The sequence below is a fragment of the Periplaneta americana genome, chromosome 9 (assembly GCF_040183065.1).
Source record: "Periplaneta americana isolate PAMFEO1 chromosome 9, P.americana_PAMFEO1_priV1, whole genome shotgun sequence".
In the NCBI taxonomy this organism is placed as follows: domain Eukaryota; kingdom Metazoa; phylum Arthropoda; class Insecta; order Blattodea; family Blattidae; genus Periplaneta; species Periplaneta americana.
This window is the reverse complement of record NC_091125.1, coordinates 12359340-12936055: the sequence shown is the minus strand read 5'-3', so window position 1 is coordinate 12936055 and position 576716 is coordinate 12359340. Positions and strand designations below refer to the sequence as shown.

The 576716-nt window shown below is 36.0% G+C and overlaps 3 protein-coding genes and 1 non-coding gene across 5 annotated transcripts in view; 2 read left to right on the top strand and 2 right to left on the bottom strand.

The window, feature by feature from the left end:
- LOC138705786 (piggyBac transposable element-derived protein 4-like) overlaps window positions 1-1834 on the top strand; it is a 7552-nt gene extending 5718 nt beyond the window's left edge. The window contains exons 1-2 of the mRNA XM_069834425.1: window positions 1-906; window positions 1033-1834. The exon at window positions 1-906 is cut by the window's left edge and continues 5718 nt beyond it. Coding sequence (XP_069690526.1) covers window positions 1-906; window positions 1033-1039 — 913 coding nt within the window. The 3' untranslated portion in view covers window positions 1040-1834. The remainder of the gene's footprint in view (window positions 907-1032) is intronic.
- Window positions 1835-35678: 33844 nt separating this feature from the next.
- On the bottom strand, window positions 35679-52672 carry LOC138705784 (cysteine-rich PDZ-binding protein). The gene is made up of 2 exons (XM_069834422.1): window positions 52413-52672; window positions 35679-36216 (listed from the first exon to the last, which is right to left on the bottom strand). Exons 1-2 carry the CDS (start codon window positions 52655-52657, stop codon window positions 35886-35888), a joined length of 576 nt encoding a protein of 191 aa, XP_069690523.1. The 5' UTR covers window positions 52658-52672; the 3' UTR covers window positions 35679-35885.
- A 55125-nt stretch (window positions 52673-107797) lies between these two features.
- Pu (GTP cyclohydrolase punch) lies at window positions 107798-407237 on the bottom strand. 2 transcript variants are annotated; one of them, XM_069834421.1, is made up of 6 exons: window positions 407126-407237; window positions 243648-243857; window positions 143224-143389; window positions 126798-126829; window positions 122439-122523; window positions 107798-114975 (listed from the first exon to the last, which is right to left on the bottom strand). In XM_069834421.1, exons 1-6 carry the CDS (start codon window positions 407181-407183, stop codon window positions 114846-114848), a joined length of 681 nt encoding a protein of 226 aa, XP_069690522.1. In that variant the 5' UTR covers window positions 407184-407237; the 3' UTR covers window positions 107798-114845. The 2 variants fall into 2 exon arrangements, with proteins under 2 accessions (XP_069690522.1, XP_069690521.1); XM_069834420.1 differs by lacking the exon at window positions 407126-407237 and adding an exon at window positions 296935-297163.
- Window positions 407238-412863: 5626 nt separating this feature from the next.
- TRNAC-ACA (transfer RNA cysteine (anticodon ACA)) lies at window positions 412864-412935 on the top strand. The gene has a single exon. It is a non-coding gene; the product is annotated as a tRNA-Cys (tRNA).
- Window positions 412936-576716: the final 163781 nt, after the last annotated feature.

Sequence of the window (576716 nt, the reverse complement as noted above, 5' to 3'; positions counted from 1 at the left end):
CCTAAAAATTATGTGTTTGTGTGATGCCAAGACCCATTATCTGATCAATGCATTTGTATATGCGGGGAAAATTTGTGGTCCTAACCCACAGCAGTTATCCGTTCCAACAAGATCTGTCTTGTCTTTGGTATTGCCAATTTCAGAAACTAACAGAAATGTTAAAGGGGATAACTGGTTCACATCAGTGGAACTAATGGATGAACTAAGAAAAATCGGCTTGACTTATGTTGGAACAGTGCGGAAAAACAAAAAAGAAATTCCGCCACAATTTTTGCCCGACAAAAAACGAGAAGTTGGATCAACGAAATTCGGATTCACAAGAGACAAAACAATAGTGTCTTTTGTGCCAAAGAAATCCAAAGCTGTTATTTTGATGTCTTCCATGCACCACGACAGTGCTATCCATTCCTCTGGAAAACCTGACATGATAATGCTATATAATGCAAGAAAGGCTGGTGTCGATGCTCTAGACCAGAAATGTGCACTTTATAGGACTGGACGAAGATGCAGAAGATGGCCTTTAGCTATCTGGTATGCTATGTTGGATATTTTAACCGTGAATGGTCACATTATCCTAAGAGCTAGTGATAAAGACTATAAAAAAAGTCGTCACAATTTTATTATGGACCTCGGGATGGAGCTTATATTGGGTCACCTTAAGGTGCGTGCCACTATTTCCACACTTCCAAGAGAACTTCGACAGATGATAGTCAGATTTGCAGGTATCAGAGCAGAAGTACTATCTGATGCTGATACACAACTTGAAGGTCCACCAAAGCGAAGACGATGTTGCATTTGCCCACGTAACAGCGACAAGAAACACCCGACTGTATGCAGTGTATGTCACCGAACTGTGTTCAAGAGTCATTCTGAACAGCGAGTCATCTGCCATGATTGCAAAGACCGGTAAGTTTTATGTTTTCCATGAACAAATACAGTTATTATATTTTTTTAGAAAAAAAAAACATACCATTTGTACACCCCTGTTAAATTTTACATACAAGAATTAGCAAAGTATTTTTTTCTTTACAGTGATTGAACCATGCTTCTTTGAAGTAAATGTGGACATATCACTTCTTCATCATCATTAGGAAGAGGACAATTTTAAAAACAATGTCACAGTGTGTTATTTTAGATAGAATTTGCATGTTTTTATTTGCATATACTTTTTTCGTACGATTAAAAGACTGATGTCACAAATTTGGTGTCATTGTGTCTGCATATGTGTGACATTTTCATGTTTTCAATTGGAAAAATAAATGTTAAATATAAAGTGTTATTTTATTACATTTTGCAATGGGGTCACTTATGACCCCACGATAGTTGTTATGTAAAAATAAATATGGATAGTAGTTGAGGGCTAGAACAGTACGAAATATATAAGCATACAATAGCATACCCACAATATATACTTAACACACAATTACAGTTCGACACGCACACATTATTCGACGTCATAATACATCATAACATACAAACAGCCAACCCCCACCATAGGAGCAACACACTCCCACTCCTACCATCGACAAATGCACATCACAGGTTCAAGATCACCAGTGGTTCAAGAGACACTGAGGATGACGTGACATAGCATCGAAACGGGCCGTTTGTCGAAGGTATATACTTTTTTAACAATTTTAACACTTTTTAACGTATGAACAAGTAAATTAAGTATTTAAAGTAGCTGAAAAATGAAATAAAGCCCGGTGAGTTCATTATCATTGGTGATTTTTCAGAGAATTACAGTTTCATTATTCAGGATGCTCCACAAGCAACAATACACCCATTCACAGTATATTACACAAATTCAGTTGGTCGTAATTTAGAGAACCTTTGTTTTTCAGTAATTTCGGAATGCTTAGTTCACGATAGTGCAACAGTTCATGTTTTTAAAGGAAAATGATAAAACATCTGAAACAAACACACATCGAAATATCTAAAATATATGATTTCAGTGATGGAGCAGCTAGCAAATACAAGAACGAAAAAACTCCGTTAATCTACTCAATCATGAACACGATTTTCAAATACTTGCGGAGTGGCATTTCTTTGGAACTAGTCACGGTAAAGGGCTCAGTGACAGTGTAAGAGGTACAATCAAGCGACTCGCTGCAAAAGCCAGGAACTCTAATTTCAACTCTAAAGGACTCTATGATCGGTCAAAATGCAATATACAGGGAATTATTGTGTCATTCACATCCATTGAAAAACATGAAGAAGTAGTTACAAAATCTAAATCCTCAAAGATTTGCCAGCCTCAAGACTGTTTCGGAACAAGTGTTCACTGTGTGGTTCCAGTTAATGGAAAGTTAGTAATAAAACCCTATTCTGCTTCATCAGAAGTACCGAAGCTACTGTAGTTGAAATCAGATGTGTGATGCGCACCGGTCGTCAACGCAGAAACGCTTCTCGCAGTGATGGTGCATGACACAGCGACATAGATTACCCTTTACACGGCGAATTGTTTTAATTTATAACTTCCTTATTTGTGAAGTTCCCATTATGAAAATTTGACAGGCTATTGAAAATGCCCAGTAAATTGTCATTTATTTTTTCTATGTGAATTGAAGTATTCGATTTTATGTAATGGCGTTTTTCAAAGTATATTTTTGAAATTCTTTAAACACAATTTTCAGAGCTGCGCTGAATTATAGTATCTTAATAACCTATTTTGTAAGCTATCTAAAGATATCTTTAAAAAAAATTTTTGTAATTATTCTTATGGTCAAAAAACAAATTTAAAATAGAGCTATGTGCTCAAATAAAAATATTTTAACTGCCCATTACATTTAAACGGTAACTGTCGCAAACATAATTTTGTACATGATTAATATATACGACATAAAGAGTTGAATGTACAATTTTTAACAAATTTGGAGATATGAATGTTTTTCGTCATTCTGTTTTGCATGGAATTACCCTACTGACATGAGCCTGTCGCATTTTATGCATACTTAAATGCCATCACCCTGGCTGGGATCGAAACTGCAACCTCTGGCACAGAAGGCCAGCATTCTACCCGACTGTGCCACTCAGGCTGACTCATCAGTATATGCTGGAGCAGTTTAGAGGGGAGTACGAGAAGTGGTTTCTAGTTTACAGAAGGGTAGCCCTTCCTCCTTGGGTTTTTGATGGAAAAAATGCTAGCTTTAGATGATGAAGACTGCGGCATCCATACTCATTGCCCAGGCTTTTAAAATCTTCGGCACTCCTGCCCTATTGTGCCTCATTCACACACATGTAATAGCTATTAGGTTACGTCCTTTTTCGGCTTTCCCTATCAAAATTACCCTATGGTCCTTTAAATGGAATGGTGAAAATCGGAGATAAGTGGTCAAGAGGCTTGGAGCTCACATAGGCACTTCCTCTTAGCTCTTGGCTCTTTTAAATATTTCTCCTCCCATTTCCCCCATTCATTCATTGCTTCGATGTATTGCGCATAAATGATAAGACAACTTGTTCGGGATTTCAGAACATCTTCCTCGACATAAATTACATAATAACTGTAAACTTAGTTTTTTTTTTTTAATAAAATACTCGTAAGACCACCATAAAGTGCCAATTGATGATTTTCCTCGAAGCTAATTAGCTTAGGCATTAGTACAACTCCTACAACCCTTCATTACCATGGTTTCTCTCGGGCACTAAGAAAAATTAATCCTGAACTTCAGAAGCTTCACTAGTCGCAATTTTCTCAAATTCAGTTTTTCATATGGTTGAAATATTCATACATAGGCGTTTCAAGTAGTGCAGAAACCCCACATGTCCTTTGTTCGTGTACATTTTAGTACCTCAGTAGAAAAACGGCAGATCCCAACTCAAAGCAATTGTGAGATAATTGCAGTTAAGTCTTAAAGTTTATTGTAAATTACTACTGATGTATAGGACATACATATATATCAAACCTGGTTTAGAGGAAAGAAGACAGATGTACAAATACGACTGAAAATCAGTAGTGCCATAGATATAAACATAGTGTATCAGTATTTATTCAAAATTGAAGATAGCATTGCAGACATATATATGACTACTCAAACTCTGCCTCATCATCAATAAATTCGATGTTTTCACCCGGACTTGTGTCATTTAAAATTTCTGTAAAAGTCATGATAAACAGGAGAAATCAGTGGTAAAAGTTTCATTAGGTCATTATACTTGGACAGCTTGATGCAGTCAGTGGTCACTTGGGTACCTGAGGTTGAAAGTGATCACCAGGGAACGGATTTATATGGACTAAAAATATATGAAATATGTAAATATATATGTAGTTATTTTTACCAAAATATGGAATTAAATATGGATTTTTACCAAAATATGGAATTAAATATGGACTTAAAATTATAAAAAAATGACTATGTACGTTAAATATTGGTACATTTTAATCAAACTAAACAAAAAATATAATGGACGTACCTTATCTTCCAATGTAGTTTCAACAAAACACAATTTTTATTGTCTGTTACCATAACAATAGGTTACAAACATTTCTTTCAAGTGCTGAAAAGTGAATCTTCTTCTATTGTCTCTGAGGATAGATTTATACTGACTAAAAGAGCGTTCGACGTCACAAGAAGTAACTGGTACATAATTCAATTTCACAATGTCTGCTGGGGATAAGTCCAAGTTAATCTTCACTGTTGATTCACCACTCATCACAGCAACAACCTTTTGTAGTTCTTCATATCCAGGGTTTTTTGAAAGTACAGTGTCCACCTTAGCTCTTACTGCATCTGCAACTTTACCTCTACCACGATTCAGTTGTTCCACAGTACTATTTATAATTTCAAAACTTTCAGATAGTGAAAGGTGCCTATTTTGGAGACTTTTGAGCGTTTTTATGATGCATGAAAATGTATGCTGAATGTGAGCTAAGTCATTCTTCACACTTATGTCACAGGTAACTGTTTTCGCAGTATCAATTGAGACTGCATCTTCAGAGTCCAATGCAAGGAGAACATTGTTAATAGAGTCTATATGTTCGGCATAATATTCAACTGCTTCTAGCCATGTACCCCATCTAGTTAAAATTGGCTTTGGTGGCAATGGAATTTCAGGGTACATTTCTTTCAACACGTTAACTCTACTGGGAGCTTTGAGAAATACTTTTTTCACTGATGAAATCAACAAATCTACTTTAGAGAAATTGTCTCTGACCACTTCTGCCACACGATGAAATGCATGCGCCACACAAGTAAAATGAGTCAATTTAGGATATACAACAGATAATGCTTGTCCAGCTTTGACCATATAAGGGGCAGCATCGCTAATAAAGAATAACACATTATCGTACATAATACCCTTTGGCCACAGGATACCCATAGCTTCGTTGAACAGTTTAACTATAGTTTTGTTATTGCACTTTTCTAGAACATCACAATGTAAAAGAATTCGTTCAGAATATTGTTCACTTAACAAACCGATAACTACATTACCAACAAGTCTACCTTCTTTGTCGGGAGTCTCATCAATGGAAACCCAAATTGAACTATCTTTAATTTCATCTCTTATCTTCTGTATTGTCTCATCGTAGATGGATGGAGCATACGTCTTCCTAAGTGTTGACTCATCCGGGATTGTATGTTGAGTATATTTTTCAAGGAATTCCCTGAAGACCTTATTCTTTAGTTTGTAGAGAGGAATATCAGCAGAGATGAGAGAACGGCACAGGTCGATGTTAAACTCAGATCTTACATTCGATGTTGTTGGTTGTGTTAAAAACAATTGTCTCTGCTTGGAATTTAGTTGTTTGTTGGCCTGATGTTTACTAGTTGTAATGTGTTGTTGCACCAGGAACTTTTGTGTAGATGATACTGCACACTGACACAAATTACAAAATAATATTTTATTGTCAGTTGATAAACCATCTTCTTTAAATTCTGAAATGTAACTTGTTAGTTTTGATTTTAAATTGACTGAATGACGTACTTTTGGCATATTTACCGTCTTTATAGTATGATTTACAAAACTGAACCTATGTGTACTCTGACTGGCATTTAACTGTTGAGCTGCACAACTGAAGTCTGTTAAAAATTTTAAATTAAATTAATACAGTTTTGTAACTTACTTTCCCATTGTTGATAGGACTGCTAATTTTCAAATAACTCTGATGTTAAAGGGATTACTGAACATGTGTTTAAATCTCTATTGTTGAAATGTATTTTTAAAAGTTAATGGAATTTTGTTTTGTTTTATTGTTAAACCTAATATAATATGGACTGTTTTATATGAAATATGGAAAATATATGGAAATTAACGAAAATATGTACTAAACTCTAAAATATGGAAAAATATGGAAAATAAAAGTAGGATTTTTCAACCCTACACATTGTGAAACATAAAGATAATGCAAAATATAAATTATATTAGCTTTATAAGTAAATATGTATTTACATATAAATCCTTTCCCTGGTGATCACTGTGCTTTCTTGTCGACCCCTTCTTTTTCTGTTTACTTTTATCCACTCATCTTGATGAGCATAGGTATAACTGAGTCCAATAATCTCAGGTTCATCTTTACACAGTGATGTTCGTACAAATTAAACATTTCCTGAATAGAGTGGACACTTGAGAAGTACGTCTTATTTGGGGTTCTTGATCTGCTGTAATGTGATTGATACTTTGGAAATGACCGTATGTATTTCCTGATCTCTTCTTTGTCCTCATCTTTAAAATTGTGTGGCCGACTTGTATGCTTAACTCACTGATCTTGCAAAGGTGTGAGGTGTCTTTGAAGATGTTGGCGTCGTATTAATGTTTTCACCTAGAATGGGGAAACCCCGCGTAAAACTCACACAGGAAACATGTATAATAATAATAATAATAATAATAATAATAATAATAATAATAATAATAATAATAATAACAATGATGATGATGATAATAATAATATTTGATAATAATAATAATAATAATAATAATAACAATAATAATAATAATAGGCGTACCGGTACCTCGTACTGTTTGCAGTCTCCGTACTGTCAAACAAAATATAGACAACAGGGTTTTCTGGCACCAGGAACTCGCAGATTGTTAATAGGAACACAGTACCAGTACTTCTAAGTCCAGTTTCTTTGCGAATAGTCTGGATTCACTCTGTATTTTTTATAAGCCTTTCTATTTATACATTTTTCAATAAGGCCAAAAAAGTAGGTGTTCTGTCTGTTGTCCTACCCCATATCATAGAACTCCATAAAGAGCTAATGTATCGGATTACCGACTCGGGCATCCGACAACACAAAATCAAATTCACCCTACACTTTTTAACACGTCCTTGAGCGAGTCATCTATTTCTACATATCTTTCATTTATTCTTCACCCAATCCTGGGTAGTTCGTGATCGTTTTCTAGTTTTCACAGCAGCAACTTAGCCACTCCACTCGTTACGGATGCCATTCTGAGACTGGTTGGGATATGCCGATTGTCCACTAGGCTAAAGCACGGCAAGAAGTTTTGCAGAAACAAAGAATACAGATTACAGCCAAACGACATATTCCAACACAACAACTCGTTTCTCAACATGTTACTAGATCGTAGCAGTGTACAATCCTAGTGAAACATGCATTTTGACGGCGGGTTGGAGGTACTCATTTTACTGTGGCAATAAGTTACAGTGAATTTCCAGGATCACAAGTCCAGGACATGTGGAAATTTTTTGAAACCAAAAAATGACTCAGTTTACTTTCCTTTAATGACTATAAGTAGCCATACTGTAAATATTAATTTGAGAAAAATTCGTTCTGGCACTGGGAATTGAACCCGAGATCTCTCAGCTGTGTGTACTGATATTTACAGTGTGGCTACTTATAATTATTGATTATTCAATGAGGATGGCGAGACCTTATATAAGAATATATATGTATATATCAATGTTAACAGTAACTCATAAACTGTTGTTAAAAATGGCCATAAAATCATTCAAATATGCACTCTTGCATACATGGCTTGAATGTCTTAAATGCAGGTAGTAGGCTTTGATAACACAATACAATGAGAGGAGTTCGGCCAGCAGCATGGATCGTGTTCCAGTATGGCTCAGATGGAAAGAGTACTCAGTATGCATAGCTGAGAGGTCCCAGGTTCGATTCCCGGTGCCAGAACGAATTTTTCTTACTTTTCTTTGTTTATTTTTTTGGTTTAATGGAATTTGAGGAATTAAATGGCCAATCGCATAATTTTCCATTTTTGTATGTTTGTGTACTTTTTTTTTTTCCATTTCTTGGCTTAAATATACATTTATAATAGATAAAACAGGTTATCAAAGTGCCTGCCTTGCATGCTCTCAAGTACCCGCACAACATTTCCTTAAGAGCGATGATTGTACTTCATCTTGCTGAACCTTATTGGATTTGTATTGCTTACAGTATGAGCAAGCAGTGCAGGAGCTTTGACACCTCTGGTTTAGAAGATGAAAAAGATTGTCTTTCTCCATCTTCACCACCTGGAAGTTGTTTTGAAAGAATAAAATAATAGTTACCAGTCATGAACTTCGGAAACCCCATATATCCAGGCAATCCAGATTTTTTTTCCAACAAATATTCGTACTAAAGAAAAACACTGAAGTTCATGTGTGTCAAACACTACATCTCATTATTATGCTTTAATGAAAAAATAGTAGGATAGGTATGTGGCTGTAGCCAGCTGGTTACTACGTGACTAGTGTGCTTACCAGAAACCAGCACAGCAGCAAAAGCGGCCCAGCTTTCCCGTGCAAACACGCATGGTAAAGCTCACAGAAAGGAAAGAGATCTCTCACATGGAGTATCACTCCAGAGAGTATAAAAGTGAGACTCGAAAACTGATAGGCAGCAGTGGCGTAGCGTCAATGTAAGCTAAAATGCTTAGCTTCCCCAGTTAATAATAATTTCATAATAAACCTGCAGTTTATGGAGAAAATTATTTATTAATTTTAATAGAATTTATATTTACGCGTTAAATATTGTGATGCGGCAGCTCAGGTTGATTTATGATGCAGCAGTAAACAAGAAGCCTGCACACACCAGCTTCCAGGCAGACTGGTTTCTTCTGTGTAATCCACCCCGCAGATTTTCCATCCCTTTCTAACTAAACTACCCTAGTCGCAAGGCTCGCAAGAAGCTAGCTTTAAAATTTAAAATAAGTAGTTTCCGAGTTATTCCTTTTCGTCAGTTGTGTTCAGTTGAAGTGTTAGTGTGCATTGTGGCTGATATAATAAATAATGAGCGAAATAACAGTTCCTGACACTAATTTACTTGAATTTTTTTTAGGACAATTGTATTATCAAGACTGACTTACGAACAAAAGCGTGACTTAAAAAACAAATGACCGACTCCCTTGCTGTCAATGAAGGACACAACCAAAAGACAGACACATACTTACGTAACGATACTAATAATTTCTCTAAGTATGACAGGGAGTGAGCTAAGGTTATACGTATACGTGTCTATTTGTTAAGAGATATGTGTAAACCGTGAAATCATATTTTACTACGTATCATTTCAGGTCACGCCTTATTGGTGTTACGATGTTCCAACCAATCTCGACTGCTGACTTGAAATTGACTACTATTGATTTTAAGACTGTATTTTTGTAATACGTTTTCTCATATTGCATGAAAGACAACTTGAGTTACCTTTCCCTGGTCAAAATTTCATGCTACGCCACTGATAGGTAGCCAGGTCGTCTGCACTCTGGGCTCATTCACATCACCTCACGATATTAGTTGCAACTCTCTACCATTCACCCCTGTAACACTAACTTACCATTCACTCCTGTAACATTGCTAACTTCGATACAAATTCATCTCAGCTTATTCAATCCCAATTCTTTTCTGCAAATTCCTCTGCGGTCGGAAAGTTGCGATGCTACACGTTCAATCCCTTAATAAGAGTACTGTTTACCTGCTCCTGGTGTAGAAAAGTCGCGCGCTAAGGCTTGTTGATCCCTGACGCCAATGAGATTGTTACCACTGTCGAAAAGTCGCGAGCTTGTTTGACCCCTTGATTGCGAGAAACTAAGTACATCTTCAAGTTGAATATACGATGATGCAATGAATATCTCAGCTCGCGAGCTTGTTTGACTCCTTGATTGCGAGAAACTTTAAGTACATCTTCAAGTTGAATATACGATGATGCAATGAATATCTCAGCATTGCACTAAGTCCCTATTTACACAGTCGTTTCCTGCTTTCAGGTGGCTCACTCACTGAGCATGCCCATTTATTTTTCTTCTCAGGCGTCAGTTTTGCTCTCAATTCTGTTCCTGTCCATTCCATCAGGAACGTATTGATCGATTGTTTCTCAAACAAGCTGCGCATGCATCTGCCTCTGTCGTCGTCAGCATGTTTCTTCGCAGAGCCCTACCGTCTGCTTGCGTCTCACCACACTCACCATGGCTGAAGATCAAGCAGCTTTTCTTGCTGCTTCAGCAGCAGCGGCAGCTAGTTGCAGCAGCTGGCTCAAAAAGGAAGTGAACTTGTTGGATAAAATCATGCAGAAAACGGTAAAGAAGCAATCAATTTTCAATTCTTAAATAACGAATTGCGTGTAGGGGATGTCTTAACATATGGGAACTATTTGAGAATGAGTGAAAGTAATTTTAATAAATGTTCCAGTTATGTGAAAAACTTACAAAGACACACATATGAGGAACAGTAATGGAAAGTTTTATGCTACATACGATTTCTAGCAACTTGTGAATCCATACCAGAGTCTGGGATATAAAACACGTCTGTCCAAGGCCTTCCTGAGTAAAGAAATACCACGTATACGTGAAGTTACATACAGCTCTTTGAAAGTAGAACACTTGAAGGTAGCCTATGGAGCTTTCTTTTAATGTTTGAAGGAATCATAAAGAGATTAATATATGAAACTGTTGAATGGTTAATGATAATACAATTATTATTATTATTATTATTATTATTATTATTATTATTATTATTATTATTATTATCAAGCTTTTGTCATCTAGTCTGCTGTCAAAAAATCTGAAAGTTAGAATTTATAAAACAGTTATATTACCGATTGTTCTTTATGGTTTTGAAACTTGGACTCTCACTTTGAGAGAGGAACATATGTTAAGGGTGTTTGAGAATAAGGTGCTTAGGAAAATATTTGGGACTAAGAGGGATGAAGTTACAGGAGAATGGAGAAAGTTACACAACACAGAACTGCACGCATTGTATTCTTGACCTGACATAATTAGGAACATTAAATCCAGACGTTTGAGATGGGCAGGGCATGTAGCACATATGGGCGAATTCAGAAATGCATATAGAGTGTTAGTTGGGAGGCTGGGGGGGAAAAAGACCTTTGGGGAGGCCGAGACGTAGATGGGAAGATAATATTAAAATGGATTTGAGGGAGGTGGGATATGATGGTAGAGACTGGATTAATCTTGCTCAGGATAGGGACCAATGACGGACTTATGTGAGGGCGGCAATGAACCTCCGGGTTCCTTAAAAGCCAGTAAGTAAGTAAGTAAGTATTATTATTATCACCATGACAATATTATTAAGTTACAATATAACACTGCACAAAAAAGTTTTGCATCACTACAATTTTTTATAACTGCTATAGATAAGCGATCCTTTCATAATTAACATAAATGCAAGATGTTATCTCAAAACAAATGAGGATCTTATTACTATGATGTACCGAAGTACATATGGAGTTTCAGTGCAGTAATTCTGCGTTTCCATATGGTTAAGAATCGGTAGAAGAGAGAAAAATTCTTTCCAGCACCAGGATTCGAACCTGGGTTTCCAGCTTTACGTGCTGGCGCTTTATCCACTAAGCCACACCGGATTCAAGCTCCGATGCTGGATTGAAGCCCTCTCATTTTAAGTTCTACCTACTGTGTTCCCCTATGTTGTCCTACCCTCGTGTACCATGTCACAATATGTGCGACAGTAGATACAATGTCCAACCCCAAGTAAGAGGTGCACTCATTACGAGTGACTAAGTGGCTGGGGTCCGACGGAACATGGTACCGTTTTGAATCACAACGTGATTACTTACGCTTTATCATATTACTATGATTACCGAAGTACATATGGAGTTTCAGTGCAATAATTCTGCATTTTCATATGGTTAAGAATCGGTAGAACAGAGAAAAATGGCTTAGTGGATAAAGCACCAGCACATACAGTTGGAAACCCAGGTTCGAGTCCCAGTGCCATAGAGAATTTTTCTCTCTGATTGTTAACCAAATGAGGATCTGTTCTTCAATTGTTTCAATATTACACACCATTACTGCGCACTTTATTGATCGACAACAAAGTCAATCAATGGACAAAAGTCACTTTCTCATTGAAAATGTGATTTTAAGCAGATTTTGAGTTAAGTTAGTAATATATATAGACTAGCATGAGAGCCTATTCTGCCCTTTGACAGACAGAAGATAGTCTTCTTTCGTCAGCAAGGCTTCAGCATGAGGGAAATTGGTCGCGAGATCAGAAGAAGTTACAGTGATGTTCTTAGGATATGGAACCGCTATCATGCAACACAAAATGTTGACTTGCCTCAGATTGGTCGCCTGCGAGCTGGGTAGGGTCATGCGTCTCAGGTACTCAGTTCCATGGTTCCAGTAGGAACGCGAATCAGTAATGTTTTGAGCTGGTATAATGTATGGATGCCGGATGCAGCTTATTGCCACCCAAGGCAATTTGACATCTGTGCAGTATCAAGATAGGATCTTCCAGCCCACTGTTGAGCCATACAGGCAAGAATTAATCAGATGGAATGGCCTCCGATGTCTTCAGTTATGAATCCTATTGAACATATCTGGGACCAACTGAAGAGGGCAGTGCGACGATGCAGCAATCTGCCCCAAAACCCTGGATGACCTTCGGAGAGCCGCTGTCAAAGAATGGGTAGACTGGACCAGCACTGCCTCAATCACCTTCTGGACAGCATGCTGTAATGCATGATGTGAGTAACAGGCTACTGAAGCTAGCCAGGAGTACATGCTTTAATTTCAGAGTTTTACAGGCAGATACACTTTTCCGAATAATGCCTTTGTTTTCGTCAGTGTTTTGTTTTACCTTTACAATAAATCTTTATTTCAGTTTCAGAAGGTTTCTGTTTTTCATCTCTTACCCCCTCAAGTCATTAGCTTCAATGTGATTTAAAAAATAAATCAAAGTGGTGCACAACTTTTTTGAACAGTGTAGTTAGGTCTACCTCTTCTGGGTGGCTGGTGCTCACGACATTTGTTTCCTTATTATGGACATTAAGGCCATTTGAATTTCCCATTTTGTACCATTAACTTCCTCAATGCCAGCACCACTTTTCTTTGACTTCTCTATTAAGTGCTTCTCATTGGATTAATACGACTGCAGAGTATTTTAGATTTTATTTCAGTCACAGCAGTTCCGAGTCTCACTTTTCCGAGTTCATCGGACATTTGTTACACACTTGTTTTGCATTTCAGGCGATTGTGATAAATCTGTTTTTTTTTATGTCATAAAGGCATAATTATGTTCTGTTCATACAATTCTGTTTCTACTAATATAATTGACATTTCCCTGCTCCACTTGGCCATATTATACTATGCTATACTATGATTTATAAATGAGGCAAAAAAAGAAAATGTATGTATTTATTCACATTGCAAATGGGTATATACCCGGTGGCAGTGGTAACTAATTACACTCAATAATGACAATTAATAATAATAATAATAATAATAATAATAATGAGAATCCTAAATTAAATGAAGCACAATCACTTAAAATAACATTTAAAGTAAATCTAATTTGTATCTTAATCCTAAGTTCGAACTAAAACCCACGAATGTGATAGGTTCATTACTGCAAAAGTACCTTTCAGCACTACACTTATTTCGCTGTTAACTCACTCACTGCAATGATTCTATCCTGATTTCACTATCACTTCAAAACCATTTCACTGTTCAAATACTTTGCACCAGCCACTATGAACTATAGAACTTCACTGACACAAACACACTTCACTTACACAATAGACTTCACTGACACAACAAACTTCCTCACTGATACAACACTTCAAATAACAAAATATCAATTACACTCTTTAAATAGTGTGTATAATATACTACCATATATTAGCAAAGTCCTTAAGCCTATTTTAAAATACATTTTTGGTTATTGGTAAAGCCTTTAGTAAGTCTGCAGGTAAAGCATTCCAGTCCCTGAAAGTACGATTGAGAAAAGAAAACTTTCCATTGTCCGTCCTCTGTCTTCTTTCCCTCAATTTATATGAGTGGTCGTTCCTTGAAGAGTAATTTGGCAGCTGCAACCTATTTTTATTTCTCTCCAGGCAGGCTCACCTCTGTATGTTTTGAACATTGCGCATAATCGAATTCACATTCTCTGGTCCGTATGTCCCATTTTAATGATGAATTATTACGACACCACTTGAGAGCCGTTTTTAATCTTTTCCAGTGTCTTAATATGTTTTAATCTGTAAGGTTCCCAACATGCAGCACCATATTCCATTACTGGACGAACTAGTGATTTATATGCAATCTCTTTGGATTTATCAGAGCCTTTTCTTAGTACCCTCGTCACAAAGTGTAACATCCTCCATGCCTTTCCTGCTGTGTCAGTAACGTGTTCCCCCCAGCCGAGATCGCTGCTAAATGTTATTCCTAGGTATTTACATTTGTTAACTTCCAGAATGGTTTCACCCCCTAACGTATACGATGCAATTATTTTATTTCTTTTTCTTGTAAAGCTAATGGCTTTGCTCTTTAGAGAATTTATTTTCATTTTGTTGGCCTTTGCCGAATCATTTATTCTGTTGAGGTCATTCTGAAGAAGAGTAGTATCTTCATGACTTTTTATTTCCCTATATATGATAGTCATCCATGAATAAGTGAACCCTGGACAAGATGTTAACTGGCAGATCATTTACAAAAGCAAGGAATAGAAGGGACCCCGGAAGTAATTTCTATTGGGCTCGATAATTCCTCCCCCACCTGTACTCTCTGAGTGCGACAAGTTAAAAATTCCTTGCTCCACTGAAGTACTGGTACTCTGAAGTCAACCCTCGTTGATTGTAGTTTAACCAACAGTATGTCATGTGGGACTACATCGAATGCGCGTGAAAAGTCAATAATCACTGCATCTATTTGGCTATTTGAATCTATTCCATCTGCTAAATCCTGACATACAGTTACTAATTGACTCTCATATGAGTAGCCCCCCCCCCCCGAAACCCATGCTGACAATCAAGTGTTCCATCTGTTTACAAACCACAGAGGTGAAGCTGACTGGTCTGTAATTTTTTGTATCTGAGCGAGACCCTGACTTATAAATTGGCACCACTATTGCATCTTTCCAATCTCGCGGGACAGTACCATTATTTATTGATATTTCAAATATACCAACCAATTTTAATGTCTCCGGCGATACCATCAGGTCCTATTGATTTATGAGTTTTCAAATTAGAGATCCTTCTCCTTATGTTCCTAGGCTTGATAGAAAACTGACCCGTATTTTCCACAGAAGCTAAGTTTGGTATTATTGCCCTCATCCCAAAAACAGTGGCATAATAGGAATTTAGTTTTTCTGCTTTTTCGCCATCCTGTACAATAAATTCATTGAGGTCATTCTTTAGAGGGAAGCTCGAATAGTTTTCCTTGCGTTGTTTCTTCACATATTTATACAGGGTGGGGCAGAGCAACTTGCTTATTTCAATTTGGCTCCCTGAAGCGACGGTTGCTCCGAGGAGGGTAGGGGTAAGCACAATCGAGGGGGCGGAGCGTAAAGTTGTAGCTCCGCTTAGTTTAGTTAGCATCATGGAGTGGACGAAGGTGGAGTGCACGTTTGCTGTCGAGGCATACTTTTCTAACGGTCACTCAATCATCGCCACGCAATGTGCATTCCATACCCATTTCAATATTGCGCACAGTGGTCGTCTTCCTGGCCGGCAGTCGATTGTTTCATGGGTAAACAATTTCAGGGAAACTGGTGATGTGAAGAAAAGAAAACCTGGGCTTCCATGAACAGCAAGGTCACCACAAAATGACATGGTAAGACTTTCTGTTGTGCGATCCCCTCAGTGCTCTGCTCGCAAACACGCAGCTGCTCTTGGGTTGTCTGCTCGTTCTGTGAGGCGAATCCTTCATGAAGAACTGAAATTTCATCCCTACAAATTGGCGGCAACACTTCCCAGGACGCCTGTGTAACTGTCTAAATATAAAATTTACATGTTGTACTCGATGTTGTTCAAAGAATTAAATAATATCTGCATTATTTTTGTTTTAATTGAATTAGTAAATAAGCAAGTTGCTCTGCCCCACCCTGTAAAATTCCCCCCACCTGTTTTGTTCACCTATGAAAAGTTTATTTAAGTAATTTTCCTGCACTATCTTTTTCGCATTATGCAGTTCTTTCGATAGTTGTGTGAATTTTGTGTTTTACGCTTTCCTTGCACTGGCTGCAGGATTCCCTTAGTTTTCTTTTCAGTTTCCGTATTTATTTATTATAATATTCCGGATCGGGATTGTTTGATAAACATTTAGCCAGGATAAATTTCTGTATTCCTGTTAATATAATCTGCTTGAACACCGCCAAACATTCTTCTACACTACCCATGATGATTACTTTTCTCTAAGATAATTTTGGAAGCCTTCTCTGTCCGCTTTGTTATATTGCAAGATATTTTTGTTCTTTGTTCCGCTTTGCTTGTACTTCGCATTCCATAATATTTCTAGAATTACCGCGTCGTGGTCACTAATACCTGGAATCACTTCAATATCTGAGACTATTTCTGAGGGTCCTAAAAGAAAAATGTCTAGTAAGGAATCTCCCCGTGTCGCCCTATCTGTTACTTGTATTAAGTTGTGTTTCCAGATGAGTGCGTTTACTAATGACTGGGCTTGACCCATCTCTCCCTCTATTGTACCCTGCCAGTTTACCTGGGGCAAGTTTAGGTCTCCTGCGACGATAAGATATTGACCGTGAATGTGTCTATTTTCCAACATATCTCTTATTTTACACAGTACGTTCAAGCCTTCTTTCGGAGCCCTGTATAAACCGATGATGTGTAATATGTTTCGTGAATAATCATCCGCTATGACTACACCCACCATTTCGAACTCCGAGCCTTTAAAATTTTCAGCGCTCTGCAGGCACTCTTTTACACATATAAAAACCCTTCTCCCTGTTCCTAAACGGTCGCGTCTATATGTTACATAATCGTTTCTAAACACTTCTGAGTCTGTTACTTCGCTGGAAAGCCATGATTCTGTTCCTATTACGATGTCAGGATTATGCGAATTTACTAGGTTCCAGAATTCAACTGATTTATTATAAATACTTATACAATTGACCTGCAGCACTACTAAAGACTTACCATTACATGACATAACATTTCTGATCCCTGTTGTTTCCGCTGTGGCCGCCATTACCACCTCTGACTCTCCCGTTGTCACCGTCGCCGTCGCTTCCTTCACTGTTGTAATAGTACATACTATTTGCCGCCGTCATTCCCAGTCGTTGCTCCTCTCCATTGCCGCCACCCTCGAGAACAGCGATTCTAGTCCCGTCGCTCCTCTTCAATTTAGATGGACTCCATCACGTCCCAGGTCCCCGTCACCGATACACGAATGTTGCTCCCATTCTATCTGCCACCCAATCGAATACCTCATTGAGTCGCTCAATTCGAGTCCAGTGAAAATCTCTTCGCCACACTATACTGCTGATAATTATCTTTGCCTGGGGATACAGCTCCTTTGTCCCTATTGCCAAGTCGTACATATCTCCCATAACGTACTCAAATCGTCGCCTCAGGCTACTGGTCCCCATATGTAATATTAGAGTTTTCTTGTCCCTTTTCTCCTGTTGCTCCAATTTGTGTTTCACTTCTTCGACTCGTATCCCCGGTTGCACAGCACTTCGAGGTCCTTATTTTCTTGTCCCACATGTCGCACCATGGAATCTCCTATCACCAATATCTGCTTCTCCTCACTCACCTCCCCATGTTGTTCCTTGCGTAGTCGCCTGTTCTCAGCTTCCATCTCTCTCAGCTGTTCTTCAGTCTGCTGCAACTTCCCTTTTAATTCAACCACCTCTTTCTTCAGCGATTCAATTTCTGGATCTGTGGTCACAACTATGCCCTTCATATATTCCTTACATCTCCAGTTCTTCTCAATAAGCTGGTCCCTCTTGTGATTTTGGCAGCTGAAATGAAACCACGTCGAACAAGTGCTGCACAGAAGACCAGTCCTCAAATTGTTTCTGCATACTCCGCACTTCACAGGTTCCACCAGTCCTGGGTTCAGTTCCACTCCTCCAATCACCAACAGCATGGCTAGTATCAGGATCACAAAACTGCTTAGTGTTGGTTCCGCACTCCCTTGGTCCAAAGCTGCCAGGATCCACTTCACTGACTGCGCTCCCAGGTACCGATTCTCGCCTGGTACACTGCTAGATCACATCCCATTCTACCTGCTCTCTAAGACAACCTGTTCTCGAATCCGGTATTTCAATATTCTAAAAAAGAAAATAAAGTAGATTAAATAATATATAATTAATGCTAAGTGACACAAAAATGCCTTCTCTGAAGAAAACAGGAATTTTACTTCATGACAAATTTCACTTGAATGTGTAGCAGGAGACAGTAGGTGTGGACAGTTGACAGGTGCATGGTTTCAAGAAAAGAAACAGGACTGTGTAGCTGCGCATTCGATTTTCCTTTCTTAGCAGATCAGTCAGGTGCCTGAAAGCAGGTGAGGAAACAAGACTGTGTAAACAGGGACTAATGATATCTCACACCTGACTGCAGGCAGGAAGAGCACTGCACTTTCATGGAGGGGAATGCCAGCAATTGCATGAAGCTCAGGTTTCCAACCGGCCGAGCAATGTGCAGGCTTTCAAAATGCTCGATCTGTATTTCCGAGAGATTTTTTTAATGCATTCATAGAAATTACATCACAATAATATTCCTACCTATATAGGTCAGCATTGGAGCAAAAACAATCAGCTTCAACCACAGCTGACCCAACTGGTATATTAGAACTGGGACAGTAACTTACCAATATCAAGGAAGAGTTGCCTTTCTTTTCCTCTGAAAAGCTAGTAGGTATTTTAACCACCCATTTCTGAAATTCAGGGAATTCTAAAGGTACTTGTAATCTTGTCACGAAGACTTGATTATATTGATGGGTAATTTCTTTATGTTCCAGAAAAGTACAAATAATGAAAGCCAAAATTTCCATCTTCCTTAATGTGAATGAATTTTTTTATTATAAAACTGCTAGTAGTAAGGATGCAATATTTTATTCCCAACTGTAAGTGATACTATAAAGAAGTAGGATAGACTAAGATCACTGCAAATTGTGTCACATGGTGGACTTATGCATCAAGAGCCTTTCTGCATTTTTCACCCCTCTCCATTTCTCAAATTGGAAGAGAAAAAAGAAATTATTTTTAGAAATACTTTTATAACATACCATCATAAATTACAACATAACGTACAAAATATTCCACTTACACACCTACAGAATGAAAAGAGTTATACAAGAGCTTCCATATTGTCGCAGATCTGATTTATTTTCGTTCCAAAAAACTTTATAATATTCAACAATGTGCATCAACTTCTAATGCACAAGAACGATACAGGTTCATCACTTTGGAGTAGTGGTCAGCGTGTCTGCAGGTCCATGTTGTCATTCATCACTGTGTACTAATCAACTTAGATTTAATGTGATGTACTTGTTGCTCTGGATGCATTATTAAATTGTAAATAAAATATGTGGCCTGTACACTCGCTATGTGGAAGTGTAAGACAACAGCTTTCTTAGGTAAATCTTGATTGCAGGTGTAGAACAAAGATTCCTCGCTTTTTCATTTTTGTATTGAAAAATTATTATTAACATATTTATTGAAAAGAAAAAAAAACTCTATCATGACTTGAGAAGCACTTTATGATTTCAGCCAGCTTAGGCCTGTGGGCTTGAGCCATTTCCATGCAGGTTTCTACTTCCTAAACTATAATACACTCATAATAAAGATAATATGTGTTTACAAAAATTCTTCTGGCAATACACTGAAAATCATGAAATGGTTTTATTATTAAAGGAAAATACTATTTATACAATTCTAATAGTAAGCACTATCAACTCATATTTTACACTAGCCGTACCCGTGCGCTCCGCTGCACCCATTAGAAATAAATATAAAGTAATTACATAATTAAAATAGGACATTTGATCCAGGGAACATTCGTACTTGAAAGAAGGATAAATCGTTTAATATGTTACTTAATTTAAATTCTATTTAAATAATTAAATTGCGATCATTTTGGTCCAGAGGCCACTCATTAGGTGCAATGACAATTCCTTTAACATGTTTCTTAATTGTTATTACATGCAACCATAGTTTAATGAAGATTGACATCATTTAGATTTAATGTGTACATAAACATTATTTTAAGAAATACAGGAAACGAATATTCAGAATAGCCTATAAAGTTTTCTGTGCATAAGAAGCTATTTTAATCTTACCTGTCCTCAATTCACTCAGAAGTTACTGTAATAACATTATAGCATTATGTCCATCTAGAGAAACTACCTTTCCAATGGTGAAATAATAATTAATTATATAAATCGGTTAATTTAGCTTCCGATATTACTTCATACAAACACAGAAACATTCTCTGTAGGCTATGTTTAATAGCTTTCGATTGTTGTTGTCCAAAGCCTCTTATAGACGAAGTCATTTGTTAGATGGCAGTTATTTTAATTTTAAAACTCATTTATCTCATTAAATATCAGTCCTATCAAAATTGTTTAAAGAATAAAACTTATCGGAAATCATTTTTAAAGAAACTTTTGTTATGTAACATTTTTCACAAAAGTCAATAATAAGCTAGATATTTCTCTTTATTTAATTCAGGCCCCCTTATAACACCCCTTTTAAATAAGGTATTTTGAATGATATATAGCCTATAATCTAAGTTACAATGAACTTAATTTATATTCCAATTTTCATGGAAATCTGTTCAGCTATTATGACGTGAAAAGGTAACAAACATCCAGACAGACAGACATACAAACAAAAATTTCAAAAAAGCGATTTTCGGTCTCAGGATGATTAATTATACATGTTAACACCAATTATTTTTGGAAAAGCGAAAATTACCCATGTATCATACATTCAGCTTATAATACACAATGGAGAGAAAACTTGTTATACCTTCACAACTTTACAGATTGCAGTATGATTGTGCCTTAGTCTTGACAAATGTCATTTAGAATAAAATTTATTTCATTTTTAACATTTTCATTTTAGAAATCGCACAGTGTAACATAACAAACTGTATATAAAAATTATGTTGCATATGCATTATTCTTCTATAAAAAGACGACCATCATATGAAATTCTATTAAATCTGTAAAGAAGGAAAAAGATAATTAAAAACTGTCACGTAATACTTCATAAATAATTATTTTAATGCATGTATAACCTTTTCTCCTAATGCTCCTGAACCTTACATAATACAGAGATACACTAGGGTACCATATCAGAAGAATAAGAATATGTAATGCTAAAGAAAGTAATCTGATATCTCGTTTATGTTGTGGAATCGGAATAACTGAAAATAAATCTCTTGAAATAAGAAAAAAAAATTCCTACATAATAATCACAACAATGTTTGTCAGTTTTTCTGTATGAAACACTGAAATATCTTAAACATAATGCAACTGAGAGTCATCTTAACGTCATTCTTTCTAACTTCATCTCTTAACTCCAAAACTGCCTTTCAAGTAATAACATAAAATTCAAAATCACAATCCAAAACAATTGTATAAATCATAAACATGAAAAAACTAAATAAAATATTTAAACAATGCAAACTGTTCATACTGTGGCGGCAGGCCGGAACATTCTGGCAGCGTTGGGGAGTTTCGTACACGTCTGGGGAGAAGGAAGGCACGGGGAAGCGGAACTCGAACTTCGGTAGGTGCTGGGCGTGGCACAGAGAGAGGGGAAAGAACTGCAGTCCCAGCACGGAGTTGGCGACGGAAGTAAGGAAACATCTGGAGACCGAATGTTGTGGGTTCCAGAGGCTTCGCGACTCAGAACATTCGTAATTAAATAACACCACGAGTGCCGACGGAGGCCAGTAAGTTAGTCAGTGAGTCAGTAGCGAGAGAGAGAGCCAGCCTTGGGCAGCAAGCGAGGTGGACCTGAGTTCGAGTTCGGAAGTCAGTCTACACGTGAGTCTTCAAGCGAGCAAGGAAGCCAGCCTTCGACACTGGGGTTCGACATGAGGAGGACCGCAACTGTGGCAGTGACCAGGCGAGCAGTATCCAGGCAAGTGTGACGTATCCGAGGCTTGGGTTCGACGTACAGTGAACTTGAATGAGTGAGCTAGAAGAACTAGCCAAAGCGAACGAACTATGAACTGAGAATGGACAGTTTTGTTCTGTACATAGTGCTTTGCGAACATTAGTTTAAATTAGGAATACATTGTTTTTCTTCTCAATAATACACGTGAATTTTCATTGTCGCTATGTGAAGTGCAATAACGACTACTGTGTTGCTGTGTTGAGTGGAATATCCATTGTTGAGGGTGTGTGGTTAAAGTTAGAAATAAAAGTCACATTATTGTCGTATAAAAGTTACAATACTTTCTCATTATTCATATTTTTCAGACTATATAAATCAATATTGATAATGAAGAAAACTGTGTAAAAAATTCTGAACATTGATATCATTATGTTTTATAGCACATGGAAAGAAATCCGAGTTTTGATATCCGAAACCAATCTCAGATGCAATGAAATAGTTGTTGACACTAAGCCAGTGGCGGTTACTCTATTAGAGTACTTGAGCATGTGAACCCCCTGTAGAAATGTGAGTTAGTAGAATAGTATTCAATAAATAATGATATATATTAGCCAGTGACTCAGCCAATTTCTTTTTCTCTTTCTGATCAGTTTCAGTATTATTTTTTCTTCTCCCACCGTTTCCAGTACAGCTTCATTTCTTATTTTATTTGTCCATTTCACATGCTCCATATCCACATTTCCACAGTCGTTTCTCTTCACTTTGTTATAATGTTCATGTTTCTGCCACATACAATGTCACTCTCCACACAAAGCACTTCACTGGGCTCTTCCTTAGTCCTTTTTCCAAAGGTCCGCAGAACATATTCTTTTTTCTATTAAAAGCTTTCTTTGATATTGCTATCATCCTTTTGACTTCCTGCAGCAGCTCATGTTACTGCTTTTAGTACATCCCAAGTAGTTGAAGCTGTTCACTCTACTGTTTCGTTTAGGCCTATATCATGCTTTAAATTACGTCAATATCTATTTTATTACAAAATATTTACAGTATAGATTTAGGCTTGTATCATATTAAGTGAAAGAAAAATAAGAACTAGTTTGTTATGAAAAAACTTGATAATAATGATTTTACAGTTAGCTATATATTGAAAGTCATGGGAAATATAATAAAATTATTAAAGAGAACAGGAAATATCTATTTAGATTTACTTTATTCTCTCCTGAAGTTCAATATTTTAGGGAAAGTGAACATTCACCCACAGTTTAATAGTGCTTATGGCCTGAACATAAACATAATGAACAAATCTCGGAAAATCGTTATGTGCTTTCTAAAATTGTCGACTGCATTAAATTTTGCGGTGCATTCGAACTAGCACTTTGGGGCCATGATGAAAGTGCAGATTTGAGCAATCCGGGTGTTTTTAAACTCCTCTTCAACTTCTCAGCAAAGTTAGATGCTTTTTAAGGGACTATATATTTTTTTTGTTGGTTATTTAACGATGCTGTATCAACTATTGTGTTATTTAGTGTCAATGGAATTGATGATAGAGAGATGGTATTTGACGAGATTAGGCCGAGGATCCACTATAGATTACCTGACATTCGCCTTACGTTTCGGGAAAATCTCGGAAAAAATCCCAATCTGTTAATGAGCTCAAGCGGGAATCGAACTCACGTCCGAGCGCAGCTCCGGATCAGAAGACAGGTGCATTTGCCGATTGGGTTACACCATTGGCTGGGGATCACCTTACCAATGCTACTATCATATTATAGGAATATGAGTGACACAATCGGTCTTTTCCAGTTACTAATAGAAAATAACTTACAAAATACATTTTCAGAGATTTACAAGCTTTTGCTCATTCTTACTATGATAATTTGATTTTTCCCTGTAGTAGTCTTCATATTTATTATTTAAATTTAGTGTCAGACTTTTTCAAAATGAGTTTCATTTCCAGTATTTTGAAAATATATGTCTTAAATTATGTGAGAAAAGGACAACATTTAAACAGTAGTCTTTTTTTATTATTCATATACCATTGTGAACCCCAAATTTAAGAACTCACGAGCCATCACTGCATTAAGCTGTATTCAATTTGTGCTTAATTTGTTAGCATCGGACCTTGCTGAAGAGCCTTTATTCATGCTATCTGTCGAGAAACGACAGTGGTCATACCATCATAATCTAGGGTTTGCAACAGCTCACATTCAATGTATAGAGGAATCAAGACTTGTAAACGTTAAACAATATGATCACTACAGCAATTCAGGGAAACAAAGTGGGGCCCCATTGAGGAAGATCTTGTATAGAAACTAGTGGAAATAGACTGTAACATTAAAGGTTGTTCAGACAGAGATCGTTGCAGGGCAACTTCAAGATGCAATGATCTTGGCATATAATGATAATAATTTATTGTCCTCTTAGAGCAATGAGGGTTGACAGGAATGTGTCCTGGTGGAACCAATACCTTGCTGCTAGGGGGAGAAAAGTTAGAAGATTACTTAATATAGCGAAAATATTAAGGCGACAATATAATACAGCTTTGAGGTGTGCAAAGAAGCACTCAAGCAGAAGGCACTATGAGGAGACTTAACAGGCTCCAGAATGTTCCCAACTCCAGAAGGTTCTTAGCAGAAACTCCAGTAATGTTATTATAAATCTCCTATTGAATACTGGAGATTATACAAAAACAGAAAAGGAGACAATGGAAGAGTTATTCCGAGTTCACTTCCTGACTGTATTGAGAGCTTCGACAGTAGTGAAGGATACCATCAGTTATTATAAATGGAAATGAGCAATCTCTTCATTTCATCATCATGAGCCTTCATGTATTAGACCCCAGTGGATCTGTTACAGTCTCGTGCCAGCATTTTTTAGGTCGTCCTAAATTTCTTCGTCCTCTTGGAACATAAGATTTGTTAAGACCATCTAGTAGGATCCATCTCCTTGATATGCTCTATATTGGTGTACATAATTAATGACAGGATCAATTTTAAGTTCACTGAGGATGTCTTCATTCTAACAGTGGTCAAATAATGAACATCCTGCAATTCTTGGCATAAGTCGCATTTCAGCTATTGTTAACAGTCTCTCATCACGTTTCCTTATTGTCAAAACTAGAACTGGTCGTCGAAGGGTTTTTTTATATTTTCAGCCTTATACGTCTTTGTACTTGGAATGGTTTAAAAACATTAGGTTTGTTTCTGCAGCGAGTTTGTGATGATTTGAAAACTGTTCCAACCTTGACTACTGCACATGACCAGCGATAATCGGTTTGAAATTAATTTCAAACACCTCTGCACGAGCGCTCATGTACTGTAAAATAACTTACTAATATCATATATTGATAATGTTATTAAATTTCACAGTATATCTGAATAACCAAATGTAGATAAGCATGAAAACATAAAATATTAATGCAAAAAATACGTGTGTGCCAAACCAGTGGATAAAAGTTCAGAACAGCTCTCTTAATATGCATGTGTCACTGTGTTTTAAGATTGGTTTGCACTTGATCCAGAAATTTTTCTGACCATCAGAAAATAGTTTGGTGATAGTTTGATTTGCTGCACAAATGCCTGACTTTAATCAGCAAGTATCAGAGTTTGAAGTTATCACTGCACGAACAGTAAAGTCGATGCGTACATGCTCATGACAGTTGGAAACTGTTGCAGAAACAAAGCTATTGTTCATAGTTTCGGTAATTTTTAGAAATTTTGTTAGTCATGTCATCATCATTTATGTATGAGAAATTATAACCTAAATAATTAATTGATTAAATGGCGATCTTACTCCAGTAGCGGCTCGTCGTAAAAAAAAATAGGTGAAATGCTGTTAACATACACAAATCCATGAACAATTTTTCCAATACAATGAGTAGGCCTACTATTCGTAAACTACGTGCAATTTTAATAGTTCTAGAGCACATGCAAACAGGAAAATTAATTTATTTCAGGACTCACCCAATTTCTTTCTTACCAAGTCAATCCTCCTATCTTTTAAAGCAGCAAACATGTCGATGATTCTTTATAAAATGTCTGAGTTTAACTGAGAATGGACAGTATATCTCTATGCAAAGCTATGGGGCTAATTATGAAAGTCTCCCCTGTGATGTAACATTCCGAGCGAAATTTTCAATATCATAAAACAGAAAAGCTTCTTTCATCGAAAGAATTTTTTAAAGTTATTTTGTACAACTTCTCTATTTTCTTAACACTTTATAAAACAAAGAACAAAAACACTGTGTCGTCCAGAATTTAAAACATTTTTTTATTCTCATATTTAAGTCTACAAAACGGTATTTCTAATAAATTACAAACTGTATCATTTTCGGGATACATATTTCACACTTATTTTTCAACATTTTCTATGTACTGATACCTAAGTATTTGTATAATAGCACTATAGTGATTAAACATATAATATACACTATGATGTAGGATTAATACACTATATACACTTATCACTAATATACTCTAAATAATTAAATAATAAGTTAATATATATGTACACACTATTAAACTACATGTGTACATTTACTTGAGCGTTAAACTTTCAAAATAAGAGCTGGAACAAAATTGGCAATGTCATGAGCTCATTATAAGAAATAATACACGCCACGGAAAACAACTTTTAAACTTTATGAATGTATGTGGGGTGTACTCCTGATAAAATAATATAGGGCCAGCTAATTTACCACTGCAGGGGTGGCTACTTGGACACACAGAATGAGGATACTATTCTCGAGTCAGGTAGTAGATACTGTAAAATTTCACAGTCCTTAAACAATAGCCGATGGCCTTGGAGACCAGATTCAACCCTTCTCCATTATTAGTACCATCAGATCTGCAAACTGGGTACTCCACCTACAAGTCTGACAGCTGACCGCCGTAACTTAAAGACTTAAAAACGCACTTCACTCATACAATGTTTCTTTAGTGTGTGACGTCATGTTACCATGGAAACCAAGTGCTGTATGAGAATGGGAGCCCAAATAATTTCACCTCTACAGTATTGTTCCAATAGACACCGCTCAGCGCTTGCAACAGTGTTGGCATTATTCTATTCAGCAGATGGTTACTGGTGCTATTTACATACCTAAACACTATTCATAACGACTGAAAAAAAATATTTTTTTTTTTTTAATTTTATAAATATGGTTCCGGTAATAACTAGAATTAATTATTAATAAGAGACAAAATTGTGTTTTACACGTAAATAGATGAAGTGACACTTCACCTACTTCACCTGAATAACTGCCCCCGTCTTACTCATGTTAATTGTGTAAGCATGTGCAGCTTACAGCTGTTTCGGTGCTTCTTCACACCATCCTCAGAGCCTACTAGATCTCGGCGTCATCTCGAACTTTGCTGCCTGTTGTGTGGGTACATTCCATTGTTGAAAAGTGTTGAAATGTGGTGTCAAATAGTGTGTGTGTGTTCTGAAATTGATCTGTGTGTTGAGACTTTGATCAGGGTGTGTTTTAGTGTGTTGAGTTTTTGTTTTTGGGTTGTATGTGTAGGATTTCCATGTCTGTATTTATGTTATTATTATTATGTTATGTTATTATGTTATTGTATTTATAACATAAATACAGACATGGAAATCCTACACATACAACACAAAAACCAAACTCAACACACTAGAACAATATGAAATATACAGACACACTAAAACACACCCTGATCAAATTCTCAACACACAGATCAATTTCAGAACACACACACTATTTGACACATTTCAACACTTTTCAACAATGGAATGCACCCACACAACAAGCAGCGAAGTTCAAGATGATGCCGAGATCTAGTAGGCTCTGAGGATGGTGTGAAGAAGCACCAAAACAGCTGTAAGCCGCACATGCTTACAGAATTAACACGAATAAGATCGCCATTTAATCAATTATTTATATTCAAGTGTTAAAAGTAGTGTACGAAAGATTCAACATGGACTAAATAATTAAATTAATTCACATTTCAATCTTACAAATTCTCAGGCATACTAGGCTAAACTATTTCCAACTAAAGATTGAAGTAGACGTAAACAAAACCGAAATGTATTACTCCGCAATCGCAAGCTAGCTACCAAAGCACCACCAGGGCGCATTATTTTCAGCAAGTGAGCACGCAGGGCAGCCACCGTCTGATATATTGCAGACATTTCAACACATTCATTGAACTAACCCGTAAAATGCTGACAGAGGGTTAATATTTATTATTTCTCTACTGGGAATAGTGGATTTTCTTTTTCTGTAGATTCGTGATTGAATGTTATTCTTTGAAGAGTGGAGAATTTCTTTAATTCTACAGAAATTTATTTGAGGTTGGCGAAACTGAATCTCGCACTGTGTCATACCAGCTGTGCTGATATGCTCTGTGAAGCTGCAAGTCACCTTGGGAGGGATTTAATGCCTATTACGCATGCGTGTTGCCATAATACACATTACAATGATTTAACACGCAATGTCTGAAACTACTAATATAAACATGTTATTTAAATCATAAGAAAGTGTTCTTATAAGCCTGTTTAATTCACTCGTATTCCATGTATATTATACATTTTATTATTTTAGAAGGAACTATTTTAATGTGAGGAAGAAGGAGTTTGGAGACATTGTGCGTCCAATAGCCAATCGGGAACCATTATGCCACGTGTATTTATTTACATTTACTTCAATCTTTAGCTGGAAAGAGAGTAGTGGTTTTACCAAAGCAGGGAAACCAATGACCTTGGCTAAGTCCCTAAGGCCTATGTTATTTATTCTAAAAACTCTTGAGAAATTGATAGATACACATGTAGGGGTTTTAGCAATGATGAAAATTCACTGCATCAGAACTGGCACGTCTAACAGGAAGGCAGATCCATACAGACTGCTCTCTTCCAGGTTGTCCAAAAACTGGAAAAGGATGCTGACACGAAGAAGGTGGCACTGGGTGTCACACTTCCTTCAGAGCAATAACCACTGCTGCTAGAAGGCATGGAGTTGCAGGCCGATTGAATCTATGTTTAAAAGCAGAGTGGTGTACACAACTCTCACAGACAGCTTGTTAGCTGCCAAGGTTGTAGGTGATGTCCACATGGAGGTGTATTTTCACTTATATTGTGGAATTTTCACTAACCTAGGTTTTGATATTATGTGCTGTGCTGATGATATCGTCATATTAGTCCATGGAAAATATACAGATAAAAACTGGAAACTCATGCAGAAGGTCCTGAACAATGTAGCAAAATGGGCTGAGAATGAGGGCTTAAAAATTAGCTCTCACAGGACATGCTTAGTACCAGTACCCTTCACCAAAAGAAGAAAATTAAAAGGACTAGGACCTCTAGGCCAGCTATATTTCCAAAATATCTGAAATAGTCAAGTGCTTGGGAATCCAAAAACTACATCTGAAGTTGTTAGGTGCATGTACTAGAAAAAATGAAGATTAAGATCTGGTATAATACGTTGCATGGAGTGAACAACAAGTAGTAAATGCTGTTAGGTACTGCTAGATTTTAGTAAATACTTCGTTCTTGTGACAAAACATTTCGGTATGTACTACTATTTAGTATTAAGTACTGCAACTTTAAGGAATTACTTAATGAATTTAATCAGTACTTAATTAAAAATATGCGAATAAAAGTATGCCAGTAAACACTATAAAATTTTCAAGTACAGTACAGATCATACTCATGTTTTAAAGTAATTGTAATACCTAATAATAATGACAGCTTTTATGAGAGTAAGAAGGCTTAAAGTGTACAGAGAACTAATCAAGACTAAAGAAGAAGATTACTACAGTTTGTTTAATAATGGAGGAAAATGTGGAGTGACTTGCATTTTACTTCTTGAGAGAAAGTAATTAAACACGAGGAGGTGGTTTAACCAACAAATTGAATCTTTTATTAGATTTTTAGTGATCCTGGCTTTCAAATATTGTTGCTAAAGTTATTGGTACTCACCGCACAGTAGTATGGAAATCGAAGTTGAGTATTACTGGTATTCACATTACTTACAATATTTTCTGAGTCACATCTCAAACTGAACAGCTAAAACTCATAAAATTATCATTCAAAATATCTAAATCATTGTTAAAGTTTCTTAAATGAAAATTGAGATTATATAAATCTCATTGATATGGCGTTGTTAGCAGAAGAGGAGATGATACTAAGGGATATGCTACTGGAGCTAAATAACAGGTATGAGCAGTATAGGATGAAGATAAATGCAAACAAGACGAAGACCATGATCATAGGAAGAAAAATAAAGAATGAAGCACAAATTCCACAATTTTGGACATCTGGCCGAAATCTACGGCTGACCACTAGGATCCAGAATACAAAGCAGAGGTTAAATTAGAAATACAATATGAATGCGGAGAGAATATGGAACAATGATAAATTTAATGGACAGCTTCAAATATTTGCGGTATATTACAAGAAGTAACATGAGCTGCGTCAAGAAGTCAAAAGGAGAGTAGCAATGGCAAAGGAAGCTGTTAATAGAAAAAGCGGCATCTTCTGCGGATCTCTGGAAAAAAAAAACTAAGGAAGAGATTAGTGAAGTGTTACGTGTGGAGTGTAGCATTGTATGGAGTAAAAACATGGACATTATGACGAAGTGAAGAGAAGCAACTACAAGCATTTGAAATTTGGATATGAAAAAGAATGGAGCATATGAAATGGACAGACAGAATAAGAAGTGAAACTGTGTTGGAAAGAGTGGGTGAAGAAAGAATGATGCTGAAAGTGATCAAGAAAAGAAAAAGGAATTGATTGGGTCACTGTCTGAGAAGAAACTGCCTACTGAAGGATGGATGCACTGGAAGGAATGGTGAACGGGAGAAGAGTTTGGGGTAGAAGAAAATATAACATGATAGACAACATTAAGATATATGGATCATATGCAGAGACAAAAAGGAAGGCAGAAAATAGGAAAGATTGGACAATGCTGGGTTTCCAGTGAGAAACCTGCCCTGGGGCAGAACATGTATGTATGTATGCATGTATGTATGTATGTATGTATGTATGTATGTATGTATGTATGTATGTATGTATGTATGTATTGTATGCATAAATCTCAGACGCTGTTATTTCTTTAAAAAAATCATGGTCACAATATGTAGTTTACATAGTTAAATAGGAAGCAGTTACTGGAGTTTATCCAGTATTGACTTCTAAGCACTAGTAAAAGATTTTTTTCTCCTTTTAAAAATGTATTTATTTAGTTTTCAGACTAAATTAAGAAAATACTAATACTGTACTTGTAACTATGAACTAGCAGCATTTATTAGTACAAGTACTGGTACTTATACTATTAGTATCTACGTACTTAATTTTTATTCACTCCAAGCAATGGATCTAGATCAGGATAATCAGACCATTTACCATGGCCCAGATTCCTCCAAAACAACCGCATAATTCAGCTAGATAATATTTTGCAATTCATTTTGAATAATTTTTCAGAAAAGTCTATGATATACAATACAAAGATTTATTTTCAGTCAATGACTTTACTTTATTATATATGTGTAAGTTACAAGTCCTTGAACCTTTAATATCTCTTCATTTAAAGTTAAGCCATCAACCTAACAATATATATGCTTAAATTGATCTAATAATATATCCATCCAATTTCAAATTTTTCTTAATATGATTTCAGTCACAATATTATGATCTATCATCTTTAACGAACATGTATTTCGACAATAAATTTCCACTATACTTACTGCTGCAATTGAATTTTTCAATTGAGTGAATAACTTCACTCATTACCTTGGACGGAGTCAAACTGTGTTGAATGATTCATATTGTAATACTGTTTGACACTGTTTTTTTGGCCTATGCTATGCTTTTCGCATACAAGATGTGCCTCCCCTCCATGCTCATGGCAAAGAAATTGTATTGACCATTTGGCATCAAATTTGCAGTAGGCTTTTCATTTACTGACCCAAGAGCTAGAGATTGTACGAATATAGTGTTACAGCACTCAATCTGTACAAAACTTTCTACTCCTGACTAGCCGTGTGTTTACTTCTCCATTGACTAGCAGCTACTGCTTAAGTTTCATGTATTGCAGCACACACAAGTGCACAGAACTGTGCACGTTGTATATATTTCTCATATTGTGCATGATTTTCCACAGCTGCACTACTCTTTGTCCGTATGACGGACAATGTATGATCACTCAGTACGAGGAAACAAATGTGTTTGATAAAAACACAACACGAGTACACCTACATATATATTTCTGTTCTAGTTCGACTATGGTTGACTGCAGTTTATTTCCCTAATTTGTTGTGTGGTAATGGACAATAAATATTTATTGAGGGAGTGTATATACATGCAGGCCTACATAAAGAATAAAAATTCATAAACAAAGCATGGTAAAAGCTTGGACATAAATTTTCTGACAGACTAATTCCGTGTAGATAATGTTAAATTTATTTGACAGTTTTAATAAAACCCGTTGTTTGAATGAGACTGAAAAACAGACAAAAAGTGCCACATGCTCACAAAAAACTTGATGAAATAGGAGCTGCCTTTGAACGTAATCTTCAAATTTCCTGACATGTATAGCACAGGGGACAGGAATTTCTGAAGTATGTGCAAGATGAAGCACAAAATTGTTGAAATTAAAACATTAGAGAAATCCAGAAGTTCAGCAATTAGAGCCCCAAGATTACTAGAGTGGACTTAATTTTTGTAATTGGATATTAGAAAAAGCAAATAAAGAAAACTGATCCCAGATCGATTTTCTTTTGTGGTATGTAATTTCAAAATGTCACACGCACGCAACACGCAAGCACGCATGCACAACTTTTTACAAAAGGAACATTTTGGAATCTACAGTGAGAATATTTCACGACTTTTTTTTTTAATTGGTTATTTTACTATGCTTTATCAACTGCTAAGGTTATCTAGCACCGAAAGTTACCCAGCATTTGCTCTTAATGGGTTGAGGAAAAACTTCGGAAAAATCTCAACCAGGTAACTTGTCCCAACCAGAATTTGAATCTAGGCCCAATCATTTCACGATCAGGCACACTAACCATTACTCCACAGCGGTGGAGATGGCATATTTTCAGCAGTATAAAGTCACAGCTCAAATTTATAACATATCCATGACTGAATTGCATAAGATATTTCAATATTTCAGCAGGAATTTGTGGCTTCCACATTCCCTAAACCTCTATCCTTTCGTGATATTTATCTTTGGGAATGTTAAAAAATAAAATATATGCAACGAACCATCACATGCTAGAGGAACTTAAACAAAATACACAAAAAGGAATTAGGTCTATTAGTACAGAGGAATTAGGTCCATTAGTGCAGAGGAACTAGGTCAATTAGTGCAGAGGAATTAGGTCCATAAGTGCAGAGGAACTAGGTCAATTAGTGCAGAGGAATTAGGTCCATTAGTACAGAGGAATTAGGTCCATTAGTGCAGAGGAACTAGGTCAATTAGTGCAGAGGAATTAGGTCCATTAATGCAGAGGAACTAGGTCAATTAGTGCAGAGGAATTAGGTCCATTAGTGCAGAGGAACTAGATCAATTAGTGCAGAGGAATTAGGTCCATTAGTGCAGAGGAACTAGGTCAATTAGTGCAGAGGAATTAGGTCCATTAGTGCAGAGGAACTAGGTCAATTAGTGCAGAGGAATTCGGTCCATTAGTGCAGAGGAACTAGGTCAATTAGTGCAGAGGAATTAGGTCCATTAGTGCAGAGGAACTGTTGCATATGAATGACAATATCTTGAGAAGATGTGAAATATGTACGAGGGGGATCCAGGAAATAATGACCGTTCGCACATACCCGCCACGCAGCTGACTCCCCTTCCTTGTTTGAAGGTCAACTGGCTTCCTTAACATGTGTTCTCATAATGTTGTGAGTACTGGTTGCAACAAGTCGCCATTGTGCATTTTGTGTTACTTCAAAATGAACGACGTGATTGATAATCCCGCTGACTGTGAGGTGAGGAGTGTGATTCGATTTTTGAATGCCCGACATTTGAAACCTGCAGAAATTTACCGGCAATTGAAAGAAGTGTATGGTGATACTGTAATGAATGAAAGAAATGTGAGAAAATGGTGCGAAATGTTCAACAATGGGCGAACAAATGTCCATGATGAAACTCGACCCGGATGCCCATCACTCATCACAGAAGACCTGAAGACTAAAGTGAACGACAGAATCTTGCAAGACAGGCGCACATCACTCGACGAATTGCATATTGCCTTTCCTGACATTTCTCGTTCTTTGCTTGGTGAAATTGTGTCGCAACATCTTGGCTACCACAAAATCTGTGCACGATGGGTTCCACGGCAACTGAGTGACCAACACAAAACTCAGAGAATGGCCTCAGCATTGACATTCTTGATGCGATATCACACAGATGGAGACGCCTTTCTTGATCAAATTGTGACTGGTGATGAGACCTGGGTGTCTCACAACACCCCAGAGACCAAGCGCCAGAGACCAAGACCCCAGAGACCGAGAAAATTCAAACAGACTCTCTCAACACAAAAAGTCATGGCTACTGTCTTTTGGGATCGCAAAGGTGTTCTTTTGCTGGATTTCATGCCAAAAGGCACTACGATCAATGCAAATCGTTATTGTGAGACTTTACGAAAACTACGGCGAGCCATCCAAAACAAGAGGCGAGGAATGCTTTCGAGAGGAGTTGTGCTTCTTCACGACAATGCCCGCAAGCACACTGTTGCTTCAATTCGGTCGGGAAATCTTTGATCATCCGCCCTATAGTCCAGACCTTGCTCCTAGCGATTTTCACCTTTTCACTAAGCTGAAAGACTTTCTGGGTGGTCCGCGTTTTGGAAGTGATGAAGAGTTGATGAAGACAGTGAACACCTGGCGGCAGAGGAGTATAACATGGGAATTCTAAAGCTAGTGAACAGATACGACAAATTTTTAAATGTAGGTGGTGATTATGTAGAGAAGTAAAGGAAGCTTCAGTTATGTAACAGACTTTGTTTTTTCAAATAAATATATATTTTTTAATTATTACAACAAAACGGTCGTTATTTCCTGGATCCCCCTCGTACTAGAAAAATGGACATCATTTTCAGCAGCTATTCTAAGAAGGCTGAATATACCAAGTGTTGTTGTGTTACATATATATATATATATATATATATATTTAAGTTTTAATCAGATGAAATGTCGAGACTGCAACAACACGCAACAGTGAGAATTGAGGCAACAACCAGGTAAGGAGCCGACATGCAACCTGTTGTGGACTGACAAAACACATTGTATTATGTTGCCATGCTCGTTCCATTCTGTAACAATATATAAAATATGGTATTCGTTTTTAGTGGCAATAAAAGAATCTTCTTGCATTGCAAGAGAAAGGTAGGTTTGCCCCCTCTTCTTTCACTCGTTTCAATGACATTGACTTCAAAGTGCAATCACAAGAGCCTACTTTCATTTTAAAAAGTTTATTTAAAAAACTAATACATTGTTCTACACGATATTATATATAATATAATCCCAGTACATTACAAAACAAAATGAAGAAATAGTCTATATCTTAAAATTAACTCTCAAGCGACTGCCAGTAAACACTCCAGACTTACTGTAATTAAACAAACCATGCTCATTTTGTTCATACATGACTTACGTACTGAACTCAGGCCGATGACTGCTTGTAATTCTTTGTCTCAAGCAACTTCTTGCCACACATAGCACATATTGCTTTCTTGTAAGCACATGCCTGGCAATAATGGGATCCCACTTGATGCACTTTTTGTCGACAAATACGACAAGTCTCAAACTTAGCTGTGTAAGGACTGAATCGAAATTTGTTACCAGTAATAGCTTTATTTTCACCAATCTTACGACCACCACTCTCAACAGTGTTACGAGCTCCTGACTTCCAGGGGTCTGGAGTAATTACTCGTCCCAGTTTCTTCTCACACTTGTCACAAACCATTTTGCAGTCTTCAAATATTTTCTGAAAACTAATGGAAAATGGTGGTTATTAAAAGCTCAGTATAAATTGAAACATGCCTGCTTCTAGCAATATGGTAAAGGGTGCAGCAAAACATCCTCCCTAATTTAAAGTTTAAATAAAAAACAGATGGATAAAAATAAGGAAACTTTATTAATATGAATGGTATCTAAACAGTGGGTTTTTTTTCATTTTCTGATCATAAAAGTGTACCGCTGAGAATTTACTGTCACAGTAGCACCATCGTCTTCGAAAAAGGACCAAGTATCCTGCCCGACTCTTGCATACAGTAACACGGTCATTATGTAGAGGTTTTTCATGAAGTTCACGAGGGTTCTGTCCACTCCAATATTGGAAATTTTGATGATTCACGCATCCCGATAAGTGAAAATGTGCTTCATCACCACAGCATCTTCAGGCACATTTTGAAGGCTGTTTGCACATGACCTCACACGATTTTCATAATCATGTTCAAACAGTTCTTGAACAATGACCATCTTGTGGGGATGAAATCGCAAATCAAGGTGCAAAATTCGACGCACACTCTGATCAGATAACTGAAGAGCTCTAGCGTGTTTTCGAGCAGATCTCTTTGGAGACTGCTGAAATGAACGCCTTACTGCGTTAATGTTTTCTAGAGTTTGAACACTGCATGGCCTTCCTCCTTCCTTTTTAATCATGTCATCACTTGCTCTAAAGTTTGATACCCACAAGTTAATGCTTTTCCGATCTGGAACTGCCTCGTGAGGGAGAATCTAAAAGCGTCTCCAAAAAGCACGCTGGGCTGCGACAATGGAATGGCAACGCATGTAAACCTAAATTTCCCACTATTCAGATACCATCCGTATTAATACAGGTTCCTTATTTTGATACATATGTTTTTTATTTAAACTTTAAAATAGGGAGAATGTTCTGCTGCACCCTTTATTATCCAAATATTGAAATAATATCTTATTCAAGCAATAATTGCTAACAAGAGAATAATAAACTTATATCAGTGATAAGAATTGTGAAAATGGAGAAGTATTATAAAAATATTTGAAATCGTGACAGAAGTTTCAGGTTTGACAAACAACGAAGTCGTCCTTGGTGTTCTAATAATACCATGCTAGGATGTTGGATATGACATTTGCGGCTTCATATCTACTGAGGGTAGTAAAATCTTCGCAATACTTCCTCCTGGATGGAAGTGAAGCTGGGAGAGCTGTATCATAGGTTTAGGATATCTACATAAAAGAATAAGCGTACAATAGTATTTATAGGAAGGGCGTTTATGTACCCAGGAAATTAATTAGATTAATACAAAGGACACTTACAGACAGCAAAGGGAAAGTTGTTATTCAGAACAGGACAGCAGAAGAATTCGCCTTCAGTAATATAGTTAAACAAGGAGATGCTCTCTGCATATTATTTAATACCATGTTGGAGAGAATAATCAGTAAAGTTGATATCAATCCTGGAGATACAATTTATAACAGAAAGATTCTGATCCTGGCTTATGCAGACTATGTTGACATTGTCGAGATTTGCAGAAGGGATAAAAGATGAGTTGAGAGTGAATGAGGAGAAAACGAAATCTATGATAGCTACGAGAAATGGAGTCAAATGGCCACATACGAGAGTGCTGCACTGGAGTTAAATCGCTCGCTTGAACTCAGTCGAGTGTCGCACCCTCGAGTGAGATACGATCGGTTGTGATATGCTCGTAATAAATAGAAGCACAGTACAAGGTCATCTCACCGACATGTCTTATCTTGTATGGAAGGCAACAGATAAGATACACATATGTTTTGCTCACACGGTAAAAATAAGGCTTTATTTTCTGCGTTTATGACAAACGTTTAATGGAACAGTCAATGCAACGTACCAAAACAGGAATATGAAGTTATAAATAAAATAGTATGAAAAATTTCCATGCATAGTTATTATTGCTAATTAATAATTAGGTCCATACATAGTGTTCCGCCTATATACTGCGACAATGTAGAAACGTTTTACAAAATATTATTGATATAGCAGTAGATTAATTACAATATTAGTACAGACATAACGTCACAGAAAATATAATAAAATGAATAATCATGTTGCACAACTGTTACAGACACAAAGATTGACACATTAATTATTAGAGATTATTATTATTATTATTATTATTACCGTATTATTATTATTATTATTATTATTATTATTATTATTATTATTAGAAAACTTGATACAGTTCTTGCATTATCGTGATTGTGTTCTCCGTTTATAATAATTACATTTACATCCAATAACATCTATCAGATGTGGCAAAAACAAAATCACTCCTGTGTGGAAAAAAAAAAAAAAAACATTTACCTACAACATTTATATTACATTTTAAAGCAAGTTTTGTAGTTGTACTATGGAGAGGTTAGCTAGACACTGCAAAGTTTTGAAATCATAAACATCTATGATGTTACTACACAGTTCATCACTGTAACAAGAACAAATGTCCAACACTCGGCTTATACCGTTCGAGGATTTATCGCTCGTGATAATTTTACCCGTCATGCATGTGAACTACCTAACGGATTATGCTATGAACTACTTGGCGCTCGAGCGAAAACGTCCGATGCAGACCTCTGCCACATACAGATGATATCCATATGGGAGTGTATAAGTTTGAAAGAGTAAGAAGTTCAAATATTTAGGGTCACTCATTACAGAAAACAATTCAATAGCAGATGAAATAAATGAAAGACTAAATAAGGAAATAGATTCCATTAGCCATTACAAAATCTAATGATATCTAAGTACTTCTCCAACAATGGTAAAAAGAAAATTTACAGAACAGTAATTAGACTAGTGGTAACATATGCATCTGAAACATGGAGTTTGTTTAAAGAGGACGAAAGAAAGCATGGGAAAAGGAAATTCTGCTAAAAATATAAGCTATGCACCAAAATTTGATAATTAAGAATGGAAAGCTTGAACAACAAGGTGCTATATGAACTAGATATAAACCCACAGATTATTTATTGAAGAAATAAAAAGCTCAAGGCTTAGATAGATTGGACACATAGTAAGAAGTAATGAGAGATCACTAATCAAAAAGATATTCAGTGATAAATAACGTGATAAAATATGTATCAGCAGACCTAGGAAGAAATGGCTGGAAGATGTGGAGGATGATAACATAGAATTGGGAATAAAGTGTTGGAGAAGACGAACTCAGGACAGGGAATACTGGATAGTTAGGCAGGCATTGACTCTAGAGGGGCCATAATGCCAAAGAGAGAGTATACATAAAAGAACAAGGACAGAGAACTCCACACAAAATTTGTCAGCCATTTCTAGTCTACCTTAAAATTTGATAATGGATAAACTATATAGGCTACTGGTAGTTGAAAGTGTCAGTGTTAAATGAAATACCACTAGCCTAAATTACAAACATTATATATATAGGCTATATATATATATTGTATGATGAGAGTTTGCCACATTGGGAAAAGTACAACAATTACTGAACCATAGAGCCAGCTTTTAATTAGGTTCAAAAAATTTTACTTAAATACTGTCGAAGTTGTAATTCCAGATTTTCAAAGCCACATTTATACTAATAAAAATAAAGCCATGTTCAAACTTCCTCTTCTGTAGTTTTCAGAAACAGGGAAGAAAATATATCTGCTACTTCTGTGGTAATTTCTTTACAATCATGTTACCAAGTTAAAGTACAAATTATGTATTTACATAGTACTTGGTTTCTAGTAGAGTCTTATGTATGTACCATAAACAAAAGAAAAATTCGAGTGCCAACACCAATTTTGCACCGAAAGAAGGATGGAAAAGTTGCTGTGAAAGTGAGGGCTGATTGAGAGGTGTGGGCAGATGGGAATGATCCATCAACATGGTAGGCGGCTGGGTGGAGCAGCATGTGCATCTCATTTCCATGTATTTCCTTAGACTGTGTTTATTTTGGAGCAACAATAAAAGATACCAGCAATGGTACTAGTCTCGAGACAAAAATCTCTCCCTTTACACAAATGAGTGCATTTATGTTGGTGAAGTGCAGCGCATGAAATTTCGCTGTTAACAAGCATACTGTACCAGCAACAGAAACTCAGCACTAGGTTTTCTTCGCTTGACTCTTGGTTCAAGTTGGAAAAGAAAACATAGATGTCGATAAATTAATTTCCTCAGTTTTCATTTGTGCACATTATGGGACCAGAAACATAAAAATCACCATAATATGTTTATATTGGACAAATTGTGGGATGAAGTGGCAATGGAATTGAATTCTACACATGAGTATATGGTTATGTTACGAATTGGAGATATGTTAATGTTCAAGAACGTTGATATTTATTTTATAATACTGATTTACATTGTTTTAATAACTAGTTACTACTTATTAATAAATAATTTAATTTACTTTTATATATAACACATTAACAAATTGTAATATCAATAATCAAAATCTTTATTGTTAAGTTCTGTGAAGAATAATGGTAACATTTAACTTATTTAATAACAAAATTATTATTTTGTTACTACATTGAACTTCATGTTACACAAGAAGATGCTCAGTGAGATTATTCTTAAATACATCTGGATGAATCTCTCAATGTTGCTAATTTAAAGTCCAACACCACTGCTGCGAAAACTAACTTAAAAGAATTAATACCTCCTTAAATGTCAACTTCCTGGAATGTCTGTGTCACTTTTTATAAGAAAATCAGACTCCTGATACCTAAATAATATTTTTTCTTAATTACCTGGTCCACTATTTCGAAATGTATACTTAAAAGCTTAATACAGGTTGTCTATAAAATATTTTACATCATTTACAAGTTCCTCATGTATTTGTAAAGTGTGTCCAAAGTTTTAAATGTCAATGGAAAATAAATATAGGGATATTTTTACTGCCTATATACTGATGCGCCAAAACTTCTGATAATGCGGAAAATATGCGAACCACTACTGTAGATCGACTAATGTCATCTGGCCGACCTTTCACCCAGCAGCTAAGTCCCAACTCATCTCCGGTGTCTCCAGTGCTATCATCTACTCTCGATTATTAGTGGTCGACATAACATAGTTTTCACCATCCTTAATAATTCTGATTTCATCAGACATGGCAACACAGTAACTGACACAATCATGAGAATCGTACTCCAGTTCCAAGTACAATAGCTTGGCACTAGCATTCGATTTTCTACGTCAAAGTCAGAGAAGTTTTGGTAGTACAGAAGGTACTGTTTTCTTGTTAGATCCTTAATACTAAAGCAGATGTGCAATTAGAAATGAACATCAAACACGAAAGCGGCATTCATCTTCTAACATTATTTTTGGAGCTTACAAATAGAAAAAAAAGTAATGTCTCACTTATATTTGTTAATATACATTGGCCACCATCATTTCTAACATATAAGTTAATATATAACATTCTGAAATATACACTGAAATTATCTTATAGGCCTAGTAGACCGATATTTCTAAACCACTGCTTTTTTTATGCTAGGAGAGTGATATCTTTACCAGGAGGTTGACAATCATCTTACAGTATAATTAGGCATTTTATTTACTGAAGTACGATTTAGTAATTTGTCAGTAGGCCTATGTAATACTAATGACTAGGGAACGAATTTCTAGTTCTGAACCTATTTTGTTTGCTACGTCCTAGACATCTTTATGTTTCAAGTATACAGGATCCCCCTAAATGAACCATAAAGTCCTATATATGACTAAAAACTATCTTTGTGTCTAAAAACGCCTTTTAGTATTTTGCATATATTTAAAATAAAAACACCTGTATTAAAATGCAAAAATGCCCAAAAAAATTACAAAAATTCTATTTAAAATGTAAAAAAATTATCTTATAGAGAACCACTGGTTTGACAAGTTGGTTTCATAGTGATGTTAGAAGAAGAGCAAAAAAGATTTTACCTAATTTCCTGGAACCGAAGTTCGTTTGGAAAAGTCCATTCTAACATAAAAGAGGTGGTATGTTATTCAGGTTCGCGAGAGCTTACAAATTAGTTTTCGCATCATTGCACACCCTCTTATGCGAAATGGAACTAACCGATCAGCAATCAGCTTCTTTCACTGATAGAATATGAGTCTTCATACCACTCATTGTCAGTACCAATTCTCTCTACATACATTTCTCCTAAAATGGAATATTTACTTATTAAATTTAAAATGATTGTTAATTTTATATAAACTCCTAAAAGTTCTAAATTGGATAACATTATAAAGTTCTAAATCTCTTCCTTTCAGCACCTAAAAATCTGTTCCCTATTAATGTCGGGTCCGTTTTGGATTTTTCGCATTTTATATTTTTTCTAGAAAATGGCTCAAAGAAGAAAGCAACAGAATATCAAAGATTGGAGAGGCTGAAGAAGGAAACAGAAGCCGAAAAACTCACGACAGAAAAAAAAAAAAAAAGGACAGACTTTAGTAAACATATTTTCCTCCATAAGTGTGCACAGAAAGTCCAGTCATTACACTTTGATGGGTCAAAGGGACAGATAACTATTCACATAGGAGTGACATACAATAATCCCAAGGGAAAAGATAAGGAATTGTACTCATTTTTTCATTTTGTACTCTGATTTACCATTGGTAAGTACAAATATATGAAGAGTCCACTGCAAGAATGATGGATGTCATTTGGAATACATTTTGCAGGAGAAGCAATTGAAAGTTTGAAATGCTTAGTGCTCAGAGCTTAACTGTGATTTTCCGATCATTACTGGACAATGATTATCAGTGTTAATGCCATATAACTCTCTATGTACACTCTATACGTCTTAAACTATGCATTGACAGTCTTGGTTCATGTTCGACAAGAAAGTGACATCCATCATTCTTGCGGTGGACTCTTCATATATTTTCATCCTCTTTGATACAGAAGATACCACTACTGTATGAGTATTTTGTCAAACATCAAGCCTCTGGGACCTTAAAACTTTAGGGCCCAAAATCTGGCATTTAAACTCGATAAAGTATATGACCATATTTTCAAAAGGAAAGAAGATCTTGAAGTAAGTCCATTAGCATTTTTTTTTTCAAATTTTTTAGAGAATATTTTACTTTTACAATTTTTGAAGTTGGAAGTATGTTACATTTCAGAGATTCATCCATCCCTTAAATGAGCTGCAGCTGAAAAAGGTCTGCCACTCAAGTTTCTTTAATTGGCCCTGTCTGGGAATGCTGTAACATCTCTCAAATTATGATGCATTTCTTCTTTATCAATAATTGCGTTGTGCAACACGCAAATCGTTTTTATTTTGTCATCGGGAGATTGCACGTTAGTGTTTATGGCTTTGAATAATATTCTCCATTTGCTGTAAATTAATTCTAAAAGCACACTCTTCTGGTATATCTTGCATATACACATAATATTGTCTAATAATGTCACTACCTCGCCCAAATCCTCCTCTCCCACACTACCCTGTACTGTCTTCAGTTCGGTGTGGAAGTCCTTGCTAGTCTCCCTTCCTTTGGTACCGGTAACACTATTGTGAAGATTTACGAGGTGTCAAATGTGCAATACTAGTGAGTAACTGGAGAGGAACTGGTAACAGCAACAGATATTGAGTTTTAGTACAGCAGTGTTCCTTTTTTCTTTATTTACGTCAACTAGGTAGAAAGTTATCGAAAATTTGACTAAACTAGTGCTGAAGTATAATTCAATAATAGTTTATATTTTCAGTCAAAACACTTATCAATATGTGAAGTCAGAAAATAATTCTGTTACATCATATTATAATTTAAAGGTCACTGAACCCATTAGCAAAATATTTTCGACTTATACAAAAAGTCATCTTCAGGTGAATCCTTAAGCAAACAATTTTGAAATTAGGTGAGGGACTAATCAGGTACATTTTGATCAGGCATATTTGTAAAATGTACAGTTGATGGAGTCCAGACAGTGAAGGCCTGTTTCACTCGGCGTTACATTGCAGTGCCTTTCACCGCGGTGAAACAGACTGCGAACTCCCTTCACCCTACAACACATTAATTAATACTGCAGAACTCATCATTTTTTATATCATTTCTATTTTAATTTTAACCTCTTGACATACAGTGTAAGTTCATTACTTGACTGCACAAGTTTTTAACATCAGGCCATAGATGCCAATAGTTTCATATACACGCAAAAGTGAGAGATTTCAGTTATCTATGTAAATAAGTGTTTTATTTTGTATGTGAACCATTTAACCTCAGAGTCATGACAACTATATAGGCTATTTGTAAAATGCCTGCATGTGCATTCAACTACTAGATCAAAATGTACCTGATTAGTCCCTCACCTATTTTCAAAATTGTTTGCTTAAGGATTCACCTGAAGATGACTTTTTGTATAAGTCGAAAATATTTGCTAATGGGTTCAGTGACCTTTAAATTATAATATGATGTAACAGAATTATTTTCTGACTTCACATATTGATAAGTGTTTTGACTGAAAATATAAACTATTATTGAATTATACTTCATAACACTTTTCTGAAACAATATGACCTTTAAATTTAGTGCTGAAGTAGTTCCCTTCGTACTCCGCTTACACCTTCCATTTACGAATTGCCACATTCAGAACAAAGAGCTTTCGCCTGCCCTTCTTGGTTTATGACAGGACTATAGACAGAAATTTAAAATTTTGTGAATGACATCTAGGCTTCTGCATTTCACGATCAACTGTAATGTGGAGTCTGAGATTAAGGTTACGTAACATGATCATTTTAATACTAAAAGTAAATGATCAGCATTTTAAACTGCAAAATAAAAGAGAGATTTGCAAAGAACAACAATACGCTAAAATACTAAACAGCAAAACTTAACATAATATATACTACACATTTTAAAGAGGTTATTAGTATAGGCCTAGTATTTAGTTAATAAATACTAACTTGTTGAGACAATATTGGCACTTACTTCTTTACATATAATTATTTTCAATGACAATTTATACATAGATATGTATATATCTCACGACAAAGATGCTGCTGTAATCAAATTTATTCAATTATAAAGCTAAAATTGAACACTAACATACGTAATTTCAATTGGTAAACATCCATGTTCACCTTTCGTCAGTCTGCCCAACTTCAGAAACACGAAATCCGCTACGGTGTTGCCAAAATTGTGCTATATTCCGCTACGCTGGTCAGTATTGAATATTTATTTATTTTATTGGGTTATTTTACGACGCTGTATCAACATCTCAGGTTATTTAGCGTCTGAGTGAAATGAAGGTGATAATGTCGGTGAAATGGATCCGGGATCCAGCACCGAAAGTTACCCAGCATTTGCTCGTATTGGGTTAAGGGAAACCCCCGGAAAAAACCTAAACCAGGTAACTTGCCCCGACCGGGATTCAAACCTGGGCCACCTGGTTTTGCGGCCAGACGCGCTGATCGTTACTCCACAGGTGTGGACAGGTATTGAATAAATATGTTAATGGATCGTATAAAAAGATTTTATTGTGTTGCCTAACATATTTGATATTATTTCAAAACTAAATGTAAATTATTATATACTTTATTTCATATTTATAAAGACGTACCGGAAACAGGTATACAGTATAAGTAGGGTCTAATGATATGATATTATTTTATTAAAACGTATTCATTTTACGAAAACAATTGTGAAGGAAAGTTGTTTTATTTATTCATCTCTCCGTAATAACTAGGGCCCGGATATATATGCACTGAAAGTACCTAAAGTATGCATGCAAATATGCACTAAAATGTTGAAAATATGCACTAAAAACAAAACAATATGCACTAACCAAAGGAATTATTTTATTTTAATTCAATGATATACATGTTTCATTTCTTTGACTAAGACAATATTTCTGAAGAAATGATGGTAGATTTGGATTATTTAATTTATGCTGCATACAAAAGCTTTACAAAGGTCAGCGGGAAATGCACTAACTTCAGACCGTGATCATGGATAAATTATATATTTATCCATGCCGTGATTTTGCCTGAGTTAGAAGTACCTGTTCTTACCCTTTTGTTTTGACCTGAGACGTGCAGTTGTTTTTGAATGCTGTTCTAGTTGAAACTTTTTCTCGCATTTCACAGTCTTCTCTTGACAATACACTACATCGCCGTTACTTGAATAGTCACTATTGACTGAAATCAATTGTTTAATTAAAAAGGATTTAGTGGACTTATCTTCAGGCATTTTTAGTTTAATCTGACAGAACGTCGCATAAACTATTAGTAGATGAAAAACAAGTCAACAGATGAACACCTGCCGTCCTGTCGACACAAACTTTGAGAGGCTACTGCATTGAAAAAGGAATGTAAGAAATTCCTTTTGTGAAAAAGGTCTGCAACGTCCATCTACCTGCATGTGAAATACTGTATGGTCCCGTTACCATTTCACTTGAAATAGGAAGGCTATTGTTGTGCCAAGAGATGTCCAATATACAAATTCATTACTAGATTTACAGTTGGTCCAGAAATGTCAGATAATTGATCATAATGACCGAGAATCCTCCAATGCCATCTTTCTGAGTAGGAATAAGAAATATTAATAAAGGACCTTCTTTCTTTTTTATTTAACTTTTTTTCAATTATTTATATGTACTGGGATAGTAATTCATGTTATGAGGGATTTTCTGGATATTCGTTTTATAGGTAATAAAATTTAGTCTTTTCAAATATATTTAACTTCTTGTTTCAGATGCACTTATTTTATTCTGCGTAGACTCTAGTTTCTCATTCACACTTCCTTCTTTTTTTCTGTGTTCTCTCCCCAGAGCTATAAGTTCTTTGCAACCACAAACACAACATCTAAGGCTCTCTAAATACTAGGGATCATCGTCCGCCATTTTGATTATTTTCTTTTAATATCTTAATTAAACTTATTTTAATATTTTAGTTACATTTATTTTAATATTGTAATTATTTTTATTTTAATATTTAATTGTATTTTTTAAATATTTTAATTACATTTATTTTAATATTTTAATTGCGCTTATTTTAATATTTATGATTACATTTCAAAACACAGAATTAACTAAACAAATTTAAGTGATGGAAATATTTTGTAAGCGGATTTGAAATCAGAGCGAAGATTTCTGTATTAATAGACAAAAGGTTGTCTTGAGTTCTTGTCGAACATACATACATAACTGTGCTGCCCAAGGGCAGGTCTTTTACTGCACACCAAGTATTCTCCAATCTTTCCTATTTTAGCCTCCTTCTTTGTCTCTGCATATGAACCATATATCTTAATGTCGTCTATCATCTGATATCTTCTTCTGCTCCGAAATCTTCCCCCGTTCACCATTCCTTCAAGTGTATCCTTCAGTAGGAAGTTTCTTCTCGGACAGTGACTCAACCAATTCCTTTTTCTTTCCCCGATCACTTTCAGCATCGTTCTTTCTTCACCCACTCTTTCCAACACAGCTTCATTTCTTATTTTTTCTGTCCAATTCATATGTTCCATTCTTTTCCATATCCACATTTCAAATGCTTCTAGTTGCTTCTCTTCACTTCGTCGTAATGTCCATGTTTTTACTCCATACAATGCTACACGCCACATAAAGTACTTCACTAGTCTCTTCCTTAGTTCTTTTTCCAGAGATCCGCAGAAGATGCTCCTTTTTCTATTAAAAACTTCCTTGGTCATTGCTATATTTCTTTTGACTTCCTGGCAGCAGCTTATGTTACTGCGCATAGTACACCCTAAGTATCTGAAGCTGTTCACTTGCTCTACTGCCTCATTTAGAATTCGAAAGTTTACCTTCTTTACTTTTCTTCGTATGACCATGGTCTTGCATTTACCTTCATCCCATACTGCTCACAGCTGTTGTTTAGCACCAATAGCATATTCCTTAATATCAATTCCTCTTCTGCTAATATCGTCATATCATCAGCAAATCTTATGCATTTTATTCTCCTTCCTCCTATTATCACTCCTCTCATGTTCTGAAAACAGTTCTTCACTAAATCCTCCAAATAGATGTTGAACAGGGTAAGTGATAAAGGGAATCCTTGACGTACTCCTGTCCTTATTTCACTTCATTCTGACATTTCTTCTTCCATCCTGTCTTTGACTCGTTTTTTCATATAAAGATTACTGAACAGCCATCTTCCTTTTCAATTTACAGCAATTTTATTTAGAATTCTCGTCAATTTATTCCAATCCACTCTGTCAAAAGCCTTTTCTAGGTCCACAAATATTACATACACTTCTTTATTCTTCTCTAACTAGCTATCTTTCGCCGTTTGTTCGTAGCAGCGAATAATATAAATATATTTAGTTTAATATGTATGATAGAAATTTAAATTGTATACATATACATTTGCTTGATGCTTAAAACATTAAATTCTTTGTATATAAGATGAGTTAAATGATCCAACTTTCTCATTAAACATATTTTAATAATTCATTTTTATAAATGGGCAATTGGTAGCCTACTCTGCGATAATCCATTCCATCCTATAATTCCACACTGCTTTATAGGCGGAACTAAACAATTAAGATTTAGAATTAAGGAGAATCAGAACTACTTCCAAAAATTTCAAACAAATTTCTTCTAATTGCGTACGAAAGTTAGTTTCTAGTCTAACGAAGATTATTTTTTTACAATAAAATCATATTTGAAATTCCGATAAGTTTTGTAGAAAGATTAATAACAATATACATTTAATATCCAGTCTAAAACTTATTTGCTCGTTGCACTAAAATCAATATAATGAAAACATGTTGCTGTAAAAATTTAATTAACGTTTTCACATTTTGTGACATCATCAGATTAGCATATAAAGTATAAAAATATGAAAATCAATATCTGTTGCATAATGATGAAATTGTATAATATGTGACACACAGGGTGATTAATATTACAGCATACGATATTATCAAGTCAGTAAATCGAAATTAAAATGTGAAATCATGAGTTTCATTCATGTTATTTAAGTTGAAATCCTGTGCAATTGCAAATATGAGGGTAATTTGAAAAGTTCTCGGAATTAATTAAAAAACTAGTGGCTTGTGCAGCAAATGCTGCTAAGTTCATTGGAAGTCAAATTAAAATGTATCAAATTTATTTCCAATGAAGAATACAGACATTTTGGAAGTTATTTGCTTCCATAATAATGAAACATACCCCTCTGAATGGTTTTCTTCATGCTAAATACTTTTTATTTAACCTACACATCTTCAGTTCTTGAGTTTCGATGCGAAAACGCAAGTAACAATGTCAGGACGATCAGTCGGTTTTACATGTGGGAGTGAAGCAATAGCTATTTCAGGTCATTGCGGATTGTAGGTTAGAGTTATGAAAATATCAGATTTGTCGTGCTTTCAAACAATAGACATAGCGTCTTGGTATACAGTAGCTGCTGCATGTTTCGTGAACTACTTTGGAATGTAGAGGGTAGAATCATTTTATCCTGCTAAGATATCTTGGTGAAGTGATCGGGACACTACAACATTTTGTAGGCCTCTTATTTTATCAGTAAGTAATACTTTTTGGTCTTCCCTTAGGCATTATAATTTTTGCGCTTCCTCCAGACAATACTGACAAGAATCACACATATATATATATCACTTACTTACAAATGGCTTTTAAGGAACCCGGAGGTTCACTGCCGCCCTCATATAAGCCTACTATCGGTCCCTATCCTGAGGAAGATTAATCCAGTCTCTACCATCATATCCATTTTAATATTATATTGCCATTAACGTCTGCCTCCCTCAAGGTCTTTTCCCTTCAGGTCTTAAAACTAACACTCTAGTATGTGCATTTCCAGATTAACCCATAGCCTACGTGCTGCATGAGCTGCCATTTCAAACATCTGGATTTAATGTTAGGTGAAGAATACAATGCGTGTAGTTCTGCGTTGTGTAACTTTCTCCGTTCTCCTATGACTTCATTCCTCTTAACCCCAAATATTTTCCTAAGCATCTTATTTTCTAACACCCTTAATCTCTTTTCCTCTCTCAAAGTGAGGGTCCACGTTTTACAGCCATAAAGAACAACCAGTAGCATAACTGTTTTATAAATTCTAACTTTCACCTTTAAATATCTACATCACATATTAAATAATATAATATCGAAAAGACCCATACCGCTTGATTAATAACAATAACAAATATATATAGCCGTCACTCAGTAAATATTATAGAAATGAAGATCTAACTTCAAATATTCTCTACACCTACTTGTATAACCCCAAAAGGTTTCACTTTCATATTAACAATAAAGCATTAATCTGTATAATTAGTGACAAATACATCATGGCATTCATTATAATAATAGGCCTATTTCGTTTTTAATGGTAATAATGTCATCAAACGTTCTTAAGTTTTGTAGTTTTTAATATCCAATACACAGACAGCTGTACTCAGAAAATTATACACCAGAGAATCTGACCTGTAAATTCTTTTTAATAAGTCATGAAGTTTTTAATAACCAATATTACAGAAACGTTCTGAAAAAGTTACACAAATAAAGATAGACATATTGGAATTATGATGTCAGAGAATCTGAGCCATATGAACCCTAAGGCCCGGTTTCTTCAACCTTTGTTAAAATGCACCTAACATACCGTTAATTAACTGAATGTTAAAAGTATAACATGCTGTTAAAAATATTGCGTTTCTTCGACTTTGTACTTCACATTTTAACATATTGTTTATTAACTCTCTGTTAGAACCAAAGATTCTAGAGTTTAACCATAACCAATAGGCTCAATTCTGTTTTCTGAACTCTGACAATTGCGATTCTCGCTTGTTTCCGTTGTTAGATTCAGAGAGGATAGAATCTTTCTATTCTCTCAGGTTTGAATTCTGCCTCTTTTCGTCGTTTGTATCACAGTAGCGTGGAGTGGAGTGTTGTGAAATGGGAAATACTGGAACAAAAAGAAATCGTGGGACCAATTTCTCTTCGTTTGAGAGAAACCTTTTGCTGGAAATAATGTTTCAGTATAAACCAATTATTGAAAATAAACAAACAAATGGATCCATGTTGAAAGCAAAAAGTGAGACTTGGCAGAAAATATGCGACCAGATGAACATGCATGCTGAAGTTACCCAGCGAAGTGTTAAACAAATTAAACAGTTATATGAGAATATGAAAAGGACTGCAAAGAAAGATAATGCGAATGATAAACTGGAAAGATATCGGACAGGAGGGGGAAAATACACACCACAAATTACAGAAGAGTCGACGAAGATACTGGCAATGCTTAACGACCACATTCAGCCAGACGAAAATCCGTTTGATTGTGATGGAGAGTATATTGGTAAGTATTATTTTATTTATTACTACAAAATCTTCAATGTAACATTAGTAATAAATCACTTCTGGTCAAGAGAAAAACTGAATAAACACAAATAAGAGTGTGAAAGCACAGATAGAAAATAATACGCATTCGGCAAGAAAGTTACAAAAGTAATGGTTTAAAATTTAAGAAGCTGATTTTTGTCTGTGCTCTATTTATATATTGTTATTAGCTACATAATTTCATATACTTTTATTAATATGTTTATTTTAAATTTTACCAGTTTCATTTAAAATGAGAAAAATGATTTTATTGCATTCTTATAGGAGAAACTGAAATACTGAATGACAACAATGAAATCATAGCACAGGAAATTGTATTACCAATAATAAATGAGGTTCCAAACTATGAGGATTCCCTACCTGAAATTGTGGAGCTTCAAAATGAGGTAAACTAACAATTAAGTACTATTTCTATACAGTAAATACAGAATAATTATTACAAGTAATTACAAAAGAGAATACAACTTAGGTTCAGATAAGCATCACAAAATCACATGTTAAAGATGCCACTGTAGAATTATAGAATCCATTTTTAAATTGTTTTAGGCAGAAGCAACACATGCCCAGTCAACAATAACTCCTACTCCTACATCAAAACGAAAAAAAACTTCCACTGTTGCTGCAGAATGCCGTGGGAACATCTCAAATCTAGCAGCAAGTCGAATTACTCTCTGTGAACGAGAAATAGAAATGTTGAATAGAAAATATGAAAAAGTATATGAAGTTCTTGAACTCAAAAAACAAAACGAGCTACTGAAACAAGAAATACTGAAATATGAATTAGTACTCATTAAAGAAAAAGTAGAGGCCGTTAGTTCCAAGTAATTATAATTGTATTGCAGTGTGTGTCCATTATCATTAATAAATGAATAAAATTTTGTAAATATCCAATAGGTTATTCAATTCGTGTTGTATTTAAAACTTACCAAGCAAAATGGTTGGCTATGATGGCATTTCTATATGCAACAGCAGTTGGAGGATCATCTGGAACGTTGGGAAGCACAATTTTATCATTGATCCTGGGGTTATGTTCTCTTTTTTCAGCCAAGTACTCGTGGAGTGTACGGTCTTCTGGAGGTAAGTCATCATTCGTTTGTACAGCAATATTATGCAGTACAGCTGTTGCTATAATGATTGTAAGTGCATTCCTAACCTTGACTCTTAATCCCATACTAAGTACCGGAAAACGCCTCTTCCATATGCCATACATCCTTTCTACACAATTTCTTGTTCTGATGTGGGCTCTGTTATATCTTGCTTCTGCTCTTGTTTGTGGATTTAATATTGGAGTTAAGAGATATTTTCTTAAAGGATAACCATTATCAGCTAAGAGAATTCCTTCAGTTATTTCTCTAGTTTCGAACTGTGCCCTAAGATGGCAATTATTGAAAATAGTGCTGTCATGTACAGCAATAATATTTCTAATCAACATTTCAGAGTCACAGAGTTTGAACATTGATGAAAAAATAGGGTTTTCGACCACGATATAGTTCTGCTCTGTTACCTCCTGGGGATTGTATCTTTATATGTGTGCAATCAATAGCACCCAGACAACCAGGAAAATTAGCTATATAAGAAAATCCCTGTATAACTTTTGCACGTTCTTCTGCTTGTGGAAATACTATATACGTTGGTTTCAATGACGCAATGGCAGAAGAAACTTTATGCACTACTCTACATACAGTTGCCTTGCAAGCAACTGCAACATCACCAATAATAATCTGGAATGTACCTGTAGCATAAAATTGTAGAGCAATAAGCAACTGCTGCATTGGAGACAAAGGTAAGTTCCTCTGTGTGGGGTAAATTAACCTGTTTTCAATTTCTTCCGGAATTTTTGCTACAACTCTTTTTGATAACCTATATCTTTGTATGAACTTCTGTTCTGTCAAATCACTGAAATCATCCGTTCTGTTTATGTATTCATGGATAACATTTTCTAAATAACCAAGATACAAAAGTTCTGCATCTAACGCACCAGCCATATTGAATACTTCTATGCTAACAATGAGTTAAATGATTTAACTGCACGAATTTGGGCAGTTAAATTAACATGGGTTTTAACAGCCTGTTAGTACTAACAGTAGCTGAAGAAATGCTTCAACTGTTAAGTTTACAGCTAAAATGGAATAACAGACTGTTATAATTTAACAAAGGTTGAAGAAACCGGGCCTAAATATGTCAGCAATCCAGCAGGTCGTAGCCTTCGTGTGATATTGTTTATTGTAGTGCGTTCGTGTTTTGTTTTATTCTGAAAACCCAATATGTATTTCTCAAAACTGACGACAGATGGATTTTGGAAAATAAGAAAATGACGTAGAAAAATTGACATTTCACTGAAAACTACTATTTTTCTGAAAAACTTTGGGTTTCAAGCTTCAAAATGAGAAGTTATTTATTAAAATCCGTTCGGCCGTTTTCCCGTAATTTCCATTACCAGTTCAAATTATATATATATATATATATATATATATATATATATATATATATATAGATAACAACGTACTTCATTTTTTTATTTTTATTTTTCAATGCAGTCTCCCTGTACACTAATGCACTTGGTTCATCGATGTTTCAATACCTTTATTCCATCTCGAAAATTAGATTTCTCCAGGCCTACAAAATACTCGTCAACTCCGGCTATCAGTTCTTCGTTTGAAGAGAATCTCCGTCCACCAAGGAAAATTTTGACCTTACAGAAGAGATAGAAATCTGATTGAGCCATATCAGGCGAATAAGGCGGGTGTGGCAACAATATATTCGTGCCTCAGTTCATATTTTTTTCATGGCAACGAAACATGTATGCGAGCGCGCATTGCCTTGATGGAACAGGACTTTTTTCCTTGCTAAACCTGGCCTTTTATTGGGTATCTTTTGCTTTGGTTGATCCAGGAGGTTAGCGTAGTATTGTCCCGTAATTGTTTCACCAGTTGGAAGATAATCTATCAACAGAATCCCTTTCGCATCCTAAAAAATTGATGCCTTTGCTTTCTTTGGTGGTGGAGAATCAACATGTTTCCACTGCTTTGACTGTTGTTTTGTCTCTGGGTTATAGTAGTGGACCCATGTCTCATCTGTGGTCACAAACCGGCGCAAAAGATCTTTTTGGTTTTCTGAAAACGGGCCAAACATTGTTCAGACATTTGCACTCTGATGCGTTTTTGATCCTGTGTTAACAGTCGCGGCACCCATCTAGCAGATAATTTTTTCATACCCAATTCCTCAGTTAAAATGTGGTACGCCCGTTCAGATGACATCCCTACAGCTTCAGCAAGTTCTCGCACTTACAGTCAGCGATCCTCCTTCCGTACATTTTTGCAATAATTTCTGGGCAGTGACACATCTCGATCGAGCACTACACAGATCATGTTCTAAGCTCTCCCGACCAAATTTAAACTCTTGGCAACAGTTGAATTTGAAGGAGCGGACTCCCCCAGTATGTTATGAAAATCGGCATGCATTTCATTTGCTTTCATATCTTTCTTTACGGAGTACTTTATCACTGCTCGAATCTCGGATTTTTCCATCTTCACAAATCGGTACACGGGAACAACAATAGAGAGGCGTCCGCACCACAATTCTCTACCCAGAGCAGTGATGCGCCACGTGTTTACTCATGAAGGATGACTAATCATTATGCGAGAACTAGGTTGCGCTAGCGTTGAACTCTGTTGGTGATTCCGAGAACTTTTCAAAAAACCTCTTATACTAAAAATAATTATAAGTTCATGATCTTAATAATTAACTTAAATATTTACAGCAACATGTTTGCGTTATATTGATTTTAGTGCAATGAACAGATACGTTTCAGACTGGAAATTAAATTTATATGTTTTATTTATTTAATGCCATGAGCATCGAGATATACAGCTATAAACTAAATATTAACCACTTCCCTGATTAACCCGAGTTAACTCGGGTTGCTAACTTGTGTCAAAATTTATTAACCCGCGTTAACTCGTCTGAGTCCCATTTTCGCTTCTAAGGATTATATCCCGAATATATGTTTCCATTCTTTCATTAACCTTTTCCTCACTAGATGGCTACAGAAGTTAGTGATATTGCTATATCTGGTGGTGTTTTTTTTTTTTTTTTACTTCTTCCTTGCAAGTGGAATTCTATGCTCATATAGCATTGACACACAGTAGTGAGTAGATGGTAGTTAGTTCTGGCGGTTTCTGTTTATGTTTAGTGTTTTTTCTGCTGTTTTGTGTAAAGATGGATCAAGTTAATGATTCCGAAACTTTTGATCACGTATATATTCCTGTAGATTGTAGAAGATTAGGAAATGAAACATCGGCATCAGAAGACGAAGTTATAGACCAACAAACAAATTCAGATCAGTTGATGTCGCGTCTTTACGACAGTGGTTTGAATAGAAGACATCTGCACCATTTCTTCTGCACCTCCGAGGTCCCCATTCCCTGAAATTTTAACATTGTTTCTGATAACGATAATTCTCAATTTTTAAAATTATTCTTGAATAATGACCTCATCACCATGTATTGTGGGGCCCTATCACCACGGCATTGCGCGTTCTCAGGTTGCGGATAGAGGAGACGGCCTCCAGATATGGAGGGTCGCTGCGAATATATTGAATAAGCAGTCGTGGACAGCCGATAAGGCGTGGTCCGCCAGTTTGGGGATTGGGCGAAGGGCTAATAACCCATCACCGTAAAAAACAGCTTGTTACGAAACCTAACAGTAAGCCTCGGAATAGGACTGATTCTCCCGCACGACCACAGCAAAGAAAAAAGGTTATAAGATTTGGTACATGGAACGTAACTAGTCTTTATAGAACAGGAGGGGTAACATTAGTAGCAAAAGAACTAGCTAGATATAGAATAGACTTCGTGGGATTGCAAGAGGTTAGGTTAGATGGGAATGGCATATCACAAATTGGCGATTACTTATTGTATTATGGGGAAGGAAATGATAATCACCAATTAGGAACAGGATTCTTTGTACATAAAAGAATAAAATCAGCAGCAGTAGCGGCTGGTGGTCAAAATAATGAGTGTGCTACAATCTCTATATCGGCTTACTGTATACACTTATATGCATTTACCTTAATTTGAGACTCGCCTAGTGACGAAATATGGAGTTCCTTCCTACTGCAGAACTTGTCAATTACCCTGGTGTTAAACGTTAAATCCCTCCATCCTGGACATTATACTCTTTTCTATTGACAGTATTGGAAAAGCAGTGAGGCGATCCTGGGACATAGTGTTACTTAAAAATGTTTTTATGCGTTTCAAGCAAGAAAAACATCTTTCTGGCTCAGCAGTGGTCATTGGTGTTGTAACCAAAATATTTAACAACTTCGTTACTTCACAGAATGGATCCCGTGAATTGTTGGAGACTGTGTTTTGTAACAATTGAACAGCCATCTATATTTCGGAAGTCGGATCTTCCGTATAGAACTCCAACATGGATAATTATATATTTATCCATGACTTCAAGTTGTGTCTTTAACATTCTTTTCTTCAGTACAGTATAGCTGTTGACAGCAACTTCAAGTTCGCGTTCAGGAAAATTATGCGAAAAATTGTAAAAAAAATTCGCTGTTTAACAATTTTATTGCGCCTAGGTAGCTTAAAGATTGGAAACGATGAGTAGTTTCCTGAATTATACGGTTACATACCTCCTTGGCATCAATTTTCTGGGATTCAATTTTCCGTCGCTTGCTGATTGATTCAGGAGGAACCTCAAAAAACTGGTAGATGGCAGCAGCAGTCGAACATTTGAATTACCAAATACATTGTACATAGTTCCGAGTTCCTCCACAAACAAGCATTCTTTCCTTACGCTTTACTTTTGCAATCTCCAAGCTGTGTTGTGCTGAAGCTGACTACAGCACTTCCTCGCGTAAAAATAGTCAATCAGAGCAGTTATTTCAGCTTCGCACATGCTCATTAACTGTCTATATTTTCATGTAAGTTTTGAATAGCACAACGAACCCCCTGAGGCACCAAAGAGCGAAGAGCGAAGACTAAACACTCTATAACGCGTCATGAACATAACAACGGGAAATTGTCAAATGGCAGATCAAATACTATGGTATTGCAAACACTTTATTTGAGCAGAAATTATCATTGTGCTGTAGCACTGTAGCACATAAGGACGGGCTGCCCCTGATCAGCAGTAAAAAAGGTCGAATTTATCAGTGACTGGTTATCATACTTAAGGGTAGATGGTGCGATATCGTAGTTATAAATGCTCACGCACCTACAGAAGAGAAAGACGACCATATAAAGGATAGCTTCTATGAGGAATTGGAACACACTTTTGATCAGTTACCTAGATATCCCATGAAAGTTTTATTGGAGGATTTCAATGCTAAAGTAGGACGGGAGGATATGTTTAAACCAACAATTGGAAAAGAGAGCCTACACGTAACTAGTAATGACAATGGAGTTAGGTTAGTCAACTTTGTCACATCAAAAAATTTAATTATCAAGAGTACAACATTCCCCCATAAGGATATACATAAATATACTTGGACTTCTCCAGACGGAATGACACACAACCAGATAGATCACATCTTGATAGATAAACGAAGGCATACTAGTATAGTAGACATTCGAACTTTCAGAGGGGCTGACTGTAATTCTGACCATTATTTGGTAATTGGAGAATTAAGAGAAAGACCATCAGTAGCCTAGCGAGTAGAGCAACAAGCTAATATTAGTAGATTCAATATTCTGAAATTAAAGGACGAGGAAACTAAGCAACGTTATCAGGTTGAAATTTCAAATAGGTTTGCTGCTTTAGCAACTGCTGACGAAGCTGGGAAAGAGTTAGATGTTAATAGCGTGTGAGACAATATCCGAGATAATATCAAAATTGCAGCTGAGCAGAGCATAGGTTATCATGAAACTAAGAAAAAGAAACCATGGTTTGATTAAGATTGTTCCATTGTAGTAGATAGAAGGAAACAGGCTAAATTGAAATTCTTACAGGATCCAATTGAGGAGAAGAGAGATAATTATTTCAATGAAAGACGGGAAGCAAGTCGTACACTTAGGAATAAAAAGAGAGATTACTTGAAGGAAAAACTGAATAAGATAGAAACACATAGTAAGAATAAAAACATTCGAGATTTATATAAGGTTATAAAGGAATTTAAAAACGGATATCAGGCAAGGGTAAACGTGATCAAGGATGAGAATGGTGACTTGCTTGCAGACTCTCATTCAATCCTGAACAGATGGAAAAACTATTTTGGGCAACTACTAAATATACATAGGCCAAATAGAAATGATCGGGACGAAATTCAAATACAAACTGCTGAGCTATTTATACCGGAACCCACACTTTCTGAAGTCGAAATTGCGATAGAAAATCTGAAAAAGTACAAGTCTCCAGGTATTGATCAAATTCCAGCAGAATTAATACAAGAGGGTGGAAGGGCATTATCTAGCGAAATTTATAAACTTGTACTTGCAATATGGGAAAAGGAAGTTGTACCAGAACAATGGAAGGAGTCCATAATCGTACCTATTTTTAAGAAGGGGGACAAGACTAACTGTAGTAACTTTCGAGGAATATCACTTTTGTTGATGTCTTACAAAATTTTGTCCAATATCCTTTTGAGAAGATTAACTCCATATGCAGAAGAAATTACTGGGGATCATCAGTGTGGTTTTAGGCGTAATAGATCGACTATTGATCAGATTTTTTGTATTCGACAGATATTGGAGAAAAAAAATGGGATTATAAGGGTACAGTACACCAATTATCCATAGATTTCAAAAAGGCGTATGACTCGGTTAAGAGAGAAGTTTTATATAATATTCTTATTGAATTTGGTATTCCCAAGAAACTAGTTCGATTAATTAAAATGTGTCTTAGTGAAACTTACAGTAGAGTCCGTATAGGCCATTTTCTATCTGATGCTATTCCAATTCACTGCGGCCTAAAGCAGGGAGATGCACTATCACTTTTACTTTTTAACTTCGCTGTAGAATATGCATTAGGAAAGTTCAGGATAACACAGAGGAAGTAAAGCGATTGGGTTGGAAGTAAATCCCGAAAAGACCTAGTATATGATTATGTCTCGTGACCAGAATATAGTACGAAATGGAACTATAAAAATTGGAGATTTATTTATCCTTCGCAGAGGTGGACAAAATTCAAATATCTTGGAGCAACAGTAACAAACATAAATGACACTCGAGAGGAAATTAAACGCAGAATAAATATCGGAAATGCCTGTTATTATTCGGTTGAGAAGCTTTTGTCATCTAGTCTTCTGTCAAAAAACCTGAAAGTTACAATTTATAAAACATTTATATTACCGGTTGTTCTGTATGGTTGTGAAACTTGAACTCTCACTTTGACAGAGGAACAGAGATTAAGGGTGTTTGAGAATAAGGTTCTTAAGAAAATATTTGGGGCTAAGAGGAATGAAGTTACAGGAGAATGGAGAAAGTTACACAACACAGAGCTGCACGCATTGTATACTTCACCTGACATAATTAGGACCATAAAATCCAGATGTTTGAGATGGGCAGGACATGTAGCACGTATGGGCGCATCCAGAAATGCATATAGAGAGTTAGTTGGGAGGCCGGAGGGCAAAAAACCTTTGGGGAGGCCGAGACGTAGATGGGAAGGTAATATTAAAATGGATTTGAGGTTGGTAGGATATGATGGTAGAGACTGGATTAATCTTGCTCAGGAAAGGGACCAATGGCGGGCTTATGTGAGGGCGGCAATGAACCTCCGGGTTCTTTAAAAGCCAGTAAATAGGTATGTAAGTAAGTAAGTAAGTAAGTAAGTAAGTAAGTAAGTAAGTAAGTAAGTAAATAATGACCTCATCAACATTATATTCGAGGAGACGATTCGGCATGCTAATAAGTGTTCACAGATTGCTGAAAATAATTCGTGGCGGCCTACTACAGACTCTGAAATACGTTTACTTTGGGCATAGTCATACTGCAGAACATTATTCACAAACCTGAAGAATAGATGTACTGGTAGAAATATTCAATGACTGCTACACCATTCTTCCCAAGACGCTCTCATATAGGAGAGCAGATACTACTGTCCGGAATGCAATGTGCCACTGTGCGTAATACCCTGCTTTCTAGTCTATCACAGGACAAGCAACATTTAACGCCTTGATAATAGCACTGGTATTGTACCTCATAAATTAATCAATAAAAAGAACATAAGTTGGTAAATAGTTCAGGAGAAAATCAAAATGGGACAACTACCAGAGCTGGAATTAAGGTGCACGAGATAACTCGGGATAATAATTCAGGTATGAATGTATGTCTATTTCATAGTGATTTGTTTTGGGGTATGTAAGAAAATTAGTTATGTAGAGTGATTCTGCAATATTAAATGACCCCTATACGAAAATAAGAAATATGACACTTTTTTCACAAAACTGATAAATATATAGTAAGGGAAGAGGTTAAGGGATTATAAAATGCAAAGATAGAACAAATACAATTTAAAATATAATAGAAACCAAAATAAAATTAACAATATACACTATTGAAAAACATATAGATCTACAGAAGAGTTAGCTCTGTGGTACCGCGTCTGCCTTCAGACTAGCCAGCCTCGGTTCGTTTCCCGGCGGGGTCAGAAATTTTCATGTAAAATTTCTACCTCGGGACTAGAAGAGATGGCTGTGCACAACTTCTAATCACTAAATTGTGCACCAATATGCGTGGGTTAAGTCTCAAATCTCTCCTCAGTGCATATGAAGGGAAGGCATATGTCACTTTTGATAGTGATTCGTCCGTTGGATGGGGACGTTAAGCCTGTCGGTCCCCTTGGTGCTATTCGACAGAAGTAGCCTACGTGCCGGCACCAGGTTTCCCCTTCTCCTTTCCTCACCTTCACCATCATCCTCACCAGTTCCCTACAGTACACTTACACGAACACTTACACATACACTCACCTAGTACACGACATATCTCTTCACAGATACATAACATGCATAACGTGGCCCGCCGAAGTGATGTGCAATTTGAAAATGGGTCACAATCCTGCCATCTATCCATAGTAAGTGGAACCTGAATCACGTTAAGTGAAGTGGTATAGGCCTTAGACACACACACACACACACACACACACACACACACACACACACACACACACACACAGAAGAGCCGAGAAATTCATTTATTATAAAAGTAGTTTTCTGTTATTATTTCTATGTTGCAGAATGGTTTCAAACCTGTTGAAATGTACAGTTGATCAAAATGACATTTGGTTTAGAAAGATAACTATATCTCGTGACGTAACTGTGAAGTTCAGATCTATTAATATAATTATTGAGGTTTTTCTGAACACCTAATAAATAGTGAAGTATGTGTAATGATTCTGTGTCCGGAAAAATATGGTTTAATCGTTAATTAAGTGAAATATGCATCCATGTTATGCTCCTGCACAAGTAAAGTCTTTTGGCATAAGTGTTGGTTGGGTTGCCTGTCGTTGAGGCGTTTGTGACTAGAAGGCTGGCATTCATATAGAAACTAGTAGGGGAGTTAGTTTCTCTTTACTTCTCTTACTTCTTCCTGTGTACGTAAAGTTGCCAGTTCGTTTTGGGACTAAGCAATCTACATTATATTACATGGAAAGTCGATAAATTATTCAACCAGTTATTGGTATTAAAAACAACTTTAGTCTAAATTAAGAGTATTTTGAGATAATTTCCCCTCGCGTAATAATTCCAAACAAATTGTAAAACTTCCCTACATGAGTAGTTGAAATTGACATTGATTTGCAGTTCTGATTTCATTAGATGTTGTCGTACTCCTGTTTCGAATATCTGTTCACTTACTGTTCATAAGAGAAAACACTCTCTGCATGAGCTTTGCTGCCTGTATGTTTACAACACAACTCACTAGCTTTTTTTCTAAATTTGTAACTCTTAACATTATTTGATTTTAAACTAATGAGTCCTGAAACTATTTCTTGAAAGTATTACCTTCTACTGAGATGACACATTTCTTTGCATCTCTGAAACAACTGATTCCGTCATACAAATCGCCTTCAATCACGAAAAAATTAAATGCTTCAAATAGATTTTTACATTATGTAAAAGTAAGAGACAGAAATGTTCGAAGAGAAGAAAAATGTGGGAGTCGGAAGGCTATTAAAAATTATGGCTAAATGCGGGAAATCCCGAGAAATACAGGAAGGTTGGCAGCTCTATGTGTACGTCATATGAATGTCAGCATGCGAATTAAAAACGTATTAATTGCTTCATTAACGGTTAAAGCGTAGTTTTCGGACACAGGTTTATTATGAAAAATTGTGCCTTATGACCCCTTTTACCATCATTAGATGTTTGTAACATAGTCACGCGAGCGCCATGATTGTTTCAAATCAGACTGTGGTCTGGGTGCCATTCGTGAACTTAAATACTGTAAAACAGGCATGCAAAGCGTGAACATTTCAAGCCTTTAAACGAGGTATACCAGTGACGTAGAATCTCTTTTAAGCGTATATTTGCATGCGATTCTGTAAGTAGAAGTCTCTAGAATCCTTTTCAAAGGTTCAATATGTCCGCGCTTGACATCTCGGCTGTAGATGACAGATGAATGAGAGAAAGTGGCGAATATTGTAGTACCCCGTGAAAACCATATGTGACGTTCTTCGATCACAAATTCCATTACGATCAAGAGGGATCAAGCTCGTATTACCTGCGTGGAATACCAACAGTATAGTTCTCTAGCGGCGAATTTTGTTTCTACTGGCATTGTGAAAATCTCGCGGCCATAGAATATAATACCTAAATTGGAAAGTGCCATCAAATAGTTGCCGTCTGTATGAAAGTCACGGTACTACAACGTGCTGCATTCTATATTTATCTGCATACCTCATTCCTGTACGTATCGTGATTCACTGTTTGATGTCAGCTATCAATATAGCTACACATCATTCAGATCTGATGGAGTGTGCTACGAAAGCCCCTTCGTCCTCCTGGGAATCCTGCAGCTTCCTCAGATTGATGCCTTCTGTATGAAAATCAGGGTACTACATCTTGCAGCTTCCTCGGTCGACCTGAAAATATTCAAGTAATTTGATAGATGAAGTTAAAATAAGTAAAGGCGAAATGAGTTTGAGGTCCATCACCGAAAGTTACACAGTAATTCTGTTTCAATCGGTTGAAGGGGAATACCTCGGAAAATCCCTAACCAAATAATTTGTACAAACCAGAATTTGTACCCGGACCCGCTTGTTCCACGGTCGGATATGGTGGTGAACGTATCTTCATCTACGTTTCAATAGAAATCAGTTACCCTAATATTCTCCAACCTTTCAAGATCTGCTTTACGGGCGTTTATAAAGAAAACTTTCTCGGGTTGGAGTCCCGGCTGGTAGCATGGAGGTTTTTCTGTTATCAATGTTACATACAGTGTTGTCAAAGTTGAAAACTCAGCGTCTTGCCGACTCGGAAGCAAGAGAGTTCCGCTATGACATTGTAGTAAGATAAACACTAGTTGTAATTTACTCTTTCACTGCGGCTCTTTTAAGATCAACGTAGGTTATATAATATTAGTCTATGTTGGGATTCAATGCCTCCGAGGTTTCGGAACTATGTGCCTACAGTTTTCATTGTCAGGGTCAAAACTTGAATATTTGAATGGTTATCTACCAGAATGTTTGGGCTAATTATGGCCAAAGGACATATCACAACAAGCGACAATGCAGGTCTTGGCTAAGATGACCTCAGTCATGGAACCAGTAAGCTGTTCCGAAACGTTGGAGATTTTAGAATTCAATTAATGGCTGGAAAATAAAAAAAAATTCTGGATGTTAAATTTGATTCAAAGGACAGATGTATCTAAACCTGATAAAAAGAGAATGTAGGTTTTCTCCAATTAAGGTGTTGAACTTCTCTTATGGCACAAATTACAGGATTTCCTGTAACAAATCAGGAGGTCCTCTGCTGTAGAGAAATGCTAAGCATTGGGGAAGTCGGGGGAATATGGGCACATTAGCACTATTTCGGATGCAATGTCTCTCGGTTTTTTCTAATAATTAATTTTACAGATGGGATATGTTTCTTAACAATTTATCTATATTATATAAGAATCCTGACTGCTTACTCTTAAACGTATGTAAGTAAAACTGGAAAATGCTAGTTAATGTGTTTTGCCCATATTCCCCCGAGTGTAGGGGTAAAATGGGCATTAATGATGTGAATCACAGTCAACTGAAAGAAGTGAAAAATACTTGAAAACATAACTGTATTAACTATATTATATATTGTATATGCAATTTGTGATGGTTATTGCGTAACGCATTTGGCAGATGATGTGACTCTTAGGCGATGAATGACGTTCGGAGATTCTAAGACATTTGAATCAGTGGAAGGAATTGTATGAAATGTAGGTTAGTTACCTGATGCTGCAGTGCCAATGTAAGCATAATCAGGAATGACATTCATGTGCAGTGGAAAAGAGCTTGAAGCTCGGAAGGCATTTACAGCCAGACATACATTGACACATCTGTTCCATGCTTCTTTGACACTGGAAGTAAACTTGACTTTCGTAAAAGGACTCCTATGTTGCCTGAAGAAATCTGTAGCACCACTGTTGTAAGCTTCCTTCAGAGGACCAAACAGACCCTTATCTGCTGATTGAAGCCAGGCTGTGGTGTGTTGAGAAAGACAAAATATGCTTACTGATATTTAAATAAACAACGAAGTTCTTGATTATTGAGAAAAATATACGAAGTGTGATCATTAAATTCCGAGATTGTGTCTGCTGTGGGAGAAGTGATCACGTGAGTGACACGCGTGCGCAACATTGACACTAGACGACCTTGAAGAGACACGAAACAATGTTTCGAAGCGCTATCTTCATTGAGACCTGTGTTACACAAGGTTTTGTCAGCACGTGCATCCGCGCATTTGTGAAATCACGATGTATTCTAAACTGGAGCGGAGAGCCAACGTCAAATTTTTTGGGAAATTGGCAACCGTAATCTATGGAATGTTGAGGCAAGCCTACGGGAATGAAGCAGTGAGTCAGGCGAGGTATTTTGAGTGGCATTCGCATTTCAGAAATGACAGAATATCGCTGAAGGACAACGAGAGGCCAGGTCGACCACACACGTGCAACACTGTCGAAAATGTCGAAAAAATCGACAAATTGTGCATAATGATCCTCACGTCCATTTTGAATATGAACGACCACAACTCTGGACAAAGAACAAATGGATGCTCTGTGACGACATTGCGCCAGCTCACAGAGCTCTCGCAACACTCCAGTTGTGCACCCGTAATAAGATGGTCGTCGTTCCTCACCCACGTATTCACCAGATTTGGCCACCTGAGATTTTTTTGTTTCCGAAGATGAAATTCAAGCTAGAGGGTCACCGTTTTGTCACTGTGGAGGAGATGCAACGGCAATCGCAGAAGGTGCTTGGCAGGCTTCAAGAACGCGACTTCCAGGAGGCATTCCAAAAATGGCAGACACGTTGGGATCAGTGTATAGCTGCCCAAGTGGACTACCTTGAAGGGGATGGCAGCCAAATTTAAATGAAGAAATTTTATTTCCTCTTATGGGACAGGTCTCGGAATTTAATGATCACACTTCGTATCTCCGTTAATGTAGGGAGACTGCTTATTGAAAGCAGGCAGCTGTTCTTTCAGTCATTATTGTCCTCACTCCTTTTACAATGATACTTGGAGTAAAGTAGTTCCCTGCTGCATTGAAGCAGGCCACAAGGGTAATGGTTTTTCCCTTTTCTTTAGGGTAGATGCAATGCACCACTTTGTGTTCTTTGGGTTTAGTGACATCTTTCGCTCTTGTAATCATTTGTAGGCCATTTTCATCAAGATTGAAGAGTCATTTTTATGAAGTGTAATGCGCCCGAACATTAGCGCCCATCTTACCCCGACATGTAGGGTTTCCTTTCAACAGTTGGCACTACCATAAACTATTCACAAAACAACGTCTGACGCAATAGAACGGCAGTTCAAGATGTGTATTCTGTATCTATTCTATTAGAGTTAAACTATTTTCTAAAGTTTATGTGTAATCTATTGCATATAACATATCTAAAATAAGTATTGTGAAATTTTATTACACAGGGATATCATTTAATTTTACTTCAATTTTTATTGTACCGGTTTTTTAAATGTACTTCACTCCCACCCCTTCTACTAATGAAGTTCAACCGTCCTCCATACAGATCCAAAACTGCATATACAGTCATAGTAACCTTACGGTCATAGTAAACAGTACGTTCCAAAAATATGTTCACGTTTTCCAGTGACGAAAGAGCTTTCAATATTGAACCATTTTCGCACAGGTAGGCCTACTGTCGTCCATTTGCCTACGTCGCACCCCGGTTTCCCCCACCTGCTTCTATTCGCCTTACTGTAAAGTCTAGTTAGTGGCTGGGCTGTTTTATCTCTTTTCTGAGAACATTAATTTCTGTTAGGAATTGGACGTCTACGTAATATTATACTCATACAACTGTTTACAATAACTTAAATAAAAGGGCATAGTTAAGTAATTAACTGTCACGTGATTTTCCCCCTTTCTATAGCCTGCGACATAACCACTTGAACGGACAGTAGACAACATGTCTGAGTAATTTTATCTTTTCGGATAGGGCAGAAGTGAAGATTAAATTTACAGTACGTAAGGTACTCTTTTATAGAGTAGGTACATAAAAATTTCAACATGAGTTACTGGTTCGAAGGACGAAACTGGTAACTGGAATTACACACATTAGAACTGAAGCCTGTATCAAAATGAACGGTCACCATTTTGAAAAATGTGTTCAGATATCCATATTATGATTATTTTTAAATTTAACTTCATTGTCTATAGTGTACGGTTATGTGCTGTAGACAGTATAATATACACTGCATAATGAATATGTCCGTTGGACAGCTCAGTTCGTGAGTGTTGTGTATATCAATTCTCGATGCCCGTGCGTCCTACTTTAAAAGGTTCAAACCTACCCGCGCAAATGAGAGTCGCTGCTTCCTCTCTCTCAGAAAGCAGGTTGGCTCGCTTTTTTCCCTCTTGTGAGGGAGAAAGCAAAGATTGCGCGGCGACGAATCACGTTGGCAGTATAGATACCCCCAGGCACTGTGACGTCAACGGCGTCCTCAACCACCATTGTTCCGAGGGGTATAAATATGGCTTGGACACAAGGCCAGGCCACCCTAGTTCAGATAATATTAATAGTCTATTAAACATACGAGGTCACTCAATAAGTCGCAAATTGAAAGGACAGGGACCTCTCAAATTGCAGCTTAGATTTCACGGCGCTTCTTCCGACGGCCTTCACCTGCTTTGTCATCGAACAACAGATGACGGCGTCTTGCCATCCTAACGGCAAACACCAGTCAACTCCTCCTCGCCCCGTTCCGTGATCAATTGATCAATCTCCAATTTCGGCTTCCCCTTCAAAATTTTCTAGAGCTCCTTCAGGGGAGCAGCGTAACCCGGAGTGAGACTAGTGGCCAACAGGCTTGGAGCTCACATATTTAGTTTTGTACAGCCCCCAACCCCTTGCAAGCACGCGTTTTGCGTACCTTAAATTTTCCTCCCAATTCTCCTTCGATTTTTCGAGGCCAGGCCACTCGTTCGTCAGATGGCAAAGAGGTAGCTCTAGCGCGACCTCTGTCACTGGCAGCAGTCTCCCAACCAGGCTTACGCTATGGTTGTCTTTTGTTCGGACGTGTCTGCACACGACCACCACTCCGGGAACAGGGAGCCAAGCTGCGCCCCTGTCTCCTGTATTCTTTCCTACACTAGCCTCACTTCTTACGTATTCTAAACTTATTTTATTCTAGCCTCGCTTCAATCGCATCACCACCTCCAACCCCCCCCCACTTCTCTCCCCTGATCACCCTTATCTCACACCTTCCTGACTTCGACTCCCCACTTATCCCGGCTTGTTCGATAAAACACAACCATCTCCTCAACTCCCCCTCTAGAGTCGGTAAGTCGCGAGTTCGCTCTGTTGATCCGTCGATGATAGAGGTCACCATTTTCCCTGCTCCTGAAGTCGGTAAGTCGCATAGTCCGCTGTGTTGATCCTCCGATGCCAGGAGCTTGTTCTCGACGTCGGTAAGTCGCACAGTACGCTGTGTTGATCCTTCGAACTAGAGAACTAACCTTCTACCTCATTCCATCTCTCTCGTTATCCTACCCCCCACAACACACCTGAGAGCAAGCCGATTTTCCCCAGGCACTCCCGTTACCCCTACCTCCCTCTCATTCAAGTCGTACTTTACTATCACCCCTCATAACTCCTCGCATCGAAGCCTCAGGTCGAATTTCTAAACTATCAATTTCTATCACGACTCTCCCGTTACCCCTACCATAGAACTAGGAGGGAACCACAGTTATACTTTCTTTGTTAGCCTATTTCTGTAATAAACAAATGTTATTTAAAAAAAACAGCCTTTCCTTTAAACTTCACCACAGTTTCTTAATTATCACCCCACCCACCAGCTGCAGCCATCTTGTCACGTCACTCCCGTTTCCCCTCCCCACCTCGACAACACGTCGGAGAGCGAAACGACCAGGAGTCCGGCGTACGACATGAGTATAAACACTTATTGTTAATACTGTACTGTATTTTGATTAAACAAAAACTAATGAAAATTATCAAACTTAAAAGCGTGATATTTCCTAGTTTACGTAAATGAACTACTTTTCTTCCCTCCTATACCTAGTAAAGTGATTTGTTTGTATGTTACGCCAGTATCATCGAACTCCATTCGTGGAAGGGGATAGCAAACGGTGTTTTCGGTTCTTAACCGTTGATCAAAGGTATAGCCAGGCTAATATTAGAAATGTTAGTAAAATATAATGATGTCCCTGTACTTGGAAGTCAATACTCACGTTTTAGGTGACTGTTTTAACAACAATACGAGACAACACTGCACAGCGCGCTTCCCACAGCAACCATTACGATACTCTCACTTTATACTAACCGTTATTAGTGAAGAAACATAATTCGTTGCAAGAGTTTAGACATGAAATTTTCCCCCCTAATTCCCCTATCTGACCGTGAAACGAGAGGAACCTAGGTTCAAATAGTTTCTGTTCCACGGTCAGATATGGTGGACAAGTTACCTGGTTGAGATTTTTCCTAAGTTTTTCCCCTCAGTCAATTGAAGCAGAATTGGTTTCAGCATTGAGCCTCGAATTCATTTCGATTCATTAAATTAAGTTCATCTATCACCTTTCAATAGTACCAGGTCGACCAAATTTGCAGCAGGATGTAGTACCATGGCTTTCATGCCGATAGCATCTACCTTAGGAGGTCGACGAACTCTCAAGGATCGTAGCGCGTTCATGGTGGACTTCGGTGTTGTGTAGCTGGACCGATAGATTACACCAAATAGTGAATCACGATATCTGCAGTAAAGCATTCTTCAGATCAATAAGGGATGCAGCGGGGTGCAGTAAAGTGATTTTCATAGAGGCATCGATCTCAGGAGACTACAGAACTTTCAGGTGGGTGGAGGGACGTTCTTCGCAGATTCTTCGGACTGGGTGTTGTGTGACTGAATCGATAGATGGCACCAAACAGTGAATCACGATACTTACAGAGATGCAGTTTTGCGGACTTCAATCAATCATTCCTATCTAAGGAGGTCAGCATAATAAGCCGCAGAAACAGAACAGAAAAAATACAACACATCCGGAGAAACTGAGTCCTATTTCGTGTAGAAAACTTCTAGACTACTGAGTGTGTGTTCCTTATTCTGTCTCCTCTTACATAGAAAGCTTGAATCATATTGACACCATAAATAGTACCTAAGTTCCTTATTCTTATATATATTGACTTACTCTAGTTAAGAATCTGAGTAATTTAATAATAATGACTAATGAGCCTTATTCGTCTGTAGAAGTTTAATAATAATAATAATAATAATAATAATACTTACTTACAAATGGCTTTTAAGGAACCCGGAGGTTCATTGCCGCCCTCACATAAGCCCGCCATCGGTCCCTATCCTGTGCATCATAAATCACCTCCCTCAAATCCATTTTAATGTTATCCTCCCATCTACGTCTCGGCATCCCCAAAGGTCTTTTTCCTCCGGCCTACCAATTAACACTCTATATGCATTTCTGGATTCGTCCATACGTGCTACATGCCATGCACATCTCAAGCGTCTAGATTTAATGTTCCTAATTATGTCAGGTAAAGAATACAATGCGTGCAGCTCTCCGTTGTGTAACTTTCTCCATTCTCCTATAACTTAATCCCTCTTAGCCCCAAATATTTTCCTGAGAACCTTATTCTCAAACATCCTTAATTTCTGTACCTCTCTCAAAGTGAGAGTCCAAGTTTCACAACAATACAGAACAACCGGCAATATAACTGTTTTATAAATTCTAACTTTCATATTAATAATAATAATAATAATAATAATAATAACAACAATAATAATATTAATAATAATAATAATAATAATAATAATAATAATAATAATAATAATAATAAAGTTTTATAGTTTTAACGGTAACTAAAGTATTAGGCCTATCTCAAGAATCACGGAGAGCAGAATTAATTTCCTTAGTCTCCATTTTTACTGAATTATTTTAAAACTCAAGTTAATTAGTAAAATAAAGAATATAAATCTAAAGATCCTTATGTCATTTCGAAAAAAATATCACTATATACAGAGTGGCTAGCACATGACTCTTTCAAGCTTCCATAGCCTATTCCAGCGAGATGAAGTAGGCTACATAGAATTTTCGATAAATAAATAAAATTATGCTTTTCCCCTACATGCTGCAGAAATTAAACTTCTTAAACAGTAAACATGTAATAATATTTTTAATGTCCGTGCAATGAGAGGCGATAAAATAAAGTTAAATTTAAAACTTTTGTACTGAATAATATCCAGAATTTAAAAATGAAGCAATTGGTTTATTGTAGATAAACTAACAAGGAGAGGACACGCTCTGTATATCATCGAATTAAATCAGATTTTGTGACATGAAAGTACAAGGGGTACTGTTTAAAGTCATACCTGGTATGGGTGGCCAATGACCCCTCGATTTGAAAATATTGGCTATTGTTTGTGACATACTCCCGTTAGGTGCTCAATAGGGAAGCATTAGACTGTGTAACAGCATAGCCCATATGGATGGATGCTGAGTTGTTATCCCGGCAACCTGAGTTCGAATCTTAACTGGTCCTATATTTTTTTCTTTTAATAATGATTAATATTGTGATCACAGTTACCTATATACATGCCTATATCACATTTCTGAATGTATTGAATGCTTCATCATGTTTTAAACAAATTACTAATTAACTAACATTGTATTGTAAAGGATAAACAATGAAATACTGCTCACGTAGGAAGGTAAGATGTGTCACTGGTGTCTGTTCTATGTATTTCTGTAGCAGCTATTCCATTTCATTTTGTACCCGATTCATTATGATGTCATAAAAACACACAAACATACATATTTCCTGCACTATGCACAGCAAATGAAAGAAGGTTGTCCACAGTCGCACACATTTTTGCGCACTTCTGCTGCGAAACAGACATCCTTCACATTCACAAATTCTTCTCGTTCGTTTATTAATTTTGATGCATACCACGCATATTTCAACATGGCTTTCAATATAGGAACTGACAACTGAAAGTGAATTAAAATAATAATAATAATAATAATAATAATAATAATAATAATAATAATAATAATAATAATAATAAAATAATGATAATAATAATAATAATAATAATAATAATAATAATAATAATAATAATAATAATAATAATAACTCGGGTTGCCTGGATGACAACTCAGCATCCAACCACATGAGCTACGCCGTTACACAATCTAACGCTTTCCTATTAAGCACCTAACGGAAGTATGTCACAAACAATAGCCAATATTTCCAAAACGAGGGGTCTATGGCCACCCATACCAGGCATGACTTTAAACAGTACGTCTTGTACTGTCATATCACAAAATCTGATTTAATTCGGTGATATACAGAGCTTGTCCTCTCCTTGTAAGCTATGAAAACTCTGCGATTTTTTAAGCCACTTTTTTATTATATCGTGAGGGGGATATGGTTGCTAGGAACCTGCGCCGAGGTCTTTCAAGTATAACTTGAAAATAAGAGACATAAAGTATTCGCACGGGTACGAAAGAAATGACATACGCACAACAGTATATTTAAATGGCAATCAGTGTTGAGCCATTAAAATTGCTTAAAAATATTTAAAACTGAAGACTTGAGGCTTGCTCATTTGTAGATGGAATTCTGTAAGAAGTAGATGTAAGGTTATATTCTCAGTCTCTCGCCGCAATGAGTTGACATTAATATCTGAAAAAATTAATAAAAAAAAGGGATGTTTTAATAATTTAGATGGAATTAAGTGTTAAAGCATGAAAATGCTTTAAATTAATACTCACGAGCATTTTCATGCTTTAACACTTAATTCCATCTAAATTATTAAAACATCCCTTTTTTTGATTAAGTTTTTCAAATATATTTCCTAGTTTACGTGAAAGGATGAATTTCTTTTCTTCCCTCGTGTATCTAGCAAAATGATTTGTTTGTATTTTACGCCAGTATCTTCAAACTCCGGCCGTGAAAGAGGATAGCAAACGGTTTTTCCGGTTCTCAACCGTTAATCCAAAGGTATAGCCAGGTTAATATTAGAAATGTTAATAAAAATAAAATGATGTCCTGGTATTGCAAACAACGGAGTTTAGAATGACAATTCGTGCATCTTGCGGTCACGCACCTACCTTTGCTTGGCTTGGTTTGGATTTTTAAGTGCTGGTCCTAGAACGGGTCCTTACAATTGAGGGGGTCAGAAGCAAAGGGGTACGAGTAAAATTTTTAGAATAAAAATGAGTTAAGTGCATCCACGGTAAGCTAAAGCAAAACAAAATTTAGTGTAAAAGGGATATATTGTCTTTTAACGACATCACACTTTAAAATTTAAATTTAAAACTTCACGGAATTCACGAAAACTTAAACATTTTAAATAGATTTTCTCAAAAGTAACGAAGGTGCTCTTATACCCCTTTGCCTCTGAGCCCTTCAATTGCAATTGGTCTACACGGTTACCATAAGTAGATTGCAATCTACTACTTTACATCGAGCAGACTCATATACACTTGTTCCAAAGAAGACATCAATATTTTCATTGGAGCTTATATCTGTATAGTGGACTCACACAAACTCTCTTCCAAATACATCATAAATATTGTGACAGCCGCGTTGAGAGTCGATCACGCGTCCCGCAGAAGGGAGGGCGCGCGTGGAAGGAACGAGGCGGGAGAGACAAGGCGCGCGGGGAGAGAAGAAACTACGAGTGAAAGGGGGGGTGCGGTGTGGCGCGAAGCAAGGGGGACGCAAAGCTGCTGGTGCTTCGCTGTGCGAGGTGAAGGGGGGAACGAAACCTCCCGAACAGAATCGTCCAGAAACAGAAGCCGCGATAAATAGGTGGAAAACACTCGCTGCAGTACATTCTAGAATTATGGTTTGGTAACAAATAGAAGACGCGAAGAAGGCCAAAGCCAGTTTAGTTTGGACAGCAAGCCAGTGAGTTCGTGAAGCAGCAGTGAGCGTCCAGGCGGAAGCAACGCGACCGGAAGTCTTTGGTTCGGTGTGCAGTGAACTTTATCTGAAAGTCTTGAGTTCGAAGTTTAGTGGACTGTCTCTGGAAGTCTTGGGTCCGATATACTGTGAACTTGAGTGAATGAGCTAGAAGAACTAGCCAAGGCAAACGAACTGTGAATCGAGACCTGACAGTTTTGTTTTGTAAATAATGCTTTGTGAACATTAGTTGAGATTAGGAGTACATTGTTTTTCTCAATAATCCAAGTGAATTGTCATTGTCGTCTGTGGGGTGAAATACCCATTGTTGACGGGAGTGTTTAAATTCAGAAATATACAACGTCATTATTGTTGTAAATAAAAGTAATAACATTGTTGTGAATTAATAAAAGTCACAATATTTTAATTAGAAAAAGAATGTTCCAACTCTCGAAGAGTCTTGCAGAGCACGATTCACACCACAACGATTTAACAACTAATGCAAAAAGCACGAAAGTAATCTGAAAATAAAATCAAATTAATGTCTAAGAGTCATTATGTAACAAACATGATACAGCAGACAATCCCGATTATGACAATTTATCGCAAATATTCCGATAGCTCAGGGATTTTGTTGATTTTTGCATTAGTTGTGAAATACCTTCCTGTAATTCTATTCGAATAATACTGCGTTGAAAACCATTATTAAATTGTTGTGGTGTGAATCGTGCTCTGTAAGGATTTTCAAGTTCAGGGCTCGGATACTGTTGAGGAAAGAGTTTTATTAATTAATTTTGCAGGTTAATTTAGTTTACGATCATTATATTTCACTATACGATTTATAAACATTAATCTATTATTAGGAATAGATCAATTTTCATTGCATCTTTTCAAATGCCTTCCGGGTTATAACAAACTATAATAATAATAATAATAATAATAATAATAATAATAATAATAATAATAATAATAATAATAATAATAATAACAATAATAATAACAGTTTATAGTTTATATAATATTCTAAGTCATCTCGTGTGTAGCAATGCTTTTAAGCACCGAGCATGCATATTGCGTTGAATCTGGAACTTAGAAAATTAATGCGGGCCGTATTGTTTTCTGGAAATGTACAGCTGTCAAAAGAAAAAGTGGCCGCTCTCCTGAAACCAAGTTCCCTTCGGGTATCTTCGCTACAATTCGGAGACAGGCGATGTTACATGTTGTTGCACCACGTTGCCTGATATCTATAGTTATAATTGAAATATACTGTGTGTTATTCGATAGCATAATGGTAGCGTTCAGGCCTCTTATTCATGAGGTCCTGCGTTCGACTACAATCTCGTGCTTTTTATGTCCTTTTTTGTTCTGTTTTTGAGAGAGACAAACTAGACATAATGGCTTCTTTCTCTTTTATGATTATTTTAGTAATTAACATCAGGTTCATTAATATATTATGCCATGACTTTATCATTATCATTATGATATTGTGGCTGCAAATGGAAAGAAAAAAGATTTTATTCTCAGTAAAATATCTTTCGTGGCATAAACATAACAAATTTACTGGCGTCGGCCTTAAAACATTCAAATAATTAAGCGTTCAAAAAACAAAACAAAAAGCCACAATTCAATATTTAGTCTATCTTCCTCTTACCTCGATCATCTTGCAGTCGAGTGGGCATGGAATTGACTAGTCTTTGCAAATAGCGACTGTTCTTAGACACGATATTCCAGGCATTCTGAACATACATACATAAATGTTCTGTCCATGGGCAGGTCTTTCATTGCATACCCAGTAATCTCCAATCTTTCCTATTTTCTGCCTTCCTCTTAGTCTCCGCATATGATCCACATATCCTAATGTCGTCTATTATACTTTTCAACCAGAGACCCAACCAATTCCTTTTTCTCTTTCTAATCAGTTTCAGCATCATTCTTTCTTTACTCACTTTTTCAAACACAATTTTATTTCTTATTCTGTCTGTCCACTTCACACGCACCGTTCTTCTCCACATCCACATTTCAAATGCTTAAATTCGTTTCTCTTCATTTCGTCGTAATGTCCATGTTCTTTCCCCATACAATGCCACACTCCAAACAAAGCACTTCACTAGTCTCTTCCTTAGTTCTTTTTCCAGAGGTCCGCAGAAGATCCTTCTTCTATTAAAAGCTTCCTTTGTTCATGTTTGAAGTTTTTCTTGGGAAGGATAGGCCTAAATGCGGTAACATCCCGTTGTTTTCCGCACACCACTATCTCTTTAGCATCTTATTAAATTCCAGGGGGCCCAAGCGTGGAGATGAGGAGAGTGGATTTGACTAATTGGGCCCTCCGGACTTCACCGAAAGTCACGGCAAGGGTTAAATATTAATTCTATCAGGATGTTTGACCCGGTCAGAGACCGGGAAATCTCAATTAGCCTTTGCCCCCCGCATCCTGGACTAGCTTCTACGAATCATCAGGAAATCTTAGAGTGTGATTGGGCCAATTTTTCCGAAAATGTTTCCACACTTTTGCTCTCGTAGCTCAGCGGACGAAAGTCGGAATTTAGATGTCAACGTCTCAGGTTCAATTCCTCGTTACTTCTTTCCATTTTATTGTGGTTCAAGATAGTATAATGTAATAATACAAAAAGAAAAACTAATAGCAGTATTATGCAACTGGATTTTTCCAAACCTAATATTAAATTTATGTTATTTATATCGCTAAAGAACGATTACAATATAAATAACTTGAATATTATTTATACAGTATCACTAAAGAACGATAACAGAATATAAATGATAAATATCGGTTTGTTTAATTAATATATTGCGAAAGAACAATAACAATATAAATAACTTTAATATTGTTTTATAATGCTAATGAAGGAAAACAGAATATAAATGATAACTTGAATATTATTTAAATCGCTAAAGAACGATAACAATATAAAAAAACGTGAATATTATTCATATCGGAATTTCACAGATTTATTACAGATGTATTTAAGAAATTGTAGAAGAATAGTAATTAGTAACAGTGTCCTATTTATTCTTCTTGGAGCCAGATTTGTAACTTTTAAAAGTGTGGTTACTATGTTGAAGTGTATGTGTTGTAACGGATGCTTGATTTTTTATGTATGTGAGTCAGTTATGGGATACTTGATGTCGTCGCAATGTCGTAATTATAGTTTGATTGTGTTTGTGTGACTATTGTGTATTAATTTATGATGTATGGTACGGAAAGCTGCATATTTGTGTTATAGAAGTGTTACGTATGTGTGTTGTTAATGTTTCTGTATGTTTCAAATTGATACCTGATATTTGTTTTGCAATCGCAATGCCTAATTTACGGATTGTTTATGTTTTGTTTACATCGCGTAAGCTAATTTAATTTTCTTTTCCATTTCTCTTTATGCTTATCTTTTTTGTGTATAAAACTATAGCCCTAACATACATATGTAAAATAGGGCTAACCCCCATTGGAGATACAATAATAATTATTATTCATATCGTTATAATACGATAACAGAATACAAATGATGACCTGAATTTTATTCATACCTCTAAAGAACGATAACAAAATATAAATAACGTGATATCCATAAAGAACGATAACTGGATATAAATGATAATTTGAATATCATTTACATCGCTAAAGAACGATTAAAAAATAAAATGAAAACTTGAAGAAGGCCCGAACCCACGACCTTTGAATTATTAAAGAAGCACTCTACCGCTGGTCTACGAGGCGTAGATATGGAACACTTTCATAGTTCCGGAACTCCTTGTACAAGCACATGCATCGTGTAACATCGCCGCGACCCGAAGTGGACTTTGAAAATATTCGCTGTTCACGAGTGCGGCCACTTTTTTTTTGACAGCTGTACATACGTGAAGCAGACTTACTCACAATTCCTTTCGAAGAAATTATAAATATTTTAATTGAAACATATCTTGAATGGAATGGGCTCGACACACTTGCTTCCGAAGAATCTATATTATTAGAATCTGTATTTTAATTAGAACAATATATTTGTACAGTGGACTCATAAACACTCGCTTCCGAAGACATCATAAATGTTATAATTGGAATGTATATCTGTGGAATGGGTTTATACACATTAACTTCTAAAGAAACCATAAATATTTAAATTGGAACATATTTCTGTAGAGTGGACTCATTCACACTAGCTTCCAAAGACACCATACATATTTTATTTGCAGCTTATACCTGTAAAATTGATTCATATAACCTACACTCGCTTTCGAAGAAATCATGAATATTTCTATTGTAATCTATATCTGTAAAATGGACTTATATACATTAACTTCTAAAGAAGCCTTAAATATTTTAATTCGAGCTTGTATCTGTGGAATGGATTCATATATACTAGCTCCCGAAGAAATCCTAAACATTTCAACTGCAACATCAAATCTGTCGAGTCGGCTCATACAAACTCTCTTCCAAAGAAGTAGTCGTGAACATTTCAATTAGCACTCATATACTTACTTATGACTTTTAAGGCTCCCGGAGGTTCATTGCCGCCCTCACATAAGCCCGCCATCGGTCCCAAACCCCGGCAAGATTAATCCAGTCCCTACCATCATATCCCATCCCAACAAATACATTTTAATATTGTCCTCCCATCTACGTCTCGACCTCCCCAAAGGTCTTATTCCCTCTGGCCTCCCAACTAACACTGTATATGCATTTCTGGATTCGACCATACGTGCTACATGCCCTGCCCATCTCAAACGTCTGGATTTAATGTTCCTAATTATGTCAGGTGAAGAATAAAATGCGTGCAGTTCTGCGTTGTGCAACTTTCTTCATTCTCCTGTAACTTTATTCCTCTAAGCTCGAAATGTTTTCCCAAGCACCTTATTCTCAAACAGCCTTAACCTCTGTTCCTCTCTCAAAGTGAGAGTCCGAGTTTCACAACCATACAGAATAATTGTTTTATAAATTCTAACTTTCAGATTTTTTGAGAGCAGACTGAATGATAAAGCTTCTCAACTGTATAATAACACGCCTTTCCCATATTTATTCTGCGTTTAATTTCCTCTCGAGCATAATTTACAATTTATTGTTACTGTTTCTCCAGCATACATATTTGAATTTTACCATCTCTTCAAAGGCTGTACTTCCAATATATTTCCATTTCGTACAATATTCTCGTCACAAGACATAATCATATACTTTGTCTTTTCGGGATTTACTTCCAAATCTATTTCTTTACTTGCTTCAACTAAAATTCCCGTGTTTCCCCTAATTGTTTGTGAATTTTCTCCTAACATAGTCACGTCATCCGCATAAACCGTAACCCGTTCAATTCTAAACCCTCTCTGTTATACTGGACATTCCTAATGACATATTCTATTGCATCTCCTTGCTTTAGTTCGCAGTGAATTGGAAAATAATCGAACTTGTTTCTTGGGAATACGAAATTCAATAAGAATATTATATACATCTTCTCTCTTAATCGAGTCATATGCCTTTTTGAAATCTATGGATAATTGATGTAGGCCCCTTTTTTCTCTAATATCAGTCGAACACAAAAAATCTGATCAATAGTCAATCTATTTTTTATTTTATTTGGTTATTAAACGACGCTGTATTAACTACTAGGTTATTTAGCGTCGATGAGATTGGTGATAGCGATATGGTATTTGGCGAGATGAACCCGAGGTTTCGCCATAGATTACCTTGCATTCACATTACGGTTGGGGAAAACCTCGGAAAAACCCAACCAGGTAATCAGCCCAAGCGGGGATCGAACCCGCGCCCGAACGCAACTCCAGACCGGCAGGCAAGCGCCTTAACCGACTGAGCCACGCCGGTGGCCAATAGTCAATCTATAACGCCTAAAACCACATTGATGATCCCCAATAATTTCATTTACATATGGAGTTGATCTTCTCAAAAGAATACTGGACAAAACTTTGTACGATGACATCAACAAAAGTGATATTCCTTGAAAATTACTACAGTTAGTCTTATCCCCCTTTTAAAGATAGGTACAATTAGGCCTAATTATAGATTCCATCCATTGTTATGGTACAATTTCTTTTTTCCAAATAGTAAGCATAAGCTTATAAATTTCGCTAGATAATGTACTTCCACCCTCTTGTATTAATTCTGCTGGAATTTGATCGTTACCTGGAGACTTGTAAATTTTTAGCTTTTCTATCGCAAATTCGACTTCATATACATTGACTTAAAAGAAGCCATATTTGAATTGACACTTCACACCCGTCTTGGTTTCACTAACGTACTGTACCAAGCAGGCGTCGATATGCGATCTATGTGAAGAAAAAAAATTATATTATACATATATGCCCTGTATGTAATGAAATGAAGCCAAGCGAAAGAAAAGAAGAGGAAGCATTTTAGAATAATTTCCGCAGGGACATGTGAGTCCCAGAACCCACCTCCGAGAGTCTTCATTGTACTGTACACTCTGGCGTAAGAAAAACAATCGAGAGGCTTCGTCAAGTAAACTATTTCTCATATTTTCTGTAACTTTTACTAGAAACCGTCAAATTAAGATTCATTTTGGAGCAAATATGGCTATACTTTTATACAGAGTGGAAGTGATATAGCTTGCAGATTAAAGGGGGAAATAAAATACATTAAAATAAATAAAAATCCTATTATGCGTTTTGTAATTAAGGGCATGGTTAATTAAAATAATAGGCTGAAAATCTGCGTAGTTTAGAAATAGCGCTTCACCGGTTCACGTACGAAAACACATGCACTCGATCTGAACAGTAGAATTCCACTTCACTTCATTAGGCTTGCCAGACCTTTTAATGGCAGGAAATAACGATACGTGTTAATACGGTGTATTTTATTTAATTTGTGAGAAAACAGTCCATTTTATTAAAAACTGCAAAGAGATAAATAATTTCTTATCAGTTTTCTGATAATAAGAGTAAAAACTAGAATCGTACGGATAGAACTATCGAGTAAAACAGTGTTAATATTTAGGGGATATATATATATATATATATATATATATATATATATATATATATATATTATGGGGTGGGTGTGGATGTTAAATAGTCAAAACTTGCTAATAAATAAAGAGGCCAAGGAATCCATAGTGGGTAATTAGTGACTGCCTGAAATTCTAACTTCCCTTACATATTTAATAACATTATTCAAATACAATATAACACACAATCTGAAGCCAAGTTATAAGTGTTCCACATTAAAAAGCTATGCGCTAGTGCGCTAAATAACAAGTTACTATAAAGGTTAACATTGAAATTAGTACTTCATATAACAATACAACCTTTAGGCAAGTACCCTAACAAAATCCTTTTAGATCCATACCTACATAACATGTAATCTGACCAAATTAACACAATTACCCTAAACACAATTCTGACTAAATAAGACAAGCTAACCATGAAGGATGAATTACACAATGCAAAGCTAATAATTTAACCATAAAAGAGTCAACCCAATATTAACTAAAACAGCGCAGGAGTCCCAAAATTGAGAAAACCCGACTGAAAATTCACCAATACGCCATAAAAAATATAACCAGGCATAAGCCGTAATAAAGATGTTAGTCGCCAGTTATAGTAGATCAATAGTAATGTTGGAATTAGCAGGCCGGCTCCAATCACCGGCACGAAGGACTAACTCCTTGGCATGCAGAACTCACGGCGAATATACCGACGATACCATATTGAAGGCTGCATATCCTTGCGAAGTTTCGTGTTGGGCAACACAAACACACCGCGTACGTCAATCTCCCGATGTAATCAGCCATCAACAGCCGAGACGAGTGCTATCACCCTCCATAGGTAACAAGGCGCCCCATACGCGTAGAACTGCCGTCACTGCGCAGCCAAGGTCCGCTCACCGCAGAAGTATCCTCGAGACTAACTCCTCCGTCCTAGCTCCGGTCTCTACCCCGGGACGAACAACCCGGAAGTCAGGAGCCGTTATTTTACAAAACAGCCAATCAAACGGCAGCTCTCAGAGTAAAAGAAACAACACATATGATAGGTGGAATAAAGGTAAACTAACTCCCCCTATTAAAAAAGAAATAAAAATGAAAAAAGGAACGAAACATCATTTAACAGAACTAGCAGCAAATGATGTAAGAATATATATGAAGTACAAAACTGTTGAAAAGATGTCGCGAGGAGGCAAAAGAATAAATGTGGTATACCACACCACAATATATATATATATATATATATATATATATATATATATATATATATATATATATATATATATTTCGTCCTTAATAAAGTGTTCATTTGGGGCTAATATGGTATTAGAATTTTTTGTTACACTCTATTCAAGGAATAAGATCTGTTAAAATCTGCACAGTTATATTACTTCCACTCTATATAAACACTTTCCGGTAAAATTACTTATAAATTAAGTACAGAACATCAGATCTTTCCCGTAAGTTTATGAAAATATCATAACCCGACAAACAAAATCAGTTCGGTGATGCGGAAAATAAGCCACACATAATAACAAGAATAACTTTTTTTTTTCATATTGGGGATGTGAGTCATGTGGTGTGAAATTATTATTATTTTTTATATTGCCATGTTTTTCGCTACGTATTCTTGTTAGTGACGATTTTTGGCTAGATTGCAGATGTGCACAATCATCAGTTATTTGAAAGCACAGTGATGTAAGTTCCTTTCGTTACTACTTAGTGTTTGACAACTCCGCAAAGTAATATATATATATATATATATATATATATATATATATATATATATATATATAAATTTAGCTTCCCTTATGAAAAGGTTGCCAGATTTGACAAAGCGTATTGCATATAATTAGGAAACACACCCTAAAAGGTAAAATGATATAGGGTAAACATTGGTAATTTCGTGATAATTTCATGAAAACTAATTTAAAATGCAAATGTGCAAATATACCCTCATTCCGAATTTTTAATCTAAAAGACGATAACTTGCTGTACAAATCTGGAGACATAAAAGATTGGATACGTTCTTGAATATGTGCCAGAAACCACTTTTACAACTTAAGCTGAAAGGTTGGATATTTCGTGATAACCTTGGTAATTTCGTGATATTGCATTGATAATTTCGTGAGAGGTAGACGAATTGTGGAAAAATTCATTAAAGTCAAATGAAATTCTCATTTACTGTTACAAGACTTCAAACATAGTAATTCCGTCTAATATTCATAGCAAGAAAACATGGAAATACATATCAATGCATAATAATAATGAAATCAAAGTAAAAATTGAAATTGAAAAGGGATCTTCTTTGCCCTGAAAGGGTGAACACTTTTATTACGGACTTTACTATAGCCTATATTACTAGGGTAACTCCAAAAGTAATGCGTAACGTTTGTTTAAAAATTATATTTTTAACCTACAGCTTTGCTATTTTCACAGAATGTAGATGCATCCTTAAGGAACCAAATGTCACTTTTCCACATTATCCCCGTCCCTTTCAACTGCCTTACGTAACCTAGGAACGAGGCCCTGTAGACTAGCACTTTATAAGTCTGGACCAACACGTCTGAGCCACTCTTCAGCAGCGTGCACAAGGGAGTCATCTTCTAACCTCGTTCCGCGAAGGGATCCTTCAGTTTATCAAAGAGATGGTAATCGCATGGTGCCAGTTTAGGACTGTAAGGCGGGTGATTCAGTGTTGTCTATCCGAATTTTCTGATCTGGTCTGTGGTCTTGTGACTGACATATGGCTGTGCGTTGTCGTGCAATAGCAGAACATCCTGCTTCTCCCGATGTCGTCGAACACGACTCAGTCGAACTTGAAGTTTCTTGAGAGTTGCAACATACGCGTCAGAATTAATGGTGGTTCCGTGTGGCATGATGTCCACAAGCAAGAGTCCTTCTGAATCGAAAAACACAGTAGCCATAACGTTTCCTGCCAAAGGAGTACTTTTGAATTTCTATTTCTTTGGTGAATTTGCATGATGCCACTCCATTGTCTGCCTCTGTCTCCGGTCCAAAATGGTGGAGCCATGTTTCATCTTCTGTCATAATTCTTGCAAGTCATCTAGCACTTATCATTGACACTTAGCATGATAACAATTCAAACAGAAGCTACACTGAACCCATTGCGTCTCCGTTTTCTTTTTTGTTATCACATCTTGTCTTCAGATTTCTAAAATTCCTATTGTAATACATTTTATACTATTTTAAAAATTGTAACACTTAATGCTCAACAAAATTTCGCCTCAAACAGCTAAGATTTCTATCAGTAAAGCTAAGCCTATATGGCGACTACAGATGTATCTAAAATTCCAAAAACATTTCCTAAAATTTCATGAAGATACAATAAATCTTTGTACCAAATATCTTATGCTTACCTTTAGTAATAAGCCTGTAATGTAATTACAAACATCCACAAAATTTGTACGCCTGAGAAGTCGACGCAAACTTGCTCTCTCCAAACATAAAAGCTCACTGAAGCAACTATAATAGTCACACAAAGCTTAGCTGTATGTTTCTGGAAACTGGACAACATATGCAATCCCTTGGCGGAAATTTGGATCTCGTAACACCATTGGTTAGTTCACAAAAGAGCAAAGAAAAAGTATCACGAAATAACCACTGCCACGAAATTACCAGTATTTACCCTACATTTGAAAAGGTTAGGGAATCGAATATACAAAATGTCAGAAAAATTTACACCTAATTAGCTTTTGTGCTCATTAACAGTTAAGAAATGGGGAAAAAATATCATCAGATATATTAGAATCATTTGAATGCCATATACCGCGAGAAAAATAATAGTACGCATTTATTGGCATTGACTTCTAAACCAATCAACAGCCACCGGTTAAGATAACTTGAAATTTCCATTATCACCCCCATACAAATGATTTCTCAATATCTGAACCGATCCTTTGAGGGCATTAATGGCTATTTCTTCACAATGTTGTGTGCTAGCCTCAGGTTTTTACATTTGTTGGCAAAGAAGGAGGGTATGGTACTTCGTGCTCCCATCATTAGACCTATTACATCAATGTAGGATAGGCTATATTTATCTTTATAGAACGGGATTGTTGGTCCATAGATCCGTTTCTTTTCAATGTCCACCTCATGCGGTTGATCTGCATGTGTCTCAAATCTGATGGTGGGATCGAGAATGTATTCCGAGTTGTTCTTAATGACAATGAGATCAATTCGCCGAACACTTCCTTGTGTGGCTAGTCCCTGCACCTCTTGATGGACTGTAAACCCTACTTCCTTCAGTGCCTCGGCCAGCATAGAACGGACAGCATGGTGACGGATGTTGCCAAAAAATATTTTTACGATTTAAGAAAAATTATTTATATATTTTTCTTCAAAATGAAAAAAGGTGGTAGTTCACTGTGCAGTAATGAAGCGTTTTCCTCATAACTCATAAACTTCTTAAATTTTTCATGTTCTCTCTCTTTTATTTTATTGCTGAAAATCATGTTTACAATATCATGCTCTTTCAACTACATTCCTTAATAAATATAATTTTTTTTTAAATTTTGTGTTAAGAGACAATACTGATATCTGATCATTTTTTAAAATCAATTCATTTTTTAATCAATCTATCAAAGGTAGAGAAGTGATTTTGCATCATATTGTAGATATGACATGCGTAAATAAGCACAAAAAATTTCATCACAGTATGTTGGATAATTTTTTATTTATGAGGGAAACTCTTCATCACTGCATAATGAACTGCCACGATTTTGAATTCTGAAAAAAAAAAAAAAAAAAAAAGAGTTTTTTAATCGTAAAAATATTTTTTTGTATATATAGCAGATGGACAGTGTTTTACACATACTAATTTTCATTATTGCACAAGATACAGTACTGAAGGAAAAAAATGTTGAATGTTTCCAAAATTTTACTGCTGTAAGCTGTACCTAACCCCTTAAATCAGTGCACCAAGAGTGGACCCGCCCTCTAATTTGCATGACACTGTTGTGCGGATTGTGGGTAATTCTGCGCCCATTCGGTCCCCATACAATGTAACCATTAAACTCCTTACTTTCCACGAATATCTACACTCGCGCAATGGGGCAGATAGCCTAGGCGAGCGACGTTAGACATTCAACAGAGAATTTGTTTGTCAATTTCGTTGCAACCCGACACAGACTGTATTTCCAAGCGCCTTGCTGAACCGCTTACGTACTATAATAGTGGTTACATTGGAGTGACTTGGTATGGTTAGTCGTTACTGTTTCATTGAATACTTACTAATTAATGTTTATGTATTTCAATGGAAGGAGTCCATAATCGTACCTATCTTTAAAGAAGGGTGACAAGACTAACTGTAGTAACTTTCGAGGAATATCACTTTTGTCGACGTCATACAAAATTTTGTCCAATATTCTTTGGAGAAGATTAACTCCATATGTAGATGAAATTATTGGGGATCATCAGTGTGGTTTTAGGCGTAATAGATCGACTATTGATCAGCTATTTTGTATAGAAGCTATGATGTCTACTCAGATCACTTCTTATTGATATCTACCATAAATTTACCGCATAGATGGAAGAGACCAAAACGCCTAGCTAAAGCCCAAGAAGAAACATTTAAAATAAATCTACTTGAAGATAAGAGTATACGAAGTTTATACCATGAGAGACTTAAGAATCTCACCTCATATATGCCAGTGAATAATAAATAAATCTTGAATGGCAAGAAGTAAAATCAATTCTATACCAGGCTGCATCAGAAGCCCTAGGAAAAAGGAAAAATGAAGAAATAATCACTACTTACACTTTTGGAATGAAGAATTAAAGGAATTAATTGAAATTAAAAATAAGTTATATTTAAATTACTTACATACACGTTCAATAGAAGATCATGTAAAATATAAACGACAATCAGCACTCGTAAAAAAAGAAATAAGGAATTTAAAAAGGCAAAGTTGGGAAAAATTGATTAGTGATGTAGAATACGATATACATGGCAAACAAACGAAAGCATACAAAATATTAAGGAAACTGAACAAACTGAGAAAGATGATTTAGAATTGAACCCAATTAGTGAAAATACATAGCTGAATTATTATGAAAAATTATGGACAACTGAGCATAATTACAACTTTGAGCATTTATATATAAATAACGAAGACGTTGATCCGATTACGATAGAGGAGTTAAAAGATGTTATAAAGAACAGCCGGAACAGAAAAGGGCCCCGGCCCGGATGACATTAATATGGAATTAATAAAGTTTGCTTCTGAAAACTTTATGTACAGATTACTAAATCTTTTAAATGTTTACTGGAAATATGGATATTCACCAAAAGAATGGGAAGAAGCTATAATTATCTCTATATTTAAGAAAGGAGACAGGAGAGATTGTGGAAATTATCATGGGCTCAGTCTTCTAAATACCGGATATAAAATATAGTCTAAAATAATAACAAACCGATTAGCTGTTATAACAGAAAATATACTACTGGAAGAACAACATGGTTTTAGGAAGAATAGATCCTGTATCGATTGTGTATTCTCCATAAACCAGATGATTGAGAAAAATAGGGAATACAATATCCCAACTTATATTGCCTTTATTGATTATAATAAAGCTTTTGACACTGTTAATCGTCAAAAATTATAGGAAGTATTGAGATCTAAAGGAATACCAGATCATCTAATAAGGGTAATACAAGGCTTATATAGTAACATTAAAATTAGAATTAAACTAAAGAATGGAAGAAAGCAAAGAAATAACACGTGTTCGACAAGGATGTTCTTTATCACCTGTTTTATTTACTTTACACATTGACGAAGTCACCAGAAGGTGGCTATTACGTATGGAAATAATTTTTAACCGAACCAATACACCTCTAAATACAATATTGTTTGCCGATGATCAGGCTATATTTACAACCACAGAAGATGACCTCCAATGAGCTTTGTTTAAACTGAACTGCATCGCAAAAGAATATGATCTTCAAATATCTACTAAAAAGACTAAAGTGATGGGTTTTAAGGGAACAACGCCATTAAGAACAAAAATAATTATTAATAATGAAATCATAGAGCAAGTGAACTGTTTTAATTATCTAGGGTGCATGATATCTAGGGAGCGGATTTTTATGTGCTAAAAAATTTAAATATATTTATTTTTTATGTGCTAAGAAGTACGAAAATATTTGCTAAAAATAAAAAAATATATATATTTTTTTAAATATGAAAAAAATACCTTACTTAGTTTGAAAAAAAAAAATGTTACTAGGTACTCACCAACCACACTTGAGTGCTAGTAGTTGGCCGAGAATTGTAATGAACAACAAAGGTCATCTCCAAATTCTCCATCACAAATGCATGCCGATTATCTATGAACAACGACTTATACTGTGAAAACGATCTCTCCACATCACAGGACGTCAGACGTGCATATTTAAAGAGAGGAATGTCACAAACACAAACACCGTCAATTTCACCTACAGCCACACCCTCCAATACTTGAGCAACTTTACGCATTTTTTATATCCACTGTTTTTCCCAAACACATTCTGGAATTTGTCCCTTGGTACTTGTACTTCTGAACCTGGTAGCGAGTCTAGTTTAATTTTCACGGCACGCACCTCTCTGTTTCAGACAACAGATTTTTGGATGTTTCGAGTTTTTTATGGAGTCACACAAAAAGCTTATATTTGCTAATAGGAAAGCCAAATCGTTTTTTAAACAACCATCTTTCAGTATATCTTGAAGGATATCGATTGACGAAGCCCGATAACATGGAATCACAACAAGCCGTATTGCCTTACTTGATGGACATGAGCGAGAGGCGAGAGATTTGTTTAAATTAAATAATGTTGATACCCGAGCTCTTATCTGTTGTGTTTCACACACAAAGCGTGGAATGAAATCATCTTCTGCAACAATAAGCATTCCTAATTATGTGTTGCAAGATCTCTCCTCCTTGTCCATGTTAATTTATTCTCTAATAATAACACTGATATGCTGCCTAGCAGTTCTCAGAACCAGTGTTGCCAATTCAGCGGTTTTCCCACTAGATCTAGTGTTTTTCGGCGTTAGTTTAGCGGGTAAAATTTATGAAATTTGTATTGCTGATATAGGGATTTAGCGGATATTTTTAACATTCACAGCGGCAAAAATAATATGAATTTACATTGACAATATAGCAATTTAGCGGTTTCTACACGGCTTCACAGCGGATTTTTAAGAATCGAGTTGGCAACACTGCTCAGAACTTGAGGCGATGCTATTACAAAAGTGGATCACGGATACACCACACAGCGCTTAGAAACACGAAGCAACCAAGAATTCTTAAAAAGATAACGTACTTCAATGTGACATAATTGAGTTAGTTTTAAAATATTTAAAAGTTCGTGTAAAAATTATTTAAGTAAAAAAAACTTCAAGATTTATGTGTTTATAATAGGTTTCCTGAAAATGTGTATTTACATAATTTTTATTTATTTTTTGTTTATTTTTTATTTTTTTATCTTCATAGTAGGCTGTCTCACGGCCTGTTCCGACTCAGAGAATCTCTCCATCTGGTTACCGGACGTCCTACGTCACGATAACCTTTTGGATTATAATTTAAAACCTATTTTGTTATAGAATTATGGTCCATTCTTTGTATATGATTATACCAATTAATTTTATTTGTATTTGTTTTCTCTTTTAAATCATATATTCCTAATGTTTGTCTTATTTCATTGCTGCTCATTTGGTCACGTAAAGTGAAATAAAATTCGGGTTTTAAACTTGAAACTTCATATTCGGAATTTTTAACTTCATTAATTGTGTTCTATCACACGCAAAAATAATATTTAATTACATAGGAATCCTCTCCTTAATGATATCATATGAACAAATTAACGACATAGATAGAAAGCTCTCTAAATTCCAGCAGTTAATTGGCACGATAAAAAGAACACTAAAGAAGAAAGTTAGGACCGACACAATTTTAAAATTCTACAAAACAATGGCAATTCCAACATTAACCTATGGATCGGAAACATGTTGTATGACAACTCAACAAATGAAGAGAGTAGAAGCAGCTGAAATGAGACTGCTAAGGCCAATAGCAGGATATAGCTTATTGGACCACAAGGGAAATGAAGACATAGGACAGGAACTAAATATGCCGAATATTATAGAAACGATCACAGAATGTAGGAATAAATGGCATGAACATATATCTAGGATGGAACCAACCCGCATTCCATACCGACTACACCATTATAAACCCCAAGGAAGAAGACGAATCGGACGCCCTAGAAAACGCTGGAAAGACCAATTTTAATATTGCTATGGAGACGAAACAGGCCAATGGGCCTAAATCATATTATTGATGATGATGATTTAAACACGTGGCGGTCTATTATTATTAAACGATGATGATTTTAAAGCCAAATAAGTTATATGTAGGTTTAGCAAAGACTGCATGAGAATTGTTAATATTGTGCGGTAAAATATCGTGCAGGTTTTTACAGCACTACTTATGGTACCTAAGCACGAAATAAGGTTAAGTATAACATCGGGATTACATTTTTCATAGTATATTTATAAGCCCATATTAATATAATTACAGAGAACCTGAAATTTTACGACGTGATAGCCTACTAATTTTCTTACGTTGTTTATTAGGCACATGATGATGCTGCTGATATCAGGGAATTAGTCAACAGTCTATAACGAATATTAAATTTGTCGTCGTGTAGACAATGAGTTGGCTAGAAGGGCGAGATACATTATTTATCAAAATGCCATCAACAAATCTAAAGCATGAAGAAGTAATGGCATAGTTTAGGCAGATCTGTGGCTTGATAAACGCGATTGGTGCGATTGACTGTACTCATATTAGAGTTAAGAAAATTCCGGGAAAAGTATCATAGTTTTATACAAACAGGGAAGGGTATTACTCTCTCAAATGTGCAGTACAATGCAAAACATGTACAACTTACCTGCATTATGACCGATCGCAGCGCTCGTGTTTAGTGGAGCGATCCTACAAGGGAGGAAATCGAATCGGCAGTGAATGGCGGTGATTTAGGCCTGCGTATAATTTTGTACAAGTAATGCACGGTAAAAGAGGTAATAAGAAAATGTTACGCTGATCTTACTTACTTATCAAAGCATAATAAATGTTGAAAATGTTGTCCACCTTCTAGATGCGAGAATCACATCGGTGTAGAAAATTCTGAAACGCCTTCGTCAAGACTCCATCTATAATTTCATCAGCACTCACCTGATTTCGTTTTTAGCTCTTCCAGAGCTAACACTCTTTCTGTTTTAGTTTCTCTCACATATAACAATCTCACAATATAAACATTGAAACTTTTGCTGAACTTCTTTTTTTTCACTCGAAATATTTGGTGTATGCAAAGAGTACAGAACATAAGAATCGCACATCCGTGCTACATTACATTAGACATCACTTTATGCGACATAAATATTTTTTTTTTCATATATGGTAACGAAATTCAGGTTAGACCGTGTTGTATTTTTCGTTCAGGAAAAATACTCGTCTTTTACGGAAATACTATCGTGACTCACTGAAGTATAAGTCTAGCACCTTAAATATTAAACCTAAAAAAAAAAAACTTATAAATTCGACGATTTTCACTTCCAAAATTACCTGAAGTTCCCGTGCGCTAGTTTAGCCCGAGGAACAGAGGAACAATCAAAATTGGCTTCTCAAAGAAAACAAACAAAAGTACAGCTTCATTAATCCACGATTTGCACCAAGACATTTTGTAAACTATGTACCATTTTTATTATTAAGCTGCTGGTTCTTGATTTGATCTACTTTTGTATTACTTTTATTAAGGAGTTGAGTGATTGCTGAAGATCAAACTATAGAACATAATAAAAATTAAAAAAAAATCTATTAACCGTAATATTAACACTTTTATTTATACATCACACTAGAGCCTCAATTTTAGGCAGGGAAAATGTCCTGTTTATCCTTTCCTTAGAAGGCAGTAGGAGGTGGGGAGTGAGTGAACGAAGGTGAGATATTCGTGTACAGTTATCTCTTGGTAGTAGTTGGGTGTTTCGTTTTGAGCGCAACCACGCTTAAAAGAAACATCAAATTCATACTCGATGAAAGCTAACATCGCTGTGATAGAGGGACTAAAGAAAGATGAAAATGTGGCAAGTTTAACTATAGAACTGTCCATACCAGAGAGTACATTAGCGAAGTGAAAGAGGAGTGTTACTGGCAACAGTGATTTTGATTCTAACTGTCCGTTCGTAGCTCGGCCAGACCGTTTCGCGGCCGCCTTGAACTGGGTGGAGATTGGCGCGCCAGTCAGTCGAGTTGGATCTGTCGTGAGGGAAAGACGTCTGTGCTCGTGTTGTGAGTAAATTGTGTTGTCTCGTGGTGATAAAGTGTCTATTAAGAATGGTTGAGTACACTTTAGAACAACGTATTTTTCTCTATGATGCGTATGTGAAATAGGTACTCTTCTGCAAGAAGATGTCGAAGAGAATTTGAACATCGGTTTGCAGCTGTTCGAATTCCTAGCAGATCAACTATTCATGACCTTGCCAATAAAGTCAGATGTACAGGATCTTTTTTGAACAAGAAACGTGTTCAACAACGCCATGTACTGACAGAAGAGAAGCTGAAGTAGGGGCCCGGTTAGAGCACTCACCCCGCAAATCACTGCGACGTTTAGCACAAGAGGTTAACGTTTCCAAGACGTCAGCTTTTGTGGCAACGAAACTTCTGAAACTTAAGCCGTACAGGGTAACTGTAGTTCATGCTTTACAATCTCAAGATCCTGTAAGTAGGGTTAATTATTGCAATTGGTTTGTGCAGCTCGTTTATAATGGAGACGTGGACCCACTTTTAACGTTGTTCACTGATGAAGCGTGGTTTCATCTTCACGGTCACGTTTCTACTCAGAACAATAGATACTGGGCTACCGAAAATCCCCATATTATTCATGAAGTTCCTCATCACCCTGCAAAGATTGGGGTTTTGGTGTGCAGTGAGTGCGAGTAGAATTATCGGTCCCATATTTTTCGACACAACAGTAATTAATATTCCAGTCTTTATCACTGCGAAGTTTACCTCTTTTGGGTATTCCATCTAATGATTATAAGGGGCGGATGTTGAGGATTTAAAAGTAGCTGAAACTTGCCAATAAATGTTATAATTGTTTCATTTTCCTATATACTTCATTATTTTCTTCATATATCGGTTCATGTGAACTCTCAAATTGATCTTCATCTTCTCACTCTCCTTTTTTCACCTATGACGAAGATAAAACCATTCTCCGAAACATTGTGAATTCATTTACATTTAAGCAATGTAAAAATAATCCAATCTACACCTCTCCTATACAACTCACCATTGTTTCTTCGCTCTAGATGCAAAGCTATTTGCTGAAGCCTCGCAGTGCGCGTCTCGCACAAATTCGGCCGGACGAATCTTTCCGAGGCGACGCAGCGAGGCCACTCTGAAATGCTGCGCAGACTGAGCATCTCGCAGCTGTAGAAACCGCTCACTATCTCTAGTGTAGTCCGGATTTGTGCGAGGCGGGCCTCGCACCTCGCAAGCCGCATGGGTCGGTTCAGAAAAACCAAGGCCGGTGCTGCGTATCATCTTCGCAATGATGCTGCAAAGCTTGTGGTTTCTCACGCTGCGAGTTCGCGTGGATCAGTTGCTGAGCGCTTGTTATATCTAATGGATCTCACCGCCTTGCTACTTTTGAAATAAGAGGCCAAAATTATCCTGCATTTTTAGTGGAGAAGACAGTGATATCTTCATTAGACTATTACATTTGTCAACTCTATATGTATCTAATTCTAATATTTTTCTTGTGACGAAATTGGATATAGATAAACTGAAGAACGAAGAGGGAGAAGCAAATTTGAAGCAAGTTTTCAAGAGAAAGCCGCTAAATTAGAATCCACACTTGAAAAATGGTAATGAGTACTGGACTCATTTAAAAAGCTGTAAACCAGCTGCACTTCGTGCTCTCAAGAACCTGCAAAACATTTACTTAAGAGCGATGATTGCACAGATAACAGATTGGTTGGGTCACTGGCTGAAAAGAAACTACCTACTGCAAGATGCACTGGAAGGAATTGTGAACGGGAGAAGTTCGGAGCAGATGTAATTATCAGATGATACATAACATTAAGATATTTGGAACGTATGTGGAGATTAAGGGGAAGACAGAAAATATGGAAGATTGGATAATGCTGGATTTGAAGTGAAAGATCTGCCCTTGGGAAGAACACCGTTAATGAATGAATACGGTTTTACTGCTAGATGTACAGATATTTGCGATCAGTAGACTGTCTTTTTCTACTCTACGTAGGCTATCTAATTTCAATTATTTTCTAGATACGTTAGTATTTTCTTCATATATCCGATCTTGAGAGCCCTCATGTTCGTTTTTCATCTCTTACGTATTTCATATTCCCTCTTTGCAATCTATCGTAGGTTAGTCAAGTTGAATAGGTGTTTGTAAGGATTGCGATGAGTAAGTTACCCTTCTTACCTCCTTCTTTTCTCACCTTTAGAGGAAGATAGAACCAATCTTCGAAAAGTTGTGAATTCCTTTAAATTTAAGGTGTGAAAAATGTGGATTTACAACTTTTCTTTATCACCCACCATTTTTTTCTTTCCTCTAGATCCAAAGCCATTTGCTGAAGCCTCGCAGTGCGCACCTCGCACAAATCCGGCCGCGCAATTCGGTCCGAGGCGACGCTGCGAGGCCTCTCTGCGAACCTCCGCAGATCACGTACCTCGCAGCCATAGAAACCACTCACTATCTCTCGTATAGTCCGGATTTGTGTGAGGCGGGCCTCGTACCTCACACGTCGCATGCGTCGGTTCAGAAAAACTAAGGCTTTACACGATGAGGCTTGTTTACTGGACCTGTAGAAAGTAATGAAACCTTCTCCACCCTTGTGGAGGCCGTAATCATCTGTTTCAAAATGATCTAGTCCATCACAATTTCGAAAATTGAGCGAAATTCCTTGGTATGAATATATTTGAAATGTGAGCCAATCATTAAGAATGAATGTCATTTCCGGTTTAACAGCATAAAATTAGTAGACTAAAAAGTAGCTGGTTTCATCTCCGATAGGTTTTGGCTGTTGAACAGTGTCATTGTATTATGCAAGTGATACGTTGTACGGATCTGGAAATATATAACATAAATTTATTTAAACATACAGATGACAATTTTACAGTAAGACTTTCTGTCCACGAAGCTTCATAGCAGCGTAGAGAAACTGACGCAACATGCGGTAGTGTGCAGCGGATAGTACAGTGTGTCCGCAGATACAGTCAGGGGATATAAACTGCTATAATTCTGTTACTATGTGTTTTACGAAATTCATACCGGTGTCATTAGGAAGAACATCTCAAAGAATTTCAGGAAATGCGTAATTGATAATTGTTGACCGAAAAAAAAACAGATGGCAGCACAAGAAGAAAGAAAAAACGCCGTTTGCGCTATTTCGCTTGTCATTAAGGCATTGTTGGATATAAGCAAATTGTGTTATATGATCTGAATGTTAAATTGCCAAATCTGTGTGAATTCTGCAGCATTTAGAGGGTTATTTAGGTTAGGTTTTTAGTGAAGAGGCAACGTTCCACGTCAATGGGAAAGCAAAATGTTAGGACTTTGGGGAGCGAGAATCCATATTTCATTTTGGAGGTTGAACGTGACTCTCCTAAGCTAAATGTGTTTTGTGCCGTTTCGAAACGGAAAGTGTATGGCCCATTTTTCTTTCAAGAGAACACTGTCACCGGTATAAGTTATCTTGATATGTTTACTGAGTGGCTGTTTCCACAATTGGAAGAAGATGGCAACGAATTTTTTTTTTCCAATAAGATGGAAAACCTCCTCACTAGCGTCTTAATGTACGTTATTTTCTAAATCAACAACTTGCAGGAAGATGGATTGGGCGCGCTGGGAACCAAGATGTCTTCTGCAGCTGGCCTCCGAGGTCCCCTGACTTGACCGTCTGTTACTTCCTTTTATGCGGTCACATAAAGAATCTTGTCTATATACCTCCAATACCTCAATATCTGCAAGAGCTCCAAATTCGTATCACTGCCGCCATCGAGTCCATCCCTATACATATGTTGGAACGTGTGTGGCATGAGTGGGAATATCGACTTGATATCTGCAGCGCGACACGTGGAGCACACATCGAGTGTCTTTCAGGTAGGTACAAACATTTTTTAAGTTTATCTTTCTAATGATACCAGTTTGGTATAAATTAGGCAACTGACAGCGACGCTATAGCCTTCGTCACATCATAATTTCATCATGTAGCCAGGAGATCATTAGTGTCGTTAGGGAGACGTATTCTTTGCTGTAGTGATACGGATATGACTGATTACATCGGCCCTCTGAAGAAAGCTTCTTTATGATTTGTCGCACAATTTGCAGTATTTGGTAATACTGTAAAACTATTTAAATCTGGCATCATCTTGAGATAACTCTGCATAGTTGTATTTTATTTTTTTTATTTTAGTAGGTTATTTTACGACGCTTTATCAACATCTAAGGTTATTTAGCGTCTGGCATAGTTGTATAACAGTAAAGTTCGTCTTCATCACTCGACATATATGTAATGAATGGAATGGAATATAAGTGAGGGGGGACACGGATGGCCCAGCACTGCGACCTGTTGAGATCTATTGCGCTAACCCTCGATATGGAATGAATTGCGTCCCATAGATCCCCTACGCGCACCAACCCAACCACATGACTCCCTAACGACCGGTCCCTACAGCCAACAGAAATCCATATTCCATTTCTGCTTCGGCAACTTCCCCCAAGGCCCCCTGTCGGTTCGAGGCGAAACTCTTTCCCGAGTAGGTCCGCCTCGGGTGCTCATTGCAGAAGCCAACATCCACGGAGGCCGGTCGAGAGAGCCAGTAGTTCCGGGACGCCGCCTGTAGAGTCATCTGAAAAACCAGAAACTGAATGATGAGGAAAGGATGATGGGAGAGGAAAGGAAGTCGCGAAGATGAATGGGGTTCCAGTCGCCTGATAAAGTTACCTGACATTCATCCATAGGAGTGAGGGAAAAATCTCACTCAGGCACTCGTCTTCACTGGGAATCGAACTCGGGACCGCTAGGTTCGGAGTTAGACTCGCTAACCCCTCAGCTACAACGGTGGACTCTATGTAATGAAAGTACAAGATCAGTTCCTGTACGGCTTACGTATAGAAAACGGAGGATCTAAATGTTCCTCACATCCTGAACCTACTTATTACAAATGTTCAAGCGTTTACTCCATCTCTGCACTAACTTTTAAAAACCGATTGCATTGGATTCTGGATATAAAAAACGCTACATAGCTTCTTTGACTACATTTAATTTCTTCGGAAACTGCGACTTCTAAGTCGTTCTTCAATTTGGAAGCGGCATAGCATAGCTCCCAAATTAGGGAAAGCAACCACGATTAAGTCAGTCATAATTATTATAATAAAAATTCATTAAAGATAATATAATTTTACATCAATAATTAAGGATCACAGATATTTGAATAGTAATAGTAATAAGCTCCTATGTTAACAGTCTTACCTTATAGTTTATAATGCAGTGTATTATTTTTAAATATTTTATTTGAAGTTAAATACTGTAGCCTACTCTAATTTTAAATTACAGAAAGTTCCTATGCAAACCGGTGTACTTAACTAAATTTGTTTCCGGACGGCAAGCGGTCATACGCCGGGGCGGTGGTAAATTGCACTGGAATTCAAACTTCCTATATGTCAAGTGCACCGATTTTACATATGGTAAATTGCACTGGATGTTGTAAATTGCACTTTTTCTCATTTTATTAAGTTGTACCCAACATTTTTCCCGGTCCGTACGCTTTAGACAATCGATACATCGCCTTGCTTGAATTTGATAGGGTTTGTTTTAACGAACTACTTCATTACGTAGGTTTTTGCTGCGTATTGGAACTGATATTTGTTTTTGAACAGCCTCCAGTCACTTTAGTTATGTGTACTCTATCGGTCGGAATGCCTGTTGCTACTCTAGCTACTAGTGAGCGAGGAAGATAGTTATTCATTATTAGCGATTTTAAATTTACAAAGATAGTGAACTTAAATCTGGTGAAGTGACTTGGTGATGTACAGTTACCCTTAAAAGGAATGAGACGACTCTTGGTCGTCGGAAGTTAAAGTTCTACAGCGCGGTTCACTCGATATCGACGTAACAATAAGTACCATGAGAAACATAACAAGAATTGTTACAAGGACCACAACAAGGACAAGGACCAGAATAAGGATCACGAAGAAGATAGCCATTTAAGGCCACGATTTCACAACATAGCTCGAGTCACAAAATATCATTGCTTCTCTGTACCGAATGGCAAATGCCTGCTATGGGATCTACATTCTGGACTGCTGCTTTCACTGTCTGGTCTCGGTAGCTCATATAGTAGCGTGTCGGTTCCACTATATAACCGAAACGTCTCGTGTTCGATCCCAGGTAAAACTTTTTTTTATTGACGTGTAATTAATTTCTTCAGAGTTCCTCGACTGTCTAATTTGTCGAAAAATATGCAATAATTTATGCCCAATTTCTGGGTCTTACAAGTGGGCTGAACCTCGTCAAAAATATCTTACTTGGAAGTTAAAAGTATTCTTCCTCAAACTATAATCATAAGAAACAAAAAGAGACCTGTTAACTTAAAATCTTGTCCACATGCCATCAGCTTCTATTACAGCTCTAAGTCAATCCGGCATGGATGTCACGAGATTGTGGAATAGGTTCTGATCCCCGGCGAGATATTCCCAGGTGTCAACAACTTGATTCCACAATTCGTCTCGATTTAGAGGGCATCGGTGGGCATAGGTGGCTATTCTGTAGTGACATAAACATAGATTATCTCTCGGAACTTTTCCGTAAACATAAATTAAATCCACTCCTTGAAACTGACAACCTTAGTCGTCGCGTAATTTTTCCCACCAGCATATATACTGAAGTAGCACAGCCATTGATAAAAGTTTTGTACACAGAATTAGACTGAAACTCTGTTCGACAGAATCTATAATCAATGGCTTGTCTGAAAATGGTAAACAAATCCTAAGTGTTTCCAATGTCACTGAACAATTTCAAAATATTAATTTAAAAACTAAAAAAGGGTCGTAAATGCTGTATCTAGTGATTATTTACATTTATGTCTACAAAATGAATTTTGGAAAAACGTATATGATACTGGTACTACTGATATTAAGAGTAAATTTATTGTATTTTTCACTTAATTTCAGAATCACTTCAGTGGTTGTTCTCCACTCAATGTTGTGAAAAAAATTCAAAAGTAAAAACATGTATATAAGGCAGGGACTTAAAAATCTCATGTATTAAAAAGAAAGATCTATATGTGATGAGTTGCAATGTAATAATCCTCATGTTCTTAAATACTACAAGAAGTACAGTGTAATTCATAAAAAAATATGAAAGAGGCAAATAGAACACATTTGAATAGAAAAGTACAAAAATTCAGATAATGCAATTAAAGCTATTCGGAATATTATTAAAGTTAAACTTGTAGTTATGCTAAGAAAGAAAATATTTTTTCATTAAAACCAGTGACTATAAAGTAGAGGGCCCCAAATCTATTGCAAATTCTTTTAACGTCTTATAGTATATAGTACACAAATATTATTGACAACTTAAACATTAAAGATTTTACAAAGATACTGCAATTGGTTACTAAAGAGATGCATTTAATAATTACTATTAATATATGTAATTAGTCAATAAGTGCAACAGTGCTTTTTCATTCAATCATAACATGAATAAAATTGAATGTACATTAAATTAAACACTTGGAAACACGTAGATAAAATAGTTAAAATCAAATGAAGGGGTGAGAATGAAATAATCCAAAGCCACACTTTTAACAAAAATTGTTTTGTGCGAGTGCATTTCTTACACACATGGGAAAGCTACTAATAAAATATTGTAATAATTACTCAGCAAATGACATAGCCTAAGGACTCTAAACCTTTGTAAAAGTTTGTCTGTGTGGCTTAGGAATATTTTTTAATTTCATTTTAATTGTTAGTTAGTGTGTGTGTGTGTGTGTGTGTGTGTGTGTGTGTGTATGTGTATAAATGCATTCATTAGATTAACGTTTATAATATTATAACTTGTAATTTTGTATTGTCTGTGATCATTAACACTTAATCTGAGGACTTTGTAAAACTCTATTTCAACGTTACGTAGCTATTTAAATGTTATTTGGACAAAAAAAATCGTTGATGTAGACTAAGAATCGAACTCGCTCTCTTCTACACAACATGCAGAAGTCTTAGCGTCTGAGCTATTGAAACGACACGAAAGCTTTCCTTTCTGTGCGGAATGTCGATCTAGTCATGAAGGTCCATTGTCGATTTGACTACTCGATTTACGTATATATTTATCTTTTATTTACGTAATATTATCACATTCTTTGCAGTTTTTGAAGTGAATTTCGGAACGATGCTAGTAACAAACCAAACAGCCTGCATTTAAGTAACTCAATATTCGTTATCTTGTGTAACAGTGCTCTGATCTTCGATCATGCGCAGCGTCTTACATCTGAGGCTTAGGAATATTCAATCGTCTCATTCTTTTTCCAGGGAAACTGTACACTCCAAAAGTGTAATGCGGAAATATATACGGTTCTGATTACCAGGAAGGAAAAATTGATCGATTCAGATTCATAAAAAGTACATGTTATGGCTTTGTCAAAGTACGGTACAGTATTATAGTCTTGAACAAGTGTTTGATAATCGACACGCACAATAAACTGAAGTGTTAGTACAGTCTATGCAACAAATATCAGCTCATAGCTTCAGTGCAGTTTGTATCTTCTACTCCACGGTCATCCAGTGCAGTTTACATGGTACGTGATTAACCGTCCGGTTTCTTTGCAGTGCAGTTTACTATTTTCTAGTGCAATTTACAATCGCCGTACGCCGCGGCGTACGGATAGGTTCGTAGACTCTTCCCTACGCAGACCGGTCCCACTCCACCCTTACCGCTTAGCTTCCTCGGGACAGATGCTCCTCACTACAGTCATTAAGCCAACGAAACATTACTATCTCAGAACGGTCTGCATAGGAACTCTCTGTATAATGGCATAAATATTCATTACAGCATCCAATGAAAAGCATAAATTAATTTCATTATAATTAAACATTTATGTATAATTGAAGACGTCCCTCGAATAAGGTTGAAACCAACAAATTTATAATACACGTTTCAGGAGAAAAAATAACCCCAGAGGTATATTTCATTAGGTCTATATATACTAGCAGATCCATTTGACTAATAAAGTATACAAGTTTAATCAGTCATTGACTGTATACATTTTCCACCGGTCACGTATTTAATTAATTCGATGTTACACCCTTTTTTTGAGGGAGGTCTTCAATTACAGTTTCTTACTAGCTTACCTAAATGCAATTTAATATCATTACATTTTTAATATTATCATTATTTTTATTATATGCATATTTAATATATATATATATATATATATATATATATATATATATATTATATATATATTAATACTTTACTCGTAATTAAATTTTGAGATAGCCTATAATTTTAGTTTTCTGTATTAACGTGGAACGTTTAAGTGGGCATCTATTTGAGATGAATGTTCGTTACCATTTCTGTAATACTTTATCCGCATCTTGTTCCTTAGCTGAAACCAATAAATGCAACTGGCCACGTACTCGTATAATTATTGGAAAAATAGTTTATATTATTAAATTTAGGTAGATCTAGATAATTTTAGCGTTCTTATTTTTTATCTAACACTGTTGACCCCTCTTATATGCAATGAGGGACATAATTACGTTGAGCGGGCGAAATTGTTTCAAGGTCTGTTGCGCGGTTCATAAAAGGCTATTCCTTCTCAGCGTATACAGGGTGTTTAAAAATACGGGGCATAATTTCAGGTATGTATTTCCCACATGTAGACAATCAAAATAGTTCATTACAATATGTGTCCGGAAATGCTTCATTTCCGAGTTGTGGCCTTCACAACATTGAAATTCACCGGAACGTTTTTCTTTCCGCAAGTCGTTGTCATCACAGAAGATGTTCAAAATGTCCACCTCCTGCTTGAATACAGACCTCACATCGATGTCTCATTGACCTGCGAACACGATCCCAAACTCCAGGAGTATTGCGTATGTCCTCAGAACATGCCACAATTCGATTCCGAAGGGATTCCAAATCAGGCACCGGAGACGAATAAACCAATGATTTTAAATGGCCCCACAAGTAGAGATTGAGAGGGTTCAGATCAGGTGAGCGTCGAGGCCAAGCAATTGGGCCACCTCTACCTATCCATCGATCAGGAAACCTTCGATCCAAGTACCGGCGAGCCGTACGACTGAAGTGTGCAGGAGCGCCATCATGCAAGAAGTGAATGTGTTGACGATTGATCAGTGGAGTGTCTTCTACAACATGAGGTATGTATTTTCCAGGAAGTTTGTGTACGCCTGCCCCGTAAGTCTGTTTACAAGTACATGGGGTCCAACTAATCGATCACCAATGATACCGGCCCACATGTTGAGGGAGAACCGCACCTGGTGATGAGATGGAACAGTTGCACGTGGGTTTTCATACGCCCATACATGCTGATTGTGGAAATTTGTTATGCCATCTCGTGTGAACTGTGCTTCATCTGTAAATAATACTAAGGCAGGAAAGTTCGGATTTACACCACACTGCTGCAAGAACCACTGACAGAACCTAACTCGTGCAGGGTAATCTGCTGGTGACAGGGCCTGTACACGTTGCAAATGATAAGGATACAATTGATACTCTTTCAACAATCTGCAGACAGTCGTATGAGGAACATTGACTTGCAACGCTACCCTTCGTGTGCTGATAGAAGGAGTCATGTTCACAGCCTCCAGAATCTCCTCCTGTACTTCTGGAGTTGTAGATCTTGGTCGTCCCCTTCCCAAACCAGGAGAGTTAAATTTTCCATACTCGCACAGACGGTAATGGAGACGTACAAATGTCTTCCGATCTGGACATTGTCGCTCTGGGTACCTCTCCTGGTACAAACGACGAGCCAGCGCAGCATTGCCGTCCGCCTTACCGTACATGAAGTGTATCTCTACCAGCTCTTGATTTGAATACATGTCGCACAGTCTAACGCCTACACAAAACTGAATGTAACCTTCGCCTTGGAATGAACTGTCAGAGTGCCCTCTTAATATCTCCCTTGACGGCAACGACCTGCGGAAAGAAAAACGTTCCGGTGAATTTCAATGTTGTGAAGGCCATAACTCGGAAATAAAGCATTTCCGGACACATGTTGTAATGAACTATTTTGATTGTCTATATGTGGGAAATACATACCTGAAATTATGCCCCGTATTTTTTAAACACCCTGTATACATAATATGTAATATTTAAACAAGAAAGAGAAGCGAATATCTCGTCAACATTATGATCGAAAACTTTAGGCTCGAGGCATGCGCAGCGTGACGTTTTTGAGTTAGAAAAAACTCGAATTGCTCTACTATTATGTCCCTCATTGTACATATCAGTCAGAGTCTCAATGAGGGGTGAGGTAAAGGTATATAATATAATGAAATCAAATTTGCATAATTATATTTAACCTAAGTACATAAGTTTAATTTTCCACATCTTAATTACAAAATTGCAGCCCCCTTCTGATACGCATATAAATGGCTAAAGGAGTATTTTAGAGACAATTTCAATATTTTGAGACCTATTTCAGATGCCTGAATGTGCTTTCTTTCTTCTTTTTTAAAACATCCTAGGTCTACTCATAAAAATATGAATAAAGTTAGTTCGAGTTAGTTTTGGCGCTATGGGCGTGGACAGATGGGCGGAAAGTCACGAAAGCCATTTATTCGTATTTAGTGATTATGTATTATTACCATTATTTTATTTATTTATCATTAATAATATTTATTATTATTACCATCATCATTTTTATCTACTAGCAATGTTATATTTTGTAGTTGTAATATTAACATAATTTGTGACTACTAATAATATCACAGTACAGTTATTTAATTTTTGAATCTCTAACACATGCTGATGATTGTCGTCAATACAGTAGAGAAACAGACAGGAAGCCACTCGCCGTTTACATACTATAAGAGAAAAGAAGCATAAACTTCTCTATGTCAACCCATTGTGACAAGCGGTCATATTTTTTTAAGTTAACAACTTACATTGTCTACGCTTCCAAATTCATCTAGAGTTAAAAGTTGTATAAACACGAAATAATGAAATACAGGGTAAAAGTAGTCATAATTAATTTTATTTAAATAATTAATTAAATAGCGATCTTACTCGTGTTAATTATGTAAGCATGTGAGGCTTACAGCTGTTTCGGTGCTACTTGACACCATCCTCAGAGCCTACTAGATCTCGGCGCTATCTCAACTTCGCTGCCTGTTGTGTAGGTGCGTTCGTGTGATGAAGAGTTGTGTCAAATAGTGTGTGTGTTTTGAAATTGATCTGTGTGTTGAGAATTTGATTAGGGTGTGTTTTAGTGTGTCTGTATATTTCATATTGTTCTAGTGTGTTGTTTTTGGGTTTTGGGTTGTATGTGTACGATTTCCATGTCTGTATTTATGTTATTGTATGTGTGGTTAGCATTAGTTATGTGTTCGGCATATGTATATGTATTCTGTCCTCTGGTTATTGCTTTAATGTGTTCTTTGTATCGAGTTTGGAATGATCTGCCTGTCTGTCCAATGTAGAAACTGTCGCATGTGAGTTTGTATACGCCTGTGTGGTTGTATTTATTTGTTTGTGTTGTTTGTGTGTTGAGATGTCTTTGTAGTTGTTAGTTTTCTGTTCTGTATGCTATGTTGTATTTCTGTTTTCTGAATGAGGATGCGATCTTGTGTGTTTTTGTTTTCGTATGTTAGTGTGATGTATTTCTTGTGTTTGTGTTGCGTTCTGTGTGTTTTTGTGTTTGTTGAGTTTTTGTTTTGTCTTCCTTATGATGTTGTCTATTATGTTTGGGTTGTAACCATTTTCTTGTGCTATGTATTTGATTATGTTCACTTCTTCATTGTAGTGTTGCTGGTTCATGGGTATGTTGAGTAACCTGTGTACAATTGTCCTGAGTGCAGCATGTTTGTGTTGTGTGGGGTGATTAGATGTGTTGTGTATGTGTGTGTGTGGTGGTGGTGGTTGGTTTTCTGTATATTTTGAAGGTGTGTTTGTTGTCAACTTTTGTTAGGGTGATGTCTAGGAAATTTATGGAGTTATTGTTTTCAAGTTCAGATTCAACATGGATAATTTTATTTATCTGTATATAAATAAAAAATACTCCCTTTAAAAATAAAAGAATAAGCAATGCCTCCACCACATCCATGGATTTGGGAAAGAGATGGAAGCCTCTACGAGCCAAATTGCAGTCGTTTTGTGAATGTTCAAGGTATTCCCGTTCAAAATCTGCAATTTTGGCACAAGTTACAAACTTTTATCATGACATTTGAAAAAAACTCCACGAATTTACTGCGCCCTTTACCAGCCGGTAAAACACGTCTGCTTGTAGTGGGCAACTGTCCTCACATTTTCATTAAATCACGCCTCTAATAAACTAATATAAGGAAGCTCGCCATGTTGTTAAATTGAGTAAGTATGTGGGTTCACTTAACATTTACGCCTTTTGTTTTTGGTGCTCTTGCGTATAAGTAAGAGTTCGAGCAGACATCTGTGGAGGAAGGCAAGGGATAGCTTTTAATAAGAAATTATTAGCAATTATTAGTACCTAAATGTGTCTGAATTTATCAGCTCCGGAAAATTTACTTAGTGTCGCTCCTTGTTAATTGATTAGAATCATTATTCCGTCTTTTCACAGAGTATGGAGCGCGTTTATGGAATACCCTGCTCAACAGTATTGCCAGCAATTGTCACCTCAAAGTCACCAAATATGGTGCTAAAAAGTCGCTAAATTAAATTTTACAAGTAAAAAGGCATATCTAAACAATTGGGCAAGATTAACAATAGCAAAAATATATCGTAACTTTACTGTAGCTGCTGACGTGGAAGACAAGGATTCCTATAGGTCGGAAGTGCAACATAAATACACATCAGTTTTTCCAGTCTACCGCAGAACACTTTCACGAAATTTGGTACGTGTAATACGGTTTTCCCTAAATCCTCAAGGTGTTACTGGCATAAGGTAGGCTATAGCACTAGCTGTTTTGATATGAATTCTGCTGCGTAATTTTGGTTTCACTACATTAAACTGGCTGAATAGGCTTTCTACCGAAGGATTCGAATAGGTTCGAGGACGTACGGCCATAGCAAACATAGAAAGCTGTTAGCCCAGGCAGAATCTTTGTTCTGGTTCACCTCCACCCAAAAATTTAGTGTTTATGAAATATTGCTCCATTGAACAATGCGATAATTTCGACAGGGGATTTCCCAAGATGTTGTCATGATCCATCGTGCAGGGGTATTCTTATAAAGTTTTGAAATTATACGTTGGAAAATATTTTCTCTATAGCTAATATAAAAAATGTCAAAAGACCAAATTAATGTTTCCAAAACATCTCATTAAAACAGTTAAAATGGCTAAACGTAGACATCGCTAACTTTGTCGCCAAATAATTAATAAAAACTCCAGATAAGTCGTTGGTCACTGTATCCCAAATTTTGTCGCTAGACAACCTCTCAAAACCGCTAGACCTAGAGACTTGTCGCTAAAATTGGCAACACTGCAGTGCCCAGTATCATCAGGTATTGTCGGAATTTAACAACTTTGAAACAGATTTGAACTTAGCATTTTCTTACTGAGTAGAACAGAGTGCGAATTAACGGGAGGGATGGGGGGGGATTTCCCCTGTTGCAAAGTTATCCCCCTCTCACAAATATATATATTAACATCCCTGCGAGGGATACGTTCTATCTCCCTCACAAAATGTAATTGTTTTAATACGAGTATACGTACTTTATGAAGTATAAAGTAAGCAAAGAAAATGATATTGATGTATCATCATCACTGGCAAGCTGACAACAGTCAATAACTTAGGAATTACATATCTTACCTTAAGCCTGCTCATAGAGTTAATTATTATTATTATTATTTTGATCAAGATGCAAGACAAGCAACTCAGTGCGACCAAGCGTTGAGCCGTATCGAATGAGGATAATAATTTTATGTATGGGAGTCTCTATCTAGGATTCTATCCCCCCTCATCAGAAATCTTAATTCCCACCCTGGAAAGCACCCTGCACAAAGCAGCAAACTGAAAATTTTAAATTTTATTGTAAATATTTCGAAATTTTTTCTATTTTGTCTTTCTTCAAATTCGTACAATATGTAACTTCTTTGTAGACGTTTAGTTATTTACTTTTATCACTAAATATAATAGGCAATTAATATACTAGTACTTTTTGTACCTTTTGTGATTTTATCTCTATACTCGCATTTCTTTCCTATCTCTTCTTGCATTTCTATTTTTTTGTATTTGTATTTTTGGTGATGTGGTAGACAGGCCTTGCCTTAACTCCACCAGATTAAATAAATTAATTGATAAATAGGTAAATACATAAGTAAATATTTCGTTCATAATATCTAGTAAAGCAAGGGTCGTCAGCACAGAGCACGCTGGGGCTAGCGTCTCTTACCCGCGGAAAACGCAGTGCACCATGGTGCTTTCCGTAGCTGCTAGCGGGTATGCTCTCTATCTCTCCCTGCTGCACGACGGTGCACACGGGACGGCACCGCATACCCTTTGCACATTTCAGCAAGTGCTGTTGACCACTGTGGTAAAGGATTATATGAACAGGATACTAAAAACAGTTTTCATATTTCACATAAAAGATATATTTATTTTATTTATATATCATAACAAAATAATGTGGTGTTGTGAACATATCAGTGTTCCATAAGAACCATATAGCCTTTTAATACATATTGTAAATGTTATTGGTCCTCTTCTTTGCAACTAATTAATCACACAAACCAGAAAGTGGGAATACTATTCAAACTGTCATGATCGTATTCACACTAATAAATAACTACACACTAACGACCATGATAATTTCTCATTTATAGTTTAAGATACATTATTTATTAATAACTGAAAGGTTTATTCTCCTGCCCTTCAGATCTTGATATTTTGGACTTAATATTCATTCTTCTTCTCAATCTTATAAGGATAGAAGAGAACTTTTTATATTTTACAACCAATGACGCATATTTTCTTGTTTTTTTTTATTTTAGCCGGTCATTTAAAGCAGCTGTATCAAATCTAGGTTATCATCATCGAGAGAGATGATATTTTTCGAGATGAGGCCGAGGATTCGCCATGGGATTACCTAAAATTTACCTTACAGTTGGGAAAAATCTCGAGAACAACCCCAACCAGGTGTTCAGCCCAAGCGTAAATTAAACCCATGCCCGCATAATTTCTTTTTACAACATAAAATGGAGGCCTATTACGTATATTTTAAATGTTTCTAAAGATCACATAACCTATAAAATAACGTGTATAAAAGCTAAATAATAATTTCCATGTATATTATAATAATTGTAAATTTAATTCTAAATATATTTGATTCCTCTAGAAATTTACATTGCGTTATTGTCTATATCTGGATTTCAATAATATATGAATACAATTTTATATGGCATTTAACAGCTCAAGTCTGTACCATTATGCCCAATTCTTTTCAATACTGATTGAAGAAGAATGAATGTCAAGTACATAACAGTGGCATATTTGACTATGTTTTTGTTTTTAAGGCCATTGTTAGAGAATGCGAATGTTTGGTAAATGGACTTCTCTCAATTATGAGAAGATATTTACCGCACATTTGCCATGCCTTGGTAGAAATACAATATTAATAATATGCATACTAAAATCCCTTTTATAAAAATAACACCATTCTTCTCTTATAAAATAAATTTAATTAAATTAAAACAAGCTAAATAAGTATACTCATTTTGCTAACTAATGATGTTTCGGTATAAAAAGTATCACTTCTAAATAATATTTTTGTTACCTAACTGTAGCCTGTGAGACTTTTATCTTTATCTCACAGAAACAGGAACGTCGTTGTAAATTATTCTTCGTACACAATAAACAAATCGATCTGGAATGGCGGAAGGAAGCGTTAACTTTTATCAAATCGCCTCAATTGCCTCGAGCTGCTCTGAGAATATTTCATGACTTTTATTTAAAAACATAAACTCACAATGAAGGTAGATGAATAAGGCCCATAGTAAATAATGTTCTGGTGTATTTTTTCCATTAAAGTAATCTGAACCAAGTGAGGAGTAAAATTTGTGTAATATTATTTTGATTAAAAATGTTCATATTTTTAGACAAAGAACACACTCATCTAATCTCTCTGGAGAACGTTATTTAAATTTCTTCAAATCCAAATGTACATTTAGTAGAAAAATTGGTGCTGGAGCAAGTAATTTTGGGTTACTTGCGCCCTCCTTGTCATAATTTCACCAATTCTCCAGCATAGCGTCTTTACTATAATCCTCTCCTCTTAAGAAAGTGGCAATCAGCACTGCACATAGTAGGAACTTGTTATCTGACCAGCTATCTGGGCTAGAAACAGATTAACGAACAAACATATAGTTTTATAACGTTATTATTAGAAAACTTACCGTTACTGTAAAAATATTGTCTCAAGAGTAGGCCTAAGTGAAATGAGCGTGTTATTATTTTTGCACGATTGTTGTTGTTGTTGTCTAGTGCCTTGCATTTGGCAATGAAGCCATTAACAGTCGTGCTTTCAAATACTTTTGAACTGTAGTTTCTTCTGATCTTAATGCTTCACAGGTCTTCAAGTGGTCTTCATTCATTTCTGCTGGATCGTTACACAGGACACAAATGGGTGAAGCTGAGATACCTATTCTGTAGAGATGACTTGCTAGACAGTCATGATTTGTCAATAGTCTGAAGGCTGCAACTGCTGTTTTCCTTGGTCTCTGGGGGATTATATCTGGGTTGGAAAGTAGTGTAATCCATTTTTTGTCTTTAGCATTTGATTTTATTTCTTGTAGATATGAATGAGAAAATTTTGTAGTGATCAAGCGTTTTATTGAGGAATATGAGAAATTAAATTTAGATTTTTGTTTTATTGTTGTGCCTTTCTTGGCAAGTGTGTCTGCGGTTTCATTCCCCATGACTCCACAGTGTGCTGGAATCCATTGGAGACGGACAAACTTATTAACTTTTTGGAGTTGTGTTAACATTTTGTAGCATTCTCTTATTTTTGTTGACTTCTTTGTAGCATTTGAACATATTCCCTGAATTGCAGCTTTAGAATCTGAAAGAATTACTGTCTTGTTATATTTATTTAAGGGAATATTTAATAATTGTCGGAGAACAATGTGTATAGCCTCTATTTCACCATCATAATTTGTTGTGTCTCTGCCAACAGAATGATAAAAGGAAAAATGTGTACATGTAACTCCAGCTCCAGTAAGTGTAGCCATTCTTCTGTAGGGTATCTAGTATTGATCGTTTCCAGTGCTAGAAGTTTTTTATTTTTTACACGATTGTACTTTTCCTTGTATTTACTGTACATCTATTGTTGTTAGGCCTTGAAAGTTATAATTGTCACACAAACTTTGCTAGGGAAACCATTATTATTAACTAGAGACGAGAATTCCATGCAAATGCATGTTTTTATACGAACACAGGACATAGCTCAAACTTAGTACTTACTCATTTCATTACTTTCCGGTACCACATACGTGTACTTTTTCCGTGCATATTTGCATGTTTTGGCTATTTTGGGGATAAAAACATGGATAATGAATATTTAACAATTTTTAGCTTAATAATGCATATAATATACATTATATTCAGTTTAAATCCATGTTTTAATGGTTTTGAGTGGACACCTCAGTTTCTCAATTTTCATGTTCCTTATTTTAGCTTCAGGAATTAGGATTAAAGAACGAAAAGAAAAAAAAACTAAATAACAAAAATGAAATAAAATGTTAAGATTTTCACAATAAAATGTTAGAGGACCTTTCCCTGGACGGAAGTTCACTTTACCGACGACCCTCTATAGACTGAATGTCATAAATGGATTTATTACGTAGGATATTTTGAGAATAGTAGTGAAGAAATATAGAAGGTTCAAGGAAACTGCCGACAAATAATTTAGGTCAAAAGCACCCTCTTTCTGGAAGGTTGTAAATTCTCTCCCTTTTCCAGTATACCTTATTTTATTTCAAGGTGTGCAGTTCGGTGGCTCCTTTGACCACCCACTTACAGATTTGTGACTTCCTACACAAACAACTCTGACAATTCCATCCTGTCCCCTCGTCCCAACATTGCACAGTTGCCACAATCCTGGTGACCCTCGAAATGAGACTGACGGGATTCTTGGAATTCGGCAAAGATGCGACAACTCTGCCTCCACGTGGATTTGACTGAAGCCTGTCAATTCTTCTGAACGAAGGTTGTGATTGGTTACTAACAGGAGAAGACAAGATTTCCGTCACAGTAAGGAAGACATTTATTTATGACATCCAGTTAGTAGGGGGCAGTAGAAGGTCTGTCGGCAAAGTCCTTTCTATGAAACTGCACTCCATGAAATAAAATAAGGTATACTAGTAGCAATTTAGATTCTTCTAAAATTAGAATCATTCGCTAAACAGTCTTTGCAGTGTGTGAACCTCGTAAATGGTTAATATGTGTCTTTTTTCTGTTTGCGTGTGTTAATGTGGTTCTAATATGCTACTAATTATAGGTCCCAAAAGTGTACTCTTTGCACAGTGGATCAAAGGAAAGAATTTCATTAGGTCAGATGAGGATGTCGTATTCTGCGATCGTTGCAATAAAGAGGTAAGCACTGGTATTCTGTTTGCGAATATTTTCTATGGTAGTTGTTCTCTTTAAAAATTACAAAAATTCTTTAAAATAATTAAATTACGATGTCCGTTTTTAAATCTTATCTAGGTAATCTGTAAGGTCTATTATAATTTCAGATAAAATGTATTAAACAATTTCAAATCGACCAGCTCGTTGCATCTGCTTCACATTTTGCAAGAATGCAAGAAAGGAAAGAATCTGCATAGAATTCCATAGATCCCTCAGTTATGCCGTGGGAAAGTGGGTGTAGCGGGGAAAAACAAACTGGACAGGGTCATAAATGCGAACCCAGACTACGGGTTATTTTCTTCAGTGAAGAAGATTATTTGTGGTGAAAACATGAATGAAGAATTTGACGGGACACTGTCACAATAAGTTCATTCAAGTTTGCACCCATAACTTCTTGCGAGTAGAGAGGTCATTCTCTGCCTACAAACATACTGACTGACAAGTGCAGGAACCTCACAGAAACCAATTTAGAAATGTTGTTAGGTTGTTTGCAAAAATAAGTGAAGTCAAGTAATAAATTTGAAACAAAAGGAAAAGTGCATATTTTAATATATTTTTCGCTTGATCGTGCATTCTTCCTAGTTTGATAATGCATGCATGTATGCAAGCATATTTTGTAATTTTATAGTGGATGAAATTCTCGTCTCTATTCATAACATAGAACTATACTGAAACAGGCCCATTATAGTGCACTTATTGTTACTTAGTTACCATTACAGTGCAGTTTTGCGAAGACTTTGGAATAATATTGCTCTAAATTTTCAAAGCAAAATATATTGTATTTGCAATTTTAAAAATACAATCGTGCAAAAAATGTTGTACAATACACGTTTTTGAAGTGCATTACAAAATACGGAAACTGAAAAACTCTCTCTGCTCGTTTTTGAAACTTTTCCTCTATGTTGTAAAAAGCATTGTATCATAATATGTACTATTTTATATCTACTGTTTTAATTTTACAATTGCAATTTTAAACGCAGTTTCTAAAACGAGATAATCAATAGATATGTAAATATTAAATTATTTTATAATTATGCAAGACTGGCTTCCAATTACCATTAATTATATTTAATACTGTTAAAAAGCAGCAGTTATAGATATATAATATTTAGAGATTTTTTTAAACAAGGCAACATAAAGAACTGAGATGCGTCCGTATGAAATGTTTAAACATAATTTATATTAGAAAGAATTTCGTAAATATTTGTAGCAAATTCACATTATTATTATTATCATAAGTATTATTATCATTATAATTATGATGATGATTATTATTATTATTATTATTATTATTATTATTATTATTATTATTACTGTCGTTGTTGCAGATTACAATTGCGTACGAATTTCATATAGGATAAAAATGTAAAAGAACTATCCAAAAATATTATATAATTGTTATATTAGTGTACAAATTTAATGTAACTGTATAAATTGTATATAAAAAAGTTATTTTTGTTGCAGAACAAATTAGTATGCATTTATTTGGAATATGTCATTAAAATATTGTATTAAATATCAGTACCCGTTCGTAAAATAATATTATTTAATAATAGGATGAAATATACTCAGAGCACGATCTCGAATAGACACTGCAGTGGTGGCTCTGCAAATTAACGGGAACCTCACTGATCACAGCTTACAATGACGTTAAAACCACAAACATACGAAACAGGTACACAACATTCCAGTCGCGAATTCTGTTGTTCCACAACAGTCGTCTTTTAAGTATCAAAACGCGTTTTTGGAACGAAGCCTAAGCATGTTTTAAGAGATCCATGTGTGGGGTTGAATTGTCTCGCCTCCTCCCTCTTACCATTACAAATTAAATTCCAGTTAGATTTACTTGACGATTAGCCTAAGCATCAATAATTATACAATTACTGTACAGAGTTCACTGAAGTGTATCACATTCTAAGATTTAATTAAAATTATAAATATATTACAGGAATATGAACAGATTTTGCTTAAACATTCAAAATATGACCAAGAAATCGAAAATAGCTGATGAAGTTCTGTTATTAAAAATATGGATTAGAATTTAAAATGAATATCTATTGTCATCAGTTTTATTTATCATGATATGTAAAGTCATTTCTCACCATTGCAGCAAAAATGTCTTAAATGATTTGATGAACTGGAAACAGTAAGTATCAGGTATATCAGCTTTGCTATTTAAATTGGCAATGCCAAAATCTATCTCTCTTCATCACGTTATTAGTTTTGAACTGACATGATTGTCTCTCTGCTTAAAACTTTAGCATTGGCTGTAGAAGTCTTTCTTAATCTTCAATATTTCAAAAGTTAATCTGCATATCTAAAATACGATCTCTCTAAACATAAACTCTTCAAACTTCAAAACAAATAATATATTATAGTTATTTCGTTAAATTTAACGTGTTGTTTTATACTTTAGAAATTGTTTGTTAAGTTGGCTGGTTTTTTAAAAGTCAAGAGAGAGATAGAGAGAGAGGGGGAGACATACTGGGGCAGTTGTTCTCTGAGGCAATACTGTTTTGTTTTTGAACACACAGCTAGTAACATTAGTATCACCCTGACCAACACCAGCTATCATATCAAGGGAAAGCCGGGTAACATGAACATTTCAATATTATACATTTTTTTAGATTAGCTAAGCTAAATGGACGGGGCACAAATTTAACACCAATTTCGAACCATGTCACTTTATATAAGGTTATAGTAGTGATTAAATTCAATATATACAGAAGAAACTTCTTAAATTTGAACACAAACTCAGCTGAGGAAGCTTCATATCAGCTACAAATACGTAACTATATTTACTTAAAAGTTAATAAATAAATATTTGATAAAATAACATCATCGAGCATTGAATTAACACAGTGACTAATGTAATATCATGTAATAATGGTCTGTTTATGTTCATTTCCTGGCTTCCCTCTGATTATTACATTTCCCCGACTCCCCAAATTTTGGGGCCCAATCGGTATTGGTGGTGGCTGAAGGGTGTATGACAGAGACTACTTTGAGTGCACAAGGTTCAGGAACTCTTCACGCGTCTTGGGGTCATCTCTAAACACTCCCAGCATGGTGGAAGTAACCGTCTTACTGTTAATCTTCTGGACACCTCTCATCACCATACACATGTGCCTGTAAGTACAATTAATATTCATTACATTTCTGCAGTTTTAACATATATAGGGTAAATTAGGGTCTGTTGGACATTCGGGCATGTTGGACACTTTGTACTTTAACGCGTTACCTCGCCACTTGTGGGCACCACATTCTGCTAGAAGTCAATGACGGAAGTAGACCCACTCGTGGCTACTTCCGTCATTGACTTCTAGCAGAATGTGGTGCCCACAAGTGGCGAGGTAACGCGTTAAAGTACAAAGTGTCCAACATGCCCGACTGTCCAACAGACCCTAATTTACCCTATCGACGCTTTGGTAAGAAATTTGAAGTTAACGCATCATCAGGGATTTAGAGAAGAAATATTTTAATGTAGGTACCTAAATGAATAATCAAGTTAGAATAAAAATAATGTCATAATTCCCTAAATAGTAAGTACTACATTTCAAGTATTTAGATTGTGACGTAATTCATGAAAACAAGAACACTGATATTATTTTCGTCATAGTAATACTATTGTCCGTCCGAGTAGTTATGTCGCATCTCGATTTCCCCCATCCGTTTCTGTTGTCTCCTCTATAAAGGCTAGTGGCTGGGCTGTTAGACTCTTTCCTTAAAATAGTTGCTGTATGGAATTGGAAGTTTACGTAATATTATACAATTGTTTAAAAAATGATTGAAAGAAAAGGACCCAGTTACGTAATAATTACGTGATTTCCCCCGTTTAGACGACCCTACGACATAACCACTCGAATGAACAGTAGTATCTCTATATTGCAGTAAAACATGAGTGTGCAGGAAGAAAGGAATACGACCCAGTCAGACTAAAAGAGATTTATAAGATAATTCAAGTAGTAAAATGTAGAATGAATATATTAGAAGAGGTACGCCTAAATATAATCGAGCACTGAAAGACAACATTTGAAACTAAAATGAAATCAGTCTGCCTCATACAGAGAGAAATGATATAACAGATACATCAATGTAATGACCTACACTATGAACATACACGAAGGAGAGGCCACAGTAGATCAAGCACTAAGTGCTGCAATCTTGAAAACATGGAACAGGCTACTAGCCTAATTTTTTGGAGGAGAATGAAGAAAAGTCTTCTTAAACCTTGCGCAAGACGACTAGAAATATGGAATAGAGTACTAGCCTAATTGTTTGGAGGAGAATAAGAAAAGTCTTCTTAAACCTTGCACAAGATGACTGGAAATATGGAATAGAATACTAGCCTAATTTATAGAAGAAACAGAAAAAGAAACGGAAGGAGATGAAAAAAAACTGTACGAGTTCAAATTTATGAAAAAAAAAAAAAAAAAAAAAGTGGAATTAGAAATTTATGACATACTTTACAAAATTTGCAATTAAACGGAGGATATTTTTGTAGAAGTTGTGTGTTTATATTCTGAACTGAGATTTTCTTATCATTATCCTCATTAATTAAATGAACATATTATACCTCAGTGGCTTCTCTAAAGGGAGCAGCGTTTCTTTCCCGACAGTTGCTACTGCATTTTATGAGATATGAATTGAAAAAATGAGCGGCGTGTAAAACTCTCTTCTGATCGTTTCATAATTTATTTATAGTTTATAATAATTACTTCTACAGGTATAGAAAGCATTCGAACAGTACTGCTTCGGAGAAAAATGTTATGCGGTTTGTATGGCAAACAATGTAGGGGTCAAGCATTTACAAAAAATAGGCTACATACATTTTTTTAGTCATTACTCATTTAATTAGGTATGCCATTAACCATAATAATGGTTATTATAATGACAATGATGAACTGTTAGCGGAATGGCCCGAATGGAATTTTCACGCCAAAGATCAAGTTTTAATCTTGGCGAGATCAAGTGGAACTGGTTGGAGTATTTCCGTTCTTTTGCAGTCATTCCAGCATTTCTCCATAAGCAACAATAATAATTTCAGTCAACGATGCAGAAGATAACAGCAAATTACATTATCCCATCATATCGTGAAACATGAAGCATAGAATCAGTGTTTGTCAACTATAGCGCTTTCATCATACCATCATATCGTGAAACATGAAGCAGAGAATGAGTGTTTGTCAACTATAGCGCTTTCAGAATAAGAAGGCATATGACTTGAGCCAATGGACTTTTGGCAGTAGTGCGCGGCTCGTGCGACTTGTTCTGTCATTTCGTGTTATGTTTAAATACTCTTACTAAATAAATTTTATCCCGATTCTTTTATTATTTTTTCGCTTAAAAATCAGTACATTTTGAAGACACTAATATGCGAAATAAAGTGACTGATAACTTACTGTATGTATAAATTTACTTCACTAACAATATACAAACAATGTCTTAATTTAAAAAAATGGGTGTGACTGAGTCGGGGGTACAGCTGTGGGTATTACATGAATACATATCGACAGATCTAGACGAGATCCTTCGTTTGACGCTAACACATCGAGATCGCGAGATATATACCTACTGCCCAGAAATTTTCGCGAACGTTCAAAATGGCTGCAAGTCATCGTGGGCCCCCATGAAGTTCATCTCGCATCGTAGTAATATATCCGATCGAATGAGACCACATTTATTTCAATCGTAGTCGCCAAGTTATGGTCGGAATGAATCACCCTGCAAACGTTACATCGTTACATCGCCGTTTTCTCCTGGTACTTCATATATTGGTCTGATTTTTTAAAGACGCATTCAGATAAAAAGTTGACTATTGTTTGCACTATCTGATATGAGGCACTTCTCGCCTGAAAAACTGTAAGCGATAAAGTTTACTCAAATGTCCAGACTTCCTTCTGTAACAATCCTGAATTTTTAGGCCTACTTCTCCATAGGAAAGAGGAGATAACAGTAGATTTAAGTTTGCAGGTGCAGGCTACGAACCTGGCGAAATATAACGTAGGGGAAACCCGGGCAAAGCGGATAAGCTAAGAATAAACAATGCCACAGGCTATATTTTGGTGCTCCCGAACTAAAAACTTCATGACAATGGTTGTGACACATGTTGTCCACATATCTAAAAAACAGCAATTCGTTTCCCGTACCTACGGACAGTGATATGATTTGAGAAAGAAAAATTAGCCCGGGCAAAGTGAATATCCCTATACCATTTTCACATATCTATTTAATTTTTGTTCACTGATAATAAAATTAAATCAACACATAAGCAAGATGTTAATGAGTCATATAAGACGATAAGAAATGTTATTACAGCCCTTTACAGCACGTTAGATTAGTAAAAAATACAAATTTGAACAAGTCGACGTTTCACTGGCACTGAAGACTTGGATTTATTCTGTTTTTGCCCCTGCCCATAAGTTACATCTCTTTCAACGTTTTTAATCGGTATAGATGTAAGAATTTCAGAGCACTGACATTTTCTTCGTTTAGCTCGTATCTTTCGAGCATCCACTTTTGGCACTGGTCTAAATCAAAAGAAGTGACTTGGGTTCTCCTGCTGACGATGTTTAGGGTTTTGGTGTAACGGAAACTGAAAATCTGAGTGTAATTGATGTATTGAATATTTCGTTAATCTTTGAAGATGCCGACATCACAGAGGTGGTTGATTCTGAGTGAGCATTAACTGTTTCTTCAGTGGCTGAAGAATCTGGCACCGCAGAATTTGTTAAATCTAAGCCAACTGTCGTTTTGCCGATTTCTGTCTCAAGTGGGCGATCTGTAAGTTGATCTGGAGCAAAATATTCATCAACCAACACATTATGGTTGTATGGCCAGATAGCAGAACCACTGATTGGAACATTTTATTTCTTCAAGTGCTTTCTTCATGGCTTTTTCACACCATTTGACTTGTTCCGTCTTCCGTTTGAAAAATTAAACCATCTAAAAACACATTACGACCTTTTCAAGTAAAAATTAAGATCAGTGTTGCTGATTAAAAATTTAATTAGTGTGACTTAATGCCTCCGCTATGTAAAATGATCGAACACGCTTTATTGCAATATGAAAATACATATAAAAATACAGCTAACACTTATGTAGTCAAATAAAGGTGGCAGGGCAAAACGGATAAGTTATTCACTTTGCCCTATTCACTTTGCCCGCAGACGCCATTTCGCTTTTCATTTAAGGTTGTACAAACATAAACGTCAATAATCCTCTTCGTAAGTACAGCACTTTAGAAGTAATCGTATCGCCTATATATTAATATCACATAGCAAAAAGTTTCTGCAGCATTGTATATTGTACTTACGTTTATCTTACCTTGAAATATTTTAAGAAAACACTCAATTTTCTTCAAACGCACGCTGACTCCTTCTCTCACTAGCTAGAATGACGAAAAGTTATTTCCAGCAGCAAAATCTGGTTGGGATTCTTCCCCAACATAGCAGAATGCGCTACCTGTTGGCGTTTGGAAGAAATAGAGATTATTCTCTTTACCCGGGTTATTCGTTTTGCCCGGGTCTCCGCTAAGCATATCAGTATATAGGCCTATGCGATTTCATACTCATAAGTTATTGAAAATGAAAATTATTTTCTTCTTCTCTTTTAAAATCAAGTCTCTCTAATTTAATTGAATCCTCTACCTTATACCTACGCAAAAGACCAGGGTTCTTTATTCTATCATTGTGAGCTGTGGCATTGTAAGTCTACGTAAAAAATTGTAAATTATGTTTTATTTAACGACGCTCGAAACTGCCGAGATTATATCAGCGTCGCCGGTGTGTTGGAATTTTGTCCCGCAGAAGTTGTTTTACATGCCAGTAAATCTACTGAAATGAGCCTGTCGCATTTGAGCACAATTAAATGTCGTCGACCTGAGCCGGGATCGTGAATATAGTTATGCAGAAGTGTAGAGTGAAATAGATATAACTCAAGGTTTTTAGAAATAGAATTTGAATTTTTTAATTATAAAATCTCCTATTTCTTAATATGCCTATGTTTATTTTGAAAGTGAAATGCAAATAGGGGAACATAGGGCAGGACGGGGTAGTTAATGTTTGAATGCTTTTATTTGGTTTCAAATAATGTAAATGTATGGGTTTTATGACATATATGCTTTTATTACACTGTAAACAAGTAAAAAAATATGCACTTCGAGTGAAATCCGGTCATTATAACCTTAAAATAAATCAGTTTTTTTTTAAATGTGTGTTATGCTCCGTTAATAAATCCGTTTGTTGAAATACTTTCGATTACGATAGGTATAAATCTGTGATTTGCTCCACAAATTTCGAAACATTGACCATACAATACACCAGGTCGATTAATTAAAAATCTAACTTGGTTTAATCGACCTGGTGTTGCATCAGCTTTTACACCAAGGCTTGGAATTGTTCATAAGTGTAATACATCTGCCCCACGTATGGGGCAAAATGGGGTGTCTATTTTTTGTAATAATTTAATGGCAAAAGTGACAATAATTATATACTGAAAGTGTGAATACTACAACATTTTACAAGTTTATTTGAGAAAAAGTCATTCGCAAAATAAGCAAATGTGCGTGGCATCCTCGTCTTCACTGTCTACTCCTGCGCAATAATTGTGAGCCCATTTCAGACGTGATATGCATCTAATCCAACCTTCTTCTGACAAACAGAACGAACAACCCATTACAGGAGGTGAAATTTAATTAAACATGACGGCAGGACGGGGTACTGCCCTGTTATGCCCCACCCCGTTTTGCCCCACAGTCACAATTTCTAAGTTATGAGGTATTGGCAGGAAAAATAACGCACGAAATTTAAGAAAGTTTCGGAATTAAAAGCCAAGTAAGCACTATATAATATTATATAAAATAGATTATCTAAATAAATCTCATTTCTACTTATGTGTGGCAAGAGAATATTTTAAAGTTGCAAATGAATGATACGATATGATGCAGCAACCGAATAACATACAACAGATGCAAGGAATGGCAGTAAGTGTTGTGTGATGATATATTTACATGAGTTGACGAAGTTCTAAAAAAAATTCGGTAGATTGCACTACTTGTTGGGAAGCTAGAGGCTATACCCCGTCCTGCCCCCCTTCCCCGTCCTGCCCCATATTCCCCTAAATTGCTTTATATCATGAAGCTTTGTAATGTTATTAAGGAGGCATGTTGTTGGTACTCTTCGTTGTAATTTATCGAAATAGGGACAAAGATGTTGAAGTTTACAGTATCAATTAAATATATCACATCTTTTTTGGGATATTTCTTCTTACATTCTGTATAAAATTACAATGAAAAGTGAAACTCGTACCATACTCCCTACCTGTGATTGTAGAACTCTCTATTGTATATATTAGAAGAAGAATCGTGTTACTTGAGTCTCTTTATGAGACACTGTTACGGAAAATTATTACTGTTCAATACACCGCACAGAAAAGAGAACAGTCCACGCTGAATTTGAAAATAAATAATCTATCCCCGTTTATAGAGTTCAGAGCAAAAGATGTGTGTTGGAGGCTTGATAGTATTTCAGTTTAGTCTTAAAGCGTTCACCTGCGAGTCAGTTGATATATGAATTGTGCTTTTGTACTCCAGTGTTTTAGATCTATCGAATGACACAGCTTAAAATTCATCCCCGGCTATGAAAATTGTGAGCGCAAAAAAGAGAATAAAAAGCGACGCATCTGCGAGACTGCACGACTGTTTCAGAAGTCGACATAGTCCGGCTTGAACTATACTGCGTTCCATAATGTGTGTATCTAATGCCTACCCACTTCACTTTCGCGATTCGGGTTCCGCATACTGCGGGCAGATGCCAGAACTGTGACCCATTTTGAAGTTGCACACCAATTCGCGGGCCACGTTATACATGATGTGTAGCTGTGAAGAGTTATGTCGTTTACTAGAATGAATGTATGTGTAAGTGTAGTGTAGGGAATGGATGAGGATGATGAAGAGAGAAGAGGAAACCCGGTACCGGCATATAGTCTACTCCTGTCGAATAGCCAGGCTTAACGTTCCCTGATAGGCAAATTAAACATTGCCAGCAGAGAAAGGAAAAGAAATATTTGCTATTCAACCAATGCAGAGGTCACATTCCACTCTTATCTTCAAGTTGGAAGGTCTGAAGAATTCTACCTCAGCCAAACTTCAAAATAAGTGTGAAATGTGACCTCTGCCATTGACTGGGTAGCAATTATCTTTCTCCCGCAATGTTCACTTTGCCTGTCAGACGTTACGGAACGCAGTATAGTTCCGCTTCATATTCCTTCTTATTCTGAAAGCGCTCTAGGCTACGTCAATCGGCTTCCAAGGCCAGGTCGAGTCGATCAGTCACGGTCAGAATCAGCTCGTATTCAAGTTCAATGTAAGTCAGCTAGTAGGTAGGCACACCAGCTACATCGTTATCATTATCATTATCTAGGTACAATAAATTAATTTTTTCAATGAGAAATAATTTTGTTATTCTGCTGGAAATGTATTACTTCCTCAAATATAATATACTGTACACAAATCATTTTATATATAAATGTAAAGGAGTTCAGGCTCCTGTTGTGTCAATGTAATATGCAATTATTCATGGCTCGGTACTCACACTCCTTCAACGACCACAGCGACTCCTGCGGGCTGGACTGCCTTGGTCACCGCAACGGCGATCTGCTTGGTGAGACGTTCTTGCACTGTGAGAGACAAGAAGTTACCATCATTTCGTGCTCACTGCGTACGATAATGTCCTTACAATTAGAATTTCTGCTATAGATAGACTATTATTTTAAATAGTTTATATCTATAAAGGATAATCAATCAGCCATGTTTTCAGATTTACTGTACTGTCTAACATTTCGTCGGAACTGCTTGCAGGTTCAATAATCAGAAACACGTTACTCAAGACCCAAGATGTCGTTTATTCTTGTAGCATGCTACAATTACTTGGAATACTCAGATCAGCAGAGTAGGTGATTTTTCAGATCTTGGATAGTTCCGAAATATCGGAGACAGAAAATCTCAACGCAAGTTGATAATACCAAAATAATCTTCACAATCTAACCCAAATATTCAATTTCATAAAAATAACGGATTCTTACAGGATTAATTTCATAATCTATTTCCATCTTGGAAGTCTAAAATCTCAGACTTTATATCTCTTCACATAAGTTACGAACAATGAGATAAGATGTTGCATTACGCAAACATTCAGCAAACATCATCAAATTATACTTGAGCAGATTATCTGTGAAACATGAGCATGACATGGAGTTCAGGAGTCTCGAAGCGTATGCTGCCGGCCTGCTGGAAACAAGATTTCGCGTTTAAACTCGCGGCTTTAGAGTGACTGTCTAACAAAATACTACTTACTTATAATTTTAAAAATTATATATTCACCCATGCGATGCAAGGAGATGGTGGAATTACCTAAACGCGCGTTTTCGTTACTGATTGTATTCGGCCTACTAAGAAAGATGACATGGAAATTGACGACCTAATTATTTTACTCCTCAACGGTGTTCATTTATGTTAAATAGTTATATTCGTACTGAATCCGCTAGTGCTGTCAGGAAATTATTTCAAGAGAAATTCCCAAGCGTCAATTCCAGGTTTTACTACGATTCATAACTTGGTTAATAAATTTCTTGAAACGGGAAGTCTTCAAAGATAAGAAACAAGAAACACGGCATACGGTGCTCACAGAAAAGAAGCTCTGAATGACATTGGATACCGGCTGAAAAATTCACCTAAAAATCCCTTCGTTGTCTTTCTCAGCAAACGAAAATTTTCTATACTTCCTACGGTACGGAGTTAGTTAGGTTAAACCGTATAAAATTCCTATGCTGCAATAACTTAAACCGGGTGATCTAGTACTGAGGATCAGATTTTGTGAATGGATTTTAAGTGAAGTGTATTATGACTGAGAAATTGAACCTAATCTCATTTTATTTTTTAACGAAGCTTGGTTCCAATTAAATTACTACGTTAATACGCAAAACAACCATACTGGATTTCTTCCAGAAAAACCTAATCTGCTCCATGAGGAACAACTTCATGACGAAAAAAATAGGAGTATGGTGCGCATTTAGCTGTGACAGAATAATATAGGTACCCATTTTTTAAGAAACAAATACTAGTGATAAATATGTGGAAAATATTTTTCAACCCTTTTTTGCTGAATTAACTGCGAGGAAACTTAGTTTCGCATCTTTCCAGGAGAAATCTGCGACAGCGAATTCAGCCGACGTTTCCTTGCAGGCAATTAATTAATTATTCTACGATAGAGTCTTCACATCCCCAATAACATATGATCCCCCCATGCTATCCCCGACTTAATCCCTGCGATTATTATCTCTGGAGAACATTAAAAGATAAAGTGTACACAACAATATACGAGTTTATAGGCTTTCACGGTGGAATACCCAAAAGGCTAATTCTGAAGTACAGAACAAATCCACATACATTAGAGGAACTAAGAGTAGCATCTGTCAAGAGAAGAATTCAATTTCTAAAAGAGAATTTAAAAATGTGATGAAACATTTTCTAAGTAGATGCCAGAAATTTGTGTAAGGAATGTAGACAGTTCCAGCATCTCCTTACATGACATGGATGAGTACATAACTTAAAATAAAAATAAATTGTATTTTTTTTTTATTAAGTCCCTTTAGTGTAGTGAAATTTTGTTGGTAGCTGGCCGGAAGCATACGCTCTGTTACCCGTGAACTCCATGCTGCGCTCATGTTTCATAGATAACTCGCTCACTCAGTATTAGGAAACACTCTTCTTCATTTTGACATATCCTATTATAATGAAATGCACTTCATGTACACAGACTAATTTACTTGTCACTCTTGTCACTGATATGCGTAATTAAACGTATGCAGCTGAGTAACATTTTTTAGATATTGAATTGAATTAGGGGATGTAAGCAGTACGACCCAACGATGCGACTTAGATGATCTATTACGCGTACCATGGAGCTAGACGTATTCCCACCGACTAACTGCACTAAGGATCGCTGCGTTTCCAGGTTTCGAGCAGGTAATTCCACTAGTCTCTAGACCAGCCCTCCCTGTGTGTCGCCAGGAATGCTATGGAATGATAATAGAATGGAGATCGGACGTAATGATGTTTCCTAATATTGGAAAACGGCATAACCCCGAGAAAAAGCCCACTGCGATTTTATCCACAAGTGTCACACTACCGTGTTTTCAAATAAAAAATCCCAGCCTGATCGGGACTCGCACTCTAACTGCCTGCGTAACGCACAAAGTCTGACCACTCAGTCATCGCAGGGGATTTTTTTTATTAAGACTCAGCAGATGAAAAGAGTAAAATAATTCTAAAGAATGTATTTTGATGAACTCCATAATAAAGGAAGAGGTGGACATCGAAATATACGCAAGTTCGTAGGAGCAACAGGAGGTTAACAGTTATGTATGTTGGGTATGTATCGTGGTCGACAGAATGTATGTTTCATAAACAGCTGCCCACAGCAGCATATTTGTTTAAAGTACATATTGTGATGTGGTGTTGTGCTAGTTTTAATGTAGTTACATAATACAGATAGAGACTTCACTACAGTTTTTCGTTAATGTTAATAATACGAGAAACACAGTGAGTAACCTGTAACCTGTTACGAAAGAAAGAAAAGACAGATTTGCTACTGAACGCCTGGCGCTATAGACAGTATGCGAAGCTCTTCCGTCTCGCGGAGTAGTCCAATGTTCGGTTTAACGAATGTCCGAGTCTCACTTGGTTGGACGGCTCTGAATCATGAAAGATAATATTGAGGCATCCAGGAGTTCCAAGAATCGTTGCGAGGAAGCGATTATCATCGTGTACCTTTCAAATGATATTTCATCCTTTCTCCTCATTGACTGAAGCACGCATCATGAAACTACAATAATTAGATTTGAGAGTGCTTTTATTTTTGTTAATAATTGTTATCTCCCTAAAAACGATTTACTAGAGAAATAATAATACATCCACTTAGAATAATGAAAAGGCATAGGCTATATTAACAACTACTCTTTCAGAGCTAGCCTATGTATTTTGAGTTTAAAGTATGAACGTTACAATGGTAAGTGTGTAGGCCTACTTATTTGCTCTACTCTTTTGTAAGTAATTGTAATTTATTTTATTCTTGTACTTGTTTACACATCAGATTTCATCCATGCATTACGTTTATTTCCTTTGTTGTTACCGGTGTCCATTAGTTGATTTATATATTAATTATGAAAATAAATGTACCAAAGTGTCCAATCAATTATAACCCTATTTGAAGCTAACTTACTTACTTATGGCTTCTAACGAACCCGCGGGTTCATTGCTGCTCTCACATAAGCCCGCCATCGGTCCCTATCCTGTGCAAGAGTAATTCAGTCTCTATCATATCCCACTCCCTCAAAATCATTTTAATATTATCTTCCCATATACACCTCGGCCTACTTAAAGGTCTCTTTCCCTCCGGCCTCCCAACTCACACTCTATATGCATTTATGGATTCGCCAATACGTGCTACATGGCCTGCTCATATCAAATGCCTGGATTTAATGTTCCTAACTTCAACTACTCCATTTGTGTAATTACAAAATGTCATCATAGTTCCTGTATGGTGAAATGCGCTTGGTATTCTGTCCTCTATATCTGTGGTTCTGTCTAGCCAGGTGCAACCGCTTCAAGGCCGGATATTCGAAGAAATGTCCAATCTCGCCGGTTGATCTGCAACCGGTCGAATATAAACCGGTTGTAAGCGCTGTTCTGCAGGACTCTGACAGTGAGTTCATGTGTTTGTCATAGTGTGTAGTGAAACTTCCCTCCTTTCTGCATTAATACATTTAAGGGTGTCCTTCGTGGAAAGTCAATATAATTCATCACTCGGCTAATAAGAACTTAATCTGCTAAATATCATTGAAACAAAATGAAGATTGACTGAGGAAAAAAAACTTTATGCCATTTTGCTTACCTTGCAGCCTCCTGCTGAATATCTCCACGATCCTGGAAAACAAAAATAAAGTATTTGATGAGCTGAGTTTAAAAATTGACTTTTCATGCCAATAATTACCCTTGCTAGTCTTGATTGCTTGATCTAATTCCATATGTTCAGAACTTCGCTTTGTTTTTCATTAGGAGTGCATGTATTCTGTTGAAATGAAGTACAATTTAACAGGAGAAAAACGAGATGAATTCGACTAGAGGAAATAGCTTTCTTTACAGGTAAAAATACTTAAGGAAGAGAAAAAAAATATAATAAAACAACGTTCATTTTATTGTTTTAAAATTCAAATAATGACATTTTAATTTAACGTATTTAATGAGGTTTTCCTAACGTTTTTTATTGAAATATTCTATCTGCTAAGGGTTTCTATACTCGGGGCGAATTAATAGACCTATGACAACCGTGACAAGAAAAAATAATTCAGTACGGTACCTATTTAAAGAGAGACACCATGATAAAAAAGAAATATTATTGCACTGCATTCACATACTGTAAAGATGCTTCAGTATGAATCTAATTTTCTTTAATCATGTGTGCACATACCAGACATAACATTTTGTAATATTACATTGATTATGAACATTTGTCAAATATAAAGAAATTAAATCCACCTAAATAATTTTACGAACAATAACATAAAATATATTAATCTTTACGCATGGTGACATTATTAGACGAAAAATGTGTGACATCGAAGATGCCCAAAGTGTATTGAAGATTTTCGGGTATTATTTGTGCTTATTGGATACCTGTACCTACTAGAAATCGTTTTCCCAAGCACATGGACAGACAATAATATAAATTCTCAACCCAATGACGCGTGTTAACACATATAACAGTTCAACTCTGAATGATACCTAAGATACATCTTAATCAATATACTCCACTATACTACGAAACAATACAAAATAAATAAATGGATGAAACTATAATTACTGTAAAAATCAGAATCCAACTGCACTCATGAAGAGGTCTTTTAGTCTTTTATAAGATTTACTTCCTATAAAATTATAATAGAAGATATATTGTGATGTACTGTTAGTCCAAATACTGTATGATACAATACAAAAATTTACGATGCGATATAAGTTACTATCCTACGATGCGATACGATACGATACGACACGACGCGATGTGATGTGATATACTGTTCTCCAACCAGGAGATAAACTGTGAAAGGAATGTGCTTACTATTGCGTCATCTATTGGAGCGAAGTAGATAGATAATATTACCGTTATAACGCCAGTTTAAAAATCATGCGCTCTCCTGCATATGTTATTTCCTTTATGGAGGGATTAAAAGACCAGGAAATTAACCGTGATCTAATTTTGTAACTAGGTGGTATAAAAATGTGTATATAAGTGCTATAGTTTGTGCTTTGAGAGATAGCCAATAGAGATACGAGTACCCACGTGTGCGACCTTATGACATCTTATGAAATCAACATTCATTCACAGCATCACCCCGCTGCCTCTCATTCCCTGGAGACTTTCTCGTGGTTGGAGTACAGTAAACGATACAATACAAGTGAGGATGAGATGGAATACGATGCGACATACGGTATCTAGTGGTGCTATGGGATACGATACAAATGATCCGAAATGATACAAATGACGATGCGATGCGATAGGACACATGATGTTGCAGTACGATACCATACACGACGATGCGATGCGATCACGATATGACACAATACATGTGACGATGCGATACGATACACGTAAACTGGCGATACGATAGTACATGACACGACATATGGCGATGCGATAAGACACAAGTGGCGATGCGATACGACATGACAAGTGCCGATGCGATACGATATGACAAGTGACGATGCGATGAATGCGATGCGATACGACACGATTGGACAAGTGATGCGATGAGATACGATAAATGATGGCGTCATACGAGGCAAGTGACGATACGATGAATGCGATACGATTCGACAAGATGAGATACATAAATGACGTCATACGATGCAAGTAACAATGGGATGCGATTAGAGTCGGGCAGACTGCCTCATATTATCGCCCGTTCTCGGTTGCGTAATCACCGCAGTCTCGCCCAGTGCGCGAGTACCTAACGTAGCCAAATGACTCATTGATAGAGAACACGAGATTCTCTTGCTCCCGAGATTACCGATACTAGATCACTCCCGACAGTCTCGGATGTCTATGCGGGACTGTTGTACTGATAAGCAAGCAATATCGCTCGGGCCGTGCTCCTATAGGAAGCATTGGCTTATGCATTTCCCGGTTCTTTAAATATATATCATGTCGTAGCGCCTATAATACTTAATCAATCGCGCTGTAATTTTTTGGATTGATAGCTCAATGTCTAAGGAAAACGTAGGAAAAAAATCGAACTGAAAATATTTTTTGGAAAGTGAGAAAAAAAATATTAACTTCGATGGAGATTGATGTGTTCAGAATAGACATTTGCAACTTCACATTTCACCTTTGAAAACTTTTTTGTTTTTCACGTTAGATGGGGGGTCAAAGCGAGAGAAATGTTGAGAAAGGATGGAAATTACTTTTAAAAGTGATGGCCACTCAAAATTTTTACTGGTTCTCGAATAACTGCGAGTTAACCTGTTAGCGCAGGACTCATGACTCAAACGTTTGTTCCGTAAAATTTGTACTGAACCTTTCAACGCATGAAAACTCGTTATTGGACGGATAGTATTAATTGATATTTTAATAAAGATAGTTGAAAATGAGGCTATATAGTCCAAGATGGTTTACACTTTATAGTAATTAGGCTATCTTTTATAGCAACTAAATAAAAAAATTGTTTGTAACATAATGATATGAAACATGAAAATATTAAAAGCTGGTTCACAATAAACCGAGAACGGAAACGGCAACGAGAACTAGAACGGAAATATTTTTAAAATAAATGTATTTAAAGGTAAGCATTCACAATTAACTATTCTGAATGCTCACATTTAATACTGTACATTTATTTTAACATTATTTCCGTTCTCGTTTCCGTTCCCGGTTTATTCTGAAGCAGCCTATACTATAGAAAACTACACTTTCTATTGGTGTGCACGTTATAAATTATTGTTACAGAACAATCATTATCGTATTCTAGCCATGTTACAGTATAAAATTATATAGGCCTATATGATTTACAATAATTATCCTATGTTATAGGAACGAGAATAACAAATTAAGAATTAATCAGATTTCTAATACTTGTACCTAATGATAACTTACAAGACAGTAATAAATAATAACCATCATAATAATCCTGATAATCATAATCTTAATCATCCTAATGATTACGATAATGATGATAACAGTAATACTACTAATAATAATGATATAATGATAATAATAATAATAATAATAATAATAATAATAATCGCTGTAGAGTAAACGGTTAGCACACTTGACTGTGAAACGATCGGCTTCCGGTTCGAATCTTGGTTGGGACAAATTAAGACTGGTTCACAATAAACCGAGAACGGAAACGACAACGATAACGGAAATATTGTTAAAATAAATACATTTGAATGTGAGCATTCACAATTAACTTTCACGTTCCCGTTAATCTTCTCGTTAATTGTGAATGTTCACATTTAAATACATTTATTTTAACACTAGCTGTACCCGTGCGCTCCGCTGCACTTATTAGAAATAAATATAAAGTAATTACATAATTAAAATAGAACATTGGGTCCAGGGAACATTCGTGTTTGATAGAAGAATAAATCGTTTAATATGTTACTTAATTTAAATTGTATTTAAATAATTAAAATGCTATCATTTTGATCCAGAGACCACTCATTTGGTGCAAATATAACTCGTTTAACATTTTTCTAAATTAGTCTTGAATGCATCCTTTAATAAATCACTCCAAATTAATAGAGTTGATTGTGTAAAAATGTAAAAATTCACGATCTTCTATGCACTACTGCCATAGAACGAATAAATTTGTTTTTCTTCCTACTAAAAAATTTAATAGTTTGCACATAGCAGTTACGGAACAACGACGCTACAATCTGAGGCGGCGGTGGAAATGTATTGTTATTTTAAAACTCTTTTATATCCTTAAATATCAGAGCTATCAAAATTTTGCCTGGAATAAAACTTATCGAAAATCATTTTTGAAGCACCTTCTGTTATATAACATTTTTCACAAAAATCAATAATAAGCGAGATATTTTGGTTTATTTAATTCAGGCCCCCTTACAACCGCCCTTTTAAATAAAGTATTTTGAATGCTACATAGCCTAAAATCTAAGTTACAACGAACTTAATTTATATTCAAATTTTCACTGAAATCCGTTCAGCCATTATCGCCTGAAAAGGTAACTAACATCCAGACAGACAGACAGACAGACAGACAGACTTAAATATCAGTCCTATCAAAATTTTGCCTGGAATAAAACTTATCGGAAATCATTTTTAAAGAAAGTTTTGTTATGTAACATTTTTCACAAAAATCAATAATAAGCGAGATATTTCGGTTTATTTACTTCAGGCCCCCTTATAACTCCCCCCCCTTTTAAATAAAGTATTTTGAATGCCATATAGCCTAAAATCTAAGTTACAACGAACTTAATTTATGTTCCAATTTTCATCGAAATCCGTTCAGCCATTATCGCGTGAAAAGGTAACAAACATCCAGACAGACAGACAGACAGACAGACAGACAGACAGACAGACAGACAGACAGACAGACAGATATACAAACAAAAATTTCAAAAAAAAATTTTCGGTTTCAGGATAATTAATTAATTATATATGTTAGGACCAATTATTTTTGGAAAAGCGAAAATTACCAGAAAAATTTCGCTTACAGATTTATTATTAGTATAGATTATTTCTCGTTGTCGTTTCCGTTCCCGGTTTATTGTAAACCAGCCTTTACCTGGCTGAGGTTTCTCGCCTCAACCCATTGAGAGCAAATGCTGGGTAACTTTCGGCGCTGGACCCTGGACTCATTTCGCTGGCATTGTCATCTCATTCAGACGCTAGATAGCTATAGCAGTTGATAAAGCGTCGTAAAGTAACTAATTTAATAATAATAATAATAATAATAATAATAATAATAACCCTCTTTTATTCTCTGTTGTTATGATAAAGCAAATATAAATGACACTCAGGAGGAAACGCAGAATAAATATGGGGGGAAATGCCTGTTATTATTCGGTTGAGAAGCTTTTGTCACCCAGCCTGCTATCAAAAAACTTGAAAGTTAGAATTTATAAAACAGTTACATTACCGGTTGTTCTGTATGGTGGTGAAATTTGGACTCTCACTTTGAGGAACAGAGGTTAAGGGTGTTCGAGAATAAGATTCTTAGGAAGATATTTGGGGCTAAGAGGGATGGAGAATGGAGGAAGTTGCACAACGTAGAACTGCACGCATTGTACTACACCTGACATAATTAGGAATATTAAATTCAGAGGTTTGAAATGGGCAGAACATCTAGCATGTAAGGGAACTGTGCCTATTATCGCACATGCGCCTAATATCGCACCCCATGGTTTATGAGTTCAGAACAGGCATAAGACCCTGAATGGAATAGCAGCTTATTCAATTCAATTAAAAGGAGTATTAGCGCCCGCAGATGGATTGCTGCGAGCTTCAATACATACTACACGCCTTGAGAGAGGAATAGGCAATGGGAAAATATTTGTAGTGTGTGATATTAGTGGTGTTTATACAACCAACGGTAAGGAGCAAAACTTTTATACACCGTTAGTTTGATTTGGTTAGTCGTGTAATATTTTTATTCAGTTAAAGAAATATTATAAACGTTTTATTTTTACTGAAACAAATTATTTTGTTTCGTGTATGTTATTTGCCCAATATCGTACACTTGTTGTTTTCCTATTATCGCACAGTGCGATATTAGGACGATGTTACTGCAAACTAATACAATCGTACAATTAATCTGATAATTCCAAAATTATTAAAAAATTGTCATTGCAAATGAGTCCAAAACGTTGTAAGCTGTGGAAAGAGAAGGTTATGAAGGCTGCAATCATATCAGTTAGGAACAAAGCCATGGGATTGCAACGTGCTTCCAATTCTTTATTGTTCCCAAGTATACTTTAAAAGATAAAGTCAATAACAAAGAGGAGGGTGTAGATAAACTAATGAGCACGAAACTTGGTATAAAACATGTACTTCCATTTGAACTGGAAGATTCTTTGGTTTCATATTGCTTAGAAATGGAGTAGCGATTTTATGGTTTATCTGCAAAGGACTTAAAACTATGGCTTTTCAGTTAGCATTTATGAAAGGTCTGAACCACCCATTTTCGAAGAACGATGAAGCCGCAGGACGGAAATGGCTGCACAGTTTCTTGAGAAGACACCAGGAATTGAGTCTCCGGAAACCACAAAGCACGACTATGGCAAGGATCAGAGGTTTCAATCAGGAGAACGTAATTAAGTTTTTTGACATTTATGAACCATTGATGAGCATTGTCAAGAATTCACCAAACAGACTGTACAACTGTGACGAGACAGACTTGACAGTGATTCAACACAAAGGCAACAGACTAGTTAGTCTGAAAGGTAAGAGGCAGGTTGGATCTGTATCTTCAGCAGAGAGGGGATCTTTAGTGACTGAAGTGACATAAATGAGTGCAGCTGACCATTTCCTGCCACCGTTTTTGGTTTTTCTAGGGTCAACATGAAAGCCGAACTTCTGGATGCAGCACCAAATGGTAGCTTAGCGGTCTGTCACAAATCTGGCTGGATTCAGAATGAAAGATTTGTTCAATGGTGTCATCACATTCTCAGCAATGTGCAGCCTACGAAAGATGACCCAGTAATTCTAGTGTTAGATGGGCATTATTCCCACACTAGAAATGTTGAACTCCTCGAACTAGCACGAGTTAATGGTGCTCATATTGTGTGCTTACCTCCACATTACACACATAAGATGCAACTCTTGGGTGTGGCATTCATGCTACCTTTCAAAACTTACTATGCTCAAGCAATTGAACAGTGGCTCAAACAAAATGCAGGCAGAGTAGTGACTCACTACCAGGTTGGTATGCTATTGGGAGAAGCTTTCAATAAAGCAGCAACTGTTGCTGTAGCTACAAATGGCTTCAGAAATACCGGTCTGTATCCTTGCAACCGCCATATCTTCAGCGACTTTGAATTTCAAGAAGTTTCTCCTAATACCCATGAATCAAGTGATCATTCATCTGAAGCTTTACCAAATAGATTGGATGATGCCAACACTTCCCAACCTCGGCCAGGCTCTATCAGTATCAACGAGCCAAAAACTCCACAAAATTAGTCGAGAGGCAAACTCTATCTTTTGTTACGCCTGCTGACATTTCACCAATTCCTAAAATAACTTACAACAAAAAAGTCCAACTGATAGAGGACGTAAAAGTGGTTCTGCTGCTCTACTAAAAAGTTCACAATATAAAAGGAATTGGCTGATGATTAAGAGGAAATTACTCACAGATAAGGAGACATATGAACGAAAAAGCATTAAAAAGAAGTAGATTGATAAAGTACCTACTCAAAGGAAGAGACAGAAAAAACAAAGTCAGGTATCTTCAGATTCAGAAGACGAAGAGTTGGATGAGCCAGTGTACATCTCCATTGATAATGGAGATAGCGAAAATTTTGCAGAATGTCCATATTGCAACGTGAAGTTTTCTTTTGACAAAAGGGGAGAAAAATGGATCGTATGCACTAAATGTGGAATTTGGTGCCATGAAGAGTGTTCTGGGGATGATGATTACAAAAATTGCATTGTGTTATTGTTTGGAAGGTTAGATTTAGTTCTCTAAATATCTTAATTATGTTTAATTAACAAACATTCTATACCTTGCAAATCAAGCTTTCAGGTATAACTCCCTGTAAGATTATTTGAATAATTTCGAGGGAAAAATTGTTCCAGGGCCGGGTATCGAACCCGTGACCTTTGATACGTTAAACCAAAGGTCCCGGGTTCGATACCCGGCTCCGGAACAATTTTTGCCTCGAAATTATTCATTCTATACCTTGATAGCTGAATATGTAGTTATTTACTGTCAAACACATTGCATCAGAAAATCTTATAATTTCCGTGTTGTATTTGTATGTTATTAAAAAAACATGTTTTGTGCCTAAATACAACATATATATAATAAAATGTGTTTCTATACAATAAACTTAATATTTATCCTATGTATTTTTCACAAAATGAGGGGTGCGATATTAGGAGCAGTATTTCTCCTAATACCGTTTTTGCAATTTTTCTTTTGTACTTGAAAAACAAATGTAAAATAAAAGTAATTTTTAAATTTGACCTCACTGATATAAGTATAATAAACCCGTATTAAGAATCCGTATTTATTTCAAATTTATGTGATATATTAGTACTTGAAAAACTACTTTTTCAAAATGGGTGCGATATTAGGCACAGTTCCCTTATGGGCGAATCCAGAAATGGATATAGAGTGTTAGTTGGATGGCCGGAGGGAAAGGACGTTTGGAGAGGCAGAGACGTAGATGGGAAGATAATATAAAAATGGATATGATGGTAGAGACTGAATTAATCTTGCTCAGGTTAGAGACCGATGGGGGGCTTATGTGAGAGCGGCAATGAACCTCCGGGTTCCTTAAAATGCATTTGTAAGTAATTATGATCAATTTGTGAAAGGATCTACTCTGTTTCGTAATTCTGTCCTTCCTCTTGCAAAAGTGTTTCCATTTCACATGCAGCATTTTATCAGTTGGGAAACAAAAATATCTTTTGCCAGAGTCTTTGGTCCTTTATAATATAAATAAGTATTAATTATTTTATTTCGTCCTTACACAGCACAATAATTACCCATGCTGATGAAGATGCCGTTGCATAACAACGAAACATCCAGATGTGAACGCGCAATATAATAATACAGTCGTGTGATATCCATTACTATAGCGTATACAAAACACTATCGAATGATTAAATATGCAATGTCAACGAAATGCTGATAGCGAGAAAGTATATCACAGCTCCAACCATAACGTGTTATTGTTTTAGACTAGCTTAGGATTAGGTAACGACTGAAAGTGCTGCATTATGTTGCTTCTCCAGAAAGGCAATAAGTAGTTCATTAAAATAGTGTGACTTCTATAAGAATGTCGACAATCATAATGTGCTGTATTATTGCATACCACACTGCTGTGCCTTCTTAAATTACTTTATGAACATTAATATTTCAGAAAGAGTCACGAATTTCAGTGATGAGCGGCAATTAAGCCGGCAGTCAGTGTACGCATTTCGTAACGATAAGTCGGCCGTGCGATAACAGGCCGGGACCCGGTATTCCTCGTTCCCGAGAGCGCCAATCTCGAGATTACGATTCTCGGAACTGGCGTTATCGGCCAGCCAGTCTCGCCTACGAGACGAGCGGGAGTAAGAGGCTGTTTGCCCGACTCTAGATGCGATGCGATGCGATACGATTCGACAAGTGATGATGCTATGCGATACGATACGATAAATTACGACGTCATACGATGCAAGTAACTATGCGATGAATGCGATGCGAAGCAATACGATTTTACAAGTGATGATGCGATGCGATACGATTCAGCAAGTGATGAGATGCGATATGATTCAGCAAGTGATGATACAATGATATAAGATACACGTAGCTACTGCTAGTGATGATGACATAATGATACAAGTGACGATGCCATACGATACAAGTGACGATGTGATGAATACGACAGGATAAGTTTCAATAAGTGATGCGATACGATACAAAAACTGGTGATGATGTGATGCGATATGATACAACTAGTGATGATGCGATGCTATACGATACAACTGGTGGTGATGCGATGCGATACGATACAACTGGTGATGCTGCGATGTGATACAAGTGACTATGCCAGGGATGAAAAACTGTGCTACAATGGTAGCACACGTCATAAGCCGAAACACGTAACTCATCTCTTCCCTTCAACCCCCGCGTCATTTAGGGTGGGGGGAGAAGAAATATGCCTTCAGTATGCTTGCCAAACGTCACAGAAACGTCACTGAAGGCTCAGGCCTTGTGAACGGGGAACAAACTCTTTTTCCTCCGTTCACCCCTCTCTTCCCCAGTTGTGCAATCGTGGACTATGCCATAGGATGGAAGTGACGATGGGACACGATACGACGAGTGACGATTAGTGATGGAAGCTATCGAATGTTTTTGACTATCGAATGCAAGTCGGTAGCTGAAATTTACTATCGAGTGAATTCATTTTATTAGTTTCATTCGCTTTCGGTAAAGTTGTTTACGTAAATAAGGAACATATTTGCATAAAATAGCATTTTTTAATTTTATCTTTTAACTCCATTACAGTTAAATGTCCCACGCCGTGGTGTCGTGATCTAAGGCATCCTGCCTAGGACTCGCGTTACGGAATGAGCGCTGGTTCGAGTCCTTATGGGGGAAGAAATTTTCTCATGAAATTTCGCCAGTGCATGGGACCGGTGCCCACCTAGCATCGTGGCTCCCCAAGTGCATCACGATAGGTAGCGAAATCCGGTTGGGAATGCCAGCTATAACGGCTGGGGGGATCATCGTGCTAACCAACGATACCTCCATTATGGTTGGATGATCGTCCATCTCTGCTTCGGCATGTGGGCGTGAGGCCAGCAGCCGGCTGGTCGGTCTAGGCCCTTCACCGGCTGTAGCGCCACGGATTATTATTATTATTATTATTATTATTATTATTATTAAAGTTAAATAATTTCACAAAAGGTACGATAAATGGTGACATAATAAATGCGGTTAATTTAAAGAAATTTGTAGGTTGCTAGTTCGACTGGGCTCATAATTTCAATAACTGCTTCTACAGACTGAACTGTTTCAGTTTCCATTTTGTTTGTTTATTTGTTTTGTTTTGTTTTTTGTTTTTTTTTTTTTGTTTTTTGTTTTTTTTTTTTGCATTTAAAGCCTATTTTCCAAAGCAGACAATGCTGATTCTAGAAATGCTTTTTTTTCTAGAAATGTTGCCAAACAGGAGTTTCTTTTAGTAATGTTAATGATGTAGGAAATAATTATAGGGCTAGTAATACGAAATTTGAGTATTGAATTACTTTCACCAACATTGAAGATATGGGCTCAACTAACAAGACAATCATTAATCGAATTATTTATTTTTAAATCAAAACCGACAAAATAATATAAGTCCATAACTACTGGGCAGCTTCACTCTAATTTGATTATTTTATATTCTGTTCATTTCTGTATAAATACTCAAATGCGATCAGAACACTCTTTTCCTGCTCTTTCAATTTTATTAATATCATTTCGAAATTACCCAAGATTCACTCCAATGAGTGTATACAATACAAATTAAAAGAGTATTTTATGATTAGTCATACTTTCTGTAGATTCTACGTGTCTTTTTAGCGTTTTTAGTTTTTGTCACACATTATGTCACAATGATGTAATTTGGATGATTATCCCAATCACAGTCTTGCATAATATCACAACTTAAATAATCATTTGTCCTAACACAATTGATATTTTAGCTTAAATATTGTATTTCCCTTCGAATATCATGATATCAGTTTTAGCTCTAAAGCCTTGGTTTTCCTGAACAGACTCATGCGAGGTGCGAGATCCGCCTCGCACTTCGAATGCGTCGGTTTAGAAAAACCAAGGCTTTACGCGGTTAAGTTTGACTCTCAATCGTGCAAAAGCTAGTCACTCATCAGAATGAAACATTGGAACTAACAAATATGAAGTGTTTCATAATTATTTGTACAATTATTACAGCTTAAACTAGCTACTGAACATGTTGAGAGTTTTAGTACACAATTATAAAATATTAACCATAAAGTAACTCCATAAATGTAGAACTTCTTTCATCAACATCAAATATTTCATAAGCTTTCATCTGGAAATAAACATACATTTGCATAACATTGGCATTGTCATTACTTACAAAACAAGAGAGGTAACTTACACAGTCATGCAGCTTATCGTTCTATTGGTCAGTTTTATCAAGGTTCATTAACATTTTATTAGCAAATGTCAAGTGTTAATTTTATAATGAGTTGTCAAGCAAGGCGACCCATTGTCCTCGAAATTATTTACATGTCTCTCAGGACAAGTATTTCGTCAAATAGATTGACACAATCACAGGATAGATATTGATGGAAGAAAAATAACAAATCTACAATTTGCAGATGACGTAGTACTCTTTGCAAAATCAGCAAAAGAACTTGAAAGATGCTGAAACAACTACAGAGTCAATGCAAGAATGTTTTAATCGTAATGAATTCAACGAAAACAAAATTAATGACCAACAGCGAGGAAATCCAAATCAAATTACAGCCGAAAAGCATTAACTATGTTCTGGAATACGTTTACTTAGGCCAAAGCGTGTCATTCCACAATAGCAGCAACAAAGAGGTAATGAGGTGAATATCACTAGCTTGGAAAACATTCTGGAGCTTAAACTTTGTCCTAATATACGTATGAAACATAGAAATTGGAAAAAGACATTCTAGTACTAATATATGAAGCATAAACTTGGACACTAACTCAATAACAGAAGACATCCCTGCAAGTAACTCAGAGAAAAATGAAAAGCAAAATTTTACAAATCACACTGAAGGACCGTGCCAGAAACACAAACATAAGAAAAAGGACACAAGTGAAAGATGGCGTATCCGCAGCGCAAATAGCGAAATGGAAATGGGGAGGACACACAATAAGACTCAACAGCAATCGATGGACACACACAGCAACAGTTTTCGATCCCAGAGTTGGAGAAAGAGGGCCAGGAAGACTGAGAATGAGATAGGCGAACGAGATGAAGGAAAATGCTGTCAGCATGTGGACTATGATTGCGAGGAACCGAGAAGACTGGAAGGGCTACGAATTTCTCTACAGAAATCAAAGTGTACCGAAGTGTGTGTGTGTGTGTGTGTGTGTGTGTGTGTGTGTGTGTGTGTGTGTGCGTGCGTCAGAAATCAAAGTGTACCGAAGTGAGTGTGTGCGTGCGTGTCAGAAATCAAAGTGTACCGAAGTGCTAGTGTGTGTGTGTGTGTGTGTGTGTGTAGGTGTGTTAGTGTGTGTGTGTTAGTGTATGTGTGTTTGAAATTGTCCGAAGAACAAGAATTAAGTAGAACCAAATTGTAAAGCGAAAGCAGAGAAAATGAAATAGGCTTAAGTTGATATGTAATATTGTTAGCATAATCTAAAAAAAAAAAAAAAAACGACAATGAAAGAAGTTTAGAGAGAAGAAACAAAACCTAAAAGCATGCGAAAGACAAATTTTGAAAGACCTGGTGTAAATACAAGCAAAATGCAGAACTAAAATGACTAAAAGAGATATAATATAGGAAAATTCCATATCTCTAGCTGAGATGTGGGAACAGTAAGAGGTATCATCCATTAGAGAGGACATTTTCCTATACGGGATGTCAAGGCTATTATTATTATTATTATTATTATTATTATTATTATTATTATTATTATTATTATTATATCTCGTTAAAATAAGAAGTGTTTTATCATCATCAATTCAAAGAAACAACTGTCAGTTTCACGGTCTTTAGTTTCTACAGTGTTATTCAAAACTAACGCACAATTGCAATGTGACTGAATGAGTGTATTTTGGACGAAACGCTCAGACTCGTCCAACTTTGTTTGTAGTCCAACAGACGCTGACGAAGACACGATACCAGTGTCGAAACTGCGCCGTCCGTCTTACAAGTTACTGGTATATTACCTTTTTCTTAAACAATTTTAACGCTTTTAAATTTTTAGTATATATATTTTTTTATTTCTATATGTCAAACTTTGTATTTAGATTTGAGTGTTTTAATTTTTGTGGGACCAAATTATTTTTTCGATTTAATGTTGATGCGAGTTATGTAATCGAGAACCTTTTAAATTACACCCGATAGTTTCTTAATATCATCTGAAAGATCATTACTCTTTATATCGCTATCCAATACTTCATCTGTTTTGTACAGCAGTACTATGATTATATTGCTAAGTAACAATTTAATTGGTGATAAATATTGTTAGTACTTTAGCAGTTTATTGAAGAAATCAACATAAGACAAGATGTTCTTAACAGAAAATGAAATAATTGAGATTCTGATGACAATAGGATTTGGTGATAGAAAACGTACACAACAAGAAGTATGTACACCTTTTAGCTAAGCCCATCCAATAAGCTACCTATTTCTCAGTCAACTGTGAGCAGAATGGAAGCGAAATTCAGAGAACATGGACAGTGAGAGTGTTTCCAGATCGATGGATCGGAAGAAGAGGACACGTAGAGTGGTCTGGAAGAACATCTGATTTCCTCTATTTGATTACTTATGGGGATATTGAAAAGTAAGGTCTTTGCTGCGAGACCTGGCGATATTGACGAGTTGAAGATAAGAACGAGGAAGGAATGTAGAAAAACGCAACCATCAGCAACTGAAAATGTTCAAGAGTTGTTGGCCTTTGCCAGATTTTAAAATGGAAAGGATTTCGGGCATCTAATTAAATTACATAAATTTAATATTTAAACTCGCAGAAAGTAATTTAGCACCAAAATATTCTTTCGTGTAAAAGACAGCGAAGCTACACTGAAATTTGTTTGTACTAAATTGTGATATGTCTTGTTCATAAATTCAAGGAATTCACAGTAAAGCCGAATTCAATTAAAAGAGAGTGATCATCCAAGGACGTAAATTAAAACATACTCTTTAGATGATATCAGAAAACTATAGGATGTCATTTAAAAGCTCCTTGCTGACGTCATAACTCGCACAACATTCTCGAGAAATATTTTGTTCCTATAGAAATATTCCTTTATAAATAAAACAAAGTTTCACGTGTCTGAATGTTTTGTCGAAAAGTCCCTCATTCAATTTTAATCGCGATTATGCATCACTTTTTAAAAACACTGAATGAAGAAATTTAAGAATTACCATACATTTTCCTAGGAGGAAATTACATGCAAGCCTACATAAGCGTCCTGATTGGTTAGTCATAGATCCTAGGACAGGCATTAAAAATAGTATTACTTGAAACAAATTGCCTGGAAGTTAAGATCAGCTGCTGTGTAGGACTAAGTTGTTTATTCCTTAGCTAGACCGCCTCAACCTCCGAACAACAAACGCTTAACGTAAGTCGAATTGGAAGTAGTCAATACATAAAAGTTTAATTTTCACAAATATTCGATCCTAAACATTATTTAACCTAATTATAATGAAATTCATTGACTACAGAACTTTATTCATTATAACGAGAACTTATCCGCAACACCCAATTGACAGCTGTGACATTACAATTTCCAATAATAATGCAATCATGAAAACCACATAGTTGCCATTTGTAACTTCATATTAGCAACTAAATGATTATTGTTATGCATATCCCATGAACAGATTTAATATGACGACTATTGATGGACATATATATATATATATATATATATATATATATATATATATATATACACATGTTACTTCATAGTACGTTAGGCTCAAATTTTATAAGTTTTTAAGTTTGTTAACTAAGAAAATTGTCTTTTTTAAGTGTAGAGCGATTCCATGAAAATGTCATATCGATGTGATTTTCCATATTATGGAACCGCAAGAAGGCCTAATTATAAATAGCATGAAACTTGATAAGTAGTAACAATTTTTATAATTGGTTATTTTACGATACTTTATCAACTGCTATGATTATATTGCGTCTGAGTTAGACGAAGGTGATAATGCTAGCGAGATGAGTTCAGGGTCCAGCGCTAAGTTATCCAACAGTTGTTCTTAATGAATTGAGGGGAAACCCGGAAAAACTGCAATCATATAACTTGTCCCAAACAGGATTTGAACCCGGACCCGTTACTTTCAAGGTCAGACTTGGTAACATAAACTTAAATTAATATCTTTTCCGAAACAAAAAACTTAACTTGCCTAACATACACCTCAAATAGCACAAAATAACGCAGATATTACATACCGGTACTTCATAACATAGCTATTTCTGTATAGTTAAATACTATCAGCTGCCGTAGACATTGGTGTGTCATTTGAGGACTGGTGTCGAACCGACCTTGACAGAGCTTATCGCGCTGTGTGACAATTACTACTCCCCTTTCCTCCCGAACCATTGTTTACCAACTGTTAGGAATGGACAGATGATATTATATATTCATTAATTTTATCAGTGGTGGAATTGTTGCTTATCAAATCAGTGTGTACTAGTTAAAAACGACTGTTTTATTAACAATTCGACGTTAGTCAATTCAGTTACTAGGACGAAATTTCCATCTTCGAATATGACCACTGATTTAATGAATACAAAAACTTTCCGACATTAATGAAATGCAAATATGAATGTTGACAATTTTTTTCAACATTTAAAATTCAAGTTATCTTGATTATGATTGGCGAAACCGACTGTGTGAATACTTGCCTGGCGAGTTTGCTGAGTCCGAGAATCTTCTTGGTCGGAAGATAACCGATGGACACTTTTCCGTAAAAGGGCACGAGATGGTGCTCGCACATGGAGAACATCTCTATATCCTTTACCACCACCATCTCATCGTGGTCCTCATCGAATACGGCGTCATTCAGAACTTCTATAAAGAGACATAATAATTAATAATTATTACAAACAACCTGAACAGCGTATTGCTTCATTAATGTTAACTGCTTCATTAAATTATGCTACTTACCTACTTACAAACAGCTTTTAGAGAACCCGAAGGTTCATTGCTAACAAAAGAGTATTAGAAAACTTTTTCTAAAATGATTTTATTTTCCGCTGCAGCACCGTGACTGACTGACATGTCGAGCTCTCAGTTATGCTGTTCTTTCTAACCGCGTACACAGTTGCTTGGGAGACCTTGGTAAACTTTACACATGAACTATATTAAGTGGCGCAATGTATGGAGAAATCCGCGGCAGAAAAACAACGTGATTATATATTTCGTCTAAAGAACAAGAAAGGTATAAATGGCAAGAAAACAGACATGTTGAAAAGAGTTCAGGGAGAAGAACAGGCAGTTATTGTGAATATATATAAAAGCCATGGGTATTACGGGAAATATAACTGTGACCAGCGTCATCATATCGTAGGCCTACTAATAGCTAAGGCGATTATTTGCGGATTGTTAGAAACGCGCCTGGTTAATGTAATACTCTCGAAGTTTTTTTATTTCACTTGTTAGATTAATTTGTAGCATTTTAATCATGCTCCTTTTTTTATTGTTTCTCCATCACTGAACTGTTTTAGATTACGTGTGAGTTCAGAAAAATTTAACAATAGCTAATAATATTAGATCATGTTGTCTACATTTTTGTTATCTTGAATATTATTTATTATTGCGTTTCTTAAGGGCATTTAATAGATTTGCACATTTAGGGAACAAAAAATAGGCCTAATCATATTTAGGATTCTGCACAAATTTCATGTTGATAAATTTCATTCGAAAGTAGTTTTAGAGACAAAACTTTAATTTATTGTGCGTGTTAATTTAGCATGTTCTTTATCATATATGGAGTAATGTTGTATATTAAATTTATTAATGCCTAATGGGCATTTTAACATAACATAAAAACTACAGTATGTTCTCCCCTTCTAAACAGCAAAAGAAGGTTCATTGCCGCCCTCACATAAGCCCGCCATCGCTCCCTATCCTGAGCAAGATTAATCCAGTCCCTAGCATCATATTCCAACTCCCTCAAATATATTTTAATATAATCCTACCATCTACGTCTCGGCCTCCCCGAAGGTCTTTTTCCCCTCGGTCTCCAAACTAACACTCTATACGTATTTCTGGACTCACCTACACGTGCTACATGCTCTGTCGATCTCGAGAGTCTAGATTTAATGTTCCTAAAGGCGAAGAATACAATGCGTACTGTTCTGCGTTGTGTAGCTTTCTCCATTCTCCTGTAACGTCATCTCTCTTGGCTCCAAATATTTTCCTAAGCACCTTATTCTCGAACAACCTTAACTCTTGTTCCTCTCTCAAGTGAGAGTCAAAGGTTCACAATCATACAGAACAACCGGTGATATAAATAAATTTATAAATTCTAACTTCAAGTTTCTTTGAAAGCATTCCAGATAACAAAAGCTTCTCAACCGAATAATAAAAGGCATTTCCTACGTTTATTCTGTTTTTAATTTCCTCCTGAGTATCGTTTATAATTTGTTACTGTTGCTTCAAGATATCTGAATTTTTCCACCTCTCCATAGAATAAATTTATAATTTTTACTAGTGGCTTGTGCAGAAAATGCTGCTGCAAACTAAGATCGTTAGACGTTCAAATACAAATTTTCAGATTTACTTTCAGTGAAGAATACTTGACATTTTGAAAGTTATTTGCTTCCATAATAGTGAAACATACTCCCTCTGAATGTTTTTTTTATGTCAAATACTTTTCCTTGAACCTATCCGTCTTCAGTTCTTGAGTTTCAATGCGAAATCGCAAGTAACAATGCCAGGACGATCAGCGAGTTTTTCATGTGGGAGTAATGCTGTAACTATTTCAGATCATTGCGGATTGTAGATGAAAGTTAAGAAAATGTAAGGTTTGTCATGCTTTGAATAAGACTTAGCATCTTGATATAGATGCTGCATGTTTCGTGAACTACTCTGAAATGTAGAGGGTATAATCACTTTTTCCCACTAAGAGATCTTGCTGAGGTGATCAAGAGACTACAATATCTTGTAGGCCTCTTATTTTATCAGTAAGGAATACCTTTTGGTCTTTTCTTAGGAATTGTAATTTTTGCTCTTCCTTCAGACAATACTGATCTACCAAATACTGCTGGATTAATTTGTGTAACAATGAATGTTATCCCGCATATTTTCTATAGTATAGGCTGTTGTGAGGAATCTATTGCTGAGATGTGGAAAATGAGGCGAATGACATGTCAGAGTTGTAGAATCTTATATGCGCCCTAAATAAAATTGTCCATAGTAAATCGTTAGCAGTTTCAGTGTTTCATTCGTTGCTGGTTGCGGGAAATAAACTTACTCATCACGGTAGCAAGAATTGAAATGGCATGCTATTTTCCCTACAACAAAATATGTTTGGCAGCGATCACAAATCTAATCGATTAAATCAAAGAAATATTAAATCAATTTTGATGTAGTTTAAAGACGCAGCTAAAATAGGAAGCATGACTCAATTACTACCAAGGAAAATTAGAGAATCAGACATATACAGTAAATATCTATATCACACTGCCATTAAGTATATGGAAAAGATCCACACTACTTGATTAATAACTATAAAAGTATTTCATTTTCAATAACAATATTGTTACCTTACGTAAGTTTTATAGTTTTCAATAACATATATACTCAGTAAATGATGGAAATGAAGATCTAATATAAAATATTCTTTCTCTGCGTCTACTTACTTAAAGCCCCAAAAGTTTTCACTTTCGTATCACCAGTATACCATTATGTGTTGCATTAACTATAATAATATTTCATTTTTAATGGTAATAATGTCATCAAACATTCTTACGTTTTGTAGTTCTTAATATCCAATACACAGCTGTACTCGGAAAACTACAGACCAGAGAATCAGACCTGTAAATTATTTTTATACGTTATCAAAAAATTACACAAATGAAGATCGACATATTGGCATTATGATGTGAAAGAATCTGAGCCATCTGAATTCTATGTCAGCAATCATATAGGTCACGGCCTTCGTGTAATAGTCTATTGTTTATTGTAGTGTGTGATTTGTTTTATTCTGAAATGCAATTAATTAATTGTCAAAACTGACGAAAGATGGATTTTGGAAAATAGGAAAATGATGTAGGAAAATTGACATTTCATTAAAAACTACTATTTGTCTGAAAAACTTTGGGTTCCAAGCTTCAAAATGAAGGGTCATTTATTAAAATCCGTTCAGCCGTTTTCCCGTAATTTCCATGAGCAGTTCAAATTATATAATTTCCATTTCGTTCTATGTTCTGGTCATGAGACATAATCATATCTTTGTTTTTTCGGGATTTACTTTCAAACCTATCTTGTTTCAAGTAAAATTTCCGTGTTTTCCCTAATAGTGTGTGGATTTTCTTACAACATAAAAATATGGTACACGAATGGAAAATGTATTGTATAACTTCGTTTTCATATCTTCATATGATATTGATTAGTATTTTATCAAATAAATCAATACATAAATTATTAAATAAGTCGAAAGTTAAATAAATAAAATATAAATATTTTTATTATAATGATTTAGAAGATGATTTATGATATAGTCATACAAGAACTTTAGTAGTAGTAAATACTTGAATGCGGTCGTCTGTCGCAAAAGTAATATAATGTTTATTTCGTTATAATACAAATATATTTCAATACTAAACAGGCTCAGAGCTGCACTGCTATTAAAAACGCTTGAATACAAAATTAGCTACCGAATAAATTTGTAAAACTGAAGGTGTGGGTGGAATAGTGGAATTTATGTATATAGAAGTACTACATGCACTTAATTCAATGCAGGTAACACCAGCCTAACAGAGACATCGGTCTTGACAGGGAATTTTATTAGAAGAACCAGAATTAAGCACTCGAAAAGTGTAAAAAGAAACTTGATCTCTCACAGGCAATTTTCACTTGCGAAAAGCTTCACTTTACGAGTGACAAGACATAGACAAGATCCATGTACGAATTAGTGATTGCTAGTCCGCGAGCGATTACTTCAAATGGGATCAAACATTTAGGTGAAATAGATGAATAAGATTGAAATATCTGTGGAAATAAGTCGTGAACTAGATGAGGCTCTTCGAAGTCATGGTGTCAAACAAACTTAGATTATGGTAGAGGTGGGGGGAAAAATAACGTAACTGTTATTTTGGAACAGTTCCTTGTTTGGAACTACTACATTAAAAAATACGCTAGTACGAAATACTTGCTGCTACAAAATACTCGTTTCACTTTGGAACTACATTATGACAACGCCTGTTCCACAGAACGGAACATGTTTGGCACTATTGAAAGCAGTGGCGCCAACTTTTAGAAAACAGTGGGTGGGCTCAAACATTTGAGGTAGGCCTATAAGTTAAATAAACGTCATAAGTATAATGATAACACGATAAATTATTGGGTGGGTTCGCATCCCACGGATCCATATAAGTTGGCGCCACTGTTTGAAAGCAGAATTGGGAATCCTTTCGTCGCACTGAAAGAAATGTTGGAATCTAAAGTGAAAGATAAATAGTAAAGATATGAAGAGCCTCTATATAGTAGCTACATTGTGAATTTTATAAAGGGAGATGATAATATATAGGATATGTTTTATTTGCAAATATTTTACAATTTTAGTTTCATTACCAATTCTTGAAATTAAACTAAATTTTGTTGAAACATGACTATTGTCAAAGTTTTTTATTTACAAAAGTACAACAGTAAATTTTCATATTTCATTATAATGAGATTATTACTCTTCATGACGGTATTAATATGAATTTTAGCAGGGCCGAAATGATTATAGCTTTTATTTACTAATTTTTGGAAAAATTGAACACTATTGTAAACTTGAGCTGAGCAGAAGAGAAAGAATAAGTTAGGTTTTATTTACAATTGGGATCAACTTCTATTTAGTGACCAATAACATTTACAAACCATTTAAAATTGCATTACATTTCCTGCTTAGAACAAACCTGATGTAAGAATTCAATTTGGCATTATAAAATATTTATTTTCCACAAATTCGCATCTCGACTCACTATGACATCATACTGCATCACATGGCATACAGGGAAGTATGCGTCCTAAATACTAATACTACTGTTATATTACATACTAGTAGTACGTATGTACCTGTTCCAAAATACGACTGTTCCATCAGATACTAGTTAACTGTGCGGTTTCAAGATACCAATGTGCACCTTGTAGTTACATACAAGTTACATATGGTACTGTTATTTCGGAACTGCTATTTGAAACCTAGTATTTTCAAGGAACTGGAACAGTTACGAGAAAATAACTTTTCCCACGTCTAGATTATGGAGTTGCAAACACGGTAATGCATTGCGCGGAACTCTTCCCACCACAGATCTCGGATTATATCTCTGCCGGGTCAGTGGCTGTTACATTTCAAATGGCTTATCTTACAACGTGGGTGTCAGCATTATAACTTTCCTCCCATCCCCTCACTTCTCCACCGCAAATGTGACGTTGGACAGTGGCAGAGATAAAATCAGAGAACTGTAGCAGTGCAGGTGATGAGAATCATGATCTTCTTCCTGATTGGCTAATTATTATTACTACCAGCAGCATACTGCTCCGTCGATTTAGTAGAAAGTCAATGTTCACCTATAAAACGCTGAGCCGGTCCCCTGCAATCGGCAAGCATCATATTTCGGTAGACAGAACTAGAAAGTGAAGGAATATTATGGACAGTAAAAAAAATTGATTATACGGAAAAAAGTATTTAAGAGTTAATTCATTACGAAAAGCGAATATGATACAATGTTATTACAAATTAATTTTATTTCGTAGACTATATGTGAAGAAAGTATAAGAAATTAAGGAAAGAATATATTAATAAAGTCCACATCTGTGGAGTAACGGCTAGCACGTCTGGCTGCGAAACCAGGTGGCCCGGGTTCGATTCCCGGTCGGGGCAAGTTACTTGGTTGAGGTTTTTTCCGGAGTTTTCCCTCAACCCAATATGGGTAAATGCTGGGTAACTTTCGGTGCTGGATCCCGGACTCATTTCACCGACATCATCACCTTCATCTCATTCAGACGCTACATAACCTAAGCTGTTGATAAAGCGTCGTAAAATAACCTAGTAAGTATATAAATAAATAAAATAATAAATAGAGTGGGTGAAGTTAAGGTAAATTATACCACTATTGCCACTACCAACGATCAATAGTTGAGGTGACCGCTGCAGTTACAAATACAGTAGTAGGCTACAAATATATTTAGTTGGTGCATAACTGACTATGGACTGGAAGGTCTCGAGTTCAGTTTTGGGTGGTGGCGGAATTTTTTCCATTACTAAAATTTCCAGAGCGGAGCCGAGGGTCCACTTAGCCGACTGTAAAACTGAGTACCAAGTCTTTCCCGGAGATAAAAGGCAATCGTAACGTGGTGCCGACCATACCGCATAGGAGAGAGATGGGTAGTATCGGACATCGGGTAATATCGGACAGTGCGTTTCTTTCATCTACCACAGATGGTAGTACCTGAATGACGTGGGTACGTAACTGTATGCGACATCACAGAAACGTAACCATGTCATTCAGGTACTATCATCTGGTTGTAGATGAAAGAAACTCACTGTCCGATACTACCCAACTCTCCCCTAAGTTTATTGCCGAGGTCATGAAAGCATGGAGCTCTAACTTCCTGGCATCTATGTGTCTTCATGACGTGCAAAGGGAATGTTTACACTAATTTATCGTTTATGAAAAAAAAATATATATCTATTTGGAATTTGGACACCATTAAAGCTCTGACCGTTTCAAAATGCGTATTTATTGAACAAGAGTTTTTGAAACTAACTAATTGGGAGAAGTACTAGTATGTAGTCTTTCAAGTTACATGTTCTTATTTTTTTTGTCAATGCCAGATATTTATTAAATTTATATCCTACGGTAAAATAATTGACATTATTATTATTATTATTATTATTATTATTATTATTATTATCACCATTATTATTGCCATATATTTATTTTAAAATTTTATCCTTATCCTCCTCCTGCTGCTACTGCCATACCTTCTTTATTTAGCCATTCTATTCTGAAACCTTGCAGTGTAACCTTGCAGTAATATAATTAAAGGGTCTTTCCTTGATATTCTGTTAGTACAAGTTCGAAATTAGTAATGTTTACTGTATTTTATTGATTCATTAGTCATCATTTACCAATTATCTTTGATTTAATAGCCAATTCATGGTATTTCATGGATTACTTCCATCTAATTGAGGAAATATGTAAGGAGGTTAAATATATATTTACTTTCCACATTCCCAGAATAAGATCAGAAGTAGAGACGTCCTCGGCAGGAGGCTGACATGTTACAGATGAAAGAGTCACCTTGAAGGCCAACTGAGGAGAAACTGAGGCAATTCCTTGGTCCATATTAACTGGAGGACAGCAGACCTGATTGACAACTGTCGCTTCAGAGGATTCAAGGCGTCTAGATCAAAGTATTCTTTTTACATGGAATGTAAACTAATTGGAAGAATAATTTGTCTGAGAAACTAAATTAGTGTTTATAAATTACAAATTATTCCTTGTGTGATATCTTTCAAGAAACTTAATGATAGATTTTTTTACAGAAAAAGTGGCATCATTGTTTAGGTTATATTATTATTATTATTATTATTATTATTATTATTATTATTATTATTATTATTAGGTACTAAAGTAAATAATTTGTTTTGATACTTCTAGAAATGCAGCAAGATCAAGGACAAAGACTACATGCTGCCGGATGCGTTTGGAACATCATATGAAGAATACAAAAGAAATGAATATGCGATACCTGTGTTAGATCAATATGACCGACGCTGATGAAACAAGACTAACACACAAAAGAAAAAAAGCTTTTCGAGCACTTCTGGAATGAAAATGATCAATATTCCGAAGTTTACGGAACCTAAAAGATAGAGATGATTCGTAGGAATATGCACAAAGTGTTACAATTTGTAAGAGATGAAACCAATTGAAAAAAAAAATGCCGAGACCAACTGAGTGTTGGCATGATAGACATGTCTTTTCCTGCATTGTCCAAAACCAACATATTGTTGACTTATGACTTACTGCTTGTAGTTAGCTTTTATCTCTGGATTCAAGAAATCATGTTTTAGTGGCATATAAGAATGAGTGCATGGCTACAGTCTTGTACAGTAGTTTTCTCTCCTCTTTATTTTGCTTTGTGTACCTTTACCTTCCATATAAACAACATTGTACTAGAGATCTGGTATCTCTATTGATTTATTTTAAACAATAGTTCACTTAATTCGAAATTTTATTTTAATGCTAACGCTTTTATCCTTTGTTACGATGTTAGTTACAAGATTAATAACTTTTGGAAATCATTTTCTGATTATAGTACTATTACTATAACAAACAGACGAACCGTCAGTCCAATCGGCCGACCTATCGAGCGACCAACCTACCAACCAATTGGCCTATCTATCGACCGACCGACCGACCGACCGACCATGGAGATACTGCACTTGAAGAGCTTGGACTTCATTTGTTAATTTTTTCGACCTGACTGGCATACACATGGCTGAACTCTTGGGGCACGGGATCATTACGACGCCGGCCTCCACCTAACACAAGCCAGAACATTATACTGACAACGGACAAACGTGCGAAAGCTGAGGAAGATTTCGAGCCCACGCCCGTGGCTTGCATGCAACGGATTAAGTTGTACGCCATAGCCGTAACCAACATTGCGGCTGGAACCAAACTATGCCATCTGCAAATAAAAGCGTGCTTTTTAGTGTATTTTAATTTTCTCCTGGGGTTTCGTCTCTTTATTGTTCAGTTCCATAACATTTCTAGTTTCTAAACTCTGTACACATTTTCTGCTCTCAATCTACGCAGTTCTAAAGCAGATAACCTCAACATGATGAAATAACGCGATCCATTTTGTGTGACACTGGTCAGCACCGACAAATGTGGACAGTCCAAGGTTTGTTGCTGGAAGTGAACGTACGATTCGATCTGATTGCAGCGACTGACGTTCTCTTTGCATTAGGGACCTTCAACCGGACCAATACAACCTTTCACCAAATCAATCTTGCGACAATTCTGCAGGTTCGAGTGTCCAGCTTCATGTTGTTCTAATTATCCGAATTTATTGGGGCTAATGCCATAGACACACATGCATGGACATGAAGATCTCGAGATTTTTGCGAAAAGTTAAATTTTCAATAGCCATAACACACTAAATTTATTTTCGTATGTCGTATACATAAAATATTACGCGTGCGTCTATATCCTATTAGACTCTATACCTATCTTATAGGCTACATGTGCACGTATGCCTTTTTAGACGTGTACACATCATACGTGTGCTCTCTTATGTATTATACCTACATTGAGGCTTGTTCCGACCTCATAAAGAGTGTTTTGAAATTGTTCCAGCCATCTTTTTCTTGCTCTGTCTGTATTTATGTTTCCCACAGGTTCCTACCTTTGTATCACTCGTGAGATACGTTTTATAGCGATTTTATTCCATGCCTTCTCGAACGGATCAGACGGCGTACTAAAAAAATGTCGGTGACCAAGATCATCCTTGTCTTATCCCTTGATTTATTTTTACGATATTGTTCTCTATTTTGTTAAACACATCAAGTAAAATGTTGTCAAGATATCAATTACGAATTTTGTTGTGATCGTATGTTGTAGAATGTCTTTCTGTTTCATTTCAATTCATTATTGCACTATATTAACGTTATTAAAAGTAATTTTATCATCATCATCATCATCATCATCATCATCATCATCGAATGACGTTTACACTTGCGGGTCATCTACTGTACTCCAATCACGAGAAAGTCTCCAGGGAATGAAACGGAGCGGGGTGATGCTGTGAATGAATGTTGATGTCATAAGATGTCACACGTGGGTACTCGTATCTCTATTGGCTGTCTCTCAAAGCACAAACCATAACATTGATATACACATTCTTATACTACCCTAGTTACAAAATTAGATCACTGTTAATCTCCTGGTCTTTTAATCCCTCTATACAGGAAATAACATATGCAGGAGAGCGCATGATTTTTAAACACGTTATAACTCTAATATTATCTATCTACTTCGCTCCAATAGATGACGCAATAGTAAGCACATTCCTTTCACGGTTTATCTCCTGGTTGGAGAACAGTACTATAGGTACAAAGCCTCCTCCATTGGTCTCTATTTCCCACAGTTTTCTTTGCATCACTTCGTTCCAATTTCTAACTCTTCCCTCTACACACCTCTATTCACCTGACCGCTCTATCTTGTACGGAATTTACATATTGTTCTCTTCCCTCTGATTTTCGATTCCAAAGCCTTCCTGGAAATTCCTGATAATCCATCCTTTTCTCATGGCCACAGCTTTGATTTTTAATTATTTACATTTTGTGAAGAAGTTACATCTAATCAATCTCTAATAGCCTCATTGTTAATCCAACCCTTCTTTTTTCACAATATTGCTTAGTAATTTCATCCCTCCCGCTTGAAGGCTGTTTACATCGTATTTTAATAGCGTCCATGTTTCTGCACCGTATGTTATAATGGAAATACAATAACAGTTACTATAGGTCATGAATTTTCTTTTGTGTTGTATATCCCAATTCCAAACAACATTTCTTACTGCGCTAAAAAAACTGACTTCATTGTCCAATCCGCTTTGGAACGTGACTTTCCTTTTCTATATCCATTTTGTGATTCCAGAATTAGCTATCCATTTCCTATTATGCCATTAAAGTGATTTTATGATATTGGCACATAAATTATATAGCAAGTGCTTAATATACTCATTAAAATGTAGTCCTGTCTATCTCCCAACTTATATGTAAGAAAAATCTTGCAATTTTTCCTTCATCTGTTACGTATTTAAAATTCCTACAAGTATTTAAACAATTTCCACTCGTATTACATTTCGTTTAAGTAATTTCCGTTTCTTTATTAATATTTCATAAATTTTATCTTCCCTGTTACGAATATGACATTACAAACAGCTAATATGTTGAACGCATGTATTATCTTTTCATTTTTTGGATTTCTTTTCGAACACTTGTACATTTTCCGAGGGTCTCATTTGTAGACTGTATAACTTAACTATATTTTATTCTTTCATTCCTTATTTATGTTTCAACTTATCGGTTTCTGTGTTAAATGAAATATGAATTCAGTTGCTTTTAAAGAAGTTCTTTTATAGACTCTTTCTATAGTAAATGTAATTTAGAAGAGTCAGTATATTCTATTACAATTCTTTTTGTATGTTTCCATCTTGCTGAGGTAATCAATTTTGTGATGCGTTGGAAGTGGTCTCAGTTTATATCACAGCTTCTGTGCATTGGTATATTATGAAAAAACTAACACATTTTTGTACATACCAAATATGAAGCCAACTATTCTCCTACTTCATCTCGTAAAGTATATGTGTCAATATTTCTGTGGGAAAAGAACATGTTACTTATTTTAAGATAATTATATATGAAAAATGTGATTAGGAGTTTTCCGTTATTCAATGTAGTTTCCTTCTTCCAAAAAATAAATAAATTGTACAGTTTTTCTTTCTACAAGAGTACCCAAATTACCAGCTATAGTCATTTGGGTTTACTTTACTGAATTATATTTGAAGATATTTACACAACTCTTTTGCCTCTTCTCATCGACCTTATTCGCCGGTCAGTGTAGTATATTGTCGTTGTTCCAACAATAACTCCTATGTGTCATATTTCTCGATTTTCAGAATTTTGCTCTATTAAATAACTTCAGTAGTGATACAGAAAATAATAAAATCTCCTATATATAATTACATTTCTTGTAAGAATTCACAGTATCCTGCCATAGGATGAATAAATGTGTTTTTTCTTCCAACTGAAAAAGTTTATATTTTCCACATAGGATTTATTGCTGGAACAATGACGATATCCTTTTCGTGTTTTAATTCTAAAGTTAAGGTTCCTTCTTTTATAAATTCAAAATTCATTGCTGTGGAATTCCGTTCTTGCACGTCCTTTAATTAATAATGCTATTTTTGCTAATGCTCGTCTTTCTTGTGGTACACAACAGACAAAACTTACTGATGTTGAAAAGAGACTGATCTATGAATCTTGCAAGCAATATAACATCATGGTTAATCGTTGGTCAGTACACGGACTTCTTTTTGGAGTTCATTTGGTCGAATATCTTTTGAGAAGATTAACTCCATATGTAAATGAAATTATTGGGGATTATCAGTGTGGTTTTAGACGTAATAGATCAACTATTGATCAGATTTTTTGTATTCGACAGATATTGGAGAAAAAATGGGAGTATAAGGGTACAGTACATCAGTTATTCATAGATTTCAAAAAGGCGTATGACTCGGTTAAGAGAGAAGTTTTATATAATATTCTTATTGAATTTGGTATTCCCAAGAAACTAGTTCGATTAATTAAAATGTGTCTTAGTGAAACTTACAGTAGAGTGCGTATAGGCCAGTTTCTATCTGATGCTTTTCCAATTCACTGCGGGCTAAAGCAGGGAGATGCACTATCACCTTTACTTTTTAACTTCGCTCTAGAATATGTCATTAGGAAAGTTCAGGATAACACAGAGGGTTTGGAATTGAAGGGGTTATATCAGCTTCTTGTCTATGTAGATGACGTGCATATGTTAGGAGAAAATCCACAAACGATGAGGGAAAACGCGGAAATTCTACTTGAAGCAAGTAAAGAGATAGGTTTGGAAGTAAATCCCGAAAAGACTAAGTATATGATTATGTCTCGTGATCAGAATATTGTACGAAATGAACTATAAAAGTTGGAGATTTATACTTCGAAGAAGTGGAAAAATTCAAATAACTTGGAGCAACAGTAACAAATATAAATGACACTCGGGAGGAAATTAAACGCAGAATAAATACGGGAAATGTCCGTTATTATTCGGTTGTCATCTGCTCTGCTGTCAAAAAATCTGAAAGTTAGAATTTATAAAACAGTTATATTACCGGTTGTTTTGTATGGCTGTGAAACTTGGACTCTCACTTTGAGAGAGGAACAGAGATTGGGGGTTTTTGAGAATAAGGTTCTTAGGAAAATATTTGCGGCTAAAAGGGATGACAAAAAAAAGTTACAGGAGAATGGAGAAAGTTACACAACGCAGAGCTGCACGCATTGTATCCTTCACCTGACATAATTAGGAACATTAAATCCAGACGTTTGAGATGGGCAGGGCACGTAGCACGTATGGGCGAATCCAGAAATGCATATAGTGTGTTAGTTGGGAGGTCAGAGGGGAAAAGACCTTCGGGGAGGCCGAGACGTAGATGGGAAGATAATATTAAAATGGATTTGAGGGAGGTGGGATATGATGATAGAGACTGGATTAATCTTGCTCAGGATAGGGACCAATGGCTTATGTGAGGGCGGCAATGAACCTCCGGGTTCCTTAAAAGCCAGTAAGTAAGTAAGTAAGTAAGTAAGTAAGTAAGTAAGTAAGTAAGTAAGTAAGTAAGTAAGTAAGTAAGTTCGTGGTATCATCTCCAAATACACCTATAACCTTTTATAATCAAAGGGATTCACATTTTACAATGTTGAAAAAATCCTTAGAGAAATTCTGAAGGATTCAATTCAAATTTTGCAATTTCATCTCTATTTCAAGTAATATGACTTCACCTTCTCTTTAAATTTCTTTTGAAATTTATTGTAGATATTTTCATTGTTTCATTGTAAACTTTTATATATTATTTGTTTTCCGGATCCTTGTGGTCACCCTTAGTTAAGGGTAGATGGTTTTATTTTATAAATCCGATATTATATATATATATATATATATATATATATATATCCAAGTATATGATTATGTCTCGTGACGAGAATATTGTACGAAATGGAAATATAAAAATTGGAAATTTATCCTTTGAAGAGGTGGAAAAATTCAAATACCTGGGAGCAACAGTAACAAATATAAATGATAATCGGGAGGATATTAAACACAGACTAAATATGGAAAATGCCTGTTATTATTCGGTTGAGAAGCTTTTATCATCCAGTCTGCTGTCAAAATAACTGAAAGTTAGAATTTATAAAACAGTTATATTACCTGTTGTTCTTTATGGTTGTGAAACGTGGACTCTCACTTTGAGAGAGGAACATAGGTTAAGGGTGTTTGAGAATAAGGTGCTTAGGAAAATATTTGGGGCTAAGCGGGATGAAGTTACAGGAGAGTGGAGAAAGTTACACAACACAGAATTGCAAGCATTGTATTCTTCACCTGAAATAATTAGGAATATTAAATCCAGACGTTTGAAATGGGCAGGGCATGTAGCACGTATGGTCGAATCCAGAAATAGATATAGAGTGTTAGTCGGGAGGCCGGAGGGGAAAAGATCTTTGAGGAGGCCGAGACGTAGATAGGAAGATAATATTAAAATAGAGTTGAGGGAGGTGGGATATGATGATAGAGACTGGATTGATCTTGCTCAGGAGAGGGACCTATGGCGGGCTTATGTGAGATTGGCAATGAACCTTCGAGTTCTTTAAAGTAAGTAAGTAAGTAAGTATTTATGCACAGTATAGCCTCTAAGTTTCCATTCCCGTTGAGTTTCTAAGCTTCATTCTTTATCTGGTATAACTAAGTTATCAGTTGTTCATTTTATCTAGTTAATCCTCCAATTATTAGTTGTTTATTTTATATGCCTCTAGGATTCCCGACTTCAATTTCAATATTTAGAAAATTTCACGTTCATTTGTTTATTTTTGCAATATACGCCATCTTACGATCCAGCCTATTAAGCCTTCCTGATAACTTTTAGTATGAAAAATGTGCTTTGGGTAGGCATGTTTAACTGGTGTACCGCAAAGTAACAGGTAGTGGGACTGTCATCTTTAGGTTTATCGTCACAGCCTTCAATCGTATACAAAGACTCTCGCTAATCCGGTCTTCAGTAATCTGGTCTACTTCTAGTGTACTTCCTATCACTTATACCAGACCATTCCAAGTGGACAGCCCCCGTGATGCCCCGTGGCTGTCCTGGGTTTGTTCGAGCCGTGCCAAGCCCCGGAGAGAGACAGCGAGTGAGTGGGAAAGAGATGGAATATCGATGGCTGAGAGGGTTGCACGTGTGCAAGGGGTAGAGTGAGCCAGTGAGGTACATATGGTGGGCACATTTTATGACACACATGAAGAATTCAAGAATTACAACAATTGGCCATTACAAAATAATACAACAAAATAAAATTGTCCTTTTATTCTATAGTTAGAAAGACAATAATGACATTTATTTTATTTCTTTTCCTTTCAGCTATATCAGGGAATATTGTTTGAGCAGAATGATTGCGTAACACTGCTTCCAACGCAACATCGAACAAACATGACCTAGTTTTACTCTTAGTTAGGTTCATGACTGAGAATATATGTTCGAAAAGGTATATACTGGCAAACGTAACAATTAACTTGCATGTCAATGCGTGGATAAACACAAATACTCTTTTTGTTCCAAGTTCTTATAAAACGCAACGAGGCCTCCTGGAATATTGTAATATATATATTTTAAAATTATGTGATACTGAAGCCTTATCAATTCTCTTTGGAATTTGACTGGAGCCTGCTCAACATTTACAGAAAAGGGCGTCATAAAAATGTTCACAAAGTTCCTGCACACTGCGACAGACTGTTTGTGGAGAGAGACTAAAATTGACTCAAATAACGTCACCATGGAATGAAGTTGAAATCATGCACTCCTTTAGAAACATTCCTTCCGTAAAAGGCCGGCTACTTTTGGCGATATTTAGGGCAACAATATAGCTTGCATGGACAGCTCTTTCGGAACTTCATTCAATGTGCTGCGAAAGAAAGAGAAAAATGAATTTTTAATGACATTGTCAGTATACAAAAAATACATAGTTAAACGGACAGAAAATCCTTTAACAATTTAACAAACTTTTTATAATAATTCCCATACACTGTTGACAACTGTTCAAAATAAACCTTACTATAACCTAACCATTAATTATTTAATTATATTGCCCTTAGAGTACTTAATTAGTTGCAATGATATTTACCTCGTCGTAAGAAGACTGCATTTCGACCTTTAGTTTCGTTATTAATGCCTTCCTCTGTTGGCCGATAATATGAGCGCGGATATTAGAATGTTTAACTTCAAAGTTACGCTTAATATTGTACGTTTTTGCCCGTACATTCATATGGCATATTAAACATTGAACATTGTTGTCGTCAGATTGGACAAGATACATGCCCTCCCAAGAGAGGTTAAATCCTGAAACGACTGTCGACGCACTTCTCTTCCTTTTTATTCAAAACAATTAAGCACAAACAAATTAGTACAACATATGGATTAATGAATGACTGATGGAACGCATAATCCAGCAATGCCTGCAGAATATAATCGAACAGACGAGTAGTGTTGATGAAAGTATGCATTCGTACACCACCACAGCCGCAGCGACAGAGAGGAGTGGGGGTCCGCCCTGGGCAGCGTCCGGGCGCCCTGGCCCTCAAACGCTGTGTTGGAATGTCTGTAAGACTTATACTATAATAGTTTTCTGGGAAATTTGCATCAGTGCCATGTGTTATATATTATATATACCGTATTAGCTATAAACGTAGCCTATATACTTACATAACTTCTGTAACAGAATTTAACAACTTTTTGATTCGAATTATACAGGCGTTGAATTTGCCCTTAAGTAAACGACACACGAATGTCATTCCTAAACGGTGCAAACATACAGTATTAGGCTGCATCATGCATGTGCGAGTTTGTGTGTGTTGTTGTAATGGATGTTATATGCAAATCTGAATTTTGTGTAGTTAGATTTATCGTAATAAGTTTCTTCCCTACATAATGCAATATTAACTATAAATGCCTTTTCAGTAATAGAGGAGTGTGTATGAAGGCAAGACAATTAAGATTTACTCAACAGGTAGTCTGAAATGTCGATAAATAAAATTCAAGAAGTAAATTCGTCTCCTTTTAAGAAGAAAAAGGACGTGAGAGTACTGCTTCAAAATCTGGAGTTTTCTTCGTCATTGTTAAGGTTCGCTGTTGCTTCTATAATGGGAAACGTGACTCCGTTGGAGCAATGCTTCTTTTGTGGTAATTTAAGCTCACTCACCCCACTACACGGTTTCTCCATCTCTGTGAGCTTACTCTTGAATGTATCGATTCATCTTTAACTCTGTGATTAATGACTCGCGCTGTAGACTAGAATTTTAACAACGCCTACAGTCGCGCCTCTCGGATTTTATTCTGCATTTATTAAATAAAATGAAGTCAACGATACATTAATATCTAAGAAATGAAGCAGTATGATCTACATTTTGTAAAATATGTGCTGAAGATAAGTTGATTCTAGAAAGGCGATAATATTCAATTAATGGTATTGCAAATACAATTATAATATCAGTTACAGATAAACGACTACAATGCAACACTTAAAGAAGCGTAAACTGAACATCTTATTAGCCCAGTGGTTTCCAACCTTTTTTGACTGACGACAGACTTTACTGAACGCCCACGATATCGCGACACACGCATTTGTTTTTAATAATAATAATAATAATAATAATAATAATAATAATAATAATAATAATAATAATAATAATAATAACAGTAATAACAACCAGTACTTTCTTCTAGAGAAAAAAGGTGGTGGAACTCTGTGCAGAATATTTTATAGCGAACGGGAAGGTGATTACTGTTCATTGAAAGAGAATTTTGTTGTTTTTAACCACTCTTAAGTCCAACTAAGACATTCAGGGTCGCGTTCCAGCGCGTTCCGCCACAACAAAAGCACTGTTAACAACTTCTATGTAGTGTCGGACATCCAGTGTTGTAGATAGGTCGATGTTAACACGTAATCAAAAATTATAAAAATAAAAATAAAAAAACAAGCAGCAACTTGACTGGCATTAGAAAAAAAGCCAAAGGTCCTGTGTGTAAAAAATCCCAACCTATCTATACTGGATGCCCGATAAAAGATCGTTTTTGAAAACTCACCTAGAGTATTTAAATTAATGTGAAGTCTGCGCTTGGTGAGCTGCACAGAGTTTCTCTATACGTAGCCTTATGATTGAGGCCAACACGTAAATCAGTATGCAACAGTCTGTGTTTTTTTTTTTTTTTTTTTTCATAGTAGAAAAATGCTGTTTCACACAAGTATGATTTTTTTAAACGGCAGTTCAAAATACATTTTTAGTTTATTCGGCATCATGGACTGATTTGACAAAACATTTCAGCATATAAGACACCCGGGATTTTGTTTATATTCATCTCCAAACCACGTAAAACTATATTACAAATATTCATCACTTTATTTACGAAACGCAGTACGTTTTTGTTAACCCTGAAGGGAATTTTCATTCGCATTATTTGAATTAGCACTGCTGTCATCTAACCCAGACCTTGATTCAGATCGTCTTTTTCGAATTAACATTTTTTCAATGACCATTACACTCTTACTACGTCATACTACTTTTTACCAATAAAACGGTACGAAAGGACGTATTTCAACCAATCATGGCTGCTTATCGCACAATTTTATCGCGTCCCTAGCATTTGTTTAATTTTATCGCGTCCCTAGCATTTGTTTCTTTGTTTGCCAACATTTGAAACTGCGCTGGTCTGAACGTCAAAAAAAAAATATATATATATATATATATATATATATATATATATATATATATATATATATATAAAATTACAAACCACTCCAGTTGATGCACAGCAGTTTCAAATATGACTCGCATTGGCATTCAAGAACAAGAATTAATAAAAATCACTGATCATATCTATGCATCTTCTGAAATCCGATTTACAAATAAATGAAGAGCACCATTCGGAAATCCTGAATAAGTTGAATACACCATGTAGGCCTAAATCAACGAGTTCCACTTCTATTACGCACACGTCCAATATAACATGAATTGAACCACCAACCACATTCAAATTTGAAAATTGTACATTCAATAATTATTCCTTTTAAAATTATTCATGTTTATTTTTTATGTCATCGTCGTTAATTAAAACTTTTCTAGTACTTGTGTATATTAGTTAGGTTATGTTATAGCTTCTGCTATATGATATTATGGATAGTTACGTATCAGAGATTGTTTAATATTAAGATTTATTGAAAATCATCTGTCAAGTGACGATTACTGGGATTCGGATAATTGAAGTGGAATGTTGCATTTTAATAAAAATGAAACTGAATCAACAAAGCCTTCTTGACTAGTAACACTGCCATCGTGTATAATAGATCGAGAACTTCTCGACGAGAATACATTGCTCACTACTGCCATCTAGCATGCATCTAGCGTAATATTTGTAATGTTGAGATGGTACAATAATAAATTTGAAGACAGTTGTATTTTGGTAAGTCAATTAATATTTTATTGTATTGGAGTACTTCGTTACTTCTAATCTTTATATACTTTCTTCTAATCATGTAATAGTCAATTAAATCCCACTCGAGTTTTGATTTTCTCTAGATAAATCAAAACGTCTAGGGAGATTACTGTTGACAAAACCTAAATAAAGGACTTTTGATAAAATAGTCGTATTATCACTATTACACGTACTGACCAATATATTCTGACGGTTCTAAACTCTGTTCTTTACTAAATAGAATTGTTTTTACTAAGTGGGAAGAGTAAACAAATTACAAAGCGTTGATGCAAGTTTTCGATTTCATTCGAATTATCGCCAGGGAGAAAAATTGAACTGAGCATTGTTGCAGTGTTCACGTTTCATTGGTAAAGTCTATCTCAAAATAAAATGTATATAGCCTATCAAAGACTTCGTTGTAAATTAAAAATTCCTTTTAAGGAGACTTCCTGGATGGCATAAAATTTATTTTTCAATTCCAAAATTCCACGACACACTCCAAGGGGCTGCGCGACACACCAGTGTGTTGCGACACAGTGGTTGGGGACTCGTGACTAGACTACAAACATGTCAAGCATGTGCTTACACTGCAGTCCCTTAGTTTAACGTTTACAGTTTTCCAAAAATTCAGTTTCTTCATCGTGTTGTGTATGATATCTTTTACAGTCTATTTTATTTAACTACTATTCGAAAGATATATGCACATAAACAATTTAATATGTACCCAAATAAGAAAAAAAAAAAATATTTTTTCATTGCTTACTTACACTGTTATGTATATTGCAATTATTTACAATATTTTTCTACTTAGAAATTCGGCATTAATATTAAAATGTGTTAGTGGCGTATTAGAACTCCCTTCTTTTAATTATTGTGAAACTCAAAACATTACTTCAGCGGTTCGCTCAAGTGTCACAAATGTATTTACAAATGCTGGCAAATCTTTGGACAATAAGATCTCTCTCTCTCGTTCCCCGCTGTATAGGCAAGGGGCTTTCGAAACAAAATTCAAAGCCAAAAGCATAAGTAATTCTGTACATATTAATTCATGCTCTAAGCCAAACGCTTTTTCCATAGATAATTAGTAATTATCATTGTCATAAAAATCATCGAGAAAATCGATTGACGATTCTTGAAGTTTAGCCTAATTCGTGAAGCTGCTACTGTTGATGCATGTGATAGAGGTAAAAGAGGGAGAGAATTACTTTATTCAGAGGAGACATCCTGTCATTTGAAAGTTAATCTGAAACAGTTTCAAGGCCACCGGCGTAACTCAGTCGGCTGTGGTGTTTGCCTGCCGATCAGGAATTGCGCTCGAGCGTGGGTTCGATTCCCGCTTGAGCTGATTGCCAGGCTGTTTTTTTTTTTCGAGGTTCTCCATCATAAGGTGAATGTCAGGTAATCCATAGCGAGTCCTCGGCATCATCTCTTCAAAGACCATCTCCCTATCACCAATCCCATCGACGCTAAATAACCGATAGTTGATACAGCGTCATTAAATAACCAACAAAAAATTTTCAACTCGATAATTATAAAGAATAACTTTAAGGCAAAAAGGCGATACATTGTAATATTGACTGGACAGTGCTCAAAGCTGGTTTTAACATGGCTGTATTTGGTTTTAAGCGTCATAACTGAATAAAATATAAATGACTGCATATTTATTACTAGAGGGCGGAAAAATGTGCGTTACCACGCGATACAGATTAGTTTGGTCTGAAGTATGGATGATGTCACAGGTACAAGCGCAATAACATAAATGGACTACGAGAGAACGGCAGTACAAGTAGGAACCAACAAATGACGTTCAATGTCAACTTCTAGTCGTATGGGGAAGAAAGCCAGGGTGTTTACAATGTTGTTTACTGTCTTTGTGCAGGTAGAAGTGTTATGTAAAAGTGATTCAAATTCTTAAGTCGAAGAATTTGGAATTAAACAGTCTAAAAAATAAATACGAAAGAGAGATTGTTATTCCGCAGAGGGGAAAAATTTTGTGTGTCGTGCGCAAATGCGAAATTAAAATACGTACGAAATATTACATAGAGCGGCATTGTAACAGCAAGAAACATACCGAAAACGTACAAAGTTCTTCGATATCAAATAATAAAAACATACACGATCTGAATTCAATGTGGATTTATGTAATATGATGATTTCTGCAAGAAACTTGATAATCCACAGTTTAGAGGTGAAAATGTGAAAGAAAAATTCCACAAATTCTGCAATATATATATATATATACCGGTTATACAGTTATGTGACATTTTGAGTGGAGGGAAAAACGACATAGGACGGTACATTTTTCATTTGCACCTCTGACATCTTGAGACACGGAAAGAAGCTTTTCGATGTTGAAAATTCTTTTGAGCGAGAGACGTCGAACTTTCTTTTTCGATAATTTACGGATGTATATTGTGGATCAGTGTAATGCATCCTTTAATCATCCAGGCGGTGGCAGTTAACATTTCAGGTAAGTTTCTAAATCATTATAGGCCTAACTATATTACAACTTCATTTCAGTATTTATAGATCGATTGAATGGAGTGATGAGGATCCCATTACCAGACTGTAGGGCTACTCTCTTGCCGTTGTTTACGTGAGTGAATGACAATAGTATAGTCCGTTGACACTAAACTTAAGGCATAACGCACATTTTCCCGCTTTTTATTTATTACAGTTGCCTGATTAGAGGTACTATTGATTACTGTAAGGCATATATATTCGTTTCAAATACAAAATGTGCATTTTGTAAGTGAGATCGCTTTTCTCGCCAGTAGTAATGCCGTTTCATAGTGACATATCCTTCCCAGAAATTTGTTTTAGACCAGAAGTGAAAAATACAGCAGACTCTAACTCAGTGGAAATCAATGAAGAAAACGAGGATGTTGAAGTAACATATAGGGATTTTATGCTTTTACAGAAATGCGCTGCAGGTTCTACGTGCACTGAATACAGAGTGAGCCATAAGACATGAGTGTCTTGTGATAAAATGATTGAAAGCTTTTCAGTTTTATCCTTCAGATGTGCAGAAATCTGATCCGAAGAAATGTAACTATTCGTACTACAAAGGAATTCTAAAATGTAATGCTCTCTAGCAACGCTGTAAATGTTACTGTCTGGAGAGAGGCAGACACATAGGCCTAGGTACCCTGAACCGCTCGCATTTGTGTGTGTGAGAAAGATGGAATAGACGACAAGAAATGTAAACATAATACACACAATTGCGTTTAAAGACCGCTCGTGAGTTTCATTTATTGTACATAAGTTTACTAATCGTTACTTTAAAAATTAAAGTGGTATGGAACTATTCCTAATTGGCTAAAGAAAATACTTGGAATACGACAAACGAAAGGTATTTTTTAAATAATTAAGAAGATTTGTATAACACAAAATAAGTTTTTTTACTGCCTGTGTTTATCCGAATATTTAATTAAAATTAAATCGAAGAATTTACAAATAATATGTTTAATTTTATGATGGATGGATAGAACAGAGAAAAATTCTCTCCGGCACGGGACTTGAACTCGGGTTTTCAGCTCTACGTGCTGACACTTTATCCACTAAGCCATACCGGATTCCAGTTCCGATGCCGGCTTGAATCCCCTCAGTTTTAAGCTCTATCTCTCAGTTTTCCCTTTGGTGGCCTATACTCATGTACTGTGTCACAGAATATGTGACAGTGGCACAATTCCAATGCACTATGTATAGAGGTACACTCATTACGAGTAAGTGGCCGGGATCCGACGGGATGAGCGCCGTCTTGAATCACTAATGATTACTGACGCGTATCATATTATTATGATGTACCGAAGTATATATGATATTTCCGTGCAGGAATTCTGCGTTACCATATGATGAAGGATGGATAGAACAGAGAAAAAAATGAGTGCACCTCTGTACATAGTGCGTTGGACATTGTGCCACTGTCACATATTCTGTGACACAAGTACATGAGGATAGGCCACTAAAGGGAAAACTGAGAGACAGAACTTAAAACTGAGGGGATTCGATCCGACATCGGAACTGGAATCCGGTGTGGCTTAGTGGACAAAGCGTCAACACGTACAGCTGAAAACCTGGGTTCGAGTCCCGTGCCGGAGAGAATTTTTCTCTTCTATCCATCCTTCATCATTTGGTAACGCAGAATTCCTGCACGGAAATATCATATGTATAATGCTGTATGTTTAATTTTGTTCTTTTAACGTAAAATAAGCATATCGAATTTCTATTTTTTCCTCCGAAGTTTTATATGTTTTAAAATTTTTGTTTTTATAACGTGAAATAAACAGAGGAAAATAAAATTCTAAAAAAAAAAAAAATGTTTTTCCTTATCTCTTTTCGTAACAACTAAAGTTACATTAATTTTACGAAGCAATTCGTATAGATATTCCTAAGGCATGAAATTTATGCATTAAAAAGTTGTAGATTAGAAGCTAATTTTGTATCCCAGAAAAATAAACTCATACTTTTTTCTATATTTGAGCAGTGGCTAGGATTACATTATTTTTTCAAATCAGTTCATTTAAGTATCTTCAAGCCCCATTTGTCTGAAGAAGCTCTTGATCTGAGGTGTAATTACATAAATACATTTCTTCCAAAGCAATGGGAATCTGTTTGTGTTATTTAATCTTAAAAAAGAAAACAAAAGAATATAATAAATGGAGTATTTTTTAAAGTAACATTGCAATTTTCTGTTATTTTAATAAAAATCCATTCACTATTTAGAAAAATTACTACATATGCTTGACGAGCATATTATTGTCTAAGTTGAATTAACTTCCAGATATTTAACCTGAGCATCTGGACAATGGTTTTGGAGAAAATGCTAATAAATATCGAGTTCCGAAACCATATTTGTAATATAAGAATTGCTAAAAACGTGCACTATTAATTAGAATATTAAAACAATTTTTTATAACTTCAGAATACATCCTTTAATATTTCGTAGCTGATATGCACATCTATTATCAAACAGTACATCTCACTCGACGATGTGTCAGAGGAAGGACAAGTTACTGTATACATCCTAAGTCTGATTAGTAAAATGTTACTATAGTCGCATCGCTCTCATTTCCGGCAGCCAATCACATTGCAGGTCGGCTACATTTAAACGTCTACGTCTTGTCATTCGCTGCTGATGACGTTATGCACTTCCTAATGCTGTATGAATACTGGGTATAATCGTGCGTCATGTTGGTTCTTTCGTTACCGTTCGCAGCAAGAAGACGAAAACTATCTCTACCGCACCCTTAAACATTATTATGTGGTAGCTCCTATGAGAGACAATCAATCGCCCTGCAATTTTTACGATTCATGGATAAAGGTCTCAGGAAAGCATAGAAAAAAAATAGGAATCAAAATCTTTTTTGGAAATTGATGAAAAAAAACTAATTTTTAAGTTACCCATTCAAAATAGACATTGACACCCTCAAAAGTTGATAAGCGACAATAGTTTCATATATATATTTTTTACGTTAGATGGGACCAAAGCGAGAGAAATTTCTAGAAAGAATGGAAATTACTTTTAAAATTAGTGGCTGCTACTCAACATCTTTACTGGTTTGCGAGTTACGGCGAGTTAAACAGGAGCGATTTTGCTTCACGGAGAACTGAAGTCTCAATTTTGTCCGTTAAAGGAGAAAGGATAGACGATTGCTAATTATAGAAATCTTCGCGCTATATTCAGTATTTACGAAATCGTGGACTGAGAGAGTCAGGATTCTATTGGACATTTTTGGTGAAAATGAGTTTGTTTTATCGAAATGTGTTATACTTCTCATGTACCTTTAACACATAGAAAATTTGTAATATTCCCTATTTTTGCTCCTACTAATATTTTGGCCGAATTGTGATATACAAGGTTCCATTTGAATTTTTATTTTCTTAGACATTTATCTATGAATCCAAAAATTACAGTGTGATTGATCGACTATCATAGGAATCACGAAGTGGTAATGTTTAAAACGGTGCGGCAAATAGCGTTGTTTGCTAACCGCAACCGGCAACAAAAGAACTAAACTGGACAACGATTATACCTACCTAGTCTTTATAGAGCCTACACTTCCTAGAACGTAAGCAAAGAGGAGGACCTACGATAACAGCGACGCGACTACAGTCAGCGATGTATGCAATGGAGAGGGAAAGGAACTGGCTACCCTACTCCAATTTCTGGCTTAGGTGCCTCACGAGTGTTGCCTTATTGTTGTCACTTGAGGTTTCGATCTGTCTTTGGACAGTTGACTAAACAACAACATTATTTCGTAAAATGGCTGGCTGGTAATGTGAATCTGGCTCTCAAGTAGGTGTACATCGATTACATTTTCCGAAGTTATTATTTAGGTATATTATTTCTCAAAGCTATTTAATGTGGTTCCTACACTTGATTATAATACCTTAGCAGTGCCTCTTGCAATATAAACACTGGAACTGTGTCAGGTATTTGCCACTTACTGGAGGTTATATTCAATGAGATTAGTGTACATGTGTCAAGATAATCCTCGTTTTTGAGTATTGATTTTTAAATAATTTTATCTCCGAATGTGGGAATTATTTCGAAGATCTTATGGCTAAAATTTGTTATCCATATTTTACTGCACAGAACCCCAGTAGCAATGTAATGACAAAATATACCTTGTTATGTATAAAATGCCATATCTTAATAAATGAAGTTCATTTTATTAGTTCACTGTTTAATAATAATAATAATAATAATAATAATAATAATAATAATAATAATAATAATAATAATAATAATAATAATAATAACAACAACAACAACAACAGTACAGCTTCGTACCAACTTCTTGCTTTTTCATTCAAGAAGGGAAATAAATCTCTAATATCCCTTTCTTTGGCTGGATTAAAGGGAACACGTTTCATTAACGTAGGGGTTAGATTCTTCACTTCATTGGCTTCAAAGTCTTTCTTCCAAAATGTAAACTCACTGAACATTTAATTGATGCTTTTCCTAAAGACTCACAAAACATTTGATGGTATTTCTGGATTTGAAACACAGATTGCTTACTTTTTTTTTTTTTTCTTTTTTTTTCAGAAAATAAATGCTCAGTACTTGAAATCGGAGCTGTCCCATAACACTGTAAATGGTTGTGGCATCTCGCGACAGGACGAAATAACTTCTTCAAGATACTCTTTAGCAGTCTCAACATTTGACATTTTCGTAATCGTCATGCTGTGTGGTCCAACATTTCTGTCACATTGCGAGTATCTATGCCCTTTTACTGGAAATATAGCAACATTTTGACATAATACACTTTGGAAACCATGAGATAAATGATATAAATTTGAAATTTTTATTTTGTTCCCCTGCACCATCAGAGAAGATCACAATATTCTTGAAGGGATGAGATCATCAAATTCACTAGAGTTAGGTGTAAGATCTGTAGAATATTGACACAATGCTAAGTGGGCGTGTAGGAACTGAGGGGTGTGTTTTTGGTTTGCTGAACTTCAAGACAACGCTATCTCGTTTAAAGTTTGTGTGACTGTACCCGGTATATATTTTCATTTGGTTTTACTTTATTCATAGTTTGATTCTTCATTATTTTATTTATACTTCTCGTGATGTGGAAGAGATCGGATGGCCTTAACTACGCTAGAATAAACACATAAACATATATAGACAGAGACAAAAATTAAAGAACACTTGAACGTAAGGCACGTGATGAAATATTTTATTTCGTTGCCTGATCTACAGTTGTTTTAAATTACGTTAATTCTTTCAGACATTTGCCTAAGAAGTTCATTAATTCATGTAAGTGACGCTATGTAAAGATTCATCTTTATGGACGAGGAAAGCTTAGTAAAGACAACTCGTTTTGTTGTCTATAATAGAGTTTCTGAGATTTCCGAACAGTGTAATAACCAGTTTATTTAAAAAAAGGCAACACCGGGTGCTTTCAGCAACAATGACTGTAACAACAGTAATAACAGTAATAACTGTATTAATAATAACAGTAACAATAATAATAATATTAATAATGAGAAATAATAACAGTAATAACAACAATAATAATAACAATAATACTTTATTATCAATACTGCTTGCAACATTTATTGCAGAAAACGGAAACACTCGAATCTACGTGGTGTTTGTCTATCATGCATTTCCATTGCACTCACTTGTACTTGGTCGACTAAGGGCGAACCTAACACATATCGTGACAGCAGAAATACAGTATGCCTACTTCAAGTTGGCAAAGGTAAAGGTAAAGGTATTCTCGTAACATGCCATGAAGGCACTTGGGGGGCATGGAGGTAGAGCCCCATGCTTTCCATGACCTCGGCACTAGAATGAGTTGGTGTGGTCGACACCACGCTCTGATCGCCTTTTACCCTCGGGAAAGACTCGGTACCCAATTTTATAGGAGGCTGAGTGAACCTCGGGGCCGTTCTGAAAGTTTGGCAACGAGAAAAAATCGTGTCACCACATGGGACCGAACCCGATACCTTCCAGTCCGTAGCCGGCTGCTCTACCAACTGAGCTACCCGGCCGCCCTACTACAAGTTGGATTGGAAAAAAAAAAAATCAGCGGTTTTTCAAGATCCACTAATACAAGCCATGGCTGTTCAATACGATTCTAACGCTATAAATGGAAAAGGAAATCATTTTATCTTGTTCTATACGAAAACTAAAGGACGGAGTAGGTAATCGCCTACTATGGGATGGGAGTAGTTTTAGATACGGGTTTTTAATTGAACGATTCCCCTGGGATATAAGCGCCGAGCGTGGTAGGCAACCCAACTGGCAGCTCTGCAACATCTAGTTGTAAGGCGCTCGCGCCCGGTAACTGCCACAACCTGTTGTGCGACTTATCTCTAATCTCTGCTTGAATACGACATGCCGTCCGTCCTTTCCCAATGGAATCTGTAATGTAATCTTCCACACAACCCTACTTGTTTTGGTTAGTTTGACAAAGTTGAATCACTAAGCTTTCCATCCAGCTTTGCTTTCTCACTATTTTAGGGAAAAAAATATACAATACTTTCAATAAAGTTATCACAGTTTAAGCTTACTCTCGTTAATCACAGATCACGGTAAAGCAGTGGTGTCCTAATCTTTTAAGAACCAGTTCTCTGCGCTAATGACTAAAAATTTCAGAATTTTAATATCGAAAAATATTAAATAAGGTAATAATAAGGGGCTACGAGCAAACGAAAAATGTAATGCAATATGCTAATGCATAATTATGAACAAATTCACTCAAAAACTCAGCAAATAACTGTCTCGTGTCACGAAGAAGGGGCGTACAGAATATCCATAACACCAACTAACTCTGAATATCTGACCAATCTGACCACACCGACAATTTCGGAATACATATCCTAGATCATATATGTAACAGATGCCTTATAGGCTTTGACGTTAACAACTTTTGTCAGGTTTACTACGCTGCCATCTAGTTGTTACATAAGGAGCCACGCCATAATTCCCATTTCAATTGCATTAACTCTCAACTATATGAGTCACTAAATATAATTTTATTTAGTGAGGTAGGCGAGACCTCATATATAATGAATATGTGATGTATTTAGTGATTATATTCAAAATGCCAGAACCAAATTTATAAAATCTGTAAGAACACATCCAAATCCATTGCTCAATAATTTAGTAATTTCTCGAGTTTAATGAAAGAGTGATTTCTTGTAAAACACTACACTCTTGGTGAAAGGGTTTGAATGTAAATTGTATTTTTATACTGAATCATGTACTATGTTACATACATCTTATAAAAGGCATGGGTCCATTTTGCGACCTGATACTTAAATAAATATAAATTTCTGAAAAAAAAAAAATCAATTGCATTAGCGACTGTACTGCCATCTCGTGTTCGTTTACGGCGGAAGGATGACGATCCTGGCGGTTGTTCTCTTCAAAGTGCTGCCGATTTTAACATAGCGATGAGTTATCTGTTACATATATGATCTAGGCGCATATGCACAGGCACTAATACTATCCACTGTTACATCATTAATTTAACATTAAATGTTTATTATATCACTGTTACTTCATAGCAACGACATATTGTATTTTTGATCCAGGGAAAATATTAGTATTTTGTAAAAACACTTTCCTGAATATACTGATGATATACTGAACATTTAAGAATTTAACTTTCACTTTCTGAAACGCCAACAACTGTATACAGGATAAACCGTAAGTAATGTCATAAATTTCAGGAGACTGTTCTTTGAGATATTTGAAACAAAATAGTTATATACAATTTTGCTCGTTTTTGCTTCATTTTCGAGATAAAAATTATTTTATATGAAATATTTCATAGCGTGTTTTGTGAAAGCCATTGATTTAATTTCCAATAGGCTCAGTCAGTTAAAATAGCAGTGTATTATGATAATAAATTATTGTACGAATTTTAGTTTTGTCCTTTAATGTCCAAAATTTGTTCCGAACAAATGTAATATTGTAAAATTCTTTTGCAGAACGAAACGTTACATTTGTTCGGGTCAAATTTATGCACATTTAAAGTCCAAAGTTAATTTTTTTTCAATCATTTATTATCATATTGCACTGCTTTCTTAAATTGACTGAGTACATTGGGAATTAAATCAATGCCTTTCCCACAACACGCTATAAAATGTTTCATATGAAACCAATTTTATCTCGAAAAGGAAGCAAAAACGAGCAAAATTGTATTAAACTTTTTCGTTTGATATATCTAAAAGAATAACCCGTCCGAAATTAATGACATTACTTACGGTGGTAGTTCTTCCTGTATGATTTGTTTTACTTTTCTTAAACGTACCGCTAACACAACTACTAAAAATACGATCGAATGCTTTAATGTTTGTTTGCACTACATTGATTGCTCTCTGCGAATTAGATTCAAACAAAAAAGCATCTTTAATTGATACCGGCCGAATGAACAATAATGAAAGCAGTATTGTCAAGACTCTTAATGAAAAATTATTTAATTCTGATGGAATTAAAAGAATGTAGGAGTATTAAAAGAGGAAAACGGAAGTATTTTATTAACGCGCTTAATAGTGTATTTTGTACATGATAGCACATTTATTTTATTTATTTTTTGTTCTGGATTCTAAGTTTTGCTTTTTTGTATGCGGTAGTCTGTTAACATTGAACGAGGAAATGACAGATGACTGTCGAAGTAATCAAATCACATATGGATTTCAAGTTTCCAGATATATATTCCTGTTCTGAATGTCTGTACACTTACAAGAATCAACAATATAATAATAAAAAGGCTATAATCAATTCGAGCTGCACTGTCGTTTATTTTTACATTACGTTTTCTGAAAAATACACTACTGTCTGTGAAAACTGCAACACCATGAAGGAATCATGAGAACTATATCAAATTTATTTCACATACTACTAATATTGATGTACACAAACGATTAACGTTTCAGACCAATATACATGAATACACATGAGTACATCAGTATTTTGTGAAACCTCCATGAGCTGCAATTAGAGCTGTTATACGTTGTGGCACTGAATCAAAGAGGCCTTGGAACGCTCCTGGTGAATAGCCTGCCAGGTTGCTTGTATACGTACCTACAGTTCAATACAGCTGGCTGCTGGAGGTTGTTGACTGACTACTTGTCGACCAACCATATTCCATACATGTGCAATAGGCGACATGTCTGGCGAACGGGCAGGCCACTGAAGAAAATGAATGTGCTGTGCGTTGAAGAAAGCTTGAACAATCCTGGCAAAATGTGGTCGGGCATTGCCTTACTGGAATATAGTGCCAGGAGTGCGCTGAAGGAAGGGTATGGCTTCTGACTTTACAACGTCCTTGATGTACCGGTTGCTGTTGATTCTATCCTCAATACGTAGCAGCAGCCGAGATTGTGAATGATACCCAATGGCGCCCCACACCATCACTCCTGGCATTCGGCTAGTATGATGCTGGACAATGCAGTCTGGATGATACCGCTGACCACGATATCGTCTAATGCGTATACGACCATAATTTTAGTCCAAGTTGAAATAGGATTCGTCCGAAAACACCACGTGTTGCCAATCTGCACGCAACTCTGCGTGTCCACGGGCCCATTGTAGCCTGAGGCGTCGATGATCTAGGGTCAAGGGAATCCGCCTCGAAGAAGTGTGTGCAACCAGCCCTCTGCGAAGCAGACGTCGTCGAACAGTGAAGCAGACAATGCTACATCTGTTACAGTGCTCCACCGTTGTGCTAACACTTGTGATGAAGCTGAACGATCCGTCACTATCATGCGGACGAGATCTGTCATCCCGTGGTGTCGTCACTGATCGTGATCCACTGCCGGATTTTCGATGTGTCAGATTCTCTTTGGTCCACTGCTTCCACACTCGCATGACTGTAGTGGCATGCAGACCCACACGAGTAGCAATATCGCGATACGAAAATCCACCTTCACGCAGGCCAATCATTCGTCCCCGTTCAAACTCTGTTGTTTGTTTATACTGCGCCCTTTCAGCATGACGAGGCATAGTGACTCTTAGAGAAAGGTTTACTGCCTACTGACTCTAATACACTGCCCGTCTAGCTCCACAACAGCCTTCTAATTATGCGCCTACCACGACAGTTCAGAGGGCACTGCTCGGTTCAGGAATGCATAATCATTTTAAAATTCTAATCACTTGCTTACCATACCCTGCATTATATTTAATATATTGTTCACATGCATATCTACGTTTCTTCATGGTGTTGCACTTTTTACAGGCAGTAGTGTATATTAAAACTCGAGAATTTCATGCTACATTAATATTCCTCCTTTCCGTAAAGAGTAATTTTATTAATTGTAAACATTTAACAACCGATTGTACGAAATGCGAAAATTTTAAAAACATTCGGGTGAACCGGCTGAATGACACCAATAAATACGAACATAATAAAGGCTGAATGCACATTAACATACAATACAGTGGTGGAAACCAGTATAAAGGCACTTGAGTTTTGCAGTTTAACATGTACGTATTTATTCATATATCCCATTTCTGATAACTATGATGTAGTTTACACAGGGATATCACAATGCACTAATGTCCCCACATTTCATGTGAAAACATTGGATAGAAACAAACAGAACGCTGTTGTGAGGGGGTAGAAATTGGTATAAATGAACTTGTGCTGCCACTGCAGACGGGCAGTATTGTGAGAGTCGGTGTAAACAAATCACTGCAGTTGTATTGGAGAGACGTGACCGTAGAATCTTTCGCCGGTACTCGCTACAATATCACGTGGGAAGCCTCTATCAGATGAATAGAAAGCAAGCATTAATGCTTACAAAGAGTTGAAGCTCTCCACTCGGCAAATCGCCAAGAAATTAGGACGTTCAAGTTGTGTTATTGATAATTTTGTGAAATTGGGCACACAGTATGGACAAAATGGGAGGTATAGTCGGACAAGGAAGCTCTCCCAGCGCACTAAACGACTTATCCTGCGCACAGCAAAGGTAAGAAACGTTTTCTTCTCAAATAGTTACTGATTTGAAGTTACCGTTCACTGCCAGACGTGTAAGACAAATTTTGGTAGGAGACAATAACCTTGTCTTTAAGAAACGACTTAGTAAACCACCTCTAAAGGATGACCATAAGAAGGCCAGAATGTCTTTTGCTGAAAAACACATGTCCTGGACCTCAGAGTGGGGTCAAATGATATTTAGCGACGAGAAGAAATTTAATTTGAATGGACCAGATGGATTTCAGTATTACTGGCACGACCTCCGTACAGAGGACTAATTTCGAATGAGTAGAAATTTTTGTGGGGGAAGTGTGATGATCTGGGTAGCATTCTGTGCTCAAGGTATCTCAAACTTGCATGGGTGCAAACCAAGATGAATTCTGACCCCTACACAGAGATGTTGAAATCGGAGTTGGTATGTATGAAAAATTTGGTGACAACCTGATTTTTCAGCAAGATAATGCTGAAATTCATGTCTCTGCCAAATCGAAGAAGTGGTTTCTCGAGAAAGGAATCACACTTCTGAACTGGCCATCAAGAAGTCCAGTTTTAAACCTCCATAGAAAACCTATAGGGAATCCTAGCAAGGTGTGTGTATCACAACGGAAGATACTGTGAGACTGTGGCTCAACTAAAGAATGCGATTCGGGCAGAGTGGACTTCAATTTCAATGGACGAATTAAACAGACTTGTTAAATCAATGTTATAGAGAATTTTTCTCATTATTAAGAACAAGAGTAGTTCAAGCAAATACTAGAACTCTGTTGTAATGTGTTTTGTTATTGTTTCTTTATTTTGTTATCTACAATAGAAAGATGCCTTTATATTAATTTCCACCCCTAAGACAGTGTGTTTTCAATCTTCATGTACGGTATTATGTGTAAAGCAAAATGATAAATTTAGTTTGGTATGGTTTCTTTATAAGTTGATAGTAAATATCTATCAAGCATAAGGCAGAAGTGTACAACAAATCAACAAAATAAACGTAATTGCCACAAAAGTCATACTGCCTTTATATTAATTTCCACCGCTGTATCAAGTTAGTCTGTGTGAACCACCACCACCATTAACAATTGTGGTCTTTGGTCTATTTTAACTCAATATTACACAGTTTTCTCAATTATAGCAAATTTCTCAATATTCATTTTTGATATCTGCATGCAGGCAAGGAGGTACCCTATATGAAGAGAGACAGGCCACCGGCGTAGCTCAGGCGATAGCGTGTTTGTCTGCTGATCAGGGGTTGGGTTCGGGCGAGGGTTTGATTCTCGCTAGGGCCGATTTGGCTTTTTCAAAGGTTTCCGAGCCCTAAGGCGAATGTCAGATAATCTATGGCGAATTCTCGGCCTCAACTCGCCAAATATCATTTCGATATCACTAATTCTATCGACGCTAAATAATCCAGTAGTTAATACAGCGTCATTAAACAACCAAGTAAAAAAGTGAGAAACAGGGAGAGAGAGAAGAGAGAGAAAGAAAATAAAAGGAAGAATGGAGTACAACAACAAGATAAAACAGCAAAGTTCAGGAATCATTTCCTATTTTACTAGACAACACTATGGGTCGATTTCTAAAACACGGACGAAATCGTGGTTTCAAACCTCGGTTTTCAAACCCCGATCGAGGTCTGAATCCTTATACGATTTCTAAAACGAAGTCGATACGCGGCTTGAGAAGAAACAGAGGTTCGTGGGTTTTATATATGGCAACGCAGCTAAAATCGATTTTTATTCCTGTAAACAGTCGATATTAGAAATAAATGAACTTCGGGATTAATATTTTTATTGAATCGCAGTAAGTCACGTTCTTTTGTTCTAAGTTGGTATTGTTATATTTAGGGAATATACGTGCGTTTAAAATACTAGTATTTAATAGGGAACGGATTTTTAGGTACCAGAATAATAGTGCCCAAATATCTAGCACAAGTCGAGCGTTTATGTTGTAGTTTATCGTTTGTTCAAACTACTACCAACATTAACAACCTGAAAACCCGGTTCTAAGGAATTAATAACCTAGATATTAACTGGATTAAAATTTCAATTGAAACTAAAATGCAGGATAGTTCTGTTTTCACATATAATAGGCTAGTACTACGTGGAAAGCCCCAGTAGCATAAAACGTAAAATAAGAAGACAAAATCACTTTGCTTCATATTCTTGTAGGCTCATAACATTTTCGAGTATTAAATGAAATGTCCAAAACTACTGTAAAGACTAAGAATTAAGATATATCGTCTTACAGACATAAAGGTATAATTAATATAACATATTATACGCCTATCTTACTTCCCTAAAAGCAACAAGAAGATGTAAAACAAATGTCAACCTGTCGCCTCTTACATTTCGTTGCAGATTATTATTTAGCATTCTTGCTAAATTTGTCGTTGATTTCTTCGAAAATCGAAATATTTGCCTGAAATTATCGTCTTTATATAGTTACAAAGGATTTTCCTCTCTCTCATCACTCTTATCCGGAGATTTAATACTCGTAGACACAAATTTTCCTTTGAAAATCATCATACAGCTGATCTAGTACCTCCATCTTGTATACATGAACCCATGGTTTTAAACCTGCCCCAGCCGTGGTCTCTGCTTCAGACCATGGTTTCGAACCATGGCTCAGAAAAATAAAAGAGACCTCGTTTTATAAATCCAAACGCGGTTTAAAGCCATGGCCGCGGTCTAGACCTTGTTTTAGAAATCGACCCTATGTTTTCTACAAATATCTGAACTTGGCATCTTCTATATCACTGAATTTTAAAATTTAATTACAGTTAAAATTTTAAAACATGAATCAATAGAATAAACGATTAGGCAATGGCCAACAAAATGCAAATAAATTCTCTAAAGAGAAAAGCTGTCAGTTTTACAAGAAAAGGAAAGAAAATTATCGCATCGTATACCTTAGGGGGTGAAACCATTCCGGAAGTTGACAAATGAAAATACCTAAGAATAACTTTTAGCAGCAATCTCGGCTCGGGGGGGAGCAAGTTACTGACACAGCGGGAAAAGCAAGGGCAGCGTTACACTTTGTGATGAGGGTACTAAGAAAAGGCTCTGATAAATGTGACGATATTACATATAAATCACTAGTTCGTCCAGGAATGGAATATGGTGTTGCATGTCGGGATCCTTACAGATTAGAACATATTAAGACATTGGAAAAGTTAAAAAAAAAAAAAAAACAGACTCTAAAGCGTTGTCGTAGTAATTCAACATTAAAATGGGGCACACTCACGGACAGAAGGATGCGAATTCGACTATGCGAAATGTTCAAAACATATAGAAGTGAGCCTGTAAGGAGAGAAATAAAAAATAGGTTGCAGAAGCCAAATTACTCTTCAAGAAACTACCGCTCACATAAATTGAGGGAAAGAAAACAGAGGACGGACACTGAAAAGTTTTCTTTTCTCAATCGTACTATCAGGGACTGGAATGCTTTACCTGCAGACTTACTGAAAGGCTTTACCAATACCCAAAAATGTATTTAAAAATAGACTTAAGAACTTTACTAATAGACGGTAGTATTATTATGCACAGTATTTAAAGAATGTAATTGATGTTTTGTTAATTGAAGTGTTGTATCAGTGAAGAAGTATGTTGTGTCAGTGAAGTTCTATAGTTTATAGTGATAGTGCAAAGTATTTATTAGAATTTATAAAACAGTTATATTACCGGTTGTTCTTTATGGTTGTGAAACTTGGACTCTCACTTTGAGAGAGGCACATAAATTAAGGGTGTTTGAGAATAAGGTGCTTAGGAAAATATTTGGGGCTAAGAGGGATGAAGTTACAGGAGAATGGAGAAAGTTAAACACAGAACTGCACGCATTGTATTCCTCATGACATAATTAGGAACAATAAATCCAGACGTTTGAGATGGGCAGGGTATGTAGCAAGTATGGGCGAATCCAGAAATGCATATAGTGTGTTAGTTGGGAGGTCGGAGGGAAAAAGACCTTTGGGGAGACCGAGACGTAGATGGGAAGATAATATTAAAATGGATTTGAGGGAGGTGGGATATGATGATAGAGACTGGATTAATCTTGCTCAGGATAGGGACCAATGGCGGGCTTATGTGAGGGCCAATGAACCTCTGGGTTCCTTAAAAGCCAGTAAGTAAGTAAGTAAGTAAGTAAGTAAGTAAGTAAGTAAGTAAGTAAGTAAGTAAGTAAGTAAGTAAGTAAGTAAGTAAGTGCAAAGTATTTGAACAGTGAAATGTTTTAAAGGTTAGTGAAATCAGGATGGTATCAGTGAAATGTGTCTTAGTTCCAGTGCAGTGAGTGAGTTGACAACGAAATGAGTGTAGTGCTGAAAGATACTTGTGCATGTATAAACATATACTCGTGGGTTTTAGTTCGAACTTAGGGTTATTATACAAATTAGATTTACTTTAAATGCTATTTTAAGTGACCGTGCTTCATTTAATTTAGGATGCTGCTTGTTAATAATAATAATAATAATAATAATAATAATAATAATAATAATAATAATAATAATATATTTATTATGAGTAATAGTATTAATTTATTATTAATTGTGTTTATTAGTGTCATTATTGAGTGTAATTAGTTACCAATCCCACCCATTTGCAGTATGAATGAATACATACACACATACACACATACACACACATACATACATACATACATACATACATACATACATACATACATACATCTCTTCAATCCGCTGTCGGACCACCTCTTACTCTGCTTCTTATGTCTCCTTGGTGATTATTCTCTTGATGTTTCCACTAATTTTGTCATTGATCCTAGTTATGTGGTTGTTCCATAATTCGTTTGTACATATATTCAATAACTTATTGGTTGAATTTGACACCAGTTCCTTATTGTATCATTTACACGTTTTATTTACTATTCTTCGTAATGTTTTCATTTCAGTAGTTTAGTTTGTTTTATTGTTGCAGTTTATGATCTAGTTTCTACATCGTACGTGAGCTTTGGGGAAACCAGTTTTGTAAATGAAATTTATTGCTCCATATATTATTTGCTATGGCTGCGGATGTTCTCAGTGCTTTATTAGTAGGTATGAGTAAAAACCTGAAAAGATATAGTCACTGTAAGAGGTTATTGGTATTCGAAGGTAATTGAATGAGCTAAATTTCTAAATAATGTTACCCGCGACTTCCAGTTTTCATCTTCGAAGGCATTACTTATTTTTAAGTATTTGATTTTCTTGGTGGATATTGTCCTGTTGTTCTTCATACTGATAGTGACATATTTGTAAAGACGTCGCTGCAAATCACCTTTATTCTCGGCAATAACCATGGCATCATCAATGTAACATAAAATGTCTTTTTGTACCCATATATAATTACATTCCATTGCTTCTTTCAAAACCTGATATTCCAATTTTTTAATATCCTTCTATCACTTGGATGGTTGTTTCTTGGTCTGTAAATGTCAGAATTTAAATTTAATACTTTTGTTATTATTGTTGTAATATTTTGGCTATTATAATAACAAATGAATGGAATAGGAGCTAAAATATTGATATTGCACATGTTATGTGAAACAAATTTTGTAGTTGATAGCAAGTCTTAATTTTGCGTAGCCGTTGAGAGTCAAAAGATATTATCTTCCAAGCCGAGGAGTTAACTTGTGTGAAAGAACGAGTTCAGAAGTGTCACGGTTCGAAGTAGGCCTCATGAAGGGGTGGGTACCGACTGCGCGCGAAAGAGTTAATTTTTTCCCAAGTGCGCGCGAGTGACTCAATTGTAAACAGGTCAACTGGGCGCGAGCGGGTGTACCACAAATACGTTAAATGCTTGCGAATCTTTCCCATGTAAAGTAACAGAAGTGTGACAGCACTAGTAATAAATAGATTCTGATTCTGAGTTTCCTCCAGAAATTTGGGCTTCTGACACTATCACATCAGAAAGGACAACCAATGCTTGTGCGGCATTACACAGGGGTTTCGGACTTGACTTTAACAGTGCATATCCATATACAGAGATATATATATATATATATATATATATATATATACACACACACACACACACACACACACACACACACACACATACACACAACTTTCTTGACGCTATCATTCAAACGCTGACAAGCACTTACATCAAAATGAATGATACAGATACTTACAAATCTCAATCTGCCTGCGAAAAGCGTAGGCAATACATAGAGGAATGAATTTTAAAATAAAGGAAAGGAATTATCTCACGATTGAATTTCCTATAAAGTGTTTGTTATTATCACAAGAAAAGCACGTAATTTAAAGTAACTTAATAATTTTAACTTCTTGACAAATGCCTTGTTCTAATACGGGTATGCATATTTTAACTTCTTGACAAATGCCCAATAATAATTTCGGCATACATATGATACTGCATTTTTAACCACATCTATGAATGGCAAATAGGACTTTCTATGAAAGTTAGTCTAAGTCTCAAAAAATGGGAAGGAAAATGCAGGAATAATCGCCGCGCGCAGTTGACCTATACCCAAAACCGAACGCCGCGCGCAGTCAAGCACTTTAAAACGGGTAGAAATTTATTTTGCGCGCAGTCGGGATCATCCGTCATGAACATGGATGGTCGACTGTCTCTCAATGATAAATGACGTCACTACTCTCATTCACCCCACACCAGTACGCTCGGTAGGGGAAGGTAGGATTCAAACGTAAACATGCTTGTGATAATTCTTTGGCGGTTCGCGGAAAGTAAGATGGCAGGTAACTCCAAATAATATATCTGTAATGTTTTCCGTAAAAATAGCTTTTTCTCTGAAAATTACTGCCATCAGGAAAAAGAAGACGAACACTTTTGTGGTCCACACCTGTGGAGTAACGGTCAGCGCGTCTGGCCACTAAACCAGGTGGCCCGGGTTCAAATCCCTGTCTGGGCAAGTTATCTGGTTGAGGTTTTTTTCCGGGGTTTTCCCTCAACCCAGTACGAGCAAATGCTGGGTAACTTTCGCTACTGGACCCCGGACTCATTTCACCGGCATTATCACCTTCATTTCCATTCGGGCGCTAAATTACCTAGATGTTGATACAGCGTCGTAAAATAACCCAATAAAATAAAATAAATACTTTTGTGCACTTCATGATGGAAAGACGGTTTAATTTGTGGAAAAAAATAGTAACTATATTTCTCATTTCAATGTAAAGAGGCATTTCACTTCTCGTCACGCAGAAAAGTATGGTAGGCTACACATGCCATTTCAGGTAATTATCGTTTAATTTTCCTTTACGTTATTGTCTTATTGACGCCCACATTTATTATTTTGTGACCTCAATTCATTTTTTATTTAAATAGGAACTGCACGTCTTCAACGCCAAACAGAACTATAAGTCTAAAAGTACAAATAAACCTGAGACTGAAGCTTTCGTTCAGCAAAAGGTACAGTGTGCAGTTCGAGCTAGTTTCAGTTTTGCGATTGTGTTCATCGGGTTTAAAACCAGATATGTATAAACTAGTTCAGAGGAAGAGGTGTCAGAAGTTTTCGGGATAATCCCCATGTACGGGTACACATAGTAAAAGTGTAATTTAATTGTGTTGCAAACTGGTTAAGCCTATAGGTTTGTAAAATGTTTATTTATACGTCTTTATTTCGGATTTGCATGAAGATTAATATTAAACTTTCAAATTAATCTAAGAGTCAACATTAGATTTTGTAAGTTGATACAATATGAAAGAATTAATTAATTAAGTTCCCTTTATCAAAATGTTGCCAGATTTGACAAAAAGTATTATATATAATTTGAAAAATACACTTAAGAGGAAAAAAGATTTACATATGAAACGGTTAGGGAACGGAATAATATATAAAACGTCAGAAAAATTTACACCTAAATAGTGTACATGCTCATTTGCAGTTAAGCAAGGAATAACAGTATCATCAAAAACGTTGGAATGATTTAAATGCCATATACCGTGAGAAAAATAATAGCTACGGATTACAAATGATAAATGACTGATGTTAAAGTGTTGCTTGGGACGTTTACACATGTTTTTAGAATGTTTCTTACTAACAACACAAATAGGTAATTAGTTACATAGCAATATGTTAAATTCAGTATTATATGTTTAAAAGACGTCCGCCACTGATGCAACGAAGCAAGCGGAAGCAAAACGGGTTATAGGTCTCGCAAGCACGGAATACCGACGGAAGGAATGCGAATCAAACACTGCGATAAGGAAGAGCGGGGAACAGGAAAGGACACAAGATAGCTTGAATTATATTCTAGAGTACAGTCCGAAGAGAAATGACATCGATAGAATCAGTCTTGCGTTGTGATAGTTACATTACGACTTTAGTTTGTTCCATTGCATGTGAATGCGTGTCTTGTATCGTACGGTATTATTATTTCATTCGTAAACATATGTTGCACGTTTAATTAGTTTCGAATTTTTCTCTTGCTACGTTCTTTATTTCCACAGCGATGTCCTCATTTGTTCATCTTCTTGGAAGAGACAGTACTTCCATCGGCTCGCACCTCTCCTCCCTCGGCGTGCCTGCATACACACGTCAAAACAGACAGCAACGCCACCGTTGGTTTTCGGTAATCGTTTCTTGCGCTAGCTATACCTTACTCTCTTCGATAATCCATGAAATAGGTTCATCATGGAGTGAGAGATAAGCAAACCACCCCTTCATGATCAGTCGGCTACGCATGGTCATGAAGGATGGTAACTCACTTTTCGGGTTGAATTCACGATGACTGTGAGATATGGGACTGTTCACAGACAATTGAAGTGCTGCATGTCCATCAACTGACGAAATTTAGATCCGTGAATAAATCCTTAGCAAAAGGATGCTCTCAAGTGTTATATGGTAGTTAGTTACATTCAAGTTGCTGATATTTTCCTCTAAAATTGTTCAAATTCCTGAACTGGACAGACATAAAAGTGGGACAAGTAACTTGCAGGCTTGAAAGCAAGCAGATAGTACACAGTTCCGAAATCATATCATGCGTTCCTTTCTTAGATTTTTTCTTCCAAGTCTGCTCTTAACGTCGTTATTACTATTAACATGTCAGTTTCGCCCCCTTTACGTCTCCACTGCGAGAGTCGCGGTCTTTCAAGTACCTACGGTAAGCTTCAAGGTGCTGAAGGCTCGCAATTTCTGCCAGACTTGACACGTAACACGCGAGATCGGCTCTCAAATTGTGCGCTTTTGTCCTGAATTCATTATCCCTGAAGGGTGGGGAGTGGCTAGTCAAGTAATTTCGTTAAAAGTCTCTTTAAAGGAAAGAGCACGGGCCGGCGAATCGATAACCTGCGCGGCACGACCAGCAGGTCCGCCCGCATATCCTCATGCAGCAGTTGGCATCACTAGCTCCGTGCCCAACAAAAATGCACTGTTGATGAGTTAGTCTCAAATTACCAACTAACAAGCGGAACTGTAAACCGCCGAACGCGATAAATACAATAGGTGAAATGCAGCTCATACTATATAGCTAGTATGATGTAGGACAGTGTCTCTCAACTGCCGGACCATGGAATCAATTATACCGGGCAGCGAGATGTTCTCTTGGAATTTGTTACTTACTTTTCTAAGCATTTTTCACGAATAAATATTTTATAGTGGAGATATTCTTTTGAGAATAATTTTCGTGATTGTGTCGAAAAGCGCAGATCCAAATCGTCTCTAAACCTATAAATTCTAAAATCTAACTAAATAACATCTGTGTAACAAATATCAGTGACCAACCACGTATTTCTTAATGATCGGGAATTTTTCAGACTTAAAAATCTTTCAAAATTCGAGAATTATAACCGGACATAAAAATTGCCTGCGAGTCGATTACAATAACGGACGGCGAATCCTCTGTTCTCAAAACTGAAGTAAATAATTTATGTTGCAGATGTCAGTGACCAATTAGCTGTGAAGTATAAACAAACATTTTTCACTTAAACTGAAGATTAAGGCAGTCTGTATCCGATTCTCGATACTGAATACTGTCTCCTAGAAAGTTCGTGTTGCAGTGCTTGTTTCAAGACCCTAATGTCGTGATTTTGTAAAAGTAATAGACATAATAGATTTAAATATGAATATGAATATAAGATTAGTGAATTTGCTTAATTTTGGTATTAACAAATTTCCTACTGAAGTACATGGACAACTATTTAAAATTTGGTTTCATACAATGCCCTGACACTGACTTATTTCCACGACCTCAATGTGTCATTTTGTTCTGGGAAATAAAACTGCAAAGTCATGGCGACTTTTTGGACATCTCAACACAAAATATTCCTATTTAGTCATCAAACCCATCGAACTCGTCATGCATAAAATAGATACACTTAGAATAGACAAGAAAATTATTTTTCATGTTTCAAGCACTGATACTTCACTCCGGACGGCATCCTATTTGTTACAATTATAGATAGCCAAATGTAAAAAAAAAATTATTTAATTGGCGAAGAATTCATTAAGCCTTGTTTGATTGCTGCTTGTAATGCAGTATTAGTCCAGGCTGCGGCACGTAAAATGAAAGACATTCCATTGTTGAATGATACAGTTGAAACTACAACAAGCTACAAAATTTCATTAAATTTATAAAAATTAATGAAATTATTTGTCAAATGTCACACAGTTTTCATAGTGCATTATACTATTTAAATTTTAAGATTATGCCAAATATAATTTTTAATACTTATGTTAGTTAAAGATGTAAACTTTAAAAAAGGGAAGGTATTTACTAGTAAATTTGTTGGGAACGCGCCCTCGTCTTATACAAGGTGCGGAAGAGGAATCTGACGATTTTCAAATGGAAATAACTCGGTAGTTATGTCTATTGGAACAAATCTATTACTGCCAAAAAAGCTGGCTATGTATGCCATTTTGTTAAGATACATTGAGAATGTCTTGAAAATTATGTCCTTCAAATGGTGTCCGCCTCTCTATATGCAATCTTCAAGTCTCTCCCTGAAGTTGCGTGTTGCTCTTCCCAACATTTCGCCATCAATATTGGCGATTTCCTGGACAATGAGAATCATGAGCTCATCAGTTGTTTGGGCCTGTTTACGTACACTTTGGACTTCAGGCGAGCGGGGAGGCCAGGGAATACCGCCACGCCGAGAAATGATATGCCCTAGAAACATACGGCGCAGAACTGTCATCGAATTTTCTACCGTATGAGTCGCGGCACCATCTTGCTGAAACCATACAATTCCTCTATCAATCCCACGTAGACGCCTACGCAGTTCTGGTTGAAGAAATGTCCTCGGCATTTCGCCGTAGCATTCACTATTCACTGTCACAGTGTTCCCGTTCTCCTCAAAAAATTACGGGCCTATGACGCACACCAAACTGTAATCTTTGCAGAGTGAAGCGGACGCTCGTGTAGTTCGTTAGTATTTTCGGGGCCCAGTATCTAAAGTTCTGCTTATTAACATACCCATTTAAATGGAAATGTGCCTCATAACTCATGAACATAACTTCGTCAGCCAAATTTTCCACCATTCTCTCGGCAAATGTCCTGCGTTGGACAAAGTCTCTCTCATCCAATTGCTGAACAATTATAAGTTTCTATGGATGAAACTTAAGATCTGAATGCGATATTCGGCGCACAGAATACTCTGAAAGTCAGAGTGCTATAGCCTGCCGTCTAGCTGATCGATGTGGACTCCTTGTAACAGCCACTCTTACTCGCTCAATGTTATCTGGCGTTCGTACACTTCTAACGTGTCCTGGTGGTTTCTTCTTGCAAGCTGATGCTGATAATCGAAAGTTCTGCACGCATCTAAATATGGTATTGTGAGCAGGAACGGCTCCGTGGCGGCCAACATTAAATTGGAGATGAAAGGTACGCTGGGTCTTCACAACTGAACCATCATTCTTGAAAAATGTCTCGATGACGAAAACACGATGCTCCGAGCTTCATACTTCCATGATTACACGAAATGGCATCAAAAATGCTAACAAACGACGGTCGATATCCATAACCCCTCATGTTGCTCAGTAAATGACCGTCTAAAACCATCCGATCTTTGTCGTACCTTATAGAAAAAAAAAAAAATATTTACTGGGCCGTGGCCTCTCAAAAGTTGAGAACCACTGATATAGGAGATCGTTGTTTCTAATCTTACCTACGATAAGGATAATAAAGCAGATTTTCTCTAATTTTTACCTTCTGTGTTGTATACACCTGCTAGCTTGGGCTCGCTGTGGTCTCGTTGTAAGGTTCGAGGGGACTGCACGAATGCCGCCCTGCGCGCCGAGAAATGGAAAGCCACTCGACCGTAAGAATGACGATCTTTTAACTTTAAAACGCAGACTCCACTTCGTGAGGAAAAGGTTCCAGATAAGAAAGATGTGGAGAAAAGTCAGTCACAGGGCAAATTCTTTCTTTCTCATGGATTATGTAACTGAACTTTCCTCTCTCCCTTTTCAACATCCGATTAGGTCGGTAATTTATCCCTATTTGTACCAGATGAATTCGCTGATAATTCAAGAAATATCTGTTTTATGGGACTTCAGAATCCTCTCCAACTCATGATGTTTCAATAAAGGAAACTATAGATGTACCAGATATGTTAGATATTTCATTAATATACCTGGGACAAATTAAAGCTTCCTAAATAGAATGACTTAAAGAATAAATATTATAATTAATAACGATCTGTAGACTATTTCCGAGGGTGAACCAATTCTCCCTACAATCAACACAAATAAAGTACACTACACAGTGTGCGTTATGTACCTATACATGAAATTTCTTCTTACAACCACTGGAAAAAGTTTACTACTACAATCGCATCTCGAGAAATTAATATATATATATATATATATATATATATATATATATATATATATATATATATATATGGTATAGCATTGAAACATGGTCATTATAAATTAGAACTTAAAATTTTATCTTCTAGCCACACTCACTAGTGAGAAGTGAAATAATATAGGCACGCATAAATTATCCGCACATATCTTACAGTTGTTACTTTCAGAATATATCATCTAGAATGTTGTTCTTATATTTACCATTCACTGTGTGCAGCTCTAGATATAGTTTCTCATGTATAGAACTATTTGAATATAAACAACACTTTATTCTACTGCTTACAGCTGATTCAGAATACAAACATTATATGGCAGCTTATATTAGGGTTGCCAGCTGTTTTTGAAGAAAAGACAGGAGACTAAGCGATTTACAATATTTCACATAGAAAATTTACAAATTACATCATTTAGTTAGCGGTACTAAAAATACTTTATTCTACATTTAGGTAGCTAGGCTTAAATGTAGAGTATATTTTGAGACATTTTGCCTCGTTTCAAACAAATTGTAAAAATTCTCTACATTAGCAGTTGAAGTTGACTGTTATTTACAGTTCTTATTTCATTAGATGTGCTCTGCTTCTGTTACAAACATCTGTTCACTTACTGTTCATAAGAGAAAACTCTCTCTGCATGAGCTTTGCTGCTTGGTATAATTACAACACAACTCACTATTTTTTTTTCTAAATTTTTAACTGTAACATTGTTTTATTTTAAACTAGTTGGCTCTGAAATATCTCTGGCAAGCATTTGACAGACCCTGGTGATTCCTTACTTTGACTATTGCGATGTTTTGTATAGTGACCTTAGTTTTGAATTGTTATTGAAACCTTAGCGTATTCATATTGCTTGTGTCCGTTTCATTTTTAACAGCCGTGTCGCTATGATCATGTCTCCGAGTATTCTTGGCTTCTTTACGAGAGAGACGTTTAGCCCATTCACTCTGCTGTATCAGAGTCTAAACAATTTCACACCTATTTACCTGGTTCCTCTCTTCACACTTTTAGCAACCCACCACAACCGTGATACATGTTCACAGCTTAATCTTGTTCTATCGATACCATAACATCAAACATATCTCTACTCTGCTTCCTTCTCAATATACACAGCCCCAGTCTTAGAATTCGTTGTCACAGGAAATCAGGAGTAGTCTGAGTCTAAAATCTTTTTAAATACACTCTATTTAGAAATGTTTTATTGGACAGAACTAGATTCTTGCAGACGTTTCTAAATAATTTTTGCTTTACATGACCAAGTTTTTTCTCTGTCTCTTTTCTTTTATTATCTTGATATTTTACTGAATCGTTTGTACTATACACTAGTTTTTGCTATTCAACTTTTTATGTCTTGTAACCCATATGTATTCTCCTATGACAATATACCTGTATATTCTATCTCAAGTAATTTCGTTATCTATTTTTTTTCTATTCTCATTATGTATCCCATGCGTCTTTTATTAGTATAATATTATATATACAATGTAATCGTCAAGTTTATCTCGAACAGTATAGGTCTCATAAATTGCATAGATTCCCCTTATATCATGTAACTGATCTTGATTATATGTAATTTTCTACTTTATTTTATGCAATCTCCAAGCTTCTTTTGTGTTGTTTTGTATTCTATTTATGTATTTAAAGTATATTATTCGAACTTGGTTGAGTGGAAGAGAAAGTCTTAAAGTGCGGAAGCCGGGAAACTGTTCAAAATTAGGGCTAAACAGGGAGATACCGGAAAATATGGAAAGGTTGGCAACCCTAGCTTACATATACAGTAGAAACTATGAAATCGAAAAGGAAGGGAATTTTCCATTAAATTACTGTGCACAATTTATTTCGTCAGCATATGATTCGCATTTACACGAACGGAGAACATACCAGTATCGATAACATTTTTCGAGTGGCTTTTCCTTCTAGTGTGCAGAGGATTGATGTGATCTTCAACATAAATTACACACCAATATTAAAACAAACAAAAACGTAGGCCTAATTAATCATCATTTGAGTGCACGTTACAGGCGAGAGAGTTCTGACTGTGAGAATGTTTTGCTTTCAGTGTTTACAAGTAGGAAGACTGAATATATCAGCAGGTTCGAAGGCAGCCATTACAGTCTGTGTACGACGATAAAAACATGTACGACCTCTGTAATGTATTGGAAAGGAATGTCAAATTTGAATACTACTTGTCATACAGTGTCTTAAATTCAACAAAAAATGCCAAAAATGAAGGAAAGCATTAACGAAAAATTGCAAGGTTTTATGAAGCTTTTTGTGAAGAATATTTTCGTATATGTGACCAAGTGTTATTGTGTAAGGCTGTAAGGTAAGTGAAGTGAAGTGAAGAGCAGCAAAACGTACTTCGCGGAGCGCCATTCTAACACAACAAAATAGAAAGGGGATTTGGCACGACTGAACAGAGTGAAAAAGAGATAACCATTCGTGCTCGAAGGTGTTACAACTTCATTAAAAATCGTGTAAAATGATGGTTTTGATGAACATTCCATTGAATAAAATAAAGAATCAGAGAAATATAACAGATCATCCCCTTCTAATCTAATCAAACTTAACACAAAAATATTCATCCCCTTCTAAGCTAATCAACCTTTACACAAAAATATTTATGTGATTGCAATGGTGATTTATTGACAAAGGTAAAAGGGTATATACAAATTTACAATCATAAACCTAATGGTGAAAGGTGTAAAGTTCGACTCGGAACAAGATGGATAGACCAGTGTTGTATTTCTGGAGACGAAACAAACCTGATGGACTAAACCGTATAGCATATGATGATGATGATGTTGTCGATGACGACAGTTGGCATACTCATACTGCATCATCAAAGTAAAATATTTTTTGCTAACGTCGGGTACTGAAGTGTATAGGTCTCGCAAGCAAGGAATACCGACGGAAGGAATGCGAATGAAACAATGCGATAAGGAAGAGCGGGCGACAGAAAAGGTAACGAGATAGCTTGAATGATATTGAAAGTACAGTCGGAAGAGAAATTTTTTATTTTTTTATTTTAGTAGGTTATTTTACGACGCTTTAATAACAGCTTGGGTTATTTAGGGTCTGAATGTGATGAAGGTGATAATGCCGGTGAAATGACTCCGGGATTCAGCACCGAAAGTTACCCAGCACTTGCTCATATTGGGTTGAGGGAAAACCCCGGTAAAAACCTCAACCAGGTAACTTACCCTGACCGGGAATCGAACCCGGGCCACCTGGTTTCGCAATCAGACGTGCTAGCCGTTACTCCACAGGTGTGGATCGGAAGAGAAATGACCTCGATAGAATCAGTCTTGCGTTGTGATAGTTACATTACGACTTTAGTTTGTTCCATTGCATGTGAATACGTGTCTTGTATTGCACGGTGTTATTATTTCATTCGTAAACATATGTTGCGCGTTTAATTAGCTTCGAATTTTTCTCTTGCTACGTTCTTTATTTCCATAGCGATGTCCTCATTTATTCATCTTCTTGGAAGAGACAGTACTTCCATCGGCTGGCACCACTCGCCCCTCGGCATGCCTACATACACACGTCAAAACAGACAGCAACGCCACCATTGCTTTTCGGTAATCGTTCCTTGCGCGAGCTATACCATGTTAAAATAATATATTTATATAATAAAGATTAAAGCTGCTTTAGTCAGTAAAAGTTAAACAGGATTGTTTTGTTTTTCTTATAAGAGATGCCGTCCCATATAAGAGGCAGTAAAAACAAAAGATGTTGTTCCGAAAATGGTGCATCTCACTCGTTTAGTACAAGTCACGTTTTTAGATGTGTATACATTAATATCCAACGTAAAATAATATTTATGAAAACACCTTCTAGAAGGGTACAATTCGAGATGTATTTTGTTTTATTCCGTAACCAATAGTCACTCGATGGAGAACATGGTTCGATGCGTCTGTGTATTATGACGAAAAGGACGCGGGTTCGATTCCCGCTTGGCCTAATTACCTGGTTGGGTTTTTTCCGAAGTTTTCCCAAACAATTAGGAAAATGTCAGGTAATCTGTGGCGAATCCTCGGTCTCATTTCGCCAAATATCTTGCTATCACCAATCCCATCGACGCTAAATAACCTCGTAGTTGATATAGCGTCGTTAAATAACCAAGTAAAATAAATTAAGTTATGACGGAAACTATCCTGTAATTGAATACATTGCAAGTAGCTTTGACAGAGAAGACGTATATTCAGTTATGACTTCCAAGAAGTTGTTTTGTGATAATTTTTTAGAAAGTATGACTTAAATTAGGCCCAAGGGAAATTTTGTAGTCATTTTACAAAATTTATAATTAGTTTAATTTAATGATATTTAATATCTCCTCTAAAATAATTGAGTTTAGAAATGTACGAAGCTCTGCAATTTGTGAAAAACGTTGAATAAGGAAGTACAAGAATTTATACACATCAATATTTAAAAGTAAACGTGCAGTGCGCAATTATATCAATGCGGCACTGGCCATTTCAAGTTTCAATTGATTACGGTAATTTATTTTACCACAACTGTTTGGTAAGTACTGGCGAACGTAAACAAATTTCTGACATCCACTTGCTCTCGGCTCCAATTATAATTACCATACTCAGTGCCAAGAATAAAATGTCTTCTTATGACGATGGACAGCTTAACATACTTGGACTGTACTGTAAGTAGTGACATGAGCTCCTGCCAGGATGCCAAGAGGACAGTTATGGCCAAGAAAGTTTTTAATAGAAAACTGAGTATCTTCTGCGGATCTCTAAAATAAAAAATAAGGAAGAGACTAGTGATGTGCTTTGTGTGAAGTGTGGCACTGTATGGGGCATAAACATGGACATTACGGAGAAGTGTAGAGAAACGATTGGAAGCATTTGAAATGTGGATATGGAGAAGAATGGAGCGTGTGAAATGGACAGAAAGAGTAAGAAATGAAGCTTTGCTGGAAAGAGTGGATGAAGAAAGAATGATGTTCAAACTGATCAGGAAGAGAAAAAGAAACTGGCTGGGTCACTGGCTAAGAAGAGAAAAGTTCGGGGCAGAAGAAGATATGAGATGATATACAACATTAAGATATCATATAGGCTACGGATCATATGCGGAGATCAAGAGGAGGGCGGAAAATAAGAAGGTTTGGAGAATGCTGGGTTTGCAGAAAAAATGAATTATGGCGAAGCTAGCGATAAGCAGGTACACTGTTCCGCCGATTTAGTAGAATGCGTTTAGTCTAAAGACAGCGGCTAAACAAGTACAACGTGGTCTGTCGTTGTGACAAGAATCCAAGCCTCCGCATACCGATAAGGCATCATGTCACAAAAACTTCCATATCTGAGTATTTCTGAAAAAGTGAATATTATTCAATGCCTGGAAAACGGCACACATGTTAAGAATATTGCTGAAGAGTTTTAGGTAATATTTATTTATTATTTCTTTAATTATTTATTTAATCCTTTCTTTAGGTATTCATTTCTTTATTGCTTTATTTATTTATTTATCAAGTCATCCCGTAATTAATGAATTTATTTATTTATTATTGTATTATATATAACAGAAAATAAAATTAATTTGTATCAACGATGCATGAAATTCGCTTTTTATAATGAATTAAAAACTCTCAAATACCCATTCCCATAATATTCCTTGACTTTCTACCTCAGTGGCATTCAATCTTTTTTACTAGCGTATCCAGAAAATATATTTGTACCATAAACTGCACTGCAATTATATAAGAATTAACAAAGGACTAAGAGTGATGTATTAAAAAATAAATTATTATTATTATTATTATTATTATTATTATTATTATTATTATTATTATTATACAGTAATTATTGATGCAATAATAATAGTAATGAATTAGGCCTATATAAATTGTTATTCAAGAAAAGAAAAGTAATAATATAATATAATATAATATATAATGCAATAATTATTAACATGTATGGTGAAGTAAATAAATGTCAGCATTTTTACATACGTAATCAGTGGGATATATTGGGGTGAAAATTCAAGGAGAAAAATGGAGTGTGTTAAGATACGCGAATGATATCGCGTTGCTGGCAGAAAATAAGCAGGATCTTGAAAAGATGTTGGAAAAAATGGAACAAATTCTAGAAACATATGGAATGAAAAGAATAAGAGAAAAACCAAAATTTTGGTATGTGGAGAAAAGGAACAAACAAAAACGCAAATTAAGTCAGGAGATCTAATGTAAGAAGAAGTTAAAGAATTTAGTTATCTAGGCTCCAAAATTACAAAAGATCGAAGAAGTGTTAGAGAGATAAGAAACAGAATTACTTTAGCAAAATTGGCATTCAACAACAAGAAAAAAAAAGCACTGTTAATATCAAAATACATATCAATAGACATCCGTAAACACTTTTTGAATTCGTATGTATGGAGTTTAGCATTGTACGGCTGTGAAGCTTGGACAATCGCCAAAGAAGAAAAAAGAAGATTAAAGGCTTTCGAAATGTGGTACTATAAAAGAATGCTGAAAGTAAATTGGATAGATAAAATCACTAACGAAGAAATATTGAAGAGAATAGAACTTACAAGAGAAATTATGTATACAATTCAAAAGAGAAGACATTCACTTTTAGGCCATCTGATTAGAAATCATCACCCAGTTGTCAAAATAATAGAAGGACAAATAGAAGGAAAAAACAAAAAGGGACCCCCACGGATAAACTACCTTTCAAATATTAAAGAAGATACCATATGCTTCACATATCAAGAAATGAAAAGACTTGTCATGAATAGGGACGCATGGAGAGCTTTTACAAACCAATCGCAAGATTGAAGAGTGCAGAAGAAGAATCAGTGGGATGCCTACCCCTTGAGATAACCCCGGGTACCCCTGGAGGTACGTGTACCATAGATTGAATACAACTGCTATACCTAACCATGATGGTTACCGATTGCAGGGGACTTACTCCGCGTATTATATCTAAGGAGATAAACGTTGGCTTTCTACTATATCAACGGAGCAGTGTATAACCAACAAACAATATACACTCATTAGGACAAGTATAGTTGAGCTTAGTATGCCAACCCTGCCAGTGATTCGCATGACGAGATGTTTCTAGCTGTTAATCCGTCCCTACCCTTGTAGCAGACATCAACAAGGATTAAATGTCGATCATAAGCTTAAGAAGTGGGCTGTTAGTTAATATCTTATAAAACATAATGGACTTTTACGAAGTGAGATGTTATGTGCACCAAATTTGTAGAATTGGTTAACAATGTATGGTTTTATCAAGAACAAATTTTAATCAAATTTATGTACCTATTTTACATTCTCACTTTTTGCCTTTGACTAAGTTGTAATTTGTAGATTGAAATGTGAATAGTATGAAGTATATTTTAAGATTTAAATTGGAATAAGTTAAAAATATCTAAAAAAAATTCTGCATTGTATCATGGGTGCACTGACAGTCTTGGGAATGAAACTACAGTTGTGTTGGTTTGAACGTTTTATTTTTGTTTCGGTTTACAAAGGAAGAGTATGGGCCTATTTTAAGAGAAGTAGTAAATAATGTAGAGCAGCGGTTCCCAAAGTGTGCTCCGCGGAGCCCTTAGGGCTCCGCGAATGATTCTCAGGGGCTCCGTCCGCTGAAGTTATGAAGATGACAAAAATTGCTGCTTCCATCTAGTCTCTAGCGGGAAAACCGAAACTACTTCCATCAAGCGAAAAATACTTTCTGAGAAAGTAGTTTGCGTTCTTCTTGCTACATGAAAGCATTAATATTAAATCTACTCGTCTCTGGAACTATCTTGATCTTTCTTGCTTGCCAAATACTCAACGATTCTCGAAATTTATTTTATTTTTGATATACTGGGCAGGCAACGTTTGTTATTCATGGTATGTGGAATCTACAATCTTTTGACTGTTACGTTACCTAATATATATATATATATACATATATATATATATATATATATATATATATATCTGCATGTTAATTTGATAGCAGATGTGTTAGCTAAACTTTCGTTGAACCGGAACTGTGGCTTAAGACGGGCTCCCTAAGACCTAAGAGACATTAGCCATCAACCAGTGCTCAGTCAAAAGGAGATAACAACAGCTATAACCTTACTTTCAAAGAAGATAGTGCGAATATGTTGAACATGATCCTGTCTCTGAGTCTACGATGCCTAGTGCAAAGGTATTGAAAGTAACAAACGAAAATATTGTGATTTATATTTGGACATGGGATTCACTGAGTTTTCTGATGAACGTCCACGGTGTGTGTTATGTAACAAAGTTTTTCCCAATAGTTCTATGTTCCCTGCCAAGCTTAGACGGCATTTCTCAATTCAAAAATTCACAAATAAAACTGCAGACTAATTCGAAAAAAAAAAAGTGACGAACTCCATGCAGCTTAGACAAAATTTCACTTCGTGTAAAAAGAAACAACGAGAAAGCACTGAAAACGTCGTACATGGTTAGTCATGACAAGGCTCTTGCTGGTAAACCTCACCCTTGCTGAAACTCTTATGAAACCACTATTAGTGAAGGTAGTGAAGTGCATGGTGGACGAGAGAACTGCAAAACTTGATTTCCAGTGTACCCTTATCAAATAACACTGTGCATAATCGAATCCGGAATATATGAAAAGACGTAAAAAATATCATAATTTCCCCTATCAGTTAAACGAAATTTTCGTTACAACTTGACAAATCCACGGTCTTTGCCGGATTAGCTAGGCTATGTTAATGATGTTTGTGCGATATGAATTTTCAGGTTTTTTCATGAAATATTTTGTTCTGCAGGCATTGCCATCCATTACAAGCAATACTGAATTTTTTCCTTCTTCATTGAAAACTCGATACCGTGGGACAATTGCATTGACGTGTGCAGAGATGGGCAAAGGCCATGGTAGGTTCTGTTGCTGGCGCTATTGCAAGGATCAAGAAAGTTTTAAAAACTGCACAAGTAGTCACTGTGTACTACACCAACACGCCCTCGCATCGAAAAAATGCCAGAATTATTGAAGCAGGTACTAGACAATGGCGTCAAAATTATCAACTTTGTTAAGGCACGACCTTCGCAGTGTAGGCTATTTAAAATCCTGTGCGAAGATATGGGTAGTATACACAAGTCATTGTTAGTAATATTACACACAGAAGTGCGATGGTTGTCGCGCGGTAAAGCGTTGTCCCGATTACATGAACTTCGAACGGAAGTTTCTTCACTTTTGAATAAAATTATCAGAACAGTTTGCTAGCAGATTATTTGAATGATCAGGAATGGTTGTACAAATTATGTTACTTGGCAGACATTTTTCAAAAATGAATTCAGCACATACACACAAGGTAAACGGAAGACTATATTCGATGCTGATGACGAAATTGTCGCACTGAAGAAAAAGATAGCATTCTACATAGAAAGCGTCGATCTTACGTTTCTCATTGACTTCAAACTTTATAGAAGAAAATAACATAACAATTAATGTCTCATTCATAGCAATAATGAAAGAACACCCTAACAAATTTGCTTCAAAATATGAATTCATACTTTCCAAGGGACACTCAGGAATCGATTCTAAAGAAAAATGAGTGGATTGTAGATCCATTTCCAGTGATGTCAAAACCAGCAGCCCTCACTGCTTCAGATATGAGGTCCTTATAGATATGGTTTCGAACAGTCACTGTCAGGCATAATTTAAAAGCAAACCATTTCCCAAATTTTGGGCTAAGTTAGGGGAGGATCTTTTGATATTAAGTTGAAAAGCTAAATTTCTCTCACTGCCTTTTGGTACTGTGTACCTCAGTGAAACGACCTTTTCGAGGTACACGGCTACAAAAATAAAATATCGAACTTGTTTGGACACAGAAGACAAAATACGTCTTCAACTGACTTCTATGACACCGGACATTGACAAACTCTGTCGCAAGAAACAGGCACATTCTTCACATTAACTTTGGGTGTACATGTAACATTGTAACATTTTTTTAAATATCTTAACTGCTTGTTAATATCATTTTGTAGATTTAAATAAATTATATCCAGTACTTTTTTACTATTGTTTCCTTTATATATTCATACTTCCGTTTATGTATCGTGAGAAATATGCTTCATAGAACGTAGACAGATAAAACTAAAAAGTAAACATTTCTTGGGGCTCCACGAGAAACTTTAGCTTCAAAAAGGGCTCCGTGGCTGAAAAAGTTTGGGAACCGCTGATGTAGAGCATGCAGTATATTTTTCTCTTGATATGAAAAGAGATTCTGAAATAATAATTAGCCCAGCTCACAAAAAATTTGTGACCATGTACGTGTATATTATCACAAATGAAATGTGCGATCGCTCTCGATTCCGAGATATTATTCTTTAATGTGTTGAATTTTTGTACTATTGGCATCAATGCCAGTATCATACATTTATTATTCCAGAATGTTTAATATCACAGGATTAAAGTTCAATAACTTTCTGCAGACACTTGCCATACTTGAGCTGAGACTAAGTCGAATTTTGTTACTGAAGATGAGGTGAAGAAACTGAAGAAGAAGAAGACGAAGAAGAAAAACAAGTTCCATGTATGAAAGTGCTTTACAACCTAAAAGACGAGAATATAAATCGCCTAATGAAACCGTCTGCATAAAATTGATTTTGTTCGATATGCAGCAAGGTTTGCCTACACCAGACATTAAAACAAGTGTAGTGTTTAAGGCATCATTGGGCAATGAACGTAACTGTGAGTGATCTCGGCGATGGAACATTTATTGTTATACAGGGCTTTCATTTCGAAACTTCCCAGCCTAAATGACTATATAAATTGAATTTAATTAAACAAAAAACAAGTCAATTTAGACATTGAGGGGGAAGTTTAAAACCAATTTTCATTGAATATTAGGTTTCACCCCTCACCCCTACTTTTAAATTTAAAATAACAGCCCTATCTTATGATACGTAGGCTACTTAAATTTGAAAGAATATTAAACTGTTTGTACATCTCATTCGTTTTCGCATCTTTTGTTTTCTATCGTCGCCTGGCAATCTGATATCGTTTAAATGTTAACAAATACGAGTACAAAATAAGACACTTCTTTGTAGGTTAAAAACACAGTTTATTTTGAACAATTTCCTAAATTTAATTGCTTAAATTTACTAAATTAAATGTTCGAAATGTGCTCCGTTCTTAGCTAGACAGTAATACAGCCTATTTTAGAACTACTGCATACTGCATACTTTCTGGTGTTTTTCCTGACTAATCTGATTACATTATTGGGTTATTCTATTTGTCAGTTCATGAATATTCTTAGGCGGAGGAGTACAAACAACTGATTTCAAATGACCCTAGAGGAAGAAGCCAAGCGGTGTCAGATCTGGAGATATCGCCAGCCGTTCTACATCACTTCTCCTACCAATCCATCTTCCAAGAAATTTTATATCCAGCCATTGTCGCACAGGTACTGCATAATGTGGGGGAGCTTCGTCCTGTTGAAAATGCAAGTTTTGTTTGTCCAACACCATGTTTCTTTCATTGACCTGGTTTTCTAGCGACAGTAGATAAATTACATTTTCTAATAAGTTCAGATTCGGGTTTTCTTCAATAAAATTCGGTCCAACAATATCACCCCCAAAAAAATTCCAGCCCACACATTGATCTTCTGAGAAACTGAGTATGACCGTCACGAAACACGTAGGCATTTTAATTGTCCAGTACCTACAATAATTTATGTTGACAAACTATTCAAGAAAAAAATCGCTACATCACTAATGCAAATATTTTGCGTCAAATTTGAGTTATTATCAATTATATGATATATCTGTTCACAAAATTCTACTCTTCTGTCAAAATCGTATTCACTGAGCTGTTGGTGAGTTTGTATTTTATGGGGGAAAACTTTGTTCTTTTTCAGCACTTTATGTAGGGAACCAACCGAAAATGTTTTGTTACAGCAGCTACTTTTGGTATCGAGGTGGTGGGTTCAATGGCCTAGTATTTCAATCTGCAAAGTTTCATCGAGTTTTCTAGGTTGGTTATTTGTTTTGTTGCACACAGGACCGGTTTATTCAAATTTCTGTACTATCACATATCGGTGACTTACGTTTTTCTCAGGATGTCTCTCGTTGAAAGCTCTAGCAATTCTGCGGGCACAACGATATTCAACTCCATAAATAAAAGATTATTTCTCTTCTCTCCTGAAAAGTATACATCATTTTTAAATAATTTAATATACAAAAACAACTACTCCTATTACACGAAATATTCAATAGTCTTTTAGACTTGTTCTCTTCACCCATAATCAACAATGACAAAAATCCAGGTTGCCAGGCGACGATATAAAACAAAAGATGCGAAAACAAATTAACGAGATGCATAAACATTGAATACTCTTTCAAATTTAAGTGTCACAATTTAGAAGTGCCATTTGAAATTTCAAAGTAGAATGAGGGAGTGAAACGTAATATGCAATTCAGATTGGTTTCAAACTTTCCCCTCAATATCTAAAATGACGTGTTTTTTCTTTAATTAAATTCAATTTAGATTATACAGTTATTTAGATTGGAAAGTTTTGAAATGGGAGCCTTGAACACTAGCTGGCCGTGATTCTGATCAGGTGGTCTCAGTGCTTCATAAACACATTAAAAATAATGTTACGAAGCTGACTATTCAAGCTATTCAAGAAACACTTAACCTTAGAAGTATAGATAAAAAAAATCTGGTTTCTGGACGTATTCATCTAGAATCTGATAGTGACCACACGACAATTGAACGCGGTAAGAAGAAAACTGAAGTTCAAATGATGATTCCACAAGATTGGTACTTGTTTGTGAGAACACTTACGGGTAAAGAACCATTCACTTTTCACGATATGAAACAAACTGACTTCCTACCGTACCCTTCATTGATTCATTTTTGAAATAAGACAAGATGTAGATTACATGAAAAACGGTGAACTCTTGAATTGTTGGCTTCAATATACTTCCACCTTTGGAGTAATGAACTTAAATTATTTCTTAGCTAATAAAGAATCATTCCGAAAAAAATATTTCTTAGCTAATAAAGAACCATTCCGAAAATTATCTGAGACAGAGATTGAAAGGTCGTCTGAGAAGTGTTGTAAGCCAGATTTCACCGTATATAGTGAATTTCTGCCTATAACTCCTACTCTTTAGTTGCTATCTCAAATTAGTCCTGACAATGATGATGATGGCGGTGATAGTTGTGGTGATATGTGAAAATATGCCACAAGAAACTGAAAAAGGTACACAACAGATTTCCTACTGGTAAGTGATATAAATAATAAAATAATATTTTTCATAATATGGAATTAGGCCTAGTGTAATATAAGTTACTGTGTATTATTTTTAAGTAGACGTATTAACAGAGTTTGAAAGTATCGTCTTATTCAGAATGTAGCTACATTGTATAACCAACAAACAAGCAATATTCTTGAATATATAATATGGAAATATGTCAGATATTGGCAAGGAATATAGATGTGAAATGACATCACGTTAAAATATTACTTCTACTTTACAAGCTTATGTAGGACAAGGTAATTGTTAATTCGTGTTTAAAATGATTGGGTTTCATTTTTACAATAGTAAGCCAAATTTACAAGATCTATATTATGACTTCTCTTACACATACATACTTACTTACGCAGGTTTTTAAGAAACTCGGAGATTCATTGACGCTCCTCACATAATCTTGCTGGTTGAGTGGAAGAGAAGGCCTTACGGCCTTAACTCTGCCAGCTAAACTAAATCATTATTATTATTATTATTATTATTATTATTATTATTATTATTATTATAAGCCCGCCATCGGTCCCTATCCTTAGCAAGATTAATCCAGTCTCTACAATCATATCTCATCTCCCTCAAATCCATTTTAATATTATCTTCCCATGTACACTTAGCGGCAAAAAGAATGGGCCGACAGAAATGCAAAGTTCTATCGCGCGGTTCACTCGTGTAAACGTAACCCACTGCAAGGCATTGCTGTGGTGTCTCTTCATTGAAAGTCGTCCGTCTATAATGCAGTAAACCTTACGAGCAGTGTGTGGCCCAGTGGTAAGAAGTCTGACATCCGTACCAGAGGTTGTGAGCTCGCTTCCCGGTACGGTAAAATTATTATTTTTTTTTATTTTAACTTTTACTTAATTTATTAGTTTAAATGTGAAATGGCATTTATTAACAAACTTCGTTATGCCTGCCTTCTAAAAATATTATTGCCCATCACCTGTGGGCTATTAATAGGTGAGACCTGGCCTGTATAAACAAAAATACTTGTTTCACATCTTAAAAAAACCGGACGCATATCAAACACAAATAAATAATTAAATTAACAAAACCAAACAATTTTTTTATATATTAACAAAACAAGGCCTGTGGTGGGGACTAGTATCTCGTCCACAAACCACCTGCGTCAACAACTGCCCTCATTCTGCGCGGCATGGAGTCCACAAGATTATGGAACGGGTCTAAATTCTTGGCCATCTCCTCCCACGCATCTAGAACTCTGTCCCACAATTCCTCAGGTGAGTCATTCCACGTCAAATCGCACAAAATTATAAAAATTTTGATCTTCATGTTTCTGATTGCGTTTATATTTTTTTTACCAACTCTATGGGTCTAATAAACCAACAAGTGTATTTTTATTTCTTCCTAAGTCTACATGTTTTTAAAATATTACATGTTAAAATTCGTTAAAAATGTCGCACAATGCAACATTTAAAGTGTCATATTTCTGACGATATTGATGTTAATAAAAAAATTCATTTAAAAGCTTAAAGTACTGTCTTTTATTAAATATTTACTAACTAATTTTAATATAATTATTACAAATATTTTTTTATAATTCAATTTTTAAAAGTTATATATCAATGTGAAATAGTCCTATTAAAAATCTAAAAAAATTCCTAGTAGGTGCACTGAAGTATTCTTAATAATTCCAGAAAAAATCACAATGGGATCTCCAATAGTTTAATGGAAATTTAATTACCTACGACACAATGTGTAGCGGTCGGTGCAGCAGCAGTGGACGGGAAGCGTTAAAGCGCGCTGGGAGGTTTATCGGCGCTGGATTATCGACTGAACGTTGCAACATTACATCCAGTACGGATCAAGTCACTCGAGGAAACGCTGTTAATTTACTTATTATGATATCTTCAAATATTTGTACAGTATGCATTTTAAACGTTTCTTTTCATCCACACTCTAAATTTTCATTCGCCTGCCTTCTTTCTTGAAAGAAAATTGTTTTACTAAATCTTCAGTTTTTGACAACGGTATGAAAGAATGTAATTTTAATGTACCAGTTATTGGTTTTAGATTGCATTGTGATGTAGTTATGGTGCGGGCTATTTTATCTTTTATGGTGGCTATACTGTTTTCTTTATTCTTTGTGAACTCACCCCTATCTTCTCCTCCGCTGATTGGAGGAACGAGTCAGACGGGGTGACGCTCGGCTGGGAGACCGGACCACCATGGACCGGACGGACGGCAGTTCGAGAGAGGACTCGTGGGAGTCGCGACGCAGAGAGAGAGAACGGCCAATCTCCGACCTCTGCTGAAATTTCCGTCGACTGGGTACTTCGTGATTGCGGCGGTCGAGTATGACCGATGATTTGAATAGGAACGACTTTCATTGTGTGCTACGAGCCATCGTTTGCGTATCATCGTTATACAGACCTAGGGGTGGTCTGTTTCATCTTTCATGGTGCTGCTAATCATCATATTCTACATTACGCGGGATGGCTAACGTCCCTAAGCCGGCAGTGAAGTTTCCATGACGTCGCCACGCCACTAATGGAGATAGTGTGTCACTTCGTGATGGCGTGTTCTACGTGGGTTTGAAGCAGCTCAGCTAAAGGTTGGACTATCGAACTTTATCGGGGTGTTATCCAGGATTGTATTTGGATGGCTATCCGATCATCTTCGTGATACAGTAGTATTCCGCATATCCATTTCTATCTTATATATTAGTTTTCTCTCTTTCCCCTTCTCTCTAAATTATATTGTTATTACATTTACTATCTATTCTTTATATTGCCCATATCCCGTGTTTGGGGATATTTTGGGTTATTGTTCTTAATCTGTATATTTATATTATATTATCTCTATCTACTTTGTTCTTTATTAAATTGTTATAATTATGATGGGTTTTATTTAGGCTAGTATTATTGTGAAAGGCAACCAAAAATCCTTATAGCCACGATCCTCTTTCCCTTCCTGGGTTTTACCCAGATACGCCTACACGACAGTATCTGGCCTGCAAATTTTTCAGTGTGGTTTTTGTGCTTATTCAATGGACAAAATATAAATGACACGTTAGAAATATTTTTTGTGACCAATCAAACAGTTTTTTTTTTGGGTGTTGTTATAGGATCTTGTATAGGCTGGCTCTCGTGGCAAGTCTTTTAACAGTTTCTCCAATGCCATCACTTGGACTTTTAACATGCGACGTTGTAAAGATGTGTCATTCAGCACTAATTCCATAATCTTCTTCATGTAAGCAATTATTTTTAACATTTTTTTTTTTTTGTATTGTGAACTTGATCCATTGGAAAAGTAGATGATTTTTTTTCATATCGTTAAATTCTTCCTTTAAGAAATTGATTGCTTCGAATTGAAAAAAGTGAAAGGGATCGGTATCATGTTTCATGGTTTCTGAGATGACAATACTTTTGTTACTAATTTCTGTATCTCCTTTGAAATATACTACGAAAGATGTATTGTCACTTGGCATATGTTCCAATGCACACCTTGTATTGAATCTTGTATTACAAATGAATAATTTTCAGAAAAGTCTGCAATAACTATGCAATTTTCAGGTTGTACATTTCTTTGCATTCCGTCAAAAATAAAATGTGGCTGAATTTTGAAGGGATGACGATGCATCTTCTACATGAAAAAGCTTTACATGCTAGGGAGCCTTTTACTTTTTGAAACTTTTCACGGGGGTATCGTTTTTGTTGTAGCTTTCTTTTCTTGATAGGTGGTTCTATTGACATCAAACTCTTGTTTAATTCCTCAATATTAGTGATTTCTATCACTGTATCCATAGAACTGCTAGAAGAAGAACTGGGATGATCACTTTCTCTGTCCGCACTTTCATTTGATTCATGTTTATTAATATCACAAGAACTACTGGCTTCACATATAATTTCACATGATCTATCTGGAAATTGATTGATTTTTACAGAACGAATCACATATTTGCACATTCAAAGACTCCTTTAAATTGAGCTTTATCAATAAGTCGCGACTTACGCGTCTTAGTGTACTTTTTCCTTTTTAAAAGCGTGATTAGGAAGGTAAATGGATTTAAACACTTGTTATATATTACGCGATCTTTACCATCACTCATGTTGTATAGAAGTCACGTCACTACGTGAAATTCAAACCCAAACTGATTATTTTTCTCTTCTATATTTTGTCTCCTGCCATCTGTTTATTGCTATAAAGTTTACTACATTACCCAGCCTTGCTATCATCAAACACTTGACTATATTACAGTATAAACATACAGTAATGTGAAGGGCTTCCCCTCTTAGCTGAGCTGACAATAATAAAATAACTTTAGATAAGATGTTTACTGTTCCTTAAGGTATTAAACATTTGATGATTAGTATGGGGACATCAGATGCAACGGGGAATTTCGTAAAACTTTCCGCGGGCATCCTTCTAGTCTATGGCTGCAAGCAGTTCATTAGCTGGGCATCGCGAGCACGTGCATGCTTCCGGAAAATAAATTGTTACAAATGTATGGGTGCCGATCCCACATTTATAAATGCAGTAGTTTACAGATAATACATCAGCGAACAAGCCTATATTTTTTTTTTTTTTTAGATTTTTAACTTGGCTATTTAATATAGTAATTTTGCTTTGAAAAAGAAATGATTAAAAAATAGGCCAAATTTTAAATTTGTGATAGGCCTAAAATAATAAAGTGTTGTATTTAGTCCTTCAAATGCGCCAAGCCGCAAATATCAATTATATGTAGACACAGAGTTCCAAGTGAGTTTATGTAACAGTGCGCGCATAATTTGCGTAATTTCAAATAGTCATAACTACACAAATAATTAATAACTGTGAAAATAAAACAATACGGGTCTCCTTATTTGATGTCTGGAATGCATTAAAAAATCGATCATTTCCAAGAAGGTCGTGTTTTATTGCTGAGCGATTTGACTTGGAATGACTCAGGTGTCCGAACGGGTAGTTTTTCTGCCCAATTAGAGCGTAGGATCCTTTTGACTGCAGCCCACAAATTTTGAATCGGATTCATATCTGGTGATTTTGGAGGCCAGTCGACTGGGTCGACATCATGCCTCATCGTAAACCATCTTTTAATCCGGTTGGCGGTGTGTATCGGATGATTATCCTGCTGGAAGAAAAGTGTTCCTTCTGGATATCGTTTTCGGGCTGAAGGGATCATTACATTTGCCAAAATGTGTTCGTAGATTTCTGCCGTAAACCGCCCGTAGATGCGTCCAGAAGTCCTGCCCCATCGTATGACATCCATCCCTAACACGCAACCCGACTTGTTAATAATTCGTGTCACGAAGCGTTCATCGTATCGGTGGCCATTCATACAACAAACTAGGACAGTACTATCGTTGCTATTGGAGACAATTACCTCGTCGGAGAAAATGACATTTCTCCAATCGAAGTCCTGTCGGAGAGTAGCATACGCAGAATGCTACTGGAGACAATTACCTGGTCGGAGAAAATGACATTTCTCCAATCGAAGTCCTGTCGGAGAGTAGCATACGCAGAATAACCTATGCGAACCAGGGCAATGAGTTATTGTTTCTGTGCCATCTTCAAGCGTAATGACGAGACAGAACGTTGTATTAACAGATAGCAGTATAGCTTGAAAGAGAGAGGGAGGTTTATTATTTATTAGAGTTTGGGCATATTCTAACAGATATCGCCACATAATTATAGCTTTGCGAGACACATATGATGGCAAATTTGTAATAAAAAAAAAAAGATTTGAGGGAGATTCGAACCTTAAGCTACTACTATCAACTTATGCAAATCTAGTCTTTCAGGTAAAGCTCCCTGTAAAGCAGATTTGAATAATTTCAAGGGAAAAATTGTTCCGGGGCCGGGTATCGATCCCGGGATCACAATTCCAAGTCACACAGAGATTGTGTGCACTCGATGTGGGTCTCTGGCGTTTTGTCAGCCCACGCGAGTTGTGTGGATATAAAGGGAGAAGTTGAGACGGTGCCGGGTGGAGTTCCCGGGTAGCTCAGTTGGTAAGAGCGCTGGTACGTTCAACCAGAGGTCCCGGGATCGATACCCGGCCTCGGAACAATATTTCCCTTGAAATTATTACTATCAACTTGTTCAATAGACCAATGCCGTAACAACTTACGCTACTGTGACAGTTAATGTTGGTTCGGCATAATACGTGGTTCTCCTGTTCATACTCGCTCCGGTTGATTTTGTATTTATCAATTTTATTATAATTTTACTCTTCAAGGGCACTGATGTATCTAGAATCAACCCGCCATTCGATTTTATTACATATTTTAGACTCTTAAACAAAATACAGCAAATTTAAATGGTTTAATTATGTGTTACCTGGTGAATTATGGCTTTGACGAGACGAGTATGCGCAATGTTATGTCTCTCGAACTTAGAAATTGTCGGCCGGCCCATTCTTTTTGCCGCTAAGTGTACGTCTCGGTCTCCCCAAAGGTCCTTTTCCCTCCGTTCTCCCAACTGACACTCTATACGCATTTCTGGATTCGCCCATACGTGCTACATGCCCTGCCAATCTCAAACATTTAGAGTTAATATTCCTAATTATGTCAGGTGAAGAATAAAATGCATGTAGTTGTGCGTTGTGTAACATTCTCCATTTTCCTGTAACTCCATCTCTCTTAGTTCCAAATATTTTCCTAAGCACATTTCCTAATATTTTCTTAAACACCCTTAACCTCTGTTTCTCAAAGTGACAGTCCAAGTTTCACAGCCATACAGAACAACCGGTAATAATAACCGTTTTATAAATTCTAACTTTAAGCTCTTTTGAGAGCAGACTGTATGGCAAAAGCTTCTCAATCTGATAATAACAGGCATTTCCCATATTTATTCTGCGTTTAATTTCCTTCTGAGTGTCATTTATATTTCTTACTGTTGCTCCAAGATATTTGAACTTTTCCATCTTTTCAAGGAATAATTTCAAATTTTATATTTCCATTTCGTACAATATTCTGGTCACAAGACAATCATATACTTAGTCTTTTCGGGATTTACTTTCAAACCTATCTCTTTACTTGCTTCAAATAAAATTTCTGTGTTTTCCGTAATCGTTTGTGGATTTTATCCTAACATATTTACGTTCTGCATAGACAAGTAGCTGATGTAACCCGTTCAATTCCAAAACCTGTGTGTTATTCTGGACTTTCCTAATAGCATACTCTAGAGCAAAGTTAAGAAGTGAAGGTGGTAATGCATCTCAGTGTTTTAGCCCGCAGTGAATTGGAAAAGCATCAGACAGAAATTGGCTTATATGAACTCTGGTATACGTTTTAATTAATCTAACTAGTTCCTTGGGAATACTTTCTTAATACATACGGGCTATTCCATATGAAATCGATCAGTAAAAAATCTCGCATTTTTTATACTCTAATTTTTTCCCTACTTATACAAGGTGCTGAGGGGAGTGCAGTTTCAAAAATATACTATCAAAAGTCAAACGTTTTTCGTATTATTGAGAGACAAATTTAGCGTATTTTATAAAAACAAGCCTCTTTCAGCGCTCAGAACTCTGGAACCATTTATTGCAAAACATTAAACGAGAGCTTACTTTGAAGCTGACATTTGGTAGGTTATGTTAAGAAGTAATCCTTATTTTTATTGTACAGAGAGACAGATAATCTGATTTCACTTGCTTTTAGGCTTTTTGGCCATTTGTAAAAATGTAAAAAAATATTGAGAAAAAACCTTGCATTATTAAAGGGATTGGGCATTGTTTGCTTAGTGGCTGGGCAATAAGTTTCGAGGGCATTAAATAGATTATTTTCACACGCCTAGACTTGAACGGCGTAGTACCGCACGCACTGGCCAAGAGTTGAAGATAAGCGAGCGTGGGCATCATTTTACTCCTGTATTTATGAAAACCTGTGATAAAGCTAGCACAGTCATGACGGCTAGACGACACATCATGTGTTTATGTCTACTGGGCATGATTTCCTCGGCTATCTCCCGCCTCACAGTCACCTGGTTAGTTCACGCGCGTACTATTTATTTGCTATTTTCAGTACTTCTTATCAACGTACCACCAGTAAAAATATGCGTTTATTTGTACTTTCAATGCGGAATCTAACCATATATTTTTAAAATATTTTTTCGTGGGCAAAGGCGTCTTAATGAAGAAAAATCTAAATTTCTCCATTTCCTTAAAAAGTAAGAAAAACTGTTCACATGTCAATATAAACTTTAACTTTTCAGCATAAAAATAAACCATGATTTTGATCATTGGGGGAAAGTGTTTCGGAGCCACAACAGTTTAAAGTTGCTAATTTTATGAAAATACGATAAATTTAAATATTATTAATTTAAACACTATTAAGTTCTGATGCCTCAAACTTTGCACAAAGCATTATATCATAGTTGTCTATGGATAGAAAAAGTTGTTGTTGTTTTCTAATGCCAGGCGTTTGACAATAAAGTCATCTGACCTCTTGCACTCCAATATTTTTCAAAGATATTATCATGGCCAGCCACTGAAGCACAGATTTTGAGGGTTCCGAATCCATTTCTTGGTTTGAGTTGCACAATGGGCAGTTAGGGGACTGATAGGCTATATTCCAATTCTATGCAGGTGTTTGGCCAAACAATCATGGCCTGTTGCCAATCTAAATGCAGCTACAGCCGATTTTCGTGGTAAATCGGGAATTAACTGTGGATTTTGATGCAGAGAGTTCCATTTTTTCCTTTGGGATTGTGTTATCAAATTTTGTTTGTTGAGGTCTAAGCATGTAGATTTAATAAATCTTTTCACAGAGTAATACGTAGATTTAGTAACAGGTCTGTAAGTAGCAGTGCTGTCCTTCTTTGCTCAAGCATCCGCATTCTCGTTTCCCAGGATTCCACAATGGGATGGTATTCATTGGAATACAATTCTTTTATTGAGTGATATTTATTGAGAGAGAATTTTAGTTATTTCTGCTGTTTGAGATAAAGGTGTGTGTTTAGAGACTATTGATAGAATAGCTGCTTTGGAGTCTGACAATATAACTGCATTTTTAAATTTTTTGATGTGGCATAGAATATTCCTGAGACTTTCACTTATTGCAATGATTTCTCCATCAAGTCCACACCTGTGGAGTAACGGTTAGCGCGTCTAGCCGCGAAACCAGGTGGCCCGGGTTCGATTCCCGGTCGGGGCAAGTTACCTGGTTGAGGTTTTTTCCGGGGTTTTCCCTCAACCCAATATGAGCAAATGCTGGGTAACTTTCGGTGTTGGACCCCGGACTCATTTCACCTGCATTATCACCTTCATCTCATTCAGACGCTAAATAACCTAAGCTGTTGATAAAGCGTCGTAAAATAACCTACTAAAATAAAATAAAAATTTCTCCATCAAAACTTGTTGTTCCATACCCAAGAGATCTACGTATAAAATGAGAAGAGACAGCACGTAACACCTGCACCGGAACCTTGTTCTCTGGAGATCAAGGATCCGTCAGTGTATAAGTGAAGCCAGTTTTGTGGAGGGTACCTAATATTAATTGTCTCTAAAGACAATTGTTTTAGTATTTCTGTGTTTACTTCTGATTTTAGTATTTCTTCTGTTAAATTTAGATTATATTCTATATTTAATAGAGTTAAAGGGTTTGGTTTAATTTGTAGGTTTTCTTTTAAATTCAGGATATTGATTTTCTGTTTTAATTCTTGAACAATGGATATGAAACTTTTTTGAGTTTTCAATCTACAGAGAGGACTATATGAATGCCAATTGTTTCCTGGTAATCTAATAAGTTTTTCATATTTAATCAGTGCTTTTTCTTCTATTCTCATTTTGATGCTGTTAATATTAGTGAGGAATCTCATAGAATCTATTGGAGTTGTTTTGATTCCATCAGTAATGAGTCTGAGAGCTTGGTTTTGAACATATTCTATGTCGTTTATGAAAGGTGAAATAATTAAAATTTCTCCGCAGTATGTCAGCACTGGCTGTATAAACATTTTGTATGTAGTGTTCAAAGTATTCCTAGAGCATCCCCATTTCTTTCCTGCTAGTCTTTTTAGAAGGGAGAATCTTTTACGAGCTTTTTCAGAAATGTATTTCAAATGGTTGCTCCATGTTAACTTACTATCGAAAATAACTCCAAGATATTTGGATTCATAAGTCCTAGGAAGGTGTTGGCCATTGTATTGGATATTGAATTATCTTTCTTTTTTATCAAGTGAAAATATTTGGTAGTTACTTTTGCTTAAATTGAGTGTCATCAAATTTGATGTATTCCATTCATGTAGTTGATTTAGAGCTTTAAGAGCAGAATTTTGAATTTTGTCTCTGTCTGTAAGATCCGGAAGTCCACAAAACTATATCATCTGCAAATAGTGCTGTTTTCATGTTTGATTCCTCTAATAGGGAGGGTAAGTCATTTATATAAATATTGAATAAAGTTGTGCTGAGGACAGCGCCCTGAGGTAGACCTCGATATGTTTGTCTGTAACTAGAAAGTGAGTTATTGAATTTAGTGGCAATGAATCTTTGACTAAGGAATTCTGATATCCATCTGAACATATTGCTGGAGTTTTAGTAATAATTTATTTCTCCAAACAGAGTCATATGCTAACTGAAAGTCAATAAATATTGCCAAGGTATCTTCTTTCTTGTTAAAAATATCTTTTATTTCTTGGCCGAGGCGTATGACTTGTTCATTGGTAGAGTGTAGTTATCGAAAGCCGGCTTGTCTTGGTGATAAAAGATTTTGGGATTCTAAATACCAAGTTAATCTGTTGGAGATCATGGACTCTATGGTTTTTGCTATCATGGTTAACAGTGCTATTGGTCGATAACTATTAACATCATGAGCAGGTTTCCCTTTTTTGTGAATTGGTACAATGATTGCTTTTTTTTCCAAGCTGCAGGAATTGAGGTGTTCCATGATAAATTTAAAATGGATAAAAGTACAGACTTGGCTTTTTCCTCCAGATGTTAAAAAAATTCGGAATGAATGTTGTCGGGGCCAGGAGATTTCTTGGTTTTTAAATTTTGTATAGCTATATTTAATTCTTTGGAAGTAAAATTTTGATGAAATATTTCAGGTTTTGTATTAGTAATATTGTTTTTATTATTTTTAGGTAATTCTCTTTTGATAAATTTGTCAGTTTGTTTGATATTGGGATGTAATCTGTGAGAGTTTGAGTAGTGTTTATTAAATGCGTTTGCTATATCTCTACTATCTGTTAGTGTTTTGTTATTATGAATAATAGGTTGGCTAGTATTTTCCTGTGTATTGGAAATATTCTTCAGAAATTTATATGTTTTAGCGCTATCGGTTCTGTAATTAATATTTTCAATAAATTTATTAAAACTGTTCTTTTTTGCTATTATGATTGCTTTTTTTAAGAATGGCAGTCTTCTTCCTCCAATCTTGAGTATCTTCTGGTGTTTTGCTATGTTCTGCTTTGGTTCTTGCTTTATCTCTATCTCGTTTCAATAAATTCAGGTTTTCTGTCCAGAGTGGGGTGTATTTTTTTGGTTTGCCTCGTGGAATGTGCTTTTTTGCAATTTTAAGAAGAGATTCACAGAAATATTTGTTCAGTCTATCTGAGTTTGTATTTTCCATTAGTGGTGTGCTGAGCTTGAGGTATTTGTCGAGTTCAGTTGTAAATAGTTTCCAATTCGCTTTCTTAAAGTTCCATGTTGTTTTGTTATTGTAGGGTTCTTTTCTTCGGTTTTGGTGGAGATGGATTGAAGCGATGATGACTCTATGGCCAGATCCAGGGTCTTCAATTATTTTTTTCTCGGTTTCGTGATGGATATCTGATGTTACTAGTAATAAGTCTGGATTTGTACCAGAACCAGAATCATGAATGAAAATAGGGGGATCTTCTTTTCTGTAGACAAGTTCTGCGGTTGTAGTATTTAGGAGGTCCATGATAATTTTCCAGGTTGGTTTACATTATCGTAGCCCCAAAGTTGGGAGTGGGCGTTAAAGTCACTAATTATGATAGTTTTAGGTTGTGCACAGAAAAAGTTTCATTGATTTAAAAATTGCAAGGTCAATTTTCTCTATATTTCGGTCGATTTTAGATGGAATAGCCCATACAGACTTTAAATTAAAAAAAAAAAAGAAAGATGTACAGGTTACCTCTTGCCAGATTAACTACATAACTATCATGCTGCTTTTTAACTTAAGCTACACGCCCCTACCAATAAAGAAGATTCACGGCATTTAAGTGTGCTTAAATGCGACAGGCTCATGTCAGAAGATTTACTGGAATGTAAAAGAACTCCTGCGGGACAACATTCCGGCACATCCGGCGACGCTGATATAACCTCTGCAGTTGCGAGCGTCGTTAAATAAAACATAACATTTTCACGGTTTTTAATTGGTTATTTTACAACGCTTTTCCAACTGCCATGGTTATCTAGCGTTTGAATGAGATGAAGGTGATAATGCCAATGAAATGAGTCCAGCTCCGAAAGTTAGCCAGCATTTGCTCTTAATAAGTTGAGGAAAAACACCGGGAAACACCTCAAAAAGGTAACTTGTCCAACCAGAATTTGAACCCGGGCCCGCTCGTTTCATGGCCAGACGTGCTAACCAGAGCGGTTGACAAGAATCACCGTAAGGGAGACAAAGGTAAATGGGAAATACACACACGCAATGTAACGAAAGAGCAACACACTGTGTAACGAAAGAGCAACACACTGTGTAACGAGAGAGAGAGAGAGAGAGAGACATGCAAACAATGTAACGATAGGGACAAACACAATGTAGCGAGAAATAAACACAAAAAATGCAACGGCAGACACAAAATTTAACGACAATCACACGAGTAATTTAAAAACACACACACACACGCAATGTAACGTGAGAAAGAGTTACACGCAATATGACGAGGGAGCGACACGTACAAAATGTAACGAGAGGAGAGACACAATATTACGGGGGGGGGGGGGAAACACACACACACAGAATGCAATGGGAGAGAAACACAATGTAACGGGCGAAAGACACACATAAATGTACAGAAGCTCAGAGAGAGAGACTTTGTGGAGAAGAGAACATAGTACAGTACAACGAAAGAAAAAATGCAATATGAGGTAAAGTGAATTTGATAATCATGAGCAGAAAATGCAAGGCAAGGGAGGAAATGCAAGGCGGGAGGTAAAACGTAGAGCAAGAGGGAAAACTCAAGGCGAGAGGTAAGAATTTCAAGGGGAGAGAAGAACGCCAGGATCGAGTGAAGAGACGCAAGGGGAGAGAGAAAGACGAAAGATGTGAGTGAAGAGAGAAAAACACGCAAGGGGTGAGAGAAGAAGGCATAGAGAGAAAAGAGACTCGAGGAGAGAGAAGAAACTCAATTGGAGAGAGAAGAATCGCAAGTGGAAAGAATAAACGCAAGGGACGAAGGAAGAAACGCAAGGACAGAAATAGGTGAGAGAAGAACCGCATGGATAGAATGTGCAAAGGGTGAGAAAAAAGCGGAAAGTAAGAAGTGATGGCAGAGAAGAAGGTAACAGCAAAGCGGAAAAATATAGTACGAAGAGAACACACAAGATGAGAAAGTAAAGAAAAGTGAAATAGTGAATTTTATTGACGAAGATGAACATAAATTATACAGATGAAAGTACACATATGTTTATTTTTCTTTTTTTTTAACTAATGGTGAGTACTTCACTGTTTGTCATTCACCCATTCACCCATATAAAGCCAATTGTGTAAACTAGAGATGGGTAAAAAAAAAAACTGGAACAGTTTATTTGAAACTGTTTCACAATTGAAACTGTTTCGATACGAGACAGTTTCTTGATATAACCTGTTCCAACTGTTGCAAAGAGAGTTACACTGCTCCAGTGATCACTTCAACGTCCCACAGTTTCTAAACAGTTTTCCTCTTCTTTGTTGTCTGCAAAGGCCATGTGTAGCACTATCATTGACCTCCAATCGAAAGTAGATATAATATCCATGTTCCACACGGCCTTCGTGGAACAGTAGCCTATGTAGAATCGCGCAATTTAATTGTACGAATCAAATTGCCTAATAAATCTGATATTAATTATTAGCTGTCCGTTGATGGAGAATATGTTCATGGTGCCCTGACATAGTGTTAATTATTAATATACCGCGAAAAATATCATCGACTGATGTCTATCGTTATTAAACTCTGCTAGGGTTATATGCATTATTTTTACTAAAATCGATTCATTTTGAATTGTAGTTATTTACTGTACCCTTAATAGTAACCTACGAAAACTATCTTTCGTCGTCATAATACACTGAACAGCTGATTTAAAGACGATTTAAGGGCCTTGAAACATGTTCCCGAAGCAGATGAGACGTTGAAACAGTTGGAACTGATGTTGTAAACATATTCTTATGAAACTGTTTCTTTGAAACTGTTATTTTGGAACAGCTTCGTGCATGAAACAGTTACAGTCGAAACTGTTTCTTAAAACGACTAGTGTAGACCAATTTACCGACGGAGTCGTTGCCCAGGCTGCTCCACAGTGTCTCGTTTACGTTACACCCGCGATGAGATGGAGTCATGATGGAGTTTTGTTGGACTGCCCCATGGGAATCTGAACTCCCGGAGAAAACTTCGTTACCTGGACCACGGACTTACCCAACACAAATTATAAATCGAGGATACGAACCCGGATCCATACATTATGAGCCCAGTACTCTAGCCACTAGACTACCGTCGCGGTTGATGTGTTTATGTAGTTACACACAACACTGAAAAACACTAAAAGGTGTAATTTAACCTCATTTATAAGCCCTTATAGCTACTTAACAGGAGGGTACATACATGCCTGCAACACGAATTAAGTTTACTCAGCTGACATTCTAGTGACCTGTCAAATGCAGCCGCCAAAGTGCACGTAGTTCGCAGCTATTATCAGGGAAGAACGGGTTAATTAACGCCGGTCAGTGGAAAACAAGCACCCTGCGTTACGTGCAGCAGGAAATTGCTTCGTCGCTGAGCGTGGCTTCAGTCTAACAAGACGCGAACGAACACGAGTTCAATTAGGATCAAAGACGAGCTTCCTACCTGTTGCTGGCGCTGCCATGGTTACCGGCTTCCGGCAACGACTGACTTACTAGCTCGCGATAGTATCGATTGATATCGCAGAACAATCGCAGAGAGTGTAAGGGTTCTGCAGGCCGTCTTGTTTGCATTGTTTCACGGCGAACTATCATTAAAATAGCACGCAGAGACGAGGATAATAGGCGTGAATAAAGCAGCACTGAAGCAGAAAGTCTACGAGGCTTTAAATGGACCGGATCACGCCAATACTGAATTGTGCTTAAGCAGAATATTTTAACGTCTGACTCAAATTTGTTCATCTGATCAATTTCGTTCTATCTACCAGTAAAAACCAACCAGATGACAGCATAGTTTGTTTCTATACGAGTAGGTGCCCAATAGCACTTGAAAAATGAACAACCAATACAGGGGTGCACCGACTGCGCGCAAGCCAAAATTATACCCGGTCTACGGTGGTCAAGTGCGAGCGGCGGTGGTCAGTTTGGGGATCATGTCAATTGCGCGCACAGACTGGCTTTGATTTATTTATTTATTTTCTTTCTCATTTGCAGAGGATTAAGACCCTCTTGAACAGCCATATGCTATCCGTACGTACGGTTACAAGTGCAGTGGGTTAAAATATTGGTATCCAAATTGGGATGCACTCCAAAAGTTGAAATGTTCGTATCCGAAATGACATAAATGTCAGGAGGTTAAAATGTTCGTACCCATACTAGGGTAATTGTTAAAATTTTAAAATATTAAAAAAAAAAGTTAAAAAGATTGGAGTTAGAAATATCAAAATTCTTTTGATTGTGTCTTATAGTAGTAACGTACATTTTTCAGGCAACTCAATCGCGTGATATATTTCAACGTCTGTTTTTTTTTAATAATTCCTCTATATTCTTCCTAGCTATTTATGGGCTGAAGTCGATTTAGAAATGTTTCTATAATTCATTTTATATTTGTCTGCTTTTGAATTATAGCGTTATCAAAGCTGTACATGTGAGAGTGTGCACTGTTAAATTTAGTTCGTAAGCCCTGTGGACTGCCTCACAAGCATGAGTCGTTCTTTATTCATTCATTCATTTTATTCCTAGATATTACATGAGAAATGAAGCTTTAAGATGTGGAACAAGTCAAAATTGTACAATATTACAATTACAATTTTTATAGTTTTACAATTTAGTAATTTTCTACAATTTTTATAATTTTGTGCAATTTTTTACAATATTTTGACGAGATGTAGTGAGATGAGGTGAGGTCCGAGGATTCGCCAAAAGATTACCCGGTATTTGCCTTTTGGTTGGGGAAAACGTCGGAAAAACCCGACCAGGTAATCAAATCAAAGGGATTGATGCCGAGGACTCAATGAGACTAAAGGGGGATCCAACCCAAGCTCGAACGCAGCTCCGGACCAGCAGCCCAGCGAGTCTGCCGACTGAGCTACATCGATGGCTCTACTAAAAATATACAATACATAGCCAATCAGATTATTAAATTTACAAACGCAAACGATGTATGTAACTGTATCAAAATTCCACATTTTGGAAGCAAACATCGCTTCTGATTCTATGAAGTTTATTGTTAGGCAGTCTGCAAGACTTGTAACATTGGGGTCGTTGAATTTTTGCTAATTAAATCTCCTACAAAAGCGTATCTTACTCGTACTTCCTCGAAAGCAAGGAAAGCTAAACTGAACACCCAGTTTACAATATCGGTGTTATTTTCTTCATATTCATGTGTTGTAGTGGGACATTGTAATTCATTGCAACGATTTAACACAGGATGAGTAGATACTCGTACACCCAAACGCCATTTTATATATACTCGCAAGCAATAATTAACGATATCAGGGTGTTACTACATGTTACTTTATGATATGCTGCCACACACATATAGGCATAAAATTAAATTCTTTTCCTTGCGCGAAATTTGCTCGTTTACTCGCAAACTGTTTGCGCGCAGTTGACCTGTCTACATTACAAGTATTCGAGCGCAATAGGTAACCAATTAATCGGGGAATCCCGATTGCGCGCAGACCTCAAATTTTACCTGCTCTGAAGTGGTCAACTGCGCGCGCGGTCACTTTTCGAAATAGGTCAACTGCGCGCGGCGGTCAATTTTTCAGTAAAGTCAACCGCGCGCGGAGGAAAACACAAGTTAATTTGGCACTACAGCATTTTACTTTCCATTTTCAGAGACTTAAAACTCTCTATGACTGCTATGCTACGCCAGTGATAGGTATGGTTAAAAATGCGTCATATTCTCATGCCCATAACAGGGCACTCGTCAAGGTATTTAAAAAGACATGGAACCTATTTTCATTCCTTATGATAGTAATAAGAAAAGCTTTTTAAAAAAATTCAAACGTGTCATAGTTCCATTTCTGTACTTTAAAATCAATTCCTGTGTATGCTGCACATGTTTTTCACGTTTATTGTTAGATTGGTGAGGCCTATCTGTATCATTCATTTTAATGTGGATGGTTGTCTGAGGTTGAACGACAGCGTCAACAAAATGAAATATATGTGGATATGCACTGTGAAAATTAAGGCCGAAAGCCCTGTAGAATGCCTCAGAAGCATTGGTTGTTCTTTCAGAATGTACAGTATTGGAAACTCAAATTTGGGACAGAAACCCACATTCTAAATCGATGAAGTTCGTTGTCAAATAATCAGCAAACCATGTAACATTTTCACTCTCGGGTTTAATGCTCACTAAATCAAAACTTCAATAAAAGCATCCCCAACTTCATCGAGAGAGAGAAAAGCCAAACTCAACACACAGTGTAACCATTTACCTATATCAGTGTTATTTTCTTTATAATCGGAAGACAGCCCTAACGCCTGAATTTTCCTCCACCAGGCCTGCGTGAAATGAAATCTACAACATACTATTGATGAAAATGGCCACACCTGACTAACTGCTTTGTGTATAGTATTTCGAAATCAGACACAATGATTCACGGTTAAAACTTAATATTCAAATCATCACAAGCATTTACGATTTGAGTTAATACTTTTCCATACGCAACTGCTGTTTTGTTTGGCAACAAACAATATACTAAGGGGATGTACTGACCATTATTTGGAACATGAATTGTAAATAATTGATAAAAAAAATTACAGCAGTAATCGGAGGTACAGTCAACAAAAATATGAATAATGTAATAAATGCAAATTACAAATGTATTGAAATTAATGAAAGAGAGTAACGCATCTTCAAATGAAATTGAAAAAAATAGAGCATAAATTACCTAACATTTAAACTTCCTGAATGCCTTTTTTATTGTTAAACATTTGCCATGTGCTTCACCAGGCAGTTCAAACTGTAAACTGCGTCACCTTTTCTCCACGATTATCTCGAAACAATCTAAGAACTGCTTCATGATTTAGCTGTCTGAAATGGTTTGAAGATAGAAACATCTAAAGGCTGGGCCTCTGAGTATTATGACGAGGAAGCTGAAATAGGAGCACATCATTTTCCCGAAATAATCTAGCTACTAAATTTTTTTGGAATGGTTCGTATAGGTGGACATACAGAAGCAGCACTTTTTTCTATGGCGGGTTTGAGTGGCAAATAAAATGTTTGAGCTATTTGACAAATAGTTCACTGTTGATTTAACCTGAATCAGAGCTAACAAATAACGGTCCTGGAAGAACACCAGCTGATAATATAAGATGCACTGTTCGACGTTTAAAAATTTTCATAGGTGGCACAAAATATCTGGTGCGCTTGTACAACATACACTTGTTGTATTAACGCCCTTTTCACCACTTGATATTGCACCCACCTGATGCATTTCTCGTTCAGTTAAAATGTTTGAGCCTTCTTTTTTGCGGCTAGAATTGCTACAGTTGCTCGTATCGCACCGGTGCGAATTAGGCACCTACAAAGTGGTGCGAATTAAGAAACTACGTCATAAGATATTTCCTTCATTCTAGCCTATAATCACCACATGTTAGAAAATCCTACTAAGTTAAATATTCTTTAATATTTCTTTTAACCAGTAACATCTTAAGATTATGGATTCCTTTGCATACAAATCCGTTATTTAGTTACAAATTGTTAGCTAAATATACATCCACCTGAGCGATTATATTAAATACTCTATCACCACGTTGCTAGCACAAAGAAGTGGCAGAAATCAAGTGACATGGTGGAAGCACAGTCTACTATATACAGTCACAAAGCTTGCAAATCTCGCGATAGTTGCTAGCCGCTTGAGCGCTGTGAGTACTAGGAACAATAGACTGTGCCACAGTAATCGTGATCTAATACAGGCCGTAAGGCAGACCATGTAACTAGCTTAACCCGATCACGAAGGGCGGCGTTTCAACCATATAAATTAGTTGGAATGCATAAACAGTAACATATGTTTCTCTAAAATGTAGTGCAATTCCATTAATAAAATTTAAAACAATGATTATGAGACACTTCAGACATAATTTACTTGCGAGTTAAGATGTAATATTATTTATGGTGTGAAAATTACGTTGTTCGTATGTGTAATACCTGCCTTTATTTCGATTAAATATTGCAAAATTCTTGTACATTCATTTATGCACGATTCAATAATTTTCAATTGCACCGCACGGACATTTAGATATGTTGAAATTATAGGTTATGTTTACTGTACCAGTTGCCCCTTTCTGTCTAAATTTAGTGATCTCCAATGCCCTGCCATTCATAGGTTATGTTTACTATATTTAACTTATATTCCTAAATTCGCAATCATACATTATACTTACGCATAATGTCATGTATGATACACCGGACATTCAATTTGTCTGTATTTTAATACTAAAATTGAGTACTGAATTATTGTATTTATCTACTACTTAAGAGATGAAGTAACACAATTTTACGTACACTAATTTCATAGGAGTGGTATGGTGAATGTTTTGTCTAAAATTAAGGAAGGTAGATGTGCTAAATTGAAATCCCAATATAAATTCTTGTTTATTAAACCTCAAAATAGCTTCCATTCTAAACTTGAAATGTTGACGGGAACAGATTATGTTAACATGTAAAATTCTCTTCTCATTAAAATAACACAGTTTTTTAATTATTTCTGCAACATATTATGCAACAAGAAGTAAACAGAACTTACAACACATTACACTAAATAAAGCTTAACAATGATAAGCAATAAAGTTATAACACTGAAATAGAATACCCGAACAAACATTACGGCCTGGTCTAGATCGAAAAAGCATTGACTGTGCCGTATTTTGCATTTTTGTGAAAAGTTCGTTATCGGTTGTAATAAATGTAAATGGCTAAAATACAATAATCTGAATAATAATATGGGACAAGGAGACGTTTGTAGTACTATAAATTGTAAGAAAAATAGGTTAGAGTTATCCTTCTTAAAGATCCAGGAAGGTGAGTTTATAGAATATAATATATATATGGTATTTTATGAAAATAATATATAAACCTTATGTATTTCATATTTCAATAGTGGAAGGAAGGTGTTAATTTTTTCAAAAGAACACGATATCGAAAGTACAATACATTTTATGGTCTGCTAGGGAAAGAGTCTGTGATGAAGCGATAGTAGCGATCCTGGTGGTGAGCAACTATCTATGGATGCATATTTCAACTGTTTACGTTTGCATATTTAGTAAGTATTAAGCTTCGTGACTGTATATACTAGACTGTGGTGGAATTCATATGGTAGATTGTAACAATACCACTTGATGCCACACTACTACAGTAACTTGTTTTAAACTAGCAGTGGTGCGATTTAGGAAACGGTGCGATTTATGCTACTCTACCCTATGTTCGTATGTCACAGTTCTTCTTTATTTATGCACGACTCGACCTTTATCTTTCATTGATGTCACTATGTTTAGAGGAACTGGAAGGTTCCGGATTCAAAGCTAAAGGTGGTGACAGGATTTTTCTAGTTACCAAAACTTTCAGGACGGCCGCGAAGTTCTTCATTAAGGGCGTAGACTTCTCATAAGCACGTAGGCACGAATGGGCCCGTTGTGGATCCCATAAACAAGTAGTCAACTCAGGAGTCACCAGTGGTTCGGAAAGTGGTGCGAACCACATTACCTCATTCTAGTGCCGAGAGAATGAAAGCATGTAGCCATCATGTCACATAAAGGGGATACTAGTGCTGTTTACTGAGAGATAGACCTACGATTAAAGTCTAAACAAAGTCTGTCTTAAGAGGAAATTGTGATAAGTCTTTATTATACTTGAAATCAAGAATAGGACATGTGTTACTTACCGAAACAAATGAGGCTATTCGTAAAAATGTAAAACTGCAAAGTATCACACTACAGCAAGAGTCCCGATTGAAGGTCCAGATCGGTTTTCAGTTTCGTTTCCGTGAAATAAAAACACACAATTTTAAATTGACTCAATTACTTCACTATCTGTTTAATTTGGTTCATACGTCTCACGTCACATTTTAAAGTCGTTGAGGTCAGCAGGTAGCCACTAGCGGCTATTAATTCCAAACATGGTTTTATTGCTTGTGGCCTTTATGATGTTGACTTGGCTCGCACAAGATTCCATACTGTGCTTCTCGTTTATTTATCATTTGCGTTTGAAAACGCATTGTGTGGAATTTTTGTACCGCCTTTTATTTACAGCAATTCTGAATTCAGTTTAGGTCAAATGAGTATGATTAAATTGACACTATTTAAAATGATTTACTGATTGCGCCATTGGCTGTATAGAAATGATCTTGTTTGAGGAAAGAATATTATGATAAACCTACGTATGATTATTTCACCAGAATGCACCGGACAGAGTATCATACGAGCTTATGCATTACAGTTACGTATATTGAAATATAAAATTTAATGTTGATACATCAAAGCCGAATCCAAGAATGAAACAGACTGATAAACTAAAATCATACAACTTCTAATGACCATCAATATAAAATATGGAACTTTTTTTACTCGATTTAAATGAGCGAAGTCGTGAGATTCTTGATGCCTGCGACATTTGGTCAAAACTGATTGAAAACACAAACCTAGAGAGCCTCACAGCAATTAAACTGAGGGTGCGGTAGCTACGTTCAGCAGGATCTGTGCTGTATCACGACTTTGCTATGTTGCGGTGTAGTGAAAGTGGAGCACATTCCTCCATGTCAAGTTGCTGCCCCAGGGCCGCAGCGAGCAAGGGCACATCTAGGGATGTCCACTCTTAAAACTGAGTTACAGTCTATTCCTGTAATTGCTTTTCTCAGGAAATATCTCTTCAAGCTTACGTATGCTTGCACCGTATGCAAGTCGCATGTGCGAATAATTGCGTTCTGTACGCTCATAACTTTGCGAAACGTTGTATGATCAGAACATTACCGTGCCACGTCGTTCTGTTCCGGATGTGTGTGCCATAGATAAACTTCAGAGGTTTAAAATGTGTAAGTTACTTCCAACCCCTTACGTATAAAATTTTCTACAGCGAGAACTGAAAATGGATTATAAAGTAAACTAAAGCAACAACCTATTTTAAATCAAGAAAATCAATTAAGAATTACGCTCTGAAATCTAGATTACAATAATCAGTTTTGTTTTGCTTATACAGTACGTCAATATATTTATTCATAAATTCTATTTCAATATTTAATTACAACATAACGACCACAGATCTGATATATTCAGTTAAAATAGAAGTAACACACGAAAGAACATGTTAAAATATGTAATGCAAGTAAAAACTGCAAACTGTAATTTCTACTTACAGACCTGTTATTTCGGAGATGTACTAGTGGAATAAGAAACTGAAGAGTTGTATTTCCACATTTCATAAACCAATTATTTCCCAGATGTCCTAAGGTACATTGAAGATGAGATTTAGCTATAGGGCAATGGTCTATTAGTTACAGGATGGAGAGGAGCATGCAGGAAAATAATAAACGTAGCTAAATTGAAAGGTTTACTAACTGAATGTTATGAATTTACGATCCTTGTTGGTAATTACAAACAATAAATTATTTACATGCGAGAAAATAAATATTTCATCGTAATTTATTTGAACGTTTCCAGGAGAATTAATATTCCCCGGGGAAGAATTTCTTCCCACTTGAATTCATTACTGCCCTGAAGCGTACAGGTGGAAAATGAGTTTCTCCTCACAATGAATGAAGAACGGAAACTCTTCCTGCAGACTAAAATAAGTATAACTTTTAATTGCAACATTTCACTAGGGGGAAGGCTGAAAGAGAAACATACATTGGTCAGTAGGAGATGTCATGGTTGCGCAACGTAGGAAAGTGGATGGACTTAAGAACAGCGCGATAATTGATTTATACTGTAACAAACTGGGACAGATGAGTGAAGTGACCGCAAAACATGAACCAGTTATTCAGGAACAGAAAAGAGGGAAGAAGAGGACGAAAACAAATCGGAAGAGCATATGATTTAAATGAGACTCGTTTGCTCATTACACTTTTAACCTCTTCCCTTATTATATATTTTACCTGTTTTGAGAAAAAAGTATCATTTTTTTATTTTCGTAAATAGGTCAATTTAATATTGCAGAATCACTGTACATCATTAATTTTCTTACATACCCCAAAAAAATCACTATGAAATAGACATACATTCATACCTGAATTATTATCCCGAGTTATCTTGTGCACCTTGATTCCAGCTCTGGTAGTTGTCCCACTTTGATTTTCTCCTGAACTATTTACCAACTTACGTTTTTTTTTATGGATTAATTTATGAGGTACAATACCAGTGCTGTTATCAAGGCGTTAAATGTTGCTTGTCGTGTGATAGACTCGAAAGCAGGGTATTACGCACAGTGGCACATTGAATTCCGGACAGTAGTATCTGCTCTCCTATATGAGAGCGTTTTGGGATGAATAGTGTCGCAGTCATTGAATATTTGTACCAGTACATCTGTTCTTCAGGTTTGTGAATAATGTTCTGCAGTATCACTATGCCCAAAAGTACACGTATTTCAGAGTCTATAGTAGGCCGCCACGAATTATTTTCAGCATTCTGTGAACACTTATTAGCATGCCGAATCGTCTCCTCGAATATAATGTTGACGAGGTTATTATTAAAGAATAATTTCAAAAATTGAGAATTATCGTTATCAGAAACAATGTTAAAATTTCATGGAATGGGGATCTCGGAGGTGGAGAAGAAATGGTGCCAGATGTCTTCTATTCAAACCACTGTCGAAAAGATGCGACATCGACTGTTCTGAATTTGTTTGTTGGTCTATAACTTAGTCTTCTGATATCGATGTTTCAATTCCTAATCTTCTACAGGAATATATTCCTGATCAAAAGTTTCGGAATCACTAACTTGATCCATCTTTACACAAAACAGCAGAAAAAACACTAAACACAAACAGAAACCGCCAAAACTAACTAGCATCTACTCACTACTGTGTGTGAATGCTATATGAGCATAGAATTCCACTCGCAAGGAAGAACTACAAAAACACCACCAGATATAGCAATATCACTAACTTCTGTAGCTATCTAGTGAGGAAAAGGTTAATGAAAGAACGGAAACGTATCTATTCAGGATATAATTCTTAGCAGCGAAAATGGGACTCAAACGAGTTAACTCGGGTTAATAAATTTTGACACAAGTTAGCAACCCGAATTAACTCGGGTTAATCAGGAAAGTGGTTAAATTCCAGTCGTGGCTTAGTCTTCTTCCAGCCTTTCACATAGAGGGATCAGAGGTCGATCCTCACTAGATCCTGTGAGATGTGTGTTGTACGAAATGGCAGCGTAGTAATTTATTTCCGAGTAATTCATCGCATCATCTCTATATACCTTCTACAATTAAACAGAAAAACTCAATAAAGATATATAGATCACAAATTATAATTTATATATTAAATATTCAGAAATTTTGAAAAGGACTTATGGTTTCTTGCAATTGTGTGTTAGATACAATCATTTTTTCCAATGCATTATACACACAAGGTTCATTCTTAGCGTTGCATCGTTGGAGAAGTATATCACTTCAAGAGTGCATTTCCAGAATGTTTTAAGTGTTCAGGATAAAGAGAAGAGTGAAACGAGTACATAGAACGTAGTGACTTGCACCTATGTTCAGTACCACTTTTCTACCTCTTGGACTGGCACTATCCAAACCTACTTCTACTATTCGATAAAGCATGGCACTTGCAATATTAATGTACAGAAATATCCACCGCTGCGGAGTAACGGTTAGCACGTCTGACTGTGAAACGAGCGGGTCATGGCTCAAATCCTGCTTCGGACAAGTTACCTGATTGGGGTTTTTTCTCAACCAAATAAGCAGAATGGCAGAGTAACTTTCGACGTTGGGCCACGGACTCATTTCGCCATCAGTAATTTACGTATCACCATTAACAATACTGTAACTTTAATACAAAACAATAATGTAATTTTATTCTCACAACAATAATCACTTTCTACAATTTAATTTAAACACTCTCGTCAACAATGGGATTTCCACTCCTCATAGCAACACAGTATTCGTTATTGCACTCCACAGACGACAATGACAATTCACTTGGATTATTGCGAACAACAATGTACTCCTAATCTCAAACTAATGTTCACAAAGCATTGTTTACAACACAAAACTGTCAGTTCTCAGTTCGTTTGCCTTGGCTAGTTCTTCTAGCTCAGTCACTCAAGTTCACAGTATCTCGAACCCAAGACCTTCAGAGACAGTCCACTGAACTTCGAACTCAGGTCCCCCAACTGCGGTCCACTGCACTCGAACTCAGGACTTCCGGCGACAGTCCACTGGCCAGGACACTCCCACAGCTGCGGACACTCAAGTCGAACTCCGGTCTCGAAGCTGGCTTCACACAAGCCAGTCAGGCTTGCTGTCCAAAAACTAGCAACGACTGCTATCAGCTCACTTGCGTCTCCTATTTATCACTAGACCATAGTTTCGAGAAAGTACGATGCTCGAAATTTCCACAGATGCCGAGAAGATGGCGCCTATCTAGACTTCTCTGGATTTCTCCCCTCAGTCACCAGCTGTTTTACTTCCCCCTCTCCCTTCGTCACGTCCGCGCCGCATCCTCGCGCCCCCTCTCTTCTGCCGGACGCGCACGAAGTTCCCCGAAGCGCCGAGAATATTCGGCCTGCCGTCACAATACCATAGCCCGGATTGAGTTTATGGCGCGGCGTGCTGTACTTGTAAAAGATCACGGCCATTCGGTTACTCAATCATTCACAGAACAAGAATAAGCACAATAAGCCTCAGGCTCTTGTGTAAGCCTTCGGGTCCCTTCTCCATACAAGAGAGTAAAAAAAGAGGTACAGAAATACAATGGAAAATGTGTGATTAAATAGATTGACAACAGATTTTTTTTCTGAGTACCTCGATGATCCCTGCAATTCTGATGTCACCATGTATCTCACCGATCCCAAACAATACTCTCCCTTTTATAGTCCTGAAGTCTGTTTACAAAGGAGAAACGTTTTGGGGGAAAACATCCAACTATGTCTGTAAAAATTAGCTTAGGTCTATCTGGAAGTCACATTGATACGTTCTTCTGATTGGCTGAAAGGCAACATAGTGCACATCCCTAAACGAGAAAAGATCCAATGGAATGATTGATGATAAATTTAATTTCGAAAAAAACTACCTGATAAACAGTTAAACTTCTGGATGAAGAGTAATAAATGCTGGATATTTCCACTAGGATTTCACTCAAAAATACCGGGTGATTCAAAATGTTATGTTGAAAGTGAAAAAGCTCATGGAGAGGTCGAACTGTAACATTATTTGAAAAAGTACCTGTGATCTCCGCAGTAATTCTCAGTCAGTAAAAGCACGTCATGTCAAAAACTACATCGCAGATTTAATACTACTTTGCAACGTACCTCCTGTCACCACGTTTGAATGGAATTTTTAGTCTACAATTTCCTGCAAAAGCATACTTTACTCTTGGTGTACGAGACTTCATAAATCTCGTATATCCCGAGCGTTGAATCTGAAGGGGAGGTCCGAGTGAATGGCCAGCCCGCTCCTCTTATTTAATATGTCTTAATTACATATTTTTTGGAGCACGTCAAAAGCATTGGTGAAAGACTCAGAACTAGCTTTAGCCCAGATACTTGTGAAATGGTTCGAGAAATGCCTGTAGTATTTGGAAGAGTGCGGTAAAGTTTCCTTTAATGATGCAATGCCTGTACTGAATGTGGTGGTGGTCGCCAGTTCGAACAACCAAGTTCACTCGTAATATTTAGCGACTTAAATTTTTGCAGAAATTGCTATTATTTCATTGGTATGTTGTTAATCATGTTATTATGTAGTTTCTGATACTCATGTGTTTATACTGACTCAGTATTACATTCTACACCATGAGTTCCTATTGTTTTAGTTGTTACTTTGAGCACAAACTTTTGAATCACTCTGTAGGTTGCGACTGAAGCGTTCGCTGTGCTCCTGTGCCTTATTGAAAGTAGTATTGTTTTATACAAATCTAGCTTTCAGGTAGTAGCTCCCTGTAAAGCAGGTTTGAATAATTTCAAGGAGAAATTGTTCCGGGGCCGAGTATCGATCCCGGGACCCTTCGCTTAGCACACGAATGCTCTTCCGACTGAGCTACCCCAGGAGTATTGTTTATTTAACGCGGTTATTCTGCGTCCAAATTCAACGTGATAATGATTGATCCTGGAGGAAGCCACGATAAAGATCATATCGTCCTGTAACTTCCATGTCTTCGGACGGGTTTGAACCTTCAAACCTCAGTTCCAACGACCAGCATAGCAACCACTGGACCATCTAGATATCTACAACGACTCATTGGAAGCATGTTCAAGTCCGAGTCGAGACTCTCGATAATCCTTGGGGTAGTGGATATGTGAACTAGTACATCCCCCCAAAACTGATATTGACTTTCTATGCCGGTGAAGTTATAGTTCCCATTTCTCATGCATCAGAAAACCAGTAAAACTCTCTTTAATGTTGAGAATTAAAAGTATCGGCCTTCAATTCATACATTTGGCGGTAGGATTTCGCTTAACTCCTGTTAATTGCGATTTTACTGCGAGTCTGTGCAGAATTTTCTTCATGGAACAATAGACACACTTTCCTTTGCGATAGTTGGCCTTGGTGTTTATGTACGGAACTATTGAATAAGGTGACTGAAGCGCATTCATTTGACTTGGCTGCGTTGTAATGTTAACCAAACTTGAGAAAGTCGCCAAGTTCGCAACTTTAACACAGTGAGTCACAACCGTGCACCAATACCGAATGTGTATGAAAAGAAAGTACATGGTTCAATCATTTCGTTGAGAGTGCACAACGCAAGCCTATAGCCTGCTGATACCCTTTATGTTTTAGCATTTAAATTCTCTTACGGTTAATATTGTGTATAATACGTATTTAGAGACACTATATCCTTATTGATACAAGTAGGGTATATATTGTAGAGGATAGTAGAATATCAGTGCTCTTAACGCAAGGTTTCAGGACCACATAACAAATTTAGGTTTCATTTAACGTGTTAGTTATATTATTATTGGTGTCTAGTGCGGAGATGAAAAAACTATCACATGTTCAAATAAGAAAATTAATATAGATGTTACTTTTCAGGGCTTTTCTCTCAAAATTATATACATTTCGGATGACAATGAAGTTTAGAGCTCTACTGATCTAAATGCCTAATTATTAAAGAAATAAAAATTAACTAAAACAAGGAATCGGAAGGAAGTAAGCGATTTCTTTCTTCTTTTTCTTTCACTCCTTATACGTTCTTTATCTTCCTCAAAGGCCTGCTCCTACAACACAGAGTGTGGAAGACTCAAAATATGAAATCCAGCCTTCTCGCGAACGTTTCACTGATAATGTCTAATACCATGGCATTCGAAAAGTAATGGCAAATAGTTACTGTTCACATCCAATTTATTCAGATTACTTTTGACATTACTTACTTCAAATATAGTCCCCTACCATGATTACAATAAATTGTCAAATCCTTGGGAGAAGGCGGACTCCATCTGCAGCATTATTTCTGGACGTCCCTCTCACTAATTGATCTAAAGCTCTTTGGCTGTCAGCTCTTGATTCAAAGTGAATGCCTCGCTTCCACCTATCTTGCAATAGTTCCAATAGTTCATTGTGATAGGACTTCACTCCCGTAAAGTTTTTAATACCCTAAAGCACCGAGTTGCATTTTTTTCCTCTTATAACTTGGATTTTTATGAAGCACATTCTGAATATTTGTTAGGGCTGTATTATGTGCTACAAATCAGAAAGAGTCCCTGTATTCACAAAATAAGGTTACTTAAAGATTTTAATATTCCACATTTACGGAACAATCACTCCTTTATTAGGTACTAAAAGATTCCGATGCTCACCGCTAGGAGTATCGATTTACAACATTGTAGCCATTACTTATCATATGCTCTAGTATCCTCTCCTACTCTACACCATTCTACTCGTATATTTTGAGATATCCATTTAGAGTGGCCAACAAAGTATCTACGTGCTAAGAGATCGAACTTTGGAATGATGAAAAGAGCACGCTAGTCCGAGAATAGTCCAATCGGTACCTCCAATGTTTCCACATCAAATTATAGCAAACACTGAATGTAGAACTCTATTGACTTATAGCAAACACTGAATGTAGAACTCCACCTTTGAACAGTACCGCTTCAAAGACTAGTCGGCGATAGCATCGTTCATTACAGGCGCTATGTTCAGTTAAAGTTTATCGAGTATGGCGAAGTTCGATATTCACCAATGTTCGCTGTGCAAGAGGATAGAGCTGGGGACGGAGCGAGTAGAACTGTTGAGTTACTCGGTTCTATCGGTTTATGTGCTTAGCAGAGGAGCACCGAAGTTACTCGGTTAACCCTAGCCGTTACCGGTCAGTTCAAACCTTCAAACAAAGTTCGCGTGTTTTACTTAATTCTAGCAGACAACAACGTAGGTACTGTTGTATTTAAATAGGGGAAAGTAGCCTATATCGTACCGGCGCCGAAATCGTACCACTATTAATATTGAGGAAAGTATTGCATGCAGGAACAATCTGAGAAATTTTTCATGGAATACAAATAGAAACTGACACTCATTCAGTTTCCCGCCTTTCACCAAGACAACAGCTGTATTAAATCGTGCTTAATAGTAAGTTCTGATTTCTCATATAAGATTTTCTTACTCTTTCGTAAGCTTTTATTAAAACAATGAGTTAGTTTAATGAATGTGTTTCATTACATCTAGTATATAAGATTGTTTGCATTATTTAAACGGTAAAAATAGTCACTGTAACAGTTTTGTTTAGGTTATAATCTGAATAGTTTGCTTGGAGTGCTAGTTTCCTAAATCGTACCTTTAAAAGGTTGCTGATATCGTACCAGTACGATTTTGGCAACGTGAACAAGTAACGTTAGGTGCATAATATTTTCAAATTTCAGAATAGATAATGATCAAACAAGAATTCAGAAAATCGGAACCAAGAGCTGTACTTAAGGCACTGGGTGAATTTCGATCCGGAGCAGTAGGATTGAATGAATGTTGTCGTAAGTACGAAATCTCAAAATCGATTTTCAAGTGAGATTTGATGGGCAAGGTAAATAGAGGTTTGGATCGTCCTACAAATGGATCCATTAACGGGACACTTCGTACAAATTTAACGTTGACGGAACGGGTTTCTCCCTAAACCAAAGATTTTAGTTCAAACGAGAACGAGAAAAAAGTGTTCAGTAAGCTGTTGTACTAACTTCAAGTCTCTGTAAGAATCAATTGCAGCAGAAGAAATCGAAATGAAGAACTTCAAGGGGGGGGGGGGGGACAAAAAAACAACAAATCAGCTAAGTATCAAAAAGAACGAAAAAGGCATCTAAAATTATTGATGTTAATGTAAAAGAAGAGGACTGGTTTTATTTTATCTGTGAAGAAGCTATTCCTTGCTCTCTGTGCAATCAATGGGTGCATGAGATGTGCAGGAGTTTCTACGGCTCAAGAAAACGTTCTCATTTTGTCTGTGACGTGTAACGAAAGAATCTGACAAGTAGGTATGTTTCATATATGTTAAATAAGATTGAATCTTAAGTGACCCTTCGTGTTTTCGTTTTACTAGATCTTGATGATATTTAAGATTTATATATTACAAAAATCTTTGTATCTTAAAACATCTCTGTTTCTCATTTGTATTAATAAAATTCCAATATTAAATGATAATAATGTAATGAAATATCTTATTTTTATGAAGTTCTTATCGTGAAAATTATGTCTTTTATAAATGGGTACGATTTAAGCAACCTATAGGTACGATTTATGAAACTAGGCGCATAAATCGTACCACTTATAAGAGTTTTAAATAATGTCCTTTAAAACAATTTGTAATTATTTAAAAAGTCTGAAAAAAATATATTTTGTGTCCCAAAGTACTGTCTCAATGTCCAACAGTATATGCAATTAATATCCCTTCCCATTTCTAAGAAACTGAAGAAAAACTGAAAAGTGGTACGATATAGGCAACCTTACCCTATTTTCTGCTGCAGGACAAATTATTTACTTATCCCCAAGGCGGGCTGAAAGGCCTCTAGTATTGAAGAGAAGTTCATCCTATTATATGACCTGTCAAGTGGGCCTAATGAACACTGACAGTCTGAACATATTACTATAAATAATAATAATAATAATAATAATAATAATAATAATAATAATAATAATAATAATAATAATATTATTATTATTATTATTATTATTATTATTATTATTATTATCATCATCATCATATTAGAGTGTTTGATTAATATTAAAATATGTTCACAAAAGAAGTGCATTATATTTTTCTTCTATTTGTGTTTATTGGATTTGTGTTACCTCATCAGTCATAATTTTAATTGTATTTATTTCTACGAATTATGTTACCTAATTATTTTAATTTATCAATAATATTACTCTTCACAAAGAGAACATAGTTGTATTGAAGGCTAGTAAGGTTATAAAATAAATAAACATTATGTTTTTCAGTTTAAGATTAAACGTTTTATTGATTATTTTATCCAATGTCCGTAATAGTAAATAATTCTGTGTGTTATTTTTAAGTGTTTTAGGCAGCGCTTCATGGAGCCCGTTTCTATCTTCTTTTTTACTTAGCTGCAGCGTTTAACGTTTACCTCGCATGTTAATTTATTAGCTGTTAGTATTATAAATTATTTTATCAATTTTATTTCGTCTGTCATATATAACAACACTGAAAGTTAAATAGGCCTTTCATACGAAATAACTCCGCAAATAGTTGTAATCACGCAAATGAAATTTGCAACCGCCATTTTTCAATGAAGGGAAGCACTTTTTTCTCGTCAATTGGCAAAGCGAAAGTGCTTTATTACAACGCTTTTAAAACACGGTTGGTTTCACTTTCCAAGTACGTTCTAAAATCGACTCAATCTATCCAAATTTTAAATCTGCCGCCACAAATTTGTACTCGGTTCAACCGAGTAATGACGTCACAGTAACCGCTCCGAACCGAACCGCTCCGTCCCCAGCCCAGCCCTACAAGAGGAGGCCTACCGTGTTTGTTCTACCTTGTCATAAAAATATTTGCTATCCTCCACTCCCACCCCATAATGTTTTAACTGCTTAAGGATTTTAGCACAGATCTTGCGATTACTTTTTCGTAAGAAATAAGACGAAATTTCTAATCCCTTCTTTGCCTCTGTCATATTCAACATTGCAGAACACTAGTCGGCGTTGCTACGATGTAACTTTAAGAAAGAAACCTAATTATTCGTACTGTAATGGTAAATTGTTCGCATTTAATACTGTGCGAATTCAGATCAAATTCATAGTTCCACGATATTAATACTACATTCCTACCTTTCTTTATTCTTTATTTCTTTCCTTCCTTCTTCCTTATCTTCTTTCATTCTTTCTTTTCCTTTTTATTTATTTCCTTCTTTCCCTTTCCTTTTTCATTTCTTTATTTCTTTTTTCTTTCCTTCTTTCTTACTCCTCTCCCTATCTTTCTTTTTCCTCTTTCTTTCCTTCTTTCATGGTTTCATTTCTTTCCTCCTTCCCTTTTTCCTTTTTTCTCTTTATTTGTTTCTTTCTTCCTCTCTCTCTCTTTTACGTATTTGTTTGGAACAACTAAGCAAGTAACAAGGATATAAGAAAGAAGAATCTCATCCAGCAATATGACCCTGATGAGGAAACCCGTATTTCCGAAATATAATCTAGACATAAGATTGCAAGATTCAATACGTAAGGTGCATTCTTTAATGGAGATAGCCATGTAGCGATGAGTAGACTATGATATTTTAATATTTAAAAAAAATTAATTAAGCCTATACTTGTTCCAAACAGTTTCTTATGAGGGCAAAATTTAACTGCATATAAATTACTTCTAACTATATATTCGAGCCACATGATTTTACATTATGCGCATACTATGTAAAGAATGTGTGCCTTGGAAATATCAGAATCTTAGATAAAATTACCTTCACGCTTCAATCACTTTCATTATGGCCGAAACACCTGGAGCAGGTGATAAAACAACAGATCAGCATGTGAGTCAGCTCAAATAAAAAATATTCACAGTTGAATAAGATTATTTCAAGGCCTCATCGCTTCGTATAAAATGCAAGCTTTGACAGTCACCTTCGATGTAGATTCATTACACAAGTTCCAAAAATCAGAACGAAAGTTGCATAACGACCTAGTTGCCAAGATGTGCAGCCTTGGTGCAGTTGAAGTGTAGGAATATCCCCAAAGGTACAGAATAAAGTAATTGTAGGCCTAACCTTGTCACGCTCACATAAAAACCAGGTATTTAGCATGCGACAGATTTAAAAGTTAGGCTATCTTATATCGGAATAGGATTTTTAAACAATGTTTTAATATACCTTGATGGTATATGGAGGGAGTATTTAAATTAATTTTATTTTCATACTTTTTTTCCTTTATAGTTTTGGCTGTATTTTTATTTCTCAGATCCCAGATGCACTGCAACCTACTATCGCGTTGTGTCCGTCATCATATTTTGTCTCTCTCTCTTTCTTCTTTGTAGATTTCATTGCCAGAGCTCTATGCAATATCATGGGATGTCCTACCGTGGGATTTGCAGTCTCAATCGGGCTATTTACACACAGCGAGGGTACGGGAGGAGCAGCTGGCTAGTGATTTTCTTGAAGCCTTTCAATCACAGAATTCTTTTACGAGCCGCACATTTAAAACCTAGTAATTCCGGTTTTATTTCACTTTCGATAGAAGCCATGCTAAATATTTTTATTGTCTCTTAACAATAAAATTCACCGTCTTCAACAGGGTTTCATCCCGCTAACTTCTGAACTACTCGTACATAATAGCAAGCATCGCAACCAACCAACCAACTAGCTACCGAAGGCGATATGCTTCAGACCTTACTTCATCCTCCTCAGCTTTGTATTTGCTGAACATTCTTTCAAAATATTCAAAATATAGTTTCAATTTGAAATTACTGTAAGTATTTAAATTTAAGTTTAATCACATGAAACACAGTAGCAATACGTTATTGAAGAATTTTGAAAAAATAAATTCATACAAACATTATGCGTCCAAAAACAATTCTTTACATAGAATAACTCTTCTCGGGTTCTCAGCCAGGTGAGTTGGAGATTTGCTTCCAAGCTTTCGATGGCTAGCTCTGCCATCTTCTTCAGGGAATGAAGTATTGTGGGACTATGTCTAGCCGGCTATATATAGTCGTTACATGCAATCATAAGGATTTCTTCATATCCTCTTTTTTTGTTCATGTTAGATGGGTATGAGTAAATTTATTCGAAAATGATGCACATAAACATGTACCTTCTCTCTATTCCTCTGCACAGAACATCCTTCTACTCATCGTCTTTCAGCATATCGATTCCACGCATCTGAAATTCTCTCCCTGACCATGTCAGAGACTGTCGGACAATATAAAAATTCAAATTTAAAATAGGAAATCACTTTCTAGTTCATGGAATTGCTTGTTGAACACCTTCCAGGTTGCGCATCTTCGCTTTAACCCGTAATATATAATAAATACTGTAACTATGCTGTTGTCATTTTACCCTTAATATGCACTGTATTATTATCATCATCATCATCATCATCATCATCATCATCATCATCATCATCACTATTATTATTGCTATCTTTTGTTTTCTTTCTTTTTTTCTTGTATTAACTCGATGAGAGCTCTATACTGTTCTTTTGACCCTGTGGACCATCTATAGGGCTTTAATTTAATTTGTATTATCTTTGTCAGTGTTTGTATTTTTGTATTTATGTGTGCTATCTGGTAGGATGGAAAATAAGGCCTTATAGCCTTAATCTTGTCAGATTAAATAAATAAATTTCTAATAAAATAAAGTATTCAAAGAAAGAAATAATTTGTTCTTTATTTGAAACCATCTGTACACAATACCGCAAATCGGAGGCGGCAATATTTTTTGTGACTTCTTTCTATTGCGCACAATAAACTGATTATGAAATGGTACAGTGGTCCGCCGCTATAGTTCTGTGGATAGCGTACGCGCTTCCTAATCCAAGCGGTCCGTAGATCGATTTACCTTCACTCATTGGGACTATTGTTTCTTGACTTGCAATTGTCCTGTGATATTTTCGCGGCGATCCTGAGTCGTGCCGATCCTACGGCCAGGAACGTCCACAACGTGAATGTGTCTAGTAGGCCTATTCATCAAATAAAATCTCTTTCCTACGTTTGTTAGACTGCAAAATAGGGGAGGTAAAGCAGAAAGACATAAATAAGGCGTGCTGTAGTTCGAAAAAAGAGAATGAGAGAATCCATACAAACGATCCACCATCTACTTGATGGAATGGATTGGACTTAATGAGTATTGTTAAAGGACAACATTGGGATAATTGAGGCGTTTTCTTCAAAATGAGCATATACAGAAAATGACAGGTTTTGAGAAATCAAGATTCAAGATTTATTACACTAATTATTATAGTTTAATTTTAAAATAATCAGTGATTATTATTATTATTATTATTATTATTATTATTATTATTATTATTAATATAGAATGAAATTAATATCATATATTCATATAATAGAGTTAATTGTTTCTCCAAGTCTGCTTTCATATTAACATTACATATTTTTTTAGTATGTTCTATACTCTTTTTGTATAGAAGACGCAAAATGAAAAGCATGGAGGCTTTCTAATGACAAATTTAACGAATGTTTGCTACTGATACAACATTAAATTTCAGATTCACATATTTAGTGAAAAATAGTAATTTATGTAACCAGTGTATAATCTTGGTAATTATGGCACGACTTAATGTTTAGTGCGTGCGAGCGCGCTAATTTTCCACGAGTGTAACAATGATTGCGAAGGGAATTACTTCACTAGAAGTATTTCATTCAACGACGCTTTCAACTACAGAGTTCATTGAGCATCGAACATCAACGTGAGCGAGAAATCGATCGTCCAGTTCAAAAGTGCGACAACTCAAAAATTGCAATTTTTTAGTTATTTATTGAAAGCCCCTTTCGGAGCTCTTTCCGATTCAGTATTGAGATAACTCATATTTACAACCAAAATGAAAAAACTAAATAAACTGCTTTAGATATAATTATAACTATGGACTTTACTAATTCATTATTAGCACATTTCGAAATGTATTAATAATGAACTGGAAGATTGTGATAAACTCGTCCTGACGACTGACTCATTTCTAATTGTCGTGGTTATGAACCAGAACTCTGTTCCTTTCTAAGTGATTTATTTGAAAATTTCAACTGAAGATATCTCAAAACTTGTTTCTTTGAGTTGTCGCACTTTTAAACTAGACGATCGAAATGGCCTATGAATTTTGTCTGCACCTCTCTATCAGAAAAAACGTTCTTTTACGTCATTTGAAGGAATTGAAAGAGACAATTTAAAGGCAAATTTAAAGTATTTCACCAGATTTACTAAACAATTCTGTTTACGACATAAAAGCAACGTACCGGTAGTCACTTCATGAAGAGCAACACGTCGAATATATTCAACATTTGCAAGAGTACAAAGAAGTGAATTTGACATTTTTAAAATATTGGACTTACAGTTTTCAATTTTAGCACACACATTATTTGGCATATAGATAGTATAGGCACAAATTTTCAGCATAATTGGTAGAAACTGAGAAAATTTTACAATTGTTTCATAAAAAAATGGTTTGCATTCTTAAGTTTTATGAAAAAAATGTTCACAATGCTGTGCTCAAATGCGAAAAAAAAAATTGCCACGACTGCCTTTTGCCTTTTGAAATATCACTGAGATAACCATGACACAAAATTTCATGCAGATAGCTCAAAATTTGTGGAAGGAGATAGGTTTTAAACATGGTCAAAATACAAAAACTAAAAGCCGAAAAAAAATGGAGTTAAACAGCAGAGATTGCAGGGGATTTAAAGCGCGCACACCTTTAAAAATAACTGCAAAAACAAGAGTTTTATGGGGCGTAATTCTGAAATTTTGTGAAGAACATCTGTAAGCATCGAGATATTTTTAAGAGAAAAAAAAAAACCTTCTTTTTGAAAACTGTCATTATATCATTTCAATGTGCAGTAAATGAACCCTGTCACCTTACTTGATTTTCAAAATAATTTACGGAATATTTAAAATGAAACTGATTTCAAAATGTAATTATTACGATAATACAGTAGATATAGACCTACTGTCCATTTATCTACATTGCTACATACTGGAGATACGTTAAATACAACGTAGCACTAATAAAACGTACGCAGAATGACAGCTCACAACCTTATACAGTAAAGACGGTTTAATCGCGTGGGGTAATAGAAGATCTGACAAATAATGCTGTAAGTATAAATGTCAAAATTAAAGTTGTGTGGTGACAATTCCATCACGGACGGAAGAGTTTTAATTACTGCACGCTTTCAGCTTAGATGGAAATCTGTTTCGAAGACTCCCGAGTTGTCTTGGACAATCAATCACTATTGGAAACAGTGTTAAGTGTGCTGTATACTCTCTGTTTGCAATGTACTGAGATATTTTTATATTTAATTCTTAATTTTATTATTAAGGTCGGTCTCAAGCACATGTGAGAATAAAGGATGGAAAGAAAAACACGCTGTTAATTAACTTTCAGACTCTTTTCTGGTTTACTGTGAAGATCAGCGACGATTTTGGTGAGAATGAATTTCGGTACAACGCAGATAGCGGAAAAGGCTATTCAAAACGGACTGCTAATACGTGTTATGTAATAATAACGAAGACAACTATCTAATGAAGGAAACTCGCTAATTTTACTGCAGTTTTTGAGGTAGGAAGGTGGCAGCCCCATCATCAAACTTCAACAATGTGGCGCTAGCAACATAAGAGGAGCATATTACTATTACTGTTATTGCTAAAGGAAACCAGTCCAACTCCAATTTATCCATAAAGTTAATTATACGTCGATTGGATACAGAACTAGAACATCTACCTATGTTTTGATGATAATGTAAAATATCAGACATGTCTTTTCGTCGGAATTAACCCGAGAAGTAGTACTACCAACAGTGATATAAATAGATCTTACTTACTTACTTACTTACTTATGGCTTTTAAGGAACCCGGAGGTTCATTGCCACCCTCATATAAGTCCGTCATCGGTCCCTATCCTCAGCAAGATTAATCCAGTCTCTACAATCATATCCCAAATCCCTCAAATCCATTTTAATATTATCCTCCCATCTACCCCTCGGCCTCCCCAAAGGCCTCCCAACTAATACTCTACATGCATTTCTGGATTCGCCCATGCTACGTGCTACATGCCCTGCCCATGTTCCTAATTATGTCAGGTCAAGAATACAATGTGTGCAGTTCTGCGTTGTGTAACTTTTTCAATTTTCCTGCAACTTCATCCTTTTTAACCCCAAATATTTTCCTAAGCACCTTATTCTCAAATACCCTGTACTCTCTCAAAGCGGGATTCCAAGTTTCACAACCATACAAAACAATCGGTAATATAACTGTTTTATAAATTTTAACTTTCAGCTTTTTTGCGAGCAGACTGGATGAGTAAAGCTTCTCAACCGAATAATAACAGGCATTTCCCATATTTATCTGCGTTTAGATATAAATAGACCTACTACTACTAAACTAAAATATAATTATGTTTGTGTCATACTATTCCATTATACGCTGTACTTCAAATACCAGAAAATCAGGAAAATGAACCTATATTCGAACAAGTCGAACAACCAAACGTTACTGGCCCCAGTAAGCAATGATAATAGTTGCTCCTGCACATTCATATATAATTCCAACTTCCTTCTGCTCTTAAATCACAATCTGCCTATCGTAAATACAAATAAAATTATATTCAGAATTGTGATCCTACTATAGATAAGGCGGCTATAACTAATTAAGCAATCATCGTTTAATTTTACTGTCTTGTATCTTTCTTACAATTTATATAGGTATGATAGAGTTTGAGATAGTCAAAAGGACTCAGATTCCAGCAATAACATTATACTGTATGTTGGGAACAAAGTACGGAAACTACTATTATTTTGATCAAATCTAGGTTTGAACGTCTAATATTTACTAAAGTCCGAAATATAACCATTATTTGTACTTTGGACGTGTAAATATATCCAAACCTAAGCCTGTGCAAGTGAGGAACGTCCAATGTTAATTTCAGCTTAACACAGACAGGCCTATCTTTTGAAAGGATTGAGCAAATGTTTGTTTTAATATTGTCATTACAACAAAGCCGTGGCCTTACTTTGAAATTTTACGAACACTTAACAAATTTTGTAAAAGAAAAATACAACAAATAAGCAGATTCTGCAGGAAAACACAGACGTGTCATAGTTGATATTTGCTATCGAGTTATTACAGTTTCAAAACATTCATTAATCTGTCAGCTTTATGTTATGTGAATTATTTAAAAAATCTTACAGTCTTTCACATCAGAGTAAACTTAGCTCTTCACTGAATATAGCCTAATTGTAAGGAAAAACGAATAATTTTCTCATTTGCTTGACTGATGACACAGGAACTGAAGACCACAAATAACTTTAAGCATGTGAAATAATGAAAAATTGCTTTATGAATTTATTTCTACAGCTCTTTGAAAAATGATATTTTGAGTTACACAGCACACCTGCTGTAACACGACAATCCTTACTTGAACAGTACAGTAGAACCTCTATTATCCGTGGTAATGAAGGGGTTTGACTGTACGGTTTATCGAAAAAATCGGATAATCCATGTCATGAAAGGTTTTCATAAATTAAGTTCATAATACTTTGGCCTACAATTTTGTGATTTACTTCATGGTTTTGTGTTTAACGTGCTTCGTAGTGGATCAGGAGTTCACTAAAAGTTCGGTTGTCAACGACAGCTTCTGAAAAGCAAGAGTTGTTGGCTGATTGTCTGTGAAAATCCAAGAATAGTAGAAGTATCATGTTCGAGATTTACATAGGCCTACTTTGTACACCTTATCCTTATTTTCTATTAAATCGCTTTCAGTTGTACTCGCGTACTTTGAAGCAGCATTAACTACAGTTTATCCTTTCTCACTCCTCTCAAATATTTGTAATTTTTCGTTAGTTAACACAATACGTTTTCTTCTGACAATTGTGGAAGACATTTTGCATAGAAGTTATACATACGGCCACTCGAATAATAAGAATAAGGTCTTAACGGGTTTGTGAAAGTTCTTGGGGTAATTTCTTTGAACGGAGGTAGTGACTATTTTAGAAGTAACTATTTCTATTGCAGACGCGAATCACTCCTACTAAGTACGTATATACTGTGTATGGTAAAGGTATTTTTGGAAAACTACCTAGAAACATATAGCATAGTACTTCATATTTTTTCTGCAGCAAAAAAGAAAAGGCTAGGAAAAAAGTCGGATAATCTGACAATCGGTTAATAGGGTGATGGATAATTGGGGTTCTACTGTAGTTTCTACAGCCACATCTAATGAAGCCTTCTTTGGATTAAGATTCTAGATTACTGCTGAAACCGTTCTCAGGGTAGCTTGCTTATAAGGAACATCGTTGATATTCAGTAATTAGTCATCTGCGAATTGAAATTCGCTTCTGACGTACAATTTCTGAAGTATTACGGAAGATAAGTCTTTCATCTCTATTTCTATGATTACTCTGTGTAGCTCTCCTCGTCCACTTTAGGGATTTTAACTAGCAGATTTTTCCGACAACTACAACTGGGACCTTTTTATATTAGATCTCCTCAAAATTTCGTCAGCTTGCCACTTCACAGAGTTCGCATCATTTCAATTTTATACAAGCCTAAGTTCGGTCGTTTTATGAAGGCCAAAGACCGAATTTCGGGCTTTGATAAATATTATACGTCCAAGCCTAGGTTTAGTCAAAATAAACAATTTGCAATCAATGCAAACAGCAGCAGAAATAAACCTGTGAAGATTCAAATCCATACTTACCTTCGAGACTCTGGTCATAGCCCTTAGTGAAGAAGAGCATGGCTTTGGCCGCCCTCTCGGGTGTCTTGAGCAGTCCTTGTCGGTCCGGATTCTCTCCCAGAGACGAGAGTAACAGGCGATATGCGCGGGACATATCAGGTAAAAGAGCCTCTCTTGTTGGAGGTCTGTGGTCCAACTCCAAATCATGGTGAAAAGTGCATTTCTCGTGCCCTGAATAAACAGAAATTCTATAATCACCTCTACAGATTTCAATGTGTAACGTTTCAAACATTCCAATATTATTTTATTAGGCTAATATTGTCTTGAGTTACTGTAACTTAAACTCCACCATTACAAACACTTTCATTTATTGAACAACAGATGCATTGTGGTGTATTGGTTTACGTCCGAAATCCAGGAAAATTTGTGGGCCGAGAAACAGTTGGCTGTAAATTTGACCCCATGTTTCTTATATTCTAAGTCCTGACTACACATTAAATTCCCCCGTTTCCTGCCAATTCTGTGGTTCAGAGCTAGCCCAATGGTCATTTATCCAACGACTTGGGTTCGATCTGATTGTGATGAAATTTGTGTTGGACAAAGCAGACATTGCAGAGGGTTTTTCTAACTGTATTTTCGTTACTCTTTAACATTATACCAATACTCTCTACCGTCCCCTCATTTCGTGTATCAACTACAATAGTTAAAATAGGCTGGGGTGAAGTCTTTGGGTAATAGGGATCCTAAATACTGATACAGGATTTAAGGGCTTGAGGTTCTGAGCCCTAAGACTTAATAGACATTCATCTGGGGATGGGACCAACTCCTGTTAGGTCTGAAGCTGAAAGGCCCGCCTGTCAACATCGGATTTACGAATGCCACTCGGGCTAAGTGACAAATTACAAGAATCGCCCCATATAAGGCGCACTGTGGGCCAATATGAACTAACACACATGGATCCGTCCAGGGTCTTCAAAAAGCCAGTCAGCCCCCAGTTTTACTTCTCTATCGAATAGAGCCAAGAGAAGTATTTTGGTATAAAAATTCCTTACTTTCAGGATATATTAGAATCAAGTAGCGTTGTAAATAATGGCGAGCATGGCAGCTACTCTTACTCAGAAGAGCTTTAACTTATATTATCAATATAAAAATGGAATTCGACGTTCAGAATGTTTATGTTGACATTACTGATATACAGTAAGGAAGCATTAGATAAAACTACATAATCTTCTTTCCATATAAGGTGGCTCCGCATGTAATGACTGCAGAACTAAGAATATCTTTATGGTTCCTAGAACGCTAAGCTAATTAGTTCCTAGTCTGAAAACACAACCTGTTCTACATTTTCGAAGACTTAATAGAAAACGTGCTGTTTTTCAAAACACGAAAAGGAAATACGATATGTGAAGCAATTGAAAAATTAATTACTAAGCCTGTGAAGAAAGAATGTAATTTGTAGGTGGAGCAAGGACAGACTGTTTTTGGAAATGAAACGTGATGAGATTAAATGAAACTGCGTCATCACTAACAGCATGATCCAAACATAGAAGATGGGAACATAGGAACTAATCAGCGGTCGAGGCGTGGAAAGATTTTGCGTTGTTTGTTCATATGCGGAGGCATCTTGTATGGAATGAAGATTAATAAGCAGAGCTAGCAAGTTGGTACCGAAACTATGTTGTGTGAGCTTGGGCTATGTCTCCATCGAATGGACAGTAGTAACGCAAATCTAAACGTCAACAAACCGGCAGAATAATTCTGTACAGTCGGGTGGTAACCAGATGTCTTTCTGCCAATGGTCCATTGTCATGGAATAAGAAACACAATAAGCCAAAAATATATAAAGGTAATAATTGTCAATTAGAACCTTCATAATTTTCAGTCTAAAATAATTTACGCATAAGTATAAAAGTAACAATTCAAATGCATAGTGATATGTCTCTAGATTTGTTACAATACTTAATTATGTATATTTTCAATTTTATCAAAAGATAAACTTACAATCCCTTCTATGTTCATAAAAACTATTTGTATGCGAAAAAGGCTCATTTAACGTCAAATGACGTGACGAGAAAACCTGAAATATGACAGTATTTCTTATTATAACATAAAATGAACAATAAATTTGTGAATCTAGTAGTGCATCTCATATGTGGCACATCATATTAAACACACAAAATTATTTTCAAGGACACTTAAAATTTGCTTTAACGACTACGGGACTTCTGCAGATTGGTATATATGTTACTGTAAATGTACGAAGATCGGTAAATCTTAGAATTTACCGGTATAACCTAACATTTACCGTTATAGTGCGGTAAAACCCCAAAATATCTTATTACATTCATACATTTTGAACTTTTACCAAGAAATGTTGGTAAAACTCAGGATTTACCGATGCGAGCTGGTAAAAGCTAGATCGAAGAATCCAGAACGAAGAATCTCGCCTTCGTTGTGCAGATTCAGACATGTTTGCAGGGGTGAAGCGGTTCCGAGAGGCTGCCAAAGAAGGTCTTGAAATGCAAGCGAAGAAAATGAAAGCAGCCACTTGTAACAAAATTCCAAAATTTTTAGTCTGATAGAATGTGAGAATCAAAGTACCGGATGCAAAAATTGACGCAAAATCAATAATAACAGTGATCATAAATATTTAAGATTAGTTTTATCAACTTGGCACCAAAACTGGCAAACTGAAGTCATTGTACTCTAGGAACGAATTTATATTGTGTAAAGAAAATTTTATCAGCATTGAAGAATTAGAAAATGAAGGAATTAGTGTACGGGAAGTGGTTGGTCAATTATCTTTCGTTGGAGGACAAGGGTTCAAAAAGTGTAAATGTTTAAAAAGTGTTCAACAAAAAAGTGCTTCATAATGTTTGTTTTACTTTATTTGTGGACTAGACTCTTTGAGGAGATGTAAAGGCTTTGTTAATTTTTATATGAAATACTATAACAGACAGTGGTTAAAATTACAATATTTTTCACTATTTTTAATACAGAATATTGTTTATTATACTCACATTAGAATGTATGAATATTTAAATAACTTAAATTAAAAATAAATACAAATTATTTCAGTCATTGCTGAGGTGATTTTTATTTATGTTTTAAATAGATCCTAAAACAACAATAAAATATGAATTGGAAATAGATATGTAAAAGTGTGAAGAACGGAAAATCTTAGTAAAGATACTTTTTTCTTCTTTAATACGATTTTACCACAGCTGATCGGTAACTACTGAGATTTACCAACATCTCTTGGTAAAAGTTCAAAATGTATACATCTAATAAGATATTTGGGGGTTTTACCGCACTGTAATGGTAAATGTTAGGTTATACTGGTAAATTCTAAGATTTACCGGTCTTCGGACATTTACAGTAACATATATACTTTGAACAACATTATTCGTCCACATATCTCACGGCTTCAGTCATTTCTACATTTTTATACTGTAGCAGAATAACTGATATAGGCAATTCAATATTGTTTGAAGAGATATTGCATCACATCAACGTTATACATTATAATCGCATAAGAATATACTTGAATTAGGTATTGAAAAATACTATTTCTCTTTATTGCTGTATTTTCCATTGTGTTTTTTCATAGCACAGTGTTTCTGAACTACTATTGGTTTTATAGATTAAATTTCAACATTACATAATTACACACACAAAGTTTAAATATTAATAGTGCAAGAAAGTGCTCGAGTGAAGAAATAAACTTTTCTAAACATTATGTACAAGAATGACCATAAAATTTACAGCTACGTACTCAAGGGTTCCAAGACAATTTATCACGCTTTGAGCAGATTCATACTAAAAGAATAAAACTCATTTTGAAATAAAATGCATAAAGCAATAAAATATTTTAATAAGCCATACCGATTATGTGATTATATGCGAGTCACAGACTTGGCATGAAATTCATGCAATCCTATTAAAAATGTGATTGCCAACAGCAATTATGTATTTTGTAAAAATGTTACAACCTGAAACGTAATTTTATTTATTTGCTTACTTATTTATTTAATGTGACACAGTTAAAGGGCTTGAGGCCGTCTCTGTCACATCACCAGAAGTAAAAAAGAAATGCAGAGAAAAGTAAATAAGAAAAACAAATATAATTACAAATGCAGAAATAGAAAAGGAGCCGAGAGAAAATACAAGTGGAGAGATAAACTGGTAACAGGTAGCTTTCCTATAAATGAAAGATTACTAGTAGATTAATTTCCTAATATAGTTAGCGATTAAGTAATTAAACATATGAAGCTAAGCAAGTAGCTACAAATTTGAAGGGAAACAATACAGTAACAATTTCGAAACTTTTACAATAAAGTTAAAAATTTCAGTTGACTCCATTGTACTCTACTCAGTACGAAAATGCTTACAAAGTTTGTTTTTTAATACTATTAAATTCCGACAGTCGCTGATGCCGCTGGGTACGGGCACTGATCTCCCAAGCTGGCGGCCCGAGTTCGATACCCGTCCAGATCGTAATGGAATTTGTGGAAAAAGATGTTACAGAGCGATTTTGGGCTACTCCCGTTTCACCTCTATTATTCCACCAACACTCTCCACGTGCACCTCACTTAATCTGTCATCTGCAACAGTACTACTTTTGCTATTCCTGTTGTTTCAATGTATATTTTACTTCTGGTAGTGTGGAAGAGAAGGCCTCACAGCCTTAACTCTACCAAAACAAACAAAAAACAAATAAATAGTAAATAAATATGTACAAAAATAAATAAATAAATAAATAAATAAATGAATAAATAAAGCGTCAGAATCAGGAGCAGACCCGCCGCATCTATAGCCCCAGTGCTTGCGCACTGGTTTCTCTTTCAGACGACCCGGGTTAGATCTCCGGAGAGGTCGTAATGGAATTTGTGGACAAAGATATTGCAAAATGTTTTTCCTAGGTACTCCCTTTCCCCTCTATCTTTTTTTTTTTATTTTAGCAGGTTATTTTACGACGCTTTATCAACAGCTTAGGTTATTTAGCGTCTGAATGAGATGAAGGTGATAATGTCGGTGAAATGAGTCCGGGGTCCAGCACCGAAAGTTACCCAGCATTTGCTCATATTGGGTTGAGGGAAAACCCGGAAAAAACCTCAACCAGGTAACTTGCCCCGACCGGGAATCGAACCCGGGCCACCTGGTTTCTCGGCCAGACGCTCTAGCCGTTACTCCACAGGTGTGGACTTCCCCTCTATCATTCCACAAACACACTCCATCTCCCTTAATTTTATGTCATCTGTAATAATAGTAATATAGGCAGAGATGAATTATTGGGTGTAGTAAGGATTTGCAATACTGATAGAGGAAGGACTTGGGGCTCCAGGCTGTGGGACTTATCAGGCTATTCGTCTGCGGATAGGACCTGATTCTATCAGGGCCTGAGGTAGGATACCCCCTCTATCAGCGTCGGATTCACGAGTGTCACCCAGGCCATCTGTTGGACTCTGACAATCATCACATGTAAGGCGTACAATAGTTCAAAGTAAGTGTAAGTGTAAAGCCAAGCCAAGTTATTCCACAAACGCAATAGCTAGATAGTGAATGATGATGAATACATTTACTTTTTTGTGTTAGTATGGAGGGTATTCTGCTATTTTGCGTGCGTGTAGAGAAATTATAATTTGACAAGTAACTGAAGCGGGATGCAAGATAGGTAGATGTAGAGATGTAAAGAACTTAGAAAAGGAGAAAAATAGAATGAACAGTTCGTTCGTTAAGTATCATTCAATAATAATTTATATTTTCAGTCAAAACACTTATCAATATGTGAAGTCAGAAGATAATTCTGTTACATCATATTATAATTTAAAAGTCACAAATATTTTCGACTTATACAAAAAGTCATCTTCAGGTGAATCCTTAAGCAAACAATTTTGAAATTAGGTGAGGGACTAATCAGGTACATTTTGATCTAGTAGTTGAATGCACATGCAGGCATTTTACAAATATATACTTGTCATGACTCTGGGGTTAAATGGTTCACATACAAAATAAAACACTTATTTACATAGATAACTGAAATCTCTCACTTTTGCGTGTGTATAAAACTATTGGCATCTATGGCCTGATATTAAAAACTTGTGCAGTCAAGTAACAAACTTACACTATATGTCATGGGGTTAAAATTAACATATAAATGTATATAAATGATGAATTCTGCAATATTAATATGTTGTAGGGTGGAGGGAATTCACAGTCTGTTTCACCGCGGTGAAAGGCATATTTGTAAACTGTACAGTTGATGGAGTCCAGACAGTGAAGGCCTGTTTCACCCGGCGTTACATTGCAGACTCTGTTAATTTTTCTTTTCGTGTTCCCGGTTTTGAAAGTAGGCCCAAATTGTCCCACCCAAGGTCCAATTATTGTTGATACCATACCTAGTGATGCTGTCTTGCAGCAGTTAATGGTGTGTTCTTGTGAGACCTTCACGTATTACCAGTTCCCTTCAATTGCTTGCTTTTCGTTACGGAAGAGTTCACTTCTCTTTCTTGGGATGTGGATTTTTTCACGTTTGTTTTAATTATTATTTTAAATTTCAAAATTAACAGATCTACTTGGCGGTACAACGACGTCAAAGTGACCCAAGTCAATACCGGTACGGGTTTTTCTAATGTCACCAGGTTGTCTTCCGCCACTTCTAGTGTTCTCTTCTGACAGGGCTTAGGTGTAAACCACTCTTGAGTTTGAGGCGCTTGGAAGGCGGAGTTACATTACCCCGATGATATGATAAAATGACTATGATTATGTGGCGTTAGGAGAGATTTTAAATCTAAACTTAACCTAAATTCAAGCCCTGGATGAACATAGGAATCGAACCCGGGACCTCATGAACTGTAGCCAGGAGCTCTGACCACTAGACCACTAGACCATGAGGCTGGTCCCACGTCAATACGTTGCATTGTGTACTCGCGTAATATCAGATCGGGCCTCGGTGTGAATCGTGATAAAGACAACTTGCTATAGTTAAGATCAATAAACACGTATTATAATTATGATGACTGATATTCATTGTAATGTCATCGCATGAGCCCTCTAATACAGAAAACGACTTTCATTGTTGACTATCCCTGTTCTCTTACTTGTAAGAGAAGTGCATGATTTGTAATATTTGTCTATTAGATATAACTTCTTACTGAATTGAAGAAATCCTATATTCAGAAATGTGTCAAAGTACCAGATGGTTATAATTAAACTGACAGTGTTCAGCGTGGCACAGCACGGACTGTAATGATCGTAGGAGTGCGAAACTTCGCATATATGCTAATTAAGCAATGCGCTCGCAAATTCTGCAAAAAAAATAGCTCCAAGTCTTGCCACCAGGTGAAAATGTGGCGCTGTAAGCAGTCAGAACATGGTATGGGCGCAGGAAGAAGACAGGAAAGGTCAAACACATGAACACCTCGCGAGCCTGTTAGGTGTACAATGACATCTGCACATTATAGTGGATCTGTTTGTGCAATACGCAAGAACGCAACTGTGACCACACCATTATTTTCATACAAGATGGGGCAACATCACATGTCGCTCGCAAGGTGAAAGATTTGTTGCGAGAAACTTCCAGTAGCGACCATATCATCTCTAGGCAATTTCCAGATGCTTGGTCTTCAAGATCCCCAGACCTAAATCCATGTGACTTCTGGTTGTGGGGATATTTGAAAGATAGTGTCTATCCGGTCTCTGCCTGACCTAAAGGCTAGCACACAACGACATGTCGCTCTGATTTCACCAGATATGTTGCGAGCAATTGTCGACCATGCTGTGTTACGGATGCAACATGTTGCTGAGGAGGGAGGCCAAGTTGAACAGTGTTTGTAACCACAGTTCCAAAAAAACCGTGCCAGAACCACAGTTATCATGAATTTGATCTTTCCTGCCTTTTTCCTGCTCCCATACCACGTTCTGACTACCTACTCCACCATATTTTCACCCGGTTGCAAGACTTGGAACTATTTTTTTTTTTTCATAATTCGCGAGCGCATTGCTTACTTAGCATATCTTCCAGGTTTCACACTCCTACGATCATTACAGTCCGTGCTGTACCACGCTGAACACCGTCAGTTTAATTATAACCACCTGATATTACCTAAAAATTCTTCGATTTCCGGCAACCGACTTATTCTGAGCTTTTTTCAGAGAAAACATGCAACTTAATTAAACATTTTTAGCTAGAAAATGGCCGCATGCGATTAGTTGTGAGAGTTCAAACTTGGCTACTGATAACATACACTGCTCTACTTGGATACAATCCAGTCATGTCTGTTGGCAACCTTTTCTACACGTACACACAAGTTTTATACGTTAAAACTTGAAATATTTGCGCACATAGGCCATTAAAGGTAAGCAGAAACCGAGCAGGATGGCTCAGCAGTAAAACACTAGACTAGCATCAGGAAGTTCCGGGTTCAAATCCCTGTGTCGGTCAATCTGATAATGGTAATTCATCAAATTCCTCGACCACAAATATCGAGGAATGTAGCTATTTCTAAGGAAAATCTCGTTTCGGTTTCCACTTTCATTACAAATAAAGATGCAGACAGGTCCTATTGATTCGTGAAAAGTTAATCCATTGCTTTCGTGGTGAATACGTCTGCACACTATTCAGATATGACAACTAAATTATGGTAATATAGGATTTTTCTTACTTTGTCAACAGTGAGCGATTCTTAGGACACATGCCTTATAAAGAAGCTTTGGGAGACATATGGATGGTTTGGTAATTTTTGTTGCCTGACTGATAAGTCATTTTGACCGTGTTAGAATCACAAGGTCTGATGAGGTCGTCGAGGAAGAAATTGTTATTAAATAAGGTGGTCTTGAGTATTTAATAGTGGGTTAGAATGAGTAAATACTGAGAATAGAAAATTTTTACGGCTTATATACCAATAACTTCATATAGTTGAGTATTACGGATGTGATTATCAGCTCCTTTGATGGTTCTCCAGATCGTCCTCTTGAGGACATCTAGGCGTTTAAAGTAACGTGGATATGTCTAGGACCTTATTTTAGGAGTGATGTGGGACCCTTGAAGACTCTAACACGGAATGAAGTGGAACGCGTCAAGAATTTGTAAAGAGCCATACGTAGGACGTCTCTAACACGGAGTGAAGTGAGGCTCTTGAAGATTTTGTAAAGAGCCATACATCGGACGTCTCTAACACGAAATGAACTGGGGCACTTGGAGATTTTGTAAAGAGCCATACAGCGACGTATCTAACACGAAATGAAGTGAGGCGCTTGGAGATTTTGCAAAGAGCCATACATCGGACGTCTTTAAAACGGAGTGAAATGAGTGAAATGGGGCCCTTGAAGACTTTGTAAAGAGCCATACATCGGACGTCTCTAACACGAAATGAAGTGGGGCGCTTGGAGATTTTGTAAAGAGCCATACATCAAACGTCTCTAACACAAAATGAAGTGGGGCGCTTGAAGATTTTGTAAAGAGCTATACAGCGGACGTCTCTAACACGAAATGAAGCGAGGCGCTTGGAGATTTTGTAAACAGCCATACAGCGGACGTCTCTAAAACGGATGGAAGTGATGTGTTATTGGTATGCTTATCCGGAACCACACAAAGGTACTTTGTTTTGTAACAAAGGGTAGGCCTATACATTTTTCTTGAAAGAAAATGAGTAATTAAATGTGGGAAACGTTTATAAAGACAACAGCCTGATATTCGCTTCCGTTTATTTTGAGGCGCCAAATATGCATGAAAAGGGGCTGAGGAGCTGTAACGCCGGGTACATGCCGGCAATATGTCGGAAGTACACAAGTCTGCGAACTCGGTAGGAGATTGTAGAAGACATACAAATCCAAGTAAACACCAATGTACCATTCCAAATAGATAGTCGCGATATCATCTCGCAGTTAAAGCTAACATAAATAAACATAAAATAACGTTAGAAGAAATCTAATAAATCTAAGAGATTTCAAAGCATGTTTTCTGGTAATACTGTCCAACTCCAAGTATTCACACATAAAACAATAAAATTAAGGAACTCTTTGATTTTCGGTATGTCCCATATTATATATTCTTTATGGAAATAACATCTCATATACAATTTGAAATTACCAACATTGTTGTAGTGCTTACGAGAAGAAAAAGTTCGGAAGTAAATATTACAAATTTTGGTAGAAAATATGAAAGCTGATGAAGAGGATAACATTGTTACATTTATTCTATAGATTTGTACAAGATGTGTATGTTAATTAGTCAGTCATTTAGAGAAATGGGTGTCACTGTACCTGAGCTGCAGATGCGTGGTGTCTCCATTAGAGCGTCCCGCCAACTACTGACGTTATGTTTGCAAATATGACAGTAACGTAGATGAAATTTAATTGAAAATTGCATCACCTTCTAGCAACGTAGAGGTATTATAAGCTACTAGGAACTGTTGTATTAAGAATTATCATTTACGGACATATTTGTACGCGCTAGATAAAGTTGCCGTATTAATAATTTTATCACAGAAGTTAATCGATTAACTATGTAGACTACTCATAGTTTAAAGCTCTTGACATACCTGGAGTTAATTATTTCCAATCTGATATCTGTTACCGATGTTTCGGCTGCTGTATTTTTTATTTCAAATATACCTTTTTCGCCGTTGCAACAATCGCGTCCTCTCACGGCTGTGAGCAACTTTTGTTGTGTATTATCCATTGGAAAGGAATTTGTTTTCCCTGCATCACTCTTATTAGATTGAGTCAGTAAATTTTATTTTTAGCTGCAGAAACTGAGGAGAAAACTACATAATTTTATAATTCATAGCGTGGATTTGTCATGAAATACATTCGTCCACGTTGTAAAAAGTTCAAATCGCAACAAGTGGATAAAGTCGAGTCGGACACAGGAAGTTTCCGATCACTTCCGACTGAAAAATGATGCGATACCATCGACTATCTATTCTAATTTGATAACGAAACTTTTCTCACACTGAAATGAATCAAACTTCGAGCTACAGTGTCAATAGATGGCAGAATCAGATGGTGTGGAGCATGGAGTAACTCTATGGTGATTTTAAAATCCGCGAAATGGACTCGAGTAGTGGCGGCAATTATATCTGTACAAGCAAGTGGAAACTAGATGTTATATTTTTGGATTTTTAAAGCCCTAGAAGTTTATTTGTAGATGTACCAGTAGAAAAATTCTCCGAGTATGAATTCATATTATGTTGCACGACGTGATATATTACAAAACGAACAGACAGACTAAGTTAATATTAATACTAATTTTCTCTTCCGCATGAGAATAACTGAAAACATGTATTTCAATAATTCATACAGAGTTTTCTGAAGCACTACAGTATGTTCTATATACTTCTTAAGATGAAGTTTTCATAACTCTACAGTTCCATTCATTTTATTCGTTCATTTTATTGCCTCAGAGTTGTGGGATTTAGAAAGTATCAATCCATATTGATCTCAATTCCAAGAAATCTATCCTGCCTCTTTCTTCAAGATGAGAGGACAAGAAGTACATACCGCCGATACTGCGACAACCGGTTATTAGATTTGTTGGTTTTAGAGTTTAGGTCCTTTTGTACCAGCGGATCGGAAGAGAGAACTAGTTGACTGTTGCTGCGTCACTCTGCGACACTTTCTCTCTCTCGATCAGCTGTCACTTCGATGCGAACAGCCCCAATAATGATGCGATGTGCTGTATCAGCCTCGCTTTTAATGAAACGTAAAATCAACTGTCCAAAATTTTACTGTGCAACGACTGTTTTAAGCACAAAATTAACATCAAACGGTAGGGAATGAGAAAGGATAAAGAAGACGATTTATATACACATGGTAGTCTGAAAGTTCACACATGAACGTTTGCAAGTTAAAGTTTAGGAAACTTTTTAATGTTCTGTATCAACTATAAATTAGTCAGTTATCTGGCGTCAATGGAATTGCTGATAGCGAGATAATATTTCGGTCAGATTGGTCCTAGGAATTTTCTGTGATTTGCCTTCCAATTGAAGAATATTTCGGAAAAGTGCCAATCAGATAGCCAAAATAGGATTCGAACCCATGTCCGTTACTTCGATGGCTTGTAAAAAATGACAATTTGGTGCAATAAAATGAGTTCCAAAAAAACACCGGAACTAAATTGAACAAAATGATGATAACGCTAATAAAATTGTATGCTTCAGTTTTGACCCTAAAGAAAAAGGTAACGGAATATGAAGCGATAGAAATGAAGTTCCAGGAAACGGGGTAAGGCGAATTCACTAGTTAAAAACTTTTAACTATTGCAGTTTCATTGAATATTCGTGTCCAGCGTCGTGGTTCAAGGTAATCGTGTTGTGGAATGAGCGCTGGTTCGAGTCCTCATGCAGAAGGAATTTTCTCATGAAATTTCATCCAACGTATGGGACCGGTGCTCATATAGCATTCCGAAGCATTTGGGCTCGTATGATAGATAGCAAAATCTGGTTTCGAAAACCAACTATAACGGCTGGGGGCATCATCATGCTAATCATACGATACTTCCGTTCTGATTGGGTGATCGGTCATTATGTTGAGACATGTGGACGTAAGGCCAGCAGCCGGCTGTTCGGCTTTGGCCCTTCAGTGACTCTCGCACCACATATTTATTGATTGATTGTTTGATTTATTTATTTATTTATTTATTTATTTATTTAAATTTATTTATTTACTAGCGGTACCCATGCGCTCCGCTGCATTTGTTAGAAATAAATATAAAGTAATTACATAGTTAAAATAGGACATCTGGTCCAGGGAACATTCTTGTTTGATAGAAGGATAAATCGTTTAATATGTTACGTAATTTAAATTGGTGGTCCAGACACCACTCATTTGATGCAATGATAATTCATTTAATATGTTTCTTAATTGTTATTACTCGCAAATAATTAAAATATGATCATTTTGTTCATAGAAAATCCGTTTTTGGTGCAAGGATAATTCGTTTTACATTTTTCTAAATTAGTCTTGAATGCATCCTTTAATAAATCACTCCAAATTAATTGAGTTAATTGTGTACGAAGATAATTTTTATGTTAACCTTACTGTGCATCTTTCTTCTTCTTCTTCTTCTTTTTTTGTTAAGTTTATTTTATTCACGCCTTAACATCTGTGGTCATGTCGCGTGTTTAGAATGTGTGGATAATATGAGTAGGAAGTTTTTACTCTTGTTGAGTTGCTGTTTCTATTGTGTGTTGTAGATGGCTTGTGTTCATGTAACTGATTATAGACTTTGATTAATGTTTTTGGTATTGGTAATTGAAACGGTGATGAATCATGGCATGTATCTTTCCAATTCAGCATTTGCCTTTATGACTAAGGGAAATCATGAAAAACTCCAGTCAGATTGGTCGACCAAGGGGTTTGTACCCGGGATCTCTCGAATGCGTGTCTCAAACGCTACTGTCTGAGCCAACTCGCTCGGTTGTAGATCATTGTTTATGCAAGTAAAAAAATAAGGTACCCTACATAAATATTATTTTAAGAAACACAGGAAACGAATATGGGTAACTTATGAGCGCAGGAACGCCATTTCGTGACACCTTTTAAAATAACTCAGCTCCAGTGAGCTCTATGGTAAAATGCTTATTTATTATAGGCTGTATGGTCCAGTAAAAATACTCATCTTTACGACAAAACTCGTAATTATTACGTTCTGTGAACAAAAAGAAATTTAAGTATATAAAATTAGAGTATTTTATGTGGACCAAATAAAGTTGCAATAATCAAGTTATACAATATTTCGACAGAATATTATCAAGTTTTCTGTGCGTAAAGATCTATTTTCATCTTACCTCAGTCCTCATATGTAGTATTACATCCATCTAGAGAAACTACAAATTTCAAATAGTGACGGAATTATCCAAATTAGCTTCTGAGACTACTTCATACAAACACACAAATATTCTCTGTATATTAATATTGATAAACGTCAAGGTCGCCTTAAATAGACGGAGTCATTTGTTTTTATTTCATTATAGCTATCGACATCGTTCCTGCGATAATTCCTATGACATCGATTTTCAGATTTTTGCTCTATTAAATAACTTAAATAGTTATATTACAGTCTACTATATACAGTCACGAAGCTTGAGTTTTGAGGGTGCTAGAAACAATAGACTGTGACGGTACTATTTTGCATTGCTTGTAATGAGGCGATATTAACGATCCTAGTGGTGAGCAACTATCTAATGTTTGCATATTTAATACGTATTGAGCTTCGCGACTGTATATACTAGACAGTGGTTATATAGCAAATAATACAATCTCCTATATGTAATTATATTTCTTTCGAAAATGTAAGAATTCACGATCTCCTTTATACCACTGCCATAGAATGAATAAATCTGTTTTTTCTTCCTACTGAAAATTTTTATATTTTGCACATAGGAGTTACGGAACAACAAGGCGGCAGTGAAAGTGTATTGTATTGTTATTTTAAAACTCTTGTATATCCTTAAACTAGCTGGGAACACCGGGCTTTGCACGGGTTTTCATTTTTGCTTTTATTTTTAATTAAACTGGTTGCTAGACGTGTCGGAAATCTCGGAAACTCAACTATAGACATCCTCATTCATAAAGATGAATCTTTACATAGCGTCACTTACATGAAATAATTATTAGTTAATCTATAGATTGATATAATATTCAAATTAGTTTGTTTTTATTGACATTACATAGGCCTAGTAGTAAATGTATGTGAAGATGTATTGTAGAGTTTCTTCCTCACAGCATTGTATTTATGTTCACAGAATAAATTATAAAGAAAATTGTGTGTACTGCTAATGGCGTAGATTCGTTACATGCCAGTTATGAGTTGTGTCTATGAATTGTCCATATTTTTGTACGTAAATTCTCAGTTTGACGATGTTTCTTACCATTACGACATCCTTTGGCAAGCCAAGAAATAGTTCTCACCAGGTATTTTGAATTGCGTGAATATTTATCAGAATTCATAATAGAAAAATAGAGACAACCCATAACTACATGGATCAAGGAACTTAAATTTCTCAAGGATATGTTCTAGCATCTGAACGTTTTGAAATTGTGATCGCATGGGAAGAATTAATTAATTCATTCATTAATTTGTGTTAAAAGCTTACAGATGAAGATTTCATTGTGGATGTCACAGATCTCATGGCACACAATTTTTATAGTTCCAACGCATTCAGTCATTGAACTCCTGTTCAACAGTGTAAAATACTGCAATGTTTAAAAAAAATCTCTGGGAAGAGTTCCATAGACGATTTAAAGATATTGACCTACTCCACCCCAAGTTGGATTTGTTTTGTGATCCTTACTCATCAAACCCATAAAATATACCAACACAGGTACAATTGAATACCTGAATTGACAAACATCCCAAGTCCAAAATTTACCGAATTCCACTTTTTACCTAACAAGTTGTGTTTTACATAGCTATCATTATGTAAAAAAGAATATCCTAAGTCCGACTTTAAGCCTGTGTTTTTGGATCATACAAATATTTATTTCAATACTCATAATGCAAGCCTATATAGTTTATTTGCGGTCCTGAAAAATGTACTTCAATGGACTTTGAATGTTAGCCAATTCAGGTCTTCCATTATAAATTATTTTACTGCAGGAAACATTTCACTGGACATAAGAAGGCTGGGGTCGGCAAAAATCATAAAAAAGCACTTCTGAATTGCGCGAGAAGTCAGGAATTTAAATTTGTTTCTGGAAGTGTGATGATGCTCATATAAGTAGTACATGATTGTGTAACAATTAATAATAATTAGGCTAACTGTAGGCCTCATTATGTAAAACACCTTAAGTTAAGGAGAAGCTCCTATTTTACAATTAATTGCATTTATTACAGAGGTACATGTTGCAAAACATGCTTTTATTTCTTGTTTTCTTGTATGAGCCTAACACATTATCTATTACTGAAGAGCAGTTAAATCCATCTTGCAGTTAGGCAAGTAGAGTTCACTTTTCTCGCCCCTTCTTTTTCACAGCTACTGCCTGCATTGGAACCCGTGAGCGCTTGGTAAGCACGTAAGAGTCTTTCACGTGCTCTGACCTTGACATTCCTGGTGTAGGTAATGGATGAGGATGATGATGAAGGTGAGGAAGGGAGAAGGGGAAACGCGATGCCGGCACGTAGCCTACTTCTGTCGAATAGAACCAAGGGGGCCTCCAGACTTAACGTCCCCATCCGACGGACGAGTCAGTATCAACAGTGACATATGCCTTCCCTTCATATGATCTGCGGAGAGATTTGGGATCAACATATTCTTTTTCAACTCTCAATATAATTTACAATTCAAATGATCGTTCCTTCAGCTCGCTATAACTCCAAACAGGAAACGAATTAAAACAAAAACTAACAGTTTTTACCATGGCCTACTTCAGGATTAAGTCACAAAATTTAAAAAATAAACGAAAGATGGAAGTCTTTTCCAAACAGAATAATGCATTCCATTTGGCAAGTGGCTTTTGTGTCACACAGTACTTTAAATACAATATAAAATATACATATACAAACAAACTGAAAAAAAAAATCACCATAATCTTCATAATAATAAATATTAATTTTATATACTAGTATTCTTTGACATTTTAGATATTTTACGCCACAGAACACGTGTTGTGTAATACAATCGAAAGAGGTCTCATATGCTTTGTCTGACGAGCAAACATTCTCATGAGGACAGACAAGAAAGTTAAATTTTTTTCTTCTACCTTGTTAATAATATCAAAACAAGTGCTTATACAAATTTTGGCCACTCCACCGCAATTACGAGGCCGTCCAGAAAGTAATTTTCAGTGGGACCGTTACAGAAAAAAATATAATTTCATAGAAAGATTTATTGAAACAAATACAGCAATTATTCAGTTATTTTTCAACACATTCCCCACCAAAACTGAGACATTTGTCATACCGTGGGTTCAACAGAGGGCTGCACAACAGGACACAAGGATACAAAAATTGATCCCATGGTATGACAAATGTCTCAATTCCAGTGGGGAATATGTTGAAAAATATATCAACTGCTGTATCTGTTTCAATAAATCTTCCCATGAATTTTTTTTTCTGTGAACGGCCCCAGGGAACAATCACTTTCTGGATGGTCTCATAATTGCGATGGAGTGTCCAAAATTTGTATCAGCACTTGTTTTGACATTATTAATGTGGTGAAAGAAAAAATTACCATTTATATCTGCCCTCATAAGAATGTTTGCTTGTGAGCTGCTCGTCTCGTTCGTCTGTCTCTGTTTCCCACTCTCTATTTCATATATTTCTACAGGGAGTAGAAGATAAGAAGAGACTAAAGGCTGTGTGATGTATCTTGTCTCACTGTGAAAAGAGAGAGAAGGGAGATATGTCTTACTTCGTCTGTGTTGTTATGGGGATGGGGAAGTGGAGCGGTGCCGTCCATCCATCCAGTGGCGGAAGGGACTAGTTGATACATTCTGTAGCGCAAAATAAAATAAAAATATATCTCTCTTCGTACTGTGTAGTTCCGTCACTGAGCTTGTCTTTCAAGAAACTGAGTTCCGGCAGCCTGTACAATACCAAGATTTTGAAAGGAACCCTGAAAATTTACAACCCTCCTATAATCTCCACTCTCATTTGAAGGGACTTGGTTTTATTGCTACCAAGACAAGATAAACCTTACCAGGTATAGTCTCAGTCTCCAGTCTCTGTCGCCTGTCTCGGCCCCTTGTCTGTCACGAAACACAAATGGTACCTTTACTGATACAGAATGAAGATTAGACATTAATTGGACAAGGTGTTGACCATGTTCGGTCATGCAACATGTTGAACCAATACTAGTCATTCACAAGCAGCGAGACAATCTGGATATGGTTAGCATGGCCAAGGACACCGAGGGATACAACACAGGACAAATACTAGATAAAACATAGTAACTATAGAAGGGGCATAAATATCCAATTTTTTTATGCAACCGAATCCTAGTCCACGGAATATGTATCTGAATACGCTACCAGCTACCACACGAATCACTGTGGAAAAGAAAACAATACATGCGTATGCAATGGCTGAGGTACGTACAGTCTTGACATTGCGCGGAGCCACCGACCGTGTGGTGTATGAATTCCACCTGCAGAAACGATGTTTACAACGAACAATCTGATGATACTCCCCCAGAGTTACAGAAAAATGCCATATATTATGAACAGAGTGAACATTTAACAGCATTTAAGAGCTGGATTTTTAAGTGAAGATTACTAATTAAGCGTCAAGTTTGGTGGTAGTTATGTTCGTTGCCCATCAGGTGTAGGAGTTGCACTTAGCCAACGTTGTACAATATTATCACGCCACGTGAGGCTATCTAGTATATACCGTACGATAAGTTTAATATGAAAACTTACACTTCGTAAGACAAAAGAGGATAAGGACAAATAAAGAAAGCGATAAATAAAGTACAAATGAGCAGATATATATATATATATATATATATATATATATATATATATATATATATAGGGGAGGTCGGGGCAAGTTCGGCATTAGGGGCAACTTCGTCATAGCACTTGTTTTGAAGACCTGAGCAAATAGGGTCTTGTTTAGAGATTACCGTGGTGAGAAAACATGGCCGCGAAGTGTGAATAACGCTTGTGTGATATGGAGAGATATTTGCAGTTATGACAGGTAAATATATTTTTTTAACTCATGACTTATTATAATTATGATATTGAAAGTCTTAAGGAACACGTAATGAGAACACTGACGATATTTGTGAGGGGCATCATTATTTAGAATGATTAAATCTGTATCAGATTATGAGTTTGGCAAGGCGGTTGAAAGTCTCTAATAGGGGCGCTGATTAATAATTTTTTTCCTGCCAATTGGGGCAACTTCGGCAGTAAGCTGCCGATGTTGTCCCATGGAAAGAAAGAAGAATATAGGGTTCTGTATTGTTTGTCAACTATATAAAATAAGTAATTATGGCATTTAAAGTAATTTAAAGCAATTATACATTTCAGTTGCCTATTTATTATCGGTAAAATAGTTCGAAATTCCAAGAGGAAAATTTAAAACAAATATGACCAGGACGCACTCAAGAAAGCTCTATGTGAGCATAAAGAAAGGGAGATAAGCATGTCATCTGTCGAAAATATATATATATACACACACACACACACACACACACACACACACACACACACACACACACAGAGTGCCACGAACTCACTTCATATTGGCTGAAAGTAAATCTTCCAGCACCAGGTGTACAAAATAGTCAGGCTTAAAAGAGTGTTTGCTTCAGATATGGCTGACAATTTGAAGCAGCATGCAACCAATCTGAAGAAAATGTTTTTCGGAAAGTCTGGAGTGGAATTTCGAAGATTAGCCTTCGCATTTGCATAATTCAATCATATAGAGCAGGGATGCAAAACTGTGCTACAATTGTAGCAGACGTTACAAACCGGAACACGTAACTCATCCCTTCCCATCACTCCTCACGTCATTGTAGAGTACAGAGAAGAGAGATGTATGCAGTGTGCTTGCCAAACGCCACAGAAACGTCACTAAAGGCTCCGGCCTTGTGGACGAGGGAACAAACTCTTTCCCCAGACTTCTACCACTCTCTTCCCCAGTTCTGCAACCCTGATATATAGCACCCTTTCAACACAAAGAAGAAGATGGCTGGGCCTGCCTGACTTGAGGCTTTCATGAAGTCAGAAAATTGTTTAAATAAAAAATACAAGATTAGTCACACAGAATTAAACATAACACTGAAAACCTGAGAAACACCATGGGAAATGATCGTCTAAATGGTCTTGCTTTGCTAAACATCCATCGTGATATCACAGTTTCTCCACAAGATGTTGTTACTGCACTAAAGATAAAGCCAAGAAGACTGGATTTTGTTTTGTAAAAAGAAATTGAAAGAGGTATGTTTGTGTGTATGTGTGTGCGTGCGTGCATTTATGTAACTTGACGTTCTTTTATTGGACCCCCCCCCCAAGAGAAATTCCTGGGTGCGCCCCTGTCTCAGGTATGACTTTAATCTCTTAAGAGTCGAAAACGACCTTTCACTTGTACTTGTGGACACTGGCAATGTTAGTAAAATCTTCAACAGCTCTTTCACATGAGGATAGAAATCATATTCACATGCAATATACATTTCCCACACTGACTTGTACTGTTTTCCTTTACAAAATGTGTTCCAGAGTTCAAATTCACATACCAATTCCTCATCTTGGACACAAAAATTAGCATCTACTTGAGAATCAAACTTGGCCAGAACTATAAAGTCACTACCAACTCCATCTTCCTTGATCAGACACAAACATTTTGTCAAAATGTTGTTATATTTAGCAAATCTTGTTTTTATCTGAGACTGCATATTAGATAGGAATGGCAAAAATACAGTCCTCCTGTAATATTCCTCAGCATTATCAGCAGGAACATTGCTGCGGAATTGTGAACGTTGTCCACACGCACATCGAGGGATTCTAATTTCCTCTCCAAGTGACGTCAGCTGAGCAGAAACCGTCGAGAATATAGATTTAAACTGGTCTTGTGCTGCATCACTAACCTGTTGTAACACTTCTAAAATATTTTCTACGTGTTTAAGTGTTTTTTCCAAATTCATATGTCTTCTGAAGGTATTCACTTAAGATCTTTGTTACACAGAAGAGCTTATTGATTACGTGAAGGGAAATTAGGATTGCAGGCTTGGTCACTGAAGAATGCAGCATATCGGCTTTGGAAGATATATCCTTGTCAGTCCACAAAGAAATGGTTTTCAATGCAGGGAGGACAGCATCCATCAGTTCCATTAATACCATCACAGAGTCATGTCTTTCTATCCATCTAGTAGCACACATTTGGACGAGTTTGCTTCTTTTATTTTCAGGACAAAGCTCTTTTATACTGTTTATTAATACATCTTGCCTTTTGGGAGTGTTGAAAAATTCACACACTTTACCTACAATGCCAATGCAATTCCTGATTTCTGGAACACAACATGCATCTGATATGGCGAGGTTCAAACTGTGAGAAGCACAATGACATATAAAACGGCAGGGCATTCTTTAAGAATAAAGGCCTGGGCACCTTGAAACTATCCACTCATTGCACTTGCACCATCATATCCTTGCCCTCTCATATATTTCAAATCAACATTAAATCGAGTGAGGCTCTCAAGAATTGTTCTAGCCAAATGTATTCCAGTTGTCTCAGAAACTGGAATGAACTGTAGGAATTCTTCTCTGATGCTATCATTTTCAAGGAAACGTACTGACAGAGAAAACTGTTCAGTCCCACTGACATCTACACTTTCATCAGCTAAGATAGCAAAACATCTTGCCTCATTCACTCTCACTACTATTTGGCTAAGAATAATATAGTTACAGGCTCATATAATTTCATTTTGTGTTTTCCAGCTTATGTAACTTGCGTTTTTTCCACAGACTAATAGATGGCTCTTTAAGTTATCATCTCCTGCATCAACACGCTCCCTTAACAAAGCTCTAAAATTTCCCTCGTTATGATTTGGTGGATTTTCAAAATCAAAGGGACAGAAGTCCTTATGCCCACGTAATGGTATGCCTTGGCGGCCACAAAATATAACGGTTTTAATTATCGGGAGTATTCTTTGAACATTTACATTCCCTTGCTCTCTTCGTGCTTTATCAATCTGCAAAGAAACTGGCAATTCGTTACCTTGTTCGATAGATTTTAATTTAGTGTAAGTATCCACAGAATTCAGGTGATACTGTAACTTTTCATGCCTGTTAAATGTTTCACATGCATGTTTCCAATTGTCAAATGGCTGATTCACTAACCTTCCTGTTGGCGTAGCTTTGTGCATTCCAACCTCTTGAGGTGCAAACAAAACAGATTAATTACAAAATGCACCGTTTTGTCTGAATAAGCTAACCACTTCCATCGTTGGAGCCATCTCTTTTGGAAACTGAGGTTTTTTTTCTCTCTTTTCAACTGGTTTTACTGGGAACTTGAAATTCTCATTCGGCACCCAAATGGAATTTAGTGTCTCAAATTTCTCCCTTGATGAAAGTACTCTGTTAACAAAAGAACTTATATCTTTACCACTAGAATCCACATTCAGATGTTGGGGTTGATGATGACGATGCAGAAGGTTCAAAAATACGAGTGGCGGTTCCTCGGGGGAGGAAAGGGAGAAACGTCCTCTTCACATTTTTCTTCTTTTGAAGGTAAATACCAAATGAAATATATGCCTTGAAATTCGAGGAAGATTCGATAATTTTTAAGTTCACAGCTATAAGAAAACCTCAATTGATCGAGTTTTAAACGACGCGCAATCATGTGCTGCTGGAAAACTGTGAGAAAGATGCGAGATTGTTTGTGTGGAGAAAATCCTTTCCTCCTTTACTGCAGTTAACACACAGACAACAGCGCACTAGCGGCGAGAGACAGAAGCAGAGTTTTAAAGCAAGTAAATGAACAGAAAGGGAGGAGATCCTCCTCCGAATCCGCGCATGGGCCGGAAATACAGAAACCGACTGGTCGTGCAGCAAGCCTAGATCATAGGCAGCAAGCTCGCTACCGCTGTCATCTAACGATGCTGCATTCAACCAGACTAGAACACATCTAGAAGGAGACACAATGGAAACAGTTTTAACGCAAAGATATGAAAGACACCATATAAACTTTTTTTAAATTATAAATCAAAATATATTATTCACTGCACTTTGTATAGGCTACTATTCATAGTTTGAAACTTTCGAAGATATCTGAAAGTTGAAGTTGGGTTTATATAAAACAAAGAGGAAGTAGTTCTACATTATTATCGCGGATCGTTTTGGACCCTGAAATTCACTTCTATTCATTGTCTACTAGACAGGGTAACAGCCAAGTTGTCAGTTTTGTATAAATATATTTGAAATTGAAAGTACTCAAAACTACATTATTTTCAAAAAAAAAAAAAAAAAAAAAAAAAAAAAAAAAAAAAAAAAACTTAATCGGTCACCGGCAGCTTTGAACAAAAATGGTAGTGTGACTTTACAAGAACTGACATTCTTCAAAAGCATGTGATACTGAACTTGTAAAATATACATTTGGCAATGTACATGTGGCAACATAGACCACGTGGGTGGGTGCAATGTTCTCGCTTTCCTAACAGATTATTTCCCATTCCCATTTCCGTAAAACGGTTCCGATTACGTGTTAGTAACTAGTCTCTTCCAATAGTGTGATGCTGTAGTGTGCACGAAAAATGCTGCGAGATTGCGAATTTCCATGTAATTGTTAATTTGTGCAAATATTCAACAATGAATGAGAGTGAAAGCATATTATATTTTTGACAATTTAGGAAACTCAGTTTACAAGAACAGATTATTGCTATACAAAAGGGAAGGCCAACCCCAACACTACTTGGTCTTACATACATGCATGTAGGCCAATCTGTAGCATGTTTCATTCAAGGTGTCATTTTATACTGTTAACTTCTTTCCTCCTCTTAAGAAATATGCAGGAGCCGCCACTGAAAAATACCTATATTCGCATCATGTTGTAGGTTAGGTACAATCTCAATATTGCACTTAGCCACCTTTGATGGAACAGAGCTGAAAAAACTGGTAATTTTAGGTTTTTGCATTGTGAGCACTTGTGCTAATACTATTAAATTAATATATCACGTAACAGTTTTCACAACTTCACATTAATAATCCTTCAAGACACAAATACTTGGAAAAACAAACACAGACCCAGTCAAATACCGCCAATACTCATTATAAGCAATGATAGATATTTTGGCAACACTGAACTCAATCTGTTAAGCAGTGATGACAACGTGATGGTTGAAACACAGCGAGTACAGAATTGTCCATTCTTTGTTGGCTGATGGCACTCGGCTACGTTTTCAGCAGCAGAGCGCTCTAGCTACCAACGATTATAGTAGGATGCCATTAGATGGACTTGGCTAGCAGGAAAAATCATGTCGGTGAAATTAGAGTAAACGGAATTATATGCTATCAATGCTTAAAAATTCAGCAAAAATGTTACAACTTTGTGGGGAGTCCGGACCCGATGGACCCCCCCCCCCCGTGGGTGCGCCCTTGCCTGTCCATTATTGTTGGAAAATGTGTTAGCGGCAGACATTTAAGTTACTTCAAGCGCACCTATTATTATTTCAACATTGTGCTTTAGTGATCGAATTGGTGTAAACAGTACCCATTGTTGTCCTGATAATTGCCAATAGAATGGCTAAATAAACAGTTATAGTTCTGTTCTTATTCTTTTTCATGTTTTTATAACATCATCTTTCAGAGATTAAAAAGTAAATAATTTCACATCAGGAATTGTGCGGAACCCCTAAGAGTTGCTTACGGAACCTCGGGGTTCCGGGGAACACACTTTGAGAAACGCTGGTCTAGGTGATGTTAATCACGTCGTCAGTTTATATTGACTAGCCTAGCGTGTTTTACAATTTATAAATATCTGTCAGTGTTCTTTCACTACGTGGTCCCATGTACTTTGTTAAAAAATAGTCGTCCACTGAATTATTTTGCAAATATTACTCCTCAATTTGCTGATAGTCGTCAATCAGTCAATTAATTTAGCAATTTGTAAAGATCTCGGACAACAGGATGCCCATCTCACTCATATACGAAACGTCGTGAACTCATATTTTAATCATACCCAAAGAAAAAGTCCAACCTGTATGTCTTCTGAATAATCCATCATAGCTTTCAGCTTTATTTAAACGATATGCTTTCGAGTCTGCTTTTAATTGTTCCATATTTCATTATTTCTTTGGTGGCCAAATATTTCAAGCCCTATTAGTAGTTACAGGAACCTCATCTGTATTGCTCATAGTTTTCATTTTCTTTAAATACTGAACTTCGCTGGCATGCCGTGATATTGATTTAAGACAAAACAAAATAGTATTCTGTATTGGCATGTGTTTTTCAAAATTGCGTTTAAATATTCAATTTATTTAGTTTTACTTCAGTAATATCACACAAATTTCACACCTGTACCTGTCTAGTGAAATGAAAATTATCAAATTAATTTCGGAGACTTGTTTTTATGTTGCATTTCCCAAGTAGCTACTTTCATATTAAATATAGATGTTAGATCAAATTTTGTCCCCATATATCACAATGGTGGGATTGTAACTTCATCTTGGACGTGTATTTTGTTGCGATTTGGAAACAAAGAAATTGCAGGAATTAGAGAAGGTTGAACGATATATGCAAAAATCTGTCGAAAAGTAAGCGATTCTCAGTTATATGAAAACTTCAATACACTATTTTATTTGTAGCTAGAGATAATACATTATGTGAGGTTGCGATTACTTTTAAAAGTTCACTAAATTAAATGTTATTGAATACATTCGAAATTTTAAAAGCATGTGTAAAACTTGATCTCATAATCAAACTGATTTTTTTTTTTTTTTTTTTTTTTTTTTTTTTTTGTAAAGTGAAATAATGTGTTTTATAATATCACAAAATTGTCAAACGTCTAGATTTTCCTCTACAAAATAACTATCCTTTTGAAGGAAAATATTCAAATTTGAAAGAAAAGTTCATTAATATACGTATTACAGAACTAATACTCGCTTTAAAATTTTACAACTTCGCCAGATAATCACAATGGTAGCAAAAGAACGCAATTTTATAGACTATGTTAATGTATCGTATACTAAAAGTCATGAAATCAGAGAGCCATTGGACTGTTTGTTGTAGGCTTATGCGTGTATAGTGTATTAATAACATTACATTGGTATTTTCTCTCTAGTATGCAACACTCTTATCACTACAATAATTTTCGCTTTCATAAATAACAGGTGGGAAAGAAATAATGGGAAAAATTCGTTTGCGAGCAAATAAATTATAGTGTAAGGTTACTTACATGAATGAATACTTTGCGATAAACATTCTAGCACTTCTCTAATCTACTGTACAGAACGATACTGGTATGTAATTACTAGACGGTGGATACGGGATGACTTATCATTGAATGTAAGTGCACACTTACTATACGTTACATTTTTTTCATTCAGATCATTGGCTCAACAGGTTTTAAACGTAAACAGACGACGTCAACATGCTACTGTATCTCCGTACAGTCAGATGGAAAAGAAAAATAACGTACTGTAGTACATACCTTGCAAGGTTCAGTCCTCGTCACCATTGATGCAATTACCAGCGTTGCAGTAAACGACGATATATTCTCGTAAGTTGTCGAAGCTGAATCGTCTTCGCCTATCGCTTAAACATTTTTTGTATCGAGAGAATTTCTGAAGAAAACCTCCAAAATGGGGAACACTCAATTTCTTTAGAGGAATATTTGTACTGAGCATCATTTTACACGTGTCATTAGACTCGCACAACTAAATGATGATGATAATGATGATGACGACGACGACGACGACGACGACGACGACGACGACGACGACGACGACGTAGATGGTTCCCCAGATTTCATTTCAACGCATTTTCTGTGCAATGTACTGTTGTAATGTTTCTCTATAGCCTGAGTTGTTCTGGTTTTTATTTCAATTTTACGTACATTCATTACAAACGATATTGTCTTCGTTAATACATAAAATGTCACTCTCATACTTCTTAATTGCATTTCGTATCTCTGAGCGAATTTAACGTTTTGCCATTATGAATGGATCAGCACAACATATTGCGTTGCAATGTTATATGAACAAATCGGGATTCATTCGTTTTGTACGCTGCTGTACTCGCCAGGTACACAAAAGACGGATGGCGCGGCACGTGCCATATACTCTTATACGAAACAACTCCACTTTTCCTTAAGTCATCCCGCATCCACTGTCTAGTAATTACAATACAACACATGTTGTGTAGCAGCAATGTCACATGACACAATGACGCTGCCTGTTGACCTTGTATGCTAGAAATTTCTATTATTTCCATTTGATGTAATATCATAGCACTTATCACTCTATGACGTGTGCAGAAAAATCTAAATAGAAAATAGCATATTGATTGTTTATATTTATCAACTGATGCACCTTTTCAAAAAGTGTACCATTTTCCATTAACGTTTGAGCGTATTCGTGTCCACGTACACATTCGTACATGTTAAAAGCACCTTTGAATTTAACTGAATTTCGGGAGCGGAGCATTAGAACCTAGCACTGCGACATAGAAGATCTATTGCGCTAACCCTTGAGCATGGCGCTTTCCGAATCTACACCGGCTATAGTGGCTCTATTCATGACAGTAGCGACAAGAGAGTGGGTTCATTTTTATTGGTCGAGTAGTTCACGTGGTACCAGCGGCCATTATGCTTCTAAATGTTGAATATGTATGGTATTAGATACGTTTTCTGCACTATTATGATGCCTTATAATATAAAACGTATGCTCGCTCATAGCAGCTACGAAGAAGGTGACAGGGAGCTACCTTCGGTATTTTTGGATACATCACATGAGACAAAGATTAAGTGTGAGAAAATAAAAACTCCCGCAGAAATGAGTTATCCTGTAATAGGCCTGAATTATAGTGAATTGAATTTCTTGCATAATGTATGCGGCTGTACAATTCAGAGCAGCCAGAAAATATCGAAAGCATATTGTTGAATATGTATATCTGCTGTGGGATCAAAACATCTATCTATGAAACATTTACAAAGCTTACACACATCCAATGTTTCAGGGAAAACACTTGACTTTTCAGTTCATAGGAATAATTTAAATTTGGTGTTGAAATGGAAAAGATTTTTGTGGAGTTCTTCCCAACTGTTTTAGCACAGGATTTAATTTAAAATAGACCTAATAATACTTTAAAGGGATGAGTGAATTAGAGCTCAACATACCTCACTGTTACAAACTCAAAAATAAAATTATTAACAAATTATTGCATACAGATTGAAAATGAATTCCAAAAAGTGCAAACCGATCCCTAATATGCATTTATGCGAATGACTATTTTTCCTAAAGGCTATAATCTTACTTTTCACCTTTCCGAAAATAAATTCCGAAAGTCGTTCTTCCAAGTAGCAGAAATGTTAGGAGTAATATTAAAAACATAGGTTTACGTACATATTATTGACTGAAATATAGGGGGATAAATCTTGAAAAAATCCATCTACAAACAACTCGTCATTTTCATTAAAATTGTAAATTTCATTTCGTGTCAAAAATAATTACTCAGCCTTTACTACTATCTTCCTGAGATATGAGTGAAATAACAGAAATCTCTCACCATGAAGACTTTTTTTTAGACTCTGTCGGAAATGAAAAAAAAAGATGATCTAGTGATGTCGGAATCCACTCCCTTCGAATTGATTTCTTTAAATTTTCCCTTTGGTACAAAGAACTTATGACGCCGGAAGAAACTCGTAATTCATTATCTGTAGGCAATATATGTAATGGCAGAAGTTCCGAATGGTCTTGTTTTGCACGCTTCATATTTTGTTTTACTTGGACTGCCTCCTTTTCTTCTCTATTCGGAGTAGAAGAGTGGCATGATACTTTGCCACCCTTAAGCACTCGAAGAAGTTTACTCATTACTGAAAGTGATGGCTTTTTACAGTACATTCCTTTGCTCGAAGTCGCTTGCATTCCCAATACATTTTTCCCTGCATTACAATGTAATATTTTAATACACAAGAGGATGAAGGCTCAGTCTATAATAGCTACAGCAAGAAAGAAAAGATATGTGAGGACCACTCATCACTAAGCAGAGATTGTCCAAGCCTACAAGCGGTAATAATGAAATACAAAAAGAACATTGACTACTAACATGCAGGCAACAAGCTACCTGCAGAATAAGACAAATCACTATCACTGCAAAACTCAAAATGAGATCAAATGTTTTCAAATAAACCTCCAACATTCAAAAGCCGCAACTGCCAATCTGATGAAGCTAATCGAAATAGAGGAGCCAGACATCATTTTCATCCAGGAACCATACTTATATCACAATAAAACTGTTGGAATAGACAAAAAGTACAGGACATTTAACTCAGGCAAAGGGAGAGATAGGACAGCCATCATTATCACAAACAATAGACTAGACGCCATACTTATTAGACAATTGTCGAATGAAGACACAGTAATACTAGAAATAATACATGGACAACATAAACTGTATGCAGCCAGTATATACTTTGACATAGACCATCCTATAGAAAGGAACTTAATGAAAATAGATGAACTATTAGAATTCGTTAAAGCAGAAAGAGTCTTAATAGCAATGGACGCCAACGCACGATCTACAACATGGCATGACGTGACATCAAACAGAAGAGGCAGGGAATTAGAAGAATACATTGGAAGTAAACAGCTCTACATAGTGAATGAGGAGAGTGAAAGATTTACCTTCCAGAGCAGCAGAGGGTCCAGCAACATAGACTTAACTGTCACCAACAACAAGCTTGTAGCTGCTGTGAGCGATTGAGAGATAAGCCCTGAAGAAAGTTGTTCAGACCACAATATTCTTAAGTATAACATACGATTTCTTAACGTCCAGTATAACGTGAGCAACTATCAAGGGTTACGATTTATAGTAAAAGAAGAAAAATGGCAAACATTTGATCGAAATCTAATTGAAATTGCATCGAAAACATTTCATATTCTGGGAAATAGAGAAGAAATGGATGAATACCTGACTAAACAAGCTTCAGAAACAACTAAACTGGAAACCTTTGTTGAAAAATTCGTCAATTTAATTCAATCAGCTTGCAAGAAATCTTTCAAAACTACAAATACAGCAAACATCAAGACAAATAGGAAATCAGTCCCGTGGTGGACTCAAACACTCACAATAAACAGGAAAAGAGTGAACGCTCTAAGAAGATTATATCAAAGAACTAAGAACAACGAGGAACTACGGGAAACCAGGAAACGTACATATTTCGAAGAGAAGAGAAAATATCAGCTTGAAATTAGAAAAGAAAAAATCAGCTCTTGGAAAGAATTCTGTAATGTAAAAGCATCAATTAATCCATGGTCACAAATATATAAATTGGCAACTGGAAAACTCCGAACCAATAGCACTATGACTACACTGCAAAAATCTGACGGCACAGAAACAACAAATCTAATTGACACAATGAATCAAATTCTCGATCACCTAATCACAGAGGATAAAGAGGAAGATGACAACGAACAACACCAAAACATTAGAAAGGAGATAGACGAACCAATTAATACTAACGATGATAGAGAATTTACGGCAGATGAAATAAGAAAAACGATTGAAAGCTTCAACAGCAAGAAAGCACCAGGCCTAAATGGAATTACTAGAGAAATACTTCTACGTACGTTCAAAATTTTCCCTGATACTCTAACGACAATATATAATGAATGCTTAAGCAGAGGATGCTTTCCCAAAATATGGAAAACAGCAAATCTAATTGTAATAACGAAACCCAGGAAGGAAACCGACATGCATCCATCCAAGTATCGACCCATAAGCTTACTAAATTTTGGAGGAAAGACTTTAGAAAAACTCCTCATTAATAGAATAAATTACCATCTGCACACAAATGACATACTGAAACAAAATCAATATGGATTTATACCACAGAAGAATACGATAGATGCAACAATGGAAGCAAAAAACTTTATAGAACCTGAATTAGAAAAAAGGAACGTAGTAATAATGGCAAGTCTTGACGTTGAGAAAGCTTTCGACGCAGCTTGGTGGCCAAGCATCCTAAATAATTTGAAAGATACACAATGTCCAAGAAATTTGTATCATCTCAGTAAAGGATATTTCAGTCAAAGGTATGCAGTACTGTCAAACAACAACATCAGAGTCGAAAGAAATGTCACAAAAGGATGCCCCCAAGGATCAAGCTGCGGGCCTGGCTTTTGGAATCTGCTATATAATTCACTACTCAGCCTAAAGTTCACAATACATTCAAAAGCAATAGCCTTTGCCGATGACCTATTAATATTGACCAAAGGACAATCCATTGCAGAAGCTGAAAACTATATGAATATAGAAATGAACAAAATAACAAATTGGGCTAAAAACAATAAACTAAGGTTCAATGAATGTAAATCTAAGGTAATGCTGCTGTCCAGAAGGAAACGAAGAGCAAGAAAGGATATACAGATTTATCTTAATTACAAACCTCTAGAGTAAGTCAACGCCATAAAATATCTGGGAATAATATTTGATAATAAACTAATCTTTAGAGACCATATCAATTATGTAGCAGAAAAGTGTACAAAATTAAAATTCACGCTCTCAAAAACAGCCAAATTAACATGGGGTTTAAAGCACGAAGCTCTGAAAACTATTTACAAAGGAGGAATATTGCCACTAATTTTATATGGAGCCGCAGTGTGGAAAAGAATAATGGACAATAAATTCTATAAAACTAAGATTATTAGAATACAAAGGCTCATAAATATAAAAATAGCAAAGGCATACCGAACTGTATCCAATGATGCATTGTGCGTGATAACGGGAATAATCCCAATAAACATCCAAATAGAGGAGACAGCAGAGTATTACCGAGTTGTCAAAAGAAGCAGAAACCAACATGATCACTAGAACAGGAATCAGATTGACCATGATATGGAGTTAAAACATTGGCAGCATCCAGCTGACCACGTAAAAATCAGAGAAGGAAAAGACGACAACGAATATAATATAATTAAAATCTTCACAGATGGGAGCAAAGGTGAACTCGGTGTTGGAGCAGGAGTAGCTATATTCAAAGAAGACAACCTGGAGGAAGCGCTAAAATACAGACTGAATGGCAAATGTTCCAACAATCAGGCGGAACAACTAGCCATATTAAAAGCTATTCAACATGTACAGACTCTGGAAAGTCAACAGCAAAAAATTTCAATATTTACAGACAGCAGGATAACATTAGACTCCCTTAGAAATCAAACAAATCATATGCATCTTATAGAAGAAATCAGAAGAGAAGTAAAGGAAGCGGAGAGGAAGAACTGGAAAATAGAATTCAACTGGATTAAGGCCCAAGCTGGACACGAGGGGAATAAATTAGCAGATCAACTTGCGAAGGAGGCAGCACGCTCCGAGGATATTCCAGAGAGCTACAGCAAGACACCAAAAAGTGCAGTGAAAGGTGAAATACACACTCTCAGTTTAGTGAAGTGGCAAAACGAATGGGACAACACAGCAAAAGGACAAATCACAAAATCTTTCTTCCCAAATATAAACGATCGGTTAAAATTGAAACTTAACATAACCCCAAACTTCACAACTATAATAACAGGACACGGAAATATAAAATCTTATCTACATAAATATAAAATTGTAGATAGCCCATTATGTCCATGCAACAATGACGAACAAACGATAGATCATTTGTTATACAATTGTAAATTACTTGAGAGAGAAAGAGACATTCTGAAAGCGGCAGTTCTAAAGTCTGAAAACTGGCCAGTGAATAAAGACAAACTAGTGCACAAATACCAGAAGAACTTGATCAAATTTACTAACAATATACAGTTTGACAAATTACAATGAAAGAAAAGTGCAAAATTCATCCATCTATATTGCCTATAAAGAAACTCTTAGAACAATATAAAGTAATTGTATGAACATAGTTTAAGTTAAACGAATGCATGTAGTATTACTCCACAGTAATGGAGCATGTAAAAAAAAAAAAAAAAAAAAAAAAAAAAAAAAAAAAAAAAAAAGATGAAGGCGTAATATCAACTTTATCCCTCTCATTTCAGATAGGCTATAGTACCCAAATATTGTATGCTCTCTGTGAATTGTTTTCTTTGTTAGTGAATAAGTGAATAAAATAAAACCATTTTTATTTCGAAATTTAAAGTTATGTGTAAGCATTACTTAGCAACGCGAAACGCCAAAGTATTGTTGCAGTATAATAAATTTTCATGCGGTTAAATGGTTAACGGAAAAATTTCCTTTCGGAACAACTGTTTCGGAAAGCTGATTTCGGACAAAGGGATTCGGAAAGAAATAGACACAATTAGGAAAAGTGAAGGTTAGAGATAATGGTTTCGAAAAAAATGGTTGGGAAAGGTGCAAACCAACTACTAAAACCTATGCAAGCAAATCTCTTGCTGTACATTCATTGTAGTGTAAAGATTTTCTCCACATTTTTAATTTCATTGGTCTACGTGCTGCGTTTCACAAGATAATTATGATAATAATTAATTACATGTTATCAAAACAATTTAGACCCTGCTTTTGTAAGTACTCAACACATTTTCAGAAACTCTCTACATATGATGTATGGCTATGATATTTACTTACATTTTGTCTTTACTACTCCTGTATGCAATTTTCTTAGTTAGACACTCATATTGAAAATATGATATTAATATAAAAATGGTACATGTATAAAATGAAGATCTATGAACAGAGACCAGGTAGTTACTCAGCTTAAGGTTTATTTTAATAGTGTTTAGCACTGTTAGCAGGAATATTTTGTATAGGCCTGATGTTTGTACTTATATGCAGTAAGCTTAGGCCTACTGTGTAGTAATGCATTATCAACAGTAATCTCACTACAGGTTTTGAAACGAATGCTAGGGTAGTGATAAAAACAAACAAATTCTAGGGAAGTGATAAAACTGTGCGATAAGCAGCCATGATTGGTTGAAAGACGTCCTTTCGTACCGTTTTATTGGTCAAAAGTAGTATGACGTAGTAAAAATTTAGTAAGTACCTACCCATTCACAGTCTTTAAAATGGCACTGACATTTTAAAATGCACTGGTAATTAAAAAAAATATATTAAAATCATATCTCAACTAATGTAATTTTCCCTTCATCAAATGTAGAAGTTACATGTTGATTTTATGTTGCTTTTCGAACTCAAATTATTTCAGGTCACTGAAAACGGGGAAATCTCTCAAAAAAGTTTCTCAGGCACGAAACATTCTTTCCAGAAGCTGCAATTAGCTGAAACTAAACGAGGGCTTTTATTTCCAGATATACAAAAGTATAATTCATATCGCGCGTGCATGAATTATATCAACATCATGGCGGAGCTTATGTTGCCTTGTCACCACTGTCTGAATAGAGCATACATGGGCATCGTGCCTCACTTGAGAATTAGTGCCTCACTGACCTTCACAGAGCTTATCGCTCTGAGTGACATTATCTTCACAGTCCCCGTTCCTTCCTCATGTAGCTCCTAGGCGTGGTCAGATTCTATATCAGTTTCATAAGCAATATCAGTGGTGGCATAATGGCACTATCAAAGCAGTGTGTACGCGTTAGAAAACTATTATTTCATGAGAAATGAGAGGAAGAGTTTTTTTGCTATTTAGAAAGGGAGAACATACGATGTATGTTATGCTCGAAAATCCTATTAGGCATTAATAAATTTAATATACAACGACATTACTCCTTATGTCATAAAGAATATGCTGAATTAGAAGGCAAGACAAATTAAATGTTATTTTCCGTACTATTCCGAAGAAAATTTATGATCTTAACATTTGCATAGTATACTACCCATAAATACGACATTATACCTTAAACACGCTGCATTAAGAGGTACGAGGAATTAAATGTTGTTTGTACGTATTATTTCTAAAATAAATTTATAAAAAAAAATATCAAATGTGCGTAGAAAACGAAATATGATTTTCTGAAATTATTTTAGGTCGAGAACGTGCAAATCTATTAAGTAATCTTAACGCCAGAATATACAAGAAAATAAACGTATACAACGTGATGGAATATTATTGGCTAGTTACGCGATTTCTTGCCTCTGATTTAAATCAATTCAGTGACGGAAAAACAGTAAAGAGGTTTATGATTAAAGCTGCCGAATTAATTTGCCAAATTGAATAAAAGTTTTTGAGTCTCTCGCGTTAACCAAGCGCTTTCCTAATAATTCGCCACTGACCGCCTTAGCGATTACGATGAGGTTACGGAGGTCACAGCACTTTATATTTCCCATCCTACTCTGCAGTCTCCTCTCCTAGTAAACAAACTATTTCAAATCGAGTGCCTCACGTAACCGAAAATTGTGTCCATGTATGGAATAGAGCCACTATAACACCGGCACACTGCTCTGACACCGGCTGAATCGCTGCGAACTCTGGTTTCGAGCAGGCAAACTCCCTCATTCCTAGGAAAGCTCATGCGTGCGTCTTCAGCGAGCATGCGGGAAATGCTATGGAATAACGGAATTGGGATCGGACGAAGTGTTATTGATGCATAATACGAGAGAACCCCGACACAAAATCCCACTGCGACCATGTCTGCCACAAGTGTCACAGATCGGGACTCGAAACTGGACCACCTGCGTTACAGGCCGAGAATCATACCACTCAGCCACGATAGGAGTTAAAATCACCTTACTATTCTTTATAAGTCTCTCTGTCCTACTGGTGATAATTGCAACTTACTGACAATATATTTTACAGAAGTCAATTATCAGATATTTTCAAAACTTAGTCATAAAATGTCATAATTGATTATTTACGACTATTATAATTCAATATTCAAATAAAGGGGTCATATTATACGGTAGAGAAATTACAATTCACAGAAAATAAACTGACACTAGTCAAATACATTAGTTTCCAAATATTCCAAATGTCAATATTATTAATGACATGTCACTACACAGTGGTAGAGAATAATACCTTAAGACTTTAGATAGGTACTACAGTATTATATCCGCTGACGATCAGGTCATTTCAGTGAATATAAATATGATTTCCGAAGAAAGTTGATTGGTGATGTAGAATGTAATTAAAATATGAAATTTTCATTCTCTTCAATATAACAATTCAAAGGTATAATCACAAACAGTAGTGAAGTTTGAAGATACATATATCGTATTTTGCGTGTCTGGATTTTATTGTATTACACTACACAACAAGAGATCAAGAGTTCTACATTAAGTACGTTCCCAAAGAATCTACGGAACAATACAAAGAATATAACGTAAAAACGAAACCTGAAAGAATATAATCGAAAAAAAAAAAAACATTTAATTAAAATTGTGCAAGGTAACAACGATGTCTACTGCTGAATTTTATAAATAGAACTGGAGTAAATGGATAAAAGAATAATATTTAAGTTCGTTTTTAAAGAATCTACAGAATAACAAAAGATTATTATTATTAAAAAAGAAACATATAATTAGAATTGTGCAAGATGTTAATGATGTCTCAGCTGAATTCTGCAAGTGGAAATGGAATAAGTGGAGATATGTATAAAATTAAGTTCGCGTGTATAGAATCTATGGAAAAATATAACGATATCTCTACTGAATTGTAAGTAGAAGTGCAGTAAGTGGATAAGGAAATAAAATTAAGCACATTTAAAAAAAAAATCTAAAAACAGAAATAATATTATCAAAAAAGATATGTAATCAGAATTGTGCAAGGTGATGATATCTCTGCTGAATTTTGTAAGTGGAAATGCAATATGTGGATAAAGGAATAACACTAATAAGTTTTTAAAGTATCTATGGAAAAATACAAAGAATAATGTCGAGAAAAAAAAAAAGAATAAGTGAATTGTGCGTGGTGACAACGATGTCTATGCTGAATTAGGTAAGTAAAAATGTAATAAGCGCATAAAAGAATAAATTTAAGTTAGTTTCTAAATGATCTATTGAACAATACAGAGAATATTGTCGAAAAAACATGTAGGCCTAGTTAAAATTGTGCAAGGTGACAAGAATGTCTCTGATGAATTCTGTAAGTTGAAATGGAATAAGTGAATAAAAGAATAACACTAACTTCATTTCTAAAGAATTTATGGAACAATAGGTCTACAAAGAATATATCTGAGAGAGAAAAAAACATGTAATTTAGAATTGTGCAAAGTGCTGACGATATCCTTGCTGACCTTTGTAAGTGAAAATGGAGTAAGCGGAATGAAGTACGTATAACATTATGTACGTTTCTAAAGAATCCATATACGAGTTAGCTGTAAGTTATAAACAAACGAGCTGCGTCGGTGATAAGACTGCATTAGGATTTACGGAATGATGTATTTATGTGTTAAATGGCATTTAAGCGGAACAAATAATTTCTATAATAACGATGAAGCTGCAATCACACGCAATGAAGCTTTAAAAACTTCGTCATTAAAGAGATAACAGTCCAGAGATTGTGAAAAAAGCGAAGCAGCTCTCGTGAACTAATAACTTGATAGCATGGACAATCAATAATTCTATTCTATGTATTTATTTCTTCTTAGACAAAATGAACCGAAACCTAGTGGGAAACCACCAGACAAACCGAAACCTAATTGGAACCTAGGCCAGAAGAACCGGAACCTAATTTGAATCCAGGCCAGAAGAACGAAACCTAATCGGAACCTAGGTCAGAAGAATCAAAACCTAATCGGAACCTAGGTCAGAAGAATCGAAACCTAATCGGAACCTAGGTCAGAAGAATCGAAACCTAATCGGAACCTAGGTCAGAAGAATCGAAACCTAATGGGAACAGAGACCAGATGAACCGAAAACTAATAGAAATCCAGGCAAGGTGAGCCGAAATAATCGGAACCCAGGCAAGACGAACCGAAGCCGGACCTATAGGCCTACCAGAAGAATCAGTAATGAATGTCATTCAGATGGACCGAGTGGTAAAAGTGTTCTATTTAACGACGCTTTCAACTGCACAAGTTATTCAGTGTTGAAATTCAACTTGGATAAAAATGGTCCATGAAATTTTCTCGGAACCCTCTACGACTTGCAGGGTTCGTTGACTTAAATTCATGATACGGGACACATTGGTTTACTACACACGTTAAAGATTTCATCGCTCTTGGACAGGTCTGAATCCGAGAACATCGGATCCGACTGGTAGGAACCACTTATCACAGAGGAAGATTAATAACTGAAAAGTAAATCTAAACTAAACAAATCTAAACGGTATCTCGACTTAATTAAGATCTTAATTCAGGGCATCCATCAATTGTTAACACATACATACATACATACATACATACATACATACATACATACATACATACATACATACATACATACACACATACATACACACATACATACATCTCGCGCAAGGAACGATTACCGAAAAGCAATGGTGGCGTTGCTGCCTGTTTTGACGCACTGCTCTGTTTTGACGTGTGTACGTAGGCACGCCGAGGGGGGAGAGATGCGAGCCGCTAGAAGTACTGTCTCTTCCAAGAAGATGAACAAATGAGGACATCGCTGTGGAAATAAAGAACGTAGTAAGAGAAAAATTCGAAGCTAATTAAACGCGCAACATATATTTAGGAATGAAATAATAATACCGTGCGATACAAGACACGTATCCACATACAATGGAACAAAGTCGTAATGTAACTATCACAACGCAAGACTAATTCTATCGATGTCATTTCTCTTTCGACTGTACTCTTGAATATAATTCAAGCTATCTCGTGACCTTTCCTGTCGCCCGCTCTTCCTTATCGCATTGTTTGATTCGCATTCCTGTAGTAATGTTTTAAGACTAAGCGGTGCCTTTTTTTTTTTCCTTGTACGGAGGAGGGACCCGAAGGCTTGCACTGCAGCCTGAGGCTTATTGTGCTTACCTCTCCTGTTCTGTGAATGATTGGGTAGCCGAACGGCCGCGCTATTGCACAAGTACACGCTGCACTGCGAACTTAACCTGGGTTATTGTATGGATGATGATATGATGATGATGATGATGATGATGATGATGATGATGATGATGATGATGATGATGATGATGATGTGAATGATGTCAAAAATGAGTCCGGATTCCAACGCCTAAAGTTACCCAGCAATTCTGCTTCAATTGGTTGAGGGAAATCCCCAGAAAAAAACCAACCAGGATTTGAACATGGGCCCGCTTGTTTCATAGCCAGACGTGCTGACCATTACTCTACAGCGGTGGACAAGCAGTGGCCTTAGTAAGAACGAAAAGGATCAAAAAGTACCGTCAGCACCCATTCTTTTCCCAGAAAAATTGACTGACCTTGTAGTGGTGGTAGTAATAATGGTAGCAGTTTTGGTGACAATTATGGTGGTGGTGGTGGTGGTGGTGGTGGTGGCTTGAGTCGCTAGTAATGAGACGTTCTGGAACATCATTGTAAAATAAAACGCCAAAATATAAATAAAGTTTAAGTAAATTATAACGGTGAATAACAATATTTTGTTGTTCGCGATAAATGCAAAATGTGATTGAGAGATGCACCAATTAATATATGCAAGTTATATGACAAATGTGACAGATTTATGACAGTATGTTTGTCGCGAGTTTTCACGAAAATTGACTGTTCTGAGAAAAACGTCATTTCTGCAATAAAAACTAAAACACGATAATTAAAAAAATATATACTTTAAAGAAATACAGTCTAACAGTTTTGAAGATGTTATCTGTAAAAGAATAGAAAGACAATTATTTGGAAATTTTATTATTCTCTCTAATGGCCTACAGGATAATAAATGACTGAGCTATTGCATAAAAATAACAATAAGACGGTACAATTATTATTATTATTCCAGATTCCAGAAGGAAGGAGAGGCAGAGATAGCCGCAAAACACCTGGTTGCAAGACATAAATAAAGCGTTGGCACAGAAAGGACTGGGAAGATAGAGAGAACTGGAGGAAAAGAATAAGAGCGTAGGACATTACAGGAAGATATGATATTACATTGTAAACCTGTTTGCTACTATCACCACCACCACCACCACCACCACCACCACCACCACCACCACCACGACTACTACTACTACTACTTTATTTAGCAATGAATGTTGCAAATATTACAGTACATTGTTGTGTATCTCTCTCTTTTTTGCGGAGGACTCGAAGACTTACACTGCAGCCTGAGGCTTATCGAGCTTACTACTTCTATTCTGTGAATGATACTAGTAGCTGAAATGCTCTTGTACAACACGCCGCACCATGAACTTAACCCAGGATGTTATGGATAAGATATGTGAATTAATTATGGCGAAATGAGTCTGAGGTCCAGCACCGAAAGTTACCCAGCAATTCTGCTTGAATTGGTTGAGGAAAAATTCCGGAAAAAAAACCCAACCAGGTAACTTGTCCCAACCAGGATTTGAACCTGGACCCACTCGTTTCACAGTCAGACGTTACTTCACAACGGTGGACTGATGGACTGCCGTGTATAATATTACTAATAAAGATGTGTATGAGTATATGACATTACATGGTAAAAAAAAAACCTGGCTCTGACAATGAGGAATGTCATAAATTTATTGTAAGCAAACAAGAATAAATGACAAATAATTAAAAGAAAGAATGAAATTAATAGAGAAATTACATACCGTATATATATATATATATATATATATATATATATATATATATATATATATATATATATATATAGAAAGGGTGATTCAAAAGTCGCGCGACATAGGACATCTCCGTTATTAGTGTAAGTACAAAAAATAGTTTCAAATAAATTTTTTGATATTGGTACGTGTAGTTCATGTGCGAAAATTTTAAGAACTAACGCAATTCCTTTATATTCCTTTATCTTGTTCAAATTTGTAAATATCCCTTTCTCTGCCCAACATTATGACAGTACAAAAACAAAATAACTGGACAGAAGAAATCAAGAAATAATTCACACACGCAGCACTAAAGAAACGAATTCAATAAACATACAACTTTAACAATCCACCAGCGTTGCCAACCCTGAGGATTGACTGGCTATTACAATTGGTTCCAAATTATCGTACTTTTGATTGAAGGATCGTACACTACATACAAAATAGTCCTATTTTGATTATTTTACCTAAACACTTCCTCCACAGTGTTTTATTTAAATGTTTTATTTTAATTCTTACAAGAAAATAATTGTTACAAATTAAATATCAGCTTATAAAATGATTTTTAAACATTTTGTTGTCTCCTTACCTTGGGAGAATCCTCAGAAGGATAAACAACAGCAGGAACAGAAGAGCCAGAACCTATATCTAGCCCTTTTACAGTTTGTTTAATAAGAGCAAAACCAAGCTTTAAATTTTGGAATTGTTTACCATAGTTTCCTATAATTTTATTTCCGTTCTGTACATTTAAGTACACAGAATATAAATTTTTTTGGGAGTAGGGTTGGAAGTAAATCCCGAAAAGACTAAGTATATGATTATGTCTCGTGACCAGAATATTGTACGAAATGGAACTATAAAAATTGGAGATTTATCTTTCGAAGAGGTGGAAAAATTCAAATATCTTGGAGCAACAGTAACAAATATAAATGACACTCCGGAGGAAATTAAACGCAGAATAAATATGGGAAATGCGTGTTATTATTCGGTTGAGAAGCTTTTGTCATCTAGTCTGCTGTCAAAAAATCTGAAAGTTAGAATTTATAAAACAGTTATATTACCGGTTGTTCTGTATGGTTGTGAAACTTGGACTCTCACTTTGAGAGAGGAACAGAGATTAAGGGTGTTTGAGAATAAGGTTCTTAGGAAAATATTTGGGGCCAAGAGGGATGAAGTTACAGGAGAATGGAGAAAGTTACACAACGCAGAGCTGCACGCATTGTATTCTTCACCTGACATAATTAGGAACATTAAATCCAGACGTTTGAGATGAGCAGGACATGTAGCACGTATGGGCGAATCCAGAAATGCATATAGAGTGTTAGTTGGGAGGGCGGAGGGAAAAAGACCTTTGGGGAGGCCGAGACGTAGGTGGGAAGATAATATTAAAATGGATTTGAGGGAGGTGGGATATGATGGTAGAGACTGGATTAATCTTGCTCAGGAAAGGGACCAATGGCGGGCTTATGTGAGGGTGGCAATGAACCTCCGGATTCCTTAAAAGCCAGTAAGTAAGTAAGGACCTATTAGGAGGAACACTATCACTATCTTGTGATTCCATGGCCATTATTTCTCGTCAGAACCTATCACAATGACACCTGATGTCTTATTGCCCATGTACACTGACGTTCAAAGATATCTGACACTACAAATCGAAAGTGATCCGCAATTTGTTGGTGAAAGTGTGGATTCTTTAATTATTACTCCTATAAATAGATGGCGAAGATAATAGTCACTGTTGCCAATCGTAGATAAATATACCCGTGTTTATACAATTCAAGTTTTCATCCCACTCTACTGATTGTGAAACAACACTGAGTTTGGCTCGCTATTAGAAGAATAGTTTATGCTTAATCTACATAATCATTTTCCCCGACAATTTTTAATGGCTCCCAACAATGGTGCCACCTATTGAGCACTAGCGGAACTCTTTCAAAGTTTGTCAATTTTTCATATCTTTGGTTCTGACTTATCCCGTTGTTAGAAAGTTCGCTTACACTATCATAAAACCGTAGGTCGGATCCTTTGAACGTCAGTGTACTAGTACGAAATACAACTGACACAAGCAAGAAGCGTCTACTACAACAGGCTGTTCTTTGTTCCTTTGTAGGACAAAGTAAGCCCATATTTTTAACATGTTTATTTCCTTTTTCTGTTGTGGGGTTCTCAAAACATTACAACCAACTTATTAGTTATTACATGCTTACGTGGCAACAGTAATCATGTTCAGACTATTGAGAGGATTGGAGAGACCGTTTCTCTGAGATATTTGGAAATAAACAAAGGAATGTCCGTCAGCATCATTTTTGAACAGCCACAAGTAATGAACACTACGTGATTTCTTGTCGCTATAATGTTCACCAAAATCAAGCTGCCATGTCGCTTGGACCTTGAGACATAGGCGAGCAATGTAGAAATATGTTTTGCGACAGTCGACTGTACAGTACTTGTAACGCCGAAGTCCTATGTGTAGAGACTACTATAAATGTACAAGTGAAATATACCCGTAGTAATGCAGAAATGTTTGTATATAAAATTTCAAATGTTCTAAATTTTAATAAACGTTTAAAATCCTCTCTTTTTGACATGTTTTGACAGGATCGTACATTTTGCGTACTATCCGCGGGTTGATCCGTACGATAGTACATGATACCAAATTATCGCATTTGTACGATCCAGATCGTACGGTTGGCAACACTGCAATCCACTAACGACTGACAATAGTTAGTTACCTTTACCTCATTTCACTAGTTCCGAGAAGAAGTTCGAATGTGAGCTTATTTTTATTTTAAACTCTGTGCGATTGTTGCGACAACCGAATATAACTACAAAGCCAATAGCATGACACAACATCAATATTACTAGACTACTACTTACTTACTAATAATAATAATAATAATAATAATAATAATAATAATAATAATCCGTAGCGCCACAGCCCGTGAAGGGCCCAGACCGACCAGTTGGCTGCTGGCCTCACGCCCACATGCCGAATCAGACAGAAGTGGACGATCATTCAAACAGAATGGAGGTATCGTGTGGTTAGAACGATGATCCCCCAGCCGTTATAGCTGGCTTTCGCAACCGGATTTCTCTACCTATCGTAGCTCCCCAAGTGCATCACGATGCTGGGTGGGCACCGGTCCCATACACTGGCCGAAAATGATTAATAATAATAATAATAATAATAATAATAATAATAATAATAATAATAGTTTAATATTCTGTCCTTCAAGTGTCTAGAATTTGAATCAGGAACTGTAGCAGCGTGTTGAATAACAGATTCTGTTGTACTGGGTGAGCAAAGGCAAACCGAACTTACACCTAGTAATGGACATAAGAACTGGAAGGCCATTTGATGTTACATTTTTATACAAATCAACAATAACGCACATTGACCTTGATCTTAAACGGAGGGCAAGACGTGAGGAGAGGGGTAATGCTAAATCTTGTTTGTGAAGGAAACACCTGCAACAATAGAGTTGTGTGCTTCTATATCGAATATCGGGTTCGGTTTATCTTCGCCCTCTCTGTTTACAAAATAACAATACAAAATAAAGTAAATTTTCTTCACCAATAATAAAGACTGCAGTAAGGTTTAATTTAGTACAACACATGTCGGTAATTAAACCTTAACAAACGTTGCAGCGTTTGATACACATACATTAACATTATTGTTAACAATTAGTTTAGTTATGTATACAAAGGCTATCTCAACATTCACTTTGCTATTTCTTTTCAAGTTTCTTTCAGTAAAAATTGTAACAAGAACTTAGGAGTAACATTATTTTAATTAACAGTCGACAGATTGAATTTTTTCCCGGCTACGGGGCCAAGCGCGGACTGGGGCGACCCCCCACTTACCCTGCCCAAGGGCCGGCTCTGCTTTCAATGGTATAATGAGATTTAGATCCTGTGCTATGAAGAAAAATATAGCTTACAAATTTGAACAAGATAAAGGAATATAAAGGAATTGCGTTAATTTGTTTTTAATGCAAGAAAATAAATTGTTAAAGCCACTTAGTAACATTCTCTTACGTGTTGTAATAAACTACCGGTATTTTCAATGATATAATCACTACAAAATAAAATAAAATCCCGTTCAAAGTTACCCCATTTATAAAGAGAACTTCAAAAATAAATATAAAAGTGGGCCTATATAAAAATAAAAAAAAAAAATTCTTTCACAGATCAGTTGCATAGAGATGCGACATTGATAATTGCTAATAAAATTATGGTGTACCAAAGTCACCCCGCTCGGTATATGAATTTGACCAACGATATTTTAATTAATATCACTATATTAGACGAATCGAGAATAAATGTAATTGATATCATGGATAGATGTGACATGCGCAATATAACAGACACTTTTGAATTTCCTGTAAATATATTAGGAAAAGATTTTAATATTTCAAAGATTGAAAGTGATCAATCTGACCCCGTTTTACGGTATATGTCACAGTTTGTTTTAAGAAATTTTTATTACTGCACATATCGGCACCAAAATTAACGGAATGAAATTATTATTATTATTATTATTATTATTATTATTATTATTATTATTCCTAGGTATTTATAAACTTAGTTCAATATTTAACACGTAAAAGTATTCACTACCGGTATATATTTTATTCCCAAATTATTATTATTATTATTATTATTATTATTATTATTATTATTATTATTATTACTGAACTCAAGGATGGTATGTCAGAGTCTGACGTAAAACTCCGAAAGTCATAGCGCAGCGGCAAAAATCAACAACAATTGTTAAATTTGAGCTGGGTAGTGGGTATGGCTACAGTAACTTGAGATTCTTGACATTTCTGGCCGATATACTGTTCGTCTTCAGCAGGTATCAGGAAGCACTTCAGTCAAATTCTACCAATATTGTTGACATGGCTAGATTAACCGCATCCGTGAAGTCAAAATATCATCTCCGCTTGAAGATCCCATCTTGGGAGGTTACACATAGACACACGCAGATAGCATTACTATATTCCCATGTGATTTGAGACAGCTGAAAGACGTTGATTTGACTTCCGGATCTGGTTGCGGCTCCGGGTCATCACGACCAAGAAGAAGTGAGGGACACAATCTCTAAGTTACAGATAACAAGGACTTTTTTTAGCAGGTTATTTTACGATGCATTATCAACATCTTAGGTTATTTAGCTTCTCAATGAGATAGTGATAATGCCGGTGAAATGAGTCCGGGGCCAGCACCGACAGTTACCCAGCATTTGCTCATATTTGCTTCAGAGAAAACCCCCGAAAAACCTCAACCAGGTAACTTTCCCCGACCGGGAATCGAACTCGCGCCACGTAGTTTCGCGGCCAGACGCTCTAACCATTACTCTATAGGTGTGGATAACAGGAACTGAACCGCCATAATATTCGAGGAAGTGAAGGAGGACCTCATAAATGTCTTAAGCGACCGTTTCAATCTAAATGAAAGGATGACTGACATTGTGAAGCCATTTTGCGACCTATCCAAGGATGCAGATATAAAGGCTGTATTTAATACCATTGGCAGGATCTCGATCTATCAGAAATAGACCTTGAGTATCGAGATCTTAAGGGTTTGCCAAATATAGACTTTCTCTGCGGGAAAACACTTGCAGAAAAAGTGAAAAATTTGCCTTTTCATCGAATTACAAAAATTTAGCAGCTTTTTCTCGCTCGTATCCTTGTGGCTAAGCCTCATAGTGCTGATGTGGATCGGCTTGTGAGCTCAGATATGTCCTTCAAGAGCACAAAACGTGCCAGAATTAATACTGAAACCGAGAACCTTTATTTCTTTTTTCACTATAACATGCCACTTATGGCTGAATGGAATCATCGGGAAATAGTACTGTTCTGGCTCCGGAAGTGTGTTTATAGCCGTGATTGTCCGAAGCTGTCACCAACAAGAGTACTTCACTGGCATATTCAGCCATGCTAAGAAACGTCGAGATAGCCCACAGGAGGATAACGCCAAAAAAAAAAAAAAAAAAGAAGAAGAAGAAGACGTAAGATACTGTTGGCTATTACGAGTTAATTTCTTACATTGTTTCGCGTAATTATGCTGCAATTGTTTACACTACTTGTACTCTTCTGTTTATTGTAACTGTGTATAACTTATACAATGCAAATTTCCATGAATACAAGGTTGTTGCTTTCACTTGGTATCTTATTCATGCCGCTAATCACGAATAAGATGAAACTGAAATTAATATACCTCCTATTAGAGTCATTAATAAGGGATTTTTGTTGAATTGTTGGTCATTAGAGAAGAGAGGATTGTTGTCTTTCAACTTTTATTACTGCACAAAATTTGTTTCATTACTGCACATATCGGCTTATTACTGCACAAATTGTGTATGACTGCACAATAAAAAAAAAACTCTGGTATATGTTATAATATATTTATACTAGCCGTACCCGTGCGCACCGCTGCACCTGTTAGAAATAAATATAAAGTAATTACATAATTAAAATAGGACGTTTGATCCAGGGAACAACTTTTACAACAGCGCAAGATAATCTGTTTCGCTCATTACCCAATTTTATTGCATTGCATTTATTGCATATATATTTTATGTATTTTAACATGATTCAATTGAGCATAGTTAAAATTTGAATTATAAAATAATGGATTGCTAAGCTAACGTACTATTACTGCATATTAAATCAATACACTCTCGTTGTTCGTTAATTCTCTGAGATTAAAATGAGTGTACATAAATATTACTTTAAGAATGTACAAAACAGCCTATCAAATTTTCTGTGCATAAGAAGCTATTTTAATCTTACCTGTCCTCGATTTACTCAGACGTTACAGTAATAACATTATATCATTATGTCCATCTAGAGAAACTACACTTTCCAATGGTGAAATAATAATTAATTATACAAATCGGTTAATTTAGCTTCTGATATTACTTCATACAAACACAGAAACATTCTCTGTAGGCTATGTTTAATAGCTTTCGATTGTTGATGTCCAAGGCCCCTTATAGACGAAGTCATTTGTTCTTAATTCATTGCACCGTCTTAGATGGCGTTATTTTAATTTTAAAACTCATTTATCTCATTAAATATCAGTCCTAACAAAATTTTGTAAAGAATAAAACTTATCGGAAATCATTTTTAAAGAAACTTTTTGTTATGTAACATTTTTCACAAAAATCAATAATAAGCGAGATATTTCGATTTATTTAATTCAGGCCCCTTATAACCCCCCTTTTAAATAAAGTATTTTGAATACCATATAGCCTAAAATCTAAGTTACAACGAACTTAATTTATATTCCAATTGTCATATAAATCGGTTCAGCCATTATCGCGTGAAAAGGTAACAAACATACAGACAGACATACAAACAAAAATTTCAAAAAAGCGATTTTCGGTTTCAGGGTGGTTAATTATATATGTTAGGACCAATTATTTTTGGAAAATAGAAAATTACCAGAAAAATTTCGGCTACAGATTTATTATTAGTATAGATTTCCTGTATACTCACTCATTTTTATTATAATGTTCTACGCAAGGGTAGGTCTTTCTCTGCAAACCCAGCTTTCTCCAAACTTCCCTATTTTCTGCCTTCCTCTTTGTCTCCGCATATGATCCATATATCTTAATTAATCAATTTATTTATTTATTTATTTATTTATTTATTTCATCACTACTACAGAACATGTGTCCCAATTACAGTAGGATATCTGATTATAACTATAACTAACATGCAACTAGAGGTTAACATATTATCATGAAACTATTGCTATATTATATATATATATATATATATATATATATATATATATATATATATATATAGTTCTTTGTAACGTAAGGTATACATTTAAATATTTAAGCATGATAAAGTACGAATCAGCTCTAATAATTCTTAACAGTACTTAAATTATTGACATCAAGTAATGCTTTACATAACTTTTGCTTCTTCGGGCACTCCAAGTCATCTAATGAATTTCTTTGTGACGGAAGAACGTATTTGTTACTTTGAGCGAGTTTAAACAGGCAAATTCTATTAATTTTTGCCTATTATTATTTTTATAGTCTCTCCATTTGTTCCCAATACTCCACTAATTGGGATATTCCCCACTCTCCCATTAAAATCCTCAGCTATAAAAATATAGTATTTTCTACTTACTTTGTCGATTGTTTCTTGTACATATTGTATGATAACGAAAAGTCCAAATCCTATTTCATTTCTTATTCTGTCTCTCCATTTCACAAGTTCCATTCTTCTCCATCTCCACACTTCAAATGCTTCCATTCGCTTCTCTTCACTTCACGTATAAAAATATATACTGCTATTCATTTTATTTCTATAAGATACACTAAAATGATTATAAACGTAGAGACGATTTATTGCCTTCATTTTACAGTATAGTAAGCCTACACTACGAAAATTGTAATGAAGTTCGTCGTTACACTTTATGTATTTACAAGATATTTTATATGTATATATTCATTTTGCCTTTGAAATAATTACTTTATAAAATTTCTTCCTTGAAGAAATATGTTACTTCAGAGAAAACAGCAAAGTGGAATGAAGAAAATGTTGATTTTCTTCAAAATGGAGTGAAATTTTTAAAATTTACTCTGAGAAATGATTTTCTGTGCACAACTCCAGAAGTTGATAGAAATATCTCCGTGTCTTCCTTGAAATAACGTTTGTGTGTAAAAATGAGTATTTTATTCATCGATATGAATAGTAAACACAACTCTCGATTACATTTCCAATATCGCCAACAAGTCAATAATATTTAATAAATTTCCAGCAAGTGCACTGCCGGTATAGTATAATTCGATATGAAAGGTTTATTCCGCAAAGAATTGGAGTTATTTTTTCAATTTAATTTATACTTCCTATCAAAGTAAGAAATACTTGTAATAATAAAATTATTCCACCAACAAAACCAATGCTTAAAAATAAGCCACAACTTGCCTTTCACAAGTCAATTTGTTTCGACAATGAATAAGTTTGAATAATGTTTCTTTGCATGGAGTCTGATGTGCTTCGTCAGATCGAGTTTGATGACAACGTGTCATCATCTATGCTTTCTCTGTGAAGAAAGAGCGAAAGATATCTTTATAAATGCAGAAGTCAGATGCATGTATTTTGATTTCAGTTATTTGTTTTCTAAACTGTAAAATTTCATTTGAAACTAATTTAAACTAAACATAACCTTTATAATAGCTGCTTATAAATTGTTTGTGGGAGTTGGAGGGCACTGCCTAGGGACGGCACTATATCTAAATCCGGCCCTGAGTGTGTCTTCACATTGTCCTCCTACCTTCTTAAAATATTCATACGCATTTATAATGATTCTAACCGACTGTATACGTATGGCTTTACCGCGTCTATTCGATGACACACAACGTTCATTTGCATCGTCACTATCAATATTTCGAGACATAGACTTCCAAAGACGTCACGTGATAACTACACTTCAACTATAATCCCAGCACAAAACTTAATTTCAAATCAAAAATTTAGTTTCAACTCGTATGTGAAGAATAGAATACTGAATAGCCTCTTCTTCAAATAAAGTGTTGTAACAAGGCTTGGTTTCTTGTAACTTGCGTACTGATACGCTTCACTGCCTGCAACCTGTACAGATACTACCCCTTCCCAATGGCTAAAACGCTAAAAACATAAGCGAACGGAAAGTACCTACACTGTTGAGGGTTGCTTGGAGGATTTGCAGGTAACCAAATGGAGGACTCTACTACTTGTAACTGTTGACAATGAATGAGTGTATCAACAGATTAAATAATAGAACACAATGGCGAAGTCTTTTAACAAAATTCAGGTATAGTTATCTAACAAAATAAATACATTAATGACTCAAATTATTCTTACTGAAAAAAGTTAAATATAAAAATACCAAGAACGCACCACATATGAGGCAACTAAGCCAGGAGATAATGCGTAGGGTGGCCAGTTCCTTTCCTCCTCCATTGCATGCATCGCCTGCAAGCTACATATATTACACTAGTCAGACTTCAGATGCATATAAACAATTGTTATTTCCAGGGGCGGCTTTAGAGACAGTGCTATCGTGCCATGGCCATCATGCCATGACACTATCAGAGCATAAGAGAAAAAAGGAGAATTCATATTTTCCGCGTAAAACAGGAGAGAAACTAGAGTTACGCTTGTACTTGCAAACTTTACCGCCAATATTACCATTGCCGCCAACTATGCTGTAAACAGTGTTTGCAGCATGGATCTGAGCCAGGCACTACATCCCATAAGAAATATAATGGGATGCGTGCGCAATTTTCATCTTCTCCCGTCCATTTCAGAACTTAAAAACGAGCCAGACACAGTTTACCGCTTTCGTTTTTAAATGCTTGGGTACCTGTATACAACCCCATTTACTATCTCACTCCCTTACCCCGCACTCTTGTCAGTTTTTCTCGCTTTGTCGGAATAAGTTTCTTAGAGGAAAGGATGCAAAAATAAGGTAACAAAATCCTTGCCGGTTTCTTAAAATATACTTTGTTTAACAATGCTCTTATTTCAGTATATTCCTGATTGCAGTGCGAAACTGTAAACCTGTGAAGTGTTATCGTGTTATGTAAGATGTGAAGAAATTAATTCAGTTATCACTTTATTGAAATCTCCGCTTTCAATATTAACATATCATGAAAACTACATTTCTGTAAAATAATTGACTCGCACGGCGTTTAAATATTCACCAAAAACAGCAAAGTGCTAAAGTTAACAGATCTGGCAAATTCAACTTGGATGGATAAAATATAGGCCTAAGTGAACGTAAATAGTCAAAAGGGGTCTTACAGATTTACTACACTTAGAGCTGAGGGATAAACTAAAATACAAAAAAATCAAAGGTTCGTATGAATAACATCTTCAGTTTGTAAAAGAGAATACTGAAATTCAGTTAAACTTACATTACAGACTCGCTATTGCAAAACACAACAAGCAAGTTGAAGAAAAAGATATGACCTAAATTTAATAATACATTTTAGGCCTGTAACATTTTAAGCAGCAGCAGATTTAGTATTAACAAGGTACGTTACATCCGACGACTTAGAATACAGGGGCGTGTTTCGTGAATTAGTTCATTTCGGTTCTGAGTTAGATAAAGACTTAAAAAGTTAAAAGAGCACTTAACCAAGCCAACAGCATTTAATGGTACTTCTAAAATCATTCAAAACGAGTTGCTTGACTGCATATTGAAAGTGTACCATGTTTACTTACTTATTTACAAATGGCTTTTAATTAAGGAACCCGCAGGTTCACTGCCGCCCTCACATAAGACCGACATCGGTCCCTATCCTGTGCAAGATTAATCCAGTCTCAATCTTCATATCCCACCTCCCTCAAATTCATTTTAATATTATCCTCCCATCTACGTCTTAGTCTCCCTAAAGGTCTTTTTCCCTCCGGTCTCCCAACTAACACTCTATATGCATTTCTGGATTCGCCCATACGTGCTACATGCCCTGCCCATCTCAAACGTCTGGATTTAATGTTCCTAATTATGTCAGGTAAAGAATACAATGCGCGCAGTTCTGCGTTGTGTAACTTCCTCCAATCTACTGTAACTTCATGTCTCTTAGTCCCAAATATTTTCCTAAGCACCTTATTCTCAAACACCCTTAATCTCTGTTCCTCTCTCAAAATGAGAGTTCAAGTTTCACAACCATACAGAACAACCGGTAATATAACTGTTTTATAAATTCTAACTTTCAGATTTTTTGACAGCAGACTAGATGACAAAAGTTTCTCAACCGAATAATAGCAGGCATTTTCCATATTTATTCTGCGTTTAATTTCCTCCCGAGTGTCATTTATATTTGTTACCGTTGCTCCAAGGTAATTAAATTTTTCCACTTCTTCGAAGGATAAATCTCCAATTTATATATTTCCATTTCGTACAATATTCTGGTCACGAGACGAAAGTGTACCATGTAAAAATAAAAAAGAACTAATAATTATAGACTATGTTCCTATCGTTGTTTACCACACGACTGATGTTTCAACTCCTCCTACTGTTACGTTACGAGCCACCGGCGTAGCTCTGTCGGCTAAGGCGTTTGCCTGCCGATCCGGAGTTGCTTTCCGGCACAGGTTCGATTCTCGCTTGAACTGATTACCTGGTTGGATTTTTCAGAGGTTTTTCCCAATCGTAAGGCAAATGTCAGGTAATCTATGGCAAATCCTCGGCCTCATCTCGCCAAATATATCATCACCAATTCCATCGACGCTAAATAACCTCGTAGTTGACAGAGCGTCGTTAAATAACCAAGTAAATAAATTACGTCACATTATTGATGGAATGCCTGTCTATTAACCGACAAGTGTGTATTTTTCTTCTAATTTGGACTTTGTGTACAGTTGTAACATTTTGGTGAGTATAATAATAATAATAATAATAATAATAATAATAATAATAATAATAATAATAATAATGTCATTATTGTTATTGTTTATTATTATCCTTATCTCTGGCACTAGGCATTAAATCTTTATGAGCCGCCACTGGTTATTCCTCTGACACATATCGCGAAATGAGATGTACTGCCTGATAATAGATGTACATATCAGCCAGAACCTCAGAGAATATAACTTCAATGAATCGATCAAAATAATACCTAATGACGGGTATATAAAAATAATCGAAATACATTAATATATGTAATTAACTGAGGTAAATAAATTAATACAAACTAACAATAAAGTATAGAGTTAATTTAGTACAATTAACAAAAAAAAAAAAAAAAACAAAGTAAATAAATAAGAACCAACGACAAATGCATTGCGACCTTTGTAATGATTTGTTTGCGAATATGCAAAAAAGCACAAAGAGATTATTACCGGTACACTGCATTTCAGTTAGTGATTAAAACTAAATGAAGTTAATAAAATCTAACAACAACGCTCATTCAGATTTTAGTAGTGTATTGTTTATGATGTAAATAAATAAATAAATAAATACATAAATAAAGTAAAATCTAAAGACGAAGTACATCGAACAATACTGCTACGTATTTTAATTGAAAAAGTATTATTAATTGAAAGAAATACCGGTAAATGCAAAAGATGAAGCGCTATGGTTAGAGCTACAGAACAGAAGTACCTGGCGTGGTGGAGGTGCGCGGAGTGCGGGGGGTACCGGGCACGTCCAGTTCGCTGTCGCAGTCTTCGTTCCAGGACACGGACCTCAGTTGGGCGGGGGGCGCCTTTCTCGGGGACCCCGCGGGTCTGTCAACGGTGCCGTTCATGTCTCGTCGGGAACTGACAATGAGCGCTCTACAGAAGGTACAGAACTGCAAGAGGCAGCTGTCTCCCTCCGCGCGGCTGTTACGTCACAGCTGATGCAATCGATACACTGTGCGACCAATCACTGCGCTTCCACTTGTCCACTGAATTGCATTAGAGTGTCCTCATGAATGAGCTGTGTGAGGGAAGCCCCCGGCAGATTTCAACGGTGTCTGCCTCTGGTATTCAGTACCAAAAGTATCACAACGCTAGCACTAGTATATACGATAACTGTGCTACCGAAGTAATTAGCACCAGTGGCGGTATTAGATGCTTAAAATTGGATTGGAACAGAAAGCAAAGGATGTCCAAGTACAAAAAATGTAAAGGCTGGCGAAAGTGCATGCAAAATAAAATAATGAAATTATAATTTCGCACTTATTCGCAGAAACTCCTATATTTCATATTTTGTACTCAATTTCGCATTTTATCTCGGATTAGAAAACCACCGTAAGGTATGAAATTCCCTCTCTAAGACACAATTACGTAATTACGTAGCATTTGGAAACTTTTCGCATTTATCGCGATTGCGAAAATCTACCATCTCTAATAATTATATTAATAACAAATATTCTTGGGTTCAAAAAGATCACAGATAAGTAGCATGAAATTTTAGAGCAGCTAAGTTGTGACGATTACTAAGTTGTAAAATTTCAACAAAACTTGCTTTATTATTATTATCTATCATTATCGTCATCCGAGCAGGGTGCGAATTAAGATTTCTCATGGGGGGGGGGGGAATAGAATCCTAAGATAGAGAATATCTTGTTGCTGTTGGACCTCGGACTCATTTCGCCATCATTAATTCACGTATCATAAATTCATCAACATGCATATAATAGTCTGGGTTAAGTTCACGGTGCGGCGTACTGAAGAGTACAAGTGTCCAATCGTATTGGAATTTCTCCGAATTAAACGTATTTACTTGTTGAATTACTCCTCTTAGCTTAATGCACACAAACTGATGACAACAGAGTGACAGAGGCAGCCTCAGTCTCATTCGATACTGCTCAACACTTGGTTGCACTGAGTTGCTTGTCTTGCATCTTGATCATAATAATAATTATATCCAAGAGCAGGCTTAAGATAATATGTGTAATTCCTAAGTTATTGATTATTGTCAGCTTGGCGGTGATGGTAATATATCAATATTATTTTCTTTGCTTACTTTATATTTTATAAAGTAGCTGTACTCGTATTAAAAGAATTGTATTTTATGAGGGGGATAGAAGTATCCCTGGCAGGGATGTTAATATTAATTTATGAGAGGGGGATAACTTTCCAACGGGGAGATTTCCCCCGCCCATCCCCGCCGTTAATTCGCACCCTGCTTCCGAGACAGTTTCGCTATGACCTCTAAACCCGCCGAGCACAACGTAACGCGACCAGGACCATTGTTGCAACAGCTGAGCGGTTACGCAATATGTCATTGTTGTGGTTCTCGCTTAGCTTTGAAATCACTGTGCCACTACGTTTACTTTCCAGAAAACTGTTCCATTTTACTATTGAAGATTTATGACAATCACTATCAACGTGTTTTGCAAGTTTTTCTCCATTTTTTTTTTCCAATAGCAAAATCCAGATTTAGTGAAAACATGTTCAGCATTTCTTGAATCAGATTGAACGATATGGCGGCATATTTCTGCTCAGAGTACATAATGAATTTATACCTATCAAATCGTTTACTGTTAAAACGTCTGTTGTCGTTATTATACAATAACCTTTATTTGTAAACTGACTCACGTAGTTTGCATGTACCATCGCAGATCGACGCACTGACATCAAATGGTTTCGTCTATATTAGAAACATTTACACTCACCTTTACGTCATAAAGTTGGGGAGATATCGGTGCATTTATATCACATAGAGTCTACATTAAAACATTTGAACTTTCATTTAAGTCACAAAGTTGGGGGGAGAGTTTAAGACATTTCGGTTCACCTGGTTCACAAACACTTTCATCGCACATGCGCTTATCACTGGAAAATAACTTCAAAATATTACATTGTTTAGATATAACGCAACTAACACAAGAACACTAATAGCATAAACGACTAATAATTTGCTATTGAAAACTTTTGCGTCTGGTTACGAAACGATAAATTATTTCTGTGATAATCGACAGTCGACACTGTCAGATATACCATATTTTGAATGCAGACAGTATTGTTGGTTCTATAGAACTATCTAAAAATGTTGATTGCGGTGTGCATGTACTAGATGTACTATGCATATTAAAAATATTACGTTTAAGCCTTATTTCATTAGTAATATTTCTTAAACAGAATAAATAACTGTAATGTTAAAAATAGCATATCATTATCTTAATTTCAAAACCTCGTAACTCGCTAGGATGTCATTTTCACTTTTTGCGCGTTTTTGGTAGTATATCCACAGATACATCTACTGACAAAGCAGTGAAGCCTATTTTAAAATACTAGCGCTAATATTGAGCTACTACGAAACCACTTAATTTCTTTATCTGTGAATACATTTTCAAAATTTCGCAGAAAGTGAAAATCGACATACGAGCGAGTTACGAAGTTTCGGAGTTAAGATAACGATGTATAGTATAAATAAAACTTTAAAATTAATGCCAAATTAAGTTCATTAAATTCATTAGTTTGCTTTATATCAAGTAAATGAACAATTTATTGAGCAGTAATGAAGAAATTTTAAAATAATTATTGCATTAAAAATGGGGGGCGCCTCCCCCCCCCCGGCCCCGGGCTAGAATCACCTCTGCTTTGCACTTTAATGCAATGCTGTGTAATGTTCTCTCAATATTGACCATCTGCGACTGTGTCTGAAAATGGTCGATCTATGACAATATTTATCTTCTTAATTTTCTACCCACGAGGCATCTATTGAATACTGTTCAGAACCGTGCGCCTTTTCTCTCTTCAGACCACCTCTCTTTTGAAATTCAGGCGCCAAAAATTATTAGATTAAGGCTAGTAAAGTTTTCGGTCTTCTGTGTGGTCCTATGATTTTATAGTTTCCAAGAGTATTGAGAAGTGGATTAAGATAGATCTAGTCAGGTATATAGTCATTGTTAGAGAGCTTATCTGTTTATGATGCAATATGTATCACCATGGAAATTAGTCAGTTTGCCGCCAATCTTACAATTTTAAAAAGATATTATCAATACTCATTATTTACAGAATTTTCCAATTTATTACATTGACATTATTATTACTGAAGGATAACAATCGTCTTTTTGTATAAGTCGAATTATAATTTTAGTCCAAGCGCATTTTTCTGACCTTGACGTCGTGCGCGGGCATTAAGCGCTAGGTATGCTAGGAGGAATAAGCAGCCTGTTGGATTAAGAAAACAGTGATGCACAAACTTCAAACGGAACGTGAAATTTTATGTCGTTATTTTCATATGGCTTCTATCTGTTTATTATTTTCTATATTGTCTGTAAAACAAAAGTACTAGCACCTATTTCTTAGCCTAATATTGCAGTTGTGTTTTAAACGTTAATAACATAATAAAGAGTAAAGAAGGAATATTAACACAAATTCCATAATAACTACAACTATACTGTACTAAGTGAATTAAACACATCATTCATAAAGAAAGTGTTATCCCAAAGAAAGACACTGAATATGACATGATAAGTTGAAATTGATATTGATGGTATCTTCAGCCTTATAAAAGTAATCAAAACAGCATTATAGTACAAAGCAAAGTTGTGTAGGTATATGTTTTAATTGTAACTAATATTACATAATAAAACTCTTATCGCATTATGCTTTTAGGTGATATTGGTGCACAACTTTCTGTTATCAGAATATTAAATTATCTCGAAATCTGCTGAAGCTATAGTTCTGACGTTTTACCAACATATAGGCACATATCTTTTGTTTGAGATGTAACAGTATTTGCTTTGTTAATTCATTTCCTTACAAACATTTTCCACGCGAATATTTTCAAACATTTTAATACATTATCTTCAGTAATACATATTTACGATATATTAGATTTACGAAAACATTTAGTACCTGTAAGGCTACTAAACAAAAATATCTGAAAATTTCACTTTTTTGTAAAAAAGTTAAGAAAATATACCTTTTGAATAAAAAAGCAAACTTGTGAAAAATGAGCATTAAAATTATAAGTTACATTCTTATAATGCACTTATACTTCTCAGACAAATCTAAAAATTAACATGGATACAGTTTTAATAAGTTCTCTTCCCTTCATCCATTGAATCAGTGCTGGCCATCCCTGTATATAGCTCGACCAAGCGGCATATACTACTTCTTTCGTCTGTCTCTTTCCTTTCCGCTGTAAAGCGCTCAGGCTCTCCTGGGCTCTAAAGCGCGCGCTTGCTCCTATGGGCATCAGTTGACATCACTGGCCTAGATGAATCGTCGCGAAGTCTCATTGATGCGTCGCGTATTACCTTCTTTCTTGCGTGCACAATATTCATACCCAGGATTGAATTTTAAGCTGTGTCATTCGATAGAGCTACAGAATTTGAGTCTGACTGTATAACAACGGAATTAGTATTAATACGTCGCGTCGCCTGGTTCGCATGTTATCGCTTTAAAACTAAACTGACTCTATCCAAGCCTTAAAGCCATATGCTCTGAAGTCTTTCACCGTAAACATATAGATTTAATTTCTTTTCAAATTTACCCCTGGACTGTTTTCTGTTTGTTTTGAAGGGCCTATATTGAACAATAATACTTCCAGTAGCAATGTCTCTTGAAAGGATTCAAATGTAGGCCTATCTAGTGTTCGACTGTTACGCAAAAGGAAAGTTCTACACTTGCAGCGTAGCCCTCTCTAGTCATGGCCCGGTCCACACTACGTGGCAACGTCGTACAGCACGTCAGTTGCCGTCCTATCCTGTTGCATAGCTGTTAAATGCAAGGAAAGCAGTACGCTACGTCGTTTTTCTATTTCAAAGAAAAAGTAATGACTTCCTGAATCTTTAATGAGTTCACTAAACATGCGATTCACCCTATTATTGTCAGTTATGAGACACAGTGTTTTGCAATCCACATACATGTATTTGTTGTAAGACATCTTTACATATTTCTGCTGAACCTGGCCCTGTAAGTTGTTTAACTGCAACAAGTCTTATCACTTATCACCTTTTTAAAATTACCAAAATGCATTACTAATTAAAAAAGTTCCCGGTACAACACTTTACGCGAGATCATCTGTTTTATTTGCAGCAACCCCAAACAATCGTCCATTTTTGTAGTCTACAGTTCCTTTTACTTGAATTTCATCTACTTGAAACTTCACAATTTTTTTCACTCTCTGAATACTGCCCAACACGTTTCAAGAACTGTCTATTCTCACATATTGAAGAAGGGGATACTTTAAACCAGCCGTGGCGAAAATGTGATCGTGCGCCGAGCCACTGTGTAACCTGGAACGTGCATAGCACCTATGGAGGGAGGCGAACACCCGAAGGGGAAGTGAGGCAACTGTCTGACTTATTAACGGATTTTCATTTTCCTTTCGTCAAGCACTTAAAATAAATATAATTTTATACAGTATAAGGTTACAAACTAATATTTAGTACGTGTAACGAAGAAAGAAATGAACAAGAAAACATAGGACACATTATCACAACCTAAAATTAACTGTGTTCAGAATGTCTCTGCGACAGAGTCTCAAAATCAGGAATTACGTCACTTATTGCCAGTCGTAGTTGATCACGAAGGTCGTTGTGATCTAAAATTGGTTTTTACTATTTTCATTGTTGAAAATAATTTTTCAGAAAGGTAAGTTGAAGCGAACATGGCTTCAACAGAGCAAGCGAAAGAACGAAGCTTCGGATATTTATTTTTTTGGCAAAGATTAAAAAAATTCAAAATTTTTTGTCAAGTCCTTACGTCTAGGTTTCATTTAACATCACATTGTAAATCTGTAAGCTAACCGCATTATTCGTACATCTGCTGAAAAAGGATCGGCGTACAGAGATGATAATAATAATAATAATAATAATAATAATAATAATAATAATAATAATACTTAAACTTTTAATGTTTCATGAGTAAAACATATAGTATGGTATAATGCCGTTTTATGTCATACAACCGTTTTCCTCGTAATACAGTACTTGTGAACAAATCATACATTTAATATTCTCATCATATTGGCAGCAAAAAAATGCGTCCTCCCATCCTGCTTGAAACTTTCGTTTTTGTAGAAGTACATAGTTTCGAGAGAGACATTTCGACGATATGCCACAATGTTCTCGCGAGTCATGTTTTCGCCATGGCTGCTTTAAACAACGAGTAAAATTTTCTTAGATAGGCTATCGATTGTGCGGTAATGACAAGATGATATTCAGTCTAATTATATTTGGTATTCTGGATATAAATTAAAAGAGAGTTTATAATTATTGAGAATACATCGTCCCGGATGGCGCAGTCTGTATAGTACTGGCCTTCTGTGTCGAGGTTGCGAGTTCGATCCCGGCCCAAGTCGATGGCATTTAAGTCTGCTTAAATGCGACAGGTTCTTGTCACTAGACTTACTGGCATGTAAAAGAACTCCTGCGGGATAAAATTTCGGTACATCGGCGACTCTGATATAACCTCGGCAGTTGCGAGCGTCGTGAAATAGAAAATAATTTATTTTTTTTTATTATTATCCAATTTAATAAACCCTATTTCACCCTGAGGTATATTAGGATTATAGTTGACATCAAAATACATATTTTATAACCAATAAACAATAGTAAAGTTATAATATAAATTAGTGGTCACAGTTACAATTCACATGAATTATGTAAAAGCATGTACATTAGTGAAAGAATGGCTCCTGTTAAAGATTAATGAGATGTTTGAGGAATAATCAATATAAAAGATACAAGAATGTCTAACCGTTTCAGAGTAAATCACGATCTTAAAAACATAATCAATAGTAGATTAATAAAACAAAGTTTCACTTTCGCTTTCAAATTAATACTTAATTCATGAACAACGAAACAGTTAAGAGTAATAAAGAGATATTACAAGCAATGATTTACGGTTACAAGTTACATATATGATTCAGGAACAATTACAATAATTAAAATATAACACAAGTAATGACTTACAACTAACGAATACCGAAATTCTTTAAGGGCAATATATAATGGTAGGGGCAATACAAAAGATTTAAAAACAAATTTAAACAGTACAATAAAGGAATAGTAGAAAAATGACTTAAGATTACAATTTAAACACATTCTTTTTAAAGCAATAGGTAACAACAAAGAGATACTAATAATAATACACTGACTGTAGTTACAGATTAAACACATTATTTTAAAAACAAACACGCAAAGGGTTAATAGCTATTTTCAGGCATCATTCAAAGGGACCATGACTGTAATTCACATCTTCTTGACGTTATTTCGTATATTATTTTATATTTCTATTTCAATTTGTTATTTTTCACTGTAACAAAAAAAAAAATATGTTTCATAAAGCCTCAAGGCATTTCTCTATACTTATTGTATCACGGTACTCTTTGTCAATGGCAACCTGTAATGGTTATAGGAAGAAATATATATAAAAAAATTAAATAGTTATTAAACACTTTATTAATTTAATTTACATCGTACTCGTGTTTTTCGTAAATATTAGATCAAACTTATTACATAAAAGATCAAACTTTTTAAGCTGCTTTCATCACAGTTCTCATCGTTTTCAACAACAATTACAAACTTTTCAACGAGGCAGTAATTTGAGATACAAGAGTGCTTTTGTTATTGGTATCTGGTGAAACGTAACAATCACAAAAATCTATTAGAGACGGAAGCTGACTTCATTCTGCGAGCAAAGAATTTCTACAGCTATTAGCAAGTTAGAGGCTGCCCATATAAAATCTTCATTCGGTAGACGTCCACCATTCATGTGCATTTCCACACTACAATACCTGTTTATTCTAATGCTAATAGTCATTTTAGGAGCATTAGTTACGTCTAGTTCATACACTATTCAACAAGATTCGTTTTTAAATAGTGACCTGTCTTTTTTTAGATCATCCATTTATCGCTTAATTATAACATGACGCCTTAAAAACAATGGAACTTTTTATGATGAAACAATTTTAATGAAATTTCCAGTGGCATAACAAAATACCCCCCAAATTTAAGAGGAATAAATAGTAGGCCCTATAGTTTTTACATTCCTACAATATTAGAGAGCTACTTATATAGTAGGTATAGATTTTACCTTTCTTTGTGACCAAAATTTCAAGTTTATAATTTTAAATTTATTTTAATGAGATGAAAGAACTTCAAAACTACTACAGTAACAAAAATAACAAAATTCGAACTATTGCGACAATGACACGAAAGGAATGTTCTTTTTGTCTGTTGTTCAAAACATCACAACAATGAATTAAGACTGCGTCCGTGGTCTGTTGGTCAGCATGCTGCCTTCTAGATCAGAAAGTCCCGGGTTCGATTCCCGGGGTCGGCTCTAAGTGAAATTTTTCTTGAAGAAGGGGAATTCCGTGAGTGTCTAGAGTCTGGAAATTTGTATGAATGTGAGTGTGCCGGGTTAATATCAATTAACCAATCATCACAAATATAAAAATACATCAGGACTGTCGCTGGGCGTAACCTGGACACAAGTTTCAGCGTCACATTGTTGACAAGTAACTCCATCTGTTAGCACAAGCATAAAGCATCTAATAGATCAAGAGGAGTAGAATACACATATACAGTATAGCCTATATAACATTTAATTATATCATAAATAGACTTGTATTATTATTATTATTATTATTATTATTATTATTATTATTATTATTATTATTACTATTATTTTTATTATTATAAATTTAACTATTATTTTTATAATAAATGTTATAAATATGTAAAGATCTCAAGTAATAATACCACGTGGTGAATATTCAAGGAAAGGGTCTATTACTGTATTTTTTCTATTGGAATATTGAAACTCCGGTACCATGCTGCACACGACACGATGAGGTTTGCTGCAATTTTATTGGTTATATTCAGTGTTTGAATAACTTTTTTCTCCCGCGTGTGGTGTGCAAAACAGCGAAGTTTCTCCTGCACTGTATGAAAAGTTTCGAAATAAAAACAAAAAATATGCATCTTCTATATAATATATACTTACTTACAAATGGCATTTAAGGAACCCGAAGGTTCATTGCCGCCCTCGGTCCCTATCCTGTGCAAGATTAATCCAGTCTCTATCATCATATCCCACCTCCCTCAAATCCATTTTAATATTATCCTCCCATCTACTTCTCGGCCTCCCCAAAGGTCTTTTTCCCTCCGGTCTCCCAACTAACACTCTACATACAATGCGTGCAGTTTTGCGTTGTGTAATTTTCTCCATTCTCTTGTAACTTCATCCCGCTTAGCCCCAAATATTTTCCTAAGAACCTTATTCTCAAACACCCTTAACGTATGTTCCTCTCTCAGAGTGAGAGTCCAAGTTTCACATCATACAGAGCAACCGGTAATATAACTGTTTTATAAACTTTCAGATTTTTTGACAGCAGACTAGATGATAAAAGCTTCTCAACCGAATAATAACACGCATTTCCCATATTTATTCTGCGTTTAATTTCCTCCCGAGTGTCATTTATATTTGTTACAGTTGCTCCAAGATATTTGAGTTTTCCCACCCCTTCGAAGGATTAATCTCCAATTTTTATATTTCCATTTCGTACAATATTCTGATCACGAGACATAATCATATACTTTGTCTTTTCGAGATTTATTTCCAAACCGATCGCTTTATTTGCTTCAAATAAAATTTCCGTATTTCCCTAATCGTTTGAGGGTTTTCTCCTAACATATTCACGTCATCCGCATAGCCAAGAAGCTGATGTAACCCGTTCAATTCCGAACACTCTCTGTTGTCCTGAACTTTCCTAATGGCATATTCTAAAGTGAAGTTAAAAAGTAAAGGTGATAGTGCATCTCCGTGCTTTAGCCCTCAGTGAATTGGAAAAGCATCAGATAGAAACTGACCTATACGGACTCTGCTGTATGTTTCACTGAGACACATTTTAATTAATCGAACTAGTTTCTTGGGCATACCAAATTCAATGGGAATATCATATAATACTTCCCTGTTAACCCAGTCATATGCCTTTTGGAAATCTATGAATAACTGATGTACTGTACCCTTATACTCCCATTTTTTGCTCCATTATCTGTCGAATACAAAAAATCTGATCAATAGTCGATCTATTACGCCTAAAATCGCACTGATGTTCCCCAATAATTTCATCTACGTACGGAGTTAATCTTCTCAAAAGAATATTGGACAAAATTTTGTACGCGTCATCAAAAGTGATATTCCTCGAAAGTTACTACAGTTAGTCTTGTCCCCCTTCTTAAAAATAGGTACAATTATGGACCCCTTCCATTGTTCTGGTAAAATTTCCTTTTCCCAAATAGCAAGTACAAGTTTATAAATTTCGCTATGTAATGCACTTCCACCCTCTTGTATTAATTCTGCTGGAATTTGATCGATACCTGGAGACTTGTACTTTTTCAGATGTTCTATACCAATTTCGACTTCTGAAAGCGTGAGTTCGGGTATAAATTGCTCAGCAGTTTGTATTTCAATTTCGTCCCGATCATTTCTAGTTGGGCTATGTACATTTAGTAGTTGCGCAAAATAGTTTTTTCCATCTGTTTAGGATTGATGGAGAGTCTGCAAGCAAGTCACCATTCTCATCCTTGATCACGTTTACCCTTGGCTGATATCCGTTCTTAAATTCCTTTATACCCTTATATTGTAGGGATTCGTAACAAGCTGTTTTTTACGGTGATGGGTTGTTAGCTCTTCGCCCAACCCCCAAGCTTGAGGACCACCCCTTATCGGCTGTCCACGACTGCTATTCAATATATTCACAGCTACCCTCCATATCTGGAGGCCGTCTCCTCTATCCGCAACCTGAGGACGCGCCATGCCGTGGTGATAGGGACCCACAATACGTCTATACAGGATGTTTAAAATATACAGGGCATAATTTCAGGTATGTATTTCCCACATGTAGACAATCAAAATAGTTCATTACAACATGTGTCCGGAAATGCTTCATTTCCGAGTTATGGCCTTCACAACATTGAAATTCACCGGAACGTTTTTCTTTCCGCAGGTCGTTGTCATTACAGAAGATGTTCAAAATGTCCACCTCCTGCTTGAATACAGACCTCACATCGATGTCTCATTGACCTGCGAACACGATCCCAAACTCCAGGAGTATTGCGTATGTCCTCAGAACATGCCACAATTCGATTCCGAAGGGATTCCAAATCAGGCACCGGAGACAAATAAACCAATGATTTTAAATGGCCCGACAAGTAGAAATCGAGAGGTTTCAGATCAGGTGAGCGTGGAGGCCAAGCAATTGGGCCACCTCTACCTATCCATCGATCAGGAAACCTTCGATCCAAGTACCGGCGAGCCGTACGACTGAAGTGTGCAGGAGCGCCATCATGCAAGAAGTGAATGTGTTGACGATTGATCGATCAGTGAAGTGTCTTCTACAACATGAGGTATGGTGTTTTCCAGGAAGTTTGTGTATGCCTGCCCCGTAAGTCTGTTTACAAGTACAAGGGGTCCAACTAATCGATCACCAATGATACCGGCCCACATGTTGAGGGAGAACCGCACCTGGTGATGAGATGGAACAGTTGCACGTGGGTTTTCATACGCCCATACATGCTGATTGTGGAAATTTGTTATGCCATCTCGTGTGAACTGTGCTTCGTCTGTAAATAATACTAAGGCAGGAAAGTTCGGATTTACACCACACTGCTGCAAGAACCACTGACAGAACCTAACTCGTGCAGGGTAATCTGCTAGTGACAGGGCCTGTACACGTTGCAAATGATACAATTGATACTCTTTCAACAGTCTCCAGACAGTCGTATGAGGAACAATGACTTGCAACGCTACCCTTCGTGTGCTGATAGAAGGAGTCATGTTCACAGCCTCCAAAATCTCCTCCTGTACTTCTGGAGTTGTAGATCTTGGTCGTCCCCTTCCCAAACCAGGAGAGTTAAATTTTCCATACTCGCACAGACGGTAATGGAGACGTACAAATGTCTTCCGATCTGGACATTGTCGCTGTGGGTACCTCTCCTGGTACAAACGACGAGCCAGCGCAGCATTGCCGTCCGTCTTACCGTAGATGAAGTGTATCTCTGCCAGCTCTTGATTTGAATACATGTCGCACAGTCTAACGCCTACACAACACTGAGGGTAATCTTCGCCTCGGAATGAACTGTCAGAGTGCCCTCTTAATGTCTCCTTTGACGGCAACGACCTGCGGAAGGAAAAACGTTCCGGTGAATTTCAATGTTGTGAAGGCCATAACTCGGAAATAAAGCATTTCGGGACACATGTTGTAATGCACTATTTTGATTATCTACATGTGGGAAATACATACCTGAAATTATACCCCGTATTTTTTAAACACCCTGTATTATATATATATATATATATATATATATATATGTATATATATATATATATATATATATATATACTATCAATAGAAATAATAATAATAAAAGTCTGTTAATATGTAACTAGATGTTACAAATTCTGTATATGTGTGTATGAAGTAATATCTGATAACCTAACCTATATTATTTAAAATGATGCACGTGGCTAGCAAAATTTACAAGTATATCAAATTAGTTATAAGTGATAACATTGCTATATATTGTAAATGAAATCTCACCTCTCACTATCCCAGGTATTTTGAAGAAACATTTCGAGGGGTTACTACTCTTCTTACTTCCGCAGTGCGGATATTCGCATTTAATTCGTCCGGCCATCCTTCCCTCACCTAGGCAAGACAATTCAATATGTCTTCTTCTTCAGTTCTTCAAATACGAGCGCCTTGGTGGAACTAAATTTTTCCAGGACTAACAACTTAAACCAAGAGCACGCAAATTCATTCTCCATTTCCAGGAGTCTAAAATCAGCGACGGAATGTTGGTAAGAGGCGATGTTAGCGCTCATCGTGGCAGTGCCATAGAATTAACAGCTATTAACAGGGAATAGATACGATTGCCCCCCTCTCTTCTATTCTACTCCTCTTGTAATAGATGCTATAAAGTTACCAACAACGAAAAAAAAAAAAAACAATGAATTGAGAAGCTGTATTATGGAAGTCGGGAGCTCAACGTGCTGTTTCGTGTTTTGTATGCTCTTTATTTTCTCTCTCTCTCTTGTACGGAAGGATTATTTATACTGCAGCCTGAGGCTTATTGTGCTTACCACTCTTATTCGTGTGAATGATTGGATAGCAAAACGGCCGCGCTCTTGTACAAGTACAGCATGCTGCACCGTGAACTTAACCCGAGCTATTGTATGGATGATGACGATGATGATATGTGAATTAATGATGGCGATATGAGTCCGAGGTCCAACGCCTCAAGTTACCCGGCAATTCTGCTTCAGTTGGTTGAGGGAAAACCCCGGAAAAAACGCCAACTAGATAACTTATCCCAACCAGGATGTGAACCCGGGCCCGCTCGTTTCATAGCCAGACGAGCTGACCATTACTCCACACCAGTGGGCTTTGTATGTTCTTTAATTTGTTAGTGCTATTATTTAATTAATCTGTTTTATAGCGCTAAGTTTTAATTTTATATTTAACAATTAAAGTATTATTAATATTAGGCTGTTGTTATGAAGAAGCCTGTCACCAAATTGTTCCGAGATCATACATTTTTTCAGAAGAAAAAGACAAATGGAAGAGTACGATAAGACACACACACACATACTTTTCACTTTATTCTTATTAGAGGTTGGGCATTTTGTAATCGATTATCGATTAGTCACAATTACTAAAGCTATTATTTATCAGAAGTGCGAAGAAGGTAAAAATATGAGTTTTAACATAGGCCTAATATTTCAAAATTATTTTTTTAATTCTTTACAATCAAGTTCATAAAATTATCATATCGTCATTGTTTTCATTAAACCTACTACATAGCAGTAAAGGTATCCCCATCACATACCATAAAGGCACTTGGGGGGCATGGAGGTAGAGCCCCATGCTTTCTATGACCTCGGTACTAGAATGAAGGTGGTGTGGTCGGCACCACGCTCTGGCCATCTTTTACCCTCGGGAAAGACCCGGTACTCAATTTTATAGGAGCTCAAGTGAACCTCGGGGCTGTTCTGAAAGTTTGGCAACGAAAAAAATCCCGTTACCACTCGGGATCGAACCCCGGACCTTCCAATTCATAGCCAGTATGTATGTATGTATGTACTATATACATATATATGTGTTTATTTCTTTATTCTGGCCTAGTTCAGGTCTTTTCTTCCACATCACCAGAAATACAAATAAAATAACAGAAAAATTAAACTATAAATGAAGTAAAACCAAACGAACATATATATAGGCTACAGGCACACAAACTTTAAATGAATTAGTATTGTCTTGAAGTTCAGCAAAACAAAAACACACTCCTCGGTCCCTATACCCCCACTTAGCATTGTATCAATGTTCTACAGATATTACATTTTTTCTCAGCCGGTCAGCGACTGTAAAATTTCAAGTGACATATCTTAGTCATGGGAATCAACGTATTAAAAAGCATTACAACCTTTCTGCCGTCTCCTTTCCTCCCCCCGCAAATGTGACGTTGTACTGTACAGAGGCAGAGATAAAATAATTACAAGATCTGTACATTGATCTGAAGCTGTGCATTTCACGTAAATTCATGTGTTTGTGTGCTTTCACTTGAATTTCAGAGACAGCTGATGATAAACAGGGAATTCCCTTGTTCCCAGTCTGAACCCGTTGGGGTGTCATCGTGAGCCTATGACCTATCAGTCGTACCAAAGAATCAATGTATACGTTTTTTTTTACTTGGTTATTTAACGACGCTGTATCAAGTACGAGGTTATGTAGCGTCGATGAAATTGGTGATAGCGAAATGATATTTGGCGAGATGAGGCCGAGGGTTCGCCATAGATTATCTGATATTTATCTGACGGTTGGGGAAAACCTCGGATAAAACCCAACCATGTAGTCAGCCCAACCGGGAATCGAACCCGCGCACGAGCGCAACTCTTGATCGGCAGGCAAGCGCTTTAGCCGACTGAGCTACGCCGGAGGCTAATATATACGTATATAGTTTAATTTGTATTGGAAGATTTTTTACACCTTGATCTCTGTACGCCTATTTTTTTAATGTGACTTGAGATACTCTATCTCACAAATTCAGAACATATTATATTAATTCCTATTTTATACACAGAATACAGATACAATATAAACTCGCAATAAGTCATTTTTAACATAAAGACTAATAGTCTGAGCGACGTATACCGGTTTTTTAGAACTTTAAGGGGTTGTTAGTTCCACAAGGCATAACATACTACATTGGCAATGTGTTATGGGAAATTATGTATGTATATAGTTATTCACACTGCAAATGGGTATATACCCGGTGGCAGTGGTAACTAATTACACTCAATAATTACAATTAATAATAAACACAATTAATAAAAAATACAATTAATAATAAATTAATAATAATAATAATAATAATAATAATAACAACAGGCAGCATCCTAAATTAAATGAAGCACGATCACTTAAAATAACATTTAAAGTAAATCTAATTTGTATCTTAACCCTAAGTTCGAACTAAAACCCACGAGTATGATATGTTCACACCTGCAAAAGTACCTTTCAGCACTACACTCATTTCGCCGACAGCGCACTCACTGCACTGGAACTACGACACATTTCACTGATTCTATCCTGATTTCACTAACACTTCAAAAACATTTCACTGTTCAAATACTTTGCACTGCCACTATAAACTATAAAGCTTCACTGACAGAAACACATTTCACTTACACAACACACTTCACTGACACAACACGCTTCTTCACTGATACAACACTTCAATAACGAAACATCAATACATCAATAGTGTGTATAATATACTACCGTCTATTAGAAAAGTCTATTAAGCCTATTTTTAAATACTTTTTGGTTATTGGTAATACCTTTAGTAAGTCTGCAGGCAAGTATTTCAGTCTCTGATTGTACGATTGAGAAAAGAAAACTTTCCAGTGTCCGTCCTCTGTCTTCTTTCCCTCACTTTATATGAGTGGTCGGTCCTTGAAGAGTAATTTGGCGGCTGCAACCTATTTTTTATTTCTCTCCAGGCAGGCTCACCTCTGTATATTTTGAACATTGCCCATAATCGAATTCGCGTTCTTCTGTCCGTGAACAACAATGTTTTGAGAGACGTATATTTTAGAATTAATACAGTGTTTTCAGTCGGCTTATGTACATTCAAACTACATTAGCAACATGACAGAAGTATCATTGAACTGCTTTTTGATATGCGCAATATATTTTTTCCCTACTTATTTGTAAGTGTGTCCTTCGATAAACAGGTCAAAGAAAACTGTAAAGAGAAATATCATTCGTAGGCCTTCATGATAAATAAACTGAACTGGTATGAAACGTGTAAATGTTACAGTGAGAAAGTACTGTATGCCACCTTCAAGACACTTTTCTTTTTTCCTTTACGTGCCGAAAACCTAAAATATAAGACCTTATTTTATTTTTCCTTCCGAAATAAATAATCTTGAGGAAGCTCATAGCTCCTTTAAAATGCATAGTCCTCGGCCTGATTACAACCCACTAATTTCGGCTCTAAGAAACGAAGTTTGTTTTATAATTTTCATATATAAAAGACTTGTTTTGCTATGCTGGTGTTTAAACTAGTGTAGTATTTGCTATTATTACAACTACAGTTTATGTGTATCTTGCGTCTTTCCTTGTAATGAGTCCCTATTTGTGACAGACCATTCCCCAACCCATATGCGGGCTGTCTGCTGCAAAGTGGTTATGACGAGAAAGTCATAGTCATTTTGTGGAGACGACCCAAGTCGTTTTATACGGATAGGGCCTACTAGTAATTTATATTTTAGCTGCGTCTATGGCTTAAATGCTAGCGCACTGGTATTCCATCAGGCGGTTCGGGTTAGATCCCTGGCCACGTCGTGATGGAATTTATGATTGACCATGGAGATGTTGCAGAGGATTTTCTCGGGGTACTTCCGTTTTCCTCTATCATTACACCAACAATCTCCACTTCTTCTCTCATTTCATCTCTCATCTGTATTAGTAAGAATAGACTGAAGTGAAGTCTTGGGGTTAGTATGGGTTTTCGATGCTGATGTAGGAAGGGCTTGGGACTCTGGGCCACTGGGAATTATCAGGCTATTCGTGTGTAGATTCGATCAGACTTTATCAGGGGCTGAGGCAGGATGGCTCATCTGTCAGCGTCAGCTGATCAGGAAGCGCTTGAAGCTTGGAGCTTATCAGGGTACTCGTTCACGAAATGGGACCTGGTTTGATGCAGGATGGCCTACTTTTCAGCGTCGAATTCACGATTGCCACCTGTCGGCGCATATATAGGGCGCACAATGGACCAATCGTGCCTAAGTGTTTGAACCCGGCAATTGAAGGGTTGATAGGAAAAACAACCCATGTCAAAAAAACACTTTTTTCAGGGGAGCGAAAAAACATTATATCTCGTTATGTAAAAGGATAAGAAACTTAAAGTATAGGTATAAATACCCCAATGCTTTATAAATATATTGCTTGTATTTTAAGCATACACAGACGCCACATGATTTTAGCTTTCCATTAGTACCAATATCTCATTTTCGGCTAAAACTGACATGGGTTGTTTTTCCTATCAACCCTTCAATAGTAAAGCCGAACCAAGACACAATAGGCCTATTTTCTTACGAAACAGTGGTCGTAGCTGTGTGTGGATTTTTAATAAAGAATATTACACAATCGGTGATTTTTAGACGAAAGTAGCCTACTGTTTATAGTGAAGATGGTACGAATTGATAGTAAGGATTACTACTACTGCTGCTGCTGCTACTGCGCTACTATTTCCGACAATATTCTTGATACCTTTAGTAATTTCCGCGAAAAAACTAGTGTGACTAAGACAATAACATTTTCTAGAACTGTGGCCTCGAACTGCTGTGGTCTCTGAAAAGAAAATTGTGATATTTTGAGGATTTAGGCTATGTTGGTAACATACCGATAATGTATTTCTTTCTCCGGTATGTCTCAAGTGTAGATGGTCGAGATACAAATCTAACGGATACGAAATCAATTCCCAGCAGGGAGGTGGAAATTTATGGCTATCCCAAAGGGTCAGTGTATACCGGTATGTGATTGTTGTGTGTTGTCTTTAAGAGATGGCATTACACCATGCTATCCGTATTACCAAGCACACACTGACGTACCAAAATCCCGCATCCTAATGGTAGCAGTGTTGAAAATGTACTTCTTCCAAACATTAAAATAAGTTTTCAATATGATCAAAATGCTCTTTTCGTATTTAAATTCAAATTAAAGATGTGCCAAGAACTGTTCACCGCTTCTTTTTATGCGAGAAACAACCTCCCTTCTCTTTTCTTGCGCTACACAAACGGTCTACTTCTTTTTCTCGCTAGCAATGACATAGAAACAAGTACCCTGTATTTGTTTTTGCTTGTGTTTCTACTTCGTGCGTAGTTCTGAATTGAGGGTTATAGCTATGTGATCAACTTAAAAATATCATAAATGGAGGTAAAGTAATAATTTGCCGACTGCAACAAAGTTTGAATCAAGGACGGTCTGTTACATGATAATTGATTGCAAGCTCACCTGTTCTCTACTAACTTATATAATACGTACTAACACAACCTTGTCATCACTATGTGTGCAGTGTTTCAAATTTTGAAGGTACCAATCAAAAGATGTGCAGTTTTTAAGTACTCAAAAATCCAGTGGCGGATCGTCATAATAATTATAAGGAATTGATGCATTTTATTTTAAAGATTAAGGAATTGTGTTGGAAAGGAAAACATTGCTGTTCTACTGCCCTGGATTGCAAAGAATGAAAGCACAAAATAAAACTTCTGAGGTACATTAAAATAAAAAAAGTAATAATAATAATAATAACAATAATAATAATAGTAATAATAATAATAATAATAATAATAATACACTAAGCAACATTATCGGATCGAAAATTCAAATAGGCTTGCCGTATTAGCAAGTTCCGACGAAGTTGAGGAAGAGTTAGATGTTAATAGCGTGTGGGAAAACATCCGAGATAATATCAAAATTGCAACTGAACAGAGCATACGTTATTATGGAACTAAGAAAAAGAAACCGTGGTTTGATGAAGATTGCTGCATTGTAGTAGAAAGAAGGAAACAGGTAAAATTGAAATTCTTACAGGATCCAGTTGAGGCGAATAGAGTTAATTATTTCAATAAAAGACGGGAAGCAAATCGTACGCTTAGGAATAAAAAGACAGGTTACTTGAAGGAAAAAGTGAATGAGGTGGAAACAAATATTAGAAATAAAAACATTAGGGATTTATATAAGGGCATAAAGAAATCCAAGAATGGATATCAGGCAAGGGTAAACTTGATCAAGGATTAGAATGGTGACTTGCTTGCAGACTCTCATTCAATCCTAAACAGGTGGAAAAACTATTTTGGACAACTACTAAATATACATAGGCCAAATAGAAATGATCGGTACGAAATTGAAATACAAACTGCTGAGCCATTTATCTGAAGTCGAAATTGCAATAGAATATCTGTAAAATTATAAGTCTCCAGGTATCGATCAAATTCCAGCAGAATTAATACAAGAGGGTGGAAGCGCAGTATCTAACGAAATTTATAAGCTTGTACTTGCTGTTTGGGAAAAGGAAATTGTACCAGAACAATGGAAGGAGTCCATAATTGTATCTATCTTTAAGAAAGGGGACAAGACTAACTGTAGTAACTTTCGAGGAATATCACTTTGTTGACGTTGTACAAAATTTTGTCCAATATTCTTTTGAGAATGTACAATTCATGTTGGAAAATGTTCAGCTAAGCCTCGTGTTAATAAAATATATCAAAATATGATTAATTATTATTCAGTAAATATGGCTTAAGCATTGCATTACATATGAAAGAAAAACATATGAGAAAAAATATTGATGTGTTACATCCTATTTAATCTTGACACAAGGGCGAAAACGTTTGTATCAAGATTAAATAGGATGTAACACATCAATATTTTTTCTAATATGTTTTTCTTTCATATGTGTGTAATGCAATGCTTAAGCCATATTGACTGAATAATAATTAATCATATTTTGATATATGTTATTTATTTTGAGAAGATTAACTACGTACATAGATGAAATTATTGGGGATCATCAGTGCGGTTTTGGGCGTAATAGATCGAATATTGATTAGATATTTTGTATTCGACAAATATTGGAGAAAAAATGGGAGTATAAGGGTACAGTGCGTCAGTTATTCATAGATTTTAAAAAGGCATATGACTCGGTTAAGAGGGAAGTATTATATGATATTCCTATTGAATTTGGTATTACCAAGAAACTAGTTCGATTAATTAAAATGTGTTTCAGTGAAACATACAGCAGAGTCCGTATAGGTCAGTTTCTATCTGATGCTTACCCAATTCACTGCGGGCTAAAGAAGGGAGATGCACTATCACCTTTACTTTTTAACTTCGCTTTAGAATATGCCATTAGGAAAGTCCAGGACAACAGAGAGGGTTTGGAATTGAACGGGTTACATCAGCTTCTTGTCTATGCGGATGACGTGAATATGTTAGGAGAAAATACACAAACGATTAGGGAAAACATGGAAATTTTACTTGAAGCAAGTAAAGCGATCGGTTTGGAAGTAAATCCCGAAAAGACAAAGTATATGATTATGTCTCGTGACGAGAATATTGTACGAAATGGAAATATAAAAATTGGAGATTTATCCTTCGAAGGGGTGGAAAAATTCAAATATCTTGGAGCAACAGTAACAAATATAAATGATACTCGGGAGGAAATTAAACACAGAAAAAATATGGGAAATGCCTGTTATTATTCGGTTGAGAAGCTTTTATCATCCAGTCTGCTGTCAAAAAATCTGAAAGTTAGAATTTATAAAACAGTTATATTACCGGTTGTTCTTTATGGTTGTGAAACTTGGACTCTCACTTTGAGAGGGGAATATAGGTTAAGGGTGTTTGAGAATAAGGTGCTTAGGAAGATATTTGGGGCTAAGCGGGATGAAGTTACAGGAGAATGGAGAAAGTTACACAACACGGAACTGCACGCATTATATTCTTCGCCTGACATAATTAGGAACATTAAATCCAGACGTTTGAGTTGGGCAGGGCATGTAGCACGTATGGGCGAATCCAGAAATGCATATAGAGTATTAGTTGGGAGGCCGGAGGGAAAAAGACCTTTAGGGAGGCCGAGACGTAGATGGGAAGATAATATTAAAATGGATTTGAGGGAGGTGGGATATAATGTAGAGAATAGATTAATCTTGCTCAGGATAGGGACCAATGGCGGGCTTATGTGAGGGCGGCAATGAACCTCCGGGTTCCTTAAAAGCGAGTAAGTAAGTAAGTAAGTAAGTAATAATAATAATAATAATAATGATAATAATAATAATAATAATAATAATAATAATAATTGTAAATAAGTACAAACAATTACTCTTCATGCGATATTCACACTTATTGTCAGCTTTCCCTTCTTTAACTTCACAAAACACGTAGAAAACAACAAGAATATCTATATTGGTACTACATGAACAACTTGCTAAGCACAGGTTTAGCTGTTAAATCATAAATCATTTTATGAGTAATGATATAGGTATTTTTTTCGGAGTTATTTTTATAACTAATCATGATATATAATTGAATAAAGACATTAACCTTACTCCGTTTTGGAATAGCTGGGAATAGCGAAAACCTGCAACAAAGAAACCACCACAGCAAAAATCGTACTAATATCTGCGAATCGTATAATCTTTCAGAAGATAGAAGTAATCCGCTTCAGAAGATGTTTGAGGGAGCGAAAAAAATACGGCTCTCTGGTTCCCGATATCATAGCATGAAGAAGTGAGTTTTTGTTCGTCGCTCCCTCCGCACTACAGACTGTTCAGTTCGGAAACAATGAGATGATGAGGCGATATTTGAATGATAGTAGAAAAAGTGTTGCAGAGAAACCGAAATGCTTCCAGGAAACTTCCATCGTAGGTTCTTTGTTTCCTAAAATGAACACGAGATTTTCGGATACCCAATTCTGGTGATCTAAAATGCTGGTAGAAAAACTGATGCGCCATATGTAGGCTATTATAATTAGCATTTTGTGAATTTTTTAGCTGAGTATTGTCAAGTTGGCTACTAAATCAGCCCAGTGTATGGTTATGTTTATTTTATTTATTTGCATGCATAACAGCAGTATTTTGAGATATGTAGGCAATTTACATTATATTTTGCTCTAAAATATGACGGCCTTTCTTCCTCGAATTGGCAAACACTCATAAATCTCTATCTCCTCCTCAGGCGCGCGGCAGAAATGCAATGACTTGAAGAACTGGCAACTCAGCTAAGTGTTTATCTTTTGCACGTTCCTACAATTAAGTAGTGAAGGATGTGAGAGTAGACCGTCATGTTTTGGAGCAAATTTTATATATATATATATATATATATATATATGTATATATATACAAAAATATTCACATAGATTTATTATGGAGTATTGAAAGACATATTAAATTCTGTGAACATACTATTTTTGCTGGAACTAGTTATTTGTTTTACATAAAAATTCCACACTTCTAAATGACACAAATTAACTTATTAGCTTCTAGTATTTTGGACAGAATTTTGATTTCATACTTCTTGAACGTTAAAACTTGATAAACTTTTGAAATCCATGGAATTCGCTACATTAAGCCTGCAAACATGGTGGCTTTAATAGGTCGAGGTTATTTATGCTTTTAAGGAAGTCATAGGCTGAAAATTTTCGAAGAACTTTAGGTTACATCTTTTTTCTTTATATTAGATAGATGTAAAAGGAAAATTTTTATTTTTTGACGTAGGAATATTATATTTGGATTCTCAGCAGAAAATTTCACTGTTGCAATTCTCCGTTTCTCTCCATATCCGAATATTACATCTGAATTCCTTTAGTTACTTATTATTTTTTTTTTTTTGGATTTATTAATTTGTCCTACAGAATAATATCTGTAATATTGACAATTAATATTAGAGGAGAAAAATTCGCTCCGGCGCCGGAGATTGAACCCGGGTCCTTGGTTCTACGTACCAAGCGCTCTGACCACTGAGCTACGCCGAATTCAATCCACAGAACCGGATCGAATTCCTCTCCTTCAATGTTTCCCTTTTGTGGCCTTACTCCAAGTTAGGCATATATGTTGACGTTTATGTCCAATGTCAACTGCCATTATACTAAGGGCGCACTCAGCTGAGTGACTCAATTAATATTAGAGGAGAAAAATTCGCTCCGGCGCCCGAAATCCCGGCCAAACAAGTCACTCAGCTGAGTGCGCCCTTAGTATAATGGCAGTTGACATTGGACATAAACGTCAACATATATGCCTAACTTGGAGTAAGGCCACAAAAGGGAAACATTGAAGGAGAGGCATTCGATCCGGTGCTGTGGATTGAATTCGGCGTAGCTCAGTGGTCAGAGCACTTGGTACGTAGAACCAAGGATCCGGGTTCGATCACCGCCGCCGGAGCGAATTTTTCTCCTCAAATATTACTTATTTTTTGTTAAAGTTATATTAAATAAGTAGGACAACAATAAGAAAACATTCCTTACTCGTAATATCGTAATATGAACAATTGAAGGGTGAGAATAAGACAATTCAAAGCCACACTTTGAACAAAGATGGTTTTGTGCGAAGTCATTTTTTATACATATGAAGAAGCTATTATTAAAATATTATAAAAATTATTCAACAAATGACATAAATATACGCCGAAGAAATTATGATACCGTACTTAATAGCATTGGACCTTTAATACGCTCTCCTGTAAAATTTTGTCTGTGTGGCGTAGGACTGTCTTATATCATTCTTACCCCTTAAATTATTATTTCGCAGTTCTTTTGAACTGCCATTGTTGACGGACACTTTACCAAAATTCCAAAATGCATATTAAAGTGTAATATTTTACGGTCAACTGGAGAAAATGGATGATTTCTAATATGACACAGAAAATGAGGCGCTATTCTTTTTCTGACAATAGTGTTTTTTTCCCCTCTTGTACAGAGGAGGAACCCGAAGACTTGCACTGTAGCCTGAAGTTTATTGTGTTTACCACTTCTATTCCGTAAATGATTTGGTATCCGAACGGCCACGCTCTTGTACAAATACAGCACGCAGTACCCTGATCTTAATCCGGGCTATTGTATGAATGATGATGATATGTGAATTAATGATGGTGAAATGAGTCCGAGGTCCAAGCCGAAAGTTATCCAGCAATTCTGCTTCACTTGGTTGAGGGAAGATTCCGGAAAAAATTCCAACCAGGTAACGTGTCCCAAGCAGGATTTGAACCCGGGACCGCTCGTTTCACGGTCATACGTGCTAATCATTACTCCACAGCGGTGGAGAGACCTTGCAGATCATAAAATGCTATTACTAGATGCCAACTTATAAATAAAAAAAAAAAATCGCGCAGCATAGCATTTTAATAACGTGATTTATCGCTCAATTAGCAAAATGCTCACATTTGTGACAGAGCTGAATCGAGACTGGTTAAAAATATAACGAATGCAATCAATGTTGAAACTAATATAAACATCTGTTCCAGGGATTTAAAAAAATCATGTAGAATAAACGGGGAAATTGTACTAGTAGACGTTACCAGTTTACACAGATGTTTTAAAAATCTGACCAAAATCCTCATAATTATAGTGACAAATGGCGGGTTAATAGTCCATTAAAAATGCATTTGTACCTAATTAAATCTTATGTGAAAATGATTCTGTAAATATAACGCTATGTTGCATTCAAACAAATGTGCCAGAATTGGTATTGGTGACTACTGGGCGGACGGAGTCACCACTATGCACTGCAGCCCAAGTACACTTTTCGTACACCCGTTATAGGATGAGTTGTATGCTGATTGTGCTGCTCGGCTAAGCCGGCTCCACCATCCGTCGGTCCCCGCATTTCAATCCAGCCAACAAATTCAAATATATACCTCTGGTGATGGTCTGTCGTACCCCAGAGTTCGACCGTGGTCGTCAAGTCCCCGCTAAAGTGATGTCCGGGACTCCGGTTTTTCTCTCCAGATCTCTGAGCCATCTAGAACGCACCATCAATGCCATCCAGCAATCTCTGGGCAAACCCATAAAACCCTTAAAACCGTGGCTTTGTCAACAACAAACATAATCCGTCGTAGCCGAGATTTGAACACTGGTCGGGGGTCGTAAATCTGCGCTCTGACAACTAAGCTACTAAGGCGATTCATTTGAGACAATACCTGGAATATGGACGTTCCTGCGACGCCGACAGTAGTAGTTCTGTTATAACTGCTCTTTGCACTAACCGCAAGAAAATAAGGTACCGTAACATGGGGTAACTTTGCACGATCTATGAAAAACATTTTATATAGTTCTAAGAGTGTTTACGTGAACGAAATTTATCTGTTCATCACTTCCACCAATAGATGGTATATGTGTACAGTATTTTTCCACTCTTCGTGGTTACAGAATTTGTTTATGACATTTCTATACCTTAACAACAGAACGTGTGCATAATTTGATTGAAATATAGATCAAATTAATTATTTTTCATCACAGATGGTGTGCACAATCTCAAGATAAGTTATACGTGTATCTGTTCCTTATTCATCCATTTAGACTTTCTAGTTTCGCTTGTGCAACTGTTTTGTCGGGAAATGGTGTTACAGAATAATTTTCTAATCAAGGTGAATTTGAGGCTAAATTGGGGTTACTTTGCACCATAACACAAACGAAGATTTTTTAAATTTTAATTGCATTATTTTCATTTGAGGACCTTCCATGAAGTTTAAAAACGCTTACTATAATTCACACTTTGTATTACAGCTGAATTACTTGAATTTGTTTTTCTTTTTATTACATATTAGAGTCATTCCACGTCAAATCGCACAAATTTAACCTCGAATTGACTTTCATGTCGCAGATTTAGATAAAACAAATTTTACACATTCTATGGATTGAAAAAGTAAATACGTGTTTTATTATTGTTGTCTATATCGATTATTGTAGTAGATATGTGTTATCAAAGATTCTGAAATAGTTCGCGCATCATTATTGTTAAACGTGATTATCTCCACTAATAATCATCACAGAGATTTGCTCTTTGTCTCAATTTGAAGGTGACAGTACACACTTTATTCTTTCTCATAATAATATAAAAATATAAGTTTGTTAACTTTGTTTTAAAAAACATTTAAATGTATAAAATTATGTTTTAATGGCAAGTTGTGTGAAAGGTATCATGAGCTAAAGTGTAAAAACAGAGGACTGGCCTTAACGGGCTTCTGTACAGGCTGAACACATTAACATGCACATTGTGCGATATTCATCTTATTATTATTATTATTACTACAACCGTTGTTACTGATCCCTGAAGTTTTCACCTTCATTTGTGGGGTTCGCTAACAGGATCTCTAGTCGGTTATTAGACAAGGTACTTGAAGTAACCACATTATTAAGCTCATGCATGAGAATTGAGAGGCTCTTCATTATTATCGTATGGTGTTTATTGGAGATGGTATTGATTGTGTGGTATACAATGTATGTAGTCCAGAATATATATAGTGCTCCGGTATTGGGAATTTTGTGACTTCTCCAAAAGAAAGAAATCTATATGATCGTGATAGTAGATACTGGTATTGCAACAAACACTTAATATAGCTAATTTGTAAGAATTTTAATAATTCCGTAATATGTAGAATGAGAAAGTACAGTATGTAACCTATAAGTTAATAATACCCACTTTTCTTCTATACCATCTTGTATTTAAATAGTCTGCAATTTGAAGGGACTGAAAGTTCTTCCTTTTTATTACGTTTAACATATTAAGCGACACCAATAAGACATTATTCATGAGACAATTAAGCCAGGAGATAATGGGATAGGGTGTCCGGTTACTTTCCCCCTCAATTGGATGCATTGCTGACTAGTAATATAGTTCACAATTCAGACTGTATTCATGTAATGACTAGGAAAATATTTTTCAGTTTTCCATTAATATTTTATATTAGAAGTTAAAATTGACGTATTTTATTTACAATAACTTTCTGTCCAACAAGCAGCGTAGGATGTTCCTTTGTATCTCTTGCGGATAACTTGATTTCCGGCTTGCTTCCATGAACCCAGCACAAGTTATGACCACTGGAAATTCCTCGCCACATCCTCCCGTTATCACAGCGCATCTTAATCTACCTTGAACTTGAAACAAACACTAACACCACAGGAAATTACAACTTCGCGTATATTTCACCGAATCATAAAAATCACATTATTATTATTATTATTATTATTATTATTATTATTATTATTATTATTATTATTATTATTATTATTATTACACAGGCCTGCAAAATTAAGGGCCATAAAAAGTTTTCTAAATATTTATGTTACATTTATGGTTTCTTCGGGTGCTGAATCTAAAACTCAGCTTAGATTTTCTGTATCAGATACCATTTTTCCGCAACATGATTGGTACTTTTAGCAATGCGAATGTAGCGTTATTGAATGCAATATGGAAAAGTGATAAAGTGAAACAGTCCTGTGGCAAATATTAAAAGTATATTCTACAAAAACTAGTAGATTATTGTAATTAACGACTCACATTTAGTCAAATATTTTATATCACTTTTTTTCTTCATAGTGAAGTTGCATTTGCTGCTTTTCCTCTTGTGTGAGGTTCAAGAGATGTTCTTTGTGGCCAATTTTTGTTCCCAATGACTGCTTCTTGTTCTGCTGGCTCATTAATATAGGAAATATGGAAACTTAATATGCCCAGCCTCCTGACCAAGAAGAATGCACAACTCTTTCAGAATCCACAGATCATCCAGTTATAATCTTCATATTTTATCTTTGTAAGAACTAGTTCAAAATTCTCATGTTTCTTCAAGGTGCATGACTAAAGGTAACGAAGCATACTTATTGCAGTTGTACAAAAGCACTGATCACAGTCTTCAGACTTCTTTTGGACGAATCAATAAAAGTCTCCATTCATCCACTTCTTACTGGACATTAAACTCTGTATCAAACCAGGAATATCACTGCAGGCGCCCTCTTGTGAAGATTAGGGCGTTAATTACTCTTCCCTACCCATGTACCAATGGAGAAATATTTCTGGTGTAAGAAAATTTATTTACTTTACTCCAGAGCGTAAGAGCTCAGCATTTTCCTTGGGTAATCCTAAATCTCTCTTTGAATCATTGAGTTCAAACTAGAATTCTTCAGGACTCTCACACTCTACATCACACAGCCTCCTAGATTATGTTTCTGATCCTCATCAACAGATTAGTACAATTTTTTTCATTAGAACACTTGATTATGGATGCAGCAAAATTACTAGTATATTAATAATATAAAACATAAAACATAGTTTTGTATAAAATTGGTGCGTGATGCGTCATTTTTGATATCATATCTGGCTTCAGCACACAAAAATACATGAAGAAGGTCTAAAATGTTTTTAAATTTTTTTCATCGCAGGCCTGTGTTACTTTTTATTATTGTTATTATTATATAACCATCCTCAACATCTTAGTCATGTAATACTTTGCGGAATATCTTTTCCAAAACAATGCTAATTTTTTTTTGCCACAAGAGGTTTTCTGATGTGAATATGATAGCATGTAGGCTATATTAAAGAAAAGGCTTTTAAAATCATAAATTAATTACAATATGCATATAAACTGTGCTATTTCGACAAATCTGAGACAATACAGGAAGAGAAAATATAGACACAAAATGTATGCTTTGAACTAAACAAATTTGGTGTAATAATTATTAACAAGACATTAATATGCATAACTACTTGCAATGTAATAATTATAAACAATACATGCCATGAATTACTACTTGCAATGTAATAATTATTACTATTTTAAATAGCAGTAGGTGTAAATAACTAATTTTCATGCATACTAAAATGTATTAACAGAATTCCAAATAGACTATGCAAGTATGAACCAAATGATAGCTTAGAAGATAGAAGGGCCAGTTTCAAAATAAATCTTTGAAAACGGAATAAGTCTAAAGAACTGTTGATCCATAAAAGACAAAGATGCGCAACGCAAGCAAAAATAAAATCCATCCTGATTGTTAATTTGGACACTTTAGTGTCACAGGTAACAGAGAGATAGCTGTTTCGGCCAATCCTTCATATATTAGATCAGGCCTGCCCAGACTTCGAGCCCCAGGCGCGCTACTCAGCTGCGCCAATACGCCGGCAAGCACTGCAGCTCGCCGAGGCTCAACACGCGACTTTCAGAGTAGTAGTGGAGACAACCACAAACTACCCTCCGAAATGGCTTGGCTGATTTGGCGATTTTTAAGGATATTTTGTAGCTTACACGGAGAGACGAACTCATCACTTCAGATTCCTGCAAAAGCAAACGCACTACGAGCATGTCAAGTGCTAAGAGGGTGATTGCACACACAGAATGAACACATTTAAAACCACCATCTCTGTGTGTTCGATCAACTGTAACGGCTGCTTAAGTTCGCTTAGCTTCATTTCACGATCGACGCCTACCAGCGCGGTAAGTATCCTTGTGTTCCCGAGTGTAGTGGCATTCCAAGGAATATTTTTTTAAATTTAAAAGCACAAGGTCACTTAGAGGGCATTTTGAGTTTCTGATATGTAGAATGCAGAAATAGGCTATCTCGCACTCCTATTTGAAGACCAAAGAATCTCTGTTTCTTTTCACGACCCGCCTTAGTTATAGTTTACCTCTAAATACTACCATCAAGCATTCCTGTTTGAAGACCAAAGAATCTCCGTTTCTTTTCACGACTCGCCATAGTTATAGTTTACCTCTAAATGCATACATCAAGCATACACGTGTCACTGCATTCCCCTTCCCACCCCATTTGTGGTACCAAAGACGTTTCGTCCGTTTTCGGCTTCTCCCCTTCAAAATTTTCTAGGGCTCGTTGAGTGGAGCAGCGTATCTCAGAGTAAGACAAATGTCAACAGGCTTGGAGATCACATACTCAGTTTCTGTCAGCCCAAACTCCCTTTGCAAAGACGCGTTTTCGCGTACCTTTTAAATTTCTCCTCCCATATCCCCTTTCTTTCAGTTGAATTCAATACACGTTTCACTCTACAGCCTATACGTACAGTACCCTTAAAAAGAATGGGACGATTCTTGGTCGTCGGAAGTTAAAGTTCTACAGCGCGGTTCACTCGATACCGACGTAACGATAAGTACCATGACAAATAAAACAAGAATTGTTACAAGGACTAAAACAAGGACAAGGACCAGAATAAGGATCACGAGGAAGACTGACATTTAAGGCCACGATTTCATAACATAGCTCGGGTCACAAAATATCATTGCTTCTCTCTACCGAATGGCAAATTCCTGCTATGGGATCTACATTCTGGACTGCTGCTGTCAGTGTCTTGTCTCGGTAGCTCATATAGTAGCGTGTCGGTTCCACCGTATCACCGAAACGTCTCATGTTCGATCCCAGGTAAAACTTTTTTTTATTGAGGTGTAATTAATTTGTTCAGAGTTCCTCGACTGTCTAATTTGTCGAAAAATATGGAATGATTTATGCCCAATTTCTGGGTCTTACAAGTGGGCTGAATCTCGTCAAAAAAAAATTAATCTTACATGGAAGTTAAAAGTATTCTTCCTCAAACAAAAATCATAAAAGAACAAAAAGAGACCTGTTAACTTAAAATCTTGTCCACATGCCATCAGCTTCTATTACAGATCTAAGTCGATCCGGCATGAATGTCACGAGATTGTGGAATAAGTTCTGATCCCCGGCGAGATCTTCCCAGGTGTCAACAACTTGATCCCACAATTCGTCTCGATTTCGAGGGCGTCGGTGGGCATAGGTGGCTATCCTTCTCTTTTTCAATTCCGCCCATAAATTTTTTATGACATTCTAATCAGGTGACTTCGGAGCCAATGAATGATTTCGATCTCGGGTTTCCTTTGAAACCATCTTTGAATGCTTGCGGCATAGTGCATGGGATGGTTATCCTGCTGGAACAGCAATGTTCCTTCGGGAAAACGTTCTCGGGCGGAAAGAAGGAATATATTTTCCAGAATGTGCTCGTAACTTCCTGCATTAAACCGGCCATCGATGCGTTCTATAACGCCAGGTCCATCGTAAGACATCCACCTCCAACACGATATGCTAAAGCGCCCCGATCTTTCACGTCGGTGCACATAACGCTGACCATCCTCAAGATAGACACGGACAAAACCTTCGTAATCACTCGAGATGGTTGTTTCGACGGAGAAAATTACATTTCTCCAATCGAAATCCACTGGATTTGTAGTAAAGGCAAGACGGTCTACGGTTTGTGCTTCCCCCAATATTTACATTTGCGCAGCCCTCCGGCTCCTAATACCGCGGTTCCTCAACCTGCTGATCACAGTCTGTGAAGACCCAGGAAAGTTAGTTGCTGCTCTTATTTCGTTAGCAGTCCGAATGGGTCCTGTCGAACTGTCTCGAATAAGAGAGCATCCTCTTCCAATGAAGAAATCCGCGGACGCCCAGGAATAGGGCGATTTTCGACCTCCCCTGAATTTTGGTAACGATGAACCCACCTCGCGGCTGTACTTCCAGGAACACCGACCAAATGGCCAGCAGATCTAGCCCCATATCCAGCCTCAACTAGAGCTATAACTTGCTGTCTCATGTCACGTCGGTTCGCCATTACGATGAGAAATGAGGGATGGCGATAATACTTTAGTGTAAACAATGACTATTTAACGTGATATAAAATTATTGAAATAAGAGGCATCTTGCACAGTAAGAGTTAATAAATCAACCCTAAATAAAATATTTAAATAACAGGATATAACAGGAAGTCCAAATGTTGCGAAACTAATCAAATTAAATCTAATTACATTAAGTAAACAAATCCCAAGTTATGACACCACATTGCTACAGCTAATTTGTGGGTTATTAACATAAGGATTGAATAGGTTGGACGACAAAACCAAACATCGAAAGTTCGAATTTTGCCGAGGAATGTAACTTCTTGCTTTTTATAATGTAAATCAGACTTCTAACTACAATCATTCATATTTCTTACATTATTTATTAATATTTATAGCCAACATTGAATTTGTAAAGAAAAGACTTTAGAAATCTCATATGAAATTTGTGATCTGTAGTGACATAAACATAGATTATCTCTCGGAACTTTTCCGTAAAAGTAAATTAAATTCACTCCTTGAAACTGGAAACATTAGTCGTAGAGTCATTTTCCCACCAGCATATAAGCTGAATTAGCACAGCCATTGACAAAAGTTTTGTACACAGAATTAGACTGAATACAAATCCTAAGTGTTTCCAATGTCACTGAACAATTTCAAAATATTAATTTAAAAACTAAAAGATAATCGTAAATGCTGTATCTAGTGATTATTTACATTTATGTCTACAAAATGAATCTTGGAAAAACGTATATGATACTGGTACTACTGATATTAAGAGTAAATGTATTGTATTTTTCACTTAATTTCAGAATAACTTCACTGGTTGTTCTCCACTCAATGTTGTGAAAAAATTCAAAAGTAAAAACATGCATATAAGGCAGGGACTTAAAAATCTCATGTATTAAAAAGAAGGATCTATATGTAATGAGTTGCAATGTAATGATCCTCATGTTCTTAAATACTGCAAGAAGTACAGTGTAATTCATAAACAATTATGAAAGAGGGAAATAGAACACATTTGAATAGAAAAGTACAAAATTCAGATAATGCAATTAAAGTTATTCGGAATATTATTAAATTTAAACTTGTAGATATCGTAAAAAAGAAAATATTTTTTCATTAAAACCAGTGATTATAAAGTGGAGGATCCCAAATCTATTGCAAATTCTTTTAACGTCTTATAGTATATAGTACACAAATATTATTGACAACTTAAACATTCAAGATTTTACTAAATATACTGCAATTGGTTGCTTAACAGATGCATTTAATAATTAGTATTAATATATGTAATTAGTCAATAAGTGCAAGAGTGCTTTTCCGTTCAATAATAACATGAATAAAATTGAATGCACATTAAATTAAACACTATTGGAAACACGTAGATAAAATAGTTAAAATCAACTGAAGGGGTGAGAATGAAATAATCCAGTCACACTTTTAACAAAAATTGTTTTGTGCGAGTGCATTTCTTACACATATGGGAAAGCTACTAATAAAATAATGTAATAATTACTCAACAAATGACATAGCCTAAGGACTCTAAATCTTTGTAAAAGTTTGTCTGTGTGGCTTAGGAATATTTTTTAATTTCATTTTAATTGTTAGTTTTTAATATATGTCCATTTACATTGCATATGTGTGTATGTATAAATGTATTCATTAGATTATAACTTGTAATTTTGTATTGTGTGTGATCATTAACACTTAATCTGAGGACTTTGTAAAATTGTATTTCAACGTTATTTAGCTATTTCAATGCTATTTAGACAAAAAAAATCGTTGTGTAGACTAGGAATCGAACTCGCACTCTTCTGCACAACACGCGGAAGTCTTAGCGTCTGAGCTATTGAAACGAAACGAAAGATTTTCTGTCTGTGCGGAGTGTCGATCTAGTCATGAAGGTCCATTGTCGATTTAAGTACACGATTTATGTATATATTCATGTTTTATTTACGTAATATTATCATATTTTTGGCAGTTTTTGAAGTGAGTTTCGGAACGATGCTAGTAACAAACAAAATAGCCTGAATTTAAGTAACTCAATATTCGTTATCTTGTGTATCAGTGCTCTGTTCTCCGATCATGCGCAGTGTCTTACATCTGAGACTTAGGAATATTCAATCGTCTCATCCTTTTCTAGGGAAACTGTACATCAAGCGCGGAGCAAATGCGACGGACTCTCCGCAGTCTGGAAGGGTAAGCGAGAGGGGTGGTAGACTGACCCATGTCAGTTGTGCGCGGCGGCGCACTGTCTGGGGCGTGACTGGCGCACTGCTGCGCCGGGAGCGCTGGTGCTGTTTGGACGGGCCTGTATTAGATTACACTTTATCTGCATTTTCGTAAGATACAGACTCGAGAGCACTAAAAGGCCTCAAGAAATTCGGAGGACTTGCAGTGAAACATCAGGCTAGAGCAGTGATGTCAAAGCAAGCGCATTTTTCTGACCTTGACGTCGTGCGCGGGCAGCAAGCGCTAACTATGGAAAGAGGAAGGTTTGTGTATATGAATAAGCAACCTGTTGGATTAAGAAAACAGTGGTGCACAAACTTCAAACGGAACGTGAAATTTTATGTCGTTATTTTTATATGGCTTCTTTCTGTTTAATATTATCTATATTGTCTGTAAAACAAAAGTACTAACACTGATTTCTTAATATTGCACTTGTGTTTTAAATCTTAATAACATAATAGAGAGTTAAGAAGGAATATTCACTTAAATTCCATATTAGTATAATTATACTGTATTAAGTGAATGAAACACATCATTCATAAAGAAAGTGATATTCCAAAGAAAGAGATTGAGTATGACATAAGTTGGAATTTATATTGATGGTACGTATCTTTAGCCTTACAAAAGTAATCAATAAACTAATCAAAACAATATTACAGTACAAAGCAAAGTTACCTAGGCACTGTATCTGTTTTAAGTGTAACTAATATTACATAACAAAACTCTGATCGCATTATGGTTTTAAGGTAATATTTGTGAGCAACTTCCTATCATCAGAATATTAAATTATTTTCTCGAAATCTGCTGAAGCTATAGAGCTGACATTTTTACAACACATGGGCACGTATCTTTTGCTTATGAATAGTAGTTGCTTTGTTAATTCATTTCCTTACAAACAATTTCCATGCGAATATTTTCAAAATTTTCAATACACTATCTTCAGTAATACGTATATACGGTATATTAGATGTAAGGCTACTAAATAAATAGGCCTATACCTGAAAATTTCACTTTTCTATACGAAAAGTTGAGAAAAAATAAAACTTGTGAAAAATGAGCATTAAAATTAAAACTTACATTCTTATAATGCACTTATACTTCTCAGGAAAATCTGAAAATTGACATGGATACAGTTTCAATAAGTCCTCTTCCCTTTATCTATTGACTCAGTGCTGGCCATCCCTGAATATAGCTCGACCAAGCGGCATATACTACCTCTTTCGTCTGTATCTTTCCTTTCCGCTGTAAAACGTTCAGGCTCTCCTGAGCTCTAAAGCGCGCGTTTGCTCCTATGGGCATCAATTGACATGCCTGGGCTTAGTTAATCCGTTTTATGAAATAGAAGGGATTTCAGATAGCTTAGAGGTCACTTTCGCCTGAAAAAGTACCTTAAAGTGTTGGACATTACCAATAATGCCATATGTAAAAGAAGAAGAAATGTCTCGACATGACCTAAATCGGATGGAATCGCGTGCTAATACCCTGGTAGCTATTTTGTTGACTTTAAGGAACCTGAAGAATGTTAAACCAGTCAACAGGTGAAAGCCCATATAGCCCTCTTGTTTGCCTATTTAATCTCTATAGAGATGGGGATGCACGATAGGCTAAATCAGTAAGCAAAACGATATACCCATACCATCTTTAGATTGCCGTAGAGAATAAGAAAAATATTGTGACATTTTATCGCTGCATATTCACACCCAGTCGACAACGAAAGCTGACGTTAAAGTCGTTTCAGAATAATTGTTTGAAAAAACAAAGGACTTGTTATTTTATTTCTTAGAAAGATTTGTGTTTACAAGAACAGATCAGCATGCTTGCAAAACAGTTATTTTGTAATAGTAAGTTACTCTTTGTTTTTTAGTTAACGTGTCGACGAATCAATGCATATCAAGAGTAGGTGAAGTCTGAAAGGAAATAGCACTCAGTGGAATTTCCAATGAGAATTACACATTTTATTATTTTATGATATCACAACGTAGTGGAAATTCATCATCACAAGTTTAGAATCTCTCGCTAAAGACGTTTGTGATTCCCAAGAATCATAGAAGATTTAATATATACGGATATATAGGGAAAAGGCAAAGCACCATAGTTCCTGAAGATATACGACAGATGATAATTGTAGGTAATAATAATAATAATAATAACAATAATAATAATATTATTAATAATAATATTAATAATAATAACATAATTTCTTAAAGCCTCTGAATTTTCCAAACATTTTACTTACACACTTACCAGAGAGAGCATTACTACCGCATATCTTCAAAATTTGAAAACCACACTCGGCCCGCATTTACAATATTAACTTGAAAGAGCACAGTAACTGTGTGTTTGGTAATCACTTGTTTGTTGGAGTGTGTATTGAAGACGTTTGAAACAGTAATAAACATATTGTTGCGAGCAGCCTCAAACAGTTTGCTTGCCGCAGTGTGAGCTACCCTAAAGCTAGGCCCAAACTGCGTCAAACAAAACTGTTTCAGGCTGATTTAAACTGATTCAGACGGTTTACTTGATAAGTGGGTTCGAGTCTGTTACATGAATACACTATGCAGACGAAACGTTTTGTTTCTTTCAAGCAAAGAGAGTCAGTCGGGAGTTTCATGTCTACTTATTCATAGCATTCAAAACCCAAAATCATCTTTCCTGCTGACTGTGTAATTTTTTTTGCTAAAATGTATACTGAAGTTGTTTGAAATTTTTCGTACCAAGGAATCCAAAGGTGAAGAAAATGGGGTTTCATAAATTAGGCCTATAGATTCGTTATTCACATTCTTTCTTAGTTACATATATTTTACAATTGATTTATTTTAAGTACAATATAATTTGGAACCTGAAATAATAATTACAGAATAGAAAACATACTGTTTAATATATATATATATAATAAAACAAAATTATACATCTTGATTACACAACTTTTAACACTATATCACTTCGGAATGTGTATTATATATCTTTCTCGTGTTACATTCTATCATACAAGGCCGAAACATGTTAACCAGGTATGATAGAATTTAACACGAGAAAAACATATAATACACATTACGAAAACAAAATTATTATATTAATGTATAGAAAACAAACTGATTGTTATCAGACACTCTAACAAATTGAGCTTTTTCATATAAAGTACAGTAACTAATTTCTAGATGAAGTGTGATACTGAGAAGCTCCTTGTATGAATAGAAAACGCCTGGATATTTACAATTTTAACTTAAAGGATCACGGGAACTGTGTGTTTGGTAATGAGTTGTTTGCTGCAGTGTATATTGAATACGTTTGAAACAGCAACAAACATTTTGTTTCGAGAATTAATCAGTTCCGACATGTTTAGCAACTGATTCGACTATCGTATTGAAGCGATCACGAACTGATCGAACTCCAACCTCATTCTATAGTCTTTTATTATCAACTAATTACTTACTTCAACATTCGTTGTAGATGAGCAATCGCACTTTTGTCTTCAAATAACAATCATTTAATAATAATGGTCTGTCTTGTAATTAATAACAATAGATCTCCTCCCGCAGGACTTTTTTGGGGTCGAGCGAAACTTATCCATGTCCCACTAAACATATTTAGAGGAGTGTGACAAGGTTGCTCTTTATCATCTAACCGTCGTACACTGTTCAACACGTACATGGTGCATTTAGTGCACAACTGTTCAGGACAAGCAGGAGGAAAAAAAATAAAGTACAAAATATTTGTTGATGATATGGCTTTGTTAACAGAAGAGATGTAAGGCCTACTAAGGGATATGACAGCTGTGAGCAGTATAGGATTAAGATAAATGAAAACAAGACGCAGAAGATAAGCATACGAATTCGAAATTAGGCAGTAGAGCATGTGTGGACAGCTTACTATAAATAATAACATGAGCTGCTGCCAAGGCCAAAAGGAGGATAGCAATGGCAAAAGAAGCTTGTAATAGAAAAAGGGGCATCTTCTGCGGACCTCTAAAAAAAGAATTAAGGAAGAGACTAGTGAAGTACTTTGTGTGGATTGTGACATTATATGGGCCAAAAACATGGACATCGAGAGAAGTGAATATAAACTACTGGAAGCATTTGATATGTGGATATGGAGCAGAATGGAGCGTGTGAAATTGACAAATTAAGAAATGAAGCTCTGCTAGATAGAGTGGGTGTAGAAAGAATAATGATGAAACTGAACAGGAAGAGAAAAAGGAACTGGTTGGATCACTGGCTAAAAGAGAACTGCCAACTGAAGGATGCACTGGAAGGAATGGTGAACGAGAAAAAAAGTTCGGGGCAGAAAAAACATAAGATGATAGACAACATTAAGATATATGGATTATATGCAGAGATCAAGAGCATGGTGGGGAATAGGGAAGATCGGAGAATGCTGGGCTTGCAGTGAAGGACCTATCCTTGAGTAGATAAATATAAATGAATAAGCTCTATGTTGAATGTAAAACGCCTACCTATTGTCTAGTCACTAGTAGTTACCACGGTTGCATTGAGTTCGTGGTTCGCCATTCAAACACCGCCGATAGCGGTGGATTTTAAGGGCCACAAATTTCTGACGTAACTTCTTTCGGAAGGGATGTAAAGATTGGGTCTCGTGTAGTAAGATTATGATATGCAAAATAATCTTATCTGAAAGGAAAGCCAGAAAGTTGTATCGCAATGGAGACAGTTTTATTTAGTTTTAAACAGCGCAATTCATGAAAGTTATAAAATTGAATTAATATATTTTGATATAAAATAACTATTGCAAGTCAACTGATCTCAGCTTCATGATAATCATTTTATATTAATTATCTCGAGATACCTCAGCTGATGTCGCTGCACATAAAAGGCAGTGAATCGCGAGATGTCCCTACACTTTATTTTCTCATCCCATGAAAATCGTATTTATGATTTTTCCCCCTTAAAAATCGCCCTCGTTCTGTGGGACAAGCATCTGACTTTTATGACTTTTATGCAACTGAGGCTGGGAAGTAATACGTACTTTTAACTAAGCCATGGTGGCCGTTTACTTAAACCTGGTAACAAATGTTTTTTCTCAAATTTTGCTTCAGAAAAGGAAACTGTGCCATACAAGAGAGAACTGCAGGCTGGTATATGAAGTGTAATATTTTTTACTTAAAGATTAAAACGTCTAATTAAACATTGTACAGTATTTAGTTTTTCTCCAAATAATTATAGCTGCAAAGGATGCTTTCAGATCATAATTTATCTCAGCTTTATAATATAATAAAAGTGAAATATATTAAAGCATTTACTCAATATGTATTTCCGATGTGACATACAAATTGTATTGAAATGATCATTAGTGATCAAGGCGAACTTCCAAATAAGATGTTCAAGATTGGCGGAAGTTTGACTTAATATCCTGGGAACCATTCTTTCTCTGGAAACTTGGCTGATTTATGAAGAAAAAACTTGATGATGCAATAACGGACATAGTTACAGCATGCCATAAGAAATTAATACGCCCCTGTGCGTCACGTTTCTATACAAAGTCGCAGAAATAGACTTGACAATGGTTTTGGTGTTACATATCGCTCACATTCCAGTGGCTTAGGGTGTAAGGGAGCCTCTTCGTCACGCGATGTGTGCTCGCTCGTTATGTAACGTGTATTTCACTACTCGTGAGTCACTGCTATAGGATTCGGGTCACCACGTGTCATGATTTAAATTCCAAATACCAGTGAATGTAAACCTTAAGATGGAAGGAAATCTTTGGCTCTTGACTATGTTTATAGATTACTGTTCAGTCCCTGGCCCTTTTTATTACTTTAAATGACTTTCATTACTGTTTACAATTGGAGGGTCAAATGCAAAAAATGCCTGAGTCCACTTTTTCAGTTTTGTGGCAAATGAGCATTGAATATTTTGAATGTTTGCACAATTAACACTTTCCTTTCAAGTAAAGAAATACTATCCGATCAATGGTTTTGCTTGAGAAATTTTTTTTTCGAAAAAATCTATTTTCCACCCAGATATTAAGGCTTGAAGAAATGGACTTAGGCATTTTTATCCACAAATAATGTTAACTGAATATTTTTAGACCCTTTAGATAATGTTTTTTTGTGTTATTTCACTATTACATAGTTTATTATTGTAAATTACATATTTTTGCAGCATAACTAGATTTTAACTGTAACTCTAAAAGTCTATTTTGTTCAGTTTAATGTTTTAAATTTATAACACTCAGTGTTATTTTTATTTTTTCTTAAATGCAGTATTTTTATTATGCTATAACTCATATTTTGGCATAAATTACATATTTTAAGGTGCATCACCACGCTCTTTTTCTAACTACAAAGATAATTTGTTACATTTTTTTAATATTTGACGTTTCGTTACCATGAACTCACCACAATCATTTTACTCTGTTATTTATAAAGTTTGTTTCAGTGCTGTAAACTTTTAACACACACTAGATTAAATATATCCACATTTTTAAAGCACTCTCACCATAATGATTTTTCTCTTTTACATATCACATATATTAATATTTTGAACCAAATAGACTACATGCAATAGATCTAGGCTACATCCTCATTTTTCATTATGTATCATTTTGAATTTCCTCGGCTGTTTTTCCTGTGTTTGTCGTTATAATTTTGTAGAAATTTTGTTGTTCATATTTTGGCTCATATTGTAGAGGTGAAATATATCATCTACTTTTTTCGAATCTATTCAAATGTATTGTCCATCGAAGGAAAGAGATGGTGTTTCCTTTTCGGTGTCCTCCTACTTTGTACAAAGAAACTTTGTACAAGGGTCCAGTCATGGTTTCCTCTGCTTCGGCTCCGTTTCCTTTGGAAAAGTGCACTTTTCTCCATTTGGATATTCCTAGAACAGAAGTTTTCATACCCGTCTCGAAATAGATTTTTTATAATCAAGTACCTTTACAACTCGTTCATCAGCGACGTTTCCTTCTGCCCAGAGACTGTGTTCCACGAAAACAACTTCAAATAGATTTTTTATTCTGCATTTGTTCACCATATTTATATAGTAGTCAGGACTGTGCATTTTGTCCTTTTTCTCCTACAGCGCTCAAATGAATACAAAATCACGATCGATGGGCATCATTGTGAATCCAGGAATTGGATAAGATATTGAAATATCCTCGAAGATCCCCTTACCAACGAGATTATCAAGATAGACGGAATGATTGCGATTTTTATTTTGGGTATACCAGTTGTCCACGAATAGTTTCAGCATTTTTAAATATTTTTTGTTGTGGTTGAGATAGTCATCAAAGTATGAAATAACTTCATTTGGATCTTTGTGAGCGAAGTGTTCTGAATATAAATACACATATTAAGTACCATATTATGGATACTCAAATTATGTACCGTATCCATAATTGTCGCCTGTAATATTCATCTTGGATATTAGTTACAGGAAGTGAAAGATAATTATTGGTAATCCATGGATATAGTTAGCCTCTTTGGATCATTTTTACTATCTTTAGTGTTTTTAGGAAAACCTCACCTTGTGTGTGATGCAGCTGTTGCTTTCGTTTGTTTATATTCAAAACATACTGACTTTTCTCAATTTCAGCAGCTCATATATCAACTTCAAATTTTGTACAAACATTGAAAATATCGTTTCTAGGAAGACCAAATGAAATATTATTAAAACCTTCGTTAAAAACCATCCTGAAATATCATAAGTTATAGGATATTCCGCTCCTAAAGTTTGGGAATATATCCTATGAAGTTCAACTAAGTTAAGGTCTGAACTTAGATATTTCAGATGTTTGTTCTCAGATCGGCTATAATGAGATTCCTTAGATGGAAGATTGTCTATAAATTCCTAGCTTTTTGCATGGTGTTCTGAGGTGTGCGATTCACATGATTATCGTGCTTCATCTACAATATAGGATATCTTTTTCCGGGTGCTGAACTTTAGCCTTCAATCTTTGTGGTTCTATACCGTGTATAGCTAGGAATGTCTTCTGACACATAATTAACTCTCTATCATGTCGAACTATTACGGCATACGTGGAAACACGTCTGTAATTTCTGTCATCTAGATCTGTATTCCTTCTCTTACGCTTAACGTTTACACTACGAGTACACTCCTGCAAATGTATATTTTGTTTATTGTGGGAATATAGGTGGTTGAACTTGTCAAAGATACTTTTCTGCTTTTCACGACTGAGCTCTGCTTGACAGTTACATCTACAATTTGGTATTTCACTTTGATATATACTTTTGCACTTACAAGACGTTTCTTCTTCTTGTTCCGTACCTATTCTCCCTGATTAGGTTTCCTCTTCTTGCCATTTGACTTCAGCATTTCTTCCGGCGCTTGATAGTCGCTCTCTGAAGAAGATATCTCATCATTAGGCCTGTGACATTGGAGTATGTGTACAGTGAAACAAAGTAAACTCACTCCAGGATATACACAGAGTACACAGCACCGCTCCGTCTTGTACAGTAGAGTCTGCAGAAGAGAATAATACACACATTCCTCTGAATTACTTTCTATCTTTATTTAACTTCATTTCAATTATTAGAAAATTCCATTCAACACATGTTGGCTTAGATGTATTGTCTATTGCGTGTTTAGTTTGTAATTACAGTGAACAACAAGATCTATTCTCAAGGCTTCGAAAGCGAATGCGTGTCGACTACTGTCTAGTATGGATTTGAATGCAGGAAAACTGCGAAACGACAGGTGCATATGTGAAATATTCGACATCTAAATTACCTATAGCGTATTTGTCACCCGGCAGAATATTAGCTACCCGACAGGGTAAACTGTGACGTTTACGATCTTTCTGTATGTTGTTTTCAACGTAGTTACTGCCTTTAACATATAGGATGCTGCAACGGTAACAATCATAAGTGCTTTGGCATGCTCTATACCTAGCTGTTGGCCATAATAATTATAGTGCATGTTGAAAACCCCCCACATATTGTAGAATTGTTCACAGAATTTATCACATCACACGACAGTAGGTATGATCCAGCAGGGTCTTCCGGATCCAGAGCCCCAACAATCACATTAACTACACGCTGCCCAACAGCATCCGTCGTCTCATCAATTGACACCATATGTGTTGATTAGTTAGTTTACATCTGATCTCAGTAATGCATGTGTTGTAAATTTTCTCGACATAGTACTTCCGTAACGTAGTCTGATGTGGAATTTCTCTTCTAGTGTACTTCTGTAAAAACTCGCGGAACGCCGTATCTGCGAGTTTATTAAATGGTATGTCGGCAGGTATAAATATCTTCATAAAATGTTGAATTTGACATAGGGTCCTTCTGCACATTTCCTTGTTCCAGCCGTTTAAGTTTCATTGTACTTACGTGCCTTTGAACATTATAGGCTATTCCTTGTTTTTAGTAGACGTAATGCTAACATTGCAAAGTTTACAATACAGATTGTTGGTAATAGAGCTAAGTCATTTTCTCTTAATAACATACACCCCAACTCTATCACTTCATATCTCAGTTTATTCTAACAGTAAATCAGCCGTTCTCAAACTGGTGGAGCGCCGGTAGCTTGACGGGGGGGGGGGGGGAGCGTCAAATGAATAAGACAAGATTTTTTTTGCATTTTTATATATAATTTAAATTTTGAATTTAAAATATAATCTAAACGAAAGTATTGCAATAGACATTTCTAAAACATTTAATGACTAATATGTGCCTGCTTAGAAGTGCACAGCTTGTCTAGGTTTGGTTTTTTATTCAAGATAGTCACTCTGAGCTCATTTTCTATTTGAAATTTGTTTCTATATTTAGATTTTAAAACAACTACAGCTGAAAACCAATTCCAGGTAACAAGTGGGAAAATGTAGACTAACAGTATCCGAAGCGCTTTTGCTTTAATAAGAGAATAATTACAAAAAGTTAATTCCCGAAATTTGGTAAAGACTTAATAACAAAATTTTGATTTTTCTGAGCTACTTGAAGATTTTTCTTGCAGCATTAGGAAGTTATGTGTACTGTGAAATGGATTTATTACTCAATTCCAATCAAGTTTTGTAAATGATCCTGTACTGTATTTAGCAACATTCTTTTATCATTCTTTTCCTGCGGGTAACTCTGGATAAATTCACACATTGTGGGAAACATCTCAAAACAGTTTTGTTTTCATTTGTCATTCCATAACTGTATTTTCTTACAAAAAGTGTTGACCCTTTCACTTAAATCAATATGTTTGTAGCCTATTATTTCCCTGAAGTTGAAGATTAAGTGAATTGAGTTTTTCGAATATATCAATTAAGTAGGAGAGCTTCATTAAAAATATCTTGTCGTAGAATTATTTTGCATGCTTATGACCCTCGTCACCCAAAAATATCGCTATTTCATTTCTCAGTTCATAGAAGCGCTTGAATACTTTACCGCGTGACAACCATCTGGATGAAGAATAAAAAGACAATGATTTATGTTCAACTCTCATATCTTTACAAAGACCAGCGAAAATTCTTTATTTTAGAAGTCTTGATTTTATATAATTAACTACACCAATAACTACGGTCAAAGCAATGTTTAGTCCAGGACTTGGTGATTTCGATGCTAAAGATTCTTGATGAATAATCATGCAGTGTGTGCAGATTAGGTATACTCCTGGAGATTCCTTCTTCACAAGTACTTGTAGACTGTTATATCTCCACTGCAAATTTGCGCTGACAATGACATCATTTGTAATTCTGAACAACTCAATAGCACTTCCTCTTTCTTCTATAGGTTTGCAAAATAGCAAGTCTTCAATTATTGCAGCATCCTGACACAATCTGATATAGCAAATCAAATGGGAATCGTTACTGCTGTCTGTTGCTTCATCAAGTTGTATCGCAAATAATTTTCCATCTAACTCAGATTTAAGCTGTTGCAGATATATCGTAAATTCGTCGGCAAATTGTATCGTTTGACAGAGGAATATTTTTAAGTTTTTAGCATAGCTTCCACCAATCATTGTTTCTCCTATGTCTATGGCAGCTGACAGAATGAGTTGCTCTGCAATAGTACATGACTTTTTACATTTGGCTATTTTATAAACCACATTGTACGATGCTCTCTCATTTACTGTGAGAACTTTGTGGATATTTGACTTCAGTTTCTCTAAAGATATAAGTTTCTCTGCAAAAAAAAAAAAAAAAAAAAAAAAAAACTAAAAAAACAAACAAACAAAAAACACGGGCTTATCGATGTATCTATTCCTTGTGCAGGGTTTCTAAATGCCTCTTCAATTTATTGCTTTTTTTTCTATCTGCAGCCAAAATATTGAAACGAATAACACATTGAGCTGTTTCTTTACCACTTGTTACAGTGCTTGTAAAACCTAAGTTTAAGTACGCTTGGTCATATTTTCGTCTTTTTGCTTTTATAATAGGATTGACACTGGTGCTGGGCGTTTTTGATTAAGAAGAAGCTTCTTCGTCCTTACGCTTATGTTTGCTTCCAATTAAAAATCTGTCCATATTTACTACACACGTACACTAGCGTTGGAACTCTAAGTGACAAACTCACAACACAGTCGCACTGGAACAATTAACAAGTCACTCGCAGACGCGTTGCTTTTATAGTCGCATATTTTCAATCCAGAAAGTTCGAGACGTACACTAGCGTTCGAACTCCAAGTGCCAAACTCACAACACAATCGGAAGGAGAAAATTGACAAGTCACTTTTTTTTTTTTACATTGGGGAATTTAATTGAAGTGAATTTATTATAGTAGGCAGAGTAACTATCTCATATTAACAAGTCACCCACAGACACGCTGCTTTTATACCCGCATATTTTCAATCCAGAAAGTTCGAGACTCATCGGTATCTACCGTGAACATTCGGATAAGTGGAAATGACGTCATAATACGGAGCTATTGCACTACATCGGCAGCGATAGCCAGTATTGCCAATCGAGTTTAAATTGCCGCGTATTGTGTTATTCTTCATCTATGTTTATATCTTATATTATGGGGGACCAGAATTATCCAAGGCAAAAAGGGGGCACGAAATGCGAAAGTAAATAATAATCAGGAAGAATATAATCGGATAATACCTGGAATAAACTGTTTTTGAAGATCAAATAAGGGCCACATTTAATATTGCTAAGAATATTATTATATTTCAGTGCATCATTCTAGGATAAATTGACATTTGATACAGACAAAATCCTCTAAAGTTTAGGAGAACACCAGTGCATAAATCGATATATTCAAAATAAATATTTTAGCATCAGGAATTTATGTTCATGAAAATCTCAAGCCTTATGTTTTGGAGCATCATAATTCTTTACCTTTATACTTCGTGTGACGAGAGGATAAAAGGTACAGGTGAACTAAAGTCCTTATTTCGAGTTCACTATAGAATGCCCATTTCAGGAGCAGAAGGAGAAATGAGGAGTAAGATACGAAGACTGATATATGTCCTTATTTTAAATACTGTAACTTTGATAAGAGAACACGGATTTACCTTACAGAAATACCGCATATAATACACAATAAAAGTTCCATGTGTAATATTAGACGTGTCAGTCTTGGCTTGGTCTTCTGAACATTTCAATCTTTCCTCTTCCCAGTTGATCACTTACAGTTTTCCTTCCCATTAATTTATTTTATAACTCGAATAACACCATTCTTCCATTACATTTGGTGAAACATGATCAGTTTCATCATTTTTCAAAGTGCACCCACTTACATCCGTAAGCTATATTCTCATATATATATACAGTATAGCTGTATATATATATATATATATATATATATATATATATATATATACAGCTATACTGTAATGGAATGTGTGGTGAACAAAGCAGACGTTACAGTGGATTTTCTCTGTGCACTCCAGTTCTATTCCATCAACACTCTACGCTTCTTCCTCATTTCATCTTTCATCTACAGTAGTTAAAAATGAGGAGGTACATGGTTTTCAGATGATGACGTGGAATTTACGACCTGGCGTGTATCAAGTAACCATCTGGGGATGAGACCTGGCTCTGTTAGGGCTGAGGCAGGGTGAAACGTCTGTTATCACAGGATTCACGAATGCTACCCAGGCCACCAGTCAAATTTGGAACAAATATCTCGTACAATAGGCCAAAAGTGCCTAAGTGTATGGATCCGTTCCGAGTGCAAAACTCGAAGAGCTAAATCATCTTAATATGTTGCTAAGAAGTTGCAAAATTGTTACCAGATTTCTGACTGCACGTATGAATATTTTTCAGTATACGCAAAAACATCTCCAAAATTCATTCCAACCAACCGTAAATTGGTAAGCGGTCCGTTTATCGCAAGAATGACGAAATTACATTTTTGTTTACTATGAGATTTGTGATGAAGAAAATATGCGCCAAAACAGATTATTTTCGAATATCTAGGCCGCTCTTTACTATTGCGTAATAATTTCCTTATAATTATTTCACCGATTAAAACAAATGTCCACACTAAAAGTTACACAAACAAGAATGTATCTGTATATTTAGTAGGCCTACATATAGCCTAGATTACATAGATCGACACACCTATGTTCGTCTAATAACGTAGTTTCCTTTCCGGAAACAATCCGTCTGAAGCTGTAATACAGGTTTAAAAGCCACATCCCTTGATAAGGTCTTGAGATGAGAGGAGGTTTCCTATAAATCTGCAGGAAAAGGTAGAGAAACCCGCAGCTCTTCCTTGTGTTCTCTTCCTGTTATAATTTTATACCGCAACACAGAAAAAGAACTGAACAGAGGATGACAGACTTTAAAATACTAGACAATTACAGGCGTGAGGCAAGCATAAAGAATTTAATCCACATTAATGTATATATAATAAGCAGGCAGCGCATTTTCGTTCCCTAACAAGTTGGGAAAGTTATCAGTTAGTATATCTTGGAGATTCAGGGTTCAAACTCTAACCTTAAATGTTTATGTCAGGACGCTACGAAAGGTAAAACCTAGTTCGGTAAATAATAATAATAATAATAATAATAATAATAATAATAATAATAATGATAATAATAATAATAATGATAATGGAGCGTGACAACTATAAGTGGGATTGCTACTAAATTGAAATGGTCTGTCCAGCTAATTTTTAACCACATAAATGCACAAACATTGAAAAACTAGAGCTCTACAAAATATTAGTGCTACGTATGACAGGAAATATAATTAGATGGATGATAATATTGAACTAGTATATTATAGAACATAATAGTAAACATGATACACATTAACTGTATAGGCTATACACTATAAATAGCCTACATTATAGCCTACAATTAATTCATTTAGCTAAATCAGCTCCGTTACGGTAAACAATAATATATATTCTGAGATTATGAAACTCATATCTTTTACCGTAATTGTCAGTAAAAATTTGTTTAAGCTAAGAAAATGTTCTTCCTACGTCACAAGACGTTACAATGACATAATTATAACAACAAAAATCAATGTACAAATTAACAAAATTTACATTTTACATAATACAATATACAAAATACAGATCAAAATGAAATACAATATAACATAGATTGAGAACTTAAAATAATGTTAACACAAAAGTCTGAATGAAAATGCAACTTACTCAGTTTTAGAATCAGATCACAATGTAGTCGTAACTTGATGTTTTACATATACAACATGGATGATGAAGAACCTATATTGTACTATGATTCATACTCATTGCGTACCTGCTTACAATATTAACCTGCTTATGCAACCATGGCTAACGAACCATCGACGTGACGTAATAGATGTACCAGAAGAAACTACTCGATCCGCTGTACATTTGGGAAAAAAATGCGCTGCCTGATAATAAGAGAGTAGCTGATTGGAAATATAGACAAGGAGCATAACTACCGAAACAATCTGTAACCTATCCCGATGGCATTTACAGTAGCCTATGTCCAAATATATCTGACAAAACTCTATGAAGTAGGTTACTCCGAAAAAGTTCTAAGGTTGATCAATTCGGAAGAAGCTCTATAATGTAGGTTGCTAGGAAAGATGTCTAAAACTAGAACATAAGAATGGAGTCCTACAGACCAACTCCTTTGGAAAGAACCATACACATCAACGAAACAGGGCATAAAAATATCAACAAAAGTGGATGGAAATGAGGCGTTACAAAATCACTCACTCTTAAAGAGCGCTACAAAGCCACTCATTCGCAACAAGCAGTGCAAAACCACTCACTCGCAACGAGCTCTATAAGAACGAGCCCTACAAGGCCACTCACTCGCAACGATCCTTACAAAGTCACTCGCAACGAGATCTACAAAATGACTCATTCGCAACAAGCAATACGAAACCACTCACTCGGAACGATCGCTACAATGTCACTGACTTGCAACAAGTAGTACAAAATTACTACAAAATCACTCACTCGCAACAAGTACTACAAAGTAACTCATTCACAATAATTAGTATGAAACCACTCACTCGCAACGAGCTCTATAAGAACGAGCCCTACAAGGCTACTTACTCTCAACGAACCCTACAAAGCCACTCACTCGCAACGAGCGCTACAAAGCGACTCACTCGCAACGAGCGCTACAAAGCCACTCACTCGCTACGAGCGCTACAAAGCCACTCACTCGCTACGAGCGCTACAAAGTGACCCACTCGCAACAAGCAGTACAAAACCACTCACTCGCAGCGAGGTCTAGAAAAACGAGTCCTACAAAGCCACTCACTCGCAACGAACCCTACAAAGCCACTCACTCGCAACGAGCTCTACAAAGCGATTCACTCATTACGAGCACTACAAAGCGATTCACTCGTTACGAGCACTACAAAGCAACTCACTCGTTACGAGCATTACAAAGAGTTTCACTCGTTACGAGCACTATAAAGAGGCTCAATAAGAAAGATATCAACAGATCACTCACTCGCAATGAGCGCCACAAAGCCACTCATTAGGATCGAACGCTACATAGCAACTCACTCGGAACGAGCGCTACAAAGCAATTTACATGGAACGAATGCTACAAAGCAAGCCAGCCACTCGGAACGAGCGCTACAAAGCAAGCCACTCGGAACCTGGGCAACACAGCTATTCATTCGCTATGAGAGGTACATATAAACTCATTCGGAAGGGGCGCTGCAAAATAACTCACAAAAGAGTGCTATATAGCAACTCACTCAAAACGAGTGCTACAAGAGCTGATCGCTTGGACCAATCTCTATAAGGAAGTCATTCGGAACGAACGCTATAAAGCATGTCCCTCTTAACAAATTCTACAATGTAAGTCACCTGAGCTCTTCTAAACTACTCACATGAAACGAGTCATACAAACAACTCCCTGTAAAGCAAGTCAATAAGAAGAATCTGCCTAAAAGAGTAATTGAGATGAAATCCAAAAATCACACCACTTAGAAAGATACCTTAAGATATTATCGCTAAGAAGAAGCCCTACAAAGCAAGTCATAAGTAATAAGCCCGACAAAGCAAGTCAGTTGCAAGAAGCCCTACAAAGCAGTTACTAAGGAGAGACATTATAAAGTAAGCCACAATGAAGAAGCATTACAAATAAAGTCAGTAGGAGGAAACCCTTCAAAGAAAATACCCACGAAAAGCCCTACAAAGCAAGTCTCTAAGAAGAAGATTTACAAAGAAATTCTTTATGAAGAATTCCCACGCAGTAAGTCTATAAAGAAGCCTTCCAAACAAATCCCTATGAAAGATTACTACAAATCACGTCTATGTGAATAAAGTCATACAAAGAATGTCATTAGAAAGAAACCCTACAAAGTGGGTCACTAGAAAGAAGACCTGAAAAAAGAGTCATTACGAAGAAGCTCTACGAAGCTTGTAACAAAAAACTTAATCAATCAAGTACTTAGGATGATATTATATTAATGAAGTCACAACAGATTATTACTACTATATAAAGAAAGTCACTGCGAAGTAACAATACACACAGACTGTACAAAGAAATACGAAGATACCCTACAAATCAAGTCTAAAAAAAAAAAAAAAGAACTACAAAATAAGGCTCTACAAAGAAACCTTACAAAGCAAGTAAGTCTGTACTAAGAAGCCTCGCATAGAAAGTCTCTAAGATGAAGCCCTACGGATTAAGTCAGTAGGAAGGAGAAAGGAGAAATACAAATTAGGCAATACAATACAAAGAAGCACACAAAGCATATCACTATGAATAAGCCCTTCGAAGCAATCCACTAGAAAGAGGCACTGCAACGCAAATCACTAGGAAGAAGCTCAACAAAGTAAGTCACCAGAAATAAGCCTTACAAAGCAAGACACTAGAAAGCAGGTCTACCACACAAGTTACTAAGAAGAAGTCCTATGAAGTAAGTCATTAGGAAGAAGTCCTAGAAAGCAAGTCACTAAGAAAACGCTCTACAGTACAAGTCACTAGGAAGGAGTGCTATAAAGCAAATCTCTAAAAAAAAAAAAGTCCTACAAATCAAGTCACTGTATCACCAAAAATGCCCCTCTAAATCAAGTACAGTAATTACGAAGAAGCCCTAAAAATCATGTCACTAAGAAGGAGCCCTACAAAGCCAGTCACTACGAAGAAACTCTATAAAGCAAGTCATTAAGAAAACCCCTACAAAGTAAATCAGAAGGCAGAAGACCAACAATCCATGTCACTGGGACGAAATCCTGCAAATCGAGTCTTTACAACTAGCCTTAGAAATGAAATCACTAAAAAAAAAGAGCACTACAAATCATGCCACTAGAAAGAAGCCACGCAAATCAAGCCACTAAGAAGAAGCCCCATAAATCAAGTCACTACGAAGAAGCCCCATAAATCAAGTCATTAGAATTTAACCCTAGAAATAAACTATGAAGAAGTCTTGCAAAGAAATATACTATGAAAAAGCCCCATAAATCAAGTCCCTAGGAAACATTCCTGCATGGAAGTCACCAGGAAGGAGCCCTATAATAAAAGTGGCCACACATATTCACTGCAAAGCAAGTGATAAAAAAAAAGTCTTACAATTCATATTATTAGGAACGGTCCGTCCAATTCAAGTCCCTACGAAGAAGTTTTACAATTCCAAGTCACTTGATGAAGCCCTACATTTTCAAGTCACTACAAAGACCTATGAAGCAAATTATTAGAAAATGGTCCTGCAAGGCACGTAACTACTTAGAAGTACTACAATGCTGGTCACTATGAAGAAATCATATGAAGCAAGTCTCTAAGAAGAAATTCTACAAAGCAAATCAGTAAGAAGAATCACTATAATACTAGTTACTAGGAAGAAGCCCTACAAAGTAAATCACTAAGAAGAAATCCTACAAAACAAATCTTAGGAATACGTTCTACAAAGAAAGTCGTAAGTAAAAAGTACTACAAATTAAGTCACTAGAAAGAGGCCATATAAATCAAGTTAATAGAAAGAAGCCATACAATACAAGTCACTAGGAAGAAGCTCTAGAAAGCTATAAACTGTGATGAAGCCCTAGTAAGCAAGCTTCTAGGAAGAACCATTGCAAATAAAGTAACTAGGTAGAATGCCTACAAACCAAATCACCGTACGAAGCCCTACTAAGCAAATCACTATGAAGAATCCCTATAAAGCAAGTCACCAGCCGGAAGCAGTATAAAGCAAACCACTGCGAAGAATTCCTATAAAGCAAGTCATTAGATGGAAGCCCTACAAAACACGTCACAAGAAAAAAGCTCTAAAAGCAAATGACCTGAAAGAAGTCTTACAAAACTAATTTCTGAGAGGAAAACCTACAAACCAAATCACTAGATAGAAGACCTACGAACCAAATCACTAAAAAGAAGCCCTACAAAGTAAATCACGATTACGAAGCCATAAAAAGCAATCCACTAGGGAAAATCCCTACAGAACAAGTCACTAGGTGGAAGCCCAACGTAGTAAGTTACTAGGAAGAAGCTCTAAAAATAAGTAACGAGAATAAAGTGCAACAAAGCAAGTCACAGGATGAAGCGCTACAAAGCATGTTATTAGGTAGAACCTTTAAAAATCAAATTATAAGCATGAATCCCTATAAGGGAAGTCACTAAGAAGAATCCCTATAAAGCAAGTCGACTAGTAAGAAGTCCTACAAATCAAGTCACCATCACGAATTCCAACAAATAATGTCATTAGATATAAGCCCTGCAAAGTAATTTTCCAGTCTCAAGACATTATCACAAGTCACTACATAGAATACCTACATATCGAGCCCTACAATACAAGTCACCAGGATGAAGCCCTACAAAGCAAGCCATTACAAAGAATCCCTATAAAGCAAGTCACTTGGTGGAAACCCTGTGAAGCAGATCACTAGGAAGAAGCTCTACATCAAGTTACTACAAAGAAATCCTACAAAGTAAGTCACTATGAAGAAACTTCACAAAGTAAGTCACTAGATACATAGAAGCCGTACAAGGAAGTCACAAGCATGAAGTCCCATATAGTAAGCCACTACGAAGAACCCCCTACAAAGCAAGTCACTACGTGGGAGCCCTAGAAATCAAGTTACCAAGAAGAACCCCTACAAAACCCAATCACTAGGTATAAGCCTAATAAAGTAAGTCACCGGTTTAAAACCCTATATATCAAGTAGTTTTCAGTACGTTATTTTACTACTCTTTATCAACATCTTAGGTTATTTAGCGTCTGAATGAGTTGAAGGTGATAATGCCGGTGAAGTGAGTCCGGGGTCCAGCACCGAAAGTTTTTTTTAGTTGGTTATTTAACGACGCTTTATCAACCACTAGGTTATTTAGCGTCGATGAGATTGGTGATATCGAGATGGTATTTGGCGAGATGAGGCCGAGGATTCGCCTTGGATTACCTGGCAATCAACTTACGGTTGAGGAAAACCTCGGAGAAAAACCAACCAGATAATCAGCCCAAGCGGGGATCGAACCCGCGCCCGAGCGCAACTTCAGACCGGCAAGCAAGCGCCTTAACCGACTGAGCACCGAAAGTTACCCAGCATTTGCTCATATTGGGTTGAGGGAAAACCCCGGAAAAAACCCCAACCAGGTAACCCGACCGGGAATCGAACACGGGCCACCTGGTTTCGCGGCCAGACGCGCTAACCGTTACTCCATAGATGTGGACAATATATATAGCAAGTTACTATGAAGAATCCTTACATAAGAAGTTACTAGGTAGAAGTCCTACGAAGCAAGTCACTAGGACGAAGCACTACAAAGCAAGAAGACGTAGAATCCCTACAATGCAGGTCAATAGATAGAAACTGTACAATGGAAGTGACTAGGAAGATCTAAAAACAATTGACTACAATAAAGTGCTATATAACAAGTCACTAGGAAAAAGCCTCATAAACAAGTGACAAGTCCTACGAATAAAGTGCCTAGATATGAGCTCTACAATAGAAGCGACTAGAAAGAAATCCTTGAAAGCAAGTCTTTCTGAAGAATTCCTACATATGTAAGAAGCCTTACAAATAAAAGGCTATAGTGTATTTACTTCTCCATTCTATAAAATATGAGAGATTATTTTGTTTTTTAGTTGGTTATTTTACGACGCTTTATCAAGTTCTCTGGTTATCTAGCGTCGGAGTCAGATGAAGGTGGTTAATGCTAGCGAAATGAGTCCAGGGTCCAGCGCCGAAAGTTACCCAGCATTTGCTCTTAATGGGTTGATGGGAAAACCCGGAAAACCTCAACCACGTAACTTGTCACAACCATTTTTTGAACCCAGGCCCACTCGTTTTACCGCCAGGGAAGCTAAGATTATTTTGTTGCAGAGAGGAAAAAAGAAATAGATTTCGCTTTTGTCACAACTCTGATATTGGATTATATTGTCAATGTAACATACTTTTTCCTTGATTATTTAACGACGCTGTATCAACTACTGCGTTACTTAGCGTAGATGAAATTGGTGATAGCGAGATGGTATTTGGCAGATGAGGATAGATTACCTGAGATTCACTTTACGGTTGGGGAAAACCTCAGAAAAATTTCAATAAGGTAATTATACCAATCGGGAATCAAACCCACGTCCGAGCGCAACTTCGGATCAGCAGGCAAACGAGCTATCGCCTAAGTTACGCTGGTGGCTCTGTATAATATACAGAATTCGCTTAAATTATTATTGGTTTGATCTTGTAATATTTATTGCCTGTATATCAATTTATCTAGGAATGACTCAAATGAAATATGACAGCCATTTTAATGTGTTCATCCGAAATAAATTACACGATGTAACAATTTGCGAAAATTTCACTGTAAAAATATGTTTCTTTTTACATGAAACAGGAATAGTACAGACTTTATCTGGAATGCGCCACGATTCAGAACCTTTGAAGAGAATACGAGTAGTTTTAGAGTAATTTGAAAACCTTCTGAAATATCATCTTCCTATGCGTTTAGGAGAAGATAAGAATTGGCGTAGACTTTCCTCTGCTATATTTTATATAGTGCTGTTACTTCTTTTAATGTAGTTATTTCCAATCATGCATACAAATAATATTCGAAAAAATTTAGAAATACATCACTAAAGGAAACCGAGAAGTTTCACTTATAGCTGAAGAAGATCAAGCACAGATCGAGAAGAGAAACAGTTCGCCGGAGGTCGCAAGCAAAAGTAATGAACGCCAAACAGCCAAATTCGCCCAGTCTATAAAGCAAGGTGATGGGGAAATTGAAGGGGAAAGGGATATGACATATTGAAGGGGAAAGGGATATGACATAAAGGTCAGCACTTTTAATTTGTCAATGTTACAATGCAAATAACAATGAACAAAACGTGGCTATGTTAACAAACTTGTGTTGTAGCGCTGCGCTGTGGTGATTATGAACTGTACACTGTACGTACAACAAACGTCACTTACTAAAATCAGTATATGGTCACAACAATATCATTAAATGTTAATAGATTAACAAGGTGAGAGAACTTATAACTGGCTTATTTATGGCATCTATTGAAAACTGACTGGTTATATATGATTAGCCCCACTAGAGTTTATTACCGAATGTGTTATGCAAGCTTCATAATTGTATAAGTTATGTTGAACGAAAATGAAATATTCATATTTCATGGAAATTTACATAATATACATATCTCAGCTATTTGAAAGATAACGGTAATATACTTACAGGCTACAGTATAATTTGTGCATTTTCTGTAAGATTCATTTCATAGTTAGTAATTACTTCATAGACTTCTCGTTAGATGAAACGCGAAGTGTTCTACAATTCGCAAATTGATCATCGCTAGATGGCACGAGAATTGCAGTTAGCATGACAGCCACATTGTCAACACAGTCAAATTTTCACACGTCTTACTATGAGTATTTTGATTTAGAGAGTGTCTTAAAATCATCCCTTATCTTTATCTTTCAACTCATATTGTTACTTTAATTGTTAGCCCTAATACATTGAATCAGCTTCATAGTTTTATTGATATATTTTTGGAGTTTCGCGTTGGTGAACCATGAATAAAGAATCGGCGGACCATGGTCGTCTGTCTTACAACTACGTGCTCAGTCAATTACCAAAGATCAGCTCTGACTGGCTTCTGTCTACTTATTCTCAACTAATAAAGAGACATGCAGTAAGAACGAAAGCATTTTCCATTAATTCACTCGTATGCGTTGCCAACATTCGCAGCAGTACTTGTATCTCCCGAACGTTGATTCATGATGAGAAAGTAATGAAGCGGCACTTTGAACATAATACACGTTTGTTTTTAATAATAGCCGCAATAATTTAAGTGTTGTTTTACGTATAATTATTTATTCGTCCACTATTATCTCTTTCCAGATCCATTGCGTTCACAAATTCACAAATTGTTCACAATAATAACATATCAAGCAGAATTTTATTAATATAACATGATTTAAATTTTACGATTGTGATTAGTTAATGATTAAACTTGAGTTAGCTTCCGCGAAGAAACCGAATCTTACGGTTGGATCTAGGGGAAACCCGGGCAAAGCGGATAAGCTAAGAACAAACAATGCCACAGGCTATATTTTGGTGCTCCCGAAATAAAATCTTCATGACATTGGTTGTGACACATGTTGTCCAAATATATCAAAAACAGCAATTCGTTTCTCGTACCTATAGACGGGCAAAGCGAATAATTAACCCGGGCAAAGTGAATATCCCTGTAACATTTTCACATTTCTATTTAATTTTTATTCACTGATAATAAAATTAAATCAACACATAAACACGATATTAATGAGTTATATTAGACGATAGGATATGTTATTTACAGCCCATTACAGCACGTCTGATTAGTAGAAAATACAAATTTGAACAAGTCGACGTTTCACTAGCACTGAAGACTTGGATTTCTTCTGCTTTTGCTCCTGCCCATAAGTTACTTATCTTTTAACGTTTTTAATCGGTACCGGTATAGATGTAAGAACTTCAGAGCGCTGACATTTTCTTCGTTGAACTCGTATCTTTCAAGCATCCACTTCTGGCACTGGTCTAAATCAAAAGAACTGACTTGGATTCTCTTGCTGACGATGTTGACGGTTTTGGTGTAACCAGAACTGAAAATCTGAGTGTAATTGATGTATTGGATATTCCTTCAATCTCTGAAGATAACGACATTACAGAGGTGGCTGATTCTGAGTGAGCATTAACTGTTTCTTCAGCCGCTGAAGAAGCTAGCACCGCAGAATTTGTTAAATCTGAGCCAGCTGTCGTTTCGCTGATTTCTATCTCAAATGGGCGATCTGTAAGTTGATCTGGAGTAACATCTTCATCAACAAACACCTTATGGTTGTGTGGCCAGATAGCAGAATCAATGATTGGAAGATTGTTTTTCTTCAAGTGCTTTCTTCATGGCTTCTTCAGACCATTTGGCTTGTTCCGTCTTCGTCTTGAAAAATTAAACCATCTGAACACACATTACGACCTTTTTAAGTAAAAATTAAGATCAGTGTTACTGATTTATAGTTTAAATAGTGTGACTTAATGTCTCCACTATGTAAAATGATCTAACACGCTTTATTACAATAGACAAATACATACAAAAATACAGCTAACACTTACACACTCAAATAAAGATGGCAGGGCAAAGCAGATAAGTTATCCACTTTGCCCTATTCACTTTGCCCGCAGACGCCATTTCGCTTTTCATTTAAGGTTATACAAACATAAACGTCAATAATCTTCTTCGTAAGTACGGCACTTTAGAAGTAATCGTATCGCCTATATATTACTATCACATAATAAAAGGTTTCTGCAGTACTGTATATTGTACATATATTTCTCTTACCTTAAAATATTTGAAGAAAACAGTCAATTTTCTTCAAACACACGCTGACTTCTTCTCTCACTAGCTAGAATGACAAGTCAGTGCCAGCAGCAAAATCTGGTAGGGATTCTTCCCCAACATAGCAGAAAGCGCTACCTGTTGGCGTTTCTAAGAAATATGCATTATTCTCTTTGCCCGGGTTATTCGTTTTGCCCGGGTCTCCCCTACGCATTACGTTTTGGCAGATCCGGCTTCAGGTAGATGCGACTGGGATGCAATGGACAGGCGATCTCATCAGTCTCCTTTCAACAGTTTGCAAGTGTTGTAGAAATTTAATTATGATAACAACTTTCTAGTGATGAAATGAATACTAAGTAGTAAATTACTCGTATGGAGTATTTTGCCGTTATCATGTTAAAAATCTCTGAATTACTATAACAACAACAACACAATATGATAATTTTACCCGTCCACACCTGTGGAGTAACGGTCAGCGCGTCTGACCGCGAAACTAGGTGGCCCGGGTTCGAATCCCGGTCTGGGCAAGTTACCTGGTTGAGGTTTTATCCTGGGTTTTCCCTCAACCCAATACGAGCAAATGCTGGGTAACTTTCGGTGCTGGACCCCGGACTCATTTCACAGTCATTATCACCATTTCATTCAGACGCTAAATAACCTAGATGTTGATACAGCGTCGTAAAATAACGCAATAAAAAAAATAATAACTCATACAGTTTCAGATAATAGCTAGTACCGGTACCTAATTAAGTTTTGTATAATTATCTAATAATGCAATCAGTAAGTAACATAAACACTACTATTCTGTTTTAAACTTATGCGAAAGGAAAAAAAAATCATAGGATATTCTGCATATGGTAAAATTAAATAATAGACCTACAACAAATAATAAATATAATTAGCCTAATTATTGTTACGTAACTGTTGCATAATCATGTACTACTTATATGAGCATCACACTGCTAGAAACAAATTTAAATTCCAGACTTCTCGCCTAATTCAGAAGAAGCTCTACAATACATCTTCGCGTACATTTATTATTATTATATTTTAATGTCAATAAAAACAACCAGATTTGAATATATCATTCTGTAGAAGGACTAACAATTTCTGGCGTTTCACCCTGCTTCTCTTTGTAAATAAATAATTTACACATATCAAACGAAGAGTATCACCTCCGCTTTCATTACATAATAAGTCAAGAGTTCAATCAACCTGAAAATTAAATGTACGACTTTTACCTCAATATTTAATTACAACCCTTGTGTTCACAATTGTCTTGTACCTGAGTGTCTTACGTGCTGTGAGGTACGCTTGCGCTCGATTACATCATTATATAGTGAACAGTGCACACGCTGTAATGGCACTGCACATGCAGAACATTGATATTAGCACTAAGTTCAGTTTAAAATAACTTCTATTGTGACAATCATACAACATTTTATATAATGTAGAAAAATGGAAACTGAAAACTGTTAAATATATAATTATCAGGTATTGAAGTCTATTGTAGCAGCATATCTGCACTTGGCAGAATAGTAATTGCAATGAACGAACTGGTCTTGTCCTCCGGTTATCCAGTCAGTCCACCAGACCGCAGATTCCGGCACCTGTGCTTGACCGGTGCCTACTTACGTAGACGTCAGGATGTCAAGCAATGTTCTGATCGCCCCATTATCAGTGACCCCCCTCTCCTTCTCAATTCTCTTGACCCCTAATACTCTGATTGGTGCAGGAGGTATGAATGTGTGGACGGACATATTACGGCCTGTAAACGTAAGTCTATTGCATTAATAGATGGGGACTAGCAGCGTTTTTGCTATTGATAAAATACGTTTACACACACACACACACACACACACACACACACACACATATATATATATATATATGTATGTATGTATGTATGTATGTATGTATGTATGTATGTATGTATTCATTCATTCATCGATTTATTTATTTATTTATTTATTTATTTATTTATTTATTTATTTATTTATTTATTTATTTATTTATTTATTTATTTAACTAGCTAGCTAGTGAGTATAAATTAAAATTATAGAGCAAAAATGTTTCTAGCCACTACCGTAAGAGCCACGCTCGTATACGGTGTGGTCTTAGCCAATAATATAACATAAAATTTACAAGGACAGTTTACTAAACACAGTAAGTAACTTAATTCAAACCAATAAATAACACATTAAACATTATTAAAGAAATGTATGGTGGAAACTCTCTTGGGACCTCTTCATCTTTAACGAAAAAGATTAATTTTCTTTTTCGATTTTCTTTCGAGAAAAATGTCATTTTGTAACATTCTTGTAAGTGAGGTAATCTTTCTCGTAATGACTATTTCTTATGTGTATACTCGGATAAATTGACTCAGATAAGGATGTGAACTGACATTAGGCCTATATACTACTTAACCCACTATTATTGAAACGGAGGTAAATTTCTTCTAGGATTTCGAACCTCGTTCCGCAGAAAACTTAGAAATTCTTTCGCTTGCGTAATAATAATAATAATAATAATAATAATAATAATAATAATAATAATAATAATAATAATAATAATAATAATTTTTCCAAAATTATCCAAAGGTTTTATCTATATGACAGCACTTTATATTCCTTGAATTGAATCCAAGACCTTCCAATGTATGTTTACACGGTAAAATGATATTTTAATCCGTGGCCAATAGCTGTGATATAAAACAAAGAAATCCATGCGGTTGCCAAGGTGACCGTTAGGCGTGACGTAATGAGTAGCCGATCTTGACACTTTCGCTGCATGTTTGTACTGGACACATAGGTACAAAATACCCAAGGCGAAATTTATGCAACTGTCGTTTTTATAGGAATTGGCGGACTTCGCCTTCAAATGAAATGGGGTCAAGTTTAGTTACAAAACTCGTGCCACTAGCCGCACTCCAAGTTTCCGTATTTCGTTTCACAGTTCATTAAGTTGAGCTAAAAAGCAGAGGCGTGCCAATAAATTCAATTTCATTTACCTTCAAGTGTGAAATTGTTTTTTTGTTACTAGTCTGTATTTTAATAAAAAATTTTATTCCTATTTTTAAGTTAAGGGAGATCGAGGTGGAAATAGTGATTTTCCAAACTATACATGCTATAACGTTACTTTTTTGCACAGACAGTCTATTTGACATTAAAAGTAACTGTGACGAGTCTGAACTCAATATCTCAAATAGTTTTGTGATATAATTTTTTTCTTTAAATTTTCAAAAAAATGAAATGTACCATCTCACACAAAAATTAATATTATGCTCTAATTTTTTATTTTCTGTTCTCTACTATGCCATTAATAAAATGTGCTATAGAACTTTGAATATATTTTTTAGTACTCGAGAAACAATTTAAAGACAACAAGATGGAACAATAAAAAAAATCTGGTCAACATATTACTTTTTTAGATGAAATTCAACCCTGACAAATAATTCCATCGATCATTTTGAGAAAGACATTTTAGGGAATATTGTGTAAAAATTTAATGTCCTAGCTCTCACATTGGATATGATACACTTTGGATATGACAAAATTATAAAATTAGAACAGAGAAAAAATATGTTTAAAATTTTGCATGGTATATTTATAAGAAAAGACACATATTCATTATACCTGTACTTTTAAAAGTGTCCAGCTTTATTTAATAGTCCATCCCTCTTTCTGGTAGTATTTTCAGCCCTTATCTTCGTCACATATGCTAAAACTGTACTTATTTCACTATATTTAGGCCTACATACATGTTTGAGTGTAAATAAAACACTCAATAAACGATTATAAACACGCAACACAAACCAAATTGAAATTGTAAACAAAAATAAATCACATGGATTCTCACGTGTAATGAATGCCTTCAATAACAAAGTGATACCAAATGTGTTTATATAAAAACTCTGGAAACAATTGCAAGGAAAATAAATTTCTAAACACAACCAACAACAGACTGTCGGAAATAAGTGATATCTACTTGGAAAATATGATGAACTATTACAAGTTGACTAAGGTAACTTGACAGCAGATGTAGCACCAACATTGTGTATTCCAAACAGGGGCGATAGGCATGTTTCAGAAGTGGATGTCAAATTTGAATATCTGGGCGTAGCTGGGCAGTTATGTTTACGTGATGCAGGCTTTTAAAAATGACGAAGAAAATAATTATTCGAGGTGTCATGATAAAGAAAGAATATAGAGATATTCTTCAAAGTGTCAAGTACTTTTTATATAAAAATAAAAAAAATCGAAATTTTTTACCAAAGTGCCAAAAATTTCACATCTGTTCCCCCTTAAACACTGAGTATTCATATTTCAAAAATGTGTCCTGAAGAAAGAGAAACAAAATGTATACTTGTTGAAGTCATAATTTTCAGGATCTTTTGTTCTATTCAATACATACAGCATATTCATTCATTCATTGTGTTCTGCCCAAGTACAGGTTTTTCACTGAAAACCCAACATTCTCCAATCTTCTCTCTTTTCCACCTTTTCTTAGTCTCCGCATATGATCCATGTATCTTAATGTCGTCTATCATCTAATATCTTCTTCTACCCTGAACATATCCTCCGTTCACTATTCCTTCCAGATCATCCTTCAATAGGCAGTTTCTTCTCAGCCAGTGGCCCAGCTAATTTATTTTACCGTTCTAAATCAGTTTCAGCATTATCCTTTCTTCAACCACTTTTTCCAGCACAGCTTCATTTCTTATTCTCTCTGTACTTCACTTCGTAATTTTATTTATTTATTTAATAATAATATATACATAAAAATGCTACATGAAAGTACCCCGAAAGAGCAAAGCTCGTGTTCGGGGACAGTTCCGTTTTGATAGAAAGACTTGAAAATGACATACAATTTTACATTATTCACCAAACACACCTATTTTTTCTGAATTAATATTTAAGATTCTGTTTACACAGATTATATATACTGGCAATTCACAAAAATAGAAATCTCTACTGTTTCAAAAATAAAATTTAAAATTCTTGCACTAAGATCACATTCTTAAGAAGAGTAGATAGAAACATACATAATTATACATACTTGGTAGGCAAAATACTTAAGAAAAAAGGTCACATAAAGAAGATAATAATAAAGTTAGTAATAATAATAGTAATAACTGAGTGTAAAAAGAGACGATGATGAAATTGGTGATAGATTAATAGGCTGTTAACTTATTATTTGTAGGATTCTGATTCAGCTCCTGGACCCGATAAGGTTCTAATTCGGACTTTGAAATTAACTGAATGCTCTCCAATAGTATCTCTTATATTGGACATAATGCTAAAATGTAAAATTGTTCCAGATAAAATGCGTGAAGCAAAAACTATATTAATTTAAAAGGGCAAGGGGGAGAAGAATGATTCCAATAACTGGAGGCCAATCTCTATTTGTTCAGTAATTCGAAGATTGATTGAAAGAGTTCTTGATTCTACACTGCGGTAATTTGTTAACTCAAATGAAAACCAAAGGGGATTTGTATCGCAACCAGAAACATTTATTAATACTTCATTATTTAATGGGTGCCTCAAGAAAGCTAAGCAGGAGAAGAAGGATGTCTCAATAGTTATGTTGGATGTGCGACAGGCCTTTGATTCTATTGGATTAGAACACGTAACTAATTGTCTGAAATCCCTACCTATTCCAGTATCTTTACGAGAATTAGTTCAATCTTTAGTAGTGGGGAACTTTACTCGGATTCACAGTTCCAATCAGATATCTGATCCAATTGTATTACAAAAAAGAGTTTTCCAAGGATCACCTTTATCTCCATTAATTTTTATTATGTCAATAGATTTTATTCTAAAAGAACTTACGGAGAAACAAGTCAGTGATAAATTTGGTTTTGAGGTTTCTGAGAATTTAGACAATCTAACTATGACTGCCTTTGCTGATGATTTAGTAGTCATAGGGAAAGATATGTCAGCTGCCCAGGACCTAGTATTAATGATGAAGGAGCTTTTAGAAGGCATTGGATTACACATTAATCCTAATAAATCAACTTCCATTAATATAGTAAAATGAAAGTTACGTGAAGAGGATCTGATTCTTTATGAAGATTGCTCCATAAGAGGGATCAAACAAGATGAAACTATAAGATATTTGGGTGTATCATTCAATGAGGAAATAACATTTGATCGGCAGGCATTTATGTTAAGTCTGAAAAATGATTTGGAAAATTTAGTATCCACTTCCATGCTCCGTCCAGATCAAAAGCTCAACATTGTTAACCAGTATATATGGCCTAAATTGATCTACCCATTACAAATGGCTCCTATCCATCAGTTACCAGAAACATTCTTAGAAGATATTGACAAGTTAATCCGTAGTTCTGTTAAACAAATGCTTATGCTGCCATCTGGTACACCTACTAGTATGTTATATGCAAGCAAAAAATACAGAGATTTGGGACTAGTCAGAGCATCATGGGAAGCGTTCTTGCAACACTGCAACATCTGCATCACTTTAATATTAAATGAAAATTCTTATGTAAATAGTATGCGACCTTTGATGTCTGAACTTAATTTTTCCTGTCAACATCTAAGTCTCCCTTGTCCAGTTGAACTTCGTAAATCTGTGCCTAGGAAATTAAGAGAGGAATTAAGAAATGCAGAATTCGAATCATGGAAAGTAATGCCTGGAAGAGGCAGAGGTTAGAATTGTACAGCCAAGTACCTAAAGCCAACGCCTGGATTTTTAATAAGTCTGGACTATCTGCATCAGAATGGGTAACCTGCTCAAAATGAATGCCAATTTAGCAGCAGTTAGAGGAGTACCTGGTCGCTCTTTGGACGGGTCCCGGTGCAGACATGGCTGCCCGGAGACTGAAACCCTTGCCCACGTCCAAGGTCAGTGTAACAGAGGTTTACTCCTCCGAAATGCCAGACACCATCATGTTCGATCCTTAATTGCAAATGCATTAAGAAAAAAGTCTTGGATAGTAGAAGAGGAACTTTTTTGCCTTGCTACTAATGGCTCCTCTAGACGTATTGACATCATTGCGTATTCCCAGGCTACCAAGAAAGGATATATAATTGATCCTACCATAAAGATTGACACGGGGAGTAGCCAGCCGGAGGATCTCAATAAAGAAAAGATCAACATTTATCTGCCAACAGTTGATTACTTCAAAGCAAAATACCAGCTTGAAGACATTGAGGTGATTGGTCTTCTTATTGGAGCTCGTGATGTGATTCCCAAGTTCTTTGAAAGCTTCAGGAAGACTTTTGAACTACCACAGACACTTACTGCTGACATCATAACTTCAGTTTTGAAAAGCTCTTGCCAAATTCTGAGTCATCATATTCACTCTGTTTAATTTTTTTTCTTCACTTTATAATTCATATATGTTTATATTAATTTTCTTCTACAAAATTTATGTAAACATTTAATATCATAATAATTCATGTAGGAGAGTATACTGAGTCCTTCTGGGCTACCTCCAATAGGAGGCAGTTATTATCTCATCTTATCTTAGTACTGGTTATGTTGATATAGTAACAAAGATAAGATAGAAAAAATATACTTAGGATAGAAATAAACTTGTTTTACAATACATGGTACATATTATAAAATCATCATAATGTTCATGCTTCTGCCTCATACAATGCTACACTCCACATAAAGAACTTCAATAGTCTCTTCTTTAGTATTTTTCCCAGAAGTCCGCAGAAGATGCTCCTTTTTCTATTAAAAGCTTCCTTAGCCATTCCTATCCTTATTTTGGCTTCCTAGCAACAGCTCATGTTACTGCTTATAGTACACCCCAAGTATGTGAAGCAGTCCGTTTTTTCCACTGCCTCATTTCAAATTCGCAAGTTTACCTTCTTTATTTTTCTTCCGATAACCATGGTCTTCTTGTTTGCATTTATCTTCTTTCCATACTGCTCACAGCTGTAATTTATCTCCAGTAACATATCCCATAATATCGTGTCCTCTTCTACTAACAACGCCATATCATCAGCAAATCTTAGGCCTATGCATTTTATTCTTCTTTCTTCTACTATCACTCCTCCCATGTTCTGAAAACTGTTCTTCACTAAATCCTCCAAGTAGATGTTGAACAGGATTGGCGATAAAGGGCATTCTTGTCGTACGCGTCTTCCCATCTCCTCTTCCCATTCCACTTTTCTTTGACATTTGTACGTCTATCCTGACTTTGACTCATTGTTTTGTATAAAGGTTGCAGAACAGTCTTTCCAATCCACATCTCCAGTATTTCCTTCAAGATCCCCATAAGTTAAGTTCATTCCAATCCATTTTGTCTAATGCCTTTTCCAAGTCCACATACACTACTTTATTTTTCTATAGACTAACTGTAGTAACTTTCGAGGAATATCACTTGTGTTGACGTCGTACAAAATTTTGTCGAATATCCTTTTGAGAAGATTAACTCCATATGTAGATGAAATTATTGGGGATCATCAGTGTGGTTTTAGGCGTAATAGATCGACTATTGATCAGATTTTTTGTATTCGACAGATATTGGAGAAAAAATGGGAGTATAAGGGTACAGTACATCAGTTATTCATAGATTTCCAAAAGGCGTATGACTCGGTTAGGAGAGAAGTTTTATATAATAATCTTATTGAATTTGGTATTCCCAAGAAACTAGTTCGATTAATTAAAATGTGTATCAGAGAAACTTACAGCAGAGTCCGTATAGGTCAGTTTCTGATGCTTTTCCAATTCACTGCGGGCTAAAGCAGGGAGATGCACTATCACCTTTACTTTTTAACTTCGCTCTAGAATATGCCATTAGGAAAGTTCAGGATAACACAGAGGGTTTGGAATTGAACGGGTTACATCAGCTTCTTGTCTGTGCGGATGACGTGAATATGTTAGGAGAAAATCCACAAACGATTAGGGGAAACGCGGAAATTCTAGTTGAAGCAAGTAAAGCTATTGGGTTGGAAGTAAATCCCGTAAAGACTAAGTATATGATTATGTCTCGTGACCAGAATATAGTACGAAATGGAACTATAAAAATTGGAGATTTATCCTTCGAAGAGGTAGAAAAATTCAAATATCTTGGAGCAACAGTAACAAACATAAATGACACTCGGGAGGAAATTAAACGCAGAATAAATATGGGAAATGCCTGTTATTATTCGGTTGAGAAGCTTTTGTCATCTAGTCTTCTGCCAAAAAATCTGAAAGTTAGAATTTATATAACAGTTATATTACCGGTTGTTCTGTATGGTTGTGAAACTTGGACTCTCACTTTGAGAGAGGAACAGAGATTAAGGGTGTTTGAGAATAAGGTTCTTAGGAAAATATTTGGGGCTAAGAGGGATGAAGTTACAGGAGAATGGAGAAAATTACACAACACAGAGCTGCACGCATTGTATACTTCACCTGACATAATTAGGACCATAAAATCCAGACGTTTGAAAATAGAATGTTAGTTGGGAGGCCGGAGGGCAAAAGACCTTTGGGGAGGCCGAGACGTAGATGGGAAGATAATATTAAAATGGATTTGAGGGAGGTGGGATATGAGACTGGATTAATCTTGCTCAGGATAGAGACCAATGGCGGGCTTATGTGAGGGCGGCAATGAACCTCCGGGTGACTTAAAATCCAGTAAGTAAGGTATCTTTCGCTGATTGTTTGCAGCAATCTAATTGCATCTGTCATACCTTTTCCCAACTTCAAACCAAATTGTTCTTCTTCCAACTCTCTTTCCATTTAAAATTATAAACCTCGATTAAGTATTGTCAGGAGAATTTTCGCCGAGTGCAATATAAAGCTGAGAGTTCTAAACTCATTACATTTCTTAGCATTATTTTTCTTCGGTATTGGAAGTAACACTGTCTCCGTGACATCTTCAGGCTATTCGCCTTTCCCATATATTCCGTTGCGACAGTTAACGCTAGGAAACAACGGATGGGCCTAGCGTGGTGGAGATTGAAAATTTGGGTGTTAAAGAATTAGAAGAAGAGAAGATATCGTAAAAGATATATGTCCTTTATGTAATCAAAAAAGATTCGATACACATTCTACTAGCTTGCCCAGATATGAGAGAAAAAGGAAAACATGTGTAAGTAGCATATAGGAAACTTTATAGAACAATAAATGGAAGAAAATGAAAGGAAATAGAAAATTTTGTTAGATGGCAATGAAGAATGGAAAGGGAAAACTAAGATATAAACATACTATGTAGGTATATTAATAGGAACTGTAAATAAAGTGAAAGAGTATTTTGTTAAGGAATAACTAGAATGAATAGGCCTAGTACATAGTATTTTTTTTTAATTTGGTCATTTAAAGATGCTGTATCAACTACGAGGTTATTTAGCGTCGATAGAATTGGTTATAGCGAGATGAGGCCGAGGATTCGCCATAGATTACCTGACATTTTCCTTACGTTTGGGGCAAACCTCGGAAAAAAACCCAACCAGGTAAAATCAACCCAAGCGGGAATCGAACCCGCAACCCCGGATCGGCAAGCAAGCGTCTTGGCCGACTGAGTTGCGCCGGTGGCTTAGTATAGAGTATAGGCCTTCTCGTATGTAATAGTAGTTGGTAGTAAAATGTAGTTAATGGGGGTTCCTGGAAAACAGAAATGGAACTACCATTAACGGATGATATACAAATTGTACAAAATTTTGATAACATACACACACATTTCATTGTGTAATGATAGAATTTCCTTCTTGTCTTCTCCCAAGCATTTCATAATTCAATGAGGAATCTAACAACTCATGTTGCTTTCCCATTCTTTATTTCCTTAAGCGCTAGTTCAACTTCTTCTCTTACAAGATCCTTTATCGTCTTCTAATACAGCTACTTCATCTTCTACAGCTAAGTCACCTGGACGATTTCCTGTCTCATATAGCTCTTCTACATATTTCGGTCATCTGTTCAGTATTCCTTAGCTGTTTTTTATTTCATTGCCGATTCCATCTTCATCTACCACATGGATTTTCTGTTCTTATTTGTGAAGTCCAAACATTTTACTTCGCGGTACATGAAATCATATATTCCTTTTCTCTCTAGATCCTCTGTTTCCTTTACATTTCTATTTAATTTTGTATTCTTTCGCCTTATCAGTTTCTCTTCTTATTTCTTTGTTTAGTTTTATTGTTCTTCTGTGTTGATAGATATTACTTTATATACCAAAACAGAATTACTAAAATAAAAAAAAAATGTGACATCGCATTTAATTATAAATACTTTATAGAGCATGCAGAAAACAAAATTCAGCTTGATAGCTTCAAAGTTTTAGATCCATTGTTAGATTTTTAATATGTAGAAATGTGCATAAAATGGAATTATCGAAGAATCACTTTCAAAGTAGTGAAGTATTTAAACAACACAGTAATTTAAATACGACACCATTACTGACAGTTTCCAAATGCGATGGAGTTCTGAAACTTTGGTGACACATAGTTCAGGGTATGTAGATTTATTTTTTACAGTAAAACAGAAAAGTGATTTTTAACCAGAGTTAGTCGAAATTTCACCCATCTCTCCCCAATACATACGAATTATTACTTATATGATATTCTGGCAAATTTAAGTGCAGAAAACAAGACATTATTTGCATACACATAAGTGTTTATAGTTCTATCTAAAACAATAAGTGATTATCATATCTCAATCCCTTACGACGATAAAGGAAAATTGTGGACCCAAGACGGGTTGGGAAATTATGACAAAGACAAAATTCTCGTGCCCCTGCCCAGGACTGAATCCCTATCCTTCAACTAATCCACTAACTCTACTTCCACCCGAATCTTTGAGTTTATGCGTATCTACTAACTGGAAAGTCTTCTTTAAATTTTATCTCCATTATAATTTCCTTTCTTGCTCTAGGATTTGTAGATACTATTATTCCTATTGAACACAATTCTGCAACGTTCAATTTTTAATTGTTTTATTTTAGCTTCCTTTCTTGTTCATATGTTTTAAACTTCAATCCTTCTTAATTGATTTTATTTTAATTTCTTAAAATTTATATCCTGCTATTGCTTTTCCACTTTAGTTCTTCTTAATTGTACTTATTTTAATTTTCTTCCATGTTCAATGGTTTGTAGCTGCTATTACTATTATAACTATAGATCACGCTTCTGCCACTACACCTCATTTTAATTGTTTTCATTTTAATTTCTGTTCTTGTTAAAAGGTTTGTAGCCTGCCATTGATCTTATAGAACATGTTTCTGCTATTTTCGTCCTTATTAGTAGTTATTTATATATTTTTTTCGTTTTCGGATGGTTTGTAGCTGCTGTTGCTCTTAGAGAACACATTTCTGCCACTAAATTTTCCTTATTTTAATTTTCTTCTCGTTTAATGGTTTGTAGTTTTATTGTCCTTACAGAATACGCTTCTGTCACTTTCTCCTTCTTATTTGTTCTTATTTTAATTTTTTTTTTAAATGATTTGTAGCTGATTTGGTTCTTATAGAACACTTTTTTGCCACTTCATTTCTTCTTAATATTATTCTTATTTTAATTTTCTTCTTTTTTGATTGGTTTGTAGCTGATGTGGCTCTTGTTGAACATATTTATCTTAGTTGTTCTTACATTAATTTTCTTTCCTGTTAAATGGTTTGTAGCTGGTGTGGCTCATAGAACACGTTTCTGCCACTTCTGTTCTTCTCAATATTATTAGTATTTTTATTTTCTTGTTTAATGGTTTGTACCTACTACAGCTCTTATAGAACACGATTCTGTCACTTTCGTCCTTCTTAATTGTTATTATTTTAATTTTCTTTCTTATTCAAAGGTTTGAAGTCTGCTATTCCTGTTATAGAACACGTTTCTGCCATCTCCATCCTTCTTAATAATTGTAATTACTTTAATGCTCTTCCTTGTTTAATGGTTTATAGCTGCTAAGACTCTAATACAACACGTTTCTACCTCTTCAGTCATTCTTAAATTGCTTTTATTTTAATTTCCTTCCTTGTACGAAGGTTCATAGGGTGCTATCGCTGTTATACAATGTGTATCTGCCACTTCAGTCCTTAATTAAGTCTCTGTGTAACTAAAGTTTCACAATGATAAAGCAAAATTAGGGTGACTGTCCTTTTATAAAATTTAAGAAGTATGTCTCTACAAATGTATTTGGATCTGTTTATTTTGTCAAACTTTTTATTAGCTATGTTTCCTAAAGAGCTTTGAGAATTAACTTTTTGTTTGTAGAACTGTTTGTTATTGTTGTTGCCGGTATTATATTTTTCCCTATTAATTTTCGTACCAGCTAATACAAACGCCCTAGCTTTCTTCATAATATATCATATTACAATTATTACTATTTTGTTTAGTTTAAAAATTACTTGCCGTAAATTCACATTCAGGTCTATAAATGACTACAATAAAAGTCAAGACATGTATTCTTGTTTTTTTTTTGTCAATAAAGTCAACTAGGCCTATTATTTTAACAAATTTGTCGATATGAATGCAGGAAAATTTTGTGTCAATCCTCCATTTAATATTCTTTCACTTTGCCAATTGTGGTAGCTGTTGCTTTGCATTATAATATTACATTTACATTATGTAGGTTCATGCTCTGCGACACTATTATAGACTCTTTAGGCCGTATTCATAGACATTTTTAGCGCGGGCTTCTGGTGGATGATCAACATTTTTCGTATTCATAAACCAGTGTTAGCAATAGGATATGATTTGAATTCTGTACTAGCAACCAGTGGATAGCCTGGGCTAGCTTAGTACGCTCGTAGCGCGTGCTGCGAAATGTCTTAGAGGAGGTGATAAATATTATCAAAATCATATCTTAATGAATACAAGAAATGCGTACAGATTACAATGTGTTTGCTTCTCAAGTACTTCATTATTATTGAAACATAATATATCATTTCTAATCCACATTTTCTGAATTCAAGTTGAGTATTCGTTACAAGACCTTCCTGGTAGTATTATCACTCTTTTTATTAATACTTTTGTATGAGCAGATAATTTACTGCAGTACTGAATTCATAAGTCAGAATTGAATATAGGCCTAACAAATTTACTTTATTTAACAAACATTCTGTTGAAATGTTGCATACAAGTATTTAGTGAGTTCTGGGGCTCTTCGGTAACAAGAAATAGACCGATTATTATCTCCATACAGCTGGAATTTGACTCTCTGAGTGTCAATATGTAAAGTGTACAGTAATTATACAGAGGCGCGGACGAATGTCTATCATCATGTCTTAGACCATTAAGCACAAGATTAGAAAGTAGAGGTGAGTGAGTGACCCTATAACAGGCATGGGCACTATGTTCCGCGCGGTCACTGTACATACCACCCCTTTATTTCTCCCTCCACAAATATTCTGTCTGCGTGTACAGCTCATGCATTTTGTCAAGATACTCGCGATGCGCAGTACGGGAACAACGTTTCTGTTGAGGGGGTATGAGTAAAAGGGAAGGTCGAACGTGTGTCAGGGGTATGTAAAGTGGTAAAATACATATGGAAGATAATTTGTAGATTTCGTTTTAATTTCCAAGAAACAAGACTATTTCGTTATTATAAATGAAGGTAAAGTTCAATGTTTAACTGAGATTTATATAAATATTATATCAGACGGCACTTAGACCGGGAACGTAAAAAGGAATTTAGCAAACATAAACTTATTGGTAAGAGAGTTTAAAATAAGGTTGTTAAAATGATTTATATTAATAAAATAATTGTTACATGCGATAAAGGAATGTGCTGTTTTAATTTAATTTGTTATACTAGTTGAAATAGTGAGAAACTTTTCAAGAATATACAAGAATAATTTGTTAATGGAAAGGCAACCCACAATGACTACTAATTGAAAATGCAGTCCGATCAATTTATCGCATTTCAAGCATATGCGAGTCATAGACAACAGTACCTTTTTACAAATGTTAGGTAAAACCGGCAAGGAATTGTATGAATTATTACCTAATGATAAGTCTCTTAACTTGCGTAATTTCGCAGCTAAGATACTGGCAATCTTTGAATCCACCTATTTTTTTTTCTAAAATGAACCTGATGAAAAATATTGCGCGTACACCTATCAGCTCGTAACTGCTTTACGTTTATGTACTAGGTGACCATTTTGTATGTGGAACATAAACAGCAGTGCTGCAGTCTTGTATTGTGATTGCGAGGAAGAGAACGGCACAGTCTAGTGGATAGTCCGGTTTTCAAGTGATAATGTTCCCAAGAAGGTCGCACATAGTACAGTGAGTATATGCGACAGTATATGAAAACATAATACAGAAAATTGTAAATACATTATTTAACACAATGCAATATATATATATATATATATATATATATATATATATATATATAGATTTATAACACATAGTGAGGAAAATAAAATAATAAAAATAAGACGATAATTAACCTGGCGCTTAATCTAGGAATAAAATTTCTTCTGGCATTTTATTATGATAGTCGGAAACACTGCTTTTTCTCTAAAACACCAGATAGGCATCGGGAATGACGCCTATCTCATCCCCAGCATGCACAATAATAAAAATGTTGACCAGCGCTACTGTTAGAAAAAGAGACCAAGTGCACTATCATGCTGCAAACAATTTTTTTACTGTACAATGCGCGTCTAAGAACACCATTGGCCTTTTCTGCTCTGATATATTATTTTTCCGTAGAAATCGGAGATAGATTTCTCCCTTTGTAATTATATCATGTAACTCACAAAGAACATGACGATTATCTTTACATTTTTAAATGTCTATAGTGTGAACGATATTTCTTAGTGTTTGTAGCCTATAAAATTTATTTCCTTTATACAAACGATGTATGATTTACGTAACGTATGGGTTTGTTTACAATTGTCATTTATCTTAAGATTCGGCGCCTTGGAGTACATTTTTTTAATCATGAAGATCACAAGTTGAAACAGCTACCTTTTTTTTTTTTTTGGAGAAAATATATTAGGTCCCTTCACCCCAGCTGCTTAAACGTCTATCAGCAGTTTGCTTATCTTAGACTTGCTTAGTCTTAACGTCCTGCTGGGACGTTCAGTAGATTTCTCGATGGATAATTTTAGTCCCTGCTTTTCAGTATCGGGAAACTTCACTTCGTAAAAGCTATAATACACGTTTCCGTTTCCTTGACATAACTACTCCAATTCAGTAGACACTACTAGTGTCACATTAGAATGAGAGGTGGGCTGTACTGTGTAGGTAACGTAATAGTGATACACTGTGTATTAATACAAGACGCTGCCGTTCCACAAAGAGAATGGTCGGGCAGTAGAAATAGTATTCATCCTAATATAGACAGACTCGTCATGACTAAATAGTATAGACGCTCTATGGTGCTATTCATAGACATTTCGCTAGCCCGCGCTATGAGCGTGCTAAACTAGCCCCGGCTGTCGACTGGTTACTTGTACAGGATTCATAATATTATCATACCATATCGTTAACACTGGTTTATGAATAGGAAAAACGCTAGTTCGTTGATTATCTACCGGAATCCAGCGCTAAGAATGTCTATGAATGCAGTCCATAGAGTTTATAAGTGATTATTTATAATGAGCGCTAAGCCATAGTGATCATATGAATGCCTCTATTGAGAAATGATCTGTGAATAGGATACCGATTGAATGCGTTTCTAAATTCATGTACCTAGGAGCAGTAATAAATAATAGGGGAAATTGGAAAGTGCAAAATGAAACATCGATAAATAAAGGAAAGAATGCACTACAAACAGTAGCCAAATGTTTAAATAAGTGGCCGAATTTTGGAGTGAGGGATTTTCTAAATGTGTACAGGGCATTAATAGAATCGAAAATATTATATAACGTCGAAATATGAGATAGTACAGAGACTAGTATAAATAACGATGAGTTAAGAGCTAAACTGAGCAAAAAAAACTTCTAGGTGTACCATGGAACGCTTCAAATTTGGCAGTGAGAATGGAGATGGGGGTGGATAGTAGTCTAGGAATAAACCTGGAAAGGAAAATAAAATATTTAGGTAACATTGTGCTAAGATATAATAAGTCGATCGTAAAAAAAATGTAGTATATTTATATATAAAACTGATCTGAAATCGAACTGGTTAAAAGAATTACAATCAGAAGTAAACTTGTTTGGATTAGATTGCTTATGGAAAGAAACAGGGAGTCTAAATGTCAAGATTATTGGTCAAACTATGAAAGGTATAGAATACGAAATCTCAAGACAGGAGAGTTTCAGTAATATAACGAACTTGAATTCATTAAGGTATTATAGAGAAATGAAAACTTTCTGGGAACAGGAAGAGTACGTCAGATTAAACACAAGAGAAGTGAGAGTAGGATTAGCCTGGTGGAGATTAGGTATTTGGAAACTCAAAAATAGAAGAGGTAATGTGAGAAAGGGTATATGATTGTGTCTCGTGACCAGAATACTGTTCGAAATGGAAATATAAAAATTGGAAAATTATCCTTTGAAGAGGTGGAAAAATTCAAATACCTGGGAGCAACAGTAACAAATACAAATGATACTCGGGAGAAAATTAAACACAGAATAAAAATGGGAAATGCCTGTTATTATTCGGTTGAGAAGCTTTTATCATCCAGTCTGCTGTCAAAAAATCTGATAGTTAGAATTTATAAAACAGTTATATTACCGGTTGTTCTTTATGGTTGTGAAACTTGGACTCTCACTTTGAGAAGAGAACATAGGTAAAGGGTATTTGAGAATAAGGTACTTACAAGGGAACCTTCTATCATGGTGAATTGAAAAGGCGGTAATGCCGTATATTTTTGGAAAGAGGAGGTAAAAGTAAGTCACCAGGTGAAATTTTTCCACCTGAGCTCCATAGGGATAAAAGTTATGGGACTTTAAATTTAACATGACAGTCTGTGGGAAGTGACTCAATGTGCAAACTTAAAGGTTAAAATGAAGTTGTTTTTGAAGTCACTGCATTGCAAACGAGATATTCAGCTGTTGTGCATCTGAATTGCAAACATTATGGATATCGATCTTCATGCAATGAAGAAATTCTGGGTGAAAATACTTGCGAAAGCATATCCTTCATATCTGCCTTCCGCATATTCGCTGAATCAGAAGCATATGATTAGATGTTATATGAGTCAGCAAGTTTATTTTTAGGGAACATTTTCTGTGAATCGGCTGACAAAGATACATTGGGGACATAGATTTTGAAGTAAATTCCGAAAAACAAAGTATATGATGTCTCGTGACCAGAAATAGTACGAAATGAAAATATATTCGTACTGCGCATGCTCAGTGCTTACTGAGGTGGCCCAAATTTTGTTTCTGATTCTGTACGACCTTCCAGTTAAATCAATCTGTCTATAACGTAATTCATTGTAAAGGATAAAATAAAATATAGTCTTAGTAAAAGTGAAATATATTTAGCATATACTACAATCACACAATTAAAGGTAAAGACAACCACATTACAGACCAAATCGACTCAGAGGATGGCGAGAGGTTAAGGCTTCCTCTTCACAAACAATCGGCATTAATGGTAGTAGGAAGTCGGTCATACGTGTCCGCCGTCTTTACTCTCAAGGAAATGCCCCGGGTACTCATTTCTGTTACAGACTGAGTAAACCCAGGGCCACATTGCGACCGGAAGAATTAGATCAATGAAGAAAATGCATGACCCAATATGGAATTGAACCCGCGACCTTCCAGTTTTTCAGCATTAAGACTTAACGATAACGCTCCCCAAATTAAATTAAACTTCAGCTAAAAATATAGAATAAAACAAAACAGAACTTCAGTTAAAAGCAAGTAGGGCATAAATGAAGTAAGAGTATAATGTAAAATACTGTAATGAAGATGACTATTTTGTTAGTTCATAGAATCCAATACGCTTCGAGTAACGATGTCAACACCATCACGAAATATAAGAATGTTCGTTATTATAAATAGGGACCGTATTCTGTTCCAGGGCGTAGGGAGATAAGGTTAGTTGTTCATAGACTATATTGGCGTGACGTCACATCTGGCGCGTGGCACAGATATTATCAGGGAACACTTATATCTGGTTTGTTATTTTTTATAGTAAGTTACTTTACGACGTTTTATTAACAGCTTAGGTTATTTAGCGTCTGAATGAGATGAAAGTGATAATACCGGTGAAATGAGTCGGGGTCTAGCACCGGAAGTTACCCAGCATTTGCTCATATTGGGTCGAGGAAAAACTCCGGGAAAACCTCAACCAGGTAACTTGTCCCGACTGGGAATCGAACCCGGGTCACCTGGTTTCGCGGCCAGACGCGCTAACCGTTACTCCACAGGTGTGGACATCTGGTTTGTGCTCCATTCATGAATCAAAAGTAGACCTCAGAGACTGTTGAAAATGCATTCTAGTGATAAAGATTAATGCTAGATGACCATTCCTACAATTTAAATTATTTGTTGATTTATTTTTACTGATAGGGGAAACCCGGGCAAAGCGGAGAAAGCTAAGAACAAACAATGCCACAGGCTATATTTTGATGCTCCCGAAATAAAATCTTCATGACATTGGCTGTGACACATGTTGTCCACATATATAAAAAACAGCAATTCGTTTCTCGTACCTACGGACAGTGAATATCCCTATAACATTTTCACATTTCTATTTAATTTTTATTCACTGATAATAAAATTAAATCAACACATAAACACGATTTTAATGAGTTATATTAGACGATAGGATATGTTATTTACAGTCCATTACAGTACGTTAGATTAGTACAAAATACAAATTTGAACAAGTCGACGTTTCACTAGCATTGAAGACTTGGATTTCTTCTGCTTTTGCTCCTGCCCATAAGTTACTTCTCTTTTAACGTTTTTAATCGGTATAGATGTAAGAACTTCAGAGCGCTGACATTTTCTTCGTTGAACTCGTATCTTTGAAGCATCCACTTCTGGCTCTGGTCTAAATCAAAAACCTGACTTGGATTCTTTTGCTGACGATGTTGACGGTTTTGGTGTAACCGGAACTGAAAATCTGAGTGTAATTGATGTACTGGATATTCCTTCAATCTCTGAAGATAACGACATCGCAGATGTGGTTGATTCTGAGTGAGCATTGACTGTTTCTTCAGCCGCTGAAGAAGCTAGCACCGCAGAATTTGTTAAATCTGAGCCAGCTGTCGTTTCGCTGATTTCTATCTCAAATGGGCGATCTGAAAGTTCATCTGGAGCAAAATCTTCATCAACAAACACATTATGGTTGTATGGCCAGATAGCATAATCAATGATTGGAACATTTTATTTCTTCAAGCGCTTTCTTCATGGCTTCTTCAGACCATTTGGCTTGTTCCGTTTTCTTCTTGAAAAATTAAACAATCTGAACACACATTACGACCTTTCTAAGTAAAAATTAAGAACAGTGTTACTGATTTATAATTTAAATAGTGTGACTTAATGTCTCCACTATGTAAAATGATCTAATACGCTTTATTACAATAGACAAATACATACAAAAATACAGCTAACACTTATATAGTCAAATAAATGTGGCTGGGCAAAGCGGATTAGTTATTCACTTTGCCAGCAGACGCCACTTCGCTTTTCATTTAAGGTTATCAAACATAAACGTCAATAATCTTCTTCGTAAGTACGGCACTTTAGAAGTAATCGTATCGCCTATATATTACTATCACATAACAGAAAGTTTCTGCAGTATTGTGTGTTGTACATTTGTTTATCTTACCTTGAAATATTTTAAGAAAACAGTCATTTTCTTCAAACACACGCTGACTTCTTCTCTTACTAGCTAGCATGACGACAAATCAGTTCCAGCAGCAAAATCTGGTAGTGATTGTTCCCCAACATAGCAGAAAGCGCTACCTGTTGGCGTTTCTAAGAAATATGTATTATTCTCTTTGCCCGGGTTATTCGTTTTGCCCGGGTCTCCCCTACTGACAGTGTTAAGACCATAATGCCTTTTCTTACCCTCAACCATTATAAAAATACATAGCTATTTTTAAGTTACACGCTGGAAAAGATACTATTACATACATCTCCTAGGGTAAGGATCATTCTTATAATAAATCCAAATTGTAATTTTTTATTTTAAAGCTAAAGTTATCTTTCTTCAGTTTCTGGACAGGATAAGAAGTTCTGTAGAAGATGTAGATTTCTGGCTCTCCGTGGACTCAACGGTAGGCTAGATACTGTTCAAATTTCACGAGAGGATCCCTGCGAGGGGAGTATGGGCCTTGCGGGGTAAGAGAAGAGAATAAGCCAGTAACTCCACGTTCTTGAAGGAGCAGGTGGATGGGAGTGGTGTCATTGGCCGGCTGGTACAAACAAGGCTCAGTCAATGGTTGGCCGGTTCCGTGTCAGGAATAGGTTATAAGAGTGGGAGAAAAACTCGCATTCCTTGCTCGGATCTTCTCGTGAAATGCGGACTACCTGTAGACGCCATATTGCTAATGTAATGAATGGAAAAAAAAAGATATGGAGGGTCCTAGAAATACTTTATTTCCTCAAACTTACTTGAGACAACACATCATGGAATAATCGCTTGTACTGTACGAGAAGCTTTTAATAAGTACAAACATATTTACACCTATTATCAGCCAGTACATCTCACTTGACGGTATGTGTCGAAGGAAAAACAATTGTTTGTACGGTATACATCTGAATTCTGATTAGTGTAGTATGTAGCTAGTCAGTGATGCATACAATTAAGGGTGAAAGGAACTGGCCACCCTACTCCATTATCTCCCGGCCTAGTTGCTGCAAGAGTGATGCCTTGTTGGTGTGACTTGTGGAGACCAGATCTGTTTTCGGACAGTTGACTAAACAACATATGTTTAAAAATCTCTCATAAATTTGTATTTGTTCCACAAAAGGTACTGACAAAACTTCATTGCCCATAAAAATAAAATAAATTTTGGTTTTAGCATTGATTCTGTTTCGTGATTCCAATATTACTATTGCGAATGGAAAAATATGACAACTTTTTGGATTCGACCACTGATTCTGCAAATTACATGGACAAGGCACTGCTGACATTTTATACAAAAATAATCTTTATCACGTGCTTTGAACATACTGCGAGAGAAACAGAAGAAATTCGTATAAATTTCTCAATGTCAATTCTGTAATATCTTCCATAAAAAAGTACTCGTAAATGCAGGCACCACTACGGGTCAGCATTTATGTAAACATTTCCTAATACACCATTGCCATCGTTGTCAATATTCACCTACTGGAGTACATGGCTGCAATTGCAGTTCTGCACACACCAGTAATGTTGCATTACGCTTCAGCAAATTTGTTACCTTTCATTATATTTCAGAGTACGTTTATGCTACAAGTAGGCTAGTTCGATTCTTTATATATCGCATATTTTAAAGTGATGTCTCCATGTACACATCTTCTGAGGTCCACATATTTTCCTGCCTGAAGTTTTAAATAATAATGGCACATTTGTATTTAATCGCTAATGTTTCAGGTGGCTCAAGAATTTGGCGACCTGGACGTTGTGTTCATCAAACAGGCAAAAGAGGCACTGGCTTATTCTACTCTCAAAGTTAACCTTACGTGCATCCTGGATAATTTATTTCTGCTCCTTTGGAGGCAGCAGACTCTTGTGAATTCTGTGAGTTATATTTTAGAATTATATAGAATTTCGAGGCATGCGGGAAAGTAAGAAGGATTGAAGCACAGGAAATGGAAAAAAGTGTTACAGCAAAACCAAGGTTGGTTAATGAACAGTTTTCCAAATTGTAGCAGTTCTGCAAGGGGAGAATCTTAAGTTATCCTTTCTTCAACCTGCTGAGGAGAAAGCAATGACATATTGTCCAAGTAACTCTTGCGATGTTGAGAAATCATTTTTCCGATATAAGAGCGTTCACTGTAATCTAAGAAAATAAATACATCTCAAGTAATTATTTAGAGACTATTAATAAATTACACTACTACCATGTTAAGACAAATGTTAAATGCTTTATTAATACTGTGCATTTAATTTTTATTTTATTCTATAGAGCAGGGGTCGGCAACCTTTATGCAAGAGTGGGTCACAATGATAAAAAGTGAAGGAGACCTGGACCATACTTTTTATTTATTTATTTATTTATTTATTTATTTATTTATTTATTTATTTATTTATTTATTTATTTATTTAACAATAACATATACATAAAAACGTTACATTAAAATATCCCGAAAGAGCAAAGCTCTTGTTCGGGGACAGTTCCGACATAGATATACATATTTCGTAGACAAAATATTTAAGAAAATTGTCACATAAAGACGATAATACATTTAGTAAGTAATAATACTAGTAATAACTGAGTGAAAAAAGAGACGATGTTGAGATTGGTGAACTAATATAAAATTATTATTAGTAGCATAGTATGTTGATATAATAATCAAGATAAGATATAAAAAATATACTTAGGATAGAAATAAACTTGTTTTACAATACATGGTACATAATATAAATCCAGGGAAGCCTGTCATATAATTTTTTTAATTCTGGATCTGAAAATTTCATTGCTTAAAGTAGTCAATTCTGGATGAAATTTTATTATCGAATTATATAGACGTGGACCATAATTTGTACTGTGTAGTAAAGCAGCAGATGTGAAACATTTAGGTTCAACTAATTTAAGAATTTCATTTCGTCTTGTATTATGATCATGTGGCTGAGCTACAAAATTCATTCTATTTTTATGATAGAATTTTATTAAAGAGTATTTATAAATTTGTTCGATTCTATAACATTCAATTCGTAATGGATCAAATTTGTTGGATAATCCAGTCGCCTTTTCAAACAAATTTTGAATATACGTTTTTGTAACATAATGAGAGGAAGAAGAGCAGTTTTTGTGATGCGTCCCCATCCAGTTATACCATATTGGATGACAGATTCAACTATAGCCAAATAAACCAAACGTAATACATGAGTAGATAAGTAATGGCGAAGGTTTACAAATTTGTAAATTGTTTTACGGATCCTGTTACATAAAAAGGTGATTTGTCTATCCCATTTCAAGTGCTGATCAACAATAATTCCCAGGTATTTCACATCTACAGATTCTTTCAGGCAAGGGCATTTACAGGTTGTAGAAAGTTTACAAAATGAGTTGTGGATTATTAATTTTAAATGAGAAAGTGATTTTAATTTGTTCAATCCAGAGACTGTTAAAGAAAATGACACCAAAGTAGTTTTAGTTATATTTAGAGATAGCAAATTTGCATCAAGCCAGTTTTTGATCAAATTTATACCTACATTGGCATGTTTATAAGTGTCCTCCCAAGTTAAACCACTGAAAATCACCACCGTATCATCAGCGTAAGAAAAACAGGAGCCATTCCGTACTTTCAAATCAATGTTTAATAAATCATTAATATATATTAAAAATAGAATAGGACCTAAAATTGTTCCCTGAGGGACATCTATATCAATATTTACATTTCCACTGATATTATCATCAATTTTGGTTACCTGAGTTCTTTTGTTTAAGTATGATTGAAATAGCTTATGCGCAATACCTCTGACTCCTATATCAAATAATTTGTCCAGAAGTAAACATTGGTTAACCGTGTCAAAAGCTTTCCTCAAATCTAAGAAAATCCCTAAACATTTAGAACCGTTATCCAACTCATGCATAATTTTACCAGTGACTTCAATAATTGCGTCATCCGTAGATAATTTATTTCTGAAACCATACTGATGTTTGGACAGAATTTCATTTTTATCTAAGTAATTTACTAATCTGTTTTTAAACATTTTTCTAATATCTTTGAGAAGCTAGAGAGCAAGGATATAGGTCTATAGTTATTCAGACTTTTTCTTTCCCCTGACTTATGGACCAGTACAACTACAGCATTTTTCAGAGATTCTGGGAAAACTCCTTGAGTGAGACATAGATTGAACACATAAACAAGCGGTTTTAATATATGTTTAATGATAATCTTTAATGACGTGTTATTTGTAATTTTGTTGATTCCCGGTGAGACATTATTTTTTAAGGATTTAACAATATTATGAATTTCCTCTTCGGTTACTGGTGATAAAAACAAGGAGGAGGATGCGTGCTTATTATGGTCACTGCAATAATTTTCCGTGTTAAATGCCGATTTGTTGATGTTCGATGCAATGCTATGTCCTACTTTTGAGAAATATTTATTAAATTCATTAGCTATGTATTTTTTGTTTTTAAATATTTCTCCCTCTTCATTTAAAATCTCTGATATGATACTGTTTTGGTTCACATTTACGTCTGTGGCTTCATTAATAGTTTGCCAAATTTCCTAGGATTATTTGGATACTTCTGAAATTGAGATCGATTATACTGAGTTTTCATGTTTCTTATGAGAGTTAGGGTATTTCTGTATTTTTTGTAATAATTTATTGGATTTATATTATCAGGTTCTTTTCTAATATTTCTGGCTAATTTGTTTCTTACACGGATTGACTTAATGATACCTGTGATGATCCAGGGTTTTATTCTTCTTAATATACAAGATACTTTAAGGTAAGATACATCTGTGCTTATGTCTATATAATTAGATATTAAATTTTGGAATACTTGAAAGCATAATTCAGCATTTTCACAGTTAAGCACGGGATCCCAATTTTCTTTTTCTATAAGCGAAATTAGCTTATTGTAATTTATGTTTCTTTTTATATGGAGAGGATACTGACATGTATTCTAGTTTTTAATTCCAATTTCGAATAATGCAATAACTGCATAGTGGTCGGTAATAGCCAGGGAACGGATTTATATGGACTAAAAATATATGAAATATGTAAATATATATGTAGTTATTTTTACCAAAATATGGAATTAAATATGGATTTTTACCAAAATATGGAATTAAATATGGACTTAAAACTATAAAAAAATGACTATGTACGTTAAATATTGGTACATTTTAATCAAACTAAACAAAAAATATAATGGACGTACCTTATCTTCCAATGTAGTTTCAACAAAACACAATTTTTATTGTCTGTTACCATAACAATAGGTTACAAACATTTCTTTCAAGTGCTGAAAAGTGAATCTTCTTCTATTGTCTCTGAGGATAGATTTATACTGACTAAAAGAGCGTTCGACGTCACAAGAAGTAACTGGTACATAATTCAATTTCACAATGTCTGCTGGGGATAAGTCCAAGTTAATCTTCACTGTTGATTCACCACTCATCACAGCAACAACCTTTTGTAGTTCTTCATATCCAGGGTTTTTTGAAAGTACAGTGTCCACCTTAGCTCTTACTGCATCTGCAACTTTACCTCTACCACGATTCAGTTGTTCCACAGTACTATTTATAATTTCAAAACTTTCAGATAGTGAAAGGTGCCTATTTTGGAGACTTTTGAGCGTTTTTATGATGCATGAAAATGTATGCTGAATGTGAGCTAAGTCATTCTTCACACTTATGTCACAGGTAACTGTTTTCGCAGTATCAATTGAGACTGCATCTTCAGAGTCCAATGCAAGGAGAACATTGTTAATAGAGTCTATATGTTCGGCATAATATTCAACTGCTTCTAGCCATGTACCCCATCTAGTTAAAATTGGCTTTGGTGGCAATGGAATTTCAGGGTACATTTCTTTCAACACGTTAACTCTACTGGGAGCTTTGAGAAATACTTTTTTCACTGATGAAATCAACAAATCTACTTTAGGGAAATTGTCTCTGACCACTTCTGCCACACGATGAAATGCATGCGCCACACAAGTAAAATGAGTCAATTTAGGATATACAACAGATAATGCTTGTCCAGCTTTGACCATATAAGGGGCAGCATCGCTAATAAAGAATAACACATTATCGTACATAATACCCTTTGGCCACAGGATACCCATAGCTTCGTTGAACAGTTTAACTATAGTTTTGTTATTGCACTTTTCTAGAACATCACAATGTAAAAGAATTCGTTCAGAATATTGTTCACTTAACAAACCGATAACTACATTACCAACAAGTCTACCTTCTTTGTCGGGAGTCTCATCAATGGAAACCCAAATTGAACTATCTTTAATTTCATCTCTTATCTTCTGTATTGTCTCATCGTAGATGGATGGAGCATACGTCTTCCTAAGTGTTGACTCATCCGGGATTGTATGTTGAGTATATTTTTCAAGGAATTCCCTGAAGACCTTATTCTTTAGTTTGTAGAGAGGAATATCAGCAGAGATGAGAGAACGGCACAGGTCGATGTTAAACTCAGATCTTACATTCGATGTTGTTGGTTGTGTTAAAAACAATTGTCTCTGCTTGGAATTTAGTTGTTTGTTGGCCTGATGTTTACTAGTTGTAATGTGTTGTTGCACCAGGAACTTTTGTGTAGATGATACTGCACACTGACACAAATTACAAAATAATATTTTATTGTCAGTTGATAAACCATCTTCTTTAAATTCTGAAATGTAACTTGTTAGTTTTGATTTTAAATTGACTGAATGACGTACTTTTGGCATATTTACCGTCTTTATAGTATGATTTACAAAACTGAACCTATGTGTACTCTGACTGGCATTTAACTGTTGAGCTGCACAACTGAAGTCTGTTAAAAATTTTAAATTAAATTAATACAGTTTTGTAACTTACTTTCCCATTGTTGATAGGACTGCTAATTTTCAAATAACTCTGATGTTAAAGGGATTACTGAACATGTGTTTAAATCTCTATTGTTGAAATGTATTTTTAAAAGTTAATGGAATTTTGTTTTGTTTTATTGTTAAACCTAATATAATATGGACTGTTTTATATGAAATATGGAAAATATATGGAAATTAACGAAAATATGTACTAAACTCTAAAATATGGAAAAATATGGAAAATAAAAGTAGGATTTTTCAACCCTACACATTGTGAAACATAAAGATAATGCAAAATATAAATTATATTAGCTTTATAAGTAAATATGTATTTACATATAAATCCTTTCCCTGGTAATAGCACTACAAAAAACTGCAGGTACAAATTTCCAGTTACTCTTTGTTTTAAAAAATATGTGATCAAGGCAAGACTGAAAATCAGGCCGAGTAATAGTGTGTAAAAATTTGACAAATCCATATTCGTGTAAGATATTCATGTACCTATTGCCAGTACTGTCTAATTTGTCTTCTAGAATTTGTATGTTAATGTCTCCAACAATGATTTGATTACTTGTGTCTTTAGAATTAGACAAAAATAGTTCAAAATAGTCTAAAAATTCATTTATACAATTGTTTGGAGATCTATATATCGCCACAATGGAGAATGGAGAATTATTACATGTAAAATTAAGATGAATAGAATTACATTGTGGGATATCTACATATACTATTGTGACATCAATATTATTTTAGCAGTAGACAACTAAACTATCACATTTATTATATTTATTAGTTTTGACAAACTTTTTATAACCTGGTAAATCATAACCAGAGCCATGATTTAACAAACCTCCGTCAATACAATGAAGTCGAAAGGATTATTAAAATTTTGCATAGTGGCACAGAATTCCAGGAAATGTTTATTTAAGCTGCGTATATTTAAGTGAAATAATTTAAAATAGTGTAAAGAGTTACCAATGTAACTGTTGCAAGAGTCAAAGTCTTCCAAAACTGCTGTGCGAGTGTTATTATTAGTGGAATAATAATTTAGCTCATTTATTAGACAATCCATTGTTGAGAAATATTAACATTAATAAGAAATAAAAACCAGACAGTAAGACAATTACAATGAAATTAAGTCTTGGACAGAATTGATCTTATAAGCAGGGCTCGTTTCATCCTTGCGATCTCTCGTCCATACAAATCGGTACCCTTTCTGATTAGCTGCCCGTCTTGTTCTATTTAGTAGGTCACGAGTAACAACTGTCAAATGTTCACCGGCAGTCAGCCTCCCAGCAGGTAGCAAAGGGTTGATCCTTTGTAGTGGAATTCCTGGGCCTTCTGGGTGTTTCCTCGCTTCCAACTTGAATTTCTGGAGCCATGTGTCTCGACTAATTCTTTTGTTAAATCTGACGACAATAGGGATATCCTGAACTAGCACCAACAGAGAGCGCACGTGTACTATGAGGGATGCGCTTTGCGTGTGCATTTGTTTTTCGGTATATAAACATTGTAGTGTATTAGTATATTAAATACTCTTAAAAAGAACTAAAAATGGCAAGTTTTTGTTATGTTCCTCTATGTAAAAACCAGGGAAAGCTTTCTGTCTTCAATCAGGTCCCGAAATATTCTGAATATATGCTTTAAACCTTAAAAAATATAATAGAATTGGGCCTCGAAAGTGCTAGCTATTAAATAAAAGTAACTACTTCAAGTAAGGAATTGTTGACTATAGTTTCATTTTGAAAGAGGAAAAAGAAAAATTAATAAAAACATATGTAACCTCGACAGCGAGCTATGTTAGCTTAGAGCCTTAGATTATATGCAGTAGTTGGAGTGTCCGAATTTTACGCCTGCAGTAAACTCTCGATAAACTGGAATGTTTATTATCCAGGACGATCCCTAGTGAAATCCATTTCGTGAATAATGTTTTTAATGTACTGTACCCTAATTATTAAAACCATGTTTTAACTTCAAATTTTCAAAATCATCCCACACAGTATTCAAAACTGCATGTCCTTAACCTACAAAACACACTACTAATCGTGATACTATTGCGATCATATTATATCATCATATTAAAAATTGCATTTGATCTTTCTGCAACTACAGAAAAAATCCAAGGAATTCAATCTCGATAGTCTCTTCCCTATAAAAAACCCATTGGTGGCTGCATATTCTGTTTTTAGCGTACGGTTCTTAAATGCTAATTTAAAGAGGGCAATATTCACTTTCGACATATTTCCTATTTTTTTATTCGTACATATTGTTCTCAAAGTTCTCGTTTAGGCTCATGAACATTCAATTTACTCGTATTTATATTCTGCATACTTCAGATTTCCCCACCCATCTCGGGGAATCGCTCAATATTATACAGGTTTACGTTATTATTTATTGTAAATTAAATTAAATTATGAGGCAAGAAAATATTGAATTATATTAAATTATACTAGGTTATACAAAATAACTGTAAATATAATTTTGACACGCACAGAAAACCAACAAGCGGGAAAACGTAATCAACTGTAGCATATGACAAAAATAGCCCTACAACATGTTGCGCCGCATGGAACGCTCCTGCCATCTGACGGTAAAACTTCGCATAAGATATTCCTATAGGCTTCGTCTTGCCGGGTTTTGCAGGTAGCCTGTGTACAACGCTTAAGTCAGCAACAAGCTCCGGTCCTCCGATGACTTCCGAAATATTTTCGATAATCATAGAAACAGATTCTTCCGGAGTTTCCGGAATCCCGAACACCAGTAGATTGTCCCTACGCGTGTACTGCTGTAGTTCATGATTTACAGTTAAATGAATTTAATTATGTTTTGTTTAACGACGCTCGCAACTTTCGACGTTATATCAGCGTCGCCGTGTGCCGAAATTTTGTCCGGCAGCAGTAAATCTACTGTCATGAGCCGTCGCATTTAAGCACATTTAAATACCATCGACCTGAGCCGGGATCGAACCCGCAACCTTGGGCACAGAACCCCAGCACTATACTGACTGAGCCACCCAGGCCGACTACAGTTAAATGAAAGATAAATATATATTTTTATTTTATTGGGTTATTTTACGACGCTGTATCACCATCTAGGTTATTTAGCGTCTGAATGATATGAAGGTGATAATGCCGGTGAAATGAGTCCGGGGTCCAGCACGGAAAATTACCCAGCATTTGCTCGTATGGGGTTGAGGGAAAACCCCGCAAAAAAACCTCAACCAGGTAACTTGCCCCGACCGGGATTCGAACCCCCGGACCACCTGGTTTCGCGGCTAGACTTGCTGACCGTTACTCCACAGGTGTGGACATATATATAGGGTAAACTAGGGTCTGTTGGACAGTCGGGCATGTTGGACACTTTGTATTTTAACGTGTTACCTCGCCACTTGTGGGCACCACATTCTGCTAGAAGTCAATGACGGAAGTAGCCCCTCTCGTGGCTACTTCCGTCATTGACTTCTAGCAGAATGTGGTGCCCACAAGTGGCGAGGTAACACGTTAAAATACAAAGTGTCCAACATGCCCGACTGTCCAACAGACCCTAGTTTACCCTATATAGGACACAGAATTACTCTCTTCATTAATAAATTATTTCTTATTAAGCCATTGAAAAAATTATATAGCTAAACAAAATAGCTACTAAATTATGTAAATTAGCTTTTGTAACTTTGGGGAACTCATAAATTCATAGCCCGGAAACAACATGTGCTTTAATTATAGAAATTAAAATCTGACATTGCAATTTACGCCTTATCTTTAATAAGAAGAATGCGTAGCCTATAATCTGGATTTATTAATTTGTCCTATAGAATAATATCTGTAATATTCACAATTAATATTTGAGGAGAAAAATTCGCTCCGGGACCGGGGATCGAACCCGTGTCCTTGGTTCTACGTACCAAGCGCTCTGACCACTGACTGTCAATATTACAGATATCATTCTGTAGGACAAATTAATAAATTCATAATATTCTCACAGCTAGCACTGCATATAACTGCGGAATCCCGGCCAAACAAGTCACTCAGCTGAGTGCGCCCCTAGCATAATGGCAGTTGATATTGGACATAAACGTCAACATATATGCCTAACTTGGAGTAAGGCCACAAAGGGAAACATTGAAGGAGAAGAATTCGATCCAATGCTGTCAATTCAATTCGGCGTAGCTCAGTGGTCAGAGCGCTTGGTATGTAGAACCAAGGACCCGGGTGCGATCCCCGGCGCCGGAGCGAATTTTTCTCCTCAAATATTAATTAAGAAGAATGCGGCCTGAATTTTAGATGCAAGAAAATAAATTGATATCTGTTTTGAAGTTGGTGACAGATATATGTAAACAGTAATGCAAATGGTTATTCTTGAGCGAGATTTTGATTTTACATTTATTTCATCACTAGCCGTACCCGTGCGTTCCGCTGCACCCGTTAGAAATAAATATAAAGTAATTACCAGGGAAAGGATTTATATGTAAATACATATTTACTTATAAAGCTAATATAATTTATATTTTGCATTATCTTTATGTTTCACAATGTGTAGGGTTGAAAAATCCTACTTTTATTTTCCATATTTTTCCATATTTTAGAGTTTAGTACATATTTTCGTTAATTTCCATATATTTTCCATATTTCATATAAAACAGTCCATATTATATTAGGTTTAACAATAAAACAAAACAAAATTCCATTAACTTTTAAAAATACATTTCAACAATAGAGATTTAAACACATGTTCAGTAATCCCTTTAACATCAGAGTTATTTGAAAATTAGCAGTCCTATCAACAATGGGAAAGTAAGTTACAAAACTGTATTAATTTAATTTAAAATTTTTAACAGACTTCAGTTGTGCAGCTCAACAGTTAAATGCCAGTCAGAGTACACATAGGTTCAGTTTTGTAAATCATACTATAAAGACGGTAAATATGCCAAAAGTACGTCATTCAGTCAATTTAAAATCAAAACTAACAAGTTACATTTCAGAATTTAAAGAAGATGGTTTATCAACTGACAATAAAATATTATTTTGTAATTTGTGTCAGTGTGCAGTATCATCTACACAAAAGTTCCTGGTGCAACAACACATTACAACTAGTAAACATCAGGCCAACAAACAACTAAATTCCAAGCAGAGACAATTGTTTTTAACACAACCAACAACATCGAATGTAAGATCTGAGTTTAACATCGACCTGTGCCGTTCTCTCATCTCTGCTGATATTCCTCTCTACAAACTAAAGAATAAGGTCTTCAGGGAATTCCTTGAAAAATATACTCAACATACAATCCCGGATGAGTCAACACTTAGGAAGACGTATGCTCCATCCATCTACGATGAGACAATACAGAAGATAAGAGATGAAATTAAAGATAGTTCAATTTGGGTTTCCATTGATGAGACTCCCGACAAAGAAGGTAGACTTGTTGGTAATGTAGTTATCGGTTTGTTAAGTGAACAATATTCTGAACGAATTCTTTTACATTGTGATGTTCTAGAAAAGTGCAATAACAAAACTATAGTTAAACTGTTCAACGAAGCTATGGGTATCCTGTGGCCAAAGGGTATTATGTACGATAATGTGTTATTCTTTATTAGCGATGCTGCCCCTTATATGGTCAAAGCTGGACAAGCATTATCTGTTGTATATCCTAAATTGACTCATTTTACTTGTGTGGCGCATGCATTTCATCGTGTGGCAGAAGTGGTCAGAGACAATTTCCCTAAAGTAGATTTGTTGATTTCATCAGTGAAAAAAGTATTTCTCAAAGCTCCCAGTAGAGTTAACGTGTTGAAAGAAATGTACCCTGAAATTCCATTGCCACCAAAGCCAATTTTAACTAGATGGGGTACATGGCTAGAAGCAGTTGAATATTATGCCGAACATATAGACTCTATTAACAATGTTCTCCTTGCATTGGACTCTGAAGATGCAGTCTCAATTGATACTGCGAAAACAGTTACCTGTGACATAAGTGTGAAGAATGACTTAGCTCACATTCAGCATACATTTTCATGCATCATAAAAACGCTCAAAAGTCTCCAAAATAGGCACCTTTCACTATCTGAAAGTTTTGAAATTATAAATAGTACTGTGGAACAACTGAATCGTGGTAGAGGTAAAGTTGCAGATGCAGTAAGAGCTAAGGTGGACACTGTACTTTCAAAAAACCCTGGATATGAAGAACTACAAAAGGTTGTTGCTGTGATGAGTGGTGAATCAACAGTGAAGATTAACTTGGACTTATCCCCAGCAGACATTGTGAAATTGAATTATGTACCAGTTACTTCTTGTGACGTCGAACGCTCTTTTAGTCAGTATAAATCTATCCTCAGAGACAATAGAAGAAGATTCACTTTTCAGCACTTGAAAGAAATGTTTGTAACCTATTGTTATGGTAACAGACAATAAAAATTGTGTTTTGTTGAAACTACATTGGAAGATAAGGTACGTCCATTATATTTTTTGTTTAGTTTGATTAAAATGTACCAATATTTAACGTACATAGTCATTTTTTTATAGTTTTAAGTCCATATTTAATTCCATATTTTGGTAAAAATCCATATTTAATTCCATATTTTGGTAAAAATAACTACATATATATTTACATATTTCATATATTTTTAGTCCATATAAATCCGTTCCCTGGTAATTACATAATTAAAATAGGACATTTGATCCAGGGAACATTCGTGTTTGATAGAAGGATAAATCGTTTAATATGTTACTTAATTTAAATTGTATTTTAAATATTAAAATGCGATCATTTTGATCCAGAGACCACTCATTTGGTGCAATGACAATTCCTTTAACATGTTTCTTAATTGTTATTACCAATTATTTTTGGATAAGTGAAAATTAACAGAAAAATTTTGGCTACAGATTTATTATTATGTTTATATTATATTATATTATATTATATTATATTATATTATATTATATTATATTATATTATTTTATATTATGTAAAAAGTGTGTTGATAACGGATGTACTCGAATTAGAAAGTTTTTAATTTGTTGTGGGAGCTCTTGAATCTCAGGAGGAACAGCTTTTACAACAGCGCAACATAATCTGCTTGGCTCATTACCCAATTTTTTTGCATTGCATTTATTGCATATATATTTTATGTATTTTAACACGATTCAATTGAGCATAGTTAAAATTTGAATTATAAAATAATGGATTGCTAAGCTAACGTACTATTACTGCATACTAAATCAATACACTCTCGTTGTTCGTTAATTCTCTGAGATAAAAATGAATATGTTCATAAAGATTATTTTAAGAAATACAGGAAATGAATATACAGAATAACCTATAAATTTTTCTGTGCATAAGAAGCTATTTTAATCTTACCTGTCCTCAATTCACTCACAAGTTACTGTAATAACATTATAGCATTATGTCCATCCAGGGACACTACACTTTCCAATGATGAAATAATAATTAATTATATAAATCGGTTAATTTAGCTTCCGATATTACTTCATACAAACACAGAAACATTGTCTGTAGGCTATGTTTCATAGCTTTCGATTGTTGTGTCCAAGGCCCCTTATAGACGAAGCCATTTGTTTTGTATTTCAATACACCGCCTTAGATGGCAGTTATTTTAATTTTAAAACTCATTTATCTCATTAAATATCAGTCCTATCAAAATTTTGTAAAGAGTAAAACTTATCAGAAGTCATTTTTAAAGAAACTTTTGTCATGTAACATTTTTCACAAAAATCAATAATAAGAGAGATATTTCAATTTATTCAATTCAGGCCCCCTTATAACCCCCCTTTTTAATAATGTATTTTGAATGCCATATAGCCTAAAATCTAAGTTACAACGAACATAATTTATATTCCAATTTTCATCGAAATCCGTTCATCCATTATCGCGTGAAAAGGTAACAAACATACAGACAGACAGACAGACAGACATACATACATACAAACAAAAATAAAAAAAAGCGATTTTTCGGTTTCAGGATGGTTAATTATACATGTTAACACCAATTATTTTTAGAAAATCGAAAATTACGAGAAACATGTTGGCTACAGATTTATTATTAGTATAGATTGAAAACGTCTGTTTTCATATACAGAGTGTAAAGGGTATAAGTGTCTATCTTTTCACAGTCGTCGGGGACGATCTACAGGATCAAAAAATGTCCATACAACATAGGGTCAAAACTTCATAGTTTTCCCAGAAAAAAAATATTTATTTTGTTATTTTATTTGCGTTATACTGCTTATATCGTGAGTAAAATTACGAAAACAATTACATCAGTAGGTAGCCTATATCTATCAAAGAGTTAATATTAATTTAAATAAATATTTGTGTGTTCTATTACGTTTTCGTGAAATTAAATAATAATTCATGCTTAAATTTGTTAATATTCTGGCGTGAGAGGCGTGGCAACGTGTTTAGCAGGATTCATGATATTGACAGCAGTCTGCATAGACGTACAAATAGCTGAGTTCACGCTCCCTGTCCATAGGTCGCCTGCCGAGCGGATAGCAGTTCAGTATAGGGAGGTCTATTCGATAAACAACTTTTTTTTTACTTGGTTATTTAACGACGCTGTATCAACTACGAGGTCATTTAGCGTCGATGGGTTTGGTGATAGCGAAATGATATTTGGCGAGATGAGGCGAGGATTCGCCAGAGATTACCTGACATTTGCCTTATGGTTGGAGAAAACCTCGGAAAAAACCCAACCAGATAATCAGCCCAAGCGGGAATCGAACCCGCGCCCGAACGCAACTCCGGATCGGCAGGCAAGCGCCTTAGCCGACCGAGCTACGCCGGTAGCTATAAACAACTTAACAATGTCATTCACAGTTGAGGAATATCATATGTCATTAATTTATGAAGAAAGTCTTCGTAATTCAAATGCGGCAAGAAGGATGTATCGCCAACGTTTTCCGCAAAGAAGGTTACTAATCGGCGAATTTTTGTAGTAGTTTCTCAACGATTATTAGAAACTGGGAGTCTCTTACCCCGTTTCGAAAATCACACAACGAGAAATTTCTTTAAAAAAAGATACTGCTTTACGGAAGCGGAAGAGATTAACATTTTGCTTTAGAGAAAAAGTTCGTGTGATTTTGTGCAGTAAACCATTACTGTTTATTTTTAGACGTACAATAAAAATGGAGCAATATTGTTAAATACAATGTAAATGTAACATAACGTTCTATTAATGAGATTGAAAGTTTGTATCTGCTGCTCGTTTTATGTAAACAACAATTGTCCTGTATTAGAACAGAACGTCCGTTTTGTACCACTATGTCTGTATAATTCGTTGCAGGAATGATTGCCGATTTTGAGAGAGGCATTGGCGCTGCGTTATACGATACGATCCAGTGTTTATGCTTTAGTTCGCTTACTGGCCGCCGGCAATCATTCGTGCAACGAGTAATACCCGCTTGAGCTGTACTTGTACTTCTAAACCCCCTCCTCCCCATCCAGCAACGTTGCAAAACGTGTAATATTGTAAATTTAATAATTAGGCCTAGTTAAATATTGAAATTGGAAAAAAATTGTGAGGACATTTTTTCTTCCTTATGACATGAATAATCATCAGTTAAAATAATGGCACTTATACCCCTTACATCCTGTATAAGTGCTTCTGAAAACTTTCAACAATTAAGCTACAAGTTTTTTTATGTTAGGAAACTGTGTAACTGAGAAACATTTGTCAAATTGTACCCTGGTATTGAATGAAATATTTCTTTCAGTTCGTCATTAGTCTGCATGTCAATGAGTTCAATCTGGTACATTTCAGATACTGTCTCTATTTCAATGGCGAAATGATTATAAAAAAAGCGAATATCTTTGGAATATGTATCAGAATCCTGAAATCTTGCATGGAATTCCTTCTGCAATAACTATAACATTTCACAAAATCTTTTGTGCAGAATTGTGGTACTTCCTTACTTGAGCGGGTGAGTCCATTATATTGTGACTTTTAATTCACACAACATTAATGTTACTTTTATTGTCAACAATAATGGCTTTCTATATTTCTGAATTTAAACACTCCCGTTAACAATGGGTATTTCACTCCACACAGCAACACAGTATTCGTTATTGCACTCCACAGACAACAATGACAATTCACTTGGAGTATTGAGAACAACAATGTACTCCTAATCTCAACTAATGTTCACAAAGCACTATTTACAAAACAAAACTGTCAGTTCTCAGTTCACAGTTCGTTGCCTTGGCTAGTTCTTCTAGCTCATTCACTTAAGTTCACAGTATATCTAACCCAAGACTTGCAGAGACAGTCCACTGCACTCGAACTCAAGACTTCCGGATACGCCGCACTCGCCGGGTCGCTGCCACAGTTGCGGTCCTGCTCAAGTCGAACCCAGGTCTCGAAGGCTGGCTTCCTTGCTCGTCCACTGCTGCTTGACTAGACTGACTCGCTGTTCTAAACTGAACTGGCTCCTGGGCGCGTTGCTTCCGCCTGGACGCTGCTCAAGTTCACTCGCGTGTCGAACCCTAGACTCCTGGGCGCTGCTGATTCACAAGCTGAACTCGCTGTCCAAAATAAACTCACGTCGCGCCGCTCTTCTATTTATTGCTAAGTAACACTTCGCGAGCCTTCGATTTCCGGACGTTTCGTTACAACAATCGGCTCGTGTAGTTTTTCGAAACTTCCAGCTTCCCCCCTTTGCTTCGCGCCACACCGCACCTGTCCTTGCCTAGATGCGTGCGCAACTTCCTTTGCCGCGCTCAGCGACCGCCGATCTCGTCCTCCTTCTGCCGGACGCGTGTTCGACTCTCGAGGCAGCGAGAGCATTCCAGCATGGTTGCCACAATATAATGCAGGAGGGACAGAGTGAAAGAGCTTTTTGTCGAGTTAATTTTAATACAGTATACATAGAAGAGAGAAATAGTGTGCCTCTCCTACTAATCAATTGTAGCAGAAGCTATTACGTTCCGCAAAATAATAATAATTTATTTTGAGGTTGAAAGAAAATATGTTATTTTTTAATCTATTATTTTACATGTATTTATATACTTTTTGCCTTTTGCCAATGGGCCGGATAAAAGCACATTGTGTGCCATAGGTTGCCGACCCGCTATAGAGTATAGAGCTTACATGAGTACTTATTTTTTAAGTACGTCTTTAGTGCATTTTTACCTACGTATTTTGAAGTTTTTACTGAGTATTGCGCCGAGTTCGACTCACGAGCCTTACTTTAAAAGTGAACTTCTGGACAAATGGATGACCGTTTACGCTTCAAACCTAGGTACAGCGTGTCACTTTGTTATTCATACAAGGCCAAGTCTATTATAAAAACATAATTTTTAAATAAGTTAGCCTATTGGAAATATTATATTATATTCTTGTAGTTTGAATATAGAGACATATTATGTGTAACTATCCAAAGCAAAAAGCACTTCAAAACTAAAATATTTTATTTATAACAAAATAAGTATTTCAACTCAAAATACAACCCACCTTCTTTCATACACTTGAGTACGTAGTAGATATGTTTGCATTTCTTGCATGGCACAAACAGTCGTCGATCAGATCAGGTACAGTTTGCTTCGTTTGTTTACACCGTCAAGATGAGCTCAGTTCCGACCTCAAGACGACAATTGTCAATCTTGCCCTAAAGGGATATTCTTTAAGAGAAATAGGGCAACTCGTAAGCAAAGTCACAACGGTGCAGTATACTGCTAATAGATTTAAATATAAAGGTTCGGTAGAGAATATACCAAGAAAACCGAAACGAATGAAGTTAAGTGAAAAAGAGGAACGAGCCACTGTGAGACAAGTGAACTCATAAGGAAGAGGCCATTTGAATCCTCTAGATTCAAAACTCTCTAAAGACCATTTTGTTCACAATTCATTTATGTTCACATATTGCTTGCTAAGAATTAATACGAATGATTTATATAGTTTAGACCAAGGATTAAATAGGAGGATACAATAGAAAGAATAGGCCAACAGAAAGGAAAAACAATGGTAGAGATGAAGAGAATGTGTAGAGACCGGGAAAAATGGATGAAATGGACGGAGAGAGGCGAACCCGACGCTTAGCAGCGGAAGGGACTGAAGAAGAAGAGAAGAAGAATTTAAAAAGTCACTAAATTTAAAGCAAAGGGTTTGTTAAAAGTCACTATTAGGTTGAAAATTCCCTTTATTTGCCACCAGTTACTGCTAAAATTCTTCAATTTGTGAAAGTGGGTATAAGGGATTTTGAATCTATAGGATTCATTTGTTAGTAGGAAGAACCGAACTGCAATACTGAAGTTCGCAAAAGAACACATAAGTACATGAGGATCAGGAATTTTGTGATAATGTTGTCTGATCTGATGAGACTAAAGTTAACATATGGCCCTGATGGCGTTAGCAGTGCGGAGAAAACCCAGAGAGGACAATAATGTGGCCAACACACTACCCACTATAAAAGATGGGGATGGTTGTTATGTTGCGGGGGTGTATGTCAGCAAGATGAATGGCAATATCCAGTTCATTGATGGTCTAATGGAGAAGCAAGTGTGTGTGAACATTCTTAAGAAGAATGTGAAACAAAGTACCGGAAAAATAGGGTATGACGCCTACATCATGTTCCAACATGACAACGACTCCAAACATATGGCCGAAATAAATGAGACTTGGTTAATTTGGAATGTGCCTAAACTACTGAGAACTCCTCCTCAATCTGCTGATTTTAACCCAATTGAAAATTTATGAGCTTATCTGAAGCCAAGGGTGCATAGCAAACATTTTTCTTCGATAAAAGAATTGAAAAATGAGATTGCTACGGAATGGTAAAAAAAATCAGCCCTCAAAGGATGTGAACGCTTTCCAGGGAAAATTTGAAGCTGTTATTAAAGCCAAAGGCTATTCTACAAAATATTAAAGATCAGAGATATATTTGTTTTAATTACTAATCGATTTTTGTTCTCTCTGTAAGAATAAGAATGTGAGAAGAAAAAGTGCAATATTATTTTTGTTTATAATATCTTACATCTTAATTAATTGTTGGTTTTATTTACTTTTATATATTATGTAAATAAATCTATCTGTAAATGTTTGCTAAAAAGAAAGATTCAATTAGAATAATTTTGGTTGTGAAAATTTTACTGCTTTATTTATAAAATCCAAGTGTATGAATATCAAAGTGACGTGCTGTATATTTGAGTCTAGTTTTCTTCTAAATCTGTTATTTCATGACTCTATATTATCAACTACGCGGTCATCTATCGTTGGTGGAATTTTAGAAAGGCTATATTTTCGCGAAATGATGCCGAATATTCACCATGATATTACCTGGCATTCGCCTTACAGCTGGAAAGAAACTTCGGAAAAATATAATCCGGTAATGAGCCCAAGCAAAATTCGAAACCCGAGCACTCCTCGCAGTACGATTCCCGCTTGTCAAATTATATCGTCGTTTTTCCTACAATAATTCCTATGTGACATATTTATCGATTTTCAGATTTTTGCTCTATTAACCCTGCATTACTCAGGTGGGATGTGGTAAACCCCGGTGCGTATATTTCAACGAAAATCTAAGAGATGGAGCTAGTGTGTACTCTGTGCATCTGTATACCTTTCAATCACATCCAGAAGAGTTCACTTAAGAAATTGTTTAAGTGAACTAAGAATAGTATATTTAATTGCGTTTATCTGATTTCTGAAACTTGCGGAAAAATATAGGCCTATTAGTTATTTAAAATGGGGTTTGTGAAACCCCACTTGAGCAATGGTGAGAATATTTATAACATGAGTAACGCAGGGTTAAATAGCTTAAATAGTGATACAGCAAATAATAAAATCTCCTATATGTAATTATATTCCTTTCTTTCGAAAATGTAAGAATTCACAATCCCCTATGTACAGCTGCCATAGAATGAATAAATGCGTTTTTTCCTCCTACTGAAAAATTGTACATTTTGCACATAGACGTTATTGCAGGAACATCGACGATATCAATGTCGTTCTATGTGGTTAAGTATTTCTTCCAGACAACTATTTTGTGTAGTTAATGTTGTGTTATTGAGTTTTGAGTGTAAATAGGATAGTTTCATCGTATCTTCTCATAAATGTGACCTGAAGTTGTGCCTTCAGCCGTAGACTTAAACGACGATGAACGCAATGTACGTCAAATCGGAAATGTGATAAATAAGTTATGCTCAGATGCACAGTCCATGATACAATAAAACTGTTCATAGAGATACGAGTACAAGAATAGGGATATACCAAAAAACCAAGTTCATGTCGTGCGAGACGCATAAATTAAAATGAAGACCGTTTTACAATTCATATTGGAGTGTTGCTCGGATGTGTCTACTCTTGATTAAATCAAAATACAGTTTTCAGTCTCTATAAATTATCAAGTTGGCATTTAATATTAAAAACAATAAATATACATTTTATTACATTTGTTCTTAAATTAAAGTTAATGATTCATGTGAGCGTATAAATATACAAAATATCAATCTCAATTCTAAACAAAGAACTTGCAAGGATCTAAAACTATAGATCTATATATTTATTACAAATTAAATAAATATTAACGCACGAACTTCGTACACAGTCAACATACGACATATTGAACAATATGGAGACCGAACTAATAATATGCAACGACTTTCGTAGTAAGTCTGGTTTAATGGGTCACTTAATAGCAACCTACATTGAATAATTGTCCACCGAGTTAGTTCTGTGGCAGCGTGCTCTACGAGATCTGAATGACTCCTACTTAAACATCTTAGATTCGAAACTGCTTCTATAAACGCATGCATCATGTAACATCATCCTTATCCGAAGTGGACTTAGAAAATATTCGCTGTTCTATAGTGCGGTCACTTTTTTTTTATAGCTGTACAAATTGAAAATAGGTCACAGTCCTGCCATCTATCCGCAATATGCGGAACCCGAATCACGCAAGTGAAGTGGGTAGGCATTAGATACACACATATTGAATAATTTGATATTGTAACTAAGATTCGCCATGGTTTAAGTACCATTGTGTATTAAAAAATTGTAATAATATCAAGATAATTTACATTGTTTAAATGCAATGCATATATATATATATATATATATATATATATATATATATATATATAATCTCAAATTACCACAATTATAACATGTCACAAAATCAAAATTGGTCAATGTATAAATAGATTGTATTTTATTATAGGCTATATAGAGTAATTTAGGGACATCTCGAAAAAAAAATAATTTTGGCACCCATTTATGCAAACTGTATTCTAATTTTTTCCTAATATATATGGACATGTTTTCCGTACATATCACGTATATGCTGCCAATGTGATCTTTTTATATCTTTGTATTTAAAAAAAAAAATACTAATTTTATGTATGTGTCAAATTCTCCCATAATGGGGGAGATTTAGACAAGGTATGACAAACATAGAAAATACTTTAAAACCCAAAATTTACAACACAAATTTTGCCTCTGAAATATAAATATTATATAATATTCTTACTCACGCTTGTCATATGTGAATTTTTCTTCGATGACATTTTCCTCGCATGCCTCGTGAAACCAATTTTGGCATTTTACAACATACTGAACACAAAGTTCTCTAGTATTGTCATTACACGCGGCACAACAGAGCATTAGATTACTTCCTTCTGTGAGAAAGCCTAACGTCTTTTTGCTGCTTAGTCTCCTTCAGCTGTTTCCTATACTTTTCAGACGTTATTACGTCTCAGTCTTGTAGTTTTCTTACTCTTTTGACACGAGATGAAAACGTTAGCAGTGGAACTGGTGACAGTTCTTCAAAGGAAGTATAAGTAGGTGAGGAATTAGGCAAGCCTAAATGTCTTTGTGCAGATGGTGTATGTAATGTTCTTGGGGAGTGGTAATGTCTTCTTCAATGCAAATTTCACATCAATGTTCTGCTAGGACCAGATCGTACTCAAACCTGTTATCATACAGTACATCAGGATGCCAATTTTCTTACGTCATTAATTGTTAATCCACATAGTCTTTAGAATCAAGGCGAAGGATACGTCGTACGAATTGATCTTCCATGTTTTTATCGAGAGTTACGCCTTTTCATATTTGCCCTCTACCAATGAAAATTAAAATATACAATTTAATTAAGATTGGTTCAATGGAAGGTGAGTAATTAAGTACAATCAGGCAGACACACAGAGAAAAAAAAAACAGAGAAACGAATAAAGTGGCACTAAAAAGTTCTATGAAGAATTATTGCGAACTCTCCTAAGAACAGATATATGAAAAGTTTGATAGAGACAGATCCCCAGGTCATCTGAGATCTGAGAAGGAGCAAAAGCGAAATCAGGAAGAACTCGAAACATGTCGAAATCTCCCCGAGTTACACATTCATTCAAAAGATGACAACACATCCGAAACAAAGATAATCGTTTGAGGGAAATCATTTTGGCGCTTTTACTAACGTGTAAAATGTATATACAATAACTTGTGTATCTACCAATATCACGCACATACAGTCAAGTACAATAAACTAAAGATGGTATATTTTATTTCATCGAAAAGAAAAGTGTAACTCATATTTATTGTGCTTATTGCTTTATGTGAACGTAAAATACAACCTGAGGTCACGAGATTCACTTACACAGAGATTACAAATACAATCAACACAGATCTCCTGTAGTTCGAACTTTTTTCACTAGCAACTGTGCTCGTAATGGGTACTTTTCTTAAAACTGTCGAGAACTCCCAAAACGATCATACTTTTTTTTTTTTTTTTACTTTCTAGTGGGTTATTTTACGACACTGTATGAACATCTCAGGTTATTTAGCGTCTCAATGAAATGAAAGTGATAATGCCGGTGAAATGAGTCCGGAGTCCAGCACCGATAGTTAACCAGTATTTGCTCATATTGGGTTGAGAGAAAACTCCGGAAAAAACTTCAACTAGGTAACTTGGCCTGACCGGGATTCGAACCCGGGCCACCTGGTTTCGCGGCCAGACGCGCTAGTCGTTAGACACTCTACTTTATGAAATAATCCCAACTTAATATTATAATTCATAGCATTCTAGTAATGGTACACATTTTTAATGCATATTATGTTCTGTTATAAGGTTTTAACTCATTATATTATTAGTGTCGTAGTTTTTACTATTTCTATAAATATTATACGTTTAAACATTGTTTTATATTGTCTGATGATGTCATAAAATAACAAAAAGGTTCACAGGAATCATTAACTTTAATTAACAACAAAATTGTATATTCCATATTTTTATTTTGATGTATCGTCGCTTAAGAAACAATACCGCCTAACTGACATTTTTGGTCAAAACTGTTTTTTTGCACATATGGTACCTCCACTGTCATCTGGATGCATTGACAAGCGCGGGAATTTGATTGCATGAATGGCCTGCGTGCGAAGGAGGGGGTACAATACCGCATATCTGAAGTCACGAGAAGTCTGTTGGAAATACGGCGTATCTGACAACAGATATTATGTCTGCGTCTTCAGTACGGAAGCTGGTTCTCGTTACTGCCTTGTAAAATTGTGTCAACAGTGTGTGATATTCTGAGAAGATTAAAGAAGTGTTCAGTTTCAATTATTTAAAAAGGTATATATAATAGAATTATTTCACTAATGTCAATTGAATATTTGTTGAGCTGAATTCACGCAGAATCTTACTGCAAGTTCATTCACTGAAATATAGGATATTTATTATTTTATTATTATATAGACCTACATATACAAGAAAAGAAATGAATCGGACGGCGGCGGTCAGTTTAGCGAGAACAAAATCCTATCTGTGCTATGTTCTGCATTCAAGACGGGAGAAACTCCTGTGGACATTAACAAAGATATCTCATGACATGAGAAAAAAATTCAGATTTACAAAAAAGATGTTTACGTGTACATTGGGAATTAAAGAATGGATTGTGCGATATTGGTACTGATGGCGTCCCTTCTGTAAAAAATTAGACATGTCCTCGTGAAAAATCACAGAAAAAAGAGTATTCGAAAGAATTTCTTACTTCTTTCTTCAGTAGCCTGCCTAAATTACCGTCACATTATTGTAGACGAACGTCCACAAAATTGTATCTAGGATCGATTGTGCAGTCACAGTCACAATTATATGAGCTTTACAAAGAAAAATGTGATGACAGTAACCTAAGCCGACATACTTTCGACAGTTTGTTCCAGGAGTCTAACCTCAGTCTCTTTAGGCCCAAGAAGGTTCAATGTAACGTTTGCTGCAGCTATAAAGCCGGAAATATCAAAGAAGAAGAATGGAAAACTCATAATGAAAGGAAAGAATTGCCAAGAAATGAAAAATATAAAGACAAAGAAAATGGACAGAAAAAGTTGTGTATAGTTTATACAATGGATCTTCAAGCAGTTAAGATGGCACCATTTGTGCAGGCTAGTTCCATATATTATAAAAGAAAATTAGCTGTGCATAATTTTACAATGTACAACCTAGCCACTCAGGAAGCAGTATGCTACTAATTTTATGAGACAGAATCTAGTGGCGTCAACTTTTGCATCATGCGTGTAGGATAGCCTACGTTAACCAAGCAACTGAAAGATCGTCTACTCCCAGTTATTCTGTATTCTGATGGTTGTAATTACCAGAATAGAAACGTAGTAATGGCAAATGCCTTATTAAGATTAGTCATTAATTCTGATGTTACAATAACACAGAAATGTTTGGAAAAAAGACATACGCAAATGGAATGCGATTCCGTCCATAGTTCTATTGAATGTGAACTGAAAATGCGTGAAATAACACTTCCTAGCCAGTACGCTTTGATTTCTAAAGAGGCTAAGAAGAAACCATTCCCCTATGAAGTCCATTATTTGACTCAGAACTTCTTCACCAACTTTGCGACTGAAGATTTGTGGTGATACGACTCTATTCGACCTGGGAGGAATAAAAATGACTACGGTCACTGACTTAAGAGTCATTCAGTATTGCCCTGATAGTATAATACTCTTCAAGTGCAATTTCAATGGTGACTTGCAAGAGATGCCTAGGCGCCCTAAGAAGCTCTCCAGGAATGTCTTTTTCCAAAATGTACAATAATAGGCTGAAGATTAATGAGTCAAAATGGAATCATCTGCAGCAATTGAAGAATGTTATTCCAAGAGACTGCCATTGTTTTTATGATAGCATTCCACAATAGGGTTAGTCAAGGATTACTTTTTACGATTCCAGTTTAAGCCTATAATTATTTCTTTATTGTGTTTAACGAATATTGTGCCTGAAAAATTATTATCATCATTATTATATTTTTATATGATTTTCTGTTCATTATTAGCAAATCAAGTCCATTGTCAATAGTAGTAGTAAAAAAAAAGGTAAAGGTATCCCCGTAACATGCCATGAAGGCATTAGGGGGGCATGGAGGTAGAGCCCCATGCTTTCCATGACCTCGGCACTAGAATGAGGTGGTGTGGTCGGCACCACGCTCTGACCGCCTTTTACCCCCGGGAAAGACCCAGCACTCAATTTTATAGGAGGCTGAGTGAACCTCGGGGCCGTTCTGAAAGTTTGGCAACGAGAAAAAATCCTGTCACCACCTGGGATCGAACCCCGTACCTTCCAGTCCGTAGCCAGCTAGTAATAATAATAATAATAATAATAATAATTATTATTATTATTATTATTATTAATCATCATTTTATTATAAAATTATATTTGTCAGCAACGTTTTAGTAACAATTATATTTATCTATTCAAATACGTAGTGTGAAAATACCTACCTGTTATCAGATTATCATTATTATTATTATCATTATCATTATTATCATTATTATTATTATTATTATTATTATTATTATTATTATTATTATTACAATAAACATTGAACTGTGTCTTCTTTTTTCCTTTTCCATAGTTTCAGCATTTGATTGACTGTAAGAATGCAGCAATTATTGTCTGGAACGTATACTTTATTTTTTTTCATGGAGTGCAGTTTCATAGAAAGGACTTTGCCGACAGACCTTCTACTGCCCCCTACTAATTGGTTGTCATAAATAAATGTCTTCCTTACTATGACGGAAATCTTGTCTTCTCTTGTTAGTGACCAATCACAACCCTCGTTCAGAAGAATTGACAGGTGCCCGTCAAATCCACGTGGAGGCAGAGTTGCCGCATCGTTTCCGAATTCCAAGAATCCCGTCAGTTTCACTGCATAATTTCGAAGGTCATCAGGATTGTGACAACTGTGCAATGTTGGGATTAGGGGACAGGATGGAATTGTCAGAGCTGTTGTGTAGAAAGTAATAAATCTGTAAATGGGTGTTCAAAGGAACCACCGAACTGCACTCCTTGAAATAAAATAAGGTTCTATTGCTAACTCAACCCACAGCCTACCGACCTTGACCTCAAGTCAGATGGTAGGACAACAATTCAGATGACACATTAACAGATACAAGAGCACGAATAATATTTCCAGAAGACACTTTTAACGTAAAGAAAACGCTAGTCAACATGTGTCTTGAAGCTGCTAAAGTTGTCTCACAACACCGGGTAACTAACAAAATGTAGTTAACGGCAGAGTTCCAATACCGCGTAAGTGACATGGCCAAATGTCTATGGCCATGATCATCCATTTTCATTTAGTTACAAATTAGTTAAGCTATTTCATAGCCTATACACCACTTTTCAAGACTATTGAGTTATTTTTATGGTTTTTATTCGGTTTTCTCCTTCTCCTGTAAAATTTACATTTTGTCAGGAAAGAAGAGGAAAGATTAAGAGCTTGCCCATGACAGGTATTTAGAGAACCATATTCCTTCCTTCAAAACAGATAAACATAGGCGTAACAAAATTAATATTTAATATTTTGAGGAAACAACAAACTTAAATTCTGGGAAAGGGTTAATATGAAAAGGTACCAACTGCTACAAAACTTTTTCAATCTATTCTAAACACAGACAGAGAGAGTTTTTAAAACAGCTCCTATATTTAAAAGTTTCAAAATTGGATGAAACATAGGAGTGTTGGTCGGTTGGTTAACCCTCCCATATATTGAAGATCGTGCAACAATGTATACAGTTGTAGTACTGGCGGTGGTAGTAGTAGTAGTAGTAGTAGTAGTAGTAGTAGTAGTAGTAGTAGTAAGTAATAAGTGTAACGTTAGTGATATAATAACAGTAGTGGTGGTGGTGGTGGTGGTGGTTGTGGTTATAGTAGTAGTAGTAGTAGTAGTAGTAGTAGTAGTAGTAGTAGTAGTAGCAGCAGTAGTAGTAGTAGTAGTAGTAGTAGTAGTAGTAGTAGTAGTAGTAGTAGTATTTTTGGTGGTAGTATTTGTATAGTTAATATTGTTATCTGAGGTAATATTGTTATATGTGGCAGTAGTTACTTACTTACTTACATACTTACTTACTTACTTGCTTTTAAGGAACCCGGAGGTTCATTGCCGCCCTCACATAAGCCCGCCATTGGTCCCTATCCCGAGCAAAATTAATCCAGTCTCTACCATCATATCCCACCTCCCTCAAATCCATTTTAATATTATCTTCCCACCTACGTCTCGGCCTCCCCAGAGGTCTTTTTCCCTCCGGCCTCCCAACTAACACTCTATATGCATTTCTGGATTCGCCCATACGTGCTACATGTCCTGCCCATCTCAAACGTCTGGATTTTATGTTCCTAATTATGTCAGGTGAAGAATACAATGCGTGCAGCACTTAGGTACTTACTGGCTTTTAAAGAACCCGGAGATTCATTGCCGCCCTCACATAAGCCCGCCATTGGTCCCTATCCTGAGCAAGATTAATCCAGTCTCTACCAACATATCCTACCTCCTTCAAATCCATTTTAATATCATCTTCCCATCTACGTCTCGGCCTCCCCAAAGGTCTTTTTCCCTCCGGCCTCCCAACTAACACTCTATATGCATTTCTGGATTCGCCCATTCTGCGTTTAATTTCCTCCCGAGTGTCATTTATATTTGTTACTGTTGCTCCAAGATATTTGAATTTTTCTACCTCCAATTTATATGTGGCAGTAGTAGTGGGGTTATGGTTTTTGTTTTTGCAAAATTATCAGTATTTATTTGACATAGAATCCTTGAGCAAAAGCTCTTAATTGGGAACAATACATTGAAGATAAAAGTGGTGCTGGTTATAGTTTTGGTGTTTTTGTAATTGGTTATTTTATGATGCTTTATCAACTGCTATGGTTATCTAGCGTCTGCATGAGATACCAGCGAAATGAGTCAAGAGTCTAGCGCCGAATGTTACCTGCATTTGTTCTTAATGGGTTGAAGGAAAACCTCAGAAAAAACCTCAGCCAGGTAACTTGCCCCAACCAGAATTTGAAACCAGGTCCGCTCGTTTTACGGTCAGGCATGTTAAGTGTTACTTCACATCGGTAGAGAGTTTTGGTATTAGTCGTGGTGTTTGTGCAGGTATTGGTCTTGTGTTGGTTGTAGTGGTAATGTTAGTCATAATGGTCGTAGTAACATAGTGACATTTATATCCTAGTTCTTATGTGAGTGATATGTGACAAATTGATATTAGATTTGAGTATTTCACTGACTGACAGAAATTACATTCCTTTTACCCATGCCATTAAATGTGTATCATACTACGACCAAATATATATTTCGAATGATTCAGAAATATCAATGGGTTGGCCGCATCGGATCCAAAACATTGATTTTAAGTTAGGCATAACCTGCATGTTGTTCTGACAATACACAAGCAGATTCGGGTTAATTGGTTATGAAATGAAGTGAGATTCTTATTGGCTCGTAGTCCATATGGTCGCGTTGCCTGACATTGTCTACTATGCTCTGACTGGTCTGTTTCGGCACAATACTCTTGAAACTACAAATTGTTTGTGATCCTTCCCCTCGTTACCAGTAGTACACGTAACATCAACTTCTAGGTTCAGGGTAGGAAACCGCCAGTTTTAATTATCATTTATAGCCAAATAGGTACACGATTAATATTATCTCCACTATACAACTGAATTAATGCAGATTTCTAGCTTTATTTATAACATTATATCTACGTCGTTTTCCTATATCAGTTTATATTTCAATCTGAATTCCATCAATTTATAAATAATGCAGAGATTGCATTGGATCAAGATTTAAAATTTAAGTCAACGTCACAGAAAAGATTCCTTTCACATATAATCTTACTTACTTACTTACAAATGGCTTTTAAGGAACCCGAAGGTTCATTGCCGCCCTCACATAAGCCCGCCATCGGTCCCTATCCTGTGCAAGATTAATCCAGTCTCTATCATCATATCCCACCTCCCTCAAATCCATTTTAATATTATCCTCCCATCTACGTCTCGGCCTCCCCAAAGGTCTTTTTCCCTCCGGTCTCCCAACTAACACTCTGTATGCATTTCTGGATTCGTCCATACGTGCTACATGCCCTGTCCATCGCAAACGTCTGGATTTAATGTTCCTAATTATGTCAGGTGAAGAATACAATGCGTGCAGTTCTGCGTTGTGTAACTTTCTCCATTCTCCTGTAACTTCATCCCTCTTAGCCCCAAATATTTTCCTAAGCACCTTATTCTGAAACACCCTTAACCTATGTTCCTCTCTCAGAGTGAGAGTCCAAGTTTCACAACCATACAGAACAACCGGTAATATAATTTCACATATAATCTTGTAAGAACAAATTTTGGGCATATCAATTCTGCGCCAAATAACACAGTTTCATATCAAACGCTCTTATAAATTCAGTCTAATTCTGCAGAACGTTTGCAAAGGTATAAAATTATATGGTTGTATGGATCCGAGAGAAAAAAGAAAAGTAGTTGAGCTACTTTTGTATTACGAAATAAAACAAGTAATTAGTCTTCATAGTTTCATATGAGGATCTTATAAAATAAGTCTACAATGTACACATTGTGTTTAATAAATCTTATTATTATAAAATAAGTCTAATTCTGCATAAGTTTGCAAAGTTATGAAGTTACATGGTTAACACATTTTTAACTGTGTGGTTTACTTTCTGTCTGCAGAATTTCATCCAATTAAAGATTGCAAAACGCATACTATGTATACCAAACACACTTTTGCTCGATAATCATACTGTATGATATGAAAAACGTATAATACCTGAATTGGCAATAAAGAGTCAATAATAGTACAACAAAAGTATATAGAAACTCATTTTTTCAAATTACATTATATCATCTGTTTGTTGGACAAACCGTATTGTACAGTTTATACTGAAGTCCAATAACAACTTATTTTAAGGTGACAATGTTAAACTTTATCTTTTTACTTTAGTACAAACATAAAAAAGCGAAAGAGAAAACTAGGTAGAAATACAGTAAGAAATATACATGGATAGAAACAAACAAGTTTACGTAATACGACGGGATATCGATATATGTCGATTCCTACCTTGTTCGATGCCATTTTTTGTTCCATTCTGCTGACCGGCGTTCTTGTGTTCCTTCATCCTGTCTCTAACACACACACGCACAGTTCGGGCCGGGTACACAGTAATACAACGTCCCTGTTACACAGCCTTTTTATTAAGTAATAATGTGACGACATCATGACGTCACAAGCACTGCCTGTGCTGCAATTGGTAATTATGATAAAACTACTTTTTCTTTTTCTAATGTTTAACTATCTCTCTCCCTCCATCATTGAGGAATTGTTCAAGGTCTAGGTGCCATAACAGTAGGGTGTTCATAAATAAGTTTCTCATTCTACGAACGAAGACGTAGAATCAGAGAATTCTATCGTGAATTTGACAACATTTTTTGCGTTATTCGATACTCTAAATGACTTTAACATCTTGTGACTGTTGTAAGACTCTCTTTCCCTCCTCTCTCTCTGTATATATATTCCTTCATCAAGAGCATTTTCAACTCTATCGGAATTTACCCTCACCTTTACAAATATGCATCAGACAGACGTAGAACACCCTTTAAGTAGGATCGAACAACACCGTGTCTTCACACGTCAATATTGAGACTATTAGCGAGACCAAAGTTCCACAATCTGCGAGTGATTTAGCTTTCTCTCACCGTTAAACTGCGCTTTACCTAGTTCTTACAACATGGACAGACGCTGAATACGTATAGCTCAAGAGACACAATCATAATTAATTAACCTTTCCAGCTTTCTTGTTGTCTAGTTGTAACAAATAAAAATAATATATTTTGATGCACGAAAAACTGGGTTAGGAGTTTTTAATGTGAAACCAATTCCTAGCAGTCGATGAAAGAGTAATGGAACGGAGAAAAATTTCTTCGGAGAGCATTTTTCTCCGTTCCATTACTCTTTCATCGTATGATGACGCAGAACATCTGCATGGAAATTATTATATGTACTTCGGTACATTAAAATAATATATAAAATAATATATATAATTCCTAGCAGGTCTCCTTTCGGCCTCTTTACAACGGTTTATTTAAACAATTAGACGGGCGGATTTTGTTCAGAGCTTGTACCTAAGATTCAAGAATATTCGTGAGTGAGGTAGCTATGTGGAATATAACATTTTTACTAAAATTAAACAAAATTGGCTTGACTTTTCAATGGCCGGACACGGAATGGATCCTGCACTTAGGCTTACATTGGTCCATTGATCAACTTTTTTTAGTTGGTTATTTAACGACGCTGTATCAATTACTGTGTTATTTAGCGTCGATGAGATTGGTGATAGCGAGATGGTATTTGGCGAGATGTAGCCGAGGATTCGCCTTAATCGACTGAGCCACGCCAGTGGCTCATTGATCCATTATATATATATATATATATATATATATATATATATATATATATATATATATATATATATATATACACACATACATACACGCAGGGTGATTCACGAGGATTTAGCGACAATTACGGAGCTTATTTCCGAAGACATTCTGAGTAAAAAATGTCATATAAACGTGTGTCCCAATCTCAATATTTTCAGAGTTACACTAATTTGAATTTTTTAGTAAAATATCATTTTTCTTTAATTTTAAGGGTAAAAAAATAATACAAATAGAGAATAAACTATTTAGAAGTATCATTTCTTTAATTGGCTAGTATTCTGAAGCTAAAAATGTGTTGTAATTGCTTTGTACAAATTTTGATTTTCAATTTTTAACAAAAAATTAAATTATTCTTACTCATTTATCACTAAAATTGTTATAAATCATACTACTTCAGGAACTTCATTCTTTACAATTTAATTATGCATCCTAATGTACAGTCTTGAAGAATTTACAAGAGTGGTTTGATTTGTAACAATTGTTGTGATAAATACGTAACAAAAATGTAATTCTGTTGTTAAAAATTGAAAAAAAGAAAACTGTACGAAGGAACTATGGAATTCAAAACACATTCTTACCTTCAGAATACTAGCTAATTAAAGAAATGATTCTCTATGAATAGTTAATTCCTTATCTGTCATATTCTTTTACCCTTAAAACTAAAGAATAATGGTGTTTTACAAACAACTTCAAAGTAGTGTAACTCTGAAAATATTAAGATTAAGGCACATGTTTATGTGAAATTTTTTGCTCAGAATGTCTTCGGAAATAAGCTCCGTAAGTGACGGTAAATCCTCGTGAATCAATATATATATATAGGGAATTAGGGTCTGTTGGACAGTCGGGCATTTTGGACACTTTCTACTTTAACGTGTTACCTCGTCACTTGTGGGCACCATATTCTGCTAGAAGTCAATTACGGAAGTATCCTCACTCGTGGCTACTTCCGTAATTGACTTCTAGCAGAATATGGTGCCCACAAGTGGCGAGGTAACACTTTAAAGTAGAAAGTGTCCAAAATGCCCGACTGTCCAACAGATCCTAATTTACCCTATATATTTACGATGGAAAATAATGGAGCCTGTGAAATGGACTGACAGAATAAGAAACGAAGCTGTGCTAGAAAGAGTGAGAAAAGAAAGAATAATGCTGAAACTGATCAGGAGGAGAAAAATGAATTGGTTAAGTCGCTCGGTGAGAAGAAACTGCATACTAAAGGATGTACTGGAAGGAATAGTGAACGGGAGAAGTGTTCGGGGCAGAAGAAGATATCAGATGATAGACAACATTAAAATATATCGTTCGTATGCGGAAGACTGGAAATAGAAAAGATTGGAGAATGCTCGGTTAGCAGTGAAAGACCTGCCCTTGGGCGGAACACTATAAATAAATGAATACAATATCTACGATGAATGTCGGAAGTTCGACAAGTGGCCTGGGTGGCATTCGTGAATCCAATGCTGACAGGTGGGCCATCCTACGTCTTGCAAGCCCCATCCTTAGGCGAGTACCTGATGAGCCTCAGGGACCGGAGCCCCAAGCTCTCATCGGCATCAGAAAGCCCTGCTACCGATACTCCAAGACTTCGCCCATGAATATTTTTAACTATTGCAAATGATAGATGAAATTAGACGGTGAAGTGTGTTGGTAAAACGACAGAGGGGAAAGTACCCCGAGAAAAAAACCCTCTGTAACATTTGCTTTGTCCATCATAAATTCCATTACGACTTGGCCGGAGATAGAACCGGCGCCGCCAGGATGGAAGACCAGTGCGCTAGCTTTTGACCCACAGATGCAGCAATTTTACCAAATAGTGATGTAATCAAAACAGACTTTATTTTGTTGCTGAATATTTGTCGTACTTAAAGCGTGATGTCGATTGGAAAAAAAACTATTCAGACAATATAATATCTCCAATGACGATTATTCCATACGTTTATATCTCCGTCAATTTATGGGAGCGGATTTTCGGTCCCGTCTGAATGTTAAGTGGACGTGAGTTGCAGGGAGATTGTTGAACCCATTGCTATACTCCCTCCGTAAGGCAAGGGACGTGACGTCTTATCGCTGTACAAATTAAGAGATCGCAATGACAAAATATCGACACACATGCATTACAACTCCAATTCGAGACTTCTGTGCTTAAAGGTATCCATACAGTGTGTTTTATGATATTCACGTAACCCGGCGGGCTTTAGTGAAACATAGAACAAAAGGGAATATTTCTCTTTATTAATCTTTATTAAGTACCTCGTACTGTGTTTGCAATTAAAGGCTCATACGAATTAGGTAACTTGAAAAGAATGTAAGCTAAGTCGTTACAATACTTTAGAGAAATAGATACAAGAGATTCATATTCTCTAAAAAAAAAAACTTTAATTTCTCTGTAGGAAGAGATGCCCACAGAGGCCGTGTTTCTTTCTCGTTACAAATAATCCAAATGCTATACTGTACCTTGTGGAATTGATATTAATAAATGGATTAGCTTCTCCTCACAAACTAAACTCGGTTGCAAAAGCAATGAAGATGGCGTTTTATACGCTCGACCGAATTTCCATAACAGAGTACTATTTTGCAACCAAATATAAATAGGAAGTATACTAACAATAGGATTTTATTGTGGATTATTGCATGATTTAAAATACAGTGGGTTCGTAGCTCGGCCGGACCGTTTCGCGGCGGCCTTAGATTGGGTGAAGATTGGCGCGCCTGCCGCCAGAGTTACACGTAAACGACCGGCAGTCAAGGGTACGGAACACTAACTACTCTACTAACATTAGGCTTACCTGCATCAAAACGATTTTGAAAGTGATGACCTTCAACTCGAACACATTCCCCATATCTCCGAAAACAATTCTGGTTCACTCGCAAAAGTTCATGTTGATTGATTGCCTGTATTTCTCTCGTGATGTTGTCCTTCAATTCTTGTAAGTGTGCGGATTTGATGCGTACACTTTATTCTTTAACGTTCCCCATAAATAAAAATCGCATGGAGATAGGTCAGGGGAACGAGGTGGCCATAATCCTCGACTAATTATTCTGTCACCAAACACACTTCGCAATTGATGCATAGAATTCGCAGCGGTGTGCGCTGTAGCTAAATACTGCTGAAACCAGCCACTCAATCGTTCATTTCTTGTTAGTTGCGGAGAAAAATAAAAAAAATTGAAGTTACATAAAAGTGTGAATCAACTGTAGTGTCGAAGAATATGGGACCGATAATTCTACTCGCACTGACTGTACACCAAAACCCCAACCTTTACAGCTTGGTGAGGAACTTCATGAATAATATGGGGATTTTCGGTAACCCAGTATCTATTGTTCTGAGTAGAAACGTGACCGTGAAGATGAAACCACGCTCCATCAATGAACAACGTTAAAATTGGGTCCACGTCGCGATTATGAACGGATTGCACAAACCTATTGCAATAATTAACCCTACGTACAGAGTCTTGTGGTTGTAAAGCATGAACTACGGGTTAAGTTTCAGAAGTTTCGTTGCCACAAAAGCTGACGTCTTGGAAATGTTAACCTCTTGTGCTAAACATCGCAGTGATTTACGGGGTGAGTGCTCTAATTGGGCCCCTACTTCATCGAGCTTCTATTCTGTCAGTACACGGCGTTGTTGAATACGTTTCTTGTTCAAAAAAGTTCCTGTACGTCTGACTTTATTGACGAGGTCATGAATAGTTGACTTGCTAGGAATTCGAACACCTGCAAACCGATGTTCAAATTCTCTTCGACACCTACTTGCAGAAGAATGTTTCACATACGCATTATAAAGAAAATACGTTGTTCTAAAGTGTACTCAATCATTATTAATAGACACTTTATCACCACGAGACAACACAATTTTACTCAAAACACGCGCACAGACGTCTTTCCCTCACGACAGATCCAACTCGACTGACTGGCGCGTCAGTGATAGCTACAGCGCTACTCTGGAGGCAGGCGCGCCAATCTTCACCCAGTTCTAGACCGACGCGGAACGGTCCGGCCGAGCGACGAACGTACTGTAGTTTAATAGAATATCACACACTATAAATTTGTATTCTATGCAGTATATCTTGTAGATGTAAATATAGTCGACCTGTTTGGCGAGTTGGTATAGCGCTGGCCTTCTATTCCCAAGGTTGCGGGTTCGATCACGGGCCAGGTCAATGGCATTTAAGTGTGCTTAAATGCGACAGGCTCATGTCAGTAGATTTACTGGCATGTAAAAGAACTCCCGCGGGACAAAATTCCGGCACATCCGGCGAAGCTGATATAACCTCTGCAGTTGCGAGCGTCGTTAAATAAAACAAAACATTTTTTTAGATGCAAATATTATTGTACTGTAAATAATAATTATACAGACCAGCCTTATGGGTTAGTGGTCAGAGCTTCTGACTACAGTTCATGAGGTCCCGGGTTCGATTCCCGGTGAGAACAAAGGAATTTTTCCTTACAGGGGAATGTTCCTGTGATAGCAAATTAGGTTAGGCTTAGATTTAAGATCTCTCCTGGCAATTTATAATCATACTATCATCATCGTCATCGTGGCAGCATAAGTCCAGGCGCCCCAACCTCAAAAGTGAGTTACAAATAGCCATTGTCAGGAGAGACTAGAAATGTCAAATGACAACCTGGCGGCATTGAAATAATAATAATAATAATAATAATAATAATAATAATAATAATAATAATAATAATAATGACTGTACACATTTTTAGAAAGCTTAAGACTCCATTAGTTACAAGGGATTGTATTATTTTATTATTTCAAATAATACCATAATCAATATTGTATATTGTTTGCTTACTATACCATAATTAAACTATTATTACTATAATTAATTACTTATTATTGTTATTATTAGATGTTCGTGTTTATTATTATGTTTCGCATATATAATAATAATAATAATAATAATAATAATAATAATAATAATAATAATAATAATTGTTGTTGTTGAATGTGCACTACTACTGGCTTCCAACTTAGAAAGTGTAGGCATACTGCCTTAGCTTCACAGTTCACAATATCGTTCAATCAAGTGCTAATTATTGTACAAGATGCAGATGAAATACATGATGAGAAAACTAAAGAAGCAAAATGGTAATATCTAACACTGGATTTAGAGGAACACCTTATTGTTGAAAGAAATAAAGAATTGTAATGGAATTCAAGTATCTGTTTTCAAAACTTAAAAATGAATGGTAACTTACAACTACGGTAGAAATAGGAAGAAGAACAAGTGACGGAAGGAAAATAAATGGTGTCTTAAATCTTGTTATCGAGTAAGAAAAATTTATTGATATAAAACAAAAACTGATATATTAGGGTTCCGTCCAATGTATTTCGCTCTATAGTGCAGAAACATGAATTATACGCACACAGTAAGTGAAAAAATTATTCACGACAAAAATTAATTTTTGGAGATGATCTGTGAGGAAATTCTGAAGAGTTAAGGTTCAAAATATTATTATAAAATAAGTTATGACGATGAGAAAAATGTTTTAGAAGTCAAAGAAGAAAAAAGTTAAGTTGGATTGGACTTATTATGAAAATTTCAGATCAGGGTTTACCAAGAAAATTTGAAGCAAGGGTAATGGAAGAACAAAAAATGTGAGAACAAAAGAAAAATGAAAAATTAAAATTATGGTTTATTTAACGACGCTCGCAACTGCAGAGGTTATATCAGCATCGCCGGTGCGCCGAAATTTTGTCCCGCAGGACATGCCAGTAAATCTACTGACATGAGCCTGTCGCATTTAAGCACACTTAAATGACATCGACCTGGGCTAGGATCCAACCCGCAATCTCGAGCACAGAAGGCCAGCGCTATACCGACTACGCTACCTAGGCCGACAAGAAAAAAGAATAAGTGATGTTCGACGAAGTATGGGTCGACATGGACTGACAAAATAGGATGCGGCAGATATAACATTATTGTTTTATTATTATTATTATTATTATTATTATTATTATTATTATTATGACATTGCTACGTTCCCATACGCATCATATATGTGCATCGCCTAGAATTAAACTGCACTTAATCCAAAAATCTGATTTGTCAGAAAAGACGAAAAACTACTGCAGTTAGACTCCAAAAGGTGATTTTGCTACTGAAGTTAAGCCAAATAAATTCCAATTTGATGCCAAATGAGTAGTTTATCACATTCCCTGCAAAATTCTGCACTGAAACATACCTTAATTCCATACTTCATGATTTGGAGAAAGAGCAGTTTGATTCCGGGCGACTCATGTGTACATACCCAGCACAAAATTCAGGTGGCCCAAATTTTGTTTCTGGGTCTATACTATTAGCACAGATCTGTTTCAAATTTGAGTAAGCCCTGCTGGAGAAGTCAGTTTCAACTATCATCTTCATCAACATGTATTCTGTTTGCAACGATTGACAACGTTGGGTCCAGCTGTCAGAGATCAATTCTAGCTATCTTCACTCTAGATTTTTCCATTAATCTTAACAGCTTGTTGTTTTTCGTCATAGTCGTCAAGTGAAGAACTTGTATTTTACTCCGTGACACATTAATTGCATGAATCATATTTCCCGTGAATTCCCAGTTGTTTCGCAAGAGATGCTCCTGACTTCAGAAGAATTCCATGAATCTCTAATTTCTGCTAAGGCAAAATAATCTCTGAAGTATATATATATTTTTTAAGATTATGTGTTTACAAATTGTATAATAATACTGACGGACAGTTAGCCGTACTAATACATCGTCGACTCCCAAGTATACGATGTAGAAACTCTAAACTCTATTCACTTCACGATTGGGTCTTAATGTAAACAAATCAAATTGTATATATTCGCCAAAAACCAGACCTGTAGACTACATATCGAACGAATAAGTATGTTTTCCATGACATGTGACTAATGTTTACATTAAGACCCAAACTAAGAGCGGACAGGGCTGTGTCTATGGCTACAGTGCTAGTGCGTTGGTCTTCCATCCAGACTGCTAGGATCCAATTCCGGGTTTTGTCGGAGTACTCCCGTTTCCCTCTTTCATTCTACCAACACATTCCACGTCATCTATCATCTGAGGTCATGTCTAGAGGTAATGCGCGTTTGTGATGCTGATCTTAGTGTTAGTTATAAAAAGATTTGGGGTTCCGGGTTCTGGATTTGGACTTGTCAGTAGCCATGAGATCTTACCTGCAGGGCCCAGGAATGATGACCCGGCGGTCAGCGTGGGATTCGAGAATGCCACCCGGGCCATCCGTCCGACTTAGACGGAATGTCCCAGCCTGGACCCAGCCCTCGTAAAATCAACCAACTAATCAATCAATCAATCAATCAATCAATCAAGAGAGGAAGACTTTAGATAAAACCGTGGGATTCATAGTGGACACATGCTGGAAAAATATAGGCGTAATTATATTTTGTCGCGTAGCTCAGATAACTTCTCTGATTCTTCATTATTAACAAATTTCTACAGTGACACAAAGTAACAAATTTTATTATTGTTATTATTGTTATTATTATTATTATTATTATTATTATTATTATTATTATTATAACGAGTATATTTGTATAAATCTTTGTCACACTCATTGCTATTACTTTTTAATAAGGCTTATATTTGTAATATTAATTTTATTTTATACAAAAAATTACACATTCTTTGAGTATACTTTGTCCTCGTGGCAATCCTCAAATGAGGAAAGTTTCTAACAATAATAATAATAATAATAATAATAATAATAATAATAATACGTACGTACATACGTACATACATAGCCCACATACATACATATATACATACAGTTACCCTTAAAAAGAATGAGACGATTCTTGGTCGTCGGAAGTTAAAGTTCTACAGCGCGGTTCACTCGATATCAACGTATGACGATAAGTACCATGACAAATAGAAGAAGAATTGTTACAAGGACCACAAGGACAAGGACCAGAATAAGGATCACGAAGAAGACAGCCATTTAAGGCCACGATTTCACAACATAGCTCGAGTAACAAAATATCATTGCTTCTCTGTACCGAATGGGAAATGCCTGCTATCGGATCTACATTCCGGACTGCGGCTGTCACTGTCTTGTCTCGGTAGCTCATATAGTAGCGTGTCGGTTCCACCGTATGACTGAAACGTTTCGTGTTCGATCCCAGGTAAAATTATTTTTTTTATTGAGGTGTAATTAATTTGTTCAGAGTTCCTCGACTGTATAATTTGTCGAAAAATATGGAATAATTTATGCCCAATTTTTTGGTCTACAAGTGGGCTGAACCTCGTCAAAAAATAAATAAATCTTACTTGGAAGCTAAAAGTAGTCTTCTTGAAACAAAAATCATAAGAAAACAGAAAGAGACGCGTTAACTTAAAATCTTGTCCACATACTATCATACATTTCTCCAATCGAAATCCACTCGATTGGTAGCGAAGGCAAGATGGTTGACAGCCTTTGCTTCCCCCAGTATTTCCATTTGCGCAGCCCTCAGGCTCCTAATACCGCGGTTCCTCAACCTACTGATCACAGTCTGTGAAGAACAGGGAAAGTTATATGCTGCTCTTATTTCGTTAGCAGTCCGAAAGGGGTCCAGTCGCACTGTCTCGAATAAGAGAGCATCCTCTTCCAATGAAGAAATCCGCGGCCGCCCAGGAATAGGGCGATTTTCGACCTCCCCTGAATTTTGTAACGATGAACCCCCTCGCGGCTGTACTTCCAGGAACACTGACCAAACGGCCAGCAGATCTAGCCCCATATTCAGCCTCAACTAGAGCTTTAACTCGCTGTCTCATGTCACGTCGGTTCGCCGTTACGATGAGAAATGAGGGATGACGATAATTCTTTAGTGTAGACAATGACTATTTAGCGTGATAGAATTATTGAAATAAGGGGCATCTTGCACAGTAAGAGTTAATAAAACAACCCTAAATTAAATATTTAAATAACAGGAAATAACGAAATAACAGGAAGTCCAATTATTGTTGCGAAACTAATCAAATTAAATCTAATTACATTAAGTAAACAAATCCCAAGTTATGACACCACATTGCTACAGGTAAATTCTAGGTTATTAACATAAACATTGAATAGGTCCGTGCTTATGCGTTGGACGACAAAACTAAACATCGAAAGTTCGAATCTTGCAGAGGAATGTAACTTCTTGCTTTTTATAATGTAAATCAGACTTCTAACTACAATCATTCATATTTCTTACAATATTTATTAATATTTATAGCCAACATTGAATTTGTAAAGAAAAGACTTTAGAAATCTCATATGGAATTTATGATATGTAGTGACATAAACATAGACTATCTCTCGGAACTTTTCCATAAAAGTAAATCAAATTCACTCCTTGAAACTGGAAACCTTAGTCGTAGAGTCATTTTCCCACCAGCATACAAGCTTAAGTAGCACAGCCATTGATAAAAGTTTTGTACACAGAATTAGACTGAATTCCTATTCGACAGAACCTATAATCAATGGCTTGTCTGAACATGATAAACAAATCCTAAGTGTTTCCATTGTCACTGAACAATTTCAAAATATTAATTAAAAAACTAGAAATGGGTCGTAAAAGCTGTATCTAGTGACTATTTACATTTATGTCTACAAAATGAATCTTGGAAAAACGTATATGATACTGGTACTACTGATATTAAGAGTAAATGTATTGTATTTTTCACTTTAATTTCAGAATCACTTTAGTGGATGTTATCCACTCAATGTTGTGAAAAAATCCAAACGTAAAAACATGTAGATAACGCAGGGACTTAAAAATCTCATGTATTAAAAAGAAGAATCTATATGTATTGAGTTGCAATATAATGATCCTCATGTTATTAAATACTACAAGAAGTACGGTGGAATTTATAAAAAATTATGAAAGAGGGAAATAGAATACATTTGAATAGAAAAGTACAACATTCAGATAATGCAATTAAAGCTATTCGGAATATTATTAAAATTAAACTTGTACATATTCTAAGAAAGAAAATATTTTTTCATTAATACCAGTGATTATAAACTAGAGGATCCCAAATCTACTGCAAATTCTTTTAATGTGTTATAGTAGGCCTATATACGTAGTACACAAATATTATTGACAACTTAAACATTCAGGATATTGCAAAAGATACTGCAATTGGTTACTTAACAGATGCATTTAATAAATAGTATTAATATATGTAATTAGTCAATAACTGCAACAGTGCTTTTTCATTCAATCATAACATGAATAAAATTGAATGCACATTAAATTAAACACTATTGCAAACACGTAGATGAAATAGTTAAAATCAATTGAAGGGGTGAGAATGAAATAATCCAAAGCCACACTTTTAACAAAAATTGTTTTGTGCGAGTGCATTTCTTACACATATGGGAAAGCTACTAATAAAATATTGTAATAACTACTCAACAAATGACATAGCCTAAGGACTCTAAACCTTTGTAAAAGTTTGTCTGTGTGGCTTAGGAATATTTTTTAATTTCATTTTAATTGTTAGTTTTTAATATATATGCATTTGCATTGTATGTGTGTATGTATAAATGCATTCGTTAGATTAACGTTTACAATATTATAACTTGTAATTTTGTATTGTCTGTGATCATTAACACTTAATCTGAGGAATTTGTAAAACTCTATTTCAACGTTATTTAGCTATTTCAAAGTTATTTAGAGAAAAAAAAAATCGTTGTGTAGACTAGGAATCGAACTCGCACTCTTCTACACGAGACGCAGAAATCTTAGCGTCTGAGCTATTGAAACGACACGAAAGCTTTCCTTTCTGTGTGGAGTGTCGATCTAGTCATGAAGGTCCATTGTCGATTTAACTATACGACTTACGTATATATTTATCTTTTATTTACGTAATATTATCATATTTATTGCATTTTTTTAAGTGAATTTCGGAACGATGCTAGTAACAAACCAAATAGCCTGAATTTAAGTAAATCAATATTCGTTATCTTGTGTATCAGTGCTCTGGTCTCCGATCATGCGCAGTGTCTTACATCTGAGACTTAGGAATATTCAATCATATCATCCTTTTCTAGGGAAACTGTACATACAGTACATACATACATACATACATACATACATACATACATACATACATACATACATACATACATACAGTGTTTGTCCCATGGGCAAGTCTTTCACTACAAACCCAGCATTCTCCAATCTTTCCTATTTTCTGCCTTCCTCTTAGTCTCCACATATGATTCTCATATTTATTTATTTATTTAGTTATTTCATCACTACTACAGAACATGTGTTCCAATTACAGTAGGATATCTGATTATAACTATAACTGACATGAAAGTAGAAGTTAACATATCATGAAACTATTCCTATATAGGCTATATATGTACACACACACACACACACACACACACACACATATATATATATATATATATATATATATATATATATATATATATATACATACATATATTGTTCTTTGTAACATAACATACACATTTAAATATTTAAGCATGATAAAGTACGAATCAGCTCTAATAATTCTTAACAGTACTTAAATCATTGACATCAAGCAATGCTTTATATAACTTTTTCTTGTACATATTGTATGATAACGAAAAATCTGAATCCTGTTTATTTGATAGATTTTATTTTAGTAGGTTATTTTACGACGCTTTATCAACAGCTTAGGTTATTTAGCGTCTGAATGAGATGAAGGTGATAATGCCGGTGAAATGAGTCCGGGGTCCAACACCGAAAGTTACCCAGCATTTACTCATATGGGGTTGAGGGAAAACCCCGGAAAAAACCTCAACCAGGTAACTTGCCCCGACCGGGAATCGAACCCGGGCCACCTGGTTTCGCGGCTAGACGTGCTAACCGTTACTCCACAGGTGTGGACCTATTTGATAGATGATTGTAAGTTCGAAGCATTAATAAAAATGGAGATATTTTATGAGATTGTGTTTTTTATGTCTGTAAATAAAAGTGAGATGGCTTTCTCAAATTTGATTTGCCAATATTGAAACTAATTAGCTGTAGAAGATCAGGGTTGTCTATTAAACCGTTTGTGATTTTGAACAAATACATTTGTTGTGCTGTTATCCTGCGATTACTATGAGATGGTACATTAAATTCAACAAGCATGGATTCATAAGATTGGAATATGATGTAATATGAATGTTTTTTTTTACATATATAACAGTTTTAGGTTTTATTCTATACTCTCTCTAGAATGACCGATTGCGAGTGATAGCGAGGGTTCCAAACTATATATGCGTAGTCTTCGTATTAAACTATTATATATTTTTAAGACAGTTTCAACATTCCTGAAATCTTTTGAGTTTCTGTAGATGAAATCTACCTGTTTGAAGGCTCTATTCGAAATTGTTTTTATAAGTGTTAAAAAGGGTAGGTCATGAGAGATTACCACTCCTAAATCATTTACTGAAGTGACCCTTGCTAATTTTGTGTTATTTATGCTGTACGTGTAATCCAGAGAGTTAGTATTACGAGTGAAGATAATGTGTGAGCATTTTTTAATATTAAAGTTGAGTTTGTTAACAATGCTCCACCTAAAAATACTATTAATATCTTGTTGTAGCTCAAATATCTTAATGTCGTCTATCGTCTGGTATCTTCTTCTGCCCGAACTCTTTTCCCGTTCACCATTCCTTCCAGTGCATCCTTCAGTAGGCAGTTCCTTCTCAGCCAGTGACCCAACCTATTCCTTTTTCTCTTTCTGATCAGTTTGAGCATCATTCTTTCTTCATCAGCTCTTTTCCACACAATTTCATTTTTTATTCCGTCTGTCCACTTCACACGATCCATTCTTCTCCATATAGGCCTACACATTTCAAATGCTTCTATTCGTTTCTTTTCACTTCGTCGTAATGACCATGTTTCTGCCCCATACAATGTCACACTCCACACAAAGCACTTCACTAGTCTCTTTCTCAGTTCTTTTTCCAGAGGTTCGCAGAAGATGCTCCTTCTTCTATTAAAAATGTCCTTTGTCATTGCTAACCTTGTTTTGACTTCCTGGCTGCAGCTCATGTTACTGTTTATAGTACATCCCAAGTATTTGAAGCTGTTTACTTGCTCTACTGCCTCATTTAGAATTCACAAGTATAATAATAACATTGACATCTATTTGATCACTCCAGGAATCCAGACGTATTAATGTATCTTTCTTAACATCCGGGAGAAATACATCTCTTAATGATCTTCTCATGTGATTTTTTTGTCAGTTTACCGGAGCTAATTGCATCGACCATGACATTCAATAGCTTATCTTTGTCTACGCTTTATTTTATTTTAGGTCAAAATTCTCCTTTCGGTGCTTGAAAACATATATACAGTCATGTTCCTAGATTTACATCTGTATACCTATGAGTCTGGACTGTGTACGGATGATTGGCAGATGCCATGGATTCCACTACTATTGTTTGAATGTGAATTAAGAGAGAAAAAATTGGCTAGAATATTTAGGCAATGTGTACACAGGCGACAAATTGTTGAGCGACATTTTTGTCGTCAAATTCTCTCTCGGCAACTGCACGGTAGCAGTGAAAGACAAAACTATCGCATCGTTGGCGTGTGTGTTCACCGAAAGGTCTACTGTTTTGTTGCCAGCGTCTTCATGGATGTAATGGAAGTAGCTGCTATTTATTTTGGATTTTATAGACTGAAATAAAAAATGACGACGTGAATGTCAATTTTGGGTGCTTCCTATTACACTGAAATACTGTCACATGAAAAGTTTTATACAAATTATCAACGTTATAGTAATTATTCTGATAAGTTTTGTACTACGAAATTATGGAATGAGAATTTCCAATTTTTATGAACTTTTGACTCTAATTGGACCCTCAATTGCGCGGCAGGACACCAATTGGGAAAGAAATATGTCAGAGTTCGTCGTGTGGTAGATGCCACCTTTGAAATTTTAGCATCGAAGTAGTGTATTTTGTACAGGCCACTACCTCTTTATGAGTAGATTGTAAGGCCTACTCTTTGCAGTATAATTACGTGCGCTGAGAAGATGAAATGCATTTTAATGACATTTTATACGAGGTCCCTTTTCAACCCATCAATCCATGCAACGTGTGAGAAGCTTCCTTGAGATGGGATGTGAGAAATCACTTTACAGAATACTTCATTTTCCCTCACGTTAGCGTTTCTTGGCAGTATGAAAAGTATAAAAGTTAATATACTGGCGAAAACTGAAAACTAGTGTGGGACTGTATAGGACTAAAGCGTAATTTCTTCTAGTAACTGGCATTTTATATGCATTGGTTTTATATTTATCAGAAGCTGCAAGATTTGTAGAATATTTTTGTGAAATTTCAAAGTATAAAATCTCTACAAAGGGAAAGCATTAAAACACCAGTAAAGATATCTGTATAATATTCTTTTTATTCAACACCTCTTAATAAAACTGTCCATTCTTATGTTGATACTTAACATAATTTATTATAAAGTTTTTTTTTTTTTTGTAATTGAAGTTAGTGTTAATAAAAACAACGAGTGAGGTCTTTAAACTTTCATCCACTCGTTGCTCCTAGCAACCAACTTAATTTTACAGAACATTCTTATAATATGTATTTACTTTATATTATTAGTACCAAACCCACCACCACCGACGCCGCCACCGCCACCGCCACCGCCACCGCTACCACCACCACCTGTAACACGTAACAACATGTCGTCAAAAATGCATTGAAATTTAAAACATGGTACTTACTGTATTTCCTACTTCTAGATTTCAATATCTTAAAAATTGTCAGTACAATGCAAGATTTGTATATAAAAAACCTTTTTTTATTGACTTTTAATGGAAATAGTTAAAAGGACAATAGGCCTACATTTTAATGAAAGGTAAATCGATACGTGCAATCTGATATATCCAAGAAGTTCTTCGTATACAATGTTCAAAGTTTGTGTTAAGAGTAATTTATTTACCGATAGTAATTATTATTCACTTTCGATTAAGACAGTTCACCATAATTGCAAAAACAAATTATTCAATGGCGAAAAATTAAGTTTATTTATGAATTTTTACAGATTGTAAAGTTATCCTATGAAATTCACTAACGGTCTTACTAATAAAAACTCTATATACAGACGTTTAACTGTCTTATACTTATACAATGAGTAGCTCGTTTAGAAGTCGTGTGTAAATTCCTTACTAATAATCACTACATACTTTGTGTATAACAGTATAACTGTTACACAGCTATGTCATAGTTTCGTCATTACTTCGTTACGAAAGATAATAGAATATCTGAGGTTCTCTATTGCATCCGGTAGAGCGCTCTAGTGTGGCGTGTTAAATATCGATAGTACAACTGGCTCTAATCGATTACCACACTATATTTTGGTCAAAGAGTACAAGCTACAGCAATATTATTCTAATAATTCTATGATCTTTGGTTTGTTCTTCTGTGGTTATAAGCTAACCATCATCATAAAATGACAGTCGATACGAACAGCTGTTAGAGGGGCGGCCATTTTTTCGCTATATACAACGCTTAAACAAGGGGTTTCGTGTATATAACTACTGCAAAGCAATTCCCATTGTATAGTTACAGCCTGTTTATACGTCCATAGCTTATTCACGGTTTATTAGTAACGTTTTCTGTCTCAACTCTGCATAAGTCTCGTATAAAAACTATACATGGTTTATTAGTAAGAAAATTGCACTGTGCATTCAGTATTGAACATTTTGATACATTATATGCGGAGATTTTGTGAAAGAATTAAACGAGTTCGTATTATATAAGTTAATGTGTATACTGTATGTATCAGTGTACAATACATAGAGACTTGGGTAGTAACTTACCAATTTTATTATTTGAAGAAGTAAAAGAACAAGCAGAATTTAATTTAGCAAAGCAAATCAGTTCAGGAAATCCTTTACACTGTCCAAAAACTACTGCTTTAATATATTGCAGATCTATCTTAATTTGTTCATGTTTAAATACGCTATAACCAATGCAACTTTTGACGGCCTTCGAAATTCTACACAAATGCCGAGCTTAGGAATGTTTACGAAACCGAATGGAATCATTTGCGGAAAATAAAGTAAAAAATTTCGTAAAATGTACTGCTTGTAGAGTTATTTGGAAAATTGCACTCAGAATTCAATATTAAACATTAAAATACAAACATTATGTGGATTTCTTTTGGAATTGAGTTATATAATCATTTATTAAGAGTTGTTGTATTATGCTAAGGGGTTTATGAGCAGTGCTGCCCCTAAGCACTACTAAAATTCCCCGTTCCCTCTCACAAAGAAAATAATTTATGACACAAAGAAAGAAACTGTAGAAAAATAACTAGAGATCGTCGGCCTATTGACAGATCTGTTGCTGGTATACACGGTCCCATCTGATTATACTAGGCTCATTCTAGTCGTCAGACACACAAGTCGTCGCATTTTTGTAGACCAGCGGTGACCAGAACTGGTATCGTGATTACATTGTGTAATCACAGACATTCAAACGGATAAGGAGAGTTTTCTGTACTCTGCTGTCTGTCCCATTCACGTACTGAAAACAAGCAGTGGCGGTATCACGTCGTTCTATAAGCCCTCTGTCTCTATAAGCAGGAACAGGAGGTTTCATAAGGAATCGGAAGAGGAATGAATAAGTTAATTGCGTTCTCCTTTGCTCAAAGGTTCAATTAGAGTGAAGGTATTACAACAAATCATACTTAATATACAGACGTAACAGTACCGTAAAGTGGGGTTACTTGACCACCGCGTGACTACTTGAACACAACGTGACATATTGACACATATTTAGTTAGGGGAGGGAGGTCGAAGGAAGGGGCAGCAGAAAAATGTAAAGTACCTCGGGCGACGTTAGTACTGAAGATACTTGGAAAGAATCGGGATCTGTTGTTCTAAGTTATATGCTGGGAGTGGTGGCTATTTTTACTTTTACTTATTTGTACTTTTTAATTAGATGATTGTTAAGGTCACTTGTAAGTTTTTTTTGTTAAAGAATTTGTGAGAATAAGGTATATTTCAATAAATGTTAGTTTTCCTTTAAAATATTGTGAGAATAAATAAAAGTTCAATAAACTTTACTTTTCCTTTAAATTAATATTATATTATATACACTTATTCACAAAGATAAGACTTCTGCCACATATTACGGGGTAACATGAGCACCTAACAAGCATACCAAACATTTTATGCCTAAAAACAGTTAAGTGTCCAAGTAATCCCAAAACCAGGGCTATTTGAACACAATATTTTCTTTTGTTTCAGTTTGTGAAAGATATTTTCCAATTTTTATACCAGCTACAGGCGGGTAGAAGAGAAAGTGACGTCACTTCCTCTAGTTCAGTGGTTCGTCGCCGAGTCGCACTAGCCCTGTTTTCCGTACCCAGTTTCAGGATCGCTATTCAAGTGAATGCAAAATGTTTTTAAAAATAACCCATTAGATAAGATTGTATTGTAGAGTACTTAGTTACAATATTTTACTTCTTTAAAAATGTAATATTACTACATTAACAAATTGTGAGTTACATAACACAACCCTGAATAGTAAATATAATAATTAACCGAAAAATGGAACATTGTGCCAGCTTCAGCCAGAAATACGCAAAAAAAAAGTGCAGCATCGCGAAACTGAACATTTTTATGACATTATAAAGTACGCATTGACATGAAATCATAGTTTTTATACACAAGAAAGAATGTAATATAATAAAGGAGACACTTTATTTTCACCAATAGTTTTTATCTACTATTTAGTCATTAGTTGCAGTTGTATCTGGTTTATACGTAATTAAGAAGAACAAAAAATATTACGTGCAATAAGACTCATAAATTAAGCTTCGATATTATAGTCTATCTATGCTAATGTAAGTTTTGATCTTTTGAAATGCATAAGTTATTTTGTGATTTGTAAAATTAAAACAGTTTGGTAGCACTGTATTAAGTAGTTGTATGCTACTTATTGGAGAATATTAAATTAACGACTTTTCCATGAGATCTATTACTTTCTCATATGCTCGATTAGAAATCTCGTATGATGTGGAAACGCAATAAACAAATGTAATAAAATTGTAAATCAGATTAAGTTATAGCCTAGATGCAAAGTAGAATTATACTGTACTTTTGTTACCGAAATAACTTTTAAGTTAATTACGACTAAAGTTCTTTTATTAAAAATAAAATAATTAATAATTAAACATGTATATTTAATGAAGTAGAAGCTAGGTGCTTGGATTCAATTAGGAGTTCACAATTAGCACTTTAATACAGCACATTTTTTAACCGGCACATAGATTGAAAAATGTTCAGATGTAGAAAGTCTATGGTAATCATCATAAGATAATCATTTTCTAATTCCAAAATGTCGCTCTAGAGGATCCTGGTTAAATTTTTTTCTGTCAGAATATATTTAAATCTGCTATCCCACAAGAATTAATATATTTCGCTAGTGCTCTGAATTGTCACTCTAAATAATTCAAGGGTTCTTTCCTACGCAAACGTGTTCGTTGTATTGTAAATTACGTGTAATATATTTTCTAAAATCATGTAATGCTAGAATCCTTTTTACAGGGCAGACGAGGGAGTCTTTGAGTTCAGCGTATCTGCAAGGTCGTTCATTCATCTTTGAATTATTCTGTATTTTCACTTTTCTCGAAGCCATCAGAGTTTATGACTCTAAAAATGTATCAATTTTGAAAAACTCACACTAAACAGCTGAAATGCTGGTCTGGAGTTCATTCGCTGGAAGGAATTACGGTCCATGTAACTAGACATAATTTTGGGCATTCAGGTGTGGAGTAATGGCACATGCATACAAGCGCATGATTAGCTAAGGTGTTCTTCTGATTTTCGGGTGTCACATCCAATTATTTTTTACTCTGATATTTAACGATGCTGTATCAACTACTGGATTATTTAGCGCCAGTGGAATTGGTCATAGCCACATAGTATTTGATAAGGGTACATTGTTATGAGAAAGGATTGATGTCCTCTTCGTTGGATATTTTCTTTTTTTAAGACAGACCTGCAGAACTGTAGCTCCTCAGAAAGACTTCTTTCCTCCCCTTTCTTACCCCACCCACCTTTTCTACCTGTGCAGTTATGGCGTTCTAGTTACGATCGGCTGCACCAACATTCATTCTCGCGGCTTAAGTCGATCATCCCGAATAGAAGTGGAGTGAGGCTGACGTCATATTTCCCCTACTTGCGAGTTCTGCAGGCCTGTTTTAAGATATCGAGGCAAGTTTAGGAAAATAATTATGTGTTATGGCATACGGTTTTGGTCGCCAGTTCTTGCGTGGAAGTCCCACCTCTTTATCGGCAATATTAAATTTATCGGCTCTTACACTCAAAAGTTGCCCTCGGTAGCGCAGGTGGTATATCGCTGGCCTTCTATGCTCGAGGTTGCGGGTTCGGTCTCGGCCGAGATCGATATCATTAAAGTGTGTTTAAATGCGACAGGCTCATGTCAGTAGATTTATTGGCATGTAAAAAAAACTCCTGTGGGACAAAATTCCGACACACCGGCGATGCTGATATAACCTCTGCAGTTGTGAGCGTCGTTAAATAAATCATAATTTTAAAAAATCACAATCAAAACCGCAGAAAAATGGATATCATACAGTAGATATAAGAATGAGCATACAGTTTTCTGTGTTCGTGGAATTGCTCTATACCACTTCTGAAAAGTAGTCTAGTCTTTGGGTGGATAAAAGAAACGTCTCTTCCTTACAGATTATAGAGTATAATTGGATTTACATCAAAACAAAACAATTAGGCTTATTACTACTCGCTCACATAAACGGCACAATAAAAATCACCGGAACACCACAAGAAATATCTTCTTAATTCCATAACAGAACGAGTTCTACCTGCTCTATCCACAGTATTAAGAGCAAAACTGGAATCTTAGAACGATCGCTACGTCAATGTTTCGCTCAGTTGCCGTGGCGACACTAGGGGGTTTAAAAGTCCCATTAGACCCTTGCCGAGTTACCACACTTTCTATTCTAAACGCTCTGCCAGCTATGTAATCTTGTAGGCCAAGTAGGTGCAGTGTATATTTTTTAATCACACTTATATAAAAGTCCCATATTTTACATCGAAAAGTGTGGTAAAATGATGTCCAAGTAGCCCCACTTTACGGTAAATGTTATAAATTTATGAATATTTTTAATGTATCTTCCCTTGAAGGATAAAATTACTATGCTTCGTTTCATAATGTCCGACAGGCGACGTAAATAATACGGGCAGAGGAGGAAAGAAGATAAAATTGCTACTGAACCAATGGCAGTGGTCTCACTCCACGTTTATCTTGAAATTTGCGGTTCGATGCGTTTTACCCCCGCTCAACTTCAAGAGAAGCGTATAATGAGACCTCTGCCATTGGTTGAAGAGCAATTATACTTCCCTCCTCCTCTGGCGGCAATGTTTACATCTCCTGTCAGGCATTATGGAACGAAGTATAGGCTCATATAAATTTTAAGCTTTTTAATCTTTAGATGAGGTTAACTATTATCATGTAATAATAGCCTAATATTAGAGAACAACTGATTCAATATTATATGCATTGTAAGAATGGAACGAGCTATTGAACTCCATTATCCTATGCTTAAAACGTTTGCTGCTAAGATATTATCATATTTTTCTTCTACTTGTGTCAACAGTTGTTTTCGCAAGTTATACTTAAATACAAAAATAGGTCTCGCCTTACGGACGAAAACATAGTGCCGTGTGTAACATTCAGCCGGACTTCGTTTCCTTTTCAGAAAGATGCACAAAAAATAATTGAAGGTTAAAGTTTTGTTTCAGTCATTAAGTTAATATATTTATTGGTTTGAAAAAGGGGATTTCTTATATTTTTAAGTAACAAATGAGGTCTGTTTTTGTCCTTATTAAATTATTAATGAATTAATGTAGAACGAATTGCTTCCTTGCAATAAAGATATTGAGATTAATGAATATACTGCTTGGTTATAAATATAGCACATTATACCTAGAGATAGACAAGAAATGAGCTATTGAATGTTCAGTGCAGCATGTGCACGAACCACCACTGGATGTAGTTTTCATGCCAAGTACCTCTCCATCGTCTCCGTACTTCTTAGACTGTGTCTTGTGTGATATAATCACAGCCGTTCGCGTTTTGACATAGCCCTCTCTAGTCATGACCCGGCCCTGTTAAAAGTGGCAACGCCGCAGCCCATCCTATCAGCTCAGCAATGTGCCACGTGTTTTAGTCTCCTCGCTTGTGCATTTGCGCCTATATTTCCATTGTTATGATATCTGTGATAGCAAATTTTTCATGACAATACCAGATAGACGTAGGTATATGTAGTGCCGAGCTGCTTAAGTAACTATGATAAGAAAATAAAGGCAGAAGTGACTTGAGCTTTGTTGAGAAATACACCGACAAGGACGAAAAGACCAATTTTTGTAAACGCTATCATCCAGTTTTGTGTGCAATTCCGAATGTTTTCAAATTTTCCTTCATATCTAAGCAGTGTGAGTGGAACCAAATGGAAAAGCAACAAAGGAAAGAAGAAATTGACAATCGCCTTAAAAATCGAAAGAAAGATGAAAAGAGAGAGGCAGACAAAGAAAATCGCGTGTAGCATTTTCCAATTTCTTTTTTTTGGAAAATATATCAAAGAAACTGTCTAAAAAAAGACAGGTCACTATTTAAAAAAGAATCTTGTTGAATAGTGTATGAACTAGACGTAACTAATGCTCCTAAAATGACTATTAGCAATAGAATAAACAGTGATTGTAGTGTGGAAATGCACATGAATGGTGGACGTCTACCGAATGAAGATTTTATATGGCCAGCCTCTAACTTGCTAATAGCTGTAGAAATTCTTTGCTCGCAGAATGAAGTCAGCTTTCGTCTCTAATAGATTTTTGTGACTGTTACGTTTCACCAGATACCAATAACAGAAGCACTCTTGTATCTCAAATTACTGCCTCGTTGAAAAGTTTGAAATTGTTGTTGAAAACAATGAGAACTGTGATGAAAACAGCTTAAAAAGTTTGATCTTTTATGTAATAAGTTTGATCTAATATTTACGAAAAACACGAGTACGATGTAAATTAAATTAATAAAGTGTTTAATAACTACTTAATTTTTTATATATAATTCTTCCTATAACCATTACAGGTTGCCATTGACAAAGAGTACCGTGATACGATAAGTATAGAGAAATGTCTTGAGGCTTTATGAAACATATTTTTGTTGTTACAGTGAAAAGTAACAAATTGAAATAGAAACATAAAATAATATACGAAATAACGTCAAGAAGATGTGAATTACAGTCATGGTCTCTTTGAATGATGCCTGAAAATAGCTAGTCTATTAATCCTTTGCGTGTTTGTTTTTAAAATAATGTGTTTAATCTGTAACTACAGTCAGTGTATTATTATTAGTATCTCTTTGTTGTTACCTATTGCTTTAAAAAGAATGTGTTTAAATTGTAATCTTAAGTCATTTTTCTACTATTCCTTTATTGTACTGTATACATTTGTTTTTAAATCTTTTGTATTGCCCCTACCATTATATATTGCCCTTAAAGAATTTCGGTATTCGTTAGTTGTAAGTCATTACTTGTGTTATATTTTAATTATTGTAATTGTTCCTGAATCATATATGTAACTTGTAACCGTAAATCATTGCTTGTAATATCTCTTTATTACTCTTAACTGTTTCGTTGTTCATGAATTAAGTATTAATTTGAAAGTGAAAGTGAAACTCTGTTTTATTAATCTACTATTGATTATGTTTTTAAGATCGTGATTTACTCTGAAACGGTTAGACATTCTTGTATCTTTTATATTGATTATTCCTCAAACATCTCATTAATCTTTAACAGGAGCCATTCATTCACTAATGCGCATGCTTCTACATAATTCATGTGAATTGTAACTGTGACCACTAATTTATATTATAACTTTACTATTGTTTATTGGTTATAAAATACGTATTTTGATGCCAACTATAATCCTAATATACCTCAGGGTGAAATAGGGTTTATTAAATTGGATAATAATAAAAAAAAATTAAATTATTTTCTATATCACGACGCTCGCAACTGCCGAGGTTATATCAGATTCGCCGATGTGCCGAAATTTTGTCCCGCAGGAGTTCTTTTACATGCCAGTAAGTCTAGTGACATGAACCTGTCGCATTTAAGCAGACTTAAATGCCATCGACTTGGGCCGGGATCGAACTCGCAACCTCGACACAGAAGGCCAGTACTATACGACTGCGCCATCCAGGACGATGTATTCTCAATAATTATAAACTCTCTTTTAATTTATGTCCAGAATACCAAATATAATTAGACTGAATATCATCTTGTCATTACCGCACCCTCGATAGCCTATCTAAGAAAACTTTACTCGTTGTTTAAAGCAGCCGTGGCGAAAACATGACTCGCGAGAACATTGTGGCCTATCGTCGAAATGTCTCTCTCGAAACCATGTACTTCTACAAAAACGAAAGTTTCAAGTAGGATGGGAGGACGCATTTTTTTGCTGCCAATATGATGAGAATATTAAATGTATGATTTGTTCACAAGTACTGTATTACGAGGAAAACGGTTGTATGACATAAAACGGCATTATAACATACTATATGTTTTACTCATGAAACATTAAAAGTTTAAGTATTATTATAATAATTATTATTATTATTATTACTATTATTATTATTATTATTATTATTATTATTATTATTATTATTATTATTATCATCTCTGTACGCCGATCCTTTTTCAGCAGATGTACGAATAATGCGGTTAGCTTACAGATTTACAATGTGATGTTAAATGAAACCTAGACGTAAGGACTTGACAAAAAATGTTGAATTTTTTTAATCTTTGCCAAAAAAATAAATATCCGAAGCTTCGTTCTTTCGCTTGCTCTGTTGAAGCCATGTTCGCTTCAACTTACGTTTGTGAAAAATTATTTTCAACAATGAAAATAGTAAAAACCAAATTTAGATCACGACGACCTTCGTGATCAACTACGACTGGCAGTAAGTGACGTAATTCCTGATTTTGAGACTCTGTCGCAGAGACATTCTGAACATAGTTAATTTTAGGTTGTGATAATGTGTCCTATGTTTTCTTGTTCATTTCTTTCTTCGTTACACGTACTAAACATTAGTTTGTAACCTTATACTGTATAAAATTATATTTATTTTAAGTGATTGACGAAAGGAAAATGAAAATCCGTTAATAAGTCAGACAGTTGCCTCACTTCCCCTTCGGGTGTTCGCCACCCTCCATAGGTGCTATGCACGTTCCAGGTTACACAGTGGCTCGGCGCACGATCACATTTTCGTCACGGCTGGTTTAAAGTATCCCCTTCTTCATATGTGAGAATAGACAGTTCTTGAAACGTGTTGGGCAGTATTCAGAGAGTGAAAAAAATTGTGAAGGTTCAAGTAGATGAAATTCAAGTAAAAGGAACTGTAGACTACAAAAATGGACGATTGTTTGGGGTTGCTGCAAATAAAACAGATGATCTCGCGTAAAGTGTTGTACCGGGAACTTTTTTAATTAGTGGTGCATTTTGGTAATTTTAAAAAGGTGATAAGTGATAAGACTTGTTGCAGTTAAACAACTTACAGGGCCAGGTTCAGCAGAAATATGTAAAGATATTTTACAACAAATACATGTATGTGGATTGCAAAACACTGTGTCTCATTACTGACAATAATAGGGTGAATCGCATGTTTAGTGAACTCATTAAAGATTCAGGAAGTCATTACTTTTTCTTTGAAATACAAAAAAACGACGTAGCGTACTGCTTTCCTTGCATTTAACAGCTATGCAACAGGATAGGACGGCAACTAACGTGCTGTATGACGTTGCCACGTAGTGTGGACCGGGCCATGACTAGAGAGGGCTGTTATAGACCTCCACAACTCTTTCAACAGCTCAGACACAGTTTTGACGCGTCGTGTACACACGCTCATTTAAACCTATTCAACAAACAATAACGACAAAAATGTCGTTCAACAATTTGTCGCCTGTGTACACATAGCCTAATGCGAGAGGTGTGATATGGAGTCGCGGAACTATGAGGATCCGAGTGCGCGCAAGAAGCGGTATAAGTAGCAATGGTTTTCAAGTAAAAAAAAATATGGTTTATTTAACGACGCTCGCAATTGCGTTGTCAGTGTGCCGGAATTTTGTCCCACAAGAGTTCTTTTTCATGCCACTAAATCTAGTGGCATGAGCCTGTCGCATTGAAGCACACTTAAATGTCATCGACTTGGGCCGGGATCGAACCCGCATCCTCGAGCACAGAAAGCCAGCGCTATACCAGCTGCGAGACTCAGGGCGACTTTTCAAGTCAATATACAGAGTGAGTAAAAAGTATGGCACAATGCTTGTAACATTTTTATTTCTCATTTTATGAAGAAACTTCTTATACAAAAGTTGTAAGGGTAACAAAAAAAGGAGTATTTTGAACATGTTTTCAAATACTATGCTTTTCATTCATAAAGGTTGTGCCAATGAGTCTGTTTTTTTTTAATGTCACCATTTACTTATTTCCTCATTTTTGGATTCTTTGGGTCTCAGAAAGTACAAAATAATGTTTTTTTTTTGCCATTATTATTTTGTAAAAATTACCTCTGTTGATGAAATATATGTGCACTAAACAAGGAGATATTTTAATGCTTTAGTACATTAATTTGAGGAGGCTTTGGATGTTCCGTAAGTTCTCAATAAATAAAAATAAAAAAATATTTGTGAAAACTGACTGATGCCACTTTTCCCAAGCGTTGCAGAATTGAGGATTTACTTCATCCAGCAAAGTAAAGTGTTTTCACCACAAAATTTAATGTGATATGAACTCGAAGTTAACTCCACTTGATCTGTGACCTCTGCTGAGCATGTTTAGAAATATGTGTTGATAATTAGATCTAATAATATCTGATCTTCGTTCCTGATTGCTTGTATCAATAGCAACCCTTTTTTGCTACCAAATTTAATCGCTTGTTTTTCCCTACACTTCCATTTTCTTTCCCTTTCTATTTCAGTGTGAATCCGATACTCAAAATTTTGATATTTCTCAAAGTACCTAAGCCAGCAATAAAAATTATCTCCTCTATTATATAAAATCTTCCGAAATAAAGTTTTGTGCAGAATTAGATTATAATCACGTATTTAATATAACGCATACGAAAAGTACAGACCAAAAAAAAAATTGCAGTCAGAATCTCATTTAAAAGCAATGTCACAAGTTATATAGATTTTAATATGAGTTATTATTATGATGATGATCTTATTATTATTATTACTATTATTATTATTATTATTATTATTATTATTATTATTATTATTTTTACTACCACTATTATAGCCTATAGGTTGATGTTTCTACGTATATCTTAATATATAAAATTGAATGTGGGTATGTATATATGTATGTATGTATGTATGTATGTATGTATGTATGTATGTATGTATGTATGTATGTATGTATGTATGTATGTATGTATGTATGCATGTATGTGTGTGTGTATGTTCTCTATACAAATCTACACGCTTTGACCGATATTTGCCAAAGTTTGCACATTTAACCTTCATAACCAGAAGAAGAACATAGGCTACATTAAAATTGTGCAAATGGAAGTTAAATTAATTAAAATTATAAAAAATAAAAATAAATATATCACATATTCATGTATAATATTAAAATGCAAAATCTTCTACAGTCAATTGTTTTTTATTATTGTCTGTTGTATTCAACATCGACTTTCACGAGGCCATGGAAATTTTAACACGAAATTAAATTACATTGTTGTTACACATCATGAAGGCTAAAACTAGATAATTCATGCAATAAGTATCTTTACGCAGTCCAGGACCGTATTACGAATTCCTCGATGCAGTTTTGTAGATAGTGAGCAGACTATTTTATACAACTGAATTCTAGAATTCTTTGAAACTACAAGGATTGCTACCACATAATTTATTTAATATTGAATAACCAATACATATATTAAAAACTAACAATTAAAATGAAATTAAAAAAAAAATATTCCTAAGCCACACAGACAAACTTTTACAAAGGTTTAGAGTCCTTAGGCTATGTCATTTGCTGAGTAATTATTACAATATTTTATCAGTCTTTGAGGAATATCTTGAGACTGATACCTGCTCTGGCCTTTTTCAGGCAACCGGTTGAGAGGGTGTAAGTTGACAATAGGAAGGAAGGAAGAAAGAATCCACTTGCGTCAGTCGAAGTCTTGAGGTTGCCAGTGTCGGCCTGTGTCGGTCACAATATTACGAGTTGTGTTTTAGTGCGATATTTTACTTCGACGTTATTTGTATGTTATTTGTTTGAGTATTTATTTTGTTGTTTTACTGTGTCGTGTTATTTTGTATTTTTATAACAATAACCACTGGGTAGTGCAAGTGGAGAACAGTGGCGCTTCTCTGTTGTTAACAAATTCTATTGTGTTGTAGAAATGCATCAGAAGACAGACATATTTACGTTAGTTCCATATTTAATAATATGTTCTCTAATATTAATTCTTTTTCAAACCGGTGTTGGAAAGAAGGGAAAGCCAGTGCAGTCAGACGGAAGAGAAATTGTGATTAATGTGCACAAGTTGTTTAAAGATGAATTTGATGCACTTAAAAATGGAGCGCCTACTATATCAGTCACAAATGTCATCGGACGAACTGCTACCGCGACTGGAGTATCTCGCGCAAGAGTTTATAGAATGTTGAATGAAAAGATAAATGCTGACAGTACAGGAACCAAAATTCGAACCCCGGGTAAGAAAAGGCCCAACAGTACATCGAAGAAGACGAATATAGACTCATTCACTGCATCTGCCATTGAGAGGACCATTTATTCCCTATACAAAACAAGCTTCGTTCCCAGTTTGCTTGATATACACAAAGCTTTGAGGGAGGCTAAATTAGTTGAGGGCAGCATATGGGTAGTGCGACAAATATTTAAAAAAAATATGAATTTCCGTTATGCTAAAAACATTGTAGGACGAAAATTTTTAATGGAAAAACCCGACATTGTAGCAAAAAGGTTTTATTATTTACGTAAAATGCAAGAACTGAGAGCAAGTGGTCGACCAATCGTTTATCTTGATGAAATTTGGTTGAATGTGAACCACACTACAGGAAAGGTATGGTTATGTGACACGCCAGACGGTGAAATTGACTTACCTATGATTGTCCCCCTGGGTAAAGGGCAAAGATTTATTATAGTACACGCCAGGTCTTCTGAAGGGTTTGTTCCGAACGGCCTTCTGTATTTTCGGTCTAAATCCACAAAGGACTATCACGAGGAGATGGATGGTATTGTTTTCAGGGACTGGTTTGTAAACAAACTCCTTCCAAATATTCCTCAAAATAGTGTAATTGTTATGGACAATGCACCTTATCATTCTGTGGAACTAAATAAGGCTCCAATATCATCAAGTTTAAAAAGCGAAATGGAAACCTGGTTACGCGAAAAGAACATTGGATACGATACGAGATCCACCAAAGTAATATTATATGACATTATCAAGGCTAAGAAAGACAGATTTAGAAAATACAAAATTGACACTATTGCAGAGTTAGCAGGGCATACCGTAGTACGTCTTCCTCCCTGTCATTGCAACTTCAGTGCAATTGAATTAATTTGGGCCCAAGTAAAGAACGATGTAGCCAAACATAATGTAACTTTCAGACCCAGTGATGTAACACTTCTCTTTCAAACAGCATTATCAAAAGTGACACCAGAAAACTGGAGAAAAGCGTGTGAAAGTGTAGAAAAGGAGGAAAAGTTTTATTGGGAGAAAGATGGTTTAATTGACGAAGTCATCGATCGGTTTGTAGTCAACATAGGAGAGACAGATAGCGAGGACGAAGGATGCGAACAATCTACAGAGGAGCAGGTCGCCACTGACACTTCCACGGACATGATGGAAGGGATAGCACCAATGCCAACAACCCCATAATAGTAGCTGTGCGAGAGAGAGGGTAATTACATAATGCTGTCTCTGTTCAAAATTTTGTCTCAACTTGTTCCTCAAATACTGTAGTAGCTTTCCCATATGTGTAAGAAATGCACTCTCACAAAACAATTTTTGTTAAAAGTGTGGCTTTGGATTATTTCATTCTCACCCCTTCAGTTATTTTAACTATTTTATCTACGTGTTTGCAATAGTGTTTAATTTAATGTGCATTCAATTTTATTCATGTTATGATTGAATGAAAAAGCACTGTTGCATTTATTGACTAATTACATATATTAATACTAATTATTAAATGCATCTCTTAAGTAACCAATTGCAGTATCTTTTGTAAAATCTTTAATGTTTAAGTTGTCAATAATATTTGTGTACTATATACTATAAGACGTTAGAAGAATTTGCAATAGATTTGGGATCCTCTACTTTATAATCCCTGGCTTTAATGAAAAAATATTTTCTTTCTTAGCATATCTACAAGTTTAACTTTAATAATATTCCGAATAGCTTTAATTGCATTATCTGAATTTTGTACTTTTCTATTCAAATGTGTTCTATTTCCCTCTTTCGTAATTGTTTATGAATTACACTGTATTTCTTGCAGTATTTAAGAACATGAGGATCATTACATTGCAACTCATTACATATAGACCCTTCTTTTTAATACATGAGATTTTTAAGTCCCTGCCTTATATCCATGTTCTTACTATTGAATTTTTTCACAACATTGAGTGGAGAACAACCAGTGAAGTGATTCTGAAATTAAAGTGAAAAATACAATACATTTACTCTTAATATCAGTAGTACTAGTATCATATACGTTTTTCCAAGATTCATTTTGTAGACATAAATGTAAATAATCACTAGATACAGCATTTACGACTCTCTTTTAGTTTTTAAATTAATATTTTGAAATTGTTCAGTGACAATGGAAACACTTAGGATTTGTTTATCACATTCAGACAAGCCATTGATTATAGGTTCTGTCGGATAGGAATTCAGTCTAATTCTGTGTACAAAACTCTTGTCAATGGCTGTGCTAATTCAGCTTGTATTCTGGTGGGAAAATGACTCTACGACTAAGGTTTCCAGTTTCAAGGAGTGAATTTAATTTACTTTTACGGAAAAGTTCCGAGAGATAGTCTATGTTTATGTCACTACATAATAGCCACCTATGCCCACCGACGCCCTCGAAATCGAGACGAATTGTGGAATCAAGTTGTTGACACCTGGGAATATCTCGCCGGGGATCAGAACCTATTCCACAATCTCGTGACATCCATGCCGGATTGACTTAGAGCTGTAATAGAAGCTGATGGCATGTGGACAAGATTTTAAGTTGACAGGCCTCTTTTTGTTTCTTATGATTATTGTTTGGGGAAGAATACTTTTAATTTCCAAGTAAGATATTTTTGACGAGGTTCAGCCCACTTGTAAGACCCAGAAATTGGGCATAAATTATTCCATCTTTTTCGACAAATTAAACAGTCGAGGAACTCTGAAGAAATTAATTACACCTCAATAAAAAATAAGTTTTACCTGGGATCGAACACGAGTCGTTTCGGTTATATAGTGGAACCGACACGCTACTATATGAGCTACCGAGACCAGACAGTGAAAGCAGCAGTCCAGAATGTAGATCCCATAGCACGCATTTGCCATTCGGTACAGAGAAGCAATGATATCTTGTGACTCGAGCTATGTTGTGAAATCGTGGCTTAAATGGCTATCTTCTTCGTGATCCTTATTCTGGTCCTTGTCCTTGTTGTGGTCCTTGCAACAATTCTTGTTAAGTTTCTCATGGTACTTATTGTTACGTCGATATCGAGTGAACCGCGCTGTAGAACTTTAATTTCCGACGACCAAGAGTCGTCTCATTCCTTTTAAGGGTAACTGTACACCGGCTGAATCGCTGCGCACCCAGTTTCGAGCAGGGAAACTCATTCGTCCCTAGGCCAGCCTATCCGTGTGTCGTCAGCCGGCGTTCGGGAAATGCTGTGGAACAAAGGAATTGGGTTCGGACGAAATATTGTTGATGCCTAATATGAGGAAAAGAGAAAACCCGGAGAAAATATCCTACTGCGATTAAGTCCGACATAAGTGTCACAGACCTGGACCCGAACCTGGGCCACCTGCGTGACAGGCCGATAATGAGATACGGCAGGATTTAATACCATCTTGCTATTTTTATGTGTCTTTCTGTCCTACTACTGACAATTCCAACTTTTACTGAAAATAAGTATATTTTACAGAAAGCATCATTAAGCTATGTTAAAAACTTAGCTTTAAAGTTTCATATTTCTTTATTTATGACTATTAAAATGCAATATGCTAATAAAGGAATCATATTATATGGTAGAGATATGACAAATAACAGAAAATAAATTAACAATTTACGATGTAAGAGTAATGAAACGGAGAAAAATTCTTTTCGTCGCCGGGATTTGAACCCGGGTTTTCAGCTCTACGTGCAGATGCTTTATCCACTAAGCCACACCGGATACCACCCCGACGCCGGACAGAATCGTCTCAGATTAAGCTCCAACTCTTTGGGTTCCCTCTAGTGGCCGCCCTCTGCACTATGTCATAGATGTCTATGAACGTAGGACCGAAGTCCACACATTTGCTGAGGTGCACTCGTTATGAGTGACTAGTTGGCCGGGATCCGACGGAATAAGCGCCGTCTTAAATCGCGAAGTGATTTACGCATATCATATATATTATTTTAATGTACCGAAGTACATATGATAAAGCATCAGCACGTAGAGCTGAAAACCCGGGTTCAAATCCCGGCGCCTTAGAGAATTTTTCTCCGTTCCATTACTCTTACATCGTATGATGACGCAGAATATCTGCATGGAAGTATCATATGTACTTCGGTGCATTAAAATAATATAAATTAACATTTGTCAAATACAGAGTTTCTCACTATTCCAAATGTCAACATTTTTAATGACTAATTACTCAGAATCTTCACCTAACATAATTAGGAACATTAAATCCAGACGTTTAAGACAATTAGCACGTATGAGTGAATACAGATATGCATATAGAGTATTAACTGGGAGCACGGAGGGAAGGAGACCTTTGGGGAGGCCGAGACGTAGATGGGAGGATAATATTAAAATGATTTCAGGGAGGTGAGATATGATGGTAGGGACTGGATTAATCTTGCTCAGGATAGGGACCAATGGCGGGCTTATGTGAAGGCGGCAATGAACCTCCGGGTTCTATAAAAGCCATTTGTGAGTAAATAAGTTATTACAGTGATACCGAGTAAGATAGGACCTTAGCGAAAAAAACATGTTGGAGTAGTTCACTTCGCCGCGTACTATGCCTTTCACCTCGCCGCGTGGCGATTAGGAAACAAACCAACAGTTCATTAAGGGTAAAAATGTGCTGAAGCCGTTCAACTCGCCACGCATCTTGCCGAGCACCGCGCCATTCAGCGGGAATCAAACTGGTTTGATTTTTCAGGATGCAGCTGCCTGAAAATAGCGTTCTAATTGATTCGTTGAGTCCGGGTCCAGTACCGAAAGTATTTGCTCATATTGGGCTAAGGGAAAAAACTTCAACCAGGTAACTTAACCGACCGGGAATCGAACCCGGGCCACCTGGTTTCGTGGCAAGACGAGGTAACCGTAACTCCACAGCTGTGGACCGGGGACAGGATTCATAGATAAATGTCTAAGAAAAGCACAGAAAAAAATTCGAAATCGATATATTTTTTTGGAAAGTGAGGAAGAAAAATATTAATTTCGAAGTGATCCGTTCAAAATGATCATTGACACCCTCAGAAATTGATAAGCGACAAAGTATTTTATTTTTCACTTTAGATGGGTGTCAAAGAGATAGAAATGTTTAAAAAGAATGGAAGTTACTTTTAAAAGTGGCTGATACTCAAAATCTTTACTGGTTTTCGAGTTTCGGGGAGTTAAACAAAGGAGTGCTATCGCCTGGTTTGCTTCCGTATGCAGGGAGACTAAACGCTTGCCTATTAGAACTACGGATGCTCATAGAAATCATCGCGCTGATTTCATATTTGTTTTCAAAATATTTCTACCTACTGCTTAAAGTTTTCGAGTTAATCGTGAGTTTTAAAATTTAAGGATGCACTGGAAGAAATGGTGAACAGGAGGGAAATTCGGGCCAGAAGAAGATTTCAGATTATAGACTACATTAAGATTTTTTAATTGTATGCGGAGACCGAGAGGAAGGAGGAAAAAAGGAAATTACTGTGTTGTAGTAAAAGACCTGCCCTTGGACATTAAATTATGAAAATTAAAGGTGGAATATTTTTGCTAATAAATACAATATTTAATTATAGCACAATATTCCTATTCCTATATTACCTGAGAGATATTATCAACCTCTCTTCAGCAGTAAATTTGCTTATGTAGATTTTAGATTCTGCTAGAGTCGGATATAATTGAAAGTTGACTGAGACATCATTAAATATTCGTACGATCTATATGGAAATGTCTTTCGCTGTTGACATTGGTGATACAATTCACCAAGTCTGGTGTGTTACTTACAATCCATATATATGTTAATGTTTGTCACGTTGTGTTCACTGAAAGGAACTCACTGGCTGATTGAATTTTACCACCATATTAAACGGCGAGAAGTGTGGCGAGGTGAACTGTTTCGCTTTGTTCTCCAGAGGCGAGGTGCGAGGTGCACGGCCATAATATGAACGGCGAGGTGCGGCGAGATGAACAACTCCAACATGTTTTTACCTTTAGATAAAAAGTAAAAAGTAAAAGAAAAGCCAACCCCATGACAGGCCAAATCGCTCAGAGGGTGGCGAGAGGTTAAGACTCCCACCTTTACAGGCAATCGGCATTTAACGGTAGTAGGAATGTCAGCCCTATGTGCCCGCCGCCTTTACCCCCAAGGAAATTCCCCTGGTACTCATTTCTGTTAGATAAGACTTTAGATACTACAGTATTACATCCGCTGAAGAACAGGCCATTTCAGTCAATATAAATACGATTTCCGAAGAACAGTTGATTGGTAATGTAGAATGTAATTTAATATTAAATTTTCGGTCTCTACAATACAAAAATTCAAGGGTATACAGCAGTAATGTTTGAAGGTAACTTATCTATATCAGATTTTGTGTAGGCCTATGTGGATTTCATTGTATTATACTACACAATAGAAGATAGAAGTATAACATCAAGCACGAGTCTAAAGAATGTACGGGAAAACAAGAAGAATATTAATTTTAATTGGTTATATTACGACGCTCTATCAACTGCTAAGGTTATCTAGCTTCTGAATGGGATGAAGGTGCTAATGTCAGCTAAATGAGTCCAGGGTCCAGCGTCGAAAGTTACCGAGCATTTGTTCTTATTTTGTTGAGGGAAAACTTCGGAAAAAACCTCAACCAGGTAACTTGCCCCAAACAGGATTTGAAACCGGGCCCGCTCGTTTTACGGTCAGCCATGCTCACCATTACTTCACAATGGTAGAAAAGAATATTATTAGGAAAGAAGAAATTTGTAATGTGAATTGTGCTAAGTGATAATGATGTATTTGCTGACATTTATACTTACTTACTTACAAATGGCTTTTAAGGAACCCGAAGGTTCATTGCCGACCTCACATAAGCCCGCCATCGGTCCCTATCCTGTGCAAGATTAATCCAGTCTCTATCATCATATCCCACCTCCCTCAAATCCATTTTAATATTATCCTCCCATCTGTGTCTCGGCATCCCTAAAGGTCTTTTTCCCTCCGGTCTCCCAACTAACACTCTATATGCATTTCTGGATTCGCCCATACGTGCTACATGCCCTGCCCATCTCAAACGTCTGGATTTAATGTTCCTAATTATGTCAGGTGAAGAATACAATGCGTCCAGTTCTGCGTTGTGTAACTTTCTCCATTCTCCTGTAACTTCATCCCGCTTAGCCCCAAATATTTTCCTAAGCACCTTGCTGACATTTATAAGTTAAATGAAATAAGGGATAAAGGAATAACAATAAAGTTCGTTCTAAGAATTTTCGGAATAAAAAAAATGTTATTAAAACATGTAATTACAATTGTGTTAGATGACAATGAAAAAAATTATGGTTTATTTAACGACGCTCGCAACTGCCAAAGTTATATCAGCGTCGCCGATTTACCGGAGTTTTGTCCAGCAGGAGTTCTTTTACATGCCAGTAAATCTACTCACATGAACCTGTCACATTTAAGCACACTTAAATGCCATCGACCTGGGCCGGGATCGAATCCGCAACCTCGAGCACAGAAGCTATACCAACTGCGCTACCGAGGCCGACAGGTGGTAATGACGTCTCTGCTGAATTCTATAAGTGGAAATGGAATAAGTGGATAAAAGAATAACATTAAATGGCTTTCTAAGGAATTTACGGAAATATATGAAGAAAATTATCGAGACCAGACATGTAATTACAATTGTTTGAGTGATAATACACCTCTGCTGAATTTTGAAACTGGAAATGGAATAAGTCGATAAAAGAAAAGCATGAACCTTTTCTGACCTCAATTTATGGGTGCACAAGGTCAAAGAGACACCATGGAGGAATAAAAAAAACAAAGCAATCCTCTTCCTAATAACAGCTGGTCAAGGAAGTGGCGGGTGCGGCATTCTATCGGTAAAGAACGAAACTACTTCTGAGGATATCAAATGGAATCATCAGGGAAATCGTAAGAGTTAGAAAATATAGAAAGTTCAGTAATTCCAAATGATTCTTTCGAGCGGATAGGGTTAAATGGGCTCTCGAGGAATCTATGGAACAATACAAAGAATATTATCGAAAAAAAAAGAAACATGTAATTAAAATTGTGAAAGGTGACAACGATGCCTGTGCTGAATTTCGTAAGTCAAAATGTAGTAAGTGGATAAACAGTAACATGGTTAATGTTTCTAAAGAATGTATGGAAAAATATAAGGAATATTATTGGAGAAAAAAAAAACATGCAACTAGAATTGCATTGTGAAAGGTGATAACAATGTTTTTCGAAATATACCTAATAAGTGGTTAAAGCTGTGAGATTAAATTATGTTTCTGATAAATGTGTGGAACAATACAAAGGACATTATCGAAAAGAAAAAAAAACATGTGATTAGAATTGTGTATGGTGATAACGATGTTGTTAAAGCGATTAGCTTAGAGTATGTTCGTGAAAAATATACGGAACAATACAAAGGACATATCTACCCCCAGTAGAAAAGTGTCGTAACTCTGTCATAATTCTTTTGGTCTAATTAACAATTTTATAAGCGATGTTTTATACCTTTTCTCTAATATCAAGTAGAACACTGTGGTATCAAAACTTACAACAATTTTCAACAGCGATTCTTTTATTATTGGCAGTTGGGTAATTCCATGCAAAACAGTATGACAAAAAACATTCATATCTCCAAATTTGTTAAAAATTGTACATTCAATTGTTTATGTCGTACATATTAATCATGTGCAAAATTATGTTTGCGACAGCCACCGTTTAAATGTAATGGGCAGTTAAAATATTTTTATTTGAACACATAGCTCTATTTTAAATTTGTTTTCTGACCATAAGAATAATTACAATTTTTTTTAAAGACATCGTTAGATAGCTTACAAAATAGGTTATTAAGATACTATAATTCAGTGCAGCTCTGAAAATTGTGCTTAAAGAAATTCAAAAATATATTAAAAAACGCCATTACATAAAATCGCATACTTCAATTCGCATGAAAAAAATAAATGACAATTTACTGAGCATTTTCATTAGGCTGTCAAATTTTCATAATTGGATCTTCAAAAATAAGGAAGTTATAAATTAAAACAACTCGCCGTGTAAAGGGTGATCTATGCCGCTGCGCCATGCGCCATCACTGCTGCTGGTCACTGCGAGAAGCGTTTCCGCGTTGACGACCGGTACGCGTCACACGTCTGATTTCAACTAGTTTCAGTACTTCTGATGAATCAGAATAAGGTTTTATTTCTAACTTTCCATTAACTGGAACCACACAGTGAACACTTCTTCTTCCGGGAACAGTATTGAGACCGGCAAATCTTTGAGGATTTATATTTTGTAACTACTTCTTCATGTTTTTCAATGGATGTGAATGACACAATAATTTCCTGCATTTTGACCAATCATACAGTCCTTTAGGAGTTGAAATTAGAGTTCCTGGCTTTTGTAGCGATTCGCTTAATTGTACCCCTTACAATGTCACTGGGCCCTTTACCGTGACTAGTTCCAAAGAAATGCCACTCCGCAGGTATTTGAAAATCGTGTTCATGATTGAGTAGATTAACGGATTTTTTTCGTTTTTGTATTCGCTAGTTGCTCCATCATTGAAATCATATATTTTAGATATTTCGGTATGTGTTTGTTTCATATGTTTTATCATTTTCCTTAAAAAAACATGAACTGTTGCACTATTGTGAACTAAGCATTCCGAAATTACTGAAAAACAAAGGTTCTCTAAATTACTGCCAACTGAATTTGTGTAATATACTGTGAATGGGTGATTGTTGCTTGAGAAGTACTCCAGTGATGACCATGTGTAGCATCCTGTATAATGAAACTAATAATTGGTGAAAAATCACCAATAATAATGAACTCACTAATTATTTCAATTTTTGAAATCTTATGGAAAAAGCGTTCTCAAATAGCATCACCTACCACAAAATGCTGGACGTTTTTACACTTCTACTTGTCACTTTTCTTTTACAGACTTGTGACGAATGTTTTTAAAGTCCGAAAGTGTTGCAACACCACAGATGACTCCAACTTTTCGTCTTTAATTTAGGCATATTGAACACTTACAACTTACAGTGACAGAACAGATCAAAATCGCCGTCTAAACTGAAGGGAAAAAGTTACAATGACAGAACAGAACAGAACAGAATCACCCTCTGAACTGAAGGAGAAAAGTTGCTCTGAAATTATAACAGAAAAAAAACAAACTCTCACGTGAAATCTATTAGCGTACCTTTGAGCGGATGTCGCAACATCTAGCATTTGTCATATCGATCGCTAAACGCGCGTGTGGATGTCTGGTATGAGCGCGTGACGTAATACACTGCACGCGACTTTGATCCTTAATGGCAACATTTGCTATTCTGGTTTATTTAATATTTCCCAAAGTATTAGAGATCCCATAATAAAATTTCTGTAATAGATTAAAAAATTGTTTACCTCACCGTAAAAAATAGAGCATGGTAAAAAAGTCGATTTTAAAATATCAACATTTCTTTATTTTACTGTACGTTTTAATACATTCTCGAAGTAAAAATCCATAATAACTCAGAAGTAAGTTTCATTATATAGAGTCATCATTGTATTGGCACAATTTTTACGTTGATACAATGAAGCATGTCATTTTAATAATATTTTTAATAATAGTCTACGTATCAACTCCCCGAATATTTCACCCTTCATTACTTTTCAAGCATTGGTGAGATAAAATTCATATTAGGCCATTTAACTATTTATTATTATGACATTCATTTACTAGAATATTGAAAAAATCCAGAACTTGACGTTACAAATTTTAAAATTTTGTATGGAATGACCCAGTTTTGTAACTTAGATGCGACAATTGATTTTCTTATGCCTTTGTGTTGTCTTAAAGAAGTTTCACTGTTGCCATAGTGGAAAAAAATCTGTATTGTTACTCACATTCGTATTCGGTGTTTGTGCGTTATAAAACGTTCACAACTTTAATTTTTGTGTTATTAACGTAATCTATGTGAAAAATAGTCTTAATGCATATTAAAATACACGAAACAAATATGTAAGGACATGCTAGCTGGTCAGATTTGAAAAAAAAAAAAAACGTTTAAATTCAGATTTATAGTGTAAGTTTTCCACTTATTAAGAATGGAACTGAACAAAAATGCGCTGTGCTATTTATTAAACATCGGTGCTAGAGAGTTCGTCTCTAAATGTAATAACTTAATAAGCGAAGAACCAGCACTCACATCATTAACAAATGTATCTTTGCCAGAATATACTTTCCTGAAAATGAAGCCGAGAAGCAATTTGACAACAGAGAGAAAATCAGCGTAAACGTCGAGAATGTAAGTGTTGAAGCAACTTTTTTGTTGGCTACTACTTACTTCATTTTTTCTCTCTCTTTCTCGTTCTATGATTAAATTTTACTTTTTAACACTTACTCTCACCAGACATAAGTTTGTAGAAACATTCGTGGATGCACCAGACTCGTATTTCTTATTACCGGTTTTAATGTTTTCTTTTTGTTAGGAGGGAGGGAACATCCCACTCACTACGGCCTGAGCTCTATTGTAGGCTGCTACACCCCCTATATGGGATTAGTTGCGTGCCCACCGATCCTCTACGCGCACCGACCTAACTACTTGACTCCCTTAACGACCGGTCCCTACAGCGAACAGAGTCCATGTACCATTCCTGCTTCAGCAACCTCCCCCCCCCCCCAAGGCTCCCTTAACGGTCCGAGGCAGAAGTCCTCCCCGAAGAAGGTCTGCCCCGGGTTCATCATCGTATGAATACAATCTACGGAGGCCGGTGGGGAGACCCAGCAGCTTCGGGGGGACACCTGTAGAGCGATCTGAAAACCAGAAGAAGTAATGGGATGATGAATGAAAGGATGATAGGGGAGGAAAGGGAGTGGCGAAGATGAGTGGGGTTCCAATCGCTTGATAAAGTTATCTGATTTTCATCCATAGCAGTGAGGGCAAAATCCCGAAAAAACCTCACCCAGGCAACTCGTCCCGACCGGGAATCGAACCCGAACCCGCTAGGTTCGGAATTAGACTCGCTAACCTTTCAGCCACAACGATGGACGTGGTTTTAATGTTACTATTTTTTTGTTGTTATAAAATTAGCAAATTTTGCTGTATGTTTATGAGAAAGTATAATATGATATCTTTCTATTCATGAAAAAGGAATATGTATTAATAACAAAATAAGCATAAAGACGATTTACTTATATTAATAATATTATAAGTAATTTTATTTACATTTCGAAGGAAGTAATGATGTAGATGCCTCAGCATCTGTTCATTATAATGACAGAGCATTAGTACCGAATGCTCCACTATTAAATTCTGGGAGGGTTGACTTATCTTCAGCCACACTATTGATGACAAGAGGAGAAAATGAAGTTCCTAGGTTAAGGTCGCCACAAAGAAGGAAAGACGACTGGAAGGAAATTAAAAGGAAAATGCAAAAGAAACACTGATCACTCTTACGTTTCCAAAAGGTATCCCTGAGAGGTCAGTCAAGGTTCCGTGTGGTGTCAAATGTCGACTGAAGTGCTCTGGCTGAAATAAAGTACAGGATCGGGAATTATTGTTAAGCAGTTTCTAGGATGTCCTTGAAAGTGGGACAATATTTTATGCAACTAGTCAGTGGGTACAAGTGAATCTGCTTAAGAAAACACTAAAATCTTACAGAGTAAAATGGAGGTTAACAACTTCTTTGATCGGAAAAGTAACCAGAAGAAGAATTGGATAAAAAACTTTGCAGTAAATCCAGAAGAATGGAAGGTAAAGTAGGTTGAAATAAAGACAGCCCTGGGTTTTTGCTTCAAAACAGAATATGCCGCTGTTACTGCTGCAGCTGCTGCTGCTGTTAATGATGATGATAGTTACGTGAAAGTTCGTATCTACTATCGTTAAAAGAATAGAGACCTGGTAGGGCTTTATGTTTGAAATCTGAAAACTTCTCAGTACCATTATCACTATAAAAATTTGCCAGAAGCAAATAATGCATACACAATTATTAGTGATTCGGAGTAGGATGCTTTGCTGTTGCTTCATGAGAAGCCTGTTGGAATTTTTCTTATAGAACTTTCAGTGTAAGTAATTTTGTCAAACTTTCTTAAGATTACTTTATTTTCTTTGAGGATGAACCAGTTTGTATTACGCTAATAAAGTCTTGTATAATTTATCGTTTTATAGTTCTTTGTATGTCATTAACATTGGGCATTTTTTCAATAAATTCAACAAGAAAACAGTAATATAAAGATAATAATTCACTGGAATCCAGCAGAAAAATGTCGTAAGTATGAGAGCGTCATATTTCTAAGAATTTTTAGGCAATTATTGCTTTTCGTTCCAGTAGAAAACTGTCGTAAGTTAAAAAAATGCAACGTCAAGACTTTTAAAATATTATTTCAAGTGAAAGTCTCATAAATAACATGAAGAAATTCGTAAAATCGCATTGTCTGATTTTATAAGCAGTTTTTAAACCTTTAAACCGCTCTCCTGAAAAGTTGGCATTTTTTAGTTACGACACTTTTCTTCTAGGGGTGCGATATATGTTTTTATTTTGCATATTTAAATGCATATATTAACATATTTCCTTGTTTTGCCTGATTAGTACCTAATTTCAAAATTTCTCTCCGCTAAAAATAAGAATAATTTCTAAGAAATATAAAAATTATATGAGAAATGAAACCAATAATTACCTAGTTAATTACGGTTGAGGATATGAAGCTTCAGTGACGACAATTGGTAGTCTAGTTTGAGTCGTTTTCCACTTTAACATAAGTCTAGCTCTGTGTACATACAAGTGTAATGTTTCAGGAGCCAGGACGAAAATGCGCGTCGTCTAGATATTTTTCAAGCTTTTACTCTGATTTCGTCGAACCAAAAATGAATGTATTTAGTCATCTGCGGCAATGAAGTCACGTATTGTTAACATCATGAAACTGCTGAAAAGTAAATGACTCACTGGAAGCATTTCCTAGATCACAAGGCAAAGCATTGTATGCAAAATTTTAGCGTGTGTTAGAGAATAAACCTGGTCTCCTCAAAGGTCCCATCTCTCTAGGCTCCCAACTAATCTTAATGTTTTTTCTTTTTCTTTCCAAGTGTCACAAAATTGTTTTGTTTACTTATTATTCTTTATGAATTGATTAGTAGGCCGATCTATCGAACCCTTGTTTAGGGCAGCTTTTGTTTCTACAAATTATTATTATTCATGCAGTTTTCGATTCGCTCGTACGTGCTAAATGCCCTGTCCATCTCAAACGCCTGGATTTATTGTTCCTAATTATGTTAGGTGAAGAATTTGAGTAATAACTAGTCACTAAAAATGTTGAAATTTGGAATAGTGAGAAACTCTGTATTTGACAAGTGTTAATTTATTTTCTGTTATTTGTCATATCTATACCATATAATATGATCCCTTTATTAGCATATTGCATTTTAATAGTCATAAACAGGGAACGGATTTATATGGACTAAAAATATATGAAATATGTGAATATATATGTAGTTATTTTTACCAAAATATGGAATTAAATATGGATTTTTACCAAAATATGGAATTAAATATGGACTTAAAATTATAAAAAAAAATGACTATGTACGTTAAATATTGGTACATTTTAATCAAACTAAACAAAAAATATAATGGACGTACCTTATCTTCCAATGTAGTTTCAACAAAACACAATTTTTATTGTCTGTTACCATAACAATAGGTTACAAACATTTCTTTCAAGTGCTGAAAAGTGAATCTTCTTCTATTGTCTCTGAGGATAGATTTATACTGACTAAAAGAGCGTTCGACGTCACAAGAAGTAACTGGTACATAATTCAATTTCACAATGTCTGCTGGGGATAAGTCCAAGTTAATCTTCACTGTTGATTCACCACTCATCACAGCAACAACCTTTTGTAGTTCTTCATATCCAGGGTTTTTTGAAAGTACAGTGTCCACCTTAGCTCTTACTGCATCTGCAACTTTACCTCTACCACGATTCAGTTGTTCCACAGTACTATTTATAATTTCAAAACTTTCAGATAGTGAAAGGTGCCTATTTTGGAGACTTTTGAGCGTTTTTATGATGCATGAAAATGTATGCTGAATGTGAGCTAAGTCATTCTTCACACTTATGTCACAGGTAACTGTTTTCGCAGTATCAATTGAGACTGCATCTTCAGAGTCCAATGCAAGGAGAACATTGTTAATAGAGTCTATATGTTCGGCATAATATTCAACTGCTTCTAGCCATGTACCCCATCTAGTTAAAATTGGCTTTGGTGGCAATGGAATTTCAGGGTACATTTCTTTCAACACGTTAACTCTACTGGGAGCTTTGAGAAATACTTTTTTCACTGATGAAATCAACAAATCTACTTTAGGGAAATTGTCTCTGACCACTTCTGCCACACGATGAAATGCATGCGCCACACAAGTAAAATGAGTCAATTTAGGATATACAACAGATAATGCTTGTCCAGCTTTGACCATATAAGGGGCAGCATCGCTAATAAAGAATAACACATTATCGTACATAATACCCTTTGGCCACAGGATACCCATAGCTTCGTTGAACAGTTTAACTATAGTTTTGTTATTGCACTTTTCTAGAACATCACAATGTAAAAGAATTCGTTCAGAATATTATTCACTTAACAAACCGATAACTACATTACCAACAAGTCTACCTTCTTTGTCGGGAGTCTCATCAATGGAAACCCAAATTGAACTATCTTTAATTTCATCTCTTATCTTCTGTATTGTCTCATCGTAGATGGATGGAGCATACGTCTTCCTAAGTGTTGACTCATCCGGGATTGTATGTTGAGTATATTTTTCAAGGAATTCCCTGAAGACCTTATTCTTTAGTTTGTAGAGAGGAATATCAGCAGAGATGAGAGAACGGCACAGGTCGATGTTAAACTCAGATCTTACATTCGATGTTGTTGGTTGTGTTAAAAACAATTGTCTCTGCTTGGAATTTAGTTGTTTGTTGGCCTGATGTTTACTAGTTGTAATGTGTTGTTGCACCAGGAACTTTTGTGTAGATGATACTGCACACTGACACAAATTACAAAATAATATTTTATTGTCAGTTGATAAACCATCTTCTTTAAATTCTGAAATGTAACTTGTTAGTTTTGATTTTAAATTGACTGAATGACGTACTTTTGGCATATTTACCGTCTTTATAGTATGATTTACAAAACTGAACCTATGTGTACTCTGACTGGCATTTAACTGTTGAGCTGCACAACTGAAGTCTGTTAAAAATTTTAAATTAAATTAATACAGTTTTGTAACTTACTTTCCCATTGTTGATAGGACTGCTAATTTTCAAATAACTCTGATGTTAAAGGGATTACTGAACATGTGTTTAAATCTCTATTGTTGAAATGTATTTTTAAAAGTTAATGGAATTTTGTTTTGTTTTATTGTTAAACCTAATATAATATGGACTGTTTTATATGAAATATGGAAAATATATGGAAATTAACGAAAATATGTACTAAACTCTAAAATATGGAAAAATATGGAAAATAAAAGTAGGATTTTTCAACCCTACACATTGTGAAACATAAAGATAATGCAAAATATAAATTATATTAGCTTTATAAGTAAATATGTATTTACATATAAATCCTTTCCCTGGTCATAAATAAAGAAATATGAAACTTTATAGCTAAGTTTTGAACATAGCTTAATTATGCTTTCTGTAAAATATACTCATTTTCAGTAAAAGTTGGAATTGTCAGTAGTAGGACAGAAAGACACATAAAAATAGCAAGGTGGTATTAAATCCTGCCGTATCTCATTATCGGCCTGTCACGCAGGTGGCCCAGGTTCGGGTCCAGGTCTGTGACACTTATGTCGGACTTAATCGCAGTAGGATATTTTCTCCGGGTTTTCTCTTTTCCTCATATTAGGCATCAACAATATTTCGTCCGAACCCAATTCCTTTGTTCCACAGCATTTCCCGAACGCCGGCTGACGACACACGGATAGGCTGACCTAGGGACGAATGAGTTTCCCTGCTCGAAACTGGGTGCGCAGCGATTCAGCCGGTGCAGATTGGGAAAGCGGGCTAACATAACAGATCTTCTAGGTCACAGTGCAGGCCCCAATGCCCCGTTCCCGAAATTCAATTAAATTCATAGGTGTACAAATGTGTACACTTTTTGAAGAGGTACATCAGTTTATAAAATACATACACTATAAGAAGATATGTTCTTTTCTGTTTAGATTTTTTCTGCACATGTCATAGATCGATAAAGTGCTATGATATTACATCAAATTAAAATAATGGAAAGTTCAAGTATGCTGGGTCAACAGGCCACGTCATTTTGTCACGTGACATTATTGCTACCTAAAGTGTTGTATTGTAATAATTGCAAGCCAGTATCATTGCGTAAATTAGAGAAGTGATAAAAATAGTTATCGAAGAGTATTTCCCACATTCATTCATGTAGTGACCTGCCCCTTTATTTGTTCGCAAACGAATTTTCCCTTTATTTTTTCCCAACAATATAGCCACACGTGTCATCTATGAAAGCGAAAATTATTGTTGTAACCAGAGTGTTACATATCTAGAGAGAAAATACCAATGTAGTTTTATGAATACACTACACTACACCCGCATTAACCTACAACAAACAGTCCAATGGATCTCTGATTTCCTGACTTCTAGTGTGCAAGATATGAACATATTATATAAAATTGTTTTCTTTTGCTACCAGTGTGATCATCTGGCTAATTTCTAAAATTTAAAAACGAGCTTTAATTCTGTAATATATTAATAAACGTTTCTTTCAAGTTTACACAGTTTTCTTGATTATAACAGTTATTTTGTGGAGAAAAATCTAAATTTTTGACAATTTTATAATACTATGGAAACCATTATTTCACGTTACAAAATGTTAAGTTTTATTATTTAAATGAGCGCATGCTTTACGTGAATGTATTCAATAACATTGATCTCAGTAGATTTTTAAGTCATTGCACTCTCACATAATGTATTTTCTCTCACTACAAATAAAATAAGTATTGATATTATAACTCAACTATTATTTTCGACATGATTTGTGTATATATTATATCACTCAACGTTCTATAATTTCTGAAATTTCTTTTTTTCCCAATCGCAACAAAAGACACATTCAAGATGAAGTCAGGATCCCACCATAAAGTCATATGTGGAGTTAAAATACATAATTTAAATACGAGTATGAAATTAGCAATTTGGGAAATGCATCATTAAAACAAGTCTCCGAAATTAATTTGATAAGTTTCATTTCACTAGACAGGTACAGGTATGGCATTTGTGTGAAATCACTGAAGCAAAACTAAATTAATGGAATATCAGAATGCAGTTTCGGAAAACACACGTCAATACACAATACTACGGAGACTTGTTTCCGATCTTTGGAAACGATTTTTGAATGACGTCATGTGCACCAGGAGTCACACGATATCTAAACTCTGGTGAGAGGTGATAGACCAGTAGTGAGTGATTTCATAGTCAGAGTTCACGGTGTCTCACAGCAGCAATGCCCAAGAAAAACGAGTCTTTTTGGGAGGGGTACATTACGACCCTTTACGATGCCAAGTACGTATAGTTAAATGAAAATATTGGGAACCTGCAAAAAACCTGGTTTCTTTATTTCCAAGAAAGGCATCTTCTATGTACCGGTACTTAATAAGACTGGTAAAGCTCGGCAGGGAAGTTCAGTATTTAAGGAAAATGATAACTATGGAAAGTGGTAGAGCTCGAAAGATTGGACCGCCAAAGAAATAAATTAGACTAGTATGAAACAATTAAAATTACAGTAGAAAGTATATTATTTTGAATAAGGGTGAAAGATATAGTGGATTATTCAGATGAGATATAGACTGGACTGTCTCTTTTTGCTATAATTAAAATAGAAATTCACAAAGTTTCAGAGATTGGCGTTTCTTTCGTCTTCGGAGTAAAGAATAAAAGATGACATGAGATGAGTGTCCTATTGTCTGAGGTCGTTACAAATTGCTAAATTAATTGACTGATTAACAACTGTCAGCAGAATACGGAGTAATACTGGCAAAATAATTTATTGGACGACTATTTTTTAACAAAGTACATGGGACCACATAGTGAAAGAACACTAACAGATTTTTAGAAATTACAAAAGATGCTAGATAATATAAACAGACGTCTAAGTTCTAACTTGTTTCGAATGTTGATAGGAAGAATTATTATTTATGAGTTACCAAGAGTTCCAGTTCGAGAGTTACCAAGAGTTCCAGTTCGAATCTCCATTTGAGAAAAAGGGATCTGTTTCATTTCTTTTTCTCTCTCTCTCCCTTGTAGTTGGTACTTGATAGACCCATATGAAGTCAGTTGTGGAGATCAATTTACAGACAGAATCTTTCTCTAGGAGGAAGCGCTATAGGAGGCTGGTCTATGCTTCACCCGTAATGAGATTGAAATGATGGAGATTTTTTGGGATGCCATAGCCGGAGCTCCCGGAGAGAAACCCTGTGTCACCTGAACCACGGGCTTGCCAACAGAAGTTATAAATCCGGGTCAAATCCGTAAGATTATACGTCCAGCGCTCTAGCCGCCTGGACCGTCGTCGTGGCGGCAGAAACAGAAATTTTAAATTTAATTGAGCTATAGAGGTTTTTTCACTCCACCTTTCATTATTGAATTCTTAGTATACGGTTATCTCCACATATCAAGTTTCATGTCACTGAACCACTTGCTTCAAAAGCTATTTAGGTGGTGCGGAACTTTTAACTAACCCCGTATATATATATATATATATATATATATATATATATATATATATATATATATATATATATACCACCTGCTCATTTGTAATTCTTTATTGCATTATTTATTTTATGTTTCACCTTTTCTGTCCTTCGGAATGTAGGTTTTCATATTAAACTTATCGTACGTATAACTTACACTAGTAGCCTCACGTGTCGTGATAATATTGTACAAGTTTGATAAGTGCAACTCTTATACCTGATAGTCTCGCGTGAGCAACGAACATAACTACCACCAAATTTGACGCTGAATTAGAACCCGCAGCAAAAATCTCCACTTAAATGTCCAGCTCTTAAATGTCGTTGAATATTAACTCATTTCATAATATATGGCATTTTTCTGTAACTCTGGCGGAGTACCATGACATTGTTCGTTGGGAAACATCGTTTCCGCACGTGGGATTCATACACCACACGGTGGCTCCGCTCAACGTCAAGACTGTACCTACTTTAGCCATTGCATGTATTGTTTTGTTTTCCACAGTGATTCAAGTGGTACAGCATTCAGCTACATATTCCACGGACTAAGTTTCAGTTCCAGCAAGAAACTGGAAATTTATGTCCCCTCTCTAGGGACTGGGTGTATATTTTTTCTTGTAGTTGTCCTATGTAGGTGTTCTTGCTCCATGCTAACAATACAACTAGATTGTCTAGCTATTTGTGAATGTCTAGTATTGGTTCAACGTGTCTTAAGACCGAACATTTGCGACATATGGTGAATACCTTGTTCATTTAATATCTAAAGTAACCTACGTTCAGCGCAGGCTGCCCGGATTCGAATCCCGGTCAGACCTGAGATTTTTCATTGCAATGTCTGTAGAAGGATGATTATAAAGACATTCTGTGATGGAGGACAGAAAGAAGTGCTTGATGCCGGCTTCGAAGATTTGTAAGAAATTGAAGCGCGATAGCAGATAATTCGGAGTACAAGTATGCATGATTCTAAATAGAAGAGACAGTGAATGTATTGTTCTTCGTTCCTTCAGATGCGCCCATTAAAGTAGCTGGAGGGAAGGCGTTATGTGGTCAAATTTATAGATGAATCTTATGCACAAGGTATAGGTATAGGATTGAAATTAGATCAGGTGATGTGTAAATTACACTTTCATAGTATTATAGAAATACATAAGACAGCAATCATGAATAACTATGAAAGGCAAACTGTAATTATTTAAAATGTAAATTATTCAATACAATGCATATAATATTACTATGTAATAGGGCATACAGTTGATGTTGTCAGTAATTAAAAAAATACATACATACATACATACATACATACATACATACATACATACATACATACATACATACATAGATACATAGATACATACATACATACACACATACACATACATACATACTTACATACATACATACATACATACATACATACATATATACATAAATACATAACTTTCTGAGTGAGAATAATTATGGTTTTTTCCCCCAGAAAATCACAGTTGACGCTGCACTTGTTGCCAAAGAATTCATGGAAGTATATTTAAACAAAAAGAACTACCTAATACTAATCAGTTTGACCATCCGCGGAGCTTTTGACGCTGGCTGGTGGCCAAGCATTTTATATACCTCCGCGCTATACGGTAACTTAAAAATCTTTACTGCTTAGTTCGAAACTACTTTTGCGACAGAAAAGCATCACTCTCTATCAACAATCACAAAGCTGAGAAAACAGTCGCGAAAGGCTGCCCCCAAGGGTCATGCTGCGGTCCAGGAATCTGGAACATTATGTATAATTCCCTCCTCCAATTAAAATTTATAAAAAAAAAATCCAGAGCAATAACTTTCTCTGATGACCTGGCAGACATCAGACAAGACAGCGGGTGAAGCCGAAGTATATACTATTCTAGACTTGGGGAAGATAGTGAAGTGGGCCAAGGAAAATAAAATAGAATTTAATGTCAGCAAATCTAAACTAATGCTGGTAGCAAAGAGAAAGCTTGATAAGAACATTAGCATATATGTCGACAACAAGAAGCTAGAAATGGTATCAGAAATAAAATATTTCGGAATATGGTTTGACTAGAGGCTCAGCTTTGATAAACACGTAGAAACCATAGCGGAAAGAGCAACTATGTTGATACGTAAATGCTGGGAATATCAACTAAACTGCAATGGGGCCTACGACATAAGTCATTAAGAAAAATATACGAAGGAGCCGTTCTGCCTCTTATAACATACGGAGCACCAGTGTGGGAGCAGACTACAAAAAACAAAAGAACATTCGGAAATTGCAAAGAGTGCAGAGGTTGATCAATATTAAAATTGCGAAGGCCTACAGAACCCTCTCTCACGAAGCCTCATGCGTGACAGCGGAGGTAACACCCAAAGAGCTAGAACTGGGGAGAAGATTCACCTATAGAAAATCAAGCATGGATTGGTACATTATCCTCATGAATGTGAATTCCCACTGCCTCTTCAAGACTGACCTCACCCAGCGCAACAAATAGACGTAACTGTGGCAATTGAATCATCTTCATACTCCATTACGATATTTACTGACGGCAGCAAAATAGACGGAACAGGTGAAACTGGAGTAGCAATATTCGAAGACCACGAACTAATTACAACTCGTGTAAATTAGACAATATCTGTTGTAACAACCAGGCTGAGCAGATTGAAATCCTTAAGTCACTTTAAATATTACATTCTCTCACCAACCAAAGAAATAATAACAAAAAGATTGCAATATTTACAGATAGCAAGATGACTATATACTCGATTAAGAGTAATTACTCGTGCATGCATAGCTCTCTCATTCAAAAGATAAGAGACAAACATCATGAATGGACTGCCCTAAACTATGAAATACATCTAGGATGGATAAGAACGTACACAGGAATAGAGGGCAATGAGCCCGCAGACCAACTGACCAAAGCAACAGCAGGAGATGATAAATTAGAAGCAATCTACAAGAAAATTCCTACAACAACAATATTATCAGACTTTAAGAAGAAAAGTCTTGAAAAAATGGCAGAGGAAATGGAAGGAAACCACGAAGGTCAGGTATGCATCCTTCTTCCCCAGAATAGACCTACGACAGAAGTTGAATCTTCCGATAACACCAGAGTTCACAGGAATGATCACCGGCCTGGGGAAAACAAAAGCACACTTACACAAATTTAGGACAATAGACAACCTTATGTGTTCTTAGAACGAAGGAGATCAATCATCACAACACTTGACATATGAATGCAGACTCTTAAATACCCAAAGAACTATTTAAAAAAACCAAATAAGGAAAGGCGGAGGAACGTGGTCTACTTTGCAAAGTGACAAACAATTACGCTCCTTCTCCAGATGCATTAAAGCCATAGATTTCGACCAACTGTAATGCAGGAATAAATTGTTCTCTCTGGAAATATAATCACAGTAATGTAAATGTAACTAGTTTAGACTAACTTACACACGGTTACAACACACTGGGTACTATTAAAATAACAATGTTATATCAGTTATTAAATAAGTCACTATGAATAATAACAATCAGATGGTGACTTCCATTATTACAAACCATATGATTGCCATTATAATAGTAAGTAAGGAAATGTAATAAATGAAACTATAACTACCCTATGCTACCTGTAATTTCTGTTCAATGTTTCATAAAAATAGATAGGGGAGAAGTTATTAATTTTGTTTGAAATCACCACATATAATGGGATAGCTCCTCTTACTCAAACGAAATCAGAGTTTGTACACAAAAAATATGTGCTACCTATGAGATCTGTACAAAGTTTCATAAGTATCTATTGAAATTCAGAGAAGTTATTAATTTTGTCCATCTAGATTTGCGGTTTTGCACACTGTGCGCTGGAAGAAAATGAGTTGACACTAAAGGCTTTGAGGTCTTTATTCATTAACACTTCAACTCATACGTTCCCAACTTGTCAAAATATTCTTGAAAAAGTCTTGTCACTGTATTTGAGGACTAGAATGTATTTATTGCTCAGAAAATTGTCTGTTACAGCAAATACACTACAACAATCTGCTCAATGTGGCAGTCGAAGTGTTGATATGAGAATTGCAGTAGACATTGCTGATTTTATCCCTATTGAAATGGACATAACATAAATAATAAAGTGTTATCCTAATGAGTCACTTCACTACGGCAATCCTGCTTATGATAATATTATTTTACCCTCTTTTTATATTGATTGTATTATTTTATTTTTATTTATATTGTTGTAATATATTTTGTACTCTGTATATTCTGTATATTTAAGTAATTGAATAAATAATTAAATAATCCATGTCCCTTATATTCAATAAACCTTACCACCATGTATAATATCGCCTTTAATGACCATCATTCTAGCATTACTGAATACGTTTGTGTCGAGCAAGGAGTAAATATGGCCGCTGCAGCCGAGAATGTGGTACTCTCCAATATACACTGACTCTGCGCCAATCCAGAATCCGTGGATCACGCAATCACCGAGTCGGCCGCCATTGTTATTCCTTTTCAACACGCTTGGGATAGGAATATTTAAAGTAAGACTCAGATATTTTTTTAATTTGAAGGGCAAAAACTACAAAAGGATATTCGTATATTTCAGAAAATTATTGTCAGTTAACATGCTAATGCATAAAAACTTCATTTAATAACACTAGCCTGCGAATTTCAACTTTGTGTTTGTTGCCTAAACTAAGTAATGTGATTTTATATAATGTCGATGTGCTGAATCCGAATTTTCAATCCGTTTGCTTTTATCACGTCAGGTTTGTTTGCAAAATCACTTTAAATGTATTTTATAATTACGTGAATTTCATCACAAAATTTTTCATTTCACTTTTTATTTCAAATTCAAAAACAATATTTAAAAGACACAACTTGCTGAAATTATGTGTATGGTTGTTCATACATGTCACTAAAGTGTTTTTGCTTTGTTTTGTCTTGTTTACTTCATTATTGGATGTATAAATTAGCACAATGTGTCACACAAAAAATTACACCACTTGCTTCTTAGTTGAGAAAGTCCTCCCGTTCCTCTTTCTTTTATGTTTGTCTTCAGGTATTTCACGCTTTAACATCCAACAATAATTACCAAGCATACTGATGCTCCCGCGTCCCTGGTACCTTATTTCGAACTCCTGCAGATCCTTGCGAAATCGTTCACCTTACTCTTAGCTGACAAATCCTAGATTTTCGGCGAAATAATCTAGCTGAGAAAACAGAAAATTTTGATGCTCATGTTACAACCAAATTCCTTGTACGCTTCAAGCATATTAGCCACAATGTTTTGGTAATTAGGATCTTTGTTGCCAAGAAATTTTCAAACAACTTCACAAAACAACATCCATGCTGATTTCTCCTTTTCATCCATACTGTTTTTAAATGCTGCACCAGACATATTTTCTTATGTCAGGACCAATAAATAAATAAATAAATAAATAAATAAATAAATAAATAAATAAATAAATATATATATATATATATATATATATATATCTTCTTTCAATTTGCTTCAAATAGTAGTGGAAATTTCTCACATATGTACTTAAAATAGCCTCCTTCCTTAATTAAAGCTTTTACAAGCTGTTTCATTAAGCCAAGCTTGATGTAGAGAGATGGCGGCACAACTTCAGAAGAACTCACAAGACTTTGGCGCACAACATTCTTACAATCGACTTCCAAATTTTGTCGAGGTGGCCAGTCTTCCAGTGATCAACTCGTGCCTTACTATCCCACAGGCAAAGAATGCATGGAGATTTGGTAAAACCAGATTGTTGACCCAGCAAAATAGTAATAACTTTGAAATCATCACAAACTTGCCAGTTGTGTTCCTATAGTCTAGTCGCAATAACAACAGTTGCAAATTTGTGTATGATTTTTTGAGGATCACTGAATAGGCAACGGGCACTGAACCAAAAATGTTTCCGTTATGAAGGAGGAAATCCTTTAAACTTCGCTTAGAAACACGAATGAACAGTCTCCATTCACTTAGGTCATAGTTTGGAAGTCCAAGTTTTAGCATAAATTATTTCACATTACTGCAATATACAAGATTATCATCTTCGGAGAAAAAGTATTTAAAACCTATTTCACGTTGTCAGTACCAATAGAATGATGTTTGTTTAAGATTTTCTGGTCGCACAGGGATTAGTACATTAGGCACAGGTAAAATGGCTAACCGAACAACTGAATACACGATTTGATTTTTATGTTTAGAATCGTACCCCTTCACATCACACGAACAGAAGTAGCAGTCATTACTATGGTTCGACTGCTCTCTCCAAACCTTAGGTACTCCAAAAGTTAGCAACGGTCTTCTCCAATTGATCAAATGACGAAGTTCTTCAGTGCATACTCTACATACTTTCTGTGGTGCCCAAGCTTTACTTTGGTCTCAAAGTTTGATTCCAAAATAGGCATGGTATGACTTTTTCACAAAATCTGTAATATTACACCTCTGCTTAGGCAATGTGTATATCCTACATAAGTTGAATAACAAAAGTGGTCTGGATTATTTAGACATCCTCGATGCAACATGGTAAATACTTTCTTACTGAACTAAAAAACTTTCAACATTCTGCTCCACAATAAAGCTTCAAACTGATTTCGTTTCGTTTCCAGATGAAACGCAGACTAATGAAATGTGAGAGAAACTAGACGAGTTGAGTTCAGGCTCTCACCAAAGAGTGGTTGACATTTCTATCTTTAACAAATAAAAATAATGACAAGGCTGCACGTTATTTCGCCCTAACTTCCTTATGTGCTTGCATCCCTATCTGCTAAGAAACATCCAGTGTCCTTGGTTTTCAATATAAACACCTTAAAAATATGTTGAATACATTTGGTTTTCATATCCTAACATACTAAACCTACATATGTTAAAGTATTACAGTTTAAATAATTACGCTATAAATTGTCGTAATATATTATAAGAAAATTAAAATAACAAAAAAGGGTGCGTGATAGGAACTTTTTGGCTTTGAATTTGATTTCAGCATGCTAAAAATACCCTAAAAACATTAAAACTTTGGAGGCAGGAATTTCATTGCAGACTAGTGTAATTATTAAAGCGTAAATACACATTAAAGTGTTCAATGTATTTCTTCACACACATCACAATTATGAGCATTATAGCAACATAAGCTTAATAAATTACAAGTAACAAACGAAAACAATAATGTTGTAAATAAAAAAAATAATAAATCTAAACATTTCCAACTGCATTCCTCGTTCAAACTCTCCGGCTTCCGCATTTAAGGGGACAGACACTGTACTGAAATTTCTTCAAGTTCCTTAGTTTTAAGAGTTCACAATAGCGAAATCAATAACTGCCATACTTATGAAGCTAGATTCACGAAATTTTGATCACTGGTATATCTGCTTAATAGTGACAAATGTACAAAATTTCATCCACCGGTAATAAGTGGTTTGCATTTTATTAATGTTTAATTAAAATATTGAACCACTTTATATAAAACGTCGCTTGCTGCAATTTACATTATTCGTAAGTGATATTCACTTATATGGATCCTTAAATACATGGGATCAAATCTTACTATAAGGTTTTGCTGTAAAATTAATCAGTAAATTACTAGAATTTTTTATAAAACAAAAAATAATAGTCATTAAAATTCCTAGTAATTTATGCATTCACTGTACACAAAATTCCAATAGTAACGTTTGTTCCAATGTATAGTATATAAAGAAGCATTATAAATGAATACCAATTAAAAATAATGTAAATTGTGGTGCAAGGGACTTCTTAGGTACCGTAAGTTAGGGTAATTCCGATATAGGATTATAATACCGATCATTTTGTTTTTTCATTAAAAGATTGTTGCTCTTGTTGTATTATATCGTGATGTATGTCGGAGAATAGGTTATTTACGAAGCTAATATTGTGGTTGATATGAAACAGCAGCGTGAAGGTTTGCAGCTGTATTAATTAAGTTTCATTTTCCATTGCTGATGCCAAGTCTTTTTCTGCTTGCTATAATATCCTTGTGTAACTTCAGTTCTACTGCTTCACTGGAAGGGTTTGTGACGTAGGTGAGAGTTAAAAAGTGTTGTATAATTAGTTACTTATATTATTCGTAAGTTGGATAATTATTAGGCCATACCTACTTGAAATTAAAACACTTAATATGGGAAATGGAAAAGTTCCAGGGTAACACCGATCATGGGTGGACCTATACAAAAAAAATCGGGACCATCACCGAGATGTAGTAGATACAATCCAGTTCACTTGGATAATCCTGTTCGGGCAGTAAGGAATGGAAAATTGTCCATTCGGAGATTTCCCTTGAAGGAAGTGGATGTAAGGGATGTTGTTCAGGACTACTTGAGCTGGAAATGAAAAGAGAAGAAAAGATTTACCAATAATCGTCCTGGAAATGAGTGGTTTCGTGGATTCCTAACTAGGAATAAGGAGCTCTCAAGCAGAATGAGTGAAAACAGAAGCGATCCAGAGCATTCATAACGAGAGACACAATGAATCAATTCTTTGCTAATTTAGAAGAGGCCTTGACTGGAGTTCAGCCTTCAAATTTGATAAACTACGAACAAATTAATTTTTGTGATGACCTAGGGCAGAGTAAGATCATAGTTAAGCGAGGTTCGAAACATCCAGTGAAAATTTTGGACAGCTCTAAAACAAGTATTAGTGTTATGGTGGCGGCAGCTGCAGGTGGCCCTGTACCTCACCGTGTACAGAAGCACACGTCCCTATGATACCTGGACAGAAGGTGGAATTAATGGTGCAGAATATGGTCGCAATAAAAGCAGCTGAGTCCACACCTGTGGAGTAACGGTCAGCGCGTCTGGCCGCGAAACCAGGTGGCCCGGGTTCGAATCCCGGCAGAGGAAAGTTACCTGGTTGAGGTTTTTTCCGGGGTTTTCCCTCAACCCAATACGAACAAATGCTGGGTAACTTTCGGTGCTGGATCCCGGACTCATTTCACCGGCATTATCACCTTCATGTCATTCAGACGCTAAATAACCTAGATGTTAATACAGCGTCGTAAAATAACTCAATAAAATAAAAAAAGCGGCTGATTTGACCTAGGAACTTCTGAGAAATGGTTTTGTAAGATACTTCTCCCCTATGCAAAGAAATTACTAGGGTCTAAAGGAACAATCGGCGTTAATTTATCTACTTATCTGTCCATAAATATAATAAAGCTATGTGAAAAAAACAATATAAGATACGATATGTGTTCTTGCCACCTAATACAATTCACTTATGTCAGCCACTTGATGTGGCATTCTCTCATCCACTGAAGGCAGTATGGAGACATGTGATAGAGCAGTGGAAGAAAACAAATATGGGAGTAATGCCAAAATCGTATTTCCATGATTTCTATAATTTGTATTCTTGAAAAATGATTAAATATAGCATGGTACATTGTTCTTTGTAAGCCCTAAGTTAAAATAATTTTTAAACATTTTTTAAACTTAAAATACTGATCGGTATAACACCTTCATACTCTAATAGTTATCATACGGGAAATTTAATAGGTGATCGGTATTACCCCATTCTACCAGTTAACACTGATCACTGATTTTTCTTTAAATCTTTTTTAAAACATAAATTATTTATCGGTAAAACCCCTTAAACAGTTTGACAGCGATCATGAGGGAAATTAAATAGGTGATCGGTATTACCCCATCGTATGAGATAACACCGATCACTGATTTTTTTTTTAAAATAAAATGATAATTAAAATTAGTCGAATTATGAAAATTGTATCTACAAGTACTTAAAGATTGACAGATAATTAATTGCTTTATTACGCACATATTAAAGAAAATGCTAATGAACTACGTACGAAAATGTATTAAAAGTGATCGGTATTAGCCCATTTTACGGTACAACTGTCAGAAAAAAAAAAGTGGCCGCACTCGTGAACAGCGAATATTTTTAAGTCACTTCTGGTCACGGCGATGTTACACGATGCATGTTCTTGTAGAAGCAGTTCCGGAACTATAGAATTATTCCACATTTGGCTCTAGTAGACCAGCGGTAGAGTGCTCGCTTAACGATTCGAAAGTTTTGAGTTCGGGTGTTGTTGAAGTTTTCATTTTATTTTTTAACCGTTCTTTAGAGATATAAATAATATTCAAATTATCATTTATATTCTTTTATCGTTCTTTAGCGATATAAATAATATTCAAATTATATATTTTTAAATTCTGTTATTGTTCTTTAAAGATATAAATAATATTCAAGTTATCATTTGTATTCTGTTATCGTCCTTCAGCGATATTAATAATATTCAAATTACCATTTATATTCTGTTATCGTTCTTTAACGATAAATAATATTCAGGTTATTTATATTCTGTTATCGTTCTTTAGCGATATAAATGACATATATTTAATACTAGGTTTGGAACAGTATAGTTGCATAATACTGGCGTTAGTTTTTTTCTTTTTATATTATTACTACGTCTTATATGCTATCTTGCAACACAATAAAATGAAAAGGAGTGACGAGGAATTGAACATGATACGTTGACATGTAAATTCCGACGTTCTTCCGACTGAGCTACGAAGGCACAAGTATAGAAACATTTGCAGAAAAATTGGCCCAATCCCCCCCCCCCCACCCCAAGAGTTTCTGATGATTTGTAGAAGCTCGTCCATGATGCGGGGCAAAGGCTAATTTGTATTTTCTGGTCTCTGATCCGGTCAAAAAAACTGATGGAACTAATATTTAACCCTTGCGGTGAATTTAGATGAAGTTCGGAGGGCCCAATTAGTCAAATCCACTCTCCTCATCCCCACGCCTGGGCCCCCTGGGATCTATTAAGATGCGAAAGAGACAGTAGTGTGCGGAAAGCAACGGGAAGTTAGCGCATTTATCCTTCCTAAGAAAAACTGCAAACATGAGTAAAGGAAGCTTTTAATAGAAAAAGGAGCATCTTCTGCGGACTAAGGAAGAGACTCGTGAAGTGCTTTGTGTGGAATGTGGCATTATATGGGGGAAGAAATATGGACATTACGACGAAATGAAGAGAAACTAATGATGCTGAAACTGATTAGAAAGAGAAAAATAAATTTGTTGTGTCACTGATTGAGAAGAAACTGTCTACTGAAGGATCCACTGAAAAGAATGGTGAACGGGAGAAGAGTTCGGGGCAGAAGGAGATATCAAATAATACACGACATTAAGATACGTGGGTCATATGCGGAGACTAAGAGGAAGGCAGAAAATAGGAAAGATTGGAGAATTATGGGTTTGCAGTGAAAGACCTACCCATGGGCAGAACACTTATGTATGTATGTCCAGGATGCCTCGAATGTCGTGGCTGAGAACAATCGCTATTTGAAAAGACTAGTCGATTCCATGCCCACTCGACTGCAAGATGCAATCGAGATGTGGGGAAGATAGACTAAATAATGAATCGTGGCTTTATGTTTTGTTTTTGAACGCTTAATTGTTTGAATGTTCTAATGCAGACGTCAGTAAGGTTGTTTTGTTTACGCCACGAAAGATATTTTGGTTGAGAATAATTTTTTTTTCATTTGCAGCCATAATGTGATAATAAATAATGATAAAATCATGGCATAATACATTCGTGAACCTAATGTTAATTATTAAAATAATCATAAAAGAGACAGGGGCAATTATGTATATTTTCTCTCTCGCTCTTAAAAACAAAACAAAAAAACATAAGAAGCACTAGGTTGTATTCGAACGCAGGACCTCACAAATACCAGGCCGGAACGCTACCATTACACTATAAACTAACACACAGAATACTTTAAGTATAACTGTAGATATCAGGCAACGTGGTCCAACAACATGTATCATCGCCTGTCTCCGAGTTCTAGCGAAGATACTCGAAGGGAACTTTGCTTCTAGAGAGCGGCCACTTTTTCTTTTGACAACTGTAGGCTACATAAAGCAATACAGTATTTTATTAAGATATTAATAAAGTGCAAACCACTCATCATAAAGGAATGAAATTTTGTACATGTGTTATTATTAACCAGATATACAAGTGATAAACATTTTGTGAATTTAGCTTTAAAAAAATGTAAGTTAATAATTTCAGTATAATATCCCCTTAATAGGGTTCTACTGTCCTTGTATTTTCCAATCGAGGCAAACAATACAATCCTGTCTCAAGAATGAATTCATAACTGTCACAAATATATTACGCATTCTGCCAAAAAGCAATTAGGATTAAACTCTGAAATGCTTGGTTGGAAAGGAAGATGATAAAAATTTGACAGTGATCCTAATTGGTACGTAGTTTTCATTTGTTTTATGTAGAAATATCGTTGCTGCAACATCCTAAATGCTAGATTAGTTTTAGAAAAACATTTAGGGCCCAAATTTGGAAAAAACAAAACAAAAAAAAAAAGATATCAAAATACAGTCTTTCATTAATCTCACAATGTATGCCCGCTTAGGTAGCGGAACGTTCCTTTTTATATTATAGTCACGTCCTTTCTTTTTCCTCATTTATTTCACCTTCTGACAAAGAAAACAAATGTGCGCTTTTTTCAGTTCTCTGTGAACATTTCTGAACACAGCAACATCGCTTTTTTTTCGCACTTACATTACATTCTTTCACTATACAACTTTATACTACATAGCGCGCTGGAATAACAATGGCGGATTTGTCGGCATTTGCTGGCGCAAAGGATTGCGGTACTTTGGATATCCACGGACTCTGCGCCAATCCAGAGTCCGTGGATATCCATATTACCGCAATCGTTTGCGCCGGCAAATGCCGACAAATCCGCCATTGTTATTCCAGCGCGCGCTATGCAGTATACAGTTGTATAGGGAAAGAATGAAATTAAGTGCAAAAAAATGCAATGCTGCTATGTTCAGACGTGTTCACAGAGAACTGAAAAAAGCGCACATTTGTTTTATTTTCGTAACAAGGTGAAAGAAATAAGGAAAACGGGAAGAAGTGACTATAAATATAAAAAGGAACGATCCGCTACCTAAGCGAGCATACATTGTGAGATTAATGACCGACTGTATTTTGATATATTTTTTTTTAAATTTGGGCCCCCAAATATTTTTATAAAACTAATCTAGAATTTAAGTTGTTGCAGCAATGATATTTCTACATAAAACGAACGAAAATTATGTAGACTCTACCAATTAGGATCAATATCAAATTTTTACCATCTTCTCTCTTTTCTCTAAATAGGTCTGAAAGTAAACCCCGAAAAGACAAAGTATATGATTATTTCTCGTGACCAGAATATTGTACGAAATAAAACTATAAAAATTGGAGATTTATCCTTCGAAGAGGTGAAAAAATGCAAATATCTTGGAGCAACAGTAACAAATATAAATGATACTCGTGAGGAAATTAAATGCTGAATAAATATGGGTAATGCCTGTTACTATTCGGTTGAGAAGCTCTTGTCATCTAGTCTGCTGTCAAAAAATCTGAAGTTAGAATTTATAAAACAGTTATATTACCGGTTGTTCTGTATGGTTATGTAACTTGGACTCTCATTTTGAGAGAGGAACAGAAATTAAGAGTGTTTGAGAATAAGATTCTTAGGAAAATATTTAGGGCTAAGAGAGATGGAGTTACAGGAGAATGGAGAAAGTTAAACAACGCAGAACTGCACACATTGTATTCTTCACCTTACATAATTAGGAACATTAAATCCAGACGTTTGAGATGAGTAGGGCATGTAGCACATATGGGCGAATCCAGAAATGCATATAGAGTGTTAGTTGGGAGGCCGGAAGGAATAAGATCTTTGGGAAGGGCGAGACGTAGATGGGAGGATAATATTAAGATGGATTTTAAGGAGGTAGGATATGATGGTAGGGATTTGATTAATCTTGCTCAGGATAGGGACCAATGGCGGGCTTATGTGAGGGCGGCAATGAACCTGCGGGTTCCTTAAAACCCGTAAGTAAGTATTTGTCAATTTAATCCTAATTGCTATTTGCCAGAATGCCATAATATGTTTTTGAAAGTTCTAAATTCATTCTTGAGATAAGATTGTATTGTTTGGCTCGCTTGGAAAATATAAAGTCCGTAAAAGGGACGTTGTATTATAATTACTAACTTTCATATTTTTAAAGTTAAATTCACAAAGTGTTTATCGCTAATATATGTGCTTAATAATAACACATGTACAAAATTTCTTCCCTCTATGATATATGGTTTGCATTTTATTAATACCTTAATAATATATTGTATTGCTTTATTTAAGAAGAGCCTTGCACCAAAATTTACATTATTTTAATGAATATTCACTTAAATGATGCTTTATATACATTGGAACAAACATTACTATTGGAATTATCTGTATAGTGATTCGGTAAATTACTGGGAATTTTTTTAACTCAATTTTTTATTTTGTAATAAAAAATTCTCGTAATTTACTGATTAGTTTTACAACAAAACCCTGTAGTAAGCTTTTATCCCATGTATGTAAGGATCCACATAAGCGAATATTACTTCAGAATAATGTAAAGCGACTCTTTATATAAAGCAATTCAATATTTTAATTCACTATTAATAAAATGCAAACCATCTAACATAGACGGATGAAATTGTGTATATTTGGCACTATTAATTAAATGTACCAATGACCAAAAGTTGGTGAATCTAGGTTCATAAGTATGGTAGTTATTGATTTCCTTAAAACTAGGGAACTTGGAGAAATTTTTGTACAATGTCCGATTAAATGCGGAAGCCGGAGAGTTTGCACGAGGAATGAGTTGGAAAGGTTTAGATTTATTATTTTTTATTTGCAACATTGTTGTTTTCATTTATTACATGGAATTTATTCAGTTTATGTTGCTGTAATACCTATAATTGTGATGTGTAGGAAGGAATGTATTTAACTCTTAAAAGTATATTTATGCTGTAATAATTATTAAATGAATTTTTGTACATTAGCATGTTGACTGACAATAATGTTCTAAAATTTACCAATATCCTTTTGAAGTTTTTGCCCTTCAAATTTGTAAATATCTGAGGTTTATTTTAAATATTCCTATCCCACGCGTGTTGAAAAGGAATAACAATGGCGGCCCACTCGGTGATTGCGCTACTCTGCTACATCCACGGACTCTGCGCCAATCGTGGCTGGAGCAACATCTGTTGTCACACCTACCAATTTATATATGGGAATTTTGTCACAGGAAATGAAGGATTTTATGTCTGAAAAAATGTTCTCTCCTGTAGTATGTCCCTTGAGAGGAATAACCTTCACAAATTCTTCCGTTTCGAAATCATCAAAAAACATTTTCATAACATCTGTTGAGCAATATCCACATCTGTTCATTCATCAATTTGCATTGAGAAATAATTGCACCTGTCAAAATCTATTTTCATTTGTTAAATAGCGTCAATATCCATAACTCCAACACGCGTCTTGACTGTTTTCGCAAACTACTGAATAGACTTTACATCAGATATTATTCCTCCTTAGTTTTTAAAATTGAGGACCTAAAATTCTAAATGTACAAAGTGCCAAAAACAACTTTCTGAGATATTGATAAAAACACTGTGCAATGCATGTTGAGATACTTACAACGCCGTTTCTGGCGCACGAATGAGTCACTTTCAGTACAGTTGAGCTACGACAAAGACAGTTTAGTATGATATTCTTATATGAATGTTCCTCCCTTAAATTGAATAAAATTAAATTTGAAAAATTGGCACTTAGCACATTTAGAATGTTAGTTCTTCAATTGTGGAACAATGTATCACTTACCTCTAAACAATGCCTCTTTAATCATTTCCCCATCTTCGAATGATTTCTTCCTTCGGACGATGATATGTGCCACCCGGTATGATGCCTCAGTTACCGCTTTATTCTTGTCCTATTTTTTTTTTTTCAAAAAATATATATTGTTGTCTAAGTAGCTGGGACTTAAACTGCTTCACTTTTTCCTTCCTTATGGCGGAACGTGGAGGAAAAGACTTTTCAATCGCCGGATGTAGTCCTAGAACTTTACAATGTCGTTCCATGTTCCATTTCTTGTCAACGGACACACTTGCATTACACAACAGACAAATACTTTTACCCTTCGCCTCTGTAAAGAAGTAATCTTCCTCCCATTCCAAATGAAAATGGTAAGTCTTTTGTTTTGTACTTTGCACTCTCTATTATTTAAAATATTACACAATATACAAGGTGAGCCAGGAGGAAAGGTACATGGTTTGAGGGGTGATAATATTGGTGATTCTGAACAAAAAGTTTATATGAACATTATGTCCTTTCTTATCGGTTTCGGAGAAAACTACTGGAAACAATGAGGAACGAGAGAAGTGCAGTTGAAAGTAAATTAACATTGTTACCTTATGTTCTGTTTAATTGTGTACTTTTCTTTACAGAAGATGTTTAAAAAGTCCACCGTCAACTTCAATGCCCTTTGCAGCTCTTGTAGACAGTTGCTGTGTTGCTGATCTGAGCTGATTCGGATGTTCCTTTACTTACGCACAAAAATGTAAAATGCGAGCAAGAAGTTCCTCCCTTATTTCCACTTTGCGCTTGTAGACTTCGCTCTTAAGCCAACCCCACACACAGTAATCCAATGGAGTAAGGTCGAGTGACCTCGGTGGCCAAGAAATTACTCCAAAGCTACCGATCCAATGCCCAGAATACGTTTCATTGATCCTACTGCAACCTGATGTCGTTTTGGTTGCGCCCGCATATGAGTGCTGATGAAGGATATGAGACTGACGCCCATGATTTTCAAACAGCTGTATGTCAGATACTGCTAAGAACAGGGCATATGTTCATATAAACTTTTTTGTTCAGAACCACCAATATTATCATCCCTCACTGCATGTACCTTTCCTCCCGATTCATCTTGTATAAGACTTTGAAACTGAACACAACCAATATTGAACTGTAATCAGCTGACGATACTATTTAGCCAACCTCGTTTACATAAAATGAGCAATAAGGGAACTAGCTGGCAATGCAATTCAGCCAACCTCGCTCAATGAAATCCGCATTTATGGAAGTAGTTAACAATGCAGTATAGGCAACTGTAATGAAATGAACTCTGCAATTACGGAACCGGCTTGTGATGCAGTTTAGCCAATCTCCCACTGTTAAAATTGAAAATTACGGGACCAGCTGGCCAGATTGTAAAGCTAACTTTGGCGAACTACCAAAAACATCAACTCGAGCTACTGAAATTGTAAATGAATTTCTTGTTCTCGTCGTAAAAATCCCAATAGAAATTATTATTCAGAAATGAATTCACAAACATTTAAAGATTGTGTTCCTTTAGAAGAGGGTTTTATGATAATATTGTGGATAATGCTACCAACCATTCCATTATCATAAATAAAATTCCAAATACAAACACTAGGGAGCAACAAATAATAAAAATGGTTAGGAAGAAACACAAAAATACTATTCATTACAATCTAACAGATACAATTCCCGAGTTACTTGATCTGGTTGCACCATTTAAAAATCAGCAACATCAACACCGTACAAATTTGACAGGATAGCTAATAAAATGGTCCATGAATTTATTACAATGTTGAGATAAATGTCGCCGGCCGAACTGATTAACAGATGTCGAAATCTCTAGGCATGAGGTAATATAATTATAATGTCACTGAAAGGGACTGGGTATCCTGCGTTAGGCTTCAGGAGAAAGATTTCAACAAAGAAATTGCCAGAGGTGAAAGTCAACAATCTATTATAATTAACTTTAGAGACGAAAGTGATGGTTCTGAGTTAAGTGTTGATGACGAAAATAAAGATTAATATCAGGCTTTGCAAAGCGGCCCGATATCAGTCATGAGACTCTTCATTTGTATCTCGGAGTTCGGAGCCAGTTGGAGTCCGTCAGATACCTGCGCACAGTGGTGTATAGCAGAATGTCCGACTCCACCAATTCCAGACCGCTTACAAAACAGGCGAAAGTGTGTAGAAGATACTGTATTTTCAATATCAGTGGGAAGAAAATTGTTTGTTTATAGAGGAGAATAGTAATCCATTATGTCTTCTGTGCCTGAAATCATTTTCAAATGAAGAGTCCACTGCAAGAATGATGGATGTCATTTGGAATGCATTTTTCAGGAGAAGCAATTGAAAGTTTGAAATGCTTAGCGCTCAAAGCTTAACTGTGATTTTCCGATCATTAGGTACTGAACCATGACTATCAGTATTAATGGCATATAACTCTTTTTGTACATTCTTTATGTCTTAAGCTATGCATTGACAGTCTTGGTTCATTTTCGACAAGAAAGTGACATCCATCATTCTTGCAGTGGACTCTTCAAATGTTAGGGTTAGTAATATTAATCGATATAATGGCAGATACCATACATCTGAACATGGGCGTGGTCTTGGAAACGAAGACGTGATTTTTTCCAGATATTAAAAAAACAGCATGACAAACAGCGATAAGTTTGTTGTATTATTATTATTACCATTATCATTACAATTATTATTATTATTATTATTATTATTATTATTTTTATCATTATCATTATTATTAATACAAGCATAATTATTTTTTAAGTTTATTTATACACGCTTAAACATATTTGATCATGTCGCACGTAGGATCTTTGGATATATCAGTAGGCCGCTGTTACTACTGTTCAATTTCTGTTCATAATATGTTATAGATGGCTGGCTTGTGTACATGAAATTGATTTTAGATTTTGTATTGTTTATATTGGTTATTGAGGCAGTGATGAATCATGATATGTAAATTTCCAATCCGGCATTTGCCTTTGTGAAGCCCCAGTCAAATTGGCCGGAAACGGGGTTTGAACCGGTGACCTCCCAAATAGGAGTCTCAAATGTTACCGTCTGAGTCAACTCGCTCAGTACATAATTCTTATAACCGTGTTATTATTATTATTATCATTATTATTATTATTATTATTATTATTATTATTATTATTATTATTATCTACTGTTGTGTCATGACGTCCAGGCATCACATGTCATTGTAATTTTCAATCAAGTAGTACTACTACAGTAAGCAGAATTTTGTGTCCAAAAGAATTACCTTCGTTTGAGTCAATAATTATATCCAACCATACTATGTCCCGTATAGTTGAAGCTATGTCCAAGAGCTCAAACGTCAACTATAAGAGAAAGCTAATAAGTTCATATGTTATTCGATTGTCCATGATGAAAGTACCGATATCGGTGATATTGCCCAATTGTCTTTATTCGGGGGGGGGGGGGTAACGGAAGCCTTGAAGTCACAGAACTTCTCCACATTGTACCTTTGGGAGTTTTTCTACTGGAATTAACATATAATTGATTAAACATCAAATTAATACGACGAATGCTTCAATGAGTATTTGAGGGGAGGGAAAGAAAGTAAGTGAGAGTTACACGTACAGGAAAAATATTGAGTAATACGCCACTGCTTTCTTCATTTGTTTTCTACATTCTTTCTCGCGTCGTAGCAGGACTCTCGTAAACAGAGACTGACGCCTTACGTCGACTCAGTTGGCAATTCCTGGTTAAAGTGATGAAGATACCCCTGAACTACTTAACGTTCAATTGCTGTAAAGTACATCTGTAATTAACACCAATATTTACATAATTTTCAGTGTGCTCAGTATGCATTGGCTTCCTTCATACGCCATTAAGTATTGCACCCAGTCATGTTTACCTGAGGGTAACGCAATTTAATAATGTTACGATGTACGGTATTGCATGGTAGAATATGATTACTAAAAGATCTGTTCCAGATAAAATAATTTGTTACGCCTACATTTGTCATTTCAAAATATTGTTGTTTTCCCCATTTAGCAAGTGAATTCTGTGTCATACGGTATTAGATCGGTCAGATCTATTTCAGCTCCATACTCATTGTTTCATTTAAGCCAATCTACGGAGAAGAAATAAAGAAGTCTTCCTCAATTTGCAACAAATCGATCTCTTGTATGTACATACAGTCCCCTGAGGAGAAAGAATGAGACATAAGAGTTGATTTTGCAGCTCGAATATACCACACAAATTGCTCAGGCACATCCGTTACATTTACCAGAACTAGCAAGCCATTTCCGTAGATCTATACCAGCGGGTCTTGCCCACTGGGCCTTCCCCATGAGTCTTGCACATTGTCTTCTCGCGTTACTGGCACTGGCTTGTAATCTTCGTTACATATGTAGGTTCGTACGTTATCCCCTCAATCACATGTTTTTAAAACAAAATAAATGGTACAAAGTGAGAGATAAATTGTCGGATGAATCTCTGACCCTTCGATCTTTTCACCACAAGTATCTTGATAAGCACTGACGGCGCCTAAACTTTCAAATTAAGAGGAGGGATGCTGGGATAGGGGCACCAAAAACTATAGGGGATAATGTAAGTGAAAAAATGCTCATTACAGCCTATAAATAAGTACCGTCAGACGTGGTCAGTTTAATACACTTTTGACATATTTGTATTCCTGGAAAAGACTATGTTTTTTCTCAGCCCAATTTGATTTTTTTTTTTTTTTTTGTGAAAGCTTCAGTCTTAATAATGAATTTAAGCTGTTGTGCAGGGCTCTACATGTAATACGAGTACAATGGTTGCAGTTCCGCCATACAGAAGGAAAAAGTGAAGCAGTTAAATTATCAGCTACTTATACAATATATATAGGCTTTATATATTATATCCGAAAACAACAGACAAAAATAAAGCGGCAACTGAGGCATCAATTTCTGGTAGAAACAGAACATTATTTTTATTTTCTTTTTAATTTTAAAAAATATTTGGCAACGAATTTATACATTCACCATTTTCTCTATTAAAGTCACCAAAAATAATAGAAAGACATCAAAACAGAGAACAGTCTTTATTTATCACATAGTATGCACAAAATGCTAAAAAAAGAAATATTCTAGGTGAAAACCTATATAAGCCCGCCTCTTCTTTTAACATTGTCAGTGTTTGACGAAAAGTTTCTTTCTTCTTCTGAGGTGAAACTGGTCCTCTCTGCACTACTTTTCATTGCGTCTGGATTCCTGTCCTTTTTAATTTCAAGAATTAACGTGCTCAATGGAATTTCGTACCTAGGAATAAACGGGTAAAGAGAATGTAGTTTGTAACGCCTAGTTAGCATCTAGCTTAAATTACGGGAAGGTCACATACAGGTAGAAGATGATAAAATGCTACCAACCTTTCAGAAGCCTCAGGTGACTTTTTTTGTTTATTTGATATATAACGTCTTGAAGAGTCTCTTTTGTATAATTTCGATAGACTTTTGAACCCAATTTGCGTACGTAATTCCGTGGCATTGTTTCTGGAACGAAAAACAGCGAAATATAGATGTGTTGTAAATTCACTCTCCCAACTTTTGAACTCAACATGCGTACTAAACTGATCCCGCCAAGCTTCATTTCTACATTTTAACTGAATAGAATAATAATGAGTGCACTGAGAGGAATAAATTATATCTCAAATTAAACAGGGATAGTTAATTATCAAATGTCGCACTTAAATTTGGTTGTCACACAATCAAAATCATGTTGGCATTCACAGATTTGTGTAACTTAACAACTCAGTTGTACAGTTGGCATGTACATAACCTCTTGTAATGACAATTAAAAATGAAAGAATCACATGTTTGGCCAGTGAGACCAACTATTTGACATCTCACCTGCATGATAGAACTGCGCTCGTTTGTCGAAACTTTGAAATACGACACAATTTAAAATGCTGAACAGACGAGAACGTGGTCGTAGGCTACTAATTTCACCCCTACGTACTAACCTAACCCCATTTTATGGTACTTTTTCGCACGCAGACGTAACAGTTTCAATCATATGGTAGGCCACTATTTACATTGATACATTTTGTATTTTCCACCCCTTTACACCTAGGCCTATGCGCACGCTTAGGGTTTGTAATAAGGGGGAAAACAGAAAAGACACAAATCAATCTCATAATTGAAGGGTTCAGAAGCATAGTGGGCCAAGCGCCACTTACTAAAATCGTAGAAAACAAGGATTAAAATGAAGTTATTACCATAATTCAATGGAAATATTTAGCAAGTAATATAAAATATACACATTAAAACTCAATGATATGTCAAACTTCATTAAATTATGGTATTCACTTAACTTTAACCCTTGCTTTCTCCGTTTTTAATAAATGGCGCTTAGCCCACTATGGCTCTGAATCATCCAATTTTATTATACTTACGCCACAGAAAATCCCACAATATCAAAATTGTAGCCTACTTCCATTACGGGACTTCTGATTTTCTTCCTAGCATTAGAAGTCAACACATGGTATGGTCTGGTGAACTAAACTTTTTCTCTTTTTCATATTAAAGAACCTCCCACACCCCCGTCCCACAAAACAGAATAAAATACACTTTATCGGTCCTATCCCGGTACCAAATACTACTGCTTTGTAGTGCTTGAGGAATGAAACCAAGGGAAGGGTAGTTTGTCCATATTTTAATGTAGTCTGTGTTTTCTTCTTGGCTGTAAAGATTGTAAGTGCGCAAAATTTGGTAAATATCGATCACAATGAGTAACCTTGTATACAGTGGGAAACATACATACATACATACATACATACATACATACATACGTACGTACGTACGTACGTACGTACGTACATACATACATACATACATATATACATACGTACGCACGTACATGCACACATACACATATAGATACGTAGATACATACATACATACTGTAAAACAATACATACATACACACATGCATGCATGCACGTATACATACATACATACATACTGTACAAACATACATACATACATATATACACACATACACATACATAAATGCATACATACGTACGTACGTACATGAGTACGTACATACATAAGTACATACGTACATACACATATAGATACATAGATACATACATACATACATACTGTACATACATACATACACACATGCATGCATACATACATACTGCACATACATACATACACACATACATACATACTGCACATACATACATACATACATACATACATACATACATACTGAGCCGTGCTCGACATCGTAGCTGTCCATCTAGTACGCCACTTCGCCCGACAGAGTGCTCTCAGATGACATATTATAGATAGCGCTACGAATCCCTTCATTTTCTTATCCAAATTATCCTATGGGCCGGTTGATTACGTCAGACGAAGAGAGAGGGAAAGCGAGTTTACTTGGCTACGGGCAGTTGTATGTATCTCACTCAGGAGTCGGAGCCCGTATTGACAACATTACTCACAAGTCGAAGCCCGTATTTACAACATTACTTAGGAACCGGAGCTCGTATTGACAACATTACTCAGCAGCCAGGCCGTGTACCGACAGCTTCATTTAGGCAGTCGACGTGCACTCGGGAAATAGAGCTCGAACTGTATTCTACTCTGGTAACTTAAGTTCATCGTGATAGATTGTTCGAAAATAGTGTGTCATTACATTTCACTTGAGTATTTACGGATTACATGAAACCTTGTTTGAAATATATCTTGGGATTTAGTGCGGTAATAAGTTGTATCAGATTTGTAATCATTGGAGTAGGCAAATTTGGATTGGGATATTTTCATTTTTGGTTGTATGTGTTTGAGATATTGTGGTGGATCGTGTATGGAAATCGCTCGCTGATGATACGTCTTGGGTTAAGTAATTCGGATTATGCGAAGTGATGTAATTGTGATATGTGACGTTGTATTGTATTGGTGGATTACGTCAAGAAATATAATTTAATATGTGAGGTAGTATTAATCTTCCAAGACGGTTTGGGTGATAGCGTAGTGATTACGATCTCTTGGCTTACATCGTAATAGACGGTGTAATGAACTAGAATAGTATGGGCCTTGTTATCTATTCTAGTACTTCCTACTCCATTTTGGTTATTATTGGTTTCCACGCCGGTATTCAGGAATCGAGTGCATTGACTTTCCGTTGCTATTCAAACGACCATTGGTATTTGAAATTATCGTCGGTTACTTATCATATATCGTATCTCTCTCTCTCTGTCTCTCTCTCTCTCTTGGGCATTGTTTTATTGTAAAGTACAGAGATTGTTGTTAGTGCTATCTGCACAGTTTATGTGAGACATATGTGGAATTGGCAATTTATATAGTGATCAGTCATGTGACGGTTTGTACTTTTTTGTTATACTGAGTTCATGTGTACGTTGAGTTTGGTTAATCAGATTTTATGTTATCTGTAATTGAATGGGCCATGTGTTATGAGTTAGTGTACTGACTGGGCGTTCATGTTGAGGTTTATATCTAGTTGGATATATATGTATATATATATATATATATATATATATATATATATATATATAGATATTGAGAGAATGTTTCAATGACTAAATGATTAATAGGTCAGTAATTGATTATCGAGAAATGGGCGTATTAGTTTGTATTACGACCTATAAGTATGTTAGCCCAGTGTAGTTAAAGTCTCCACCATTCAGTTATTGCTTTACTGGTTATTCACATTAACTTGTGATATTTTCATTCACTTAATTTCATACCTATATGTTACTTCAATCAGCATTCATGTAATATTGTTATCCATTATTTATTAATTATATCTGTTATACAAATTCACACTATTTATGTCCAAAGTCTTCCACTGCGCAGTGCGTGGTTGTAAATGGTTTACCGTGGTTATAAATGGTTATAAATGGTTTACCGTGGTTATAAATGGTTTCGAGTGATTAATTATGGTTATATGTGATTCTTTCTTTTGGGGGGGGGGGGTGCTTAGGATTTGATATAATGTCATTTGTAAATTTCTTGTGGCTGTTTTCGATCAACTGTTTGCATTTTTGCAACAGACTTTTGAGGTGCATTAGATTGATTGTTGATAACAGTGTGAATTTGTTGAATTTTGATCATTTCCCTTTTTGACTTGAGATTTATTTGACATTTTTTGTTCAAGTATGAAGGATTATTTTGTTCAAATTGGTTAGAAGTGGCATGAGAAACCCATAAGTAAGAACCTTCCGGTTAACCTTGTGTATTCGGAGGATGCCGACCCAGAACCTATTGGCGGTGGTTTGCCCACGTGATGGGGACTTAGGTCAATACGGACATCTCATTGAAGAATTCCCTGAGCTGTTTGTAGAGCAATTAGGTTGCATGCGGGGAAGGTTATGTGAAATAGACCTACTAGATAGCACCCCCGTTAGGTCCCCGCCGTATTCTTGCTCCCCTCCTAAGCTGCAGATCTTAAGGGAACAAGTTGCTGATCTCCTACGGCGCGGGATAATAAGGAAAAGCAATTCAAATTACGCTAGTTCTGCATTTTTGGTTCCCAAGCCACATGGGAAATTTAGAATGGTTGTTGACTATCGTAAACTTAATGCTAAAATAAGATATGATTGTTTCCCCATGCCCACTTTAGAGAGCGCTTTTCAACATTTCCACGGAACTACTGTTTTTTCGGTTCTTGATTTGAATTCAGCGTACTACCAAATTCCTCTTACTCCGGAGACCAGGCGTTGCACCGCCTTTATCGTACCATTTGGATTGTATGAGTTTAATAAATTACCGATGGGGTTTGCGGTAGGATCCCAGATACTGAGTAGGGAGATAAATCGGTTGTTCGGGGATATAAAATACCAATACGTATTTAATTATGCGGATGATCTGTTGATTTACTCTCGATCTTAAGAAGAGCATCAGGAGCTCTTACGAGAAGTCTTTGGTAGGCTTCAACAAACAGGTATTACCTTAAACAAAGAGAAGATCACCTTGGGGGCCACTAAAATAAAGTTCTTAGGACATCAATTGTCCGCTCAGGGCATTGAAACGGATCCCGACTATGTGCGGGCTGTGATGCAATTCCCCAGGCCAACCAATGTTAGACAAATACGTAGATTTGTTGGCAAGGTAGGGTTCTATGCGAAGTTTATTCGAGATTTCTCAGAGATAGTGTACCGACTCAACCAACTAAAAAGAAAAAAAATGCTGTGTTCGTTTGGGGAGATATTCATCAGGCCGCATCCGATAGGCTCAAGAAGGCCTTGTGTTCTGACCTCGTCTTGAGGTTGCCTGACTTCTCGAAACCCTTTGTCCTGCAATGTGACGCGAGTGATCTCGCGATAGCCGCTGCTTTAAATCAAGATATTGGAGGAGAACTGGCTCCCATAGGATACGCTAGTCGGAAGTTGACACCTTTGGAGAATAAGTATCCCATATACGAAAGGGAGTGTCTGGCTGTCATCTTTGGTTGCGAGAAATTTAGGTCTTTTCTCGAGAATAAAGAATTTGTTGTTCACACCGATAGTGAAGCCCTCTCCTACCTGAGAAACCATCCTCGGCAATTGGGGCGAATTGGTCGTTGGATCCTCAGGTTGGCCCCCTTTAAATTTAACATCGTTCATATTCCTGGGAAGGACAACGTTGTGGCAGATTGCTTGTCACAAGTATTCCAAGAGGAGCCAGCGCGGGAGGAACAATCCAGTATTCCGTTTAACATCTTGGGGCAGGTGCCTGCTATCTTCGAGAACCTCCGGGAACATCAAATTAACGATGAGGAGTGTATTGAGTTTTGTGTCAGAATAAATAATCAAGACCCTAATGTTACGAATTTTCGAATGGAAAGGGGATTGCTGGTCTGCCATTCCTCTAAGGCTAGGAAGAGTAGAGTGTTTGTTCCCCAGGCGTTAAGATCTATGGTCTGCCATTATTTTCACGACTCGATGTTGGGAGTACACTTAGGAGTGACGAAGACTCTTGGTAGGATATCCAGAGAATTCTTTTGGCCTAAGATGAGGTCATATGTACGGGACCATGTCACCAAATGTGAGCTCTGTCAGAGGGCCAAGCCTGCCTCCAACACTCTAGTTGGATTGTATTCTGCGGAAACGGACTCCAGATGTCTGCAGAGGCTATTCATTGATTTTGTAGGGCCTTTGGTGCGAACCCGTAATGGGAACAAGGTGATTTTGGCTATGGTGGACGGTTTTTCCAAATTTGTTTGGCTATTCCCGTTGAGGGAAATGACATCGAGGCTAGTAGTCAAGACTTTGAACTGTCAGGTGTTTGCCCAACATGGTGTTCCAGAGAGCATAATTACTGATAACGCCACAGTGTTCACTTCGAAGACGTTTAACGACATGTATTTTCAGTGGGGATTAGACATATAACTACTTCCCCTTATTATCCCCAGCCGAATTTGGTGCAAAGATTCAATCGGAATTTGAAGTCTGCCCTAATTGACTTTCATCATGACCACCAGTTGGCTTCGGATGAACATTTACATGCCCTTCAGATGGGCTTCAATTCGGCGTATCATGAGGCCACAAAATCCACCCCCGCTGAACTGTTTCTGGGAAGGAGTCTAAATCATCCCCTACAACTACAATGGAAATTGAAGTTGGAGGAACCCATGTCGCAACTGAGTTGGAGGCCCAATGGCGGTATGCCATTCGCAATTTGCGCGACGCAAACAGAAAGACTGCCGTCCGTTATAATGCCGTTCGTCAACCGCATAAATTTCTTATGGAAGATAGAGTTAGGGTAAGAGTTTTCCCTCAAAGCTCCGCTCCGAATCAAGTATCGGGGAAGTTGATGTTTAGATGGTCCCAACCCTTGACCATTTCTAGATTTCTTTCCCCTGTCACGGTGGAATTAAGTTGCCCAGATACAGGCCGTCCTTTTCGTAAAGCCCATGTCTCGCATTTAAAATTAGTCGAGAGAGAGGAGAAAGTAGGCGAGGCCGTAACAATGTAGCATTGAGCTCCTGAGTTCGGGGGCTCTTGTATGTGTCCTGTTATTTGTTTATTTTAATTGTTTGATCTTTGTTTATTTTATTTGTGATTTCTGTATAGTCCATTTATGCTCTGTACTATATGTATTGTATATGTTTGCAGATTTTGTAATCGGGCGTATTCCTTTCCTACATTACTTTTGATTACCTTAATTTTCCTAATTTACCATACCTTAATTGAGTGCTGTCTATGAGAGTGATAATCATTGGATCAGCATGCACCGAGGACTTGACGAGCGGGCACTCGTCCGACATTGGCCAGGCCGCCGAACGGAACCTGGTGACGCCTGGTTTCTATTCTGCGATACTCGAGCCTCTTTACTTCTCGACTTGCGAACCCTCCCGGATGCTTTCTGGGAATTCGCATAATTGGATCCACAGGACTTCTGGAATTTCGACGTATCTGTCATGTTTGATGTCGTCGAGCGTAAACAGTAACCGCTGGTTTATGGGGACCAAATGGCGTCTGTTTCATGCTCCAAGTGTTTCTTGAAGTCACTACTTATTCTTATTCTACTAGTTGCAGTTCTGCGAGCGACGACTGGTTTATGGGGACCAGTTTGGACTTAGGGTCCAGTATCATCGGTTGCAGCGAGTAGCGGGATGCCGCTCTGGACACCTAATTCCAGAGCAGAGGGCATCGGTTTCTGGAGTGACGGAGTTCCTCCAGTTGTGGTTGCAGGAGTGCAGTCAGGAAGTACCGGGGAGTGACCCGGGGCCTTTTAAGTTGCTGGGAATCGCCGGGGCCGTGGAGCCCGAATTGGGGACGTGGATTTCCCTATAGCTGGAGCCGGATTGATGCCGTGTAGGGATACCGTGGCATTATGGAGTTCCAGCGAATTGATACTTTACCCAACGTCCATGGATAATTTCAACCGTTGCTGGCTCACCGGTTGAAATTCAGCGTAGTGGGGGAGAGTGAGCCGTGCTCGACATCGTAGCTGTCCATCTAGTACATCACTTCGCTCGACAGAGTGCTCTCAGATGACATATTATAGATAGCGCTACGAATCCCTTCATTTTCTTATCCAAATTATCCTATGGGGCGGTTGATTACGTCAGACGAAAAGAGAGGGAAAGCGAGTTTACTTGGCTACGGGCAGTTGTAAGTAACTCACTCAGGAGTCGGAGCCCGTATTGACAACATTACTCAGAAGTCGGAGCCCGTATTGACAACATTACTTAGGAGCCGGAGCTCGTATTGACAACATTACTCAGCAGCCAGGCCGTGTACCGACAGCTTCATTTAGGCAATCGACGTGCACTCGGGAAATAGAGCTCGAACTGTATTCTACTCTGGTAACTTAAGTTCATCGTGATAGATTGTTCGAAAATAGTGTGTCATTACATTTCACTTGAGTATTTACGGATTATGTGAAACCTTGTTTGAAATATATCTTGGGATTTAGTGCGGTAATAAGTTGTATCAGATTTGTAATCATTGGAGTAGGCAAATTTGGATTGGGATATTTTCATTTTTGGTTGTATGTGTTTGAGATTTTGTGGTGCATCGTGTATGGAAATCGCTCCTGATGATACGTCTTGGGTTAAGTAATTCGGATTACGCGAAGTGATGTAATTGTGATATGTGACGTTGTATTGTATTGGGGGATTACGTGAAGGAATATAATTTAATATGTGAGGTAGTATTAATCTTCCAAGACGGTTTGGGTGATAGCGTAGTGATTACGATCTCTTGGCTTACATCGTAATAGACGGTATAATGAACTAGAATAGTATGGGCCTTGTTATCTATTCTAGTACTTCCTACTCCATTTTGGTTATTATTGGTTTCCACGCCGGTATTCAGGAATCGAGTGCATTGACTTTCCGTTGCTATTCAAACGACCATTGGTATTTGAAATTATCGTCGGTTACTTATCATATATCGTATCTCTCTCTCTCTGTCTCTCTCTCTCTCTTGGGCATTGTTTTATTGTAAAGTACAGAGATTGTTGTTAGTGCTATCTGCACAGTTTATGTGAGACATATGTGGAATTGGCAATTTATATAGTGATCAGTCATGTGACGGTTTGTACTTTTTTGTTATACTGAGTTCATGTGTACGTTGAGTTTGGTTAATCAGATTTTATGTTATCTGTAATTGAATGGGCCATGTGTTATGAGTTAGTGTACTGACTGGGCGTTCATGTTGAGGTTTATATCTAGTTGGATATATATGTATATATATATATATATATATATATATATATATATATAGATATTGAGAGAATGTTTCAATGACTAAATTATTAATAGGTCAGTAATTGATTATCGAGAAATGGGCGTATTAGATTGTATTACGACCTATAAGTATGTTCGCCCAGTGTAGTTAAAGTCTCCACCATTCAGTTATTGCTTTACTGGTTATTCACATTAACTTGTGATATTTTCATTCACTTAATTTCATACCTATATGTTATTTCATTCATCATCCATGTAATATTGCTACCTATTATTTGTTAATTATATCTGTTATACAAATTCACACTATTTATTTCTCAAAGTCTTCCACTGCGCACATCTAATCATCCAATGTACCATACATCTGGCGAATAACAGCCACTATAAGAAGTAGAGGAGAAGAGGATGATCGTACACCTCCACAATACATGCATGCATACATACATACATACATACATACATACATACATACATACATACATACATACATACATACATACATACATACAAGTTCTATTTACTCTACTGTTGACACCCAAAATTCTAAGCTTGACAATAAAACAATAAACTGTAAAAATGTGTAACTGACTTCGAAGTTCACCTGCTGCTGCCACTAAATAAAATTCATAACAAATTCGACTCATAATTTCAAGAGACTGCACCTGTTACTGGCGCTGAAGTGCAATAATAAACATTTAGTTCAATGGGCAGAGAGACGACAAATTCTAATGCAATGCCTTAAATATAATGTTGTTTATATTAGATTGAAACAAAGAAAACTTTAATAGAGGCCCTACTCCTGAAAAGTTCATTATGGAAGTATTATTACTACATGACACATATTTAAAAAAAATTGCTGTTGTTTCTTGATGAACAATACATAATAATAATAATAATAATAATAATAATAATAATAATATTCATTTTCATGTTGGGAGACTTACGGGTGGATTGAAATTAATTTTGGGTTGGGCTCCAGCCCATAAAACCCCTCGCCCCCGCTGGCGCCGCTCCAGTTGATAATCCCATATTTATTTATCATTGAGCTACCGGAAGTTCACCTCATATGCGGCCCGACTTTGACTGCCTGACGAAGGTAACATTTGTTAATCATGCGATGTATGTGGTTCCTCCAGCCTTTTTTATTATTATTTACACGATACATTGCATTCACATATTTACGTAACATGCCTGTTAAATGTTCATTTCTGATTATGTTTATGCATTGTAACACCAGTAGTGTCATTAAACTGGTTCGCGTGAACCGTTTGTTAAATTGTTGCAGTTTGCAGAACCGGTTGTTAAATGTTTTAATTATTACTATTTTTTTACAGAAAGGAAGAACATTAATTTAGCATGAAATTCTCCTGCTTTTAAATATGTTATTATTATATCACATTGTTGTTTCACAACCAAGTGTGCATTGCATTATGCCTGCCTTGTCAGACTACAGTAGTGAATGTACAGGGAGTCGCGAGCACTGTAATGTAGGAGTGCGTCCAGCGGGAAAGGAAGGGATGTACACAATGTGAATATCACTACAACTACAGATAACTGCGTAATAGCTTAACTAAGAACAGTAATACTTACGTCTGGAAAAAATAAATATATAACAATAGATACATTAACAACGTAAACAGATTTTGATCTCTGTACAATAGCAAAGTTACAGAAGAAATCGTATTATCTTTCCTTCCGAATAATAATAATAATAATAATAATAATAATAATAATAATATACATGATGAACCCAAGTAATGTCTTAATTTCAGTGGATTATTCTTTGAGATATTTCAAACAAAAATTTAAATGCAATTTATTTTTCTTGTTTTTGCCTCCTTTTTGAGATAAAAATGTTTTATATGAAACATTTCATAGTGTATTTTGTAAAAACCATTGATTTAATTCCAATTTAAGAGAACAGTGTATTATGATAATAAATTATTGAAAGAATTTTAGTTTTGTCCTTTAAATGTACAGAAATTTGATCCGAACAAATGTAACATTGTAAAATTCCTTTGCAGAACGAAATGAAGAGCAGACTGTTAAGTAATGTAGACTAATCATATAAAATCTGATGTTTGTTCAGTCTACTGGACTCCACAACGTGATCAACAGTAATACAATTTTCGGTCCTTGGAGAAATAATAACAATAGTATGTGAGCTGTGTAAGTTACTGAAGTACATCATATCTGTGTATGATTTTAGAGATTTGGTTGATGAGACATAGTTTCCTGCAAGAGATACTCAAATTTCGAAATCAATAAAAATGAAAAGAAAGAAAGAAAAGTAGTGGCTGTGTTTCGCAGAAGCAGACAGAGGATTCGACTTTTCTATAGTATGTGACACTGAAACTTCCAAATTGCATTTTTTAAGTTCTACGGTGCGGGAATCTATGACAAGTTAGGTTAGCTTAGGTTAGGTTCGTTTAGTTTAGGCTTTCCGTATGCCTTGCCTATAGGATTTTTTAGTTGGCTATTTAACGACGCTGTATCACCTACAAAGTTATTTAGCGTCGATGAGATTGGTGATAGCGAGATGGTATTTGGCGAGATGAGGCCCAGGATTCGCCGTAGGTTACCTAGCATTCACCTTACGGTTGGGGAAAACCTCGGAAAAAACCCAACTAGGTAATCAGCCCAAGAGGGGATCGAACCCGCGCTCGAGCGCAACTTCAGATCGGCAGGGAAGCTCCTTAACTGACTGATCAACGCCGTGGCTCCTATAGGAATATGTGAGACAGGTTAGCTTGGTTTAGGCTTTAGGTATGCCTTGCATGTACGAATCTGTAACAGGTTAGTTTAATCCTTTCATAATATATACTATGTCTTGCATATACTAAGTGAAGTGAAATGTGCGTTTCGCGTTCTACCTTTTTATTTCACGAGTTAAATACCTTTAGGTTCCTACACCAACAAATTCTTTCATATTTTTCTTCTTCTTCTTCTTCTTCTTCTTCTTCTTCCCATCACGTATTAAGCCTAGTAGCCTGTTACGGTCTCACTCCATCGTTTCAGCGGACTGCCCAAAGATCTTGTTCCTAAAGGGCGGTAATTTTAGTGCTTGGCGTGGTATTCTTGTTCTAGACATCCTGAGTATATGAGATTTCCATTTCTGTCCATAATTTTGAATTTTCTCAAAAATTGGGTCAATATTTATTTCTTTCAAAATATCCAATTTCTAAATATTTCATAATAGATATGTTTTCAAGCCAATTGACATCCTGTATGAATTCTTCACATTCCAAACTACATTCGCTCTGAAAATTAGAACAATTTTACAATTTTTTGGTCTAAAAAACCTTCAGTGTCGCGTGCCATAGAAAACTCGAGGATTCTCTTTAAAAAATAACATTGCAACGGAAAGACATTGTCTCCTTGTTGAAAACATTTCGCATCTCATCAATTCATGACTGTGAAACTAATTGGAAAGCCACTTGCTGATTGGAATGCAACACCTTTTATGAAGTCTTGGCTATGTCCACCGATGTGGAGCAACGGTTAGCTTGTCTGACTGTGAAACGAGCGGACTTGGATTTAAATCTCTATTGGGACCATTACCTGATTGGGTTATTTTTTTCGAGGTTTTCTCTCAACCAATTGAAGCAGAATTGCTGGGTAACTTTCAGTTTTGGATCTCGGACTCATTCCGCCATCACTTATTCACATATCAACGCCATCATTACCATAGCCCAGGTTAAGTTCTCTGTGCAGCGTGCTGTATTAATACAAGATCGCTGCCGCCCGGCGACGAATATCATTCACACAACAGAAGTGGTAAGCATTATAAGCTCATGCTGCTGTTGAAGCCTCCGGACCCTTTCTCCGTAAAAAAATCTTGGCTTCCAAACTGCTACTAATGGTCGTTTCAAGAAAAAGGGGAGTACAGAATATTCACGACACCAACAATTTTGTAACGTCATGTTACGTTGCAATTTTCCTTTAATTTTTATATCAATGTTATGAAATTTGTTGTAATTAGCGCAGAGGACCGGTTGTTGAAAATTTAGAATGACACCCACTCAGAATATTGCTATTTTTAGTCTGTTATTTAATGACTCTCTATCAACTACTAGGCTATTCAGCGTCAATGAAATTAGTGATAACGAGACGGTATTTGGCGAGATGAGGCAGAAGATTTGTCATGTGATTACCTGATATTCGTCTTACAGTTGGGAAAAGCCTCGGAAAAACCCAACCAACTAATCAGACCAAGCGGGAATCGAACCCAAGCCCAAGCGCACCTCCAAATCGGCAAACAAACGCAACAGCCGACTGACCTGTGTCGGTATCTGGAGGATATATCAGGTACCTCATTTCATGGAACAATGAATGACAAAATGACAAAATGTTAGGACTCGACTGTAATAAGAAACACCGAATTATACCTACATGGAAATACTGTCTTTGTCCACCAAAAAAATAATTGGATATGTCACGATTTAAATCTAATGCTGCAACGTGGAAAGCAGGTATTTTTTAAATTCCATTAAATTCCTCTTTCGCCATAAATTCCACTGTAATCACCTAGGATTTAAATCCATAAATTCCGTTTATATGTCGATGTTCTGTAGACAGATTAAAAGAGAATACTCATCTTCTCTGTTCTTTTTTGGGGGGGGGGGGAATTTTACATGAATCTAGATACCCGGTTTCAGCTTTAATTTTTCTGCTAACAGCTTAAGCATGCAAGCGTAAAATCCCCAAAATTCTGATGCAATTTAATATCGTCTTACTGTTATTGAATAGTCAGTAAAACCAGACGCATGTTCTTTCTTCGGAGCTCTGAAGTATTTCAGTTACTCAGTATTTAATTAAGATGGTCATTTACAACGGTGAGATGACTTGCAATAAGAAGGCTTACTATGTGTTGCGTCATGCAGCAAACCTTCTTGTTCACGTGATGAATTCTCAAAATTAAACATCATTGGGTGGGGATTTACTTCGTCCACGATGACTGTTTATTGTCTTATACTCTAGAAACGAGTAGTGGTGTGTAAGCAAAAAAAAAAATCCTACAAAAAGAACAAGCCGGTTTTTTTCTGCAACTAACGCAGGCTATCTTCTTCGAAAATGTAATGCGGTAGGTACTTTCTAAAATCTCCAGACTCGTGTCTAGATTTAAGATGAAAAGCAGTGAAGTTAAAAAGAAGGAAGAGGACAAAGAACGAAAGAAACAAACAATAAAACAAAGAAAAAGAATGTATGTAATGAAAGAACGAATGCCACAGAAAATGACGAGAGAAAATAGTACCTTGTTTTTCTCTTGATCACTTCATGAATAGACTGTCATTTATTTCGTCTTCATTCACATCTTGCACATATTTATGTAACTGATCATATTATTATTCTCTCATACATCAATGTGTCTCTTTCTACATAGTGTGTGCATATGTCTTTATTCCCTTTTATCTTGTCATTAAGGAAAATACGTTCAGCTTATTTTCTTTTCATAACTGATATACAGTAGTAGTGTGAAGCACTTCGTTTTCCCAGTAACGTTATCTCGGCGGTTAAATTCCATGTTTTTATGTTCGTAATTGCATTAAATGTTTCTTTCGTTTATCATTGTTTCGCATTGCTTCTTTATTGCAACATGGCCTGCAACAATAATTGTTTCCCTTGCCAAACTTTTGTTGATTTTCAGTTATGAAAAAATAATTAATACTGAAATAAGTATTGCATCATTTATTTTCATAGTCGGCCTCGGTAGCGTAGTTGATATAGCGCTGGCCTTCTATGCTTGAGGTTCCGGGTTCGATCCCGGCCCAGTTGTTTAAATGCGACAGGCTTATGTCAGTAGATTTATTGACATGTAAAAGAACTCCTGCGGGACAAAATTCCGTTACACCGGCGACGCTGATATAATCTCTGCAATTGCGAGCGTCGTTAAATAAACCATAATTTATTTATTTTTTTATTTTTATCAGTTTGGATTAATCATTTTATAGTGTAGTACAATGCATACTGTCTAATAAATATAAAACAGTTCCAGGGTTGAATATTGTTATAGCTACGAAGAGAACGGAAAAGATACCCACTTGTGAATTGTCATATGACAAAAATAAAATCGTACAAGTGAAGCTGAAAGATTCAGGAATAGAGAAAATTAGAAGCAACATAGAGTCACTAAACCAGAAGTAAAAACGAAGATGAATAAGTTTGGTGACGATTATGAAGATGATCATGACCATGATGATGACAATAGACCATGTTAAGATTGCTATTATGGATTCTAGCTCCACGATCTTGTATGAATATCTCAGTATTTCAACATCTCACCTCGCCACACCCCTCCCATTGTGCAGCAGAGGCCATAGCAAGGCTATGTGTGCACCCGCAAGATTTTCCTTGGAGCCATGAAAAAATAAGAAGGAAAGGAACAAATGGACCAAGAACTAAGGAATTGCACACCTTCTCGGAAGCCTTCATGCATTTCAGAGACGCGAAGAGAATTGCTCCTAACAATAGGCAAATTATTATGTAACATGGCCGCATATCAAGGTTAATCAGAGGTCACTTTGATTCGTGATCCGACGTGATATAATGCCCTCTCGCCTCAGGGGTGAATATGTAGTATTTGCAAGTAAGCGAGGAATACAACAATCATAGGGGTTAGCTACACTTAATAGGAAAGAGGCTTTATAGAGTGAGGAATAGAAAATAATATGGGAAGAAAAAAGAAAGAGTATAAGAAAGGAGAGCAAATATAGATACGCGGATGGATAGATGGATGGATGGATGGATGGATGGATGGATGGATGGATGGATGGATGGATAGATGGATGGATGGATGGATGGGTGGATGGATGGATGGATGGATGGAAGGGTGGATGGGTTGAAGGGTGGATGGATGGATGGATGGATGGATGAGTGTGTGGTGGATGGACGAATGGGTAGATGGACGGATGGGTAGATGGACGGATGGGTGGATGGACTGATGGCTGAATGGATGGCTGGATGGGTGGATGGACGGATGGATGGATGAATGGACGGACGGACGGACGGACGGATGGATGGATGGATGGATGGATGGGTGAATGGATAGAGGAACGGATAGAAGAATGTATGAATGAATGGCTGTAGTGCAATAAGGGAAGAAAGAAAAGAGAGAGTAAAAAGAAAAGAAAGAATGAGGAAATAAAAATAATGGAGAAGAATGGAAGATAAAAGAGGAGGAAAGAACATGATTGGAATTAATAAATAATATAAATGAAGAAAGAGTATAGAAAAAAAAAGAAATAGATATGAAGTCAACAAAGGAAGAATATTTGAAACATTTTCAGTATTCCTGAGAACTAATAATGAGGTAGGCCTATGTGTTACAAATATGGCCACTGCAGATACTAAGGGCAAATTTCTGTTATATAGTTAATTGATATGATAACGAAAAGTTAATGCCAGTATGTCGAACCATGTGTTAGGAAATGTATTTTTTTTTTATTTTACTTGGTTATTTAACGACGTTGTATCAACTACGAGGTTATTTAGCGTAGATGAGATTGGTGATAGCGAGATGATATTTGCCAAAATGAGACCGAGCATTCGCCTTCGATTATACTACATTTTCCTTACAGTTAGGGAAAAGCTCGGAAAAAAACCAAACAAGTAATCAACACAAGCGGGAATTGAACCCACGCCCGAGCGCAATTTGGGATTAAGAGGCAAGCGCCTTACTCGACTGAGCTATGACGGTGCTTAGGAAGTGTACATATTCAGCTACATTAGTGGATAATAGCAAAATTGCTTCCACAGGCCTTCTTTATTTTATTTGTGGCAACGGATTAAGACGGTGTTACAATATTGCTGTAGGTAACTTTGTCTTGTATTTCCTTTCAATCCACTGGTAATTATAGTTTCTATATAGCATTTTATATCTTGTTAAATGCTCGTCACAGACATTCAGTGCTTGTTTCAAATGCATTCTTATTGAACTGAAAAACAGCTGATTTTTCTACAGGTTCTGGATGCAAGTAATAGGGCCACATGGATGTGCGACTATGTGCAATTTGTGATGTGTACGTACAGCTCATGCCATAGTGCTGCATTGGAGTTAAATCGCTCGCTTGAACTCGGTCGAGTGTCGCACCCTCGAGTGAGATACGATCGGTCGTGATACGCTCGTAATAAATAGAAGCACAGTACAAGGTCATCTCACCGACATGTCTTATCTTGTATGGAAGGCGACAGATAAGATACGCATAATGTTTTGCTCACACGGTAAAAATAAGGCTTTATTTTCTGCATTTATGACAAACGTTTAATGGAACAGTCAATGGAACGTACCAAAACAGGAACATGAAGTTATAAATAAAATAGTATACAGTTATTATTGCTAATTAATAATTATTCAATATTTGATTTACTACATATATAATATGATAAGTCCATACATAGTGTTCCGCCTATATACTGCGACAATGTTGAAACGTTTTACAAAATATTATTGATATAGCAGTAGATTAATAACAATATTAGTGCAGAGCTAACGTCACAGAATATATAATAAAACTAATAATCATGCTAGAGACGGATGGCGACAATTACTAAGGGAGGCCCAGGCCCACCAAGGGCTGTAGCGCCAATGATGATGATGATGAATAATCATGCTGCACAACTGTTACAGACGCAAAGATTGATACACTAAATATTAGAGATTATTATTATTATTATTATTATTATTATTATTATTATTATTATTATTATTATTATTATTATTACTACTACTAGGAAACTTGATACAGTTCTTGCATTATCGTAATTGTGTTCTCCGTTTATAATAATTACATTTACATCCAACAACATCTATCAGATGTGGCAAAAACAAAATCACTTCTGTGTGGAAAAAAAAAAAAAAAACATTTACCTACAATATTTATATTACATTTTAAAGCAAGTTTTGTAGTTTTACTATGGAGAAGTTAGTTAAACACTGCAAAGTTTTGAAATGATAAACATCTACAGTATGATGTTACAACACAGTTCACCACTGTAACAAGAACGAATGTCTAACACTCGGCTTATACCGTTCGAGGATTTATCGCTCGTGACAATTCTACCCATCATGCATGTGCGCTACCTATCGAATTATGCTATGAACAACTTGGCGCTCGAGCGAAAACGTCCGATGCAGACCTCTGGCGATGTGCAGTACGGGAACAACGTTTCTGTGGAAGGGGTAGGAGCAGAAGGGGAGGTCGCGCGTGTGTCTACCGAGTTCAAGGCAAAAACTAACCCATTCCCCTTTAATTCGTAAGTAGACTCACCCGATCTCGTGAACAGTTCTGTAGGAAGAGTGGGGGAGTGTCTTTATAAAATGAATGAGCTGTACATAGAGTCGTGCAGACTGGCCCTCCGCTCAGCACTGTCAGTCCTAATGCATAAGCAGCCCAGACCACCCAAGACCAACACTGCCTGGCGCGGCCGCTTCCTAGCCCGTTGCGGTGGGCTTCGCAGCCCAGCTTAGCCCACCGCACTCCTCAGCACTCGTCTCAGCACTGCAGTGATGTCATCCCACCAGTTGATTTCATTCTACTGGTTTCCTGCTTGCGCGCTAGTTGTGCTTTCGCTTGATGTGTGGCATTAGCACACCGGACACAGTACAAAATTAAAATATTTTCCACTGCTGTCGAACACAGATTTAAAAACTGTCCCTATATTACTTTTTAAAATTTTCATCCGACTCTGTATTTTTTAACTTTCTAGCAGCGATTTTCTCCTTCACTACTTTTTCTCTAAAGAGATTGTATTTTAGAATGTATGTCTTAACGGCCGGTGTCTGTGATAAAGTTTTTCCGGGCTGCTATTACACTATCAAAATTTTTTGGCAAAGATCTTTTTATAAAATACATTATATGCTATCTTGCAACACAATAAAATGAAAAGAAGGGACGAGGAATTGAACATGAGACGTTGACATCTAAATTCCGACGTTCTTCCGACTGAGCTACGAGGGCACAAGTATAGAAACATTTGCGTAAAAATTGGCCCAATCCCCCCCCACCCCAAGAGTTTCTGATGATTTGTAGAAGCTCGTCCATGATGCGGGGGCAAAGGCTAATTGGTATTTTGTGGTCTCTGATCCGGTCAAAAAAACTGATGGAACTAATATTTAACCCTTGCGGTGAATTTAGGTGAAGCCCGGAGGGTCCAATTAGTCAAATCCACTCTCCTCACCCCCACGCCTGGGACTCCTGGGATCTATTAAAATGCGAAAGAGACAGTGATGTGCGGAAAGCAACGGGAAGTTAGCGCATTTATTCTTCCCAAGAAAAACTGCAAACATGAGTGAAGGAAGCTTTCAATAGAAAAAGGAGCATCTTCTGCGGACTAAGGAAGAGACTCGTGAAGTGCTTTGTGTGGAATGTGGCATTATATGGGGGAAGAAACATGGACATTACGATGAAATGAAGAGAAACGAATGATGCTGAAACTGATTAGAAAGAGAAAAATAAATTTGTTGGGTCACTGGTTGAGAAGGAACTGTCTACTGAGGGATGCACTGAAAATAATGGTGAACGGGAGAAGAGTTCGGGGCAGAAGAAGATATCAAATAATAGACGAAATTAAGATACTGTACGTGGGTCATATGCGGAGACTAAGAGGAAGGCAGAAAATAGGAAAGATTGGAGAATTATGGGTTTGCAGTGAAAGACCTACCCATGGGCAGAACACTTATGTATGTATGTCCAGGATGCCTCGAATGTCGTGGCTGAGAACAATCGCTATTTGAAAAGACTAGTCGATTCCATGCCCACTCGACTGCAAGATGCAATCGAGATGTGGGGAAGATAGACTAAATAATGAATCGTGGCTTTTTGTTTTATTTTTTGAATGCTTAATTGTTTGAATGTTCTAATGCAGACGTCAGTAAGGTTGTTTTGTTTATGCCACGAAAGATATTTTGGTTGAGAATATTTTTTTTTCATTTGTAGCCATAATGTGATAATAAATAATGATAAAATCATGGCATAATACATTCGTGAACCTAATGTTAATTATTAAAATAATCATAAAAGAGACAGGAGCAATTATGTATATTTTCTCTCTCGCTCTTAAAAACAAAACAAAAAAACATAAGAAGCACTAGGTTGTATTCGAACGCAGGACCTCACAAATACCAGGCCGGAACGCTACCATTACGCTATAAAGTACAGTAACACACAGAATACTTTATGAAGCAAATGAAATGTAAATAAATAATTTTTATAATATAATATTAATATTATATGGGCGAATCCAGAAATGCATATAGAGTGTTAGTTGGGAGGCCGGAGGGAAAAAGATCTTTGGGGAGGCCGAGACGTAGATGGGAGGATAATATTAAAATGGATTTGAGGAAAATGGGATATGATGATAGAGACTGGATCAATCTTCGACAGGATAGGGATCGATGGCGGGGTTTTGCAGGGCGGCAATGAACCTGCGGGTTCGTTAAAAGCCATTTGTAAGTAAATAATATTTTATAATAATTTATATAACTTTTCAAGTCCTCTCATTGTACCTCTTTCAATAAGTTTTGATGTATACCTCTCTTATCACGTCTTGCAATCCATGGTTTAACCCCTGACCAGATATTTATTCATGGTGTTATAAACTTAACGCGTAAATAACAGTATAAACAAATCGTAAACTTAACGCGTAAATATTAATATCAACAAATCCACGGAACTCGTGTTCATTGTTGTGGAACAAGTGTTAGGAGAGATTTGTTCCTAATTTTAGGTCATGTTTGATAAAATCTTTTGAAAAGATTTTATGTAGTGTAATATACCCCAAATCCTATCTTTTATCAAAGATCTTTGATGTAATATTTTATCATAATATTCTTTGTCAAAGAACTTTGATAGTGTAATAGCAGCCTCACAGAGACTGTATTTTCTTTGCGATGCATTATATTTGGACTCATCTTGAAAAACAGAAATCAAATGTTTGAAACAGTGGCTGATCGTTGATCGAACCGTACACACAAGCACAAACCCGCGCCAACTCAATTCATAAGTAACTGATAGAAGCGGAAGCTTGGGCTCATGCTTTGATACAAACAAGTTCACCGCACTAAACCGCTCCACAAGCAGTCCGCCGCGACCCGTGCGGTGGTGCAGGGTGACGGCACGGGCTAGTACCGTGCGACACTGCTTAGCCCGTTGCGGTCAGCAGTGCGCAAGCCCGTGCGCTTGGACCAATCTGCACGACTCTGACTGTACATGCATGAGGAATGTGTTGCACTCACAAAATACTTATTTATATGTTACATATTGGTATATAGGGCTAAATATACTCATTTTTGTGTTTGTTAACTTTTTTGCAGTGTTTTATAGACATAGTCACAAGTTATTTGTGGGAATTTTTTTTTTTGAAGCCAAGAACCATTTTTTTAATCCACACTTCATTAATCACAATAAATGTTTTTCTTTCCAAAATATTGAATTTTCTTTCTTCTGGCCATATTACTTTCATATGGACATTTATTACCGGCACAATGTAAGATTTTTCAAAATGTAAAAAAACACAGCATTCCGGTTTAAAGAAAAGTCTTGGATTATTTTTCTGTGTGTGCATAAAGAATCAAATTTCATGAAAACACACGAACTTTTTAATTAGGGAATACTGCAGTCATGAAAAAATTGATTCAAATTAAGGTGGCCAGGTATCTTAATTGGTTTTCACGGTATTGTATGTTTGTTTGTCTTATCTCTGTCTGTTTAGTCGCTGCCTACCAGTCGGTAATTCAGCCTGCCAAGTGCTGAAACATGTCACTCACCTCGTCTCAGAGTTAATTTAAGGGAAGTCTCTACTTCCATATCTTACAATGTTAAATTTTTCAATTTTGGGTACACTTTTCTCAGAATGTAGAAAAATAGGGCATATGTGACTTACTTTTTTGTACCGGCTAAATCAATTTAAAATTACACTGAACGGTTGGCAAGAAAAAATTTTTCATTGATAACATTTTTTGCATTAAGAATTACTATAACATTTTTGCTGAAGACAGGGTTAAAAGCTGATAATTAGAAGAAATACAATCATGTTATCATTTTACACTTATTAAACTAATTATCGAAAAATGATTAAAAAAAAACAAAATTTCATTTTTTTGTCAAAATTCGGTGTACAGACTCCCCTTATGCATCTGCCTATTAGTCAGTCGCTCAGCTTGACAGAGAGTCAATTTGTCTATGTATCTGCTTATCTATCAACCAGTCTGTCCGTCAGCTAATCTGCCTATCAGTTAATTTCCCTGTCGGCCAATCATTCAGTCCGTCTGTCTCCTTATCAGGCAATCAGTCTATCAGTCTGTCTTTCGGTCAATTTGTGTGACTGTCTGCCTCTCAGTAATCTTTGTCAACCCGACTATAAATGTACCGCCAATCAGTCTGTCTGTCTTTCTATCTTTGAGCCAATCAGTTTGTCTGTATGTCTATCTAAGCAGCACGAGAAAGGTAAAAAATAACATATCAATAATAAGTCAAGATCAACCCACTCTACTACATAATAATATACTTTTATTTTCCATAACAGATTTAATGTCTATGAGTCTATGAATTAGTGAGTAGCCTGTCTCTCAGTCAAATTTATAATGTCTTCCAGGGAAATCCTACTGGAAAACGACAATGAATGGTTTGTGAAATGCAAATTTCAGAGTCATGAAGTCAGAAATAATCTGGAAGATAGATTCTTTGTCCATAATTTCGTCTATCTTGTAGTGACCATATCCAGGATTCTTAATTATTTAAGGCATGGAGCAGTTCAGTTTATATAACTTATTCCTGCCATGACTCACCTTTTAATTAGATGGGTAATGGTTGTAGCCCGAGAACTATTTCCAAAGCTACTGTTGGAATAAATCGTTACTAAAGGCTACTGTTGTACCTAGCTAAGCAAGCCATTCTTTGTACGTTTCCTAGAATTTGCCTATTCTTTGTATCTTGATGTTTTGCCACCAGGTAACATACATATGAGGAGCTCATTTTCAAATCGTCTCTTGTACATCTGATAACAAAAATGAGCTTCCTGTATCCACACATTCTTCAAATATAACTCTGCATATAACTTCCTGTGTCCATATATTCTTCAAATATTACTCTGCATATAACTGTCATGATTTTTCTTTAGAACGTCCTCTAAACCACTAAACTCTTACGTTAAAAGTGACTATTGGAATCAAACTGATTCTTGTCCACAAAAAAATTACGACAGAATATTAGTTCCAGCTTTGAATCAAGGAGTCTCATGCGCCTATTTGATTATTATAAATGCATCCAACGCCTTTGGTTTCCTAATTTAATTTATTGATCTGACCCAATATTTTGGGTTTGCCCTGCGACACAGAATAGCTCACAATGAAATTTAAAATGAAAAATTATATAAACAGGTTTCAAACAAAAGTGATTAAGACATAAGAAAAAAATAGAACCTAGTATAAATTAAGTTGAATGTACACCATAAAGATGTTGACGAGATATCGCTACAGAAAATTTTATTATGGTGATGACGATGGCATCTTGAAGATCTCTCTTCAACTTGTATTTTTCCCTCCACTTTACAAAGGTTTTCGGAATGGTGCCTCTCGCTCCGAAGAAGAGACCGGTAACTGTAATTTTTTCAATGATGTATTTCGCTGATAGGTACTGAATCGTGGGCTCATAGATTTTCTTTTTCTCTTCGTTCACTTCAGATGGTTGAGTGGCTAAGATTTCAAATCTGGTCGTAAGATCAATTATTTCGGCTGTCTGTTTATACCTATTTATAGCTATGATATCCATCCTACTATTGCTCCCACCATCAGCAATACAATGAACTTCCTCGTGAACGTCTAGATTTTTGAATCGAAGTGCATCTGCGATCATATAACGTATGATGTTGTGATATTTTATTCTGAATACTTCTCCCTGTGGGCAATTCCCAAGCACATGTGGTAAAGTTTCATACTCACTGCAGTGCCTACAGTGGGTTATGCCTGTAGAGCGACCAGGGACAGAACATACTGGTGCTACCATTGCAATCATTTTTAGCATTTCTCTTCACTCAGAACCTAGGTGGTAAGAAATTTTAAATCTAAAACATTTTTCATGATTTCCCACAAAGTTATGGGAATGGACAAGGGTCGTTTTGAAAATAAGCTCCTCATATACGTAATTGTGGGTGTAACAACTGTGTATATCCAGAATAACGCGTATGGTGGAAGTTCTCATGATTGACCAAATGTTTAAAATTTTAATCACTCTTGGAATTATGTTTACTTATGCAAATTGTAACAGGAGGTCCAGAGTTCCTTGAACTTCTTTTTTATAAATATATTCAGGTGTAGATTACATGTCAAGTTCTTGTCTAAATGAAGACCGGAAAAGGGTGTAGCATCAAATTGATGAAATAGGTCTATGTGACTTCGGGGTAACGCGTAATTTTGAAGCATTCATTTGTAATGAATGCATGCAAAGGTGGAATAAACTTGTATCCTTGATTAGGCAAATTGTTCTGCTAGTAAATATAGGCCTAACGAAATATGCCCCTGAAATTACTTTCCTTATCCTGCAACGCTGGATTTGTTGGTCACACCCTTATTTGAGGGAGGTCTTCAATTGCGGACCAAGATAGGCCTATCTGACATTAGAGGACAACTGGATTAGAATATTGGAAAATCAAGGTTCATTTGTTAAGATTTCTTTCACAGACAGTTTGTTGTTTGTGGATTATTTTTCCACTTAAGACTTTCTGCATTAAATCAGAATTATTCCCTGGGAATTTTCCGTTTATTGGTATGAACAAATTATCAGTATGCCCTAAAGTTGAAAATGCATCCTCATTAAGCCCACGAACAAGCTCAGTCAGAATCAGATTCCACAGAAAAGAGAAAAGAACTCCACCTTATGGACATCCTCTGGTCGTACGGCTGTCACGGTGATCACAAGCAGTTCAAATGTTACTATTCTTGAACTTAGCAAAGTGCTAGTACATATTCAATCGCAGATCATTGGATCTACATCGTGTTTATCAACTAATATTAAATATGGCGCTGAATGGTATTCGATAAAATGCACCCTTGATGTTCACAAATGCCCAGATAACACAAACACTTTATAGTGATTGATTTCTCTGTCCAATTAATCGCATAGTGTAAAGCAGTTTCAGTAGATTTGCTCGAGTGATAAGCAAATTGATAGGAACGCATTAGTTTTCACCTAATACTTCTTCTCTCAAGTATCTCTAATCTAGCATACATGGAAAAAACTAAGCATTCTGCATAAGTACATTAACAGGTGTTCTATCTCTTGTTGCAGATGAGAAGGTATAATATCATCTTGTTTTGGATTAACTAGTCTGTTGGGAAGACTCCAGCCTTCTTCAATAGACCTAAATCTGGGGACACACAGTTCATACTGTACATCTGTCGTAGGATGTTCATCAATCAACGAACAATCAGGTAAGTGAGTCCTAAATAATGTGTCCAGTACTTCCCTAATTTCCTTTTTTTTTAATCTTTAGCATTGGTATGTTTTTCTTGACATAACGTTCATGAGTCTGGCTTTGTCAGGTAGAGTACATTTTCGATCCTCTGTCAAAACCGCCTCCATAAATATTTTCGATTTTCTATTTCGTTATTCTACCTAGTCAAGTTTTTATAACATTTTCCCCACTAACTTGTACTTTTAGTCTTCCTAAGAAGTTTCTCAATCTTCTTCTTAGGCGGGTTTCACACCAAAGTTACATGCCACGTACTACGTGCGACTTGAATGCACGCTGCAGATCGCTTGGTGTAGCTCAGAGTTCTGTATTCACACTGAATGAGCATGCCACGTCGTCAGTTTTCATTTCGCATAGCGTTCTCCTTCTCATCCTATACTTACGCCTAAATGTGATGCCATTATTATTATTATTATTATTATTATTATTATTATTATTATTATTATTATTATTATTATTATTATTATTATTATTATTCCTACTATTGTAGGATTTTCCCTGATGACGTTTCCTTCATATATTGTAACATAAGTGGCTTTACTCCCAACGATTTACGTCACTAGGTTGGAAAGACCGTGCGCGACTAACCTATAGATGATGAAGATCTGCGAGAAATTATAAAATAAATGCAATTACAAAATAAAACACTCTAATGTTACTTTTAAGGAATTATAAATACACTCAGAGAGAATGGAACAATAAAATAAATTTAATCTAGTTTAACTGAAGAGAAAAATTGTTACTATTTTTATAAGGTGCTATCGTAAAGACATGGGTACTTCTCCAAGGTTTGCACGAATAATATATTGAAATGTTCGTTATCTGATAGTTATTGTGAGTAATAACAAATGAACAAGTTCAGAAATCTGTACAGAGACTAGACTAGCGTGTAACTTGAGTGAAAAGACAGCAAAGCGCATGCGCGGTTCCGAGCAGCGTGGCATAAAGTAAGTCCAGATATTAAACAAAAAACAATAAATAATAATAATAATAATAATAATAATAATAATAATAATAATAAAAACAGGAACGGTCTCACAATGGTCCCTCGTATCGACAAATGCACGTGGGCAAGGGTCTCGCAATTGGTTGTACACCAAAGTACAGCAGTGACCAATCAGAAAACTAGTTACTCTTTTTAAATGATTTTTTTTCCTTTTTTAAATTTGCAATGCTGCGGTTTACAAGAGTATTAGACGAAACTTAAGTACTATTTTATTTTAGTACACCAGTAGAATTAAACGGGTTACATCAGTTGCTTGTGAATACGTGAATATGTTAGGAGAAAATCCACATACGATTAGGGGAAACACAGGAATTTTACTTGAAACAAGTGAAGAGATAGATTTGGATGTAAATCCCAAAAAGACGAAGTATTTGATTATGTCTCGTGACCAGAATATTGTACGAAATGGAAATATAAAAATTGGAAATTTATCCTTTGAAGAGGTGGAAAAATTCAAATATCTTGGAGCAACAGTAACAAACATAAATGACACTTCGGAGGAAATTAAACAGAGAATAAATATGGGAAATGCCTGTTATTATTCGGTTTAGAAGCTTCTATTATCCAGGCTGCCCTCGAAAAAAGCTGAAAGTTAAAATTTATAAAACACTTATATTACCGGTTGTTCTGTATGGTTATGAAACTTGGACTCTCACTTTGAGAGAGGAACAGAGGTTAAGTGTGTTTCAGAATAAAATGCTTAGGAAAATATTTGGAGCTAAGAGGGATCAAGTTACAGGAGAATGGGGAAAGTTACACAACACAGAACTGCACGCATTGCATTCTTCACCTGACATAATTAGGAACATTAAATCCAGACATTTGAGATGGGCAAGTCATGTAGCACGTATGGGCGAATCCAGAAATGCATATAGAGTTAGGATACCGGAGGGAAAAAGACCTTTGGGAAGGCCGAGACTTACATGGGAGGATAATATTAAAATGGATTTGAGGGAGGTGTGATATGATTGTACAGACTGGATTAATCTTGTTCAGGATAGGGACCGATGGAGGGCTTATGTGAGAGCGGAAATGAACCTCCGGATACCTTAAAAGCCTTAAGTAAGTAAATAAGTGAGTATATACAATTAATTTTACGCAATAAATAGTAGAGCGCATTAATACAAAACATAAAAAAGTTGTGCACTGCAGTCAGATTAAAATAGACCTATAAACTATGGCACTATGTAGTAATAGTAGGCTTAACGTATATGTTTTATACTAAAACACCTTTCTGATAGACAATGATTGCATTTTGAATTATGGTATTCGTGACTAATAATCCATACAGGCTCAGCCTTAATTTAAGGGTGGCATGTCAGATGGGCAGTTTACTTTCAGCTGATCGGTCATTTTTACCAAGTGCTGCGATAGTAAATTAAATTTCTACAAATATTTAATTGTACTATGTGTTGTGATATTATTATATTTTAGGAGTGAATTGTGTTCGGTGTTGTGAATTACAAGTATGTGAGAGTAAATTATTTATCAGTACAATCTACAAAAAATGAATTTTGCTATGTGTTATGATAGTATACTTTTAAATTGTAGGCTGCTGGTGTAGGATAGAATTATGGTAGAAGTTACAGGTCCATCTTCAGTGAACATAAGCTACTTAAAAGTGAAGGAAAAGTATCAATACTTAAAAACTACCTGAAGTGCGTTATTTGCTATTAGCTAGGGCCTAAGTTATCTGAGGTTACGGCCTCAAGATGGCAAAGTGCTATTGGACATGTTATCAGGAAGAAAATAAAATGTGGCAGTAATGTTGTGATGGACATAATATTTCTATGGCAGAAGATTCTTCAAGTGATCACAGCTCATGCAGTGTCTCTGAGTCTGATTCGGCAGGAACTTGCGTGTATTCTGATAGCGATTAAGTTTTTCATGTGAGTTTTATGATTTTGAGTTAGCCTAATTAGCTTAAACTGCCATTATTCTATCCAAAATATAATATATAAATAAAGTAGACTAATATGCTGTTTAAAATTAAATAGCGAAACTTTTTTTTACTAATGCCGTATACTTGACTTCGTCATTCACTCATATGAAGCTAGTTGTGTAGATCATTTACCAACAGAATCGTTGCCTAAGGTGTGACATAGGAGGTCTCAATAATAATGATTAATGAATAATGTAGCCTATAACATCATATTTATATTTACATACATTCATATTTAAGATAATTGTTTATTTTTTTACCATAATGAGGCTTATATTATTTTTAAATGCAAGTCCATTTTCAACACTGATCTGCTTGTACTGTGCTGTGTTTTACCACGTCCAGAAATGAATTGTGCTAATGAACCACCAATAATATATCAATAACGATCACGTGCTTTTGTTAGTGTGAGGAAGCATTATAAGAATTTGGCTAGTAAGTCACATGTCGCATTCTGCAAGATGCGCTACTGCCACTCTAATTCAGTGTGAATGCTTCCATTTGTTTACGCAGGTTTTATAAGGAGTAGCATGCAGCGAGCATCCACGTCGCACGTCGCACGTGGCATGTAAAACATGTGAAAGCCACCTTAGGCTCACTCAACTGGCTGTTCCACCAATGGACCTTTCTTGCCGTTTTAATAAATCTAGGCGGAGAGTTATTATTATGATATCCTGAAAAAAATATTTCTCATACTATCTACTGCAAAATCAATGTCAGAATAATTTAGATTCCAGTTACGTTGAGTGTTAGTACATATCGGTAGTTCCTCAAGATTAGTTTTAAAAGACTCACAATCAGTTCGTTTTGAGTATCTATACAGCAAAGTTGTGAGCATGCAGTCATCAGTTGAAAGTAAATGTATCTACGATGCGATAAAGACGGTATATCAGATATAAAAAAGATGTATCTGTGAGGGTAATCTAAAAAAAAAAAAAAACTTACCTGAATTTATTTGCCTCACTCCTTACATATCTGCAACATTATTGTTTTTTTTTTTTTTTTTTTGAAATCAAGAAGAATGTTTCTTATTCAAGAAAGTTTCGATTGCTTATTTTAAAAATGTATGTTTATTATTCATGTGCTTATGGTATAACTGTAACTTAATCCCATTTTCATATATAGGATGTTTAAAAAATACGGGGCATAATTTCAGGTATGTATTTCCCACATGTAGACAATCAAAATAGTTCATTACAACATGTGTCCGGAAATGCTTTATTTCCGAGTTATGGCCTTCACAAATTGAAATTCACCGGAACGTTTTTCTTTTCGCAGGTCGTTGCAGTCAAAGGAGACATTAAAAGGGCACTCTGACAGTTCATTCAGTGTTGTGTAGGCGTTAGACTGTGCGACATGTATTCAAATCAAGAGCTGGCAGAGATAGGTACACTTCATCTACGGTAAGGCGGACGGCAATGCTGCGCTGGCTCGTCGTTTGTACCAGGAGAGGTACCCACAGCGACAATGTCCAGATCGCAAGACATTTGTACGTCTCCATTACCGTCTGTGCGAGTATGGAAAATTTAACTCTCCTGGTTTGGGAAGGGGACGACCAAGATCTACAACTCCAGAAGTACAGGAGGAGATTCTGGAGGCTGTAAACATGACTCCTTCTATCAGCACACGAAGGGTAGCGTTGCAAGTCAATGTTCCTCATACGACTGTCTGGAGACTGTTGAAAGAGTATAAATTGTATCCTTATCATTTGCAACGTGTACAGGCCCTGTCACCAGCAGATTACCCTGCACGAGTTAGGTTCTGTCAGTGGTTCTTGCAGCAGTGTGGTGTAAATCCGAAATTTCCTGCCTTAGTATTATTTACAGATGAAGCACAGTTCACACGAGATGGCATAACAAATTTCCACAATCAGCATGTATGGGCGTATGAAAACCCACGTGCAACTGTTCCATCTCATCACCAGGTGCGGTTCTCCCTCAACATGTGGGCCGGTATCATTGGTGATCGATTAGTTGGACCCCATGTACTTGTAAACAGACTTACGGGGCAGGCGTACACAAACGTCCTGGAAAACACCATACCTCATATTTTAGAAGACACTCCACTGATCGATCAATCGTCAACACATTCACTTCTTGCACGATGGCGCTCCTGCACACTTCAGTCGTACGGCTCGCCGGTACTTGGAGCGAAGGTTTCCTGATCGATGGATAGGTAGAGGTGGCCTAATTGCTTGGCCTCCACGCTCACCTGATCTGAACCCTCTCGATTTCTACTTGTGGGGCCATTTAAAATCATTGGTTTATTCGTCTCCGGTGCCTGATTTGGAATCCCTTCGGAATCGAATTGTGGCATGTTCTGAGGACATACGCAATACTCCTGGAGTTTGGGATCGTGTTCGCAAGTCAATGAGACATCGATGTGAGGTCTGTATTCAAGCAGGAGGTGGACATTTTGAACATCTTCTGTAATGACAACGACCTGCGGAAAGAAAAACGTTCCGGTGAATTTCAATGTTGTGAAGGCCATAACTCGGAAATGAAGCATTTCCGTACACATGTTGTAATGAACTATTTAGATTGTCTACATGTGGGAAATACATACCTGAAATTATGCCCCGTATTTTTGAAACACCCTGTATTTTCAAAAATAAGAAAGACTGAACACAAAAATGTGCCAGGAACTATGCCATATTCAAATTATTAAAAGGCGAATCTAAATTACCGCTTAGATTACATCAGAAATGGTGGGAAAACACAGAAGGTAGCAACTGCATAACACCATAAAAAATAAACTCAAAGGCAAAACCATGCCGGCCAAATATATTCACACATAAAGAAGGAGATATATTTGCAAAATATCTCGAAAAGATGTAGAATTTAGATTTCCTGTGGGCGAACAAGGTCTACAAATGACAATAAAGAGTTATCTTGACAAAACAGGACGCACAGAGATTAATTTCAAAAACAATATGCCTGGTTACTTATGAGCAAAACTTTTTCTAAAACGTCATTCAAATTTACAGTCACATAATGGAGCAATATTAAAAATGATCGTGCAACGATTGAAGAGATTATCAATGAATATAATAATATAAAATACATAATTTCCATTATAACCTTCAATTTGCGTGTTTTCCCAATAAAATATGCACTGTTGTTAATTAAATTGCCATGTGAGTATCATATCAGTGCATTTTATCATATCAGTAGAATAAACCAGCACTAATTTTCGAGTTACAGTAGTCCAAGATGATTCTAAATGTAGTACACTATACAAGTTGGATTGTTGGGGTAAAGTTACTCCATATCAAGGTAACATTGACGCAATGTTTAAAAAATTGTGAATTCAGGTAACAGATAACAGGAACATGTTTCCAATACTCTAGAAGGCATTATTACTTCATACAGAACTTCTTCTAAAATGTTTCATTAAAATAAATTAACAAACACATCAATTGCAAAAGTTTATATTTAGAATAATACCCAGTTGACGGTATTGTATAATTTCTGTCTGCTGGCTCTAATGTAAGATCAATTCAGCTATTAAATTTAAAGAAATAGGCGAAAAGAATGAAGCTGATTTCCGATGCAACGTATCCTCCAGTTTATATAGGAGGTTACATCATAATACGCATTCCGATGTCGACAGGGGAAAGGCCGACTTACGAAACCTCATAGGAGTCATGCTTGAGAGAAATGGCGAAGACTTATACAGAAATGCAACAAAGGACGGAATTATGAATAAACTATGTTGCAGGTAGGTTCACTAAACACGAAAAACTTCATCAACACCCCGTACATAGCACTTTCTTTCTTTCAGATTCGAATTTGATGTACAGTTACTCTCTTTAATATTCGGCCACTTAGGTTTGTAACCAAATCAATGTTTATTCTGATTATCTTAATGACAAATATGAACAACAACAAAAATAAAGTCAACAATTCCTCTTTCAAGAATCTACTAAAAATTAATGTCTATTCTTCATTATAAATCATAAAAATAAATTCATAATAAAAAAATGAGAATTATCACAGTCACTTTAATATTGGGCCACTTCGACTTTTAACTAAATTCATCCTCTGTAGAAACTAAATAAATAACATTTAGTGACTTGTAGCATATCCTCTTCTTCTTAAAATCGCTCTCAAGCTTTGTGGCATATTAGAAATGTATTTCTTAATGTTTTCAGTGGGTATTTTACCCCATTTCTTCTTTATTTTTTCTTCTAATTCACCTTTTGATTTTGAAGGTGTTTTTCGTGTTCGTGATTTCAGCTCAGCTCAGAGATTTTATATGGGGTTTAGGCCAGGGCTTTGGGAAGGGGTTTCAATAACTTTGAGACAATTATAGAGGAGCCAGTTCCTCACAAGATAGGATTTGTGTTTAGCGTCGTTATTTTGGTAAAATTTATATGTGTCCGTTATGCCCAATTTATCTGCACTTCCTTGTAAGTGTTGTTTCAATGTACGAAGATAGTCTTTCTTCTTCATTATCCCCTCGATTGTGAACTGATTGGGAAGAAAGAACAACTCTGCTGCAGAGATGCAACCTCAGATCATGATGCGGCCTCCTCCATATTTCACGTGGGCTGCAAATTCATCATTTCAAGTTCTTCGTTTGGCTTCCGCCACACATTTATCTTGCCAACTGAATCAAAAACATTAGACTTGCTCTCATCTGAAAAGATTACGCAATTTCACCAAAAAATATCTTTATTTACATATTCTCTAGCAAACTCCAGTGAAGGGCTTTTTTCTTGCCACTCTGCCATTGAACTCAGTTTTTCTTATTACCCTTCGGACAGTTTCTGGATGGACACTTTTTATACTCTCTTCAAAGAGTTTACCTTTTAATTTTGGAGCACTTGGTCTCGGGTAGTTCTTTATTTTCCGAATTATTGTTCTTTCTTCCCAATCAGTCAGTATTATTGGTTATCCTTTTTGGAGTATCGACTCTAATCTATCTCCCTCTTTATATCTCTTTATTATGTCCTCAATTATGTTTCTTGTTATATTTAATATTTTATTGAGTTTTCTTTCACATTTTCCCTTTGCATGATGGAAAATTACGAGTTGTCTCTGTTCGAATGTTGTATTCCTACCTTTACGCCCCGTACTGTAGCGGCAGATGCTTCAGAACACATGCAGACAGAATAGCAAGCACAGAAACACTGTACCTACTGAGGCAGCAATTCCGTGCTCAGGTAAACAAATGAAGTGGCCGAATATTAAAGTGACGCCTGTTAATAGAAAAATATTTTTAATTCACTTGTGTAATGGACTGAAAATTTGTGTATTTGACATAATTACTATTAAGTATCAGCAAATCGTTTTCCATTTTTATTTTAGACTCAGTCCAATTTCTACTGTATAATAAAGGCAACAAAATCTAATAAAAGAATCTGGCCAAATATTAAAGTATGTCCTCAAATTTTCTTGACATGAGAACAGGTGGCAGATGCAGAAATTTCGCTGTGAACTGCAGCAAAGAAATAAGCCATCGGAAGCGGATAAGGGCTGGTCCGTTGTGCTTGCAAAAAAAATTGTTTTGAAATGTGCTTGTGTATGAAAAAAGAAAATTTTCTGCAACTCTAAATGTCACAATAGCATGCCTTGGCGCAACAAGTGGCTTGTGAGACAAAAAATAATAATATTGAGTTCTGTAACATAATTAGTCGTAATTTAACAACAAAAATAGTAATGATTAAGCGTCCCATAACATAATTATTTGTGTAATAAAACTATTTTGTGTTTCAACAACAACAACGACGACGACAATAGTAATAATAATGTTCATGTGCAAGTACCAATTTCCTGAAGTCATTTTAGTAATAAGTTATTTCTAGATTTAACTGAAATACCTAAGAGAAAACTACAATTTTCTCTGCTTTTGACGGATTTCACGGTCTGAAATCGTTACAGCGCGTTTTTAGTAATCACAATCAGTTATTTCTAGATCGAACTTAATTATATAAGTAAAAACTTGAATTTCCTAAAGATCCATTTCTATTTCAAAATGTAACTGAATTGCATAAGTGAAAACTAGAATTTCCTAAAGAGCTTTGTCAGAACTAGAATTTCCTAGAAACTTCGGGTTTTGACTGATTTCTAGTTCTGACTGTAACATATACATTTTCTTTATGTACTGCGATAAAGACGAACTGCCAGATCTACTAAGCCGCCACCCATTCTCTATTTTTATTTACAAGATATTATTTGACACAATGCTATTTGCTAATAAGTAATTACTCCTCTGTATCTCTGTTACGTATAAGAGCTCTCTTGAGCACTGAGCATTATTTTGGCTATTTATTATGTGTTTTTGCAAGGTCCTATTATGTGACCTAAAACTCTCTTTCCTAAATGCCACAATTTACATTTTTTAATTCGACTGTCTATGTTGTTCATAATATACTTGCGATTGAAATGAATTAAATTGAATTTCAGGAAGTGATACTACGTTTAAACAATCATTGCGCCAAATCTCAAACTGGACGCATTATCAACCCACACCGGCTGACTACAGTAAGGTTCGCTGGGTACCCAGGTTTCGAGCAGGCAACCTCACTCGTACCTGGGTCATCCTTCGCGCGTCGCCAGCCGGTGATCGGGAAATGTTATGGAATGATGACGGAATGGTGATGAGAACGGAACGACGTAGATGCTTAATATGGGGAAACGTAACAATCCCGAGAAAACTCCAATTGCAACTTGTCCGTCACAAATGTCACTATGGATTTTTTACATGAAAAATTCCAGGCTAGACCGGAACTCATGACAGGCCGAAGGTCTGACAACTCAACCACAGTTGCGACAGTTGGTAGTTTCTGTCACTTGATCCTAATAACTGCAGAAAAATAAGAAGTTTTGTTATGATATAACTTAGGCGAATTTAAGTACATTTTTACGAATGACTTCTTTCTATGCCAATGCTCATATTTTAATCAAATTAGATTGCACTAGGTTTTTTTTTACCGCAATTTTAGAAAGAGAAATTTACAAGCTACCTTCTTACATACAGAATCAGAACTGTAATAAAAAGTCGTTATTGTTTCTGAAATGTCATAAAGAGTTATGGAAGATTTTGTGAACTTCAGCTCCATCGTATGAATAGTTCGCGGTTCGATATATACGTTTAAAAATTGCAAAGGGGAAAGAGAAAACGTCTCTTGAATTCCAGCAACAAATCAGTGCTCACAATCAGCATTTTATGTGTTGTAATAACTTATGAAGCTCGTATACCTGCATTGAGTGCGTACCGCATTCTGACAGTACTTCTTAATAAAAGAAACAAATGTGCAAAGTGAATACCACCATATTTTAAATATGACCAACTTGCCATATGTAGCACTGGAGAAAATAAACGATGGCATCTTAAGTGTCGACAGACTTACGTATTCGATCTTAAATTCAAGATACAAAATGAAGATTGGAAGACAAGGAAATATCACCGTAATAGCTAATTATTTATTATTATTATTATTATTATTATTATTATTATTATTATTATTATTATTATTATTATTATTATTATTATTATTATTATTATAGTGAAATCACAACTTCCATAGATTGATTCATTATGATTCCAGTTCAAGTAACAGATTATCAATATTATCATAGAATATTACAAAATAATTTAAGAATTAGTGTAAGGAATCATCTTGTGCCGAACTTTGTTCATGAAGTTTCTGACTATCCTGCAGATGTTAGTAGCATTGCTTTTTTCCTTAGTGCAACTATACAAGTTTCCGATTAAAGCGTTTAATGATTACTGCTAGTATTTGTGGAGTCAAATCCACTGTTCACATATTGTAATTATAATAATAATAATAATAATAATAATAATAATCATAATTATTATTATTATTATTATTATTATTATTATTATTTATTGCTGCTACAAGAAATTAATAAAACGGAAATTTCAAGAATATTACTGCAGCGTAATGCATTGACACTTGCATGATGAGTTTTACAATATAAGTGTCCACTACTATTAACATCAGCTGTTGGATATTGTGTTATCGTGCTTGTATGATGGCCAGATGCTCTATTAGTAGGCTCGTATCCCAGCTACCTATAAACTGGAATGAGATTGCCTGATTAGAAGTATATGTGACGTTACAGCGTAGGTACAGGTATATTCGTAAACAAAATAGTTACGCATCCTCTGCCCTCTTCCTCTAGAACAGCCGTGGCGAAAATGCGACTCACGAGCACATTGTGGCTCGCAGTGCATTTCCCTTCTTCCTACCTACAACCCCCCACCCTCTCACTCACTGGAGTCAAATTCTGTTCCATTTATATTTGTCTCTGACCTGCGAGTGACGTATCGTCACAGTCTACTATATACAGTCACGAAGCTTTAGTTTTGAGGGTGCCAGAAACAATAGACTGTGACGGTACTATTTTGCATTGCCTGTAATGAGGCGATATTAGCGATCCTAGTGGTGAGCAACTATCTAATGTTTGCATATTTACTACGTATTGAGCTTCGCAACTGTATATACTAGACTGTGGTATCGTCGCAATGTCTCTCTCGAAACCATGTACCTCTATAAAAACGAAAGTTTCAAGTAGGATGGGAGGATGCATTTTTTTTTCTGACAATATGATGAGAATATTAAACGTATGATTTGTTCACAAGTATTACTAGGAAAACGGTTGTATAACATAAAACGGCATTATAAGTTACTACATGTTACTGATGAAACATTAAAAGGTTAAGTGTTGTTGTTGTTATTATTATTATTATTATTATTATTATTATTATTATTATTATTATTATTATTATTATCACCTCTGTACGTCGATCATTTTTCAGCAAATGTACAAATAAAGCGGTTAGATCTTCAATTTAACTCACATATTTACAATGTGATGTTAAATGAAAGCTAGCTGTAAGGACTTGACAAATGTTGAACTTTTCAAATCTTTGGCACAAAATAAATATTTGAAGCTTCGTTCTTCCCCTTGCTCTGTTGAAGCCATGTTCGCTATAACTTACGTTTGTGAAAAATTATTTTCAACAATGAAAATAATAAAAATCAAATTTAGATCACGACTGATCCTGATTTTTAAACTCTGCCGCAGAGACATTCTGAAGACAATTAATTTTAGGTTATGATAATGTGGCCTATGTTTTCTTGTTCATTTCTTTCTTCGTTACACGTACTAAACATTAGTTTGTAGCCTTGTACTGTATATAATTTTATTTAAGTGCTTGACGTAAGGAAAATGAAAAACCGTTAATGTCAGACAGCTGCTTCACTTCCCCTTCGGGTGTCCGCCTCTCACCATAGGTGCTATGCCTATGTTTTCTTGTTCATTTCTTTCTTCGTTACACGTACTAAACATTAGTTTGTAGCCTTGTACTGTATATAATTTTATTTAAGTGCTTGACGTAAGGAAAATGAAAAACCGTTAATGTCAGACAGCTGCTTCACTTCCCCTTCGGGTGTCCGCCTCTCACCATAGGTGCTATGCACGTTGCAGCTTACAGAGTGGCTCGGCGCACGATAGCATTTTCGCCACGGCTGCTCTAGAAAGTCAAAACCGGGACGCAGTCATAGTGTGTAGTCTTACCGATCACTGCTTTTACTAGTAATATTATTTTAATCTTTGTGGCTGATTGAAGGTTTCTTGCTAAGGTAAAATGTTTTAGGTAAGACGCTCAAGTGTGTAATATATATATATATATGCAAGGTGATTCACGAGGATTTACCATCACTTACGGAGCTTATTTCCGAAGATATTCTGAGCAAAATATGGTCATATAAACATTTGTCCTAATCTCAATATTTTCAAAGTTACACTAATTTGAAATTGTAAAATAACTTTTCTATTTAGTTTTAAGAGTAAAAGAATATTACAAATAGAGAATGAACTATTCAGAAGTATGATTTCTTTCATTGGCTAGTGTTCTGAAGCTAAAAATGTGTTAGTGGGTTATTTTACGACGCTGTATCAACATCTCAGGTTATTTAGCTTCTGAATGGAATGAAAGTGATAATGCCTATGAAATGAGTCCGGGGTCCAGCACCGATAGTTACCCAGTATTTGCTCATATTGCGTTGAGGGAAAATCCCGGGAAAACCTCAACCAGGTAACTTGCCCCGACCGGGCCACTTGGTTTCGCGGTCAGACGCGCTAACCGTTACTCCATAGGTGTGGTCAATATAAACAACATTACATATAAATTGTGTAAAATAAACGTAAAAGTGACAAAAACAGTGCACTGAAAGACACTGCAATACCAAAAGGCACAGAAAGTGTGTTCAACTTAATCCAAAAGAATCAGTACCATCACAATCTGAAAATTATGAAGATATTAACTCAACGTTAGCATGGATTTGTTTAGCCTACTATGATGTTCAGTGCCAACATTCCAATTAGTAAATTCAATAATCTACATTTTAAGGAATTTCTAGAGAAATATTTAGAAAATTAGTGGGTTTTCAGTGATGAGCTACATAGGCTATGCAATGTCCTAATGAAACACGAAATAATATCAGACAATAGGAATATCTTGTATTACATCATGCACCAATAACGTCATGTAGTATTGAACGAATTTCTTGCAATATAAAATAATTTCAAGTGAGATCCGCACATGTTCAAATTCCGTAACTTACGAATGCACGTTATTATTCACTGCAAAGGTCACGGCGAAAATGAACATCACGACTCAAGCGTGTTTTACTAGTATAGCTTCAGAATGTTGAGAGTTGATGTACTGACCGATTATTTAGTCCTGACAGCTCAGCGACGCGAAAGAGGGGAGGTAATAGGAGTAGTGGGGAGAGCTCCGGAGTAGAGATAATAGCGAGCGGTGGGTAAAGGAATGCAGTACAGCTTAATTGTACTAGAAACATACCGTTTTACCGCACGCATGACATCCGATCGCTCCGAGGGCAAGTGAGTGACTAACTCAAACACCCCTTGGCGTAACTAAATGGAATCGCCCAACCCAGGTGCACATCTCCGGCGACTGTCAGGACTAAATAATCGTACTTGTACGCCACGTACACGCAGCGACGACGACTTTGTTTATATCTTTGTCCTTTGCATCACCTGTGTTCGGCGTACTATACACACAATGTGTCTTTAAATTCAGTGTTTACGTAGCTAGAATACGGAGCCTACTATTACATTACATATTTTGGGACTGCTGCTGTTGCGGAATAACTATAGATTCGATGGAAATTATTTGGCATTGTTTCTGAGCTCTTACGCTGCATAATGATATTTTATTATTTAATTTTACTATCATCATCATCATCATCATCATCATCATCATCATCATCATCATCATATAATATATAATCAGTTTCAAATTCATTACATTTGTAAGCAGAATATTCTAATTTCGATTTATATTGAAGATATAGAGTGAACTATAATGCCATTATTTTAAGGGGTTATTATTTGAGAAATTTCGAACAAAAGCGTTTAATACAATTTTGCTCGTTTTTACTTCGTTTTCGAGAAAAACAAAATATTTTTATATATAAGTTTTCATAGAGTATTTTGGAAAAACTACTGAATTAATTCTCGATATGCTCAGTCAATTTAAGAGAGGAATGTATTATGTTGATAAATGATTGAAAGAAATTTAGTTTTGTAACTTTTCGTTCTGCAAAGAAATGTTAAAACTTGATGCACTCTGACAATGCTGAAAAGGTTATTGCCTGCTGGAGAGAAGCAGCTTGCAAAATTCGAGAAATGGATGAGACAACGAGAAATATAAACATAACACACACAATTGCTTTTAAAGGAAATTTTATTTCTTCTATGTAAGTTTACTGGTTACTACTTTAAAAACTGAAGTGGGAGGGAACTATTTCTAATTGCCTGAAAAAAATGCTTGTAGTACGACAAACGGAGAATTTTTTTAATCATTAATAAGATTTGTATAACGTAAAATAAGCTTTTCTTGTCTGTGTTCACCGAATATTTAATTAAAATTAAATCAAATGAAAGAGTTAAAAAATAATATGTTTAATTTAGTTCGTTTAACGTAAAATAAGCATAACGTATTTTTATTTATTTTTTTAGAGTTCTAAGTGTTTTAAAATTTTGTTTCTATTCTGTGACTTAAGCATCATTATTGTTTACAAACTCTAGTCTAGAATATTCAATTGAAATGGAAGAATAGAAATACTGATAGAACTCGGTTATAACGACATCCAAGCGACCTGAAAAATTGTGTCCTTATAAACGAGTGACGTAATAACCGAAGCTATAGACAAAATAGTATATGGGAATATATACAAAATTATCCGCTAGAGTAGATGTATTTTAGTGTTCTTACATATTTACTGTCATTTACTTCTTTAAATTACAGAGAATATTTGAAAGTACGGTATTATATAGTTTAACAGAATTATAGGCTTACATTACAAATTGCATGCTGTACCATGCTGTATGGACTCACCATGGACTGTATGGAAGTAAAACAATCAATCATTTTTTCTGTACTCAGCCCCCTGTTCAATACACACACTCTAAATTACCTTGTACGTTCATAATCTCAATCACAATTTTGCTGCTCCCTCCTCTGGCTTCGTGGTATCGATTCACAACTCTAATGGCGTCTAGAACTTCACTTACAGTAGGGATTGATACTTCAGATTCGTCTTCTTCTGCCTCGTCTTCCTCTTCTTTGGCATTTTTCACTTCTCTCACAATATCGTCATCTTTTTTGGGCCTCAGTTGTAACAATGCCATCATCTGGTGTTGCATACTCCTAATCATACTGACCTATAAGATCACCATTCATTTTTCCCAGCCATTCATATGAAGTCAAACCATCTTCATCTTCATCATCTTCATCACCAGCTGCAACTTAGCTGAGTTGAAAGAATTAAAAGGTTTGGCAGAAACAGTTCTGGATGGTTTTGACTTTTACTCGTCTCCATGATTTTTCAATGCCTCGTATTGCTTCCAACAATGCCACAGTATGATCCTGCTTCTTCTCGATGCATTCTATCAGTCTTAATAATATGAGTTTGCGATAGTGGCATTTGAGACTCCTTATTACTCCTTGATCCCTGGGCTGCAGTACGCTTGTAGTGTTTGCAGGGAAGAACATGAGCTTAATGTTCTCGAGGTCTTCAAGTACAGAGTGTGCTGTGATAGTTGTTCACAAGAAACTGGATTTTCCGTTTCTGAGTTCGGAGCTCATTGTCCCAATGCCTCAATTCAGTTTGAAACAAATCGGAAGTCATCCAGGACTTATTGTTTGCATTATAGCGTACTGGCAGAGTCTTCACATGTTTAAAACATCTGGGATTCTTTGACTTCCCAATCACAAGCAATTTTCTTTTCTCCGTTCCATCCACATTTGCACAAATAAGAACTGTGATTCGATCTTTGAATAATTTCCTGCCAACACATTTCTCATCTTTTTTTCTCTCTCTATGAGGTCGGGAGGAGAAAATTCCTATGCACCGCGACCTGAGGTCTATTGTACGCCCCTGGGATGAGTTGTTGCCCAACGACCGCACCCACGCCGAACCGACCTAACCCCCAATACCCTAACGACCAGTCCCACCATCCCTCTCAGTCCGTGTACCATTCCACCCCAACAGCCCCCTCACATTCCCCCTTCAAACGGTCTGAGGTGTACGCCATCTCTCCCATCTGACCAACGGTCTGAGTTGTAGGTCACCCCTCCGTCGGGAGGGGAGTGGGTTCCGCTGCTGGGTCATCAACTACCATGCTTTAGCATATCCATGGAGGCCGGTCGAGAGTGTCAGGAGCTTCGGAGGGCCGCCGCAGGTGCCATCTGAAAACCAAGAAAGACAATCGGAATGATAAGGAAAGGTAGATGAGGTGGAAAAGGAAGTGGCGAGAATGAGTGGGGTTCCATACGCCTGATAAAGTTACCTGATATTCATTCATAGGATGTGATGGAAAAACCCCGAAAAAAACTCACTCAGGAACCTCACTCAGGCAACTAGTCCCAAGCGGGGAATCGAACCCCGGCCCGCTGAGTTCGGGAGCGAACACGTTACCACGAGATCACAACGCTGGACGTTTCTCACATTTAAATTCAAAGGTTTTGTCAGGTGTCAATTTAAAGAAAATGCCAGTTTCATCGGTATTAAAAATGTTAGCATGTCCTTGGCATACAGCATGTCAGTATCCAAAAGTAAAATTGATTTTGACGTTATATACGAGGTAGATACACTTACATATGACATTGTAAGCAAGGTAGAAAAGCATACGTCTTATGGGAATTAGTTGGGACCATAGAATATATGGCGTTTTAGGCAAGGTGTCGCACAAAACAAGGTCGCTATAACCAAGCTTTACTGTAGGCCTATGTGGTAATCTTAATTTTGTTTGAAGTAAGTGTATCTTTTTGCCTGCGTTCTCTGAACATTTAATTAAAATTAGGTTACAGGGCTTATTTTACATTTTCCAAGATTTTATTTAACTTGAAATGAGCAGTGTTCACTCTCGCTCTCTAACACAGGTTAAACACAAAAATTAAAGAGTACTTATATCATCTATATTTTTTCTTACGTGTTTAAAAACAATGTACTGGCAATGACCTTCAACTTACCTGTTCATAACAAGACAGATGAAGGGGTTGTTCAGATCAACACAGTCATATGTGCACTCCCTGCTGATTTCACAGCGTTGCACAATCTCGTAGGTCATACATTTTAAAATGCACATTTTTCTGGAAAACTATCCAAAATACAGCAAAATGTATTTGACTTTTTTGTTGTTCTTTAAGGTACGTTTTCCTCGGTGCGATTATTGCAATAATCGTTCAACGATTATTGTTGAACGATGAAACGTTGGACGATAATCGTTGGTTACCATTTTCCTCGGAGCGCCTACGATTTGTTGATTTTTCACTAGTCGCGTGTTTTCATTCGCAATCGCATCGTTCTAGAGCAGCCGCGGCGAAAATGTGAATGTGCGCCTAGCCACTGTGTAACCTGCAACGTGCATAGCACCTACGAGTATGGAGGGAGGCGGACACCCGAAAAGGAAGTAAAGCAACTATCTGACTTATTAACGGATTTTCATTTTCCTTACGTCAAGCACTCAAATATAATTTTATACAGTACAAGGCTACAAATTGATGTTTAGTACGTGTAACGGAGAAAGAAATGAATAAGAAAACATAGGAACACATTATCACAACCTAAAATTAACTTTCTTCTGTCTGCGACAGAGTTTCAAAATAAGGAATTATGTCACTTACTGCCAGTCGTAGTTGATCACGAAGGTATTTGTCTGTCAGTCGTGATCTAAATTTGTTTTTACTATTTTCATTGTTGAAAATAATTTCTCACAAACGTAAGTTATAGCGAACATGGCTTCAACAGAGCAAACGAATGAACGAAGCTTCAGATATTTATTTATTTTTTTTTTTTTTTTGGCAAAGATTTGAAAAGTTTAACATTTTTCAAGTCCTTACATATAACTTTCATTTAACATCACGTTGTAAATCTGTGAGTTTAAATTGAGGATCTAACCGTATTATTCGTACATCTGCTGAAAAAGGATCGACGTACAGAGATGATAGTAATAATAATAATGATAATAATAATAATAATAATAATAATAATAATAATAACACTTAACCTTTGAATGTTTCATGAGTAACATGTACTATAATGCCGTTTTATGTTACACAACCGTTTTCCTCGTAATATTTGTGAACAAATCATACATTTAATATTCTTATCATATTGGCAGCAAAAAATGCGTCCTCCCATCCTACTTTGAAACTTTCGTTTTTGTAGAGCTACATAATTTCGAGAGAGACATTGCGACGATACGCCACTCGCAGGCCAGAGACAAATACAAATGGAACGGAGTTTGAATCCAGTGAGTGAGAGGGTGGGGGTTGGAGAAGGTAGGAAGCAAGAGAAATGCATAGCTATCATTGAGAGCCACAATGTGCTCGTGAGTCACATTTTCCCCACGGCTATCCTAAAGGAAGATTGAGCTTAACAGAATGAGTTTAATGAGTAGACGTAAAAGATTACTTAAATGCCTTTGATTGAGGAGATAGAAGACGACGAAATACTTCTCCATACGTATGGGATGAAAAGAGCCAAAAAACACAGTCTGCTTGAGCTCAATAATGAAGAGAGACTGTATCAAAAATTTAAAGAACTTAATTAGTAATTTAATTTTCCAACTTTATTGACAAACTCAGCCCATATATTGTCCTTGACCCTTTGATCCTTGTAGGACGCATGTGACAGCTGACACAGTGAGGGATGATTCGCCACTTCCTCGAGAAGAATTTCATCATCAGCGTCAGAAAACGAAGGAGCCATGATACACGTCTTTCTCACAATAAACGTTAGCGACTGACGATTATATTCAACCTTTTCCTGAACGACTATTCAAGACGTACGATTGTCGTTAACAACTCTAGCGGCAGTCGCTCGAAGGAAAACAACTCCATAGGAAATACAAAGAAATAGTGCTCAACGATTATCGTTGCACGATCATCGTTGAACGATCATCGCAATAGTCGCACCGAGGAAAACGTACCTTTACTAAAGAAGTCATCCACCAGAATTAATGACATTACTTACGGTTCACTCTGTATATATACATGCAGTGGGCTCTCTATGTTCGACTGAACAGAATTGAAATTTCAGTCCAATAAAGTTAGTGGGTGTGGCAGGTGAAATTAATACAAATTCTTATTGGTTATCCATCAACGAATACAGTATTGTACTTGCATTTTCTGCCCGCCTCGAGACTTTTGTATGCGCTTTTAGTACCACAATGGGTTTCGACAGTTCCGTCTTACAAACAGCACAATTCTCAAATAGAAAAAGGAGAGTTCATTAATTTAAAATCAGTGATTAGATATGAATGTCTTAATCAATAAAATATTCTGTTTTCCTTCAACAAAAGTATCACTACAAGATACAGAACCAAAAATTCCCATTCAAATGGCAAACCCATTTCTTAGTATCCGGATTGGCGTGTTTAATTCTCCTACGTAAGCAGTCAAACTATAGGATGTCGGACTTGTTTTCTGTCGAACTTAAGAGCTTCCACTGTACATAATATATAACCACTTTTTTCAATATATTATTGAAACTCGTAAATATTAAGTTAGAATGATTTTTTTATTATTGCAACGGCAGGCTAATGAAAGTAATAATTTAGTCTGTTTCTAACTCTCAAAGTAATTTGGCAGATTAGATTAAAATGTCTTAATTCTTCAAAAGCAGATGTTCATATATGTAGGTATCAACTTACTTGTACGTACTTACTACTAATGTTACACCAATTCAGTTGTATATTTGTAACAGCAATATCTCTAACAAACTGCTCCTTCTTACAAATGTTGCAACAATATATCGACGTAAAAACTTGACCCACTAAGTTTATATTAAAATTTTATAGTTTTAACACCCCTGCTATTTCAGAGAAAGCGATAATAAAATACGAAATTCGTGTAAATTATATGAAAAGAGGTCGACGTACAGGGTAACGCATATAATACAAATGCCCGCAGTTTTCCTTCCCAGTCCTTCAATTACAGCTGCCGTGACAAATGAATCAGAATCGTTGAATGCCACAAGGCCCCGTTTTCCACAGAACATTGCTTTACGAATCCCAGCTTTATGCAATGAGATTAGATCAATAAACATTTTTACGCCTCTGCTTACTCCTTAACGATAGAAATGAATTACGAAGGTGGTTTACATAGAACTATACAATAGAATAAAATTACAAAGTGGATTTTCATGGAAATATTTCGTTGGATTATAGTGGGAGTCATAGTAGATTCATACTTATAAACGAAAGTGGTTTATAGCAGCAATCGAAGTTGTTTTATACTGAAAAGCCTAATTGACATCCTGAAATACGAAGTTTGATTTTAGTGAAGTGCAGATCTCATAAAAATTAAAGCAGGTACAATGAAATGCGTATTTGGTTGATACTGAAATTCGAAATTAGACTGTGTTGAAACTCAACGTTTATTTATACCAAAATACCGTAGTACTCGGTGTGCCCAAACGCAACCGAGGATGATGGATTTTAAAAGGCGCTAAAATACTTAGCTTAGCTTCCTTCAGAAGTACAGTACATTAACGGCACGTAAGATAACATTATCAGCGATAGGGAACTCCAGGAAAAATGTGTCAACCATTGCTCGCCTACATTGAATTTTGACGAATATAATCTCTGCAGCTGAAACCGACGTCGCATGAACTACTACTACTACTACTACTACTACTACTACTACTACTACTACTACTACTACTACTACTACTACTACTGCTACAATTACTACTACTACTACTACTACTACCACTACTACTACTACTATATCACAATCTAAAATACCTAGATTGTTGGCACCTAAATACAGAGTTTGTTTATACTTAAATAGACCTATTTACTCGTAGTTTGCTTATTCTGAAATACCTATAGAGGATTCCACTTTAAGAAAATAGCATTGAACATATGGGGGGCTGTTCCATCAACTATTTAGGCCTACAAATATTTTTCTTGGGAACTAGGAATAAATTAGTTTCCTTTAATTCATAGAACATAATTTCATTGAGAACTAGATTGATTTCGTGTCCTAAAGCTATGTTACATTTCTAAAATTACCACATATTTAATTTACGAATAACGGAGTAACAGCTAAATTGATGTCCATAGTCTTCTCCTCTCTTGCCAAACATCCCCACTGAAAAATTTAAAAAGACGAGAAGAGGTGGTACTGTTAAGGCTAAGATTTCACACTATTAAAACACGTACATTGTCTGCGCTTATTTGAAGAAGTACACAAAATTTAACTGTCAGCAAAACAACAAAGGCATTAGGTATGTATCTTAGGTCTTGTTTGATTATAGTGTGAAGTTATAACGGAAAAAGTGTGCTGTACATAATCCTAAATTTGTATTACAAGCACTTCTTAACATTTTTAATAACGACAAATTGTGCTGCACTTGATCTTAATATGTATCATAAGCGCTCCGTAACATTTGAGCCGTTCAGAGCAAAAGTGGTGTAAGTAAAAATTGGGTAATGAGGTTTAAAGTAAAAATTCTGTAAAATAGAGCGCAAAGTAGCAATTAATATGGCCTTCTTGCTATCCACTGACTACTAATAGTTTCAATAAATTGAATATTAATTGCTACTTTGCTCTGTATTTTACAGAATGTTTACTTTAATCCTCATTATCTATTTTTTACTTACACCACTTCTGCTCTGAACGGCTCATTTAATAACGGAAAACGTATGCTGCAAAAAAAATTACATTTGTATTAGAAGTAGTGTTGTGGGATTTAATCGAATAATCTGATCGATTAATCGATCAATTTCTATTGTAAGATTTAATCAATCAAATTATTTAATCGAATAATGGAGTCGATTAAAATTAATCGTTTGTACTTGATATAAATTATTACTTTGTTAATGCATAAGGGATGTCGGGGGAATATGGGCACCTTAGTACTATTTCGGGTGCAATATCTCTCGGTTTTTTTCTAAATTAATTTTACAGCTGGGATATATTATGTTTCTCAACAATTTAGCTATATTATATAAGAATCCTGACTGCGTACTCCTAAACGTACGCAAGTAAAACTGCAAAATGCAAGTTAATGTGTTTTGCCCATATTTCCCCGAGTGTGGGGGTAAAATGGGCATTAATGATGTGAATCACAGTCAACTGAAAGAAGTGAAAAAACATTTAAAACACTTGAAAATATAACAGTATTAATTATATTATAAATTGTATATGCAATTTGTGAAGGTTATTGCGTAACGTCTTTGGCAGATGATGTGACTCGTTGGCGATGAATGACGTTTGGAGATTCTAAGATATTTGAATCAGTGGAAGGAATTGTATGAAATTTAGATTTGTTACCTGATGCTGCAGTGCCAATGTAAGCATAATCAGGAATGACACTCATGTGCAGTGGAAAAGGGCCTGAAGCTCGGAAGGCATTTACAGCCAGACATACATTGACACGTCTGTTTCATGCTTCTTTGACAATGGAAGCAAACTTGACCTTCGTAAAAGGTCTCCTATGTTGCCTGAAGAAAGCTGTAGCACCACTGTTGTAAGCTTTCTTCAAAGGACCAAACAGACTCTTATCTGCTGATTGAAGCCTGGCTGTGGTATGTGGAGGAAGACAAAACATGCATAATCAGTTTTCTACTGCAAAGTTAAGAGTGTCAGGATTACAACTATGTGAATCACGTCCATCTACTATCAGAATTGCAGGTGCACGCTTACTGATGTTGAAATAAACAACGAAGTTCTCGATTATTGAGAAAAATATACGAGATGTGATCATTAAATTCCGAGATTGTGTCTGCTGTGGGCGAAGGGATCACGTGATTGACACGCGTGCGCAGCAGTGACACTAGACGACCTTGAAGAGACATGGCGCAAAGTTTTGAAGCGCTATCTTCATTGAGACCTGTGTTGCACAAGGTTTTGTTAGCACGTGCATCCACGCATTTGCGAAATCACGATGGACTCGAAACTGGAGCAGAGACCTAACGTAAAATTCTTTAGGAAATCGGCAACCGTAACCCATGGAATGTTGAAGCAAGTCTACGGGAATGAAGCAGTGAGTCAGGTGAGATGTGTTTTGAGTGGCATTCGCATTTCAGAAATGGCAGAACATCGCTGAAGGACGACGAGAGGCCAGGTCGACCACATACGTCCAACACTGCCGAAAATGTCGAAGAAAATTCGACAAATTTTGCATAATGATCCTCACGTCCATTTTGAATATGAACGACCACAACTCTGGACAAAGAACAAATGGATGCTCCATGATGACACTGCGCCAGCTCACAGAGCTCTCGCAACACTCCAGTTTTGCACTCGTAATAAGATGGTCGTCGTTCCTCACCCCCGTATTCACCAGATTTGGCCACATGCGACCTTTTTTTTTTTTTGTTTCCGAAAATGAAATTCAAGCTAAATAGTCACCGTTTTGGCACTGTGGAGGAGATCCAACGTGAATAGCAGAAGGTGCTTGACAGGCTTCAAGAACGCGACTTTCAGGAGGCATTCCAAAAATGGCAGACACGTTGGGATCAGTGTATAGCTGCCCAAGTGGACTACCTTGAAGTGGATGGCAGCTAAATTTAAATGAGGTAATTTTATTTCCACTTATGGGACAGGTCTCGGAATTCAATGATCACACCTCGTATCTCCGTTAATGTAGGCAGACTGTTTTTTGAAGTACACCTTACTGACAGCAGGCAGCTTTTCTTTCAGTCATTATTATCCTCACTCCTTTTATAATGATACTTGGAGGAAAGTAGTTCCTTGCTGCATTGAAGCCGGCCACAAGGGTAATGGTTTCTCCCTTTTCTTTAGGGTAAATGCAATGCACCACTTTGTGTTCTTTGGGTACAATGACATCTTTCGCTCTTGTAATCATTTGTAGGCCATTTTCATCAAGATTGAAGAGTCATTTTTATGAAGTGTAATGCTTGCCCATATTCCCCCGAACATTAGCGCCCATATTACCCCGACACGTAGGGTTTCCTTTCAACAGTTGGTACTACCGTAAACTATTCACAAAACAACGTGTGACGCAATAGAACGGCAATTCAAGATGTGTTATTCTATATTCATACTATTAGATTTAAACTATTTTCTAAAGTTCATGTGTAATCTATTACATATAACATATCTAAAATAAGTATTATGAAATTTTAGTGTATTTGGAATTCAATACTCACGTTTTAGATGGCTGTTTTGACAACAATACTGCACAGCGCGCTTCCCACAGCAACCATTACGATACTCTCACTTTATACTAACCGTTATTAACGAAGAAACATAATTCGTTGCAAGAGTTTCGACATGAAAACGTAATATTGCCCATATTCCCCACGTGCCCATATTCCCCCGAGTTCCCTTACTCAAAGTAAAAATTCCGACAATATTCGTCTCTTAGAAATTGCTTACTTCAAACACAATAATACCGTTATTTTGTAACTGCAAAGCAGGTAGCATCGGGAAAATCTTTGCACAAACACTTCAGAAAGAAATTAAGATTATGAAGACAGTGGCCTGGTCTATCTCTATTGAAAGTTGAAACACAATGTGAAAACTTTATTAAGTTTGTCAGCTCGTCTTCCTAGGATATAAAATACATAATTTTCTGGAATTCGCCACCTCATCCCTTAGCCATGGCTACACTGTGTGCAAGTATGAGAGTAACTATCTCCTTCTCTTTCTAAAATTTTGTAACCCGATTACAATAGGGGCCAGTCTGCTGTTCTGTTGCAGTCTCTTTACTGAGTTTCTAGATGAAGCTTGTGTGTTTAGTTTGATAAAGAAAAAAAATCAGATTTCTGTGGTCTGTGAAAAAAGTGAAAACTCTATTACGTCATAGGCCTATGAGAGTAAACACGGTGAAACGTTTGGATTTAAATTGAACGATCGTGGAGAAGTGCTTGACAGAAAAAAATTCGTGTTTAGTGATGCAGGAAATATTGATACTAAACTTAAAGCAGCACTTAAATCCCAGGGAATCAGGGACGTCGCTAGGGGGGTGCGAAAGGGTGCACAAGCACCCCATAAAAATCGGAGCACCCCTTTCCGCACCCCAAAGGTTATTTAAAGCCCCGATTTGGGCAATTTATTACAAAAAATACTAGGCATAAGTTATTTTGAAGAACATAAACGAACATATTCCTGTAAGTGTGTAAAACAAATTTCATTAAATGCGAGAAATAAAAACTAGCCATTATTCAAACTGTACATAACATTTGACATTTTACACGATTCACAGTTAAACTCAAATCAACGTTAATCTTGTTTTTATTCCATCACTAAATAGCGTTACATCTGCTTGAACGCAGTTAGCATTAATATATACCGGTGCAATACAGTCGACTCGACAATGAACATTCCCGGATGTCAGACTCATTATTGGTAAACCTACTGTATACGTTATATTAATTATTTTTTTCATATGACGTCATATTAGTTGTGTTACGAACTGAGCGCGTATCATGACAATAATGTACCTATGAAGAAATCTTAGACAGTGCAATATTATATAGTTGACTTCTAACATAGTGAGTGTGTTCTTACGAGTTACTTTTTTTTTAGTAGGTTATTTTACGACGCTTTATCAACATCTAGGTTATTTAGCGTCTGAATGAGATGAAGGTGATAATGCTTATGAAATGAGTCCGGGGTCCAACACCGAGAGTTACCCAGCATTTGCTCATATTGGGTTGAGGGAAAACCCCGGAAAAAACCTCAACCAGGTAACTTGCCCCGACCGGGAATCGAACCCGGGCCACCTGGTTTCGCGGCCAGACGCACTAGCCGTTACTCCACAGGTGTGGACTACGAGTTACTAGTTTAAATAATATTTTGTTCATTATTATAAGATATAAGTGATTTGGTTGTAAAAAGACAAATTCTACAATCTGTTATAATATCTACCGGACAAAAACGTAATATTTCGGACTTCTTTTAAAAAAATTATGCAGAAATAAAGAAAAGTAAATGAAGATGAATATGTTACAAACGAATTTGAAAGTGAAGTGAAAGCGATAGAGTATAATACTCGCGCTTAGTGAGAGTGAAAAGGGCTTCCCTCTCGATATAGCTGAATCAGTTTCCGACTATTCTCAACATTTCGTGTTAAATGAATACCCGAAAAGAACATATGGAAAGCAGGAGAAAAGTTTCCAGTCTGAATGGTTTAAAACTTTCCCCTGGCTGGAGAATAGTGTTTCCCAAGATGCTGCATTTTGTTTCGGCTGCCGTTTGTTTCGCCTGCGAGTGGTCGTTGTTCGTCTCTAACAACGAAGGGCGGGAAAAAGCTGAAAAAAAGCACTATTCGCCGACACAGAAATAAAAAACATGAAAATGTTGAATCACGTAAGAAAAGTTGTGCTGCATGGGAAGAATACCGACGCAACAAAATAAGAGATCCACAAACATCAGTTGGGACCTTGATAACTAAGCATACGCAATTAAGGTGCGAGAAAATCGTATGTGTGTTGGACAAATAATAGAAATCCTCAGGTTTACTGCTATACAAGGTATCGCTCAGAGAGGCAACAATGAAACCCAAGATAATGAAAACCGCGGAAATTTCTTAGAGTTACTACAGCTAATATCTAAAAACAATCCCATTGTACAAAACAAACTAAAAGAAAGGCAAAAAATGCTAAGTATACTCATCCATCAATTCAGAATGAAATCTTAAATGTCATTGCTTATGTTATTCTTGAAGTTGTGAGCAAACAAATAAACAGCGCTATTTATGGTAGACGAAACTAAAGATGTAAGTAAAACTGAACAGTTATCTGTCGTCGTTCGTTTTTACTGAATGACAAAATTCATGAACGCTTTTTAGGTTTTAGACCAGCTAGGCTAACTTATTGGACGCCACTTCACTTTGTATAATAATAATAATAATAATAATAATAATAATAATAATAATAATAATAATAATAATAGTAGTAGTAGTAAACAGATGTATATTATGTGCGTAAGTGCATGAGAGAACATTTTGGATTTTTTATATACCGAATTTTTACAGCTCGCACCCCATTTTTTACAGCTTGCACCCCATACGCACCCCCCTTGCTCTTATCCTGGCGACGTCATTGCAGAGAATTGACACAATAAATTATAAGCCTACATAATAAATATGTTAGTAAATAACTAAAATAGTTTTTTTTTTGTAATACAACGATACAGTATATATATATATATATATATATATATATATATATATATATATATATATATACAGAGTGATTCAAAACCTCTGTGACTAACTCTGAGGAGTGATAGATCTAACAATAAGGAACGTGTTAGGAAGAGAATGAGATAGAGATACTATACCTCACTCGTTCTACTAACGGAGGCATCTTGCGGCAACAGGGTATTAACCAAGACCCGTAAGACCAATGCTTTTTTCTTAAGGTGGAATACTTTATAGTGGGTTTATATTGAAATACGTAGTTGACATAAATTAAAATACAGCGTTTATTTAAGCTAATATCGCACTATATTCTTCTGAAATAATTAATTTGTTTATATTGAAATACTAAGGCAGTCTCTACTGAGGTACTTACTTGTTTATAGGCCTACTGATATATTTAGTTCATACTAAAATAATCTAGTTGGTTTATTAGGCCTACTGAAATACTTAGTTGATTTACTGAAATACTCAATTGGTTTGTATTGAAATATCAAGTCAGTATCTACTAAAATAGCTATTTTGTTAATACTAAACCATCTAGTTGTTTTATACTGATAAACTAAGTAACTTTATATTGGAATACCTCGTTTTTATACTGAAATACCTATTTGGTTTATACTGAAACACCGAGTCGGATTATACCGTTAGCGTATGCTGAAGTACATTCGTAGTTGGTTAGTTGGTTTACACTGAAATACCTAGTTCGCCCATACTTACATAATAAGTTAGTTTATACTAAAAACCTTGTTAGTTTATACCGAAATATCTAGTTGATCTATACTGAATTACTAAGTAGGCCTAGTTAGTTTCTAATGACATACTAAGTTTATACTGAAAAAACTAGTTAGTTTATGCTGAAATATTTAGTTAATTTTTATTTAAATAAAGAAGTAGTTTGTTTACACGAAATCCCTAGTTGTATACTCTCACATACTAAGTTAATTCATACTGAAATACCTTACTTACTTACAAATGGCTTTTAAGGAACTCGCAGGTTCATTGCCACCCTCACATATGCCCACCATCGGAACCTATTCTGTGCAAGATTAATGCAGTCTCTATCACCATATACCACCTCCCTCAAATCCATTTTAATATTATCCTCTCATCTACGTCTCGGCCTCTCCAAACGTCTTTTTCCCTCCGGCCTCCCAACTAACACTCTATATGCATTTTTGGATTCGTCCATACGTGCTCCATGCCCTGCCCATTTCAAACATCTGGATTTAATGTTCCTAATTATGTCAGGTGAAGAATAAAATGCATGCAGTTCTGCGTTGTGTAACTTTCTCCATTCTCCTGTAACTTCATCCCTCTTAGCCTCAAATATTTTTCTAAGAACCTTATTCTCAAACACCCTTAATCTCTATTCCTCTCTCAAAGTAAGAGTCCAAGTTTCACAGCCATACGGAACAACTGGTAATATAACTGTTTTATAAATTCTAACTTTAAGATTCTTTGACAAAATCTTCTCAACCGAATAATAACACGTATTTCCCATATTTATTCTGCGTTTAATTTCCTCCCGAGTGTCATTTATCTTTTTTACAGTTGCTCCAAGATATTTGAATTTTTTCGCCTCTTCGAAGGATAAAATATCTCCAATTTTTATATTTCCATTTCGTACAATATTCTGGTCACGAGACATAATCATATACTTTGTGTTTTCGGGATTTACTTCCAAACCTATCTCTTTACTTGCTTCCAGTAAAATTCCCGTGTTTTCCCTAATCGTTTGTGGATTTTCTCATAACATATTCACGTCATCAGCGTAGACAAGAAGCTGATGTAACCCGTTCAATTCCAAACCCTCTCTGTTATCCTGAACTTTTCTAATGGCATACTCTAGAGCGAAGTTAAAAAGTAAAGGTGATAGTGCATCTCCTTGCTTTAGCCCACAGTAAATTGGAAAAGCATAAGACAGAAGTTGGCCTATACGGACTCTGCTGTAAATTTCACTGAGACACATTTTAATTAATCGAACTAGTTTCTTGGGAATGCCAATACTGAAATACCTAGTTGATTTATACTGAAATGTTTAGTTTATACTAAAATACATTACGTAGTTTGTTACACTGAAATACTACTTGATTTATACTGGCATACCTACTAAGTTCATTTATACTGAAATACCCATTTGGTTTATACTAAACTATCTAGTTCATTTGTACTAAAATAGACAAGTAGTTGGTTTACACTGAAATTCCTAGTTGCTTTATACTGATATACTAAGTTAGTTTATACTGAAATACCTAGTTGATTGTATTGAAATATTTAGTTGGATTATACTCTAATACATACGTACTTGGTTTATACTGAAATGCCTGGTTTTTTTTTTTTTTTTTTTTTTTTTTTTTTTTTTTTTTTTTGTAATGACATACTGAATTTATACTGAAATACCTAGTTGGCTTATATAGAAATATCTAATTGTTTACACTGAAATACCTAGTTAGTTTACAGTGAAATACCTAGTTGCCTCATATGGAAATACCTAGTTGGTTTAAACTGAAATACTTTTTAATACCTAGTTGACTTATACTTAAATACATACATAGTTGATTTCAACTGAAATACATAGTATGTTTATAATGAAATACGTACGTACTGAGGTACTATGTTAGTTTATACTGAAATTCCTCTGAGGTTATAATGTAATAATGTTTATGCTCGACCATGCCGAAATGTAGTAATTATACACCTGGTAGCAGACCTTTAATGCATGTCATTAAAGTACACCTACTCATTAAAGGTCAGGTCTTTCAGCCAATGACGACTCAGGTTACAACTGTTCCGCCAATGACAGGTCAGCTTTCTACCGTTATAAAACCGCAAGTATCGATTATTCTCGGATATGCAATCGAAAGAGAATTAGCGAAAATTCACGGAGGCTGGAAATCCAATACTGTCGCAGAAGGTTATGTTCTGTTACTATAATAATTAGCGTTAATTGTAAATAATATTCAAATAAATAAAATTTGTCATCTCGTTTTTCAATGTCTAATTTTATTTCAATGTTATCTCTGTAGGTTCTTATGGCCTAGCAAGGTCAATGTGGACATCTGTTCCTCCGAAAAAATCAATACTTTCGCGTCTGCGCACATCTCACAACATACGGGACATTGCTCCAGGTCAGATACAATAAAATTAATAATATCAAGTTAGAAATATGGTCGAGCATAAAAAGTCGTATGAAACTCGCCTATAATGGTAATTAAGAAGCTCGTATGAAAATTATGAAACTCGCTTGCGCTCGTTTCATAAATATCCATACTCACTTCTTAATTACCTTCATTATAGGCTCGTTGCATAATGCACTATTATACTGAAATACAGACGTAGTTGATTTACACTGAAATTACATAGCCTATTAGTTTATACTGAAATACCCAATTGCTTTGTTCTGACGTACTAAGTTAGTATACCGAAATACCTCGTTGGTTTATACTGAAATACGTATTTGGTTTACATTGAAATACCTAGTTGCTTTATAGTGACATATTAAGTTAGGTTATATTGAAATATTTTGTTATTTTATACTGAAATACATACGTAGTTAGTTTACACTGAAATAACTGGTTGGTTTATTCTGACATGCTAAGCTAGTTTAAACGACATACCTAATTGGTTTATACTGGAATACTGTATCGTTGACTTGTTTTGAATATACTTGTTATTTGAGTATTACATAATTTGTTTACACTAAAATGCCTAGTTTATTTATACTCAAATGCAAAGCTGGATCATTAGAAGATCTAATCGACAAATATTGACAATTATAGAGTTAAGACATGTGAGAAGAAACGTGAGTGATTTTTTCTGGGCCATGAAAAGAATTTAGATATTCTAAAATAATTGAGATGACTATGAAATTTGTCATTTATTCAAAATTACAGACGAACTCGGAAACATCATGTGAAAAAGAATTTTCCTTATCTGCTAAAGGAGGAATAAATACTTGGAATCACCGCGGGAACAACAGAATGAGTCACATGGTCTAAAACATGAAGGTGAAAAGATGATGATGTCGACGACAACAGTGAAGATGACTTCGAAAGCATAATAACATATTGCTTTGATGAAAGGATTGAAGATTCTTCTCTGACATTTGCAATAAATCTGTCATTCAATGAAAACGAGTTAACGCAATATATTTAGTTTCTTGTGATGTTTCTTGCTTTACTGTTATCTGTGTCATGTAAGCATAGAAAGTAGTACTTAGTTTTAAGTTTAATTGTCTTGTACTGTAAATAATTTATAATTAATGCTATTATCACTGATGCACAGTTGTCGGGATGTTGGCATTTTATAAAATGAAAAACAATGATTTCAAGGCCCGATGTATGGTCAAGAAGGGAGTAGAGAGCTCTAGTGAGAAGGGATTTTCATTGCACCATTTCAAACGCAGATGGATACAGGGTGAAGGTCAGTGCTACCTTCGTCTTCAATTGAGAAGGAGAAGGGATCATATACTCATTCGGGTCGTTACAACCGGCTAAATCCAGTCAAGTGGCAGTCAACTTGATTAAGCCAGTTGTAACGGCCACACACGCTCACCTGAAAGAAGGATGTAGATCTGTCTGTGTTTTATATCAAAATGGTCTAATCAGAAATGAGATTGCGTAATTTAGCTACAGTTCACAGGATAAGGGATAGAATCATTTCTGGTCAGGACATGAACAGTGATAAACAAAATTTCAAATTTCTTATCTTTACAAGTACGGAATACAGATTCTGATTGAGTAGATTTTCTTAATTTTGTGGGCTACGCAAAAATAGCATGCAAGAAGATTAATTAGGAACGGCAAATTTTGTTACAGAAAAGTTGTTTATTTTATTTCATGGTCGCATTGCCATTGAATGTTAAGTTTTCTTATAGATGTGATGAATCGTTTAAAGTCTCGAAATTCATTCATAGTAGTTCTGTTCCTAATTAAAATAAAAAATCTAACATTTATTCTAATTTTTTATGTATTGATTTATATTTTGTATGAATAATATACATAGTAATTTCAGTAAAATATTTACAATTTCACGTAGAAAAATCATTTCTGAAACACTATGCAGCTTAGTAAGAACCAAAAATCTATTCTACAGCTCAGATGGAGTCCCCATCTCATATATACAGGGTGATCTGCTTAATTTTTTAATAGGTTATTTTACGACGCTTTATCAACAGCTTAGGTTATTTAGCGTCTGAATGAGATGAAGGTGATAATGCCGGTGAAATGAGTCCGGGGTCCAGCACCGAAAGGATCTGCTTAATTCTTTCACCTCCGATAGCGTGTGAAATATTTCAGATATAGACAAACCGGGAATTACAAGTTAAATTACATGGAAGGGGATCTCTGATACATGTAATGGTCCACACCTGTGGAGTAGTGGTCAGCGCGTCTGGCCGCGAAACCAGGTGGCCCGTGTTCGAATCCTGGTCGGGGCAAGTTACCTGGTTAAAATTTTTTCCGGGGTTTTCCCTCAATCTAATACGAGCAAATGCTGGGTAACTTCGGTGCTGGACCCTGGACTCATTTCACCGGCATTATCACCTTCATTTCATTCAGACGCTAAATGACCTGAGATGTTGATACAGCGTCGTAAAATAACCCAATAAAATAAAATGATACATGTAGGCCTAATGTAGGCTATTTTTTGCACATGAAATTATTTTCAAGACATGAGAGTCAATTTTCTTTTTTTAAATGGGAACCAACTATGTTTAGTATTGCAGATGTTGCGTTAGCTCTGTCTAATAACAACTGGCTACCTTACTGACTGTTTGAATTCACCGGTAAAAATAAACATAAGCAATGTCTGACCAAGGATCGAACAGAGGGAGGACAATTCTGGTTAGATTTGTGCGTCAATTAAATCACAATCACAATATACTGTACGTTTTAATACTACGGAAATGTTACATATGGTGAAGTGAGTCGTAAAATAGTGTACAATAACAAATAAACAATAATAAAATTATTCTAAAAAAAAACAAAACACAAAATCTCCGCTGTGCAATCAGAATCAATGTGTGCAATCGAATGCCTATAAATGATTGACAGGTTAAATTGATTTCAGTTTAAAACATTCATACCAATTAATTGTACAGTATATTAGTAAAATGTAGTTTAACGTACCTCCTCACACGTAAACCTTCTAGAGAGCCGTTCCGTAACACTTTCCCGATGTCTTATCGTGCAATTGAAGGGTTCAGAGTCATAGTGGGCCAAGCGCCATTTATTAAAAACGAGAAAGCAAGGGTTAAAGTTAAGTGAATACCATAGTTTAATGAAGATTTACATATCATTTAGTTTTAATGTGTATACTTTATATCACTTACTATATGTTTCCATTGAATTATGGTAATATCTTCATTTTAACTCTTGTTTTCTACTGTTTTAGTAAATGGCGCTTGGCCCACTATAGTTCTGAATCCTTCAATTGTTCAGTACAGAATTGAAGAAATAAAAGTTGTATTGGGTATTGTACAGTACTATGAGTGTGTTCGATCTTCAATTACGTCATCATTATGAACTAGACATAAGGAAGGGTACGTCTGATATTGTTTATGTTTACTCTTACCGGTGAATTCAAACAGTCTGTAAAGTAGTCAGTTGCTATTAGACAGAGCTAACGCAACATTTGCAATACTAAACATAGTTGGTTTCCATTTAAAAAAAGAAAGTTTACTCTAATATCTTGAAAATTATTTCATGTACAAAAATACATTACGTGTATCAGATGTCCCCTTCAATGTCATTTAACTTGCAATCGTCGGTTTGTGTATATCTTAAATATTTTACACGCTATCGGAGGTGAAAGATATAAGTGGGTTACCAGGTATAAAAAAATCAAATTCTCGTTCAAGCTCTATCTACAGAATGGAATACGGTGATAGGATAGCGGAAAGTGAGCAAGAATGGATTAACTACTATCCTGTATTAAGATATCCTAATACCACACAAAAATGTTTGTAGGAATTGCACATAAGTAACTATTGTGGGTTAGGATACATCTTCACTTAATACCATAAACTATTCCTACTTATTTAATGCGCAATATTTGAGAGGTGGAGTGTGAAGTGTGATAATAAGTAATAATTATATTCATATCATTTGCAAATCTGAGTTAACAACGTACTGTTCATACTGTGATTAACTCATGAAAAGATCTGTCGTTGACTTATATCATTGTTCGTAATGTGACAATGTAATTACCCAGGATTGACAGGTAATTGAAATATTAAATGTAAATTGAAATATGAATATTTACTAAGTATAAATAGTGATTTATATAATATAGGTGTAAATTTAAATATAAATACTGAGCGTGAATAGTAACTGAAATAATAAATTAAATTTAAATATAAATGCTTAAGGTAAATAATAATTGAAGTAATAAATATAAATTTAAATATAAATAGTAATTGAAATTATAAATATAAATTTAAATATAAATACTGAATGTAAATACTAAACGTTGGTGGCCTTCATTTTGAGCACCTGTTGTGAGGTAGAAAATGAGACTTTAACTCACATTTGCAAATGATACAAAATAATTTTAAAAGTCTAAATAATAATGTAAATAATAAATGTAGATAATATGGAAAAAAGTAATGATGGAGAGAGACATGTTTAAGCTTATATCTCCTTAATCTGACTTCGCAGTCCCCAAGTTTCCTATCTCGAAATGTTCTGTAGAGCATCCCTCATTTCTTGTTTATCTTTTGCACGCATTTTCTGAATCATCCTGTGGATTAGGTCTCCAAATGTAGATTAAATAAGATTATCTGTACACTAAAGACTTTCTGTCTCTCCCTTAGTAAACTGTATCGTGGTTGGAATGTGAAAAGTAGAGAACAAAGTTTAGACACAAAACATTGCCTAGAAGTGGCTACAGATTTAAGGAACACACGTTATAGGATGACGTTAACTGATTAATTTACTGATGTACCTTCAGGTTCGTATGCAAAATGAAATGTTCTGTTTAAAAAATAAATCTTTCGTTCGTCAGGAGTTCAGATGTGATCTAGTGAAGGTAGCAACTCAGAAGATAATATTGTAACTTTTTATTCTAATTTTAACCACCACAATGTGACTTTTATTTCTTAATAATTCACCTCCACTCAACACAGCAACAAGATAGTCGTTATTACACCCACACGACGACAATAACAATACACGTGTATTATTGATAAGAAACACAATGTACTCCTAATTTCAATTAATGTTTACAAAGCACTAAGTGCAGAACAAAACTGTCAGTTCTCAGTTCACAATTCGCTTGCCTTGGCTACTTCTTCTAGCTCACTGTTCAAGTTCACTGCACATCGAACTCAGATCCTCCAGATGCGTCGCCTTCGCCTGGTCACTGCCACAGTTACGGACTCACTCAAGTTCACTGCACATCGAACTCAGATCCTCCAGATGCGTCGCCTTCGCCTGGTCACTGCCATAGTTACGGACTCACTCAAGTTCACTGCACGTCGAACTCAGATCCTCCAGATGCGTCGTCTGGTCACTGCCACAGTTACGGACTCACTCAAGTTCACTGCACGTCGAACTCAGATCCTCCAGATGCGTCGCCTTCGCCTGGTCACTGCCACAGTTACGGACTCACTCAAGTTCGCTGCACGTCGAACTCAGATCCTCGGGATACGTCGCCGCTGTCTAAGACAAGACTTGAAGTCTGACTGAAGACTAACTAACTTACTCGCGACTGACTGACTCTCGTCGGCAACTCACGGTGTTATTTATTTACCACGAACATCTAGAATGTTCTGCGTCGCGAAACTTCTGGACCTCCACAACAATCCGCTTCCAGGTGCTTCCCTACTTCCGCCCAGTCACAGTCGCTTTTTCTTCCCCCTCACTCCGCACCGCGGCTAGCGTCAGGGGTTCGTGTTTCCGTTTCCCCGCACCTTCCTTCTCACCAGATGCACGCGCAACTCCCCAACGCGACCAGAATATTCCAGACGGATGTCAAAATTGTCACAATATTAAAATGCTGTCAATAATATCTGTAACTTTGCCTATGCTAGTAAAAGTGTCCGGATATGATTACTTTTCAGCCAAGGACGAAAACATATTATGTTATAATGTGTGTAAGTTGGACATAAAAGTTAAAAAACGTCGTAATTTACAAAAAAAAAACATTATAGTTCTAAAAGACATATCGAACATGTGAAATTATTTAGTGATTCCATTTCGAATCAGACCACTTTTTATTATGACTTGTACCTGAGATTGGTATGTTCGAATGAACCGTTCCATAAACTTGAGAATCCACATTGTAAACACTTGATTGAAAGGTATACGTCTAGAAAATTGCCGACTCCAACAACAATGAGTACACAATACTACCTTCGTGTTATGAAAGAATTTTTTGTTCTATACGATCAGCTGTTGACAACAATAAAAGAGTTAAACTAAAACTGAGGAGTGTTCTTGAAAAAAATCTGCATATTCGAAACACTTTGAAGTGCAATATGAATTAAATAGTCAATAGGCACAAGATAATACCTACACATCAACCTTATAATAAATATAAACTATTTCAAATTCGTACCACTAACATCGCCATTTTCGTAGTACAAACATTGTTTCAGTGAAAATCGAACAGGTTTATATTTGGCAATTTACGAATATACACAACTGTACATTGCAACAAAATTAGTGACACTCAGGACCTTTTCACATGTGACGGTCTCGGGTGACGTTCACTGGTGATTGCATTGAACACTCGTGAGTCACTGGTGTCGAACACAGCATTGCCAGCTGACTAGTTAGTAGCTTCTGATAAAAGAATTGGTGATTAGTTAGTGAAATGGATTCGAGCGAGGACATTTTGTTGTTACTGCTATTGAACAGGAGGAGAATGAAGAGAAAACGTTTATTACACAGACATTCACTGCTACGTGATCGGCTGGAGAAAGGCTTGTTTACACTCTGTATGACGACCAGAGACAAGATGACAGGAAATTTGTTCAATACTTCCGAATGTCAAAAACTTAATTTGATGAACTACTGTAAGAATATGAAAGAGGAAATCAGAGGAATGGACACGATACTAAGGAAAGCTATCCCACCAGATGAAAAACTTTTTCTTACTTTAAGATACTGTAGTATTACTGTCTTTTATTTTGAGCATATTTGACGGATTTTAACTGGTAGTAGTATATTATATTTTGTAAAATAATATAAAAATTTCACTGATAAGTTCATCGTTGCTCTTCATGTGCTGTCGGAAAATATAGCAAAGATTACTAGAAATATTATGTGAACATTTGTGGTTACTACATGTCAATATTTCATTTGTTTCTTTTTTCTATCATTATATTTGTGATATGTATACTCGTAGTTCAATGCTAAATGTTATGTATTGTTAAATATAACTTTCCATTGTAAATTAGTATGGTAACAATTACAAACTATACCGCCATATATCATTACTTAGCATCACATGAAATGTACTTTAGAATTCTTTACAGTGAAAAAGAAAATATGCAACTTACCAATTTTGTTTCTTTCATCCATACTTTTCTCATTGAAATCAGGCACAAACTAAGCTATAATTTCTTGCCAAACATTCGTTTTCATCACTTTATTGCTATAGTCATCGCTTTTGACATTCCAAATAGCAGGTCGGCTTTCTACTTCACTTATAAAATCTTCTATTTTAATCAAATCTAGACTCATGGTTGGACTGTGCTCGAGTACTGAGTGAGTGCTTTTTTGCCAATCTACAACCTGTGTCTTGTGATCGGTGTCCAGTGCGAACTCTCCAATTAAAAAAAAAATGAATGTCTGGTATGACTGGTCTGGACACAGTGACCTTGTCCGTCACAGTGAAGAGAGCGAGTCACTTTTGCGTCATTGTGACTGGGTCGGGTACTGCAGTGTCCCGGTATGAACGCTCCAATTCAAACGAATATATCTCTCAGTGACCGTCACTGGTGACTGGTGTCCTAGTGTAAAAAGGCTCTTAAAGTACACAATTAATTTTTATTTCTAATATATGAGAATGAGGTAAGTCACTTTCGTAAATGTGTGTTATACTCTATTTTTTTAGTCATCTAACAATACGGAGCAATATGGATTTTGTTCATATCGGTGTCTAGAATTCATTTCATCGGGAAATTACGCACATTGAAGATAACTTAATTATTTTACTAAAAATTCGTAAATATTTATTACAAAATAACATACCTTTTCTCGAGCTTTTCTTTGCATAAGATGAACGTGTCATTCACTGTGTTCTAAGTGGTAGCGTGGGTAACAAATAAATTCAGCGATCCCGGGTTCGATTCCCGGTAGGATAATTAAGATTCCCATTCTAAAATGAAATAATAGAATTATCACAGGTAGATACTTATGTCTTTCTAGACTTAAAGTAACCGATTCTGGAAAGAAAAATTAAGATGTATATCCTAAAATAAAATAGTAGAATTGTCACAGGTAGCTACATATTATGCCTTGCAAGACAAACTAGCATTTTCGATTCTCGGAAGGAAAATTAAGATACCTATTCTAAAATAAAATAGTAGAATTATCACACATGGTTTGCAAGACTAAAAGACATTGAGGCATAATATAAATTGTAGAAAAATCTTACATTGGGAATTATTTAAAAAGTACAATTTCATTTTGTCTACACAACCATACTACAAACACACTTTAGTTATTTTCCTATAAAATACACTATGTCTGGCTCATAACAACAAAACAACACATGCTAACAAACAGCATTTCGTATTTAAAAACAGATAAAAGAGTCAATTAACTGATACGACAGCACTGCTTAGGAATATTGCTATAAGACATACTGAAATAAATTCAGATAATTCGCAAAGAAATAAAGACGTGGAAAATGAATAAAAGAAAAATTGAGCCTATTATAGTATACACAACAGACATGATATCAAAAGACATAAAACTGGAGATCATCTTACTAGCATTGCAAAAACTATTTAAGACAATTATTGCCATATTAGAAGAGATATTTTAATGCAATATCAAATTGTATGTTGTAAATGTGTAATGTAACAAATATCTTGCGACTAGTCTTTCAAATTTGTAAGAACATTTTAAATTTACGCATCTTATAAATTGTAATGTCATATAAAATGTATTTTCCAAATTTTTCTTACAAGACAAATGCAAGTATTTTATAGAAACTTTCAATAGTTTGTAACTTCAAGTGTGTGTTGTACACGTTTTAACAATTAATCAATAATAACAATAATAATAATAATAATAATAATAATAATAATAATAATAATAATAATGACACTGGTCTAAAAATACTCGTTGAAATGTGTCCAGCTTTTTAGTAATCCTCCTAAAGATGTAATGTGATTGTTCGAAATCCAAATTTAATTTTAATTTTACTCTATCATGCTCGGTTTTCAAAAATATCAAAACAAAAATGATAGTTAATTTAAATTTTAACTAAATTTTATAGCTACTAAATACGCAGTTATTTCTATAATTATGCAGAGACAAAATTGTCCCTGCGTGTGTTTAATTTGGTTTAAAAACACATATGAAGCAAAAGACTAGAAATATAGGCCTAACAGTTGTGTTTAAAGTTTTATGGATTTCGATTTATAACACTCATAATTGGGAAGAAAAATTGAAGCTCTGCTCTGTTAGTCTTAAGTATCTCTTTTGAAACTCCAACAGTAATTGGCCATCAATGACATATTCTACTTGTAATATCCTTGGTACCGTACCGAACTTTCATTGTTTTAATGTTAGATGAAATCTTTCACCCTTTTCCTAACACACACCACTAAGATTTACAGGAAAGTAATCAATATGGCTGTTGAGGAAACGCACTTTATACTTAATCTACTCACTAGATTAGTTCTGTAACATTTTCTCCACAATTTCCTTATAGTTCTCTGTGTTTTTGTTTCCCAGAAAGTTTTCTGTCACTTTTTTATTCACCAACCATGCTGCCTTTTCCAACACGGACATCAACTGAGGAAGCATGAGTTGACTAATTTGGGATTCATAAAAAATATCTGGTACTATCTTCGCTTCAGTTTTCTATGGAAATTGTAACAAGAAATGAGAAACAGCCATTGTCTTTATTTACAGCAGTTATGAATTGCTTCTTGAGGCCTACTGTAACACTGAGTCGCAGAAGGACATTAGCAGGCAAAACAATAGGTTCATGAGGTACCTTTTTTGTCAAGGTATTGCATTCGTCCAGTGTGTTCATTTTTTTCTGGTCCTGTACTGTGATCTAGTCCTATTGTCCCACTCACAAAGGAAACATGAGTAACTAGTAAATCTCAGATGCTGGCCGAGAAAAATAGTGAGCACATTTAATTTGTCACAAACAATACACTCATCTTCATAATTTTCTTCAATTTCTTTAGCAGAAGTTCGAAGATAATTATTTTAAATGAACTGAATGTGCAACAGGAATACCTCGAAAGTATTAAATTAAGTTTGTGTGAAACAACGGCCTTCAGACTTGTCCTTGAAATTTCTATGAAGTCTTCCACTGTTGTGGCTGAGGGGTTAGCGACTCTAACTCCGAACCCAGCGGTCCAGGGTTCGATTCCTGGTTAGGACGAGTTGCCTGGGTGAGGTTTTTTCTGGGGTTTTCCCTCATTCGAATGGATGAATATCAGGTAACTTTATCAGGCGATTGGAACCCCACCCACCTTCGCCACTTCCTTCCCTCCCTCATCATCCCATTTCTAGTTTTTCAGATGACTCTACAGGCGGCCTCCCGAAGCTGCTGGCTCTCTCGACCGACCTCCGTGGAATGTAGTTAAGTGAGGTTGGATGGCTTCTGCAACGAGCACACGAGGCGGACCTACTCGGGGGTGGAGTTTCGCCTCGGACCGACAGGAGTGTCTTGGGGGAAGTTGCCGAAGCACGAATGGTATATGGATTTCTATCGCCTGTAGGGACCGGTCGTTAAGGGAGTCATGTGGTTAGGTCGGTGCGCGTAGGGGATCTGTGGCACGCAACTCATTCCCTATCGAGGGTTAACGCAATAGATCTCAACAGGTCGCAGTGCTGGGCCATCCGTGCCCCCCTCAGTTAAATTCCATTCCATTCAGTGGCGGCTCCTGCATATTTCTTAAGAGGAGGAAAGAAATTAACAGCACTAAATGACACCTTCTCGAATGAAACATGCTACAAATTAGCCTACATGCATACATGTAAGACCAGGTAGTGTTGGGGTTGGCCTTCCCTTCTGTATAGCAATAATCTGTTCTTGTAAACTGAGTTTCCTAAATTGTCCAAAATATATTATGATTTCACTTCCATTCATTGTTGAATAATTGCACAAATTAACAATTACAAGGAAATTCACAACACAACCTCGTAGCATTTTTCGAGCACACTACAGCATCATACCTATTGGAAGAGACTAGCTACTAACTCGTAACCGGAACCGTTTTACGGAAAAATGAAAATGGGAATGGGAAATAATCTGAGGAAAGCGAGAACACTGCACCCACCCACGTGGTCTGTGTTGCCACATGTACATTTTACAAGTTCAGTATCACATACTTTTGAAGAATGTCAGTTTTTGTAAAGTCACACTATCATTATTGTTCAAAGCTGCCGGTGGCCGATTAATTTTTATGTTAAAAAGGATGTAGTTTGGAGTACCTATTTCAGTTTCAAATATATTTGTACAAAACTGACAACTTAGCTGTTGCCCTGTCTAGTAAATAATGAATAGAAGTGAATTTCAGGGGCCAACTACATAAAACTACTTCCTCTTTGTTTTACATAAACCCGACTTTAACTTTCAAATATCCACGAAAGTTTCAAACCATGAATAGTAGCCTATATAAAGTCCAATGAATAATATTTTTGATTTATAATTTAAAAAAAGTTTACATGGTGTCTTTCATAGCGTTGCGTTAAAACTGTTTTTGTTGCGTCTCCTCCTAGATGTGTTATAGTCCGGTTGAATGCAACATCGTTAGGTGACAGCGGAAGCGAGCTTGCTGCACGACCAGTTGGTTTCTATTTCCCCTCCATGACTGATTCAGAGGAGGATATCCTCCCTCTCCGTTCATTTACTTGCTTTAAAACTCTACTTCTTTCTCTGGCCGCTAGTGCGCTGTTGTCTATGTGTGTTAACTGCAGTAGAGGAGGAATGGAGTGCCTTTCCTCTACACAGACAATCTAGCATCTTTCTCACAGTTTTCTACAGCACATGAGCGCGCGTCGTTTAAAACTCGATCAATCGAGCTTTTCTTATAGCTGTGAACTTAAAAATTGTCGAATCTTCCTCGAATTTCAAGGCACATATTTCATTTGGTATTTACTTTCAAAAGAAGAAAATGTGAGGAGGACGTTCCTCCCTTCCCTCCCCCGAGGAACCACCACTGATTCCATTCTATGAAGTCTTCAATCATGAAGTTAATTAAGATATTCATAGCATTAAATACCAACTATGTAGTTAGAGAACAAAAGTTTATCTCTTTTCTTGTTCTTGTTAATCCCATATTATCTCTTAGGCCTACATATCATTTAATTTCGCTTGTTAAAATATTGAGACTGCTTTAAGACTTAGATTTCAACAATAGTTTGGAACTGTTGAGCCTGTTATATTGTTCCTTGCAGGAAGGTGAATTGTTTTCACTACCAAGGCCATAAGTCAAGAATAAATAGGCACTTGGTCACTGTGAGGAATTGGGGAATTTCTGAGTCGAAATTAGAATATTTTATATACATATTATATTCTCTGTTGTCATTCCTGCAAGGTTGCACAAACATAAATAGCAATTTAGTACGGTCACGAGTTTCACGTATGCCATTGAGACATCAAACGCCAATGTCTTTCGTTTGCCATGCACTCATTTTCTTATATTTTCACTTCACGAAGAACATGGTACGTAATGGGAAAAGTGCTGTTCAACTCGATCCCCAAGTTGTATATGAAGTAAGCATTATAACCATTTTTGTAAAAGTCTGTAATACTTATTCTCTACTTTCTCGGCGTATAACTGCCATACATAAAGCAAAGTGAATAACACACTGATCATGAGATATGTTTAGAGAAATTCGAAACAGTAAGTAACGACTATTACACCTTGCACTAAACTGGCAGTGACCACTTGAGGGGAAAACTCACTCTTTCTTTGAGAACAAAGTGAAGCAGACTCCAATATGTGAGTTTAATTAGAAGTTCTGTAATAATTAATGATTAAGGCAGGAGAATTAGTTGAGGGCTTAATGGATGAAGAGATTGAAGAAGCGTGGAGAATTGGTTACGCTAAATTAATACCGAAAATTCTAAACTAAGATATCAAAATGTGAATGAGATATTTGTTAAATGATTGAATAAAAAAGTGTTGAGGTAAATGAGAAAAATGTATTGGCTTATTTTGTACAACTTCCGAAGATGTAGCAGTACCATCAACATCTCGAGAGATAAATAAAACCCTCACCTTTAAAGCGACGGATCATACTGCTCCAGTAATATTTAATAATTGTACTAATTATTGTAATTATAATATTTAACTTTTTTAATAAAGGCTCCATTTGTTTCTACTTACCAGCGTAGCGCGGTGAGATGTTATTTCTATATTATTGTTTTATAATGCTGTCGTACAAAAATAATACATGAAACACATTTATAATGTTATTGCACTCGTCAAAATTAGGAAAATCAGTCCACTCGTTCCCTAGACATTGACTCGTGCCGTAAAGTATAACGTTATAAGTACAATCGTTTTATATGATATTTTTAATGAATTTGGTATGCTCAAGAAACTATTTCTATTAATTAAAATGTGCCTCAGTGAAACATATAGTAGAGTCCGTATAGACCAGTTTTTGTCGGTTGCTTTTCCAATTCACTGCGGACTAAAGCAAGGCGATGCACTATCACCTTCACTTTTTAACTTTGCTCTAAAATATGCCATTAGGAAAGTCCAGACGTGAATATGTTAGGAGAAATCCACGGACTATTAGGAAAAACACAGGAATTTTACTTGAAGCAAGTAAAGTATAAATTTGGAAGCAAATCCCAAAAATACAAAGTATATGATTATGTCTCGTGACCAGAACATAATACGAACGAAAATAAAAAAAAAATTGGAAATTTATCCTTTAAAATAGTGGAAAAATGAAACTATCTCAAAGCAACAGTAACAAATATAAATGACACTCGGGAGGAAATTAAACGCAGAATAAATATGGAAAATGCGTATTATTATTAGGTTTAGAAGCTTTACTCATCCAGTCTGCTCTCAAAAAATCTGAAAGTTAGAATTTATAAAACAGCTATATTACCGGTTGTTCTGTATGGTAATGAAACTTGGACTCTCACTTTGAGAGAGGAACAGAGGTTAAGGGTGTTTGAGAATGATGTGCTTAGGAAAATATTTGGGGCTAAGAGGGATGAAATTACACAAGAATGGAGAAAGTTACACAACGCAGAACTGCACGCATTGTATTCTTCATCTGACATAATTGGGAACATTAAATCCAGACGTTTGAGATGGGTAGAGCATGTAGCACGTATGGGCGAATCCAGAAATGCATATAGAGTGTTAGTTGGAAGGCCGGAGGGAAAAAGACCTTTGGGGAAGTCGAAACGTAGATGGGCGAGTAATATATAAATATGGGTTTGAGGGAGGTGGGATATGATGATAGAGACTGGATTAATCTTGCTCAGGATAGGAACCGATGGAGGGCTTATGTGAGGGCGGCAATGAATCTCCGGGTCCCTTAAAAGCCGTAAGTAAGTAAATATTATCATCATCATCATCATCATCATCATTATCATCAGGTTTCATAATGCCCTAGGACAACTTCCTGTATCCATTTTCAGGATTCTATAGCTTTTCTCCATTTTTCTCTATTTTTCGATGCGCCATTTTGGCCTTCCCTTCTACCTTTTTCCCGTTGGAATCCATTCCACATCATCTTCGGCAATCTATCTTCTGCTATTATATTATTATTATTATTTTTATTATTATTATTATTATTATTATTATTACTAATATTAATTATTCGTATTAATTATTAGTATTATTATTAATTGTCATATTAAGTGTAATTAGTTACAACTGCCACCGGGTTATCACCCATTTACAGTGTGAATAAATACATACATACTGTACATCTATCTTCTGTTGTTGTTATTATTATTATTATTATTATTATTATTATTATTATTATTATTTTTCAGCATGGCATCTAAATATAAAACAGATCACTATCATCATACCCTTTAATACAGAACTTTTATCCACTCCTCTTGTGGATAGATTTATCTCTGAGCTAAATGTAATGATACTGAAAGGCATGCCTGAGGTGTAGGCACTCAAAGTGAACGTCGGATAAGTGAAGGCTGGCCAACAGCTTGCAAGCTGCCTATGCACCAATCGACCTTCATCGATGCAGAATTTTCATTGAACATCTGTCTTCATCATGTGTGGAAATCGATTAACCTTCATAGCGGGACAATAATGATTTCGAATAATGCGAAAAAATAAACGTCATTGTAGTAACACTCCATGTTATTTATAATTTTTAATGGGGTCTATGCAATTGTTCACCTCAATGGCTTTGATTCTAGAGGTCACTCCAAGCAAAAAACGTCCTATAAACGACACATCGATTTGACTCAGTTGTGAACTTGCGCACTAGTTTAAACTAGTAATGAATATCCAATTGATTTAGAATTTACTTTCAGTAATACTACTTCATAACTTATATCAACTTTTAAGACCCAGCCATAGTTGACTCAGCTGTCGGCTTCTCAACAAATTGACCGTGGTTTGATACTGAACAGATTTGTAGTGGACAGAGAAGAAGGAGCTTAGCGACTATACATTAGTTTTCCATGGAACTTTTCTTTGTTGCAATCGTCGATACTATTATAATATCCAGATAAGCTCGAGGAATTTCTGAGAAATTATCTGACTTTTCTGTTGCAATTGAAGGAAGTTTTGTAAAAGATTAAACCAGATAAAGAACGCAAGTGGGTTTCGAACCCTTATTCCAGCACAATCTCGTTAGACCGGACTGGGTCCCACTCCATTGAGAAGTCGCACTTGCCCATTAGCCCTTTCCAGACCGCGTCCCACTCCATTGAGAAGTCGCACATGCCCATTAACCCTTTCCAGACCGGGTCCCACTCCATGGAGAAGTCGCACATGTCCATTAGCCCTTTCGCCCGGTTGATGCTAAAAGGGATTGATTTTATAAAACTCTGATTATTCCTTTAGTTGCTTACTGTGATAGATCAAAATAACCACTTCACTTTTTCATGAACGTACCTCAAGAAGTTACTTCTAGTCAAATATTTAAGTAACTTATTATCCATCTTGATTACACAACTTTTAACACTGTATCGCTTCGGAATATGTATGATAAGACTTTATTGTGTTAAATTCTAACGTACCTTGTTTATATGTTTCGACCTATTATGGGTCATCTTCAGAACTGGTCGTTGCTGGTCTTGGCCCTCTTGTTTTGTTTCCTGTGAGGGTGTTTTCGTGTGGTGTAAAGTGGAGTCAAAGAGTGTGTGTGTTCTGAAATTTATTTGGGTGTTGAGAATTTCATTGGGGTGTGTTTTTGTGTGTCCGTATATTTCATATTGTTCTAGTGTGTTTAGTTTCTGGCTTTTTGGTTGGATGTATAGTATTTCCATGTCTGTGTTGATGTCTCTGTAGGTGTGGTTAGCATTTGTGATGTGTTCTGCATATGTGGAGGTGTTTTGTAATTTTGTTATTGCTGCGATGTGTTCTTTGTAACGTGTTCGAAATGATTTGCCGGTCTGTCCTATGTAGAAGTTGTGTTACATTTGAGTTTGTATACTCCTTTGTATTTGTTTGTTTGTGTTGTTTGTGTGTTGAGATGTTTTTGTAGAGTGTTATTTGTTCTGTATGCGATGTTGTAATTTAATTTCTTGAATGAGATTGCAATCTTGCGTGTGTTTTTGTTTTCATATGTTAGCGTGATATATTTTTTGTGTTTTTGTGCTTGTGTTATATTATGTTTTTTGTGATTATGTTTTGTCTTACATATTATGTTGTTTATTGTGTTAGGATTGCATCCGTTTTCTTGTGCTATGTATCTGATTGTGTTTAGCTCTTCTTTGTAATCATGTTGGTTCATTGGTATGTTGAGTAGTCTGTGTACCATTGTTCGGAATGCAGCTTGTTTGTGTTGTGTGGGGTGGCTGGATGTGTTGTGTATGTATGTTGTTGTTGTTGTGGGTTTTCTGTATACTTTGAATGTGTATTTGTTGTTTACTTTTGTTATTGTGATGTCTAGAAAATTTATGAATTTGTTGTTTTCAATTTCTAATGTCTAGTGTAGCTTTGAGTGTATTTTGTTTATGTGTTGATGCAGGTTTTGGATCTGTCTTTTGTTCCCTTTGTATAGTATTGGTATGTCATCTACGTATCTGTCCCAATACGTGATGTTGTCTGTGTATTTGTTGTTGTCTTTGTTTAGTATGTATGTCTGTTCTATGTGGTGTAAGAATATTTCTGCTAGTATGCTGAAGATGGATGATCCCATGGGTAGGCCTTCGATTTGAGTGTAATATTTGTTATTGTATGTGAAATAATTCTGTCTTGTGATGATGTCTGTGGTGTGGATGATTTCTTTAATGTGTTCTTGTGGTGTGTTGTTGTTTTTGAGCATTTGTTCTATATCTATAGTGTATCTTTTATGGGTATGTTTGTATAAAGGTTAGTTATGTCGAATGTTACTAATGTTGTACTGTGTGGGATGTGTTTGTCTTTTGTTTTATTCACTAGGTCTGTGTTGTTTTTTATTGTTGTTTGTTTTTCGAATTGTATGTTGTTTCTTATGAGTTTGTCCATGTACGTGGCTAGTTTGTGTGTTGGTGCATTTCGATGATTGACTAATGATCTTATGGGTATGTTTTCTTTATGTATTTTCGGTAATGCGTTTAGCTTAGTTGCTTCTGGTTTGATGGATTTTAGTTATTGTTGCATGTTGTTTGGAATTGTGTGTTTGCTTTTGTTAAATGTTATGTTTTATTTAACGACGCTCGCAACTGCAGAGGTTATATCAACGTCGCCAGATGTGCCGGAATTTTGTCCTGCAGGAGTTGTTTTACATGCCAGTAAACCTACTGACATGAGCCTGTCGCATTTAATTTTGTTTTTGTTTATCGTTTTTGAGTTCTTTAATGTTGTTTTCCTTAAAATATGTTTTTATTTTGTTGTGTAAGTCTTGTTTGTGTAGGATTACTGTGCAATTTCCTTTGTCTATTTTGATGAAAGTTAGGTTATGTTCTTGTTGTTTTGTCTGCAAGGTGTTTATTGTTTTGTGTTCTTGTGTGTTTGTTGTGGGTTTGTTTATTTTGTTTATGTTTCTTATTATGTCTTGTCTTATGTTTTCGTGATGTTGACTTTGTGTGTTTTATATTGCTGTTTCTACGTTTATCATGGTTTGTGTTATGCTAAGTTTCATTTAGTGTAATGTATCCATAAGTTCTGTTTATTTCTTGTTGCATTATATGATGCAGAAATAATTACAAAACTATGTTATTTTAATATGAAGAAAATTTTACATGTTAACATAATCTGTTCGCATCAACATTTTAAGTTTAGAATGGAAGCTATTTTGAGGTTTAATAAAAAAGAATTTATATTGTGAATTTAATTTAGCACATCTACCTTCCTTAAATGTAGATAGAAAATTTACTATACCACTCCTATGAAATTGGTGTACGTACGATTGTGTTACTTCGTCCCTTAGGTAGTAGATAAATACAATAATTCAATACTCAATTGTAGTATTCAAATGCAGTCAAATTGAATGTGCGAGGTATCATACAAGACATTATGCTTAATTATAATGTATAAATGCGACTATTGAAGTACTGGTACAGTAAACATAACCTTTAATTTCAACATATCAAAATATCCGTGCGGTGCAACTGAACATTATTGAATCGTGCATAAATGAATGTACAAGTATTTCGCAATATTTAATCGAAATAAAGTCAGGTAGGCCTATTACACATACGAACAACGTCATTTCACACTAAAAATAATGTTACACCTTAACTCGCAAGTGAATTATGTCTGAAGTGTCTCATAATCATTGTTTTAAATTTTATTAATGCAATTACATTACATTTTAGAGAAATATATGTTACTGTTTATGCATTCCAACTAATTTATATGGTTGAAACGCCGCCCTTCATGATCGGGTTAAGCGAGTCACATGGTCTGCCTTACGGCCTGTATTAGATCACGAAGGCAGTGGCACACTCTATTGTTCCTAGTACTCACAGCGCTCCAAGCGGCTAGCAACTATCGCGAGAAATGCAAAAAAATCATCCTACGCTTCTTGACTGTATATACTAGACTGTGGTAGTATCATTATCATCATCATCATCATCATGGTGTTCATTGTCAATTCACTCCGGGATGAAAATCTCCCCAATGCTCTTCCAATTCTTATCTAAGGACTTTCTTTACATTGGACTCCGAAAACAGCTTTGATTTCCTCTGCAAATTTAAGGTATGATATTTTCTTGGTATCTTGTTAACCCTTGGAAACCAGTGACGAATTTCTGTTGACTATCTCTTATCTGTTCTTGCTAAATGATCTACTCAATTATATTTAGAATGAAAATTTTTGTTGTGATATCACAGTTTGTATATACAGTTGCGAAGCTCAATACTTACTAAATATGCAAACATAGACAGTTGAAATATGCATCCATAGATAGTTGCTAGCCATCAGGATCGCTACTATCGCCTCATCACAGACTCTTTCTCTAGCAGACGATAAAATGTATTGCACTTTCGATATCGTGTTCTTTTGAAAAATTAACACCTTCCTTCCACTATTGAAATACGAAATATGTAAGGTTTATATTATATTATTTTCATAAAGTGTATATTATATTTTATAAACTCACCTTCCTGGATCTTTCGGAAGAAGGATAACTTTGACCTCTTTTTCTTAGATTTTATAGTGCTACAAACGTCTCCTATTAGTATTCAAATTGATGTATTTTAGTCATTTACAGTTATTACAACCGATAACGAACATTTCATAGTTTACACTACTTTTCACAACAATGCGAAATACGGCAAGGACAATGCCTTTTCGATCTAGACCAGGCCGTATTATATGTTCGGGTTTTCTATTTCAGTGTATGGAGCTCAGTAAATTATTATATTATTACTTTATTGCGTATCATAGCTAAGTTTTATTTAGTGTAATATGTCCATAAGTTCCTTTACTTCTTGTTGCATAATAGCCTATGTTGCAGAAATAATTACAAAACTGTGTTATTTTAATGTGAAGAGAATTTCACATGTTAACATAATCTTTTCGCGTCAACATTTTAAGCTCAGAATGAAAGCTATTTTGAGTTTGAATAAAAAATAATTCATATTGTGACTTAATATAGTACATCTTACATACTTTCTTACTGGCTCATAAGGAACCCGGAGATTCATTGTCGCCCTCACATAAGCCCGCCATTGGCCCTTATCCTGAGCAACATTAAACCAGTCTCTATCATCATATCCCACCTCCCTCAAATCCATTTCAATATCATTTTCCCATCTACGTCTCGGCCTCCCCAAAGGTCTTTTTCCCTCCGGCCTCCCAACTAACACTCTATATGCATTTCTGGATTCGCCCATACGTGCTACATGCCCTGTCCATCTCAAACGTCTGGATTTAATGTTCCTAATTATGTCAGGTGAAGAATAAAATGCATGCAGTTCTGCGTTGTGTAACTTTCTCCATTCTCCTGTAACTTCATCCCTCTTAGCCCCAAATATTTTTCTAAGAACCTTATTATCAAACACCCTTAATCTCTGTTCCTCTGCCAAAGTGAGAGTCCAAGTTTCACAGCCATACAGAACAACCGGTAACATAACTGTTTTATAAATTCTAACTTTCAGATTTTTGACAGCAAACTAGATGACAAAAGCTTCTCAAACGAATAATAACACGCATTTCCCATATTTATTCTGCGTTTAATTTCCTCCCGAGTGTTATTTATATTTGTTACTGTTGCTCCAAGATATTTGAATTTTTCCACCTCTTCGAAGGATAAATCTCCAATTTTTATATTTCCATTTCGTACAATATTCTGGTCACGAGATATACTTAGTCTTTTCGGGATTTACTTCCGACCCTATCGCTTTACTTGCTTCAAGTAGAATTTCCGCGTTTTCCCTAATCGTTTGTGGATTTTCTCCTAACATATTCACGCCATCCGCATAGACAAGAAGATGATGTAACCCGTTCAATTCCAAACCCTCTGTGTTATCCTGAACTTTCCTAATGGCAAACTCTAGAGCGAAGTTAAAAAGTAAGGGTGACAGTGCATCTCCCTGCTTTTAGCCCGCAGTGAATTGGAAAAGCATCAGATAGAAACTGACCTATAAAGACTCTGCTGTAAGTTGCACTAAGGCACATTTTAATTAATCGAACTAATTTCTTGGGAATACTAAATTCAATAAGAATATTATATAAAACTTCTCTCTTAACCGAGTTGTACGCCTTTTTGAAATCTATGAATAACTGATGTACTGTACCCTTATATTCTCATTTTTTCTCCACTATTTGTCGAATACAAAAAATCTGATCAATAGTCGATCTATTACGCCTAAAACCACACTGATGATCCCCAATAATTTCATCTAAATATGGAGTTAATCTTCTCAAAAGGATATTCGACAAAATTTTGTACGACATCAACAAAAGTAATATTCCTCGAAAGTTACTACAGTTAGTCTTGTCCCCTTTCTTAAAAATAGGTACGATTATGGACTCCTTCCATTGTTCTGGTACAATTTCCTTTTCCCAAATTGCAAGTACAAGTTTATAAATTTCGCTAGATAATGCCCTTCCACCCTCTTGTAATAATTCTGCTGGAATTTGATCAATACCTGAAGACTTGTACTTTTTCAGATTTTCTATCGCAATTTCGACTTCAGAAAGTGTTGGTTCCGGTATAAATGGCTCAACAGTTTGTGTTTGAATTTCGTCCGGATCATTTTTCTTAGGCCTATGTATATTTAGTAGTTGCCCAAAATAATTTTTCCATCTGTTCAGGATTGAATGAGAGTCTGCAAGAAAGTCATCATTCTCATCCTTGATCACGTTTACCCTTGCCTGAAATCCGTTTTTAAATTCCTTTATACCCTTATATAAATCTAGAATATTTTTATTCTTACTATTTGTTTCTACCTCATTCAGTTTTTCCTTCAAGTAATCTCTCTTTTTATTCCTAAGTGTACGACGTGATTCCCGTCTTTCATTGAACTAATTATCTCTATTTCCCTCAATTGGATCCTGTAAGAATTTCAATTTTGCCTGTTTCCTTCTATCTACTACAATGGAACAATCTTCATCAAACCATGGTTTCTTTTTCTTACTTTCATGATAACCTGTGCTCTGCTCAGCTGCAATTTTGATAGTATCTCGGATATTTTCCCACACTATTAACATCTAACTCTTCCTCAGCTTTGTCGGAAGTTGCTAAAGCAGCAAACCTATTTGAAATTTCAACTGATAACGTTGCTTAGTTTCTTCGTCCTTTAATTTCGGAATATTGAATCTTCTAATATTAACTTGTTGCTCTACTCGCTTCGCTACTGTTAGTCTTTCTCTTAATTCTCCAATTTCCAAATAATGGTCAGAATTACAGTCTGCCCCCCCCCGAAAGTTCCAATGTCTACTATACTAGTATGTCTTCGTTTATCTATCAAGATGTGATCTATTTGGTTGTGTGTCATTCCGTCTGGAGAAGTCCATTTATATTTATGTATATCTTTATGGGGGAATGTTGTACGTACTCTTGGCAATTAAATTTTTTGACGTGGTAAAGTTGACTAACCTAACTCCATTGTCATTACTACTTACGTATAGGCTCTCTTTTCCAATTGTTGGTTTAAAATTATCCTCCCGTCCTACTTTAGCGTTGAAATCCCCCAATAAAACTTTCATGTGATATCTAGGTAACTGATCAAAAGTGTGTTGCAATTCCTCATAGAAGCTATCCTTTAAATTTCGTCTTTCTCTTCCGTAGGGGCGTGAGCATTTATAACTACGATATCGCACCATCTACCCTTAAGTACTAAATACCATAACCTGTCACATAAATTCGACCTTTTTTACTGCTGATTTTATTCTTTCATGTACAAAGAATCCTGTTCCTAATTGGTGATTAATGTTTCCTTCCCCATAATACAATAAGTAATCGCCTATTTGTGATATGCAATTCCCATCTAACCTAACCTCTTGTACTCCCACGAAGTCCATTCTATATCTAGCTAGTTCTTTTGCTAATAATGTTACCCCTCCTGTTTTGCTGTGGTCGTGCCGCAGAATCAGTCCCATTCCGAGGCTTATTATTAGGTTTCGTAACAAGCTGTTTTTTACAGTGATGGGTTGTTAGCCCTTCGCCCAACCCCCAAGCTGGAGGACGACCCCTTAACGGCTGTCCACGACTGCTTATTCAATATATTCGCAGCTACCCTCCATATCTGGAGGCCGTATATAGCACATCTACCTTCCTTAATAAAGACAGAAAATTTATCATACCACTCCTATGAAATTAGTGTACGTACGATTGTTACTTCGTCTCTTAGGTAGTAGATAAATATACAATAATTCAATACTCAATTGTAGTATTAAAATACAGACAAATTGAATGTGTGGAGTATCATACATGACATTATGCTTAATTATAATGTATAATTGCGAATTTAGGAATATAAGTTAAATATAGTAAACATAACCTATAATTTTCATATGAATGGCAAGGCATTGGAGATCACTAAATTTAGACAGAAAGGGGCAACTGGTACAGTAAATATAACCTATAATTTCAACATATCTAAATATCCGTGCGTTGCAATTGAACATTATTGAATCGTGCATAAATGAATGTACAAGAATTTCGCAATATTTAATCGAAATAAAGGCAGGTATTACACATACGAACAACGTAATTTTCACATCATAAATAATATTACATCTTAACTCGCAAGTAAATTATGTCTGAAGTGTCTCATAATCATTGTTTTAAATTTTATTAATGGAGTTACACTACATTTTAGAGAAACATATGTTACTGTTTATGCATTCCAACTAATTTATATGGCTGAAACGCCGCCCTTCGTGATCTGGTTAAGCGAGTTACATGGTCTACCTTACGGCCTGTATTAGATCACGATGGCTGTGGCACAGTCTATTGTTCCTAGTACTCACAGTGCTCCAAGCGGCTAGCAACTATAGCGAGAAATGCAAAAAATCATCCCAAGCTTCGCAACTGTATATACTAAACTGTGATAATATCATAACATATTATGTTCCATACCTGTTTATTCGCTGATCCATTGATTCCTTTTGTGGTCTTGTCTTGTAATGTCTTATATGCACTCTCCGTAATCTTTTATGTTGTCTATAGCATCTGAATAATTGTTTTCTAAGTAAGTGTCTATATCTCGGACCCATAGGAGAGAACTGGTCACAGTATAAGGAGATACTGTAAATTGCTACCATGTGCTGTTTTCTTAGTTAAATCTTCGAAGATAGATTGGAACCTCATAAGCAGGCTTCGAGACTTTGGTCCCGATAAAATAAGTTTACTGTGCATGCACTATATGTTGTTGACTCGCTGCAGGTAGATAGAGATGTGTCCAGGTAACAATGTTGCTATTTAGAGTAGAGTACGGTAGTATGAGGAAACACACATACGTACATCCTGAAAGTAAATATACATTACACAATGATGTCAAAAGAATGTGAAAAGCATTTATTCTTCTGTCTTTTATAAGCATTTGTGTTTAATTATACACATTGTTAATGGTAGAAATAAAAATGTAGCAATTTTAATTTCTTCATTTATCCTATTGGTCGTCTTTAGGAAGTGCAGTTACAGTACCGAATTGCAATGTACCTACTACAAGATACATTTTCAGTGTCTCAAACGTAAATCTTTTTCGGTTATCTGCCAAAGTTTGTACTGTAAAAAGCTGCGTTCTACGTCGCATGACGTGATAGGAGCAAAACGAAAAAACCTAACATCATTGCAGTGTCTAAGAGACAGTCCTTTATTCTCGGGTGACTCTATCTCCACTTATTTTCTGTTTATGTTACACAATGTTCCATATCCGTTATTCTTACATAAAATTGATTTTCACTTCTGTTTTACACGTTCAGTAACCGGTGTTCTTGATGTCTCAATAATTCTCTGCATCATTTTCTAAATTAATTTGAGGGCTTCCGGCATCTCTTGCTCTGACTTTTCTAACCGTGTAATAGTTTCAGACACAGTAAGTATGAAAACCAAATTATTTGTCAGAACCTTCAAATTCATAGCGTTTTCCTTTGGGTATTTATTGGCATTCATTCTACAGTATCCCCACCCACTGTACGCTTTACCACTATACTCAGTACGCCGTTATGCGGATTTCCCACTGAACTGCTCTATTGGGTCCAAAGTCTCGAAGCCTGCTCATAAGTGACACCAATAAGACATCATTCATAAGGCAAATGATTGACACTTTTACCTTTTGAAATATAAGAACACTGGCTTTTGAATAAGTCTATCATAGTATCTCTATTAAAAGCACACCATCCTATGTTTATGTCACTGTTTATTTCATTTATGCAGTTCTTTCCATGCTAATCTCTTCGTCTACGTATTTTAAACTTCTTCCAAATTTGTATATTGAACTTCAATGTTTTGATAGATAACATTTAATTCTATTTTCAAGCTTTCTGTACATATATCTTGGATCAGTGACTGTAGCTCTTTGGCATTTTCCTTTCTCTACATATGTCAAGGACCAGCGACTCTATCTCTTTGGTATTTTCCTTTCTGTAATTGTCTTGGATCAGTGATTGTAGTTCTTTGGTATTTTCCTTTTTGTACATATATCTCGGATGAGTGATTGTAGTTCTTTGGTATTTTCCTTTCTGTACATATGTCCTGGATCAGTGATTGTAGCTCTTAGATATTTTCTTTCTGTACATATATCTTGGATCAGTGACTGTAGTTCTTTGGTATTTTCTTTTCTGTGCATATATCCTGGATCAGTAATTGTAGGTCTTATGTATCCTTTCTGTACATATATTTTGGATCAGTGACTGTAGTTCTTTGGTGTTTTCCTTTCTGTATATACATCTTGGAGCTCAGACTGTATATTTTATTTTATTTTATTATATTTTCTTTTCTGTACAAATGTCTTGGATCAGCAATTGTAGCCCTTTGGTATTTTTTTTCTGTACATATGTCTTGGATCAGTGATTGTAGTTCTTAGGTATTTTCCTTTCTGTACATATATCTTGTATCATTTGACTGTAGTTCGTTGATATTTTCTTTTCTGTACATATGTCTTGGACCAGTGACTGTAGCTCTTTGGCAATTTCCTTTCGTACACATGTCTTGAATCAGTGATTGTAGCTTTTTAGTATTTTCCTTTCTGTACATATGTCTTGGATCAGTGACTGTAGCTCTTTTCTTCTTTGTTCATATATCTTGGATCAGTGACTGTAGCACTTTGATATTTTTTTCTGTACATATTATATTTTGGATCAGTAATTGTAGCTGTATTTTCAGATATAATTATTATGTCGTCCGCGAAAAGGAGATTGTTGAAATATTGTCCACTTAATTTACTACATTTATCTTCCAAGATGAGCGTTTAAAAATTTCAGAAATATAGAAATATAGATTTATACCTATCGTAATTGAAAGTATTTCAACAAACGGATTTATTAACTGAGTACTAAAAATAAATGAATCATCAGATGACTCAAAGCAAGTAATGGTCTCTTAAACCAAATTATAGTAAGTTAGCAATTACTTCTGATTTGGAATACACAATTTAGGCGATATTATGTCACCATATCTTACACGATTTTTAATCTTGATTTTTTGTATCTTTATGCATTTGAATATTCGAAGTGATGTTTGATACTTTTTTTTATTATTTGCATGAGATTTGAATCCACATTTTGATTAAAGCTGTAATTACTACAAACATACTAACTGAATTGAATGCCATTTTATAATCTATAAATCCAACGAAAAGTCATTTCATACTACGTATCTACCTGTCTGTCTGTCTGCCATCCATCCGTCCGTCCGTCCGTCCCTCTGTCTATCCATCCATCTATATAACTATCTATCCATCCATCCATCACCATTTTCAGCGCTCCTTTCGGAAGATTTTTCAAAATAAATTTTAACTCATTTCTATCCACTACTCAGGTAATATTGTATCAACTTTTTTTTTTGTTCTCTTTCAGAATAAGTAAGATAATGCGCTATCGTTTTCTGGTAGGAGTATTGTATTCTGAGTACATCAGTTGAAGTAGTCAGTAAATATAGAATTTGTAATAAAATTCTTAATCCTTTTGTACATTTTAATTGTTTTATAGTGAGGGCATGTAACTCACTTTTTAGTACCTTACACAGGAATTATAAAATGCGATTCGCTCTGGCTATTTGTCCCTTTGCTTGAATATTTTCACAGATGTACATACAAGGCAACATGTACTATACGCGACATTCGAACTGGTGGAATCCCATACAACATTGAAACTTCGTGCCTTGGTCATTATACACCACAATCGATGCACAGATTTACTTACATAAAATCATATTGTTTTCACAAAATTAGGTAAAAAAATCTTTCACTACAGATCCAACAAAGCATAAAATAATACCCAATTAACCTCCACCCTTAGGCACAAAAAGGATTCCTTCAGATATTACCTAAGTGAGGGATTAAACCTACGTATATTCTCTGTTATGACTAATAATAATACGAAGAATGTGCACTGTTCTGACTAATGTTTTGTGGGTCTCCCTATGGAGTTACGTAAAGAGAAACAGCTCCAGGGGATGTGGTTATGTAAATGTTACAGATCACTGGTGGAGTAAGACACTGCGTGATTCACTTTGGATAATTAACACACAAGACGACGTCTACGATAAACAACAAAATGTGGTCCGTTAAACCACACTACACAAATAAAAGTCATCCATTGTGATTGATTATGACACTTCTTTAAAAAAATTGTGACTATGAAATAGGATTGACATGTATTCCCTTCTTGTGAAATCCGTTAGAACTAAAAGTAGTATTATTCAATCGGTAATGCAAAGTAAGAATAAGAACACAACTGGTCTCTAAAGAGGCTGCACAGCCTAGAACATTCCATTTTCTAATATTAGATACCAACATTAGACACCAAAACCACTCCATCCGATCCCCATTTCATCATCATTTCATAGCAGCTAGGAATTAGCGGAATCTGGATACTCAGCTAATCTCATCGTAATCTGCTGATTTAAGTTTGGAATGCTCTTACCTAGGAGGTTAATATAATACATCAGCAATGGTCTCAGTGTTGGGTCATAGTGACCCTCCAGTAACATAACACACAACTCAGTCTCCATAATTTAATGTAGAATCCGAATTTAGCGTAATGGAAGTGAGAGCTGTATCCTATATCTCCTAAACAAACGACTAAAATAAACTTCAATCAGTAGGATTTTGACGCAGAGCTACGTCTTTCTCCTCACTCGGTATGGGAGGGATTAAATGGGGAATTTATCATCACGTAAAAATATAACCCACTCGTTGTTTCTCTTGTGTTACTTGTCCTCCTTGTCTTCCTTGTATTCCGCTTGTCTTCCCCTGTTTATCATTGTTTTCACCTGTTCTTTTATTCTCACTTTTCTTCTTGTGCTCCCCTTGTTCTCCTTCTATTCCTACTGTTCGTATTTCCTTTCTCTTTTACTCCTTGTATTCCCCTTCTTCTCTTTGTATTTTCCTTGTTATCCTTGTTTTTCCAGAGATTTTCTTGTATTCCTTTATTTTCTTTATATTCTCCTTGTTCTTCTTGAGTTCCTCCTGTTCTCCTTATGTATTCCTTGTTCTCCGAGTCTTCACTTTCTTCTCCTTATATTTCCCATGTGCTCATTGCATTACCCTTGTTCTCCTTTTATTTCTTTTGCTTTTCTTGCCGTTCTGTTTACCTTATATTTTCCTTGTATCATTTCTCGCACTACCCACACGCAGTTCTACATAAAGATCCATGGCGAAGTTAAGATGTAAATACAAGGTGGACTGAAAAAATCTGCTCACCTTACATCATTTATATAGCAGATGTTTATCGGCTTTTATATCAATTTTTTTTTGTGACACAAGACACCACAAGAAGACGATGACCACTCATTTTCACCCTCAAACACAATACAGGTACCGGTATAATAATATTACTTAATTGTCTCACAGCACCTGTTAGCCAAGGATATATCTTATACCAGGCCTGCAGAACTGTAGCTCTTGAGAGAGACTGCTATACTCTCCTTTCTTACCCCACCCACCTTTTCTACCAGTTATGACGTTCTAATTACGCTTGGCTGCATTAACATTCATTCGCGGCGGCAGGTATACAATACGCTATCAAGAATTACAAATGAACAGATAATACAATTTTTAGGAACATACCTTTAGAAAATAAGAGAAAAATTAATGAGGGAAATAAATAAATTAAAAGACATGTAAAATAAATTTTAAAATGTATGTGTGCATATAGGGTAAAAGAGGGTCTGTTGGACAGTCGGGCATGTTGGACACTTTGTACTTTAACGTGTTACCTCTCCACTTGTGGGCACAACATTCTGCTAGAAGTCAATGACGGAAGTAGCCCCACTCGTGGCTACTTCCGTCATTGACTTCTTGCAGAATGTGGTGCCCACAAGTGGCGAGGTAACATGTTAACTTTCCTATTATGTTCGAAACTTTGTCACACATGTTGTGAATAGGTCAGTTTGACCCAGGATTTGAAAAATGGATATAATAGTAAAACATCATCTTTTATTTTTGCCTTGGTTGAAAAAAAGCAAATAATATCCTATTTTCCAATGTGTGAACACAAAATAAATCCAATTTATTCTATGCAAATTTTGCAATAGGCCTAAAATGTTTGCATGATCTTGGCAGAGGAACGCTTTGCACCTATTGCATTTTTATAGTAATTTGGTCTTTCTTCGGTATACATTTCTTTTTGTTGCACTTTCTTCTGAACTCGTTCCTGGAACATTTTCCAAACTTAGTTTTATCTTCTGAGGCAGACTTCTTGTCATCTTTTTTTTCTCGCATTACTTGTGATAATTGTAGGCCTAGTCCAATTCCTTCAGGAACAATCTTTGTCTGTACAATTTATTTGGATTGTACTCCCATGAACATATAATACATAAGCATTTATTCCTGCAATATCGAGTACATTATAAAACACACAATCAGACCATCTTTTGGTACTCCTTTTGCAAGAGTAGGTACTGGCACGTTTATCCGTGTTGTCAATCCCTCCCTTCGTTTTGTTGTAATGTAATATGACTTCAGGCTTTCTGTGTTCTTCTGAAGATAGACTGCAGTCGTGATGCACTGTGGACAGCACTGTGTCGTGTCTTCTAAGACACATACGACACCATAGTTATGTCGGACTGAAATCCGAAAATGGTTGGACACCCTGGTCTCGTGCAGTTCAGCTGCATATCTTATGGTTTGTTTTTTCTCAGAGTTTTGACTAACGTTAGATTCCTCTTGAGAAGTTCCTCGGCCAAAATATAATAATCTGTGATGCTACAGCCCACGAAGGGCCAAGACCGACCAGCCGGCTGCTGGCCTCACGACCACATGCCGAAGCAGAGGTGAACGATCATCCAACCAGAATGGAAGTATCGTGTGGTTAGCATGATAAGCCCCCCAGCCGTTACAGCTGGTTTGCGTAACCGGATTTCGCTACCTATCATAGCTCCCCAAGTGCATCACGATGCTGGGTGGGCACCGGTCCCATACATTGGCCGAAATTTCATAAGAAAATTTCTTCCCTCATGAGGACTCGAACCAGCGCGCATTCCGTAACGCGAGTCCTAGGCAGGATGCCTTAGACTACGACGCCACGGCGTGGGACCGGCCAAAATATAGCCGGTAAAAAAATTGTTCGTGGTGATGTTTTGATCAGTCTTTTCAATGCTACCAACATTTCTGCCTTGGTTTGTTTCTCGTGGTCCACTTTCTGGCTTTGCTTTGCACACTTCTGCTGCGCAAACATATTATGCTGTTTTACACCACAATTTTATACCATACTTGCTTCTGAATTTTGAAAGTGTGTACTGGCGGAAGGGAAATTTGTCTCGAAATGGCACCAACTGCTCATATACTGACATGTTGGTAGGGTAAGAACATTTTTGACATGTAGAAAAAATATATAATAGCAGCCAATTCATCATGACGTCATCTAACTGGTCGGACTGATTTGTTGTCAACCTGAGAAACCTGCTAGTAGTATGAAAAAATTGAAGTGATACTGTTGCACAGAAAACAGATCTACTATACATACTGTCCCATAGTTCTTGAAGTGATTATCCAGCAGATCTGTTCACACCGGCTAATATCAGTGTGAGTGAGTGAGTGAGTGAGTGAGTGAGTGAGTGAGTGAGTGAGTGTGTGAGAGTGAGTGTGTGTGTGAGAGTGAGTGTTTGAGAGAGTGTGAGTGTGTGTGAGAGTGAGTGTGTTGTGAGAGTGAGTGTGTGTGAGAGTGAGTGAGTGTGGGAGAGTGAGTGTGGGAGAGTGAGTGTGGGAGAGTGAGTGTGTGAGAGTGAGTGTGTGTGTGTGTGAGAGAGTGTGTGAAAGAGTGTGTGTGAGTGTGTATCGGAACACAACAACAGTACGTAACTCATAATTAAAATCAAAATCCGTGACTGGGTCTAAATGACCCAAACACAATAAATGTGTCAAAGTGAAAAAAAAGACGAAGTACTATATTTTTGTGACTAAAAGTAATAGAAAATATTCCTAATGATGTTTTTTAGGATTACTCAAAGCCCTGTCAAATTATCGCTGTTTCTGTACGTTTTGTGTTAATTTTAGTAAATGCAATGGGTCATTTAGACCCATTCACAATAGGAAGGTTAAAGTAAAAAGTGTCCAACATGCCCGACTGTCCAACAGACCCTAGTTTACCCTAATGTAAAAAGATCTCCCTATGTATATATCGTCCTATTACTAGTAAAGCCGATTAAATCCACTTTTTGTGTAAAATAAGTTAAGTACAATCCCCGACATGTCTTTCCGTGCTCCGTATTTCACTAAAATGAAATAAGTCCGAAATGCTGCTTGCAGGTAACAAACCAATTAAGTGTTCGCGTAGGCTTCCGCGGCTGGTGTACATGGTGTGTGGATAAGCTTCGGGGCTTCTACCGCGTTGTCTTGGTGTTGGTGGCTGACGTTTCGACCGCTGTGTTGTGGTCATCTTCAGAGCAGTTGTTGGATAAGAAAATAGTCTGCGAGCTCGTATATATATATATATATATATATATATATATATATATATATATATATATAGTAGTCTCGATGGGGGGAGTACTTGCGGTGATAGGTCGTAAGTTCTCCTTCTGGCATCTGATTGATCCTTCGTTGTCCAATCCGTTGTCCAGATCTCAACCGAAGCTTATCCACACACCAACAAACCAATTACTTTATTTGAAGAATTTGTTATGATTTTTCGTACATTAATAAAGTTTTAATTCCTGTTTTTACAAAAATTGTATTACTGGTCTTAACTGGTTTTACTAGTAATAGGACGATAAATAAATCGTACGTTGATAAGTGAGTGATAGCTATATGACCGGAAGTCAATGCTGTCATTCAACATTGTAACGCAATCCAGCCAAATAAATAAATAAATAATAAATAAATACATACATAAGTAAATAGACAAGTAAATAAGAAAGTAAGTAAGAAAGTAAATAAATGAATAAGTAAATAAATAAATAAATAAATAAATAAATAAATAAAAAAGTGCATAAGTAATTAAGTAAGTAGACCTAAATAAGTAAGTAAATAAGAAAATAAGTAAATAAGTAAACAAACAAGCAAATCATACGCGTACTGCAGTTTAAAGAGAACTGGAACATGGCAAATTCCAAACCCGTGAAGGAATACTACTTCCAAAGGGAATGGGAATATGATTATTTTATTATTGAAGACGAAAGGATTGCTTGTTTACTGTGTCCCATCCAATTTATTTCCACTCGTCATTTCAATATTAAACCACATTTCAACAAAGTCCATATTAAGAATTATGGAATGCACATACTTTCGGGTAAGTTCATTATTATGAACTGTATATTGATTATTTATTTATATACTGTAAAAATAAAGACGTCACTCGTTGTGTTCATTTTGAATTGAAATTAATAGTGACTTTCAAGGTTCATTACTTAAATTCTATAAATTTATGTTTCCATAGGGTGATGATAGGAGGGGAGTTCTCGAAAATCTCAAACAGGTTATGTGCAAAGAAATTTCAAAGAAACTACCCACAGGAAATCTAGCATAATTGTAAACCTTGAAACGAGATAACGCATTATAAATACAATGAATTTATTAACAAACCTTTTTGAAAATTACATGCCGCCACTGATGGACCTTTGACGACAAGAGAGGGTAAATAACCCTACGCGGAAGTTGATCATCCCCATTAGAAGTGGAGTGAGGCTGACGTCATATTTCCCCTCCTTACGAGTTCTGCAGGCCTGTCTTATACCATGAAAACTGAAATTTTATATTTTGTGTCCTTCCATACGTTATTTTAACATGCAGGCCTAAATGCGGTGTCCCCCTCCTATCTTTGTAAGCACATTTTTTTTCACACGTCCAACTTAAAAATGATTTCTCTCTTTAGTTCTACAAATAATGATCTCATTATTCTCTCAGTATGAGCCATTTTACACAAAATTCATATGAAACACACTCACACACACACACGTATGCACTTCTTATTACACTAACAGTAAAAAACGCAGCGTAGTCAGAGAATACCGATTTAGCGCGACGTATTATGACAGAAGGCTACCTTCGTTTCGTACGGAGGTGTAGCAAACGGTACCCTCTCCCCCCCCTAAAGTTTGCTAGTCAAGGCTGTAGCCCTGCTTCTACAGGCTTCTGCCACAAGCCTCGCACTGACCTGTGCACACTAGAATGACTGCCAACATTGAAATTAATATATGGAAGTATCGGAGTGTGACTAGTGTTACGAAAAATCGTAATTACGAATTTATATTTTACTGTTACGAGGTATAATAACTCTAATTTTTTGGAAAGGCTAAGCCTCAAAAGTCTCTTAAGAGCTTCGACGATGATAAAGATATGCAGAATAGTAGACTTATGCACCTGTCGGCAGGTTATTGCTCCCGCACGTAGTTTGTGACGGTTGTTCTGTGCCGCACGTTGGTTGCGCCATTTGCGACGGTCAATGCGTGTGTGTTGGTCCACGTAGGCGCCAATCACGATGGTTGCTCTCTCCTTCCTCTGCCGCGTCGCCGACAAAGTCCGGATCGGTTAGCTCAGCTGGGACGTCAATACACGATGCTGTCCCACGGTGGAGATGATCTCTTTTCAGGGACACTGTGGTTTTGTGGGTGAAGGATTTTATTGTGATTTTTGCCGATCACACGAGCACAATGAAAAAAAAAACAAGGAGCAAAGTTCCACTAATCTGGTTTATTATGATTATGTCCCTACGTGAGTATGAGCGACGGAATACTGGCTGTTATCTTCTCCGTAATCTCGGCAACGTTTTTCTTTTATCTAACGCCTGTTTAAATCACCACTACTATTTCCCGAGTAAGTCACAAACTCGAAAACACGCAGTCTCCACTTTACCACCACGATCGGCTCAATGACCGGGAATTGTGTGTGAGAGCGTCTTGGTTCGCCACACGTTTAAATACCTGCCGTGGTGACGCGCTCTCAAGACGCTACTTTTGTTTGCTAGCTAAAGACATCGCGCGCGTTCCTCGACAAGGAAACCCCACGCTTCGGGAGCCTACGCTGCGCTAGAGTTTAACAGCCTTGCGCGCGCCTTCGGGTTGAGTGCCCACACACTTAGGCTTAATGTAATTGCCGCCTGCCAGTCTATGAGTACAAAGCACCTATTATACGCTTCGCCGCTCACAACCGCTTGGGTTCGAACACCTTAAAAAACGGAGAAATATTTGAGATGAAGCTATACCGTATTTGATATAAAAGAAATATCCCTTCCTATCACTAGACCACCCGACTACAGCTTCAAATGCCCCTTTCTCAACAATGGAAATTCCCCTAAAGAACTTTCATTGTTGGGAAATCTCGCCTTCGATGCATACCAATCTACCGTTGTCCCTACCGCGATCAGCCAGGATACACGCCATCTTACTTAACTATATACAAATTCTAAAATAAACATGACATATATGTTTTAAACAATCTCTCTGTGCACACGGACACCATTCAAACACTCGTTAGTCCTCCCTCACATTATTTACATACATTATTTACAACATTCATATGAATCTTATTAACAGTTTCTCATATTTTAAAATCACGCATTCGCCTTGCGTACGCAGTTACACTGCGCCGCACTGTGCACTGGTATCCTGCCTTCACACAATAGAGTCTAGCTCACCATTCTAACTTAAGTATCTATATTTGCATTGTCTTGCCTAAATGGTCTTAGTAGCTGTTTATGGTATTTACCTAGAACCTTGTTTTTGTCTAGATCCTTCAATTCGTAGGTATGGTCTCCAAACTTCTTGGTTATAGGGAATGGTCCCTTATACAATAACTCCATCCTAGAGTACCGGCCTCTTAAAGCCGACGATAACTTTATGTCTCTTAACAATACTGGATCTCCGACCTTTGGTTCCCACCTGTGTCTATACCTCTTTACTTTTGTCATTCTCTTTTCTGCCTTTTTCTGTATCCTATCCAATGCTAATCTACACAGTTGCTCCTCATCCAGCGAATCGCCCTCCTGTATAGCCTCCGGGAACTTTCCGATCATAGGATCCGGGTCTATCCCTAGCATTAGTTTTATGGGAGCGATCTCGGTAGTAGGGTTCACTGAATGGTTCATCACTTTCTCGATTATATTACATTGCTTAAACCAGTCTTTATGATTCCTGTGACACAAGATTCTAAAATATAATGAAATGTCCCTGAGGGCTCTCTCACATGGGTTTCTGCTTGGAAAATAAGCGGAGCAATTGTACATTTTAATGCCTGCGCCTCGTAGTCGTCGGTAAATAACCTCGATTTATGTACAGAAACGTTATCGCACAGCAATGCCTTCACTGGACCATACTTCGGTACATAGTCGTTGAGTATCTTATCTGCACATATTTTACTTGATAGTGACCGTTCAGGATAGATTTTTACAAATTTCGTGAACACATCATAAGTTACAAAGATATATTTATGTCCAAATGCAGACAGTGGCATAGGACCATGCTCGTCTACAGCTAAGAGCTCGTTTTTGCTCCCCCTGACAATGACTTGTGGTACAGTGTCAAATTTTACATTCAGAGGTTTTGCCTTCTGACGTATTACACAGCAAGAGACAACTTTCCTAACTTTTCTTGCCAATTGTTTGATGTAAACTGATTCAGCCAGGGTTAGCGAAACTCTCTCACACCCTGAATGATTCATTGATATGTGAAAATCACGAATCAGTTCTTCTTCCATGCTTGTAGGAATGTATACCTTCCATTAGTGGACATCTCTACCGTGTAACTTGTACAATACTCCAGAGCGCAGACCAATTGACTCACCTTGAGACTGTGAGACCTCTTTAGCCGTGTTCTTTATATTTCTTATCGCGGGGTCCTCATCTTGCAAATCTGCAGTCCTACGAAATCTACCCGCGAGTGAGCTATTCCCGGTGGAATGAATTTCCATGACCGCGATCTCATATTTAGGAGCGGTAATAGTTTCCGGCAGCCCTGATTTCGAATTCAAACGGGACAGACAATCTCCGAAGATATTCTCTGATCCCGGAATATGCTTTATTACTACGTCATATGCGAGAATTTCATGTACGTACCTAGATATCCTAGAGTTGGTCAGTTTGCACCGGTTTAGGAAGCCTAAACTCACGTGATCCGTATACGCTACGATCTGTCGATTCAAAATGTATTGCCGAAACTTCTGTAGTGCAAAGTGCACTGTAGAAATTTCCAACTCCGTGATTGATGCATTACTTTCCGTACGCGACAAACCTCTCGAGGCCGTGGCAATCACGTGTCGCTCGTTGTCTTCGCTAGTTTGACACAGTACTGCGCCATAACCATACGAAGACGCATCAGTGTAGATCTGGTAAGGTAGGCTGTCGTTAGGCCTTTCCAACAGAATCGAGTCGGCGAATAACAGTTTCGTTCGATCGAAAGCTTCTTGTTCCGCCGCTCCCCATCTAAATGGTGTATCCTTCTTTAGGAGTACCCTAAGTGGATGCACGTGTCGCGCGAAATTAACCAAGAACCTATTTTGGTATTGGAGGATACCTAGATATCTCTGAACCTGCTTCCTGTTCTTAGGAGGTGGAATTTTCATAATACTCTCCACTCTCTCTCGGTTCGGCCTAACTCCTTCCGTTGAAATCACATAACTCAGGAATTCGGTTTCAATTTTGAAGAACGCCGTCTTTTCTAATTTTACTGTCATGCCAGCTTCCCTGAGTTTACTTAAGACAAAATCAATATCTCGAATGTGTTTCTGTATATCGTTCCCATATATCAAAAAGTCGTCCATATACTGTGCTAAGAACTCTTTTGTGGAGTCCAAGAAAATTCTATCGAGTGCTCTTAATAACGCCGATCATGAACTTAGAATCCCAAAAGGGCATCTCGTGTATTGATATACACGTCCGTTGTGTAAAAACGCTGTATATTTCGTAGATTCCTCATCTAAAGGGATCTGCTAAAATGAACTCGTTAAATCTAGGCATGTGAACACTGAACAATCGCTCATCCTACTTAGAAGTGTATCTATGGGTTCCGTGCGGAAGTTGTCTCGGACTGAAAAGCAATTAACATGTCGGGCATCGATCGTGACCCGCAGGCTACCGTTCTGCTTCCTTACCCAACATAAGGCGTTTACATAAGGAGAATCTGATACTTCAATTATTCCGTCCCTTAACATGTTGTTAATGACCTCGTCTGCCTGCTCTCGTATCGAAAGAGGAATAGGCCAGCACTTATGCCGAAATATCTCTAATCCCTCTACATTAATTTTATGCGTGTATACATTACACAACCCCGGCGTGTCTGAAAATACATCTAAATTGTCTATTACAACGTCCATTAATTGTTTTCTCTCTTTCTCGCTAAGCCCGTATGCTTCACTGACTTTCCTATTCACTGTCTCGAACGTACCCTCGTCAATTCTATTGTTCGCGGCGGCTACTTCTTCTACACAATACCGCGATCTTACCGCGTTATCAACGTCACTCTCGCACAAGTGACTATTACGTAATGACTTCACTCGGGCTAATTCTACAATGCATAAATCACAATTCCCGCAGTCTACATTACATGTTCCCTTCTTACGGCCCTCGTTTTCCCATGGATTAATCTCAATTACGGTATTCTTACAAATTCTAATATTCTCTACAAAGAATAATTCCTCCTGCAGCTCTCTTTCCCCTTTCGATCTCTCATCTCCTTCGGTCAATAAGCCCCCTCTGCTAAACGGTACGTGTCCCATGTTTCCCTCTTGAGTGATCACGCCTAAATTATTTCCTCCGAAATCTAATAATGCCTGCCATTCGTAAAAACTCTCTACACCAATTATAACGTCCATGGTTAATTTATGAACAACTAGGAAAATTGCCTGTAGTCTTAGGTCACCACATTCGATCTCGAAAAGCACCTGGAATCTAACCTTCTCCCGCTTCTTCCCTAACGCGCCTGCGCAGTACAGTAAGCAAATCGGAAGTACCTGCAACTTTACTCCTGAATATTTAATTTTCTGAAAAAATTCCATGCTGCACACATTGTTGGTTGACCCGGAATCTAACAGTACACAACAATCGATACCAAAAATTTTCACCTCTATACAGGGTAATGTGTATATGCCCTTATTCTCCGTTTCCCGGTATGTGATTTCACTCGGTCTTTTTATATTTATCTCGTTTGCGGACCCTTCAGACAGTGTTCTATGACACTCGGCTACAGAAATCTCCGAGTCCTGAAGACTTCTGTATTCTAGTTTTCCGAGGCGGACCCACCTCCACGCTCATCTCTCATTTCATTTCTCCTTACTGAGGGATCTCTACCCGGACTTACCGGCCTGTCATACTCATTGCTGCACATGGCTGGCATTCTATTGTTTCCCTGTTGCGCTGCCACCAACAATGCATTTCTGCGGTCTCTTTCTTGTTCTTGCCTCCTCCAGTCTCTCCTATTATTCCAGCCCCTACCAAAATTAGGCTGCCAGAATCCTTGCCTGTATCTCCTATTTCTTAACAAATGGGGTGAGTTGCTGTCCCTAGGGTGCATATATGCATCTCTATCCGTGTACCATCTTATATGATTAATTCTGCGTACTGGTCCGCCCCCATTAGTCCTCATCCTGTTCATATTATTTCCGCTACCTCGGTCAACACCAAGATTACTGCGGTTGTACATATTCCTAACAGGTTGACTATCCCTCCTATTTCTGTTTGGGCTGACAATGCCACTTTGACCACGACTATTATTATTATTATTATTATTATTATTATTATTATTGTTATTATTATTATTATGCCCATAGCCTTGTTGTCTCTCAGCTACCCAATTATTATTTACATTGATGTTCCCTCTAGGGGGCGAGAGGGCGCCATGTGCCCCTCTCTCCGCCTTCGAGTGGCTGGAATAACCCTGCGTTCTCCTTTCTACACAATTTGTTGCGCCACAATTTTCGCCTCCGTTGTGTGTCATGTCTGAGCTATCTAGCGCGGTCAGGAGGTCAATTGTTTGCCCAAAATCTCTGGGTCCCGCGATGATTAAATTATACCTGATATTTTCCGGGTAATGGGATATGATAGTTTGTATTAATTCGGAATCTAGTATTGGTGAATTTAGACTCTTTCCCTTTTTGACAAGCTCCAAAAATTAATCAGTCATCGATATGCCTTCCTTAGCATCAAACCTGCTGTCATTGATTTCTTTTCTAATTTTCTGCTGTTGCCTCTGCCCCCAATACCGGTCAGAGAACTTTGTTTTGAATTCTTCGTAGCTAACCTGTGCGTCTAACGCTACGAGAACCCAATTAATTGGCCGTCCTCTCAGACTTTTTCTCACGACGGTCATTTTCAGTTCCTACGGTACCCCTTTCACGTGAAAATACGTTTCCAATTCGCGGATATAACAGTGAGGGTTTGAGAATTCCACCTCATCAAATACGGGATAACCAATTTCATTAATAATATGCGTCGGGTACTATGGACGACCTAAAGATGACCTCTCGTTTACAATATTTACATTACATGGTTCATGATTTCTGGGGTCTTGGTTCTCCCCGACCACCGGACTACTTATGCTACCACCTCCTACTATATTTCCTAACTCCATACTACCGCTTCCACTAGGCGTTACGCTCACGCTCGGCTCGCTGGTTGAATTATCAACTGTGGCTCCATGGATCCTATCTTGTATCGAATTCCATCTTGATTCTAAACTCTCGAGGCGTTCCCTCTCTTCCTTTCCCTGGTCTCTCACCGATCGCCTAATTGCCTCTATCTCCCGGTCCATTCCTTGTAACTTCTCATCTACCGTTTCCTCTATAGCCGACCTCAGCTTGTCGTTCTCTGCGATTGTGCTGTTTCTCACCTTTTCCTCTAGTTCCTTCATATTCTCCGCCATCTTGTCTACTACGATTCCTAGCTGGTCCTCCATCTCCGCACTATTTTTAACTATCTTCCCCTCCAAGTTTTCTATTTGACTCTCTATTAGCTGGTTCATCTGTTCCCTAATCTCTCTGGAATTTTCTCCTATCCTGCTCTCCATTTCTGATAGTTTGCTATCCATTTGCCTCATCAGTTGTTCAGACTTTTGGCCTAGCCTCTCATCTATTTGCTTTATTTGTTCTCAAATTTGCTTTGCTTGCTCTGTATTCTCACCTAATCTTTCATCCACTTGTTTCAAACTCTGTTTCAATTGCTCTGAATTATCCTGTTTCATTTTGTCGAAATTCTGCTTCATTTGTTCTGAATTATCCTGTTTCATTTTGTCGAAATTCTGCTTCATTTGTTCTGAAATATGTTTCATTAAAATTCCTAGCTGTCCTAGTATCATCCCCTCTTCTCCCTTTTCCTTCTCGCTACCCTGCTGGGTTTCTTCGCTATTTCTTATTATCTCATCGTCCCCCATACCGTTCTCCAATTCTAATCTTCCCTCCATTTCGCTGTATCCTACGTTATCCGTCCCTATATTCTCTTTGCTTACTATTCTCCTCTCACTCTCCGTTCCTTCGGCCTCAATTCTCCTATTCCTTAGTAACATCTGGATATGCCATAACCTATATCCAGATTATACGATAACAATCCCCTCCTAAATATTATACACATATATATATATATATATATATATATATATATACAACCCTACACAGAATTACGCGTCAATAAATATTATTCTCTCTACACAAAAAAAGAAAATCCATACATGTATAACCCTCCAAAATATTACCATCTACATTGTCTTCCTCCTCGATGTAGCGTCGACTCTGCTCGTCCCGCGTGGCCGTGATGATTCTGTCACTCCCGCTGCTGCTACTCTCGTCCCGCTGTCTGGGTGGAGATGCTGCACCACCCGTTGCCGTCTCGTACTGTTGTTAATCTCGTCGCCACGCTCCTATCGTTTATTCTCGTCGCCCCGCGTTGGTACTGTTTATTCTCGTAGCCCCGCGTTGGGCGCCATTTGCGACGGTTGTTCTGTGCCGCACGTTGGTTGCGCCATTTGCGACGGTCAATGCGTGTGTGTTGGTCCACGTAGGCGCCAATCACGATGGTTGCTCTCTCCTTCCTCTGCCGCGTCGCCGACAAAGTCCGGATCGTTTAGCTCAGCTGGGACGCCAATACACGATGCTGTCCCACGGTGGAGATGATCTCTTTTCAGGGACACTGTGGTTTTGTGGGTGAAGGATTTTATTGTGATTTTTGCCGATCACACGAACACAATGAAAAAAAAAACAAGGAGCAAAGTTCCACTAATCTGGTTTATTATGATTATGTCCCTACGTGAGTATGAGCGACGGAATACTGGCTGTTATCTTCTCCGTAATCTCGACAACATTTTTCTTTTATCTAACGCCTGTTTAAATCACCACTACTATTTCCCGAGTAAATCACGAATTCGAAAACACGCAGTCTCCACTTTACCACCACGATCGGCTCAATGACCGGGAATTGTGTGTGAGAGCGTCTTAGTTCGCCACACGTTTAAATACCCGCCGTGGTGACGCGCTCTCAAGACGCTACTTTTGTTTGCTAGCTAAAGACATCGCGCGCGTTCCTCGACAAGGAAAACCCACGCTTCGGGAGCCTACGCTGCACTAGAGTTCAACAGCCTTGCGCGCGCCCTCGGGTTGAGTGCCCACGCACTTAGGCTTAATGTAATTGCCGCCTGCCAGTCTATGAGTACAAATCACCTATTATACACTTCGCCGCTCACAACCGCTTGGGTTCGAACACCTTAAGAAACGGAGAAATATCTGAGATGAAGCTATACCGTATTTGATATAAAAGAAATATCTCTTCCTATCACTAGACCACCCGACTACAGCTTCAAGTTCTACAATAAAGATATGCAGCATAGTAAAATCAATGCACCTGTCGACAGATTATTGCTCCCAGACGTAGTTCTGCAACAAAGTTACACAGCATTGTAAAGTTATGCAGATGTCGACAGGTTATTGCTCCAACACGTGGTTCTATAATGAAATAAAGACCATAGTAAAACTATGCACCTGTCGACAAGTTATTGCTCCCAAACGTGGTTCTACAATAAAGATATGTAACATAGTAAAGCTATGTAATTGTCCACAGGTTATTACTCCCACACGTAGTTCTACAATAAATATATGCAACATAGTAAAAGCTATGCACCGGTCGACAGTTATTGCTGCCAAACGTAGTTCTACAATAAAGATATGCAGCATAGTAAAGCTATGTATCTGTCGACAGGTTATTGCTCCCACACGTAGTGCTAAAGATATGCAGCAAAGTAAAGCTATGCATCTGTCGACATGTTATTGCTCCCAAACGTAGTTCTACAATAAAGATATGCAGCATATTAAAGCTATGTATCTGTCGACAGGTTATTGCTCCCACACGTAGTTCTATAATAAAATATCCAGCATATTAAAAGCTATGCACCTGTCGACAGTTATTCCTCCCACGCGTAGTTCTAAAATAAATATATGCAGCATAATAAAGCTATGCACCTGTTGACAGGTTATTACTCCCACACGTAGTTCTACAATAAAGATATGCAGCATAGTAAAGCTATGCATCTGTCGGCAGGTTATTGCTCCCAAACGTAGTTCTAAAATAAAGATATGCAGCATAGTAAAGCTATGTACCTGTCGACAGGTTATTGCTCCCACACGCAGTTCGACAATAAAATATCCATCATAGTAAATCTATGAACCTGTCGACAGGTTATTGCTCCCACACGTAGTTCTAAAATACCGATATGCAATATAGTAAGGCAATGCACCTGTTTACAGGTTACTGCTCCCATGTGTAGTTCTACAATAAAGATATGCAGCATAGTAAAGCTATGCACCTGTCGACAGGTCATTGCTCCCACACGTAGTACTTCAATAAAGATATACAGCATACTGAACCTATGCACCAGTCGACAGGTTATTGCTCCCACTCGAAGTTCTACAACAAAAATA

What these genes read in the sequence shown, in the direction of transcription:
- Pu (XM_069834420.1), bottom strand. Translation starts at nt 297,079, where the DNA reads ATGAACGGCACCGTTGACAGACCCGCGGGGTCCCCGAGAAAGGCGCCC. An exon ending in GCGCACCTCCACCACGCCAG is followed by an intron (nt 243,858 to 296,934) that starts GTACTTCTGTTC and finishes CTGTTTATTCAG; the next exon opens with GGCACGAGAAATGCACTTTT. An exon ending in GCTGTGGTCGTTGAAGGAGT is followed by an intron (nt 114,976 to 122,438) that starts GTGAGTACCGAG and finishes TTGTACTTACAG; the next exon opens with GCACATGTGTATGGTGATGA.
- LOC138705784 (XM_069834422.1), bottom strand. Translation starts at nt 52,657, where the DNA reads ATGGGATTAAGAGTCAAGGTTAGGAATGCACTTACAATCATTATAGCA. An exon ending in ATAGCCAACCATTTTGCTTG is followed by an intron (nt 36,217 to 52,412) that starts GTAAGTTTTAAA and finishes ATTTTCCATTAG; the next exon opens with TTTTCAGAAAATATTTGAAG.